This window comes from Streptopelia decaocto (genome assembly GCF_964273445.1).
Source record: "Streptopelia decaocto genome assembly, chromosome: 5".
Lineage (NCBI taxonomy): Eukaryota > Metazoa > Chordata > Aves > Columbiformes > Columbidae > Streptopelia > Streptopelia decaocto.
This window is the reverse complement of record NC_138659.1, coordinates 3,611,430-4,089,754: the sequence shown is the minus strand read 5'-3', so window position 1 is coordinate 4,089,754 and position 478,325 is coordinate 3,611,430. Positions and strand designations below refer to the sequence as shown.

At 49.7% G+C, this 478,325-nt stretch overlaps 20 protein-coding genes across 34 annotated transcripts; 8 read left to right on the top strand and 12 right to left on the bottom strand.

The window, feature by feature from the left end:
* Positions 1 to 7,304: 7,304 nt before the first annotated feature.
* TMEM53 (transmembrane protein 53) lies at positions 7,305 to 11,687 on the bottom strand. 3 transcript variants are annotated; one of them, XM_082053653.1, is made up of 3 exons: positions 11,594 to 11,687; positions 10,938 to 11,035; positions 7,305 to 9,269 (listed from the first exon to the last, which is right to left on the bottom strand). In XM_082053653.1, the coding sequence occupies exons 1-3, from the start codon at positions 11,646 to 11,648 to the stop codon at positions 8,607 to 8,609; spliced, it is 816 nt and encodes a 271-aa protein (XP_081909779.1). In that variant the 5' UTR covers positions 11,649 to 11,687; the 3' UTR covers positions 7,305 to 8,606. The 3 variants fall into 3 exon arrangements, with proteins under 3 accessions (XP_081909779.1, XP_081909781.1, XP_081909780.1); XM_082053655.1 differs by having other exon boundaries at positions 10,938 to 11,031; positions 11,677 to 11,687; XM_082053654.1 differs by having other exon boundaries at positions 10,938 to 11,031; positions 11,594 to 11,653.
* Positions 11,688 to 15,219: 3,532 nt separating this feature from the next.
* ARMH1 (armadillo like helical domain containing 1) lies at positions 15,220 to 29,188 on the top strand. 3 transcript variants are annotated; one of them, XM_082054870.1, is made up of 11 exons: positions 15,220 to 15,433; positions 15,829 to 15,897; positions 16,416 to 16,582; positions 17,488 to 17,684; positions 17,831 to 17,915; positions 20,681 to 20,803; positions 21,339 to 21,411; positions 22,384 to 22,513; positions 23,357 to 23,434; positions 24,203 to 24,308; positions 28,298 to 29,188. In XM_082054870.1, exons 1-11 carry the CDS (start codon positions 15,228 to 15,230, stop codon positions 28,309 to 28,311), a joined length of 1,248 nt encoding a protein of 415 aa, XP_081910996.1. In that variant the 5' UTR covers positions 15,220 to 15,227; the 3' UTR covers positions 28,312 to 29,188. The 3 variants fall into 3 exon arrangements, with proteins under 3 accessions (XP_081910996.1, XP_081910998.1, XP_081910997.1); XM_082054872.1 differs by lacking the exon at positions 23,357 to 23,434; XM_082054871.1 differs by lacking the exons at positions 24,203 to 24,308; positions 28,298 to 29,188 and adding an exon at positions 23,859 to 23,991.
* KIF2C (kinesin family member 2C) lies at positions 24,923 to 43,359 on the bottom strand. The gene is made up of 21 exons (XM_082054865.1): positions 43,266 to 43,359; positions 43,062 to 43,156; positions 41,806 to 41,910; positions 41,526 to 41,574; positions 38,822 to 38,941; positions 37,968 to 38,072; positions 37,505 to 37,605; positions 37,143 to 37,238; positions 35,927 to 35,981; positions 35,678 to 35,840; positions 35,308 to 35,398; positions 33,612 to 33,675; positions 32,385 to 32,476; positions 32,007 to 32,149; positions 30,320 to 30,524; positions 29,759 to 29,869; positions 29,199 to 29,266; positions 27,595 to 27,697; positions 27,401 to 27,517; positions 26,910 to 27,036; positions 24,923 to 25,577 (listed from the first exon to the last, which is right to left on the bottom strand). Exons 1-21 carry the CDS (start codon positions 43,327 to 43,329, stop codon positions 25,501 to 25,503), a joined length of 2,151 nt encoding a protein of 716 aa, XP_081910991.1. The 5' UTR covers positions 43,330 to 43,359; the 3' UTR covers positions 24,923 to 25,500.
* A 3,295-nt stretch (positions 43,360 to 46,654) lies between these two features.
* On the top strand, positions 46,655 to 51,659 carry RPS8 (ribosomal protein S8). The gene is made up of 6 exons (XM_082053645.1): positions 46,655 to 46,707; positions 47,544 to 47,650; positions 48,025 to 48,124; positions 49,503 to 49,678; positions 50,655 to 50,784; positions 51,496 to 51,659. Exons 1-6 carry the CDS (start codon positions 46,704 to 46,706, stop codon positions 51,603 to 51,605), a joined length of 627 nt encoding a protein of 208 aa, XP_081909771.1. The 5' UTR covers positions 46,655 to 46,703; the 3' UTR covers positions 51,606 to 51,659.
* A 3,077-nt stretch (positions 51,660 to 54,736) lies between these two features.
* Positions 54,737 to 58,844, bottom strand: BEST4 (bestrophin 4; the record flags this gene model as incomplete). Its single annotated transcript, XM_082052863.1, has 9 exons — positions 54,737 to 55,208; positions 55,518 to 55,672; positions 56,111 to 56,191; positions 56,467 to 56,619; positions 56,915 to 56,992; positions 57,081 to 57,235; positions 57,543 to 57,776; positions 58,293 to 58,387; positions 58,693 to 58,844. 9 exons carry the CDS (start codon positions 58,842 to 58,844, stop codon positions 54,800 to 54,802), a joined length of 1,512 nt encoding a protein of 503 aa, XP_081908989.1. The 3' UTR covers positions 54,737 to 54,799.
* Positions 58,845 to 60,518: 1,674 nt separating this feature from the next.
* Positions 60,519 to 65,479, bottom strand: LOC309440206 (uncharacterized protein). 3 transcript variants are annotated; one of them, XM_082053635.1, is made up of 3 exons: positions 65,395 to 65,479; positions 63,376 to 63,443; positions 60,519 to 62,503 (listed from the first exon to the last, which is right to left on the bottom strand). In XM_082053635.1, the coding sequence occupies exon 3, from the start codon at positions 62,478 to 62,480 to the stop codon at positions 61,287 to 61,289; it is 1,194 nt and encodes a 397-aa protein (XP_081909761.1). In that variant the 5' UTR covers positions 62,481 to 62,503; positions 63,376 to 63,443; positions 65,395 to 65,479; the 3' UTR covers positions 60,519 to 61,286. The 3 variants fall into 3 exon arrangements, with proteins under 3 accessions (XP_081909761.1, XP_081909760.1, XP_081909759.1); XM_082053634.1 differs by lacking the exons at positions 63,376 to 63,443; positions 65,395 to 65,479 and adding an exon at positions 63,319 to 63,350; XM_082053633.1 differs by lacking the exons at positions 63,376 to 63,443; positions 65,395 to 65,479 and adding an exon at positions 62,776 to 62,828.
* Positions 65,480 to 67,310: 1,831 nt separating this feature from the next.
* On the top strand, positions 67,311 to 74,636 carry PLK3 (polo like kinase 3). 3 transcript variants are annotated; one of them, XM_082052990.1, is made up of 15 exons: positions 67,311 to 67,545; positions 68,336 to 68,443; positions 68,531 to 68,647; positions 69,090 to 69,219; positions 69,307 to 69,394; positions 69,935 to 70,030; positions 70,719 to 70,914; positions 71,170 to 71,296; positions 71,728 to 71,837; positions 71,917 to 72,034; positions 72,147 to 72,230; positions 72,433 to 72,595; positions 72,724 to 72,853; positions 73,088 to 73,198; positions 73,583 to 74,636. In XM_082052990.1, the coding sequence occupies exons 1-15, from the start codon at positions 67,387 to 67,389 to the stop codon at positions 73,775 to 73,777; spliced, it is 1,932 nt and encodes a 643-aa protein (XP_081909116.1). In that variant the 5' UTR covers positions 67,311 to 67,386; the 3' UTR covers positions 73,778 to 74,636. The 3 variants fall into 3 exon arrangements, with proteins under 3 accessions (XP_081909116.1, XP_081909117.1, XP_081909118.1); XM_082052991.1 differs by lacking the exon at positions 69,935 to 70,030; XM_082052992.1 differs by lacking the exon at positions 73,088 to 73,198.
* BTBD19 (BTB domain containing 19) lies at positions 73,825 to 91,848 on the top strand. 3 transcript variants are annotated; one of them, XM_082052995.1, is made up of 8 exons: positions 73,825 to 73,841; positions 80,006 to 80,356; positions 80,761 to 80,814; positions 82,356 to 82,415; positions 88,803 to 88,871; positions 89,184 to 89,315; positions 89,539 to 89,664; positions 89,785 to 91,848. In XM_082052995.1, exons 2-8 carry the CDS (start codon positions 80,207 to 80,209, stop codon positions 89,917 to 89,919), a joined length of 726 nt encoding a protein of 241 aa, XP_081909121.1. In that variant the 5' UTR covers positions 73,825 to 73,841; positions 80,006 to 80,206; the 3' UTR covers positions 89,920 to 91,848. The 3 variants fall into 3 exon arrangements, with proteins under 3 accessions (XP_081909121.1, XP_081909120.1, XP_081909119.1); XM_082052993.1 differs by lacking the exon at positions 73,825 to 73,841 and adding an exon at positions 78,036 to 78,206 and having other exon boundaries at positions 80,119 to 80,356; XM_082052994.1 differs by lacking the exons at positions 73,825 to 73,841; positions 80,761 to 80,814 and adding an exon at positions 78,031 to 78,206 and having other exon boundaries at positions 80,119 to 80,356.
* On the bottom strand, positions 75,485 to 76,153 carry DYNLT4 (dynein light chain Tctex-type 4; the record flags this gene model as incomplete). The annotated part of the gene is made up of 1 exon (XM_082053590.1): positions 75,485 to 76,153. One exon carries the CDS (start codon positions 76,151 to 76,153, stop codon positions 75,485 to 75,487), a length of 669 nt encoding a protein of 222 aa, XP_081909716.1.
* A 71-nt stretch (positions 91,849 to 91,919) lies between the features above and the next one.
* Positions 91,920 to 112,732, bottom strand: PTCH2 (patched 2; the record flags this gene model as incomplete). Its single annotated transcript, XM_082052795.1, is given in 26 exon segments — positions 91,920 to 92,017; positions 92,128 to 92,532; positions 92,673 to 92,918; positions 93,334 to 93,433; positions 93,704 to 93,846; positions 93,991 to 94,128; positions 94,838 to 95,121; positions 95,643 to 95,823; positions 95,914 to 96,056; positions 96,321 to 96,633; positions 96,716 to 97,121; positions 97,236 to 97,354; positions 97,434 to 97,559; positions 97,644 to 97,736; positions 97,870 to 98,025; positions 98,105 to 98,236; positions 98,469 to 98,616; positions 98,912 to 99,033; positions 99,138 to 99,333; positions 101,191 to 101,282; positions 101,526 to 101,595; positions 101,720 to 101,909; positions 111,916 to 112,094; positions 112,311 to 112,528; positions 112,530 to 112,660; positions 112,663 to 112,732. Coding segments are annotated over 25 exon segments (4,401 nt in total). The 3' UTR covers positions 91,920 to 92,017.
* Positions 112,733 to 125,908: 13,176 nt separating this feature from the next.
* Positions 125,909 to 223,350, bottom strand: EIF2B3 (eukaryotic translation initiation factor 2B subunit gamma). The gene is made up of 12 exons (XM_082052665.1): positions 223,195 to 223,350; positions 222,834 to 222,982; positions 220,523 to 220,662; positions 202,761 to 202,920; positions 197,134 to 197,245; positions 174,292 to 174,381; positions 156,292 to 156,422; positions 155,519 to 155,712; positions 151,328 to 151,405; positions 150,462 to 150,610; positions 137,474 to 137,577; positions 125,909 to 126,120 (listed from the first exon to the last, which is right to left on the bottom strand). The coding sequence occupies exons 2-12, from the start codon at positions 222,979 to 222,981 to the stop codon at positions 126,068 to 126,070; spliced, it is 1,359 nt and encodes a 452-aa protein (XP_081908791.1). The 5' UTR covers position 222,982; positions 223,195 to 223,350; the 3' UTR covers positions 125,909 to 126,067.
* A 502-nt stretch (positions 223,351 to 223,852) lies between these two features.
* On the bottom strand, positions 223,853 to 233,328 carry LOC309440036 (E3 ubiquitin-protein ligase HECTD3-like). The gene is made up of 21 exons (XM_082053336.1): positions 232,997 to 233,328; positions 232,745 to 232,905; positions 232,091 to 232,183; positions 231,527 to 231,662; positions 231,110 to 231,225; positions 230,201 to 230,314; positions 229,037 to 229,119; positions 228,243 to 228,408; positions 227,608 to 227,689; positions 227,156 to 227,338; positions 227,012 to 227,061; positions 226,827 to 226,891; positions 226,452 to 226,555; positions 226,083 to 226,202; positions 225,865 to 225,954; positions 225,566 to 225,772; positions 225,180 to 225,309; positions 224,643 to 224,717; positions 224,292 to 224,373; positions 224,149 to 224,220; positions 223,853 to 223,976 (listed from the first exon to the last, which is right to left on the bottom strand). The coding sequence occupies exons 1-21, from the start codon at positions 233,318 to 233,320 to the stop codon at positions 223,892 to 223,894; spliced, it is 2,538 nt and encodes an 845-aa protein (XP_081909462.1). The 5' UTR covers positions 233,321 to 233,328; the 3' UTR covers positions 223,853 to 223,891.
* A 3,931-nt stretch (positions 233,329 to 237,259) lies between these two features.
* On the bottom strand, positions 237,260 to 247,384 carry HECTD3 (HECT domain E3 ubiquitin protein ligase 3). The gene is made up of 21 exons (XM_082053878.1): positions 246,955 to 247,384; positions 246,712 to 246,872; positions 246,224 to 246,316; positions 245,814 to 245,949; positions 245,240 to 245,355; positions 244,836 to 244,949; positions 244,406 to 244,488; positions 243,874 to 244,039; positions 243,314 to 243,395; positions 242,209 to 242,391; positions 241,480 to 241,532; positions 241,086 to 241,150; positions 240,547 to 240,650; positions 240,102 to 240,221; positions 239,664 to 239,753; positions 239,097 to 239,303; positions 238,579 to 238,708; positions 238,210 to 238,284; positions 237,895 to 237,976; positions 237,710 to 237,781; positions 237,260 to 237,455 (listed from the first exon to the last, which is right to left on the bottom strand). Exons 1-21 carry the CDS (start codon positions 247,276 to 247,278, stop codon positions 237,371 to 237,373), a joined length of 2,541 nt encoding a protein of 846 aa, XP_081910004.1. The 5' UTR covers positions 247,279 to 247,384; the 3' UTR covers positions 237,260 to 237,370.
* A 54-nt stretch (positions 247,385 to 247,438) lies between these two features.
* Positions 247,439 to 250,871, top strand: UROD (uroporphyrinogen decarboxylase). The gene is made up of 10 exons (XM_082053883.1): positions 247,439 to 247,647; positions 248,333 to 248,445; positions 248,526 to 248,605; positions 248,793 to 248,855; positions 248,951 to 249,148; positions 249,389 to 249,550; positions 249,690 to 249,827; positions 249,972 to 250,072; positions 250,338 to 250,404; positions 250,593 to 250,871. Exons 1-10 carry the CDS (start codon positions 247,454 to 247,456, stop codon positions 250,755 to 250,757), a joined length of 1,281 nt encoding a protein of 426 aa, XP_081910009.1. The 5' UTR covers positions 247,439 to 247,453; the 3' UTR covers positions 250,758 to 250,871.
* A 1,044-nt stretch (positions 250,872 to 251,915) lies between these two features.
* On the bottom strand, positions 251,916 to 349,833 carry ZSWIM5 (zinc finger SWIM-type containing 5). Its single transcript, XM_082053877.1, has 14 exons — positions 349,152 to 349,833; positions 281,795 to 282,151; positions 273,096 to 273,244; positions 272,314 to 272,464; positions 267,609 to 267,788; positions 265,140 to 265,316; positions 262,623 to 262,769; positions 261,577 to 261,714; positions 260,780 to 261,040; positions 260,238 to 260,373; positions 257,479 to 257,636; positions 255,050 to 255,213; positions 254,680 to 254,761; positions 251,916 to 254,331 (listed from the first exon to the last, which is right to left on the bottom strand). Exons 1-14 carry the CDS (start codon positions 349,816 to 349,818, stop codon positions 253,469 to 253,471), a joined length of 3,630 nt encoding a protein of 1,209 aa, XP_081910003.1. The 5' UTR covers positions 349,819 to 349,833; the 3' UTR covers positions 251,916 to 253,468.
* A 10,179-nt stretch (positions 349,834 to 360,012) lies between these two features.
* On the bottom strand, positions 360,013 to 362,385 carry LOC309440346 (selenoprotein Pb-like). Its single transcript, XM_082053864.1, is given in 5 exon segments — positions 360,013 to 360,742; positions 360,744 to 360,953; positions 361,580 to 361,715; positions 361,849 to 362,061; positions 362,168 to 362,385. Coding segments are annotated over 5 exon segments (804 nt in total). The 5' UTR covers positions 362,377 to 362,385; the 3' UTR covers positions 360,013 to 360,706.
* A 2,675-nt stretch (positions 362,386 to 365,060) lies between these two features.
* Positions 365,061 to 367,842, top strand: HPDL (4-hydroxyphenylpyruvate dioxygenase like). Of its 2 annotated transcripts, none has more exons than XR_014184211.1 (2): positions 365,061 to 365,098; positions 366,258 to 366,398. XR_014184211.1 is itself a non-coding variant. In XM_082054223.1 (2 exons), exon 2 carries the CDS (start codon positions 366,205 to 366,207, stop codon positions 367,387 to 367,389), a length of 1,185 nt encoding a protein of 394 aa, XP_081910349.1. In that variant the 5' UTR covers positions 365,087 to 365,098; positions 366,194 to 366,204; the 3' UTR covers positions 367,390 to 367,842. The 2 variants fall into 2 exon arrangements, 1 of the variants encoding a protein (XP_081910349.1); XM_082054223.1 differs by having other exon boundaries at positions 365,087 to 365,098; positions 366,194 to 367,842.
* Positions 367,843 to 368,382: 540 nt separating this feature from the next.
* Positions 368,383 to 451,954, bottom strand: TESK2 (testis associated actin remodelling kinase 2). Of its 2 annotated transcripts, XM_082052266.1 has the most exons (25): positions 451,733 to 451,953; positions 443,472 to 443,775; positions 427,221 to 427,342; positions 421,435 to 421,483; positions 403,987 to 404,133; positions 395,213 to 395,295; positions 393,561 to 393,636; positions 391,853 to 391,936; positions 390,667 to 390,753; positions 387,955 to 388,090; positions 373,722 to 373,855; positions 372,965 to 373,004; positions 372,613 to 372,686; positions 372,436 to 372,477; positions 372,288 to 372,359; positions 371,975 to 372,088; positions 371,240 to 371,337; positions 370,811 to 370,955; positions 370,487 to 370,562; positions 370,227 to 370,412; positions 369,877 to 370,022; positions 369,531 to 369,683; positions 369,342 to 369,392; positions 368,944 to 369,090; positions 368,383 to 368,852 (listed from the first exon to the last, which is right to left on the bottom strand). In XM_082052266.1, the coding sequence occupies exons 2-24, from the start codon at positions 443,691 to 443,693 to the stop codon at positions 368,986 to 368,988; spliced, it is 2,442 nt and encodes an 813-aa protein (XP_081908392.1). In that variant the 5' UTR covers positions 443,694 to 443,775; positions 451,733 to 451,953; the 3' UTR covers positions 368,383 to 368,852; positions 368,944 to 368,985. The 2 variants fall into 2 exon arrangements, with proteins under 2 accessions (XP_081908392.1, XP_081908393.1); XM_082052267.1 differs by lacking the exons at positions 368,383 to 368,852; positions 368,944 to 369,090; positions 369,342 to 369,392; ... (10 more) ...; positions 372,965 to 373,004; positions 373,722 to 373,855 and adding an exon at positions 380,974 to 385,803 and having other exon boundaries at positions 451,733 to 451,954.
* On the top strand, positions 374,669 to 380,363 carry TOE1 (target of EGR1, exonuclease). Of its 2 annotated transcripts, none has more exons than XM_082052269.1 (7): positions 374,669 to 374,791; positions 374,863 to 374,903; positions 375,049 to 375,145; positions 375,343 to 375,477; positions 376,098 to 376,357; positions 377,757 to 377,925; positions 378,831 to 380,363. In XM_082052269.1, the coding sequence occupies exons 1-7, from the start codon at positions 374,684 to 374,686 to the stop codon at positions 379,620 to 379,622; spliced, it is 1,602 nt and encodes a 533-aa protein (XP_081908395.1). In that variant the 5' UTR covers positions 374,669 to 374,683; the 3' UTR covers positions 379,623 to 380,363. The 2 variants fall into 2 exon arrangements, with proteins under 2 accessions (XP_081908395.1, XP_081908394.1); XM_082052268.1 differs by having other exon boundaries at positions 375,319 to 375,477; positions 378,831 to 380,361.
* An 8,342-nt stretch (positions 451,955 to 460,296) lies between the features above and the next one.
* Positions 460,297 to 475,958, top strand: LOC309440299 (uncharacterized protein). 2 transcript variants are annotated; one of them, XM_082053807.1, is made up of 5 exons: positions 460,297 to 460,404; positions 470,745 to 471,215; positions 472,296 to 472,625; positions 472,790 to 472,956; positions 473,766 to 475,958. In XM_082053807.1, exons 1-5 carry the CDS (start codon positions 460,338 to 460,340, stop codon positions 473,808 to 473,810), a joined length of 1,080 nt encoding a protein of 359 aa, XP_081909933.1. In that variant the 5' UTR covers positions 460,297 to 460,337; the 3' UTR covers positions 473,811 to 475,958. The 2 variants fall into 2 exon arrangements, with proteins under 2 accessions (XP_081909933.1, XP_081909934.1); XM_082053808.1 differs by having other exon boundaries at positions 473,095 to 475,958.
* The last annotated feature ends 2,367 nt before the right edge of the window (positions 475,959 to 478,325 follow it).

The following is a 478,325-nucleotide window of genomic DNA, read 5'->3' as shown; positions in this document are numbered from 1 at the left end:
GGGTTTTGGCGCTAGGGCAGAGCCAGCCCGCCCTGTGCTGGCCCCACAGCCACCCCCAGGGATGCCCGCAGGGTGCGGTGAGCGGAGACGCTTCTATCCAGAGCCAGAGGGTCCCCGCTGCCCCAGCTTCTTCCACGCAGTCCCTCGTGCTTGTCTCTGTCTTCTGTATCCTCAGTCTTAACCAAAGCTGCCATCTGGCCTGTTTTTTTTATTGTTTGTTTATTTTCAGGACCCAAGAAACAGATGCTGATCCATTTCCCAAGGTGAGCGCACACCCCGTGTCCTGAGTTCTCCAAGCCCCAAACTGTGCAGCCCTGCCCCAGCTCCCCGAAACCAGACAACAGGGAGATGGGGAAGCTCATCGCCTCCTGTTCCCGCAGGGTCATTCCAAGCAGATCCCACCTCACAGCATAACGTGGCTGGGGCATTTTAAGACAATCTGGAAACAGCAGTGGATGAGGGTTTGGAGCTGGGACTCCAGCACCCCTGGGTTGCTGGGGTGTCACTGGAGAGGGCTGGGGCAGCAGGGTGCCTCAGGAGTGACAGTCCCACCGCCACCTCTCTGCCCTGAGCTTGATGCTGTTTTGCAGCAAGCAGCTGCTGCCCTTGGCGTCTCTGGTGATTTCAGAGGGATCCCACTGCACCTAAACAAACATCGAAGGAGCTGTATCTCGTAAACGTGTCGGAAAAAGGCAGCAATTCTTAACTGTGAGTTTCCTGGGTCTCCAAGTTCTCGGCAGCATGGTGGGCTCTGACAGGGGAACCCCCTGCACCCCCTGCTCGGGGCACATCCCTGCAGAGCTCCTGGGGACCAGAGGAAGCTGAGGCGCCCCAGGACGGTCCTGTCTCCCCAGGGATGGGAAGGGGCTGCAGCAATGGGCTGGCAGCACTGGGTCTCCCTGCGGCCGGGCAGCACCGGGGCAGGGGAAGGGCCGGCACGTAGAGCTTGGGGCTGGGTTTGGAAAGGGGGAGAACTGGGAGGTGGTGGGGGGACATGGCTGGGCTGCCTGGGTGTCAGCACTGGGATCTCAGTGGGTTTGGAGAGGGTCTGAGATGCAGCCAGGAGGGGGAGCGGGCAGGACCCCCCACCCCAGCCCTTCCTTGGAAATAGGCCCAGGAGGGAGCCGGGTTTCTGGTGGGTGTTGTGGACCAGCCACGTGCTCTGTTTACCTGTGTGTAAAACGATATGTAACTACTCATTGGTTCTTTGTTTTGGGGTTTATGTTTCGTTTAGTTTAATTGTAAAGCCATCCCCTGTTTTCAAGGCGGAGGCTGCAGGGAGAGAGGCATCCCGGGCTGTAACACACATCTGGCGCTTCCCCTCCTCTGTAACGAGTTTAAATGATTTAAAAAAGAAAAAAAAGGAAAAAAGAAAAAAAGGAAAAAAAAAGAACTCTTGAAGTTACCTATCTTTGCCCAAAGAATCCCAGTTGCACAAAGCGATATTCCGGTGTGTCAATGATTGTGTGTCGGTGTATATTATACAAAGAGGTACTTGTCACTCCCGTTTGTAAACTACATTTGACATTAATTAAACAAGTATAAATCTTCTTGGGTGCTTCCTGCCTTTCTGTGTTTCCCTTCGCAGGCGAGAGGCAGCAGAGAGACACCCCCCCACCACAATAAGCCTGGATGTCGGTAAAGTCCCAAAGGGGAGCCCTGGTCCTATTTGGGGTGCAGGGACAGATGCAGGGATGCAATAATGCCTCTCTGCCCCACCGTGGATGGGGTCCCCCGACTTGTCCCCCGCACTTAGAGCCAGGAGGGCAGGGCAAAGGGCACATCTCAGGGGTCCCCCCCCCGATAATGAAGTCTCATCAGCTGCATTAGTTGGGGCAGGAGGCGCCCAGCCCCAACAGATCTATACGTCCTGCATTAGGGACAACCAGCACGGTATAGGGTTACCCCCGACAGCAGGGACCAGGAGGCTGCGGGGCGGGGGGGGTGGAGGTCGGGTTCCCCCCGGCATGGGGCTGGCGCCGACGCTTTTGGTTTACAAATATTTTGCAGACGAGTTGATGGGGTGTATTCAAACCCCTCCCCAAGCTGCGGCCCCTGGGGATGGGGCGCTGGAGGCCCCCTGGGCTGATGGAGAAGGGGGGCACTGGGATGCCAGGGACCTGTTTCCATCTGTAGTGGTAAGAGTGGGAAAAGGGCTGGATTTGGGCCCTTCTTTGGCTGGCAGGGAGCTGTAGGGCATCTCAGGCACTTGCCAGTCCGCTTTCAGCCCAAAGGAGGCCTGAGGCCAGGGTGAGGGGCAAGAACCCTCCCACTCTCCCCCTCCACCCGCCCTGCAGCAGGCTGCTAATATTTTATTTAAAATATCTTTAGGAAGCGGAGGGCTGTGATGTATCGGATGTATTGAGAAAATGCTAATGTGTAATAGCGTGTGTCAGGGGCCTCGTTCATCACCCCGCGCCGCCTTCTGGGGGATCCATATCTAATTAACAGTAATGAATGAGGGAGCCCACCTAATGACAGCCCGCCAGTTTGTTATGGAAATGAGGCAATCCCATTAGGCAAAACACTTAATTAAACAAACTGCTCGGAGTGGAGGCTGAAGCAAGATGGGCCCAGGCCCTTTGGGGTACTAGGGCCCCTGATACCCGTCTGCCCACATGCCAGGTGGGGGGCACAGGGGCTGCTGCAGCCCCACAGCGCCAGGAACCCGTGGTCAACTCCAGCTGGGGGAGCCGAGAGGGACCCCCTGGGGGGGGCTGGGCTGGGGAGGGGGCAGCAGAGCAGTTCTCATCCCCGTCTCGTCCCTCCAGCACATCGATGGGTGCGAGGCGGCAGAGGCCAAACACAGATTTCCAATCAAATGCGTGTACTTGGCTCCTGCTCTATTGACACTGAAGCAAGAAGGGCTCAAGGTTAATTCCTTATCAATACCCTATTGTCAGCTCATTCATCACCCGGGGAGGGCAAGGGCTGCCCAAGCTCTCCCTGCCCCAGCCCCCATGAGTTTGGGAGGGTGACCGAAGGATGCTGTGCAGCCCTCTGCCCGCCCCAGGCGGCCTCTCTCCAGCCAGGAGATGGGATGGTGTGCAGCCATGTGAGGATGGGGACCCAAGCTCAAAGGGAAGGGGATGGTGGGATGCTGGGCAGGCAGAGCGAGCAGCTGCCCAGTGAGCCCCTGCCGCCCGTGCCCAGGGCTGGATGGAGCTGTGCGTATGGCTGTTGAGGGGTGCCCGAGGAAAGCAGGTACATCGGGGGGCCCAAATAGTGGCTGTGGCCGCTGGCTGTGCTATCCCCTTTCCTAACTGACCCCCCAAGCCCCAGTCCTGTGTGCCAGGTGGTGCTGCCGGCCTTTCCGGAGAGCAGCACCAAGCTCAGCTCCCTCCCCAGGGCTGGGGAGCTACAAAAGAACCCAAGAGAGCTCCACAGACCTAATTCACCAGGATTTCCAGCAGTTTGACTGTGCTCTGTCCAACTACAATATTGCACAGAGTCGCTTAAAAAAATCAACAGCCCTCTCCGGGTGATGGAGGGGAAGTGGTACGACCTGCCCTGCCAATGCAGAGCAGGCAGTAAAGCTATTCCTGCCGTTGGATTTTCAGTTTCAGCATCCAAAGCTGAGAAATAGGATCTAGTATGACTTCTAGGGGCAGGCAGCCCTAAGGCCAGACGTTGTTCCATATTAACTCACCATTTCTTTTTCTTGGCCCTGGAGTTTCTTCTTGCCGGTCTTCTTCCTCTCCTCAAGAAGGGGCTTTTTGCAGGAGATGCTCAGACATGCCGAAGCGCTGAGCTGCGCTGCTGCGGTCTCCTCCAGCATCTGCCGCTGCTGTCTCCACGCAGGAAAGCGGGGACCTGCTGCCATCTCGTGGAGTCCCGCTCCCTCCCGGGTCACAGCGGCCCGGCTGCCCGGCCACCGCTGTCCCCATGGAGCCTGGCACAGCCGCCGCTGCCGCTTCCACCTCCACCACCTCCGCAGGCTGACGGATACCAGCCTTACGCCTCCCCGCTTCTATTTCTAGGAAGAGAACATGGGCCTGGGTTGCTTGTTTCCATTTCAAGCCATCCACACTTTTCCATCAGTGGGAGAGCCTCGCGCGTATGCCTGTGACTCCCCACCACGCACAAAGATGTGGCACAATTTGCTGTCCCAACACACAAAAGGCAACGGCAGACTTGGTTTAAAACACCTTTACTAGGTGCAGACACAGTTCAGGCTTCACCCAGGGGCTTGGTTTCACTTACTCATGCTCCAAAACTTAACCCCTGGCTGGGCTGGATCGCGCCCTGGGGCTGCCCAGGTCCCCACCGCGGTGTCTTGCGGTGCTGCAGGGCACCCACCGCCCGCCAGCAGCAGCCCAGCACCCCAGCGCAGCACACAACCACCCTGACCACCCACCAAACCCTTCCTGCAACACCACTGCTGCCTGGGGAGAGAAGGGAGTGATTAAGGGAGGGGAGCATCTCCCGTGTGAGGAAAGGCTGAGGGGCTGGGGCTCTGGAGCTGGAGGAGACTGAGGGGTGACCTCATTAATGTTTACAGATATATAAAGGGGGAGTGTCAGGAGGATGGAGCCAGGCTCTTCTCGGTGACAACCAATGATAGGACAAGGGGCCATGGGTGCAAACTGGAACACAAGAGGTTCCATTTAAATTTGAGAAGAAACTTCTTCATGGTGAGGGTGCCAGAGCCTGGCCCAGGCTGCCCAGGGGGGTTGTGGAGTCTCCTTCTGTGCAGACATTCCAACCCGCCTGGACACCTTCCTGTGTAACCTCATCTGGGTGTTCCTGCTCCATGGGGGGATTGCACTGGATGAGCTTTCCAGGTCCCTTCAACCCCTGGCATCCTGTGGTTCTGTGAAGGCAGCACAGGGCAGCAGCTGCTCCCCCGCAGGAAACACTCACAAACAGTTCTTGTTGCTGAGGGAGGGTTAATTTGTGCTCTTGCAAAACGAGCCTAGCTGGGAGCACGCAATGGCCGCAGCTGGTCCCTGGGCACCCTCCTCTCCCACGGCCGGTGGGTTTCACCCACGGGGGCTGGACTGTAGGAAAACAAGCGCCGGGCTCCCCCGGCAGAGATCGCCAGTGCCACATCCCCACTCCCTGCCCATGAGATGAGCAGAGATGCTGCATTTTTCCTCTCAAAGACTGGATCTGCAACACCCCTCCTGCAGCCCGCCTCAGAGATTTACTTGGATTTGCCATGATATCCCAACATTTGGCTTTCGGTGTTCAGGCTGAAGCTCTTTAGGAACACAGGCTGCACCAAACTGTGACAGTTTAGCAAGGATTAAGGGTTTGAGGCAGGTTTTTTTTTTAAATCCAGTAGTGCTTGGATCAGTTCTTGGCTGTGTGCCTTCAGGCTCCAAGTTATTAACCTTCTGTTTCAAATAACAAGCACTAGAAATAAAGAGGGCAGAAAGGGGCAGGAGGGAGGGTAAGCATACATGCTGTATAGGAAAAAAAGAGGGCAATGTATCGCATGATATAATAATCATCATTAAAACTTGCTGTGACATGGAAAACAAAACTTACCCAGAAGATGGGTGTTGATGACTGTAAATCACTGGCTTTCTCTTAGAGCAGCATGTACACCAATCAGCCCTGAATTTCAAGTTAGTTTTGCAGCAGTGGAAATGCCCATGAGCTGGTTCCTGTTTGCAAAGCCCAGGGCAACGCGGAGCCCCAGCAGCCATGGGGACTGTGCTGGGGCAGCAGCAACCCCGTGGTGGGGAGGTGGATGGGGACTGAGGGTGTAGTGACACCTGTGAGGTTCTTCCCAGAGGGAGCTTTGCTGTCCCACTGCACAGGGACATCAGGTTTAGCTCCAGCTCCTGCCAGCAACACTTCACAACAGCCCGAGTCCTTAAACACAAGTCCAGCACCCAGGGCAATAAACAGGAACAGCAGATTCCCAGCCCAGCACAACTGTATTAATTCAGAGGTGAGCATTATGGAGTGTTTAACTGTTCTGTAAACACCGAACCCACAGAAACCAGCGTGAGGGCAAGTGCTAGTTAAATAACCTTTATCACCTCTGCTGCCTATGAGTTTTTGCAGTGCCACAAGCAGGCTGGATGCTCAGAAGACACAGCCCAGCTCCCCAGGCAGGCGAACAGATCACAGGTCAGGAGATACAGCACTGACAGCACAAACCAGGAGCCTGCTTTCAAAAGCTGGCAGATCTCTGACGGGATTGCTGGGGACAGGGGACTGTGCTTGGATTTCACAGGTTCAACCCCTAGGAACAAGAGTTTCTCCACGAACAGCAGCAGGCTGGTGGGTATCTTACTGCAGGGAACCCTCACAGCTCATCTGCACAGCAGAAGCTGAAACTGAGATCACAGTATCACAGTATGTTTGGGATTGGAAGGGACCTGGAAAGCTCATCCAGTGCAATCCCCCCATGGAGCAGGAACACCCAGATGAGGTCACACAGGAAGGTGTCCAGGCGGGTTGGAATGTCTGCACAGAAGGAGACTCCACAGCCCCCCTGGGCAGCCTGGGCCAGGCTCTGCCACCCTCACTGAGAAGTTGTTTTTTCTCAAATTTAAGTGGAACCTCTTGTATTCCAGCTTGATCCCATTACCCCTTGTCCTACCATTGTTTGCCACCGAGAAGAGCCTGGCTCCATTCTCCTGACACTCACCCTTTATATATTTATAAACATTAATAGGGTCACCCCTCAGTCTCCTCTTCTCCAAACTAAGGAGACCCAGCTCCCTCAGCCTTTCTTCATAAGGGAGATGCTCCACTCCCTTAATCATCTTTGTTGCCCTGCACTGGACTCTCTCCAGCAGTTCCCTGTCCTTCTTGAACTGAGGGGCCCAGAACTGGACACAATATTCCAGATGTGGTCTCACCAGGGCGGAGTAGAGGGGAAGGAGGACCACACCTACAGGAGACTGAACCCCGAGCAATGAGGCCTCCTGCACCTGGAACCAGGTTTCACTTTAAAAACGAACAGGAACAAGACCATCAGCCCCTTTTCAGTTAATTCTCACCTATCCCATACACCTCAGTCCACCCTTTAAAACCACGCCCGATGTTGGGTAATTCTTCACTTTAAATAAGCGTTGCCACACCAGCCTGCTAAAAACAGTTGTTCCAGCCACTGACCACAACTCACCTTGTGCTGCCATTTCTGGTTCTCATTTTACACTCACGAATTATTGTAGTGCTTCCCAAGAGACCCCTTCTCTCTCTCTGCATTTCAAATCAGAACAGCAAGTGCTTTGTAATTGTGGGTGACAGCACCCCAGGGGCGGGCGAGGCGAGCACAGCAGCCCACAAAACATCTGTCAAAATCTGACTTTTGTGTTCCTACCTCTCAAGGGCACCCCCAGGTTCCAACAGGCCCACAGGTCTCCAGAGCCGGTTCCTGGGAATCTATGACTGGGAATGTAGTTGGCTAATCCTATCCATCACATTATTAATTAGCTTGCAATGCTGTGGCATGGCATAAACATGTCATTAGCACGCTCTCCTTTGTCTTGATCCCCACTTCTCCCCAAACAAACAAGACCAAACATAGCTGAAGTGCAGTGCAACAAGCTGCTTTTTCACTAGGTGGAGGGAATTGATTTCTTGTATTACTAGTACGTGCTGCACGGACAGCAGAGACCAATCATCTAAAGAGAATATTATGGGGAAAAATGTTGAATTTCATAGCCATTTGTGGGTTGGAAGTGATTTAAGAAACACCCAGTATAAATCATAGCTCCAAGAGACAGTTTCATTTTTCTCTGCAGGTCCACCTTGCTATTTCTGGGGTCTTTCAGGTTACAGCTGTGCCAGTTTCCCTGCATTTCCAGAAGCACAATATCAGCTGCTCAAAGACACACGATAATAAAAGAGCAGTTCTCCAAGAAAACAAAACTACCTGGGAGAACACACAAAAGACTGGAAGGAAGAGAAACAAAACACAAGACACATTCAAAAAGGTTAAGTTAAATCTTCCGGTTGAAGAGCGCAAAAGTTACTACAAACATTTGAGCTCCCGCTAAGGATCACAGCTTCCACTGCTCAGTCTCAGCTCTTTAACAGAACCAGATGACAACCTGGTCATACTGCCTGGCACAAGCCTTTTCCAGGTCTTACATTCAGCTTCTGGGCCTGATCTCCAAACAAGGAGAATAACAAGAGCTGGCATGCACCGAGAGAAGAGAGAAGTCCTGCAGAGCTACTTCTGTTTGCTCACTGCAAGATAAAAGAAATGGCAGAGAGGAAAACAAAGACATTGAAGAGCTGTATTGTAAAATCAGTACACGGCAACAGAACAAACACATTGGACATCAGGGACAAGGAGACAACATGAAAAACAGAGAACACCACAAGACAGGAAGAAACAACACTCCAGGTGAAATTCTGGTCTGTGACACCTTGGTACAGCACATCATCAACTTCAACCACACCACATTTCACCTTCAGTACTTTAAATTAATAATTAATCCATATCTGCTTTCTGCTATGACATGGCTGGCCCAAAGGCCAGCCTGGAGGATTTCAGACTTGCAGATGGCGAAATAAAAAAACACTTTAAAGAAGCTAAGAAGTCTCCACTTTCTTCCTTTCAAAGACACAAAGGGGGTGACGTTTCCCATATGAGCTGAGCAAAGCAGATGCAAACACTGGAGGTCATTACACCGCTAATGAGGTGAGGCCCTGAGACAGTCCGAGAGGAAAGTTGTACAGAGGTTGCGGTAATAGGTGGGATACGCCCGCATGTGGCTGACGTGAGCTGAATCCAAGAAGTCTACGGCTTTCACAGAGACCCCGAGCTGCTGCCGCGTGTCTGCCATGTGCTTCACGTCGCTGGCCTTGATGATGGCGTCAGCTTGGGAATAGAGGTAAAGCTCGGGCCACCGCGAGGGCGCATTCAGCAGGGCATCGTAGTGGCTCTCGTGGATGAAGCTGGTCAACGGGTACAGCAGGATGCGCAGCAGCACAGCTGTAGTAGCAAAAGCAAGTAAGAGGAAATACTTGAGGAACACATTTGTGGACATCAAGACAGTTGCCAAAGCACGAAGGGCTCCTATCAAGTTTCTTCTGCCAGGGGCACTATCAAAAATAGCGCCCGCTACTTTGAGGTTCTTGAAAGGCTTGTCAGTGTGGAGCATCTCAGTGATGTAACGGTACAGCATGAAACCACCATTGCTAAAAACGTGAAAAAGAACCGGTCTGTTTTCAATCTTGTAGTCAAAGACCAGCTCCAGGAGCCGCTTGGCTTGTGTCTGGAGGGATCTGATGCCAAAGGTCTCAGAGAAGAATATCATCCTCCATGGAGCCGTGTAGCGGATGACGGTGCACCCCTGCGAACAGAAAGAGACCCCCACACACATTTAGGCTGTGCTGTAAACTACACAGAGTGGGCAAGTATCGGTAGAGAGAACATGAAAATTTGGGACAGGCTTTCAACAGAAACCACAGGGCCACGAGAAACTCTTTAGTGTCGGTAGCAAGATATTGGTATGAATAGGATTATGTTAATCATAACAATACATGGTATTATGAAAAGTTTCTGCAGCAGTGGAGGGCCTGGATTTGATGATGCTTGAGATCCTTTCAAATCCTGTACTAAGTGGCACATCCCCAGGGCACATTGCCACCCACACTTTTATGAGCGTTAATCTTCTCCCAGGAAGATAAAACCATCGTCCCTGATTCATGAACCTTCAGTATCAGTCATTTTGGTAAGACAGTCCTGCTCTGGTACACATCTGGTCCATGCCATCGAAACAAAGGTAAGAAAGAGGAGGAACTTCTCTGTGTTCCTGGCCCATGCTCATTTGCAGCTGTCTCTAAGACTCACCCACAAACACCACTGACATGATTTTCACAGGTGTTTCTGAACCTCTCAAGCCACATCAATGAAGAGTACTGGTTTAGAAATTCAGAACACCTGAACAACTGCCTTTACAGTTAAGGCCTCACATGTAGGTGTAAATTGCAAAACAGGATCTCAGATGAGATCTGCCTTCTAAATAGAGCAGATGGAACTACAGTTATAAATGTGGCTGTAGCCACTTCCTCATTAGGGAGCTAACAAACCCCTTTCTCTCCTTCCCCATTCCTATCATCTTTCTGACAGAAAAGTATTTTTCACGAAAGTTGGCACACTGCCATGTAACGTGCTCCTCATCTGACCAGCAGCATCTCTTAGTCACAACAGTCACTTAACAATTCTTCCCTAGAACAAGCCAATTCATGACTCTTGCACTGGATTACACATTAAGAATAGACTTGTTAATGTACAGACTTTGCTACCTATAGATGAAACAGATTTGGATAAATACAAGATCCTTGTATGCTGACCAAAAAAGAGTCTCATGTTTCACTGGGTCACAATACCACAAGCTGCGGTCATTCAAGTGAAAAAACAGATATCGTAACTTAGAGAAGTAGGAATTGGACAGGCCTTTCTAGAGTTCAAAGACAGGGAGTTGATGAGGAGGTGTGACTACCATAGGATGCCTGTTCCATGGACATAATAAAATGAATTTGGATTACAACATTCAGATGAGTCCTGTTCACAGGAGGGAAAAGCCAAACGAACAACAGATGCTGATGTGCTCTGTCATTCCCAGCCTGGCCTTGCCAAGCCTGTGCTATGGCCTCTTAGAGAGCAGTAAACACATAATCTTTCCTCACAGGTTTACCTGTCTGGGAACCTAAGACAGTTCATGTCATTCATGAATAATCTCACAGCTTTAAAAGCCTTAAAATACTCCAGAGACTCACACAATGGCAGAGTTTCTTCACAGAAGTATTTTTTGTCTCAGCTGCACACACAAAGATGACATCAGCAACTGTTAGATAATGCTGGCTGGGCTCCAAGGGACAAGGAGCTTTCAATGACAAGAGAACTTGCCACTCACTCCCAATGATTCCTTTAGAACGATTTCACCAACATGCAAAAAGGAGGCAGATTCTCAGAGCGTCCTATGACAGCGTCATTAAAATATAAATAAGCTACTCACCTTCTGACTGTAGATTGCACTGTATTTGGCCAGGTACTTGTCCCTGCAGCCTGCCCAACCTAGAAGGATCACCACAGGCTCTCTCTCTGTACTGCTTTCTGAAACAAGTCACAAGTTTTAAAATAATTGTCCTCCAGTCTACCAGAATCAGAACACATGGCAACTTGTCTGGTTAATAAAGATTAAGGGCAACGATGAGGCGTGTATCAGCTTAATATCCCAGTGAGCTCTGAGCACCGCCTGGCCCCAGTTTCGCTATGTGGGCGCACTCAGCAGGTTCAGTTCCCACAGCTGCCCAGCTCTCCGCTGACGGGCAGCCAGCGGTGTGCGGATCACCCGGGGACCCCGGCCCCTCCTCACCCCTCCCGGGCGCTGGGGAGGCAGCGGGGACTCCTGCCCCACTCCGGTCCCCATCGGGGACTGTCCTGCCCTGGCCTCCAGGAACTCCCTGGTACGGCACAAGTGTCTGCACGGCTCCCTGCCCCCGGTCCCGAGGCCAAGCCCCTGTCCCCACCCTCCGGGGTCCCCCAGGCCCGGTCCCTCTCTCTCCCTCTCCACCCTCAGGGCTCCCTCAGTCCCTCCTGTCACCGGGGTCCTCCAAACCCAGTCCCACCTCCCCACCACCCCCGGGCCCCCCAGACCCGCTGGCCCCGCACCACAGGGCTCCCCCGGCGCCAGCTCCACCGCCGCCTCCAGCCCCCGGGCCCCCATCGCCGCGCACTCCCGCCTCACACCCCACCGGCGCTTCCGCTCTCCCCACCGGAAGCTCCGCCCCGCTGCACCTCTCATAGCCAATGAGAAGGAAAAGCGCGCACCCGCCTCGCTCTCCGTCCCCTCCCCGCCCCGCCTCCCGCTTCCTTAGCAACGCGCCCGGAGCACCCGTGCCGGGCTGTTCGCCCCGCCCACTGGTGGTGGAAACTGGCCCATTGGGCCAGAGGTGTAAAGGCGGGCCGCGATTGGTTCTTCTGAGGTGTCACTCAATCTGCGGGGTATCCTCCCCCTCGGGGAGAGGTGAGAGGGAGTGGGGCTGAGGCGGGCGCTGCTGTGGGGGATTGTAGGGCCTGCGGGGGTCGGAGTGAGGAGAATTGTAGGGCCTGGAGTGGGGTCGCAGTCAGAGGGGCTGAGGGGGCTTGTTGGTCCCGAGGTGAGTGTTTGGGTCAGGGGGTGCAGACATGGGGGCTGGGGAGGACATGGGGGTCAGGGACTGTGTGAAGGACTGTGTGGCCTGGGGTGGGTTTTGGGGGGTGGGAGAGCACAGGGCCTGTGGCTGGGCTGGATCAGGCCTGGTGGGATGGTTGGGCCTTGGGCAGGGAATGTTGAGGCCGCAGGGGACTGTTTGGGGTTAGGGTGGTTGTAGGGGTTAGTGCAGGGCCCAGCTGGGGGCGAGTCGGGCACAGGGTTTGGGGTTGTGCCTGGGGTTAACAGTGGTGCTGGGGTTGGGAGGTAGGACGTGTTAGGTGAGAGAGGGGCCAGTGGAACTGGGGGTTGGTAGGGGCTGCGTAGAAGACATGGGGTACACTGGGGTGTGAGGAGGGTTGTGGGAGACTTGCGGTATGCCAGGAAAGGGTGAAACCTGCTGGGTAAGCAGAAGCTCTGAAGTTTTCCCTGAGGCTGGGCACGGCCTTGATGTTGCAAGATGCAAAGGTAACGCCAAATCACCGTCACACTGTCCTTCCATGAGCTCAAGGCCATCAGTCCCTGGCACCTCACATTCGGGCTGACCCAGCACCAGCCTGCCTTTTGGTCTCAATCTGATGACTTAGCAGCACTCTGGATGTAAAGGACCGCTGAATTGCCACAGCCAGTTCCTAAATTACTTGTGTTTCTATTGGCAGGAAAAAGGCACTGCCCTGACCCAGTCTTGTTTCGATTATTAGGTCCAGTGGACTGGCGTGGCAGCCCAGTGCTGTTGAGAGCAGAGTTTGAAGCCAACAAACAGGAGTTATGTGCTGATGTTAGCAGTGACAAATGACTCAGGCAAGTAATTTAACTTCCCTGTGTCTGTATGTTCCCATATGTAAAATGGTCATAATAAAAATATTCATGTACATTTTCAGGTACTTTGCAATGTCAGTTTAAAGACTACTATGTCAGCAGATGCTGTTATTATAGCAGTAGGGACAGACATCACTGTATCCTCAGAAGCCTCATGTGATCATTGTTTCAAAGCCTTCTCTCTTTTTTTTTTTTTTTTGCCATTGATTCATAGGCAAGCCCTTTGTATCACTAAAATCCTCACGTCCAGAGGCTGGTGCTAGTATTTCTGAACCTTGGAGTGTTACTGCAGCTTTATAATAAAAATAGATAGCATTACACCAGCAGCATCTCAAACATAAATATGGAAACATTAATTTAGAATCAATTTTGGGATGTTTCAGACTGTAAAGTTCTTTTAACTAGATCTCTGCTGAGGACAGAGGAGCACTTTATGGGACTGTAAATTTCATGCAAACAGTCTCTGTGAAATACAGATTCCCCCTACACACTAGCTGTTCTCTCAATATCAATCATATGCCTTGCAAGTAATGTTTCACAAATATTCTGTAAATCACAGGAAAATGCTCGCAATAATGTGAAATATGACTTTCACTTGACTGTTTCACCAGAGGCCCCTAACAGGCCATTCTCCTGTCACCACTAACATTTGTTATGGTTAATAACATTTTCAATCACAACTATTTTGGGAAAATGGATTTATTTTAAACCTGCTTCGCTGCTAAGGAGATCCTGAAAACGCCCTGCCAAGGACACAGACTCCTTACAGAGCACAGACCGTTAATTCCCAAATGAAATTTCATCTCAATTCTCAAACACTGTTTCTTAGCCTGCTTTTTGAATACTTTGTTTGTTTTCAGGCACTGAGGTGCACCTTCACCTGTTGGTCATTGTTTTCAGTCTAGTTCAGATACTAGCAACAGAAAGTTATATTTGAGCATGTATCTTGGGGATACTCTGTACTTGATTTGGAAATTTGCTCCAGATTCTTGGAGAAAAGGCTTAAGAACTTTCTAGGTAGGAAATTGGTAATTTTGGCAACTTGTATTGCATCAAAAGAAACTTCTTATTCTGAAACCCAAAGATTTTGTATGATTTTAACTTTTTTTTTTTTTTTAATTCTCTTAAGCCGCACTTTAAATAAACTCCAAAATGGTGGTTTTCTTATGTAAGAAGTCCAAGAACTATACTAGACAAGGCGTGAATTCCTTTCTTATCCTCAGGCATGTTGATACAAGTTGAGGGAAGACAACGCAGCTGTGTTAATGCAGCTGTCTGTGACCTGGTCCCTCTTTCTGCACCTGTGTATCTGCACAGACACTGACATTTAACTGCCACGCTCCTCAAGATTGGTCAGTATCTTAAAACCAAACTCACACATTTCAGTGGAATTCTCATCTACCTGAATGGAGAGCTTAAGCCTCCGACATTTCGTCCCCCTGCTAAGTGCACCTTCACATTTGTAAAGCTGGAATAGGGGATATCATACTGAGCCAAAAGTGTGCCAAAGATATTTGCCAAAATATTGCTTTATCTAACACCTGTGTGAAGGGATGGGAGGAGATGCAGGCAGGGGATGTTTCTGGAGCTTCTGTCTTCTTGCCTACATTTCCTATCATTTCAGGTTTTCTTAGATTGTCTAAAAACATGCCATAGAAATTACATAAGAAAAAAACAGAGCAAATGTCCATCATGCCAAAGGGTCCCAAAGCGCTTTCCCACTGCCGAGGCCAAGCACATCATCCTGGAGTGGATGTGGGCCCAATCCAAATGATTGTCGCTGCATCACGTGAGGCAGGGCAGGCTGCACTGCTGTGTTAACAGGCACTTACAGTCCCCTTGACCCTGTCACTCCCCATAAATCCATACCAATTTGTGCTCTCATTTTACCCTATTTATTCTCTGGCAGGTCAGATATGAGATGCAGTGTTCATATCATGAGACTAGTGAGAAACCAAGACTGGGGAAATGGGTAACATCAAAATGACTTTATTAACAGACCAGAGAAGAGAGCTCCTGTGGTGAAGCCACCTGCTCTGGAAAATAATATCAAGTCTGTTGCAGATTCATTGTGCAGCTTCAGACATACCAGGAACTCTCCTTTTGCATTAGTTCTCCTATCTATGAAATAAATATAAAGGAAAATTAGATTAAATGAATGGCTAGTAAGTGGTTTAGTATTATTTGCCAAAGATTTAAAATGTGATTTTGGTGGTAATTCCTTAGTAAAAACTTTTTCTATCTTCAAAGCCCTTTTTTAACTTCTTTCTCACTTTTTTCTAGGCTGAATACACCATGACGTCTGTCAATGAGCAGGAAGCCATCAGGAAGCTCATGGTTTTCTTGCAGGAATGGGATAGTGCCCACAAAGTTGCTCGAAGCCAAATCCTGGACAACTTCATTAAAAGCAATGACAAGAAGACAGAACCAGACCTGGAGCTGGAGTTCTCCCAGGGGGCCAGCTTGTTTCTGGCTCGCCTAACAGTGTGGCTCAGGATGACGTATCTATTTCCTTGGACAGCTGGAGGGGGCCTGTGGTAGTGGGATGGAGAGAAAGGGAAAGTTCTCTACCAAAAATTTGCTTAAAGAATAAGCTTCTGTATGGAAACATCTATATCCAGCTGTGTTCTTCAAGGTTTTTTGTTTTGTTTTGTTTTGTTTTTAAATGGCTATCTAAAGATAGAACTGAAGGGAGTGTCATGTAACCTTTCTCTCAGAGACTCAGAATTAGTGTTTTTTCTCATATTGGGATGAGCGTGCTGTCTCTGCATGCCTGTGAGAGGAAGGTCCATGCTCTCTCACAGAGCAAGTACCCACTTCAGACCACCATGTTGCCAAAGGCAGCCTGGGGGACACAACAGTGATCAGTAAATCTCTCCTTAGCCTTGTCAAACAGCTACACATACAGCACATGCCTCAGCAAGCTGCTCAGGTCCATTGGCATCTTCCTATCTGCTGCAGGCGGGTGAGTATCCAATGTCACTGTGTGAGAGGTGTGTGGGGAAGGCACATGAGGGTGAGGGGGTGAAGAGATGAAGAAAATAACAGGTCCTTGGCTGTCTTTTGGGAGGGGTGTGTAAGCAGTCCGGGCAAGGCAGACCCCAGTGAGGCCTGTGATAGCAATTTCAAATGCTCTCAAAACCAAATCCACTGCTTGTGCATGTCTCCATAGCCACTGTGTCACTGGCACAACGTGGAAGGAGCGTGGTGAGAGCCTGAGTGCGCAGACGGGGCTTTCTGTGCCTGTGGATCAATATCTGAAATGAGCACAGGAGCTGGGCATCTACTGGCAGCAAATTGGGCTGCTGGTGGGCATCTGCCTCTCTGCCCCAGGCTGCACTGCTTCGTCTTCACTACCTGGGCTCCAGCCACCCACTGCCGCAAGGTAGGAGGTGACAGTTCCTGGGAGCACGGCATGCTGACAAAGGAAGATGGGCTCCAAGGCAGGTGACACTTTTGGCTTTGTTCCCCCTATCCTTGCAGAGGCAGATACCTTATGGAATTTCTGCAGATGGGCGGTCTCTTGGTTCTCCTGGAAATACTAGGGCTGAACCACCCAAGTGAAGAGGACAAAAGAGAGTCTGTAAAGCTGCTGCAGCTGATAGCGGACCCTGGCAGGATGTACAAGGAGCTTATTTGCGAAAACTACGGTAGGCAAGCGTGTCTATCCGTGCTTTTTCCTAGTTCAGGTGAGAATGTTCTCCCTGACCTCTGGCCCCCAGGGCTCCCTGCCACACTGAGTCACTCCCTTCCCTCCACTTGCTGGATGGCAGAGTGCCACAGCGTTTGCCTGGATGGAAGGAGTTCAGAGTCTCCGCTATTGTTGAGCGGTTGCATTTCATCTCCTCAGTTTTTAATGAGCTCACTTTCTTTACAGTTATTTCTTTTGATGCAATATTGCTGTCCTGCTGGTTGCAACTGCTCCAGTTAAACCACAAAACAGTTTCCATTGTTCCCTGCAGCATTCACCTGCTGCAAACTTTCCCAGACTTCCCCTCTGGCAGTGGGAAGGTTTTGTGGCTTGTGTGTTTTTAAAGAGCATTACAACTTTTTTTTCTTGTTTGTTGGGAGTTTTTTGTTTGGTTGGTTTTGGTCGGTTGGTAGGTTTGGTTTCATTGGTTTGTTTGTTTGGTTTGGTTTGGTTTTTCTCCTGTGCAGTGGAAACCAAACCCTGCTGTTCTGTAGTTCAGGTTACGTTGTGAGAAGCTACAGGGTGACACCTGCCTCACAGCTCCTCCAAGGGAGATGAAGCGGCAGGATCAGCAGAGGGATCCTTAGCAGCACGGTCGGCATCCCAGTGCCAGATCCTCTGCTTGTGCAGAAGCCCAAAGAAGGGCCTTGGCCACCTACTGCAGCTGAGAATTTTCCCAACTGGTTTCCAGTTAGTCTTGTGGCTCCCGACAAGGACAAATAATGTTTTTCCTGGCTTCTGTTCTTCAAACCGTGCTTCAAGTGGTACACGTTGCTGGATTCTCTCGGGGTGTCAGTGAAACAGCTGAGATGGGTGACCCAGACTCGTCCGTGTGAGTGACTTGGCATCTCTTTCTCTGCACAGGGGTGCAATCCCTTGCCAAGTTCTTAGCTACCTCCAAATCAGCAGAGGCTCAAAAGGAAGTGCAGGTTCTGCTGGACTGTTTGGGGCACGAGAATCCCAAGTACCAGAACCAAGTCTACAAAGGCCTCATTGCTGTGCTGCCGTGTGCCTCCCCTGGAGCCCAGCAACTGGCTCTGCAAACACTTGGGAACATGCAGGTGGGTCGTGGGCCTCGCCAGGGGTGAAAGACAGCTTCTGTTTCTGTCCTTTCTGCCCTGGCAGGAGAGGGGACAGTCTCCTTGGTGTTGGGTGCCTGGAATACAGTGTGAAGGCTGTCCCCGTCACTCTGCCCTTTTCCCCCCAGGATGTGGTGGGAGAGGAGCCCACAGTCCTCGTGGAGCCCGTGCTGGGAGTGCTGCGCTCGGTGCACCCGGAGGTCCAGTGTGCAGGTAGGATTCGGCTTGCAACCCTGGGCCGTGGCCGAAGGGCTCCGCGGGCGGCCGGAGCAGGGGGTGGCCCCCGCAAACCTGGGCAAGTGTGGCAGGAACGTGTGCAAGAGCCTTGGGGACTGAATGCTGGGGACTGGGAGCGTCATTAGCATGAGGTCATTAGCATTCCTCTTATTTGCATACCCAGAGTGCACTGCGAACCAGCGGCCAGCCCCAATGGCGGTGTCCGCCGCCGCCGCTCCCGCGGGGCCGCTCGGTTCGGCCGCCGTGCCCGTGTGCGCTGCCGGGGACGCCGGTCCGGGTGGCGGGTACCGGGCGAGAGCGGCGGGGGTCGCCGTGCGCTTAGGGGGGTCAGCCGGGGGTGGGTAACTCTGCGGGGAGGAGGAGCAGTTATACTCTGGTTTCTCTTCAGATCGTATAAATCTTTCGCCTTTTACTAAAGATTTCCGTGGAGAGGAACAAGTACGAGGGTTGATTAATTTTTTGAGGCTCCACTTCGGTGGAGCTATCCCTTCACTGGTTAAAAAATAGAACTGAGTGTGATTTATTAAAAAGATATAAAGTGCTTCGGTGCTTTCTTCCTATAAGAAGCACTCAGAGTATTAGGATCACTGTTTAGAGCAGTGTTAAGGAGTCTGCGGACGAACAGTTCCCGACTCTCGTGCGCACGGCGGAGCTGCGCCCGGTCCCGCTTTCCGCATCGCCGATCCGGTGCTCGGGCCTCGCCGGACCGTCCAACCCCCGCTGGGGACGGCGGCTGCATTACCATCGTCTGCTCAAGAGGTGAGCGAGGCTTCGTGCAGCCTCTTCACCCCGCCCAGGCGATGCAGCGGGGCCGCTGCCTGCCCCGCCAGCGCGCCGGGCTCCGGAAGAAGCCGTTAGCCGGGGACCTACCCCGGGAACGACAAGTCCGCCACCGCAGCGCTGGCCCCGGCGCTCCGGTGGTGGTGTCGCCGCAGGGCTCATGGGCGCGCCCAGTCGTTACCGCGCAGGGCTCAGCGCCATGCGCGGGGCCCGGCTGCCTCCCGCCTCCGTCCGTTCGTGGCGGCGGTGGAGCCGTACCGCGCTCTCTCCCGAAGGCGAGCTTTCGCTTCTGCGCGGCGCTGGGGTGACAACCTGAGCCGAGCGCCTTGCGATGCTTCCACGCCTCCGCTCGCTGCCCCGGGCCACCCCAGCCGCCGCCGTCCCCGCCTCTCGCTCCGGCCCATGCAGCCCCGCCCGGCGCTGCGGCCCCTCCCGCCGGGGGCGGGGCGGGCCAGGCCGTCTCCATAACTTATCCCATCAGCAGGGTTCTCATCTGCATACCCAGGATGCAGTGCGGGACAGCGGGGTGCTGGCCCCGGTAAACGCAGCCGCCCCGGGCCGGCGTGCCCGCTGGGCTCGGGTCGAACCGCGGGTGTCGGTAGCCGCGACAAGTCAGTGTCGGGCTGGGCTGACACGGGTAGGGCTGTGGGTCGCCGTGTCCTATGAAGCAGCAGCCGAGGGTGGGTAGCTGTGCGGGGAGAGGGGGAGGGCATACTCTGGTTTCTCTTCAGATCGTATAAATCTTTCGCCTTTTACTAAAGATTTCCGTGGAGAGGAACAAGTACGAGTGTCGATTAATTTTTTGAGGCTCCATTTCGGTGGAGCTATCCCTTCGTTGGTTAAAAAATAGACTCAGAAAGCAGAGGATTATAGCGGGTGTAGAGATAGAGTTGCGCCCGCGATCACCGTTTACTATTAATAAGGAAAACTGGGGGGTCACCCGTAGTGCAGATTGGGGGGCAGAGGCAATCCTTTGGGAAACAAGGTCTGGGCTTAGCAACGGCAGCGGAGACCCGCTCTCCGGTGCCGCCGCCTCATTAGCGTGCGTTCATTAGGGTGCGTTCATTAGCGTGCGTTCATTAGCGTGCGTTCATTAGCGTGCGTTCATTAGCGTGCGTTCATTAGCGTGCGTTCATTACCGGCCGGCTGTTTTGCATACCCAGGGTGCACCGCGGCAGCACGGCACCGTCACGGCTCCGCTTTCCGCCGCTGCGGCCGCAACCGGAGGCGGGTCCGAGCTATTGGGCTCCGTGGGGCTTGTTCCCCGCGGCGGGGCTGGTCCGGGGACGGCGTGGCCGGGAGCGGGAGGGCTGCGGTCTGTCGCCGTGACTGCGGGGCGTGGGGCGGGCGGGCGGTGTGACGGGAGTGGAGATACACGTGTACTCCCGTTTCTCTTCAGATCGCATAAATCTTTCGCCTTTTACTAAAGATTTCCGTGGAGAGGAACGAGCACGAGTGTCGATTAATTTTTTGAGGCTCTATTTCGGTGGAGCTACTTTTTCATTTGTCAAAAACAGAATGGTGTTCCCATGTCCCATAGGGCAAGGGGTAATGGGATCAAGCTGGAACACAAGAGGTTCCACTTCAACTTGAGAAAAAACTTCTCAGTGAGGGTGGCAGAGCCTGGCCCAGGCTGCCCAGGGAGGTTGTGGAGTCTCCTTCTCTGCAGACATTCCAACCCGCCTGGACATGTTCCTGTGCGACCTCACCCAGGCGTTCCTGCTCCAGCAGGGGGATTGGACTAGATCTTCCGAGGTCCCTTCCAATCCCAAACATACTGTGATACTGCGATGGCTGATAACACTGCTGCTTGCACAGTGGTCACGCTTTGGGATGCCTGCTGGCATCTCTTGCCTGCGGGGCTCTCATGGTGACAGGCGTGTACTTAAGTCCCTGCTTTTTCCCACAAACACATCCAAAATGTGATCCCCGGTGCTGACAGCAGCTCTCTTCTCCTCCAGCCATCCAGCTGCTGAAGACCCTCATGGCCCACAAGGTTCGGACCGCCCTGCTGGAGGGCCTGGTTGCATTGCTGACGCCACCCAGGCAGGAAGCGTTTGCCGGCTGCATTGACACTGACAAAGGTAAAAGAGTTGACCAAGAATACACAGCAGGCCTGCAAGGGCAACCAGGGGGTGTTTCTCCCAAGGTCCCTCATCTCCTGCAGGGCTCAGCCATCGTGCTGATTTGCAGGGGAGGAGGTGCAGGGGACTGCCCCTTGAGGCGAGGGGCACAGCAGCAAGAGCTGCCCAGGTCAAGGCAGTGCTTACCTGCAGCACTAATGCTGATGTGCACGTCTCCAGAGACCCGCCAAGATCTGTCTGCTGTGTGATGACGATAAACAGTCCCAGCCCCAGGTGTTTCCTCCCCGACTTAGCACAGCAGGCTGCAGTGGCCCATGCTCTGTGAGCTGTGCCTGTGCTGCTGTGAGCATCATTCATACAGGTTGTTGCAGTGTACTATGTACAATACGTAGCCACAGGATTTCCCTAAGGTGTATTTCCCAAAAAAACAACATCCTCCTTTTATGCTAACAGTGTAACTCCACCTCCACTCCCTTCTTACATCTTAGAAGTGTTTCAAAGCATCATTCTCACTTTCCTCATTTTCTGAATGCAGACGCCACCTCTCTTTGCCTGAGGAAACCCCTGCCGGTGTATATTCAGCAGGCAGCTGCTGCAAAAGCCATTGGGTAAGAAACTCTGGAGCAAAATGCACAGGAGCATAAAAGAGGCCTTAGAGTACGGTGGCTTCTTTTGGGTAGGAAAGGACTGGGATGTGTTCCTCCCAGGGACTGTTCACCCACTCACCTCTGGCACTGCTCTCTGGCTGGGCACTCCAGCTCTGGTGAGTCTCCAGTACTCGGCTGTGCAGAGATGGGATGTGTTCAAGAATGAGGCAGGGTCTCTGCCTTGCAGATAGTGCTCAGACCCTCAGACAAGTGGCACTGGAGCTGGCTTGAAGTTTTATTTACAGGGAGCTGTGGAATCCCGTCTGCTCTGGCCCTGTGTGCTGTCACAGTGTTCCCTTTATGGCTGGGCCTGGGAGCAATGTGTGTGACCTGCCACAGCGCAGAGCTGAAGGATGCTGCGTTGTTCAAGGCCACTGTGTTCTCCACACAAGGAGCCACAGCAAGCAGTGAAACACCCTTGTTTAACATAAGCCACCCAACAGAAGAGTCTAGTGCCTATAATTGACTGCAGAATCTTTAATGAAATTCAGCCATTTGTGCTAGTTTGTTCGTTCAGTATGAATTTCCTGCAGTGTCCACAAGATAGTGCTATGAGAACACTTTTCCTGCAAAAGCAGCCGACAGAACACCCTTGGTGGGTAAGGAGCCATACTGGAGTGTCTTCCTCACGGAAGTAATGGTGGTGAAGTCCTGGGTTCTTTATGATCATACAAGAAACTTGCTAGACTTCAACACACACCAGGAAGGTCCTGGTAATCATTAATCAATTGTTTATCAGCAAGCCCACTTGTTAAATAATTGCTAATTCATACACAACCAAACATTTATTGTTTAAGATTCTCTTGTCTGTTGGTGCCACTAGGGCAGGAACACATCATTTTCTACTGGGGTCGCACCAAGAGGCCCATCCTCAATTTGATTTGAGCTTCTTTCCCCATGCGGAGTAGGGACTGATCACCTATCTCATTGCAGTGAATTAGCCAAGGAGTCAGCAGAAGTTGCTAATGAGCTGATCCAGCTGCGAGTGGTACATGGCCTGATGGTTGCTGCAGGAAACCTGGACCATATGGCCAGCCAGAGACATGCCAGCATCTCCCTACAGGTGAGCATGGTGGTACATGGAGGTGGACATTGTAGCACAGGGTCTGCTCCCAGAGCACCTGAGCAGAAAGGCTCCCTACACTGTGGGGATTTTGCTAAACACAGCACACACAGGCTTATTCACAAGAGCAGGAGCGACACTTCCTTTTGGAAAGATCTGCCTTTTTCCCCTGTCTGCCTCCCTCCTGCCACCCACCACAAATACATTCCTGGGAAGCCAATGTTGGCGCTCACATCTCTATTCTACCCCCAGACTTGCTGTGAGCAGCAACCACGGACAGAGCTAAGGGGCTAACCAAGAGAATTTGCATGGAGCGAGACACTAGCACAGAATTATAAACAGGCTATTTGTCCTGCTGGTGCTGGGTGAAGCATTTTGGCCTGTGTCAGCACAGCTCTGCCTATGTAACAGCCATAGGGAAGTACCATGCTGTCAGTAGAGTGATGTCCAAGAACCAGGCTGCTCAGGGGCAAAAATGGTTTACAAATGTACCTAGTAATGCAGAGGGTCAGGGCCCACTTCCTGAGAGCAGGCACCAGCCACAGAGCAGGTGAACTCCCTGGCAACTACTGCACTGAAACACCCTCCCTCCTCTTGTCAATGAAAGTGGGAACTGGTGCTGCAGGAGGGCAGGGAGGAGCAAGGTAAGGCTGGAGCAGAGACCCACAAGTTCCTTTGCTGTGTTCATGAAGTGCCACCAGTAGCACCAGTGTGCAAAGAGGTGGCCCAGCAACTTACTGGTGAGTGACACAGGTTATCTGGAGCCACACCGTCCACGCAGCTCTACCCTATAGATGCACACTCACACACCTCCCTTGACACCAACTCTCTGTTTTGTTGCAGTATTTTGTCCAGACATTTCCCTTTGTGGAGGAGGGTGTGAAGAAGGCATTAGGACACACACTGTTCCAGCAGTTTATGGTAAACATGCCTCCCTTACGGGGTTTAAGTGGCCCTAGGACGTTGGTCTGTTTTGCAGGGCTGTAGGGACAGGATTTCTCTTCACAAGAAATCCAGTCTTGGATGAGAGCCCAGAAATAAACGAAGCCACCCTTGGGGAAGTGTTCACCTTCGGTCTCAGTGTTCAGGAGTATAATTGCTCTGACTTGACCCTGAGACAGCACAAGGATGGACCTCAGACTACTGCTGCTTCTGAGACAGAGGGAACTTGCTGTCAGAAGTGTGACCTCAAGGGCCAGTGAGGCAAGAAGTGACTTGAGCTCCTCCAAACCTGGTCCCTCCTTACTCTAGCTCCTGGGGTGGACGTACAGCATAGTGAGCAATGTTAAGTTCAGGAAGAGGAGGTGGAACAACCAAGGGGTAACATTTCATTCTTTGTACCCAGGCCCACCTTTACTCACCCCAAGACACCATTGGGCAAGGCTGGATAATCCAAGTGGATCCCCATCTGAAGTGGAGCAGGAGTGCCTTGCTTTAGTCCAAACTCAATAAGGCCTAACAGCCCTTTTATTTACATGTGCCATCTTAATGCAACAGAGGCAGAGCTCAGGTACAAGTCAGCTTTAACAGTACAGAGGCCCTTAAAATGCTCAGCCCTACACTGCTTCCAGTATCTAAACTGCTCAGGGGGAAGATCCTGTCTGGGTTGAAGCATTCCTTCCCTAGCTGTTTGTCAGTGATCCTTTTCCGCATCCCACTAAAACCATAACTCCTTTATTGCCTTTTCAGGACAGTGCTGAGACCTGGTACACAAAAATAAATCCATTCCAGGCTAAGGAACTGGCCTGCAATACAGTAGACATCCCTGGAGACATGGCAAGGATGCAGCCCACAGGTGGGTGCAGACCCAAGGGTGCAGTCACTTAAGTTACACCCTTTCATCCTTTACTTTCAGGGGTAAAAGGCAGTTCAGAAAGCAGGAGAGCAAGGCAGGGGGGGTGGGTAGGGAAAGAGGGAGCAATGGTAGAAAGATCCCTTTGTAATCTGGTGTTTATATAGCTGCATCCTGTGCTGCTGGACCCAGAGTTTGCAGGGCTGTTTTATCCTTTCAGAGATAAACCTTGGGGTAAGCTGAATAAACAGGAAACAGAGGGCAGCAGCACATGCCTCTTCCCAGAGGACAGGGTATGTGGGGCCAGTTAGACCCAGGCTGCACACAACAGCCATGGCAGCACCTTGCTGCATCTCAGCTAGTGTCAGCTTCGCCCTTCTGCCCTCAAATATAGATTTCAGTTGTCTCTGAACATGTGTATTTTATATGGCATGTTAGCTATGGAAAATATGTGGAAAAGGAAGCAAAGTAAGATCCTGGGGCTGTCTTCTCCAGTGGTACAAGGGAGTCTCACGTGATCCCATAAGAGCTGGGCCATTCACTACATGCTCAGCTGCAGGACAGGTACCCTCAAAACTAGCTTCCCCCTTGCTAGGCCAGTTCTACCCAGCAGGATCTCAAAATTAAGAGAAAATTTATTGAATTATTTTAAACATTACAATAAACTTCATCCAAGAAATCAGCCTCTCTCTGTAACACCAGTCAGTCCAAAAATCAACAAGAAATATATTTTATAAGATAGAAGATAATGAAATCCAGGAACATTTATTTATCAAGCAAACTTCTTAAAATACTGATTTTTTCCAAGTACATATAGCCCATTTTCTTTCTGGAAAAGCCAGACTTGGAACAGTTTTGCAATACTTCAAGCACATCTTAAAGTTATATATACACTAGAAAAACTATACAAATAAGTAGTTCTAGTAGAAGAGACCATTGCCACTAGCAAAGGTCCAGATGCTCGACACATCTGGCAGACTCTCTGCATCCCCCTCCCCAAGCCTTGCAGGGGATGTTTCTAGCACTCTGAGTTCCCTGGTACCAGGCCATGGAGAGAGGCAGGCTGCTCTGTTCACTGCCCTCAGGCACATGTGACACACTGACATTCTACCACATTTAAAACAGGATTTACACAAACCACCAAACATGCAAGACATACAGAAGTCTGCTTGTGAACCAGGTTTTGCTGTATTTACTAAGGCCTCTGCCGGCTCATCTGCTTGCTGGCTTGCTCCTCCAGTTGCATGGCAGCCACCAGGGCATCAAAAGTTTCTGTAAAGCAAGACAGGAGTGATAGGGGCTGACCTGGAAGCAGAATTCCCCAGCCCAGCTGTTCTCTCAGCAGGGGCCACAGATGGAAGTGAACTAAGCAAGAACTGCTCAGCCAACATCAAATTCTGCCTGGTCCCACAAAGTTCTTCAGCTGTACCTGTTCATTTTTGCTTCACAGTTTCAAGCCTGCAGTTTGCAGTTCAAACTAGATGCCACTCATCCAAGCACCCCACAGGGCCAGGTTTCCCCAGCCAATAAAGCAGAGAGGGTAGTGGGACATTTACTCTTGTTGCCTTGTCACCACTTCCCGCATGGTGAATGGAGGGGAAAAAGCTCTTGGGCTGCATTTGAGATAGGACAGTCAGGGGTATTTAAAAAAGTTTCACTACATCTTCAGGTTAACAGTTCACTTTGATGCCACAATTTTCAGCCTCACTTTGAAAAAAAAATTAAAAGATAATTTAAAAAAAAAATGCAAAACACACACCTCTCACAGCCCTGTTTTTGAGGCAAAGACCACGCTAACTGTAATGGCTCAAGTGGCATTGAAGCAGTGCTGAAAGGTAGCAGTCACCAGTGTAGCTTCACCTGTCCTAGTCAGGCAGTCTGTGTACCCAACACTGTTCCCATGTCTCAGCCAAGTTCATGTATCTGCCTTGCTGCCTCTCTACCACTGCTTCAGCCAGCATGGCCCAACAGAGGTAGGCAGTGCTCAGGAAACAGGCAGCTGACATCCTCCTGCAAAGAGCTGGGAAGTCTCCACACTGGGTCAGAACTGAACAGCTGGAGGGAATTTGTTGCATGTTTTATAATGCCCTATGCTAAGGCAAAGGCACACCAAATGCAGGTGCTGGCAGACACGGCATCTCAGTCTATGCCTGGCAGATGCTTTTTATAAAGTAGATGGGTATGGATATCCATGAAAAACAGGAGTGGAAACAGCAGACATACCCCTAGGAATCCCTACAACATGGCATTGGGACGTATTTCTCAAATTCTGTTTTTTAGCCAAGGCAAAAGATAAACGGTATAACAAAGTAGCCAAACAGATTTCAGCTCATCTGTTCTCAGTGGATACTACATTCTGCTCAAGGGAAGGCAGTTTTTTATAGCAGTGAAAAGCAAGTGGAAGTTACTAGCCAAAATTTTACTTTGGAAAGTGCAGACAATAGAACATTTCAGATCTGTTCCTATGATCACTTAGGAAAGTGATCTGAATTGTAAGCTATACAGAAGGACTGGGTGCTCAAATCCCCACATGTATGCTGATATTACTGTCAGGTCTTAGAGAAAACATTAGTGACAGTGCTAGTCAGACAGGCACTAACCTACCTTTGACACTGAGGAAGTTTCTTGAACCCTCCTCTAAAAAGTACTTAGTTCTGCTCACAAAGGTCTCAAGATCGTAGTCTGGTTGCTCCGTGATTCCCAAGAGGTAGTCAAGTTCAGTCACTGTTCTCTATAGTTAGAAGGGTAACAGTAGTGAGAAATTCCTTTCTGGAAAATAAATTTCTCTCTTCAAAGCTGTCACACCAATCAAGATAGCTGAGCTTCTACAGACCAGTACCAGCCAGTGCTCATTATCAGCAAGTAGAGGTTGCTGGCTCAAGGGGAAGGGGGACCAGCTTGCCACAAGCACTTAAATGCCCCAGTTCAACCAGTTGGGCTGGAACCACAGGAAAAAGCAGTGAGGAAGTAGTAACACCACTGTAGAACATCTTGCATTCCAGCCCACAGCCTACCCAGCAGCACTTGGCTTGGACAAACAAGCTGCTATCAACATGTAGAAGGCAGCTTGTGCTGGGCTTGCCTCTTCCACATACCTGTCTCATTTCTCTAAGCTGTTCCACAATCTTCTCCTCCCGTTCACTAATTTGAGTCATAGCCTCACGATAATTGAACAAGTGGGGAGAGATATCTTCGTCCTCATCCTTGGAGAGCTGCAAGAAATAGCCCAAGTAAGAACAGCAACTCATTCCCAGCTTCGAGATCTGTTCAGCCCACTGCACACACGTACATTGTATTGAAGACCTGAGCCTTCTCCACTCATCCCTGTTTCCTCGATCTCCATCTGATTCTGTGTTTCTCCACCTCCATTATGAGGGCTGAGCTCTTTCACTCTGCAACAAGAAGATTTGTTACTCAGACTCTTCTTCTAGTACTTTCTGGACCATAGCATCACAAAGCAGCTATGGCAATCAGTGCTCCGCAAGAAACATTTGGTTGCACTTTAAAAAGTTGCACATTATCACCCTAGAGGGCTGTGGGTGGGAAAGCTGAGAGGTATTTGTCTCCATGCCCAATCTAGGACCTCTCTGGAGAGATAAGTTCAAGTACACAATGCTAATTGCCAGCAACACCTTTCACAGAAGATATCTTCCACATTTCAGCTTGGTCTGTCATGACCAACTAAGAAATTAGTATAGAAAGAAAAGGAAGAAGCTTGATTTTTTTTTTTCCCCAGAAACCCATTGTGCCAAAACAGGTCTATAATAAGGATAAAAGACATGGTGCTAGAGTTAGATGTCAGACACCAGCTGGGCATTTAATTCATGTTACCAGTGTCAGCTTCATATTTACAGTGTTTCAGCCTAATACCCCCTTTCTTATAGCTTGAACTTGCATTGTGCACTGGCTAAGAACCCAGTGGGCCCAACTCAAGCCTAGAATCTTACTGAAGCACACTAAGTCAAATGTTGTGCTTTGTCCTGTACTTTCAGGTGAGCAGGAGTGACCTTCCACCAGAACAAAAAAAAGCAACTTCAATCTAGAACCAAATCCGGGAATCTGTCAAGATTCAGTGTTCCTGAATGCTTACAACAAGAATTATCATAAATCCTTTCAAAGAATGGAATGCTTTCCAGGAAGGAACCAAGCAGCCTTTTGTGAGCTAAAGAAGGAAAGCTACCAAGCCTGAAATGTGCAAGTGTCATCTTGTTAACATGGGACAAAATTGTTAATTTTCTTTTTACTTGTCACCTCACTGGACCAGTACAGAGACACAAAGCAGGGACTGGGAGGGACTCACTGCTCTCTCAGAAAGGTTCCAGGGTACAGCAAGACCCCAGGGAAACATGGGGCTCAGTCCCTGCAAATTTACCTTGCCCCGCAGGTACCCAAGGTCAACACTCCCACGATCTGCTTAGTGGCATTTGAGTTCTCCAGGTCCTTCAGATTTCACCCAAAGTCTCCCAGGTGCCACACACTTTTAGTTCATATCAGAGTTCATCAAGAACGAGTGTTTTGTGCCATTGCAGGGCCATGTCAGGGATACACTCAGCACACCACTTACAGATATGACCCAAAGTACTACAAAAAGTAAAGGGCATGGAGATAACAATTCAGGACAGGGTTAATGCCTATAAAAAACAGGGCAGTCCGTAATCTGGCATGGGAGACTCCCCTGAGGAAGAGACAGTCATGCTTTAATACAATCTCTATGTCTGACAGAGAGAACACCTAGGTTAGTTTCATAAGAGCTCTAAAATAATTTGCTCCTAAAAATCAACCTCCAAATTGCCATTACAGACTACGACAACAGGAGAACTTTTGGTCAGAATAAAGGCAGCCCAAACACCTTCTGCAACATGAGTAGAATGCCCAGGTCAGAAAGGCCATTACCTGTCAGCGTATCTCAGTGTGTTTAAGGTGTACTCGCATGAACTCATGCCCGGAGAAATCATTGCTATCTGCAAACAGAACAGAAGACCTCAGTGACTCCCACATCTGACTTTTGCTCATGTTAATGGTCCTACAGATCTCACCAGGCAGCTATGGCAAAGGGTCCTATTGAGACATTCTGTCAAGTCCATTTTTCTCTATAGCTTCTGTTGGACAGCCCAGTGGCCATATATCCAGCTTTCCACTGACTTTATGTACACCCACTGTGCTGCACCCTCCTCAGGAAGCAAAGTCCTTTGGGAGCACACCAGGCTCTACTGCAGGTTCACTGTATGAGAGTGACTTCTCCAGCCCTGCTTCTGCAGGGGTTGGGCAAAGATCACCAGGTTCTGACCTCTGTCACCAGGAGTGAGCAGAGGAGGAAAGCTGTATAACTATTTTGCAGCGAACTGAAGCTTTCTGACTTCAAAGTCCCCTCACTCTAGAAGAAGAACATGCAGCTATTTAGTCAAATTGCAGAGCACATAACCAGCGTGTGCTTGTGCCATGTGTATACTCACCATACAGGTTCTCGAGTTTATTCCTATGAATGAGTCTCTTAACACCTGGGTCAGCTTGCTCTCCCGGAAAGGGGTATGGGATTTGTTCTGCCCTAAAGCCCGAATACATTCCTGAGGAAAGACAAGTCCTGTGAATGTAATATCTGCATTTTTTCATCAAATAGCTCTGCAAGGTATCAACCAGCAATTGCTGGTAACTGAAGAGGCTAGAGAATGGTAATCTCTATTGCTCTGCAAAAGCCTCATAGCCTTTTAAATATACTCCAGTTATTTGACTGTTACAGGACAGCTGCTATATCCATCACATGTAAAAACAAAAAAGACAACTTGAATAACACTTGAAATGGCTGTACCAGTGCCTGGCCTCACAAGACAGCACTGCTTTCCTGGAAACATTCTAAGTGGATGCATACACAATTTGCAGGGTTGTTATCATACTAAACTAGGATCTGTTTGGCTGTTCTTTTTTCTTATACTAGAAATAAACAAAAGAGATAACCCTGAAGTTGAACAGAATCCATGTGTTTATGAACACTGTTTGCTCCTGGGGCTATAGCTCACCTTCAAAGCTAGCAAGCTCTTATTGATTTCTGCACCTTCCATTCGTGTCTGCCGATCAGCACTAGATGTGTCTGCACCCCTCTCATTTCCTGCCAGATCCACAAAGGAAAATTTGCCAAGCTGTTTTCCTCTTCGGCGTAGTAGGATTTGGAAGCAGGCATGTGACCGTGAAGAACAAGCATTTGCAAAAGTCTGCCCAGATGTCCTACAGCAAAGATGCAAACAGGAGTTAGAACTGTGATCACAGAAGATGCAACAGGTACCAACAGTGCCAGGCAAGACCTGAAGCCATTCAATTAAGTTGCTTAACCCCCCGGGTTTTATCCCACACATCAGTACCTCAAGTCCACATGAATTATAGAATTACCTCTGATATACGAGCACAGAAGGACTGCTGTGAGAAACTGAACCTGGGACAACTGTGAGTTGTTGAGACTTACGGCTATTTAAGCTGCCTGGCTCAACTCAGCCTATGCTGGAGCACCTTTCCAATGGCTAATGCCTTACACGTGTATTTGGAGCCAGAAGACACACCTTCAGCATTGCATCTCCCCACCTCATAGCAGGCCACATGTCATTCTCCTAATGAATCTACCATTACACAGTAAGCTCAGCCAAGCTCCCACTAAACAGGAGTAGCCCTGCTATCACGTTACAATTGTAGTAAATCCGCTTCTCCAGCCAAGCTGTCTTAGTGCTTTATCTCTGCTGTGCAACTGCACCTGCCCCATCACTGCAAAACAGATTGGAGTCTTGTAAAAACCTCCCTGTGACCTTCACCATCATTGATTCCCTGAGAAGGCTGGCAGGTTCACTGTCCCACCTGTGTCCCTTCTGCTGGGTGAAAGGGAAGGAGGTTGTCCTGAAGTGAGGCAGAAGTCTGAAATGTTAAACAGTTTTTGGTTGAATTGTCAACCAAAAAGCATGCACAGCAGAGTGCTGACTGAGCTTTCAGGATGCGCATATACTGCATATACAGTATAATACAGAAGCCAAGGAGTTCTCATTTGCCTACTAATGTTTTCACAGCAGTTGCAACTTAACTGAGACAGGTAAGACTTGATAATACAGATTTTGGCTCCTAATTAAACACACCAGTAGAGTGGTGGAGTTGCCCTGACCACAGCCTTCCTGTTAGCATGATGAGCCAAGCCTACGGCTGTCCCTTGGCACCTGCTCTCAAGGGCTCTTCAAACAAGATCCCCAAAAGACATGCAGCATTTGTGTTGCCATTGGAATAGCTCATCTGGCCTGCAGTTAAGACAAGGAATTTTTGCAAACTGTAGGTTGATGCCAGCTGCTCTTCATTGATCTTACAAGCCCACAGGGAGCTACTTGTGCTCCTGTAAACTATCGAATCCTTCTAGAAAGCAGCTAGACTGTTCAGTTTAGCTGTGGCAGCAGGGCAGTCATCTCTTCATGTGAATACTTGCCCTCTTCTCAAATTACATAAGGACATGTGAACCATGAATCCTGACCTCCTCTATGGAAGGCAGGCTAAACCCATCCCCACCAGCCCTTTATTCCATAACCACCCTCTTGTTTTCATGCAGAGTGCCTGCCTATTACTGGGAACAAGCAGCTCCCATTTAAGTCTCAAAGCACCAGCTACAGACACTATATATTTTTTGTAGACAGAGAGGTACAACAGGACAGAGCTCTTCGTATTGGGTTTAAGGCACCAAACCTGCAGGCACTGCCCATCTCGATCATTCTGATGACATCCTCAGCACAGCTGACTTTTTTCTCTTGGAGACCAACCACCTGGACCTGCTGCTTGCCATCCTCCAGGACTCGAAGCTTTGCCTTCTTATTCAAGAGGTCAAACACCTATATTCAGGCAACAAGATTGAGGTAAATCTGAACAAGATCTACTTGTATTTGGCACTGTCTTTCTATAAAGATATACACAGAAACAGCACCTTTAACATACCCTTCCAATTCAATTGCAAACACACCAAGAACAAAAGACTGTCTAGAACTACAAAAAACAGTAGGTTTTACACAGGTACTTGTGAAACATTCAGCCAAAGAGGTCAGGTCAATATTTTAAAAAAAGTCTTACCTTTCCATTGTATATTTCAAAGAAAGTCACATAGACCTCTAGGTTCTGATTCCTGTACTTGGGTTGGTTTAGAAGAAGGAAGACATCTTGTGCTGGTGAAGAAAGGCAGGAGTTCAGTTTTAGTTGCTGCTTGATCTACTTTCAAATATTGCTTAGCCATAAGGCAGCATCTAGCAGCTGGATGACAGTCAGCCTAAACAAATGCTAGTGGAACAATTAGTGCTGTGCTACCATCTGGAAGACAGTTTCAGCAGCATTCTCATCCAGGGACTGGAAACATGGGGATTCAGAAGTTTCTACCACTGATGTCACCTGCAGACAGCAATCCCGACTGATGTGAGGGAACACTGGGATCTGCTCTTGTTTTGGACAGGCCTGAAAAATTCATATTTGTGTTTCAAGCACTTCTTGCAGAAAGCCTGTAAAACACACATCCCTGAGCATCTGCATTGCTGCTCTTTGGAGACCATACACCAGATCAGTTGACCCTTAGGCTAAATTCAGTGCAGCACCTCACAATTAGCTTTCACACACTGAGATTGAGCTGGAAAGCAAAGACTTTGCTTCAGGGCCAGTCATTACTAATTTTCAGAGACTAGCAAACAGTTGCTTCTAGTTTCAACTGCTGTGTTACACAGGTTAATTTCACAATATGCCTTTCTAAAGGGAAGGTAGAAGAGGCCAGAGTTCACAGGGCTTTCTGGGCATTATATCAATGAGGGGCTTCTAAACACCTGTTTGCTGAAGTCATTTTATATGCACCAGGGTTTTTTGCATCTAATGTGTACAGGAAGAAATAACATTCATATGCTTTCTGTATACAAGCTTTATATTAGAAATAGGTAAGGTTGTGTTACATTCAAGTCAGGTATTTCCAAGCACCATCCTTAGTTTGAGACAAAAGCAAATCAGAATAATCACAGTTAAATGGTTCAGCCCAGCAAATGCCAAATTAGTAAATACATCATCTCTTTGCCTCAAAACCAAGTGACTTCTAGTGAGTTAAGTGTGGATCTAGAAATTTATAGACTGGATATAAAATATTTTGTGAAACTGATTAAAAATAACCATGCCTCCTGCAAACACCAGTATTTATTATTGAAAACACAAATACCTTATGTATCTTTCATTGGAAACATTTTAAATAACCATACAAAACCAGATCTTATCTATTTAAGAAAAACAAGCATTACTTTGATTTTCCTATCTAAAGAAGAATCAACTTACATGCAAAAGCATATATGCCCTTTGAGGCATTCTGTGCTCTCCCAGAGAAGTCTCCACCCATAGTCTGTGAAAAGAAAAGAGTTAAGGTGTGGTACAAACAAGTCAGGCTGCCTGATTTTAGTCCTAAGAACATACTAGGAAATTACTATATATATATGTGCTCCGATGTCAGCAAGATGATTAGAACACAGTGCAATACAGGATAAAATTAGTTTCTGCTTCCCTATCAGTTAAGAATCTGGACTTTGCAAAGCAACAGCTGAATGCCTGCAAGGCTCTGCAGTGCAGAGTCAAAGCAGTTGTTCCTCCAAGGGGAAATGCACAGTCTTGACAGAGCAACCAAATCGCCTCTGTCAGAAGAAACAGACTCATTTTTTAGGACGTTGGTTGAGTAACGTTTTCACTGCAACTTCCCAAAGCTCATGTGTGATATCCAAATGCATCAAACCTCTAGGTAAGAATATCTTTAACTCCTTTGACCAAGATGCCTTTAATCTCAAAGTTTTCAGTTGGTATTATTCTGGTGACTTGCTCTACCACTTTTCTATGAAACAGAGTCAATTATTTAAAACAATTCAAGCCCATGACACATTCTCAGTGTACCAGAGTTTAATACGCAGCACTCCAGTCTCACGGTAGAGCTACTGGCCTTGCACTAGTTCTGCACCCTAGGATCAAGGAGGAAAAATAACTTAATTGCCTACGATTTTAGTGCCTCACAGTTGTGTTCCTGCCACGACACTTGGATGAGCAGTTTTGTCTGCCCATTCCAGTGCAGTGGATGAAGCCTACATCAAAACTTCTATGAAGTTCCAAACTTCCTTCTGGATTACTGGAGAGATCTACAGCTCACTATATAGCACTAACGATAGGAGATCCTAGCCTAAAACTTGCCTCTGCTCCACTGAAGTTGGAGCAACTGTCTGATTACTCAAACTGGCAGCCTAGCCTAGTCCAGTCTGGATCACTGTGGTTTGAGGAAAAGGCTTCCTGCAGAGCAAGACAGCAGATTCAACTCCACTATCATGCTGTGAGGGAATGGATTTTCCCACTTTCTTTCCCTATAGTTTCCAGAAGAAGAAAGTTAAGAAAAAAAAAAACAGTTGTTGAAAATCTAGAGCAGATCACCTTTGAGGCAGAAGACAGTCTTCCCATCTCTTGAAAATGTAACTGTAGACTGTAAGGATTGGTTAGAAAGTGAACACACTAATTTGCCCACTTCACAAACAATACCAGATCACTTAAATGTTTCTGTGCAACAAGAGGCTTATTCTTATATAATCTGAAGTCTTTGGAATGCATCCAAGCTCAAAACACAGCACATACAATAGCCTTTGCCTCAGATGTAGACTAACAGCCCCACTTTGCAGACTGGAGTTTGGCAGCAACAGCCATTTGGGGCAAGGAGTAGCCCTGACTAACGCTATCATGTCAGGGCATCACAAGTCTTCAAAGAGGCAGCTGTGGGATGTGGGTCTTACTACAATTTTCTTCACAGCCCCCCAAATAGGTAAAACTACAGAAAAATAATAGGTAAACACTATAGAACAAAAGGATTAACAACTGACAAAGTATTAGCTTTAAGACAGTAAAACCAAGATCCAAACTCCTTATACAATCCTACGCATTATCAAGATCAAGGAGCGTTAAGTACTGTAGATAAAGCCAGAAAATTTGAAGCCTTGGAGAAACTTACATGTGTCTTGCCACTGCCTGTCTGGCCATATGCAAAGCATGTCGCCTTGCCGCCCTCAAAGATGGTCTCTACGAGAGGTCTGGCAGTGAACCTGGATATTCAGAAAGTAAAAGACAGTTAAGGCAAGGATTCCACACCCTGCTTCATCAGTTTTTCTTAAAAAAAAAAAAATGAGGGGCACAAATAAAAGCAAATCCTTCAGAAACCAGCAAGACTATACCAGAATTAAGCTTTAGACTTTTCAGTTCTTTGGTTTTCTTCAAAAAGGATCTTAATATTTATTTCAGGTAGCAGTTTCTTTAAGCCAGGACGCCATCTAGCTATAGCTTCTTTATCTTGAAAGTCACTCTCAAAGAGAAGCAAGCATTACCTGTACACCATCTCATTAGAAGAGAATTCATCAAATGAAAAGTCAAATCTAAATGCTTGGGTGTCAAGGTATTTTGTGAGGTCCACTTTCTGCTTTGGCTCATGCATCAGCAGCACACACTTGCTCGGAATAGTAATCACATCACATTCCTTTCTCAGAAGTTCTGTTGACAGAAAAGACCCTCAGTTTTAACAAGAGTAAGCAATGTCAAACTGCTCCAAGACAGACGTGCTTTGTCGGTACACTCACCTTGTTTATTGAGAGGGCGCTTCCTCACACAGACACAAATCCTATGTTCTTCTGTCTAAAAGAAAAGTAAGAAGTAATAATTGTTTCTCAATTACACCCACACCTTCTTAGTGTAACAAAGACCCAATGCTCCCTCACATCTTTTCTATATGCTGATCAGAGTTGCCTCTGATACTGATCAGACCCAACTCACACAGGGATGTAAACCTTAATGTCTATTCAGTGCAAAATAAATGCTACAAACAATCAACCTTTACAAAGTACGCTCCAACATATCAGATGGAAATGCTGCTGTGCTGTAGGAAAAGTGTCCCAAATATTTTGTGTCAGAATTAGTGATAAGTTCGGTCCTTGGCCAGGTTTCCAGCAAAATCTGCAATATCAGTTTTGCAGCTACAATCACATCCAGGTAAATTATTCTTTTAATTTATCCTATATGTATTTTTTGACCTACAGTTCTTTACTTCTGCAGCGAGTTTAGCGTTTATGCAGCACAGCTACACATCAGTTGAGTTTGGGAAAGCACATATTCCATCAGTTGAGGCAGAAATCAGATGACAACCTCTTCTGTCACTCAGCGATACAGACAAACAGCTGGTCCTTACCCCCATGGGATGCAGGCACACAAACCACCTTGTGTTCTAACCTAGTTCCTAGTTTGAACTTAAATGCTGTCATTTTTCACTGACCATAACAAGGCTTTTGCGTGTTCTCAGGTATTAACCAATGCTTCCTCCATAATTGCTGAAGTTCTCAACCAGGCCTGTTTATTCTAGTTTTTGACATCTACATTTGGTCCTCCACTTTTTGAAATAGTTTAAAATTACTTAATGCATGGCTTACATGAAATAACACTTTCTGTCACAGGACAATATTCTGCTTTAACTTATACCTATACCTACAACAGGCTAGGCAGCTATGTAATAGGCTTCCATTCAGAAGCTCTGAAAAATAGATGTTGCCACACAAATCATTGCATGATAATTGTTAAAGCACAAGCTCTTTACTAGTGACACATGCAAAGTAATGCAAGGCATCTCAGCCCTAAATAGGGGAGGTAAATGACCTCACAAATAACCAGGTGCCTCAAGACCACAATGTGCTCAGAGGATTTCCAAGGTGCAGTGATGCACTAAATCACTCATATGCTAAAATCTTCAGTACAACAGAAAGATCTGTCTACAGGCTGCAGTTAGTAGCCTCAGTATCTACTTACTGGGTCAGTTATAGACATTGGCTGGTAGTTTAAAGTTTCTCTGAATTCCTTGATCATCCGTGCAAACTCCCAGTTAGGATTGCTGCTGTCAAATTCCTGCATGGAAAAACCATAGACATGAAGGTAATTAACATATTAGAGCAAAAAAGCTCCAGAGCACACTAAACAATCAGTTGTACATAATTACAAATGAATATTTCACTTAAAAGCTACAAGATTCAGAACTTGCTGAAACTAGACTCAACCCATCCTTATGTACAGCTTTGTAAGAACAAAGCCTGTCCAATATGTTTTAGTTTCAACTATTGTGATTCGCTATCCTATAGAATTTCCCCTTACTGGTGTACTGCAGAGTACTCCACCTGTGCACGTTTTGTCCTGTTTTCACTAATTTGGGCTCTCTTTTCTTCTCTCTTGTTTTTAATTTTCTCCATCTCTTTAACAGTATTAGTTCTTCTTCGAACTAGATAAAACAAAAACATTTCCTTTTATTAGATTTTCATACTGGGTTTTAAGCAAATACAAATATATCAGCTTTTCCAGAATAACATATACAGGAAAATCTTCAGAAGGATGGTCATTAATTTTGCAGTGCTTCTTTCCCAAACCAGATCTAGCACAGAAACTGCCTCGCAAGCCTCATTACCACTCTAAATCAAAGGTGGCATTTCTGAGGAGATACTGCTATAACAGAATTATGCCATTTGTAATAAAAAATACTGGAGATATTCAGTCTCACTGCCAAAGCCACCGTTTCAAAGCTTTTGTCTCGGAGGGATGCATTGCTGACTGGTGAGTCAGTTCTTATCCACTGCTCCCAGGTACCTGGGCTCACTGTAGCAGCAGGCAGATGATCCTCTGTATTTCCATTTACATTTGGCAATAAGGCTTCTGGAGCACAGCTCAGCCTGTTAGTCTTTGCTCGGCCAGCTGCAGGAAGAAACCAGACCAAAACCAATAATTAGATCCCAAAGATCAAGATTAATTATGTAATTTGTAAAGCCCCACAGACCACATTCCTCAACTCTGATTCTGGCTCAGCAGACAGAACTAGCTAAAAACTGTGCTAAGCGTGCAAACAATTTTTTAAATTCTTCGCCAATCACTACATTTTATTCAAAGCTACAAATCAAGGCCACACCAACTAGACAAGAATTAAGCATCAAGCATCTGATTTTGATGTCTTTGCAGAATTTAATACAACTGGCATGCCCTCAACTATTCATAGAATAAGTCTGGTAAAGAAAAATAACTACAATTTCATAATTCAATTTCATAATTCAAGTAAGCTCAAGTTCTTGTTTTACTCAAGCAGCATAGCTAAAAGTACTACTAGTTACAAAGCACATTGTCAGCAGTATTAAGGCACTTCTCTTCCTACTCTAGCCCTGTGAATACCGCTTTGTGCCTTTAAGCAGATACCACATCCACCCACAGAACCGCAGCTCTGGTTAACAAAGCACATCATTGTTCAACAACATCATTTCCAGGGTCCTTTGAGAACCCCTTCAGGTAGGAGCCCTCAATATCTCCCTAATGGCAGACCTCTAGGTCTCTCTTATTTTATATATGAAGGGGTAGAGATTGCTCCTCCCCTGGGGTTTGCAGTTTAGCTAATGAAATGCATGCAAAGCATCTTGCTTCATAGCAAGAATTCACTGGGCTCTTTCTCAGCTCACCAGGAACTGATGAATTGTTTCTGGTTTGTATAGAAGTGCAGGGATCCACCCTCATCTCATTTTCCTGGAGGCTGCACTGTGATTCTGCGATAACACACATCCTGGTACGGCCACGCACAGCTTTGGAAACACAAATTCAAGGTCAGCATCATGCCTCAGACACTCAAGATATTTGAAAGTAAATCAAGTGCTTACAAAATACAGAACAGTGGGGAGCAAAGTGTGGTTAAAAGAACCATTTCCAGATCGCTGATGCATTAGCAAAGTGCAGGACAAAGCAACGCAGGTGGGTGAAAAGTGATCATGAACTAAACCACTACAAAAATAGCAAACAGTTCATTCCAGATTTGCAGTTCCAGTAGATTTCAGATACCACTAAGGATTCACTAACGCAGCATTTCCAGAACATTAATACATAGGTGGGAGGAAGTTAACAAGTCAGGGAACTCAGAGATCCTCTGAAGCCTCACACTTGCAGCACTATGTGAATTACTGTTCTATGGTGACAGCAGAACTGCAGTTGAGCAACTGGTCATGGGCAGTGTCATGCCCACCATCACAGCACCTGTGCACAGTGTGTGTGGCACACACTTGATAACACTAAATTCAGCTAAGAGACTCCACATAATCACAACAGTAAATCTTTGGAAAGGGGCCTTTTGTAGGCATTCTCCATTGTCACATGCCAAGCTATTTCTTTCATTCATTGAGACCAAGTCCCTCACAAAGCTGCCTGAGGAAGGGACTGAAACATACACCTCACTAGATTCGTAAAGAAAGCAAATCTGATATGAAAAAACATAGGAATCTGATTTGAAAGCTAGAACTACCATTACCTCTAGCATTCATGATAATTTATCCAGAATTAATCGCTATGATTTCAGAAGACACCAGATCTGTTTCAGACCAAGGACAAATTTCAACTCCAGATCAAATGCCTTAGAACCACACCCGTGACATTCAGCGATCATATCTGTTAGCTCTTTACCTGGAGTCTTCTGCTCAGGTGCAGAGACACTAGGTTTCACTGCTGCAACTTTAGGAATAAAAAGAATCAGTTTAATTATACTTAGATATGGTATTTAATTCCATTTGTTTTTGTCACATCACAAACTCAGCAGCACTTGTTCTATAAATTATAGTGCTCCTGGACATGGACACCAACTGAAGAATTTGCTGCATCTAAATGGTTTTGATTCAAGTGATTCTTGTACATTAGAATATTCAGCATCCTCTAAAATTCTGAGTCAGAGGATGGAGGCACGATCTGTTTCTTAATTCTGAAAGAACTGCTTCTGCTTCTCTCACTTCCCTGAATGAGGTGGAGACAGACACCTCCTGATCTTCTTTGATTTGTTTAGTCTAAAAACAAGAACCTGAAGCCAATGTTACGCTCCTAATCAGTGCAGTGCAGAGTTTGCAACAGGACAGATACTGACACTCATGGGGTTTAGCTAGCTAAACCAGATAATATTTGAGGAATACTGAAAACACTGCTGCTCTCCTGTACTCTGAGCAGGTCTTCAGGGACAAGATTGTGCCAGTAGGAAAGGCAACAGATATTTCAGATTTGCAATTAGATTTTATACTTCAGGAAAGCCATGACCTTTGTGAGGGCATTTTCCCATCAATCAGTGACTGGATTAAAATACCTTTCTTTTTCCCACTAGCTCTCCAGGTCCATTAACTGACTTGTCTAGAGACAGTTATAACTTTACACATCTTTTTACTTGCCAGTTCACAAAATTTATGGCGAGTTCTCTGGACTTGAGGAAGACTGGCATGGTCTAGTACAGAACAACTTTTGACATATTAAGCTGCTTTGACTGCTCCTGACTCTTTGATGCAAAGGGATTTGTACTGTTGTCTTCTGCTACCAGCTTCCCTGTCTTGCATTACATACAGCAAGAGAGGTCAGACAAGCCCAGCTGTTTTATTTACAGCTCGGTTTTATAGAAAAGCACAAGTTCTGGTTAACTATGTGCTTTAAGAGAATCATTTAATTAGCAGCCTCAGCATCATGCAAGTTGTGGTGCCGCTTGCAATTCTAAAATCGGAAAGAATCAACTAAAACTAAGAAGAGGCAGAAGACATGGGAGTCTTCTAACTCATGATACCTCAAGAAAAACAATTCGTTAGCAATCCCACACTGACATCTCTATCTTCTCTTCTGGCTTTGTTCAAAACATAATACTGACATACAGTCACTGAGCACCACACCAGCTGGCACTTTGGCTGCCTGCTCTGAAATATCTCCAAGGACATGTTGCCTAGGGGAGGAGACATGCATTTGTCACCACTATTTCTTGCCCTTTCCACTCTCATTTTGACACTTCTAGTCTTAATAACTGCCACTTGCCTTTTGTTATTTGTGGCAGTCGTGAAACTCCATACGAACTTTAAAATTCACTGCAACATTAACTGCCTAGTGACATTTAAAGCAGTATGAAGGAACAGCTACAGCAAAGCTGTAGGAAAAAAAGGCAACACATAACAAACCTCAGCTTGAAGGAAAAGGATAGCAATGTGTTAGCAAAGTTTCTGCACTCAGGAGTCCAAACTGTTGGTATGAATCAGTGTGGTCTTTATTGGCATTGCCTGAATAAGCAGTCTTATGATGCTTATTCGGCTATAATATTATGGCTGCAACAAAAGACCACGACTGTTTCACAGGGATATAGCAGAGAAAAGAACGTTTTCTCACCTCCCCGTGGAGCAGGAATTTTTGAAAGGGTTGTTCTACGCTTCTGTTTCTGAAAAACAGTGAATGCTGTAAATGATCAGGAAATAAGCTGCGAACAGTTAGCACAGCACCTCAAGACAACACTGATACAACAAGGATTTCTGATCAAAGTCTAACTATGAGACTGAAAAGACAAGTTAGAGACCCCAAACTTTAAGACTGGATGTATTATTTATAACAAGATCTATGCTGTTGACACTTTAGTACCTTAGGAAAGACTAAATCACTTTAAAGCACTTACCTGAACAGTTATATTCTCCTGCAAAGGAAGGTTCTCTTTCACATCTGCAGCAGGTATTTCTTCTAATAACTCAGGATTTATTGTTATCACATCATCAATTTCAACCTACAAGAGCAAAAGGATTTTGCAGAGTGCAATATTGCTGCTACCACTTAACAGCTTCTTTTTTTAACCTTGACTTCCAGTACAAGCAAACAAACCTCACCCACTGCCTGACAAATGTTAAGTTAAAATCTCCTGGAAGGGCAAGACGGTAGTTTCTATTCCATTTTGGTAGTCTCATATGTCCAAATATGATACAAGAAATGTGCTAGTTAAGCCATTTACCCTCACCTGCCAAACACCACACAGCTCTGCGGGTGCCATAGAGCACTTCTGAAGAGACAGGCAAAGCACATTTGGCATCAACCGCTTTAATCTCTGACTGCTAATCTTAGTAAATCTCAGCTGCTCTGTGACTTCTGTGCTAGGAGAGCATTAAGCAGTTACCTTGTGATTGAGTTTACTGAAATAAACTTCAACGAGCTGCTTAGGCTTTGGGAAATGAAGGATTCAGCATTTAATCCACAAGTCAGTTCACCTGCATTTCCATTATTATATTTCACCTAGGGCCAGCTCCTGCCTGACACTCCAGTGAAGTCATAATCATAATCCTGCCAGAGATTTAAGATCCAGTTTCAAAGTACCGGTCAACAGTAACTTTAAATTCTAGAGTATAGGTTTCCAGAGAAACAGATAGACCAGTGTGTTTGCTCAGTTACCAAAGGAGATTTTAAGTGTCAGAATTTCAGCCACATCAACCTGAAGTGCCCCAGGTTCCATTTCCTTGCCCCTTCCCCCAAAAATCTCACACCGTATGTATTTTATACTAGTGTAGAGAGTCCAGAAATCAAACTCAGCCCTCTTAACATGACACCTTGTAAGTGGCACGTTGACTCTCAGGACAGCCTGAAGACCACGGTTAAAGACACAAAAAGCCGACAGACACTCCCCATAGCTGGGAAAACTGGGACTTCGGGGCGTTCGAATTCAGCAGCCAACAGTGTAAGCGAGATGCCCAACACGCCGTTGTTCAACCGGAGAGGTTACGAGCCCGGTTTCGGTGCCCACTCACACCGCCCCCCGGCGCTGCGCCTGACACAGCGTTAAAACCGAACACACGTCGCTTTGTTTCCCGGAGGAAGCAGCGGCCGCAGAGCCCGGGAGGCGGCAGAAGGGGAGCGGGACCGGGGCACGGGGAAGGGACCGCCACTCACCTCCTTGCCCTTGACGTCGCCGCCGTCGCACCACTCCACGGACACGGAGCACCGGTCCACGTTCACCGTCTTCACCGTCGCCTTCTGGATCAAGCCTGGAAGAGGCCGGCGTTGAACCCCAGGACCCCCACGGTACCGCCCCGCCGCTACCGAGGCGGCGGCCGGGACCCCCGCAGACATTCCGCTCCCCTCCCCACTCCTCACCGTTACTCCGCTGGATCTTAATGACGCTGCCGGGACAAACGAGGCGGTAGACGCGGGAGTCCATGGCCCGGGCAGGAGGAGCGCAGGCGGCCCCGCAGCGGCGGCCACACGACCCGGCCCGGCAGCGAACCACAGGCCCGGCCAACCGCCACCAATTTAAACCCCGCGCGCCGGCGTGCCGCGGGGCCTACCGGGAAACACCGGCGGGGTGGACTACAACTCCCAGCGTGCTCTGCGCCTACAGCTCCCGGCGTGCCCTACGGCTCCCAGGAGGCGGGGAAGGCGCGCTGCCGCCCGGGGCATGCCGGGAGTTGTAGTTCGGTGCCAAGTGACGGTGGCTGGGGCAGGGCGGGACTGGCGGCGGCCCCTCCCGCGGGGGGCTGCGGGAGACCCCGGCCGCGGCGAGGTGCGGGAATGCCGGAATACCCGCCGCTGCCGTGCGGCTGAGTTACGGGGGAAGCTGGCAGGGGTGCGCAGCGGCAACAAAATGCGCTGATGTGTGGGGAAACGAGATGCGCGGTTCCAGCCACCAGGATGGTAAAGGAGGATCAATACTAACAGGGCAATCTGGACGGTCAAAGAAATAATGCTAACATGATTAGATCACAGCAAAATATAAAGGGCCTTGGATAGATTGTGCTGAAGTACGTTTCTCATAACGGTAAAGAGTTATAGCCCAGATTCATGAGAATGGTACCTGGGGCTGGGTGACCGCCCCAAGTGCATGGGATGTGCGAGTGTCCTTGGCCCCGGTCTGTGAATGAGCGGGAATGTAACTAAAACAAACATAAGTGTTGTGTGGTTTTAATAACAATTATTGGAAAAACATCTTATATAACATCTTAGTCTAAGCCTGTATCTGTAAATCTTATAAACTGTCGATGGCTACTAAAGAAGGCAGCAGCCTGGCACAGCTCTCTGCTCCTTCCTGATGCTCTGCCTGTGCGAGCATCTTTATATCTTGGTGCGTATCATTCCTAATCACCGCACCGATGTGCTTTCACACCTGTTATCTAGATAATATGTTCTATTCTTTAACCAATGAAGGGATAGCTCCACCGAAATGGAGCCTCAAAAAATTAATCGACACTCGTACTTGTTCCTCTCCACGGAAATCTTTAGTAAAAGGCGAAAGATTTATACGATCTGAAGAGAAACCAGAGTATACTGTCGATCCCACGCCCGCCACACCCGCTGCCTGTCCCACGCCCCACCAGTCACGGCGACGGACCCCGGCCCCACCGCTCCCGGCACCGCCGCCCCCGGCCCGACCCCACCGTGGGGAAAAAGCCGCGCAAACCGCAACAGCTCGGACCGGCGGCGGAGAGCGGAGCCGTGACGGTGCCCGTGAGCCGCGGTGCACCCTGGGTATGCAAAACAGCCGCACGCTAATGAGCGCACGCTAATGAGGCGGTGGAACCGGAGAGCGGAGCGCGTCAGCGCTGCCGCCGGTCCCGGGGCCGGTCCCGCAGCCGATCGCCTCCCCCCGGCTCCCTGTCGGGGTCTAACCCCAACCCGCAGCCGAGCACCACACGGCTGCTCCCTCATCGCCCACCCCCCGTGGGACGGGCCGAGAATCGGAACCGTAGAAGTGAGAAAGTCGTAGGTCGAGATATAAAGTGTTTAATAATTGCACCGAAACAGTAACAGTCTGCTACAATATTGGAACAAAAAGAGATACAAAAGCGAAAAGAAAATAGAACCTAAGGCAATGTGACACAAATGGAAACAATTGCTCAGCACCGCCCGATGCCAAGCGACCCTCAGCAGCGGCCCCCCCCGGGGTTTATTGCTGGGCATGACGTCATACGGCATGGGACACCCCCGGGGGCAGCTGTCCCCATTTCCACTGTTATCGCTACAGCATTGTCGCGCTGTCGCTTCCCACACCTCCCAGCAGTTTTTGCCCTTTTTAGATCTGTTTTTAACCAGTGAAGGGATAGCTCCACCGAAGTGGAGCCTCAAAAAATTGATCGACACTCGTACTTGTTCCTCTCCACGGAAATCTTTAGTAAAAGGCGAAAGATTTATACGATCTGAAGAGAAACCAGAGTATAACGGGTCTTCTCCCCGCGGACACACCGCCCTCCTATTGTCCCCATGTAGCACACGGCGACCCCCGTCGTCCTCGCCCGCTCGACCCTCCGCCGCCCCGGCCCCGCTCCCCGGTAGCGCACACGGCACGACCCCTCACCGGAGCCAAGCTGCCCCGCCGGAGCGGCGGGAACCTCTACGGGGGCAGCGCAGCTGGGCCGCGGTGCACCCTGGGTATGCAAATCAGCCAAAACACTAGGAAGTCGCACGCTGATGCGGCTCCCGCGGCCCGCCCCGCCGGGCACGGGCCGCCGTCCGGGGGGCGCGGGGCCTGTGGCGACCGTCCGGCCCCGCGGCGGGTTGCGGGCCCTGGGCCCTACATCCCCGGGCCAGGATCACAGAATATTGGGGATTGGAAGGGACCAGGAAAGCTCACCCAGTGCAATCCCCCCATGGAGCAGGAACACCCAGATGAGGTTACACAGGAAGGTGTCCAGGCGGGTTGGAATGTCTGCACAGAAGGAGACTCCACAACCCCCCTGGGCAGCCTGGGCCAGGCTCTGCCACCCTCACCGGGAAGAAGTGTCTTCTCAAATTTAAGTGGAACCTCCTGTGTTCCAGTTTGAGCCCATTACTCCTTGTCTTACCCTTGGTTGTCACTGAGAAGAGCCTGGCTCCATCCTCGTGACTCTCACACCTTATATATTTATAAACATTAATGAGTCACCCCTCAGTCTCCTCCAGCTCCAGAGCCCCAGCTCCCTCAGCCTTTCCTCACACGGGAGATGCTCCACTCCCTTCAGCATCTTGGTGGCTGCGCTGGACTCTCTCCAGCAGTTCCCTGTCCTGCTGGAACTGAGGGGCCACAACTGGACACAATATTCCAGGTGTGGTCTCCCCAGGGCAGAGCAGAGGGGCAGGAGAACCTCTCTGACCTACTGACCACCCCCTTCTAACCCACCCCAGGTACCGTTGGCTTCCTGGCCACAAGGGCCCAGTGCTGGCTCATGGTCACCCTGCTGTCCCCAGGACCCCCAGGTCCCTTTCCCCTACACTGCTCTCCAACACCTCGTTCCCCAACTTATGCTGGAACCTGGGGTCGTTCCTACCCAGATACAAAACTCTACCCTTGCCCTTGTTATATTTCATTAGGACGGATCTGGGCCAGGTAACCCCCCGACAATGCTCCTCTCCCTCCGCGGGCTGGAGTCGAGGGCCGCAGCGCTGACACGCTAAGACTCGGCCGCCGCCATCGCCCCCCGCGTCCCCTCGCCGCCGCCGCGTCGCCAGGCAACGGTGCACGCCCCGCGCTGGCGGTGGGGTGACGTCACTTCCTCGCGAGAGCTCGTCGCGCCAAACCGCCCCGTGAGCCTTGGCCACGCCTCTTTGTGCCAGTGCAGCACCATGGGTGAGTGGGGCAGCCGCCGGGCCTGGCCACTATCCGCCGCCATCCGCTCGCCGTGCCGCCGCTGTCTGCTCCTGCCGCTTACCGGGTGGCAGCGGGGGGTGCCGCCAGCCTGCACCGCCCGCCATTGGGGGCAGCCGCGACGGCACCGAGCTGCTGGCGGGGGGAGGGTGTCCAGGCCCAACATGGCGACCGGGTTGGGGGGGTGGGGGGGCGGACGAGCTCGCCTTCCTGCAGGCTCCGAGCGCTGAGCTCGCTCTCGGCATCTTCCGCAGAGACCCCTGCGGATGAGGTGGGACGCCTTCGTAGGGGACCCAGCAGGGGTGGGCGGTGGTCTTGGGAAAGATTTAGCTGGTGATCAGGGGCGTGTAGGGGAGGTGGGATGTGCTGGGGAGGTGGTCCCTATAGGGGACCCAGCAGGCTGGGTAGAAGCAGGGTTTGGTTGGGGTGTCTCATAATGTCTCAGTGTGCAGGTGGGGTGGGGGTCTCTTCTCTAGAGGACCTACCAGACCCAGCTGATCGTGTAGGGTGTTTGCTATAGGGTGACTGGCAGCTTAGGATGGGACACTTCCTATTGGTTCCCCAGCACATGAGGTAAATTGGGATGCTGCTCCCAAAGAGACAGCCATCAGACAGGGTGGAGGTGGCCTGTCTGCCTCCTACAGTTCTGGAAGGAAGGAGGTGGATCTGAGTATCAATGATGAAGCTTCTCTGACTGCTGCATAAGGCTGAGTGCACTGTGCGGATACCAACCTTGGAGAGCTGAGGACTCAGAGCCGTGATCTGTTATGGTCAGGTGGGCTCTGTGCCATCCTCTGACCACACTGATCTCCATTCAGGTATCTCCAGGGACAACTGGCATAAGCGTCGCAAGACTGGGGGCAAGAGGAAGCCCTACCATAAGAAGAGGAAGTATGAGCTGGGGCGGCCTCCTGCCAACACTAAGGTGGGTGATTTGGGGAGGGTGGTCAGTGGTTGTGTTTTTAGACTTGGGTTGCTGGTCTTGTGCTTTCAGAGACTTAAATATATGCTGTGTTTTGTGAGTGGTTAAATATCTGTCACTATAAAAGGTGGCATTTTCACCTGTGCCTGTGGGAAGGAGTGATATTTTTTGCAATAAGAGGCAATTGGAGTGATGAAACTTTCACCTTAGGTAGATGCAACAGACTGTTTTGGTCACTTACTGCATCTGCCAGTGCTGGGGTTTGTCATAGTTACACTGACCATGTTGCCTTCGAGCTTAGGACTTGGCTGGGCTCCTGCATGTGCTGTGCAGAGTTCCAGCACCAACAGCACCCTGGTGTTTGTGTCTGACCGCAGATTGGCCCACGCCGAATTCATACAGTGAGAGTTCGTGGTGGAAACAAGAAGTACCGTGCTCTTCGCTTGGATGTTGGCAACTTCTCCTGGGGTTCGGAATGTAAGTGCATTGTAAGCCTGAGGTGTTTGAAAGGAAAAGTATTTTATAGCTGTGCTGATCTCCAGTGCTGCTACAGACTAGAGGAAAGGTGATACAAGCTTAGATGTGTAGGCTGGGTTTGAATTTGCTGTGCTGGGTCTGAAGGAGCATGCATCATGATGATAACTTTGACCTTATGTGGCCTTGGGAGACTTGAATGTCTGCTAAGTTCACAGTGATTGGAGTGTCATAGTTACACTGAGTGACATGCTCATGTTACCTTTGACTGGGGTGGGGGAACTACAGAGGCATTAAAAAGCCGTAAATGTGGGTTGTTCTTCATAAAAGCAACCTTTTTTTGTTTAGTGATGAGCACTTAACTGAAAGTTAAATGATCCTGTACAACAGAGGAAGGTCTTGAGGATTTTTCTGAGAAGGGGCGGCCCTAGGGCAGTGTGACACTAACAAGCGCAGTTTACTTCCTGCTCCTGCTTTGCTAAGCAAAAGCAAGAAGCACAGAAGCAAGAGGAGAATCTGTTTTAAACCCTTGAGCAAGGTGGGGTTTTTTTGAATTACAAGTTGAAAACCATGTAACTTGAGCCTAGGCCTGATCAGTGTTACTCAGTATGATGTTAAAACTAGCAGTTAGTTCAGTGACCAGTGTGGTATGTGGGAGAAAGGATTTGTCTTCTCGGTCATCGCAGAGCATTGTATGTACTGTGGTAAGTGCTGTCATTCATAAGCAGCGTTACAGAATTGAAAGGACTGTGCGAGCCTTGCAGAACAAGGATGAGGTACGTGAGCAAAGAGAAAAAACCTGTCTTGTGCCTGGCCTTTGCATACGCGGAGGGCTGGCACCTGCTAAACAGTCAAATCTAGTAGCTAATCCTGAATGCCTCAGGTGAGTCTTGAAGGCTGAAAACACCAGATTCTCCTTTTGATTTAGTCATAAGCTCTCATCCTATAAAAAAGATTTCTAGTACGTATTGCAGAGCTGTCCTGCTCGACACAGCTTAAATCAGTAACTCTGGGAAGCGTGTAACAGGATTGAGCCCTGCATGCGGTTTAGTTGGCATCTGCCAAGGCATCTTCAGTAAAAATTTATTTTTTAACATTACTCAGTCTGATCTGAGATTAGTTCCGGTGAGGCCACAGATTCCAGTCTTTCATCTGGGATCAATCATTTTCCAGGTGAAGGCCTCTGTCCTAGCAGCAGAAAGTTGGACTGATGAAAAACAGATGCATTTTTTAGTTCCATTTAAGTCAGCGCACGGAAGTTGGAGGATACTTGGTTGTGCGATAAGCATGAGGTGGTTTTGGTGTATGTGTGAGATGCTGTGGACTGTATATTCAGTTGTCTGGTCCCTGTAGGTTTGAACTCATACTCTTCCTTTGAAAGGCTGCACTCGCAAGACCAGAATCATCGATGTTGTCTACAATGCTTCTAACAATGAACTGGTGAGGACAAAGACCCTGGTGAAGAATTGCATCGTTCTCGTTGACAGCACCCCGTACCGGCAGTGGTATGAAGCCCACTATGCCTTGCCCCTTGGACGCAAGAAGGGTGCCAAACTGGTATGTCTGGTGTTGTCATTGTCATTTTGATTCCTTGCAGAGAGTGGAGTCTGCCCTGCTAGAGGCACTTAACCATCGGGAGTGCGCAGTGCCTGCCAGAATAGCACTGGGTACCCGTCAGTGATCACAGTGGTTGTCTGGGCTGCGTTCCTGTCGATTCCTGAGACAAGTCTGGCTCTGTTAATGGAGAGTTCAGTACCATGGAGCTCTCTCGGAGGCATTGCACCCGTTTGTGCACAAGGACCTGCAGGTCAATCTCTTTGGTCTTCTAATGATGATACCTTTGTCCAGTTCTGCTACTGAAGGGAGAGTGATGACATTTTATGATGCTGAGGAAGACTTTGCAGGTCAGGTCCTTGTGCTGGGGAATGATTGCTGAGAAGCTTGTGAATTGCTAATGAAATTTCAGCTTGCTTTTAAGTGTTTTCAAACTATCAAGACCCATTGCCTTTAGTTTTGCTCAAAATGCAAACCCCAGGCTGCTAGAAGGTATTTAAATCCCTCTGTGTAGCATTCGGCTTAACATTGTCTCATTGCATTAAAACCAAATCAGTTATAGCTGAGCACTATGCAGGTCTGAAGCACAGGGAGAGCTTCTAACCTGTCTGCCAGGACTTGCACCACACCCAAGTGCTTCATGATGTCTGGAGAGAGAAAGAATATTCACTTTTTGGAGGAGAATTAAGTCATCAAGGAAACCTTTGCAGTTTCATTTGTCTTAAGAACGCCCTTCCCTAGGGCACCCTGCTTTATTGTCGGCAGTGACTCTAGTTAGCAACGTTGCATTTCTTGGCCTCAAAAGTAAAACGCAGCACCTGACTCTGTGCGGCTAAAGTATTTGTACCTTTGGAAGGTTTTACTTGGGAAACACAGTACAGTGCTGAGAATACAAGTGTCTCATGATGAGTGGAGACCACCTGCTCTAGCAGAAGGTGGCCATATGCTTGAGCTTGTCTTTGCTTGTGGTCTTTTTTAGACTCCTGAAGAGGAGGAAATCCTGAACAAGAAGCGTTCAAAGAAGATCCAGAAAAAATATGATGAGCGGAAGAAGCATGCCAAGATAGCAAGTATTCTTGAGGAGCAGTTCCAGCAAGGAAAGTTACTTGGTGAGTCCTTGGCAGCATTAATGTGGGTGGAGATAAGGAGTCAGGGCACAAATGAGGTGCCAGAGCTTGCTCTTGGGATCATTTAAAGTTCTACTTGCTGAGATAAATCCAACTGCAGGATGAAAGCGGTGGGGTGTTCTGCATACCTGCGGGCATATCTTCTGGGTCTTAAAGTAGCTTGTTGTTTTATCTTTGGAGATACCCCACTTCTGACAGGAAGGGGAAACCTGTTTCTGGAGCTTGAATTGCTACATGTCCCAGCCAGGCTCCTGGACTTGGTCATTGCTGGTTGGCCTTTGAGAGAAATTACGGGGCTTGAGACTTGCAAAATGAGCAAAGGCCCGTGGGCCGCACTGTGTGTCAGAAAAATGTCCTGCAAACATGTAAGAGCTTTGACCGGTTCTGAAATAGTTCCGTTTTCTGAAGTCTTCTGATGATGAGACCTTTGTCCAGTTCTGCTACTGAATCTGAGCGATGACAGTTTGGAGATCTGAAGAGGACTTCATCAGGGACTCAGTCCAGCAGAGCAGGTCCAAGAGCACAGAACCTGTGGGGGAGGTACTGCAACCAGCAGTGAACTGGTGTATCTGTTCCTGATAACGTGCTCATCCAGGCTTTTGCAGGGAGGCTGCGTGGAGTGTTTTATTTCACTTTGTGTATATACTGAGGTAGCGAGTTATTAAACTTTAACTGGATGACTTCTCCTTGCAGCCTGCATTGCCTCCAGACCTGGACAGTGTGGCCGAGCTGATGGCTACGTGTTGGAAGGCAAGGAATTGGAGTTCTACTTGAGGAAGATCAAGGCCAGAAAAGGCAAATGAATAAAAACTACTCTGCTGAGAGAACTAATAAAACCAAGATTCTACTACAGTAAAGGGGTTGTGTGCTTGTTTGTGTGTGTGTGTGTGAGGGGGATGCTCATGTAGCTCCTCCTGCTTGTAAAGTGTGAGAGGAAGGATCTCTCCTGGAATCCCTGAGCAGTTTTATGTCTTCAGGCAAGCTCTGACCCTGTGTGCCCTTGACTAAAACATCTCCCTGGGTTCTAGGACAGTAACTCAATGCACCAAGTGGGTCTGGAAAAGAGATGTCAGACTTGGCTCAAGTGGAAAATTTCCAGTACTGGTAACCTGCTTGCTGGGGGAAGATGGAAATGTCCGTGTCCCCTGGAATTCTGACTTCCTGGGAGCTGCTGGGGTCTGGCTGGGCACGTATCCCCATTTTCCTGTGATGGAAGATGCTGTGCTGCCCCAGGAGAGGGCTGTCCAGGGAGCAGCGCTGCTTTTCCTAGACTGCATTTGTGCTAAATCTGGCTGAAAAGGTGTCTCCTACACCTCCAGCCTCTGCAGCCGGTATCTGCTGCCTCGGCTTTCCAGATCACATGTGCTCACACCCTCTGGTTCAGGCCGGCAGCCCCTTTTGCTGTTGCTTGGTGTTTCCCACCTGGTTGTATGATTGTCCTCAGAGTCTGGTATCTTCTTTTAACCAACTTGCCTGCACTGCTTCAGTGACCAGCTGGTCTTCCCCTGGCCTCCTTGGTCTTGTAGCAGTGCAAGAGAAATTCCTTCTAGCAGAAGGGCCAGGCTCTCGTCATGGTCTGTCCCTTTCGAAAGCTGGGTACAAGCTCCAGCTTTCTGCCCTGTCACTTGTGGGATTGGAAAGCTGAACAAAAAGAGCCTTTTTCTGGATGTGGTGCATGAGATGTCATGCCTTGGATCTCAGCATCTATTAGTAGCTGCCAGATGCTTTGTGGAGGTATTAGGGGGAAGTTAGGAGCCCACCTAAGGGCTGGTCCCAGGGCGGTGGGGCAGCCAGACTCACCCACCTCCTGCCTGCCAAGTGGACACACTGCACACTTTACCCCGTATATATTTTTTAAAAAGCCTCATTTATGCACAGGAATACCCGGGTGCAAGGCAGACTGCCGACAGCCACAGCTTCACAACTTTTAGCTCAGGACTGAAGGAGATTGTTCCTGAACACTTTAAAGATTTCCTGTGATGTGCCTTGGCTGCCGTGTGTGGCAGCAGGAGGTGCTGGCAGGCCCGGGTGCCCTGGGCGGTACAGGTTCATCCTGCCTGGCTGGGAGGGAGCCAAGGAGGGGTCTGTGCCATGGAAGAAGAGACACACCAACCGCATCAGAAATCAGTCCCTGTTACCCAGGTGGCCCCAACAGGGCGGTTATAGTTGTGCTGTGGTGGGTGTGCAGGGGGTCTGTGCTCACACAGGCACTGAGCCCAGGCGGGTGCACGGGGCTGCGCTTCCGGAGTCCCTGGCAGTGGGACCTGGGCTGGGTGGGATGTTTGCATAAGCACATTCCTTCTCCATAGTGATCTGGGGTAAACTTTCTCTGCTCTCCAGCAACGCCTGTTTCCAGAGAGGTGAGGCAGACGCGATAAAGGACGCTTGGCAGGGTTACGTCACGGCTGCTTCCTCTGAGTGTTTCTTCCCCCTCACCCTCCGCAGAGTGCAAACAGTATCCAGGGTGTTTCTGAGGGACTTAGTCCAGATGGAGAAACTGAGGCTTATGGAGCAAGTGCCAACTTGGTGTCAGAGTGGGAGCTATAAACCTGGCCCTTGATGAGCAGGCTTATGGCTAATTCATCAATGCACGCTGCTTATTGAGTTATTGCTCTAAAAAATGCAGCTCCCAAGGGCAACGGCCCATGGGAATGAAAGCAGCACCTATTGCCCAGCAGAGCTGTGCTGGAGGTGTGACGTGGGAACGGGACGGTGGCAGCTGGCCAAGGGCGTGTGGCACCTGGCTCCCACAGTGACATGGGCTTGGGACCTTGTGCAGCTTGGCCATAGGATGTGTAGTGTCTGGTCTGGCCTCGGCGTAGCCCCGTGGATGTGCATGGGGATTTACCTGCCTGGGTATAGGCAAGCTTGCCATGCACTGAGCCACAGAGAGATGGGCAGGCGCTGGGGTTAAGCACAGCTTTAGTCTGGGTAGATTTATGAGATGCCAAAGCCTGATCTAAGGACCTTACCAGCTTCTGCAGGTATGTGCCAAGGGCTGAATTTTAAAAAAGCTACTTTTCATACGATGAACAGTCAGGAGTGTTACCAAGGTGAGGTCACTCGTCACCTGAGCGCTGCTCCTTGCTGTTGAGTGGCTTTCTCAGCTCCACACTGTATTAACTTTAAGATATTTTCAGAGGACATGGTCCAGCCCAGAAAGTGACCTTGTGGTTACACTTTAATGGGTCCAGCAGTGGCCTGGAGCATAGTGGACAAGGAGCAGGGCTGGCTTGTTGTGGGGAGACAGGAACTTTAAAGGAAAAGTGGCTTTGGGAAGGGCAGCTTGCAGGAAAGGGATTTTTTTAACAGCTCTGCTAATATTCTCAGGGGAAACACGTCTGAGTGTGGCAGTCCGACAGGGCTTAAAGCATTAAAGCTTTTGTTTATTTTCTGTCTGTATCACTTGGTCTAATACCCCACAACCATCACTGGTGTCAGCCCTTGGGGCTGTGCCCTTTTTCCCCCAGGAGAACATGCACACTCCTTGACAGAATCCAAATTCACTCACCTTTTGGATAAATGTGATGTCCCTGCTGTCTTACTGCTGGGGATGATTTGCACCAACAAGAAAGAACCTCAAAGCTGAGGTTTGCAATAACTTTATTAATATTGAGGGGACATCTCCATCAAGGCCTTGTTTTTCTGCAAGACTAATGCTCTCGTCCTATCCCTTGCTTGGAGTCTGGGCCGTCCCCTGCACTGGGCAATGGGAGCAGGGAGTGAGCCCTCCAAGGTGCAAGTCAGTGGCATCATTGCACAGATGGGTTGAATCCTGCAGGTTTGGGGCTGGCAGCTAGTGTTGAGGGCTATCTGCCCAATCCCAAACCCACCAGGATCTTCCCATCAACCTGGGGACGCGGCTTGGGGCTGATCCAGGTCTTGGTTCTGGACAGGGGTCCAAGAGCCAGTGTCCAGGGACAGGGAGCTTCGTGGCTGCTGGTGGTGGTGCCTTGAGGTGGGGGCATTTATTCCCAACTATTATTTTGGGGCAGCCTCAGGGCTCCCAGTCCTCTGGCTGGTCAGCCATGATGCTCTCGCTGGATGGTGCCTTCACCTGGATCAGCGGCAGCTTCTTCCTCCGTGTTTTGGAGGCCTCCGGTGGCGGGATCCCCCCCAGGGTTGTGGTGGACTCACCGGCCCGGCTCTCCTCATCCTCCATCTCCTCCTCCTCGATGCAGAACACTGACTTGGCGTTCTCAGAGCGGTTGGGGTAAGGGGAGGGGAAGCCGCCATCCACCCGGGGATGCCGCGAGTGGGAGTGGGCTCGGCTGCCCTGGCCGAGGTTTTTGATGCTGATGGCGGGGGATGCAGCAGCAAAGAAGCGGCTGAGCAAAGGTGTGTGGATGCGCGGCATGCTCGGTGAGGCCTCCGCTGGCTGCGTCTGCTCTGTGTCCTCGCACATGCTGGGGGAGCACAGTGGGGCGATGAGGATGGGCTGCCATCCTCTGCAGGGATGCCCAGCACCACTCACCGCCACCATCCCAATGTGTTTGCAAGCAGGGAGCAGCTCTAGGAGGCCACATCACTGTCCCAGCAGCTCATCCATTGCCCAGCGCAGCCCCTGAGCTGCACAGGGGCTGGGCAATGTGCTCCGGGGGGGTTTGCTGTTTGCTCGCTTTAATTGGGCCTGAGGGGGATGAGCCTGGTTGTGCTATTGCCACCCTGAAACACTCGCCCTCTTCTCCATCCCCAGGGCTGTGCTGTGCACTCACCGCATGTCGAAGGTGGAGCCCAGGAACGAGGGCTTCAAGGTCTCTGCGGCCGTGGCCGTGGTGTAGGGGGGCTGAGCCGTGGCCTCATTCCAGTATTTGTCCTTCACAGCGGGGGGCAGGTTCTGGTACATGTCATCCACGGAGAGCAGGGACACCTGGGCACGGCAGAGGCAGGGGACAAGGGGTGGCTTTGCAGGGACATGAGCAGGACCCGTGTTTGCAGATGCCGTTTCCAATGCCAACCTGGCAGGGGTGAGCCTGGGCTCTGCAAGGGGACGGGGGGCTCTGGGCATATCCCCCGGCTGCATTTTGGGTTTTCCCCTTTTGGATGCTTTTCTCAGAGGTGACAGGCTGAGCAGCACTGCCAGGCTGCTGAATGTCCCTTACGGGGTGCTGACCCTGTGGTGGGGGGCAAACTCATGGAAGGACAGGGATGGAGGGACAAGGTGCAGTCCTGCTTCCTTGCATGGGAATCTATTTTGGACAAGGACTTGTGTGGCCTGGAGCAGGGCTGGGAGCTGGCAGGGGGTAGAGAGATCCCTGTGTTCCAATTGCAGCAGCCCCACACAGCATCAGTCTGGGGCAGGACCCACCTGCAGGTTCCTGTCTATCAGCTTGTTGGTCTCAAAGTCATCGTCATCTTCTCCAAAAGGATTAATGATCTGCTCTGCAACCTGGAGAGGGTGGGGGCCAGGTGAAACAGGACAGGAACACCTTCCCGCAGGGCTCTCCATCCCTAAGTCCACCCATGAGGCACATGAAACGTGCAGACTTGGAGCTTTATGGTGCCCTGTTGTGATGGCTGGGCCCAGAGGATGTGTCCCCAAGGGCAGTCAGCAGTGTCATGGCTGGTACCATGCCCTGGGCCAGCCACCCCTGGCCCAGTGGGTGCTCAGGGCCACCTGGCCACCCCCAGCCCAACAAGGCCAGCTGCCTGACCATGTCTCACCTTCAGCCAGCCGGCATAGAAGAAGAACTGGAGGAGGGTCGAGAGAGGGATATACATGTCCAGGTCCCCCTCCTGCCCTGGCTCCAGCGGCTCCAGGAACTGCCGCCCGATGAGGCAGAAGGCAAAGAAGGAATAGACAGCGATGGTGACCACCTGCCAGGAGGCAGCAAGGATGTGAGAGGCTTGGCCAGTCACTGATGCTCTTGTGGGCTTTAAGTTAAACCCCACTGCCCTGCCCAGGCTCCTGCACATCCCTGTGGGGCTGTCAACCAGCAGCCGTGCTGGATGCAGCACCAGATTCAACGGGGGACTAAAGTGTTTTTAGGAGAATGGGTAAAGTGCTCCCCGTTGGGGTGCAGGGAAGAGGCTATGGGGCTTCTCTGCCATTGTGGGGTGGAAGGAACTGGGATCTGGGCTCGGGGGGCCCACGGGGTTTGTGGGTACCCACCTGTGTGTACACCAGGGGGATGCTGATCCAGTCGTAATGGAACAACATGCTGCACTTGGCGCGGTAGAGGTTCAGCTCCTGGGCAGAGGGGACAGGGACAGGTGACCCCAGCTTTGCACAACACACCCCGCAGCACCTGGTCTCTGAGCACCCAGCGCCAACTCACGTCCATGAGCAGGCGAAGGGCCACGTCGTCGCGGATGCGGCCGTCCCGCCTGGCCTGGGCTGCCAGGTTGGTGAACCACACGCAGGGGATCCAGTACTTGTTGAAGTCGGAGTGGAGGCTCTCAAACGTCTTGCGCTCATCCTGCGTCATGAAGCCTGTGGCGGGGCAGAGGCTCAGCACCATGGCCCCCACATCGGTGCTAGAGAGCTCTTTTGGGGACACGCAGGGTTTTCTAGGTGACACTACAGCCCCAGGAGGTGAGCTGTGGGCAGAGGGGACATGGGGCTCTTTGGGGGTGAACATCCATGCAAGGAGGCTACCCTGTGTGCGGGGCAATTTGGGGCAGGGATGCCTGGAAGGATCCCAGCCCCCAGCACACCCTCCTGGTGACAGGGACACATCCATGGCCCCCAGCTCTCACCCCACATTGCAAGCCATCACCCCCAGGGTTTAGCTCCTCACCTGCTTCCACCACATGATCCATGGTGGGGAAGCGCTTGAGCACCCTGGTGCTGACGGAGCGCAGGATGAGGACCGCTGACAGGTTGGCGTAGCGGATGAGCGTGCGCCGCAGAATCCGGCCTCTCTCGTCCTTGCCATGGACGTTGCTGGAGATGACGCACATGAGCTGGTCGGGCAGGGGGATGCTGGTGTACTGGGCCCACCACCGGTTCACAATCAGGGTGACATAAAAACCTGCACCAAGAGAGAGCACGTGGCGGGCTCAGAGTGGCTGGGCAGTGGGTTGAGGTGAGGATGAGCACATGTCAGGAGAGCTGTCACGTTGCCAGGGGTGACAGACTTCTCTATGGCTGGGAGATAAAGCACAAGTTGTCCTTCCCCTTGGGCTGCCCTCCCCAGGGATGGAGGTGGGGATGTCCCCAGTTCTTCCCTGCCTGGGCGTAGCTGGCACAGGACCGCACAGCCACCTCTTGTAGATAAGGTGCCCCTTTCTAGGGCATGGGGAGGGTGCAGAGTGAGCTGCGAGAAATCACAGCCTCCCACTGGCATCCCCACGGCCAGGGGGCTGCACTCAGCTGGTTTGGGAGCCAAGTGCCATCCCTGGGGTACCAGACCCCTCCATCCCCCATCCATCAGTGTCTGATGGATGTTTTGGCATGGGGTCAGGATGGGCAGAGGGGCAACCTCAAGCAGCCAGTGCATGGCGGAGCAGAGGACTCAGACTCCAGGGTTCAGGGAAGGGACATGTACCTAGGACGAAGGACAAGGGGATGAGGTCTGTGGAGCGGTTGCAGTATTGAGCCACTTTGGTATAGAGACGCTTCTGCTCCTCGGTCAGCAGCCGCCTGCAGTGGACACGCAGCGGTGTCAGGGACATGCAGCGGTGTCAGGGACGTGCAGTGGGGTCAGGAAAATGCAGCAGGGTCAGGAGCAAGCAGTAGTGCTGGGGCACTGCCTTGCACTTCCACAAAAACACATCTGATTCCCCTTCTCCTCAACCTCCCCTGCCCACAGCCACCCTCTCTGGGGGAGTCCCCTTGGCTTCTCTCCCTGCAGGAACCTCAGTCCATGGCTGATGGGGCATCTCCACACGTCCCAGAGGGTCAACAGGGAGGGACACAACTGGCAGTGACATGCTGACCCCACTCACCGGTAAACAAGGCTGAGCACAGCATACAGCACCACGAAGACGATGAACTCCTTGTACAGCAGCTTGTAGATGCTGCCTTTCCAGCGGAAGAGCAGCTTGGAGAAACCCCCGAAACGGGAGTTGGCAACTTTCAGCGTGTAGGAGATCGTCATCGCAGTTCAGCCTCAAGCCTCAATGGAAAATCCTTTTCTTGCTGGCTGCTGGCTTAACTGGGGAGAACTGGGGTTCCCGCCACTGTCCAGGCTGCAGGACCTGGGGATACACGCTCAGTCCCACACCAAGCACTGTGGCCCATCAGCAGGATCCCCCCACACCACCGCCCTGCCCTCCCCACACCAGCCGCAGCCACTGCCTGCTCCCTGCCTGCACCCACCTGTCCCACAGCGCCTCTTCCCCCTAAATACCCCAGCGTGGGCCCGTGTGGCCAAGCCCTCCCCATGATGGATTGGGGCTGTTAGGGGCAGGGAACAGGGAACTCCGGGTTGGTCACACCTCCCTGCCACCGGCCACAGCCGGAGGTTTTGGTGGGGGCTGTGGGTGTCGAAGCCGGGGTTGGGCAGGACCCGGAGGGGCAGTTTGTGTTGTTCTTTGCAGCCATGGTGGCTGAATTGAGGCTCTGTGAGAAGAAGGGGAAAGGATGGAGGGTTGCATCCCTGCCAGCCCTGGGAACAGGATCCCAGGGTGTGCAGGCAGCGCTGGCACTCAGGGAGGGCTGAGGGATATTTCTGGAGCATCGCTGCAAAACTTTCCCATCGCTGCCTGTGTCCTCGCTGCCAGCAACAGGCAGCGCCTGCGGCCATGGGTCAGGCTGCAGCCCCTGGGGACAGCTGCTGACCCCTGCCTGTCCTGCCTCTGCGCTGTGGCAGCTTCTGGTCCCTCCACATCCCTAGGGGAGACTTGGGGACAGTATGAGCTGGGGCACACAGGGATGCCCTGGCTGCACGACCTGGCAGGGGGTGATAGGTGTATTAAAGGCTGGCACCGGGCCACTTTCCCAGGGCCCAGGAGGGAGCACGAAAGGGAAAATTCCAGTGGGACATAAAGCAGTGGGAAACATCAGTGAGTGACAGTGCAGGGAAACCATCTTGTCCTTGTTCCTGACCCGTGCTGGGGCTGGGGCAGAGCACGGCTGGGGCCCGTAGCTTGTCCTGCTGTGGGCTGCCGGAGCCCACGCTGTGCTTTGCAGGAAACGCCGCTTCCTTCGCCGGCCGGAGCGCCGCGTCCTGCCCTGCCCGGCTCCCTCCCTTCCTGCCCGGGCACAGCGCCCAGCCCAGGCCCAGGACGGCTCCAGTGCGGAGTGGGGTGGCTGCTGGGGTTTCCAGCCTGGGAAATGTCCCCCTGGGCAGGGGGGTCAGGACTCAAGGGCTCCTGCATTCCCCCATCCCTGGAGAAGGGCTGGAGCACCTGTGGGTGAGATTCAGAGGGGAGTGCCTGTGCAGCGGGGTGATTTACAGCACCCCAAACCTTTGCCCTGTTTCCAGGAGCCCCACAGGTCCCTGCCCTGGCTGGGAACCGCAGTGTTTATAGCAGGCTTATATCTTTCCCAGGCAGGCTGTAAATCACAATGCAAGGCAGAGGCTCCATTCACCACCCACCAGTGCCCAGCTCTGCTCTATCTGGCTGGTAAAATGGTCCCAGGCCTGGTGGATGAGACCCACACTGGGGCATCAACCAGGGCACAGGAGGGGAGATGGGGTAGGAGTGAAGCCCCCCATCCCCACACCCTGTGCTGTCCCATCAGTTGGCTCCCCGCCACCCCAAACCATGCACACACAGGGGTGGAGTCGCACTACCAGAAGTAAAATTATTTATTTCTTATTGAGAGCTTGATCTTACAGGGTTTTGCAGCACATTGGGTAGGGGAGGCTGCAAGGGACGCCATCCAGTGCCTCCCCAGGGGTGTCTGTGCCTTGCACACCTGCTCACACCCACCCATGCACAGTCCTCACACACACGTGTGCATGCACAATCGTGTGCAGCAGCACACATGCACTCGCTCTTTCAATTCCCCATGCCATGTGGTGGGACACGATGGGACGTGTGGTGGGGAGAAGGCAGGGCCAACTCAGCCTCCCCCTGCCAAGCCAGGGCACCCCATCCACATGCCACCCCCTGAAGACCACACAGCCAGAGCCAGCCCCGTTTCGTGTGCCCAGACCCCGTTCTCTGGGGGCTGGGGAGCAGCAGATCTGTGCCAGATGCCATCTGGCTCCAGCAAGAGAGGATGGACGCCCTGGTCAGTGGGTCTGGCACACACAGTATTATCACCAGGTCCCCAAAACCAGCTCCCACCTCCTCTCCACATCCTTCTTCAGACACTGCCAACCCATGTGTCCCCAAACACTGTCAGGCTGCAGCTTGGTCCCCAGTGCCCAAAGGACCCTTACACCCCTTGTCCAGCTGCAGCATGTGGCAAGTGAGGGATGCATGTGGTAGCGCAGGGGAAAGGATGGGAATTTGGGGGTGCAGCTTTGCAAACAGCCACTGCAAGCCACAGCACGACAGCTCGTGCCTCTCCTGCTCTGCCAGCTCTGGCTACCACCTGGCTTCTGCCATCCTCCTGGAGTGCCCCTGATACAGCCTGAGTCCTGGCGTCAGTGCAGGTCGATGTTCTCATACTCCAGGTTGTCTGAGTCCTCCAGCTCAATGCCGGGTACCAAGTTGTAATAGTTGGTTGACTGACTCATGTACATCTTCTCCCGGTCAGCAGAGTCCTTCAGCACTTCGCTCACGCTGACAGTGTCCACCTCTGGCTCGCTGCCCCCCAGCTCTTCTGCACTTGGTGTTGGGGTGTCCTGCTGCCTGCTCAGCCCTGTGCCCTGCTGCCTTTCATGGACCGGCACTTGGGAACTGCTGGGGGACCCCGCTTGGATCTCCACCTCCTCGTAGAGGTCCCTGCTGCTTTCCAGCAGGTCCATGGAGGGCTGGAGCAGGACCTTCTTCTCGATCTCAGATGGGGCAGCAGGCAGCTCATAGGGGACATAGTGGTGGGGCTCTGCAGGCACCGGTGCATTGCCCCTCTCTGCCATGGCTGGGTGGCTTTGAGACCTGCTCTGGATGCTGTAGTTGGTCTTTCTCTTCTGCCTGCAGAAGCACCAGGTGACACTAGCAAGGATGAGGAGAGGGGGCAGGCAGATGAAGAGGGCAATGAGGCTGTGCGAGTGGCACAGCTCATCCCGGGGTATGCTCTGGAGATCCACACCATGATACCGCTCTGGTGCGTGGCAGATAACCTCAGTGGCCAGGCTGGGCCAGCCCTCCAGGTTGCTGAGCAAAGCACAGCTGCAGTCCCAGCTGTTGTTGGAGAGCTGGAGTTGGAGCAGAGATGGCTTCAGGAGGCTGGCGGGAAGAAAGGTCAGGGCATTGAAGCCCAGGTAGACCTCCTGGATCTGGGTCGATGCTTTCAGGAAGGACCTGGGCAGCTCCTGGAGCTGGTTGCTGTCCAGATAAAGGATCCTCAAACTAGGGGCATCTTCCAGAAAGCTTCCCGGGAGACTTTCCAGCAGGTTGTGACTTAAGTCCAATATCTCCAAGGCAGGGGGGATTCCCTGTGCATTTCTGATGGCTGTGATGCTGCAGTGTGAGAGGTAAAGCTCCCGCAGCCCCCGCACCCCTACCAGTACTTCCCAGTCCAGGTGGGTGATATTGGAGCTGGTGAAGTTGAGGCAGCAGCTCTCGGGAAGCGGAGCCTCTCGAAAAGCCTGGAAGTCCATGGGTTCCGTGCAGTTGCAGCTTTGCACTGCTGGGTCAAGGGCAAAGCTGGCAGCAAGCAGGAGGCTTCCCCACATAGACACAGTCCCCAGCCCAGCTCCTGCGGAGAGAGTAGAAGGGACAGGTGACACCCCTATGGGACCAGGACTCCGCTTGCTCCAGCCCACCATGGCGGGGGGTGAACCCCGCTTCACCCCCACCTCTGGAAGAGCCCTGGGTCCCCCCAGCCCCCGCCTCCCAGGGCTACCGCCCCCGCCAGCCCGGGGCCGTCTCACACCGAACGTCCCGCCGCTACGGCCGGGTGCCCGCGGGCAGCGATCGAGCCCCGGGGCTGCGCTCGTACCCCCCCCGGGGTGCCCTGCCCGGCCTCACCTGCCGCCGCCCGCCCCATCCTCCGGGGCCGCTCCGCGCCCCGCCGCGCTCCCCGTCGGGCGCGGCCGCCGGCTCCGCCTCGCTGCGGGGCGGCCCCGCCGCCGCCGCCCGCCCCGGCCCGGGCCCGCCTCGCCCCGCGCCCGCTGCACCCCCGTGGGCCGTGGGCTCCCTTCAGCCCCCGGTGCCTCGTCCCCTCGCTGGGCTCCCGCCAGCCACGGACCCTCTAGCTGCACTGTGAGGCGACATCCCCTAAAATATGCTTGTCCCCAGCCCCTACATTATATCCGCCCTCTGGTCCACCTTCCTCTGCACCACCCCCCCATAAACACCCATCCCCTCCTCATTCCTCCCCTCTCCATCCCCCAGAAGCCATGTCACCTCCCAGCTTCAATCTCCACCTCCCTCTGCCCCCCCACAAGACGTATCTCCCTCCAGCCCCCTCCATACGCCAGCATCAGCCCCCCAAGCCCCTGGAGACGCACCAGGCTGGCCTGGGCTGAATTGCCCCCCAGCCTGGGATGTGGGGAGAGCTCTGGTTCCCACCTCCGTGCATGTTGTGACTCCCAGCCCCACTGGGGAGAGGATCCAGAGTGAACATACTTGCAAGATGCTTCTCTTTCCATCACTGTACCCTTTATGACTTGCTTCCATCCCGCACAAGTCCTGGGCTAGGAAGGAGGAGCAGAGTCAGGCAGAAGCAGTACAGCCCACAGGAGAAGCAGTGCTGGAGAGGGGAGTTGTGTTTCCACACCCTGAAAGTGCATGTGTGCTCACCATAGTGTGAAATGTCTAAACCAGGGCATGTGGCATGGTACCGACAGCACTTTGCCTGAGCACTGGTGGGAGGTGGCTGAGATGGGACCTGACCCAAGTGCCAGTGTGGTTCTGTGGTGTTGGAGCCGAACGGGATGACCGCAGTGGGGCACAGCTCTGGTGGCTGTTCTTCAGCCTGGTTTGGGGTGCAGAGTGCCAGGACACCCTACTTGCTGCATATCTGGGGTGCCTCAGAGGCCTGGAAAGCTCAGCACAACAATAATAAAAGCTCCAGATTGTTTCAGGCTTCCTTGGGCAACCCATGCTACCCTGAGGGATGCAGCAGTGTTTGAGAAGGCTTCAAGAGTTTCTTCCCTTGATTTCACCCCTTGCTCATGGTTTAAAACTGGCACCTTGGCTACTGCTCTCACATCTCAGCTCAGGGATGATCCAGCCCCCAGTGGGAGAGCAGCAGCTTCCCTTGCCACAGACTCATTGCTCATGTCCTGTGTGCCCTGCTACGGTCTCTCCCAGACCCTCAAACCCTGGCAGAGGGTGGATTTCTGCCCCGTCCTGCTGTGGGCATTGCCTCGTGAGCAGTGGGTTTGGGGTGCCGGCAGCTCGCACTGTGCACCAAATGCTGCAGCAACAAACATTGCACCAGGAATTTCTGCTGGGGAGCAGAGATGGGATGAGATGGGATGAAGAGGGGATGGCAGCAGGGCCCACTGAATCCTGGAGTGGTGCGCAGGAAATGGCCGATCAGGCCCTTGCGGAAAGGGAGGTGCCAGCAATGCGCTGGCCTGGAGGGTTGACATTTGCCTCGCAGAGATGCCCTGAACACAGTCACACAGCCCCGGGCTGACACCCAGGGCTTGAGCCTGCTAACACCCTGCTTAGGGTGAAGCCTCCCCCGCTCTCCCCTCTCCATGGCAGCAGCTGATCCAAGAGCCCCATCACAGGAGATCTCAGAGGGCCCCTTGGGCTTTTTGGGCTGGATCCGGCCTCCTAGAGGGGATCTTCCAGCACTGGCATTTTATATACCATCCCAGATTCAAGCGCTTCCTTGGCAGACCCTTAGGATCCAGGTCCTTTTATCACTTCCTCTGCCCAGATTTGCAGCTTTCCCTCTGCACATCCCCAGACAGCCCCTGGCTGGTTGGCACCTCTGGTGCTGGACCTGGTGCTGGTGCTCCCTTCCCTCGCCCAGCTGAGGGACCAGCCGCCTTCTCCCTCCTCCTCCTTGGCAGCTGCACCCTCGTGCTTTGCAGGATCTCACTGGGTGCGAGTGCCTATGGAGGGGAAACCCTGCTCCCAAGGGGCTCAGGGCTGTCACCCCCACCCTGACGAGCTGCCCTGCATCCCAGGCTGTGAGGGTGGGGGATCATTCTGGGGCCAGGCCAGGTCTGAGTATGATGAGGGACGGAGATCCCCCAGCCTCTCTGGGCTCGTGTTGTATTTTACCATGCTCACAGGGGAAAAAAGTTTCCTAGTATCTAGATGGAATTTCCCTCGATGTAACTTGCACCAGTTGCCTGTCCCCGTTTCGCTGTACACCTCCCCAAAGCGCCTAGCTCACTTTTCCTGTAACTCCATCTAAATAGTTGTAGGCAGCTGGGAGATCACCCCAGAGCTGCCCCTTCCCCAGGCTGAGCACGTTGTTGATGTTAAAACACATTTCCTCCCGCTGCCCCAGCTCAGTGATGGGAAAACCCCCAGCTCCAATGCTTTGCATCACTGCAGTCCCAAGCTGCAGGTGGAACTGGGCTTGCTCCCGGGCTCCATCCCTCTTGGAAGGGTCCCAGTCCTGGTGGGGTGTTGGCTGTGGGGTCTGTCTGCACCTCCAAACCCATCCTGAGGGCTTACCTGGAGCCAGCGGGGAGTGGAAGCAGAGCCACCGGCAGCTTGATCCTCTCTGGTCCCTGCTGTGCCTCTGTAGGGGACCCTGGGGCAAGCCCTGTGCAGATTGTCCCGCCGCCCCCAGGCGGGTCCCCTGGGACCTCCCTGCACCCCTGGGTGCCTCCACCCACAGGCTACCTCCAGACGCTGACTCAGCTCTGCCTGGGGAGCTCCCGGAAGCCTCAAGCTGGGGCCTCTGTCAGAAAAGCAGCATTGCCCATGATGTCGCCCACGCCCCGGGGAGCCCTGGGGCCCTGGTGGAAACAGGCAGTTTTTCCCCAAGGGCAGCAGCCTCCTGGCCTGCTACCAGAGCTGCTGGGTGGTGGGTTTGCACACATTGCCTCTGCCAAAGCTGGAAACCTGAGAAAAATGCAGACAGGGCCGGTTGTTTCTTCTCTCCCTACAGGCAGGTTTGCTTTCCTGCAGAAGAAAAGAAGGTTAATTCCCCCTACAGGGGATGTGCTGTGAAGATTGAGGCTGCTTGGCTGGGAGTACTCATGCAAAAACTTCAGCATATTCAGGAGCAGCTTGAGCATCAGAGTCCTGAGTTGCCCTGGGGAAGTGTAATGCAGGGTGGGGAAACTGAGGCACGGAGCAAGGGACGTGCACACAGTCACCCCGTGTGCAGTGTGGAGCAGGGGAAGGGCAGCGGGATCTGCTTTTGAGGGGCTCGTGCAATGCTGCTGCTCCAGGCTTGTGGGGGGCTGTGGGTTTGTGGCCACGTCTGCCAGCTCCCATGCCTGTGGAGCGATGTCCCATATCCTTCCAAGACCTGTTTCGGGTGACACAAAGCCGTGTGCTCCTTCTGGCCATTAGAGAGCAGCACCACTGTGACACACTGCCCAGACACTGCCACACGCCACAGCTGGCACAGCCACCGCTACCTTGCACCGCCACCCTGCACCGCCAGAGCCCCCAGGCACCCCAGGACTGGGTGCCCAGGTGCTGAGGGGCAAAGATGGACACCCCCAGTGGGACAGTCCTGCAGGTCCCCAATCCTGGACTGGCCACCGTGGGCAGCCATAGGGGACTGATCTCTTGGGGCTGTTTGAGGGCCACTGGGACACAGGGCTGGGCTGCAGCTGGTGCAAAGGGTGGCCAAGGGGCACCCACCCAGGGGAAAGCCCAGCCAGGGAGCCCACCTGCATCTTCCACTGTCCCCTACATCCCAGCACCACACCTGGGGTGGGCTGTGATCGCCCTGTTCCTGCACCCTGGCACAGAGACAAGGAGCCCGGGGGAGGGTACCTGCCCACATCCAGGTTTGGCATGGAGGGACCAGCAAACACATTGGCTTTGAAATTCCATTCTGGTCACAGCCTTGCCGTGGGATGTAGGTAAGCAGTACCTGGTCCCCAGGGGGTCGTGTGACACAAGCTGGTCACCCCTCTGAGGGGAGGTGTCCTGTGAGTGGCTGTGGTGGGTGCGTATTTACAGACGTGTATGGGGAGGGGGCTCTGCGTGCCCCGGGAGGGAGCTGAGGAGGGGTCTCTGCATGTCTGTGGGATCTCAGTGTATCTATAGGGGATCCCTGTGTCTAGGGGAGTTGCCCACCTCATGGGGATCCCTGTATCTAGGGGGTCATGGTTCTCTTGGGGGTCCATGTGTCCGGGGGGGGACTGTATGTGTCCGGGGGGGGACTGTATGTGTCCGGGGGGATGACTGTGCAGGGGAGGCAGCAGGGCCATGGCTGGACCCCGGGCCACCGCCGGCCGAGGGGGTGCCGGTAGATACATAGGACCGCGCCTCCCACTCACTCTCCACCGTGCGGCGGCCGCTTTAAGGGCAGTGCGGGGCCGCCCGGGGGCGGGGCTCTGCGGATGACGTCAGCGCGCCCATTGATAAAGCCGGCGGGATTCCCGGGGCGGCAGCAGCAGCTCGGGGCGGTGGGGCCCCGTGCGCGGGGCCCGGCGGTGGCGGAGCAGCCCCGCGGAGCCGCCTCCTTCTCCCGCGCCCGCCATGGAGCCCGCCGGCCTCTTCCCCCCGTTCCCCGCCGCCTGCCTTCCCGCACAGCCCGCGCCCGCCCCGCCGCCCGCGCCCCGCGCGGCCGAGACCACCCGCATCATCACCGACCCCATCTCCGGCCGCTCCTATTGCAAGGGGCGCCTGCTGGGAAAGGTACGGGGGGGGCGCGGGGGCGCCGGCCGGGACGTGCCGGGTTGAGCGGGGCTGGGAGCCAGGGGCCACGGCCCGGGTAGGGGCGGGGGGCTGCGCGTCTGCTCGGTATCCTCCCCTCGGGATGCCTGGGGCTGGATGCGGCCCCTCGGTTGCCGCACGCCGCCCCCACCTTCCCCGCCTCTCCTGGCGGGCCCGCAGCAGCGCTCGAAGCGGTGAATCACCCGGGCTGGCTGCATGCCTCGCCGGCTATCGGAGTCGCATCGGTTTCGGGGCGCCCCGCGGGGTGTGCGTGGGCCGGCGGGTGCCCCGGTTCCCAGGGGTGCCGGCCTGCGCCGGTTCGCTGCACGCAACTTTTCCTCCCGCTGCCAGCGGCGTGTGTAGGAGGTGGGTGCCGGTTCCCAGCCCGGCCCGGGCGGGCTCGGCGGCTGAGTGTGCAGATTGGAAGCTGACATCATGGCAGGAAAAACCTGTCTCCATGGGGCTGCCTTTCCGAGGCCTTCTGTTGCTGGGTTCCCTGCCCTGTGCAAGACTCTCCAGGCTGAACTGTTGTGTGGAAAGATGCAGAGTTTGGCCACGGTGGGAGGAAAAATGCCCTGGAGGTTTTACAGGAACTGGGGGAAGAAAATCACTTGTTCGGAGCATCATAGTTCAGATCTTAGTGGGCGACGCAGCAGGAGGGAGCGTGTGACGCTCACCAAGCTGTGCTGCAAGGGATGGAGGAGGAGGCTCATCAGCAGGCAGGGGCAAAGAGCTGTGTCTCACTCATCCATAACCACCTCTTTCCTTACAGGGTGGGTTTGCACGATGCTATGAAATGACAGACCTCTCCAGCAACAAAACCTATGCTGTGAAGGTCATTCCTCACAGCCGGGTGGCTAAACCCCACCAGCGGGAGAAGGTGGGTGCTGTTGGGGCTGACGGGGTGCTGGGCTGGAGGAGTGCAGCAGGGGCCCTGTGCTCACCTGGGACGACTGTTCCCTTTCAGATCACCAACGAGATCGAGCTGCACCGGGACTTGCACCACAAGCACATTGTCAAGTTCTCCCACTACTTTGAGGACATGGAGAGCATCTACATCTTCCTGGAGCACTGTAGTAGGAAGGTGAGTGCTGGTGTGGCCTCCCTGTCAAAGGATGCCCCAAACAGAGCTGTGGCTGGTTGGAGCTGGCCTTATCTGAGGTTCTTTGTTAGTGTACTCTCCTGGGCTGCCCTGCTACCTGCTGTGTCACACCCTCTGAGCTCAGCCATAACCCCTGTGGTTTTGCATGACACTGTGGACACTGCTGATTGCCTGTCCTACTTGGGCTGCCTGCTCAGATTAGCTCCTGGTGGGGCCACCATAAATCCAGTGGTTCCACTGGCTTTGGAGCAGTGTTGGCCTTGTATGGGGAGTCTGCTGAGGTCATGGCTGTGGAAGAAGGATTATTTGTGGATGTGTAACTTCTGGAAGAACTGGCTTTGACCCTGGCTGCCCCCTGCCTGCTCAGCAGGGTTGCCTGTTCTCTCTGCCTGCCATCACCAAGCTGTCTTCTCTCCCTCTGCAGTCCCTGGCCCACATCTGGAAGGCCCGCCATACTCTGCTGGAACCAGAAGTACGCTATTACCTCAAACAGATCATCTCAGGATTGAAATACCTTCACCTCAAGGGCATCCTGCACAGAGACCTCAAGCTCGGTGAGTGCTGTGGTTGTGGCAGGGTGCTGCGTGGGGAGCGATCTGCCCCAGAGGGACTTGTGGTGACACATCTCCCGTGACTTGCAGGCAACTTCTTCATCAATGAAAACATGGAGCTGAAAGTGGGGGACTTTGGGCTAGCTGCTTGCCAGGATATCTCTGACCAGAAGAAAAAGTAAGTCTGAGGTTTCCCTATTTCAGAGGCCTCTGAGGTTTCATTCTTCCTCTTCCTTCTGTGGCTTCCTGGGTGGATGAGAGGGATGAGTGGTCTCTCATGTCCTGGGGAAGCCTTAGGGCACCTTCCTGGGGTGGGGGAAGTGATTCTTGCCCCAGCTGCAAACAAGGAGAGTGGGCTGGGGGCTTTGTGGCTGCTTCAGGAGTGAATTCGCAGCCGTCAGGGGGAACAATGTGCTGACTATTGCTATTGTGCCTGCCCGGCTGCCCTTGCCGGCTGCACGGACTGGGACACAAAGGCTCTGTTCCCCCTCAGCTCCAGGACAAGCTCTTCCCAACAGCTCCACAGGAGCAGCAGCTGCTCCTGATCTCTGGGAGGAGGTGGGGGTGGTGAGTCTCTACGGGGCTTCTTGTAGATTGAGGGGGCTTTGGGCTACAAAGAGCAAAACGGGGAGAGGGAGGATGGGCTGCAAGCTTGAACAGGGGAAGGTTGTCTGCAAGGGGATGCAGAGCATGCACTGACCTGGCACTCTGCCCACAGAACAATATGTGGGACCCCCAACTACTTGGCTCCAGAAGTGTTGCTGAGGCAGGGCCATGGGCCGGAATCAGATGTGTGGTCTCTGGGCTGTGTCATGTAAGTCTGTGCTGCTGGGTGGGGAGGGGTCTGGGCAGCCCTGCCTGTGTGGGGTGGGGGGAGCAGCCCTGATGAGGAAGTCCTCTTGTGCTTTGCCTGGTGGCTTTGCAGTGGTTTACAAAAGGCTGGGGGAGGGGAGCGTGCGGCTGGATCCTGCCCAGCCCTGCCATGGGCTGGGTGCTGCAGCCATCCTGGGATGCTGTTCGGGGGCTGCATGAATGGAAACTGTGAAGGGCAGGCACTCTCATGCCGCGCTCAGCTCTGGTTCAAAGCAGGCTCGACTGCCCTGCGAACCTGATAAACAACGGAAAATCTCGGTGGCTGATGGCAGCTGCTGCTCTCTTTGCATGGGGACCAATCGCTGTGCTGCTTCGGCGCGTCCAGCCTCTCTCAGGGCTGCTGCCAGCAAGTTTCCTGTGCTGCTGTGTGCCCCAGCAGCCGTGCGGGGGGTGGGAGCGGTGGCAACAGGGTGACCTTCTCCTGCCAGCCCTTCCCCAGGGTTCCTGGCCTGTTGCTCTAAACAGTTGCTAGGAGGAAGCTTGGCCGGATGTGAGCGCGGCTGCCCGGGCTGGAAGCGGTGCTCCCAGCCAGGTGTGGCCGGCCAAATACCAATAACTTCCTTGCTTTAAGTGCTACTGAGTCACAAACCTGGTGGGCATGTGACAGTGGCATGTGTGTCCTCTCCCAGGTACACCCTGCTGTGTGGGAACCCTCCCTTCGAGACCTCTGACCTCAAGGAGACCTACAGGTGTATCAAGCAGGTGGAGTACACCCTCCCTGCCTTCCTCTCCTTGCCTGCCAAGCACCTCATTGCTGGCATCCTCAGACGCAACCCCCAGGATCGTCTCACCCTCGAGGAGATCTTGGACCATGAGTTCTTCAAGGTGAGTGGGCAGGAGTCTGGCCTTGACTTTTCTCTGGGTGGGATGAGGCTTTTTGGGTTGTGCACGGTCCTGTCTGTCAAAGGGAGGAGCTAATATCCTGCTGTTTCTCATATTGATGCCAGTTGTGGGACCAAGGCTTGATGGAAACACAAGCCGGCTGTCAGGAGGGCCCTGACTGTGATTGTCCCAGGGCAGCTGCTCTGCCTGGAGCACGTGGACTATGGATACCAAACCTCTGCCTTGACCTCTCTGCAGGGCTACATGCCTGAGAAGCTCCCTCCCAGCAGCTGTGTGATGGCTCCAGAGCTGAGTCCCCCCAACCCAGCAAAGAGTCTGTTTGCTAAAGTCACCAAGACACTCTTCAGGAAGAAGAAACCTAAGGGTGAGTTCATGCACTTACCCAGAAGCCTCTAAGTGATCCTTCCTCCAGGGAGAAATGGGTCTCACCTCCTGGAGATGCCTCCTAATGGGTTTCCGTGAGCCCCCTACCCAAGGCCAGCACAAGCTGGGCTTGCATTTGTCCTCCTGGTGCTGATGGCCTGGCATGGGTGTGTGCCTGGAGAGCGGATGCTGTGCTGCAACCCATGGGGCAGTTCCTCCTGGAAGCCCCATGTCACATGAGAACTGGGAAGTGAAAGTGGGAGGCAGCTGCCTGACACCATCCTCACGCGGGCAGGGCCTGTCTGCTTTGCTCACTGGGGGCATGGGAGCAGATGAGGGAGAGCTGAGCTACTGGGAGGGGTGGCCCAGATGTCTCCATATGTCTCCATCCCCTGTGGTCAGTGGTGTGTTCATCGCTTGCTCTCTTCTCAGCCAAGAAAGGCTCTTTGGAGGACAAGGATGACATCTCCAAGCTGGTCACTGGGCTGATGAAGACCTCGATCTGCAGGCAGATGAGTTATAAAACTGTGGAAGGGAATGAGGTGAGAACATCCTTGAGCCCATGTGCACCTTGCTCTGGGGGAGCAGATGGGATGATGCTAAAGCCAGGTCTCTCTGCAGGCCACTCGTGTATCGTGCCGCAGTGCCAGCTCCAGCCCTGTGGAGACAGTGATGGAGGAGACATCTCACAAGTCTGTGTCCCCCTCCATCCGGGGGACGATGGCCAGCAGCTGTGAGGGTGAGCAATACCTGGCCAGACCACCCCAGCCTGCCCCAAGCTTCCTGTCTTGCCCTGGCTGATAGCGGGTCCGCCTGACTCAGCCTGTCATCTTCTCATCTTCTCTCCACAGCCTTTGAAGACTGCATCACCACCTCTGCCATCATCGAGTCGGCTGTCCGGCTCCTGCGGACCTGCCTCTCCTCCATGCCCCCAGGTAAACTGGTCAGACTGCTCTGGGATGGGACATGATGCTGTGCACCGCACCCCCTTCCTAATGGGATGAAGGCACAGTTGCTATTTAGGGTACCTTAAATGGTGCCAGAGCCTGTTGTGGGGCAGGGGGTCTGCTCCCACTTGGGGCAGTGATGTGGGCAGGGTGGCTGCCTGCTCTGCTCACCCTCTCTCCTCTCCATCAGCGGAGAAAAACCCAGCTTCCCTGGCCCGTCACGAACACTTTGTTTGGGTGAGCAAGTGGGTGGATTACTCCAACAAATATGGCTTTGGCTACCAGCTCTCCAACCGCAGCATTGGGGTCCTCTTCAACAACGGCACACACATGATACTCTCCCCCAACCACAGGTAAGCAGTGGGGAGGGGGCTGGTGTCTCTGGGGAAGCTCCTTGGGTGGGAAGGGGTAGGGGGGAGGCTGTACCAGGAGTAGATTTGGTGCTGGATGGCCCCAAAGCTCATTGTCTCTTTCCTCCCAGGACTGTGCATTACAACCAAACAAACAGCAAGCACCTTGTGTTCTCTGTGGCCGCCATCCCCGAGCAGTTGCAGGGACAGATGAGTGTCTTGCGCTACTTTGCATCCTACATGGAGCAGCATCTCATGAAGGTGGGTGCTGTGGCCCTGGGGTGGGCTGGGATCATGGGTAGGCTGGATGTTGGGTCACAGTTTGACTACACTGCTTGGGATTGTGTGACTCCCTGCTCACAGGCTGTGGCCAGGTGGACACCCATAGAGTTGTGTCCTGGGAGTGGGGACCCTGGTGGGGATGTGTCCAGATTTGGCTGTGTGCATGCTGGTGGCAGTGCTCCCCAGTGGCTTACACAGACCTTTCTCTCCAAGGGAGGTGACTTGCCCAGTATAGATGACCTTGGACAGCCAGCCCTACTCCTCCTGCAGTGGTTTAAGACTGACCAAGCCTTGCTCATGCTGTTCAGCAGTGGCACCCTCCAGGTATGTGTGGGGCACAATGGAGATGCCCGGACCCCTATGGGGAGGAGGCCAACTGAGGACTCCTTTGTTAGACCTTGCTTGCCACAATCCAAATGTGAGGTCCAGCTGTAAAAACAGTTGGGGGGGTAGGATGCTGCCCCGGTGCCTGGGACTGCTGGTCACAGCTTGTCTAGCCCATGGGGGCCATGATGCTTCAGTCAGACACTTCCATGTGCCCTGGTGCTGAGACTGGTGCTGGCACATTCCTGCCAAGGGGGATGGAGCAGGGATGCTCCCGGGCAGGTCGGGGAGGAGGAACGGGTTGAGGCAGGAAGCGCGGTTCCCTCCCAGCTCCCAGCATGCTGTGGGAAGTGTGGGTTAAACCAAGCCCAATCTGTCTCCTAGGTGAACTTCTACAATGACCATACAAAGGTGATCATTAGCAAGCCTGACCACTCCTGCCTTGTCACCTACATCAACCGGGAACGCAACTCCTACACCTACAAGCTGTGCAGCATCCAGGAGCTAGGCTGCTCTCCTGAGCTCCACCACCGCCTCAGATACATCCTCAAGCTCCTCCAGGAACAGGCTGAGGCCTAGTATGGGACCTCAGGGGGTCTTCTCTGGATGCAGAGGTCTCCCCTGCCCTCCCACAGGATGGGAGGTATGTTGTGGTGCTGGCTGCCCACCTGGGCACCCTTTATCCTGGTGCTCAGCTGAACTCTGGACTAAAACATGTGGATGTGGTTACAGCAGCAGGTCTGGATGTCCTTATTGCTCCCTGGCTCTGGGCAATTGCTGTCTTCCCACCAGCAGCTCCTGCTCTGGTGGTGCTGGTCTTGGTGGGGTGGACTGGGGGGGTCACAGGGGGGTGGTGGGTGAGTGCCCTGCAGCCAGGTTTGGGGCTGGCTGTGCCTCATTTGTGGCGTGGTGCTCCTGGCTGGCAGCTGCCTGCAGCAAGGGCTCAGATTGTCCTGATGAGGGTGATGCACCGGTGGCACAGACCCTTTTTGTGGCTTGGTGAGGACCAGCACAGCCTTGACCTCAAGGTTTGGCTGCTGTGGGGTAGAAAAAGCCCCTTGCCAGGGGTTGACAGGGGTGAAGGGTGCTGCCTGCCCTGCCAGGGGCTGTGGAGGCTGGTGTGTGCCCTTCTACCATGGCTACACTAAGGAGGGGGCTGTGCTGGGCCCAGCTGTGACCTTTCTGCTACAAAATTGTGAATTGTCTGGTACAACTTGAGGTTTGATAATGGGGAGGTGGGTGGGAATGGGACCTGAGGGCTTGCCTGGAGAAGCCCTTGTCTCGCTGGGACCTGGGGAGGTTTCCTGTTTCTAGGCAATCTCTGCCATGTGGGACTATTTATGTATCTTATTTATATGAAATTATTTATTTTCCTGTTGGTCTGTTCATGTGCAGCTCCCCTGTCCCTGACTCACCTCAATAAAAAATGTTTTGTGTAAGGGCAAACTTTGTCCACCTTGCTTGGAGCTGGGGCATTGGTCAGCGTCATCTTCATCCTTGCTCTGGGGTTGCTTGTGCCTCTCAGGCAAGAGCCCTCTTAGCACTGGCTGTTGCTGGGGGACAAGGTCAGGGAGGCAGGATGGGGCTGAAGAGCCCATGTGCTTCCTCCACTGCCCTTTCTGGGGCTGGCAGGAAGGGCAGAATTAGTTCTTACTGATGCCTGTGGAGCCCTGGAGCTGTCTCAGCTTCTCATTACTGCTGCCGAACTCTCAGGCTCAAGTGTCTCTGCACTTGGACCAAACCCAGCTGCTCTCCTGCTTCTGCTGAGTGGGAGAAGGCAGGGGCTGTGGCCCATGAGCTGGGTGGTTTGCCTGGGTCCTTGCACTATGACACCTGGTGTGATGGGATAGGACCTGGGAATGAAGCCAGGAAAGAGGAGGGACTTGATCTGCTCCCGGAGCTTGCTTTGAAGGTGATCTGTCATCTTCCTTGATGCTGCTGTAATCAATCTGCCTGGGAGCAGCTTGTGCTGTGGGAAGCAGGCTGGGCTGCTTCCCTGTAGCTTGGCCTTGGGCAGCTGCCTGCTCCAGGGTAAAGCAGCCTTTTGGGGTTGTCTGCTGCAGACCAGGTCTTTTTGGAAACCATGGTGGTGGAAGCTCCAGTGCGGGTGTGAACCCAGGCTGGGGCTGTAGTGAGCATCAGGGCACCAAGGTGCATCTGTGTCTTGCTCCTTGCACGTACCATGGCTGAAAACTCCAGGTATGAGCCACAGCTGGAGCAAACTTCTTTATTTCAGCTGCTCTCCCCCTGCAGCCCTACAAGGCTGGCTGGAAGGAGGTGCAGGTGCTACTCGAAGTAGACCCCATGCACTGTGGCCACAGCAAAGAGGGAAGCATTGGAGAAGGTGGTGGAGGCAAAGTTGTCACTCTCGGGGTCCCACAGTGCCCGGCTGGCCACCAGCAGGCTCTGCTGGCCCCTCTGGCCCAGCAGTACCTGGCAGACCAGCTTGTAGTGGGGTGGCACCACCTCCTTCACCTGGCCCCGCAGCAGCTCGGCCAGGCTCTGGACTAGCAGGGCACTGCCCTGGGGGCTGTAGACTGTGGTCCCCAGGGTGCTGGCCAGCACCGTATCCAGCACCTGCTGCACCCGCCCGGCATCAAACTTGCAGCCTTCATCTGGCCGCATCCTGTAAGTGTTTTCAAGGCGGGTCTTGAGGATGGGCTGGAAAAGGGGGAGCCCAGAGAAGCTCACGCGGCTGTGGAGCATCCAGGGCCCAATGGAGGGGCGCCTGCCCCCCGGGGCTGCCCCCAGTGAGCTGCGGCGGCTGGCCAGGGGTGCCGGGAGGGTGCTGAGGATGGAGCTGCGGCGGGAGGACAGAAAGGGTGGTTTCCCTTCTTCAGTGCCCCGGGCTGGGACTGGGGGCTGGGACCCACGGCGAGTGGCCCGGAGTGGAGGGGCTTCAGTACAATCTGCAGCCATCACCTGGGCTGTCTCTGGGGGCAGCTGCTCAGCCATATGGGTGGCCTAGAAGGGAGATATGGCTCTGAGTGTCAGGGAGGCCTTTCTGTCCTCTGCAAATCCCACACCTCCTGGCATGTGCATCCCTGCAGGGCTGGATGCAGAGGTGCTGCAGGGACTGTAGCAGCTGCCTTTGCCACTCCCCAGCAGCCTTGGCCAACTGAGGCTGAACCAGTGCAGCCATGTGTGGTTCATCCAGCCTTTCCCCCCAGGCGAGCACCTCTTTCCCCTTCAGCCTCCCCAACCATCCTGCGTGCATCTGGTCCCACACTTACCCCTAGCCCCACTCTTGCCTGGCTGGGGTAACCCAGGAGGCTTGTCTCTGGCCAATATGTCCCAGCTGCCCAGGACCAGCCTTGGTCCTGCAGGTCTCAGTGAGCAGGGCAAAGCCTGTTGTGCTCCTGGAATGTTGCTATGTGACACTGAAGCTCTTCAGAGCTGCTCTGGGGCGCAGCTCCTGTAACTCCTTGTTTCCTGGTCCCTGAACAGCCCTGTTCTCCATTCACCCCTGCTCTGTTCATATTTCCAGCTGCGACTGGGACTACAGCCAGCATGGGGATATGGGACTGTGCATGTGCCCTCCAAGTTCAGCCACTCCCTCTTGTCAGCCCCCGAAAAAACACTTGTGAGTGTCAAATGTGCAAAGGAAGAGCAAGGGGTAGAGAAAAGCCTTTGGGGTCCCCCCTTTACCCCCCAGCTCTGGGCTGCAGTAGGGCTGGGACCCCAAAGGGCTTGATTTTTACCCAAAGGTTTGCATCCTTTGGGTGCTTATTGCCCTACACCACCTCTCTCAGGGCAAAGGGAGAGTGTGAGAGGCCTGGTACCCATTGAGCACAGCCCTGCTATGGGCTGGGGACCCTCCTGCCGCAGTGCCCTGACCCAAGGGCAGCTTTGCTGGGGGATCCCAGCCCCGAAAGGGGTTTCTCTCTGCTGGTGGCGCCCAGCCCAGCTGGTACGCCTTGGCCACCCTGTCAATGTGCCTTTGTCTGGGCTGGCTGCTGAGCTATTTGAGGAAAGTGGAGACGGCTTTTGTTTCTATCTCCCGTCAGAGGTATTTATAGCCTGCTGCTGACTGGCGCTGCCAAGCCTGCCGGCAGCTGGACCCTGCTCCCTTGGGAGCCGCTGGAGGCTGCACGTCCTGCTCCTCCCTCTCCCTCCCACCATTTTTAACAAGCTATGCTGGTTTTGTGTGGGTTAAACGATGACACAAGCAAAGGCAGTTCCTTCCACAGGCACCCTCCCTTCTTGGGGCCAGCCAAGCTTGGGAGAAAGGGGACCGGGCATCTCCTGGCACAGCATTTGATTCGGGCTTGGGAGAGGCTGGTTATGGTTTTTTTCTGCCTGCAATTGCTTGAGCCCTAAGTAGACATGAGAGCTGCAGGGCTCTGGCCTGGAGCACTGGCAGGAGAGTTGGCTTTTGCCATTTCAGGGGACAGATCACCCTGATGGGCTCGAGTTTGCTCCACTGCTGGGGCTGGGGACCAAACCATGCCCAATGGCTATGGGGGCTGTACGCGTGGAGGTGGGGGTGATCTTTGTGCATTTAACCTGTGCATGTGCTGCCTTTTCTAAAATCCTAGCTGTCTGCACCCCTTTAGCCCTATCTGCCTCTGTAGCAATGCCATGGGGTGGGGGGGACAGGTCCCCGTGCCGGGGGTGTGCTGTGAGCTGTGGCAGGGTGATACCAATTGAACTGAGATGCAGGCCTGCCTCCCTGTTCGATTCCGATCCGGCAAATGCCCAGAATGAACCGTCTCAGCAGCAAGGGTGGGATTCCCAGATTGCCGTCCCCGCTCTACCTCCGGCTGCCTCCCCAGCAGCCCCTGGCGCTGCCTGCCAGGTTTCCCTAGCAATGAGCCATGTCGTACGGCGCGGCGGCCTCCTCCCCGCGGCCTCCCCACGCCGGCCAGCCTCCCGCCTGCCTGCGCCGCCTTCCTCCGCCGCCCTCCCCGAGGCAGCCCATGGCCGAACCCCGCTCGGCGCAGCTGCAGGGCGAAGCGGCCGCCTTCACCGCTGCGCTCCGCACCCTGGTCAACAACCCCCAGTTCAGGTGAGGGGCCGGGAGAGGGCCGCCATGCACCCCCACCGTGCCAAAGACCCCAGCACCCTCTCCCTGCTGCGTTCCCATGGCCCCGAGCACTGCCAGGGGGGTTTAGGGACAGCGGGCAATGCGGGGAGCCTTGGGCAGCTGCCAGGATGGGCAGGGTGAGCACACACCCCAGGGCACCCCGCGTGGCTTCTGCAACACGCCCCCCACCTCTGCACTGCAGAGAGAGCCCAGGGCCACACGGGTGCATCCCCCTGGGATGGCCACCACCTCTCTGGAGGAGAGAAGGTCCCTTTGTGCACGTTGACCCTTTTTGTCCCAGGTGTCGTGCCACTGGAGCAGGGTGGTGTCCCGAGCTAAATCCTGTGCTGGGGCTCCTGCCCTTGCAAGGAGTCGGTGCTGCAGCTGCTGTGCTCCCCAGGGGCAGCCAACTGTGCTCATCTCCTTTCCACCCCAGCTTCACCCATGCTTGCTTTCAACATCTCCAGCATCCCTGCACCCTGGAGGGAAGGTGGCAGCCCAGCTGGCCCCGCTTGCTGTGCATAGTATCCCTGACACCTCCTCATGGAGACATGTGGAGCTGTTACCTCAGCTACCCTCTGCCTGCACAGCACCTTCTACCTGGCAGCTGGGTGGCTGTGTGGTCCTCTTCTCACGCTTAATGCTGAGGCCTGACACAAATGTCAATGCTCTCTGAGGAAATCCCCAACTGTGCAGAAATTTTGGCCACTCAGAAGAGAAATCCCAGTGAAAACTGCCCAGTCACAGCTCCAGGCACTGAGGAAGCATCTGCCAGAGCCTGGCCATCACCAGACCACATCCTGCTGCTCATAGCATGTGTCCCACACCCTTTGTCCTGCATCCCTCAGCCCACATTGAGCAACCTTCATCCTGCAACCTGAAATGTGCACTCTGCATCCATCAACTTCATCTTGCATTCTTCCTCTGGCAAGTCTTCATTCTACATCCTGCAATCTGCCTCCACATCTTGCATCCTTCGTTCTGCATCCCATATCCTACAGCCTTCATCCCACATCCATTCTGCGTCCTTGCAGACTGCATGCCAGCCCTTGCATCCCATAACTGCAGCCTGCACCCTGCTTGCCCCACTTGGCCTGTGGACCATAGCTATGGAGCAGTTCATTTTATTCTTCCTTGTAGTACCAGTCGCGGAGGATCTGTTGGACTCTGCTCACACTGCCCAGCACACCCTAGCTGTGTGTATCCTGATACACGTGTGGGATGGCTTTGGTGCTTTTCCCTCTGGTGGGCACATCGTCCGTTGGACACTCTGAGGGCTGGGTGGTGGGTTTGTGCACAGCTTTGTGGCAGCTAGGATTTGGGTGGCATGTCTTCTGCTCCCTGCCCTGCTGGGATGGGGGAAGAGAGGAGGAGCGGACGAGGGGCTGGAGGGGCCATGGCTGCACAGCACACGTGAGCTGGAGACTCCCTGCCCTTTGCCTGCTCCCTTTCCCTTGCTCCTGCCTCCCTTTCTCAGGGCCATGGGGCTGAGGAACTGTGATGGGGTGGCTGTGGGAGACCAGTGCCCCAGTGTGCGTTGCAGGCTGACCTGTTCCATAGGTGCAGGGAGGATCAGTGCCAGCCTTGCAGGCAGTGATGCCAGACGCATCACATCCTTAAGCCTATGAGTCAGTGCCCATGAGTCAAGGAGGGTGAACCTGGTGGCAGCCATGCTTCCCCTGACTTTTCTGTACCAAAAGAGAAAGCCACTTTCTCCAGCTGTCCAAGGCCTTTCCCTGCCCTGCTCTGTGCCTGCACCAATGGCTGTCTGTGTCTTTCAGAGGACCCACTGCTGGTACTGCTTCACTGTGATGGACACCTAAATAGTCCCTGCCTGTGTGCCCTGTCCCAGCCCCAGGGCACACCATCCCTCACTGTCCCCTCTCCCCCGCAGTGACGTGACGTTCGTGGTGGGCCGGGAGCAGCAGAAGGTGTTTGCGCACCGCTGTGTGCTGGCGTGCCGCTGCCCGGCTTTTCGGGGGATGCTCAGCCAGGGGCTGACAGGCAGCAAGGACTCTACCAGTAACATCCCGTCCCAAGGCCCCTTCATTCTGGGCAACGTGCAGCCTGAGGTCTTCCTGGCTGTCATCGAGTTCCTCTACACCAACAGTATCAACCTCAACAGCCAGATCGTGAGTGGGGACAGGATTGTGGGTGTGGGAGGGACAAGGCAGGGATGCGGGTGTAGGGGGTGTTTTGCAGCTCCTGGGGTGCCAAAGGTGGAGGGGATTCTCTGCAAGATGCTTTCTGGCTGGCTAACGGTGCAATGAGTGTGTGGGGTCTCAGCCCAGTACAGTCTAGAGCGCCTTGTCCCACACATTTGCCCCAGCCTTGGGACAGCTGGCTGTGCACACCATGGATGCTGGGAAGGGGGACAGCAGAGCAGGACACCTTCATACACCCTCATGCGGCAGCCCCTTCCTTCCCCCCGCAATGCCCCACTTGGGAGCTCCCACAGAGGCAGGACGACACTTGCCGTTGGCCCCCAGGCTGCCATGCTTGTCCATGATGCTCACAAAGTCTCGCTTGCCTGCAGGTGCTGGAGGTGCTGACCTCATCAGTGGAGTATGGCCTGCAGGACCTGTGCAAGGTATGGCCCCGTTTAGACTGGGGGTGCTCACCAAGTGGCCCTATGCTGAGGAGCACCCCAAGATGGTCCCTGCATGACTGGTGGTTGGAGGTGGCTCTGAGGACAGCAGCGTGGTGCATCACCCAGGTCCATCACAGGCTCAGCCCCTGCTTCTTGATCCCAGAGGGTCTCTCCAGTGGGATCCCCCTTGAGGGGGTGCAGCACCATCTGAGAGCCCCATAGGGGCTGGGGAATCCCAGGGAAGGACATGGGGTCTCATGTCTCCTGGTAGGCAAAGGGCAGCAGGAAAGCCCCGATGCCATCACCCGTGTCCTCTGGTCACCAGGCAGGATGATGCCTTAGGGAAAGCCCCAGTCCTGGGGAGCACTCAGCATCCCAGCTGTGTGCTGCCAAAGGGATGGGTTTTGGGAAGGCAGCAGGGAGCAAAAAGGAGGCGTGAGGACTGGAGGAGAAGGGGGCAGGGAGCTGGAGCAGCTCAGCGTTCGGCAGGGTGACTGGGCCACGTCATCAGAGTGATTCCTGAATCACAGCTCGGCTGATCGCGTGACCCGTCATCTCATGCTTGGATTTCCCCTCCCTCCTCGCTGTGCCGGGGAAGGACCTCACTGAGGAGCTGAGGAACCACGAGCTCTTATGCACCAGGGTGGCAGGATAGGACCTGCCCTATCACCCCTTTCGGACAAGTTCAGCTGAACCCCAGATGTGTCACGGGGCTGTCAAACAGCTGTCTGGGCATGGAAAGAACATAAGGAGTGTTGCATAAAGGAAACCCAGTGCTCTGGCCACAGAAGTCCCACCCCACCATCCAGCAAATGCATCCTCGGGGGAGGACCTGCAGTGGGGAGAACCATAGAGGAGGGGTGGCGGGGGAAAGGGGCTGTCCAAGAACAGCGGGGGAATCCCGTGGCTCTGTGGCAGCTGCAGGGTGGCCTCCTGTCCCTCCCACCAGTGACTCAGGGCCCTTCTGCTCCAGCTGACAGCTTCTCCCTGCATGTCACATCCCCTTGGGCTTCCCCAGGGGCTGTGACCTTTTGCATGGTAGGCAGCTGAGATGGGCAGAATAGAGTTCCTGCTCCGCAACAGATGTGCCTATTGGGCTGCATCCCACCTGCATCTCCCACGTTTGGGCTGCAGCTGGATGTGTTGGTCCCCCAGCAGTCACAGGCAGAGAGCAAATGGAAGGCAGGGCTGGGCAAAACTGGGGTCCCAAGTGCACTGCAGCTGGCACCGGGGCTGACCCCATTATAGGACATGGCTGGTGACTGTGGCCAGAATTATGTGAGCCCTCCTGGGGCTGTGAGGTCAGCTGGGGTTTGGTCACATCATGCTTGCTTCGTGGCTGAATCAGTGCCCAGGCTTCCTGCCCACGTGCTATGCTGCAAACTCTCAACCCACAGCCTGTAACTGTCTTACAAATTTCTGGGGGACTGGAGGTGCCTCCACCCCATGTCCTGGGGGTTCAGGGGATGCTGAGAGTCATCATGAAGGGGGATGACAGGACTGGGTCCCTGCTCTGCTCACTCTCCCCATTTGCCTTCCAGCTCTGTGTCAAGTTCATCAGGGACACGCTGAGCGTGGAGCAGGTCTGCGAGGCCCTGCAGGTGAGTGTGATCCCAGTGCGGCCACAGAGGGTTAAAACAACCCATCTGATTTTGGGACAGGAGCTAGCTCGACCCTCCTGCTCTTGGCTGGATGATGGGACAGGATTTTCCACCCACCCCTGCCGGCTCCTGGCCACATCTCTGCAAGGGCCACCAGGGTCACCACAGCCTGGCAAGGAAATGTCCTGGTGCTGTGTTGCCCCGAACAGGGCTGGCCAGAGCTTCCCAGTGCCAGCGCCTTGCCATCATTCGTTTGAAACTGGGAGGCACTGTGTTTCTAGGAGCTCTCATGGTTTTGAGGCCAGTCCCAAAACCACTGCTGAGAGTTGGGGCACCTAAAAACACCTGGGGGGTTGGTGGTGTCTCAAGGGTCCTGACACACTGCCTGGTGGGACCAAGGATGCTCCCCAGAGAAGGGGGAGTTGTTCCATCTCCCACTGTCTGCAGTGATGCTCTCAGGGTGAGATGCCATCACTGGAGCAGAGAAGCTCTCACTGAACACGGTGCCAGACCACTGCGGTGTAAACAGAGCTAAAACTGGCCTGGAGGAAACAAACAGAAAACCCCAAAACCCCAGAACAAAACAAGCCTGAAGAAAACATCTCTCCTTCCCTCCCCACTTGCGTCAAAGCTGGTCCCCTGCTGTGGTGCAGGGGGAGGTGATGCTCGCCCTGCCTGCGCTGGTCCCGAACACCCTGCACCCGGGGGCTGCCAATGTGTGAGGACAGGGACATGTCCTCCTGGTGCCCAGATGGGCAGTGCCAACCCTGGGGTGAGCATTGCTGCCTAGGGCTGGGGAGGACGAGAGCACCCCAAATTCTTCCTCTAGTGGGGGGCTCTAAGCTGGCTCTGTGTCCAGGCAAGGAGCACATGGGATGGGTGTCCTCATGTTCCCACAGGGTTGTTGTCCCAAAACATGGCTCTTTAACCAATATGCATACAAGTCAAATTTAGCACACAGAGACCAGATAGCATTTTATTACAGAGCTATGCAAGTCTGGATGCTGAAATAAAGCCAGCTTGCCGGCAAGAAAAGTAAAAGGCATTATATAAAAAAATCTTATCACTATGTTCACACCCTAAAGAGCCAACTGGTTACACATTTGCATATTGCATTACATCATCCTTTTAGTCTATACTGAGTAACATTCAGCTCAAGGACACTTTATCCAACAGTCCTGAGATATGTGTTAAAGCAAGACTCAACTAATTGTTTGGGCTTCAGAAGTTAAGCTGCTAGGTCAGTAGTGACCACAGTTCATGATTAGGTGTTTTGCAAGCCACTCTTCATTTTATAAGCAGACCGAACTAAAACTGAGGTCCTTTACAATTAGTTGCTACAGAATAAGTTGCTCCTGTGCCTCTTAAAAAAATCTATAGTTTCATTTCCCAGCTTTATTTGAAGCAGGGATCTGGTGGGGAAGCCTCTAAATTCACCCCCAGTGTTCTTCATTCAGCATTTCAGCTCTTTAGCAGCAGAACATCTGCTGGGGGGGGAAGGTCCCCCTTTCTTTGCCCCTTTAGCAGCGGGCTTTCCAATTTTTTTCTCTTTTGTAAGAAAACAACTCTATTCTTAAAAGATCTTCACACGAGAGCTTCTCACTGCGGTTTAGATACAGGCAAGACCACACAGGTGGTGTAATCACTAGTACGGAGTGGGAGCCGAGTTTATCCTGCAGCCAAGGGATTCGTGCAGCACAACGCAGGCCTCGAGTCTAAGTTGGAGCTGCACAGCACAGGTTTCTTTTTTGGCCTTTTCTTTCTTCTTTTCTTTCTTTTTCTTTCTTTTTTTTTTTTTTTTTTTTTTTTTTCCCATTTCATTCCTTCTGTTGTACAATTTATGTGCAATTCCAGTTAATTGCAATTAATTGGAGGGTGTTGGTCTGAAGTAGACAAGAGGAAATGGTCTCAAGCTGCACCAGAGGAGGTTCAGATTGGATATTAGGAAAAAATTATTCACAGAAAGGGTTGCCAGGCATTGGAACAGGCTGCCCAGGGCAGTGGCGGAGTCACCATCCCTCGAGGGGTTTAGAAGACATATAGACAATGTTCTTAGGGACATGGTTTAGTACTAGAGTCAGGTTATGCTGGGACTCAATGATTCTGAGGGTTTCTTCCAACCAAAATGACTCTATGAGTTGAACAACAGTCATTCCTTCAGCCCCATCTACTTTTTGCAATTTCTTATGGATGTCAATTAACAACATAATAAACATCAATCTATTATTTTCATTTTCTGGATCTGAATCAGGTCATATTCTATAAGCTTTTAAATACAACCTCTGCCAATTACACAACCACCAGAGCATTTAGTTTGCTTTTTCATATCTCCTGCTAGAGCATAAATTCCATGCGAATCAGAGTTTAACAACTTATGTTTCGTTGTGTTTTTTTATTCTCAAAATTATTGCATAAAAATAAGAACAAATTAACATATAGTACTGTAATTCATCTCACTTTTTGAAACTTCCAACATTAATTGTAACATAGTACTTAGAATCCCATATTCAGACCTTTTTTCCTCATTATCCAATTTATACAAAGAGCACAATTGAGTATAATATCATTTCAAACTTTATTTCATCAGACGATTTCCACCCCGAATTTACTCTAATGTGTAAGGATGCATCTTAAGGAGGAGCAAGATGGTATTTCAGTAGAAGAACTGGTTCCCATTCCCCAAACGGATTTCTTTTGGTACCAAATACAAATATGCAAACAAATACCGAGCCTGCCTACACTCAGCTCAAGTTTGTCAGCTCCTTCACCCCTACGTGCAGCAGGTCTCTCCAAACATGGTCCTCAATGGAGCCGACTTACCTGGAAACTTATTCCAAATACCAAGTGCATGCAACCAAATTCAGAGATGCAAACCAAATACTGATCTCAGATAGGCAAACCAAATACCAAGTTCAAAAACGCCCAACACCAAGTTCAACTATGCAAACCGATCACAATTACAGTTATTCAAGACAATATCTCGATTTTAGCATTGCACCTTTGAGCCGCTTACCGCTCAGCCAGGGAGAGGAACCGCTGGAATCCCCGATCAACAGGTCGGGATGCGCTGGGATCCAGTTGGTTCCACTCCCGGCTGGGTCAGTGAGCTGGACCAACAGGCTCTTATCAGCGTCCCATCTGGGGTGCCATAACTGTTGTCCCAAGATGTGGTTCTCTACCCAGTGTGCACACAAATGAGCCAAATTTAGCACATGGCGATGAGATACCGTTTTATTACAGAGTTGCGCAAGTCTGGATGCTGGAATAAAGCCAGCGTGCCAGGCAGAAAAGTAAAAGGCGTTATATACAAAATCTTATCACTGTGTTCACACCCTAAAGAGCCAATTGGTTACACATTTGCATATTGCATTACATCATCCTTTTAGTCTATACTGAGTAACATTCAGCTAAAGGACACTTTATCAGTCAGTCTTAAGATGTGTTAAAGCAAGATAACTAATTGTTTGGGCTTCATAAGTTAAGCTGCCAGGTCACTAGTGACCGCAGATCATGATTATGTGTTTTGCAAGCCACTCTTATCTTAGTGCTATGAGCAGACCAAACTACAACTGAAAGGATTTCTATATCTTTAAGTTTGCAATTGCAGACAGAATTCATCCTTTCAAGTGATTACAACAATTCCCCCCCTTTCAAACTTACTTGTATACATCTATACATCTGTTTTCTAAATGCTTTTAGAGACTGCAACACAACACTTATCACACATTGCATCATAACATACAAATACAATATCTGCTAATACGATCATTACAATCAAATTCTAAATCCACGTCCATCAATCAGGAATCCAGGACATCAGTCAAGAATCCATGACATCAATAATGTCCAAATTTCTTGAAATCTCTAAGAGGTATTATTTTTCTGTACCTCACATAAAGACTATAGTATGTTTCCCAATCTCCTCTAACTCAGTCCTGATTCTTTGAGATTGATCAACATTCAGATTAAGTGTTTTCCCCAAAGTAGTCCCAAATTATATTATTGGGAAGGAGTATTCCTAATATAGGAAGCCCTTTATTTGAATGTTCCAGGAAATGTCTGCATACGCAGCAATTGGTCCTGTCATCTACCTGCATGGTGTTCTGGATCATCATAAAATGTACATTTTGTGTCCCTGGATTCTCCTGATTTAACAGTCTGTGAACTTACTATACCATATAACAGGCAAATACTTCAGTAACTGTAATGCATGTTTAAGCAGGTATCTACAAAGAAAACAGGCTAATACTCATGCTACAATCAATAGTAATACATCTTGAATACCATTAAATTCTGTATTAAATTCTAATTCAGTCCAAGTGCGGTTCGTTAAGTTTTCTTCTGCTTTTGTGCTAAAGGAGTGATCTCTTCTGATTTCTATCCAGCCTCTGTACTTTCATTTAATCTGGTGCAGTGGATCCCAGAATTGACTCCCTCGCGTTTCACAGCTGTGTTAGTTACCAGCAATACCTTACAGGGTCAAAGGTTCGTCTTTCCAGGTCTAAAGAGAGACTTGATCTGCAGGTCAGAAGGGAGGTGCGGTCACAGAAGGCAGGTACAGGCGCACCCAGTGCCACGGGTGCTTTCTCCTGGATATACCTATGGAATGATGAGAAAGTATTTATCAAAGACAACAGCTATTCCATGCATGTTTGGTCCCCCAAAATACGCATTTGATCAGCTTTCCTGTTGGGTTCACTTGAATAGGGTGTCCCTTACAATATTTCAAAAGGACTTTTACTCTTGAGGGATTGCAAATTCTCAGTAAAGCAATTGGCAGTGCATCTATTCATTTTACAGGAGTTTCCTAACACCATTTAGCTAATTGGCTTATTACAGATTGGTTCATTCTTTCTACCTTCCCACTAAATTGAGGTCTCCAAGGGGTATACAAACCCCATCTTACCCCCAGGAGAGTAGAAATGGCCTGTACTTTTGCTATAAAATGTGGGCCTCAATCTGACAAGATCCCATCTGGAACCCCAAACTTTGGTAGGATTTCGCTCAGTGATTTCTTTGCTACTTCCCAGCTTTCTTGGTCCAGCATGGGGAAGCTTCAGGCCACCCAGAAAAGGTGTCTACTAATATCAAAATATATTCATAATTACTATGCTTTGTTAATTCAGAAAAATCAATTTGCCAATATTCTCCTGGAAAATTCCCTCTTTTTACTTCCCCAGGTGGAGGCTTTCATCCTATCTTACAATTAATTTGACAACATATCACACCTTTTTTTCGCTATTTGATGAGCACATCTTTGCATATCTTTCAACATTTGCTATCATAGCACCTGCTCTCACCTGTGATACAAATACAGTGATCTGCTGTCCCAAAGTTAGTTTCCTTGCCTCTTGAATCAACAACATGGTCACAGATTCCTGCCAAGCTTCTAATTCTTTCACCAATATGTTACCAAAGCAGGACGGTTCTTAAATCCTTGTGGCAAAGGGGTCCAGCAAAGCTGTGTCTTTCTTCCAGTGGTAGGTCTTTCCCCTTCAAAGGTGAAAAGCTTCTGGCTCTCTGAATCCAATGGGACAAAGAAAAAAGCATCTTGCAAGTCTAAAACAATAAAATAAACATTATTTCTTGCTAAAGAATGTGTGCGTTTGGCATTTCCAGGTGCACATTCATCACACTGATTAATCTCGTACCAACCGGTATTCCATTGAATGCCCCTTCTTTACTGACAAAGCAGAAGTATTATGTTCTGATGGGCATTCCTGCAAAAGTCTATAGATGATAAACTTGTTTGTGAAAGTCTTTTAGCCCCATTTAACTTCCGTTTTCATTAGATATTTTTTTTTCCCTTACCAGCTCGAAGTTCTGTTTCAGTTCTGCCTTTATCAGCTTTCCCAGGTACTTCAGCTGCCCATACTAGCGGAAATACAGCATCCCAAATTTCCTTGGAAATGTCTTGCTCGCTTCACTGTTCTGATTGCAGCAAGTAGACTTGCACCTTCCAAGCATTTTTCTTGTGGGAAAGGTGAAAAGCTCTCTGAGGTTAGCAACCTCGGGCAGGATTCATTCTTTTAAGAGATGACAACAGTGTGGCCTTGTGAGAGCAGTGCCAGGGCTCCTCGCCCACCCGGGGCTGCGTGACATCCTCAAGCAGCAGTGGAAAAATCAGATGCTGATTTTGGGGCTGCCTGCTGCCATTGTGGGCAGTAGAGCCACCAAACCTTTTGCCATAGGGCAGGCCAGGAAAGGAGGTGACCTTCGTGCCCCTTCCCCACAGCACTTGTACTGTGGCACTCCCGCTCTGGGATTGTCAACTCACCTGTGTCTCTGAGAGTCCCTCGGGGCTGTGTCCTGTGCCTCTGTAGGGCTCTGGGCAGGGGGGGTCCTCCTGCCCCGAAGACCCTTGCATGTGTCTGTGTTGTCCCACAGGCTGCAGTGACCTACGGGCTGGCAGACCTCCAGCAGCACTGCCTGGCATTCATCGAAGGCTGCACCGCGGTATGGCTGTGGGGAGCATGGCACGGGGAACACTAGGGGACACAGCATGGGGCAGGGGAGTGGGTTCACTAAGAATGAGGTGGCTGGAGTCTTAGACAGGGGAGAAAAGGGAGCGAATGTTTGGGGAGAAGATGCTGGATGCCAGGTAAAGGCTGGCTGGGGGGTACTGGGGTGCCAAAGGTGCGGGTCCAGGTGGGGAAATGATGGACGGTCAGGCAGGGATGGCACCAGGATGGGTCTAATGGCCCATGGATGTGGGGGGCCAGTGTGGGGTCCCAGTACCAGCACCCTGGTGCTGCGGTGTGTTGGCAGGAGGTGGTGCGGACACGGGGCTTCCACGAGCTCTCCGACACGGTGCTGGCACAGGTGCTGCGCAGTGACCGCCTGGCTGTGGATGAGCTGGACCTGGTCCAGGCTGTGCGGGAGTGGGCGCACGTCAGCTCGGTGAGTGATGGGTGGGGGGGGGGATCAGTCCTGGCTGACACCCCCAGACAAAGCCACCCAGGGGTGCTCAGACCCCACCAGCCCAGGCAGGGAACTCAGGCAGCCTGTCCCTGAGCGCAAGACTGTGTGATGGGCACACTGTGTGATTGGCGTCTGGGTTCCCCCTCCCGCAAGCACCCCTGGTGCCCAGGGCATCACCAGCCCCATCTGTCACATCCCATAGGCCGTCTTGGAGCGCCCAGTGCCTGAGGTGGCCGCTCTGCCCGTGCGGGAGCTGCGCCTGCCCTTGCTGGCACCCAGCGAGCTGGCGGCGCTGGAGAGCCACAACCAGCGGGATCTGCTCATCCCGGTGAGCTGCTGTTGCCCCTCGGCGTGCCCTGGCTGGCCTCCGGGGCTGGAGGATGCTGCAGGGCTAAGGGGGATCACGGTGGCCATGCTGATGGCAACATGCCTGTCCCCATCCCCACAGGTGGAGAGCATTGCAGCAGCCTGGCGGTCCCATGCGCTGAAGAAGGTCAGTGGAGTACCCTCCCACCTCTACCGGCCCCGGTGTGGCACAAAGCCCCGCGACCACCACCGTCACCTGGACCCACGCACCAAGTAGGAGACGGGAGCTGATGTCCCCCCAGCCTGACATGGGGGCTTCGGCAGCAGCAGCGTGCCTGGCTGAGTGCTCTGCAGGCTGCAGGGCTGGAGATGCCATCATGACCGAGAGCATCAGTAAATCCCTTTGCCCCATGACACGGCTTTGGGGCCAGGGCAGGATGCCCAGGTCACCCCAAAAAGGGGTGCAGGGACTGGGGAGGGTTGGAGCTGGGCCATGGTGTGGCTGCGAGGACATCTCAGCAGTGACCCCCAGGGGTGGCAGGATTGCAGGGGTCCCTTGTGCGATGGGGACACAGGGTGAGCTCCCCCTTTCCCAGCGCCAGTGCTGCCCCCCCGAGCCGGCCCTTGTGCTGGGGCCCTTCCCCAGGGCCGTGCTGCCCCCGCCCGGCAGCGGGGCTGTGCTGCAGCGGCACCAGCGGTGGGGAAGGGGCTGAGCGGGATGGGGAGCCTGAGACTTCGGGGAGGGGACACCCCGGCATCTGTGCACCGACCCAGCAGCACTGCACCAACGCCAATGACCCCCCACCCCTCCGCCCTGTGCCACACACACTCTTACACCCCACTCCACCGCATGCAACCCTGTCCCTTCCCACACACCTCATTGCATGTGTGTACACAGCTGGGTCTGTCTCAAGCATCCCCCACACCTCAGCTGTGCCCCCCCAAGAAAAAGGGCCGGATACAGCAGATAATTTATATATAATATATATATTTACTCTTTAAAAATAAACCTTCGGTCCCCACTACCGCCTGTACAAACTACAAAAATAAACCTTTGCTCTCTTTGATATAAATAACTTAGATGGCGTGTTGGGAGGGGGCTGCCCACCATGCCCACGCCTGGCACGGGGACGGGGCCCCCAGGCCACCCCAAATCAGCGGCAGTGTCTGGGGGCCCAGGGGGTGGGAGCTGGGGCCACAGGCACAGCAAACACCGCTGGAGTTAAAGTGCTGGGTAGCGGCGCAGACGGTGCCTGGGATGGGGATGGGGACAGGGGTTGGCCTCATGGACCACCCTGTTGCATGGGGACACCGGGAGAAATTTGCTGCCCCAGCGAGATGTGCCTGGTGGCACCACAGGTGCCCACATCAGCGTGCCCTGTCCTGGCCATGCACCAGCATGTGCTGTCACCAGGGCAGAGCATAAACGTTGCACGAGGGGCCATGGGACAGCTCCAGAGCTCAGCACAGCAAGGACCAACCTAAAGACCCCCCCCAACCCTGCCTGTGCAGTGGGAGCAACAGGCTCCCTGGCTCCATGGTGCATCCCCTACCTCCAGCCCCCTTGTGCTTGCCGGTGGGGAAACTGAGGCACGGAGTAGCATGACCAAGGGGGTGAGCTGCCCATGGTCACCCAACGCCCCATGGAGCAGGGACATGAACCAGGTCTGTGACCCGGCCCCAGGCTCCCGCTGCCTCGGGCAGGCAGCTCTGCACCGGCAACAGATCTACCCCCTCACTGCCTGCACCCGGGGTAGCTGGGCGAGGCCACAGGCTGAGAAATAAATCTTTTAAAATAAGCTTAAAAATATATATATCTCTATAGATAGTTTCCCTTTGCAATAAATAAAGGTGGGGGGTGCCTGCCTCAGGCCTTGCCCATGGCACCCCAGGACACGGCTGGCTTTGTGGCTGTCCCCTTATCGGGATGGGGGCACCAGGGCACCCTGTTGGGGAACCCCAGTTTGTGGTCTGGGTGGGGGGGACCCAGGAGGAGGTGACAGGGAGCAGCCAGTGACCCCATGTGGGAGATGGCAGGGCACTGAGTTTGTCTCACCAGCAGCTCCAGAAACAGAGGGAGGGGAGTTAGTGCTTCCATTTCTGGGCGTGGAACAAGCCCGAGGCAGGGTAACCCCAAACCCTGGGTGGGTGGACATGGCACCATTGGCACAGCGTGGCCTGCACACAGCTTGCATAGAAGTGCCAGCCTGCCCTGCTGAGTCCCTTTACAGGGGGTACAGGGGGCCGGTCCTCCTCAGCCAAGACTGGGGGGCATCACCGCTCTGGTGATTAGCAGCACGATGCGGGCAACCCCGCTCTGCACCCTCCTGTGCCCGCTGGGCACTGGGGAGATGGGTCTTTTCCCATCCAGCGATCTGCAAGGAGAGAGAATGGGGGGGTCAGCTGGGTCCCTCCAAATCCACCCTGTGCCCCCATGCCGGCATGCAGAAGCCCAAGGGTAGGATGCCTGTGTCCCCAAGCTCACCTAGCGCCGGGCACCTGCCCCATGGTGTCCCAGGCTCTGCATCTCGAAGGCATTGGGCATGGCGGTGCTGGCGGTGCTGGGCTCTTCCAGGCAATCCTGCTCACCACTGGCAAAGCCCTCGGGGCCAAAGCTGGGGTAGGAGCCGGGCAGCGTGGGGTGCAGGGCCACTGTCACTGAAGCAGTGGCCGTGACGGTGGTGTAACTGCCGGCAGGACCCTGCAGGTGGGTGCTGTAGGCAGGCAGGGCTGCAGGGGGGACTGGCCGGGCAGCTGGCGGGCAGGGCTGTGGGTAGTCTCGGGGTGGCACAGGGCACGGCTCCCCAAAGGGCAGAGGGGCCGAGGGCTGCGGGCCAGGAGCCTCCTTCTTCCCCTGGACCTCCAGACTGTCCTTGTAGGGCTTCAGCACCTGGGGGAGAAATGGCATGTGAGGGGCCCCAGCCATGCTGAGCATCCCACCAGGGTCACAGGGGACCCACGAGCCCCCATCCCCTGACTCTATCCGCCCCCACTCTCTCAGGGGATGCAACAGCATGCAGAGACACTCACGGTGATGTGGGGAAAGCTGGGGTCCTTGCCGGCCTCCAGCAGGATGTGTGCTGGGGTCTGGGGCACAATGAAGGGTCCCCGGGGGGTGCCTGACCCCATGGCCTCCGCATAGCGCTCCGTGTCCGAGGGGTTGGGGAAGGTGGCGGGCCAGGCTGGGGTGCGCCGGATGTACAGCCCCCCAGGACCCAGGCATGGCGGCACCGGCTCCGGAGGGGACAGACGGGGGCTGTTATCCACGAGGGATGCCTGGAGAGAGAGGGGACAGTGTCGGAGGGACCAGAAACATGCAGGGATAGAGAAGGGGGTGGCAGGAAGTATGGGGTAATGTGAGGATGGGGCAAGGGTTGTGTGGGGTGATGGATGTGAGGTGAGGCAGAGATGGGGGCAGATGGAGGAGTCCAGTGCGGAGTGAGGCAGGAAAGGGGTCAGGCAGGTATGGGGCAAGTTGGATGTGGGGCAAAGAAAGGATGGGGTAAAGGAGGGACGGTACAGGGTGAGGGATGGGCTGAGGTGGGTATGAGAAGATACAGAGAATGGTATGGGGAGATGTTGGGAATGGGCAAAGCAAGCATGGATATAGGGTGAGGGGCAGTGGGGGCTGAAGAGAGGTGGGTACAGGGTAGGGGAGGGGCAAGGACAGGCAGGATGGGGTCTCTCGTACCTCAGGAGGTGGCCCGATGACGGAGAGCAGGACGGGCAGCAGCACCAGCCCGTTCAGCAGCCCCAGCAGCGTCAGGATTGTGAGCACCGCAAAGAAGTACCTGAGGGGGCCGCAGGCAGAGGGGGTGAGTGGGAATGACCCTCATGAATCCTGTCCCACCCCAAATATGGCCTGCCACATCACACACCCCAGCCCTGACGTGTCTCCCCAGCCTCCATCCAAGACGAGGTGGGTGTCCCCAGCAAAACACATCCTCGTCAGCTGCTCCACATCCCCACTGCCAGCCAGGGAGGCTGCCATGATCACCAGCCCCCACTGCCAAAGCTTTTGAGGGGCAGCAAGCAGCTGGTTTACCCCCTCCAGCACTCACCTCATGATGAAGTCAAACTCAGAGCCGGCCAACATGAGGACACCCAGGAGGGTGGAGACGGCACCGTCCATCACAGGGGCGAAGGTGTGCTCCAGCGCTGCGGCTGAGCGCACGTTCCTGCTCCCCGCGGCCGTCAGGAAGCCCTGCATGGGGTAGGAATGTCACGTGGGGCTTGTCCCCATGTGCCACCCGTGACACGACCACCCACCAGCACATGGCCAAGGGGGTGAGGGTGCCAATGGGAACTGGGGTGCCCCACGGCTGGGCAGGGGTCTGCCTGCACTCACCAGGGCTACGTGGACAGTGAACTCCACACCGATGCCCACCGAGGCGATGAGGATGACCACAGGGATGGCGCTCAGCTTGATGCCCATCAGCCCCATGATGCCAAACAGCTCCACTGCCATCATGGCCAGGATGGAGACCTGGGGGCAGTGTGATCAGTGAGGGGTGGCTCTGACCGGCTGTCCCCTCCGCCTGGCATGCCCAAACCTACCCCTCCATATAAGGCAGCCTCACACCATTGCCCCTTTTCCCTCTGTTTGGGGTGTCCCTCTGTTCCATCTACTGGGGGTGGCCCTCACCCTCTTTCTGTATGGATATCCCCAAATCGCTGCCCACTACGTGTTCTCTTCATGAGGGGTGTTCCTGCTCCCTCCATCCAGGCTCTCCACTCACTGCCACCTCCATATGGGTGTTCCTCCCACCCTCTTCTGCCTGGATGTCCCTCCTTCTCTGGAGACATTCAAAACCTGCCTGGACATGTTCCTGTGTGACCTCACCCAGGTGTTCCTGCTCCAGCAGGGGGATTGGACTAGATGATCTTTTGAGGTCCCTTCCAATCCCAAACATACTGTGATACTGTGAAACACCTTGTGCCTCCATATGCTCCCTTCATAAGCCATGTCCCTGATCCCTCCATATGGGTGTCTCCTACCCACTGCCACCTCCATACAGGCGTCCCTTCCACCCAGCGTGCGCCCCTGCCTACCCCACTGCCCTGATCCCATGAAGCAAGTATCTAGGACCACCCAGCAGGATGGAAACAGGGCTGGATGTCCCAGTTCCCACCCTCTGGGAGGGCAGCATGGTCAGATGTCCCCCTCACACCCATGTGTCAGGAGGCGTACTCACAATGATGCCGGCTGTCCAGGGGTTGAGCAGCAGCAGGGCGCAGACAAGGAAGGTGCAGGCCAGCAGGATGCTGATGGCCAGCAGGAACCAGTGGCGCAGGCCGATGTACTGCTCCCAGAAGAGGAAGGGGTAGCCACTGGGGTAGCTCAGCACCCCATGGCGCTGGGCAGCCTCTCTGCAGATGGCTCGTACGCTCTCGATCGCCTCCACGAAGTCAGCTGTGCGACGCAGCCCGCTCAGGTAGAAAGGGAACTGGGCGAACTCCAGCGGCTGGGCTGCTGGGACTGGGGAGGAGAGTATGGGTAGTATGGGGGTACGGGCAGTATGGGGGTATGAGCAGCACAGGGACACCCCATCCACACCAGTCTTAGCATAGCCCAGGCAGCCCAATGCCTGTCTGGGTACCATGGGGCTGGGGAGCACACAAGGAGCAGACTGGAGGCAAGGAGGAGGGGGTTTCTCTGCCAGCAGGATGCTTGTGGGGAGCAGGGAGCTTGTGTGGCAGAGGGGGAACAGGGTGGAGATGCTCCTTTGCAGTGAGATGCGCATGGCCTGGAGCACAGGGATGTTGCTGCAGCGGGATGGTGAAGGGCAAGGGGAGGTGCAGTGGGATGCTCATGGTGTGGGATGCGGGAGGACACAGGGCAGTTTCTGTACCGCAGGATGCTGACAGGATGAGGGATGTAGGGGGGTTTCTCTTCAGGGGGATGCTTGTGGGGCAGGAAAGGTGCATGGAGCAGGATCCTCTGCAGGGGGGTGCTGGGGGGCAGGCAGGGGACGTGGGGAGCCCACTGTGCTCACTTACTTCGCAGGTTCTCGCCCGTGGTGTCGTACTTGTCATGGATCCACTCGGGTGGCGGGGGATAGAAGTTGGCCTGGGAGGCAGCAAAGCCCAGGGGGTCATTGCTGGCCCACACCGTCAAGCAGATGTAGAAGGTGTCGGGGGGGATGATGCCATTTTCATCCACCAGACGCCGCGTGGTCAGCTACGGCGAGAAGAGCAGGAGCAATCATGAGCAGGGCAGCAGGCACAGCACCATCCCCAGACCGGTCATCCCAGCCCCGTCCCCCTGTACCTGGTTGAAGTTGAAAGGCTCCTTCTTGTTGCCAGTCTGGATGAGGAGCTTGTAGGCCAGCGCTCCATCCTCAGAGCCGTTGCGGTAGCTGTCATGGGTGATGCGCCCCGCTTGCCAGTCCCTGTCGAATGTGGCCTGGAGCCCTAGGGACACAGCGTAGGGGGTGAGTGTCCCTTGGGGCACATCACTTTCCATGGCAACCCGTGTGCCCCGGGGAGCACGGTGACAGCAGGATGGGCACGATGAAACCCCAGGGCTCAGCTTGGCATTGCTGGGCACCTTGGGAACAGGACCACTCTCCCCAGGGTGCCACACACAAGGGAAGGAATTCCCAAGCCAGCAGGGAGAGTGTGAGCTGGGGAGGTCCCTGGGCAGGGGAAGGTGTGGAGAAGAGGGATGTCCCTCACCTCGTAGCCAGTCCTGGAAGTAGTGGAGCCACATCTTGGGCAGGTCACGGTTGCCCTCCCGCACCACATACTTGACAGTGCTGAAGGCCTGGTGCAGGTTGAGCAGGGCAGCCTGGGCGCCCGGGTAGTGGAAACCACCCTTGGTGACGATGAACATGTTGTAGAAGGAGAAGTACTTGAACTGGGCTGAGATGAAGGCATGCGCCTTGGTGTCCCGCGGCACGATGTCCGTCAGGTAGAGCCCGTCGTGCACCATGGTGGTGCCATAGAGGCTCAGCCCCAGCAGCGCCAGGAACAGCACCGCCACCACCGCCTGCGGGGAGAGTGGGGGTGAGGCAGGGTCCCGTGCCACCCACCCACCTTGGGTGGCACCGCTGGGGCTGTCCCCACCTCACCTTGGTCCGGGTCCGCAGGAGCAGCGGGGCGTACTTCTCCCGGGCGAAGTCAGCGAGGCTCCAGCGGCAGAAGGGCAGGGGAACACACTCCCGCCCGCCCTTGGTCTCGTCCAGCTGGGCCAGCAGGTCCCGGGTAGAGCTGGATGGGGTGAAGACCTGCGAGCCTAGGGGGTCGGTGGGGGGCAGGAGGACGGTGGGTGAGGTGCACACTTGGGAGGTGGGTGGCAGGACGGTGACGACATGGTGGCCCGAGGGGTCGCAGCGGGTGAAGGCTTGCACAGTGGTGGTGATCTGGGTGCTGGTGGCCATGCCGGGGTGCCCATAAGGGGATGGGTGGCAGGCGTGGTTGTCGTTGGCGTCAGCGAGTTCCTGGGGTTGGATCTGGATGACCCGTGAGGAGCAAGGGCTGCAGGGAGAGAGGAAAGGAGGAGAAGATGTTGAGGGAGAGGAGCAGAGCCACCTCATGCTTCTGGGGGGACCTATGGGGTCAGCCCCACCCGGGACAGCCCAGTGCCAGTACCTGTAGAAGCAGCAGAGGATATCAAGCCGGCGTTTCTCCCGGCGGTGCAGGTCCAGGCTCAGGATGGCAGGGAAGACAAATAGCACCATGGCAAAGTTGAACACGACAACCACAGCAGCCTGTGGGCAGGGAGATATATCAGAGTCGGGTCCAGTCACCCTTTCCCACTGTCCCCTTGGAGAGGGACCCCAGCCGAACCTGGAGGGAGAAGGCGCGCAGGGCAGGGATGGGCACGAGGGCTGCCATGAAGAAGGCGATCATGTTGCTGATGGAGGTCAGAGCCACGCTGGTCCCCGTGCGCTTCAGGCACTCGCCTGTCCGCTCCTGCAGGGACAGAGGGGGTGACGAGAGGGGTTGCGGGGAGGTGAGAGGGGGCTGGGCAGCCCCTGGGCAGGGCTCGGTGCTCACCTTGAAGGGGATGTGCTGGCTGGTCTCAGTGAAAGCATGAGCCAACAGGAACATGTCATCTACACCGATGCCAAGGGCCAGGAAGGGCAGGACCTGACAGAGAGCAGCCGGTGTCAGTGAGGAGACACAGCCCCTTGGGCCCAGGAGGGGACCCAGCCACCTGGCCACCTTGCAGTCCCCAGGGTGCCACAGCCCCATGGTACCTGGCTCTTTCCCCAGCACATACCTGGGTGGTGGCTGCATTGAAGGAGATGCCCAGCAGCGAGCAAAGCCCCAGGCCAGAGGCCACGGAGAGAGCCACAAGCAGGACCCCGGCCAGGCCCACAGCCCCTTGGGACTTGGAGCAGTCCCATCGCAGCATGGTGACACAGGCGTAGGCCAGCTGGAAGAGTGCAGTGGGTTAGCAGGGACAGGGAGGCGAGAAAGGGACAGTGGGGGATGGAGGGAGGGGACGTACACACCATGAGGAGGTAGCCCCCGGCCACCCGGATGGCACTGACGTCAGAGAAGGACTTCATGATGTCGTTGAGTGTGGTGGTGGAGAAAGCGTGGACACTCTGCGTGGCGTTGGCTGGGATGGAGTCCTGTGCCAGCTGACAGAGATGCACCCTGTTAGAGCAGTCAGGACCCTCCAGCTTCCCAGTACATCCTCCCCAGAGCCACCCAGGGTGTCAGCATTGCCACTGAGGGTCCCTGGAGACCCAAGACCACAAGGCAGTGGTACCAGGACCTGTGGCCACATAAAAACCTGGAGGCTGGGGATGTGCAGCCATGTGCAGGCTCAGCCCTGCCCAGCCACGCGCAAGGTCTATCCCCAGTGCCTACCTCTACAAATTTCCTCTGCCAAGCCTCCAGGATGGCAGCCGCCTTCTCCTCACTCCAGCTGATGTCGTGGATCTCGTAGTCATCCTTGAAGTGCTCAAAGAGCTGCCGAGGGCTCATGAGGAGGAACATGGTCTGCAGGGCCTCAGCGCTGGGGAACAGGCACACACCTTGCTGGAACCAGCTGCAGTACCCTGGGATGTGGGAATGGGTCTGTCCCCCACCCTGGACTCCCAGGAGAGGGCCCATGCATCCTGCTCTCTGTCCCCGCCTTGCTCCAAAGCACTGCCCCGCTTGCCAGCACCATGCACTCAAACAGCCCCACAGCCCCTCTTGCAGCCAGGGAGGGTTCTCATGGGCACTGGATGAGGATGAAGGAACCCTGCCCCAAACCATCGCGGAGGGAAGTGCCGCAGCTGGGGATACCCGCACTGCGGCGGACTCACCGTAACAGCTTGCCCTGGGAGTCTTTGGTCGTGCCGCCTAAAATCAGCTCCTCCTGCCAGCGCATGAACTTCCTGGAGAAGCCGTGGCAGCCTCCCGAGAGCTCAGCTGGGATGTCGGGGCTCTGAGGGCAGAGGGGAGACGTCAGGGATGCAGGACCATGGGGCAGGTAGGAGAGAGAGCAGCAAGCCCCAACACCTCTCCTGGACCCCAAGGGCTGTGACCTACTTGCTGACTCTGCTTGTTGGGGGCACTGGGGGGGCACTGGGGGTCTCGAGGGTCCAGGCAGGGCCGCTCCATGTAAGCCTGCCCCACTTCTGCCTTGTCCAGCAGCTCTTTGAAGCCTTCAAGGGACGTGAATTGCCCTAGCTCCTCCATCAGCTGCAGAGGGTCCAGGTTGCTCCACTGGATGTCCGGGCGGCCTCTGGGGAGAAAGCAGAACTGAGGTGATGTGGGATGCCGAAATCCACATGTGGTACCACCAACATCGCTGCCACCCCATCCCATGGGTCTCAGGGGGTGCCGTGGAAGGCAGGGCATGAGGATGTAGAGCAGCAGCAACAGTCCCTACCCCTTCCCAGGGCTGCCTCCAGCATCCCCCATGCCCTGCACAGCACAGCGGGCCGTGCCCTGAGTCAAGTAGCGTGCCTGATCCTGTTAGGCTGGGACAAAGCGGGGGGAGCCCGCCCCACCGCCTGGCCCCGCTTTGTGTGAGCAGTCAGGCCGATTACTGCCTGCAGGCTAACATCTTGATAGAGGGGAGCAGGCTCGCAAGGGCACCTGGCAGCCCCTCCAGCCTCTCCTGCCATCTCCCCCTGGACTGGAGGTTTTGGGGCTCAGCAGAGGTTCTGAGGGCTCAGGACAATGCTGGGAGGTGGCCATGGATCAGGTCCTCAGAGGTCTAGTGGGACCCCATGGGAACTGGGTACCAAGGAACAGGGGCTTTTCCATTGCCTGTGGATGCTCTGTTCCCTCCATCCCAGGCTGGCGTGCCGAGGGCCAGCTCCCAGCCTCGGCTTCTTTTTTAAAACAGAAAGGACACACACAAAAAAGCCAATAACCCAGCCCAGTGCTCCAAAGGGGAAGAAAAAGCCTCAAGCGAATGTGGGCTCTGGGGAGAAATGCAGCCTAATAATTCATGAAGGCTGGCTGGGCCGGAGCCGGCCGCTCCAGATTCCCACATACCAACCAGAGCTGCTGCTGCTTCCAAAGAGAGCCCCTTTTATCTGTTTTCGCTTGCTTCACTGAGCCAGGGCAAATCCTTTTGTCTTTCCATAGATTGCTGCTCTTTGTTCTCCCAGCTCCCGCCCTGCTCACCCCTTGGAGTTAAAAAGGGGGACGAGTCCCCATGGGCCGGCTGGTGCTCGGCCAGGGTGCCCACCTGGGCACTCCCTCACCCGGCTGTAAGGAAAGATGGGTCCCACCACTGCTGTGGGTGCCATCCTGCCTGCCATCTACCCCAGCACCAGGATGCTGCCGTCCCCGACGGATGATGCCACCAGCATCCCACTCAGCACAGTCACCCCTGCCCCACTCACTCCCACTCCCGGCTGCTCCCCAAGCTGGGATGGGGAGAACCTGAGGTCTTGGGGGTGCAAAGCCGGTCCCCCAGTCCTGGCTGGGGATGCTGTGGCCCCTTCCCCCTCCTTCCGTCCGGCAGCAGCCTGAATAAGGCCACTCTTTCATCTGTTTGGCAAGGGGCAGCTTTCAGAGCAGCATTAGCATGAGAAAGCGCGGGGCTGCGTTTGCTGACAATGCACAAGCCGCCCCGGCTCTCCCGGACAAACACACGCGTAAACAGAAGGAATGTTGGGGGGGGCTCCCCCAACCCAGCCCGGGGTCCCCAGCCCCACCACTGCGGTGGCAGGGAGCTGGCTGGGAGTCACCCACCACGCACCCTGGGGACTCTGCACCCTCTGTGTCCCTGGGCACAGCTCAGGAGTGCAGCTGCCTCCTCGCCATCGTGGCACCCACAAAGTGCTGGGGCGGGGAGAAGCCCCCAGGGACCTGCCTGCAGCATGGCCTCTGTTCCCGTGTCCCCATCCTTGTCTGGTGTCACTGAGGCCAGGTGGACAAGGACAGGGACCTGTCCCAGGGTGTTGACCCAACAGGACAAGCAACAGTGGTGGGACCATCCTAGGGCTGAGCAGGACAAGCAATAGCACCGTGAACCTCAGGGCAGCAGCGCCCAGCTGCACGGGGAGGACAAGCACAGCCCCTTGGCAGCTCCCCCAGCCCCAGCCACAGCCCCCCGCACCCCAGGATGGCTCCCCACACTCACGGGAGGTAGGCTGAGCCTCCCTGTAGCTTGGAGCCTTCCCAAAAGCAGTCCAGAGGTGTCAGGATCACACAGGGGAACAGCTTCTCTATCATCTGTGGGAGAAGCAGATGTGAGAGGTCAGCAGGGATGGGTGAGGCTCCCCCTGCTCCCTCCCACCCCCAGCCCTGCTGGGCTGCCCAAACCTGCACCCTCCCACATGGAGCTTATGGTGCCTTTGCAGCACCTGCGGCTGGTAACCCCATTCCCACCACAGCCCATCCGCTGCGTGTTTCTTGGGGGATGAATCCCCTGTGGGGGGTTTCCCTGGGAGTCATGCCATGCCCACCACCACTCACCCTCTCGATCATGCCGTTCTCAATGATGGGGACACCCGACTTGTAGCAGATCTTATTCAAATCCCAAGATCTGGAAAGGCAGAAGGAGGAGTTGAGGATGGGCATCATCCCATGGGGAACAGAGCAAGGGATGTGGGGGACACGCAGGACACAGTGGGGGTCCCTGTCCCACCCTCGTGCAGCGCTGGACTCACTTTCCATACAGCGAGACTTGGACTTTGCTGGCGGCCAGGGCCGCCTCGAGGTGGAGCTGCAGGGCCTCCTGCGTCAGGATGTTTTCCCCATCCCGCTTCGGGGTCTGGATCAACATTTGGGAGGTGTAGACGGACTCCTCACCCAGCTTCTCCTTGGTGTAGCGCAGCTCCTGGCTCACCCGGCTGCCCGCTGCAGAGGGGACAGTAAAGTGCTCTGTCAACACAAAGGTTAGCAGACACCTCACCCTACCTGCCCATCAGGATGCCCAGGGAAGGGGACAGACAGGAGCACGGTCCCGCAGCACCACATGGTGCCACATTAACCCCCAGGTGGCTTCTTGCCATAGGGTTCCCCAACTGCTGCATTCTCTGGGTGCTCACACTGAGAGGACCCAAGCTTGGAACACCCCAGCCCAGGCATCCCTCTTCCCATTGACACGGATATTTCCAGCTCTAGATTTGGCTTTGCTTTCCCTGGAAAAACCCCACAGATGGAAAGCTGGTGAAGTGGATGGGACACATCCTGCCCACTCCCACCTTCAGCAGGTGCTACAAATGCCCAGCACAAACAGACCCTGATGCAGCGGTCAAAACTAGGGACACCCCATCACATTCCTGCCCAGCTGCTCCCTGGCACCCTGAGGCAGGCAGCATTTTGGTCAGGGGATGGATATAGGGATAGGTGGGCACCACCAAAACCCTGCAGGCGCAGGCTGTCCCAGGAGGGGCTTGGGGACAGGGGACGGACACAGTGCTGGGGAGATCCACAGAACCCCTTTCCTCTCACCAAGGCTTGAGGATCTGTCCCCGCCAGCAGCAGGAGAGTTCTGAGCGTGGCAGGGCCACGGTTTCTGGGAGAAGCTGCTGACTTTATTTACAGATGCCTCGGTACAGAAGAGAAATCCACCCCCCAGCAGTGCAGCTGGGGCTGAGCTCAAACCCTGCGTGGCCTTTTGCGTGGCGAGCACCGCTCCAGGGACAGGCACCCCCACCGAGCAAGGGGCACCCATCCCTCCCGACACAAAAAAGAGTGGACACCCCAGCATGCAGGAGGGCGGGAGGCTGAGCCTGAGACCCCTAAGCACAACACGCAGCTGCCACCGTGCCAGCTCCCTGCCGGGGGTGGATGCTGCATGCAGCCCCCACCCCTGTGCCACCCACCAGAGATGCCCCAGGGTGCCTGGTGTCAGGGCGCATCTCAAGGCAGCGCTGCTGGTGGGGTTGAAGCCATCTCCTGCCCAGCCCTGGGTGCTGGGAGAAGGAGCGGGTCAGGATTCATCCGTGCCGGGACGCTCCCTCAGCAAAAGGCGGGGGCCCCGGCAGGCCTGGCCCCCCGCCAGCACCGAGGAGGCCAGAGGGAGACCACAAATAAGGAGCAGAATCTTCCCTTTTAATGACTTATTATATGGTTTTGTGTTTTTTGGGTGTTTTTTTTCCTGCTTTTTGAGAAGGGGGGGGCAAGCGTCTGTATTGTTCCTGGCTGGGCTGCGGAGCAGCTGGTGTCCATCAGATGCCAGTTGGGATGGAGGTTGTGCCAGGGCCAGGGAGGGGGGGGACATGGCCACAGCCTTAGTGTGTGTGTCAAAGGGGATGGTGGCGCCCGGGGCAAGGGGACGAGGACACAGGGAGGGTGGGTGTCCCTGCAGGGGGGTAGGGACAGGACAACCCATCCCCTTCCCAGCAGGCTGGGAGGTCGGGCAGGAGGTGCACTGAGTTGCTCTGATCTCAGCTGCGCCACCCACGCTGAACCCAGGCGGGTGGTGGGACACAGCGATGGCGGGGGGGGTGCCCGGCATCACTGCTGCTCCCAGGGGACACATCCTGCTGCGCCCCACGGGCATCTCCGCCCAGCACAGCCACGGGAGGAGCCGCACATCTGCAAGCGTGGTGGAGTGGGGTGGGGAGCCCCCCAAAAAATTAAAGAAAAAAAAAAGATAAAATAAAAAGCCATCCCTTGTAATTAGTGTTAATTTGGAACAGGGCACTGCGAGCCGTCAGCAAGCTTCAAAGGCCGTGAGGAAGCCTCAAATTCCAACACCCTAATTAACCAAAGAGCAACATGAAAAGACAAGGCAGCGCACACAGGGCTGCCAAGGACACTTCAAACGGGCGCGCGCCCGCCGGCCGGCCCGGGGATGGGAGCAGGGTGAGACGCCCCACGCCGCACGCAGCCCCCCAGCCCGCGGAGAGGGACGGGGGGGCACCCCGATACCAACAATGAGCACATTAATGAGGAACTGTATGTAAATTTTCTTCTTTTTTTTTTTTCTTTTTTTTTTTTAATTCCAATTAACAAAGAGAGCCCTTGGCTTTTTCATGCAAAGGGCCCTCTGGTTCCAATCAGACGACCCAGTCCTGCTTATTAACAGCCTGCTCCACTCTCTAGTGGGGGGCTGCCTTTCCCCCCATCTCTGATCCCCTTCCCAGGCTAAGGGAACCCCTCCCCAGGCCCCAACAAAACCTCACAGCAGGGACTGGAGTGAGGACAGTCCCCAGGGGCATCCATGCCTTGCATGAGCATCCTCTCTGGAGGGGGGCACCACTTCTGGGTACCACTGGCTGAGGGTTTCATGCTTGGGGGTGTCAGGGGGTCCAGGCACAAAGCAGTGTGGGCTGGAGGGTGAACAGTACTCCATATCCACCCACAGCCCAAAAAAAACAGGGTGCACAGCAAGATCCCACCATGCCCAAGCAGGGAGTGCGTGGTTGGCAGGGAGGGGACAGGGACCCCAACAGCGAGGGCGGCTGTGTGTGCAGCTGCCTCCCGTCCACAGGCCACACCGGGGGAGCCCTCCCCATAATTACAGCATCCGCCGCAAAATTACAGAGCAGGGCGGGAGCCTCCCTCCCCCCTTCCTGGCCACCCTGCCTGAGCTGCCCACCGCCCCCCACCCTGACACCGCTCCCCTAACCCTCCTGGCACAGGACCCACAGCCGCAGCCGCTCACTGTCACCCAGTGGGACCAGCTTGCGCCCTCAGCTGCTGGGATCCAGCGCCCTGTGCCAGCACCCCCACACCCTCCAGCCATGGGCAGCCTCAGGCTGAGGGGGGAGGCAAAGGTGTTGCCCCTCCCAGCCAGGAGAGAGCCCCTGCATTGCCCTCCTGCCCAGGAAGGGGTCTCACCCAAGGTCACTCTACATCCCCCCCGAGAACTCTCAGCACCACTCACTCTTGGCTCAGAGGGTCTGGGGGCAAAGGAGCCCATTTTGGGTCCTGCTGCCCCCCCAACACAGCTGTAAGCCCCCCAGCACAGGGCTCACACCTCACAGCCACCCCACCTGGCATGACAGCAAGGGACAACCCGCTGTGCCCATCCAGGGCAGGAGGTGGGCAAGCCCCACGGGAGTCCTGTCCCCAAGTGCCCACGGGTGAGGGGCAGCGTGCCCAGACAGTGCTGGGAGGGCAGTTGGTCAGGGCGGGCTGCCAGCCCCACCGCGAGCCGTCCCGCCTGGCAAGGAAAAAGGGGCTGGAGGTAAGGGGGGCCATGGAGGTGCTGGGGGGTCACAGAGAGGTGCAGGTGTCCACCCAGGAGATGCAGGCTGCTGCAGGGATCACTCTGTGTGTCCCCAGAGCAGGTGGAAGCTATGGTCAACAGCAATGCCACCGCTCCGCAGGTGGGACCCTGCAGTTGTCACCACTTGGGTGACCCAGGTGGGACCAAGTGTCAGGGAGGGAGCACACCTGGGTACATGTCTCAGCTTGGCCTCCAAAAATCAGGCATTGTCCTCAAGCCTGGGATAATGGGATGTGGTGACAAACATGGTGAGTCCTAGATTCAGCTGGTGCACAGGGGACGCTGCAGCTCTGTCCCAGGGCCACGCCAGCCCTGACCCCAGGTCCAGCCGTGCTCCCCAGCAAGGGAAGAGCCAGGAGCAGTATGGGGGAGGTGTCTCTTGGGGAGCAGCCCCCTTTCCACAGCACAACATCCCAATGCCAGGACTAGAAACCCCCGCTCAAGTCCACATGTGGGAGGAGGGCAAGGTCATGCTGAGACTTACAATGAAAAGCCACCCGCAGGGGGACCCCCCTCGACAGCACCCCCCCCACTGCAACAAGGTGCACCCACAGGGCCAAACACCAGACCTCCAAGCCACCCCACAGCACAGACAGACCAGATCACACTGGCAGATATGCCCACCTCTGGGTGATTAAAGCCCTCAGGGGCATCCAAGAGATGCCAGCGCTGTCCCACATCCCACCATCCCACAGCATCATCCCACATCCTGGCGGGAGGGGGTCCCGACGCGCTGCCCCGAGCATCCCTCACAGCCTGCCGCTTCCCCGTGCCGAGCGGCGCGCAAGCTGGAGGCCACCTTCAAAGTGTTGTGGGGCGGATTAGCTGGATTAGGGAGGCAGTGAAAGGACCCATGCTGCTCCGGAGGAAGTCTCGCCCAGGGCACGCTGAAAGAGCCATTTTTACCTGTCCCGGCTGCTACCGCCGGCCTCGCCAAAAGCCCCACGGCCCCATCCTGTCAAAACACGTCCTCCCAGGCCCATTCACCCCACAGCACAGTGCCAGCCCCGGGGAAGCGGGGGGGTAGGTGGGTGGCAGATGGGTGTCACCAGCACCACCGAGAGATGAACAAGGGCTCGCTACTGCCCCGGCACCTCCAACCAAAACCCAGACCCACCAAATGGGCTCCCATCGCTCAACTAAGTCAAGAGGGGCAGCAGAAGAGGGGGATGCCTTCAAAAAGCCAGCAGCGGAGGGCTGAAAGCACCCATTTGGGGATGGCTCCCCAGCTGTCGGCCCCAGCCAAACCCTTTTGTTTAACAGCAAAGCTAAATTAATGTCTTTATTACCCCAAATCGTGGGGCGACGGTTCCCAGCACAGGGAGGGGGGGCAGCCGGAGCTCACGCCGCCCCAGCCAGCAATGAGGGGACAGTGCGACACCCAAAAAAGTAGGGGGGGAAGAAAAAGGGGGGAGAGGGGATTCAGTTGGGAACTATTCACTGCTAAGACTCCTGTCAGCATTGACATAAATTTCCACTGGTGTTGGCATTTAGGCATTTGCCATTTCCATATGTATAGGGCTGCCTGTACTAATTATGCTAATCACCCCCTCTGTTGGCTGCTGTGAAAAATGGCCACATTAGGCACTCCACTGCTTGCTAATGTCACTTAATGTGTGGTTGAAACATACATTCATCCCCCTCTGAATGGTGAAATTTTTCCACATTGCTGGCTTCATTCAGGCAAGAAATGAATTTTTTGAACTCAGACCACTTTTCCAGGCCCGAGGGAGAGGCAGATAATAAAACCCTCTTCTCGGGCCCTGGCGCTGCCCCCTCCCAGCCACCAAATAACATCTAAAATGAAGAAAAAAAGCCCCCTCCCTAAGTCCATGGATATGTCTAAGTTTAAAAAAAAAACGCCTCACTTTCTAGGAATTCAATAAATATATATAAAGTTGAAAAGCAAAGCAAAATGGATAGGGGCAGATAAGCCACAGCCATCTGTAAAGAGTCCTTCAGTCTTTTTGGGTTAATTAGCAAAATTTTCCAGCCCCAAAAAGCTGACTGAGCTGTCAAGGAAGGGAAAAGGAAAAGCAAGAGGTTTCACGCTCGCCTCCCGAAGATAAATAAATAAAGGCGAACTGCCTGTGCCCCATCTTTGGGCAGGCAGGGGCTGCTGGGCGAGCCCCCCTGAGAAGAAAGGTCCTTTCAGAGCCAGCCGCGGCTGGGAGGGAGAAGGTGCTTTGGAGCAGAGGGCAGAGCCATGCAGGCAGGATTTGGGGATAACGGGGACCTCGGCACCCCATGCAGCAATGTCCTGGCTGCCCCTCACTCCTCCAAGCCCCAAAGGATGGGGGCACAGGGTCCCCAAGGACACCCAGACCCTGCAAACAGAGAGGACTGCAGGGTCCTGAAGGAAAAATACCATCAGGCTGGGTAGGAGGGTCATCAGGACAACGCTGGGGACCCCGGGCAGCCCCGTCCCTCCCCATGTGTCCCACACCTATGTCACTGCACCCCAAGAGGAGCGGGGACCCTGTTCCCCACAGGACACCCATCTGGGGACAGAGCAGGGACGTGGCAGGCTGGGAGCCGCCCCTTGGGCGCGAAGCCGGCTCAGGCCAGATCCTGGCAGGCATCTTGCTGCTCCCACTGCATGGACGAGCTGCCACGGGAGCCCCCCACGCTGCCAGCGCCAGCCCCACGCAGACCCCCGGACCAGCTTCTCCTGCTCCTTTCTCAGCCCGCAGCACCGATGCCTCACCCCACAAAACCCACCCGCTGGCAGCAACAAGACCACCCACCTCTCCCCGTGCCCACCCAGGAATGGCCATGGGACCCTGCTCCCCCCACGGCTGCAGCCCCACACCCCTCCATGGGTCCCACTGCACACAGGGGAGACTTGGGCTGGGAAGAGGGGCCAGATGGACAGTCTCCCGAGAGCAGATGCAGAGTGGAGAGGGCACCGAATATACATCCTTGGGTTTTTGTTGTGGCTTTCCCATCCCTGATTCTCCTCTCTCTGCAATGATGGACCCAGCCAGGGTCTCCTCTCCTGCTTGCACCTGCCACAGGGGGAGTCCCTGGGCTGCACCCCAGTCCTGGGTGCCAGGGAGGGGATGCCCCATACCAAGTCCTATTGCAGAGGTCAAGGAAGGATGAAAGCTATTGCCAAAAGTTATTGCCACAGGGGCTGAGGGTGTCTCTGCTTCATGTCCCAAACAGGGAACGAGGCAGCAAATTCCCCTTGCCCCCATACCACACATCCCATTTTAATCCCACCACCACATTTGGGGTGTTCCTGACCCCTCTAGGAAAGGGATGGGGTCTCCTCTGGGGAGATTCAGCAGCTCTTTGAGAGCACGACGGCTGTGCAGGGCACTCGGCTGTTCCGGTTAGGAATTAACCCGGCCTTCCTTTGAACCAGCCCTCGGCGCTATAAATCAGGCAGACCCATTCACCACCCAGGGCTCTGCCTGCCCAGAGCTCACCGCCCCGGTCCCTTGGCCCTGCGAACACCCTGGGAGAGCCGGGAACAGCTGCCAGGTGTCTAGAGGTAACTCAACACTCACCACTAGCCAGAATTTCAAAGCCTCTGAGTGGCTAATTGCTTTGGAGGAGCCTAATTGAACATTTCCACAGTCGAGTCCAATTTATGGGGTGACACGGGCTCCTTCCATCTCCCAAAAAGGGATGAGAGTCAGGCATAACGCCCAGGGCACCACCAGCAGCCCCAGACAGATCCAGCCCATGCGACAGCCTCTGAGATGGAACAGGGAGCCCTGCGCTTTCCCACGGTGGCCAGGGTCAGAGCTCAGTCTCAGGAGGACCTGTCGGGGGATCTGCCATCAGCACGGCCCCAACGCTGACCCCAGCCATGGGGCCAAAGCAGCGCTGCCCCCCTGTTCCCCTGGTGGCAGACGGCAGCTTGGTGCCCACATAGGAAGCAGCTCTCTTCCTTTCCCTTGCCCAACAGACCCCCAGCTCCCAGCGGGCTGAGCTCAGCCTGCGGCAGGGACAGCCCAGCTCGGTGTCATGCTCGGCTCCCACGGGGCTGGGACCTCACCTGGGTGAGGTGGTTTGGCTTGCAGCATCACCAACCCACATCTCACAGCCTGGCTGGGCAGATGCGAGCAGATACAGACCAGCTTCAGCAGGGTTATCAGAGGCTTCCCAGGACCCTCAACCACGCAGGCCCTGAGCTGGGGGACCAGCTGGGACAACAGGATCAGGTCCCCACACACATAACCTGCCCCTTAAACACCCCACAGCACTGCCTCAGGGCTGGGATGGACCACACTCCTGCAAACATCTCCACACACAAACAGATTGGGAAGGAACCAAGGTCTTCCAGCACCCTGGGGATCCCAAAGCTTTGGGGCCAGGCTGATCAGGGCACCCAGATTTGCCAGCCTGAAGGCAAGGACTGTGCTGCCTCGACTTGTCACAGCAGCACCAGCCCCCCTGCTACACCCAGGGATGGGAGAAAGTAGTGGCTGAGAGAAGCCAGAAGCAGCTTAAAGCACTCAGGATGAAACCACACAGTCTGGGAAACCACATCCTGCTCCCCGGTGGGAACCCAGGCCCTTCTGCCCCCAGTAACACACATCTCCACACCAGAATGGGTGATCCAGAGATCAAGGAGGGCTGGGTACACCCGAGGACACCAAGGGATGCTTTGATCTCGCTAGAAAATGCAGAAGCAGAGGCCAACCGAGAGGCAAGGATCCACAGATAATTATGGGGAAGGGAGGCAACCCCACAGCCGATACACGAGACCGAAAGAGCTGCTGCAGGGATCCACATCCTGACCCACACATGCCTGGTCAGGGACCCGCAGGACTAAAGCCACCCCAGCCACCTTGTCCTTGGTGGCCACAGGTAGTGCCAATGCCTGAGGACAGCCTCCTTGAACACGCTGCGGTCATGCCACCCAGGAGCAAGGCACGAGGGGTCTGCCCCAAATGGGGAAGAGCCCTCCCAGGAAGGCCAATGGCCCCAAGCAGCATCCCACAGAGCACCCCCAGCATTGCACGCCATTCCTGGGGCTGTGCGTACCCATCATCTCGGAAAGCACAGGACACCCCAGGTCAGCGGTGTTTCACTGTGGGGTTTAAAAAATAAATATTAAAAAATAATCCAGCTCTTGACACCAAAGAAGCTGTCCCAGTCATGAAAAAGAGCCAGTTCCTCAAAGAGGCCCCTGGCACCCAGGCTGTAGCCACACCACAATGGGGGGGAATACCCCCCAACAGCAGCCACAGTACCTCCTGGCCATACTCATGCGAGCAGGGAAGCACAGTGGGATGCAGAGCATGTGTGCGAGAAAAGCCAGGTGTTCGGGCACTTCCAGCTGTCCCCAGGTTTGGCCCCTTCCCCGTCCCACTCTCCACCCCGATGTGCCACAAGTCCTGTTCCCTCCCAACAGGAACAACCACAGCCACTTCCCTGGCTCCGGCTGCATGAAACGCCAACTCCTTGCAACCCCAAAAGCACAATAAAAATCCAGTAGAGCCAAAGCCACGACCTGGAGCAAGGAAACCACCAAGGGAGCGTGTCCCTCCTCCGGCAGCCACCACTCCAGCGCCAGCCGGAGCGGGAGGTATCACCGGATTTCTGCTACGTGGTGCAGAGGAAAGGGGTGATGCAGACAAGACCTGGGGAGGACAAACACCCCTCAGGAGCGAGGAGCAGGTGGGAGAGCCTGGCGTTCCTGGGTAGGGGTGCGTGCATGCATCTGTGTGCGAGCAGCAAGGGAGCACAGCGCCTTTTTTTTTTTTAATTTAAAAAAAAAAAAAAAAAAGGGGGTGGGAGAGCAAAGTTGCTTCTATTGTTGAACCAAATCCAAGAGTAGCTGAGGACCACACAGGGAGCGGGGCGTGGGGGAGGAGGCAACGCTCCCGCACAAAGATGGCTGACACCCCTCCGCTGAGCAACATCTGCCCCTGCACAGCACCCCGCCGGGGACCCCAGGCTGGGAGACCCCCCCCCAGCCAGGGCCTGGCAGGGATGAGGGGCTGCAATGCGGGGTGCTGCCCCCCCGGGAGCCTCAAAGCAGGAAAGAGGTGCAGGGAAAGCGAATCCCAGCGCCGGGGAGTGAAGCCGCAGGGAGAGGGGAGAGAAAAATCCACGCTGGAGTTATTAATAACAAAGGAGGGAGATCAGCGGCTTCCACTCGGAAACGGGGATTTGCTCCTGCCTGACCCTGCCTGCTCCTCCGTCCCCGCCGGGTAGGGGTCCCTGAACCGGGACCGGCGGCCCCGCGGCACCGGCCCTGCCCCGGCACACGGCTGCGACCGGCCCCGGGGGCTCTTCCCGCGGGGAAGGGGCCCGGCGGCGGGGGAGCGGCACCGCGGCAAGCGGGTGCCCACGCGTGGGGTGAAGTCAGCCGGCGGCGACCCCGTTCCCGCCCGTGCGGGGACGCGACGGCACCTTCGAGCAAGGGACCCCTCGGGGACACGCGTGGGAGTCCTTTAGCGACTGAGCACACCGCACCCGCGCAAGACGTCGCTCGAGCGACCGCGCAGATGGGACCGCCACTCGCGGGCATCCACGGCCCCGTCCTCCGCGGCCCCACACGCAGGAATCCCGGCGGTATCATCCTCCTCCCGCCCTGCTCCCGCGCTGTCACCTGCCTCCGGGCCGGCCCCGCACCTCCGCACCCCGCGGGAGGGACAAAGCCGGGTCCAGGAGCGGGACCGTTCCCACGGGCGGCTGAGCCCGTGGAGTCGCGCTTACCTTCCACCCAGAGGTGCTCGATGTCGGTCTCGATGGAGGCCACCCGCAGTCCCACGGCCAGCGCCCCGAACACCAGCAGCCCCACGAAGAGGACCTTCCCGCAGTGCCGCTGGATCCGGCAGCCCAGGGCGAAGAGCAGCGCCTGAAAGCGGGCCCGCAGCCACAGCGGGGCCCGTTGGCTCACGGCCCTACCCTGGGGAGAGGGCGAGGATCAGGCTGGGAGCGGATAAGGGGAGCCCCGGCCTGGGAAGGAGCCCGCAGCGGCCCGGGATGCCCGCGGCGGCGGCCACGCTCCTTGGGCTGCGGAGCGGGACCGGGACCCCTCCGGCACCCGCGATGCCGAGGGTCCTCGGCTGGGGAGAGAGCGGCTCTCCGAGCCGAGAGACACGGGGCACCCACTCCCGCTTCGCGCTTCCCCAGCCCATCCCGCGCTCCTCCGCCCTCCCTTCGCGAAGCCCGAGCCCCCCCAGCCAGGAGCCCCCCGCGGGAGCGGGCGATGTTCGCCGCTTACCTCGGGCAGCGGCTTGCGGCGGGCGGCGCGGAGCGGCGGTGGCGGCGCGGAGCGGCGGGGCTCGGCCGGCATGGCGGGGCGGCTGGCGGAGCTGGGCACCCCCCGTTATGTGGGGCCGAGCGCGGCGGCCCCCATGCGCGCGGCGGGGCCGGTGGTGCCGGTGGCGGAGCAGCGCGGTACCGGTGCGGAGGGCTGTGTGCCGCCGGCCGCCCGCCGCGCCTCTAAAGGGGAGGCGGGGGCGGGGGGCGCCGGGGCCGCGCCGCCGCCGCCGCTCCCATTGGCCGCCGCCGCCGCGGCAGCGCCCATCGCCGCTGCTAGGCAACGGCGCGCCCGCCGCCGGCGGCCACACACGGCGGCACCCCCCCGCCCGCCCCCCCGCGCCGCACGGCCCGGCCCGGCCCCGCCGCGGGGGGGAGCGCGGCGGCGGCACTGGGGGGCGGCCCGGACCGGCCCGCCCGCGGGCAACGGCACCCCCCGCGCCCGGGGCTATCCCCCCCCGCCCCGTCCCGGGACAGGCAGCCCCACCACAGACACCCCTAGGCGTGGGCAGAACACCCCCCAGGCGCACGGCAGGGGTGGGCACCCCACACTGTCACCCCTGGGGGTGGGCATCCCCCACAGCGAACCCCAAAGGATGGGGAACCCCCCATAGCAAACCCCACCAGCAGGGCATCCCCACACAGCCAGCCCCAAGGAGGATGGGTATCCCCCTGCAAGCACCCCTCAAGAGTGGGCAGCTCCCCCCTAGCTATCCCCTGAGGATGAGCACCCCAAAAGCAGAGCATCCTCCCACAGTACCCCCAGCAATGAGCACCCTTCTCCCATACCTACCCCGTGGAGCTGCCCCAAGGGATGGGCATCCCCACCAAAAGCACCCCAAGGGCTGGGTGTGCACCCATAGCCTCTCCCCAAGGCTGGGCAATCCCACATTGCTACCCTTCTTGATCCAGACATTCCTCCATAGCCCCTGAAAGGGCCAGGCATCCCCTCTAGGGCCAGGCGTCTCCCCAAACCACTTCTGAAGGGACAGGCAGCCCTCCCAAAGGCTGGATGTCCTCCTATGCCCACCCTGCAAGGGCTGGGCAGCTCCCCATAGCCACCCCAAAGGACAGGAAGCCCCTACCAGAGTCTGCACATCTCCCCTATAGCCACACCAAGGGATGCGCATCCTCCCTTCACGGGCCAGGTGTCCTCTCCCAAAGGACAGGTATCCCCCCCCATGCCTTTTCCCAAGAACAAACCACACCCCCCACAAGAGCAGGGTGTCCTCCCACCCCCACTGCCAGTTGCCCTCCCCAAGGGCCAGATATTCCCCCAGGGCCATAGTTTGGGGCACGAAGACACCCCACTCTTTGCATGCCCACAAGTGTTGCCCCATCCCCTGGCATGGGGAGTCAAGCCCAACACCTCAGGGGTGGAGACAGGGGGGCACAGAACCCCCACCCATGGGGCAGAAAGCTGCCAAAAGGGCAAAGCATAAATGCCACCAATAATTTGCGGGGTGATTAGGATTACTTCTCTGATCACTTTTTAAACCATTCTCAGGTCTTCATTGGACAGACGTGGAGCTGCTCCCACTGGGAACGGTGCCCCAAGGAGCCGCTGACGGCACTCAGAGGGGTCAGTAAACCCCCACGGAGCAGCACCCCCCCCACATGTATCCCCATTCCCGCTGCCCACCCTGGGCCCCTGGAGCAACAACGGTGATGCTCATCCTGGTGTCTCCTTACTGGCCAAAAAATGGGGGAAACCCCCATAGATAAACCAGGTTCCTCGGGCAGCTCCTCTGCACCCCTCAGCTACATCCCCCACCAGCCCGACCCGCTGCCGCCGAGCTCTCCTGGGCCTTAGCAGCACGTAAAGGGTTTCTCCCTCGTCCGGCGATAGGCCTGTAGCATCTGGCGTGTCCCCAAATACAGAAGGGAAACGGCTATTCAGCACTTCTGCTGCCTGATTGCTGTTAACAGCTCCACCATTCCTCTTCCTCGCTGGACCCACGCTACCATTGGGCAGCTGCTGCTTTTTACAAACTTAACTTTAAAAACCTAAGTTGTCTTCCTCTCCGGCACCGTTGGTTCCCCACATTCGCCATCCACTTCCTATCTGTCGCCATCAGTTTCCACCTGAGGTTTTTGCGCTGGTACCCAGCAGACAGGGAAACAGCATCAATGTCAATGGCCTTGGAAAAGCCAATGGAGACCCCGCTTGGTGTCTGCTGGGGCCTGGTGCTGAGCTGGATTTGCACCATCCTCAGGCACTGATGGTTACCCTGGGACCTGGGCTCCAAGTGATGCAGGACCGGCTTCCCCAGAGCCATCCTGGCTGGCCTACACTGGCTCCTGTGCCACATGAGCACCACGCAGGGCTGGCCATGGCAGGATTATCCCCGGCACCCCTGCCTGCTTTGCACCACACACCCCTGTCCCACTGCCCAAACGTTGCCTCTGTGGGCCCCAGTGACCAGCTGCCCCTCCAGGACCCACACGGCCCCAGCAGCAGCTGGCACTGCACGATGTGCACCCCAAGCGAGAGGGTGTGGGGCTCAGTGGGAGAGGGCCAGTTTGGGGATCCCAAACTCTGCAAGGCTGGGTGACAACCCCAGCGACAGGGTGGGAACGTGCCATGCCCATGGGGATCAAAAACCCAACTGGAAAACACCTGTGGGCAGGACAGGGCTCAGCCTGTCCTTGCCCTGACGCCACAGCAAAGGGCCACAGAAATGTCTTGGTGCTGCAGCGGGTCTGCTCTGAGCCGGGGGCTCTGGGTCTCCCTGTAGAATCCTTATTTCCCCCAGAGCCACCTGGGAGGGGACTCGGAGCTCCCCAGGCCACCAGCCTTGGGGGAGTGGGATGGGGAGCAGGGGATCAGCTCATGCGCAGGGAAACTTTGCTTGCTGCTTCTTGCTGACCGGCTGTTTTATATCAAGGCGGGAGGGGGGATTTGCTGTTCTAGATGGTATTTTAATGGGCAGGCAGGCAGCTGGAGCCTGGGAGAAGCCTGCTTTACATTGTTTGGGGTTGTAACAAATAAATTCAATTAAAGGCAAATGGCTCCGTGCAGCCCCCACCCTGCGCAATGTCTCTGCGGCACCGGTGGCTGAGAGAGCTGTGGGTATGAAGCAGGAGCCCAGGGCTTTGCCCCCTCACCGGGGCCCACCCAGGGGTCCTGCCCACCCTCGTCCCTCGCCCCTGCTGCGGGAGATGCTGGGATGAGCCAGCGGGATGCAGTGGGAGCCAGGGAGGCCGGAGCACCGCACCCATCCAGCGCCCGGAGAGGGGATGGTGTGGCCTGGGAGCCCACCCTGTCCCCTGTCCCTGTACTGTACGTCCCAGCCCATGGAGCAAAGGGGATGGGAACATCCCCACGGGCAGGAGCCACGCCACGGCGGGCACTCCTTTGGGACAGGCAGCCCGGGACAAGGGCCTCAGCAGGCAGCGGCATCCTCTGGGCAAGCGGAGGCCGGGCAGGGGCTGGGGTGTGGAGCCAGGCTTTGCACGGCCGCAATGCAGCCCCAGAGCCCTGCGGCCAGGGGGGAAAGCAGAGGGGACTCGTCGGGGACATGCCAGAACCTCGGCACGCTGTAAACAGCCGCCGCCGCAAAAGCAACTCCTCTGCCGGGAGCCAGTACCGGGCGTTTGTTAGTTGGAAACCAGATGGTGCCTCTGCCAGGCGCCGGCACAGCCCGCCTGGCTGCAGCCCCCAGCCAGGCACAGGCCCCCAGGGACCCCCGGGCTGCAGAGCACCCAGTGCTGGGACCCCGGAGGGGTGGCTGGAGAGATGGAGGTGCAGGGAGGGCCCCTGGATGGACGGGCGGTGTCAGGGTGCTCCCAGCCCCAGCTGTCCCCGAGTGTGTCCCCAGGGATGTTGTTGTGTCCTGAGAGACAATGTGTCCCAAGGAATGTGGAAAGGAGGCAGCATCCACCAGAGGGGATTACAGATGGGGTATTAACATCCCTTCAAACCCTTGCGTGTGTCACACTGTCTCAGTTTCCCTGCACCTCCCCAGCAGCAGGAGGCTGAAAGTGGGGGGAGAGGCTGGTCCACAAGTCAGAGTCCACCAGGTCCCCCCAAAAAGGGCTGAGATATCAGAGAAGGGATAAAGCCCCATCTCTGAGGACAGCAAAAGGCCCAGGGAGATAGCGAAAGCGTCCCTGCCGCATCCTACCTGGGATAATTCTCCATGGGACACGGCACAGGGGACGTGGCCAGTGAGCCCTCAGCCCAGCGGTGCCAGCAGGACCTGGGGGTCTGGGCTCTTCCCCAGCCCCTGGCAGTCCTGGGGGCAGGTGCACCAAGGGGGCATGGATTGATCCATCCCAGCCGTGAGATTTTGGGGGGGGCCGCAGCAAAGCAGACAAACAGACAGGGCTGGGGAGGGGCTGGGGGGGAAGGACGGCATTCCTGGCAGCCGTGGGGGGGTCCCGCGGTGTTTACAGAGCTTAAAAACCGCCTAAGCCCCGCAAGGCCATGGCGCACAATAGCGTGTGGACGTGGTGACACCGGCCGTCCCCACACCACCTTGGAAGACAGAGGGCCCTGCCACCCACCGCCAGCACTGGGATTAATTATGATAATGTAGTTCTTTCCCCCTTTGTCACCCTAATGAATGGGCCCCTTTAGGATTTTAAGGCCTTTGTTTGGTGCCTCTTTACTGCGGTATTGTAGGATGGGGACTAGCAGGTGGCAGGTCCCCAAACAGCCCCTTTTGTCTCCTTTGGGGGCTGTTTTGTGGTGGGGTTGGGGAGAGGGGTTGCAAGGATGCAGGGAAGGGGGGGTCTGCAAGGGGGCTCCTGGACAGAGCCACAGCACTCGCCCCATTGCTGCTGGGCCGTGCCACCCCATGCTGTGCATCATGGCATGGGGAACCATGGTCCCCGGCCGTGCCCCAAGCCACCCGCACCCTGGCCCACTCGGTGGGCAGATGCTGGGAGCCACCGTCTGAGCCTCTGCCTTGATCTTTTACTGTCTGGGCAAATCGATTACCCGGCAGAAAAGTCCTTAAATCCCACCATAAAACCCATTTAGCAGCCGCTGTGGCGCTCGCGGGGCCATGGGCAAAGCTCACCCGCTGCCAGCACGAAGCCGGGAGCGATTCGCTGCGGGGAGGGTGGGTAATCGCTGCTGCAGCCACAGCTGTGCAGCATCTCCCCACCGAGGCTGAGGACGCGGGCTTCCCGGGGTCCTGGTTGTGCTCAGCCCCTCCCGAGATACCCACGAATCCCTACCCCTCTGCACCAGCCCGTCCCCATCCTCATCCCCTGGATATGGGAGCAGCTGGGGATGTGCCAGCACTGGGGATGGCACTGGGGACCAGGCGGGGACAGAGTTGGCACAGAGGGGCGGCGAGCAGGGACGAGGCAGGACATGGAGGTACCTGGATGGCGATGTCCTGTGGCACATGGGTTTCTGTGCCATTGGCCGTGCTCAGAAACGAGCCTGGTGCCACCAGAGCGGCGATGAGGGAGCCTTGCTCCCTCCCATATAGCCACATAGGAGCACCTTTAACACTGTGGGGACAATGCCAGCACAGGGACAACTCTAGTGCAGGACCAAGGGACCTGGAGATGGTCAACATCTCCCTGATTGCAGGTTGGGCTGGCAGATGCATTCAGGATGCTCAGGAGCACCAGAGACACAGGATGGTTCTGCCTGGCAGCACCAGGGATCCCTCTGCCCCATGGTACCTTCCCCAGGGCACAGGAGACCCTGACAGCCCCGTCCCCCCAGGGCAGAGGGGCTCCCCAGGGAGGGGGCAGGTCCTGGCAGGGCAGTGCCGGGGGCTGCGAACCGGTGAGCAGTGGGGTGGTAAAACGGTGACAAGTAATTGGTGTCCCGGACGGTCCTTTCATGCCGACGCCGTTTTATGGGTGAGGAAATTGCTTGTGAGTCAGGAACACAGGAGACAAATTTAGGAAGTGCTCTCTGAATGTGCCGGGGTCAGGCGCCGAGGCCGAGCGCTTGAAACCTGGGTGGCCTCGGCGCTCGCCCTGCGCCCCCCCCGGCTCCTCGGCATGGGAAAGCAGACCTTTTATCTTATCACTGCTCTTCCGCCGCCCCGGCCTCCCCTGCGCAGCCCCCTCCCGGCACAGCCGCTCGCGCCGCAGACACAATGCGCGGCGGGCAGCCCTGCACCCACCACCCTCCAGGAGCACCCGGCACGGGGGCTGCTCCCACCCACCCGCCTGCCAGGGGGCTCAGGGTCCCCCGCATTGGCCCACGTCCCCTCACCCCACGGTGCCTTGTTGGTTGGGCCCCCCCATCAGGGACCAGCCCTGGCACAAGCTGCTGTGACCCCGGGGACGTGGCGATGGGGAAACACTGATCCAAAGGTGTCCGTACGCTGTGGAGCGAGCGGTGCCCACGGCCGCTTCCCATCCCCGTTGGCGAAGGCGCCGGGGCAGGCAGACCCCTGTGCCGCAGCGTTGCACCCCACACCTCCTCCCTCCCCACCCTGGCCTTCCCCATGTCCCTTCGCGCGTCGGGGAGCAGGTTCTCCCTTTTGTTCGTTTGCTATGGTTTTAATTGAGAGGAAAGGCCATGGCCCCATTAAAGCGCGCCCGATGCCGGCGATGGCTACCTTGAGCGCGCAGCCCCTTCCCCGCCCGCGCCGAGCGCACCGCATCGGGCCGTTTGCATGTATTTTTCTTGATCGCTGGCCAAGCGCTCTCCCTCCTGCAAAGCAGCATGTTTCTCATTTTCTGTAGGTTTAACTCCAAATTAATTTGTAAGTGATCTAGGTTTCTTGTTCCCCGAAAGATACCTAATAGCGGGGGGGCAGCTCCTGCCAACCGAAACGTCTCAGCGGGGCAAAGGAAAAGCAGGAAAAAGAAACCCAGGAACTGTGACCCCTGGTGGGTATTTAACAAGGTGTCAGGGCGAGGGATTTTTGGAGCCAGCTAAGTGGATGTGACACTGGCCCCGCGAAGTCAGGACCAGCTGTGGGGATGTTCCTGCCATGGCGGTGGCTGCTGTTGCCAGGTCTCCTCCTGACCCAGCTCTTGGGGGATCGGGACCGGGGAGGGATGCTCAGCCCCTCACTGCCTGTGCTGGTGGGTGCTGTGAGCCCCAGGGTGCGAGGAAAGTGGGGCCAAGAGGAGATGCCTGGGGAGGCGGAGAGCCACCCCCAGCACAAGCCACTGGAGATGCCCTCGCTGGGGGACACAGGGAGCGTATTCGTGCCTGGTGAGGGTCACCGAAGCACCAGCACCTGCAGGTCGGCAGGGGAGGCCCTGCGGGGTGGGGGTCCCGGAGGCCGGTGTGGCAGGAGGGGGCCAGCGAGCCTGCCGGGCAGCCCTGCCGCATGGGAAGCGGGCACAGTTTAATTGGGCAGGCGGCCGCTCGGCGGGGCCGGCTGCTGGCAGGCGGACACAAGCTCTTTTGTCTCCACTCTCGCTCCCGGCACCGGCTGGGGCTGGCAGGGCCCAGAGCGGTTCAGCCACCGAGGGCTGAGCTCGCCACCGGGGCAAGGAGCCAAACCCAGCCCGGCTCCTCGGGCTGTCACAGGCCCTCGCTGCACGCGAGGAAGCACCCAGGTGCCTGGCAAGGATTCCCGGCTGATGAGGGGTTAGGAAAGTTGTGGCAATGCCCAGCAGAGAGCCCCGCAGCCCGCCCGGTGCCCCCTTCTTGCCAGCAGAGCCAGCGGGAACAGGTGAGATCCTCGCCCTCCCCGCTGGCCGGGGTTCCTGGGGACGGCTGCATTGCCAGTGTCCAGTAGCAGCGAGGCTGTGAAAGCACCTGGGCTTTCTCTCTCCTAAGCAAGATCTGAAAGGAGGGATCTGTGGCAAAAGCAGCCACTGCTTTCGGATCCCAGCTCTTCTTGCATCCCCCCATCCCTCAGCTCTGCTCAGATTCCCTCTGCAGAGCAGGTTCATTAGCCAGGGGGCTGCACATCTCCCCCCTTCTCCGGCACCCTCCGAGCATGGTGGCTCTCCAAGCCCTTGGAGGATGCCTGTGAGGGTGGACATTGGCAGGTTTGGTGCCGGCTGGGGAAGAAGGGGCTGACTGACCCCCACCACATGTATCCTCTGCCTGCCCATGCTTGGGGGGAGCAGCACAGTGAGGATCCCAGAAGCCTCTTCTCTCAGACCTCCCTCACCACAAGGTGACTATGAAGATTGGAAAGGACATCGTGGTGGGAGCAGGACTCATTTCCAGGTGAGGCAGGAGGCCGCCTGGCCACCCCCCAGAGGGAGCCGTCCTGCCCAGCCGAGCAGCCATGGCTCCCGCACAGAAAGCAGCGCTGGGACCACTGGGTGCGCCGAAGCCAGCGGCGGATCAGCAGCGGCCACAAGCAGAGCGCGGCCAAATCCCTTCTTCCCGGCATCCGGCACCAACCACCCCCTTTGCAGAAAGGCCCAAGCAGGGGGAGACGCTGCTGTTGCTCAACGACCTCGCGAGGGCCCAGGTCTCAGTTCCTTCCCTGTGAACGGCTGGGCAATGTAGCCGAGTGCTGCAACCCCAAGAGCGGGCGCTGTCACGGTGGCACAACCTGGCCGGGTTTGGCTCCTGGAGTCTCCCACAAACACCTCATGGGGAATTCCTGACGTTCCCTGCCCGGGAGCAGGGCTGGCTGCTTTGGGGAAATCCTGGTACTGGGGTGAAAACCAGAGCATAAAGGGGCTGCAGGACGTTTACTCATCAGCCATCTCAAACGTGCCCACCATGGCCACTGGCTACTCCTCACCGTCCCTTCCAGCTCTCCCAGTGCCAGCAGGCGGCTGCACCGCGGCCCCGGCACAGGTGTCAGCACCGGAGACCAGGGTCCTGGGGGACAGCGGTTGGTCACCACCTCCCCTGCCCGGGGCGACCCGCCGCGGGGTTACACTCCCCAGGGAAAGGAGGGAGGAAGATAGCAAAAACAATCAGAAGAATTCGTTTCATGCTGCCTGGATCCTTCCCCGCACGCAGCAGTGTTTTTGGACGGCCAATTTATAATCAGCAGTGTGGAATGTTGTAAATTAAATATTTTTAAACAACTTTGCTCTCTCTCTGGTTAAACATTTCAGAGATCGCTCTTTCTTGTCTGTCTCTTGCTGGGTGGTCCCTCCATTCGCCCGTACATCTTCCTCAAACACAATTAACCATTTAGATGTTGCACAAAGGAATAGCTTATGCATACAACACCAGTCGCTCGCTGCTCCGGCACTGGGGGAGGGAGGCAAATAAGAAGGCAGTTCTTTTATTTTCTACTAAAAACAAAAACAAGAAAATCCCTTTTTCCTTCCCAAACTATCCCATTTTTCCTTGAATTGTAAAGGCACCAATCCAAGCTCATCAGCTGTCTTGGTGCTCAGTCCAGCAATCCCCTCACGTCCCCCCTCTCCTGAAATTCAACATTAGCATTTTAAAAGTCTTAAACATACAAGTTTATTTAGACTCAAGCTCTCCCAAGCTCTTGCTTTCCGTATTTATATACACACGTATTTTAACGTATATAAAATGTCTGTCTATAGGGCCTGGAAGGAAGTTCTCGTCTGCCGGCCCGTCTGGGAGGCAGAGGCGCGGCTGTGGACCTTGGCTCCCGGGGGATGCAGTGAAAACCAACAGGATCCAGAAATCAGCTGCCCACAGAGAGCGAGCGAGCCTCTGTGGGATGGGTGGGATGGGGTGGGATGGGGTGGGATGGGGTGGGATGGGGTGGGATGGGATGGCTGCTGCAGGGATGCTCAGGGGTTTGCTGAGTGCTGGACCCACGTCCATGGGGACACTTCCATGTCCCCAAACTAATCCCGTGGGTTGTCTGGTGAGAAAGGCCTCATGCCCTGTGCTCCCCTCGTGGCAGCAGGGAGGCTGGGATGGGGCACGGTGGACAACCTGGAATGCCAATGGACCCAGCCCTGATTGCACACTGCAATCTTCAGTCCTTTAAAACAGGTGACCGAGGCCACAGGGATGGCAGGAGGGTGGCAGCGATGGCCACTGTGGTGTCCTAGGACCAGCGGTAGCAGGGCAGCGGGTGACACCATGCTCTGTGCACTGTGCAGTTGTCCCACCGTTGCTGTCAGTGCAGGCGACTCCTCTGTGAGACCCACCTGGGGCTGGATCTGACGCTGCCCCTAATAAGGCACCACAGCAGGACCAGAGCAGCCACTGGCCTCACTGCAGATTTGGGGCAGTGTGGAGGCAGCAAAGCGCCTCCTGAACACACCGCTGTTCCCCAGACCTGCAGGGTTTCATAAGGAAAATTCTGTTCTCTTGAGACAAGAAGGTCCCACCAGCAAAGTCCAAAGGATGGGCAGGGCATGGTGAAAACCACTCTTCCCAGGCAGCCAAAGGAGGGAAAGTGGGGTAGAGAAGCCAGCAAAGAAGCCAGCAAGAGCAACAGAGCTCTGCATAATAAACCTTGGAGACTGGAGGCAGTAGAAGACTGGTGAGTCCTCATGATGCCCAGCTCCTGGTGTCTGGGGACAGGCCTGCCGCTAGGACTGCACACATTGCGTCAGCTTGGTGGATGATGGGGGAGCCAGACCAGCGGACTTGAAGCCATACGAGCGCTCAGCCTGGCACTCCTCTCCCCTTCCTGCCCGCGAGCCAAAAAACTGTCCCAAAAGCGAGATCAAAGCCTGGTGCAAAGAAGGTTTAGTGCTCCTTTGAAGAAGCCCGCTGGCTGCTGCTCGTGTCCCCTTTGTGTGGGAGCCATCCGCTTCAGGTGGAGCGCAGAGGGGACCAGGTGAGCTGCTCCTTCCTCAAAGATCACAAGGGTGACCTACAAAAGCAAACACAAAGCTGAGGGAGGAGAGCTGCAGCTCTGGGTATCTGTAACGGCCCAACAAATGCTTTTCCGAAATCTGCGTCTTCCAAATGAGCTTGGCTGCAAACATCTGGGGAAGCACCTCACCGTAGGGCTGCCGCAAGCGGCGCCCACCTCTCACAGAAACCAGGGCAAGGGGGCAGAGCTTTGGGAGCTCCTGGAGTCTTGGGGCTCCTAAGGGCTCCCTAACACACAAGGCACTGACTAGAGCCTGTGCTCAACCGCTGCAGGCAGAGCAGCGGTGAAGGTGTCACTGTCACGGTGTCCTAGGGGTGCAGGGACCCACAGGAAGAAGCATGGGCAGGTGTGTGCACACACGCTGCCGCTGGGCTCTGCACCCACCAACCTGCTGCCCTGGTCACAGAAGCCTTTTAGGAGCTGCTGGCGGGACACCGTTCAGTGCCCCCCAGGGGTGCTGCTGGCCGGGGACCACAGCCAGCCTGCGCTCCACCGCCTGCAGACGCAGCACGGGACGGGCCGCCAAGGAACTTCTCACATCAACCCCAGCTGTGCATCTGCCAAGGAAGAGTCCAGCACAAGCCTGTCCAGGAAGCTGGGAAGCCCCATCTTTTAGGAGAAACATCGCCTGCAAAGCACCGCCCTGGTGTGAACAGCGCGGTGACGGGCATGGGCTGCAACACTCAGCTGCCAGGGCGCGACAGAGCAGAGAAGTGAGGAGACTTGCTCTCCGAGAGGTGACCTGATCCTTAAAGCTGGTGAGCAGCCCGTACTTGTAACACCGTCCTGAAGGTCTGTACGACCTAGGGCCAAACAGTCACATCCAAAAGCACCTGGGAACAGAACTTCATTTCCTTGGTCGCCTCCCACGTTTTCTTGAAGACTGTAATGTTTATCACTCGGTGTACGAAGGTGCCTGACTCAACCCATCATCTGCTCACCTGATGATGACAGTGGTGTGGAGACCAGGTGAGATGAGGAAGGGTTAACCTCTCAGTGCCCGCCTCGGGATTCCTGAAGGCCCTATTATCCTGAGCTATTTTTCATAATTACTGCCACACACGTAGACTACATCAAGAGTGAATCTTCACTTTGATAATTTGTGCTGTGAAATCTCACTTTGGGATCTACTTTTATCTCACACCAAACACCTGGAGGTCGTAAAAGGCAAAAAGGAAAAGAAAACGCCTCAAATCCCGGCCAGGTTTTCAAGTGTCAGAGAACACTAAATTAATGCTAAATTCTAACCGACACAGTAAAGAGCCCCCCACCCTCTTCTTAAATTAGCTAAACAAAAGGACTGAGACATTAACATATAATTAAGGAACAGAGAGGTAAAGCTGTAGCTAAGTAAGGGGATGCAGACCTTTCAGAAGTTAAGATGTATCCTCAAAACAGAGAGGGAGAAGGCTTTGTGTTTAAGCAAAACGACTGGGAATCAAAGTCCCTGTGGACCTCTCAGCTTCGCCACAGCCTTCTGCTAAAATGCAAAGCCAGGTAATTATGCTCCATTCTGCTTCTGTTTCTCCACACCCAAAATGGATGCCTCGCTCCCTTGCCGCACACGGAGACAAGAACTCTCTTTAATTAACCTTTGTAAAGCCTCTGCGATCCTTGGATAAAAAAGGCTTCGTACCTTTGGAACATGTTTGCGCACATTCGCGAGGGAAAACCTCCAGCGCAGAGCCGGGGCTGAACTGCAGCGCGTTTCTTCTTTCCGCAGCTTGCGAAGGGCCTTGAAGCCCATCCGTACCCGCTCTTTCCAATCTGGTCCTTTAGAGGAGGGATTTTGTTTCTGAAACTCAGGGAATGTCTGGATTATAATCTCTCTCCTGGCAAATTAGCTAGGAAGCAGTAATTTTTCCTCAGGTGCCCATGAAGCACACGTTTAAAATTTATCACCTCAGTTAATGAAATATCATCCCAGCCAGTTGCTGTAAGCACCTCTGGATGTCAAACTGCCAGGGGCAGATAAATGCCCCATTGAATCCTACTACGTTCTAATAAACAGCTTTTAGGTAGGAACTTGTGTCCAATTTATAAACGTTAAAGAACAGCTTGTGTTTCAATCCCATCCAGGTGCTTTACAACTCTGGCACAACCCCTCACCACGAGGCTGTGTGTTTCACATTAGCGCACTCAACCCATCTCACAGACGTAGGTATCGTCATCCATAGGTCATCTGGATGCGGGGAGGGACCTCCTGTCTGGGATTAGGAACAGCGAAAGAACCATCAAAAGAAAGCAGAGAGCACCCACTGCTTACACCCCACTCCCTCCACACCCCCCTTGTCCCTCCAGCCCTCAAACTCTTGCTCTTGGGCAGGAATTCAAAGTAACGGACCAAACTGGAAATGGGAACCAAACTCCTCAACTGCATTACAGAAGAGAAGAGGCGCAGTTTAAACATTTCTGTGCTATGGGGCAGCACCGGGAGAGAGACCAAGGAGGAGGCTGGCGAAGCTGCAGAGAGCAGCCCACGTTACCGCTGCATTTCGCTGCCCGCCTGCTGCGATGGATGATGAGACGCACCAGCAGCATCCCAAGTGGTTTCTCGCAGGCTCGGGAACGGCGGCACAGGGCTGCAGGGACGTGGTTTACACGGCAGGGAGGGCGGCTAAGTCATTCTTCGGAGTGGGCACAGTCTGTGTGGTCCCCGCTCTCCCTTCTGCTGGAAAAGTACAGTGCGTTCGTCGGGCGCGCAGGAACCGATATTACCCGGCACAAACCCGCGTGCATCCCAATGAGGGGGGAGGGGATGACGGACACACCGCTCTGTAAATACTTCTTTATTAAGACATAAATACAAAGCTGAACAGGAAAGGAGCAATGACGGGGTAAACCGTGCCAGTACTGTACGGATGATCTTGCTACGTTCGAACATCTGGTTCTGCTGCTGGCTTCCATAAACTCATCTTTAAAACCTACTTGGGTTATATCTCCATCAGCTGTTCGGTGCCCACAATGACTTCATTAACATGTTTGGCTGAAAAGAGAGAGGGAGGAAAAGAGGAGGAATTGAGTTTTGCGGCAGTGCTTCAGACCTTGCATTTTTCAAATCTGCAACTTTAAAACAAATGAGAAAAGCAGATTCTTGGGAACTCAAACATGGATTTGCTGCCTTTCTTTGGTCTCCGGCGTCTCTCGGACAGCATGGCAAAAGCCTAAACAACTGACTAAACATTAGGAGGTTTCTCTAATGAGTTTTCGCATGTATGTGTCACTACTAAACAAGAGAGGCCCGACGGAAGTCACAGCTGCTGCTGACAGGTGTACACCCAGGTCAGGCAAAGAACCACCGACACCCAACGTGCAGATCTGGCATAGAATTAAAGATCAGTAATCCACCCCAGCCCTAAAAGCGCTAGGTACCCTCAGACCGCACAGAGGTTGGGGAGGACGGGGGCTGTTCAGCACCTGGGGCAGCATGAGATCCTCTCAGCAATCTCAACTCAGCCCTGGAAGCTTAAAAAAGGGCTTTTATTTAAAATTTAAACCTGACTTCTCCCTCCTGGATGGAGCTTCTCCAAAAGGTCTCTGAGCACAGATATCCCTGAGGGTAAGAGTGGACAGCCCTCCTCTGACTCCCATGGAGCAAATTTGTTGGAGGGGCAACTTCTACAAGGTCGCTGCTTTGCCTGTTCCCAGGAGCTCTGCACAGCCCCAGTGGACACATTAAGGGGCCAGTCCCTGCCCCAGCACTGTTAATGCACTGTACTGAAAGAGCCTTCCCTTTAAAATGCAAAAGCAGCTTGTCAGGGAAGGACTGCAAATAAAGGATCTAAAGCCAAAATAATAAAAACACGCAACTGAAAGCCCAGCGCCTAAAAACCCCAAGCATGCGGCCCCAGCGCGTGACACAAAGCTGGTGTGCTCAAAGTGGGTGTCCTCCGGGTAGCGCGGGGGGAGGCGGTGAATCTAAATTGCTCTCTGGGAGCTGGACACATATTCAGGTGGGGCTCAGGTGGTTTGAACCATGCCCCGAGGCTCCCGTCTCCCCTTCTGCACACCAGGAATAACAATGGGCTCTGGAGCCAGGGATAAAGCATGGAGGCCTGGGAGGCGCTGGGGGCCGATGGAAGCACCTCACACAGCAGCGGGGTGGATAGCCAAGGATGGTGGAAATAATCGGTTATGTTTTATTTACCCACCTAAAACTCCTCCCACCAGGGGAGGGGATTTTGCAAGACCGCGGCACAACAACGAACATGCCACCTTTGGCTAAGTGAAGAAATTCCTGGCAATCTCCAAACTGGTTGGGCTAACAGGATGCTTCTCTTGGTTTAAAATTCAAGACATTACCTTTGCACCACGCAAACCATTGCTCCAGAAAAGGCTTGATCACAAAATGCTCTGTAAATGTCAAGGAGTTTTGGACCGCAGCAAGATAATTTCCCACTACAACCCCAACCCCGCAATCATACGGATCCTGCTGTCTCCTCAGCCTGGGTGACAGAGTTGGGTTACACACACGACCGCCTTTCAGAGACCCTTTGTGAAAACAGAAGTATGGAGATCAAGGAGCTTCTCACCTTCAGCATCAGTTCAAGCCATTTAGTTCCTTGCTCAGGGTATTTAGAGGCAACTGATGATTAATCCTGAAGCCTCATGCTAACATCTTGGAGCTTGGAATGTGAAGCCCAATCTCAAGCACTTTGGGCAGGATAAGCAGAGGTGGATGCAGTGCTCAGGAGAATAAGGGACTGACTGTACCAGTGCCAGGTGCAAGCATGATGTAGGTAGCACCACACAACCTCTCCAGCACAGCCCTGCCAATAGCCCCAAGTCCAGCCCTCAGCACCTCTCTCCTCCCGTCCTGGACCCCACACAGCTTTGCCAAGGTACCTCAAATCCAACCCGCAGCACTTCTCGCTGTAACATTCCTCACCCCCAACAACTTTCCCAATATATCTCAAACAGGCCCTGTAGCAACTCCTGTGACTCCATTCCTGAACCTCCTCCAAGCAGACTACCTATCAGGTTGATTTCTGTGATGTGAATAAGACCCTGGCTACCATCCAGTGCGAGTAATTACGTTATGCCTCTGCAGATTAAACATGCCTTCATCTAGGCTTATAAAGAGCCATGTCAATTTATGGTTCTATATATAGGTTATCTGTAGCAATACTTTTTAATAGGGAACTTCTTGCTTCATTTCAGACAGAATCCTGCGCTGTCCTAAACATGCAGAGCTGGGATAGGTCCTGTCACATACTTTGTTGCAGAGGTGGTACCAACTATTTGTATTTTGCACTGACATGCTTGTAGCCACCTTATGATATCTTGCATTTTACACTGGATGAGTTCAAAATGGTTTTTTGAGAGTGGGGAAACTGAGGCAGCAGTGAGTTCAGGGAGTTTAAGCAGCCAAAGCCACATGGGCAATCAGAGCACGCATCCTCTCATTTCCCATCCCTCTGCCTGTTTCGCCTCCTCCTCGATCCGTGTGGCCCAGATTCTCTGAAGCGGTCACACACGACCTGACCCGCATGTCACAGCTACTTCAGAGACTCGCATGAAATCACCAAACTCATTTCTCCCTGTACAGGCTAAAAGAAAACACATGAATGTGCCTGCCTCAAATCCGCGAGAAAGTTTTGAAGCGATAAAGGGAATGGTTTTGCTAGAAACAAAGCCCGATTCCGCACCCCGAGGGGATGCGATAGGCTGATAAGGATTCACCCCAGTTCCCTCTTTCCTTCCCAAAGCTCTCCTTGCGGAGGGAATTCAGACTCCACTGTGTGTGCCCGAGAGCCGAGCTGCGGATAGCGTCTCATTATCAGCCGTGGCTGCCAGTTGCCAGTGGCTCTGGCTGGTACCAGCAAGCTCAGCTCATGCAGAAACTCTGCCTGAAACCGGGGGAGGAAGGAGAAGTACCTCACATGCTTAACTGTTCAGCTCCCTTCTCATCCCCAGCTCCCCATTAGGGATTTCTTACCAGCCTGCCTTTTATCTGACACTGGCAGGGTTACAGATGCATTCAGCCCACAGAGAAACAGGGATCAGAGAAAGGACTTTCAGAAAGTCTTAAGACTTGGACTCTGCAACCTTAAATCATGTTCAACTAGATCCTCTCAGATTGGGAGCATCTGGCGCTAAGCAAATCCAGAGCTGATCAACACATTCAAACCTCCTGATTAGCACTTTGCTTCAACTTGCTGACGCAGCCCAGCCTGAAGTCAGCCTGGGTGCTTGAACCGCGTGTCCACGGAGATTTTACTGAGGATAAATCAAAAAGCTGTCACTTTTTATATATGCATTCCTGCTTTGGAAGACATTTGTTTACACATACTGTACACTAGCCCCTTAAAAACATACACACAAGGCAAGAAGAGCTGGAGAGCGAGCTGGGGAGCAGAGCAGCTTTTGGTGCTTGGCTAAAAACAAATTGTAATGCAAATAAACAGAGGGGAGGAAATGACTGGGCAGCCCAACGCAAACCCCACCAGCAGCCGGGGACCCAGCGCTCCCCAGCCTTCCTGGCAGGTTCCTGCCAAGCTGCTCGCAGAAAGGGGATGCCGGAGCATTCCTTTAAAAGCCATGTGAAAGCATCTCCTTGTTGTTTGCTCAATTAGCCCCAGACAGATTGCTGCTGCTGCTGCTGGTGGCAACGCTGGGTTGTAAAGGAGGAGGGGAAGGAGGGGAAAAAAAAAGAGAGAGAGGGAAAAAAAAAAAGGTTAGGGCCTAGGCCCAGGACCACCACGAAGTTCCAGCCCTCAGGGGCTCCAGAAAACGTTCAGTTTACTCACTCAATTACATACACTGTTTTATAAACCCTTTAAAATAAAATAGAAAACAGTCCCTGGCACAGAATTACTGCTCTATTATACAGCAGTGATGAAAGCCACTGCTGTGTATTTGCTCTCTTTAAAGCAAGAGATAGTTTAACTTAAAAAACTAGGCAGGGGGGAGGGGTGGCTGCAGAAACGCATGCACGAAAACACGCTGTGGGTGGTTCCTACCACATTCACCCAGGACAGAAAGGATCAGAGAGTGGGAGAGAAGAGCAACTTGTCTCTGCAGTGATGGTTGGCCCTGGAAAAGCAGCTAGGTTGGGGGGGAGAGGAACTAAAGGGGCTTTAGGGGATGGGAAGCAGCTGAAGCCTGACTTTGGGAGGCTGGAGGGTGTTTTAAATTACATGTAGAGATAAAGAAGGGAAGCAGGTGATGTGGGCTGATTTGTTTGTGTTTACAGAGCAGTGGGGCTTTCCAGCTAAGGCCTGCTCTCTCCCCAGCCAGGCTTTACTTACTGGAGACCGGGGGTGACCATGCTGTGGCCCCAAAGGCCAGGAGCGTCTCACAGACTTCTCCCAAGCGCCACGTCGTCCCTGCAGCGCAGCCAGCAGCAGAGCCCGAGGCTGTCCCGGAGCGATGCTCCCCGAGAGCAGGGCGCCCCTGCCCAGGGCTGGGCTGTGCAGCTCTCCCCAGGGCGAAGGGGCTGATGATGGCTTCAGGTGGATCAGCTCCAGCCTGCACCTGGGGTCTCCAGCCCATGGAACAGGCGGGCAGCAGAGATCTCACTCCTTCCTCACACCCATTCCCGGCAACTGCCAGTGCCCAGTGCTGGTTCTCATAGTTCAAACAGTATTAACCCCTTTGCCCTCAAACTTGAGAATAGACACGTTTTGGGAGTGTAAAGGTAAAGGCAACACTGAATTCAGTGCCTGAAGAGAGATGAATTTACTGTGGCTTGGAGCAGATGGATGAGAGGAGTGAAGAGCTGCATGGGAAGGTGATCAGTCAGGGTCTTAGGAGAAGCGTTAGTTGAGGGAAAAGGAGACAAAGAGCTGGGGATGTGCCCAAGATAGCAAGTTCCTTGGGGAGGGGGACACACCTGGAGCCCTAGTGTTGGGGCAGAGTCCCAGCAAAGTGTCTGAGAAGGGACTGGCTTGTACCAATCGATGTGCTGCCATGGGGTATCAACACCTCTTAGCAAATGCAAGCGGGGATCTCAGAAAAGTCAGCCTGAAAGACTCTGTCCATGCCTCCTGCTAAGATGGCAGAGATGCCCTATCTGCCCGGACAGTGCTGCCCGCCACACTGGATGCAAGCAGAGGTCCCTTTCCTTTCTCAGCATCCATTGGGGTGTTCTTCCTGGCTCTTTCATGTGGCTGAGCTCTAGCAGAGCACAAGTGGTTATTTTCTCTGCGTGGAGCATGTAAAAATATTTCCACAAGGTTACGAACTGCTGCCTTATGGGGTAGACTTCACAATCCACACGCTGCGCATGTGGCAGCTCATTTAACCCACTCATGCAGGAAGCCTGAACTTCCCCAGCCAGCAATGACAGTGTGCACAAGAGTGACAGTCCCCAGCGGCAGAGGGGAGGACAAAGTGTCACTGGGTAGATATTCAAGGGAAGTTTTATGCCATTGCTAAGGCCATAACTCATAAATCATTTTTATACAACTTTGAAAAGAGGCTTATCAGGATCAGTTAGAAATGTAGTCACTGCATAGTCACTGAAACACAAATGATAACTATTTAAGAGATGTCTGTTTTAACTGCCAACTAAGATCTTTGTCAGGGACACTCAGTAGTTAAAACTACTTCAGGGAACAAATCATATGGACCTCTCGGTTTTGCTATGAATTTACACCATTCCTACATCATCTCCAGCTCATCTTGCACCTCAATGCACAATATACATGTGTGCACTGTTTAGTCTGTGTCTGTTCTTCGTGAGCTTTCATAACTCCCATCTGCACCGCAGCATGCTTTCTGATCCCGACCTTGTGTCGTGCTAAGTGTTTTCAGTTCCTGAAGACTTCACCAGGAGGTACTCAGCATCTTGCAGGAGCAGATGCTCGCCCCTACTTTCATGCAGCGAGAGCATCAGAAAGTCCCTCAGTTCCTTCCTGTCCCTATCCTGCTAAATCCTGGCTGGGGTAAAGTGTCCTCACAAGCAGTCACCCATTCATATGAGGAGGTTTCATGAACTGTACCTGCCTTCAGAGGATGACATTAGAGAAAAATGTGCTCTTTGGCCCTCATTAAAATCAAACAATCTTACTCTGTTTCATTGAGAAGTCCTAGAACTCCAAGCTTGGAACAGAACTTGGAAAATGATCGCAAACGGGAGCCAGTCCTTACTGGATATGTGCCTTTTTCTGTTCTTGTGAGAAACCACACAGTTTTGGCTATGTGATAAGCCTCTGGAAAAAACCAAAATCTTAGTTTGCACATGTTCTCAGGAGGGCAGCCACAAGCTCCAGAGGCTCTGTCGGCAGCGCAGGAGGAAGGCAGGGCTTCCCCTGCACCCCATCGGCACAACTGCTTCCCTCCGTGCCCAGAACGATCCTGCCCGGGCACGAGAGCGGTGCACAAGGGGATGCAGTCTGACTCAAAGCAGTCTGGGGGCAAGTGCCAGATGGGAAATAGAGCGTGGGACTGTTAGCCAAAAGGACTGGAAATCACAGCTCCGGTCAGACCAGAGAAGTCAGGTGGGTGTCTGGGAATAACCAAGGAAGAGAGAAAGACAAGAATCTCCATGGGAGAAAAAGACTAGATTAAAAAGCAAAGAGAAGGCTAGAAATGGGATGAGGCTGGTCTTAGGACAAAGCCACAGCGGGAGCTGTGAAGCAGGAGTCAGGATTGGGTAGGACACAGGTGATGTAGTTGGGTCCCAATGGCTGTTGCTGGGAGCAGGAGCAGTAAAGCCAACAGTAACTACTCCTCCCAGCACCAGGAGTGGATCCCATGAGCATCCCTGAAAGCTGCTGGCAAAGAGTTTCTCTTGCCCCGTTGCAGATTCTGCTCTCCTTAAGGAAGATGACCCACTGCTATCAGTTCCCATCAACTGAAGCAGCAGAAAGCTGTACAATGGAGTTCAAGTGTCTGACACTGCTAATGATCCATGCAAGGGCCACCATCATCCCGCATAATAAAACTGGGGTTTCTGTTGTTGTTGTTCTGTTTTGTTTTGTTTTTTTTAGTGGACTGAACCTTCCCTCCCAACGTTTACAAAGAAAATGCTAAGGCTACCCTGTCAAGTCTGTAATAGCTACGAAATGCCACATGTAACATACAACTTCAGCACTTAGGCTGGCCAGTCCAAATGAATGGGCACATGACTGGAATCCCCCTGTCTCTCGGATCTCTGTAAAACAGGAGGAAAACCCAACTGCGTTCATACTGAGGAGGCAAAAAGGAGGTTGTTAATGGTTGTGAAGCATTAAGATGACAAATGTTGCAGAAAAGCCATAGAAAGGAAGGATCTTGTCTCTTGTGTAGTGCACAGTAATTAAAGTTTCAGACACTAACTGAAAAAATACAGGAAAACGAGGAAAATGGAAAATCCCTGCATTCAGCAAGCACTACTTATTCTGGGTGTTGACTGTGTCAGGGCACCAAGGAAAATAAAATTCTATGGTGGCATAAAAACTGCACAGGAATAAGCACAGTGAAGTTTTAGTCTGCAGTCTGGTCACAGAGGTGATGCTGCTACTAAGTACGTACCAGGACACCAAGCTAAGATTACATCAGCATCATGAATGCTGGCATTTTTTCCCTTTCTGAACATGTGCTTTGTGGCAACAACACTGCTCTAATGCACTTTTTGGGTATGCAGTGATTCAAGCTGTCCCCAACAACACTGTCTCCATAACTCCCAATGTGCATAAAACATCCCTGCCCCAACAAGTTTTACATCAATTTTGCTGATTTTTCTATGTGTGTGTCTTCATCATCTCTGTTCTTGGTGTTGCTCTGAAGAAAGGTTAGGCCACCTTACTGTATGCACCTCTTCCTAGCTAACCTATAGCAGATGTATAACATACTCCCTGCTGAATCCAGGCTGGAAAGCCCTTTGGGAACTGCACTCACTGACTCTAGGGCTCATCTGACTCCTCGACTGGCCCATCACCAGCACGTCCTCTCCCGAGTCCCACTTCAATGAGCACATGCTGCTTTTGAGCTCCTCTTTAAGAACAGGTTCATCAAAAAGGCTGGAGCATGATCCTAATAACTGTCTTTGAAACAGTGATTGAATGCCCTGTGCAATTAAGTTCTTTCAGAACTGCTGCCTGCCATTTCCTATCCCCTTAATAATGGTACCAGCATGTTTTTCAAACTACTACCTGTGTGAGGTAGCTTTCACAAAGCCCATCTGTTAATTCTCTCCTAGCAAATTCCTTAAATTAAAGTATCAAAGAGGAAGGAAAGTGGATGCTTCCTAAGCTTGGTAATAAAAGCAGTAGGAAGAGAATAGTATGGCTCTCAGGAGGCATGGCTTGCAAATCCAGAAGTTTCATAAAACTCCATACCTTGACTTTAACAGAGCCACTTAAAAGTTCCATCTCCGGCGGGTGTTGTGCCAGTGCTGAAGTCGACACAGGGCTGGAATGTCATTGCTGACAGTCACCTGGCCCCTCCTGTGTCTCTAACTTTCTTTTCAGTTTGAAACTACTAAGCTGCATCTGATTTACCCCCATAACCAGCATTGGAGTATTCCCTCTATTTAGGTGTCCAGAGCTTTGCCAAGCCCGTTATTAAGCGATGAGGACTCCCACCGTGTCCCCAAGGAGATTATCCCACAGCCTACCAGACCACATCGTTAGGAAAACGTTCCGGATAGCCAACCTAAATTGTGTTTAATTCAATCCCATTACTCCCAGCTGTACCATTTGGACCACCCTAAATATGCCCATATTCTTCCACAGAAGGAAAAGGATGAGAGCTGGTTTGAGTTACATTTGCCTGTCATTTGTGGTAGCTGTTCTGCTGCCATCCTCCTTGCATGGGACTGGAGTTCATTTTATGAAAGGAGGTCAGTGCCCCATGGGCTCAAAGAGCTCTTGTACCCCAAGCTGCTGGGGCAGCGTGGCCAGGACTCACCTGGCACAGCAGGGAGCAACAACCAGTTCTGCACCAAAGGCAACTGTGGGGTTTCTGTGAGGCTGTGTAGGATGATGCAGGGATATTTCTACCTTTGATGAATCCTGGCTGATGCTCTGGAATAAGTGGCTGCTGTATTCTTTTTTTTTACGTTTCTGGGAAGGTGTACGCAGCTTCGCTGAGGAGGTTTCTAACATGGAACTCCCAGACTAGGGTCAACAGCCAGCTGCTACTGCTTACGTCTGCTGAAGTGTGATCAGCTTGCAACAAAAGGTGGCTCCAACCCAAGAGAACTAGGTTTTTTCTTTTTCTAACCTGGCCGTGGAGGCTCGAGTTGGAAAAAGGAAAAGTTACCAAACAGAACAACACAGCCAAAGTCTTGATGAAAGGGGGAATATGGAAACAGACTTACAGGGCCACACCAAAAGCTTGGCACAAGATACAGGAAGTCTTGGGCAGGGGAAAGGAAGTCATGGCATGCTTTCACAGCAAGAAAGAGAGGGCCCAGTTTACTGTGGGACCAGCCAAGGTCAGAAGAGACATGCTGGGCTGGAAAGACTCCGCAGTTCAGGAAATAAGTCATGAACTTCGCAGACAGATCCCAGACCACCGAGGAGAACCTGACCCCCAGCCCAAAGAAATTCCAGAATGGTTAGGAAACTGAGGCAGGGAAATGAACTGAGGCTTTATTATTTTTTCTTGCTCGGCATAATGGTGTATTCATAATCTACCTGAACGTGTCTCTGCTAACGTCAATCATACGTTTCTGAACAGTTTAACGAGAGGGTCCATAGACTCATTAAGAAGTGGCTTTAAGCTTTGGAGAGGTGAGCAGCAGACTCTACAAGAGCAGGCAAATGAACCATGGGTTACAACTCTCCCTGCAAATACATGGACAGAACCTGAAAAATATTCAGACATGGATGACAAGGACAATCAAGAAGAAAGGATAGTTTATATTCTAGAATCAACCAGACTGGGATCTGCACCCTGGAAGAGACTACTGAAGCAGATGTGAGGTCAATGGATGATATTTCTGTTTGATATAACCTGCTAAAGCAATCAAATAGATTCCCATTTCCTAAAATATTTGCTAAATCTACACCAAATCTCCTCATAGTTCATGCCGCACGTTAACAACCAAACGCGACCCGATCCAGCTCTCCCAGTGATTCATAGAGACGAGCAGATGTGGCACTCAGGGACACGGTGGACTTGGCAGTGTTAAGTTTACAGTTGGACTCAATGACCTTAAAGGTCTTTTCCAACCTAAACAATTCCATGATTTTATGCTCAGGGGAGGACACAGATGGAACATCATGAATAGTGCAAATCTTCAGTGATAGGGGGACAATGAACCCCACAAGGGCTCCTGATTCAGACTGATGTGACGGGCAAAGCCACGACTAGGCACAGACTCTGGTACCCAGGGACCAAGACCACATCACTGGGTGTTTACAGCATCCCAGACTTGCAATTGCAAGATAGATTGATACTTTGTTTTCACAGATCTTTTTTACTTTTAGTTTCAGTTTAAAGGAAAATTTGTCATATGTGTAGCTCTCGATAGGTTACGCTATACTATGGTAAATGCAAACCCTGCTCTGTGTCAGGACACTTACAATCGGGAATCCACCCATAAAGACAACGTGAGCAAACAAATCCTGATGTGATTAAATAACCTCACATGGAGCCTGCAAAGGAACTCACTTTTGTCCGCAGTCCACACCCTGGAGCAGGGATCTGCCAAACCCCAACCATAAATATTCATTAAAAAGCCCTCTGCTTGGGGTGCAGTCACCGAAACAGCCGTTTCCTGCCCATTATCTCTTCAGGCAGGAAATCACCAGCTCCACTCAGGCGGTCGCCCCCGAGCCCTCCCCACGCACCCTTGCACTGGATGGCTTTCCTTTGCCCAAATGAGATCTGCGTAGCTGTAACCTCTCTGAAGCCCCAAAATGTCATTTCATAGCAGTAAAGCAGATCTGAACGTGGCTGCCTTGGTACGCAGCACCGAGCACAGCAGCTCCCAGTATGATACTCCACCGCAAGCCTTTGCTGGGAGCGAGGCGAAGGGAGCACGCTGGCACTGCGCGTTGGTAGCATCTACCAAGGGAAGGATGTCTGTCCGATCAATATTTGACTGCATCGCCCCGACACTGACAAAGATTACTAGTCAAAATAATGGCTCCTCCTGCTGAGGACAACTTCAGGCTGATCTAATTGTGGTCTCTGGGAAAAGACCGTCTCAGCATCCAATCCTGTTCTTTGTAACAACAGTAACAACAGAGCTTTTCTGCCAACTTCAGAGAAGCAAGTCCCTGAACTAGTCTCATGCCAAGAAGCTGTACTTTCCACAAAAAACAAATCCTAATATTATAGGATGCCACGCTGTAGAACTGCTACTGTTTACGGGCACTTTAGGAAGAAGCAGGAGTAAAATCTTGAGCAGGATATTCTAAAAATTATTACAAACACACTGCAAATACAGCTCCTCTACTTACCTTTGGTTTCCAGCCTCTGATCGCTTCCAATCAAACAGTCTTTGATATCTGCGCCTTTCTCTATCACGGCATTATGGCAAATAACACTGCCCTGAAGACAGCACCTACAACAGAAAGCAAGAAATTAATTTAAAATGACAGGTAGGAAACAAAGGTATTCACTGGAAGATCTAATGAGCCCGTGACATGATCCTGTAGGTAGGTTCAGTCCTGCTCTTTTCTCAAAACCTCCACTGTTCTTCTCCAGCTCCTCACACCCTGTTGCTGGAAAAACTGAAATGCCAGCTGTCAGAATGGGTTCGCAAAAAGAGTTTGCCAGCTTTACCTCCGGTTAGAACAGCTTTTCTCTACATTTGCTTAACAGAATAAATACTGCCAGAGGATTTCATTGACAGAACGTTTGCCTGGGACGTGGGACCTGGATCCAGTCTCGTATTTTCCACAGACAGTCTGGGTAAGTGCTGGGGTGGATCTCTGCTCAGCTCCCCAGTCAAAGAGAGGAGCAGCAGCCCAGTCCTTCCCTGCTAATTTTGCTGAGAAGTTTCATACATTCCAGTTTGCCAGGCACCAAGAAAGAGTGGCAAGAAGGGGCAGATCAGTATCTCAGCTGGTTGGCTTTGTTCATGTTACCTTCAAGCACCCAAACATGATTATTCTGCAGTACTAAACCAATGAAACCCACACTGAACCTGCTCTACCTGCTTTGGATATCTTCACACTCACATAAACTTTGACACCACGAAGTCTAAAATGCTACACGGGTTGGAACTTTTGCTAAAGTCACCTTCTTCCAAAATTTATTTGAATCCACAATAACCAGCTTTCAAATCTGCTGATCTGATTGTCCAGAAAGGAAAGAAGTTGAGAGTCCAAGTTCTGGCTTCGTAACTCTGTGCTGAGAGATGCCAAGCGAGTTACTGCACTGGTCTGAGCCCTTCCATGCAGGAAAATGGAAGTTATGGCTCTTTACTAGTATCCTTGATGTGTCCTGAAATGCTGTTGACTGAGCATCATGTGTAGTGTTAAGTGGTATTAAATGTAATGTCTTTCAAACTACAGGGAAGAAAAATAGCTACAATGCAAATGATTTGTTTCCTCATATTCACATGTGCAAACATAGGCAGAAGTCATTGAAAGATAGAAAAATTGAAGGCAGCCAGCTAAGAAGTGCCTAAAAACACTAAATCTAACATGCATCAAAACCAGCTGATTTGGAAGAAGTTATAAGCAAAATGTACAACCCCAGGGAGACACAGGTAATCTGCTCCCCTATATTAATCCTCCTGTGAACCATGGCGCTTCCTGTCTTTTCCCCAGCATTTCTGCTAATGTTAATTACACAAACTGTGGATATTCTTGCTGCCCTCAGCCAAACAGCTGATCTCTGTCTGAAGTTTTTGGCTTCAGTGACTTTCTGCATGGCAAGTTCCACAGTTTAATGACCTGCAGCCATTCCCCGCCTTGGTCACAGGCATCACCACTACTCGCTGTGTTTCACTGCACCATCTGGGTGGCTTGGGGACAGAATTCTTACCCTGGAGCCTGAACTAACAGCAGAGAGGAGTTTTGGTATCAGGTCAGAGCCCTGAGCCTAAATTCTGTATGGAATGTGGAGCGAGCCAGCTGTGGTCCTCGGGAGAAGAGAGAAATATCCATCCTCACTCCAGACCGCCAATCCTACAATTAATTCTTAGTATTTTCCTGCTCACACATCACTATTATCTAGTACACAGAATGTGCTATTAAACATATTACGGTTCTGGTGCTTGTGTGAGTTAGAGCAGAAACCATCTGCCCCACAAAACCGACATTAATTCTGCAGGAATAAAAGCAATAAAACTGGACCTCAGCCGCAGCGGCCAGCAGTTACAACCCCCCTTGAACAGTCTATCCCCTCTGAACAATTATTCTTTTAATTCGCCTAAACTCCCCCTGGTCTGACCTATAAGGAGGCAACATGAGCAATTATGCTACAAGTAACCAGCTCAGGTTGCCTTGGCAAGGTTTTTACTAACATGTTAACGAGATAAAAAGCGGCAAGGATACACAGCAGACCCCCGCCTGCCTTTGCTCTCCCACTGTCACGATCTGCTTCTTTTCCAAAAGCTTCGTGTGCCCGCGCGGAGGCTCAGGCCATCGTCTTGTACAACAGCGGCGGCCGAGAGCAACTCTGGGGAGGAATGGGTGGCAGGAGGCTCCGCTGCCATCCTGACCCGGTTTTCGGCAGGACTAGCGAAGGTGATGGGAGAGGTTGCTCATTTCCCACTGAAATGGCTCCCATCCAAAATACCTCCTCCTCCATCGCTTGGAGCCAGTCAGATGAGAGCTTTCCCCTGCAAACTTTTAGGTTCCCACCATCTATCACTTGTGAGCACGAGAGCAGCCGTGAGCACACGACACCTCTTGGCGTTATCCTCACGCAAGAGGATATTCCCCAACAGAGAGGGGATTTAAGTTGGGCTGGAGAATACTGATGTGTGTTCAGAGCCTACCTGGGGATAGCTTTTCAACTCCAGGAGAAAGAATAGCATTGTAACCAAGAAACTGCTGATGACATTAACATCAAAGGTGGGGGGGGTCCTGCCAAACCAACTGCTGGGAGGGACAGGCCAGGGAACCGAGATGAACTTGTCCGTGCCAGGTGCTCACAAAGCAACCAACCCTTCCCCAGTGCCAGCGGAAAACAAACCCCAAGAACGCCGCCACTCCAGGATTTTCTTAAAACTTATAAATCCGACCAACTGCAGAAGTTTAAAAACCATACTCGACGCTCAGATTACTCCAATCACACAAACCAGCAGCGAATCCGGCTTTTATTGCTCAAGTGGAACAAAACTTCAAGAGATAAAAACACAATTTGTGGGTGTTCCCTTCACCCGCTGACAGATGTAACACAGCCATTTTGAAACCACTTGTAAATGCCTTTTATTTTTTTTTAAAAAAAGTATGCTATAAGGCCTGCCAAGAGAAGTATTTTGTGTGTTTATTTAATTTTTACTATTTTTTTAAGTTGAAGAGTAAAGAATAAATTTCTATTCTCTTACAGGCTGAATATCACATCTCAAGGCACTCACGGCTCCTGCCTTGCTTAACAATTAGGAGCAATTAGTCCTCAAAGGTGCTCCAGCAGCACCCAGCCTAATCGACACTGTTGTGTGTGCGCATACGAGAACATTTGATGTACTGCTTTATAATGCAAACCATATTTATTTTTCTTCCCGAAAATGTAGTATATTTTTAAACTTTTCAGCACGGTGAAAACGGATATCGTCTGACCTTCAAATCCAAAGAGCATGTTCAAACCCACAAGAGGAACTAATTTGGGGCATTTGATTTACGGCTGAAATTTCAATTTGAATTTGTTTTAAGTGTAATCACAAACTGAAAGTCTGGCGGCTGGGTGTTTGTCAGAAAATAAATACAAATATTCAGCGTGCGTCTGCATTCTAGAGAGAGCATTTTACAAGCCCGGTCCTGCAGCGGGAACAGATGTAGCGAAGACATTAATTTGTTGTACAGGTACAACGTGCACATGGAAGCGAGCGAGGGAGAGCGTGCAGGACGCCTGTGCGTGCGACCATGCGGGTCTGTTCCGCGCCTGCATCCGAGACACAGAGAGGCTGACTTTGGGGTGGGTTTTTTTGCAAGTGAGAGAACAAGAGCAAAAGGCGTAGTGGCCAAGGAGGCATGGGGGGATTACAAGGATTTAGGTCTTTAAACTGCAGACCACCTAACAAGATCACTCTGAAATGCCACTAATTTCAGTTAAGGCCACAGACCTCCCTTCCTCTGCCCTCCCTCTCTTCCCCCATTGTAAACAACTAATCCCAGCAGAAAACAACAGAGAGCAAAATGTACACACATTCTGCAACATTCCAGGTCCTTCTTTATCTTTTATTTATTTTTCTAAAAGGTCAGCCTATGTATGGAGGGAGGGGAGAGGGGAAGAAAGCCAAAAAACCTCAAGTCCATCTCTTGTGTGGGCTTGAAGGAAGCTGGGAGAAAGCAAAGTCCAAGAGCATACAATATGGAGCTTTTATAGCACAGCAATTCCTGGACTCGGCTCACTTTCCCCTCCCTCTATTTGTGGCAAAGTCACATAGCTTTAAACCAGAGGACAGGGTGGTCGATTACATCTGAAAGAAATGTAAAGAATTGAGAAAGAATTCAATCTCCTGTCGAAATTATAAATAAGGAAGTATTAGTCCCAGAGACAGGCTGATTTACGCAGCCCTGGAACTGCTGACTTTCAGCCTGAGTATCAGTCTATAAATCAAACTCTTAAATCAAGTGTGTCAATCGCTGCAGCGCTGCGATACTGGGGAAAAGCAAGGCACCTACCACTGAAAGCAGGAAGGCTGCCAGGGGACTGAGGTACCGTACCCTTCTTAATTTTCTCGAGTGTAAATCTGAGATCAAACATCCTTTGGGGGAACGGGAAATCAAAATACGCAGCGCTCAGCACACCAGGAGCAGGCTGCGGGAGTCCAAGACACAACCCCCTAATTACAGGCTACCCACTGATTATTTAGGACTCTGTGATTAAAGTGATGAACACTCCTGGGAGAAAGGGGCTTAAGTAACTGAGGTCAAGACCTCAACTGCAGCTCTCGCCCTAGTTGTGCAAGCTTAGGAAGGTATGAATGTCACAGGTTTGCCTTACAGCAAATCTCCTGAAATGCCAATGGAAGTTATCCAGGTCTGCTAGTTTAATCCAATTGTGCCAAAAACCCGACATAATCTCTGTTGGGCAGCAAAGCAAATGAGGTGTCTAAAATGCAACACTTAAAACTATACGCTCACGAGGAAGAAAGAGCCCGGAGCACAAAGCTTGGGACAGCCTGTTGGTGCTGCTCCGCCATGCCAAGAAGTTGGGTCTCTCGCTTCTTCAGATGAGCTACGAAATGGAGAGATTAATTCAGGAGTTAAAAGCAAAGGGTGACATGCCTCGGCAGCTACTTTGCTGACTGAGGGGTAACAGCTGTGGATTCCCCTGGGAGCAACATCCCATTCTGCCCTGACCAAGATGATAACAGCCACAACAGGCACCTTAATAACGCTGAGAGGTGGCGCGGAGGCAGGGAGAGCTCTAAAACCTACCAGCAACCCCTCAAGGAAACCCCCGTTAGCTAGAAAGTCGGTGGCTGGGCCAGGCGATCATAGGAGCGAGGCACAAAGACCACGGGAAAACAGGGAAGAGGCAAAACCACCATGGGGCAACTGACGAACCCCAAACGCCTTCACCAACTCGCTTTACACACCAAAACATTTTTACGCTGACACACTTTTACACACTAACAAGCGAACTCAGGGCACTGTGAATCTCACATTATACACTCAAGTAAATACCAAAGGCTACAATAGATGCCAGCAGTACGTGCTATAATTTATAGATACATTTCAAAGCAAGCATTCTTAAGTGAATTTGGGCTTTGATCTCCTGTTTTTCCCCTTGGGGGTAACAAAAACATTCTACCAACCCCCCTAAATTCTTCACCCGTCTCTGAGGGTGTTTTTGCTAAGAAACTTGTTTCATGTCTCTTTTCTAGCCAAGCTCATCACTGTGGTATGGCTCCTTTACACTTCTTCCCCACACCCTAAACATTTTGCATTACATATTGTATATACTTGCCAGCACTCGTATTTTCCAGTGAAAGTTCAACTGACCTTAAAGGGTTGCCTCAAACCTACCTTAATGTGTCTTATTATGTGAAACTTAGGCTGCCAGGGGAGGTCGCCTGGAAGGTTGTGCCTCACCTCTGAAACTTCAGTTAAATCCATCTGATCTTGGAACAAACAAATTGGTGGCCTTTTATGTAGCTGCGAGCTCGGTTTTGCACACTTCAGCAAAAGTGCGCTGCAAGGAGCTTTACACCAGGAAACCCCACACGCAGCAACGCTGAGCTCCCTCTGGATTCTCTTTTGCAGAATGGGAGGGCCACATCCTGCATGATTTTACAGACACTCAGCTGATGCCCGGGAAAAGCTATAGATGTCTATGTGAAGGTAACAAAGCAGAGAAATTATATATACACTCTCATCTCTGGGTTTGCTTTAGTTTCTCGCTAGCTGGCACAGTCGGGCTGAGCAGGGAAAATGGCACACACAGTAGAAAGACACTTTCTGTGGGGTTTTTCAATTCTGGGTTGAGAGCTGTAGCCCTCCATTGGACATTATTGGTTAAATCAGCTTCTGTATCATATGGGCTTAGGCTGATGAAGAAAAAGGATTCTCTAAATGTCACCCTTACAAACAGAGTCTGCCTTCTTAGAGCCAAACTGAACTCGTTCAACCCCTTAGCAATTTACAGGCACGATTCTGGCACAATGTGATAACTTCTTCCTTTTCCATACCCAGGTTAGGGAAGATTTTCAAGAGCATCAGAGATATTTACACCCAGATTCCTACCACAATCCAACAGCAACCAGTTGCTTGTGAAAAATCCCCATACTCTTCAATTAGACCCATGTCTAATGTCTAAGCGGGAGGCAGAAGCTTATTTATAGTTCTGAAGTGTGACGTAGCCCCGGCCACTTGAAGCAGCAGACCAGAAGAATGAGAAGAGCTGTTTTAAAATGCCACTTCCCAGAGACGATCTGTGTTTTAAGTTCAACATTCGACGTACAAGACGTTTGGAAAACTGGGAAGAGCTCCCTGCGCTCTCAGGGAAACATCTGCATCTGAGATTAAAGAACAGGTGATTTATTTAAGACAGATTCATGTACCAGGAAGCTCGCCAGAAGAAAACTTTCCTTTTGGAGGAGCTGCTAGTAATAATGGTCCAGACATTCACAAGATAATAGGTACTAGATGAGAAATATCCTAAATACATTAGATACAGCAGAATTTGACTTCAGTTGAAAGTAACTGAAAGTAGCCCTGCAAGTAGCTCAACCGCTTCCTGCTCACTGCTTTCCTAGTTCGCCCTTTCTTCTTCAATTTATCATCCTGAAAGCAAATTCTGCCAGCCAGAGGTTGTCTCTATTCAGTATCTTATACAGAACATGCATCGAATTAAATAGTAGAATGAAAATGATGGTTCATGAGCAAAAACTTTTACAGTTTAAAAGCAAGAGGTGTGACAAAAAGGACAAAATATAATTAATACATAATCGAGAGAAATAATAGCCCTTTTTACATGCAAGGACTACACATAGCTTTCTTCATACATTCATGTTTATCGACATCCATTATATACTTGATCCATATAGTTAAGCTAAGCATGTGCTTTTTCTGAATCAAGTTCTCACTTTACATGTGCTTTCTGCAGTATCTATTCTACACTAATTCTTATTTCTAGGGTGAGCACAGGGCAGGGGGGTGAGACAAAGTGTCGAGAAGACCAGAGCCATCTTAAACAACAGTTCAAGATACAAAATGCTTGGGAATCGCAGCATAAGCAAATCTTTATTTGCAGCTTTGCAAGCCATGGTGCTGGAAACAACTTCATCTCTTCATTCCTTCTCACAAGGGAATTTACTGTAAAATATATTTTACAATTTCAACAAATGTTGCCTTGGCAATAGGATCATTCCTTTGTACTGCCATTATCCATAAGGGGAAAAAACCCACTTATGTGCTGAACCCCAATAAACGCTCAATTCCATCCTGGTTTTAATTAGAACTTTCTTCAAACCGCTGACTGTTTCTACATCAGGTGCTGATTTGGCGCTATTGAGGAAACAACCAATAAACTTCACAATCAATCTGCAGTTAGTAGTCAATCCAGCTCGGCTTGCTTGTTGTTTTCTTCCTTTGCACATTTTCTCATCGAAAGTAGCAATAAATTGGAGACACGTGGTAAACTAGAGTAGCATTTAACCAGTCACACGTGGTCTGTCTCTAGTCCCCTTACTGAGTAACATTACAGCATCTGTGCCACCTACTTTCACACAGGCAGCCAGAACACCTTTAAGAAAACCCAACACATAACTTACTATCTTCACATGGTTGAACAAGGAGGACGTTCATTTTGGCTGACATAACGTTTTTGGTGCCAGTCCTTCCTCCACAAATCTGGATACTTTAGTCCTTCATACAAACTTTTAATCCAGCCTTTTCTTTCTGCCCAGGGGGGCAGAACTCCCCAAGGTTCACCACATCTCCGCCTGGCACTTGTCTCGCTTTCCCTCTGTCCTCAACATTCACGTCACCTCCCCGCGGTTTCCACAACCCGCAGTGCTCGGTGTCACCTCCCTTGCATTCCGAGTTCCCTGATGCTGACAGGCTCTGCAGTTTGCTGGCATCATGTGCAGCCTGACCTGAAACAAATCTGCCTGGCTTTTTAACCCCTTCCCCTTCCAAAAGCATCACATGGGGAATTTCAGCACTTCTTTGGGGTTCTTTTGATTTAGGTAGTTCCAACAAGATACTGTAAACTTTACAAACACAACAAGAACACAAGGTTATTGTTCAACAGCTCCTGCCCCTGCACACACACCCACAAGAACCTCAGTCACATCTGCAATCCCAGTCTTACAGTTCCTGAACCGAGACTGGCGCGGCTTAACTAAGCACGGCTTACTGTGGACTTGATACTTATCCAAGCTTCTTGTACTTGCCTCCTCAACTAACCTCTAAGTAGTCCAAAGATGAAGGGTTTTTTCCCCTACTGTAGTCCCATCTCTTGAATCTTTCCCACGGAAACATTCATTTTCCATGACCGAGGAAGAAGGATATACCGCACACATCACAAAATGGCCAGTCTCCTTTCAGTAAGTGTATATACTGAGATGGTTTTACTAACAAACAAGAGATTTCGAAATCTTTATCTGCAGGGATGGAATAAAGGATTCAACAGGCTTTTCCTGTTAATATTATTTGTAATGCTCAGAGCACTTCAGCACAAGGTCCTGTACGACCAGAGTCATTAGACGTTCCTTCTGCCAGAAATTAAAAAACTAAGTAAAACTACAAGATGGGTAAAAATGAAGCAACTGTTTGGAAAACAAACAAATAAACAAACAAAAAAACCCCACCACCAAACCCAACAAAGTAATAATAAAAATACCCAAGAAAATAATAATAAAAATACCCAACCAAACAACAAACCCCACAAACAACAAACCCCAAACAAACCCAACAACAACAAAAACCAACCAGCCACCAACACAACCAAACCAGCCACCAACTGCCATAACAAAAGCCAAAACAGGCACCTGGAAGTAAATTCATCCATCCCTATGTAGGTCTCATTTCAAGGAAGCGAAGTGTTTCTATATACCAAATGAAACACAGTTATGTCACTCAGGTCAGCATAATTCATTGCCAGCCTGCGTGCAAGTCCCAACAGCAGCAATTTCTGTTCTATGAAGAGATCAGGGTGGAGTTAGAATCATAGAATCATTTGAGTTGGAAGGGACCTCCAAAGCTCATCCAGTCCAACCCTCTGCCATGAGCAGGGACATCTTCACCAGCTCAGGTTGCTCAGAGCCCCGTCCAGCCTGGTCTGGGATGTCTCCAGGGGTGGGACATCTACCACCTCTCTGGCCAACCTGGGCCAGTGTTTCACCACCCTCATTGTAAGTAACTTCTTCCTTACATCTAGTCTAAATCTCCACACTTTTAGTTTAAAACCATAGCCCCTTGTTCTACCACAACAGGCCCCCATCTTTCTTATAAGCCCCCTTTAAGTACTCAAAAGTCTGCAATAAGTTCTTCCTGGAGGCCTCTGTTCTCCAGGCTCAACAACCTCAAGTCAAGACTCAGGCAAAAAGTTGCTGGGCACCTCAGCCTTTTCTTTGTTTGTTGTCACCAGTTTTCCAGTCTTGCTCATCAGGGGGGATAAATCTATCAGAGACATGACTTTTTGTTTGCAAATGGCACAGTCACCCTTCAGAAGAAGTTTCGGTCGGTGTGCCAGTGTTACACTTGCTCCTGGGGACAGCAATGCAGGGACCCCGTTGTACGGCACCACCTCTAACGCAAACAGGACAAACACAAGGGGCTGCCCCAAGCTACCGCACAGACTGAGCACACGTGCAGCTACGGCAGGAGCATTCAGATACACAAAGTTTTCAGGCGACCTATAATTTCAGCTTGATTAGTAGATTTTCTCCAACTATGTAACTCAGTGCGGTCATTTGTCACTGAGCTCTGGGGAGCCATATAGAGGGAAACAGGAACCGATCCTGCTGCGGCGGTCACCTGCGCAGGCAGCATCTCTCAGCACTTGTGCTGGTGTATAAATTCCGTCCCTCCCAGCTTGGTCAAGTACGTCCATCATTCAGTACACATGTAATCTTCGGTATTTTATTGTCTCATTGATGGAAGAATTAGCTGTGCAGTGGGAAACACATTAAGAAAGGACTACCAATTATTTTGCACATGTTACTAACTTCTTTAATCCCCTGTAATCTCTTCTAAGGGGGGAGGATTCATATCTACTCAAATCACTTCACAGGAGACAAATATAACGTAACAGAAGCCCTGCACACCCTGCTACTGGTCCTCCAGAGTATAAAATGCACCAGCCATTGCTGGAGAACGGATCATAATTTGCAAACAGTATGTAATGGCTCTGCCCAAGCTAAGCCTGGATCCATTCAGGTGGGAAGGTCGTCATCATCTAGGTCATAACCTCTGTTTCTCCAATACTGAGCCAACCGCAGCCTAACAGGAGCCTTGTTTTGTTCTAAGCATCTTGTGATGTTCCCATCTGCCCAGGAAGAATCTACTTATCTGTTTCAGAAGCTGGTATCAAACGCGGTGAGGTTATTCAAAACCTTCTTCTGGTTTGGAGATGTAATTTGTGGATCTTGAAGCCGCAGGAACAATGGCACAGAATCCTCAAATCACATTACACATCAAACCATCAAGAGATAAAACAATTTAAATGTATATTCTTTAAGTGACACAGATTTTATCCACTTCTCAGTGCAATTCCAGAACTTAATAATATGCAATAATTCAGACAGTGTGAAAATTGGCTTGTTAGGCATTTGCTATGCAACAAAAAATTAGATCTGTCAAGGCATTTTATATGCTCACTTTGACTCATCAGCCAACATATACTGACTTTCCAATTAAAGTCCAAGATGTTTTCTGAAGTTGGTGATGAGATAAACCCCAAGTTATTTTAGAGACACTTAGGAGGAGAGATGTTTGTGAAGATAAGTTGTCCATTGTGGGAAGTTTAAAGCAAAACCACATATAATTCATCCACCTGTTGTAAATGGATCCATTGACACATATAAGAATCATTAGTGTTTTAACAAAAATCTATCAGATTTAATAAAAGTCATCAAAGAGGGTCAAAGTACATAGAATTCTTCACTAAGTGACAAGTAAGACTTCTTTCAGCAAAACTTGGCAGCTAGAATATTCCTGTATCTTTCTACCTGTGTGTGCATGACTTCATACTCATAAGCTTAAGACTTACCATGATACGATAAGAAATACTTTATCAGCTCGGTATCTGTACACAATACGAATTACAATATGCTTTGAAATAAAGCTCCATGGTCAAAAACATTAATTCTGGCTAGAGAGGAATAATTACAAATTTGGCTCCAGTGCCTCAGTGTGCAGTAACCATAGAGCACCTAAAGGGGATAAACCCTCAGGGATATGAGGTTTTTCACTCTATCTGGTTACGTTGTTTTCACCAAGACTAGGGATGACACTGTTACCTCAAAAGTTAGTTTATCCCTCTTAAAAAATAATAATAAATCACCATCTTTATGATGCTTGTGAAGTTTTGTGGTATTTGACTCCGAGCTTGATTTAGAAGTGAACAATACTATATACCAGAGCAGACAAACACAAGCTGATTCGGGACTCTTCATAAAAATAGCACTATTTATACACTTGGCTGCCTCTGTGATTTAATGGTAGAGCCACTCACCTCATACACAAAACCACACCATTACCACTGTGGCATCAATTCATTAATCAAAATGACAGAGGGTCTCACGATCAAATGAGAGAGGTTCCGGTACTTCTTGTGACAGCAGTGCCTGCGATACGGCCATACCGGATCCATTTGTGATTGAACTGGAAACCAGCTATTTTCTATACTCAACGCAATTCTGATTTACGATGTGCTTCAAGTTACTGTGGATTTCTATTAAAGACAAACACTTAACAGTAAGGTACCATACGTACCTGTAATTTAGTTATGTAACAGCAGTATCCTCCATAGACCCCACATCCTTTGGGGTTTTTTGTTTTTAAGATATGCAACTTTCAGAGCCAACTTGGCATTTTTTAGGAGCTTGGCCTTTTTCTTGAGGCCCTAAGCAAACCTCAAGCCATGAAGGAGCAGGGAATTAATACAGGCCTGCACAGACTCAATCAGCAGTTTCCTCTCCACTGACATCCCCAGGAAGCCAGCATGTACGGGAAGATGGGGGCATGCAGACAGCAACAACTACAGATAGGCCACTTTTCCCACGTTTGGAAATGAACAGCTCAAGGCTACCTATTTAGTTAGTGTCTCTAATGCATGGGAAACCTTGACTAGCTGGCAGATTTCCTCTTTGAAAAGCTTATTCACTTTTCTTATAACTCAGCATACACAATGGTAAAGCTGCGAGATGACAAAAAAGGGCCAAAGAAAATGACGTTTTAGGTGAAGCTGTAATCTTCAAAGATGATAACATGTGTAGCTAGTAAGTGTACCACTTCAAAATATGCTTTGTGCCCCAAGTATTTTAGGTATATTCATAGACCCAGCCACTAAAATAAAACTTGGATGACACACAAGCTCACACAGACTCAACTACTTACACATTCTGAAGATGATATGATTTCCTCTAAAAAGAAGACATTTATATTCCAAGGCTGCAGACACCTCGTTAATTCATCTCACTTGTGCATTTGTAGCATGTTTATAGAGTCTTATTTCTGACTCAGTCTTTAGAAACACACCCCTGGTATCAACTGTTCTGGCTGAGGATTGCTTACAGGACAAAAATTAATGACTCAGAATCTACCTAGAAAAAGAAACCCCAAGTTTAGAGGACCAAGATACAAAGAGGTGACATACCCTTCCTCAATTGTAACAGAATTCATGATGATGCAGTTTGTTATCTTAACTTTGTCTTTTATGGTACACATGCTGCCGATGATGGAGTGTTTAATGGATGTCTTCTCTCCCACTTGTGTGGATGATCCAATGATGCTGTCTGATCCAACCTAGGGAAGGAAAGAACACAAACTGACAAAAGTACCTGGATCTCCCCGATGTGTGTTCTCCATACCTGTGTTCCAAACAGCACATCTCAATCACTCTTCAGTAAAGTGTACCCTGCTCTATCCTTAGGGATGCTTGGCTGAGCAAAGACTTCAAAATCTGGGGCCCATCCCATAGGCAGAGAGTTGCACAGTCTTCCTGAGGTCCATTAGCTTGGTAAAACTGCATCAGCTGGTCCATCTCTGTATGCCTTATGCAGTGAGGTAACCACAGGAAGAACAGTCCCACTGGTACTCACTGGTTTCATGAAGGTCTGCCCAGTGAGACCTGAAAAGGAGGCTGGAAGCTGATATTCAACCAAAATGCTTTAAAAAGAAGCAGAGCTAAAATACTGACTCTTTCTGAGTTTGGTGCCCTTTGGGAGGCAAACTGCTCACCTATCATGAACTGCCGTTAGGGAACAAGAGACTGCGGTGTCTGGCTTGGGAATAAGATAGAATTTTTACCAAACATTTTTAAAGACACAGACAGGCAGAAAGGCAGGAAGCCATGAGCGACCCTACGCGGAGACTCTGGGCCGTATCATTCATGTTTTAATTCTGTACTTCAGAACTCAGTTTCACTTCCAACAGTGAGACTGAATTTTAGGAAGCAGCTCTTGAAGAAAAGGGTATGCGGACTGTATTGAAAGAGCAGAGACAGGGAAAGGGAACACTTACCATGCCTCTGTCAGTGATCTGTGCAGACCCATGAACCAGTGGCTCTTCCAGACCCAGATGAAGCAATAACTTGGGAACCTGGAAGGAAAAACCCACATCACAAGTTAACGTGACAGTGCTGTACCCACATGTTATATAAACAGCTCAAAGATGGCTTTGGTTTCCATTGCAGCTATGAGTATACCATAAACATTTTAACTTCTAGGAAAATATACATTTCTGCATTTTGTATCTGCAAACAGATACATGCGTGATTTATCATCTTGCTCTTTTGTAAAGGAGACAGGTACACTTCCACTGCAGGGTACTGCGTGTCTCCTCTCATCTCGGCTTCCCACCTCATCGGCGAGCACAGTGGCTCCAGCTGAACACTGGGACATCCTGCACATTACTACCATGTCCAGCATCTGCCATCGCAAAGTGCAGTTCAACGTGTTTTACACTGTTCAGTAATGCAAGAGAGAGAAGCAAGTAATCTAAAATATAAACCAGTAAACTGGGAGAAAAAGATAACTACGATCAGCCCTCTCGATAAGGTAGCAGGCAAGGTACAGGCAACAAGAAAGTATTTCAGAGGTTTAAGGAAAAAGAAACTCAAGTTGATCAAGTGGCTATTCCAGATGGTAGAAAGCTGAAGAAGAAAAGGCACTTGACAGAGAGAAGGCAGGTGTTAGATAAGCAGACAAAGCAGCGATGGTAATAGAGAGAGACATGGCCCATGAGGTAGCCAAGAACAAATCCATGGAGAGCAATTCTGAACCGGCTCCTGAAAAGAAAGGGGAGCCAGCATTGTAGAAGGATGGGCTATCACTCCATCATTCCTCCTTTTCTGGGTGAAAGAGCAGCCTGAGGCATTCTGCATCTCCCAGCGTCAGGCTGGGGCCAAGGTCGCACACCACAGAAGAGGCGATGACAGCACAGATGGGGATTTCAGGGGAGGTGGGAGTCTCACTGCAACACACAGACAGGGGGCTGCGCAGAGTTACTTGAGTGGTGATGCAATGTGTGATGCATCGCGGCAGGACAGAGAAGGCAGTCACAGAAACACGGGGGATAGAGAAGGGGACAAAGCGACGCAGGAGCGCTCAGAGGTCTGCGTCGTGACAAATCGCAGGCCTGGGTGAGAGGCAGCGTGTGCCAGGGCTGGTGCGGAGCTGCACACACGGCGCTGGCAGCCAGGATGTGTGCACTGACTGTCCACCTCGGAGGTCAACTGGAGCCTCAGCACAGCGATGGTGTAACTGGGTTTGCCCGAGGGGAGGAAGCGGCACCCATTAAGTCTCTCTTTTCTCTACCCAGGCACCTATTTTTACAAAACTCTTACGAAGGTTTATCTTTGAGATCTCTATTGCTCTGTTAAATTTGGCTGAGAGCTGCCAGCAATTTCCAAAGCTGCTGTGAAGGAGTTGCCATACAGTATGATTGTGTAAAATGACTTCCTTAGAAAGCTGGGATAACAAGAGCTGATGGCTAGGGAGGAGTGAACCTCAAGAAGCAGATCCCACAGATCTGAAGAAGTTGGGATCAGATCAGAAAAATATATCTCAAGATCTCAAATGAGATGATACCTGCAGGAAGTTGTTTGGATGTTCATAATATGACCAGCCCGTTTCCCTTCCAGCATACAAGAATGGATAAATAGTGCTGTTTTTCATATGATAAGAGTTTTCACAGTTGATGCTTCATTCGGATGAGTGAGATGAGCTCGGATGAGCTCACACCTCTGAGCTATCATTTCAGGCCGCCTCTTATCCCCAGCAGACATTTCCACATCTGTAGCTCTTTACATCTTGAAGACGGTCCTTCCCACTAGTGTTTTCTTTGTTTTTTAAACAACAAGAGCAGGTACGATTCTTCAGTCCAAGGTGCAGGCACGACAGAAAACTACCCACTTACCAAAACACCGCAAACTACGCAACTCCGTCTGCATAATGCTGGTGAAGAGACGTTGTCCTCACTTTACACACAGCTGGGCAGCCACAACCGACAGATCCAAGAGAGGAATACACACCAAAGGATACCTACAGCGTAGGCTGGAAAGATTCCTACTGCCCAGTGTTGCTCTGTGGGAGGGGAAAGAAATGAGGAAAGGCTCTTGCCCTCCTCAGTGGAAAGGTGGTGTGGTGAAATAAATAAAGGATTTTGTTGGCCAGAGCAAAGCCCTTATTAGAATCAGTCCATGGTAATGCAGCCTGAGGGGTGACCCAAGAACGCTACCAGCTCAAGCAGTTTGCTCTAAAAAGGAAGGTTAGATAGGGGGCAGGAGTCAGAGGGAGTGCCTGGGTCAAGGGAAGATTTAAGATGTGTTTGGATTTAATTCATCTTACAAAGAAACTATTTCCTGCTATTGAAGATAACTCTCTCCTGAACCCACCTGCCCACACACAGGCTGCAGGCATCCATAAACCCAGCTGGAAGTGAAATGATGTGAGTAAAGCGCTTCCTCGCCAGAAGGGCAATGGGTTAGGATGCCATTCCTTCCCATGGCTACTGGACTGGACTGCTACTGCTCCATGAGCCCGTCCTCTTGGACAGCAAAGTTACAGGTCCCGGCTTTGCAGCCAGGGAATCAGAATCTGGGCTGTGAAGACCAAGAAAAGAGCAAACAAGACACCAAAAGTCTTCCTTAGAGACCAACCAAAAAAGTTTTTTTAAAAAAAGCAGATAAAATTAAATGTGTATCTTTTATGAGGATTAGCAAGAGAAACAAAATGCAGTGGCACTGCAAAAAGGAACTCCTTTCTCACAACCCCTCATTAAGCTCCATTTTATGTTTTACCTCCACATAGTTTCCTTAGAAATTTTACCATTCTGGAAAAGTTCAAAATTCAAAGAAAATCCTTTCCAACGTTGAAGGCCCCAATGTGATTTCAAAGCACTAATTCTATGTACCACCCAGGAGCAAACACATTTCCTGAACCGACCAAAATGTAGAATGTTTAGGTTAGAAAAAAAACAAAAAAAAACCCCAACAAAAACAACACAAGAAAACCCACACGGAGCCTGACTGGCTCAACTCAATAACTTTTTACTGAAGTGGCTGCTGCCAAATGTACACGCACACTTCCCCTAGCAAGCGGTGTTCTCCTTTAACCCTTTGGGCACACTTGTTCCTGATACTCTTGGGGGAAGTTTTCCCTTTCTGACACTGGTGCTGCCTCCCTCCTCTCTTCCTCGTGCCCGAACTCCAAAACAAATCGCTTTATTGCTGTGCTCCTCTACAAGCACCAAGGAAAAGGAGCTCCAGTGTGTGAACTCACTCTGCCACGCTGCAATTTTAATTTGCATAAATTCATCCATTCATTTTGGAAAAGGAAATCAACGCAATCTAAGAGCAAAGGCTCCCAATACAGGATTCCCAATACAACTTTATCGCGCTCCCAACCCCACCTCCAGAAATGCTGAGTCTTTCGCCCCTGCACTTCACTTTCAAAACGAGAGGAATTTGTCCACTCCTGAAAGCAGGAAGTTTATCACCATTGGAGTGATGTGAGAACTTGTACATTGCATCAGCCAGCGTAGTTAAAAAAGAAATCATATTAAAAGCTTTTAATCATCAGCTCATTAGCTAGTACAGGAGTTCTCTAATCCTCCCCTGTGATCTTTCATTTTATGAATTCTCAGTAGCGTGGCAGTGAAAGTTGCAGCAGGGCAACATTTCACCTCTGTGTTTACCTGGAGTGCAACTGCAGTGAAACCTGCTCATAAAATAATTATTTCATAATGGAACGCATTAGCCAAATTTGAATGTTCGGGTACTTTAAGTCTTCCTGCAAACCATTAATAACCTTAGTCATTATCACTTAGATAAACATCTGCTAGGAAGAGTCCAGTCAGAACTGATCTTGCCTTTAGGACATGGAGGACATTGATTAGATGAGCTATCAAAGCTACTTCCAGCCTTATTTTCCATACTTATTGGCTCTTTGGCTGCAAGTCCTGCCTCCCCCAAAAACCAGAAGAGTGTGTGGGATGGGGGTTTTCTCAGCTAAAAGTAAATTAGTGACAGAACTGTTTCCTGGCCTCACATCCTTATCCAGCAACCAGCAGGATGATGTGCTTAGATAACGTGGCACCAGTTCAGTTCCCACACACCCCTCAGCTGTATCGCAGGGACCCCCCGCCCCGGAGGGTAAAGTGTCCCAAAAACTGCTGCTGTATTCCCACGCGGCACTTTTGTGTTATTCTCACCTGTCTGTTAGCTTCAATATACAACCCAAGAGTATTCACTCGGTAGCACAGTCCCTCTGTCATTATATGGACGTAGCAGCGCACTTTTCCTTCGTGGAGAGTTTCATTCATATCTCCTCTATGATCATTCCAACAAGAGTTATCTGGAGCAGGTTTCAGCAAGCTATTATCTTCCTTTATGAAACTATAAATGTCTGGAGAACACACACATGCATGAAGTTAGACAGGATTTAATGAAATACTTTCTGAAGAGGAATACTATTAAAATACTGTTGGTGAAGGGAAATCTTTGCCTCACATCATCTGAATGGCAGATTTTATCGCATGTAGTGAGTAAGTGCTTATTTTTATTCTGCAGGTGGGAATCAAGGGATCAGGACAGATGGAATATTTTGCCCAAGGTCACACAAGGAGACAGCAGAAAAGAGATCCTGTCCAGTTCCCAGTGCAGGGTGCTTAAGGCTTAGTCTGTTGCCCTATGCAATTGTAGGAACTTCCTCCTAAAATTACATTTTCAGAAGTGCATTTACCTACACTGTATTCCAGAAGAAAAAATACACAGCCCCTAGCTGATTTGCTTTTGACTTACACCAAAATAAGGGAGGACGAAAATATTTATATAACACACAATACTATTTGAAAAATAAGTGTAAAACAACCAATCAGCCAACAAACAAATCCCCAAACTAATGTTCCAGGCTAATTCTGTACTCTACCCAATAACCCAGCTGTAGCATATAAAGCCTGATCAAATCTTTGATACTTGTACTGACCTAGGGATGCTTGTTCCTTTTTCTTTTGGTCCTCTTCTTTGTTGTCTACTCCTTGCTGCAATGATGTTGGAGAAGAGAACTGTTTCCTAACCAGATGTGGAATCAGTTCACTCCGGAGAGATGAGATTGTCCTGCGGAAGGAGACATACACATTAAGTGCATGAACGCTAAAACTTACACACCTTCGTTTTCTTTGCGTCCCATTATCACACATTTTGCCCATTTTTCATGAGGATGAATCAAAATACTGGGTACTTCAAGACATCTGGCACTGAGACAATGTCCACTAGTCAAGTGCTTCCTTAATGCATTAAAATATAAAGGAAGATTCAAACTAAGGAAACAGCTTCATCTTCAGAACTAATGCCCCTGTATTTTAACAGAGATGCCTATAGTTTCATACGGCATCAGCAATTCATGCTTGTGTGCAGATGGAATGCAAAAAGTACCAACATTGTGAAATCCACTTTATGTGGCTTAAAAAATTGTATCAATTGACAGGAAAAGAGAAAATAAAATGCCTACAGAGAAAAAACCAAAGCAGCTCCTTTGCTTTGTGATACAAAAAAACCCCAAATCAATAACTTTTACAGCTGAAATGCACGAGATGCAGTCTTAAAATACCTTTCTTGTTGTTGTTTCATTATTTTAACAGTCTGCATATAGCTAGTGAATTGTGGATTATTTAAAGTAGTGCTTGGGAAAATCATGCGGAAAATGAACTCAAACTTGGCACATGTAAGAGGAAGCGCTAAACTTCAGAGGAAGGATTGGGACAACTAACACAGAGAGCTTGGCTAGAGGAACTCAACAAGTGATAACCCACAAAGAAAGAGGAGTTATTTATTTAGCATGGAAGACAGTAAAACTAGGAATTAACTATAGGTTAAATTAAAATAGGAAAGTACTAGAACGAGTCTCCTGAAAGCGATTTTACTTGGCTACGTCTCTAGCAAAGGGGGATCTTAGACAGTTCAAACTTTGAGAAACATAAAGCTCATAACCTGGTCAGGCTCCTGTTCAGGTCAATGATAATGAAACAGAAAAAGGACCAAGCCAGTCTTTCCTCTCTCTAACTTTGATGGGAAGATTCAGATGTGACCGCCAGTCCAGCCCTATGACCAAATACGGTGTTTTCCTTCTTCTTGACAAACTTTTCCCTCAGTCCTCAGCTGTAGGTTGTGTCACATCCTCTGTCCTGCGGTGGGATGATCTAACCCACCCCACATCCCAAATTGTGCTTCTATTTTTTATTACGGAAAAGATCTATTCTTCAATCTCTCCTCCTTCTTGAAAATAAGATTGTAATCACCTTCAGATAGCTGTGTTTCAGGAACTAGCGGAGCTAAACACTTCGTTCTTTAACCACCGAACTTCTCGTCCCGCTAACCGCTCGCGGGCGCGCTCCGCACACGTGGGGCTGCGCAGATGGGCAGTTTACTGCCTCGCAGTGTTTGCCTGCAGCTGTGCCATTCAGCAATGATTTCCTGCTTGGGTTTTATACTCCATCCAAAACCGACAATCCTGTGTTTCCCTCAGAGGCTGGCCATGGCATTTATAAGATATATTACCTATAAAATATCCAAGTATTTGGCAGCCTTAAATAGTCTGATGCAGAGGACAACACAACACGGTAGGAAATGAAAGCAGTGGAAAGGGGGAAAGACAAAGTTTTGCCTGGTTTTTGACGGTTTACTCTTTCTTGGCCAAAGTGCTGAAGCTTTGCTGCAGTTCTCTGAAGCGCTAGTCACATTCCTTCAGCAAAGGTGGGCTGGATCTCTGGGTCATCCATAAGATGTGGCTCAGAAACACACCCTTCTCATTGGAAAAGGCAAAACAGGAAGGTTTGCCTTTGCTTGCCGTTTAAGCAGAATTCATGCACAACATCAAGAGAATTTGCCTTTGGAAAGTATTAAAAAATAAGCAGTAAGCACTCAGTGACGAGAATCTGGGAATATTTTGTGATGAATCTTGCAAACGTGGATATACGAAGTGATAGCGTGAGAATATTATTTAACTGTCAACAGCCGGGGAAACCAAACATCTGGCTGGGAGTAGGAAAGGAATTTAAATCAAAGGAGGGATAGGACTGAAGACCCTTCATCAAGAGAGAAAAAAACGAGCAGGCGTTTGGAAGAACCAACCAGCCTGTAATTTAGATTCAGCAGAAAACAAACCAAAAAGGTTTCTGGTCTAGTGTGTTAAAAATTCTTACAATCAAATCTTGAACTACATATGCCTATACTAAGAAGAAATAAGTCTAAGACTATACACTGAAGAAAGTACTCTTTCTTACTATCTTTGGGTTTTAAAAATAGGCATCACCCTGGTTTCTAAGCTTGTTATTTTCACTAGCACAAAGAAGTAAGAATGAAATATTCACTGAAATCAACGTAAGGAAAAATCTCGTATGACCAGGAGAAGGAAGGTGGGCAGGAGAGCAGGGCACACAAAATACTGGCAGAAATCCAGTTCTAAGCCGAATCAGAGTAATCACGCTATGACACCTCACAGAAAAATCCAGACGGTAGAGAGGATAAATATGAACCTGCTTTTGGGGACCATTTGCCAAAATAAACACGCTTTCATAAATTCCAGCTCAAGCAATGAACCTTCTTCATGATCCTTCATTTCCCAAAATTTGATTTTTGAAGTGATATCTGGTTTTCCCTCAACAGAATGTAGAAGGTTTTCAATAAAACAGCCAAAGATTGAGAAGTGCTGTTAAACTGCTGTTTGTATGGGAAGGGGAGAGTAATCCCTGGAGCACCTTATGTGGCTTCAGTCCCATTAGAACAACAAGAGATAGCAGCAATTTTGAAAGGGGCTGATTTTGGTTTTAAGTATACAAAAATTAGAGTTATATCTGGGATGGAATCCTTCATTCACATAGCAGGTCACAACGAAGGGGATGGGTAACAAACAGGGCATACGTGGGGGACATGAAGACAACAGGGCAGTTGAAATTCACGATGCATGTGCAAGAAACAGCTGGGAATTCAAAAGAGAAAATAGGGGAAAATACCCTAGATCTTTAATTTTCATACTTAAACACAGCTACGCAGAAGTTTTCTGTGAGATTTAACCACAAATGGAATTAGAACAGTCTGTGATATGGCAGAATTCAGTTTGTATCTATGTATATTATATTCTAATGTATTAAATTACATTACAGCCCACAGAGGGCCAACTTTCACTTGCTGCTGAAATGCAACTGCCTCTGGGATGGAGGGAAGCTTATTGAAACTTCAATAAGAAATGAAGAACAATGGAGCCAACTGAAATACAAGAAGAGTTTTGGGGAAAAAAAACCCAAATGTTGACCACCTAAGCTTAAAAAATATACAAATTTCACAATTATGCCTGAACTGGCTGTGATTTCTGCTCTTAGACATAAGTGTTTCTGTCTTTCATAAGACACAGAAATAATGGCGCTGACCAATGCTGGTAAAGAAAAAATGTAATGAAATATTTTATAATAATAGAAGAGTCTCTTTACGTCTATGTTTGGGTGACCTTGCGAAAGTCTCAGTACCAGGAGGTGCTGTTTGGCTTGACCCACAGCAGGAATGGAGCATCCACAGCTTTTATTTCCTCCAGCTTGTTCTCAGTGGCTCCAGACACCCTGAGCACAACTGTCACTTCCATTTACCGGCTGTCATTCATTTTCATTTTCCATGTTTAATGTTAAACCCCATAAAACAGTATTAATGAGTATTAGCATTTTAATATCCTCCCTGTTTTATTAATCTGTGATGAAGCATGAAATCGACCATTGCTGTCAGCACCCACCTGTGAAATCTGCTGTTACCCTCCACAGGCCGCTTGCAGGGGGTCTCCCTTGCTATCATTATTAGCACAATCAGCTACATCTACAGGTGCAGATAGTATTTGTGATTCCCCACTACAAATAAGATTATTAGCCCTTCTATCCCTACTTTTGCCCCCCTTTTTTTCCTTTACCAGGCTAATGTTGGTTCTTGTATGACCACGCAAGCACATGAGCTCTGATCTCAGCTCTGATCTTACCTCCATGGCCATCAACACAGGCTCGGGAGATCACATCAAAAGGAGAACATGAGGCTGTATTTCAGACTGGTGCTCGTAATTACCGTTCAAAATGTATACATAAATACAACTAAACAAATCCTAAGGCACTTATAGTTTGGGCCAAAAAGAAATTGCATGTTTATGCAGAACAATAAAGATGTGAGGAAAAGGGGGGGAGAAAGAAAAAAAACAAGGGTGTGTTGGAAGAAAGAGAAAAGTTAATTCTGAACCCTGTAGGTACATAGTTCATGGTTCTCATCGCTTAAAGGATAAAGCCAAATAACATTTAAAAATTCCATGTAAGCTGGGGGCTCTCTTGTTGAATCTCAACGTTATTTTCTCCTGATCCTTTGATGGAGATTAAAAATTTCCATGTGAATACAAAGAAAGAAACAACAGTTACTCTGAGATTTTTTTCCCCGAGCGTTTAATGCTCCAAACCAGAGCAGGCAGCCTCCATTCCCATCTCCTCCCCCTCCTTCAAGGGAAAAAAAGTCAACTCACTTTGAAGAAAAGACAAAACAGGGTCAGGGCAAGGGGGATTAGGGAAATGATATTTATATCATGGACCAAATTAAAATGTCAATGCGAGAGGCAGGCAAACAGCCCTTGCCATATATATACACCAGGCATGTTTCCTCAAGGAAACAGGAAAGAGATTTGAAAAGAGTTAATGCAGTCCTGAGTTAATACCACCTGCCTCAGACTCAACACCACTTAAAAGACGGTGTTTGGGTCCATTTCCCACAATGCGGTTTTAACAAGCACAATGGAAAAAGCAATTACAGGCCTTTTCCCCTTCTCCTCACTGATTCACTGCGAAAAATGCTGGAATTTCTGAGACATGCTAAGAATGCGGAGAAAGGAGACAAGGACTGTGTACAAAAGGAAAAAGTATCAAATGATAAATTTATAGGGTGTACCACATCCCTGTAGAAGGTTAATTCTGCCCTTATATCTCGCAATGATCTTTTGGCCTTTGTTTGGTGTACCCATGACTAATTATAATAAAGGAAAACTCCAAAGTAACCAGGCAAGCCAATAAACTACTAGGCAATTACTTGTGCCTAATTCAAGAACCCCCAACACCAATCATAACATCAAACAGATGTTATTTCTCGCTATGTTCCATTTGTCCTCTTCTACTCTCAACATTTCTGTCACGAAAACAGCAAACACAGTTCTTGTTCCCCCCAATTTCATAATAATTAATTTATTTGTCAGTGTGCCTTATTATTTTTGGAGCTAAAAGCCCACAGAGAATGCAAGGAAACTGAGAAACATTCTACCAAAAGGTAGTTCCACATGACCGCACTTGCGCTTCATTTGTCTTTCCGTACTATTTTCTAACCAAAACCTTCAGGTCTGATGGCATCTTACTCCTACATTCATAAGAGCAAGCATGACAATATTTGAGAAGCCACTGCAGAGCACGCCGGTATAACCACATGGCTCTGCCTCGCAGGCTCAGCTTTATGAATGACTTTGCAAAGTTGCCAAATCACCACCAAAATCCCCGCGATCTGGATGATGGGAGAGCAGAAGACAACATGCAAATGACAGTCACAGGCACCATAATGCAAAGAGGATCCAGATCAAAGTATGGAAGGGATGGTATGGATGCAAACCACATAAAAAGCTGTTCTCATGTTCCACCACGTCTGGATGCACTTAAAGGAGTAGGGATCTAACTTCCACTTCTGCCAAAAACCCCTTTGGGAAAGAAGGCAGCTTTTTGAAAAACTGACCACAGAAATTAAAACTCCTCAATTACATACTCAAATCCTTTGAAAGCGTGTGCGCACTCAGCTCGGGTCATCTAAGCAACCTTAACTCTGCCCGCTCGCCAACAGCCAGGAACGCCGCGCAGCTCCCGACTGGTGCAGCTCTTGCATGGGAATGCCAGCAAGTTTAGACATTTTTAGAACTTCTCTCTGACCAAAAGTCTCCAAGGCTGTCGGAGGCCACCCAGGGTGTTTGGCAGGTTGTACACACTGCTGAGGAATGGAGCTCATTCATTCCCAGACAGCATCCCATTCTTCTAAAACAAGCGCACCTGCACCAAATGTGATTCCTTGCCAGGACTCATCTTTCCCCATTCCCTCCAACCTCCGCCGTTGCAGCCATCTGCGCCTCAGTTACCAACTCTTTGCTAAATGCCTTTGAAATTAGGCTCCTTTTCTGAAAACTGCATCAAACAGAGGAATTCTGATAATGTGCCTAAACAAACACATGCATATGATGTACTTGATAAAGTCGATGCGTATCCATAAAACTGATGAACTGTGTAAACTTTAGGCGCACAAGTATATGTTCAGATAGATTTGAACACTTCAGACTTGTCTATATAAAACATGTGCCCAAAAATGTAGACGTGGCTGTAGCTTCATGTGGATAAGCTCTGTCACCTTGCTCTACTGAGGCTGCATTAAAGGCATCGTATATGTCCACATCATTTTGCTCTGTTCCTCCAAGCAGATACCGTGCTTGGTGGTCTGCGATCAAATGGACTCATTCTCAGTTTGACCTAACAACACGCCCATTCTTCCGGGAGATAAACTGGGAGCTCTGGTGTGTAATTCAGTCCTGCTTCCACTTGTACAAGTTCCATTTCTACATCCTTCTCCCAGCAATCACTCTACCTTAATTCCTGTCCTCACTGTTGATATTAATTCTTGCTCTCTGTAGGACAACTCTTCTGTTCTCCTCACTGTGGCATTTTCAACATGTTCTACTGCCCTGTGATAAAAATAAACTTCTTTTTTTGTGGCTTTACCCCTTTCTTGAAGAACTTCAAGATGAATGATTTTGGTCAATGAATTCCATCCCTCATAATGAGTCTACTTCTATTCACAACGTTCTTTCCAGGTGATATTCATCCAGAAATGTCTTTTGTAAATGCTCTGGGTGCTATAGTCCATCTCTGCACCTTTGATTTAGGGAACTGTCACTCCTCCTCCAGATCCAGGTCTTCAACTTCTTCAAAACCAGTAACTTAACTAGACAGCACTTAGCATTTCTCACAGACTGTTCTATGTCTTTTTAAAATGTTATATTCCCTTTTAAAAGTTGTTTTTCTCTTTAAGTGAAGCAAGTTGTAGTTCCTCCACTTTGATTCAAGACTGTGTTCTAAGATCAGCCCTTACCTCATACTCCAGCTACTTAAAATGGAACTTAAAATGTTGTTTTCTATTGATGATTCACTGCCTTAATGAAGATACCTCTTAGCTACTTTAGCCCTATCATCATTAGTAGCATTTATTTTCCCTTTTATATACAGGAAGTTAAGTCTCCCATCACTGAAATTCAATGCAATAATTTATGCAGCAACAGTGCCATAGACATCTTTATTATTGTTCAGGTTTCATTTACCTGGCTAAGGCAGATGAAGTTTGACATTGAACTAACACCTAGACCACAAAAACTATGAGAAGTGCAATAGTAGGGAAACAACCACTATTTTCTCTCATTCTCAAAAATTCAACTTGTGAGTAAAAGCAGAAGAGAAAATAGAGGAGAATTAGGATTTGCATTGCAAGAGAATTATGCCATGTTATCACATATAAAGACTGTATTCTCACAGAAAAATGTCCAGCAAGGTAAGGTATTAATTTCACCCCAAGTATTATCTTACATCCAAATAGTGCTGCGTGGAAGAAAATGCACGGCATTGATGAAAGAATGCTTAGAATGATACTGTCCAAGTGGCAATGATTTACGGGAAAAAACAAAACCAACAAATATAGATGGATAAAAGAATCATCGCTCCTCTTTGGTTCAAAATCCACGTCTCATATGAAGACAGAAGTCAGTTTGACCGAAGGCTACCCAAGGAAACTGCAACTGCATGAAACAGTGGAAAAAATAGTTAACCATTTTTAATGTTTATTATCAGATCAGAGCAAGGCCAGCTGAGGCCACCACGAGGGCCAGGAGCACAGGAGGAGAAGCTGGGGGAGCTGGTTTGTTCATCCCAGAGAAGAGGAGGCTGCAGGGGGATCTGGTTACAGTTTTCCACAACCAGAAGTAAAGTGATATAGAAGACAGCCAGACTTTTCCAAGAGGTGCACAGCAAAAGGGCAAGAGGCAATGGACACAAGCTGCAACAAGGGAAATTCCAGTTGGGACATAGAGAAAACAACTTTTCAGTGAGTGGTACAGCCCTGGGACAAGGCCCGGCCTCCATCCTTCGAGATATAAAAACTCAACTGCAAAAGGAACCCCTGAGCAACACAAAAGTCAGCCCTACTTTGAGCAGGACTTGGACTACAGACTGCAAGAGGTTCCTTCCCAACCTAAACTCTTCTATCATTCTACAATATTTGCATTGACATTTGTATGACCTTTATATGTCCTCCCTACATTCATTTTGCATAGGGAATCCAAAGGGTCATTACCTGATGTTGTAAATCACAGTTAGAGAACAAAATTAACAAATTCTAACGTTTACTTTATAAAAAAAATGCACTAGGAGCAGCTTGCATGGACAGAATGTGCATGCACTGTGCTGCGACCAAGCGTCCTTCGAGTATCTCAAGTATGTGGCCACTATGGCATATCGTGGTCTCATAAAGAAAGATTTACAGTTATTCATGAAGTTAATCAGCTCCAATTCAGCACATCCAGAGATACACTGGCTCCCAGGTAATCTGCTAACAGGAAAAGGCATTTTATTTATTACAGAATTGATTTGCTGAAAATCATAATTTGTTTAACTCCAGTTTGGATCACCAGGGTTTTTTCTCCTGAGGTTTTCAGGAGTGAGCTTGATTGGTACCATGGAAAGATGACAACAGTAATGATACTCTGGAGGAGGTGGACACCAACAAATTTCAAGTCTTGGCACTTCTAGTAAGGAGCAGAGAAAGCTCCAACAGCTGGATATGTTTGACAAGGAAAGGAAATAGGGAAGATAAATTGCCATTTCACATTCTACTAGATTAAATGCACTAAGGAGGAGCTTGGGTTGGTTGGGTTGGATTTTTTTTTTTCCTCCTTTTTCTTTTCCTTGTTTGGAAAGCTACAATTTATTTGCCCTGTCTTCACACAGTATACTTCCTGTAGGAGCTATTTGTTTATTTACCCATTTTAATCACAAGGAAAGCATTCATTATAAAATGTCTCTTTCCAGCAAAGGAGAAACCTTCCAGCCACACGGCTGACACATGTTAACTCGCAGGTATTCACAGAGCAGGTTCTGTTTTAAGCCATCTTTCAGGCAGCCACACAAAGACCACCAAAGCTGGGTGTTCAGCTCTGCCAGACCTCCCCCAGCCAGCAGCCCTTGCCAGGAAACACAGGTGACAGCCTGAATGATAAAAAGGCATTTAGAGGGGAAAAGGAAAAAAAATGTACTGGTTTAGTCTGGGTAACACCTTAATATAAACCTGCAGGGGCCTTTGTGTACAGCATAGCACACAGCCATCCGAGCGGGAGCTTCGGAGCCAGTCACTCGCACCTCCAGTTTGCAAAGGTCTCCTCCTGCCCCTGCCTGTTATCGGGAGGAGAAGGGTGGCTCCAGAGCAGCTCTTCTCATGGCCACAGACCTCAGAATACAGAGAACCAAGACAGCAAATCCTCCTCTCCCCTCCGAGCGCTGGCCCAGTGGAGGTTTTCTGGACAGAGCGGGGGGAGCCAAGAAGAGAAGCTGTGCTGGGATTGCAGCTGAAGCAGTTTGGAAAGGCAGAGTGCTATGACCTCACACGATTTGCTCTTATTTATTTCAGCAGTCCAGAAAAAAAAAAAGAAACCCTCAGTGTTTAACTTTGCAAACAAATCATACTGACTTTGGCTATAAAGCTTACTGCAAATTTGCTCAGTTCAGAGTTTCTCTACTGGTGAATTTTGGCAGGCAGCTCTCCAGCCAGCGCTGGAAGAAGCGCAGAAGAGCTGATTTGTGTCCTCAGCTCCGGCTCGGCCGCGCTCCCCGAGAGCAGGTCCCCAGGGAAAGTGGATTTTCCCGGTGGCAAGCGAGACATTAGCACTGTGTTCCCAGGCACTGCAAACGCTTACTCAGACCTTCCCAAGCAACCACAGCGCTGCTGTTTATCATTCTTGCCTCCCCAGCACAGCGCACCGTTCCTCCCGGCCACAAACAGAGCTGCCCAGCTCCCAGGTGGCTGTTGGACGGAAACGGTGGCTTCTTCTACACCCAACAATTTAGAAGTACTAGATTCAGGACAAAAGAGTGATTTGCAAAACACATTACTAAACACAATAAAAATCTACCTTGCTTCTGGGAGGAAGCAGGAGGGAAGGACACCACAAAAGCATGTAAAATGTTCCGATGTAGAAGAGGAAGATGTTTGCTGTCAACTTTGTTTTAGAGATAGACATAGTGTTTTGAAATGAAGACCAAAGATCTCCTTGAGTTAGAAAACGCGATTGCCACCCTGCTACATAACAGAGAAACCAGAACATCTGAGCAAACACACAGTGGCCTTCAGAAGAACCGAGATGAGTGGCTTTCAGAGGTGGTGCAACCAGGGTGCCTATAGATAAATCACCCTGCATTTCCTATAGCAAGTTTCTGCCTTCATCTGTTTGTAAACTTTGCTGAAGTTTAACCATTTCGGCTGAAATTATCCATGCCAGGTGTTTGCCTCAAGCTGATTTTTTTTGGATAGCTTCATCGAAAATGTCTCAGTTATTTCCAAGAATGAAATTATGGAAAAATACTTTGTTTTGTCCATGTTAAAAATATTTCAGCTGCTCCACTGAAAAGCTCTTGCACTTCCATGCTCGCAATTTGGCACGAGGTTGTCTTTTCGTCAGGGCATTACATTTGTAAACAGAAAAAGTGCCCATACTACATCAAGTAAAGTCTGAAAAACCACTGTTTGCACATGTTTGGAAGAGACCTGTTTTGCAACTCAATTTTTTGAGTCCTCCTACATTGGGCATGCTCCATTCTCTCTCTCTTTCTGCAAGGTAACTGGGCTACTCATGCACTACTCCAGAGAGTAACAGAGTATGCTCCAGACCAAGGCTCAAAGAATATCCAGCTCAGCCTTTGTAAGTCTAGAGCATCTCATCTCCTCCTCATGGTTGACCTGAAAGGTGATAAATCTACGTTGATAACAGCTACTCCATTAGCAAGAGTCTCAGTAGCCTCACTGATTCATTCTAAAAGTGCCACACATATAAATACATATATACACACACTTAATATCAGGGTAACAGTTTGGGCGCTCAAACTAAGGAAATCTAGAACTATATTGCATATACAACCTTAATTAAGACCTTGTGTGTGCACGTTATGACACAGTCCTTAAAAACACACCTACCTTTTCCTCTCTCCCCAATCTCAATCTTTTCTTCACCCAATGTAAAGATGGACTATGCCCTGGGGGTGAATCAAGGTTGTGCAATGAGGCAGAAGAATGCCCGCCTCATTTGTTAAAACACGTGTGTTAAATGTACAAGGCAGAGGGCTGCGAGGGGAGAAAACAACTGCTAAAGTTTAAGGCAAATGAATGATGCCTGAAGAATTGATTTTTTTAAATTCTCTTCCGACAGAGGAGTTTACAGATGTTGCTGAATGCAGAACACAAACCTGATTTCTGTAGGTTGCCACTGATTGCCTTTGGTTTGATCAGTGTCACCCTGTGACAGCCAGCATCAATGGAAAAGATTCTTTCAACATTAAGAGCTCTCTGTATAACATCAAGGACTGAAAACTGGCATGATTAAGACAAAGATGCTTCGAACTCCACCTCTTGTGTGCCTTAGTTTCCCCCTTTCAGAATGAGAAAGATGACTACTTCACTAATCAGGGTGCTGGAAAGACAGTTAATGAAGTGTGTGCAGAGCATTGTAGTATCAGTAATGACACCAAAAATCCAAAAGGAAAGTAATTCACACAGTATCACAGTATGTTTGGGATTGGAAGGGACCTCAGAAGCTCATCCAGTCCAATCCCCCTGCCAGAGCAGGAACGCCTGGGTGAGGTCGCACAGGAACATGTCCAGGTGGGTTTTGAATGTCTCCAGAGAAGGAGACTCCACAACCCCCCTGGGCAGCCTGGGCCAGGCTCTGCCACCCTCACTGGGAAGTTTCTTCTCAAATTTAAGTGGAACCTCTTGTGTTCCAGCTTGATCCCATTACCCCTTTTCCTATCATTGTTTGCCACTGAGAAGAGCCTGGCTCCATCCTCATGGCACTCACCCTTTATATATTTATAAACATTAACAAGGTCACCCCTCAGTCTCCTCTTCTCCAAACTAAAGAGCCCCAGCTCCCTCAGCCTTTTTTCATAAGGGAGGTGCTCCACTCCCTTAATCATCTTCATTGCCCTATGCTGGACCCTCTCCAGCAGTTCCCTGTCCTTCTGGAACTGAGGGGCCCAGAACTGGACACAATATTCCAGATGTGGTCTCACCAGGGAAGGAGAACCTCTCTCGATCTACTGACCACCCCCCTTGTAATACACCCCAGGATGCCATTGGCCTTCCTGGCCACAAGGGCCCAGTGCTGGCTCATGGTCATCCTGTTGTCCACCAGGACCCCCCAGGTCCCTTTCATCTTATCTCCAGGATAGGGTTTTAACAGCAAGCAACAAGTAAGGCTGGTGGCCTTCACCTGAGCTACAGAAGTTACATACAATACTGAATAGTATCTCCTCCAGTGAGCATCTCAGGCAACAAATGAAGCAATGCTCACAGAGCAAAAAAAAAACAGAGTGTCATGGAAACAAAGACTGTACCATAACATGTGGCACGTACAGAATGAAAAAGTTGCAGAGGGAGCCTCAGCGGTGGCACTTCCTAACTGCCAACTGCTTAACTTTGCAAAGTTAGTATTTTCAAATGTAGCTTTTCATGTGCCCAACCTATAACTAAGGTTTGATTAGCACGTTCATGACAAGCTCTGCACTGATGGAATTTGATAAGAGTTATTTTTGGGAGGTAATTTAATAAGTAGGACCACATATTGCTTTGGTTTAAACAGCCTTGATCTGGCTTCACGTTTTCTGGTCTACCTCAATGAGAGGTGGAAATGGAAGCCTCCATGCAGCTACAGGTTTCAGCTGTGAGCAGGGTGAAATCCTTACACACATAACAAACGTTGTCATCTAAACCTGCGCCACTGACTGTGGGCACAATGATATTAATACATACATATATTATAAATGCATATTACATATGCTTTTAAGCATATACATAGGATACACAGAGAAACACACAACTTCAGCACTTAAATTTCCAAAGCAAGTTTGAATTTTCTGCGTTAAAACTTTACCGGGGAAGGGGTTGCTTTGTATCTATCTCCCTCCTCGCCTTCCCCCAAACCAGGTATCTTATTTCACCGGGCTACAGCTTTAGAAAAATTCTGGAAAAACAGCACACAAACTACCACGCAATTTCACTTCAATCACATTTGTTCTGCGAGCAACTTTGCTGAGATTGTCAGCAAGCAAACTGTCAGCACTCAGTAAAGAAACGTCAGTGCGTGGCTGAGCAACACACCAGGCTCACAAAGCACAGGCCTCCATCCTGCCCTCCACTACAGACTAAGTTCGCGGGGGAAAAGGAATAAGGACTCTCTTCTTCCATCTGCCCTGAATGCAGCAGCGAGGCTGGATTCCAACCCAGCACTCAGGAGAGTGCCAAAAAAAGGGACTGGCTACTGTGCTGGCTGCCACCCCAGGGCCCCGGGGGTGTGAGGCCCGCCAGCTGTGGGGTGGAGTCGTGCCCCCAGCCAGCTACAGCCTCTGCTTCTGTCTCGGCTGCTGGCTCTGCTCGTGGAAGGATCCTTTTAAGAAAAGCAATATTGTGCAGTTCATCATGCGGTGCAGGTGTTCACCTTCAGCCATGCCTGCCCTGCGCTGGCACAGCAGCTCCTGCAGCACGCACAGCCCTGCTGCCCCACGCCACCAACCGCAGCACCTATAACATCCTCAGGTTAGCTTTACCCTGAAAAAAGAAATGTTTAGGGAAGAAAAACTCTCGCCTGAATACATAGAGATCAGATTTTTAACTGACCTCCCTCCCATGCAAATATGTGCTACAATTTGGCCAGTCGGTACATCTGCCAAACCAAGACGAACCTCAGCAACTCTAACTTAATTGATGCAGAGAGGAACCTGGGGAAGAACCAAAGGTCTCTGTAGAAAAAAAAAAACCAAGACCAGTTATAATCAGCAGAAAATTCACAGAATGTTCAGGATTGGAAGGGACCTCGAAAGCTCATCCAGTGCAATCCCCCCATGGAGCAGGAACACCCAGATGAGGTTACACAGGAATTCAGCCCAAACAAGGTGCTGCTTCTTCACATTGAGGTCACAGTCCCTGTTCAGACAGGATAAATCCATTTGGCAGCAGGGTATGGCCCATGACCTTTTGTGAATCTAGTGGGAACAAACCCAGAAGTTGCCAGCACTGGGTACCCACTGGAGATGTGGGGATAAAGATGTCCGTCCATCCATCCATCCATCCGTCCGTCCATCCATCCACCCATCCATCCATGCCAGAGCAGAGCTCCGGGTGCTCGTGCTGGCACCCCTGGCAGAGGCTGCCAGTGCATCAGAGCTGATCAAAGAGCACTCATAATCAACCTGCCCCAGGGATGCAGGAGCATGGAGAGAAGCGAAGGAGTAAATTCCAGCCACGGGGAATAACAAACTGCTAGGGGCAAGAACTTCTTCAGCTGTTCCCCAAGTCACTGGAACCAGGAGCACTTGCCCTTGGTAAATTTGGACAGATTGGGACTGTCAAATCCTTGAAGACTCAATTTCACCACGATGCAGTATTGAACTAGTGGATGAGAGACGGATGGAGACGGGGATTTAAACTGCCAAAATGCACTTTTTCCTCCTGGGAGAGGAAAGAGAATGCAGTTTCATTCCCCAGGTTTAAACAACATTAGAGGTGTGATATTTTCGTCTGGAAATACATGTTTGAGGGGGTTCTAATAAACAGAAGATTTACTCTAATTTTTATTCAAAGGCACTAGCAATCTCTGCTTTTTAAAACCCACAAATTTGTTTGGTTTGCTATAATGAAATAAAACTTCAGGCAGGAGAATCTACTATTCAGACCTTTAAAAATAGTTCATAAAAATATATTAAAGGACTACAAACTGAGTTACAGACTACCAAACAGTATTTTGACCTCTCCTAACATCCCCCATAGCACAATCTCCCTGCTGCCAAACGAACACTGATTATTCTCCAAACAATCCCACCCAGAAGAGGAAGAAAGTACACAGAAGAATTAAGGGATCTGTAGCCAAGCTGATGAAAAAACCTTGGTATCACAACTCTATTCTGGAGCTGAACAAGAAATTCAGCCTTTTTCTATAGGTGTCATATAAAGCTATCCCAAATCCTAGAGCAAGATTCATATACTTGGACAAAACAAAGGTTTGGCTATTTTATGTTCTTTTTTTCCCCTGTTTTCATATTAGTTGCTCGTGACTTTGGACTTTACATACAACGCACATTGACTCTTACAGGTGCAGCTGTACACAAACTGCATTCACTTGCAGAGAGTTGGTTTTGCTACATCTTTGCAGCTAAGCTGTGACTCCACTGGGCTTTTATCCCATTTGAAGCAACAGATCCCACATACATAACCACGTTAGTTTTCACGTTTCTTTGACCTGGAAGTAATAATAATTTTCCTCTGCAAAAGACTGAGCTATAGTCAGCTGCACGATCTGAATTTTTTACTGCTGGGTAACATCTTTTCTGCTTTTGTATGTCAAAATAAAATCTGAAAAAAATGTAAATGGTTCCCTGAGCTACAAACAATGAAAAAAGGTGTTCTGCCTGCCATCAAACCGCGCTGTTAAAATATTAACACAATGTAAATATTGTAATATTGAGGAAGTACACTGTGTCAGTACTTCCTGGCACCGCACAAGAGCTTCACTGTTCACTTCAGTCCCTGCTGTTAGTTTTAAACACACACAACTTCAACAAGGCATCTGAGCTTCTCCAGCCCCAGTGCGGAACTGCAGAGAGGCAAAAATCGTACTGTAGGTAAGACTAAAAAACAAAGTATTAAAAAGAATCCTTAAACCCAAACAATTGTGTAGATGTCGGTACTTTTGGGGCAAAAATATTCCACGGGGTCTCTAAAAAGTCCTGGCATATCGCTGCCAAACATGGAAAGATCTTTGGCTATGCACTGTCCTCCCCTTCCTAAGAGAAGAAAAACAAGCTGCAAATGCCCACCAATGCCAGAAGCCTGAAAGCCCAAGCTATTCCTTATGGCAAAAGTCCCATTCCCCAGATTTTCCGGTTACGCACATAACTTGCAAGTGAGTCTCTCCTCTCAGTTGACTGAATAAGCAGCATGTGTGTAATAAAGAGAATGAAGCAGCTACCTGCCATTAGTAAGCAGGCATCAGGTCTTGCAAATGCTGTCTAGCTGCTGGAACTACGTATGTGTCACAGGAGCAAGAGGAGAAGAAGAAGAAGAATCAGAGCAGGATTTCACCCTACTTGCTTTGGTTAATATAAGGTAAAATCCCATCACTGACAAAGACAACATCTCACCGGTTTCAGCAGAAGTTGCATAAAGCCTTGAAATCTGAACTTATCAGTATTTATACTTCGAGGCCTGTTTGTGTCAGGCATCATGGCATGTCTGAAAAGCCTGTCCTTGTCCCACAGACCTAATGATCTAAATTCAAACCAGCACAGAATACCAGGGAAAAAACCCCAAATGTGTGAAATGCCTAACACCAGCAAAACTGGATGGCTAATATTTCAAGAAATGAGTTCTACTTGTTGTATTATGACAAAAGAAAGGCATAAACACCACTTCAATCTACCACAGGAAATAGAAGAAGTCCAAACTGTCATCAAGTATCTATAGTACACTCAATAAATGGCTTATTCCAGATTTAAATCATCTGCTGCTCCTGAAGGTTTCTCACCTTTTCGACATGTTCCCATACACCAATGGGAGCTAAAATGACTTATAAAACTCCCCCACGTTCCAGTCACAGCATTGGATAAGCTTTATTCTTATGCATGGCAAGAAATTGCCGTGGGGGTTAACACATATTTTCCACTTTTTTAATTCACTTTTTAAACTCAAGAGCTTCGATCATGTATCCAACTGCATCGCCAGATTGTAGATGGTCGAGGCGACCACAAATTCCCCCACCTCTCCAAGCTTTTTCACGTCAGTTTATGTGCCAAGGAAAAGCACTATGAACACAACACTTCGTCAGCCCCTTTATTTTTCATCTTACTTAAAAGGGTAGGAAGACTCTTGAGAACCCAGTGAGCATTCAATATATGTAACAGGCATGAGAGCGCTACAAAAAGTCAAGGAACAGGACATCATTCCAAAACTGAGCTACTTACTGTGAGGGGGGGTTGTTCATTTGTTTGTTTTTTAAAGATAAACAGTGGGTTTTTTCGGTCTGTTTCATGAAATATTATAGCTAAGATCCTTTTCTACTTCCATAAATGGATGTTTTTCTTAGTCTCAGTGGGTGGTCTCTGAGTTTTGACAGAGGAACATCACAAGCTAAAAACAGAGGATGCTACAGAGATAGCCCACCTGCAGTGGTGGTGGATGTGAAGGGGGAGAGAAAAGGTGATTGCAAAGGCCAAAACAGACTGTGGTGGGGGAAATCAAAGGTCAGAAATGTATTCACAGCCCTAACAATGGGGGAGCCCTGGTGAAATGAACAGCCAAAAAACACAGATACATTAGGGAAACATGGGATGCAGACGAGAGGCGAAAATTTTAGCTTTTACTTATGCTGCTATGAGATATTTCTTTTTAAAAAAGATCTGAATAAGAAGCTCAGCCATAATGCCTGGCATTCTTTATCATGTAGCTAAAGCATTTTGAAAACTCTTTTCTTTCACATTTCTATTTTATGGTCGCCCACTTAATGAAGCAAATCTTCCTTTAAAAGCTTTGGTCCGAACCACATGTCAATGCAAACACCTGCTACTACCTTGCCTATTGCTTGGTTTCTTACCTGTTTTCTACAAGGAAATCTACCACATATTTCTTCAGACAGTAGAGATGAGCATCCATCAGCCCCGTTCTGATGTGCATTCTGGGGTGCCTGGAAAAGACAAAAAGAGGAAAATCATAGAGTTTTGCACGGCCATTTACAAGAGCTTAACTTTGCAATTAAATCAGTGGACAGTGAAAAGTGTGCGAGGGCAGATCTGTTCCTTTCCATCTGCTCCTGGATTAACAGAGGAGAACAGTGCAGGCTGCCATTACTGGACTGTCTATAAACTTACACCTGCTGGCCCTGGGCTGATTTGCTGCGAAAGAAAACACCTTCTCCAAGGAGTCATTACTCCTGCTACATCTCCTTATGTAAGTGGAAATTGCACATTACTGGGCAGTATGCCAAAGTAATGGGCCCAGAGTGCTAAAAGTTACAGTGGGTAATGTCAGGGTACAATAATTCAAAGCTCCTGGCTAAGTGCCTGCCTTAATATGCAAGGCTGTGCATGTTCTGCTCGCAAACACACCAGCATTGCTGTAATTTTTCCAACACTTCCTGCAGGGGAATAGGGAAAGGAGATGGGGTCTGCTCACCTTTCCTGCACTACACATGACAAATGACTGCCACAGCTAATTACAAAGTGTTTGCCTATCCAGCCCAGTAAGATGGAAAAGATCAGTAAAACTCCCTCTCATCAGTAGCCAAACAATGGCAAACAGGGAAGTCTTCACTTTCAGACCAGTGGCAGGATAATATTTCAGAGACTCAGAAATCATCAATAGCTTCAATAGTTTAAGAACAAAGTTTTATATGAGAAAGACTCATCGATTGCTTCTATTACTTCTCTTCATGCATTCTGTGTTCTTAGAGAGTGGAAACTCTTTTTGGAACTTGTTTCAAAACAGCAAGATATTTTATGCCAATATTAGTTTCCCTCCCACACACCTGTAGCCTCATTTAAGAGCGCTCTGGCTCTCTGAACACTCACCACCAGCTCTCAGGACGCAAGAATACTCAGCGTGCAAATTAAAAATGACAGAACACAAAACCAGTTGGGGATGACACTGGGCTGTAACTGCACTCACAGTGCAGAGGCTGTTGAGAGAAATTTCAATCCACATATGAAATTATCCGCTTTCATTTTTCTTCCTTGGATGCCTGGATTTCATAGTGAAATTTGACTGAAGATAGCTTACCAGTATATCCCATCCGACCTTTGTTTGCTTATTCCAGAAGATGCTAAAGTCAGATGTTTGTGATCGTGATCACTTTTATTATCTAGTTAACTCAGCAGAAGGATCACTCGCAACTACATGTGTGTAGAAAACCAATACCAGCACACCAAATATTTACGAACAACAAAGCTACTGAGAATATCAGGTGTTCTAATAAGCATTTTTTCAGTGTATTTCTTAACTCATGCATTGAACTCCCAAAGTACCTAAGTGTTCAAGTTTTTAAATCTAGGTGGCATTTCTTAAGCGTGCTATTCAATTCAAGTTAAGCATATTAACTATAACAAAATTATTTAATTCACACTTGTAAAGGAAAGCTCCTATAATAGTAGTACGAGTCTTCGCAGTAAAGTATGTGGTACTAAAAAATGATATATGCACTTTCAGTAGATTGCTTCATTAACAAAACATGAGCTCACCTAGCAATGCTCCAGTACTGATGTTATCAGTGGCCCAGATGTTGCTGTGGAAGTCAGCCCAAGCAGCAATGTTCCCTATGCAAAGAGGATAGGGAATCCACTAATTTTAATGAGGCCTTGCAGTTGGAAGCCGGCAGACTCCCTCCTGCTCTGCATCCCGAGGATGGTTTCCACATTTTGTGTATTTATGAGAGAATTTTCATATCTTCTCTGAGAAAAAGGGCTTCCTTGTATTTACATAATGAATATAATAGTTTATTGAAATGGGTGAAAGAGACAAATGGAAAGAAATGAAGCAATAAGGAAAGCTGGGAAAATGAACAAAACAATGGAACAAGGCAAGAAACATGTAAAAAAATTAGAAACGGATCCAAAATGGGAAGAAGAGGGAAAAATAGGAGGAAAAATCCCAAGTCTTAATTAGAAGATGACAAACAGATCGCAGTTTCATTAATGCCAGAATGCCAGGTTCTTCTCTTCCTATTCAAGGTCTGGCACAACCTCCCTTAAACACAAGACAGGGGAAGGCTGCACGGGCTGGACATCAAGCATCGGAGTGTAAAACGGGAACTCAAAAGATGCTGGTTCTGTTGCCAGTGTCCGTGTGGCTTTCACACATCCAGTCTCTCCACCTGCAAGCTGGAATAACACTACTTAGCTCCACCGCAGGGTACTGAGGATTTGTGCGCTGGGTTGTATCTGCGTGCAAGTACTGTATCAAGTTTTTCTATAGCTAAGCAACTTTGCTATAAAGTTCTACAAAATCAGTGCAAGTGGCCAGACAGCAGCACGGCGCTGTCCTCGCTGCAGCTCCATCACACACACACAAAACACCCCACAAAACCCAGCCAGACAACAACATGTACTGAAACGCCACTCTGAGTTCGCTTCAATGTAGAATATACTAACAATAACGGAACATCATGCTGGACAAGAGGGAGGTCCCCCAATGAAAATCCTCTGAAATACAGACCACCTAAGTGATTTGCAACAGAATAGTCCCATAGATTAATATTATAATCACAGCTTCAAAGGTCAAACAGGCAAGTTTGGGCACATGCATAAACAAAGCTGCCATTTCTGTAAAACAGGCTCAAGGAGAGAATAGCCACACTAAACCAGACTGATAAGAGCACTATCATAACAAGCCACTAAAGATGATGCTAATTTTCATTGACTAGTGCTTAAACCAGTTTATCTTCAGGTAAAAGCAAAGGAGCCAAATAATCTAACAGATAACAGCAAACTCCATCACCATTTCAAATGAGCATCTGGTTACTAATATTGAAAGCCACACTCCCTTCTCATGCCTCTGATCTCCCAGTCAATCAACTAATCTTTACAACATATGAAAAATGAGCCCGTCGTGAGGAACAGCTGATACAGAGAGAATCGAATAACAAACAATGCAAGTACCGAGAGCTGACACACCTAGGCTTATCGCTCTGAGGGAGATAATACAGAAGGCTTTTAATTATATCATCAAAGCAAGGGAGAAGGTACTAGGAGGGGCTGGCTGCAGATGGTTGAGTGTTAATGAGCGCCGGGTTGGGTGGTTTATCAAAAGAAAAAGACTGGATATATATCTGAGAGGGTCACCATTGAGATGAAAGTTGTAACAGCCATTGCCAGAGCTCTTTAATGAGCGAGGAATGTCAAATGTGAACCCTCTAAGAATCATACCAATTACTAAATGAACTTCGGTTCAATCTAGCAAATGTAATCAAGCTCAAGTCATTAAAATACATGGTAAAACTCCCACTGGCGCTGCCACTATAGTGTCTATTATTGTCTGTGCTCCCATGCAAGGGAGGGGGCTGCTCCCAGTTGTAAGCTCTATGTGTTATGTTAAGTGATGGCAGATTTTAGCCTTAATGATGAGGCACCGAGGGCTCCCTGGCAGAAAGTCGACAATGAGGAGGCTCAGAGAGATCTGTGGAGAAGTCAGGGAAAGATCGGCAATTAAAAGAGCAATTTCAAAGAACGCAATTTAATGTGTAAAATTAGCTTTTATTAGCACATAATTCCACAAAATCCTGACTTGGGATGAGAGTGCATAAAGGTCTGCAAGAGTCCTTAGAAAGGTCTGTGCCCGTAATTCCTGACACGCCATTGTGAAATAATAAGCAGTACTAACAGGATTGATGCATGCTTCGTACGTGGCACTGCTTTGAAAGTGGAGCCCGCAGCTTTTCTCTCCCCGATAACCTCTCTCAGGACTTCCTCCCTCAGGGAAATCAACCACTGATAGAGCAAACTTCCCTTGTTTAAAGGCAAAAAGATGGACAATTGTTTAAACTGTAAACTAATTAAGAGAGATTACCACCAAGAGCTGGAGGTTCAAACCAGCCCTGCACTCCCACTGACAGTGTGATAATGCCAGGCTGGGGTCAAAATCATAAATCTGAAGGGAGCACACACAAAGCTTAAAGCCAAAAAGCCTCTCTACTAAGCATGGGATATTGCCACATTAACCTCACCACCTCACAAATAAACTAGCTGAGAAAGAGAAATCCCATGGCCTCTTTGCCTTTAACTTCATGCAGCTGTTGACGGAAAATATGAAGGTCTTTAACTAAGCTCAAGGACAGGAGGCTGTCCGTACCCAAACGCTAATCCGAGCAACGACACAACAAAAATCCAAACATCATACCTGCTATGAACCTGGCTCCTGAACCGATATCTGAATTACATCCACCATGGGCTTATGGGATATTAATTCATCTTCCTCTCCATCCCTTCAAAATAAGTAAACAAATAACAGCATGCCAAGTGTAAACTATGCATTCCACACTCATTTATTTTCTATTTAATCACATACAGCTCAGATAGTCTATTGCATTCTTCCTATCTCCCACACTATGTGCTGGACTATTCTTGTGTGCAGTATCGTGCCATCCAGTCCAAACACAGCGCTGACCCCCGACTGTCTGCATGGAGCTGGTGCTCTCATGTTGATACAAAGCCAGCGTACAGATCAACATGAAGTCTCACAGCAAAAAGCTGCCAGACCACCTTTAATGTCTCCAGCATTCCTACTTTTAAAGGAAAAAAAAAAAAAAAAGAGTTTAAAAAAATTCCCTAAATCGCATCGCTCATTTACGGGACAGCTCTTGGCTGTAAACTCACTCATAATAAAAGACCACTGTTACGTTGGCTCTTTGAAAATCCCAGACACCTTATGACCTTAATTTTTTACGCCGTGCTTTTGGCCAGAAAGCTCCCGAAGCACTCGGCCAAGTGAACGTCCCCCAGGCCGGATCCCCGGCCCCTCTGCCCACCGGTGAAATGCTGCCACCTCCGGGCTGAACCGCGGCGGCGGCGGCCCGACCCCCCGGCTCCGGGGCCTCCCTCCCGGCGCCCCCGCCGGCGGCTTTGCGAGGGGGGGGCAGAGCTCAGTGCGAGGGGAGGATGCTGGTTCAGTTCTGGCTGTGAGGAGAGCGCCGGTGGTGCGAGGGAACCGGCACGGAGAGGAGCGGGGCACACAACAGCAGTCGCCCGGGATTTCAAAGAGCGAGGTGTGACCCTGGCCCCTGTTTCCCAGCTCAGAGCCACCCCCGCACTGCTCCCCTTCCTCCAGTTTGCACAGACAGGAGGGCAGGACGTGCTTTGGCCCCCTGAGCTGGCGCGGGAGGACGTGCCACATTCGCAGCTTCGCTGGTAACCACCCGTGGATCCATCCTTGCGGCGTCTAAAGAGACACTGCACCAGGAATGGGAAGTGCTTTCCAAGCAAGAATGTTTTATTGATCTAATGACCTAAGTTGCTTGTAAGCCTTCCGAATAATAAATATTTTTCATTTAAAACCTTCACCGCTTGCTATTTTTCTTTGTTGTGTTGTATTATTAATATACCCATGAGACTATAATACAAACTACGAGCCTACTTTTGACAAAAACATGCTGAAAACTTTTTGGTAAAGGAACCAACTTTCATTGAAAGCCAAAGATTAAATCATTTTCTCTAGTATAAAGAGTACAGGTTAGCAGTCAGAACTTGGGATTAATATTAGTTCAAGGTCAGTAATGGTTTAAATAAGCCTGTGTAACCTCCCGTAAAAAAGTCATTATCTTGGCGACCACACAATGCTTTAACATTAACTCTTGACTTCGACGCTGAACAGCGAGGATGCTGATGGCTGCACGGCCAACTCATCCCATGACCTTATATAAAATGTTTTCCTTAGTCCTGCTTCAGTTTCCCTATACGAGCACCAGAACAACAGTAATTTCTTGGCCACCCCAAGCCCGAGGAGCCTTGGAGATGATCACTGGGTGCAAGTGCATCCCCCCGGAGCACACCAGCCACAGCTGCTGGGGAAAGCACCTCCCTAAACTTGGTTCTAAGGGTCTTCTCTGCCATAGCGAGTCCTAACAGCTCTAGGAAATAACACAGGCGCCAGGCTCCCCACAAGCCCCCTGCCCCTTTCTCTCTTTCCCTGTTCTCCACTGAAAATACAGAGAAAAAGCAAATATTTTATACCAGACACTTTGATGCTAGCCTCACGTCTGCTGGAATACCTCAATTGCTATGTAGAAACTCGGAAAGCAAAAGAGAGAGACCGAAATGATAATAAGTCTGGAGTTTGGTGTGAACAGAAGAGAATACACTGCAATGGAGGGCGGGGACTGCCACAGACATTATTAATAGGTTTTACCCTTGAGCTCTGGCAGCTACTTGTTCTATACACAGAGGAAAAGGATTAATCAAGCCTTGCACGTAAAGGTTCTTTCTGTGGTGTGCCAAAATATTTAAAGCAGTATATACAAAGTGTAAGCCTTATTATTATACACATTCAATGTAATCATCTTATGCTACAGTTAAGGCCAGGATGACAATAAAGTAGATTATTGTGCACTATAACCAATTCAATTCCAACACAACAGGACATGGCTTAGTCACTTGGTTCAGATCTGGTATTTGAGCTTATTTTTCTTATGCTGGGCTAAACTGTGATCTAAGAGATTTAATCAAGCTTTGGGAAATGCTTTCTTTACTAAAGGAGGAGAAAGAACTAAAAGTCTGCACCTGGCAACGCTAATCACTTCCAATTTTCAGCCCATTTCGCTTCTTGCTTTGTGGAAATTCACCTTAGTAAATAATCATTCCCTAAAATCACTGGTGCTGAAAGGATGACAGAGCATAAGAGGAACAAGTTTTAAGCAAACAAGTGAAGCTGGAGGATTGTACAGAGGCTACTGAAGAACAGCAGCTCCTGCTGATCCCTCCTACGCCAGTTCCCAAAGGGCTAAGCAGCAGACATATGATATATTTTCTTAAATCAAATAATTACAGTAAATGCATGGGAAACAGTGAAACTGAATACTAGGTCAAAGCTGTAGGTCACTAGCAATATATAGCTTAAACACAGCAAGGCTGCCACAATTTCTTTATGTCACTGGCCTAGACTCAAAGGCAAACAAAACAGTGACCGGCTCATCACAGCTTTGCTCAATAAGGCTCCAAAGACCTTCTGTGCCTCCCAGGTGAGGTGGCTTTTACTAGTGCCTCAAACTTGAAATCTATGGCCTGCAAAATTTGGGGATTTAAGGTAATGATACACCTTCAGACTACTAAACATGGGCAAAAAGTTCAAAAGACATATACTATTTATCAGCTAATATTTTGACAGTATCAAATAAGAACTTCATTAAAACAAAGCCCTAAAGTTAGAAAATGTAGTATTCTTTTTGCAGAGTGAAAGCAGAATTTAAATCCAGAGCAGAATTAAAGTCGGACTGAAGCCACTTGCAGACATCTCTCTACTTTTCAACTCAAAAGAGCTTTACGATTAACTCCTTTAATAGCTAACTGACATTTTACAAAACACCATTAGAACTACTATGAGATGATGAATGTAAGTATTGAGGGGAAAAAAAAGTCAAAAAGACACAGAAAAAAAGCTATTATTACCACAAGAAGAACATCCACCCGAAGTCCAAATTTGCATTTTTAAAATAAGTAATTACAGTGGTTACAACCACACTGGATGAGTTTCTGGTTAGACCAGATTACTCATGATTAAAAATTTCCAGATTTGTTAATAGCTATAACAGAAGTTGCTGCTTCACGTTACTGTAAAGAACTGAGCTTAACAGCTAAAATGGTTTCAGGAGGATGCCTAAGTTGGAGCACTATGGCATTAAACCCAACTGAACAGAACCGCACTGAGGACAGAGCTGGATTGCCAAGACTCTTTCTCATCTTTCACTCACTATTAGGACCTGCATAACAGCTTAACGACGGGCTGGAGCAATTTCACTCCTTTCCAACAGTGATAATGCAGCAACTAGAATATTGCAGAAGAAAATCCTGGTGAATTGAATGCAGCGAGATGGCACCTTGAGTAGCAGGTTAACCTCCTTCCCTGGGACGGTCACTGCTGACGGAGAAATTTCATGCAAACAAGTGCACACGTGTCAACTCAATACTGTAGGTGAGAGCTGCCTTTATCATAAGTAGGAGACAGTCAGTGTTCATTAAAAAAAACCCAAACAAACACCACATGTTTGAAGGAAAAGCTGTCTGGAAAGCTAATAAGACAATATTTATCTGTGAATTTTCACAATTTATATATATATATATATATATATATATATATTTAGCTGAAGTTACAAAGTCCAGTTTTTGGTCAAAATGAGCAAGTATGTTATCGCTGTGAAAAGGAAACATGAACACACTAGTTGTCTGGAGACAGCGTGGCTCCCTCCAGCAATGGAACAGGTAGGGGAGATGTCTTTAATCTAGACTGCACTGGTCCCCAATAGCAAAAGCAGTAGTAGGGAACCATTTTTGCCACTGATCACAAGCTGGTATTGAAAAGCAAGAGAGAAGCCAGCAACTACAGCCTCTGTTGCTTTTTGGTGCAGCGAATTAAACCTCTGAGCCTAGAAGCAATAAACCGGCTATGGCAACTAACAGAGCTCAGATGCCTCCATCATTTGCTCTTGTAATGGAACGGCAACAAATCCAACCCTTTTCCTTTGCAAGGCTGAACCCATGGTAGGACAATTTCATCTTGAAACACTTAGCCTAACAGAAATCAAAAAGAAAATGGGTAGTGGATGACCTGGAGATTATCATTTACAGTTTTACAGCAACCTCAAATACCGGTTAAACAAAATAACTTCTATTCCCTTCTTGCTTGGAAGAGACTGGGACTATTTCGTCTGTGGTTGTGGACTGTTGCGGTATTATCCAATTGCATAAACGAAACTAGTGTCAAAATGAAGTTTTAAATGACTTGAGGTTTATAGGAATTAAAGAAGGAAAAATTAAATTTGAAACTCTGCTTGTTTACTAGAACTAATTAAATATGCCAGATTTCTGGGCAAGCTTCCTAGCCTGTGGCTACTACGTTACTGGCTTGTAAAACAGTCAGCAAGTACGTGAGTACAAAGCACAAATACAATAACAGAGATTTCGTGTACAGTCCTGCCCTTAGTTTATAAAGAAAAAATGTATTAGAAACAATCTGTAACTTTAAAGCCTTGTGCTAACCTTCTAGACTATATTAGTAATAAAAAAGGGCTAAGCCTACAATGGTTGCTTTTGCAGAGAACACAACCAAAATGAACAGGAATCCTTGAAAGACAAGTTTACTTCTAAAAATCCCATACTTCTGGGCCCTGCTCTCAGAATAATTTGCTATTAAAAATTACAGGGAGGTTTTGCACTTCAGCAAAATTGGGTCTGATTATTCACACCACAGAAGCTGCAGTCCCCACTGATAGTACGTCTTATATATTATATCGGAATTCACTAGAAAATAGGGATTTTTTTCCAAAGAGCTGGAATTTCACATTAAATGGGAGCAAGGGCCATATCCGTAATCGTACAGTCCATTTTGACTCTAAACTCTTCAGACAGGCGCTATCTTTGCGTTCTACGTTGTAAAGGAACGGAATGAGTACAATGAGTTCATAGTCTATGAGGAAGCTCTAAACCAACCAAGGAAGAACAATCTCAGATAAATGGAGCCTCTGGAGACCGCCCACCTCAGCACATGGATGGAATAAAACAGAATAAAGGCAGCGGTGCCTCCATCACCTCCAGGTATGTAAGGGCAAGAAGAGGGACATTAAGATCCCGTGGCCTAAATGCTGCTCTTTGCATATCCTTCTTGCAGGAAAAGCTCCCAATTTACTTTCCATAGCTGAAGCAGCCATTTCTACAAAAGCAGCATATAACTGTTAATGAAGAAACACCCTTTGCTGCCTTGAAAGCTTTAAAATGCCCAGCCTTTCACAGCAACTCAAACTAACCTGTGTTCCCACCTTCCAGTAGCCTCGCTCGGCTTTAAGGAAACCAGGAATTATACTTCAATAAAAACTCAGCCACGCAAATATTCTTCTATAAAAAGAGGCATAAACATATAACTTTCCAACTTCCAGAATCACGTTCATGAGGCAAAGGGAAACGATATAAAAATAACTGGGTTTTTGTTTACATCTCAGATTTACGAGACCAATTCCAGAAACTAAGTTCTTCCACGCAGGCACTGATTTAATTAGCCTGCATAGCACATTTTATTTGTATTTGGACTTTGACGTACATTGATAAAAAATAAACAAATGTACAACAGATCCACACAAAATAATTTGCTAAGCTTCTATGTCCAGGTGCAAGTAAGAATTCTCAAACACACTTTAATGGGCTTTTCCTTACATGCAAATGATCCTTTTTTAATCTATACAAGCTATATATGTTTTCAATTAAATACATGACTGGATCAATTGCAGACCAGCCAAAAATCAAATACAAACTGAAGCCCTGAAGGAATTTCTGGAAGTATGAACCATATAGCACAATAGTTCTGGCAAGGAAGGACAATCACCTCTCCTTTTGAAATGAAAGTATAAGCAACAGCACTATATAAAAATATGCTAATTCAGCAATGAAATAACTACATTAATGAACAGTACTCAAAAATCATAAAAAACATGTAACTGGTGAAAATATCAGCCAAGCAAGTAAGCACAAAATGATCAATTAACAGCAGAGCACTTGTATCTTTTTAATAACTGTTAATCTCAGTGTTGGGTCTTACTATTCAACCAGCTAAGAAAATGAGTTCCTCAGAGATGTGAGCCTGGGATTCTCTTCAGGACACAAACAGTGGCAGTGAGGGTGTCATTTTTGCTTAAGGTAACGAACAGTACTATTGAGAATGGGTTCTCATACAGTTTTTTCACTGTATTTTGATCCACACTAGTACAGACTTTCTCTGGTTGTCCTTCCTCATGTTAGATTGAAAAGCTAAAGCATCTCGTAATTTACCTGTTAGTGTAAATAAGAAGATATTATCCACTTGTGGAGATAACACGCAAGTTCAAGACAGTGCCTACCTGCAAGGAATACTTCCAAAGCTCAGCAATATCTCCCCTCCCTATAACTCCACCTAATTCTCCATATCCGTGGCTCTACTCAGCCTGCAGCAAGCAGGGATCAAGAATTTAGACCAGTAAACTTGCATTTGAAATCAGATCAGCCCTTAAAAAGATATGGCCCCAACATCTTTCACCTGCACGCGCTGCAGTTGTCCTTGACTCTTCCCCCACATGCAGAGCTCACATTTGGTTGTGGCCTAAAACCACCCCAGAGCAGCACAACACCTTCCGCTCATCCCCAGCTTTCACTTCTTCACCACACAGCAACTTTTCAGGCACCAACCAATGATGAAAAACACTCATCGGGTACATGTCAGCATAGCTAGAAACCTTAGGAAACAGCAGTATCCTAAGATATCTAAGATACTTCCATTGAGACTTGAATTAACATTTATAGCCAGTTTTCTTATTGTCATTGTAGGAAGAGCTGAAATCAGCAATAGTGACGCAGGCACGTGGCAGGTGGAAGACTGAAGCCTTCCATAAGTATTCAACAGAACCTGTGAGTCACCTCCACATGGAACCCAACATGTTTTCCCTTAGGAAAATTAAGAAGTCAGTGGAGAGAAAGAGTGTCAAGCAAAACTAGCCTTTACACCATTGTGCTGCAGTGTGCTGTGAGCTCTCTGCCCCTTGAAAACTCACGCTCAGGACTACATGCTTCTTTCAGAGATGCACAAGTTCGCATCCTTGCATCCGCTGCCTTCAAGATGGAAAATCAATCAGTCATGACTTCAAAACACAGAAATGAAGGAAGAGATAAAGCAACAGATTTCTTTGCAACCGATTACTCAGCTGTTCCACTCTCGTGTTTGGCATTTCTGCTGTTCGTGGCATTCCTGACTTACACATTCATTCCGTCTTCATTTACGCGTGTGACCTTTATGAGGCCACTACTTAGCAGGGCAGTATCACCTTGTTTTATTACCAGAACTCATCATTAACTCTTTCTCTTCATGCATAAAATGTTAATTAAAAAAGTGAAGCAGCAGATCACACATAGCATCCCAAATCAACTTTGATCTTTTAAAGCAGATCACTTTTAGGAAATCGTTGCCATGCTTTTGAAATATATGGGAAAAATGAAAGCGGTTAGTCCATGGCGCGATCACTTTCTAAAGGGAATTACTTTTCTACTGTGGAAAGTTTGCTATTTGAAGAACTATGAAAGATTAAGCCTGGTTTGATACTTGCATTTTGTTGGAACCAGAAACTGCTGATCAAAGCTGTACACACGGGCGACAGAACCACCGCTCTTATCTCAGAATTTAAAAGCTGCCATCAGGTGGCCAAACTGGCAGTGGAAAGCAGCAAACACACACAAGAATTAAGAAATATACACATCAGTTTTCCCCCCCCTTACCCAAAGTCACATGGAGCCCAGATAGTACTGTTTGTACACCGGCCCTGGCTCGTAGCGAGTGCCGCTGGCAGGTCCCGGGGCCCCGCAGGGCTCCGGGCCCGGCGCTGCTCCCCAGCCCGGCGCTGGCAGCGGCTCCGCCGCCCGTGTTAGCTCAGGTGCGCGGCTGAGCTGTGCCAGAGCCCAGCCAGCATTTGGAAAAGCAGCTCCTGCGCACGCAAGGAACCGCCTAGCCACAAATTTCATCGTGTACCCTTCAGGAGTTGTGCTCGTTAATGCAAAAGAAGATGTATTTTCTTTTTTTTCACTGTGCGTCCAGTGCTTTTGTATGAAAAACTGGAGAATGAGCACATTGAAGGGAAATTAGAGACAGCGGAGTGATAAGAATAGCAGCACGAAACAACGTAACACACAATAAACCACGCAATAATACATTTAAATACTACTGATGTCTGACATGCAGAAATGCAAGTGCTGGAACTGAAAATCTCGGTGTATACACGATGTGTAGCTCATGCCGTACACAGTGTTGTATCAGCTGCTTCCTGCAGGTCATTTTAACAAGTACTATTCTGATTCTAAATGCAGGAAAGCCAACAGTTAACACCCTCTACTCAGAGCAGCATTTTACATTTACAGTACTGACGCAAACATTCATGAGTTATGCCCCTATGAGACAGCCGAGTAATATTGCATTCATTTTAAAAAGCAAAGAAAGTACGAGAGACAAACATGAAGTGGACTTCTCAAGGCCACAAAGCCAACTAGAGAAGTGAGATCTCCTAGTATATTAATTACAAGACATTCTTAATGCGAACAGGTGATAGCACATCAATTCACATGATAACTTTTACCCTTTCCAGCACCAGATGGAAAGTAAAACATAGGTCAGACAACTTTTCTGCAAACCCTTTAAGTCAACAGTTGTCCAGAACATGAGAAGTAGTTTTTTATGCCAGCCACGAGGTTAACCCTGTCACATATGAAAGCCTGGAATCTATATAACACCCATAGTATCATAACTCCTCCTTTTCAGTTGACAACCATCAAGGGCATAGCAAAAAATGCTGAAGTCTACTGTTTTTCAGGTTGCTTCCTTCATATAATAAGTCAGAAAACACCCAGAATCCTGCATTCTAGAGCTACCCTGTCATGGGGTACATCTAAACCAAACCAATGCAAGAGACGTATTCCTTAAATCTGAAAATCTACCATTTTCTCAAAGGTTAAGATATGGAAAAACATACCAGCAAGCACTAATTTGTCTCACTGAGCTATCCCCTCGATAGCCAGAAGCTACTTTCAACTATACTGACTTAACAAAGGAATCTAAATTGTATAAATCAACGTCTCGATTAACATTTTGTTTAGGAAGAGTTACGGAAGAGAAACAGAATGTAATCATTTGCTAGCACACTGGCTCCAGAGGTCTGGGAGCAAGTGCAAGAAGAATGGAGTTGAATGTGGGAAGGGTCCATTATTCTTTCAATAGCGTCTGGTGCTGCAAAATATGTGCTTGCATACTTTCCTACTTGAAAAGCTTAAGTCTTCAGTAGCTCCCTGGTCTGGGAAAATGGCAGGCACCCAAATGCTAACCCAGGGATCTAGGAAGGAGATCTACCTGAAGAACAATATTTTTCAAGTGGCCTTAAAAGTGAAAAATGGCCATAAACAGAAGTTTCATTCCCAAGGGGTTTTATTCCTTGTGCCCGGCTGCTGTTCATCAGGTGCCATTCCCCGCACACATCCCTAGCACATTCAAATGCAAGAATGGAGAGAGGGCCTCTCCGAAAATAATCACACTTGCTGAAAGACCTGCCCTGCATAAATACCTCTAACAATAGTACAAACAGAAATCAGCCTTCTTGCCCGATGCTTTAGTTGAAATTTATGGCACCGCTGGCCGTGATTCTGTTATTACTATTCTACCTGGCTAAGGCTCAAAGTTGCAGGAGTGGGAATTCCAGAGGTATTTTCAAAAATGCTGTAGCTCATTATGGGGGGAAAAAAACAACAAAACACACTAGTTCTAGAAATGCTGTAGCCACACGTTAGTGAACACAGCTATATATTACATGTATATGCATACATGTATCAACACATGTACTGCAGGGATGGGACAGAGAAGTAAGGGACACATGGCCTCTGAAATGATATTTAATACTACACCTTGGGAATAATAAAGCAAAGGAGAAAGAATAAAATCAAAGGGAATGCTGAAAGACAGTCTCTTGTGTTCTTGTAAATACCACCAGCCGCTAGAAGATTTATATGCAGAAAAACTAGAAGTTGAACTTGAATTTCCCTTGCTTTCCTAATGGTTTGCTTTGGAGTTTTAATTAAACGTCTATCAGCCAATTATTTTCTGTCTGAAGGCCCTAAATTATTCCCTTTTTAAATCTCTCTGTGTTGACTGACCCAGATTTTTCCAAATCTTGAGCTTCCACTAACCTGAATTGTGAATACCACCTCCCACCTGTTTTTATAAAAGGTTAAAGGAATTCAGGATAATCATCCAACAGCTATTGCCGACCAATATACAGGTATGTGGGTACATATAAGTTTTACTTAGAATGAGTAATTGTGCAAGATATAGTATTTTGCATTGCCAGTTGACATACCAAGGTCCTTGCTTAATTCCTAACAGAATATTTCATATTTGGTGACTCAGGAAGCAGAAAGTCCTATAAGAAATCTCTAAGACAAGTGTATAAGAAGTTTTACTGTGTGTGAAAGGAATCTCTATCTAATCTTCTCTAGCTGGGGAAACGGCACAACGAATCTGACGGAGAAGGCAGGACTTAAAGCCAGTGAAAATTCGGAATTCTCAAAGCAGAAACGTAGAGGACGTGCTGCCCTTAGGAACAGATCTCTGCTATTTACTCGATCTACTGGAAGAACTCCCGGGGAGCAAGTCTTAGCAAGAGAAAGGAAAATTTGCTATGCTCTTCATTTCCTGTGTAATTCCAGAAACTGCCAGCACAATGCTGTTCGGGGAGAACCACACAACAGCTATTCAAGAGGGAATTCAGCATTGTATTCGGAATGAATGGAAACATTTTGAAAGATATATATTTGCTGTGAGTCAAGTAGAACACAAACCCAATAAGGATCATGGGCACACATATACCTTCAACCAGCTAACTGTTTATTTCTATTAATGACTTTCACAATATTCTTAGCAGTGCTAAATATCATTCAGGTTAGAGTTCACAGTAGCCATGAAGTAAGTGTAATAAATCAGCACTACAAATATTATGCAACTACAGTCCAACTGATCCCGAGTGTAGCTAATTTGAATGGAGAGGCTATCACTTTTATGTATCACTGCAAGCTAAGTGATTTGGGATCTCCATGACCAGGATGAAGGAAAGGCTCTTCAGGTTTCTAGAATAAACCAGATGAATAGTTCCTCGCAAAAATCCCAAGGGTATTTCCCTCCAGCCCACTGCAAAAATCTTCTGCTAAGCATGCCGATTTAAAGGAAAAGAATAAATAAAATCAGTATTACAGAACAGTAAGGGAACTACAAGTTCTGGCCGGGCTCAGGAGCCAAGATCTCAGCCCCAAGCAGAATCAGACCTTTTAAGTGAAGAGGAACAGTCACATGCCTCATTTCACCCTTACTTTGCTTTAAACCAGGCTGCTTCCTCCCCCTCCATATTCCACATTGGCTGATAAATTCCCCAACGGCGGGTGTTAACTAACTCCGCATTCCAGTCTGCTCTGCGTCATGGAGTTCCACAGCCCGCTGATGAGGAACACATGGCGGACATGTGGTAGGGGAGAGCCTGACAGTGCGCACACAGGCAGGGATAACTCCTCTGACCTTTGGCTTTTTTGCTCTGTGCCATCCCAAGCACACAATAAGGAGTCTGTGCCCCTCTGTCACATACTGGTCATTCTGGGATTGCTGGACACAAGCTGAAACCCTAACGTTTCAACAGGCAGCTCTACTGAATACACACCAGGGCTGAAAACTTATGTTAAAAGCAAATAATTGATCATTCTATGCCTTGTCCCTAACCAGACTATTCAGAGGAACTTTTTGATCATATAGGTTACATCTGGATCAACTCCGGTAAATATTTCACAAAAACAACTGGTGATGGCTGCATTTCCCATCAAGTCTGTAGAATAAGCTAACGCTCAGCATTGCTAAAAACTACACAGTGGCAGCTGTATTAAAATATTAAGACATCTTTCTAAAACGAACAGATCATTTGTCATCTTTTCAAGACCTAAGCCTGGCTTAGAGTAACAATGAGAGAGATTTAACTTCAGCATTGTCCAACCTGATGACTCACGCAGAGCATCGCGCTTCCCAAGTCACACGGACTCGGGGGTGTCCAAGCCATACAGTCAGACCTCCCTCCTTCGAAACCCCCGAAAAGCACAACTGAACCACGGGCTGAGTGCTGCTCTGAGACCGCAGCAGACACACAGACAAATGACTGATGGCGATCCATGCAACGTACATTTACTGACAATTAGAAACCAAATGCTGAGCCTCGCGCTCTCTGCTTTTAGTCTTATGTGTACTGTAACACTGGCAAGAATCTTGCAGTAAAATTAAATCCGCTGCCAATAAGTCTTTCTATAGCTACAGACAACAGAAGTCGTTGCTGATATTCCAGATTCGAAGATTCATGACCTCTTACCTGTACAAGCTGTCAACACAGTGTGACCTTTCTTTTATAAACAGGACCTGGATATGTTGTACATTCCTTTCAACAGCCCCCAAAATGAATCAAATAACATGGCAGCAGCAAAACACAATAAAATCCTGTAGAAGCAATAGTATTAAAATCAGTAGCAGCAGTATGTTCTTTAAAATATAAAGCCAATGTCTCATGAACTGCTTGGATATTATGTTCACATTTCCGGTACGAGCATAACATATAAAAGCACCAAATTAAAATGTTTTCCTTATATTTGGCTACATTCATTTTAGAAACAATAAATAACTTAAAAACCAACAACAACCCAACCTCTATTTCTGAAGTTGAAGGCTACACTCATCCCAAACGTATTTATAGAAAAAGCAGAGCAAGTTGAGCAAAGTTTAAATGTATAATAAAAAGGGCAAACTTTCTGATAAAATTAGTGCCTTCCAGTTACAGCAACTACTCTTAGCAAACTAGGAAACTTCTAAACAGATATGTAAGACCTCCAAGGGCATGTTGAGAACATCTACTCCCAACTCATGGCTCAAACAACAACTCACAGGCCACTATCTTCTTCTGAAATGTTCAGCAAAATCCTCTTTTGTAAAGAAATATGATTAAAGCTATACCAACACTTTAAAAGCGTGGTTATAGTCTGAGAAGTTAGTGTGTAAAAATCACACCCTCTTATTCAATAGACCTGGTTCCCCTGTTTTGATTCAAAGTCAGATCTGCTTGCTTTACTGGCTAAAATAACTTTTTACAACTTTCTAAATTCCTACTGCTACTGTGAAACCAATTCAGTTCTGGAAAGGGGAAACACATTCTCTTCTGGCTTGTGCATCTGCAAAAGGATTATTATCTAAATCAACACATACAATTTATATTTTTGTGATGGAGGAGCCAAAAGGAACATGACTTATTTTCTGGATGCTAGTCAGAAAATTTAATTTCTATTTATGCAAAGAGCAGATCTGGACTAACAGGAAAGCCATGAAGATCTACAGAGCACTCTCGAAAAGTCACATGTTGGAGAAAAAAGAAACGTCCAACATCTTTCCATGACATTCCTCAAAATATCACTCAAATGAAAAGGAAACTTATTAACAAAAGTTTGCTAATAGTGAAAACTACCAATTTTCCCAACACAGGAACACAACCAAAGCCAATACATGTATATTCATCTCGTAAACATCTGAGCCCAGCAGAAAGTTTTTGCTCCTGGTCTGCCCTGAGTTGCTCCTCCAGATTTTCCGACCGGGTTGGGTTATCGCATCCCTCCCCTCCCTACCAGAGGCACCACTGGTGGGGAACGCTCCCGAAAGCACAAAGTAAGAAGGACCAAATCATAAAAGTCCTGCTGTTTAATCTATTAAAAGTAATGCGACTCATTTGGACGCAGGTGGCTTATGAAGTATTCAGTCACATATCCAGCTAGGGCCAAGCTGGAGGTGGCAGCCCCCCTCATCAGCACAGCTGGAGCTGGAAGAGAACATCTGCCCATGATCTGCTTTAGGATGCTTCACACAGTGGAGCATCTGCCTATACCTGTGTCATTCATTCCCAGCCTTTCTGGTGCAAGGACATTTTAAAAGGAAAACAAATAAACAAACCCACCCCCACAGGAGTGGCGGAGTATTTCAGAGGTGCCAATTTCCCAAGGAGGGCAGTTTCGGAGAACAGAAACACCATGGAAGTTGCACGGTGTTTATATATGATCCACTCCTTTAAAACAAATTATCAGCAGAAGTGAAAAAAAAAAAGGCAATATCCCTAGGCAACTGAAAGGAAATCAAGTGTATCAAAGTTATTCCTGAACTCCCATTACCCAGCCACTTGGCAATGCTGACTTTTAAATTTATACTACACCATTCATTTTTACTCTCATGATGCAAGGGGAAAAGGAAGAAAAAAACTCCTTCATCTTACCCCCCTCTTTTTATTAAAATATCTTAAAAACAGATCTGTATTGTTACCTCAAGGTTACTAATGTTAGTTCTGTATATATTTACGGATGAGATACTCCTTTCTGTCTGAAGCACATGAGGTAATAAGTAGCTGGAATTGTCATGGTGATTTATTAACATATTCTGTAGGAGAAGCCCTGCACCTGCGTCTGTGCAGAGAGAACACCCACGAAGGCTGAACTCACCCTTACACAGCCCACAAGATCTTAAAAGGAAATGCTCCAAATTTAGACCTGCTCCAACAGGTGTCTTTTACTGTCTCACTTTGCATGACCATAAATATCAGAGGTGGAGCAAAAAGCTCCCCATCCATTGTAATTGTGCTTTGAAAACAAATACCTTTGCTCCTTCTGAAAGCAAAGGCAGCAGCTATGGAATTCTCATCATTTCCTCACTCCTTCATCCTGCCAAGACCCAAGTCAGAGAGATGTCACCGGCAAAATCAGGCTCCAGGGATGAGCACATAACTTGATTTTTTTCTCTTCAAAGGGCCCTAAGCTGGCTCCGAAACTTCCCCGAACTGTATTTCTTTCATTCTAGTATCTCATCTTGCAACTATTTGCCAAAGTGAATGACATGCACAGGCTGTTCATGGGTTTTTATAAGCTCTCATTACCCGAACAGGGAATCATTTCCCTGAAAATGCTTTCCCCAGCAGCATTAGTCTCTCTAGGCACCGCCGATAAATTTTGTCTCCTGGCCCATCCTGATGCATAGCAAAACGTGGCTGGATGGGTGGATTTGATGCTGTTTTGCACTTGTTTACTGCAGGGAGGATGCTACCTGTGGGACTTGCCATCAGGGTGACTAACAGCACAGGAAAAAGAAAGGACAATTTTAACAGCTGAATGGAAAGCTTTGCCACATTTGCTCTGGCAAGCAAAAGATCCAAATCCAGACTCCTTTCTGTGGTGTAACACAGAGAGGCATTCTCAAAACCAAAATAGCTGTCGACAACTCACAAACCCCCTCATACAAATCAAAACGACCAATCTGGAAGAGAAATCCTAACCAAACTGAGAAAGAGAGCAAGAGGTTACACCATGAACTTAGAAATCCTATTAAAATGTTTCATTCTGTAACACTTTCATTATTAACAAATGCCTGAGTCAAGAGCGAATAAATATTTAATACTCAACAGGTACTCGGGAGAATGTGTGTTTTCCCCTGTCCCTCCCCACCAGCTGCTCTTTTATGGCAGGAAAGTGAAGAGCGTGAAATCCAATGATAGGAAGAAGGCAAAGGTCAGGAAAAAGGTTTTTCTTCAGGGACTTAAATTAGCGTTCTATAGCTTTGGATGTTTTGTCAACACAACTTCCCTCCTATGAGGAGGGGAAGCCAAAGGTCCTTTGAACAATTTCTGCATGGGATCTAGATTTTACCAGTAACGAGATTCCGAGCTTTAAAGCAAAGTTCGTCTTCGCTCTTCCCATTCCTTTCACCGCTCCCTCCCTGTTCCTCCTTCTACTCCCCTCCTTAAAAAGGGAGAGAAAAAAGAAAACAGCAAAAGAAAAGGATCAAGCACTAAAGGAGTTCTAGAGTTCATGTAACAAGACCACCATAGCCCTTCAAAGGGACCATTAAAAGCAAAACAAACAAAAGCAACACCCTCAAGATGTCTATTGTATTTCACAGAGGAACAAATGAGTGTACTGGAAATTCTCCCATCTTGCCATAAAGTCTGTTATTTCATCAAAACAAAGCCCAGAGATCAAGAAACAGAACATGGTAGCTGAAAGTCAGTCACTTCAAGTGATCCATGAAGAAAAACGAGATTGGGCTTGCTCTTTTTTTCTCCCTCCTCGCTTTACTATGATGTATTAAAAAAAGAAAGACTTCAAAGATTGTTTTAAGCGTCGCTTTTGTTTCTCACATAAGAAAATCAGGGCTTGAGCAGGTCTAGACAACACAGTGGTTAAAACATCATTAGCTGCCAGCACTTTGTCTTCCTAGAGCTCCCACAGTCGTTGCTACCCTGGAATTGCCTCATTTGAAAATATCTGACAATTTCCATATACTATTTTGCTTCCCCCAGAGCTTCTCCAGGGTGGGAGCTGTAAAACAGAGCGCGGGAGCACCCACAGCAGGCAGTTTCAGATGTCAGAGGCTCACCCAGGTGGATATTGGCCTAATGAGTCTTTCTACCTGACACTTCAAAGCTTTTTTCCTCCCTCCTTTTAAATACTTAGCAGATCTTCTTTTTGTGCTTCTGTGGGCTTTACTTGGAGGGTGGTTAACACTTTACATTAGCTTTGATGGTTGTGCATATGGAAATAAAAGAAACATAAGGAGACATACAGATTTTGATCCCATCTGTATATCACCAACACTACATTTACCAAATCCCAAACAGTTATACCTAAGAAGATCTGCTGGAGACAATGCAACTGAACAGGTGTTCCTGAAGGCAAAGTTTAGCCTGCAGGATAAAGCCTGATTAATTTAGCTATAGGGTAACAGGAATGAGAATCCTCTGGTTAGATGAACCTGTAAAATCAGAGGTCAACTAAGATCACACGTTACAGCAATTTCTTAGTTATAGCCACCCACTAGTGTCAGGAGAAAGCCATAAAGACAAGCCCATGACTAACTATAGATAAAATATTCCTCCCTAGCCCAAAACAGACCTGTTAAGTCTTTGTTTGCACAAAACCACAGAATGCAACGGTGCTGAATTTCCTACAGCATGCAGATCAGCTGCTGTGTAAGTACAGAAGGCTTTCCTGCAACTTGACCCCCGCTACGGTGAAGAAAATCCCAGGAGAGAGCCAGTGGGAACACACTGGGACAGGCTCTTTCCATCACAACAGTTAACAGGGCTCACTCACGACCGCCCTCTGTCTAGGATAATCTTAAAACTTGGGCAGAAGAGCCGTCGCCTTCCCCTGGGCACACAGCACCTCCCCTGTGTTTGGTAGTGGGATGTTCAAGGGAAGGCTACACCTGGCTGCGGCCACAGCACCACCAGAGGCAGTTCCACACAAGAGGTTATCTGGGAGCAGACATCAGATGTCCACATGCTTGACTTACAAGGTCCACAGAGATGAATTTCCCAGCTCAGGTGGCTGCCCCACAGGTGTCTAATCGCACAGAGGTGAAAGTCAGATTGTCAGCCTGGGACAGATGACAAAGGGTGGCCTCTCAAGGAGCCAGCAGAGCTTTACACAGAATATGTTAGATAAGGTGTGTTGGAGAACACAAAAAAAAAATCACTGTACAGAAGAGCATAAGGAGCAGCAAGCCATCTTTCCTTCTTCGACTAATGGACACAAATTATGCTGTGCAGGAAGCTCAGCTAGGCTGGTGTATTTAATAAATGCATCCAAGTCCTCAGTGCAGTTTAATGGTGGATATAACATGGATTCTCCAATCAATCTTTTTTGGGCCTGGAAAGCTGAGGTTTTGTGCCTTATATGCATAAGAGTGTCATGAAAACCTGAGAGCCCCTCTCAGATCCTCTGTAAACCCATTTTGACTCGGCCAATGAGACTAGCATTCCATTGCTGGACATAGATCTACTACTTCTCGATCTAACCTGTACCTGAACTATAGCAATACTGGCTTCATTTCAAGGAGAGTGACCTTTTTACCCATTCATTTTCCTTCCCTGGAATTTTTCACAATAAAGGTATCAGACAAGCTTATCATCTGGTTGTAATGATGTAATGGATAATAAAATATGACTCCCTGAATATTGCAAAAGCTGCTTTTTCTTCTTCCCTTCTTATCCTACTTTATCTTCAACCATCACTCCTAGTCCAGTGTTATTTGCCCCACTACAAGTTCAGTATCTATCACAAGGACTCATACGTAAGCTTACTTCTGAAGGATGGATCTTTTAATGACAAGTTCTTCATCCAAGTCAGCTTCATTAGCCATGAAGAGCAATCTTTTTCCCGTGTCATCCACTCCAATGAAGTCGCGCTGCTCCACTGAAGTAGAAAATCAAACACAATCATTATACAACCCTGTCTTAATGCAGGCTGGAAAGACAACGGGACCACCGACCACCCCCAAAGTATGAAGTACTGGGTTTCAGACTAATCCAGCAAATCAATGAATTTGCAAAATTTATCCACAATATTTATTAACTTCTTTTCAGTCAGGGTAGCTGATATATATCTTGACATTCAAAACACTGGCCCTGCAAGCTTTCTGCCTCCTTTTTATGAAGATGCCAACTACAGGTCCTGACATGCAACACTCCATCTTGAGCTATGCTTTCCTTCTCTCTCTCTTCATTTAAAAAACAAAAACCCAAAGCTGCTACCTGAATTTACACAACAAACCCAAAGCAAGCAGAGAGTTCTCAAAAATCCAGCTGCTTCTTCCTCATCATAAATCACTCCACGTTAGAATTGGGAGGTCTGGAGAGGATTATGGTTTCAGTTAAGGCATAACTATCTCGCGACTGATCTCCTGTTATATTTCAGATAAATACTCATAGCAATAGAAAACCTAAATCACATATACAAACACACATAAAAGTATAGATTCTAAGACTCCTACTGTTGATGTTTCTGGGTGGCTCAACTTGGCTTAAATATCTATTTAGAAAACTGCCAAGCAAAAGAATACCTAGTAGTCACACTATTATTGGGGCAATTCCCATCTCCTGCAATCAGCAACTGTACGTTAACAGTGACTTTGGTCAACGTAAAGCATTTATTTTTGAGCAGTTTTCCACAACATCTGAATACAGTGGTGGCAGCTGCTTCTAACTTGCACTTTGTAGTATGAGCCATCACTCTGGTGGCAACCGTACACTGATCTTTACAGGAACACAGGCTGTACAGGAATGCCATGGTACAGTTCTAGCAAAAACCTCTCTTCTCCCACTAAATACTAGTATTTTGAGCCAAACTGGAAAATATTCAATCTCTTATGTTCTAAGCCTGTAACCACACTGGAGTAACAGCATGCTCTGTAAGCAGTTAATTCTTTAAGTTAATTCTCAGCCAAACTATTTTTAACCCTATTTTCCCCAGTTCGGCCCCATCCCTTATTTTTCTTTTACTGTTCCTTCAGAGTTACCATAGCAATAACCACGACCAAAATACAGCAAATCCAGACAGCTGTTGAAAGTTCTGCTACTGGCAGCCTTTGATCCAAGTGATCAACATACCCTCTTCAGAAATCCCCTTTTCCCTTCTCAGAAATCAATCATACAGCGAAGAAGTTCAAAAATAGGCCTGAATGTGTAACACTATGACAAATTAAGTATAATACAATTAGGCTAAAGCTCACTTGCTGAAAAACTCAGAAATAAGTCTTGAAAGCAGCGCTGATCCTCATGCTAAGGGAAGTGATGAAGTTTGAGCGTAGGAGGTAACCAACCATCACCAGGGCCACCTCACCAGGGTCTCCTGACCAGCTAGAAACACAACGGTGACCCATTTTCCACCAGCAAGGTACCAACACTTCTCTCAAAGCTCAGGTCATGGCTCCCCATCTCCTGCCCCTTCCTACACATAATGTATTACACTGCTACAGCAAAGCTCTATGCAATAAGGGAAAAAGAAAACTTGATGACAACAGGACCAGGTACATGATTGCCACCAAACTGGTTTCTCTTGCTTGTGTGGATGAAGGTAAGAAACAGACAGTGAAACCATGTGAGAGCATTCTATTTTTGTGGTGGATACTAGCTCAGGTTTTTCCCTGCACGCTGGCAATAAGTAGTGTTACATTTATAATTTAGAGATTATAAAATTTATTACTAAAATCAATTACCCAGAGCTACAAGCGTGCTGTTTCAAATCACACTGGCATTACTTAGTGAAGAAAAATAAATGGAAGAACAAATACATAACTAGTTTATAAAATCCCTGCAAGGGAAGTATGAGAAAAATGTTAAAGCTGCAGTGATGGTAACTAAAAAACTGTTTAAATTATAAAAATTGAATTCAGGATGTGTTTTGCCTCCTCACAAGAGATAAATAAGGATTTGACACAGCTATTGCAATTTATTACCTTAGAAGTTAGGACCCCATCAATTCTGAGAGCTTTAATGACCCAAAGAAATCATGACATCACAAGAGAATGGAAGTTGAGCAATTCAGTGATGAGAAGAAATAGTTTTCAGTCAGATTTTCTAAAATGCTTTTCAATCAAACGTAACTAATTGACATTTGGGAAAAAGACACCTTTGCTAAAGATTCAGTATCCCCACCCTTTCAATTAAAGGGAGAGAATTCACACGATGCAGCCTGCAAGACCACCAAGACGTCTTCTGGCAAATACAGGGAATACCAGTGATGACATGCCTGCTGCTTTCAAGACAAGAAAAACAAGCAGGAAAGAGTCACCATCCCCATCTTTTCTGCCTTTCTTTATACACAGAAGTGTTCAGACACTCTTTTCCATCTAATCCCTTGTAGGTCATCTTTAAGCACATGGTTCCATTCTGGGTGTTTGAATTCCTGACACACTCTGTTTATTTGGGTTACTACCAGTCACTAACACACTGCTTTTTTTTATTGCCATGCCTCAATTAAAGAAGCCAATGAGCTTATTGTCATCCATATTTGATCGCCCAAGTATGAAAGCTAATGAACTTCACCCTCTAACTTGCAGCTCAGTTATATTAAGCATTTCATGAAACCATCAGTATGAATTTATAGCTGCATAACACTGCAATTCATGTTAATTTTAAAAAATGTTCCTTATATCATGACTTTGCATTGGATTCCATGGCATGTGCAAGATAAAAGTCTTGTTGCTCCTTCTCCACAAATTATTGAATTTGTAGGACCAGTGAAACAATAAGTAAAGCTGCAAGTATTTCTAGTGTCTTGTCAGGGCTAAGGATCCATTTCCTAATACTAACACTTGAACAATACAGTACAAGCATACAGAAACATGGAACTGTCATGATTTAGATAGTGCCACGCACTACGGAAATCTGCCTGACACATTCCATGTTAATATCTTGCCTTCGGTTGCTTATAAACTTCATCAAATTGTAACTGTTTGGGATGAAACTTCCAATGGTGTCTGCCTTAAGAGGAACATTTGGAAAACTTCAGCAAAAACAGTTCTGCTTCTTTTAAAAGTGGTTATCCTCAACTGAAACAATTAGGTGGCACTTCCCTTTAAAAGCTCTGGTATTCCAGTTCTTCAGAGAAGCAGCATGACAGTCAGTAAGCGCTGCTGACCTGTGCATCAGGACTGTACTTTTTACCACCTGACTCCAATATAAATCTTTGAAAAACTGCAGTTTCACGTGCTCTTTCAACACTTCTATTTCTGCTGCAAAAATGTCTGCATATTTTATTCTTAAGGAAAGGTTGTTTCAATTCCTCAGCTCCTAGAACTGATCAAATAGCAGGTGCCAGCTAACGTCTTCTGTACCATCGGGTGGTAGGAGCAAAGCACACGAGCCATGAGGCTCCACAGCCCCATGCTGTGATAACTGCTCCAGGGGAAAGAGCTTGTTGTGGTTTTGCAACATGTTTTTTAAAAGGAAATAAAACTTAGAAGCTTACAAGGGTGAGGGGAAAGAACAGGATAACAACCAACAAGGACTCTGCAAAACAAACTGGAAGGGAGGGAGAGAAAATAGTGCCTGAAAACTGGTGGAAATTGGGACTGTGCATGAAAGGACACTGAGAAGAGAACAGGTGACTATGGGCAGATAAATGAACCAGGTCAAGATAAGAAGTTGGAAGTAGAACAGGGGATAGGACTGATATAAAAGAAAAGAGTAATATATAAGAGAAGCTGGACTCTTGGCAAGGCTACTTGAAGGAAGAGACTAAGCAAACAGAATGAGAATGTGGTGGCAAGAAGTATGCATGGAAAAAGAGACAGGGATGAGTTGATAGCAACAGGGTGCGTTCAGTCAAGTAGGCAAAAAAGGCAGGAGGGTGTGTGCTCCCTAAAATGTAGTGCTCCCCTCCAGCACCTGGAGAAGAACCCCAAATGCCTCACACTTGGCACTACCCTGCTTTTAGTAAATGACTGAAAAAGGTCTGGAAGGGTCCACGTCTGACCCCAGGCAGTTCAGAGAAAACAACTTCCTAGTGCTGCCCAGGACAGCTCAAGCAGCCTCCAGTGAGAGGCCTGAGCACCCAGCTCCACAGAAAAACACTGCGGGTGTCAAAACACTTCCACGTCATGGAATTTGAATGTTTTTGAGACGGGTCTTTTACAGATCTGAGAACTCATACACAAATTCTAACATGTAGGAAGATTAATGCTACAAAGTCAAGCTCACAAACATTAAAAACTAAGCAAATTAAGAATGCATGTGCAACCTAATGTGTTTACACTTGCCAAGAGTCTTCAGACGATCTTGTTTATCCTCATAAACCTCCTTGCCCCCCACTGTGTGCTCAGAGCTCACATACTGGGCAGCTCTATGATGTTTAGCCATAGACCCATTAGTTTATAACTCCTGAATGCTTAACTCTGGCTGTAGTCATGCTCTTGACAATGTTTTATGTGTCATTATCACTTAGATTGCCTTTTCAAAAACAGGGGGTTTTAGAGCTGTTTGAGAGCCCAAGTCCTAAATGCTTTCAGCCCTACTACTGTTATTTTGCTCCAGAAAAATCTTTTCATGCAGAGCCTAAGCAGCTTTCTTTTAAAAAACACTTTTCCTCCACTTTCAGACACACCCGTAGTCCAACTGTTGGCTTGTATTTCACTCTGCTCTCAAACAGTTTGAAGCTATGCTTTCGTATTCATTTTACTGTAATGCCTCTGAGCTTTAATCATGGAGCCACTACGCTGGCAATAATCAAGCCTCAGCAATTTAACAGGTATCATTAAAAGAAAGAGAGAGGTTTGGTATGGGAACAACTATATGGTACTTAGTACTTTTAGCATATAAGTAAAATGGGGATAATAGCCCTGCCCTGCCTTACAGCAGTGTTGTGAGAACAGATACATTAAAGATTACTAGGCACTAAGATTTTATGGTAAGAGGGACAAGATAAGCATCTAACCAAGTCCTTGAAATCAGTGGGAGTTTCGCCCAGCAAAAAAGCTCCTGGATGTGATCTCAGAACAGTAATTCAGCACATGAGAGGGGAGAATTTCTAGAAGTATTTGTTACCCATCTAGTGCTGGTCCTCAGTCAATGGTAAAATTCCCAGCTATAATCTGGCTGATGCTTAGCGCTCTTGAAAAACCTAACGGTTTTAATGTTCATATGCAACAAAAATTTAGGGCTTGATCCAAAACTCACTGAAGTCACCTGGAGCTTTTCCCTTAACTCTTGTGAGCTTTGGATCACAGCCTGCAAGATTACACGTGTCTAATACTTAATTCCGAGCTGGAAAAAAAGCGAGTCACACCCCCACCAGGAAATCCGAGGAAAAATAGGTATCTGTACCTTTTTTATTTCTTTCACTCTGGGACTGATAACTAAACATATCATACATACTAGTGGTTTCTCTATAATTTATTAACAAATAAATATATATATTCCTATCTACATACCTGGCTTTTTTTTCCCTTTCTGTCCTGGTACTGCTTCTGTGGGTTCATGCGTTTTCTTCATCAACATGGAAAGAGTAGCATCATGTGTCCGAAAGAGATCCACAACTTCATACAAATCAACATCTGTGATCAGATCGCAGCTCAACACCAAGACATCGGTCTGCCAAAGAAGAACAAACAACTCAAACCCTTCAGAGATACAAATGACCACACATGCATTAGTATTTGATGACACAACAAATACACCCGGGTTTTTTGTTGGTTGTGTTGTGTGGTTTGCTTTTGTTTGTCTGTTTTACTTTAAAAAACACAGGGCCTGCCATACTTTGACAAATATAGTTACTGGGTTTTACTAGTTCACTTTTCTTGAGTCGTGTTGTTATTAGTTATTTGGTTAATGTTTATCCAGCTCTGGACCACAAAGAATACGTGACCATCTAAACTGCCATCACCTGCTCCTAAGGGAAGGAACCAAGACACAGAAGCCACAGCTTCCCAGACTGCCATGAAATTCTGTAGCATTTACAACAGCTACTTTTAGTTACATAATGATGTCGAAAGGAAATCTTTCTGAAGAAATCTTTTTAGCTGACGTTGCATCTGGCTACAAACCACTGGAAAAGATATTTAAACTATGTTATTTTATCAGGGGAAAAAGAAGCAAAGACTATTTAAGGATGTGATTTGCTCAGTAATTGCACTGCGATGGTGGGCTCAGTTTAGAGATACATTTCCTAAAACCAGCAATATTAGGAAAAACAAAAAGTTAGGTCCTATTTAGGTTCTATTTAATAACAGGCTTGTATTTAAGTTTGATCTCAAAGGATTCCAAAGTGCCTTACAAAGTATTTAACAGTACTGCTGCATATATCACAGAAACACTGTCACATATTGAGTGAGACACAGCAGCTTCATTAACCACGCACACTATCAATATACTCCGGCTAAAAACTCTCAATTAGAAACAATTTTCTGTATTTCACGTGGGCTGTGCCAAAAATCTACCAGTTCAGCAATTATCTTCATTTAAACTAATCCTAACATAATATTTGCACAGCGTGGCCTACAGAAAAGTACCAAGTTTCCACTTTATTTTTTGTTAATGATCAACCTTCTAAAGGTGTCTCAAGAAGATAGTGTTTCTTTCTTGACATTTAACATTTTCAGGTTCTGTGCTACCATTTACCACCACAGGCCTCCCTGCAGAGCATGACACGGCCTCCTCGTTTTGTCTTTAAAAACCATTATTTAATGAGAATGGCACTAGAAAATACTTGGTAAAACCTGAGTTGATTAGCTCACGGAGGATCAGTAATTCTGCTCTTACTTTTGAAAACCACCTCGGTTCAAAGCGAACTAGTTCAGCACCGGCCCTTTATTACAGAAAGGTTTATTACAGAAAGGTTTGATTTACAGACTTTAATACTAGGAGATTCCACATTGTAGGTGAAACTAACTGAGGTCTGGTATTTACATTATTTGACAGGTTCTCCTACACATGCTGGGCAGTTTCATGTGTTTACCAATAAGTCGTTGGAATTCATCACGTCACAAACTCTTAGAGCTGCTGATTTGCCATGCTGTGCAAAAGGTCGAGCTCTCCAATTTTCACTTCATTTATTCCCCTTTTTACGTATTTTGAAACTATGTATTTTATATTATGGTTTTGCCCAGGAGAAGTGATTTAAATATCACTTCTCTAAGACAAACGACACGCACACATTGGAAGGAAATAAAGAGAACAAACCCACTAAAGCAAGCTGCCCAGCACACTGCAGCAGCCCTGCTCCGACATCCCAGTGTGTACAAGGAAATTAAGAAAACCTAATTCAACTTGGCATGGAAGTAAATATCTCTCTTCATACCTGTAAATAGTGAAGAAACACATATTAACTATCTTGGAAAATCCTGCAAAATTGTCAGATATTCTGGTTTTACAAGAGCACAAATGAGTTACAATATTTGTAGAAAAGGCCAAAAGGCATCCAAGACCTATATACATAGACCTGTACCTTTCAAACTCAGTTTGCAGAAGGAAGAGATCTCTGGCTTCAAATCTCAATGCATTCACTCCAGTGGTGAAAATAAATAATGAGACAGACACAGCAATGGACTTATCCTAAGGAACAAGTATCTTGACTTGTAAAACAAACCTTTTAATTATTTAACGTTTTACTAGAAGTTTTAATCTGTCACTACAGCAAAAACCCAACAAGCATTTCATAGTTGCGAACAAGCTCCTGGGTTTTTTCTCCTCACTATAGGACAAGCTTTTTGCAAAAACTGAATGCAAGACCCCTGAGGAGTATACGGGAACAGAACCCCCAAATGTCTGGTTGCCATCTGTTCTACCCATTTACTCTCCCAATATGTAAATAAACGTCAGTGAGCGCAGGGACCAGTGAAACACACACTTGCTCTGTAAAACCCACATTTCTGTCTCTCCTCCTGATGAGCAGAGCAGCGGCCTCAGAAGCACGCTGAGAATACACCATGAAAGGCTCTTTTGGGACCTGACAGCCTCCCCTTTGAAACACCACCCCCCTCATAAATAAAGCCCTCACTGTCTAATGGATGCACTTTTTTCCAGTGTACAACTCCTGAACGAATAAACTACTGGCTGAATGAAAAAATAAACCATCCTAGAGCCCTAGCAGAAGTGTGTGTTTTTCTTTACGTTTTTAGGGTGGGTGTAGAAGAAAGAAAATAAATGGTAGAGCTTGTGGGGTTTTTTACATATATATTATACATGCCAAATAAATACAGCGCACCTTTCCCAGTGAGCCACTGATACAAAGAGAAGTATGTACTTACTACATGCCCTCGTGTGCTAACAAGGGGTATGTGAACATACTTGACTTCATGAATTATGCAAACACCTAGGTACACACACACACACCTCTTAATGAAATACATGTAACAATGATTACATCAACCCCAAACTATTATACAAACAGGCGATAAGAATCAACATGAACTGATTAAAAAAAAACCCCAGCAAGCACACACCCCAAGCAGAACCACTGCAAAGGAAGGCAAATGCACACACGAACGCACCCTCAACACCCATTACAACCACGGGAAGGACACAGCAAGGGTCTTAACTCAGGAAGGACCGTCTAATGGACAGGACATGGAACAAATGCTTGGAATTTCTGGCATTTTCCTACTCTGCCAAACCTGGCGTGTACCGTTTTGTTTACCACTTTTATGACACCGAGGAGCCCTTGTCACAGATCAGGGCTCTACCACAGAAGCTGCTGTATGGACCAGGTGAAAATACCATCAAGCAGAACAAAAAGCGAAGAGCAAATGCCTTTGGGTAGGGGGACACCAGGAAACACCGCAGTGTTATGCAGGTGTAGGGAGAGCGGCCCCAGCTTGCTGGTAGAACACCTCACATTTTTGTGAGCATCACAAAAGCCACAGAAAAGGAGAATAAGACACTCCTTGTAAGAGTCACCTGGGCCTCAGTAATTCCATTTAACCTCAGATTTGCAATTTACACACTCTCAAGTTCAGAATTTAGGCTCAGCTGCTGATCAGTAGAGAAAAACGAGGTCCTGCAGAGATCATCCCACCTATGATGTGAGCTTCAAGATGTTTCTCTGTCCCTGCTGGCCATGGATGGAGTGCTGGGCTTCCAGTGCAGCCATCGCTGAACACAGACTGGTCAGCCTCGTATGGAAACACAGCACTTGGTGCCACCAAATCTCTGCTCTCCCTTTCTAACCCTGGCTAACGGTGCTTCACCATCAAATATTTCCAAACTCTGAAATGCTCAGGTATTATGAGATAACTTACATATTCAATCTGGATAAATAGAACAGTGTAATACAAAACATAAACAAATTTATACAAAATAGAGGAAAAAAAACAGTAAAGAAAAAAAACCCTCAAAACCAACACGTCAACAATTATATTAAATCCAGTACAATATGGAAAATCTACACAAAAACAAGACCAAAAAGCAGAATGTTTCAAGAACTCAGTTCAAGACAACCAATTTAAAAATAGAAAACATGTTTTCAATGGAACTAATTCATGCCACAGATCAAAAGATGGATGCAATTATATGGTGTAATATACCAGCATAAATAAAAAGCCTTGGACTTTCTCACACCCCGCGTACAAAGGCAATGCTAAAACTCTTTTATATTCAGCAATTATTGCTGGATCCCTTCTGTTCAAACAGGAGATATCAAGGTTACCACAAATAGCTGGCAGCAAATGATGATTTTTTTTTTAGTGGTATTCACTGTGCCTTTTCTATCAAGTATAGACAAGGGCAGGACCTCGTAGCCTAAACTGCTGAGGGCCTCAAAACCTGCAGACTAGAAAATGAGAAAACATGTGTTGCAAGGAAATCTCTAATTTGAACAAAATCAGCCTCAAGAGAAAGAGGAAAACAAATGTCAGATTGCATTATAAACAGAAACGAAGCAAAATATCCACCAGCAGTAGAACAAGCTCCTAGAACTGAAGGCAGAAAAAAACACTGAAGTTAAATGCCCGAAGTCTGCAATGGCGCAGTATTACCGATGAGACTTTGACAGGAAAAGAAAACAAAAATAAAATCAAGATATTAGATAGACTCTGTTCCTACACTCAGCCTAAGTTAACATAAGCACAAACAGGGAACTTTGCATCACTTCCTGCAGTGTCGCCATACAACAGGGGAGAGAGGAACAAGTTATAATTACTGCTGGAATTAAGACCAAGAGTTTTATACACAATAGCCTGGAACTTCACCCACATGTTGCATTAACAGTGGGGTTTGTGTGTAATGGTTTTATTATTTTAAAGAGTGGAAAGAGAAAGAACAGTTTGGCTGTGGGCAAGCATTTTGATTGCTTGTTAGCATGCTCCAAGCAAAGCCAAAGACACCTCCTAGCTATTGCATTACTCACCACTTCTCACATTAGAAATTCACATCCAAGGCTTTAGAGAATCCCTTTTTATCTCCATCTCCATTAAGAGTCCTCCAATTTCCACACCTGTGACCTCTTTGAAGCTCTATAGCTGCTGTTGTAACTGGAGCAGGGAACCTCATTTATTTTTTGATGTCTGTAGGATCTTGTTAGCTACCAACTGAAATGGCTGCCTTTGGCTGGGAATTCCCACTCTGCTTTTGTAATGTCCTTGATAGCAAGATTCAGAAGAAAATCATGATTTAATACTTTGTTAGCAGACATGAAGCATTTACCTACTGTGCCCTCACCCTGCAGCAGCAAGTTTGCTGTAGACCAGCACCCTCCTGACTCTTCTAAGGACAGAGGGGAGTGGAGGCACAGAATGTCCCTCAATCTGAAATCCAGCAGCAACTCCTCCTCATTAAAAGATGGAATAAACTTATTTTTTTGAGACAGTAACGTGAAAGAGGCTTCTTTCTTTCTTAACATAAAAAAAAAAATAAAAAGAAAGAAAGAAAACAGAAAAGTCTAATGCGGGAGCCAAGGGAGTCTCTTCTAATTTCTTGGATGGCCCTGAATTCATCAGGTGAGGATATCTTAAGGCAATGTGAATGCCTTCACATACATAACCTGTCAGCATCACTGTTTATCTTCTCAAAGAAAGCTGGAAGAAAGGTGCCAGAAGCTGGGGAGGAGACTTAACCCTAGTAGCATCATATGGCTCATCCTATGTGTTGTATCAGATGGGATCATACAATGAAAACACCATTTTAGGTTATCTTTGTATCTCAAGAGCTACCATCCAAAATCAATATTTTTTAATTTACATACATATAAGCTAGGAACAAGAAAGATATTCAGGCCTGGAAGGCATCCTGTCTCCTCCCAGGAGGAAGTCTCATTACCTGTTGCTCAAACTGACACATGGGGTGGAAAAGGGTAATTTACAGTTATCAGCAACCAAAAGCAGAAGCTTAGAGATGAACACAAGTTCATAAGCTTATTAAGAATGTTTTCAAAGCAAGACTTTGATCTTATGACACTGAACAGTAAACTTTCTGGTCTGGAACATAAGCTTCGCAAACCACATTCTCCTATGGTTCTAACTAATGCAATTTTGCCCTACTCACACACTACTCGAAAGATCATTGTCCCAGCTTCCTCCTCCAACCACACCACCCTGCTTCCCTGGTTCCATTTGCTGTCACATCGAGCACAAGTCGTTTACCCTCCTTTTAACAGCCTATCCCTTCAACTCACCCTTCACTTACCAAGTCTGCTTCTGCCTTACATCAATAAAGGATGCCAGCTCTATTACCTACTTGTGTCTTCCAAAGGATGTAGTTTTAGGCTCTGCTCTTTTAATTAATTAATTAATTAATCAATCAATCAGGTAGACTTATACTTACAGAAAACTGACAATTATCAGGCTATCAGTGTGCCGGAGCACCAGACTGATATACTGACGCACATTAACCTGCCTTGTTAGGGTCTCTCATTTGTTTGAGGTCAGGCATCATCTCCTGAGTCTACGCCCAGACCCCGGGCATGCCCCAGAGGAGACTGTTTCACCCCCATCTACAGGCATCCGGAAAGTGCGCACCACTCAAGAGAATCACGTGTGCAAGAGCTCAGGGGAGCACCCCATAACCCAAACTCTGAATTCACCAGTTCACGGAGGGTGAGCCTGGCAAGCTGAATTCTCCCCTGGCTCAACGCGCTGCACAAACAGGCCCTTTCTTCACAGGCAGGAGAACTCCAGAAGCAAATGGCACTCTCCTCGTCACTCCCATTCCTGGAAGGCAGGTTTCCAGGACTACCTGGATGGCAGCACTACCAGACCTGCTGTGCAGCTGATCTTGGACTCTGCCTCACACGAACAGAAAGGAGAATGCTACAGTCGGGCTCCAATCTCAACGGCAGCAGCACAGCAGGCTTGCTGCCAAAGCCCAGAGCTCAAGTCCAGGCTTAACACTTAATGTAAGCAGAGCCTTAGGCAGTCAGGTGCTGTATTCCTCCAAACAATAATAATAAAAAGTAGTCCTAATGGAGCTCAACCGGCTCAACTTATTGAAGAGAAAGAAGGTCTTTGCCCACAGTCTGCAATTACCTAAAGAGCAGAAGATCTCAGCAACACAACAAAAAGCAGGCATGACTTGATTCAGTGGCTAGAAATCAGTGTTCAATGTAGAAATAAAAGGCGAAGATTTTTAAGGAGAATAAATATGATCTGGAATAAAATACCAAAGGATATAAAAGACTCTTCACCTACTAGAACATATGAATAAAGACTTACTATCTTTTAGAAACATATTCACTAAGTTGTCCATAAGTTTGGGGGCTAACAGCCCTAATTACCAGGTGCAAATTCCCTTACAGCCTAGAGGATCATAATAGTTCCTTGCAGTCCCAAACCAGACTATAAATGAAAACCAAGACATACAGAGCATGTGTCTTCAGGAATCAGCCTGCACTAGTATAGAGCATGATCTTTAAAAGAAAAGAAAACAAACAAACATGCAACTCTTTCCAAGGTCAAGCCAAGTCATTACACAAACCCCAGTTTCAACTCTGCTCCAACAGAAAACCCAAGCGCTAATCTGCTGTGCAAAGCACAGGCTCAACAGAACCAGAACTGTCAAACACAGCTCAGTGGCGCTGCTGCCTCACACCAGCCTCACTGAACCGAGTGTCCACACACGTGAAATCTGATTAGCTTTGTTCTAGTGTTTTTCCCTGTAAAACATAACAGAACATGCCAAAAATGCAAAATTAAATGCCAACATCCTACAAGTCCATTGATCTTCACCATGGCTTTCAACAATGCTGAGCAAAGGGATCGGCTCCGGGACATCCTGTGCTCTTCACAGCACCACTTTCTATTACTAACGTTACACTACTGTACCAGGCTGCAAAACCAGGCAAAAACTCTCTCTAGCACAGTAACTTTACAGGCTGACATTTGGCATCTACTCCCTCCCACACTCCCCCATACCTGGAACTACGTACTTACGTCAACACACACAATTACATTTGATTAAGCAATTCCATTTTCTGTTTCAAAGGATGAATACTCACAAAGGACTGTCACCTGTGACAGTGTAACCATGACAGCTGTACAGCCCAAAATTGCCACGAAATGCCTCAGCCTCCAGCGAGGGAAGGGCTACTAAGATCCAAACATGGAGAAAATAGAAAAGTTGAAATCATGCAGGCCAGAAACAAAGCTAAAAGGCTTCAGACAGCAGGGAATGAATGTTATTCCAAAAAAATGTGCAAATAATCAGACCTCCTTGCAGGTGTTACCCTACATGAAGCCAGGGAGACCTTGACTCTCATGAGGAGAGGCCAAGGACATTGCCAACTACAAGCCAAAAACTATTAAAACATCAGAGTAGATGGTAACTTAACATTCAAAACAAGAACATTATTGAGGAACACCAAATGGATCCCTCCCCAGCTCCTGCTCCACGAAGTCCAGGGTGACGCTGACATCAGTGATGTCTTCACACCACCCTTCACACCCTCTGCCAGGCATAGGGACAGTTTTGTTTTTAATGCTCACACACACCACAGGCCTTTGGCCTCTCCAGTGACAACACCAAGGAAAGGTGGCAGCTGGAGGACACTGACTTTTTATGTCCCCACACTCTTAATACTTTACACTCTCTTTGTAAATAAGCTGTACAAATTCACTTCACACAGACTGCAATTCTTTGAACATTCATCACAGAACGATTTTGAAAACTATCAACTCGAGTTTGACTTAATGCAAACGGCTTCCTATGCCTGAAAAAAGGGGATGATGATAATAATGGACATTTAACTCTTCTTTGCCTTCATGTGCCCATGAAAATGTTGCTAAAGGAAAAAGTGCAAAATGTTTTCCGCGATTACCTTCACTAAACTTGTAATTTTCCCTCAACACATAGCACAGCAAGTTATTTACACAAGACTGTATATACTTCAAATAAGGAAAATGAAAGATGATTTACAAAATCATTTTATTAAAAAAAAAAAAAAAAAGAAAATTAGTAGTAGCTAACACAAACCAGGAAAATATTTTTACCAGGGTGTTTTAAAACAAATTATATGAACTATATACACGTGCAGAGAGCTTACTATGTCTGCAACTAGAATAGGCTGAATTTGTGTAATTCATCAGAAACCACACAGGGTCTAAATGAAAACACATACTGTAATCCAGGAGTAATGCTGACAATCAGCTATTACATGGAAACAAGAGGTATTGGTTAACATAATGAGCACAGGCCTCAAGCTGCCACCAGCATGAACAGGATAAGGACACACAGTGGGAGATGCAACAGCTAAAACTGACCAGTATCTCAGGTCTGTCAACAACTCTTCTTGCAGAACACCTGAGGTCTTCACGTGGTTTTCTGCCTGCGTGTATAATGGAAGGCATCCTCTTTAGCCAACAACTTGCAGAATAGCAAATACCCTAATAAGCACTCCTGATCCTAAGCTTCAGAGCTAATTGCCTCATTCAAACTTCCGGTGTTTTAATCCCGATACATAGTAAAGCCTGGCAGCAGAATGATTAATTTAATTAGCTACATTCTTCTAAAGCTGACTAACTTAAAAAAAATATATCAAAAACCAGCAGCCAACAACTGCTGAATTCTCTAACTCTCACCCTGCCAGGAAAAATAAAGATCAGAGCAAAGCCCTGAACACATTCATCACGCACACAGTCAGGCAGCGCTGTATCTTTCCAGCAACATCACCAGTCCCAGCGCCTGCCAGCAGAGCTGCTGCCTACCCAGGCAATCAGCTGGGCCTTGCAAATGGACCTTGGGCGTGCAATCCACAATTCATTTTGCCTAGTGCCTCAATTGTGGCAGCTTTCAATCAGAGGCAGGGAAGGAAACAAGAAGCTACAGACCCTGTGAGCTGCCATCCCATACATCTGCTTTCCCCATGCATTACTAACATTGTGAAAGGGCAAGACAGCAGCTTTTATTTGCATTTTAAACACTCAAGTAAACAGTATTTTCCACCACATCTGCTGAAAAAAGCTGACGAAATTAATTTTATTGTTTCCAAATAGATGAACAGAATATTTAATTAAGTCTTTCACAGAGAGAGACCTTGTCTCTTACTAATGAATTTCACTTGTTTTTTTTAATTTCCACTGACAGTACAAAAAATACAAAACTATATATTACGAGGACCGAAGTTTTTCTTTCCATGCTCACCAAACTCTACTCAGCTGCACCAAAAAGACTGAGATTCCACCTTCCAGCCGTTACAGCAAGCTTACTTACATCATGTGTTTGGAGAGGAGATTTTTCAACAGAGGAAGCGAAGCGCTTAGCCATGCCGTCCAAAACTCCACGGATCAGTGACCCTCAGCAGCACACAGACCACCACCGTGACATCACACTTTCCACAACACGGTTCCCAAAGATGCACATACCAAGAGAACCTGGAGTTTCGATCTTTGTTTATTTGTTCAAAGAAAGTTGGTTTTTCTTCTTCTTTTTGGTAGCTTTTTAGGGTTTGTTTTGCTTTGCTTTTTAAGAGCTGTATTGCTTTCAAATCTTACTTTTTAAAACTGAGAAAACGAGGTGGACCACCTGAGACGAAACATTTCATATGCAAGCACTCACCAGTGATAGCAGCAGAAGACATGCTGATTAAGTCACACCATATTAGTCAGGGCTTCCATTAACACAACTAAGGGCTCATCAAGGAAGGAAAATGTGAAATTGTTCCATTGCTGTTACTCTGCTGGAACACCACATTTTAATCACTGGCTGGAGTATTGCTGAGTGACACAAGGGAGAGAAATGCTTAACAGAAGATGAAAATAATATAGACTTGGTGAAGACAAATGCTTGATCCAGGCACCCACAATCCACCTCCCGCTTCAGCCCGAAACACAGATTCATGATTTAACCAGGCTTGTCAACCTGCTGCCAGGAGAGGACCCAGCCTGGGAGGCAGCACCAGCCAGCAGCTGCCTGGTAAAATTTGGCACAAACAACAAAATGGTCAAATATTAGAGATGCCTAAATTTCAGAGGAACTCATTTGTAAAATACAGTGACACTCCCTGCCTTCCCCCCTCCCCGTCCCCCCATCGATAATTTACAACCCACAAAAAGGTGTGCAGCAGTTTGATGACTGGGACAAGCAGCAGGTCACAAAAACAGAGTTCTCCAAGAGGTTTCCCAATGCAGAATTTAGCCCTCTGCCATTCTAGGTATCACACTACTCGGTTTATTTTTTAAAAGCACCAAACAAAACAATCAACAACAACAAAAGAAAACAAGCCACACAACAAAAGCAGCTTCTCGCTCCAGTATAAAGTTAGAGGATTTTTGTCTTGATTACTCCTTCTAGAAGACTGTTTCGAAACCTTTTTCTGCTCTGATTAAAACCATGCTGCAAGTTTCAGCCTATGCTTTCTCACAGCAAATTTAAACCAAATCATATTCCCCTCTGAACACCTTATCTCCTTGGCTAGTGTTTGTTCTGCATTTGAGTTCCACACCTGCGCAGTGTTTCAAGCAAAAAGCCTTCCCATTGCCTTAAGCAACAGTCTTAATTTCTCATCTCTCAAAAAAAAAACCCCAACAAACAAACAAAAAAAAAACCCAACAAAATACTTTACCTGATATAATACATTCTAGTCTTGCATTTACCTTTCCCACCTCCATCACAGTGGCTGCTCTCCAACACCCTATTTCAGCTAGTACATTCAGAGACGTTGCTATTTACTCTTCGGCTCCTAGATCCTATCACAATTTCTTGCTACTAATCTCCAAAATCCTGAGTTCGGTGTTACCAACCAAAGTCTTGACACTATTACTGTGCTATAACATGGCAGGTCATGGCACATATATTTTGCATACTGGTCCTGTGAATAATCTACTAAACTGCAAGAGAAGGCCTTTAGGAATAGTAGCAGAAGTCAAACAAATGAAGACATAAATCTGGACTGAAGAAGTCACAGAGCAACATGTTGGAAAGAATAACCCCACTAAAAAGCCCCAAGGGACATACCAGAAGACTTTACATTATGACTTGAAACAAATGTGTCCACTAGCACCAGCTACAGAAGAAAAGCCTCCCTAAGTAAGTCAGGGATTTTTATAACATAAAATTTCAAAAGACATCAAAATAAGTTAACTTTTAAGAAGGCAAGCTACTACCCACAATTCTGAAAAATAAATACATAAATAAAAATCACCACTGAAAGATGAGCTGCCTATAAAATAAAACTGCATCACCTCCTACCATGGCATGCAGCAGACAGCACTCACATCTCTTCTCTTGCTATTATAGAAAGCAAATCACATATCGGCACTGCAACTGTCAAGAATCTTACTAATTTCCCTATTATTCTGATTGAACTCATCTGAATGCTCTAGCCAGTGCTGCTTACCAACAACAACCAGAAACAAGGACTAGTGATATAGGAGAAAGAAGAAAACCCACACCTCTTACAGAGAGCCCATTCCACACTGCTCTGGGCAGTTGGGAAGCTTTGAATGCTAAATAAAAGTAAATAAAAACAGGAAGATGGAAGTTACCAAATTACACCTTAGCACCTGCTGTCACACCTGCAACACGAGCCTTAGTTTACAGCAGCACACTGAACACGCTGTTTTACTAAAAATGTCAGACGCTGCTCTCATTAAAAAATCCTTAATCCTGAAGGACCATGTGTGAGGAAAAATAAAGACAAATCCAAAGGAAGTTTAGTTTTCCCACCATCTGTGGAAGAGATATTCAGTTGTTCCTGCTACATTAAGCCATCCTGCCATCCAAATTGTTTGTTCATTTGAAAGTTTACCCTTTAGAGAATCTGACTCTTAAGAAAATGAATTATTTCTTTGCCCTTACAAATTGTACAGGCTCCTAAGTAAAGTGTGCAAAGGCTGTGTGCCTCCCATGCCTGTGATGGATGAAACACGACCAGTAACAGCCTAAGTGATTGCTAAAGTAGGAAAGATATCTTAAAAGAGTAGAATTAGAAAGCAACAGGAAAAAAAAATGGATGCAGAATATCAGATTTCATGGAGAGAGTTTGATTTACATTTCACACAAAAATAGTTTTTTTACACCTATGCCAACTGATTTTTTTATTATTATTTCAAGCACTGCCTGACAGGTCAGGAATATTCTTAAAAATGGATAATAGATTAAGACAATAGCAACGTGGCTCCAGCCAAAGCAGAAGACTAAAACACATGCCCTTCAGAAGCCAAAGGAAAGCATACACTGTGTCCTGAAGAGCTTACAGTCTGTGTTTACTGACATACATTGGATGAGGTAGAATTTACCTACTAGATAGTGCTGACTTTATTATTTAATCCACAAAAATAATTTTCTGAAGTTTCAAAGTAATTATTAACAATGATTCTTGAAAACAGACATAAGCATACAGCAATATTTTAAAAGCTCAACACAAAGATACTGGATTTAATAAATTGTGCGACGGTACTGTTCTATAGATTTGGAATCTAAAGATATAGCTGCTTGATTCATCGCTTGTTACAATCCATCAAAGTTGCTTGGTTTATCAAAGCTCTTCGTTGTCTTCAAGAGGTTTAGTGAAAGGTTTTTCCCACTACTTTGCATGGCTTTTCAAACACTGACAGGCGCCCAGTTGAAAAAATTCATGGTAGTGCCTCTTTTTGTGTCCTGTAAGTCTTGCTGGACTTGTCTTACTTCCACGCTGCAGGTAAGGCAATAACTCAAAAAGTACTGAAGTTTTCACTAAGTAAATCACTTGAGAATTACACTGTTATAATTGCAAGTGGGAACAATCGAAAGAAAATTTAAGTCAGAAGGCATTTAAAATAAATACATAAAATCTCTGTTCCTGTAATGAGTTTCCTTAGCTGCAAATGCAGAGCACCATTTTGCAAAAGACCTTAAATTCCTCTCTACGCCATGCTCTTGCCAAGACCCCATCTGGAATAAGTGAGCTCTCTTCACGACCAGGGAAGGTCATCAATCCAAACCTCCATGCATGGAAGGCTGGCTTGTCTCTCTGTTTAGGCTGGATCACGAAGCGACAGAGATCTGTCTCACCAGCACAGACCACGAGGTGACAGAAACCTGTAAACACCCCTATGGTAGTAGAGCTGCAGTTTCACCAAGAGCATTATTGTACCATCAACTCTGAGTCTATGTAGTCCGTGTTCTACCATTTCCGATCCTATACATAAATGAGAAAAGAATTAAGCCTTTGCAGCTTCACTTTCGTATTTTAAAGAGCCATTCATTACTAGTCCTGCAAAAGATGAGCAGAAAACCAGGAACTTAATGAGCCAAAAGAACAAAACTGACAGTGATATTAAAAGTATATCAAGGAATGAAGACTGGACATTAAAATGATAGCCATGGAAACCGCCATAAGGCACACAGACTACAACAGGATTCTGAAATCACCAGCATTCTAGGGAAATGCTGGGATTGTCCACTGGAGAGTAATTAAAGAATCTGATCAATAGCTGTCACATCCCTGTATGAAACAAAATATTTAAGAAATAAAAGAGTAACTCCTATACCCACTTTTTGCTTTTTGACAACATAAATGCTGGACTTAGTGCAAAACATTGGTAAGTGTTAGATTACCCAAACAAAAAATAATATGAACATGGGCAATAAATATCCCTATCAGTTTCTACTTCATATGCTGCAACATGATTTTTCAGTTACTCACATTTAGACCAACACATTCCCAAATTGAGGACCTTTTTAAAGTCATCATCCAGCACACACTGAAAAAACTACAACATTCATAATTCAGAAATTGGACTGCAGCTCTACTGAAGTTTCTGTTTTGGTAGTTTCCATTTAAAACAGCTTTAAATTATGTTTAATTTCTCGTCCTGCTGGCTTTTTCAAGGTGAGGAAACATAGTATGCGATACGCACACAGTATAGGAAGATATCTTATGCAAGAAGCCATGAGAGATTTGAGCCAGATGTCCAGTTTCCAGGACTGTCATGAATCTCTTTAATGATCCTAGGTAAATTACTTCATCTTGTTAAGCCTCAGTTCTCAGTTGAAGAGTTGTGAAGACAAACCGTTTAATGGTGTTAGCTATTCAGAACCCAGAATCGAATGTTTAAATAAAAACAAATCAAACAACCCAATACACAAGTCAGTTAAAGCACTACTGGTAACGAACAGGCCAGACCAACACCCAGGCCTAGGAACCAAGAAAGTGGAAGTTAGGGGACCAAGCTCTCTGTTGTTCATTACTTCTCGAGCAGGTGCCTCTAGGAATTAAGTTTAGCATAACAACTTTATTGCGTGAAGGATCCAAGAAAAAGATACATTCAGACTTGTAATGAACATAAAACCCTAATGAAGCTGCTACCTTGTCAATCAGGTGTAGGCTGACACAGCCAAAAATAACAAGAGTTCCAGTAGAGCAAAGAGCACACACCTACTGTATCAACTCCTGAAGATGTCAAAAAAATCCTCTGTGTTTAGAGTGGGCAAACAGCAAACAAAAACTTGAACAGGCTTCCTTTGCTCTCATGTATTTCTGAACAACCAGGTAAGAGTAAGACTGGTAGAGTCAGTTGCTTGTGAACCAAGACAGTCAGTCTTACCTGCCCCCAAAAAGCCAGCACCAAAAAGCAATGAAACAACAACGCAAACTACCTTCCCTCAGTACTACAGGCTTTGCAAGTACGTATTCTCATGCTGCTGCTGCATGCAATTCTGTAAATCTGATATTGACAACAATATTTAAAGTATCAAGCTTCGTTAACCAAGGTGCAACACAACGAAAAGGCACAGCAAGCAGCAATGCTGTGCTGGTGGAACTCCCTACGTCAAATGTCAGAGAAGGCAACAAATTACGAGATTTTGTGCTTTAGACTGGTTCAATATTTACGAACATCCCAGGATTTGTGATCAGCAGTTCAACTAGCCTTAGTTGTATTTCTTACTGTGCATTTATAATCTTGGCTTTATTTCATGTCACTTGCATTGTACACAGGCAAGGTGTCCATATTGTGCTACATTACCTCATTTTTATTGAGCATACTTGCTCTTCTGTCTGTGGGCAATTAACTCGATTTGCAACAAACAGAAGTTTCAGCAACCAGTTTAAACTCCTCATCAGACTTTTGGCATGGGTTGCAAAAAGCCTGCCAGCAAACTATGGCCACAAGCAGCAGCTGTTTTCACCAGAGAAACACATTCTTCAGCGAGATCCCTCTCCTGCTACACCGTCAATGTAGCCAATATACAGCAGCTTTTCAGCCACCTCTCCAGGGCAGTTCTCTCAGAGGAGAGGGCATACCCTGTAAGACGTGTACCCGTGGCATGCATTGACTAGAGGAATGACTCCAAAATACACAGTGCGGCAATCTGCTCAAGAACTTGGTATAGGTTTATTTCAAATAAGAGACCACTTTGTCCTCTCTGGCCAAGCAAGCAATACATGGAATAAAAAGGGCAGGAGCAATTGCTGCCATGCATACATACACAGCAGCTGACTGAGGAGAAGCTGGGTGTTTTTCAACTTTTCTAAGCCTTTTTTTTCTGAAAAATAAATCAAAGATCAAACTGCTGCCTCTGAAGACACAGTCTATTTTCTTACCCCACATGCTCTACTGTTGTCTCTCAGGCCTCCCCCTAAGCCAACTTGCCTGGATTACCAAAGAGAGGGACAGACAGACTAATTGCTCTGATCAGGAAATAAAACTGTTAAGGCTGGGGCCACAATTTGCAGAGCACAAATATTTCCTTACTTGCACGCACATATTTAAAAAATACTGCCAAACTGAGTTACGATCGATTGCAGTTCTCCACATGACAGGAACACTTAGTTAAGTTAACCTAATTTTGCTGATTTGTTTTTCCTCTTTATATCTTTTCTTTGCCCCCTAAATTATTCTAGTTTGTGCATTAATCCCATGCAGAATCTCTCTCATTGCACCACCCAGACACCCATATTTGCCTGAAAGTTTCATTCTGTCTCAACTGGAGTCTTTCTCTTGGGACCACAGTCTGTTATACTGAAGTTTATTACCTTCAAAAAGAGACAAAAAGACACCTCAGGACTTAAATGGTCCATTGATGTTCTGTTGTAACCTTTATTTAAACAGCCAATTTGGCTAAGATGGCCTAAACAGACAGGGAACACATAAGAATTCAGTGTAAGACAACAACAAAACAAAAATTCCATCCCAGATCATGGTAAGAGCTCCAAGTAGCATTTCTGCCTTACATGGGAGTGTTTTAATTGTGCAGCTGGAAATTAAAATTCTATAAACTGGCATTTTTATTAGAATAGCAGCCCCCTTTATCGCAGTTGGGCACTGTTTATCGAAGAGCTTACCACATGACCAAGTCAGCAAAAGCACAGGAAAAGCATAAAACTGAAGCACAGAGCAAGTCACTTGCCTAACGGTGCAGGCGAGCCCGTGGCAGGGCCAAGAACCAAACACAAGCTTCCTTACGTATCAGTGCATTGCCTAAGCAAGGATGACAATGAACATTTGTGCAGAACTACTTCCCTCAGCACCGGGTGGACAACAGCTATCGCACATTGTACCAAAAATTGTACGAACAAACACAACCTTGTAATTAATCTGCCAGAAAGCTAACACCGACTAACAAGCAGCCAGTGCCCAGCCTGGATCTCCTCCAGCCTTTCTAGCTGTCAGTCCTAGCTATCTAGAGTCTTCATTTGAGTTTCCCCATGAGATGACCTTTCCAAAATTCAACTCTTCTGAAGATCAGGACATTCAGTTACCCACAATATCATTACATGGGACAGGTCTTAAATCACAGGGAAAAAAAAAAAAATAATCAAAAAATGTCTTCCAATAAAAGACAGTAATACCTTAATTTTCTGGTGAATATGCCTCAGTGAATCTGCTGTACCCATGTCCATGTTGTCACTGATGCACACAAAATCCAGCTTCATTTTTGTGTCCAAGTTTAACATCTTTTGGATTTCCTTCCTTGTAATCACAATGACCTCTAGGACAAAGGAAAGTGGGATGAAATTATGCAAAAAAATACACCATCTTAATCACAAACACAATACATTCACTTTTTATTTAGAAAGTCATCAGTGGCATGAAAGCATATTTTCCAAAATTAACAATGTGAGAACAGAAGGTCTGCAAAGACAAGACTGAGAAAACAAAACAGCATGAAACCTTTTGCCCTGGCCACAAGAACTGGAAGGAAAAGCAGGAGTCAAACCCTGAAATTAAAATATCTCACCCTGCAAAAAAAACCCAACACCGTAACATTGTTCACCACGTGCAATTTTAACAGAGAAGTGTGGGAAATAACACAGCCCTCAGCCTAGGAAGCTCCTGTGGTAAGATGAAAACATGCTAATAATAAACCTGTATAAATCAAAACTGAACTCATCCCAAAAAAAGAGGAAGGAAATGTAAACAAGAGAATCATGTAGCAGTTTGGTACCAGAGATATGGGAGGGCTCCCCTCCCACTCCCATACTGGATGCAAACTTGGATTCAAAACAAGTTGAAGAAACTAGAGAAAGAGATTCAAAGCACATCTTAAATTGGGGAAAGTGACCAATGGAGAAGGAAGTGGTGTCAGGTGGAAGTCATAAGCCCACACTTCAGCATAAACCTGGTGAGCTGGCCAAACGTCTCCTAACATTTATTAGTAGAGATGAAGCATTTGCAGTTGGAACAGAAGGGACGCAGTGAGTCAGACTGTGGAACACCTATTTACTCATATGAGTAAGTATAAGGAACTAAAGCCTCATGTAATACTTACAATTAGGATCCAGGAAGAGAATTCATGCTGCTGAAGTATTAACACAGAAACATACAGATTGATCAGGGGGCAGAAGCAAGAGAGGGGTACAGGAAAGTGGCAGCTTCCTTACTAAAGTTGCATATATAACCCTGTACATCCAAATTTTCATAGGGGGCAGATGAGCTGAAGAGCTGCGTGTGAGAAATTATAAAGATCTGACCATAACACCATCTACTAGTGGTCAAGAGCATAAAGTGGAAATTATTATTTCTGAATAATTATAAAGAGCCAAACAATGCACAAGACTGGTCATAGACAAGCTTTTAGCTACACCTATATCCACATCACAGAATAAAAGCATGATCCTAGCAAAAAAAGATGGGAGAACAGTCAAAGAAAGTAGACATTCAGAAAGCAGACTTCAGCTAACAACAGGCAAAAAGCAATTCCAAGGGAAAAAAAGTTCTTAAGGATTTCTTCATTAAACAAAATAAAGGCAAAGTCATAAGTTTGCTCTTTCTTTTGTTCCTTCACACTGAAACAGCAAGAGGTTGACATGGATAACCATGAGCTGATCTCTACATCTCTACAGAAAAAATAAGTAGTCAGGAAAAAGGCCATATTCTTAAGATGCAGTATAGAATAATCACACAGGAGAAAGAAAAACAGAGAAGAAGACAGACAAAGGACAAATACAAATATGAAAAAACAGAGCCAAGAAAGGTGTCAGAAAAAAAGCTTTGTAAGTAGCAGGTGGAACACTATGGAAAAGTTTGGTTCACCACTCAAAAGGTAAACAAAAACCTAATCCCAGAAAATACTAAAGAACCTCACCATGTACTAAATACCACTTTAGCCCTCCCATGAAACAAGGCCCACAGGTGAGCACTACAGGTCTGCCACTTCCCCCACCCTGTTCTGTCCAAAACCCAGCACCTGGCTCCACCCTGCGATGACAAGGCCTACATGCCTCAGACAGAGCAAGTAACCCCAAACTTCAGGCCAGCCTGAAACAACAAACCAAGAGATACCCCAAGAGACACGACACGCTTCTCACACTGCTCTCATTAATGATTCAGAGAAACAAATGAATGAGGGACTCCCCGTTAACAACAATGGGAAAGACACCAAAGTTGGGAAAAGCACTGATGAGGGGAGAAGAGGTGGAAGGGGTCGCTGGCACCACAGACTAGAGTTAAGGACAAGATGTGACACGGGCAAACAGCCACAGGTCCAGTGCAGAGATCTCCTGCGACGGCATCCACCCCCATCAACAGGGCACCTGCGACAAGGCATTAGAACAAGATGGGGCGACAAACGGGAGGGATGAAGGTGACCACGGGAAGCCCGCAGAGGCCAGGATGAGCGTGTCGCCCCCGCTCCCGCCCCGGGACACCGCCGGGCCTCACCTTCGAAGCCGGCGCGTTCCAGGAGGTTCAGCGGGTACCAGAGCAGGGGCCGGTTACCCACCGGGAGCAGCGGCTTCGGGATGCTGGAGGTCAGGTCCGTCATACGGGAACCTCCTCCCGCTGCCATCACCACGGCCTGGAACTCCATGCTGCAGAGGGAGCACAGGGGCAAGGCCTCACTCAACCACGGCAGAACCGGGCAGGCCCGGGCCAGGCCGAGCCGAGCCGGGCTAAGACCGGCTCAGCTCAGCTTCGCCCAACTTCAGCTGCCAGCGCTTCTCAGAGGCGTGCGTCGCTCCCCGCCTCCCCCGCGCCCCGCACAGCCCGTGGGGAGGCGCCGGCTCCCCCGCCTCGCCGTTACCTCCGCTCTGGCGGCCACCGGCTCCCAGCGCCTCACTGACAGGACGGCAATGGCGGCGCCGGCGCGCAGCACGCATGCGCACGGAGAACCGAGTGGGTCGATCGCGGGCCGCGGCGGCAGAGCGCCGATACGCTCGATTCCCCTCTTCGCCTCGCTGCGACCGGCTCCTCCCGCCAGTGCAGCGAGAGGAACGCCGAGGGAAGGATCCCGGGCTGCAGAGCGCCGAGTCATGGGTCCCTGTCCGGCCGCGGGAGGGGCTCGGCGGCACAGCGCCCCCAGGCGGCCGGAGGAGGCGCTGCAGGCAGGGGGTGCCGGGGCGCTGCAGGCGGGGTGCGGGGAGCAGAGTGCAGGCTCTGGGGTGCATTGGGGGCAGTTTGCGGGGTGCATGGCGGGGGGGGCAGTTTGCAGCCATGTTCCCCATGCACAGCACGTCCACGGAGGGCACAGCACCCACAGTCCCTGTGTGCATGCCCTGCTTGCCACGCTGCAGCACCCCATGCTGCCGCGGCACCCAGCAGAGAGCTCCATGCTGGCCCGCCCAGCTGCAGCACTAGCCACATATGCTCCAGTCCCAGCCCTTGAGAAGCACAGACACAAACAGAACCTGGGGTAGGATGGCAGGATCTGGCCCTGCAGGTTTATTGAATCCAGGTTCCCTGGGGTGGGCAGCTCCCGTGGCACGAGGCACCTGGGGGTCTCATTCATCCCAGGGGTCCTTGTCGGTGTCGATGGACACACAGTTGTACACGGCGAACCGCAGCAGGTCCTCGCAGACTTTGGCCCTGGTGGGGGGACACTGGGTCACAGGTGTGATGGGCACCGAGAGCTACACCATTCCCTCCCCATGCCCACCTGGATGTCCCCTGGGGCAGGACCTGGGGAGACTGGGAGGGGACCCCGAGGGTGGCCCCAGCGAAGGGGGAACATCCCTGTCCCATCCCCAGCTCAACTCACGAGGAATAGTTGGGCAAGAAGAAGGCGCAGGAGCATGTGGAGGCCTGTGGCATCAGGTCCAATGCGTCCGAGCTTGGGAAAAAGGAGAGAGAGTCAGACCCCGGCACCACACAGGGACCCCAGCCCGGGCAGGACGGACTCACTTTGTCCTTTCAGGGAAGATGGTGATCTGAACCGGGAGGCGGCTCCGGCCAGTGACGAACTTGAGGAAGCAGCTGAGATCCTCTGAGGGGAAGGACAGGGCTCAGGGACAGGGACAAGACCATCCCAGTCACTGCTGTCATGGCAAGGTCTGCCCTTGCAGAAGCAGCCTGGGAGCACAGGGCAAAGCTAAGGGATGCTCTCAGTAACCCAGGAAGGGTCAGGGAGGATGACCCCAGCTGAATCCCAGGGAAGCACTGGTGAACATCACCGGGGTGCAGGGCAGTGGGTACCCTGTGCCCTGGCCCACCCCACTGCACATGAAGAGTAGGGAAAGGCTTGGGGTTGCTCACCACTGGTGAAGTTGTTGAGTGCCTCCAAGAAGGTCTGGACACGGGTGTCATTGGAGGGAAAGTCCTCAAACGTGACTGCAATGAGGAACACACAAAAGCTTAGAACTTCCCAGCAAAGCAAATTAACATGGGACACATCCCTCCTGCCCTTCTGTGAGAGCTCAGAGCTGAGGCAGGAGAGGAGGAGACCCTCTACTCTCCATGAACTCTTGCAAATGCTCAGAACCCCTAGAAGGGCCAGCACCCTGCACAAAGGTGGGTGGAGAAATGGGGGTCCTGGTTTGCAGGGTGCCCACTCACCTCTGCCCACAGAGGCTGAGGACCAGAGAGACCAGAGTGGGGACCAGTGGGGTTTGCAGCTGAACCTAAAGCATCCCTATCCAGGGTCCCTCTGGCTCATGCACCCCCAGGCTCCTGGGCACCCCACAACCAGGACTCAGTATGGGGCAGAATGTATGCGCAGAATGAGCATCATCAAGGGCGCCTCCTGCCCATGCCGGGGGCTGGGGGCAGCTTTGGGCTGGTCCCGGCACTTACTGAACTTCCGCAGTTCGGCCACTGTGATCTCGGGGTTCCCACAGATCTTCTTCTCCAGCTGCTGCCAGGTGAGCAGGTCTAGTACAATCTGCGGCACCACTTGGAGCAGCCCAGCACGTATGGCTGCAATCTGGGCAGGGGACAGCAGGGGTCCCACATCACTGCGGTGGGTCTGAGCGCAGGGCAACCAGCCAGGGAACTGAGGACAGGGACTGCAGGACCCTAAAGGGGATCCCTAGGGCTCATGGACATCCTGGGCAGAGGATGCATGGAGGAACGGCCTAGCTGGAGCTGGTATTTGGGACACGTTTTTGCAGCCACCAATGCCACAGATACTAGGAGGACTTGCCACAGGAGCCGAGTCCCCTTGGAAGCAGCGCAGTTACCTGCTCCTTGCTCTCCTCCAGCCGAGCCCTCTGCACCAGGCGGATAAACTCCTTGCGGTCCTCGTAGCGCACCACAGTGCTGCTGCCATTGGGGATCAGCTCCACTGTGCGCTGGTCGCTCAGCACCGTTGTGTAGGTCAGTTCTCTGCCGAACATGAACTCAAAGGCTTCCCTGTCCGACCCCTCCAGTAGCTCCAGCAGCTTCACCTGTAAACCCAACAGGCAAAAGCCATCACGGCGGAGCTGGAGCAGCCACGGGAGAGCACGGCACAGCCCTGCCAGCCCCTGGCCACGCTCACCAGCTCTGAGTCCACAGCAGCAAAGTCCTTGCTCCAGGTGACCTCCTCCCCTGCCAGCTGCTTCCACACCAACGCTGGCAGAGACAGGACCTGCCGAAGGGAGCGGAGATGCATGTCCACCCCGTACCTCTCCTTCACCCAAGAGCAGCTTCTCTGCCTGACACACAGTGGCTCCCGCTGAGCCCCATGACTGGCCAGGAAGGCTCTGCCAAGCTCACCAGAAGCTCCTTGCTCCTCAGGGCTGCTCCCATCAGCTGCCCGATCCACTCGTATTTGGGGAAGTCCTTGCAGGAGGGGTTGGGGACATACATGCCCCTGGTGTCACTGCTGCTGTTACCCTGCAGGACAGAGGCTTAGGACCCATGGCCACAGGTGGTCACTCCATGCAGCCTTCCTCCCCATCACCCTTCGACCTGCCTCTCCCATCCTTTACATCCCTCCAGAAGACCTTCACCACCCAGGTACAAGCACAGCCTTCCCAGCCAATAGCCCTGCAAGCGTTAAGATAGGACTAACACCCAAAAAGCCCCCAGGCTCTGCTGTATGCCCCCCTAGAGCTGTGACAGGCACACAGTGGGGTGCCAAACCTGGTTGGATGTGCGCACGAAGAAGGGCAGGGGCACAGGGACATTGTCCAAGCTGGGACACAGCTCCTCCGATATGTCTGACAGGCTGTCCCGAAAACCACCGCCTGCAATGGTGGCAGAGGCTGGTTAATACCCGACATGTCTGGGGTCAGATGCTGAGCTGCAGGATCCAGCCAAGCCACTCTGTGGGGTAGGAGCAGTGCTGGGGGCACAGAAGAGATGCAGAGATCACCCCAAGTGTGCAGAGCAGGACTGCCTCCCACAGAGCAGCTGGGACAGCATCTGCACCCCACTGCAGCAGGCAGCCCACTGAGCTGCACCCCAACACAAGAAAGCCCAGGGGAGAAGCCTGGGGCAGAAGGGGAGAGCTCTCACCATTGTCCGTGATCCCCTCGGTGACAAAATCACACACCCACCACTGGTTGTAGCTCAGGGGCCACCTGCAAGGAAGCGATAGCCCCATATACATCCTTCCTCCAAGAGACCCAGCAGCACCTGGCATGCCCTGGCAACCCACTCCAGGGAGGTGACACCCCACAAATGTGATGCTAAAGACCTACCTGTAGTCCAGGAGCTGATTGTTCTTGGAAGATCTGAGGCCTTCGTACAGCTGGAGAGGAGCAGAGCAGAAAGGGGATAAGACACAGCAGGGGCAAGTGATGCTGCCTTGGCAGGTACCCGGCGTGGGTACGGTGTGGCCGTACCTGGGTGAACACGGTGTTCCTGCAGCTGGGGTCCAGCGCGGGGTTGGCGCGGTGCTCCCGCGCCAGGTGCCGGTTGATGCGCAGGTTCGGAGGGGCGTTAGGGGGGTTGGTCTCCGAGGACTCGAGACAGTGGGCAATGAGGGCTGGACTCTGCTTGGACAGCAGCAGGAATGGCTTCATGCTCTAGCAAGGGATAAGCAGGCATGATCAGAGGCCTGATCCTGCCACCATGTGCCCAGTTTCCCCTTCCCCAAGCACAGCCCCCGGCATCAAAGGGGATGCTCAGCTCCTCCAGCTCTCTGGCAATGCCCAAGCTCGGCAGCTCTCAGCATGAGCCCTGGTCTGTCCCCATCAGTTCAAAGGGAACATGCCACATGCCCTGGGATAACCAGCCTAGCCTGTGACAAGATGCTCCTACTGACACCATCCCATCTGTACTGGCAACCACTCACCCTGAATGCATTGAAGGTGCTGAAGCTCTCCTCAGGGAAGGGGATCACGTAACACAGGACACTGTCCAGGAGCTGGACAAACCTGGAGAAAGGAGAGGAGCAGAGTGAGGATGCAAGGGGGTTGATGGACATGCAAAACTCAATACATTCATAGCATTTCACTGCAGACAGCCCCAGGCACACATCGAGCCTGGGCACCATGTTCCCTGCTCATGGGTCTCCTCCAGGCCATGGAGAGACACCTGCACACTAAGGGGAGCACCCAACCAGCACCCTCTGACCGAGCTCTTTATTTTGTTACCCCCAAGGAAAAGCTGCAAACAAGGGCAGCCCAGCCCACGCCGCAGCACTGCGGCTGAATTGCCGCACAGGGTCTCTCTGTGCAGCCAGTGCTGACCCCAGCCCAGGGCTGCAAGCAGTGGGGAACTCCACATCATGCAGGTCACTCTTTCCCCATGCTCCCCAGACATTGGAAGCAGCCATGTTCGGATGGGGAGCAGCAAGCCCAAGTCCCTGCCGTGCACAGGAGAAGCGCTGGCAGACTTCAGGCAAGACACGTGCAACCCCCTGCTAGAGGCCAGGGCACGGTACTTCCCAGGGCTTGCTGCAGGGACAGTGCCACTCCTGTTCTGTACCTCTGAATGACCACAGCCCGCCAGTACAACACGTCGGCATCCACCCCTTCCAGGAGCGGGTAGCGCACCAGCCGGGCTGGCTGGAACATGTCGGCATTGAGGATCAGGTCCCACTCCCAGAAGGACTTGATTTTAATCCCTCGCAGGCGGACGTTGTACCCTTGCTCTGCCAAGAAAGGACAGAGATGCTGCGTGCATGGTGGCTGCTGTGTGGTTGGCACAGCTCACATGCTGCAACTGGGGGACAAGGAGCACCCAGTGCTTGCAGCAACCCAAACGTAATCATAGAATCACAGAATCATTTTGGTTGGAAGACATCCTCAAGACCATCAAGTCCAACCACTAACCTAACTCTAGCACTAAACCACATCCCTAAGAATCTCATTTATACATCTTTTAAACCCCTCCAGGATGGTGACTCAACCACTTCCCTGAGCAGCCCGTTCCAATGCCTGACAACCTTTTGTGGAAAAAAATGTTCCTAATATCCAATCTAAACCTCACCTGGCACAAGGTGAGGCCAATTTCCTCTTGTCCTATTGCTTGTTGGGAGAAGAGACCAACACCCTCCATGCTACAACCTCCTTTCAGGTAGCTGTAGACAGCAATAAGGTCTCCCCTCGGCCTCCTTTTCTCCAAGCTAAACAGATCATGTTTGAACCAGGCTCATTTGACAGCTTTTCTTCCAACAGACCCCAAAAAGCAGCCAGTGCATCAGGAAAAGCCACAGGTGCTGGTAACAGCTCCAGCTTTAGGGCTGAGCTGGCAGTCCCGGTCCCTCAGCACCGGCTCACCTTGGCACTTCAGGATGCGGATCTCCAGCACCGGGAGGTGAATAGTCACGTCACGGAGGATGCAGACATCATCGAATCTGTTCCTGCACACAGCATGGAGGGAGATGGCAGAGCCGTGAGGCACAGATGCCGGTGAGATAGCCACCGAGGTGCAGGCCACTACGGCCCCCCAGCCATGACCTGTGGCGAAAGCCCCCCCACCTCACCAGGACTGTGGCAGGAGGGGACCAAGCAGAGAGGAGAGGCTGCCAGAAGCACAGAGACGTCCCTGAAACAGGTGGAAGCCACATCCAAAGAGACAGAAAAGAACATAAATTCAAAGCAGAACAGAAAAGCAAGATGGCCAAAAGCACAGCACTGTTCCTGGTGGGTCCCGGCACACCTTGCACTGGCAGAACCATCCTTCAAGCCGAGCTGGCCACACAAGGTTGATGTGTTTTGAAAGAAACAGGAATTTGTAGAGATTTTTAGAGATTTGTAGGGATGATTTGGTAAGTGATTCACTTGTATTTCCAAAGCCTTTGGCAAGGTGACACCGAAGACCTACGGAGAAAAACCACTGCGACTGCCCAGATGCAGAGAGGAGTTGGCTCCTGCCCCCAGGAAAATGGCCTCAGCGGTCTTGCAGGTGCTGCTTTAAAGACGAATCTCACTGCTCAGCCAAAAAAAAAAAATGCAAACAGGCAAGTATTGGGGAAGGAGGAGGAGATCTTGGCACCCCTCTGTAAACAGCTGCCTGTCTTGAAAAGGATGCTGCAGAGCCAGAGCGAAGACACGGAGCTGAAGCACCCCAGGACTTCTCAGCTACAGTGCAGCAGAGATGCTCAGAAGGGAGACAGCAGCAATGTGTGCTCCTAGAGCCGAGGAGGAGGAGGAGGAGGATGAAAGACCCCAAAAGTCACCAGGCAGGAGGAAGTCCAGCTGCCGCAGCACAGGTGAGGAGCAGAAGTGGAGATGAAGGTGCCTGGCTGGCATGTGGAGGCAGGGGCCACCATACCTGCAGGGACAGACATAACCTGCATCCAGTGACCCGTGGGAAGCCACTGTCACCACTGAGTCACTCAAGACTGACCCCAGCCCTTTCCTCAGCATCTGTCAGGATGCAGAGAGAACTTGTCTGTTTGACTCAAGCCGGACCCAGGCTGCTCCTCACTCGTTACTCACTCACTAATAAGGACGGTTCTCAGGTGCTCCAGCCTGTTTGGTGCCCCGCCATACACAGCAACCTGCCTGGGCATGAAGGAGGTCAACTGCGTATCCAGCATCAGCCACAGCTTCCTGGGGACGAGAAGAGCCTTTTTGTCCTGCTCTCAGCTGAGATAATTTTCTTTCTAGTAGCTGTGGTTTGGATTTATTGTGTGAAGAATGCTGATAATACAGTGATGTTTTGGTTGTTGTTAGGTAGTCAAGGACTTTTCAGCTTCCCATGGTCTACCAGGTGCACAAGAAGCTGGGAGGCAGGAAAACCAGGACAGCTGACCCAAGCTGGCCAAAGGGGTATCCCTTACCATGACCCCACACTCAGTATATAAACTGGAATTGGCCAAGGGGCAAATACTACCGGCTGGGAACAAATGGGCCATCAGTGTCATGAGCAGTGAGCAATTAATTGCATTGTTCATTGCTTGTTCTGTATATTCTCTACATTCTCTTGTATATTCTGTATATTATTTCTCTTTTTTCCTCTTCCTTTGCTGTCTATTAAACTGTTCTCATCTTGACCCATAAGTGTTGGGTTTTTTTTTTCCTTTCTAATTTTCTTCCCCATCCCACTTGGGCACAGGAATGAGCAAGTAGCTGCATGGTCCTAGTTGCAAGCTGAGGTTAAACCAGACAGTTGTCTTCCCTTTCTGAGCTGCCTGGGCATGGAGATGCCCCTGGAGATGTCCTATGGCTGAGGGCAGGGCTACACCCTCGTAGGGGTACATCTGGCAGCAGCTGTCCCACACCGTGACCCAAGCCCTCAGCTACAGCCCAGAAAAAGCTGCTTTCAAGAGGAAGATGGTGCTTTGCCCCACACCCTGCCTGTCCTTGGCACAGCTGCCGATGGGAGGGGACACCCCAAGGTCTCACTTGATGATGGTGCCTTTCTTCATGTTGAGCCGCACCCAGTGCTGCCCTGGAAGGCCATGGCTCTGCCAGCAGGTGTCTGGCTGGTTGTCGGTCAGATGGGCTGCACTGCATTCCTCCTGCAAAAGTGCAGTGAGTGGAGGGAGGGAGCTAAGCATCCTTGGGCACACCATGGCCACCCCCAAGATGGGTCCCACGGCACCAGAGGAGGTCAGGACCGGGCCAGTCCCTCAGTTCACTGGGCTGCAGGTGGATGGTGGTTCCCGCCAGGGGTGGCCCCAGACCCCTGCTAGAGCAGTGAAATGTCATCACCGTCCCCTGCCCCTCAGACAGCCACTGCTGGCTGCTCCTCCCTGCAGCTGCAACGATGCTCAGGTGTCTCATGCTGATTTTAAGCCACGGAAGATCCCCACTACGCACCACCTGTGAGGAGACCTCGACGCTGATGAGGTGGTCCTTGATGCAGTCCTCACACTGCAGCTTCTTCTCACTGTGATCATACAGGAACCGCCCCAGCTCCATGTCGTGCTCATAGCTCCAGCCCAGGGGCACGGACCTGCAGGAGGGGTCCATGTTAACAGGACAGGGACACCAAGCTGCACCCCAAACCTGCCCACCAGTACTGTGCGGGTGCCCCAGCTCAGATCAGCCACTGCATCTCATGGTCACCACATTGGGATGGCACCAGGCAGCTGTCCCTGCTGCAGGCTAATGGTTCAGCTGTATCTCACCACCACAACAATGGGTGTTTATGGCCACCCCAGCCCAGCAGAAATAGCACCATGTGGTTGCTCCAGTGCTCCACAGAGCAAAGGCCATCTTTGCTTGAGCAGCATCAAATGGTGTTAGTGTAAAAGGCACCTTATGTCACCCATTCTACCCACTCCTGACCTTGAAGCCAACCCTGACCACACAGGCAGGTCCAGGCCTTGTCCATCTGCCCGTCAGGGTGCTGCAGTACTGCTCTAGGAGACACATTCATACCGTAACTTCTGCATCGCAGCCTCATCCTGCTCTACGAGTCTGCGCTTCTCTCCCAGGCGTAGGGAGTATGTCAGGTCCACCACTTGTTCCCAGCTGGAGCAGCACCGGTGGAGGAGTCACATAAGGAAAAATATGGGTCAGTGCTCGGCATGCTCAACCATTACTGCCTTAGCCTGGAGTGAAGGCAGCAGCAGTAGGGACCAAGGATGGCACTCAGGAGCTGCAGAAACAGCTGCAGGAGGGATGAGACCGTCTCTGCACCTGGGTGTAGGCTGGGGCAGAGCATGGGAATCCAGCCCTGCGCATGGCCTTCCATCATGAAAATCAAATATGAGCTCTCTCATCACTGCATTACCTCTGTGACATCACTCAGCCCAGATACAATTGCATTAGAAACTCCTTGGCATCATCTTTACCCTCCACAGATGTTGTCACAAGCAAGCAGGATTAGCCTAGGAGGGGGCAGCCCCCTGCCTGCAGGTGGCTCGGCAGGGATGTGTCCCACCTGCACTGAGGGAGTGAGGGGGACGGTGCTGGATGTACCCAAGGGATTTGGGATGGTCGGGTCACATGTTTTCTGTAAGTTCCAAACACAGGCATCTCCAGTGCCCACAGCCCAGTCCCTGTCTGGGGTGCAGCGGGCTGGGGCTTTACCTGACTGCAGGTTTATAATCAACCCCGAGTGTCTGGTGCTGCCACTGGATCTTCTCCATGGACTCAACCGGGACCAACTTGTCTCCTCCCTCTCCAAACCTCTGTGCCAGGATCCAGCCCTCAGCCAGGTCATGGCAGCTCGTGTACGCCTCCAGCTGCTCCTGAAAGCACATCCCGCTTTACCACCGCCGCCGGGACCCGCCATCCCCGCGCGGTTCCCGGCTGCGCGGAGGAGCCACATCCCGCCGTTACCTTGCTGAGCTTGACCCAGAGCCCGGCGCCGTTGCAGTACTCCTCGCCGGTGGCGCGGAGGCAGCCGCCCTTCCGCACCTCGATGGTGGCGCGGGCCGCCCGCTTGCCGCCCCGCGCCGGCCCCGGGCTGTCCCACACGCTGAGCAGGCTGCGGGCGGCGGCGCTGCCGGCGGCGGGGTCCTTGCAGATCTTGTACTGCACCTCCCGCGGCACGTAGCAGAGCGCGGCGGGCAGCGCCTGGGCGCGGCGGAAGCACTCGCTGCACTGCAGCAGGAACCGCAGCCGGCCCAGCACCTGGTGCGGCGCCTCCCCGCCCGCACGCATCGCGCACCGGGCACCGGCTCCGCGCCGCCCCGGCAGTGCCGCTCCGCTGCGCCCCGGGCTGTCCCGGCGCTGCGCTCCCGGTGCGCACCCCCGGCGGTGCCCGCCGCGGTGTGTCCGCGGTGCCCGTTCGCCTCCAGCGGTGCCACCGCACCCGCCTCCGGCCGCGCCCCGCCCGGCCCGGCCCTCCGGAGCTGCCCCAGCTCCCGGGCTGCCGCTTCCTCCTCGGGCAGGTGTCGCTCTGCGCGGGTGCGGTGCTGCCATCACCTTCCTTGGCCAAGATGCGAATCTGTTATACCCACCCCGGTTCCCATCAGTATCTGACCCGGTTCACCTGCATCCCCTCACCCTGCAGCTTAGGACTCTGCTCCCTCCTGGCCTCAATTGTCCTTGTCCCTGCCTGCAGCAAGGGGGGGGTCCCTGCAGGGGCTACAGGACACAGGGCTACACCTTCGGCAAGGCTAGGGAGAAGAGGGGAGTGGGCATCCTGCTAGGGTGAAAGCCAGCTCCTGGTTCACTGGGCGATGTATTCCTGCCCCAGGCAGGCTTGCAGTGGATGGGGAGGCTCTGAGCACCGACGAGGGAGGATGACAGGCTTCCCTGCCCAACAGCAGCTTTATCCCAGCCAGCCATGGCATCCTGGCAGCTGGAGTGAGGCCATGACACCCCAGAATACTGGCAGTGTCACCCCACATCATACCTGCCTGTCACATACCATGGCAAGGCGGTGGCAGAGAGCAACTCAGCTCCACCCCACGCTACCTGAATTTCTCCATGTTGGGCGCTAAGAGCTGCATTTAAGAAAGCAGGAAAACAAGCAGGCTGGCAGAGCTCAAAGGTCCCCACATTCCTCCTGGCAGGTCAGAGTCCAGCTCCATCCCTGCCTGCAAAGGCACAGCGCAAAGTGAGGTCTGACAGCTGTCACCCCAGCAGCGTTATCTACCAACCAGGCGTGCCCATGCCTCACCACAGGGAGGGGACACCGGCCTCGCCGGGAGCAAAGTGCCCTGAACCACGGTGTGAGAGAAATACAAGTCACCCTATAAAACTGATTGCAGAGCTGCTGCAAAGGTTTGAGCCAGTTAATACTGTGAGCAACTTTCATGACAGTGCTTTATGTGCAAAGGGTATCACAGGGCCAATTTCTGTGTCACCTCCAGTTCCCTCTCACAACACGTCTCCCCCACTGTTAACCAACAGAAGGATGCAGGAACCACAGCCAGACAAGACAAAGCAGCAGGAAGGCCAAGAGTAGTTAGTTCGGTCACTTTATTTCAGATCCTATCTGAGGTAGGGACAGACAGATCCTGTCAAACTATTTATAGCTTGCCATATTAGTGAAATAACAAAATCTTTATTTGAAGTTGGCCAACACAGTTGTTCCACCCAATTTTTTAATGCTTGTGGCACTTTTATAAGAGCACGTGCACTTGAACTTTTTTCTTTATCGGTTAGTTAAATAACATGCTGTTTTTTCAGATGTTCCTCGCTGTTTTCTATTTTATTCTTCCCATCTTCTGTCATCATCTTTACTTCATGATACAGAATTTCTGGAAAGAACAAGAACAGCTACACTACACATGCTTTATCAATCACCTGAAGCTATTCTATGACAATTCAGCAAGCTGAAGTCAGGAGAGAGCGCGTGGTTACACAGAACCATCACGGCAATACTCCCCCAGCTCTTCCCTACCCACCCTGTAAAGCTGCAGCTCTGGCACACACAGATGGTTCCTCTCCTCAGCAGCACAGAGACACCAGCACCCTCCCCAGAACGACACTGGCTTGAAAATCAGCCTTAACTGACTTGAAACTGGTTGCCAGGGTGGGGACATGCAGCCTCTGGTTCCCAGTGCCCAGGAGCGCTCCTTTGCCCCGGGATTATGTGCAGCAGGAGTGCTGGGCAGGGACACTGGGCTTGTGTCTTGTCAAGCACAGTAGAAGACAGCTCCTACCCACAGCTTCAGAGATCAGAGGAGAAAGAACGTGACCCAGCACTGGAATAATACCTAATTTGTGCCCCTGAGACCAGCCAGCGCTGATCCAGGCCGAACTTTTCCACAATTTGCTGGGCTGTCACAGCAGAAATTCAGTTTGCGATTGGCTTTAAAACACCACAGATGAGACAGAGCACTGAGCAGAGAGATCCAGGCAAGTTACCAGCTCTCTGTTCCCGGCTCACCTTTGCACAGCAAACTCAACAGCATGATCTGTGGGTTATCTTGGCGTTCCTTGCTCAGCAGCCACCTTTGTCCAGACCCTCTGCCCGTGATCTCAGCCGAGACCTCACTGCAGCAATGGACTCTTCCTGCAACTGGCAGGGCTTTCACAGGTCTCTACACCCGGTATAACACTGCAGCAGAGCTCAATTCTGAGATAACTCCAGGATTTACAAAAAACCTCCTCCGGCAGATGGGACTTCACACCCACCAAGCTGATCATGAAAGGCTTTGCTGCAGAGAAGGGCTGCCAGAAACAGCTTCCCTGCTCACCCTATACTCCTTCCACTCACCATGATGCTGGAGATGGTAGCAGATGCTCTCTCCTGGTCCTACATCCCTTTTAGTACAACCCCCCTCAGCAAGTCTGAGAATACAGCAGTTTCAAAGGAAACTGGTGAAGGGAAGGACTTCATTTACAACTGGAGGCCGTTTCTGGATGACAGACTCCTTCAACAGAGGAGAAAAAGGCATGAAGCGTTAAGAGAAGATAAATCTTAACTCGCAGCATTAGCTCCACTCCAGTGAAGCCCAATACAGTGGCTCTTAGCAGTGGTGGTCCAACAGACCACACGGGCTGAAGATGGAGCTGGGGGTGTAAAGCACACTGACATCTGGTTGCTCACAGTCGTCAGCAATGACTGATCCTGCCCAGGGCTGGGAAGATCAAGGAACAGTTCCAATGGTCTTGAAGCTGTAAAGCTTTCATTGCCCGCTTCTCACTCACACACTGTGTGTCCATGTGCTCAAGGAGCTTCAACCCTTGGTACCCACAGTCTCTCCAGTGCCCTGAGGCAAAGGCTTTCCCTGTCTACCAGAGACACCTCCCTCCCCACAGCAACGGGGAGCAAAGCCTGGTGCTGCCGTGCCTGCTACTGCTCTAACCCCCCCGGTCTGGGGCACAAGCTTGGCCCTGTTTGTGCATCTCCATGAGAACTATAACAGATTAGCTGTAATACTGGCTTTTAGGGGGAAAAAAAAAAAAAAAAAACAAGGCTCAAAGAGCCTGGGAGAACAGCTGCTAGGCCACCAGCATGCCAGATGCAGAACTGGAAGGTTTCAGAACAGGAGGAAAGCAGACAGTTCCCACCTCCTGTTGGGGGGCAGCTCCCCCAGCAGACCCTGCTGTGCAAGGGGTGCAGGGAAACACGGGTGGTCACAGGAACTGTGATTTTGTGAGATGTAAAAGCATGGAAGCACTGTCCTGACAGCACCCGCAGTCCTGCTGTGCAGGTCTGCCGTGACACCTGGTGGCCAGAGGCCACCCCTGCAGCACCTGCCAGCAGACTACCCCGCTTCTTTTTAAGGCTAAATTAAAGATCTCATTTCCATGACCTCAGATGAGAGCAGAAACAGGGCAAGAGAATGGGGTCAGGACACTCCAGCTAGGACACACAGACTCTCTGAGCATCCCTGTGGTGTCAGCAGCAGCTCACAGTTCTGTCCCATGCTGTAACCTGCCATGCAGCTTTGTAGCCCTATTGCACTTCTGTTTGGATTAGAGCACAGCCTGGGAGAAGTGAGAGTGCGTTGTGGAGCTGCAACAGAGACACATGGAAAAGAAACTCATTACAAAAGCCTACCAGACCTTTCTGATATTTTTGGGCTGAGCCAGCGTTTCATTACTGTAATCACATTTACACTCCAAGCTAGCTCCCACCCTCCCCAAGACCCAAACCTCTATGTCCAAAGAGGTGCTGGTGACCACTCCTGGGAGCCAGGCTTCACACCTGTATGTTTATTATATATACACATCCGGGGGGGGACACAGGAACTCCTCCCGCTGCACGGTTTTGTCAAATGATTGTCCATGCTGCTCGGTCAGGCTGCAACATCACTCTTCCCACGGGCTCATATCTGTGTCAATGGCCACGCAGTTATAGGCGGCATAACGCAACTTCTCTTCACAAATCTTGGCTCTAGGAATGGCAGGAGAAAGGGGGAAAAAAAGACAAGGAGAAGTTGCCATTGCTGCATTTGTCAGCCGAGAGGACAAGATGCTTTCTGAGATGGATGTTATGCTTCAACAGCTGCTCACAGAGAGGATCACAGCAGACACAAGGTACAGCTAGGGGCACGTACATGTGGCAAAACGATGGGGCCCTATGGGTCAGCACCAAGGTTAAGAAGAGACATAAGAGTCCCCGAGATGCAAGGAAGCACCAAAACTTACGTGGCATAGTTGGGCAAGAAGAGGGTGCTGGAGCAGGTAGATGACTCTGGCAAAGCATCTGTTGTCTCAGAGCTTGGGGAGAAGGTGACAAAGTGGTCAGAACCAGCGAGGCAGGGGAGACCAGACCACACATTCCTTTGGTGTGCGATCTGTCTGCCTTGCAAGCTGCAGAAGAATGGACTCACCCCATCTTGTCTGGATAGATGTAGATTCGTGCTGGAAGGCGACTTCTGCCAGTGACAAATCTGAGAAAGCGGCTGCGATCCTCTGTGAAGGAAAAGCAAAGACATCAGCAGGCCCTAAAGAGATGCAAGATGCAGTACAGACACTTCCAGGTATCCCCAGCACTAGCGAGCAGCTCCTTTGGCACACCTTCTTGCTTCTTCAGCTCCCATCTGTTCCCCAGGCAGCAACGAGGGTGGTTTCACCCTCCCAGTTCCCAGCCAGCATGCAGGGGCTGTCATGGCACAGAATATGCAGAGACGGAGCAAATCACTCACCATTTGTGAAGTTGTTGAGCGCTTCCCAGAAGTACTGAACACGGGTGTCCAATGGCTCAAAGTCCTCAAACCGGGCTGGCGGAAAGGACACAGAAAAGGAGTTTATATCCAGATCCACATCTCAGCTCCATAGAGGCTCAGATACTGGCAGCCTAGGGATGCCCCAGCCTCTATTCTGAGGCCAGATAGGGAGACAAGGGGCACCCCTGCCCAAATAAGCACCCAGCTAAAGGCAAGAAGTATACAGGTCCACATTCTAACTGAAATAAAGGCCAATATGTGCCTCCCACACCTCTCCTTGTCCCAGCACGGAGAGAAGACAGTCATCTTGTTTTCCAGGGAGAGTTTTCAGTAGAGCCCTTCACTTACTGAGCTTCTTCAGAGCATCAACTGTGACTTCAGGGTCTCCGCAGACTTTTTTTTCCAGCTCCTGCCAGGTGAGGAGGTCAAGAACAGCTTGGGGCACCACCTTCAGCAGCCCACCCTGCATGGCCATGATCTGAAAAGGAGACAAGGCACAGAAGTAGCATGTTGTGTCCATTTCCTTGAGCCGTGGTTGAGCCTATGGACTGGACACAAGCCATGTGGCTGCTCAACAAATGCTCCAAGGAACCCAAAGTGGGGAACAGGATCCCACAACGATGCACCCCAGTTCACACAGGAAGCCGACGTCAGAGCTGGGAATAAACCCCCATGCTTCCCATGTTGCTACAAGCCACTTTGCTTCTCAGCAACTCCATGGGCTCCAGGACTTCATCAAAAAGGACTGCCTACTGTTGCAGTAATAAACACAGAAACGCTGACCACAATGCATTTTACCAGAAACAGACTGGGGGGGGTACATCTCTGTGAACTCAATGACCACTGATGCTACAGGACAGCATTACCTGCTCCTTGCTCTCCTCCAGCCGAGCCTTCTGCACCAGGCGGATGAACTCCTTGCGGTCCTCATAGCGCACCACAGTGTTGCTGCCATTGGGGATCAGCTCCACCACGCGCTGGTCGCTCAGCACCGTCGTGTAGGTCAGCTCATTCCCAAATTTGAACTCAAAGGTGTCTTTGTCCATGACTTCCATCATGTCCAGTAGCTTCACCTGCCCCAGACCCCAACTTGTTAGAGAGATACCCAGTGGGCAGTGGTGTGCTCAAGCCCCCATGTCTTCCCTTCCCAGACAAGGGCTGGAGTGACTGCAACAGCAGCACAGCATGGGATATGCTGCCCTGCAAAGCTGTTTATCAGACCTCAGGGCATTGCATGCTTGAAGCACTAGTCAGCATAGCTGCATCCCTATATTAGCTACAGGATGCATTAAATGCTAAGAGTGTCCTTTTTGTGTGTGTTTCTTTGACACATCACAGGAGGAAGCAAGTACAAATGAGGACAGGGACACAAATCACCACCTTGCTGAGTGCCACAAGGAATAGGACAGGCACAGCCTCCCAGTCCCTCTCACCAGCACGGAGTCCACAGCAGGGAAGTCTTTGCTCCAGCTGACCTCCTCCCCTGTTAATTGTTTCCATACGAAACCAGGAAGATCCAGGACCTGAAGGAGAACAGAGATTTTGCTGAGCCTGCGCAAAAGAAGACATCCCCTAAGATGAAGATAGGGCTCAAGAGTGCAGACACAAAGGAGCTTCCCTGCTCCCCCTGTCCACATGCAGCCCATCATAGCTCAGCAGAGACCAGACGCCCTCTCCCAAGTTCCCAGCAGTATCTCTCAAAACGCAGGCTGTAAGCTCTCCTAAACCCTCAGCCCCAAATCCTGCCAAACACATTTGTCCCAGTGTGTGATCACAGAGCCCTCCCATGCTCCTGTTAGACAGGCTGCAGAAGGGGTCTAACAATTCCCTTTGAGGCAAACCTCCATGCAGGGATGGGGTTGAAAGCTCACCAGAAACTCTTTGCCCCTCAGAGCTGCTCCCATGATCTGCCCGATCCACTCGTACTTCGGGAAGTCTTTACAGGAGGGATTGGGGACGTACATGTCCCTGGCTTCTCCAGTACCATTACCCTGTGAGGCAAAACTCCAAGTCATGATCTCAGCACAGCATGAAGCACCACAAACTCAGTTCCTGCAGTGCCTCTGGGCACTTCTCACAACAAAAGTGGGATAAACCCCCCATACTCCTTGGCAATATTCCTAGTGAGAGGCACATTTTCAGGCATTTGTCAGCATATCCTAAAACGAGATGCCACAAAGCAATCCACCCAACCCTACGTGAGGAAAAGCTTTGGACTAGTGACACTAGGGACGTCCCTGGCATGCAGGGGGACAGGGATAGCACTGCACTGCGAGGCACAGCAACATCTTCCTCAAACACCTCAACACACAGCACCTGGTTCGACGTGCGCACAAAGAAGGGCAGAGGCACAGGGGTGTCGGCCGAGCTGGGACACAGCTCCTCTGACATGTCCGCCAGGCTGTCCCGAAAACCGCCACCTGCAACCCCAAAAGAAAAGCGTTTTTAGTGATGTGAACTCCCTGTGTGCCGATCCTTAGAATTATGAAGCAAAGATGGGGAATTCCGGCCCAACCTGGCCCAGGGCCGAGCAGAAGGCTCCTCTCAGAGCCTTATGGCACCCAAGGAAATAAAGACGGGAGAAGTAACATCCCTGCCTGGCCTGCAGCAGAGTCAGAGGGAGCATTTGCACTGTCAAAGCTCCTGTTAGCAACTCATGAAGGTCTGGTCCCCATCCCAGTAAGTAGTACCCCTTACCCAGGACATGGCCATGGGTAGTAGGACAAGGCAACCTGCCTTCCCTATCTCCTCCACAGGCAGTAACACTGGGAGTAAACGAGAGCCCCTGTAGCAACAGTCATCCCATCAACCCCCAGCTCTGCTCCAGAGCAGCCCTTGCCTCACACAGCCCCTACCTTGGTCGATGATGCCCTCTGCGATGAATTTGCACTCCCACCACTGGTCATAGCGCAACGGCCACCTGCGGAGAACCAGGCACTGCCTGAGGAACTGCTCAAAGCCAGGGAGATGCTGGGGAGGCAGCAGGCACAGCAGGGACACCAGGGGACCAGGGTGGACCAGCCTGGACTTAGGAGGGGACAAGATCTCAATCTCCAGAGACAGCTGCATCCTCAGTAGGAAGGTGACACCTTGGGGAACAGGCCCCAGTCCCAAAGCTGAGCTGGCTCCTGCCCCAGTAAACCCTCTCCAGAGCAGAGGACACACACAGGCTTCACAAACACTCTGCTGTGACAGAGGACACAGCTCCCAGGGCTGCATTATCCCCTCCCTCCCTCAGACACTGCTTACCTGTAATCTAGAGACTTTTCGAACTTTTCTGAGGGTTTCAGGCCTTCATACACCTGCAACAACCAAAGAAGATCAAGGCTGGTTTTCCTTCTGCAGGGGAACCAGTGCCAGGTAAAGGCAGGAAAATGGAAGAAATCTGTTTTGCCTCAAACCTTTAAAGACTGACTAAAGATGATCTCTAAATGGTCTAGGAGCCCTTAGCTTTCGGAAAGGGAACATAAATTACAGTGTTAGCCACTATGGAGCTTTCTGACCTCAAAGGTACACTGAACACATATCAAACCTCACAGCAGTCTAGGCTGTTTGTGCACACACAGAGCAAGAGATCTTTTGGAGACGGGGGGAGAATGATAACAAGATCAGCATTGCTGTAAAACCACAATACAGGACTATATGCAGCTGCATTATTATTGTCACACAATAACTCTTTGCTGCCCTTTAGTGTAATGAGATTGTTATGCTCTGCATTAGCAACATGCCACAGAGAACATCCAGGATAGAGCAGAGAGTTCAACTCAGAGATCCCAAATCCCTCCTAGATGTTATTCCTGGATATGGGATCATCAGCACATGTAACTGTAGAGCCTATGAGTCACGCAAAGAGGCCTTGAGGACTCAGGTATCTCCAGCTCCATGTTGTCCCTTCCACCCACCTCTATGTGGTTAATTTTGCTCTGGGGGAGTGGGGTATCGCAGAACCAGCAGGGACCCTTCCAGAAGGGACAGTACCTGGGTGAAGACAGCATTCTTGCAGCTGGGGTCCAGGGCAGGGTTGTCTCGGTGCTCCATAGCCAGGCGCCGGTTAATATAGAGTCGCGGGATGAAGTTGGGCTTGCTGGTCTCCGAGTCCTTCAGACACTGGGTAATGAGAGCTGTGCGCCTCTTGGACAGCAGCAAGAACTGCTTGATGTGCTGCCAACAGGTATGTTCGAAACATCAGAAGTGCCTAGTGTCCAAAACATGTCACCTACTTCCTACTGAAGCCACTGCACTGCCAGGTCTCCCGCCTTCCCAAGGCCACTGCCATCCGCACGCAGTCTCAACAATATTTGCTCTGCCTGATCCACTGCCTCTGAAAGACTTCACTTTCTGGTTTAAGCAAGATACTGAGCCAAACGTGCTCTCCATCAACCATCATCCGATGCGCACACTCCAGCATTACTTGGACTCTCCTTCGCTCTCACCAGAACATTGGTCTTGCTATTCCTTCTATTTGTAATCAAACTAAGCTCTTCTAAACAAACAAGAATCTTTGGGTCTTATGCTGAGCTGGCACAGGAATTACAGTGCTATTCAACACCAGGCCTGGAAACACAGAATGCGTCTAGCCCAGCAATGCCCAGCACATTTCAGGAGAGGATGTAAGGAAATCAAACTGGAAGAACAAGCTCGGTCTTATGCGAAAGATGAAAATCAGAAGCTTCTTAAAGCCAGAAAGAAGTTACTGGTAAAAGCCTCGCTGTTTGGACACAGCCAGCTTCAAAACTGCTGGCAGCAAGTGCAGGAACAGGGTGTCCTCGGCAGAGAACTCAGAGGGGATGTGTGTCCAGCTCACATGCCCAGGGCTGCCATGGTCCAAGTCCTTTTCAAGGTGAAGTGCTTTGGTGTGATTTTACTTGCTACCCCATAGTTACATGTTTCCACATCAGTGTTTTAGCAGGAAACCAGTCTCCAAACAATATCGCCTTTCACAGCTTTAAGGACCTGAGTTCAGCCAGGTATTTTCCTTGAGCTGCTTTAAAGGTAACGAGCACTGACTGCCTCCTCTGCCACAGCCCAAGTGCAATCGCTCTGTCAGACTGAGGCCCCACAAGACACAGAGGGAATTGCTCACCTTCAGTTTGCTGAACGTGCCCACAGTGTGGTCCCAGGCTGGCACCAAGTGATGCAAGACACTGTCCAGGATCTTGATGAACCTAAATCCCAAAGGAGAAGGTATTGCAACACAGGAGGGACAGGGATCTGCATGAGCATATTCCAGACCAGGCACCCCTGGACACGAGCAGAAAAGCAGCAACTGATCCAAACCCAACCCCGGGTGGTCTTTTACATCACAGGGTCTTTGGTACTTAATTCCCACTCCATGGGCACTGTTGTGACCACCCACCCCTCGCAATGGACTCTGCATGCACCTGCCCCACACAGATGTGCTGCACTTGCAGCACACAAAACACTCGGAACTTGAGCTGGAAGATTCCTGTTAAAGTGCTGGGTAGCTACCCCAGAGAGCCCACTTTGCTCCCAAATGACTCTGCTATTTTCTCCAGGGTCAGGGATGCCTGTCTTGAGAGGACTCACACAGCTTTACAGCTTCCAGCCACACTCATGCTGGAGATGACACCAATCCCTGCAGGCAATGCCACCCCACTGTCTGTCCCCACCTCCACACAGTACCTTTGAATAAGCACGGCCCGTCGATACAGCAGGTCAGGGTCTGTCCCTTCTAGGCGAGGGTAGCGCACTAAATTGGGCAGCTGGAACATGTCAGCACTAAGCCCCAGGTCCCTCTGCCGGGAGGATTTGATTTTGATGCCTCGGAGGCGAACGTCAATCCCATCATCTGTCAAGGGAGACCAGAAATGATATGCTAGGACCATGAGAAAGCAAGCCTTCCAGTGTGGTAAGTCTGCAAGTGAAAGCATTAGGAATGTGACCAGCTCCACCAACTCTGGGGCTGGGCACCGAGAGCCAGAAATTCCACTGGGAAGAAGAAGCAGGAGATTTATAAGAGAAAAAAAAACCCCAAACAGTTGAAAGTTGAAAAAAATGGGATGAAAGTAGAGACTCTGAGCACCTCCATCACCCTGGAGGTTCCCATATTGTCTGAAAACAGCCCGCAGGATCAAGTACAATCCATGGGAACAAACTCTTCTTGTACAGTATCTTCCAGGTGCATTACGGACGTGGCCATAACACCCAGCCCTACCTCTGCATTCCACAATCCGGATCTCGATGACAGGCAGGTGTGTTGTCATGTCCTCAAGGACGCACACATCCCCAATGTAGCTCCTACAAAAACAGGACAGACAATGGCTGCAGAACTGTTCCCTTGCCCACCCTGCCAAAAATCACTTGGCCACTTTTAAGGGAAGAGGGTCTGCATCCTTCAGAACTACAGCAAGAAGCCAGACCCACTTGCCTAGAATGTAGCCCATGCTGAATGCCTGAACCTGCTGGTGCCTCAGGTCTGGGCGACCTGCTTCTGATGGGTGCCAAAATCACACCAGGAGAGCCCTGATGGTTGTGCTATCTACTATTGTAGGCAGAGTGAACCCACAGCTCAGAGATGGAAAATGCCTGTCCCTAGGCCCTGGGGTCTTTAAGCCCTACTGCCCTCCCCACCTCCATCCACTCACTCATCAATGCTGACATCGTTCAGCTTCTTCAGATTGTCCCCCTCACCCCCGTACACGGCGACCCGCTTGGGCATGAAGTTCTCATCAGTGGTATCCACTGTCAGCAGGAGCTTCCTGCAAAAGGAAGTATGGAATAAGGAGAAAGTAGCTCTGCATCTGAACACGCACTGCTGCTCCCCCTCACAGCCTGGCCACGCTTGTATCAAGCATACGCAGACACTGCTGGGACCCCCAGGTATCTGTGATGATGCTGGCTAAGACCCCTTCAAGCCCAGAGCCAGAGCAAGGGCCAAGGGGCAAGGAGGGCTGGGCAAATTTGGGCCACAATGGACTCATGCAGAGAGTGGGGGCTGCAGGGCCCACCCCACCTGTGAACCAGCGCACAGCAGAGAGGTGACACTCACTTGACAATGGTGCCTTTCTTCATGTTGAGCCGCACCCAGTGCTGGCCCTGGGACCCGTCACTCTCCCAGTACGTGTCGGCGTGGCTGTCGGTCAAGCATGACACATTGAAGTCCTCCTGCAAGAGGGCAGTGAATGACGGGAAAATCAGATGAGGGTAGGACTAACTTCCCCTTAGTGGCTACTCTCATAATGAATCACAGAGCCAGAGGGCGTCAAACTGGCCCGTTCCCTTTGCTGGGCTGTGGGTAGACCTAGGGAATACAGAGTGCACAGAACCCTGGGGCTGACCCTTTGTGGTGCTCTGAGGTCATACACACAGTGCAGAATACCCAACCCTTCCTAAAATCAGCTTAGTGTCTAATATTAGCATTTGCTTCTCAGACCGCAGCTGCTCCAGGGGCCACACTACACAATACACTGCATGATGCTCCCCCCTGAGACCAGGTTTCTCTCCCACATCCTCAAAAACAGTCCAGCCCAGAGCATCACACCAAGCACCACCCACACTCCCCAGTCCCATGGCACAGCAAAGCTGGCCCAGCCTTCTCCCTTTATCCCCCCCATGAGACCCACCGTGTAGGATGAGACATCGATGCTGTCCACATACTGCTTGACACTGCCCAAGTTCTCATCCTCCTTCCCAATGTGATCATACAGGAAATGCACCAGGTCTTCGTCACATTCATAAGTCCACGTCGGGGGCACAAACCTATCAAGGGAAAACGGTTAACGGGTCTGGAGAGTCAGGGACAGGCCAGGTTAACAGGTCAGGGAAGGCAGGTCCATGCCCAGCTTGCCTTGGTCTTGCTCTGTTTCCTGCTTTCTGCAGGCTTACCTAGGCCAAGTCTGCACTGAGCAGAGCTGATCCTCGCTGCCTGTCACCCCACTCCTCCCCCCAGTGTACAGGAGACGGCTGTCTGAGCAGCCCAGGAGAGGCAGTGGCTCGCACCCAACCACAGCAGAAGTTGGGGAACAGCACGTACCGAAGCTTCTCTACTGCAGCCTCATCCTGCTCCAGGGGTTTGGGCTTCGCTCCGAGGCGCAGGGAGTATGTCAGATCCACCACCTGCTCCCATCTGAAACAACCCAGGGAAGGGGAGAGTGAGAAAATCACAGGAAAAGGAGATGGTGGTCAAGGAAGGGGAAGATTAAGGTTTAAAGCCCCACTGTCCTCCATCCTCCACCACCTCCAGCATCATCCACCACCCTTCCCGTTCTGCTTCTTCCAGCCCACACCCCACTGGGCAGATGATGAGCGCAGTGACCAAATGAAACCCAGGTAACTCCACACCTGGTGTCCCCACTGCCCCGCTGACACGGAAGAAGTGGCCAAGCGGGCTGGGGGTCAGCGCAGCAGAAGCCCAGGCAGGGTGAAGGGCCGCGGTGAATGGGTGTGGGAACCCCCTGCTCCCTGCCGTGCAGGGGGGAGCCGGGGAGGGCGACCTGGGGGGAGCGAGCGGTGGCCCCGCACCTGATGACGGGTTTATAGTCCACCCCAAAGAGCTGCTGCTGCCGCTGGATCCGCTCCGTGGACTCCACCGGCACCAGCCGGTCCCCGCCGTCGGCGTGTTTGCAGACCAGCACCCAGCCCTCCTCCAGCTCGCAGCCGCTCCGGTACTCCTCCAGCTGCTCCTGCGGGACACGGCTCGCTCAGCGGGCGGCCCGGGGCCCTGCCCGGGCAGCGCAGGCCGCCGCGGCCTCCCCGCGCCGTTACCTTGCTGAGCTTGACCCAGAGCCCGGCGCCGTTGCAGTACTCCTCGCCGGTGGCGCGGAGGCAGCCGCCCTTCCGCACCTCGATGGTGGCGCGGGCCGCCCGCTTGCCGCCCCGCGCCGGCCCCGGGCTGTCCCACACGCTGAGCAGGCTGCGGGCGGCGGCGCTGCCGGCGGCGGGGTCCTTGCAGATCTTGTACTGCACCTCCCGCGGCACGTAGCAGAGCGCGGCGGGCAGCGCCTGGGCGCGGCGGAAGCACTCGCTGCACTGCAGCAGGAACCGCAGCCGGCCCAGCACCTGGTGCGGCGCCTCCCCGCCCGCACGCATCGCGCACCGGGCACGGCGGGCAGCGGCCGAACCCCGACTCCGGCGGGGTCGCTACTCGCGGGTTTACGGGAAACCCCGCCCGCTGACAAGGCAAGATGGCGGCGCCCAATGGGGCGGACGTAGGGCAAGATGGCGGCGCCCGTGCCGTGTACGAAGGACCGGGACGCAGAGCAAGATGGCGGCGTACGGAGCAGCGGGGAGCGGGACGGGATGGCGGCGTACGGAGAGGGTGGGGCAAGATGGAGGCGTACGGAAAGGCGGGGCTTACGGCAAGATGGCAGCGCCGGGGGCGGGCCGGGGCGGGGCGTCGGGAGGCAGCCGAGGGGCCGGGAAGCGGCGCAGGAGGATGGAGGACGGCGAGAGGCTCCTGTGAGTAACCGGGGCCGCGGTGATCCCGGAGGGGTGAGCGGGAATACGCCCCGGGGCCTGCAGTGGGGACAGCGGTGTGGACCTGGCGGTGCGGTTCTGGCACCAGGGTCCCTGGGGTGGCGCTGGGGGAGCTGATCCCGCACTGTCGCGGCACTGTGGCCGCTCACCGGATGGATCAGCGGGGCCGCTGGTGTGGCAGCGCGGTCCCTGCCGGCTCCGGGGACCTTGTCCCTGCGGACGGTGCCGTTCGGCTCCCGCAGCGCCCGGGCGGTCACACCGTGGGGGTGGCTGGGGACGTGTGGCCACCTCGGCGAGCGCCTGGGCCTCCGGGGGCTGCACGGCACCGATAGGGACCGGGGACAGTAGCGGAGGGGCTGCCCGCCCCCACACCCCGCTGGGCCCGAATCTCTCCGGGCGGGAGCAACTGTTGCTCCTGATAACTTAATCTCGTGGGGCCCTGTCCCCGGGGAGGGCTCTGCGGTCCTGTGCAGGAAGAGGCACCGACCGCGATGGGGATCGTTTGTCACGTTTGTCACAGCCAGACACGAGCCCTTGTCTGTGGTCACAGGCCATGCAGTGGGGACAAGCCACCAGCCCTGGCATCCCCCACCCCCAGCTGCAGGGGTCTGTCAGGGCACCCAGCCCCCCCATGAGTGACAACCCATCTCTGCTCCTTCGTCCGCAGCCCCAAGGGCTTCCCCAAGCTGAAGAACGACACGTTCCTGCGAGCAGCACGCGGGGAGGAGACGGAGCACACCCCGGTGTGGTGTATGCGGCAGGCAGGACGCTACCTGCCCGGTGAGCAGGGGACGTGTGTGGGAAGGACAGCGAGGGGGGCTCAGCACGCACCCCATCACACTCTCACTGGTCCCTTGCAGAGTTTCGGGAGACCCGGGCAGCGCAGGATTTCTTTGCCACTTGCCGGAGCCCCAAGTTGTGCTGTGAGCTGACACTGCAGGTGAGTGTCACCTGGAGGGGGGCTGTGTGTCTGTGCCCATGTGGGGACTGAGAGAAATGGTGGGTCTGGCCACCCTGGGTGGCCCCAGGTGCAGGCATTGAGGCCCCCAGCACGCCATTTGCTTTCCAAGCCCTCCATGGGGAGGAGGTCCAAGCCCCTCACTGACATTGCTTCTTCCCTTCCGCAGCCACTCAGACGATTCCCCCTGGATGCTGCCATCATCTTCTCCGACATCTTGGTGGTGCCCCAGGTGAGAGCCACAGCTGGCGATGGGGGGCAGCAGCTGGGAATGGGGCTGGATCCAGGGCCACCCCATTCCTGCTTCTTCCATTTGCCCGTCCCCAGGCGCTGGGCATGGAAGTTGTCATGGTCCCTGGCAAAGGGCCCACGTTCACAGAGCCCATAAAGGAGGTGGAAGATCTGCTGAAACTGCGACAGAAGGTGGATGTGGCTGCGGAGCTTGGTTATGTCTTCCAGGCCATCACGCTGACACGACACAGCCTGGAGGGCAAGGTGCCCCTCATCGGCTTCTCTGGTGCTCCTGTAAGTGATGTGGCTTCCCAGCTGCATTTCTCTGCTCTTTCCTCTGGGGTGGCACCAACCACGATGCCCCCAGAGCTGTGGGTGCCATAGGGGTGCAGGGGTGGTAAACATTCAGTGCAGGAGCATTTGTGCTCCAGGCTCTAGGATGCTCACAAGTCTTACCTTCAGCATTGTGACTGGCCCCTCGCATCTTTTCCCGTCTTCATCACCTCCCTGACTGCACTTCTCTACTTCACACAGTGGACACTCATGTCGTACATGATTGAAGGCGGTGGCTCCACTACGATGGCCAAGGCCAAGAGCTGGCTCTACCGTCACCCCGAGGCGAGCCACCGACTGCTGCGGCTGCTGGCTGACGTTGTCACTGACTACCTGGTGGGGCAGGTGGCTGCCGGAGCGCAGGTGTGTCCTGGGACGTAGGACAGGTCCAGGCAGGAGGGCAGGGATGGGGAACAGGGTGCAGAGGTGGTCTAGCTTCTGGAGAAGCTAGAGAAGGAGGAGGGACCAAGGTGCAGCTCTCCCTGCTCTGTGTCCCTGGCAGGCGCTCCAGGTGTTTGAGTCCCATGCGGGACACCTGGGCCCAGAGCAGTTTGAGGACTTTGCCCTGCCATACATCCGCAACATCGCCCGGGCTGTCAAGAGCAAGCTGAAGGAGGAGGCGCTGCCCCTGGTGCCCATGGTGAGTCAGGGCTGTCTGGGTTGACCCTGGCCTAGGGGTGCTTCTGGAGACAGGTCCATCCCCTGGTACCTGCCTCCCCTAGTCTAGCCTGCGAAGAGGGGCCTGACCCAGAGCAGCATTACTGCCCATCCATTCCCTCCCCAGATCATCTTTGCGAAGGACGCACACTATGCGCTGCGTGACCTGGCCCACGCCGGCTACGAGGTGGTCGGTCTCGACTGGACCATCCGGCCGCAGGAAGCTCGGTAAGAGAGTCTGGCACAGTGTTTGGGTGCCTGGGCAGCACCCCAGCCCGGGTACCCTGACTCTTTCCTCCACCCTGAGCCATCCCGGGCCTGGAGATTTCTGCTCCAGAGATGGGAACAGTTGGGCCCCCATGCTACGTGGAGCTCACAGCAACCAGGGGCTGCACTGAGGGACCCATGGGCCCTGCAGTGCAACTGCAGGCACCTGGCTGTCCCCAGCCTCTGCACCATGTACAACTACTCACCTGCTTCCTCCCTGCTGCAGTGCACAGACAGGGAAAGATGTCACCCTGCAAGGGAACCTGGATCCCTGTGCTCTCTATGCACCCAAGGTGAGTCGTGGCCATTGTCAGCAATGGGGACTAGTTCCAGCTTGCATTAAAGGCCTCTTGCCTCAGTTTCTCTACCTGCACTGCCAGTTTGTGTCCCAGCAGCCCCCGCCAGGCTGGCTGGGGAGTGTTGGGGATGGAGTACCCTGGGCAGGATGAGATTGACACATGGTTTTCCACTGTGCCTACAGGAGAAGATTGGTGAGCTGGTGAAGAAGATGTTGGAGGGTTTCGGGACCCAACGCTACATTGCCAACCTGGGCCATGGCCTCTACCCCGACATGAACCCTGAGCACGTGGGTGCTTTCGTGGAGGCCGTGCATGCTCATTCCCGCCACATCAACAAGCACAGCTGAGCCTGGGGACTTGGGGACAGGACTCTGGTTTGGACACAGTCTCTCCAAGTAGCACATTGTCACAGGGGCTTGCTCCTGGTTGGACTGCAGCATTAAACCTGCACCATCTCCACAGCAGCCGTGTGGCTCTGGCTGGGGGGACAGGGAATTGGACAGCCCTGAAGGAGGTGGGCAGTGGTGGCAGCCTGGCAGTGGGCATGTGAGGTCAGGGGGAGCCCCTGAGCCCTGTCCTGCAGGTTAGGATGGGGAAAAGGGGATGCCAGTGACATGGGGGGATGCCTGTTCCTGCCAGGCTGCAGATCATTGTGCCAAGGGCTTGTGAGAGGGGATGCGAGCCCAGAGCACACCAGGTGTCTCCTGGTGCTACAGATGTGCTCAGCCCACTGTGGGAGATGTGCTGCCTGAGGCTCTGGGTCACAGCTGGGAGCTGGGGGCTCACAGCCCACCACTGCCACAGGCTCAGCGTGAGCTGTGCCACAGTCCTGCTCAGATGGAAGTAGAAAACATGACATCAACCCAGGGCATCCCCGAGTGTGTGGGAGACCCAGCAGGACTCACCTGGGGGTCATTGGCACTAGCCATCCAGGCACTAGCGCGAGCAGCACTCTGCCACACTGGCTGGGATGGTGGCAGGGACAGCATGGCCCTAGCAGCATCATCACCCTCCTCCGGCTCCTAGAACCTCTTTGGAACCATCCCACTGGTCCTGGAGGTCTTCCCCCTCACACACACCTTCACCATCTCCTCTGATCGATCCTTGGGACCAAGTCTGCCTGTGGCGCAGCAAACCCTGCAGCAAGCAGCCTGAGGTGCTGGCAGCACCCAGGAACCCCGGACCACACCACTGTGCTACAGAATCCCACGGCCACTCGCTGCAGTCAGGCTGGCTGTAGGATGGATCAAGACATGGACACCAACGCCACTCCAGACCCCACAGATGGGGCAGTGCCACCAGGGTGGGCCAGGACTTGCTTACGCTGAGCCTGGCAGGGGATCGCACCCTGAAGCAGCCACTGTTCTGTCCCCCTTGCACAGGAGCTGGGTGCCACGGGGGGCTGCGGTGCCGGCTCCCTCCAGAGCTGCGCCCATGATGCTGGGCTGCCCAGTAAGCACGGTAACCCCTCTGACCTAAAAGCAAGGCAGTAGAGATACAGGTAGTAACGTTCATCCCTTTTATTATTAAACATCAGATGAAGAGGTCGCACACACACATACACACACGCACGCAAAAGGGGAAAAAAAAAAAAAAGGAAGGAAAAAAAGAGAGAAACAGACTGGTTGAAGACCGCTATTTTGGTGGCGACAGAGACCGAGTACAATTGGTTTCCTGGCCGGAGCGCGGACACAAGTCACTTTCCAAACAATTAAACCAGACAGCAGATAACTAGCCCACATTCTCTAACTACAAGTCATTGTCCAGCCCGGCCCCGGCTCCCCCAGCCCCCCTGACCCACTGGCAAAGAAATGAACCAAAACTGCAGAGCTGCCAGCCCCGCCACAGAGTCTGTCCCCAGCGCAGGGCGCAGCGGGCAGGGCCAAGCGCTGCCCGCACCAGGAGCCGGGACACAGACGGGTGCTGGGGGTCATGGGGCTGCGCCTGCCCCGTCCCCCCTCCCCAGAGCCAGCAGCCCCGGTGCCCCCCGCCTGCCTGGGCACCCCATACCCCTGTGCCCGCTGGGCTCGTGTCCTCCATCGCCAGCGTCCGTGTGTGTCTGAGCGAGCGTCGCCCCGAGTTCCTTCCTCCCGTCATCCTCAAGCGCTGGGCTGCCGCTCCTCCCTCTGTCCATCCGTCCATCCATCTGTCCGTCCCAGGGCTGTGAGTCGAGTGGATGTTCGCCTCCCCCCACAACCTTCTCGCTGCCAACGATGCCATGGGAACCTGAGAAACGTTTGCGTGCCTCCTCCTCCTTTTGTCTGTGGTTTTGTTTTGTGTTTTTTAAATAATAGTTATAATAATAATAATAATAATAATAGCAATAATAAAAATAATCGCCCCAGCCCACGACAATTTCAAGTATCCCCCAAATAAAAGACAGAATTATAAATAATTATAACTTTACAATTTAATAATTGACACATATACTATAGTATTTACAGTATCATAAATGCTTTTTTTTTGTGTTACTTTTAGTAAGCAATCCCTGAGAACAGTTACTTTAACTTGTTTTTATTGAAGTATCTTCACAAATAGAGGAGTTTGCATGTCTCGGGCGGGCGGGAGAAGCGCTCTGCAAAGCCATTGCTTTTGGTGACGCATGAGGTTCTAGTGTTGCGGGTTTCTTTGCTCGCTCTGCTTTTCTTTTTATTATTTTTTTTTTTAATTTTTTTTTTTTTAATTCCTCCTATGATTTTAAAGATTTTTGCACTTTCCAACCTTCGGGTCCCTCCAGCGACTGCTTCCTTCAGGAAAGAGGTATTAGATTTCCAGGTTAGGTTTTGGTATTGGCAAGGGAGGGCAGGGGGCTGAGCGAACCATCCTTTTTCCCTGTGGTTGCCTTTTGGTTTGTGCCCAAGGAATCTCTGGATCCTCTCAGCGTGTGAAACGGTTAAATCCAAGAAAGGAAAAAAAAAAAAAAGAAAGAAAACAAACAAACAAATAAAGAAACAGAAGACCAGAACAGAGCAGCCTCTGCTGATGGGGGGAAGGTGATCTCCGCTTTCCTTCTTCTCTCCCAAGTCCCTGTGCCGGTGAGCGTGGCCGCGGCCGGGGCTCACCCAAACCGTTCCCGCACCAGCAGCATCAGTTTTTTCTTGCCTTTGTAGATTTGTTTGAGATTGTCAATGAACTGGGCAAACTGTATGTGCCCGTCCTGCGCCAGGAGGAAGGTCTCCCTGGCCTTGCTGAGGAACTCGATGAACTCCCCGTAGTGCCGCGGGCTGATGTGGGTGAGCCGGGAGTGGGTGGTGTTGATGTAGGCGCTTATCGTCGCGTCCAGCAGCTGCCGCAGGGGCGCTTTGTCGGTGGACATCAGCTTCCCCGAGTTCCTGCGGCCGGGGATGCCGGCCAGCCCTGGGGCCGTCATGGTGCAGCGGCGAAGGATGTCCGAGAGCACCGTGGCACAGTGCACGCTCTTCACCACCAGCGGGATGATGGCCGCCAGCTCGTTTTTGCCCAGGGAGTGGCTCAAGGCGCAGGCCCAGAGCACGTCGTTGATGGCCGGGTGCGTGTCCTGGTTGTAGGCCAAGTTGAGATGCGTCATGGCCAACGAGGCTAGTTTGAAGGCCCGCAGCGGGTAGCCCCGGTGCTCCATGTAGCGGGCGATGGTGAAGAGCTGCGTGTAGGTCATGCCGGTAGAGGCAGCGTCGATGACGATCTGGTAGGCGGTCTCGAAGGCGATGTGGTCCTTCTCGCAGAGGGTCAGGGCAGACAGGGCGCAGTTCTGCGGGTCCTTCATGGCGCACTGCAGGGCCAGGGTGCGGGCGCAGCTGGCCAGCTCTTCCCGCTGCGGGTAGTCCAGGCTTAGGCGCAGGATGGTGTTGTGGGACATCACCGTAGCCGCCACGATGCTGGTGGCTTCCGTGGGGGTGAACAGTGAGTACCAGCTCTGCAGGATGCTCACCAGGGCTCTCACCCCTGCAAGAAAATACCGGGGTCATAGCACAGCCCTGGAGCTCAGCTCGGATCATGGGGTTCCTCTGAGTCCCTGGTGCCCGGAGCCAGGGCAAATGGGCACAGGCAGAGGCCACCCTGCTCATCCATGCTGCAGGGCACAGCAAACACTGTTGGCCTGGCCTGAGGGTACAGGGGACCTGTCCCAGTCCCAAACCCAGCCAGCATTGTGGCTACATCCAGTCACTCAGGAAGAAATGGGAGACTCAGGAGAGCTCAGACACCCAGGGCTGTGAATGACCCTGGGCTGTTTGTGCCCACCCCGCTCCCACTAGATGGGGGCCAGATCCCCCAGCACGATGAGGCACTCACCCACTTCGGTAGCGCACGTCACCAGCCACCTCACCATCTCCCGCCGCCGCCAGTTGAGGGTGGACAGGGTCATGCGCATCACCTGCGAGGCAAACCTAGGGTGACCGGCCGCCCCACAGGGCTCCACTGCTGCCACCCAACACCATGGGGCTCCGCAAAAGTCCCCTGACCCAACTGGCTACTGGGTCCCCATGAGGCTCCCTGGCACTGCCTTGCCTCCATCCAAACCTCAGCAAGCACAGAAGCCTCCTAAGGCTTAGCTTCCCTGCTCAGGGCCATCCTTCCACGAGGGACCACGTGCTTGGAAGACCACCATGCTGCAGCATGAGGGGCAGAAGGGCTGCAAGCATCCCCCCACGCCATCCTGTACCTGGAGCCCCAGCTCCAGCGCCACGTTGAGCAGCGTTGTGTCTGAGTTGCTGTCGGCTGGTGTGGCAATCTTGAACGCGTCTTGGGCCAGCTTGAAGATCAAGGAGGAGGAGTGGATGTTCTTCTGGATGGCCTCCAGCACCGTGCGTAGGCGCAGCATGTCCCCTGGGTACAGGAAAGGACAGTCAGATGGTTTGTCCTCCCCTCCGCTCACCCCTGAGCCCCATCTTCTGCCTGCACTGTGCGGTGAACAGCCCCTTCAGCATGGTCAGCCCCTCTGACATCCACATGGAGGGATGCACAGAGATGCCGGATCAGGCCCTACAGACTGACAGAAAAATGGGGTGTTCTCACCAGGAGGTGATGGATCCTACAGCGCCCATCCTTGCTCAACGCCATCCTCTCAGGGGGAAAACAAACAACCCTGAGCGACCCCATACAAGTCCTGGAGTGTTAGCAGACATCTCCAGGCACCCGGATGTTCTACCCTGGGCTCAAGTTTGACAGCTGTAAAGCAGCCTCTTCCCGACAAAGAAGGGGTTTGGGAAGATGCTCAGGGCTCAACAACTGCAGAAAGCTCAGTCTTCATTTAGTAATGTCAAAAAGAAGAAGAAAATCTGTTTGCTGCACACATACTGTCTCGCCCAGTAAATCCCTTCCCACCACAAGGCTGGCAAAGGCCAGGCCAGGGTCACTGAGGCTCACTGCAAAGGCTCAGTCCTGGATGCCCCAGGTGAGGCACACAGCTCTCACAACTCAGGCTGAGAGATCCTCAAAGAAGGGGGTTCCTGGCACAACACCCAGTGATGCTGTGGGTCTCCTGCCACAGGAGGCCATGGGTGCTAGCAGGATGCTGTGATGGCATCGGGAGATGGGGCAGGATCTTGGAAGAGGGACCCATCGAGGGTCTTTGACATCATGATACTGCATCTGGCTTGGGAAATCCTCCTGTCAGCCCCTGTAGGACAAAGGGTGGGAGAGGGACTGTTGGCATGGGTGCAGATCAGAGATTCCAATGTGCCCCATCAGGTCCCTCTGCCTTGTTCCAGGTTGATGTTTCTACTCCGATAGTCGTAAACTGAGCACATCAACCTCACATAAAGCAAACCAAATAATGCACAGCAGTGTGGAAAGCCTGGCACTGCACCTGGGAATGCAGAGACATCTCGGGTGACTAATAGCTCAAGATATCTCCTGCCACCCACAGCAGCTGCTGGCACCACCACCAAATCCAAGCCTCCCTAAAACAGCTCGCGGGGGCGCAGGCGAGAAAGGCTGTGGGGACACAGGATCACATCGGGACATGCTGCGGTGGGGGAACACCCGGTGAAGGGGACAGTGGGAAAAACATACATAATCCAACAGCCCTGAACACCCAGCATGAAAACCTCATTCCCATTAAAGGCTGGAAGGGAGAAGAAACTAAGGATAAGCCATGTACCAACTCTCGGGTCAGGGCACTGCAAGGCAGGGGCAGGAAACCATCAGTCCTGGAAACGTAGCCAAGAGGAGGGAGCTGGAAGGAGAGAAGAGGCTGCCAAGGCAGAGAGGCTGGAGCTTTCTGATGGTTCATTTACCTTCCACCTCACCGGGGAAGCGACACTGTCCCCATCAGGCTGGCAGCACTGGGAGCTTGAGGTGGGACAGCAGCGGCAGCACGAACTGCTCAGCTCACCTGCCTCCACGGGGCACAAGGCACCAGATATCCCGGTGGGGCTGGTTTCTGGACAGAATGACGTTTAATGAAAAGCCCATGCTCGCCTTCATCATTGTGCCTGAGCAGGAACTGAAGAGGCCTGAGAGACCAGCGAGGATTGTTTTACAAGCCCCGCTATGGCTGGGACCCCAGTGTCCCTCTCAGCACAGCTGTTCCCATGTTCAGCCCTGCCAAAAGCTACATGTGGTTTGGTGCACAGGGAGGTCTCCTCCCTCCTACAGCCTTTGCAAGATCATTACTACAGGGCAGGAAGAGACAAAGCAGAGGTAAAAGGATAAGCAGCTTCAAAATAAACCATGGCATGAACCCACGACATGTCTGGCAGGGTGAGCTGAGCTGGCAGCTGCCCATGCTGCAGGGCAAACATAGTCTAGTGTCACCCAGGGGCAGCACCCAGGATCAGCAGCGCTGTGGTTTGCATTTGTGCAGGGCTGCCGGCACCTCCTGGGAGCCTCGTGTCCCATGCTGCCGAACCACAAGCCTTGTGACCCTCTGGGACATGAGCCCTGGAGATCCCAGACTCCAGTGGGCTGCTCCACAGCCAGCTCACCGTGCCCTGCCCGCAGCGCGCTGCCAGTGGGGCACCCGCCGGTCTCTTCCAGGGCTCAAGGGAGCAGAAGCAGGCACTCCCACTTTTCTCCAAGAAAATCCCTTTGATGCGCTTGTGCAGCATCGTTCCATCACCCCTGTCCCAGAGCTGCCCCCACACCAACCTTTGGCTGCTGTGAGCATGGTGGAGGCCAGCTCGCACTGCTGCGACTCCAGGTGCCCCAGGGTGAACCAGCGCGGGTATCTGCTGGGGACCACTGAGACCAGGTGGTGGGGATGAGTCACATCGCCGGATGGTGCCGTGGTCTCCAGGACGGGCAACCTGAAGGACAAACAGGAGGAGGCAGCGTCAGACCCCAGTCCAGCCCTGGCTTTGTCCCCTCTCCCCGAGGCGAGGCAGGGGCTGCCAGCAGACAGCAGCAATGCCTTTGAAAGCATCCTGCTGCTGTGCACGTGTGGGGGCTCCCGAGGCTGTGTGCTCAACACATGGGCAGGGAGATCAATCTCAGACTGACTTGAAAGGAAAAGAATGATCTGTGAAGTGATTTATAAACTTGTAAGGAAAAGCACAAGTCTCAGAAAAAAAAAGAGGCAAAATCCCTCCCCACTCCCTTTCATGTCAGAGCACCCAGCAGAACTCCTGGCTTTATCATCTGGTTCTTCTTAAAACGCCCGGTCATGATCAGAAGCAGAGGCACATTTCCCCCAGGTCCCCACAGCTGCCTTGGGTTACCTGCTTTTGTGGGGATATCTAAAAGCCTGGAAAACCTGTGGGAGAAGGAAGCCTAAGAAAAGGCAGCAGGAGTCTCAGGTCACCAGCCACGGTGGCAAAACCATGTTGTCTCTTAAACCCCTGGGTTGGTGCTGGTGTCACCAAGTTGAAGGCCAGCTGAGGTGTGCAGGAGGGAAGCTGTCCCCCTGGACATGGAGAGCAACCAACCGCCTTCGCTCTCCTCACTCACAGGCCTGGGGTACCCATGGTGCAAAACCTGTCTGAGACACCCCAGCGCAGGGAGCCCCAGTGGCGAGCAAGGGACAGGCACTAACAGATGATGAGGGAGCAATGTGCACCCTTAGGACACTCAGTCCTGTTCCTGTTCTGTGACTGAAATTCTTAGGTCTGGTGAGGCATGGTGTCCCCACACACTGTGCAGGCCCTTGGCTGCTCATTCAGTCTGTCTGTCCTCCCGAGAAGCTCTTCCTAGGATGAGGAGATATCAAAATATCCCCCAGTGCTGGGAAGAAATGGCCCATTTCACCAAGGAAATGCTGCAAGAAGGATGATGCTCTGGGGTGGGATTTTAATGGTGTTAGAGGGAGAGGGCACTGGGATGCTCTGGGGTTGATGGCCGACATTCCAGCCTTTTTGAGACCCATCCCGTCCCTGCCAAAAAACTGTGGTACACAGGCTGATGTCTGAGGTGTGTCACGCACTGGGGAGGGAGATGGGGCGGCTCTGGGCACCTGCTGTGTCCCCAGTCCCTGTGACAGAGCTGGGCTTTAATGGAGAACAGAACACGACTGTGCTCTCCCCACAGCTCTGCAACATCCTGAAGCCCAGAGCAAATCGTCTGTCTGTCTGTGCCGGGAAAACAGCCCTTCCCGTGGGCAGGGTGCCCGAGGCCTGGCAGATGGAAGGCAGATGACAGCACCATGCCGGCCTGGGACCTGCTCCGGCAGAGGATGCCTGTCACTAGAACAGGCAGGTAGCGGTTCAGTGCAGGACTGGACCAGCAGACGTTATCAGGCCCATGCAAATCACTTGGAAAGGGGTTTGTAAACCAGGAATCACCCAAACAAAGAGCAGGAGCCTCTCTGAGCTGGGACCAGTACTGTTCAATATATTCATCAGAGACTTGGATGAGGGAATAGAGCGCACTATCAGCAAGTTTGCTGGTGATACAAAATTGGGAGGGGTGGCTGACACTGGAAGCTGTGCTGCCATCCAGAGACCTGGACAGGCTGGAGAGCTGGGCGGGGAAAATTAAATGAAATATAACAAGGGCAAGTGTGGAGTCTTGAATCTGGGCAGGAACAACCCCAGGTTCCAGTATAAGTTGGGGAACGAGGTGTTGGAGAACAGTGTAGGGGAAAGGGACCTGGGGGTCCTGGGGACAGCAGGGTGACCATGAGCCAGCACTGGGCCCTTGTGGCCAGGAAGCCAATGGTACCTGGGGTGGGTTAGAAGGGGGTGGTCAGTAGGTCAGAGAGGTTCTCCTGCCCCTCTGCTCTGCCCTGGGGAGACCACACCTGGAATATTGTGTCCAGTTGTGGCCCCTCAGTTCCAGCAGGACAGGGAACTGCTGGAGAGAGTCCAGCGCAGCCACCAAGATGCTGAGGGGAGTGGAGCATCTCCCGTGTGAGGAAAGGCTGAGGGAGCTGGGGCTCTGGAGCTGGACAAGAGGAGACTGAGGGGTGACCTCATTAATGTTTATAAATATGTGAAGGGTGAGTGTCAGGAGGATGGAGCCAGGCTCTTCTCAGTGACAACCAATGATAGGACAAGGGGTAATGGGTACAAACTGGAACACAAGAGGTTCCACTTAAATTTGAGAAGAAACTTCTTCATGGTGAGGGTGGCAGAACACTGGCCCAGGCTGCCCAGGGGGGTTGTGGAGTCTCCTTCTGTGCAGACATTCCAACCCGCCTGGACACCTTCCTGTGTAACCTCATCTGGGTGTTCCTGCTCCATGGGGGGATTGCACTGGATGAGCTTTCCAGGTCCATTCCAATCCCTGACATTCTGTGAGCTGCTGCTGTGCCTGCGTGGCCCTACACACTTCACATGATCTCAGGGATGACAAACTCCAGGCGTGTTTCCACTCCCATCCCTGCTTTTGGGTTACAAAGCACCCCGGCTTCCCAGCAGAGCACAGGAGAGCGGCAAAACTAGGAGCAGAGACAGAATAAAACATGCACCAACCTCATGGCCCGCAAAGCCAGCTTGTACGCCAGGTCTGCATCGTGGGGCAACAGCGCAGAGAACAAGTATTTGGCAAAGGTGTGCATGGGGACACTCTCACGGTGGATGACTTCTCCCAAACCGCTGAAGGGACCACCTAGGCAGAAGCAGAGCCTGTCAGCCATCATTAGCACAGCAGGACCTGCAGCTGGGGTTTGTACCACCCCAAAGCTTTGAAGATCTGCTCACAGCAGCTCCCTAGCGTGTTACCCAAGTTGGATCCTGGGCAACTGGCTTTTCTTTCATTTTCTAAAAACCTTTTCCGGTCAAAATCCCTCAAAAACTGAGGCCACATGCTTAGCACCCATCTCTGTAATGCCCCTGAGGTGGTTTTGCTGCAGGGATGCCAGCAAACCCTTGCTTTGCCAGAGGTTTGGGCAGAGCAGCCATCCTACAGACTCAGCACCACCACATCCCCAGAGCAACCTTGGAAAGGGCACCCCGGAGACGTCACCAACACACAGCTAAGACACAGAAGCCAGCTAGATGGACCGAGCCCCAACCTTCCAGCAGCAAGATGCACTGCTTCCGCAGGGTCTGCACCAGCACCGGGTCCAGCTCCAGGTCCTGCAGCCGGGCGATGATCTGCTCCTCATTGCGGCACACCTTGTCCTGGGCATAGAGACCTTCAGGCATCACTCTCTGCTGGCCCATTCCCATCAGGGCCACCTCTAAGGCCAAGGACAGGTAGGACTCGCCACTGTCTTGGCTGCCAGTCGCGACGGGCACATGTTGATATACTGGGGGTTTGGAGTCCCCGGTGTCTGGAAGAAGGGGAGGAGATGCAGAAGGGTTAGAAGAGTCTTCCTAGGTGGTAGAACCACAGCAGAGACAAAAACCTCTCAACTCCAGAAGCAAGACCCACACTTCACTTGCTGCCTGCCTTCAGTCACCCAGAAAAGATGGATGAAAGCTCCCTGCAGGAGACGTGGGCTTCACCCTCCTTCCTGCTGTCACTTGGAGATGCCGGAGACCTGAAACCCGTACAACACGGTGCACAGCAGACGCCAGACCTTTCCCGCAGGCTGGCATCCCTCAGCCCAGCTCTGCTAAGTCACTCTCCTGAGCTGCTCTGGCTGCAAACCAGAAAAACTGGGTTGGGAAACCTCACTGGGAAAACTCGGGGCACTAACTGCTCCCTCTCTGCACTGCAGCGCTGTCCTGGCTGCTCCTGCAAGGGTGGAGAGCGGGAAGATTTGGAGCCCAGGAGTCCCAAGCCCCAGACCTGCACCCATGGTTGTCCCGCCAGGCACAGTTCAGCTGCAGCACCGGGAAGGGAGCCAGGAGAAGTGCTCAGTACCTGAAATTTCAAGGCAATTTTCCTCTTCTAATCTACAAGCTTCGGTCAGGGTGAGAAAGAGGCAGCCGATGGGGTTCAGAGGATGGCCCACCCAGCCCTCCAAGTTGGTGATGGTTGTTGCTCCTCGCTGCAGCAGCTCTGCAAAAATGGAACAGAAAAACCATAAAAGGGAGGAATTTAAAGACAGGTTCTGCACCCAGAGAGGTCTCTGAGACCAGAGGCCTTTTCTTACCCCTGTGGACATGGGAAAGTCCAGAGCCAATTCTGGCACAGTGATTCACGAGAGCAAGGAGCAGCTCAGAGCAGCCACCGACATCAGAGGGAGCAGGCACCCAACAAAAAAAGGTGTCCCTCAGGCCACATAAGATGCAGCAGCTCATTCTCTGTTCCAGGAGGACACATGGGACTGCAGAGTCCCAAGACAGGGTCTATAAAGTCAGACCTGCAGCTTATGGACTCATTTGCAACAGCAGCCTGAATGCTTTGGAAACACAGACAGAAATCTCTCCGGAGATGACAGACGCCCAAGTAAGCCTTAAAAGCTCCATCTTTTGAGGATCTCGAGCTAGCGAGGTCCAGAAGTCACCGACCACCAGCAGCGCTGCAGTAACTGACCCCGGCTCCCTGCCAACTGCACTTGCAAAAGCAGAAGCACCGGGCTTTCCTCCTGGTACAATTTACTCAGCAAATGCAAGGTGGAGGTAGCACACACAAGTTACTGCAGCTCCGCAGACACCCGGCTCCTCTTTAACGCAGGCATCGCTTGCCTGTGCAGTCCTGACAATCAACCAGACACGGCGACAGCGGGAACAAGAACATCCCTGCTCTAGCAGCCTGAACGCAGCACGTGGCACCTCTGTATTTAGCATGTGGGTACCAATACCATTTGGCTCAAACAATCAGATGCATCAATTTGTCTTTCTAGGGTGTGAGTAACCCCATACAGTGCTGCCCACCACCAACCTCCGCTGCTCTGGATGGAGCGGCACTACTCTGCGAGGTGGAGAAGGCCTTGTGAGACACTCCTCCCATAGCTCTACTCATACCTTTCTTCTGATGCTTATATATTTCCAGCTGCCTTTGCTGCTGCAGTCGCAGGGTGTTGATTATGGCAACAGTCAGCCGGAGAGCTTCTCTGGGGTAGCCGTGGGAGCGCAGGGCGTCCACCCGAGCGCAGGCTGTCGGGACGTGTTCTGCAAGGCAAGGACAGACGCGGGGGCTCGGCTGAGCCAGAGGAGCACAGAAATTCACGGGATGGTACTGATGGGGGGAGAGAACCTGACAGCGTCAAACTTCACAGCATTTTCTTCTACTGATCCCCCCAAGCCCCAGCTGAACTCCTGCTCCCTGTCTCGAATTCATCCCTGTCTCCCTGCTGCAGGCAGGGATGCCAACCAGGAATACTGATGGGACTCCTGCCACCTTCAACCCACAGCAGCCACGTCGGTACCTAAATCCCCACCTTCGCAAACTCTATCTAATGGGAGCACTTCCAACACATCATTGCTGCAATATGACAGCTCCAAGCACAGGCTGTTACAACCCCGCCACTCATTTCTCCCCAGATCTGCACGGCTTACGGTGATTTCTCTCTCTCATTGCTGTGCACTCCACGGCTTCTTAGCACCTCCTCCAACAACTCCCCCTGCTCTCATCACACCAGCAATGACACATGGGGGGAGCCTGTGCATTCAGCATTGTGCTGGGGGCACTGGCAGATTGGGGGTGATGTTTTGAACAGCTTCCTTAATGTTTCTGTGGAGCGAGCTCTGCAGACACCCCATCTCTTCTGTAGCTCTCCCTCTGGTGATTATTATTAGGAACAGTTGCATGAACCCCCCTCTGCCCCCCCGCCAAACTCACAGTTGCTTAGGAATTCATCTGCTCCTGCTGCTCATTGCTCACCTGAAATCACAAGCAACTGTGGAGAGGATTATTACTGAGTGAGAAATTAGCAGGAGCAGATGACATGACACACTGCATAACAAGCAGAGAAAATCCCATTTTCTTGCAAAATGTCCTACTACGCCAGTGGGGGGCGGTGGGAAAGGCAACCACAGAAGATCTAAAATTATGGAAGAGGGCTAATTTCTATTCCTGGAAGAGCTCAGAAAGCTTTAGAAATGCAGACAACCACCTCCGCAAATGAGGTTTCCATGTCCCAAAGGTCACCCGCAAGGAATACAAAAGCAAGAGGTTTCAGAACAAACACATCTGTAAAAAAGCATCTTGTTGCTCCCTCTATTCATTTGCTAAATGGATGAAATATTCAGCCTCTCGCTGAATTCATCACTGAAGTTGCTGACAAATCACACTTCTCTCCCAGCACTGCATCCCTGAGGGGGTGCCAAGAAAGCGCAAAATCCAAAAATCACAGCAAATACATCAGAAAAATAACATGTACCAACCAGCTGGGCCAAAGGGCTCACCAGAACCCACATGATGGCAGAGACAGGGAAGCTGTGGCCACCACGTCCCTGCTAGATGGAGTCCATGGAAGCATTAACCCACCACCACTGCCTATGGCTGTGCGGGCAAGAGACCTTCTGCCTGCAGCTAAACAAAACTCTTCCCAGAGTAGAAATGTCTTCTCCAGCTCCAGCTAAGCTAGCAGAGGTCTACCAGCAGTTGTCACATAGGCCCTTTTTAACTTATCTCCTGGCCTTAATAGCAACTTAGTGCCCGCTGCTCCACAAACCACATCTCTGGATGACTTTAAATATCCTCTTCCCATTTGGCTGGGTGACAGCAGACCCCAGTGCCTGGAGTGGACGTGGATGACAGTGCAGTGGTGGGTTGTGATGTTTTCCATGTCCACAGATTCACCTTTTAGGCCGTGAGAATAAGGCATCTATCCTCCTGGTTGTGTGGAGGGCTTGTGTTTCCCATTTTTGGGGACAACCTGAGGTCTGACAGCGACACCAGGCACCCCCAAGCCCTTCACCTCACTTGTTCTCATCCCAGACATGTAGTTGTCAAGGGTCTGCAGATCTACCCAGGGTCATGACTTCTCAGTAGAGAAGTTGTGTGCCTTGAGATACATGGACTAAAGGTCTACAGAACAGCTACAGTGTACTGGGTTTGACTGGTCCAGTATGCCTTATGCTCATACAAGGCTTAATTGTACTGTCTGCTAATTGCCTTTAAGGGTGAGAGCAGAGAAGAAAAAGTCCAGAAGACATGGCTGTGCTCCCCATCCAACTTTCAAGGGACCTTAAGTGTCCCCCTGTACTGGGAACAGTGAGAGCCTGCACTGGGGACAGCCAAGCACTGGCAGGATGAAAGAAGACATGACAAGCCTGCTGCAAGCTGCCCAAGGGCAACCCACACTGTAATGATGTGGGACTTGCTCTAAGGACTGTTGCTGGGGTGTGGGAGGGCACCAAGTCCTTGTGCTCACCCTGCTCCTCAGGCTAAGGGCCAGGGGTGCACTTTCAACCTAGGATGCAGAAGCTTGCAAGGACCCAGAGTAGCAAAGCTTCTTCGATGCCTTGGGTGGCTCTTCTCCATCAGCAACCCCACCCACCACGGCCGCGCACGGGGCTGCGGGTTTGGATGCTCACCTAACCACAGGGGCTGGCCCTGGGAGTTGAAGAGGAGGCTCTCGCCCTCCCGCTGGTAAGAGGGAGACATGTAGAAGTCACTGCTAATGATGCGCTGCAGGTGGCTGTCCTGCCAGTGGAGGTCACAGCCCTCGATCGCCCGGGTGAACACAGTTCGTCTGGGCCTGGCCAGTGAGTCTGCAAAGAGAAAAAACATCAGTGCCTTGGTGGGACATGGGCAGCCTGTTCCTACCCCCACACATGACCTCCCTGGGCAGAGCAATGTCCTAACAACGAGAGCAAAGCCCTACCTGGTGCCACCCCAGCCATTTCTGTTCTGAGCACAGGGGCTCTGGCTCCTGCGCTGCAGCAGATTTGCCTTCAGACACCTCTGCTGCCCGTCCCGTCTGATGGAGACTGCCCTCTCCTCAGACAGCACTGCTAAGGAACTTGCTAGAACACCCACCTTGACCAGAGAGGTGAGATAAGAGGCAGAGACCGCCCTGCCTGTAGCTTTCTGACAATAATCCACTGTAACACATGGGTTTGATGCCTTGAAACATGGCGGTGCATTCCCAGCCCAGTGACAGCCAGCGTGCAGGCAGCTGCCAGAAGTCAGGATTGGGCTTCCTCAGCCCTACAGCCCCACAAGAACCATGAGCTCTCCTTTCCACCCCAAAGCAAAGCCCCGGCTTCATTGAACCACAGCTGCTTAAATCAGCAGCACCTGAAACCGCTAAGGGAAGCACACAAGCGTGTCTCATCTGCCTGTGGGCAATGGGGGAACCACCGTCTTCCAGCAACCTCTGCAGGGTGTGTGAGAGGGCTAGAAAGGAGGAGATGGCATCATCTGGAGCCCCTCTGCTGCTCTGAAGCAATGTCTGTGCTCCTCTTCAGAGACGCTCTGTAACTTCACTGACATTTTTGAAGCTATCGAATGCCAGACAAGCATTTCGCTCTGTCCAGACAGATCAGACAAGTGGTTTGTTGGGAGAAGAAGGCCTGTCTGGAGCAATCCTGCCTCACTCCAGCCACACCAGATCACGAGAGCCAAACACAGCCAGTGGGCTGCAAAACGGGAAGCCCGAAATGGGATGCAACACTGAACGTTAGGTCCTGCAACCCACAAGACAGGCTGAGTTTAATGCATTCAAAAGGGGAAAACAAAAGGCACTGCTCAAAGCTGATCCAGGGAGGCTGGATAAACACGCTCCGGAAACGATGGCAACAAGCAATTAGTCTGAATGCTGCAGGCACCCCGAGGTGGAGGGAAATTAAACAGGTGTTTGTACGTACACAACCAAGCCTGCTCACTTTACCAGGAAGGATTTCAGGAATCAGCTGTTCTCATTTCAGTAATAAAAGAGACTGGCAACAATCTGCAGCAGTATTTGCATATGCACAAACATTAACCCCAGGACACCTCCAGGATCTGAGTTGCTTTCAGTCCCCTGCTTGGAGAGGAAGGAACATGGGGACAAGGGGACGTGCCCCGTATGTCTAAAAAAAGTGACCTGCTCAGCCCTGGCAACCTGCCCGGAGTGCTGGAGTGAATCCTCAGTGGAGCTGGGAACACCAGGGGAGTCCCGGGCTGGCACAGGACACAGAGCAAGGCCGGTTTAAATTAAGTCCCTCCCCAAGGGTGCACATGGAGAGCTGGCTGGGGCGCACGGTTCTGGCCATGGCTGGGGCGGCTGGCAGGAGGGCTGCCCCCCCAAACCACTGCTGGGGGACACATCCCACCCACAAGAGTGACGTTTCCTTTGCAGCATGGCTGCTTTCCCCCTTTCCTCTTCCCACCTTGGCTGCTCGTAACACACCAAAGAACAATTCCAGCACAGCCGATGGAGGCATGGTAAGAGCAGTAACTTTCAGTTAATGTCTACTTCAGGCAAAAGGAAACGGGAAAAAGTACTTAAGTTTAAAGGGATCAAATGCTTTGTCAGGGGTTAAGAAAATACTTTAGCACTAAGGAACAACCTCACAACTACGTTGCTCCATCCGTGCTCTGCACTTGAACTGCATTTAACATCCTTAGCTAATGACTTATCTAAGACCTGACCTGAAGACCAGAAGCAAGGCCCAAGGGCTGGGAGAGGCTCCAACTCCTCGCTCCCACATCCCAGCCCGGGCTCCTGAAGTCAGCGATGCTCCCATTCAGGCAGCCCCAGTTTTCTGTAGAACTGCACATCTAACCCTGCAGACACCACAGGGGTCCAAACTCCCCCATGCTCCAATTGCTTTAAAATAGCCTTTGAAAATCATTTGATGCTTAAAATACTGGTGACTTCACCCAAGATGTAGCAAAGAGCCCAGCATTTCCAAGCATATCTAAAATCAAAGGCTGTAGAGAGAAATGTTTTGTATTCCCATGCATCCCCAAGATATCACCAGCAGGTGAACTGAGGTCTCTCAACTTTGAGGTGAGTTCTGATCCTGACTCAACCCCTGTGGCCAACAGCTGCATTTGCACCCCCTGCCCAGACTCACCTTGGCTGTGACTGGAGCTCTGCGTAAGCGCGTTGGTGATGTTGGGAAGCTCGTTACCATAATTGCCGTCTTCCAGGGGACACACGTCCATCTCGCCCCACTTGCGCAGCTGCCGGAGCCAGCAGGATTTCTCTTCCAGCTTGCAGTGCGGGTTTAACACCACGCACACCCACAGCGCCCCTAGACACAGCCGAGAAATCAAGTAAGTGCCACCATCGTACTCACAGGGCAAAGCTCTTCTGCTGCCGCGCTTGTCGTGAGAGCCTGCAAGGTTTCATCGGCGTCCGTAAACTCATTTCAGCACAATGCACGGGCCCATGAGGGGGATTTAAACAGCTTTTAAATAAAAGTAAAACTCCTCTGTAATGAAGCTAAATTATAATCTCATGAGATGGGGGACAGTGGGGAGGAGGGAAGGAGAGAGCGGCTGTGTATGAATTTGTGAGTGCTTCTGTCTGCCAGGACAAATCTAGTGTTTGAACTACACATCAAAGCACGCTTAAAAACATCCTGGCAAGCTGCAGAGTCTGTATCTCCAAAGACTAACCTGATTTTGATCCTAACCACGTTCCAACTGCTTTAAAGCCCGCTCCGAATGCTATTTCATCTGCCATTGTTCTTCAGGCCATTTGCATTCAGCTATTTAGAAAAGGAGATTGGGTGTATTTTCTTGCCTTTTTTTTTTTCCTCCTTTTTTCTCTTTTAATCCCCAGTAGTCCCCAGACTGCAGAGGAACCAGCAGAGGAACATGAGCCTGGTTTCACATCTCACAGGCAAGAGGCCTCCAAGACCTGAGCACTCCAGATCTCCCAAGCAGAGAAGAGAGACCAGGAGGCTGGGAATGCTGACACCCTTCAAGTCGACCAGGGGATCTTATAGACCTGATGATGCTGTGTGCTGCACAAGAGGCAGAACCAGGCCTAAGGATGCAGCCCCGGGCCTGCGGACATTCATAAGGTGCAGAGGCTGTGCATGTCCAGCTCCTTGGAGTGGCTTGGCAAGAAAGATGTCACAGTGTCACAACACTGATGGTGGCAGTAGCAACACTTCCAGGAATGGGCATGGGAAAAGCAACCGCAGGCACTGAAAATCAGCAGATATTCAAAACAGCCCTTGCCCATTCCAGCTCCACCCGCATCTCAGCTCTGCTGCTCTTAGAAAACCCCACCGACCCCCCTCTCCTTTCTGATGAACAGCAGGAGGGATAAGACTTTTGAGCTGCAATGTCATGTGCAAGAGAAGAGCTGACTCCTTAGGCACATTCGGGGTCCACCTTCCCATGCCACTTGCTCCCAGGCTCCCACAGGCTCCATGGACACAAAGTCTTTGCCAAAATCAGGTCCCAGCTCCAGAACATGAGTCTTCCTTAAGGCTCTGGTTACTGCCCCTCAGCTAAGCAGCGGGTGCCTGCCCACGTCAAGCCTGAGGACATAAAACTTACCCCCTCCTCAGGCAGGCATGAGCTAAACCCTGCACTCTGCTGTTGGGCATCTCGGGGTCCGACTGGTTCGGGCATCCTCTTCCCACCAGGACTCCCACCTGTTGTTACTGCCCCTCTCCATCCGTTCCAGGGCTTCTACGGCAAAAAGTAGCATCTGTCTATTTTGGCTCCCACCTCCAAGTAGGGTGGCTCGGCTAACAGGCAGTAACAAAGCTCGGTGCCCTGTTATCCCCAGAGACGGGATGCGCCTGCTGGATTTTTGGCTCCCACAGCTTGGCTAAGATACAATCCTCAGAAGCCTCATGACTTCGCAGCCTATTTTTGGGAGCCCTCCGAGGCGTCCTTTGCTTGTCAAAACACCATGCCCCTGGGCTCTCCTGCAGAAGGGGAGATGTGGCCACGAAATGGTGACAAGGAGGGAAGAGATGTTTGCATCTGTCTGGGCTGCGATAGTTATCTAGGAAATGGAAAAGAGGGGTTTTTCTGTGCCCTTTGGTCAAGCGACATCAGCTGACAGCACAAGCGACTGCTGTCCTGAGCCGAAACGCCGCACCGGGTCAGACTCTGTGTCTGCTCACATGCTGCAGAAACCTTCATCTGAACTTTCTGATAGCAGGAGGTTAAGTGGGGAACAAAGCAGCAGATCATGATTAAGCTAAGCCTCTAAACAAAAATGCTTTTTGATGACGGAGCTGGGTGCAGGGGACGGGGGGGCTGGAGCGTTCCCAGCCCAGCGGTCCCGGCTGCTGGCCCCAGAGAGGACAGGCGCTGCGATCCCGCGCCCAAGTTTCCAAACCATCAAAGAAATTCTCCTGTTTCCCACAGGGTCGCTCCCCAGCTTAATCTGCTGAAATTCCCCACTGTAAACAAGTGGCCGAGATAAATAAACCCGTCTCCAGGCAGATTAAGGTCAGGCTGCACTTCAGCTGGTTTTTCGTCTATTTTTTGTAATTAGGCTTTAATCATAAGTACTAAAGCGCCAGGGCAAATACTCCCACGCTGCAGAGCTCTCCAACCAGCAGGTCCTTCCTTTGGCTCCCCAGCAGACGGGGCAATAGATGTTCAGTTAGCAGCACATGCACAAGCTAACGATGCCCTTTTAATTTATTTATTTTATTTAACTCTTAAATCCTGCAAAATCCTTTACATTTTCCCCAGCACAAATCCACAATCTTCTTTAAGGCTGATCTTCTTCCAGTCCCACGCAAGTCTGTGATGCAGTGTTTTCTAAAATCAATGATTAATTATTAAACATGTGCCCAAAATAATTCCTGCCAGGTCTGTTTTTCTCTTCTGCATGGCAGGGGAACACGGTCTGCGCTGGGGCTTCCCACAGCAGCTGGCACACCAGGTCCCTCATCCCTCCCTTTGGCAGCAGCAGTATTGCTGGGCAGCTTCAGCATCCGCAGCCCATGGGTGGTTGGACAACGTGTCTTCACCGTCCCACGCACCCTGGCTACCATTGCCTGCCCGGTGATGGCTTGGGACATCTCTCCACATTGCTGATGTTTGTTACTGGTGACCACCACCAGCTCACTGCAGCTCTGGTCCCTCCAGGCCGAGGCCAAATCCAAAAGGCTTCTCTAAAATTTGGGGAATAATCCCTGCTCTCAGTACAGTCCATGCTCATCCTGCCCTGGACCTGCTTCTTGGACCACCACTGTGTCCTGTGCAGAGGCTTCTCTTTGTCATAGAGATGCCCAAATCCTCCCATATGACGTGCCCATGCTAGGCGAACAGCTCGCTCTGACGTGCGTTGGCTGGCACCGTGTTTCACCTGCTGTCACCCTGATCCAGCCTTGGTAGGGCCCCAATGTTTCACCTGCTGTCACCCTGATCCAGCCTTGGTAGGGCCCCAATGTTCCCAAACCACCTTGCCATCTGCTGATGGGGACGTGCTGTCAGTTCCTCCTGCTCCGCCAACCAAAACTACAGGCACTGTCCTGGTCCTTGCGTGGTTAAGCCAGGACTGAAACGCAACCACTCCTGCCTCGTGTGTGCAGGAAGCGAGGGAGGGCTCTTGGCTTGGACAGCAGGTTTGAAGTCTGGCCAAATAATCTGTAATTCTGGGTAAACTTCCTCCTCCACCCAGGCCGACCTAGACACACATCCATCCACGTTTCACCAATGTGTTTGCTTTCTTCCATACGGAAATTCTGGCTTGGTGGATTTGGCCACTTCTCTGGGATCCCTGCATATCCAGCCACCCAGCTGCACATCCCAAAATCCTGGAAATATCTTCTTGGCAAGCAAGCACAGATGAGCTGTTCAGATGATTATTTCCATCTAGGAAACTTCACACAGAAGCGAGACGTCCCACCCCTGCCCAGCCCTTGTCGGTGCTGTTTGGCCAGGCTCTCCAGTCTCATGGCTATGTTCGCGTTTGTTGGACACTAGGTACAAAAGCCTGTGACCCCAGCTGCAGTTTCAGGTACTCCAGACCCTGGACCACCCCCAGTGTTCTTCCAGGTCCACAGCATCCCTTTGGTCCCAGCCTGTGAGCCCTTGTCCTCACACAGCATCTCTCACCAGCAGGCTGCAGAGAAGCCCAAACTCACTCATCATGAAACTATGGTACAAACCAAACTATTCACCCAAGATCCCAGATGTCCAGGAGAACTCAGAACTGCTGGGTTAACTCCACCACACCACCAACCTCCCTGGGACCACGTCATCTAAATGTTTTATTCTAATGATATTATGGTGTCAGCCAGCTGAGCTGGTGTCTAAGGTGCTTAGCTAGAATTACCCAGAACTGCATTTCCCTCAAAGCCAGGCTCTGCGCTGGCCATCCTGCCCCCCTCACCCTGGAAACGTGCACCAGAGCACGCAGAAGTCTGTTAGACAGGATGAGATTTGAGAACCTGCCGTTCCCCTCTGGATCACAGTTCCTCCAGAAATGGTGCTTCCACATCTCCAGGCTGCAGGCAGCCCCTGGGGCTCACCAGCCGGCATCCTGCCTTGCACAGGCTGCGGGGCAGCACACCAGACACCAGGCTGCTGCAAGTATGGGACCAGCCGCACTCTGCACACCCATCATCCTGGACTCCTTCGCGGCAGAGGGGCTGGTTTAAGGTGTTGAACTGCTGGCGACTCATTCAGCTGTTCCACCAGCGTTTCCCCAGCAGTGGACAGAGCAAGCTCCTGACATCTCTCATGGCCTCAGCTCCCAAACAAGAACCCCAAAAGCCTCTGAGACAATGTCTGCTGGCCTGGCTGCCCAGGCAACCCTGCTGCTGCTCTCTGCAAGGTGGGAACCCTTACCCAGCTCATCCCAGAGCTGCCGGCACTTCTCGGTTATGCCCGTCCCCTGCTGCCTCCAGAGGGAGAGCCGAGGATCAGCCATGAACTGCTCCGTTATCAACGTCAGCATCCTGGCGCCGTTGGAGTCCCTCATGCGCAGCATCTCCCGAACCTGGAAATGGCAGAGAGAGAAGGCCCTTTGTGAGACAAAACACAGTCCCCTGGAGGTGTTTAATACTTGGTCACCTGGCTGGTAACCCACAGCTACCTCAGTCTGGGTGTCAAGAGTGTAAATAGATACATATATATATATGTGTATAATGTATAGTTATACAATATAACACTCATGCAATGGCTGTGATCTGGCTGGTTGGAGTCCAGCTGAGTAATGGCCACAGCCCAGGTTGTGAAGAGGACCAAGCAATTAAGGACATGAAAACAAGGCCCTTCTGCAAAGAAACTGAAGAGCCTCTATGCTGCTGCCACCTCTCCATGGCCTTGGTAGGCTCTGCAGGGTCGGCTTTACCCCCACCGCGCTCACAGGGAGATGGGGGAAAGCCTTCCCTTGCACAGAACCACAGCAAACCCATTGTGTGGGAGGAAAGGACCTGCCAGGAGAGCGGGTGAGACAACCCAGGCCTGACCCAGAGCCTGGATTACAACCGCCTGCTCCACAACCAGGCGAGAAGGCACTGGAGCAGAGATTCCCAGCTGTGACGGGCACACCGCCAGGGCAGCCAGCGAGCTGCCGGCTACGTGACGCGCTGAGCAGAGAGCGGAGAGAGCAGTCGGCTCCTTCTCACCTTGGCAAACATGGAGTTGAGCTGCTTCCCCGAGCCGTAGTACCCTCCCTGAGATAGGAACAGCTTCACCTGCTCTCGGACTTGCTCCTCATCCAGGTGCCAGCAGTTCTCATCATCAATGCTGGCCCCAGCAGTGGGGTCAGGAGCACCTGGGGGGACAGGGAGGAGGAGAAAAGAAACAATCGTGTTTATAGCAGCAGGGTCAGCAGTCTCAGCAGCAAGAAGTGGACCCATCTCTATTTTATCAGCTCAGGTGAGGGAAAACCAACCAGTTCCCTGGCAGTGAGCCCCAGGTGACAGCATCATGCTGTCCTTCCAGGGTGGTGGCAGCAGCCATCAGGAGGGATCCTCACCACAGGGTTAACGCCCAGCCCCTCTCCCCCTGCGTCCCATGTGCAGGGAGGCTGAGGAAGAGCAGGGACTTGCCTTGAAGCCTCAGGGGTGCAGACAGGGCAGCTGTGGAGCCTGCAGCACTCCCAGCTCCTAGGATGGCCTGGGGTGCTCCTCCTCCAGCTCCATACTACTGGTCTGTTTAAGCATCAGTAAGCTCCAATTCTTTCAAGCCCTTCCCCACGTTAGGAACAGTCTAACAGAGGTACCACTGCACAGGGGCTCCAGGTTAAATGCCTGGTCCTGCCCCTTATTTGCTTTAGGACAGGGGAAAAGTCCCTGTGCATCAGTGTATCTGCCTGGGAGACCCTCCACTGGAAAGAGCAAAGGATTAATAATCCATCTAAGAGCAAACTGCAACCAGAGCGGGGCCTTTGGCAGACACATACGTGTGTTCACAGGCTGTATTTAATCTTCCAGAGAACAGGAAAAAAAACAGAAACAACAAAAAACCCCACACAAGTGCTTTAAACAACAGCACGGATTCTCCTCCCCTTGCCTTATCCCTTTCAACTCCCATTTGTCCCGGAGCACTGCCCTACCTCCCAGCAATGCCCTGGCCTCCCAAGCTCCCAAAGTAGGCAGCAGCATGGCTCCTGCAAGCAGCCAGGAGTACAAAAGGGAACAGAAACTCAGCTTTTCGGCTCCCCGCTTTTGAGTCCTGCTCTGCAGAAACTCCTCACGGAAAACCAGATGCAAGGAGGGACTGGCACAGCTGAAGGATCCTCTTTGGTCCTCTTCTCCCATCCCATCTCCCTCCGGAGCAAGGAAGGGTTTCAGTGTGGAGATGCTGCACGGACAGCTATGGGATGCTGTAGCTGATGTTCCACATTAAATCCTAACGATGTCTTTCCCCCTTGGCTGGGGAGCAGACATCACTTTCACACAGAGACAGCTCAGGATGCTGCGCATGGCCCAGCTCTCCATGTTGCTGAACCAGGAGCTCAAATGCAATTCATAAAAAAAAATCAGGCTCCAGGATGCCTGCTCAGCGGGGTGACTGTCTCTTCTCTGCTTGTAAGTGAGAGGACATCAACCCGAGGGGTTTTGCTCCTCTGGCAAAGGCTGAGGATGCTCTTGACCCGATAAGATACAGCTATTTGTATTTAATGTCCTTTACAAAATTCCTTTAATTTCTGCTAACAGTTGCTGCCCGAAAGCTGTTCCAGCAAGCTCTGGGCACAGCCTGCACCGTGCTGAAGGGAGAAGATGCTGCTGCTCCCTCTGCAGAATAATTTATAGTTGACAGAACCACATAATTGGGACAGAAGCTAAAGTAGCAGAAAGGAAATCACAGCCCCTGGATGAGCACGAGGGCTTTCGCCTCCAGCCCCACGCGTGCCCTGATCCCGCTCCCCCGCGCTGATGGCCAAGCCCTGCCGGACGCCACAAGGGACCACCAGTCCGGGGACAGTCCTTCCTGGCCGTCTCAGCTTTTCCGTGCCTTCTCCTTCCCTCCCCCAACCCCGTCCTTATCTCAGATAAAGAGCAGACAAGCCAGCGATTATCCCCTATCAGGAACCGATGACTAATCTGTCTACCACAAGCGCTTATCCGGCCCCACCGCTGAGGTATCCCAGACACTCACGCTCTTCATCCTCCTCCTCACCATCCCACCCGCAGCTCCCCAGACCAGTCGTGTCATGTCAGCTGCTTCTATAGGGCCACCTGGCTGCATCCATAGGGACCAGGAGGGCACAGACACCTCGGGTGTCCCATGCCACCTAAGTGCAGCCCTTCCTTGGTCCCTCACTGAGGCTGCTGTGACCAACAAAGGTGGAGGAGTCAGCAAGGCACAAGAAGTGGCTGCATTTTTGTGGGGTTCCCGGGACTACCCTCGGCACTCGCTGCTCACACACAACGTTAGCGACAGAAAGCCCAAGCGGCGAGGAAAGCAGCGTGCAGCTAAATAAAACCTCCTCCTCCCACGCAACACATTGAGCACTTCGCACGTTGGGGTTCGGGCTGCAGCCAAATTAGCAACGCACCTCCCGCGCCTCCAAATAAAACCGAATTTGCTTGTAAACATATCTCGCTCTCCTATAAAAGATTCAGAGAGAGAGTTGTAATAGCAGATTCTTACACGTGCAACGCAACCCGCCAGATAACGGGCTGCCCAATTACGCTGGGGAGCTGGATAAACATTTAAGAGCAAACAACGGGATTTGTGCTGGGTTTAAATATTAATGGCTGGATTTGTCCACTTCCCCTTGCCAAGATTCACACCGTGGTGGCTTCGGCAGCAGCACGCGTGACGCAGCCCATGAGCGATTCCATATCCCCGCTCCAAAGGAGCGGAGAACGGCATGTAAAGCAGCCCAGCGCCTGTTTCTCATGTAGCAGCATTCCTGCTCCAAAAAGCCCCGGTTTTAGATGTGCTGGATATTGGTCCTGCTGGATTCAGATGTAAGGAAACGTCACCACACATCTTGAGAGGAAAAAGGGTTTCACTAGCCCGTTTACACCGGCTGTGGAAATAGAGATAAAAATGCAATCCATTGTACTCCAAGCAGGACCCCCCTTCACTGCAGGCTCGGGGTTTAACTGTTTGACAGCCAGGTGAGATTTCTCCAGGCGGATACAAAGATTGAGAAATAAGGACTGGAAACATCTACAAATCAGAAAACAGGCATGGAAAATTCTTGCTTAGAAATGAGCCACCTAACACAAAAAAAAAACACCATAAGGGGCTCCTGAACTGGAAAGCAGCAGGTTTACAGGGCTGAAGAGGCTGTGGGACCTCGTGGCTCATGCTGAGGCATCAGCACATCCCAGACCCAAACTCATGAACCCAAGAAGGGGAGATAAATCAGTCAAGCAGCATGGGAAGTACTCCCAGAGTGTCTCACCGGAGCATGAGCGGCAACACAAAGAAAAAGGGATAAATTATTATTTTTAATCAGTGCCTGGAGCTGATAAACTCATGGTAAAAGCAACCTAAGGATGCAGGTGGACAACCCAGCAACTCCTTTGCGGTCACCATGGCTGACTGTGGCCAGTCCCCACTGGCAACCTGAGGTCTGGCCGCGGTGGCCGCGGTGCCAGGGCTGGCTGTGCCAGGAGCAGGGCTGGTGTGGTGGTGGCCGTTCGCAAGGGCCATCCCACGACTGCACGTGGTGGTGCGGCTGAACGCTTCCGGGCTGCCTTGCCAGCGTCCGGACAGAAAACAGACACGAAGGAACAGCTCAGGGGGGAGAACGTGGACAAATAAACAGCAGAAAACCTAGGAGAGAAAATAACCAGGCACCAGAAAGGAAATTAACTCTAACGAGGGATTAAAAATAGCAGCAAAGCAAGGAGACAGGCTCTGCCAAGGCTCCTGGTTCATTTTCAAGGGGAGGCAGGTTGGATGAAGCCTCCGGGCTTGAAGAATCAAGCCCATCTGACAGTGATGGGGCAAGTCAACGCGGATTGACTCCCAGCATGGTGGCCAGGAGCTCTCTGGTCCAGTGGGTACCAGCATCGGGTCCAGCTGTCTTTGGAAGCCCCTTGTCAAGCACCACACATGTGCTGTGGGGTCATTCAGCAAGCCCAGCGGCTCTGCAAGACAAAGGGGAAGAGTCACTGGCAGGGACTTTCTTTCTAGCACTCAGGTGTGTTATTTTCCCTTAAATTCACATCAGCTTAGCAACCAGGAACATGAATCCCCTGGAGGCCTGACCTTCTCCTCCTCCCCAGTGGGAAGGCAGAATTTCTAATAGATTTAGCGGTGCTGCTCTCCAGATGCTGTCATGGGATGGCCTCAAAGTTAAAGACCGCCTGAGGACCCCTCAAACATCAGCCCTGGCTCTGTGTGACAGGACAAGCAAGCAGGGACTTCTGCATGGTTCACACGGCCACCGACTTGCTGTGCACAAGGCGCAAGATGGGCCAACATGTGAAGGACAGTATTAGCCCAAGAACTGAAGGAATTGCTCAAGGTGGTCATGAATACATCTGGGACAAAAGTGAGATGAGGTAGAGGTCTCCTTACAGTTTTGCATGAGCAGATCTGGTTTTCCCATGCCAATGCTTGAGGCACCATTCCCACTAAGAGCTTTCTGAGGGTCCTCTCCTCCAAGGAAGCTCCTGAGACCTTGCAGGCCCCTTGGTGATTCTCCACAGGCTTGTCCTTGGAGGGAGCTGCCCCTGCACTGTGAGACAGTAGAGGTTTCTGTGGCTTTTCCCCTTCTAGCTGAGAGGAGCATCCCAACCCTTTCGATGGCATCAGCTGAACACCACACTGTCACCCACTGGCATTTCCCCAGGACAGACAGATCACCCCGAGCACATCTCCTGGGCCAGGGGCAGCAGCTCTCCCTGCTGTGCCCAAGCACCACTCGAGCAGGGTGAGTTACCGAGCTGCTGGCACTGGGTCTGCCAAAACCTCCTGCTCCTCACCCAAGGAAGTGGGAGACTTCACTGATGACACATGAACAAGCCCCCTCTAAGCCCCAAGTCTTCAGAGCCCACAGGCACTATCAGTCCTCAAAGCTGTGTCTCTTGTCTTTAAGCCTGTAATTTAAGATGTTAATGACAACTGTCTCTGGCCCTGCAGTGGTCTCCATCAGCCTCCTCTCCATCCATCCTTGGCCACAGACTTCTTTTGCCCTTAAGAAGAATCCAGCATTTGCCTCCAAAGTCCAGACATCCCAAACAGGCTCAAAGGACTTACCCGAAACAGCAGCTTTCCTTTTGTACCCCCCACACTGATCCTGTCTTCCTCTTAAAATAAATCCAAATCGTTCTCAACAAGCATGAACCAAAACACAAGAGGAGATGAATGCCCCCTCCGAAGTCTGCTGGTTGACTGGGACCCTGGGCACTCGCTGCTGCTGGATGTTGGGTCCACGCTGTGAGAGCAGGAAACCCAGCGCTGCTGTCAGGACTCACTGGTGCCTCTGACTCCCCCTCCACTGTGCTGCTTGCTTTTGCCCCCAGAATCTCCCCCTCTGCCTACAATTTGCATTTTGGTTCTTTTTCTCAGCCTTGCCCTCTCCAGCACCTCCTGGGCCTCTCTGCAATACCTTACTGCACCAAAGCAATTGCTCTCTGTTCCTCATTCACGCCTCAGAAGGACATATTCTTCCCATGGATCATGGTGGCAGAGCATGGACACCCCAATGGTAAAGCTGCACCTATGCTTGGCATGTCCCACCACGGCTGGTGGCCCTGAGCCACTTTCTCAGCTTGTATTTCTCCCAAGCCAGACTGGCCCTGCAGCAAACCAACGCGAGCCCTGTCTGTGAAGAACCGGGGGAGCAGGGTGACAAGGTGGCCACCACCAGATGCTCCTCACTCCATCGGAGACCCGTTTGTTAGATCCAAGCTGCAGGTCCTGGCTGCCCCCAGCAGTCACCCCACCAAGCAGTCAAGCAGTCGCCCATCACATTTGCCGGCGCAATGACAGCCTTACAGCCCTGCTCCGTGATGGACAGCCACACCGCTGACTCTGTCCCCAGGAAGCAGGGACACATTGGAGAGGGGACACAGCAGCGCTGAACCCACACCAGTCTCCTCGCTCCAGCTGCCACTTCAGATGCCGAGCGCGGAGGCGCCAGACACGCGAGATGCTCTCGCTGCCCTTTGCAGCCAGTGACCAGCGCAGAAACGTGACCGCCGGAGCCGGCAGAGGTCAAGCGCAGCGCAGAGCGGCACACACACCTCAGCACTCTGCTCGGATTGAATCCTTCGAGAACGCGCCAGCGCCTTGGCCGTGCTCCGAGACTCCATCATTACTGGAGAGTTTGCATTTCCTTCTAGGAAGGCAGCCGGGAAGATCGGCATGCGGCGCACGGCCCGCGGCTACAGACTCCTGCAAGGAACAAAGCTCTGAGCCCCGAGACAAGCGCGCCAAACAATGGCCTGTAATTTTCTTTGCCATTCAGGCTCTGCAGGGGGAGAAGGAGCAGCCCTGAAAGCCTGATTTTACAAAACCAAATGATCCCTTAGCACAAGGGGCATTACCAGAGCCCGGGGTGCTCCTAAGGTGCAGAATCATCTCCATCCCATGCACTCACCATCAACATAGAAAGAGCAGCCCTTCAGGTGACCAGAGGAAGGTGGGGAAGACCCAGCGCTAATCTGAAGCTCAACAGACCTCTCCTTGGAAGAAATGAGGGAAAATAAAGGATTTCTGCAGAAGCTCTTCTTACTCCAAGGTGTAAGAGCCTCAGGTGTCCAGTGCACACAGTGCGTTACCATTTGGGCTGCAAGGCTGGGTTGCCAAAAGCCAGCTTGGCCTCAACCCAGAGGTGACCAAAGGTGTGGTGACCCCAAGGGCCTGAACTAGATACAGCCCAGAAACGCACAAGTAAGGCCATAAAGCTCTATGTAAAGCAAATTCCAGGATCAAGGACCCTCTATGAATGTGTGAACCACAGCTGGGCAGGGCAAGATGGGGGGAAAATTTCAAGCAGAGCTCGCGAGGAGCAGCCGGATTGCTGTCACATCGGCAGCCCCACGCGCCTGCAGCCCTTCCTCGCCCTGGGCTCCTCGCTCAAGCAGCTCCACGATGAAGCTGCACTGTGGCTGCGCTTCACTGGCAGGACGGGGAAGGAAAAGCTTGCCACACCATCCAGGATTGAGAGCTGAGCCCCTGGACAACATCACTCTGAACTTGAATGTGAGGATTTTTGAGCCTTTTCACAGGGTGCAACACCCTTCAAAGATCATCTTAGATCATCTCAACATCTTACATCCTCCCCCAGGATGAGACAAGGCTCTTCTCCTGCTTGCAGAGACATTTACTCGCTTGTGACCCTGGCTGGGTAGCCACATGGGTGTTGGGTAGGTACCACCTTCTGCTGGGTAAGACCATGCATCTCTGCTAGTTCAAAAATCACACGCTGGAGTGTGTGAATTTGCACGAGTCTGAATGCACACAGAATTTTTGCTTTGTTTTTTAAAACCACTTGTAAAAACAAGAGGCAGATATTGAACCGGAGCCAACATCTGTATCTTTGTAAGACTCTCAATCACCAGCATTTTGCTGACTCTGGAGCAATAAATATTCAGAGCCTTAAAAGCTTTTCTTCAATCTGCTTAGGAGAAAGCAGCCTCAAACAATAGCCAAGAAGGGATCTTGCCCAACCTCAGCTTCAGTGGATCAGCTCAGGGAAGGAGCCGACCTCACCAGATTCTTGCAGTACCACAGCTCCTCATTCTTTTCTAATGCCAAAAAATGAGGAAACCCACCCCCAACTGGTAATTTAGAGCACAACCACACATGCAGCAGATGTGGCCCAGCAAAGGAGACAAAAGTCTCTTCCCAAGGTAGAAGCAAAACGACCGGCAAGAGGGAGGGGAAAAAGTCTAAGATCAGAGCTGCCATCACAGCGGAGACGGACCCCCGGCCTCACCTCTACATGTGGATTCAACCAGTTCAGATCCTATTTTAGGTTGCATATGGGGTTTCTTGTCTTCGGAGCATTTAACAAGCATGTGTTAATCCCCCAACGCCCTTCTGTGGCAGATAAGTGTTTATTATCTCCGCTCTACAGCTGGTGGGACAGGCGCGGTGCGGAGCGGCTCGCTGTTGCGGACCCTGGGCAACCTCAGCTCCTGGGCTCCTTGGAAAGACACAGAGGGAGCACCTGGCTTGGGCTGATGACAAGAGCCTCAGTGCAACTCCCCAGGGAGCCTGGGCTACCTTCTGGGCCAGTGGGCAACTGGAGTGGGGCAGGGATGGGCACCGTCCCCCAGCCCAGCTGGTGCTTTCGAGGGAAAGAAGTCAAAAGCATCTTCCAAACACAAAGCCCCAGGACACACCTCTGCTGCCTTTGTGCAGTAGGTCAGGACAGCGGCGCTCATTTATTATGGGCAAATTAACACCCATGGAGATTAAAGCTTTATCTCCCACCAGCTCAGCCACATCTAACTTAGCAACGTACAGGGCTGGGCTGACACCGTATTCCCAAACGCTACAGGAGCCACATGCCCACTGCACCTCCCGCTCCCCAGGGTCTCAGCACCACGTCCTTCTGTGTTGGGGACTGGATGTGCTCCCTTCCTCCACCCTTGGCTTCTCCAACCCCCTCTGAGCTGTGGCTTATGCACAACCAGCCTGTCTGCTCCGCCTTTTCTTGCCTGTTGAAGCCAGCATTTGACAGATAAACACCTAAAGAACAGAGGGCGGAACGGGGACATCTAGCCAGCATCAATGTGATCCCAACGCCCATGGATTAACATCTATTTGACACTGCCACCTCTCTCTGTGCAGCAACAAACACGGCAAAATGAAGGTCACCACATCAGTGTGAAACCACCAGTCCAACCTCAAACAGAAAGAGAATCAGTGCCGAGCCACCCAGGGAAGAGGGAGGAATTACCATGCACTTGGTTGATCTCCGAGTTGGATGACAGGATCTCATCAGCCAACTTCTGGGCGGTGGGCAGCACCTCGGTGTGGTGCGCCGTGATCAAATACTGAACAAACTTCTGGAGCTGGTCCCTGTTCATCTGGAAAAGGGTCTCTGAGATGGGAAGACGGAGTTTCACCTGGTCCGGCTTGCGGATCCTGTACAGTGAAAGCGCCACAACATGGGCACAGTAAAAAATGTCCTTGTTCCCGCAGCCGCATGTCACTGAGGTGATTTTGCAGCGGTCGAAGCTGATGGCCACCTTGTAGGTCATCTCTGGTTCTGTCGCAGTCGCCGGTTCCGTTACCGTCCCGCTGAGGTGGAAACCTGGAGAGGGAAAGGAGAAGAGGGAAAGGACACGTTAGTTTCCCTCTGACCGTGACCGCCATCACCACATCAAGGAGCACACCACCCAATGTGTGACATCCTGGAGGCTCACACTCGGCAGCACCAAGCCCATGTACAAACACCCTCCTGCACCAACACACACATACAGCCAGACTCTTCAGTGAGTTTATTTAACAGCCAAACCCTCAGGGGACGAGCAAAGCCGCTCGGTTCCCACTTGTTTAAAAGCCTCTCAGACTGCTTCTCTCCTGGGACCCATCTTCATCCACGCCTCCCTCTCACTGAATTTCCAACTCACGTGAGTAAGGGCTGGCAGAAAAAGGCCAGGTTTTCTTTTCTTTGATGAGGCAGGCAAAAAAACCCACAAATTAAATGCAACACAACTCCCAACTTCATTCCCTCAAGGATGCAGAGTGTTCCAGGGCAGCTGTGAGCTCTTCCACGCAGCGGGAACGGGGAGCAACGTGTAGCCTGAACCGCAGGCTGGGGGGGAAACTCCTCCTTGAGCTCTATGGTGTCTGCTGCTCCCCTACAAGCTCTTGAGCTTTCCCTGAAATACTGTGGCCAAGACGCCAGCCGCTCATCGGCACAATCCGCATGTCAAGCTGCAGGGACGGCCCAAACCGCTCACACAAACATCACAGTGCTCCTGACAGCCCCTGCCACACGTGGCGAGCGAGGGATAAAGTCACAAGAGAAGACTGGGTGCCCATCAACCTCAAGCTGAAAGACCAGGGAGCCCTTCCCAGGAGCTGGTTGCCAAGGTGGTCCAACACCAACACTTTGCGCTTGCCCAGCCACCTGGAAAAGGGACATTTTCATTTCCCCCATCTGCCTGCCTCATGACTTCAAGAAGAACGTGGCCACACCAGGAGGTTAATTAAGGTGCTCAGGAGCACTGAGTGCCCCCAGGTCACAGCCTGGCATGGCACCTGGGATTTGGTGCCCTGTGCCGCCCGCCCCTCCCCTGTTTCCCAAAGAGGATGCTCACTTTTCTCTGTGCCACTGCAACCATATTAAGCCCATGTTTGTACAGAGGTCCCTGCGGAGGCTGCCATCCCCCCGGAGAAGGCAGCAGACAGCTGAGAGCCCTACAATTAGTGACAGAAAAGGAAAAGGGGTGGGGGGTGAAGATTAAAATACATTAACTACATCAAACCCTTGTGCATTTGCCAGCTCTCACAAAGGTTTTCCGAGACACATTCTACCAGAGGTTTTTAATAAATGGCATCAAAACCAGCTATTCACTGCCAGTCTCTTTAAAGCCACGCCAAAAACCACATTCAAATCTGATTAAGCGTCAAGGAGGTCTGCTTTCACTTTAGTGCAGGGGAGGGGGACACGGACCTGTTCATCCAAAACCCACCCCGCACGGCCAATGGAGAGGCAGGGACGGGACGGGCAGCCCCGCGCTGCCCTCTCGCTCGCACGCTGCCGGGAGTGGAAATGTGGCCGCCGAGGTGCCGGGCTCGGCGCCGTGGGAGCAGCACGGCCAGGGGGTAACGAGCACCCCCCCTCCACGCAAGTCTGTCCCTCAGCAGCCAAACTACATAAATCCTGAGGATAAACTCCAAAGTGTTTATGTTTTACCACTTCTCTGGTCTGTAATGCTTGGCAGGCGGCTCCGACTCACTGCCAGTTTCTCCCTAGTTTACTTTTTGAACGAGTTATAAGGATTGGAAAGCACGTTCCTGAGCAAGAATGTATGTATATACACATACATACACCCATAGGCACATACACAAATATACATAAAACCCTCTAAGACAAATTACTAGCCATAAACACTGCCTTGAAACACTTATTTTAGCAGGATCATGGGCCAGACCCCAATTGGGGCTAACTGGTATAAGGCTGGCGGAACTCATTTAACTAAATGGCCTGTTTCGGACAGGTGTAAGTCTGAAAATACATCAATGGTGGTGTGAACTTGCCCCTCTGAGAGAGGGAACTTGCCCAGATGCTTCCCAGGCTGCTCTCAGGCATCCTAAAAGCTGTGCTCCCCATACCCGGCCAGAGTCGGTCCTTGAAACCCATAGCCAGGGTCTGCAGGTCCAACAAGACCATTCAGCATGTTAGCAGCTGCCAAGTTCATCTGGCACTCGGGGCCTAAGTCAAGCCTTGGTTTAGATTTTCACCCTGGTGGTAGCAGGTCTGTTTAAGATAAACTCGCAACTCTATACAAAACATTTATCAAAAGCTTAGTCAGAAATTAAACATGGCAAGAGGAAGAGGGAGAGAAGCCGGCAGGAACTGCAGCATTATTTGGGGCTATTTACACTAACGGGAGGTGAGCCTGCAGCTACCACACTGCACCCTGCTCTGTGGCCAGGTCCGCACCCCAGCACCCACGGGTGGGAGATGGAGACGGCTTCACCAGCTCAGCAGTGATGGGCATCACCGTCCCAGAGAAGAGCGGTGGTTAAAAGGTACGCTATGGTTACCCCGTCATCCATTGAAGCACTCATGCCTGGTCCCCACAAAACTCTGATGCTACAGCTACCAAAAGGCTACAGGTCACTCTGAAGGAGGACAGGTGTCACTGTACCCTCCTCAGTGTTCACTTTATGTCCCAAGAAGCACGTGGGGCAGGTGATACCAGCACTGCAGCAGAGAGAAACACCGCCCTGGCTGCAGACTCAGGGTCTGGCTAGCACTGAGAGCAAAATGAAACACTTTCCTCCAAGTTTCCCCTGCATATTTCAATTTAAGACATTCCTATAGCTAAGTGCTTATCTAGGATTTCATCTTCTGTTCCTTAATATAAGCTAACTTGGTGTTTGATTTGCTGCCAGCAAAGTCACAGTGCCAGGGCTTGAAAACGACAGAAAATAATTAAATAACATCTTTGTAACTACAGACTCGTTACACCCATCAGAGCCCAGCTTTGTCCCAAGAACAACGTCGCCCCCAGAACAGCCTCCCCTACTTTAACCAGGGATGCTTTCCAGTGGATGCCTCTGATCCAGGTTGCAAAAGGAGCCAAGTGCTCATACCTGCCCCAGAAAGAACACAGAAAGGTGCCACAAATCACAGGCACACATGGCAAGATGAGCACATCTTCCTAATCCCACTTACCCATCAAACAGAGACAAAACACTGGAGGAAGGACCTTGCATTAGCGCAGCAGGATGGTGTGCCTCTGATTTAAATTAAAATAGACCCTAGAAATGTCTTCTTGGAGTTCGTGAGCTCCACACCAGTGGCACTTCTAAAGTCATTAGCTGGGCAACACTGACCTTTTTGGAGCTGATGAACTCCATGAGCTGAGAGGAGCACAGATTCACAGAACATCCCTGGGTTTTGAAGGATCAAGCCTTTACCAGGAGCTCCAGCACAGGAGATTGTCCTATTAAGACAAGACCACTAAAGCCTCAACAGAACTATCTTTAACCAAGATGGAGAATTCATTGATCTCTAAACCTACTCAAGCAAAAGGAGCTTTGCAAACCCTTCCGGTTCTGTAAGAAAGAACAGCTTGTCTTTCAGCTGGGCATTTTTAACCCAGGTGTCCAAAGCCACCTGTCAGGAGAGACCACCAGCCTGTCCCGCACTCCAACACACCGCCAGGCCAGCTCTGGAGACCTCTAGTCTTGGGTCCTCCAACAAACCATAGAAGGTAAAGCCACTTTCCAAGCTGATTACATCAAAATACCTAAAGTTTGGAGACAGGCAGACCACAGGTGCAAATTTAAAGCCCGGAAACACGCAAAACCCAGGCGTAACCCCTTCCCTTCTTATAACTGTGTCATGAGGAGCCCTCCAACACCCATGAAGAGGAGGAGGAGGAAGAGGAGTACCCCATATCTACAACACTGTCTGGGAACTGGAGAACTCAGCTCTGCTCCCTCCGGCAGCTGCTGCTCGCGCTGTCCCCCACATTTCGCACCGCGGCCCCGGCAGGAGTCACAGTTGTCATCCGCAAAGTTGTGCCATTTGGAAACATTAGCTCGCTCTTCCCAGGTGCAGCGCTCGCTTGCCTTTCATGGAGCGCTACAGCAATCCTGCCGGCTAGGCCGCCTTCACACCAGAGCAGCCATCTCTACACCCTGGCCTGGAGACGGTCACCTTCACACCAGAGTGGCCATCTCTACACCCTGGCCTGGAGACGGTCGCCTTCACACCAGAGCAGCCATCTCTACATCCCAGCCCAGAGACCATCTGAAGTTGCTGCACAAGAGGATGAGGACCAGTAACGCATGGGTAATGGAGGGAGTGTTTCTTCACGTCACTGTGGCTCCCCTGCCTTCTGTGTAGGCTTTTCCCAGTCTTTGTGGAAACCTCAAAGTGGGGCAAGGAACAGCTCTGCAGAAGGACACGAGCAACCATGTCCACCCCCCTGGGCAAGGGCCACTGGTGGGATGCAGCCTGAGGCTGTACGTGGAGAACTCAGCCCCACATCTGCCTGCCAAAGCCTTGAGCAACCTCCTAGTAACTGAGGCTGGTATTCTGGGCAGGTTCCATTAGGAGCAACGTGATGGAAAGCCCATCCACACAGGTTCCCAAAGGCACCAGCTGCACTCCCCGGCATCCCACCTGGAGAGGGGTGGCTGCAGGGGACAGCAACTCAGCTCCTCGCTGCTCTTGTGCCCCATGCTCAGCTCCCAGGACCCCATCTCTAGTCATACCAACCCCATTTCCAATCTGTGTTTGGGCTGCTCTGCCTTCCTGTGAGCAGGAGCTCTGCAAAACCGAATGGGAACAAACACGTGGATATTTCTGGGGCTCAGCAGATGCAGCCAAGGTAAACTTGAACCCTCAGCTCAAGTCGTATACACTAGGTTAACATGACCCAAATATATATACATATATTTTTTTAATTTCCAAACCACAGTGGAAAGGTATTTTAAACTAAAGCAACTCCAAGCTCTTTAGTGATTAAACGGACTGCAGCTCCAGCTCCTAGTGGAAAAACCATTTGTTTTTCCACTGTGTGAAAGCCATAACTAGCAATGAATAATAATTGCTGCACCAAGTGTTATTTATAAGCCATTCTCGGTCACATTTCCATGCCTCAAAACAGCAGCTTTCCAAACGTGAACTTAAAATCGGTCAATATTTGTAACATAGACAACACCCGTGGGAGGAAGGTGTCGGTGCTCACGCAGTGGGAAGTGGAGGTTAGTAAAATCTCCCAAAGCTTTCCAGCCTCTAGATCAATTCCTCCAGCCGGCTGATGCTGACAATTGCTCAGTCCCTGACCTTGCAGTTGGAAAGGAGATGGGCTCATGAACTCATTTGCACATGACAATGCTCCAGCAAAGTGAATCATCTGCCTCCGATAGTAACGGAGAGTACGGTGCGCCCCAGCCCTCCCGGGCTCCATTCAACCAGCGCAGAGCTGGCCTTTTGTGCTGCCAGTGCAAGAAAGACTCCGCTGAAGATGTGTGCAATTAAACCCACTTTTCTTGTTGCTCTTTTGATTCAGCGCGGCTCAATGAGAGGCACCCTAGGCAGGTGTTGTCACACATAGATAAAATGTGCCTTTTCAGAGCACTGGCAGACAAAAAGAAAGAGGGTAATGCTGAATCAATTGCCATTTCTCCCTTGCAAAATAGAGAATCCAGGCTTCCAGGGAGTCAATGAGCAGAGCTGGTATGAGTTTACATCCTCCCTCCTCCCCAGAGCAGTTTCCTTTTGTGACCGCAGGCAAAGGTGTTGCCTTTGAGCGAGACCTTGGCAGGGATGGAGGACGCAGGCGCTGGCCGGCCGGGACGATGCTGCTCCAGCACAAGGCAGCCGCTCTTTCTCAGCTCTACATTCTTCCCTCCATTCAGCCCTCCTCCCCAGACCCCACCATGCTCCTGTCCTTTCCCAGCCATTACCAGCCTGGAAAAGCACCTCTGGCCTTTGCAGAGCTAACAAAGGCCATTAGAAGCCGCCGGGAAGGAGCCGTGCCCGCGGCTGAGCCGATGCTGGCGGAGCTGTAACAAAGGGATACGGCCGAGTTAGAGAGGATGCGCCGTGCCGCCAAGTGTCCCCTCACACGCCTACGGCCTCGCACACCAACTACCACAGGTTTAGGAGAAATGCTGTCCCTCAGGGTAGGCCGGGGAAAAAGCAGGAGCTGCAGCTGTAAACAGAGGAGATGCAAGCGGGGCTGTTTGTGCTGGAGGGAGCCGTAAGCTCCTCTGAGCAGCTGAGTAAGCTGGAGGGACGCTCTCTCTGCCATCTGCTCTGATCCCACAACACCCCCTGCAAATGAAGAGTCAATCCGCTGGTTTCTATCCCTGTTAACCTCTAATCAGCCACAAGGACCGGCCTCTGCCTTGCTCTTTATCCGAGCCAGCTAATGCGTGAAGCACTCTGCGCTTCCCATCTGCTCCAGCATTAGTAGAGTTAAAGGACAAAGCCGTTTCCCTGTCCCGAGCATTCACTTACACAGATGCCCTTGTATTAACTCAATTTCCCAGTGATTTCCATTATTACCCTTATGAGATTTCTGGTGTTTGTTTATCTAGAAGCCTGAAATGGAGTATTTCTTCCTCCCCCTCGCCAGCTCAGGGGGTGGCTGCACCCACCCTGTGCTCCAGATGACTGGTCCCGATCTGTGACATTCCCCCAAAATATTCAAAACTGTTCCCCCATTTTCTCCCCAACCCAGAGTGCTCTTTGTTGCCCATTCGAACCTGAAGACCCAGGTTTATTTGATCTTTGTTGCCAGCCCCAAAGCCAAGACCACCCCTCCCCACATCACCTTCCACATCCTTCCGCCGCCTGCCAGCAAATGGGTTTTTAATCTACCCAGATGCACAACCCTTGCTCCAAAGACATATGGTTTGGGGGAAGAAGGAAAAAATACAACCAGTTTTAAAGCTCAGACTGATTTCCTCTGCTAAGGTGAAGCCCCGCAAGCTGAATTCTTCCACTAGCAGTTCAGATTTAACACAAACCAACCCGAATGCCATTTTTTCAGCAGCGTAAGCAATAGAAAGGGCTTTGACGAGGAAAGGTTCACCGCATCTTTGCTAACATGTGCTGCCCACATAATAACTGGTGGCAAAATGCTGTCAAGTCTCTGCTCTTTACTGCTACAGTATATCTCATGGTAAGCTTGAATACAAAGAGCTCTCTTAAAACCATGAGAAATCAGAAGGATGAGAATGTGCAGCGCATTTTTTGGCAAAAGCGGTAAATGCACCATCTCTACATCAAGGAAGAAAAAGCAACACATCTCTGTGACCATCCCAAAAGCATCCCTCTTCTCTCTGCGTTCAAGAGCAGCTGTGTCTGAACGAGGAGCAATGCAGCTCTTTGTTACAGATCAGGTGTTTTCTAAGATGCAGGGTTGTTTTCAAGCATGAAAGAAAATATCCACAGGGAGGAAATGCACTTTTTGGTGGAGTTTCCGGGCTCATGCGTCCCATCAGCCGAGGCTGCGCAGAGCAGACCCAGCCCCGTGCTGTCACCACCCCGGCTGCCCCAAGGAAACCAACGGGAGATGCCAAAACTCACATGCAAGGCTGAGCGGGGGGGTCATCTCCCAGCCCCAAGGGAGCCATCCAGGCTTCCAACAGCTGAGAAGCTGGCTTCTTGTACAGGTTTTAATTAGGAAACACCTCTTATCCCTCCACGCAAGCGTCACTATGGTGGGATCGCTGATCTTCAACGCAGTCGAAAGCCAGCGGAGCAGTGAGTGCTCTTCCCTCCATCCTCTTTTCTATGTGGCAATTCACATAACTCTGAGCCTCACAAAAGCATCATCCTGACCCCTAAAAGCAAAGTGCATCCCATGCCAGAGCCATTAAGCCATTGCCCCCAAGTTAAGGGCTCATCCCTGGGCACCCTCTGGTTGGGGAAGAAGTTACTCCAGCGCCATGGACATCCTTTCCTCCCTATGTATCTGCTCTCCTTGCCAACTCACTTTTCTGAGATGTGGCCTCCCTTCTGCATTGGCAGCTTTTCCAGGTCTTACCCTCAGGCTGGGGAGCAGCCTCCAAATACCCAAAGATAAATTGCACTCAGTGCACATTTTGCCACTTAAAGCTGCCTCCGGAGTGGGCCACCTCCAAACCAAAACCCAAACTCAACCCACCAATATGGAAAATCAAAAGCAAAACCAAGCCTTGGAGCATGCTGATTTGTTTGCATGGGGCAGGACCAGCCGCCAGCTTAACAAGGACCAGAATCAAAGCAGGGCATCGCGCAGCAATGGAGGGAAGCAGGACACCACCCCGCTCCTCCCCAAGACACCAGACCTTAAAATAGCAGCTCTACAATTTATAGGGAAGTTATTAGTGATAATTTTCCTGGCTCTCAGAAGCCTTCTGAGGGAGTGAGGCAGCCTAGATTCAGTATGAAAATCTGCTCCAAATTCTTCCCAAAAAAGACATTTTTTCCACTAAGAATATCCTCCCTTAAAAAAAAACAGAGCTAAAGTCTGACTTTCTAAGTTATTGGCAATGTTGTTAAATGAACATTATATTTACAAAACATTTCAGTAGCATTTGTGGTAATGGACTTGGTAATAGATTTGCTGAAAAGGTCAATTAACTTCCTTCCCAAAACCTCGCTTTTAAGCACAGAAAAGGGCTCTGCATTGAAACTACTCCCCCAAAGAGCAGAAAAGATCTCTGAGATGACACCTTTTGGTATTTCTCCTCTCCATCCTCCACTTGGGAGCTGGGCCCAGACCCCCAGAGCAGGCACCAGGACGGCACCGCTCTCCTGCCAACTTTTACAGCTCCCATTTATAATAAACTCACCCTTTTTCTTTTGTTTTTGCCATTGAATTTTACTAAGGAGACCACAGCCAAACAATTTCTATATTGTAAAATTATTATTACACTTAAACGGTTTAGCTCACTTCAGTAGCTTCACAAAGACTTAGTGGTTTCCTTCCCCTTCTACCCTCAAATCAGTAAAGCCTGAAATTTGGAGCTTATTAGGGTTCCTCCATATAGGGAAATTAACTACTCATTGCAGAATGAATTATTCAGCAATTGCTACTCCAGCTCAGCCTCCTCTGTGGACATTTTATTCCAGAATCAGTTTGGGAAACTTTGTGAGTGTATTAATTATTCCTGAAGGAACGGACTTTAATTCCAAGACAGGGAGTCATTCAAATAAATGCTGCACACCAGTGGCTGGTTGGCCACCAGCCCTCGGTGACAACCCTGCCCAGAGCAATCCCAGAAGAGGAGGTGAGGGGTGGTGTCAAGCTTGGGGAGGTTGATGCTGAATTTCCATGTCCAACAAAACCTGAAGTGAAGGAGGAAGGGTACACACCTTGATTTTGTGTGGAAAAAAATGTTTTTCCAGCTTGCTTTCAACCCAGAAGTTACAAAGTGAGAGGAAACGTTTAGTGAGAGGTTGGAGGACTTCGCATCCTGAGGTGTAACATCTGCCCCACATCACTGAGGAAAGCAAATGATTCCTGTCCCTGGGATCTCAGCACAGAGCTGGGAAAGGATAAGCTACATGGGGACATTCAGCAGGACCACACTGTGGAGGAGGGAACGCTTGCTGTCATGTTGTGCTTCCAATATCTCCATCTTGGCTCTGCACTCTTCCTGCAATAGTCCTGCCTGCACACCAGGGTCCCCCATCCCCTGTTGGTCCCTCATAGGAGGGATGCCAGCAGTTATGCACATCCCTGGGGGGTCGCAAGGCTTCCATCCATCATATGTATGAAGCCTGTTGAGGGTATCTGAGAATCACCAACTCTGACAGTGGAGAAACCTGCAAAGCATCCAAGTGCGCTCTGGCAGCTCCCAAGCACAGCGCAACCTGTGAGTGGATGGGTTTTCTACCTCTTCAACAAGGACCGGGTTTTGCTGGATATCCTCCAGTCCTACCAAACTATACATCACACCCAAACTTACTCAGACAATTCCATGGAGCCCAGAGGCTGTGCCAGAGCAGATGGACTCCTTGCCACGGCCATTCCACCAAGCCCCACAAATGGTACCACAAAAGGGATCCCTGACACACCGTCCACTGCCGCCACCCACGAAGATCAACACCCTCCGGAGTGTAACATCAAGGCATCTATAAGAAAAATCAAAGAGGGACAAGACGAACCCAAGCAAGGCAACCACATGCAAGTTCTCAGTGGCCAGTATCTCCTCTGTGGTGAGACCCCTGAGTGAAGTTTGGGGTCACAGCTGACGAGCAGTGGAATCGCCCAAAAACGCTCTGCAGAACAGTCATCATGCTTTAAATAACACTTAAAAACCCCTTTTGATCACATTAGCTTTCACATGACCCTTCTGAGACGTCAGGAAGGCAGCGGGAGGTCTGTGGAGCAGAGACATCCCCAGCAGCTCTCCTCGCTTGAAAGGCAGGCAGTTGGGAGACAGATGCCTGACAAAGATGCTCCACTCTCCTGCATCAGCAGTTTTCACTGGTTTTAGCATGCAGGCATTTCACAAGAAGCAGATTCCCATGTGGTGATTTAAGCCCCTCAGCACTGCCCACCCTAGTTCCTCTGGCCACGTGTTGTCCCCAGCATGTCCCGGCTGCACGTCACAAACCTCTGCTTGAGTGAAGAGCCTGCAACTGTAAAGCCGTCCTTACGGATCCACCACACACGGGAAAACCCGAGTCCTCCTGCTTCTCAAGTTCCAGACGACACCACGGCTTCACAGCCTCCAGAAACACAAAGGCCCACAAAGGCTGATACCCAGGGGGATGCGAGCCATCGTTTCACTGGGTCAGGAGCGGTGTACGGGCTGCCTCTGCGAAACTCGTGTTTCTGATTAAAAACTTCACAGATTTTCTTTTCTTTTCTGGAAAAACATTGTTATTCAATCCACAGCCTATACTGCAGGCTCTTCCATTTGCTTTTGGTGCAGTGCAAACATCTAAAATGACACCGCGTAATGACAAGATCTGTCATCGGGATGGCTGGGGCTACAGTAGAAAGAAAAACAAGGGAGCGATCCATTCCTTCTCCCTGGAATTCATCACAGTTAAAACAAAAGGAAACCTATATTGTGCAGTTAACGCCAAATACACAGGACCAAAGGGGAAAAGCGTGACGTGAGGCATTTAGTGGTGGTTTTCTCCCATTATGGAGCATGAGGTCCTACTTGGCGGTGGATGGAGAGTCTCCAACTCCTCTAACCACAGACCTATTTGAGTAATGAAGTCCCTTGGGGAAGGAAGGGGAAAAAGAAGGATGGGGGGAAAAGAAGGATGGGGGGAAAAGAAGGATGGGGGAAAAAGAAGGATGGGGGAAAAAGAAGGATGGGGGAAAAAGAAGGATGGGGGAAAAAGAAGGATGGGGGAAAAAGAAGGATGGGGGAAAAAGAAGGATGGGGGAAAAAGAAGGATGGGGGAAAAAGAAGGATGGGGGAAAAAGAAGGATGGGGGAAAAAGAAGGATGGGGGAAAAAGAAGGATGGGGGAAAAAGAAGGATGGGGGAAAAAGAAGGATGGGGGAAAAAGAAGGATGGGGGAAAAAGAAGGATGGGGGAAAAAGAAGGATGGGGAAAAAGAATGGAAAAGGGCTGCAATATCCCAGCCAACTATCTACTGGCTGGCTGAAATACAACCTGAAAGCCCCAGCAGAGTGAAACCCCACCCCAGCAGCCTCCCACAGCTCCTGGTTTGCCCCGACGCTCAGTGGTGAGAGCCAGGCAGGGCTCCCTGGCAGCAGAAACCACGTGCGCCAGAGGGTTATCAGCAGATTTATCTCAACTTGAAATTGGAAGCAACCAAAAACACAATGAGCTTAGCATAACTGGACAGAAACTGAGTAAAAAGCAAAACCAGATGAGTGACTGGGGAGTTGACTCCTCTCCTCCCTTTGAAAAGCGAAGCTGGTAATTTGAGAGAAGGCAGTTTTACCCACAGTCTCAGCAAAGGGTTTTAGGAATCGCCCTAATCAGCACATAACCCAAGTGTTACATGGTATTAGACTGGGAAGCAGCAGAGGAAATCTTTCTCTAACCCTTGAAAGAGGGTCTACAGACACCCCCAGAAAAGGGGGAGCATCCTCACACCGTGGGTGACACATCCTGGCTTGGGGGTGTCTCACCCATCCAGCAGGCAGAGCTGCTGGGGATCTCCCCGCCGCCTTCCCCACCCGGTGTTGAGGCAGGAGCGGGGAAACTGAGGCAGCAGGGTCCGGGAGCAAAGGCGAGTGCCAAGGGACAGCCGGCTGTGAAGCACAGAGCGAGGGACGCGAGGAGCCCACGCGCCACCGCAGCCTCACTGGGAAGGAAACCTCAGCCCTGCCCTCCCCCCAGGTGACATCCTTTGGCTCAACGTGGAATATTTGCAAGGTTTTGGGTAAAATCCAGCAGCCGCCAGGCTGAGGATGGCGCGTAATTGCAGACTAAATTGCGGTAATGAGAGGGGTCAGGGCCGATGCTGGGAAAGTCGCCCTCATTGAGATGACACCTGAAAATGGGTCCATGTGGGTAGATTCCATCCTGCCCCTGCCATGAGGATAACACACGTGCCAAACTAAAATGATCACAGCTTTCGGCAGCCTCTCTCTCTAAAGAGCAATTGCCATTCCTTATTAATTATCTTCCTTAAGATAAACAAGAATTTTTTTTAAATCTGAAATAGGGAGAGCATAGAGCAGAGGGACAGGACGTTGCCGCTTGTCTTTAAAAAATAAATACTTCTATATGCTGGATCACGCTTTCCACTTGCTGTTTCCCTTAGGAGTCAATTTCCACACTGTGTTTCTTCCAAAAGAGATGGAAACCCCACAAGCTTCTACAGCAGCTTGAGGGCTCAGCCGCCTTCAGAAGGAGAATGCACCAAATCTGGGACCTAGCAGGTGAAATGTCAATAAAAACAGAAATTTTGAAATAAAAGCTAAGTGCGTCTTGGTGATGAACTGACCTGAAAACGCAGTCTACAGGCTGCTCTCATGGATCATGACCCCGACATCTTACAGAAGAGGTGTATTCTTCTCATATCAATTCAGTTCCTTGTTTAGGGAAACCAGTCTGTTAAACCTAGAGATGAACCCATCATGGATGGAAAGACAAGCACTTCTCAGGCTGGCTCCATCCAGCCAACAAGCAAGTGGTGCTTGCAGGTACAAGACACATCAGCACTTTCTTGCATCCTTGACACTGAGGAGAAATGGTTGGAAGGACAAGGAGGAGCAGAGATCCCATCACGCTCATGATGCACATTTGCAAAGGCAAAACATAATCTCTGGATCTTCCACCCATGCAACTCCAACAGCCTTGCTTTCATACATCCCTCCTTGTTTCTCCAACCAAAAGGAAAGGATAAAAATGGCTGTCAGCAGTACAACATGAGTTATCGATCATATCGGTACACCGGACCAAAGTAGAGGCAAATTACATTCCCAGTATACTCAGAATCTGTGCAGGCAGGAGTGAGTGGGAGGTAAGAGGGAAAGAAAACCTGGAGCAGATAATCAGGACACCTAAAATACAAGCAGCAACTCTGCAGTCCTGGCTGCCTTCAGTCCTGTTGGTTTACTAGAAATCAACCTGATTTTTAAGTGAGCGACAGCATTGAGGAGCCTCTGGGGCAGTTGCAAGCACTCTACCCCATGGGACCTCCAGGATGCCACAAAGCCCTTATCCTTCAGCCTTCACCTTAAGATAGGTATGAAAAGCCATGCTGTCCTCAGTATCTCAAATCATGTAAGTGGTAAGGAGTTCAACTTCAAGAGCTCTGTGCCACCAAGAGAAGTTGCTGGATTTAGGCAATTGGTATGAAGTGTGCTGGGGGAAGACAACACCAGACCTGTAGGTCTAAGTAAACTAAATAAAAAATAAATGAAATACAGACCCATTGCTACATCAATCCTATCATAGGCTCTGTTAAGCTCAGCCAGCCTCAACTGCTGTCCTCATCTCTTACTGTCCCCTGGACCGCACCAGCCCCAGGGGCTGCCCCAGGCACACCTTTGCAATCCCCACGCCTAACACCTGGAAAATGCTATCCTAGCTCAGCACCCCTGGAAGATGCACCAGTTGCCATTTGCAGGCTGTCCTACAGTGAGTCAACAGCCGAAACAGTGCGGCTGAGGCTGGTATGAGTGGCAAAGCCAAGGCTGGGTGGCCCAGCCTCTTGCCACGCTCCACCTGCCAGTCCACTGCTCGCCCAGCCTGTGTTCTGCTTCTTTGCACCCAAGGTGGGCTGTGGACATCACGCGGTCCCCACGGCAGAGGCTGCCGAACCCAGCTACTGCCATTGAAGATGTCAATTCAACTCACCTTGAAACTTTCAGCCACCTGCATCTGCACCAACTGGATATTTAATCTGACATTTTTGCACATTCACTTTGTCTGAAGCCAACAGATCCATCTGCCTCAAATACAGGAGATGTCTTTTTAACACTCCAAAGCTAATGTAAAAAATCCCCTCTGGTGGAAGGACAACACTGGATCAGAGAAATTTTATTAGCCCTTAACCATGCAAAGTTGGAAGCTCATCCCCTCTTTAATTCTAATACTCCAACTCTGTTAAACATTAACCGTATAAATAACCAAATACTTCACATGACAGAGCCATACTTCCAATCTGGGGCCAATAACACAGAGGATAATGAAGGGTGTAGTCTTCTAGGCTAAAGGATTTCCAGTGCTCTCCAAAGAGCAGAACAAAGACGGCCCCTTCCCCCTCCACCGCCTTCAAAGCAAAAGCTTTGATTCGCTCGGCGAGACCACATCAAGCCGGAGCACAGGCATGCGAGCAGCATGTATCTCATCGCCCCCTCCCCACTCCAGAGACACAGGCGAAACCACCAGCCATTGTGTGGTCCCAGCTCTGGGAAACAACTCAGGTCCCCACTTCAAACACCCACCTCTCCCCAGCGGGCAGCCTCCGAGCATCCTTCGCTCCGCACCGCCGGGGAGGTGACGTGGCAGCAACCCAGCCCGTGTCACTCCCAGACACGGTCCCTTCCACCAACCCCCTGGCGCTTCTCCAAGACGAGCGTTTTCCTGGCGAATGGCTCTTGGGTGAGACTGGAGCTCCAGCTCTCTGAACACCCATGGTCTCCTGCCCGGCTCACAGGGGCTGGAGACCCAACGCTGCTGAGAACAACCCCGGTTTCCATTGCTTGTAATGACGATCACAACTGCCTGGGACCTCTGAAATGAAACTCTCGCCCTCTTTGGGCTTTGGTTTCCCTGACTGCAAAGCTGGGATAATGTCCCCTGTAGGCCTCACTGAGGTATTTTAAGGAGCAGGTTGAAGTTATTTGGCTCGTTAGAAAACAACCAGTGCATTCACAAAATGCTGCAGAAAGAAAGCTCTATAAAGGAAAAAAGCCTGTCTGAAAGAAGTTAAAAATGAAAAGGTGCATTAAAAATATATAAATCTGATGCTGGCTGTCCCATCTTCCAAGGTCAAGCTAAGGTAATTTTTTGGAATATGTAATCATCTGAAATCCAGCACTTCCCCGGTTTAGATTGATGCTCTGACTTTAATGCTGACTGAAAATCTCCAAGTCATGTTTTACAATCAAAGTAACAGGAGCCAAATGGAGAAATGTTCAACCTGCAGCCCTGCCTAAAACTGTACCTTCAGTACTCCTGACCAGACTTCAGAAAATCGGAATTGGCTTTGCCAGAACCCAGGAGAGCAATTCTGCATTAATTATCACTCTCGCTCTACAGATAGACACACAAAAAATAAAGACAATCACAAGGCATGTTCAGAACTGACGATCAAGCACCAGGGTTCAGGACAAACATTTTCTCCTTCAAATGTTATTCAACCGTCCAGCTTCTGACTGTACCTACGCTGCACGGTAAAACACAGACTCACCAAAACCTATATGATTTCTGTCCATTTCTGTTCAGCTTCAGCACACAGCACCTGAGCTGTACAAAAGATGACCCAAGGTCAAGCAAGGGATGTGTTGCCCAGATTATAGTGAGCATGAAGCCCTTCTGGATGAGGCACGAAATCTTTTGGGGCATTTGCTGGCACACCAGCCCCAACCCATCCTCTGCACAACCTCTGCTCCTGCAGATGGTCCATACAGCCATGAGGGCAAGTGGATCAGACCAAAGGGTGGGCTTGCCTCCCAAGCAGGGCAGTCATACCAAGACCTGCATCTTCAAAGGAATTAGCAGGACTCCCCCCTAGGAGCTGCAAGGGAAGAAAAGACCCATCTCCACCACTGCGCACTGCAGACCCAGCTGAATGGTGCTGCGTATGGTCCACTGTGCCACCTGTATATCATTAATTACACCAAAGCAGTGCCACCTGGAGTTGTACCGTGCTGGTACGGGAACCTGTTTCAGCAGCAAGTTTCCCTACTTACCCCAGCAGGACCCCAATTTATGTCCTTTTCCCGCTGAATGGGGAGAGTGCAGTTGGGATGTACAGGCACAGAGAAGGGCTCTTGGTTTCTAACGCATCACACATGGGGTGGGGGAACCCACATGTTGCACCCCAGGGAAATGTTTCTTCTGCTCAGCCCATCACTTCCAGTTTGCTTCTCTCAGCACCCTCATGAAGCACATACAGCACGTATGAGAGCATGAGACACCCCTTTGGGGGTCCCCAGCCCACCAGCACTGACTGGAGTAGCTCAGGCTTATGCCCAGCTCATTGCACACACATGCACAAATAGCTTGAGGGTGTACAGAGAAACGTGAACAGGAGAATGGTCCCAGATCCTTGGGATTTGGCCCCTTCGGCAAGCCACACTGGAAAGGGCTGAGCATCACTTCACAGCATCTGCAAGCAGGTTATAGCAAGTAATTCAAATGTCACTCAAATTACTGGTGCAGCACCAAGGGAACAACCCTATGTGAGCGTTGGACACGAGTCTGAGTCCCTCCTGGCTCCCCCACCCACGCTGACACGCTTCACAGGCAAACTGCCCACGCCAACAACAAGCAAACGTGCTCCAGGGCCGATTCCCACCGCATCTCCCACCCTGATTTGAAACAGGAGGTAGCTGGTTTCCCTGCCGAATGTAGCGCATTGCCACCCGCACTGAACAGGCTCAGTCTAAAACACAACCCGCTGCCTTTCCAAGCCAAGGGGGACATGTTCTCCCAGTCTGCAAAGAGTAATTTCAGAAACCCCTAATGTAAAACTCTTGCTCTTCCTTCCCCTGATGTAGCAAAGACAGAGAAAGCACCGCAGCTTCCCAAGAGCTGCTTTTCCTGCCAGCTCCTTCAGTGAAATGGAGCTGCTTACAGCTCTATTCCATCTGCACAGCAAAGTCTTCTAACCAAGTCACACCACACAGGGACATGGCGATGTCAGGGACATTTCCAAAGGACAGTGGCCATTGATAAAAGTCACTGTTGAACAGATTTCCTATTGGAAAGGTTAAACCTGTTTTAATGGATCGTCATTCCCCTACATGCTTATCCACAAAGGGAAAGATTGGTTTTACGGTCAAAAAGAAACAGCAAATTCACCCAACCAACCATGTCCCAGCCTTAGGTGCCATGACTGCCAAACCCAACACAGCGGCACAGTCCCCCAGCCGCTGCCTGTCACACCACCCTCATTTCCTGTGGTGAATGTGTAGAGAAAGAGCCCAGGGCGCGATGGAAGACAGACGGCGGTCCTTCTGAAAAGGAACCAGCCCTGCCTTGCGGGGCTGATGGAAAAGCCTTGCCAGGAGTGTGTCTAACAGCGAGAGAGCTCACACCAAGGGCTCTGGGGAAGCCTTCCTTGCACGTATGCTTCTCTGGACACCATCACTCACCTTGGATGCACGACACTCAGCTACCTGCCCAGCAGCTCACAGGCCAGGTGGAAGGCACAAGAAGCCCCGAATCAGGGCACTGCACACCTCGACACGCAGGGACCGGGGCTGGGGGCACGGCAGAGAGCTGGGATGCTGCGGTGGAGCTGCTGCACCAACATCCTCCTACGCCATCCACCGCCGCACCAGTACCACCGGCAACAGAAGGCCAGGCCTGGGAGGTGAAGCCAAGAACTGCAGCAGGAGAAGGGTGGATGCAGAGACAGGAGAGCCAAGGGCTCTTCACCTCCCACGCAGCTGTGGAACCACAGCCAGAGAGCCCCTTTTTGACTTGTGGTTCCTCATGCTGACAGAGAATTCAAAGCTGATTTTTACTCCTGATTTGCAGATCCTGAAGACGAGGAAAATAAGAAAAAAGAAGAGGAAAAAAAAAAGGCAGGCCATCTGCTCAAGGTCCCTGCAGCAGAGGAAAGGGCTGCCCATGGTGATTCCCCTGGCAGAGCCCTAGTGCGACTTTCAGGTTGACTTGGCCATTTGATTTCTTTAGTGCAATTGCGGATCCAGATGTTTTATAACACATACTATCGAGTGCGTACATGCGAGGAAACTAACTCTGATTTGAATATCCCTGAGAGCTCATTGCTCTTATTAAACACACTCTGCAGAGCTATTGCTCCATGCGGCATTAGAGAGTACAAGATGTTCTGGTAGACTACAAAAATTGGCCCATAAAAAATAAACACTTCTGCCTCACTAAGGGCATCTGGAAATGACCCAGAGAGCTCATCTATTTTCATTGGTAGCTTTTTTGTACAACAGAAGAAAGAATTTGATTGTGAATTTAGAGCAAATGTTCGTCAAACGCTTACAAGGAAACCTTCTTGAAAACACCGACAAGCACGCCAGCCGCCCAGCTCCCCATGGCCCCATTTTGTTCAGGCTCTCCCCCACAAACTCTCCTTCCTGCTGCCCCTCAGTAAATCACATCCTTGATGAAAGAAACACATCCCAAACACAGGATCCACTCTCTCCCACTTCCCCAAGCATCCAGCCCCTCATATCTGGTAGACAGCAGATGGAGCAGCCTTTTACCGTGATGCTCCTTTGATAGCAAAGGGAAAGGCAAAACCACTAACACCTTTTAAAGTTGATCCATTGCTACCTTTGCCCTCCCCATAGCTATAAATTTCTGCTCTGGCAGCTGGACGCATCAATTCAAATCCAAAAAGCAGGTTCCTCCTTGGCACTTAGGGGTGCAGATGTGAAGCCTCCCTACATATGCTGGTCATTTCTGGACCTTCAGCACATTTGCAATGGTGTCCTCCCACATTGCAGGATGTCCTGTCACGTTGCCGTTGTGGGACACGAGCGAGTTGGGAAGCAGAAGGCCCATGAGAGCTCGACTGACCCACTCACTCTGCTGCAGACGTGAACCAGGAGCACTCCCATCCATCAGTGATGAGGTCCCAGATGACCAGACAGGAATAAACAATGAAGAGACGGCATCTTCTTCAACAGCCTCTTGTCCGGAGACATGCTGCTTGTGACTGCTATCTCAGTGCTCTCCAAATTCCTGCCCCAAGCCCAGCAGAGTGGAAACAGGAATGGTGGAGTCCCCCATCCGAGATCCTACCCAGAGACTGCTCTGCTGGCTGCTTCCTTCTCAGCAAAACACTCCAAAAATGAACAAAACCAAACTCTAGCATCATGATGCTTCCCACAAGGCAGACTCCAGCCTCTCCAGCCAGGCCCAACTGCAGACACTACAGAAGTGTATTTATTTTAAAGTGACTATTTGAGCTGGAGTTTGCAAGAGGAACGATCCATTTTTTGAAAGTGCTTGCACTTATTGTAAAAGCTGATTTTAGCAACAGTTACACATTTCAGGCTCTCTTTAGAGGATCCATCTGCTGATCTCCCAAACGTGGCGCAAGCCCCTCTGCAGACCCCTGCAAGCGCCGCACTGGAGACACGGCACCCGGCGAAGGGCCATTACTGCAGCTGCACAATTAGGAAACAGCAGAATGACACAAACTGACCTGGTGTGCCCCTGTTGCACAATGCCACCCCATGCTTTTCCCCAGCCCTGGAAGTTCTCCCTCCTCAGGTCTCTATCCCAATTTTCTGCCCCTGTCTGGAGCATCCCTATTTTCCTGTGTTCCCTGCCAGCCCCCATCACAACTGCCTGCCCAGCTGGGATTAGGGACAAGCTCCTCGCTCCCTGTCTGCTCCCCTCTTGCAGATATTAGAGGAAAATCCTGCTCTGGTGCAGCAAGCCCCAGGGAGTCAGTGGCCGGGAATGGCCGGCGTCCAGCCTGGCGCCCCGGGGAGCCCTGTGGGAAGGAGCCTTGTCCATTGTGAAGGGACTCGGGTAATTACCAGCCCCGGAATCAAAGCAGTCTCTGCTGAGTGCATGCAAATTCCAACTTTTCATCGGTTTGGCCACGTTTGCAGAGAGATGGCAAAGACGTCTCGCAAAGTGGGCACCTCCTCCCCCTTCCTCTTGCACTGAGCTTCAGAGCAAGCTCCAAGAAAAGCTCCTTGACTTCTTCAACAGGACAAAAAACAACGTTCTTCTCCAAGCTGGCTCTCCGTAATGGCAGGACCATTCTACACTCCCCCTTTCTTTTTTTCCTCCTGAAATCAAACAGTTTGAGGTTGATATCCAGCACGGAAATTGAAAACATGGATGGTTAAAACCCTGATAAAATTACAAGCAAAACTGAAAAGAGGGTCTTATCTCATGAACTGTTGGGCAAATCTTAATAAAGGCTGGTGCCACCAACCCTGCCTCCAGTAATCCCCATCCTCAGGCAAAGTGCTTCCAGACACCCACTCGGCAGCACGACAGAGCCCATCTCAACTCGCCCCTCGCCTCTGCCGACACTGAAATTGAAGCAGACTGACAGCAGGATAATTCAGGGGAAAATTATATTTTCTATATAACTTTCATACGTGACTATATTTAGCAGATGGAGAAACGAAGCCAGTGTGTTCAGTAAATATATATTTTTATAGCCATAAAAATATAAATACATATATATGTTCCAAGAAGATCTTAAAGTCTATTTTAAGATGCTCTTCACATGCAGATCATTAAAGCCTACAACATAGTTCCTTTGCCATATTATAATAAATGTGGAAAGCAAATACACACTTCTCAACTCTTGTAGGTCACGAGAGACCTAAAGATGATCTCGTTTCTCTTCTGGTCGTCCTCCTTAGTGCTGTTTCAAAGGGAGAAATTGGTTTCATATGTGGGCTGGCTGCACCTCGCAGCATCGTTTTGCCTGCAAACCTAATTTAGCGAGCCGCCAAACTGCTGTAACGTAGGCAAGCATCAATTCCAGACCTCCAGAATCCATAGGGTCAGCGTTGGAAACTAATTCCTTGCCTGACAGACTGCTGGCCTTGCAAGAGCAGCAAACCCAGCGTCTTTCCACCTCTTGCATTCAGGAGGCATTAATCACACTTATATCGCTCCAGCTATTGGAATTTCTGATCTGGACTGATTAATTTCCTCCCCGTGCCCATTTCAAGCTGCTCACGAGGTCCGGGATGTGTCTTTGGAGGGGATGCGGAGCTCCTCTTCCTGCTCCCCGCACATCCAAAGCCAGGAAAGGAAACGGGACACCTTTCTCCACCTTATTTCCTCAAGACTTCTGTCCCTGGGGAGCCAACAAGGTTTTAATCAGCACCTGGCACCGTATCTATCAGATATGCTAATAAGGTACCTTACCTTAACAAACACCCTCAAGAGCAGACTCATCTATCTTAATTGGTAAACGCTTCATTAATAATGCAGCTGAGGAGTCTCAGAGCTAGAAATATAAATAGCAAGTTCTGATGCAAGGGGTTTTTTTTGTGTTCTAGCAGTAAAGATGCAGAAGGTCTCTCGCCGTGCCCTGCTGCAGACAGAGGAGCCCTTTGCAGTCTGCACAAAAAGCCCCTTTTCTGTCTTTGGAGGGTTCAAGTTCAGAGCATCGCCTCCCAAAGGAGAAAGGCATTCCTGGGCTGGGAGGCACCCAGGAGGATGGGAATCCATCAAGTGCCATCGCAGAGGTCAACGTGACAACGCTACCGAGACAGTGGCTTCCAGCCTGCTGATCAATGACAGGAAAAGCATTAAAACGCCTCTTCGGTTAAGTCACAAATTCCAGTCCTATGATTAACGCTGCTCTTAGCCAGGGAGCAAAGCAAAGGCCCAAACATCGCAACCAGAAGGGACGTCTGAAGAAAAGGATCTTGTGTGTCTGAGACTATATATTCTGCAATGAGATGACCCCAGGCCTACCATGTTAATCTCCAGTTTTCCATTTTAAGGACTTAGCCAAAACAAGGCAGGGGAGTATCTGAAACCCAGCTCTACTAATGAATTCCAGGGGTGTTGAAATAGTAGGCTCAGGTTCTCCTTTTTTCTTATAAATTCATTCTGCAGACAAAAAGCCAGACAATTAAGGATTTTAAGCATACTCAGTTCAGCCAGAGATTTGATCTTCCTGATCTTAATCAAGCTCCTTGGAGCGATGGCCATTGTTTTGCACAAGACCATTTTTATTGCCCTTTTTTGTAAAGTTCTGGTTATCACTCCCTACAAAGTCTGAATGGGTCAGACTAGGGGGTTAAATCTAAACGTAGAAAAAGAACTGACTGGGATTTTTGGAGCTTGGATGCAACAATTGTTGGTAAATATCTTCTTCCTAATGGCATTTGCAGGATTTAAATAAAAAGGAAGTGTTAGATCAAATCCCAGATAAACAGTTTTTGGCAAGAACTTAATATTGCAAGCGAGGATGTTTCAGCCGCTTTTCCTGGGGAAAAATTGCCAAACCCATTTTGTTCCAGATTCAACTATCATGTACACATCTTAATTTTATCTAAGCAACCCTCCTCTGACCCTGTCTCTGACAACTCGCAAGTCTGTTTCTGCATTATTTATGGTGTCTTTCCACAGCAAATGGCTCTTCCAACTGGTCAGAGGATTCTTTCTGAAGTTTTTGAAGAGGTTCTAGCACCAGGCTTGGAGAATGAGGCTCCTCTACAAGTCCAAGCCACAAACAATCAGTGTGACTTCAGGTCTGGTGCTTAAAGCTCCTTTAGAAATGGCTCCTGGGCACACGTGAAATCTCCCGATCAGAACAAAAAGGCAAGCCGGAGATCACATTTCCAAAAAATGACAAACAGTCACACCTGGAAATGCTGCTTTTTTCCCCAAATCCTCTTCTAAGACCCATTTAGTGCTTGTGGGACAGTAAGAGCAAAAAACTTTTAACAGGGCACTTGTGTAAAAAGAGCAGCTCAGCAACACCTCCCGGGACAGCAAAGGCAAGATGGGATTTCGCAAAGGGGTCTGCATGGACAGCACAGCCTTGTGCCCCTCTGCTGGTCACAGGCAGGGGGGTTCAGCATTCCCCACCCCACGCACAGCCCCTGGCTGGAAGCGCTTCGTCCGAGACAAACCCGTCATTGTGCGGGACGCGCTGCAGCGCCAGCCCGGCAGGACACCAAGGACATTGGAAACTGATTTCTCCGGCCAGCCTGAGCTCCTGCCTCCCATCCCACTGATTAATAGTTCTCCGCAACAGTGGCTAATAGGATCCTCTTTGAAATCCAAATAAACAGCATTAGTGACCTCAGAGCCCTGCCTGCTAACTGGACATACTCCCTGCCTTTAACTCTCTCCGTCTTCGTAGCATCTTCCTCTACCAAAGCTCCCCTCGCTCCCACTTTCTTTTCGAACCCCTACACCCCTGTTCTGGCTGTTCCTCACCTGCTGCCCCAGCTATATCCCTACGTGTGGACATACAGCAGCACACCCCCCCTCATCCCCCCATGCCCGGGGAAGGGTTCGGGTCAGCTGCTGAAGCCCCACGATGTCCATACCCACACAAACTCCAGGACAAGGAGTTAAAACAAACCCTCCCCTGACAGGGGGAATTGCAATTGAGTGTATCCCTGGGCTGATTCTCAGCAGCCAGCAATTTAAAGCTAAAATTCACCAGGCTCCCCCATCGCTCCCACACCTAGCTCAGCAGAAGCCTGTCTGTAAGGGACTAACATTTAGGCAACCAGCTCTGACTACAGTAAATCTCCTTCTTTCCTCCTCTTTTTTTTTTTTTTTAATCCATAACCACCAGCTTTAAAGCTTTAAATCAATATCCCCTCTTGCGATCTGCATTCAGTGAGGAATTATTCACATTGAGAGCTTTAAAAATTAAGCTAAACCCTGCAGGGCCCAGGCCAAACTTAAATCACAGCAAAGCTTTAAACACTGGATCAGGGACACAGCGTGAGCCGTGTCCTGGTCTTAGATGCAAACTAAATGTAGAAAACAAAGCAGCCGTCGCTGTGTTAAAAGAAAAAACCATAAACGGTCCATGCTGTGTCTTCTCCCAGGGACACAAGGGACAGGGCTTTCCTTCCACGACGAGAGGTCAGCCCATTCCAGCCAAACTTCTCACAAAGGAAAGAAACTAATTGTCCTCACAAAGGAAGGAGATTTATTGTCACCGTTTGAAGGAGAAAAGGGCATCTGATCCATCCACCCATTTGGGATGCCAGCCAGAGGCGGCTTTTTCAGAGGGGCAATGAGGGCAGTGCCACGTGTCCCCTCCGCGGTGGCACCCACAGGAACAGCAGGTCCTCAGCATCGCTCGCCCACTGCTGCTCATCACCAGTGACAGCCACCCTGGCTGGGCAGAGAGTGTCATAAGCTGAGCCCAGAGGCCACACTATCCCTGCAGGTGCCAATTTTAAGAAGCAATTGAAGAGGAGGCAGGAGAAGAAAAACCCACAACCTAACCAAGCTCCTGCTTGTGTCCTCCAGAAGCACAAAGGCAGGAGCAGATGGACAGAAGAGCAAGGACTCACAATCTCACTGGTAAGAGTTCCCGCCTTTGAGATGGGATCTAACCTGCTCAATGCCAGGGACAGATATTAGAGGGAAGACCTCCTGGTCCCCCATCTCTCCTCAAACCACTGGGACATGGGGCTCAAGCATCTGCCTCCATACAAAGACACCCCAATCCCACCCTGTCACCCCTCTGATGCTGTGATGGTGGCAGAGGGTTGGGTACAACCAGTCCAGGAAACACCAGCTGGATTTCCACCGTCCCCACAGAGGTATCTAAGAGCACTGTGAAATCTTTCCCTCTTGCCTGCTTGAGGGATGGAATGAAGAAGTTCATCAGGACTGTGCAAAGAGCAGCTCTGATCTCACAGCCACCAGCCCAATGTAAAACCAAACATGGACTGTGCAGCAAGCATCCTTGATCCCTCAGCCACCAGCCCAACGAGGACTGTAAAGGGCAGAGGGGCTGGAACAAGGCTAAGAAATGGGCACAAAGCAATGCAAATCAAGAGGGTCTCCTGGCCCCAAATGCCCTTGTCATCCTGCCACACCTTGGACTCTTATAGGACAGGGATCTCTAGGCTCAAAACCACCCCAGCACAGAGGTTACACCTCATGTTCAACCTTCAGATGCCTACACGCAGCCACTTCTCCGGCTTTCAGTCACAGAGGTGACTGCCCGGGCCTTCGTATTGTAAAATCCTTAGGAAATCCTTGGAAGAGAAGAGCAGAGCATTAGTATGAAATAATGGCTTTTGATTCCGCTCCACCTGAAAGCAGCGGTTCTTTGTTCGGCCCTGCGCTGTCTAAGCCAAGGGTTAAAATTTGGCTGTCTGGGATGTAAGAAGGCCATTCCCTGCAGTGGGGGACAGGCGGACTTCTGAGGATCTGAAGAACGAGATGTCTTTCCAACCTGTTTGGACTCCAATAACCAGCTTTAGATCTAACAATAGGGGGCTGAAAACCCAAATGTCCCAAAGCCTGGAGGCAATCAGGACTGTTTAAGCATCCACAACTGACATTTCTAACACCACCTGAAATGTGTATTTTCCTTTCTGTTTCAAAGCCTTATTTTCCAATAAGATTATGTGCAGGATAAATACCCTTATACGGTGACAGCAGGCACTGCACAAGAAAATTGGGGATAATGGTAAAAGCAAAGATTTACAGATACTTATCTCAGCATCTGCAAGAAGTATTAGCTTTGAATGCGGTGTTCAAACACAATGTCAATCACCAGAACCCACAGAAACTGCAAACTTGCTTTGCTGAACTCGGCGCTAAAAGAAATTAAATAAAATTAAATAAATAAAACAGAACTATTGCGGTTTTTTTAGAAACTCTCTCTCAAATGGGAAGTAATAGCTTTATGCACAAAACGCCCGGCTGGTCCAGGCCGACAAAGCACAAGAACAAATGAGTGACCAAGAAGAATGATTTGGTGCATTGGGAGAGGTTTTGTCCAGGGCAAGGGGCACTCAAACATGAGGGACCCCACCGTGAAGCTTCAATGGTTTCTGCTGTCACCATTCCCTCCATACCCCCAGCCCAGGAAGAGGACCCCAAGCTCGGGCTGTTGCGAGCAATTGCTGACCAACACCACCCAGGACAACACACCTATGTGCAAATTTGCCAGCCAGCAGCTGCCAAATGCACACAGAGGTCCTACACATTGCCACATAAATAATCCATATAGCAAGGAGGTCCCTGCAACACATTTGCCCTGACACTGACCTAGGAGGAAAGGATGTGCAATCAGGTCTTTAAACTTTAATGAATCACCTCGAAAAGGAATACAACAGTCACCAGCTTAAAAATACTCTACCACTAGCAATTTGAATGGAGAGGAGATTGAAGAGAACGATGCCTCTTCAACAGTCCAGATCTTCTTACCTCTCAGAGGCCAACATGTACTGGCATCTCTGAAGACATAGCTGGACCTCCTTCAGCTGGCCAGACGTGCCACGGAAGCACAGGATCCACTCCCATCATCAGCTCCTTCTGAACGTCTTTCACACCCCCAAAGTCAACCGGGCACACAACTGATCCCCCAGATCAACAGCCCAACATCTGACAGTGAGACTCAGGCTACAGCCATAGATCATCAACAGAAAAAGCTAAGCTGCGATCTGAAATCTTATCTGGTCACTGCAGAAATGCAGCGGAGAAGGTCAAGTTTCCATCATTCAGCACAGAGACTCAGCGCCAGCGCATAAAGAAACACTAAAAAATATCACTGTTGAGTTAAGACAACTTTGGGGTTTATGCTTTGCAGCCAAATATCACTCGGCGGCCATTAAACAGATTTTTTAGCCATCAGTGGAACATTAGAAATTCCATGAATTTGAAGTTTATTATTTCCACGATACAGTTTATACTTTTTTCAGGATTTATACTCCTTGGCTTCACTCTTTCAGCTATAAATAAAACCATTTGCTAAGTTGGCTGATACACCGCAGCCCATGACTGGCACATTTATGCAAGCTGGCTGAAAAACAAGACGGTTCAAGGAATCGCCAGAAACACTAAATCCAGTTATTTCAAATCCATTTTGAAACATCTAATAAATCTGCAGGGATCACTTGATATACAGAACTGGCTAAACTCAAGTAGCTGTGCTTCTGCACAACATCTCTGAGGTTTATGGAGTGGCTGATCCGCATTTTACAGCTTTCAATCTCATGTCCTTCACAGTCTATCACAAAATATTCATGTCTTTGGATAGTCTTCAGAAAGGCAACCAGAGAAAGAAAGGGCAAAAGAGATCCAGCAGAACGTTCCTGTAGTATTCCCCATGTCTTCCTACAAGAACCTGCAAATGGAAAGGAGACTCACAGCTTCCCATCTTGGTGGGACACACCTGGCAGGAAGGGATGGGCACGCAGGGGTCTTTGCACCCTAGGCATCTCAAACAAGAGGATGTCCCGTGTATCACTCAAGAGACTGGTCTCCACTCCCTCAGACCTCCTGGAAGACACTTTCCTTGATGAAGAAGTTACAGCAGCTTCTTAAGAGAGCGCCCTTTCGTCAGCTTTACACCTACAAAGAACCTATTTCACAGAGCTGCGTTGCCCCTAGGGCTTGCTCACACTGTCTCTTTCGTACGCTCGAGACACGTCCTCATCACATGTTACAGCAGCAATGAGTGGTGAGAGGTGCTAGGAGGGGAAAAGCACCAAGTGGACCAGAGCGCCGTGACTTTGATATTGCCTGAGGTCAATGTATGCACAGGCTCATCACAAGCAAAAAGCAGATCTGGAAGCTGCTCTGGTCCACCAACAAGCCCCGGTGAGATGGGGAGCCCATACAGCTACTCCCCAAGTCAAAGGGAGCTGGAGAGCTTTAAGCCTAATGAGGCTGGGCCAGTGGTAAATGATGCATTGGGCTACATTTACGCAGCTTTTGGGGTTGATGGAAATTCTGAAATCCGCCCAACTCAGAGCTCCCTGGTTAGCGAGAGGCAAATGATGAAAGACTTGATCACAGGAGATAATAAATAAAGATATCCGACTCGATGCTTTTATCATAGCATTTGTAATCTGTGCCCTGGGAACTACTTGGAAACAGAAAGTAACTGTAGCCTCAGGATACGTCAACAGATCTTACCCCAGCACACAAGGGACCGAGGGCTTTGCTTCTCCAGTCAGATGAGTAAGCTAAAGGAGAAGGCACGAGTCATCTCACTGCTGTGCAGGAAACCCTGAGCTAGAGGCTGAATATTCAACAGGAGCTTTTGCACGCCTACTTTCTGAGCAAAACAAAAACCTTGGAAAGCTGCTCAGGCAGGTGACAATCAGCATTGCAAAAGCAACGCAGGCCCTCCAGGAACAAACTCCGGCTGTGGTGCTCCCAGAGAACAACTTGAGCCCTGGGGAACTGCAAAACTTTGAGCCTTGATTAGGCCAAGAGAGATTGTGAGAGGACAAATCAGATGAGAGCCATGGTCCAGGGCTTCCCCCGCTGCCTCCCCTGCTCCAGAACATCCTGTGTGCAGGTAGGAGCTGATGTTCTCTTTGCCACCAGCCAAAGCCATACTTCTGAATTTTGGTTTGGGGCTCTCTGACCTCCAAGACCAACAGCTTGGGTATGTCCCCTGCTAGCTGCCTGTTGGCTTTTCCTCACCTGAAAGCATAATTATTGCTCGGAAGTCCCTCCTCTCCCTTTCTATCTCCAGAACAGAAGCAATAGATAGCTTCCGGCAGCCATATTGCACCCATGGAAATGCCAACCACTGAGGGGTATACAACACTTGATAAAACCCGTGGAATGTTTTTATCGCTCTGCCCGGTCTGGTTAACCACTGATGAGATCCCAGCCCTCAACAGCACATCGCTGTGTAATTCCCCTCCCTGCTGTCCCCAACCCTTCCAGGATAACGCTGCTGACCACCATGACAATGTGCAGCACCCAAGCCACAAGCCAACACTAGATACTTCCCCACCTCTGCTCCTGATGCTGGGAGCCTAAATAAATCAATAAATCATTCCCTGCTCCTCCCTGGTGCAACCGCTCAGAAATTGCTGAGTTCAACCTTACTTATCGCTGGATGTAGCGCAGTTTTGTTTTCTAATCCCCTACATCTGCATTTTGTACAAGCCCTTTTCTAAGGCTCTTAAGATTTTCTTTACAGTTTATGGCCTTGCTCGAGCAAGATGACGCATCTTTAAACTTTCCACTCAAAAGAAGCACTGAGGGATGAAACCACTCAAAACCCAAGGAGCTGCTTTGGAAAACGGTCCCCACAGAAAATGGCCAGCAGGAGCTTTCTAAAGTCATTAACTTAAGATAAGCGATTATCTTTTCTGTTGGAAAGACTCCTCATTCCTGGTATCACGACAAAACATTGAACCATCTGAGAACTTTTCTTCTTAGCTTTGCTCAAAAGCCAGAATGATGACAAACAAGTACTGAGCTCACAGCAAAAAAAAGACCATTTCTGTTTTCTTACACAGAGAGCAGAACATGGTTTACCAGCACAGACATAACGTGCAGCCCCTTCTCCTGTACCCCAACTCAAGCAATCCTTTTACATCTCCAATTTAGATGATCCGAGAGCAACTGAGATCCTTCAGGTTCAGGCTGTAGTCTCCTCACTGATACATCCTGACAGTCAGACAGGTCTCTAGAAGCTCAAAGACACTTCAGGTTTAATGTCCCTGGATCCAAATGAGAAAAAAAACAGCCCAGCCAGGCTGGCAAAGTTATTTTTGGTGGAAAAGCCCAACAGGAGCCAGGCAACACACACACCAAAGAGAACAAGATCTAAGAGAGGAGATGCTGCTGCTGCCTGGCTGCCTACGGGGTTGACCTTTACATCCTCCCCCCTTACAAGAACCTGAGCTTCATAGCCACCATAGGTCCCTGGAGATCCCCATCACACCGGAGAGTGTTGGCTCCAGTTCACCTGGGCTTTGGGGTCTGCAGGGTCAGGCCAGCACACGTACCCCAATCCAAGAAGTGAGGACAATACACAGGGAACCATTTCACCCCATGCCTTAAAGACATCAGCCCACTTCTCCTCTTTGCCCCTGACGCTGCAGGGAGCCTCTGATCCTAACCAGCTCCCTGAGCACCACCCCCAGGGCCTCACGGCAGGGCACTCCACAGGGATTTGGGCTGCATTTCAAAGACAAAACATTGCCAGAATAGGAAAACCCTGGAAAAAAACACAACAAAACCACAAACAGCTCTACTGCTCTACACCAGGCCTGCAGGAAGCTGAGGATGCCACCAAACACCCAACTGATGGGGCCCCTCAACAAGGGTGCTAAGCCAGGAACCACATGGCCCTACAACCCCCAAGGAGCACATGCTGCCTCCCACATCAGAGCTTTGAAGAATTGTTTGCATACAAGGCTGTGTTGAATTAAGGCAGCCAGAGATAGCGTTGTATCTCTGACGAGGAGCATGCACATGGCTTCCCCTCGTGGTGGAGATGACCTGAGCAGTGCTTCCAACAGCAGCACCAGGCTGGGGAAGAGCCACTGCACTGGTTGGGCATCATCTTCAATAGGAAGGTTTGGGCAGAACACACAGAAGAGGGGAAAGACAAGTCTTACTTGGCCCAACAGGAGGCAGAAGGACCTGAGATGATGTCCCTGTCCAACACACAACCAGTGCTGGGAACAGAACCCAAAACCTTGTTCTACTCTGGCTGGTCTTGTAGAGCCAAAGCTACCGGACCAATCCTCTGCAGCCTCAGCTGAGCTCTGGGAAAATGTCTGGAATATCTGTCAGGCCTTGGAGCTTGGTGTATCATCTGGAGAAGGCAGGACCCTCCACAGCGCAGGCAGATGCTACAGTCACTCCGATTCCAGAAGGAAACTTCTGCCGCTACACGTGCAACCATTTTTCTGCACTCTGCCTCAGTGCTGTTCCCACATTCACAAGACAAAAACACCACCACCACACACAGAAAACATTCCCTTTGGTTAGGTTAAGTTAGCTGTTTTTACTGTAACATTCAAGCTAGACTCTGACTACCTGTGTAACCATAAAAGCTCATTATTGGCCTGACTGGCTTCACAGAATCACAGGATGTTCAGGATTGGAAGGGACCTGGAAAGCTCATCCAGTGCAATCCCCCCATGGAGCAGGAACACCCAGATGAGGTTACACAGGAAGGTGTCCAGGCGGGTTGGAATGTCTGCACAGAAGGAGACTCCACAACCCCCCTGGGCAGCCTGGGCCAGGCTCTGCCACCCTCACCGGGAACAAGTTTCTTCTCAAATTTAAGTGAAACCTCTTGTGTTCCAGTTTGAACCCATTACCCCTTGTCCTACCATTGGTTGTCACCGAGAAGAGCCTGGCTCCATCCTCCTGACACTCCCCCTTTCCATATTGATCCCCATGAATGAGTCCCCCCTCAGTGTCCTCTTGTCCAGCTCCAGAGCCCCAGCTCCCTCAGCCTTTCCTCACACGGGAGATGCTCCACTCCCTTCAGCATCTTGGTGGCTGCGCTGGACTCTCTCCAGCAGTTCCCTGTCCTTCTGGAACTGAGGGGATCCTAGGATCTTAATTAATCTCTATTAGATCTAAAGAGAAAAAAATAAAATGGAAGCTCTAAAAAGAAAAAAAAAATGCTTTTAGTCCCCACCAGCTGATTTCTCGCTCTCACCTGGATTTGGACACAGATGCACAGCATCACCCGGGCTGTGGAGAACTTGCTCCCACCAGCAGCAGAAAAACAGTCCCAAGCCCCCCCAGCCACTGCTTCTCCTTCCCTGGGCGACCCCAGCACAGCACCACTATTTATTACAGACAGCTTCATCAACGATAACCAAACACGACACCCAGTCACCCTGATTTCGCTTACAGTCCAGCTGTCCTGTGGAAGGGACAAGCCATTCCACCGCCAGGCTAGGACGCAATCAAATATTTAAATGAATGTTTCTTCTCTATGCCAGCTACGCCTTCCTCCCGCCGGCGGCTACCAAGTGGCAGAGCAATCTCCTCGCATTACCCTGACAACCCGAGGATGGGTTACAGCCATCGTCAGGCTGCTGAATGGCCGAGTTTGGGCACTTGACATGCTACAATAGGATACGTTTGCCTTTTTTTCGGAAATGAGAGGCCGACATTGTGAAGCAGTTAAAGCCAGACATCCAAGCGAGGCCATCACCACACACGGGCTCAAAAGGCTTTGTCTGCCCTTCTAAGAGAAATTTCATAATATGCGAGGGTGAGCAGTCAGCAAAAGGCTTGGATCTCTTGACTTATAATCATCCCCGGTTTCCTCACAACGGCCCTGAATACATCTTTGATTGGTTATGTATGAGAGGAACCGTCCCCTGCGTGGTGCCAGACATGTGCGACACAGACCTGCATTGGACTCCTGAGCAGGAAGGAGACTTCAATTCAGCAGCCAGGCTCAACGGGGAGAAAATAAAAATAATAATAACAACGTAAAAATGTGGCAATTATTTCACCCCGAATGGTTTCGAGCTATTACTGGTTCCATAAGGGCTTGCCTGGAAATTAAAGGCTGAAGCACTTGTGGTCCCCCCCCACCCAGATGAAGCGAAGAGCCAATTCCCAGGCTATGGCGCTCATCCCCCAGAAAGGCATTTCCACCCAGTCCCTCGTTTCTCAACCCAAAGCCAAAGCCACCCTGCCCTTGGGGGAGTCCATCGCACCCCAGCAGGCCCCAGCATCCACCAGGACCCCAACCCCCCCGGGGGAGAGGAGGGAAGGGGGATGCGGATCCGGTGATCACGCACCGCGCGAGCGGCTTTCCCGTTGTTCTAGGCGAACAAAAGACGAGCGGCACAGTGGGCCCCGAGAAGGGTGCCTTCCCTTTAATGAACGTGATTTCAATCCCAGTGAATATTCATAAAATTACCCCGGCTCTAATTTGTATAAAATGACAGCCTGCAAACCAGGGATGATTGAAGAGGACCAAAATCATTTTGTTTGATTACAATCTCCCCTCCCTCCTCCCCCCCTCCCCACCTTCATTATCTTTTATGTCTATTTAAACTCTGGACACTGCATATTCATCTCAATTCTCCCTCCATCTCTCCTTCTGTTTGTGAGCTGCTGCTGCTTTTTTTCCCCCTCCCGTCTCTCCTCCTTTCATTGTAATTTTATTCTTGCTTCTGTAGTGCATTCAGGGATTTGAGGAGGTTTTCTGGGGGGTGGACTTCATTTTATATATAAAAAAAAAAAACCTAGTGTGTTGTCTGGATAGAAAATTACATTTGCATGCTCAAGGGGCCTGAGGGCTTCTCTGTGGGCTTGGCAAAGATCCTACCTCGGGGGGGGGAGGGAGGTGGAAGATGCTGATTTGATTTCCTCCTCTTCCCACCCCTTCCCCCTTTCCTTTCCATATTATAAATGTCTGCCTGATTTTTCTTTTCTTTTTCTGCATGTGCAAACCACTTGAAGAACAATGGCACAGATTAGAGGCCTTCCTTAGGGCTGTTTGTGAATGCAGTTGTGGAGTTCAGCAAAGCAGAAACATTACATACAGTAATTGGACATTTAATTACTAATGAAGCTAGCAACTGAGTATTTTTTTTTTCCGAGGGTCTGAAGCAATGTGACAGACCCTCCAACTGCAGGTTTAATTATAGTTGGAGATGGGCTTAATACTCCATCTTGCACTCTATTAGCCTCTCGAAAGTCCTTCTGCCTTTTATTTGTAATTTTTATGCCCCTGCCCCCTCCAAGGAGGGAAACATCCCAATGCCCAAGCCACTGGATGGGATGATGCTTCTGCTGCTGCTCTCGATTGCAGAGAAGCTGACGCCAGCCTTGGACAGGTTTCCTATGGAGCCAGCTCTCCTAGGAGCATGGAGGAAAGGGACCTATTTTGGTGGCTGAGAACATCCAGAACCAATCCCTCCTTGCAAGATCATGTCCCAGTTCTGGTTCAACCTGGTTTCTGACATCGCAGCAGGTTTCAGTCCCTCTTTTTAAGAAGCCAAATACTCACATCATTTATCCCCACTTGGAAAGATTTCTTTTCCTCCTACTATCTAGCTTAAGTTTTCTTTTCCTTCCTCGCTTTCACCAAGTCACTGCCTCCTCCAAAGCCCATGGGCCAACTGTGGAAGTCCCCATGCTGCACAGGAGCCAGAGCAAGCTTCAGGCAGCACTAAAGCAGTTTTGTCCCCCAAAAGCTTTGCTCCTCTAGGTTTATAATAGTGCAAAACACTGGGCTGGTTTTAAGAGGGACAGGTGATGGGTCTGGAGGGGAAATTAGGCTACGTTCACTCACATACCTGAGGTCCCAATCCTATCACTGGCAGCACATCTAAGAGGACCCCAAACCGATGAGCCAATCTGCACCGGACCACAGTTTTCACATCTGTCTGGTCTCTGACAGAGGCTGGCAACCCCTAGGAAGACACAGTGAGAGCTTCTCCCCTGCTTCTGGCAAGCAGCAGCTTCAGGACTTCCTGAGCTGGAAGCTGCATCTGGACCATATGGTTTAATAATGCCAAAAATCGGGGCTGGAATAGGGCTAACAAGCAAATTTGGAGCTTTTTGATCTCGTTCTGCCTCACCGAGTTTCATTCATTGTTGCTCCAATTTCCTTCTTCAGGGGAAAGGAGACTAAGTGCCAGGCAATCCCACCTCCTCCTGCAGAGTACTAAGCTCCAGGGAGCAGAACTTCCAGCTTCTGTTGATCAGAAAACCTTCTAATTGATTACAGATGAACGGCATGCAGCGAAACGGTTGGATTTTAAGAGCACAGAGAGCACTTTTGTAAAATGTCATATGCATATTGGGATTTTTCTTTCCTGGTTTTAATGACAAAGTGCAAATTTGGGGGGGGGCGGGAAATGGCAAAGTAACAGATGTGAGGACAAGAAAAATGTTCCTGATGAATAAGTCACCTATTTCTTCCTCCAGATTTTCCAGCACATCTCCTTACCCTTGTAAAATTGTATGCTCTCGAGGTTTGTTCACGCTAATGTTCATGTGTGTTACAGAGCATATGACCCACACTCAAACAGGGACCATAGATTCAAATGGCCTGCACGGTCCTTACATGGCAGGGCCATCTCCTCCAGTCTCAGGGTGCCAAGCCAGCAGGAAGGACTCATGTCTATGGGAATGTTGTGCCAATTTAGCTACATCCCCTGCAAAATGGAACGGTCGGTTTCCCACTCGCGTGGCTAATGATGGAATTCATCTCCTACCCACTAAACCACCAGACAAGGCTCCTCTACCATCAGCTGCAAGAAAATCCCCTACCTACCCCAAGGACTGGGTCAGCATCACCTCCAGGCAGCACCGGTGTCTCCAGTGACTAACAGATCTTGGAGGACTACACTGAAAAAGACACAAAACTTTTAAATGGCAGACAGCAGGCAAGACGAATCCCTCCCAAACAGCATTTGCTTGGCTAATATATGTAATTTCCCCCCAGGATTTACCTTCTAAATGTGGGATTCAGCCAGTAAGCGTATCAAAAGTTCACTGGCACCGGTGAGAGGCCCTGCTGTTCTGTCTCTGACTTGGATCCCAGACAATTCGCCCCTGGCTGTTTTCAGAAGCAGATACCATGCTCCTTGGACCAGGAACAGGAGTCTACAGTGAGCCTTTTCCTAAACTTTGCCTAGTTCCTCAGCTTTGCCTGAACTCAAGACTTTTTTGTTGTTGCGTGGACACTGGACAGCAGAGGATTTCAGGGGATGCAGCAGCCTGGCCCTTGTTCACCTTCTTTGCACATGGAAGCAGTCAAACAAGAACTATTTCCATGTCCCTTGAGATGACTTTCAGCCTGTCCTTCACACAGAGATGCAGCTGATGGACTTGGTCACTGCTTTACTAAGTCCTTTTAGATCCCTTTTCATATCAAGCTAAACAATAGGGGACCACCACAAAGTGGGGCAGTGCAGGACACAGTGAGACCCATTCCAGAAAGGGCAAACAGCCCATACAAGCCTACAGAGACAGCAAAATCTGGCCAGAGATGCCGGCTATCAGAAATTAAGTGTAGTCAAGCACAGAGATCTTCTGGCCTGTGCTCTGCCCTCACCTCCTGCCAGCTACCTCAGCATGTGTCAGCCACTTTGTGTTTCAAAGGAACGCCAAATTTCAGACAGGGCCATTACCATGAACACCTCAAGCACCAGCTCACCAGCAGTGGTCTTGCCCTCTGCGACCTGACCATTGCCAGCTCAGTGCTACAGAAATGCTGGTGACCAGACCCATCTGCTTTCCTGCAGGCCAGAAAAACATGGCCCGTTGACTAACCTCAGCACTTCCATCTTCTCAGAGACCTCGTGGCACCAAGAACACCTCCTCACAGCTGCCTGGACTCAAAAGCTCCAATCACACCCATCTCTTCTATCAACATCCAGCTGTATTTCAAGTTACTTTAAAGCAATAGTAGTGAATGCAAAACACAACCTAAATACAGATTATATGACAGAACGTAGCCCTGATATGGGCTACCTTTGACCAGCACAGCTCCATGCACCCTCCACCATAAGAAATCATACTTTGCACGAGTCATTTGCAACTGCTGCTGTCCATCTGACAGCCCTTAAATGGGGTCTGCTTTAGAGAAAAGGCTGTACACCCTCCTGCTGAAATCTGGGCCTCTTCAAGATGTCTCAAGTCAGACATTGAACATTTAATTGCTTTTGAAGACCAAAGAGCCCCCCCTCCATTCTCCTCCCATGTGTTTATCTTCTGCAGAAGTCAGCTGCTGAGTTTGCAGGAGAAAGATCAAATAACAACAAAAAGAAGTTTTAAGTTGCACACCCACTGCCATTAATCATTTTTGCAACATCCTCCTTTCCCTTGCTGCCTTAAAAATGCCGATTTACAGACCCCAGCCAGCCTGTTTCCTACAAGCACAGGTACAGTGCCCAAAGAAACAGCTTCTGTGGAGAAAACAGGCCAAGCGGTACAAAAAACTAGTCCCCTATTCAACACATCCACCAATGCCAGACAAAGGTGTCAGCACAAAAACAGGACATGGAGGGTCAATCCTGTCCAAAGTAGCTCCGAGGATGGAAGGGAAAGGAGAACGAGAGCCTCCTCCAGCCCTTGGGCCATGGAAGGTGCTGGTGGTAGGAGACAGCTGGCTCCTCCAGCAGTGCCAGCGCCCATTTAGGGTCTGGGTGCTGGAGCCTGAGCTCACCCTGCAAGAACTCACTGAGGTTTTAGGACCATTCACATCCAGAGACAGAAGGCAGCTGCATTTTAAGTTTCCCTCTTTGAGAGCCAACAGACCCTTCAAGCCACTTCAAAGAAGACACATCTGCCCAACAGTTGCCTTATTTTCCAGCTCTCCTGTGGTCCAAGCAATCCGTCACCTTCCTATGCATTGCCAGATGCCCCAAACGCCCTCCAAATGCTGCTGGCAGACCAGACCAATGCTTCAAATCCTGTTCAGACCAGAGCCGAGACCAGAAGGGAGCCCAGTGTCCCCCACCACATCCAAACTGGCCTCCAAGGCCCCACTTGCTCCCATGGATTTTCAAGCTGAAACTCATCTTTATTCCCAGTTCAGGGGGTTTGCAGTCGGGTGTAAGGCTGGGGTGGCAATGAGTTCTGCCCAAGGCTCACGTGCAGTGGAGGACAGGGGAAAAGCCGAGCTCAGAAACCCACGGCAAGAAGATTGTCTCCAGCAAGGCCAGAAACATCAAGCCAGCGCCATGGCATTGCTCAACATGAGCTGGATGGGGGCAGTGCGGCCCTGCCTGTTACTCACCGCTGGGCTTGGAGCCAAGATGGGAATAAACACCCCAGGAGCTCCCCAAGATCCTGGCTCCTCACGGGGTGCACAGTGCTCGCCCCCTGTCCCAAACTGCTCCTGCTTCGAACCCCAGCAAAACCCTGTCAGAGACATCGAATGCTTGCTGAGAACCCATGGTCGTGACGGAGAAGCACATCGCTCTCAAGCTGGACTCCGTTTCAACATCTAACTTGCTACAGCTGTTCACTTCAACTGCTAATAGCGTAAGCTGATTTTTGCAAAGAGCCTGTCTATGTAAACTGCGCCATTCCTCCAACATAAATAGTACGATCACGGCTTATAATTTCAGCAACTTGATGTTTTCTTGGCCAAGCGCAAGCCCAAGGAACTGGAGATGGAAACAGCTTCAGAAAGCCTGGCCAACCGTACAACATGGTCTGAAAAGGTCCCCAAGGGGCCAGTGCTCACAGCCACGTGCCTAAACTGGCGCCCCTTCACTGCAGCTCACAAGCACACGTCCCACGGACAGCGGGCAGGCGACTGCTTCGCACTGGGACACCCGCTGAACCCTCCAACGTGCTTCTACATGCCCAGGGTTACCGAGGGAGATGTACTGCAAAGCTGGCAGAGAGACCAAACCAAGTGCAAAAACTACTTAAGAGTCACTAATATTCAAATCCAATCCTGCTTCTGGTAAAACCAGGTCCCTAAGTCTGCGTTTATTCGAACAAAACATTCTTCTTCCTGCTGTAACACCTGGGAAAGACAGATGAGGAGAGCACGTTGGTGTGGAGAGTCTGTAGCCCCCACTGCCACCATCCTAGTGCCTCTTCATTTTGTCTCAGTCTCAAGCAGCCAAGACAGCTTGGTGACAGCCAGTGGTGGTCCTGACCTCATCCGGATGAAGCACAAGAAGCCGCACACTCCATTTACACAGAACCATTATCACAGACAGCACCTCCTGAAGGACACAACGATCTTCACACCCTCAAAACCCAGCAGCAAGGCTCCCCCGTGCTGCTCACACACTGTATGTAAAGTAGCCTTTAAATCCATGTAGTGTCCTACTAAAGGAATGCTTTGTTCCCCGGTGCAGAAAGCATCCTTTGAGCTAGCTAGGTTTCAAAGCTCTCCACTCCTCACTGCAACCAGAGATAAATACATCAGGATGCAAGGAATTAATAACTTAAGACAACAACTTTGAGTTTAATAGAAAACGTTCCTCCCACCCCTCTCTCTGAAGAGGAGGATGGCTGTTAAACCTGTGCAAAACTTGCGTTAATTCACCAACTGTTTCCATGGCAGAAACGGGTGACGCAGTGAATTTAGTGACTTCATTTCCTGAAGACACCAGATCTTGTTCTATATGAAAAATGCAGTTTAGTTCCACAAAGAGATGCTGGGTTTTAAGCTTCCATGGATATCTCTGGGAAGGCCCTCACCTAAGCAGGAATCAGGAGAGCAAAGCCTTTGATGGACCTGCCGGTTGGTCTTTCACCCTGGCATCAGTACCTGGCATGATCTGCTGCTTGGATACAGCAGGACAGAAGTAGTTTGTCAGGAAAACCACCTCCTTGCTTCCTTCACTGCCCTTTAGAAAAATACGATGCCCACATTGGCTGCTCGTGCTTTGACACCAAAAGCAAGGAGATGTTAACACAGCTCAGAGGGGAGATGGCTGGAAGTCTCAGGAGATTAATCTGCCACACATGCAGAACGACCACCAGCAAGAGGCCAAGGAGACAACACAGACGTTACACACAAGCGAGAAATCCGCGGCTTTATTTCCAGGGCAGACAGCGGCGAGATGGAGTAGCCATTTTACACACCTGAGCTATGTTCAGCAGCCTGCTGACACTCACTTCCCTCCTCTCCCTACTGTGCAATTTGTTTCCACAGTTAATTACAAAGACAGATCAACATAAACCTGCAGAAATCAGGCAGCACCTTAACTATTTTTGGAATAAAAAGCACAGGACAGAAACTGATCTCCTTTGATGCGTAGAGAAGATAGCCAAAATAAATGATCTTTTATGCTCCTCCATAATTTCTTTCCCCTTTGTTTTCATTTAACATCTTTCATCGTTTTAAAACAAGACCCGCTCTCATGAATTCTCTCCTAATTAGGTGTTCTAATTAAAATGAACCACACTCCATAAATTCACTTTGGTTTTGAAAGCTGGGTTTGAATCTGGAGGGCAAACAACTCTGATCTTAAAGTCGAAAGAAAATAAACAAAACGCCCCACATTCAACTGATTCAACCAAGTTTAAAAAAACAAATCCACCCCAAGACCTGGAGGGTAAATAGGAACATTCGCCCCCACTTACGTTGCCAGGATGACACCGGCAGGCAACATCACCTCTTCCCAAGCCCACACATCAGCTGGGATAATGGCAGGGTCTGTCCTAATACAAATATTTACTCTGATTTCTAGTTATGTAAATACCTGGAAGGCAAGGTGATGTTTATGGTTCACTAGCATCCATTTAACCAGTGTCCTGCTCGCCCTGCCTAGCGCTTCTGTAGTACTGCACTCACACGCCCGTATAATTTGGGTATCAAGTTGAAGATCAAGCAGAGGGCACAATAAAGCAAAATTCTTCTTCATTGAATTTGTAGTTGCACAGACTTCTGCCCTGAGGTTAGAAGTATGGGCTCCAACAAGAATAAAGTCCCTGCAGCCACCAGCCACAGCTGTGTCTCTTATTGGGATAAAATGCCCCATCTCCTTCCCAAGAGACTGGAAGGCTGAGTTTAGCGCTGTGTACTTTTCCCACTGATTATTAACCAGGAGCCTTACACAGCCATGCAGTATGATAGTGCGAAGTATCAAACATGGAAACTCAAGACCACGTCTATTGTACACATGAAATGCTCAATAAGAAGAAATCAAAGAGAACTCACAACAAACTTTGGCCTCCACCTCACCTCCCAGTAAAGCCCCTAAAGCAGACTGGTGCCACCTCCATGGTATAAAGGACACTTCACAGCAACAATTTTGTTTAGAAGATTCCTCTGCTGCTGCCGCTATGAGGACACAGTGCCGTCCACCTTCACACTGCACAGCTCCACTGGCCTTGCACCCACGGGCCAGCCCCTGGTGCTCCCGTCCTAAAACGTGTCCCCAGTTACGTCAGGAGACGATGGGCGGCCAGGGATCAGCACCTCGCCAAAAGGCATCGCTTGGAAGACAAACTCTGCAAAAACACACTTCCCTCGCTCACTTCCAATTAGTTTCCTGGAAAGAAAAAGGATCAAACAGGCCAATTTCTGACATATGAGCAGACCTGTGCATGACTGACAATATCCCAACAGCACGTAATGGTGCGGACTCGCTCCTCTGCCCTCAAGTGTGATCCTTCCCCGTTTGCCAATGCACCTCTACAAGTTCTGTGGAAATTTAGCATCACACACAGGCAAAGCTTCTCCCTCCAGTGTTTTTAAATTCCACCATCCAATTGGTTTGAGGACTTGTCCTCACAGGGACCTAATCATTAGGAAAGAAGACGTTAGGTGAGTATTGCAACACACGATCTATATCTTTGTAGGAGAAGGGTACATTTTCTCATAGCTCAAAAAAAATTATTTTGGTTGCATAGGCTTTAGAGAAAAAAAATCTGCAACCAAGCCTTATTTTCATCCCAAACAGTGTTTCTTTTACCCTAACCCCAGAACATTATAGACACGTAACCTAAACACCACCAAGGGCACTGATGGTGAGGTAGGTACTTGGTGGCAAACAAGCACTAGTAATTTCTGCTTCCAATACAAATGTTGTTATGAATCTTGCACCAATTCGACGCTTCACCACAGCTTCACCAGCAGATTAAAATGGCTTTTGAGGGAAAAAAGCCTTACTTTAATCACAGATTTTCAAGATGACAGCTACACGGCAAAAATGAAACACATTCATGAAGCCCCACAGGAAAGATCAATGGTTTTAGGTTTCAGAGAGATTAGACTGTATATTTTAAAGTTCTGCAATATGAATTTGGTTTAGACAAAAAGAAGTGAGGGAGAAGCGTAATCTATAACACTTGTTCTTTCTGAGTTTAAAAGCCATTTATTATTTTGGAGATGCTTCTGCAGCACAATTCCCAAGTGACCAAGAATGTAATTTTTACGGCAGAATTAACCATTACAAGCAAAAAACCAAGCTCCTGGCATCCTGAGAACTGGAACAATCTGATACTGGAAAGGAGGAGCTGGTATCTTCCACTTCATTCCCACAACGGGCTTTGCCACCAGCAGTAAACGGCCACCATGAGCTCTAATGTGACTCACAAAGGCTCTCCACAAACAACCCTGGAGAACTCGGCTCCTTACAGCATGTAGCCCTTGAGCTCTGCTACAGACTTGGAGAGGCCACGTCCCACTGGCACAGATCACTTCTCATCATCATGGGGTGCAATCAGGTGCCACAGCCCATCAGCTAAAACAAGGCTGAGATTCCCCTGTAGCCCTGAGATCTTACATAAAGATATCACCTAAAACTGAAGACTTTGTCATCTTCTGAGCTTCTCCAATCTGAAGAATATATTGGCCCTGGGAGTCACTATTTACTTAAAGCACAATGATTTCAGAGAAACACACCTCGCTGCACTTCACATGTGCTGCTTCATCCTCTGTCCTCCCGGCTACACTGCCCGTGACCTTCCAGTGTTACTACAGAGCTTTTCTCCACACTACCCAGCTTGATCCAACACCACGGGAAGCTAAAGAGTCGAGAGCACAACATCTTCAATGCTTTTCTGTTTGCAGATCTCCATGCATCTTCCTGGTGGAAACGCAACCCCACAGTATCAACATTAGCTTCCTGAAGACATGCTGAGTTTTCTTAGCCTGACTACTCCTGCAGACCCTTTGGGGTAATCCTCTAACCTCCAGGTCCTCAGAGCCACTGGGGCAGAAGAGACACAAAGATGGAGAAGGTGGAAAAGGAAGGTGCGAGGAAAACAAATAAGAATTTGGAAGAGAAGATGACAGAACATAACCACAAATATGCAAATGAAGAAGGAGGGATTGAGTCCCTGCCACATGAGCATCAGCAAAACATGTTCGCATTCCTCTGATACCTCCTGCCACTCAACAGCTGACAGGCCAAGCTTAAAAGGTACTGCAGAAGGTTGATGCTGGAGGTATTTGCAACTTCTTGCCTTCTAATATTCGTGCCAGGTGCAGGTTTTGTTTCTGTTAACACGCCACAGCAGGGATGCACAATTATAGGCAAGTTCTCAAAAATACCAGGAGATGAGTTTTTCCACTTAGCAATTGTACAGGCTCCATTTTTTCGTCCAGTGGCACAGAATGTAACTCCAGGGTGAAATCCATCAATTAAGGATTGTGGGGAATGGGCTGTCTCTCCCATCCTATTTACTCGCCTGATGGGGAAAGAAAGAGCTCAGACACAGATACGGAAACAATGCTCTGTCATTGTGAAGAAATTAGTCCCAACAGCACAGACATCCCAATCCCAGTCCATCCCCTCAGCTCTTTGGTGTCTGCAATTGATAACACACATCTGAACACCAAATGAGCATTAAATCAGAAAGGAGCTCAGTTTCTACAGCAGCCCAAGTCCTGATGACCCCCATGACTTTCAGCAGAGCGGCAGGGCACAGAGCTACACCAGTCCCACCAATTCATCCTTCATCATGCTGCTCGCGGGAGATTCACAGGAGCAAAGAGGCAAGTGCTAAGGAAAGCATATGGCCAGGTTCTCCCATCCCTGAGTCTCCCAAGATGCCAGGCAAGCAGGGAAATCAAAACAGATCATCTTGCAACACAGAGTCATGATTGCAAGAGCGAGGCTCAGCAGGGAACCCAAAGACCAATACCAAAAGGCAGACAGATAGAAGGACAAACACTAATAGCCCATGCCCAAACAGAACAAGTTATTTAAGGAAATCCAGGAGGAGCTTTTTAACAAAAGAGTCAAAGAGAACCCTTAGGAAATGTGGTCAGGAAAGGCAAAGGAGGACAGTTCTCTGAAGACTGAGTGTTCCTCTCCTTCTAAAGCCTTCAGAGCATCTTCCCTCTGCCTGCACTGCTGCAGCAGCAAGAAAACGAGCACAGATCTGCATCGGTCACCCCACAGCCAGCTCTCCCGGGGAAGCAAGCTCCAGGACACCCTCCTCGGCACAGCAGGGACCTGTCCTGATGGACAAAATGGAGAAGGGCTTATTTATTTTAGCTGCTGTGAAATGTCTGGATGCCAAAGCTGTTTGAAGAAGGGATGTGTCTCAGCTAGCTATTCAGTCAGCAAGGGTGAAACATCAGCTCTGCTTGGCCTCTTATCAGGTTTGCTGCCCAGGCATCATCTAATTGTCGCTCCAGTTTACGAGCTGATGATCTGTGTTAAGATAAGACTGGATTAATTTTTGGCAGCATGTCCAGAGCAGACAGGAGGCCCAGACCTGAAGAAAACTAATTCAATCACCCTCCCTGTCTGAAATGCCCTCCTGCCCATGGGCAGCAGCAGGTCTAGAGAAAGATAGAGGCCAAGGATCGTTAGGGACCCCAGTGGGTGATTCAACCCCAAAGATCACAAAAGCCAGACTACTTTGGAATAAATGTACTTGTTTAAAGTGCCAGGTTGACTTCACAAGCTGATTTCCTTCCAAAGCAATCAAGGCTACTTGAGCATACTGTTCATCTGACCCCGGGGCCAACACCATGGTGAACGGTGGTTCCTTCCCACAGCAAGTGGACTTCTTACCCTACCTAGAAACATCCCTCCCACCCTCTAAATCACTAATTCCTGCTGATGGATCACGAAATGGAGTCGAGATGGGTCCTTGAGCCCTCGTGGGTCATTCAGATAGAAAAAGTCTTCCAAAATCAACCACCTTGAGCCACTTTGGTTGGGATCCATCTTGTGCCACTCCAGACTCAAGTAAAGCCCTCTGTCCCACCTGCTCATCCACCCTCCCTCTCCAGTCAGAGCACCCCCAAAGTGCCCATGTCCTTCCTCAGCAAAGGGAACCAAGACGGAGACAAATCTCCAGCCAGGTCTCACCTGGGACACACCATGAACCCACCATGGACATCCCCACGCACCTCCCACCCATTCCCATCATGCTGCCAATCTGCTCCACACCGGCACATTGTGGGGCTCCCCAGCTCATAGCCACCCCACAAACCAGCAAGGGGGCATGACCTGCAGCTCCTTTCCCTAAGAAAACACGCTGAACTGTTGCACCGGGTAAGGTCGCAACCAAGAGAAGCATCTGCAGTCACTGCATTTGGAAACAGCAAAGCCATCAGAGTTCAAATTTAGAAATCAAGCAAATCAGGCTACTGCATATCTGGTTTGGCTGAAATTAGACTTAAAAAAACCCACCAAACACACACACAAACCTGTGACTGTACAGTGCCCCAGCACCCCCACTCCATCCCAAACTTAGCAGGCATTTTTCTACGTTACAATTTCCAAAGGCAGCTAATTAACCAAGACTCAGCAAACTCAGGTTAAAAAAAGCAGGCGATCCAGCTCCGTCAGGGAGGCAGATGGCACCGGCGCGTTTCAGACGCTGCAGGCTGCATCAGCAGTTTCTCCAGCCCATGGTGTCTGAGCAGGGGAGGGCTGCAGATTGGAGGCAGCACGGCAGCCCGTCTGCCAACGGGCCACGAACAGGTGACTCATCGCTGTGAAGAATTCTTCCCTGGCTCACGCCGCACAGCCTGGAAAGGCATCAGGTTCATTTATTAACTTGTTAGAAGTTTTCGCCCACCATGGGTTGGCCCTCACACAGCAGTCCCAGCCTCACAGGGACACAAGCTCATTACAGCCACAGTCTGGTGTTTCTTGGGGTGTCCAGAGCCCAGCATTTCACCACCCAGATCTGCTTCCCACCTCACCCACCGGGATGCAGGAAAAAGCCCTGTGGCTGCCACCAAGGATGAGATTCCCATGTGTCATGGGAAAACCTGTGCTGAATGTGAGAAGCAGTGAGATTGGTGCCTGTGCAGCCCAGCTGATTCTTCAAAATATATCAAAACTCCTTATGCCAGGAGGAACCCAGCCAGGTAGGCACAATTTCATTAAAATGACATCAGCTCACAAGGCAGGAGTCGGAGGTCCCTCTGGACACGCTGCCCAGTGGCTCAGATGTTGAACGGAGACTAGCAGAGGTCAAACTTGCTTGGCCTCCATCCACCCATGCTCCTGCTTTTCTTTCCTGTTGGCGTTAAGCAGATCTTCACTCCAGACACCCTCGCATGTGCTCTTCCCAGTGCCCTGAGCTCTCACCAGCACCATAAGCCATCAGGAGCAGCATATGCTATTTGCAGTGTCCCTCTCAATCCTGTCCCACTCCCTCAGGACTTTGAGGCATCTCCCAGATGAGAAGGAACAGCTGCAAGGAACCACAGCGCATTGCTCTCCGTGCTGCAGGGGATGTTTTACACACACAGGGAATCCCAGCAAAAGCTGTGGAAGGAAAAGCCACATTGTGGAGAGGGGACTCTGCATTTGCAAAAGAGCACTCAGCCTTTGTACCTGAGCAAACCAGAGTCTACAAGACACACTTTGGTTTTTCAGACTGTCAATTAAAAATTTGCAGGTTCTCCCGCTGTCCACAGATACCATTGCTAAAACCCAAACCATCCACAGGGTTGTTGCCTGGCTCTGGGTCAGTTGTAGGTCAGGGGCTGCACAGAGACATCCATCAGGAGAAGCCATGTCACGTTCCCAAAGCATCTATCTGGAGCAATGAGGAGCAGGTGATGGGTTTCAGCTAGAGCAAAACCACAGAAGTCCCAGTTCTCCAGATGCCACCACGGCCCAGATCCACTGCAGCAAATGTTCTCCCCACAGTTCTCCAGCCCACTTTGCACTAGGAATGCAGGCAAAGCATTGCAACCCAGGGAATTTGGGTGGCTGAGGCTGGTCCCATTCCCTTGACCAGGATGCAGGATGTATCTGCTGACATATCCGCAGCCCAGTGCAAGGTGAGGACACCCTGAGCGGTGGGATAATCTACCTGTTGTGCTTCCCAGCGCAGGGGACAACTTCCAGCTGAGAAGGCAAGGGGACCCGTGCCCAGCACATCTGACCAAGTCCTGACTTCGCAGGCTGACAGGCTCTGGCCTCCTTATCTATAAGCTTCAAAAAGGTCCTAAAAGATAACAAGGGACCAGCTGCCCTCTAAGCAGTATTAAAGCCTCTTCAAAACATCCAGCTGGTGCTGAGGGACTGATCGATGGCAATCGATTCCTGCCCATCAGCATGATTTTGCAAGGGCCTGGTGCTCTCCTGAATGGGGCCATTAGCACCTACAATCTCAAATCAACAGCCCGTAATGAAGGGATTTTACCTATGTTAATAGCAGGGTGGATGATAAACAGCAATTTACTATCAATGTCCATCATGGTGAGGGAACCTTCATCTTGCCTCTGCAGAAGAGAGAAAAGACAGGCACAGATGATGTTGGTACCCTGGGAGGTTGGTGATTTAGAGGGACAGGGAAGGAGCAGGCGCTGGGGTAGCACCGTTCCCCAGGAATGGCTCCCTTACACAGCCCTTTGACATCCACAAAATTTGAGCAACAACAACAGGAGTCTCCCCCAATTGCACCATCTCCCTCCCTAGCAGATATTCTGGTGCCCAGTAGAAGGGTTGGGTTCACAATGACGCCACGTTCCCCAGGAGATCTACCAGGGATGGGCTCCTCTCCCCTCCCGAGGCCACGCAGGCAGCAAGAGTTAACGTCACGGCTGGTTCCAGCTCCCGCTTCGTGGGTTTAATACGCCTAGAGCTGTCGCAAGGGTGTTAAACTCCCACTCTTCCAGTTCAAAGGCAGCTTTGTAGAGCTGAGCAGTCTTAAAATGCACAGCTTTTCAGAAGTGTGACCTTTTCACAAGGTTTCCAATCCAGTAAAGATTTGTTTCCTCCCTCTTCAAGCACGTAACTAATGGTAGTCATGAAACACCTCCCCCAACGGCAGCAGGCAGGCGGGCCAGGCTCCCCACCGGCCTGGAAATGTCATGACCGGTTCCTTTTGGTTACCACGACAGTGTTTCTGCAAAGGCTCAAGGACACGGAAAGTCACTGCACCATCATCAGGTCTTTACACACCTGGTCTTGCAGGCAGCTGCCCATCACCTGCACCCCCTTGCCCTCTCCCCAGCATGGGGACCACTCTCCACATACCCTTCCCAAAGCTTTGTTGGTGCTACATTACAACCAAGGACCTCATTTCAAGTTGCACCCTTCTTCCAGGATGCCCAAGACATGATTAAACAACGAACCCCATGACAGGAGGGAGGTGGTCTGTACAGACATCCACACAGTCCCTACAGCTCAGGAGATTTATGTTACCTTGAAATACCTGGGATTAGTAATTTAAGGCGGCAGGTCACATGCTCCTTAGGGCAGTAGTTAAGTGTCACACAGAATCACAGAATGTCCGGGATTGGAAGGGACCTGGAAAGCTCACCCAGTGCAATCCCCCCATGGAGCAGGAACACCCAGATGAGGTTACACAGGAAGGTGTCCAGGCGGGTTGGAATGTCTGCACAGAAGGAGACTCCACAACCCCCCTGGGCAGCCTGGGCCAGGCTCTGGCACCTTCACCGGGAAGAAGTTTCTTCTCAAATTTAAGTGGAACCTCTTGTGTTCCAGTTTGAACCCATTACCCCTTGTCCTACCATTGGTTGTCACCGAGAAGAGCCTGGCTCCATCCTCCTGACACTCCCCCTTTCCATATTGATCCCCAGGAATGAGTCCCCCCTCAGTGTCCTCTTGTCCAGCTCCAGAGCCCCAGCTCCCTCAGCCTTTCCTCACACGGGAGATGCTCCACTCCCTGCAGCATCTTGGTGGCTGCGCTGGACTCTCTGCAGCAGTTCCCTGTCCTGCTGGAACTGAGGGGCCACAACTGGACACAATATTCTAGATGTGTCGTAGGAACTGGCCTCAAATCCATGACCAGAATAGAAGTCCAGCACAGTTATGCTGCTGAGAGTCACCAGAAGTAACATGCCCAGTATTTCTGAGCTAACCAACCACCATCCCAAAAATGTACAAACTTCTAATCCAACAACACTGCTGACGTCTGCAAGGAACACATTATGTTTGTGCTGACAAAGTTTCTCCAAAAACAGGGCACAACATCACACAGACCAAGCTTCAAGTTTGGGTTAGGAGCTTCCCAGAAAAAATATGGGCCAACCAAGGGGGAACTCCAGCCTTTGACCAGACCTATAAACCTGCCACGGAGCTCCAAAGCAAGCCTTGGCTAACCTGTATTTAGGCATTTTCCCTACCAATTGTGTATTTACCGCATGGGTTTGTTTGGATATGTTTTGCTCACGACTTGCTCTTTGGAGCAACTCCAAATCTGCCTCCCTCTTAAGTTGTGCTACAATATAGTCATTCAAACTGATTGCAAACATCAGAAGCGAGGGTTGATTTCTGTATGCGCACTAATTCTAGACTAGGTCACCAAACTATTTTCATAGTTATGTCAGCACTGTCTAGACAAACCATTAAAAACAGGATGCAACGATCATCAGAAATGCAGCATCAAGTTTGTGCCCAGAGATACTGTGGGAGCCACGGGGAAAGAAGCAGCCGCCAAATCGGCCCCGTTCGCATAAGTTGGCCAGAGCTGGCTCAGTTGTCCCTTTTTTCTTCAAGTGGAACTTTACCAAAGCTCACCAGAAAAATGTATATTTAACTGCAATTTAAAATGAATAAGCTGACATCAACAAACGTGGAGAACAGCAGGATCTTTTGAAGGACTCTCAATGCAGTCACAAACCCGTCCAAATCTGCGCTACCAGACACCCACACCTCGCCGCCAGCACCGGACCCTTGCAAAGAGGCAAACCAGCACATCACCACCTTCACAGCACCACGCAGAGCACCCAGTGGCACCGGTCCCAGCACGTACACGTGGACACGGCCGCGGGCGCTCACCCTCGCCAACCTCCACAGCCTCCCACCCAAACCTCCCACCAAACCCATGGTCTCCGCACCCACGGGAGCTTCTTCCCAGCATCGCGCACCAGGAAGGCGGTTTCCTGTTCCTTGCTTGGCAGGGAACTCTTCCAAACTCCAAGAACACGAACCGTACTCTTGGCAGAAAGGGATGCGCCTATAAAAATCACCACTCCTGTCAAAACAGAAAAATACCGCGGGAGCCGATCTGTTCACATTAATCCGCTGCAGTCAATGAGGAGACAATTTCCCTGGAGAAAGTCATACATTAAAAGGAAAGAGGAAAAAAAAAGGGAAAATAACAAGGGAAGAAAAAAGATTAATGTGACTTTGAAATATCACAAGCACTGTTTATCTTCCTCCTGCCACCACGGGTTTCTCGTCTTTATTTTTAATACAAAGAGCCTTAAAATTCCCTGTGAATACAGTCCTGCCTCGGATGTGCAAACATAGGTGCACTGCATTAGAGCAAAAACATAAATATAGTACCGCCCGCTCTCAGTATACAACCTTAACATTTTTAATTAATTCAATTAAAAAAATCCTGTGATTGCTTTTCACCGGTGTAACGTTTTAATGACACTTAGAGTAGATGGAGCTTCTCGGAGCTCCCACTTAGGCCAGCAACTGGGTGACACGCACAGTTCAGTCCTCAGTATTTCTGTGCCTGCGTTAAAGCTGAATTCAAAATATTCCGCCCTGATAGAGATTTAGGAAGAGATACAGAGCTCAGGCTGTGTAATGGTCATGACCAGAAATTCAAGCACATGTTCCATTTCCATGGCAGGACTAAAAGATTTTGCCGGTTAAAAAATAAAAATAAATAAGGTTCAATCTATGCAACATGAAGAAGACAGACACACTTAAAACTGAGGTGAATTGTGTGAACTCAGCCTTTTGCAATCCTGAAACAAATGAGCTCACCACAGCGTTTATATTCTCATTTTCCTTTTACACATATCCCATAGATCATAAATATACATTAATAACTGTAACAGTCAAAGTTTACATTCAGCTGTAACATTTAGGATCAATACTCTTCAAATGACCTTTAATAGTAATGAGCTGCCATAACACTGTCTTGAGGACATTAAATTTTTATTAGAAATACTTTATTACAAATGTTCAAACCTGTCTCCGTGCACTTGTGCACCCATACAAATATTCTCCTGCTATTATATTTTTGCTTATAGAGAAAAAAAGCAGGTCTTCCAAGGTTGTTGAAAAAATGCGTAGTATGGAGGCTTTAGATATTTCACATTTTCAGATGTGGGAGGGTTGTTTTCGTGTTGTTTTTTAATCAGAACCCATGCGCCAGGGGCTGGAAAACCATCCACTTTTCAAAGTGATAAATAGGGATTGTTCCCACGTGGCTTGAACAGGACGGACCGAGCTCCCAATTACCATAAGCCCTCAATTCGAGGGGGCGGAGGAGGTGGGAGAAGCTGATGCCCTGCGGAGGGGTGACCCGGGGCAGCATCACCTCCTGCCCCATCACAACAGCTCCTGCTCATACAGCTCCGACCGCTGAAAAGTGAAAAATGGGGGGGAAAATAACAACAACAACAAAAGGAAAACCATGAAGTCAAGATTCAGCCTCTCAACATTGCTTTTTTTTAATGACTAGTCAAGTTCAAAGTCAGATCGTGTCCATGTCTCACTGCCTATTTCAATAATTAGAAATAATTCACAGGGTGGGGGGCTTGTAGCAATTCATTTCTTCACTTGCAGGTCCTGGACTCCCAACTACAGAGAAATCTGATTTTAGCAGAACAATGAAACCGAGCAGATGGAGGTGAAGTCAAACAAAGGAAACACAGGGGAAAAAAAAAGACAAATATTTCTCTGCCTTGTTATTAAATGCCACCTCTAAGAGTTGCAAATTAAACACATGCAAGGCAGCACCGTATATTGCAGTTAACGTCCTTTGAAGAGCCTGCCTTGGCTCAACACAGACCCCAGGTCACTACAAGGAGCCCAGCACAAGCACCTTCCCGCGTTTCAGTCTGAGCTTCTGGGAACGTTTCCTAAGAGTCAAGATTCCCAGTTTCGCCTCTCTTGATCGTTCAAATCTAGAGCTTAGTTTCTAAAAAAGGATGTTGCGATTTCCAAATTGCTTTTTGATCGCAGCATTGATCAAATTGGAGGGGGAACCCCTGTGAAAGCAGAGAACCTGATCAATCAATATTTGCACTCCTTAACCCCACGATTTTTAGGGAGACGGTCTGAAATCACAACAAAGATCTCTCCAGATCCTTTGGAGAGATGCTCCATTCCGGTGGCACTCCAGGCAGCGCTCTCCTCCCCTCTCTCAGCAGAAGGCAAAACGCATCCCCCCACCTTCCCAAACCCCGTATCTGGGTCAGGGCCACGGCAGCCCCTCGCCACAACCCCCATTTCTCCGTCGGCTCATTAGAAAGGCTCCGGCGCATCATCTCTGCGGGCTTGCGGAGGGCTGATGCGCAACGGGTAATTCCCACTGCTTAATGACCTGAGACCAGCCGAGGCGGAGGCAAACGGGAGAGGGAATCTTCTCATTTGTTACCCATCCCCACATCCCGATAAAAAGAATGATTACACTTTTAAGTTCAAACAATTCCCTGCAGTTGTAGCCATGTCATATCTAGATTGTCTAATTTACATGCATATTCATAATCTCTGTGTATTTAATTAAATTCTTCAATCCCTGGAGTGTCTTTCCTAAACAATAGTAATTTATCTTGCACAGATAAGGGTGCCCTCGATTTATTCCACTCTGTAGCTAACAGCATTTCCTTCTGATCAAGGCTAGGAAGCAAACTCGAACAGAGGGAATCTTAAATATATTTAAATTGCAAGATTAGGCAGCTTCGCTTTCTTTCTCTCTCACCCCAAGTTACCCTTTTAAATAATAAACACTTTCTCCTGAGCTCCAAGGAAAACCTTTCACCCAACCTCCTGATAACAGCTGCATGCTCCAAATGCAAAAACCCTGCCCAAAACACACGTCGCAAAGAGATCTCGCAGACTTCAGCGCCATGAGCTACCAAGCAGCAGAGGTTGTACCCGCGTGGTCCATGGGGCATCCCCTGCGCGCGTTTCACTGCTGGCTATGAACTCCTCCACTGCAACCCACAGCAATGGTAAAGTGGTAAAAAGTCATAGCCAGGAGGACAAAGAACCCTTTGTATTTCCAGCAAATATCCCTACACTAAGGGCTATTCCTCAACAGATAACCTCAGGCATCTCGCGGAGGGACAGAAAACACACCAGACCACCCTGAGATGAGACAGCCCTTCAGAGAGATGCCTCCTCCAGACCACTAACCCTGTTCAAATATTAGCATGGGGAATTTAACTCTGCCCACAATTAGAAAAGTGTTAAAATATTTAGCAAAGTCAAACTGCCTAGAAGATCACACTGGGGAAGAAGGAAAAAGGATCGGTGCTACATCCTGCTTTTGATTACATAGTTCTCCCACCCCATGTAATCTACAGCTCTTAACACCTTTGGTCCCCCCTCCCAAACCTCAGTCTACAGCTCAAGGATGGCATCAAAGTGGGGCGGAGAAGTGCTGGTTTCTCCAAAAGTCTCTCCGTCCCCACCAGCTCTGTGTCACCGCTGCCTCCCAGAGCAGTGCTGGCGGTCCCTGCCAGGGGACAGACACCCACCACCCGCCCAGCAGGGATGCTACACCCCAAAGGGACTCGGGGATAACCCGGGTGCTGCAGGATACATGAGGCCAGGGCTGCCCTCGCAAGCCATCTCCTTCTGCATCCACATTGCAGCCAACGGCCAGTGCAGCCATTTGGCTGGAGAAGGTGCTCACAACCTGGGAAGCATCCCTCTGCTCCAGCCTCATTTCTTAATCTCCTCCCCAAGCATCTGCTGCTGACCACGAGGGAACCCAGACACTCTGTTCCCAACCAGCCCCTCCAAGCTTTGAGAGATGCTGTTACTATTTATGAAAATAGGGTCAGGATCCTGCTGTCAGCTCCTTCCTGAGCTGCAGCGTCAGCTATAGGAAAGCCCTCGGGAACGGGACTGCTGCGACTCAGTGATGGACGGGCTCCAAGTCACAGCAACTAACCCTGCTCTGGAGTAAAAGCAACCTCCTCCCACCTGGGTGTGCTGGCACCCGCCTCCCCAGGCAACCCCACCTCCCAGTTTCACACACAGCTGCATCCATCACATCCTCCTCCGGACCATCCCCGTGGCCACCAGACCCCTGCTTTGACCACCACCACCCTGCTTTGCGCCACCACCACCGTATCGCGGCCATGGCTTAACAACTGCAGCCCTCCTCAGCTGTGTCCAGCTGAAATCATTAAGAGTCCCTGCCCTTTACAGTTAGTTGCTTCTTCCCTCGTTCAACAACACTAGAAGCAGAGGAGGGTGGTGGTCTCATTCAGCGTTGGAGCGGACCCAGCACCATCCTGAAGGGGAAGATGCTGGTGCAGCCACACTGCCCCATTAATGCTGGGCTCAGCACCCGCAGAGCCCGTGGGACAGCGAGGTGCCGTCTCCACCAGTAACGTGGACCTGCCCGCCAATAGATCCTGCCATTGCCAAATCCTCTTCCCCAGGAATTTGTAGCTGGATTCAGACATTCCCAGTCTGTGACTTATTTCAATGCTTTCGGCTCTCTGGAGTCCAGGGACATCCTGCCTTAAACCTGCCGAGCCCCATGCCAAGAGGACATCTGCTGGGAAGGCGGCCCCTCCGGCTGACCCGGCCCTGAGGGCTGCCTTCCCGTCTCTGCAACATCCCAAACATGCTCTTGCACCCACAAAGCAAAGCCAGTTCGCAGCAGAGCCAGGAGCAAGGGAAGGCAAACCACAGCTTCCATTCCCACTTCAGAAGCTTTGCGAGATTTTTAGGCCTTGGAAACATTTTCTTCCTACTCAAGGCATTTTTAGGTTGATGGTTCATCAAACCTCACAGTCCAGGAAACCTTAGTGTGGCTGACCAATGCGTGGGTATGGGGCCGGGTGGGGGAAGATAGAAAACAAACCTCTTGGGCATCAGTCCTTCCCACAGCGCTTGAGCTGCAGGCTCTGGGCTGAGCTAGGAGCCACCAGAAACAAGCCAAAAACCAGGCAGGCAGGGGAAAATCTCACCACCCCTTGTGCCTCTTTTTGATACAGGGAAAGCTCATGGAAAGCACCACTCTACTATTCAGGATGCTCACCAAAACTGCATCCCCACGTGAGGAAAAGCCATGCTTGCTAAGCCCCTCTGCAGATCCCCAGAGGTGCTGGTGGCACCAGCAGTGCTGAGTGACAATGCTGTCAGCAGAGGGACACACGATGTCCAAACTCTCTGTCTGCCCCGGAGCAGGTCTCCAGTGTAACACAACTCTGATTCCCTCTGCTGACTTCATTTGGCTTGGCCCTTTTTGTCCAAGCCTTATTTCACATGCACTACCCAACTGCAAAAGAACAAAGCATCAGTGTTTTTAGGAAGAGCCCTTGGTATCCAGAAGCTCATTCTTCTTGAAAAACTAGTGCTTTCAAGCAAAAACCCCAAATTTGGACAATTCCCATGAAGTCATTCCCCACACCACCTACCTTCTTTTCTATAGTGAAAGTTGAGGAGCTGAGCCATGGCAAGGAACATCTAATCATTCATCTTTATCCTGCCCAGTTTTTGTGAGTTTTTGTGATTTTCCAGGGCCTAGATAACAGCAAATTTTTATCACAACACACACAGAACAGCAACAGAGCAAAATTTCCCTCTGCCCCCTCTCCCAGCAAGCACAACACCAGTTAGAACACACTTCCAGGTGCCCCTCAGGGAGGGCAGCCCACCACGCATTACTGACAAATAACCTCCAGCTTAAGCAAGGCAATCTTTCAAACCACGTCACTGTGCTGAATCCTACAGATAATGGATGTTTGCACTGTATGTTGCTGCGATTAAAGCAGAGAGTGATGCACCTGGAGATACCCATTCTTTCAACACATCCCCAGCAATGCGGTCAGGAGGCCACCAGAAACCACGTTTTCCCAAATAACCAGTAATTCCACCCAGTACATCCCTCTTGCATGTGAACAGCCTGACCTTACCAATCACCTCCTCATCCTCCTCGGCCCTAAAGCGGCAGAAAGCAAGGGCACATGCTGCTCTTCACCATCGCCTGGTGAGCTGGTTGTCCTTGCACGGCAGAGGGCCATGGGCAGGTTTTAGCAGCGAGGTGCCATGTCCTGGCTCTGGAAGCAGCAACCTCACGCACTCTTGAACCTCAAAAAAGTGTCTGCCAGCAAGCACACCTGATGGAGTGGGGTTCGCCAAATAACCTGAGCTTTATGTAGTGCAATGGGGTCTGCGGAGCTAAAGCAGAATGAGTCAAACTCAAGATCAGTAAGAGGTGGAGAGAACACTAACAAAGGGAGGCAACACACTTCCAGGCCACCTAGGAGGCTCTGGAAAAGAGCCACGGGACTAAGCTCCACTCTCCACCATTTCAGAAGGCATAGCTTAAAAGCATCCAAAATCCACTGCACGTTCTTGGTCACCCTCGCAAGCACCTGCTTTGCACCTGTTGGTGAGTAATATTTTCCACAGTGGAAAGCAACAGAAGCAGCACGCCAGAAGCCACCAAGCTCACCATCACGCTCGGTCACATGTTGGTCACAGCTCCTCTCCATCAAAACCTGCAGGAGCTTTTAAGGTCCAACCACGTCATGAGCCAAAGGGGCAGAAGAGTCGCACTTCATCATCCCACTCACCACCTTTCCGAGCAGAAGGGATCTCCTCCCTCTTTCCAGAGTCCATCTCCTAATGCAACGGGTTGAGCAACACAGCAGCAGCCACCACAAGGGGAGGAGGCTGGGACCACAGAGCTCTCTGTGTGCACTAAAAGCATCTGTCAACAACGCCAGCTGACCCCAGAGACGGCCAACCTGCTGAGACCCCCAGCCTCTCTGCCCAAGTCTTTGTAGAGCTCAGTCAACCTCAACAACTTCCCAACGCACCCCAACGACACCACTGAACTTGAGTTCACAGATTGATCGTCCAATTTCCAGGCCAGACGCCCCTTATTTTGGCAAGTACACCAAATATGGGTAATGCATAGCTTATGGATCAAAAAAATGAAGGCTTAAGGAGGACTCAAGAGGGAAAAGAGACTTCCCAACAGGAAAAAAAGACAACATAAGATTTATCTCGAACTGTAAATGACCCAGGGAACAAATTAAAAGACAACACAAAATGCTCGCCCAGCTCCTTTTGCAATTCTTACAGCTGCTATTTTACAGTAAAGTTTCACCTACTTCGTATAATTAGATAAGTGTATACACACAGATTCATTTGAAAATCATCTGTACAGTTTTTAACCCCAAATAAAGTATTAACTGAAAAAAGCTGCAGAAGAGCAACTACAGGAGAAGGAACAGCATCACCTCAGGCATAAAGGCCTCAGAGATGCTGCAGTGTAAACGGGCTCATTCAGGACCACAACACACTACAGCGAGGTCCGGGCAAAGCCCAGCACCTTTCCCAGAACAACCCCATCCTCATCCTGGACTGATCCCTCCTGCAAAACACAAACAGCCTTTTTGTCATTTTCTAGGAAAAGATGAAGCTTGCTTAGGGTTTCTTGATCCATAAAAGGGTTATAGAGATGGGAAACAGACAAATAGAAGGCCACTGATTACAGTGCCAAAAATCCAGAAGTCCAGATATGAGTACATACCTTAAGAAGCTCCAAGAGCAGCAGGTCCTGGACATGAACATGACCCAGATACCCAAGAGCCAGCAGACAACAGAAGTGGGAGAAGGGAGAGGGGAGACCAGTACATGGGCAAAGGGGATACCCTCAAGTTGCAATCACAGCCCCATAACTAATAGCTTCGGCATAAAGGAGATACCAAACACATTTAGGTCACGGTGCACCTCCTGAAACCCGAGAATCCATCCACCAAATGCCATCACACTTTGTAATGAGGCACTTAACGCGTTCACAAGGAGGGAAGGAAATTGGCTTCATTTATATGGGAAGGACCAAACACCCCATGCTTTACTAGGGGAGGAGAGAGCATCGCCACAGCACATTCCCCATAGGACCCATGCGGATCTGCCAGTGTCTCCACCAACCGTGGGGACAATCAAGGCGATAAGCAATGCCAGACGTCCACCGGTCGAGCTAAGAGGATGAAGCATTTCTCTGGAAACAATCGGGTTGTCTAATAACAGGGCTGCAGCGGCTGCGTGAAAGGGAGGGAGGAGGAGCGGGCGGGGAGAAAGGGACTAGCTGGATATTTATCCCATCCTCATCTTTGTGTTATCAGTACCCCGGTATCAGCATTGTTCAAAATGGCTGCTTAGATGGTTGCCAGCAGCAACAACAGAATCGGTCCATCTGCTGGCATTCTCCCTAATCCATCTCAAACACTCGTCATCTTTTTAAATGCACACAGGGGAAAGAAGGGGCGGGGGGGGGGGGGGGAAAGTCCGCCTTGTACAAAGAAACAGAATCCTCCTATAACAGAGCCTTTTAACTAGATTTTATGCCACCCCTGTTTCCAGGACACACAGACAAAAGTTAATTTTATGATAAAAGAACCAGTGTAAGGTGCTTTTTTGTTATGAGATCAGAAAGCAAATGGAATTTGAATTGTCTGCGGTGGCATGTATCTGACAAAGATTAATTTAAACAGATATTGTCTCTGAAACCAAAGTCCATTGAACGGCTTCACAGCCTATCAACCATGCGAAAGCAGCTCCTTCAGCAGCACTGCTGACTCCACCACTTTCTTTAAAAATGGCTTAACCTATTTCTTGTAAGATAAAAGGTCATATATAGTTCTATTTTACAAACCCATAATAGCCAAAGCCACACCAAGAGAGAACAATCGGGAGAAAATAATAACAGGGGGGAGATTTCCTCCCCCTTCACAGACAGATGCTCGACACTTGCTGGGTATTTTTCAAAGTGCGCCGGTAGCGAGCGGCTCCAGTGCCGCCAAAACGATTCAACATCCTTAGAATAGAATAAAAACCCCGGGGCTTCTGCAGGTCGCCGGTGCAGGATGGAGGAGCCCACCCCAGCAAAGAGATGCTGCAGCAGGGCAGCTCCCCACAAACAGCGTGGGGAGGCGCGGGATGCTCCATCCACAGGGAGATGAAGCCGTAAGGATGCGGGAGGAGCAGGCAGGACCCTGGGCCAAGCAGGAGGTGGGAAGCGCTGCTCCCCAGGCACTCGCTTGCCCCCCCTCCCCATCCCGTCCCCCCTCCAAACACTGGGGTATTATTTCTCCCTTTAATCACAAGAAACAGATCTGTGCATGCCACCGGCGGGCTGCGCGGATGGAGACAGCTGCTCAGACTTCAATGGGACACACACACACACACAAAGTGATGAGGGGGGGAGCAGAAATCCAAATCCTGCAATTTCTTCCCTTTTTATTTCCAGTTTATACAGAGCACCGCAGGGAAAATGCTACCAGACAGTTTCAGAGCATTTGATACAGCTACAACCCAGCTTGGGGAAAAGAATGAAGGAGAAGCAAAATAAAAGATGACAGCCAAAAGCACTTTCAATATAGTTTCAGTACTTTCAAGAGAAAGCTTCTGTACACAAAGCAGCCAACGAACTGTTACCAAAATAAACACAACTGGCTTTAAAAAAAACTTTAAAATGTTCCGATGATAAAGAAAATCAAAAGAGATGAGAACTAGCGAGTAAGACAGAAAATACATTTATTTTTCATCCTCCAGACACACTTCTTTTAATTTGGCATCCAAAGCCGCTGTAGTTCATTAATGCAAATTTTATTTATCTCAGGCTCCCATTTGTTGCTCTGCCACCCCTTTGACAGGGCGCCCGTCTTCATCAAGGCAGCCGCACAGCCAGGGCACAGCACGTGGCGGCTCCTGCCATCACCGCTTTAAAAAACCCCACATAACACCAATAATGAGTAATGGCTATTATTGGCATCCCGACCGGTCACCCACATGCCGGCATCAGCTGAAGGATGGGGGCCAGGGCTACTGGATGGCATCCGGAGCGGAGGCTCAGCCTGTCCTGACCTTGTTGAAGTCCCAGACAGCGCGTCCCCGGCGTTCCCACGGGGAATCCCTCCCCGCCGGCAGCTGCGGGACACGGGCACCGTCTCCAGGTGCAAGGACAGCAGCCAGGCAGATACCACGCTGCATCCCGCTGAGCGAACCTCAATGACGATTAGCGGCCCCCGGTCAAACGAGCTGGGTGGCGGAGGTGCAGACAGCTCATTATGGGCATCCGGCGATAAGCTGGGTGTCGCAAAAGGGATGCAGACCCCCCCTCTCCCATCTGAACCCGGGGACAACGGCAGCAGGACACTGGCAGATGACAAGCTGGACCAGCGTAACCGCATGCAACCATTCCGAGCTGGCATCCCAGCAGATCTGCCTCCTAAGCACATTTGTGGCTTTGTTTTTAATGATGTGAGAAACGCCAAAATAAAAAATCCCTGGCAACGCGCACCTAGAATGTGACAAGTAAAAAGCCCAGGATTTTATTAATTTGTGCATTACTTCAAATGTACCATTTTACAAGGACTAACCCCAATCCTGTGCAAAATCCTAAGCAGTAAGCTTGAGACAAAAAAGCAAATGCTCTTAAAACACGGTGCTAGAAAATCCACTTGGAGAGAAATGTGGTGGTGTTATGCACAGGTGAATCCCCGGCATTGAATCAAACACACCCGCCACACCAACCGAGTGGAGTTTATTCATATTTAAACACCAGGATTAAATGCCTTTGAAAAAAATGGAATTTCTGCTCCTGGGATATTTCATTGTAAAACCATGAAGACGCTTTCCCCCAACATCACCCAAGAAGTGGTTTTGCGGGACCCCTGTCTCTCTGTGAGATGTTACCATGCCCCTTACAAGCCCTGTTGCAAACAAGAAGTCAGGGGCCAAGTCTGTACATCAGCCCCTACCCTTGTGAAAGCCAAGTCGGAAATTAAGCGGGTCTCAGTCCTGCAGGAGAGCATGGTCAGGGCTTCGGTAGCTTTGCCAAGGGACAGGGAGAGCTCCCCACCACCACTGCGTGTCCTGGCTCCAGAACTGGCTCCATCTAAAAGGTAGACTTGTCCCACAGCAGTTATTAACATAGCCAGGGTTTGGTGTCTTTGGGTTTTTGTTTTCATTGGAAAACAGATCGATTTCTATTGATGCTGATGCCGGAGAAAGTCAAGACTCAGCAGATGCAGGAACCAGTTATTCAGAGGAGCCACTTTCCTCCCCTCCTCTCATCCCCAGAAGACGAGGAATATGACAACCCCGTGACATAACCTCCTCAAGACAGCATTAAGTGTAAGGTAAGACATACCAGAAATTCATTTTAATACCCTGAAGACAGCTATTTCACGCCTCCAGCTCCTTCCGAAACGAAGTCGAAATAAAGCCAAAATAAAACCCTGCTAAACAAAGACAGGAGAGAACCCCAGCACCATCCTTCCCAGGTCCCCAGCAAACCTTACCACAGCCCAACCAGCAAAAGCAAGCAGGACCAGGACCTTACGCAGGGTCTGCTCCTCAGAGCATGGCCAGAGGAACAGAAACCAAAGCCTTGCCCCCCGAAACAAACACCTCCAGAAGAATACTCTCCCGCTTTAAGCACAAAGCATTGTCATACAGCAACAAGCCTTGGTGTCTCACTGAAAATCAGAGCTCAGCTGCCTTGAGAAGGCGAAGAGCTGCTGCTTTTCGCAAAATTCCCGCATAGCTCCTCACCTGCACAACCCACTCCAGCCTCAAGGGAAAACTCACACGCTACTAAACACAAACCGACTGTGCCACCTAAATGCAAAACCCCCACAAATCAAGCATGAGCACAATGTTGGCCATGCTGTTCAGCCACCCTGCACTAACCCCAAACAGGAGCAGGTCTCCTGCTGGGAAAGGGGAGCAGGATGTAACCCCAAAGGCACCAAAGACTGAGCGCCTGCCCCATGGTCCATCTCTAAGGCCAGGCTCACGCATACACCAAGGAAATACACAAACCCATGAACTCTCTCTTCCAGCCTCATGCTACCAAGATTGCTTTTTCTAATATATATATATTTCCAAATAAAATTAAAAGCTGACACACCACAAGATATGATTGACAGCCGAATGTGACTTTACAGAGCTATTGGACAGACGAGCTCATTTAAGTTTTCCAAAACTCCTATCTGAGGTTAGAGGGACTAATCATAAAGCATCTAACATCAAAGAGAGCATCGAATAACAGCAAAGCACATTCCCTCGCACAAAGCTCCAGAAACAAAGCACGCAGACACATGTGGTTTATGTTACTGCCGTTTTAGCACGGTTAAATATTTCCTAAAGATTCCCTCTAGATGTGGGCAACATTAAGATCTGCTGTAAATGGCTCAGGTTGGAAGCAGAGAACGCCAGTGTCTCACCTGGGCTAAGCTTCCTAAGGGCACAAGCAAGCCCAGAACAAACTCCTAGTGCCCAGGACTTGTCACACTTCCTGAAAGACACTTCAAACCTACTTATTCTTGAAGCCAAAACTCAATATTTAATTTCTTATGCTTTATTCTTCAGGTCTCCAGCCTCTTTAAGCATCACTTTGCCTCAAGCAATTAACCACCCAGTTAAAAAGACATCCCAGCTTCAGAAGGTCTGTTTATACTCTTTAAGAAAAAGACTCAAAGGCTAATAAATAAATCTGCTAAAAAAATAAAGTTATAATTCCAGCTGTCAAAGTTTTCCCAGCACGACCAGCAAGAAACTCTGGTGGTTTCCATCACCTCCAACCCCAGTTTCTGTAATACAGTCCAGAACATGCTCAAGAAATATCTCACCTATGAGAGTGCAGCAATAAACAGTTTTAATGCCTAATAATCCTTCCTTTTAACTATATACGTTCAGAAAAAAATAATTAGAAATGTAAAGGGCTTAATGTATATTTAAAATGTTCAACAGTTTCCATCATGATAGGGCTAATGAACCTCCGCCAGCCCCGTTTATGTGGTTTAAAGTATTTTAATATTCGTGGCAGGATAAAGTAATCTACCCCTAAAGAAAAATAGAGTGAAAATTAATTAGCAAATTGGAAACATGTTGTACAACAACAACCCCACCCAAAACTAAGAGGATACAGGAAACGTAAACTCCTTTGGCAGCGCCCTGACATGGGACACCAGGGTTCAACATGAAAAAACATACGTCTCATGACCTGTGGTGTTCCTTCCAAACCTGCTCCCACTGGATACAGCCTCAAACCCAGACCCAGGAGGTGACTGATCTTTACACAAAACAAAAGCAGCCACAACCAGCCCCGGAGAGGCCCATCAAAGTGTTTTCCCCAAAATAAACAGCTCTATAATGCAGCGCAGCATCTAGAGTTTTAAAACCAACTGGATACAAATTCAGCCTCTGCCCCGCACCACGTCACAGGGGAACGCTCACCTAAAAGGGAGCGCTTTTCAGAAGCAAAAGAAAGTTAAAAACCTAAAAGTAGTTTTAGGAAAAAAAATACTTTCTACCACATTAAAGAGCACAGGAACCCATCAGTATTTTTACCTCTGAAGCTGCATTTCAACAGGCATCATAAACACACACCAACAGGAGCCGAAAAACACAGCGTAACAAAAAGCTTCCAAATCACAACTCCTCCAATTAAAGCGCCAAAGGCATTTACAGGTATTATTTACAGGTATCAGGTCTAGCTTAACCTCTGCCCAGGCGCAAGGCTGCTGGAGCAGGGTCAGAAAATCCCCCGCCCTGGACATCCAGCTTAACCATGGGACGGTCCCCAGGCCTGCCTGCGAAGCATCAGATAAAATAGTCCAGATTAATTGCAGGCTTGAAAAAAACAGGCTCCCTGCAAGTGTTTACAAAGCCAGCGCATTTTAAATCCCTGCTTCATTGTTACTCTAACAGCAAAAGTAAATTCTGCCTATGTACTTATGGCTGGACCGCATACCTCCCCATCAGGGCACAAAGGCTTATCTGTGGGTAAGGAGCCACAGGCTGCACACACCGTATAGGTTCCTAAGTGGTTGGTTACAACACAAAGAACACCACAAAGCTCGATGCTTTGGGGGGGGAAAGGGAGAATTCCCACCTAAAATTGCCATGGACACTTGCCCACCCATCGACAGCCGCGACAACTCAAGGGCAAACCATATTATACCGCGCTGGGGAGCGAAGGCGAGAAACATGGATTTGTTCTGCCGGATCACAGCCTACTGTCAAAATCCACCAAAGGTCTTTTCTCTCTCCAAAAACCCAAGAGATAATGGTGTAAAAACTTCTGTTCATAAATATTTATGCGAGTGAACTTGTTAAAAATTAACCGCCGTCATTAAAGGTTTTGTATCCTTTAGGATTCCCGGCATGCAGTGCAGTTGCATGCTTTATATTAAGCCTGGCATTTCTGCATTCCTTTCCTGCATGCTTTTGTCATTTGTCTAAAAATTAAAAGAAAAAAAAAACCCACACACCACACACACACAAAGACAGGATCTGTACACATAATAATAAAGCAGTTTTTAAGAAGACAAAGATGCCTGTGTTCAACATCCAAGATCTTTCTTTGAGCAGAAAAAAAAAAAAAAAAAATCAATTTAATGACTCCAGTGAGATCAGGGTTTAAGCCTCATTTAAGTTTTACTAAGCATGAAGGAATTATTGGTTGATAATGTGGCATATATGGGGTTTTTTGACTTGCCCGCTGTATAAAAAGCTGGGGAGCTCAAGAGCTGAAGCCTGAAGCACTTTGTCCCCACGAGTACAACCCTCACCCTTCCACACCACCTTCTATCTCCAGAAGGCCATTCCTCTTGGATTTTGGCTTTCAGTTTTTCAAAGAGATTTTTCCAACCACAGGGAGAAGGAATTTTACATCTGTACGACTCTTATTTTCTCGCAGGTCTGACTCAGAGACACGGCTGCACCAACATCTGATCTTTATTAACAGTAAATCTCAACTGTGCAAACTTCAGGTCACGGCGCCGGGAGCTGGCGGTGTCCTTTAAAGAGATCTTTAGAGGGGAACAGCAGATTAGATTTAGTGCCGGTGAGCATCAACTAAGCCAGGGTTGGGGGTTGAGTTTTTTCCATTTAAGCCAACAACAAAGTGCCCATCGCAGCCACAAAGCGTTGGTGCCGCCAGTGGCGGGAGCTCTTCCACCTCACCTTCCAGCAGCATCCGCAGGATGGATGTGGAAAGTTGGCGGAGGACATCTCAGCTATGCCTCCCGTCCGCCCCGGATAAACACGCAGCCCTTCACAGCCTTTTGTTTGACGTAAATCTTCCTCCTCTGGCTCAGCGCTGCGAGGGGCTGCTGTGACAGGGCTGCTCCGGGGACAGACACAGAGGTGTCTGACCCCACATCACCCACCCGCAGAGGAGCCACACTACAGCCGAGACCCAAACCCCCCGCCCCGAAGGCAAACTCCCAGGGCGAGCATCCCGCACACCCCTTCTGAGCTGCAGAAACGCGATAAATCACCCGCCGACTTTGCGGCGAGCGCTTCCAGAACATGCTGCTTCATCTAAAAAGCTGGCGGTTCGGAGGACAATGGGTGTGAGCTCCGATTTCAAAGCTGGGGAGATGGTTTAGACTCGTCAGGGGATACGAAACGCAAGAGCCGCGACCATCCTCCCCGTCCTCCGTCTCGCCCAAAGCAGCAGCGGGAAGCGCAGGGAGCGCGTGATGCTGGATGCCAGCGCTGGACGTCGCTTTGGGATGGGACCGCTCTGCGCATCCCGCACGCCCCCAGCCCCAGCGCTCACCCAGATCCTTCACAGCTCATCAGAGCCACATCTCAGAGATAAATAAATTAACAAAACTCATTAAAGAATAAAATTCCTTTGTACAGAACCAGCCCTGGTTTTAGGCAACCGGTGCCTCCGTCTCCCACTCCCACACCAGCTGCCCACTGCATCCACACCTCAGTGGGCAGGTCAGTGAAGCACTGCCCACAGTAAGCTATTATTTCCCCCCTCCTCCTAATTTTAAAGTTCCTGCGGAGCTACTCCCTCTCCTTCTAAAAAAAATATTTGGTTTTAAGTTTCAAAGTATTTTAAACAGACTTAAAATAATTAATCATCTTAACGCAGCCCTTAGAAAACATTAATTCACCCCCCAAAAAAAAGGGTATAATCGTATGCTCAGAAAAAAAACCTTTTGTGCTTCAGGAATTTTCACTGCGTATCCTCAGAGGTGGAAGGAGAATTCTTCTGCTGTCTCCTATTTTCATGTCTCAAATGGAAAATGTTTTGATAAGGCTCTTCTGAATGTAAACTGTACCAAATGGGATTTTTTTTTAAAGCTGTTTCTTCCCCAAAAGGAAGGAGGGCTCTTTAAATAAACACGGCTGAACTCACCCTTTCTTACAACAAAAACCACCCTCCCTTCACTCATTCACGCCATAGCCTGGCACAAAATGAATTTACATTTTGCATTTGCAAAACAAATTCCAGCCTAATGTCATTTTAATGGCAACGCGCATTTCAATCACTTCCAATAACAACCAGGAGCGGATTATTTTATGTAAAACACCACAATTTGTGTCTCTTTAAATATATACAGATACAAGGTGGCTTTTGGATGGGGACAAGTACTGGAAGGATAGGGGAAGAGGAACAACATTTCCTCTCCGCCAGTGCACACAAAAGCCACCTGTCCATGGAGAGAAAACACGATGCCATTATTCCCACCACCATTCCCACGGCCCCTTCATCACCAAACAGGAGGGAGAAGGCCGCGCATCCGTCCCCAAAAAGCGCATCGCACCGGGCTGCCGGTGGTACCCGCCAGCCCACCCAACTTGTCACCCCAAACCTTCCCTTCATTTTCCACCCACCAGTCCCACTAAGGGAGCCCACGCAGGGGGCAGGGAAGGGAAAAGCAGAGAGTAGATGCCCCTTCATAGCTTTCCCTAGGGGGGAAGAGACCCTGTTGGAGAAGACAAAGGCAAACGCTCAGAGCTGCTGGAGGGATGCATTATGTTTATAAACCCGTCTCCCGGTGGAAGGGCCAGGACACCCGTGGGAGCGTGGGTGTGGGTGCTCAGGGGTGAGAGGGACTCACACTGCGGGGCGGGGGGGTGAAGTGGGGGAGGCCGGCAGGGCTGCGTGCTCTCCATACAAATCCCCGACGGGCGCTTCAGGGGCGGGCTGGCTTTATTTTCCCACTCGGGCTGGAGGGACCCACGCTGCGGGCTGCTGCCCGTGACAACTGGGCACACACACCTCACCGAAGCAGGGGGGCACCCCCAGCCCGCCCACCCCCCAAACCCACAGCCAGCATCTTCCCAGAGGGACACAAGGCGATCCTTGCCCCCGGGGCAGGATTTTCCTGTCAAACCACAACCGCGCCAGACAAAAGGCTGAAGTGTTCGGAGCGGATGGGGCGGGGAGGGGGGGACGACACAGAAGCCCCCGGGGCCCCGTCGCGGCACTCACCGACTTGCAGCACGTTGTCCACCGCGCCGGTCTCCAGCAGGCGGATGCCGCGGCGGAAGGGCAGCCCCTCGCCCTGCGGCGCGGCGGGGGCGGCGGCGGGGGCGGCGGGCTGCGGCGGGCCGGCGGCGGGGCTCTCCTCGCCGGCTGGGGCGGGGGCAGCGGCGGCGGGTCCCCCCGCGGCGGCGCTGGCGGGGGATGCGGCGGCGGCGCGGCCGGGCTGGAAGCTGGAGTACATGCAGATCTGCCGCTCGCTGCGGGGGAAGCTCCAGTAGACGATGCGGCGCTGGACGGGCTCGGGGATGCGCTGGAAGCGGCCCTCCACCCGCTCGAAGGCCCAGCTCCCCGCCACCCGCTTGGCCGCCGCGTCCAGCAGCGACTCGGGCTGCAGCAGGCTGCCCGCCCCGCCGCCGCCACCCGGCCCCGCGGCCGCCGGCCCCGCCGCCCCCGCCGTCCCTGCCGCCGCCGCGGGGCAGCAGCCGGGCAGCGCCGGAGGGGCCCCGCTGGCTCCCGCGCCCGGCCCCGCGCCGGCCCCCGCGGCGCCGGAACGGGGGTGAGCGGCCCCGGTGCCCCCCGCCGGGCAGGCCCGGGAGCACAAGCGCTTGGGGCCCGGGGCGCCGGCGGGCAGCGGCGGGCGGAGCAGCTCCTCTCCTTCTCCTCCCTCCGCCATGGCTGCGACCGACTGAGCCGGGCGAGGGGAGGAGAGTCGGGGAGGAGGAGAGGCGGGGGGGGGGACCGGGGGTGGAGACTGGAGGGGGTGGTCCCGCCGGCCGGGAGCCGGCCCCTGCCGGGGCGGGACGCTCCGCTGCCCCCTGCCCGCCCCCGGCGGCCGCCGGACCCCTGCTCCGACCGGCACCTGCCGGGGCGCCGGGGGCCGGCTCCGCGGGGCGGGGAAGGGGTGTCCCCGGGTCACCGCCCCGCTGCCCTCCGGGCTGTGTCTCCAGGCGGGGGTGGCGGACACGGACACGGGGGACGCTGTGTCCCCGTGCCCGGAGGACGCGGAGGGGGAAAGCCCCGCGGCTGCCGGTCCCCACGGCGCTGGAGGGCGAGGGAGTGCCGCGGCAGCCGAGTGCCAGGAGCTTGTGCTGAGTCAGAGACAGCGAAGGGACACGGCAGAGCTGGACATGGCACCGCTGCCCCGGAGACGGCCGGCGGGACCCCGGCCCCTGCTGCAAGTCTGGGACCCGCGGCACCCGGCCTCAACGCCCAGTCTAACCCACAAACCTAACACACGGTCTGACCCACAAATCACCTTCGGATTTACGCCAGGTAGCACAGCCCTCAGTGGGCATCAGGGTTTGCTTTTCCTTTTAAAGCTCTGTAGTGAAGATGCTCAGCCCACACGTCACTGCAGCATCCTTGGGAGCAGAGAGAATACCTGGTCTGTTGTCACACTTGGCCTTTGGCAGAGGAGAGGAAGAAATGCAAGCAGTGCTGACTGCCAGGCAGCTCTGCTCTGCTCTTAGCTGGGGTTGCATTAAAGTGAGGTCCTTGAGCACATATTGCCTGAGTCAGCACCCCAAAATCCAGGGAGCCGACTCCTCACCAGCCTCTGCTTCAGTGAAGGGTGATGGCAGCGCCCCTGGGACCAGCACAGCGTGGGGCTGATGGAGAGAGCTCTGCTGCCCTGCCAGGGCTGGGCACTTTGCTGCCATGCCCAGCAGGACACTGTCCCGGGATTTTCCCCAGAAATATATTCCCATTCTTTTGTCCTGCCTAATTTCAAGTGACAAACCTCTGAGGAAGAGCAGAGCTCACTGATCTCAGAATTCGGGTTTCTTACTCTGTTTTTCTCAGTGCTTTGAGAATTTAAACCCAATTCCTTCCTATCTGCAGTCCAGTCACATCTAGAGCACTACTGGTTACTCCCTTGTTGCAGAGATCTCCTATTTACTCTTACTGACAGAGCAGGAGTACATTTCCTGGAATAACAGGGTGATGCAATTAGGGAACAGGAAATAGTTATGCACTTTTGCTATACCATGAGGTACCTCCAAGCCTAAGGTCTCCTTCTCAGGACCCGAAGGGAAGGAATCAGATCTCAGGCAGGTAATGAGAGCAGGCAGACCTACTGCAATGATAGATCTCCATTTTAGAGCATAAGCCACATGCTAATCAATGAAGGTCAGGAAGAGGTTTTCCTTGAAGGCTGAGGTGTTCCTTGCTGCTGCTGGTCTTGTTCAAGACAATCAGCACTAACCGGTGGCAGGACTTGGCCACCCTGTCACCGCAGCACCTACACACAGATTTGTTTATGTTTTCCCCAGCAATCACATCCCCGTTTCTTTAACCCCAAAGGGTATTTTGCTCTCCGTAAGGGATGGTTGCAACACGGAGCACTTGCAAGCACAGCATTTTGCCCATCACCCCTGCTTGCTGCGACAGGACCTGGCGGGATGAGAAGGGCTTTGTCCAGCCCTGGCCCTCCCTGTGCACAGAGGGACCTCAAGGGTCCGTCCCAACGCACCCTCCTGCCCCACGGTAGAGCACACCTTCCTGGCAGAGACCAGTCCAGCAGCATCTTGAGCTCTGATGATGATGGAGGCTGCAGGCTCTGGTGTTACAGCAGCCCAACTGCCCAGGAGTTTCTGCTGGCACCTGCCTGCACCCACCGGCTCTGCTCAGGCAGGGACACAGCACCTCAGCTTGCCTGGTCCCTCTGTCACCAGTCTCTGCAGAGCTCACCTAGTGACAACCTTGAGTGTCCTTACTTACATTGTCCCCAGACGGTGCCAATAAAGAGGATTTTAGACTTCAGCTTGAGCAGGGATGTTATTCATTCCCAACAAGCTGACTTTTCATTGCATAAAACATATAATCCAGACTCAAATCAAAGCAAGGTCGGTGTAGTGGCTGGCCAGCCTGTCTCCGGGGGTTTAGCATGTTATTTCAAAGACAAATCAATCTATTTTTCTTCTCCCTCTTCATCTGAACATTTGTTGCTCCCTGTTTCTCCCTGTCCCTTTCATTACCGCCTTGAATTTCACAAGGGGGGAGCACTCCTCCTCCCAGAGAACGCGGACAGACCTCTTCTCCCCAGGGAAGGATGTGAAATGTCAGCCTCCCGCCCAGCCCCTGATGCTGCTCATTCAGAGCCTGGAACCAGGTGCATCAATAATTCACCTCACGCTTTCCTGAGCCCGGCCATTTGCTGAGCTTCTACCACTGGCAGCCCTGGTTCCCCTCCTGGCTTAGAGGCTGTTTGGTTGGGATCTGTCCGCGTTCGGACCCACTGACTCCAGCCATTCTGGTCTGAGCACTGGTGTTATTCACAAAGGGCTGATTATTCATGCTGGCCCCAGAAAAGCATTTTCTTTTGAGTCCTTGGCTAGAAAATTTACTGGCCAAAAGGGCTGGAGCCTGCACAGCTCTACGCTGCAGATAGACAGCAGTGCGATACAATATTGTGGGAAATTCTTTGGGGGGCAGCTCAGCCAGCAGTCCAGCTGGTGCAGGTGCTGTAGGGGAAGAAATCTGTTTGCCTCTTGCTAGAAACTGAATTCAAGAGCTCCAACAAAGAAAGAGGAAAAGGACGTTGCTGAGATGTTCTCTGCAGGTTTCCTGGCACCTGTGCTTTGTTTTGTGGCAGACAGGGTAAGTGCGGGTAGGTGCTATGTCTCAGCCCAAGGGGATGCCACCTTCTTGGCTGCTCCCACCTGCACACCTTTGTGTAGCTGCTCTCCTCTCCCCACCATGCCCAAACCCCACAGCCAGCAGAAAGACCGCCCTTCCCTGGGCATCTTCTCCTCCCTTGGATGCTCTCATGCCTCTGACATTGCTTTGACCCTGAACCTGTGCCCTCACTAACACAGGTAACACTGACTGAGCCTTGCAGAGATGACAGCAGAGCTTTGCAAGACCCACTGACACCGAGGAAGACCTCTGATGACAGAGGAAGATACACAAGAGCAGCAGAAGCTTTATGGCAAATTAACCAGGTGACCACCAAGCTCCTGCTCTGGCCACCCAGAGGATTTGCTGCTCCAACACAGCCAAAGCCACGTCTATCAGAGCCAAGCTCCCGCTACAGCCACCAGCCCCAGGCACTCATTGGAAGTGTGGTGGTTTCTGCCTTTCCTGTGCTGCCGGTGCCGTCCAGAGCAGAGGCAGAAGGGAAAGGACACAGCGAGTGACACAGCCCGCAGCTCCCCTGCCTTAGTGCACTCAGAAGCAGAGGGATCCATTGCCTGGGATATTTATTCCCGTGGATCTGACATCCAGGAAGAGACAGAGAGCATTGCTTTATGAAATATCTGGCCTTGCAAGCAAGGGGAGACATACACTGGCTTGGCTGACTGTGGAGTTGAGCCCCATTTTTAGATTCTCCAGTGCATAGTAAGGTCTCCAACACTGTATAAGCTTGAGCTGGAGCTTTTTGCCATCAAGCTGTTCAAATCCCCCATGTACCCTCCACTAACTCATTAATGCTGAGTTATTGCTGTGCTCCTCTTTCAGCAGGGACTCTAAGAAAATTACTTTTCACTAGCCAGACAGTTTTTTATGAAACTTTCCCAAACTAACAATCTCAGAGACCTCCTTCAGCTGTAACTGCAATTGCCTGTGTACTCAAAAGAGAAATGCAGGGACAGAAGGTATCATCTCCCCGCTCCAAGCACGGGCTGAAATCAAAGCTCAGGTGCAGGACGGCTTCTCTCACCCCCACTTTGACATAGGAACAGCTCTGCTTGCCTGTATGTCCCTGTATCTGCTCAAGGATGTGCAAGTTTAAAGCAGTGGATGCTTAGGCTGCTGCAGCTTCCCTGCCCTTTGTCTACTGCCACGGGGAGCAGCAATCCCTGAGAAAAACCTCAGGCCATGTTTGCTCCAGGGTGCCTGCCCCCAGCACCGTGCCATGCCGTCCTCAGGGCACCCCCCGACACAACACCTGCCGTGCACCACGGGTGCGGGAGTTCGGACCTGGCAGGGCTGGGGGTCCTCAAGGACCCCGGCAGGAGGTTGGGGGGTGTGGGTGGGGGGAGCCGGCAACCCCGCTGTGGGAATGGGGTCTGTGGGAAGTTGGGAAGCTCCTTCATACAGCTGGAGAGGGGACACCCAGCAGCAGAGGGGCAGGAGGAACAAGGAGATGGTGTGGGGCAGCAGCAAGAAATGGATTAAAACGGAGCGAGGCGCTTGGGTACCAGGTGTCAGGATGGTATCGGGCAGACCCAGACTCCCCATCACACCCAACCAGAGGGTTACAGATGTCAGGAGCTGCTGTTCCCTCTCTCCCACACACCGTCACATCTCTGGCTTGCCAGGGCTGCCTTCCCACAGCCCCAGTAAGATTAGCAAAGTGCTGAGCCCCTGCCTTGCCGCAGGGATTTCTGCACCCTTCCAGCAAACGCATTTGCTGTGCAGGCCAGCAATTAAGCATGGAGCAGCTACGGAGAGAAGACCTTCGGCTTCCAGGAGAAACAGTTGTCTCTTCCCTCGCCAGCGCAGACTCTAAAAGCACAGAGCGCTCCAGAAAGTTGCTCAGCTCCACGCCACAGAGCGGCATCCATCCCGGCCAGCCTGGCTGCCACGGCGCTGAGCTCAGCAGAACCATTGCCCCCTCTCAGCCACTGAACCTCCCTCCTCTTAATTAGAGATGCTAAAATAACTGGGGAATCATTTTGCAGGCTACGAGAGCATGAATAAATGATGGCAAAGTGATGCGTAAACAACACATGCCCGTTAGCCTTTTGCATCAGGTCTGCCCCCACTTTGGAGATGCAAGCGGGTTGCAGGTCTGGGCAGTTGGGAAGCTGGAGTCAGGGCAGGGCTGGGGCTCATCCCTCATCCCTCTGTCACCCAGCACCCCAGTCCTCTTCCATGGGCAGAGAACCAATGGTAGGTTACACAATAACCCCTTTGCGCCCTTCCAGCCTTATACCCTCTGCATTTAACACACTTAGCAAATGGCAATTAAAATGCAGATAAGTCTGGGTGAGGAATGGTCTTCTAGGGAAGGAGGGAGAAATTAAACCAGTGGGAAACAACACACTGAGCCAACTTCACATTTTCAGGGAAAAAAAAAAGAAAAAGATCCGTAGTGGGGAGAAGACAACATACAGATTGTGCAAGCTTAGGAACAACAGAGAAGAGGCTGAAAGCTGGACAAATCTGGACTCAACAAGGAGCTACAAAATCTTAGCGATGGAGCATAATTAATGCTGGAACAAGAGAGCGGTGGAGCTCTGCCTGTCCCTATCACTGGCAATGGGTGCACAAGGCACAGCTGATTGGCTGGGAGGCTACAATGCCGCATGACTGATTGGCTGGGAGATTACAATGCCGCTTGGCTGATTGGCTGGGAGATTACAATGCCACGTGGATGATTGGCTGGGAGATTACAATGCTGCTCGGCTGATTGGCTGGGAAACTACAGTGCCACAGGGCTGATTGGTTGGTTGGCCACATCATTGGATGCTAATTGGCTGTGTGGCTTTATTACTGCGTGCTGATTGATTGGGTGTCTAGGGGAAAAAGGGAGAAAACAAGTAATGATAGATGTATAGTATTTCTCCTCATGCCTGGTGCTGCCGGTCTGTACAGCCACCGCTGTGCCAGCCCCACCGAGCAGCGGTCCCTCAGGTGCCACGGAGACCGTCACTGTCATCGCTGCCACGTCCCGGGCCAGGCCACGCTCAGCAGCAGGTGTCTGGAGCTGCAGTTCAGAACATGGACCATCTGGTCTGGGTCATTCCTCACCATCCGTTTCAATTCCAAAGCCATTTCCACAGGCACATCTGTGGTGGGGAGGGGAAAAAAAACCCACAAGGCTCCAGCCTGGGACCTCTTCCATAGTAAAACCCAATAAACGTCATTAACTCAGCTTGTCTTTTATGGCCTTAACAGGGCTCTTACAGGAGGAAGCTGCCCACCCGAGCTCAGGATCAGTGCCTTTTCAGTAGGTGTTAACAGTGCTCTCTCAAAGGCTGCTCCATGTGTTTGTCGTCTTCCTTCAGCTGCCTCACCAGGTCAGGAATAACCCCCATGATGGATGCTCACATACCTCAGCTCTCCGCAGCATGGAGATCCCACGTGGGGACCCACTTGTGAGGTTGGACCCCAGTGCTGCCCCGGCGTGGGTCGGTTGGGGTGCAGTAGGACGAGGAGAAGGTTGCCCCACACTGACCTTCCCTTTAACAGCCCACTCATCCCAGCTCTCCTCCACAAGAGGGTGTCCTCACACGTCGTTCCATGCGTAGGAGCCAGTAGCAGCTTTGGTAGAGGCACCAGCAGTCGTGGCACAAGCCTGTTCTTCTTGAAGCCATCCAACGCAACAGCAGGACATGGTGGCTCGGCGCTGTGCTGTGCTGTGACGCCTTGGGCGTCTGCTCCATGCTGCAAATCCACCTGTGTTGGGCTGGTGAGATGTGTCTCTCCTGGGGTGCTGATTGGGCTTTGCCTGTTCACACTGGGCTCCTTTCAACCCCCAGATCAAAACCATAAATAGCAGAAGCAAACTGTTCCCTCTGTGCTATCATCTGTTGATGGTGAGCAAAGGCAGGGGCTGGAAACAAGCAGCACAGAGAAATGGCCATTTTGTTCTTGCGTGGCAATGGCTGGACCATGCTGGGTGGACAGAGAGAGGAGGTGAAGGCAAGCACAGCTGTGCCATGGTGGCACTGGGAGCACCTGTGCTGGGGTGAGAGCCTTGATGTCCCATGGGGCTGGACCTCTGGATCTGCCTCCCCCTCTGGACCCACCAGGAAGGAGGGAAGGAGCTGGGATGGGTCCGCTGCAGGGCAGCAAATGGCTGGGAGAGACTTGGAGGCCTTTGGAGGGAGAAGTTATGGGGGAAGCAACAGGAGAGGCGAATATGTTGAGTGTACCTTCACCCAAAAGCCAGAGAGGTACCCCCACCCTCTGCCCCTGGGGACTGCTTTGGGTGACTCTGCTCTCCTCCTGCCAGCAGACCAAAGACAGGGAATGCCAAGCAACGGGTCTTTGAAAACCCAGGACTGGGGTCTGTCCTGCTGGTGGCCTCGTGCCCAGTCAGAGCTGGTGATGGAGATGGGGATGAATGAGGCCAATATCTAACGCGCCTCCGCAGCCCCATCTTCACCAGCCTCCAGCACTGGTGGCCATGCACTGGTACACGAGTCACTGGGGCTGGCTCATTTCTGTGGCTGTTGCTCTGCTCTGTCCCATCTTCTTGAGCAATGGTACAACAAGGTGAATCTGGACCTACCCACCAGGGACATCAGCAAGTTGGCCAAAACTGGGGACAAGCTCTGCAGCCCTCGTCCCCCAGCTCCTAACACATGATGGAGACACGTGAGTCCTGTCCCCAGGCAGCAGCATTCATCCTCATTCCATAGGAGCAAGAGGGGCCCGGCTGGGCTGGACTCAGGGGTCAGAAATGCAGCCGCCTGCTTGTATTTTGCCTAACAACAGTGATCTCTCTGTATATTTTCATTCTGTTTTCCTAGGCTCAGCTGCCTCCTCAATGAAATGTTTCCAAAGCAGGCTGGCTTGGCGGCACGCCAGCCCTGGCTGCCAGATGAATGGGCGGAGGAGGAGGGACCCATTCCTCTTCTTGACACAGCATCGCTGCACAAGAGGCCTCTGTTGACATTAGGACTGGCTGTTCCCCCTCTCCTGAAAGGTCCTGCTGGCCCCTGGCCGGAGCAGCACACAGGGCCAAGGCAGCAGGCTGCATGTGATGTGGGACGAGGGTCTGTCCTCCTCTGGGGTGGTGGCACAGCCACAGACACCAGGGTACCACGGTGCGGCACTGCCAGGACCCCGTGTCAGCCCCAGTTTCTTGCCTTGGACCCTCCCCTGCTGACCACCCCCCCAACAGCTGAGCATTCCTTGGGGCTCTCTGACTCCCCACATCACTCCCTGCAGCATCAGCAATGTAAAGAGCCCGTTACCTCCCCCAAAACACCTCTCTTCCACCCCACATGGAGCAAAGCTCTCCCTCAGCACCGCTGGAGTGCAGACACCCACACGGGTTTTGAAGACCACCAGGTCTCCAGCACCTTTCAGGGGCAAGGAATGCCATGGAGACCCCAAACACAGCACCCCCAAGCCCTTCAGGCCTTTGGACAGCTATACATGGAGCAGCATGAGCTTGATCCTGAACCCTGGCCGCTACTCAGACATGCAGGATTACACCCAAACGGTGTCACAGCTCTTTCACATGCCTCTGTTTCTCTGCCCAAAGCAAAATCCAAACCCAAGCCTTTAGGGCTGGAAATTCATCTGCTGGGAGGCAGTGGTGCAGCACGGGGCCACAGGGCTGCCCACCCAGCGCCAGACCTGATCCCTCTACCTGCCACTGCTAATCGTAGGTCTGGTTGTCAGCAAGGGAATGCACATCGGTGTATGCCCCACTCATCGCAATGTCACCTGCTTGCCAGGGACACCTTTAGAAGCTGTGCAAGGAAAGGTTGTAGAATTTGATGAAAGGGCTGAGGAAGCACCAGAAGGCAAAAGAAAGTGATAAAAGTCATCGGCATCCTTCTAGTCTGCACCTCTCACCCCTGGCATCTGCTGGCGGCCAGCTGCTGCAAGCTGAGGACCAGAGGCTGGGTCAGAGCAGCACCCAGCAGCACGCCTCGGGGACACAAACTGGTCCCAGCAGCCGTGGTGGGGACAGGGCTCTGCCTGGATCTGGTGGAAAAGAGGCCAACCGCACATCGATAAGATGAATTAGTTGTCTCAGCAGCACCAGCAAAATGAGCGAGAGGAGCGGAGCCCGTGAGGCCCGGCCTGCTTTGTTTCAATTACAGCAGCTGCCAGAAGAAAAAGATAACCTCAATATTGATGGCAGGAGCAGCAGACAGAGGTGCCCTTGTGGGCTGCTGGGAGCAGGTAGAGGAGGAAGGGGGAGAAGAAGGAGGGAGGAAGCAAGAAACATGGAGTAGGGGGAGGAGGGTCTCAACCAGCACCCTGTGGGAGAGCCTGGCTGGGTCCCCTGGGCTGGTAAGAAAGACCCACCTGATCCTATTGCCCTTATCCTCATGAGCAACAGCTGTTCTTCATCCTTGCTCTTACCCCACTTGCTGGCCACAGCATCATCCCACAGAGACAGGGAGGAGGAGTTCATCTTCCCAGGACTGGGGGCACAAATTCAGCTCAGAGCATCATCAGCAGGACATGTACCACAGCATGGCATCACATAACACTGAGCAGAAAAACCACCTCTTGCTCCCCACTCGGGCTGTAGGGCCCAGACAGAAGATGGAGAATTCAGGGGTGTGGGATGATGGATGGAGCTGGAGTGAAGGGCTACAGGGCTGAGACAGGCATGGGGGTGACCCGGGGTGCAGACAGGCATGACTGCCTGCCAGGGATGCAGAACCCAGCTGCCTGAGGGCTGCGTGGCCCCAGCACTGCGTGCGATGGAGACCAGGCTGGGCAATGGGGACAAGATGCCCAAGATGATCTTGAACTGCATGTGGGAACTTCAGCCCCACAACAGCAGCTCAGGGCAGGCACCCCAACATTACACCTACAACCTGGAGATCGGGGGGCTGAGCCAAACTTCCTCCTGGCAGCACAGGGTTAATGTCCTGCACCGGAAGGGGACTAAGCCCTGGGTTCACAGCTGGCAGGAGGTAACCAGAAGATATGAAGACATAAGGGTCTCTTTGGTCTTCAACCCATTCACCTCCAAGATCTCTGTGCCAGGGAATGCAAATCACCACCGGCACTTGCTTTGTGGGGTCCACAGGCAGCCCCAGGTCCCTCCCTGTGTCCAGAGAAAAGTCCAGGGCCAGCCCAGCGCTGAGCGAGCCCCCCACCCCCTCTGGGGAAGAGGCACCAGAGACCAGGCTGAGCAGGGGTCGCTTCACAGAGGTTTTATTTGAACTCCGGACCTCCGCATCACCCTCCCATCTTGCTTCTCCCCCAGGAGAGAGCCCAGGATCCTCACCCCTGTCCTCCCAGGGCTGTGGGCCTTGGATACAGCCTCCAGGTCTCCAAAAGGGGACAAGGCCACCATCTTGCGGCCACCCATCAGCACTGCACATACCCGTGTGCAAGGCCTGCAGGGTCCCCAGGGTGTGACAACTGTGGGGTACAGGGTTTGGACCATGGGGTGCTGCGACCTCCTACCACTGCTAATGCCCCCATCCCCTGGGATCACGTCCTGTGGGGCACACGCTGTTCCTCCCCTCGCTCCCCGGCCAGGACACCCAGGGGTGCCAGGACACCCCGGGGTCCCAGGACGGGCAGAGCACGCTGGCAATGCTGCTCCTGTCCCAGTTCTGGCCCCTCCACCCTGCGCTGCCGCTCCGTGCAGTGTCAGCCAGCAGTGACCGGGGACCTCCCGGTTTGCACAGCGGGCGTCATTGAGCGTGGAAAGGCAGGAGGCAGCGGCGGAAGGGTCAGAACCGAGCCCTGGGGCTGAAAAGGCAGCACCTTGGCGGGGTCTGAGGGGGATTTTCTTCCCTGGTCACAGCGTGGGAGTATGACCTGCATGGGTGATGCTGGAGGGGGTTGTTATGCCAACGCTGCTGGTGACCAGCAGCCCAAAGCAAGTCCTTTTGTGCCTCTGGGAAGTGAGTTGGCATGGTCTGCACACTACGGGGTTCTTCTGCAAGGCTGCCCAGCCTGGCTTAGTGCTCACTTCCCTCCTTCTGCTTCTGCCCCTTGGTGACGTGGCTGGCTGCGGGCTCCGTGGTGGCGACGAGCGTGGGCAGCAGGTTCATGGTCCCCACTCGGCTCTCTGTCTCTCTCGCTGCTGACCTTGTGGTGGTGGTGAGGATGGAGGGGGTTGTGCTGGTGGATGGGGGTCTCTGACTCCTTCCCCCCTTGTTCAAGAAGTGGGCTCAGGGTTACAGGGACCTCCATGGTAGCATTAGCCTGGGGAAAGCAACACAAGGCTGGTGCAGGATGTGAACATACAGAGCCCCACAGCGAGCCTGTGAGCACGCCTCTGAGCTGGGATGAAAGCAGAAAAGCTGTGTGGGTCAGAGCAAAGGCTCTCCAGCCCTAACCCAGGGAGGACAGGAGAGGCTGGAGCACATAGAGCACAAGCCTCTGTACATACATCCCTTGGCTCAAGCTGCCTGTGGTCCAGGGAGGGACTTTGCATTTAGTATTTTGGATTTAATTTTATGGATTTAATATTATGGATTTTTCTCTTAGGGCGTGACTAATCGCCTGCTGAGTCCAGAGCTTTGTCCTTGTCTTTGCTGTGAGCTTGCCACCTCTGGGTTCATTGCCTGCCCCTTTCATATCAGAACAGCCAGCAACATTAGTTAGCTTATCCAGACCTGGGCTCTGACCCCTTTAGTCCCCTTCTTCTCAACCTGAAAGCTCTAACCTATTTAACTGCTCTTCTTCCAAACCTTTCACCACCTTCCCTCTCAGCTGTGGCTGCCAGCCCAGAGCTCATTGCCAATGTGAAGATAAGGTTGTTTTTTCCCTGATGTGCAATGCCAGTGTAGAGAAGGGACCTGGCTCTGGAGAGCATCCCTGCTCCTTACCTCCTGGGTGGTGTTGGGGTAGAGGGAGCAGTTGCCGCAGAAGTCCTTGCTGTGGGTGAAGCGGATGGCTGACTCTACGTAGGGGAAGTGGAGGAAGCTGTAGGGCAGCTGGATGTGGAAAGCCAGGCGGCCGCACCTGCGGGGAGAAGCCACGTCCCAGCTCGAGGCAGGTCTGGGGTCACCCAGCCCAGCCATGGGGGGCTTTGGGAAGCCCACCAGACACTCCATAACCCCACAGAATAGCCTCAGCTGAGATGCGGGATGCTCACCGGTCATAGACAAGGAAGTCGTCCTGGTAACCCCCCAGGACCTGCCAGACGTCGGGTTCCTCTGGCTCCGGCTGGAAGACGGGGACCCCCGGGGGGGCCTGGCGCTTCAGCTCCCCGAACATGACACGGGAGAGTGGCGCCTTCTCATTGACAATCATGTAGCGGACGTCGGCCATGCCCTGCCGGGCCAGCCTCTCCCGCAGGCCCCCGAGGCTGTGGGGAAGGAGGTGCTGGGAGGGGGGTGCCCAGGTCGGGGGGACCGCCATGCTGACCCCCAGCGTGGCAGGGCTGGAGCTGGGGCAGGGGGAGCAGGGCTCACCTGCGGGCCTGCTGCAGGCAGAAGTGTCAGCTGGCCTTCAGCAGGGCCACCACCGTCACCTGCCCCACTGCCCCCACCATGGGGCTCGAGCCGTTGACGCTCCAGACTGGCGCCTCTTGGCAGAGCCGGCTGCTGTTGGCCACCCCCTCGGAGGCCGATGCCAGCCCCAGCCCCAGCCAGGCGGCCAGGGCCAGCACCCCCAGCCCCATCCTGGACACCCGGCCCTGGCAGGAGGAAACGTGGCATTAATTTCCACTCTACCCCAGAGCTCAACCCAACAAGAGCCTCCTAACCCCACTGCAACCCCAAATCGCTCCCCCAGATCCCCTTCTGGGGCAGACAAAGGCTGGTGGGCAGTTTCATACTGGTCCCAGCACAGCACTGGGAGCTGGGACACCCGTGCCAGGCGGGGTGAGGAAAGAGGGATGAGGTGGGAGGATGAGATGCACCCTCGACACTGGCTTTTGCCGGCACCTGCTGCCACCGCCAGGTGCCCCGGTCTCCCCCAGCGGCAAGGCACCCACTTATGTCTTGTGGGGGAAGGTCCCACTCCCCCTGTGGGAATTATCCACCTCCCTAACCCCAAAAGCCAGACCTAGGCATGGTCTGTCTTTGCCCCAGGGGTGGGCAGGGATGCAACCCCCATCATCCTGGCCAAGGACAGGGAGTCAGTGGGACAAGGATGGTTTCACCTTCAAGTCACCTTGAGAGTCCTTGATGCCCACAAAGCACTTGAGGGGTGCACAGAGCCTTTAACCCCCCTGCCCCTAATATCTGCCAGAGGCCCCTTCTCCCACAACCCCCTAACCCTGCCCACCCCAAGATACACCCTGTCCCTCCAGGATGCAGCACATTCAGTGGGCAGGGGGAGGACATGGGGCTGGGGGATGATCCTGGGAGCTGGGGAGGGAGCAGGGAGCTGCAGGGTCTGGTGAGGATGGATGTACCCCTAATCCCCCAGCCCGCTCCCCCGCGAGAATGAGCCCTCAATACCGCACTTCTCCTCACTGCTGTCCTCCGGCCAGACCTCGCTCCCAGCACCAGCAGCTCTTGGCAATGCCCCGCTGGCCCTGGTCTCCCTTTTATCTCCTGTCCACTCTCTCCGCCCCAGGGGGAGGAGAAGAACCCAGCTGGAGCAGCGGGGATTCCTCCCCAGCCACCACCGCCTGCCCTGGGGACAGCAACAAGGCAGGCACTGTCCTCCTCGGTGCCACGCAGCTTCAGGGTCCTGCTGCCGCAGCCCAGGCCAAGCCGTGCTGGGGCAAAGCCGTGCCTGGTGCTGGGCTGGCACAGGGGGTGCCAGGCGGTGCCACGGGGGACAGACGGGCATGACTGCTCAAAACCGCCCCACGGGCACAAGGGGGCCGGCAGCATTGCCAAGGGCACTGCTTGCACCAAAGGGCAGCAAGATCATGGAGCGACATTGAACAGTGCCACCCACGCACAAGGCCCAGGGGGAGCCACCAGTGCAGCCTCTGTCACTCCCCAGATAAAAAGATGGGTGCCTGCCCCACACCCCTGGGGTGCCGGAGCTCCCTGCCCCACAGGATGGGCCCCAGAGGCTGCGCTGTCCTGCCACACAGTGCCACGGTGCCTCTTGGGCTACGCTTGGCCCCACGGCAAGTCCCTGGTGTCCAGCCCTGTGCCCCCTGCCTGGCCCTACGCCTGGGGGGGCTGTGGGGAATCAGCGCTCCCTTGGGAAATCACAGCACTGGTGAATTCCTCCCCCCACACCGACCAAACAAGCGCAGCTCACCACTTCGGCCTCACACGGACATCTCTGCAAATATTTGAGCAGTTTATCGTACCTGGGGTCTGTACAAAAACATGATAAGGCAGGGAAGAGCAGCAGACACAGGCACAGCGGGGGCAGCGACATGGTCCTGGACACATGAAGAGGGGAGATTCATCCAAAACCAGCCATGAGGAACAGGGACAGAGGGGATCATTGTTGGGGGGCTGGAGGGGCTCAGGGATGACAGCAAGGACATGGGTTGGGATCGGGGAGCAGCTGTATTGCAGTCAGCAATAGGACAAGGGGGCATGGGCTTAAACTCTGCCAGGGGAAATTTAGGCTGGATATTGGAAAACAATTCTTTGCAGAGAGAGTGGTCAGGCATTGGAATGGCTGCCCAGGGAGGTGCTGGACTCGCCGTCCCTGGAGGTTTTTAAACTGAGATTGGACATGGCACTTAGTGCCATGATCTAATAAATGGACTAGAGTTGGACCAAGGGTTGGACTCAATGATCTCTGAGGTCTTTTCCAACCCAGTCGATTCTGTGATTCTGTGATTCTGTGATTGTGTGTAGTTGTGCGGGGTCAGCCTGGAGCAGACGCATCCCCTGACCCACATTGGACCCTCCACAGGGCTGTCCCCCTGCCATCCACACACCGCTCCACCTCGGGTCCCCACGGGTTCCCTGGGCACCGTGTGGCACCCAGCACCGAGCAGGGACACGTGTGCCCCGGCCGCACGTCCTGCCTGATGGGTCAGCGCTGGTAGGAACGATCCAGCACAGACAGGAGCCGGCTCATCACCTGTCCCAGGGGACCACGGGCCACCAGCTGGCAGCCAGTCCATCTCCCCGCTTTGCTCATCCCCGAGCCTGCGGGTATCAGCCTGGGCAGCTTTTTGTTGTGCAGACACAGCCCGGCACCGCCGGGGTCAACACGAACTTTCGGCCCCTGGCTTTGAACGTGCCGGAGCAGCCCCCGCCCCGGCACGGCTGCGTGTGCCGGCCCGGCCGTGCCCGGGACAGCACCCGCCGGTCCCTCCCCGTGGGGGCAGGTTGCTGTGCAGCCTCCCCACCGCCGCCACCCCGCTTCCCTGTCCCGCCGCGGCCCGTTGCGTGCCGGGGAGGAGCGAACCGCACCGCCCCTGCAGGGCCGGCCCCCGCCCGGCATCCCCTTCGCCCGCAGCCTTGACCCCGGTGAGCCGCAGGCGGGGCCGGTCCTGCGGGGGGCGGCAGGACTGGGGGGGCCGGGGGCGCAGCTGGGAGAGGGGGCGGCGGGAGCAGGGCGGGAGCTGTGCTGGACACACAGCGTGCGGCTGGGAAAGGAGGGAGGGAAGGAGGGACGGACGGAAGGAGGGACGGACGGAGGGAGGGAGCACCGGCCTCTGCCCATGTGCTCGGCGGCGCAGCGGCCCCAGCAAGGATCCCCCCCTCCCTGGGCTGGTGTGGAGCAGCTGGGGGTCCCGCCGGGGTGCCGCCGGGCCCCCTGCTCCCCCCCGGCAGATGGGGTGCCCGGGTGCTGGGGCTGCTCCCCAGGCTGGCAGAGCCCTGTGCCCACGCAGGCAGCGCTCAGTGCACAGCCTGTTTGGTGGGGGCAGGTGGAAGGGGGTATTGAAGCAGGTCTCCCCCCCATCTCAAATGCATGTTCGTGTCCCATCTATTTCAGCCTCCGTGCCTCCAGGGCAAGGTCACTGCCCTGAGCTCCACACTGTCCTTGCTGGGGAAGCGAAGGGCACATCAGTTTGCTGTGACCCCACTGCTCTCCCCTGCCATTTGTGGGACACCACTGACAAGCACTGGGGCTGCACAGGAGCCTTTTAGCTGTAACCAGCACATTGTTCTGTGTTTACCAGTCCAAACTCCATGTTCCTGGTTGCTGGTACAGGACATACCCCCCTACAACCCTTGTCCCCACAATCTTGCTTGCGCACACAGCACACTTACCGCACCGGGCTCCCCGCTGACCTCCCATGGCACCCCCGAGGGACACATGGCTCCAGAGGGGACCCGCTGTGGCCAAGCCTCAGACCTTTCCTCTTCTGTGACCCCAGGTGCAGGGCAACATAGCAAAGGGGTGGTGAGACACCTGGCGTCCTCAGGCACCTCTTTGCAGCCAGTCCCGAATGTAGGTGCCCCTGCAAAGAGCCTATTGGCCTGTGAGACCCGCTCATTTAAAATACATGCACTTGAGGAGTGCAAATTTACATGCCTGTGCATGCAGGTGCACGCAGGCTCTGTGCAAGGTGGAGGAACGGCTCCTGACCCCCCTGACCCCGTGCATCCTCCCCGCAGCCTGCCCAGCCATGGCAGCCTCGCTGAGCCGCCCCTGCTTCATCTCCCTCCACCTGCCCTACAGGCAGCGCTGGGCCCAGGACCTGGCCAACACCTTTCGCTTCCAGCCGGTGGCCGTGCGGGAGACGCCGCGGGTCCGGCAGCTGGCCCTGCGACGGGGATCCGCCGTCTTCCTCATCAACGAGCGCCTGGCTCCGGGGCCCACCGGCACCTCTCCCCACGATTTCCTCTACGACATCGACCCCCGGCCGACCTTGGGGACAGCCTCCAATGTCTGCTTCGAGGTGGATGATGTGCCGGGGCTTTGCAAGCATCTGCAGAGCCAGGGATGCTCCCTGCCAGTGCCCCCAACCGAGGTGAGGGATGATGGGGGCTCTGTCACCTATGGCGTGGCAAGCTCCACTGTGGGCAACGTCAGCCATACCCTTCTGGACCGATCCCATTACCGGGGTCCCTTCCTGCCCGGCTTCCAGCCCATCCAAGAAGCCCCCTCGGCTGCAAGGGACGGCATTGAGATCACCCACTTTGACCACATCACATACGTCTGCCCACGGGGCGGCACCCGGGCCGCTCTGGACTGGTACCAGCGCTGCTTCGGCTTCCGCCGCTTCCTGCTGAGCCCACAGGAGAGGCCGGCCGAGGGGTACGTGCTGGGCGGGCAGGGGGTGAGCATGCTGCTCCTGGCACTGCAGGACACCCAGGGCTCCCCAGCACGTGGCTGCAAGCTCGTCCTCGCCGAGTCCCTCTCGGAAGATGGTGCCAACCAAGTCGACACCTTCCTAGAGCAACACGGTGGGGCCGGGATCCAGCATGTCGGCCTGTGCACCACCGATATCATCACCACGACCAGGGCTTTGCAGCAGGGGGGCGTGCAGTTCTTCACACCCCCCACCACCTATTACAGCCAGGGGGGCAAAGCGGAGGAGATCCGGGCGGCTGGGCAGGACCCCCAGGCACTGGCAGAGCTGGGGATCCTGCTGGACACCACGGCTCCGGGAGACAAGGGCCAGCCTGGCGCTCGTGGCGCACAGAGCCCTTCCCAGGAGTATTTGATGCAGATCTTCACCCACCCCATCTTCTCCGAGGAGACCTTCTTCCTGGAGCTCATTGACCGCCGGGGAGCACCAGGCTTTGGGGAAGGCAATATACGGGCGCTGTGGAAAGCCGTGCAGGTCTATATGGACCAGCAGCAGTAGCAGCAACAGCGCAATCCTCCTCCCTCAGCTCCCTGTCCTCCCCGGCCCAACCCTGAGCAACGTGCTGCTGCAGAGATCCCAGCCAGTGCCTGCACTGTGCCACAGGTTGGCAGGGACCAAGGGAGGTCCCCAGGTGAACCCAGGGCCAACTTCAGCGTGACAACAGGTTGCCTGGAGCCAGCTCCAGGATGGAGGGTGATTTCTCCCCCTCCCTGGGTTTCCAGTGAGTTATCAGTCTCATGTGAAGAACTTTCTGCCACAATTCCATCTTGATCTAATGAGACTTATGCCTGCAGCATGGCTGAGGACACTGCTGTCAGAGTACCACTCCCCGATGTAGGGGGATGAGGGGAGGGATAACCAGGGGGCCATGGACACCACAGCTTGTCAGAGCACGGGCAGCCCCTGTGCAGGGCAAGTGAGGGCCTCTCGCTCATCTCAATTAAAGAATTAACCTGCAGGCACTGCTTTGATTTGCTTTTCTCCTATTTAAGACCCGCCGAGTGCCAGGTGAGGATGAAAGAGCCGTTTCCACCCCTCAGGGCAGGCTGTCCCCAGCCCTGCAGTCCCTAAACTGAGGCCACTGGCCCCTTTGCACACCCCCCAGGGCTGTCCCCTGTCCCCCAGGAACGGACACAACACTGGGAAGGAGGAAAACCCTTGGCAGCCCCTGGGAACAACCTCCTGAGCTTGTGCCTTTGAAGCGTGTTACTGTGCATCACGGCCAGGGAAGCCACAGCACAAACACAGTGGGAAACAGCACGATGGAAATGGTAAAAAAGGGGGATAAAACCCTGCAAAAAGCCCAGAGGATATGGGTGCCTTATTTGGGGTCACCAGTAGTTAACGCTCATGGGTGCGTTAAACAAGAAATCCCTGCTGTCCTCAGCCCGGGTGTGCACATCCTGACAGCCATCCTCATCCTCAACCACAGGCTGCCCAACAGCCCCAGCTTAGCACAATGCAACAGAGAAAGTCACTTTAAAAACCCACACACTTTAGGAGATTTATTATTAGAAAGCCTGTGGCTCAGGTTCAGTAAAAAGAAGTGTATAAAAAGGGCTGCTGCAGGCCAGGAGGGTTCAGCAGTACCCGCAGCCACTGGCCGGGGGACAAGCACAGGCCAGGGCACGTGGGCAGCTGGGGACAAGGCTGTGGGACCGATGCAGCTGGGGACAGGGCTGTGGGACCGATGCAGCTGGGGACAAGGCTGTGGGACCGATGCAGCTGGGGACAGGGCTGTGGGCCCGATGCAGCTGGGGACAGGGCTGTGGGACCAATGCAGCCACAGCCGCTGGAGAGAATCCCCTGCTGCCAGGTCTGCAGCGCCAGAGCGGTGACTACAGCAACCGAATCACCTCGGGAGGGCTCCAGCCGAGCAGGGAGGACAAGCCTGGCGCCAGGTCACGTCCAGGACCGCAGTGGCCACCTTAAGGCGCAAGTGCCACGAGGGAGCCAGTGGACTGTTGCAAGGGGCAGGACACCGTTAGAGGGCTGTGGCTGGGGACACAGCAGTACAGGGGACACCAGCCCCGTGCCCCAGGCAGGACTCACCACAGCACGGGTCCCCGGTGGCCTTGGCTGTGGAAGGAGCTGTCACAGGGACGTGGGTGCCTGGAGGAAGGCGCGGAGGGAGAGTTGTGTCCCAGGGCGGGTGCTGCTTGCTCCCTGTGGCTTTGCCCCCCGCTTCCGCTTGGAGGCCTGTGGGAGAGACACATTGGGGCCAAGCCAAACCCCAGAGACCCCCCAGCCTCCAGGGATCACCTTTGAGGCAAGGGGGGTACCTGGTATTGGGGACATCCAAGGGCAAAGCCACCCAGACTCAGCCCTGCCCCAGGCTGGGGATGGTCCACGGCCTGACCCCAAAGCCCATGGGGCTCCAGCACCGCACAGCAGGGCCCACAGCGACGTGGGGCAGCTCCTGGGGCTGTGCACCCTCCAGCCATGCCCACCTTGCCAGGGTCGCTGTCCTTCCCACGCTGTTTCTCACACGCTTTCAGCACCTGAAGGAAGCACAAGAGAGCCCAGAGCTGAACTGCAGCCGGGTCCTGGAGCCAGGACAGTACACAGAGTATGGGGGGATGCCTGAGGCCACAGGGAGGTGGAGGGAAGGGAGAATAAGGCCCAGGTCCCCTCGGTACCTTCTTCATGGCTGTGGACACGGCTGAGTTGTGGAACTCCTCCTCTGTCACCCAGCGGGATGGGGACAGGGCAGGGTCCAGGGTCACATCCCCATCCAGGGGCAGGGAGTAGACCACATACGTCTGGTGGATGTGAGAGAAGACGTGGATGACCTGCGGGGGGAAGGGAAGGCGCAGGAATGGGCAGGCGCAGGGGACGCTCTGCTTGCCCAGCTGCCTCACGAGGGCACCGCGTCTGCCAGGGCTCCGAGGAGCAGGGGTGACAGAGGAAAGGGGGTTCCTCTTCCCCCCACGTTGTCCCTGAGCACAGGGGGCTCACGGTGTGTGCCTCCAGCTCCAGGCTCACCTCTCCGATGAGCCGCAGGTCTCCAGCTGCCACAGGCCGCCCCGTGCAGGCCCGGAGATGATCTGCCAGCACCGCCCTCTGCTGCTCCTCCCGCAGCCCCTGAGCCAGCGCCAGGCTGGGGAACTCCCAGAGCCCGGCCAGGAGACCTGCGGAGGGGGCGCGGTGGGCATGTGAGCGGGCAAGGGGCACATCTGGGGACACGGAGCCACACCGCAGCCCCAAGAGGCTCCGTTCCCCACCCCAGCAGCAAGCGCATCGCCAGCGTGTCCTTCTGTCCGGCTGCGCTGTCCCTCGTGCGGGTGGGAAGGGGACACGCGGCGCCTTCGCCCCCTCCCATGCAGCCCCATTACCTGAGCTGGGTCTCTGCACAATGAGGTATTCCAGGGCGCCGTGGCAGCCTCTCCGCTCCAGCACACATGTGGCTGTTCGTGCCACCCGCGGCTGCTTCTTCGCTGCTTTCCGGGGGAAGTTGGTCACCCCCAGGCTGCTGTCCCACGGCTCTGTGGCTGGTGGGCACAAGGGACAGTCTCCAAAACCTGCAAACACCGATGTAACGGTCACCACGGGGCCCAAACCCGGAGACACAACAGGGATCCCCCCGGGCACCTACCACAATCCTCAACATCGGGCACTGGGGCAGGTTTTCCAAACAGCTTCTGAGAGGCAAAGGCCAGCTCCTTCTCCACCTGCAACAGGAGTGGGGACAGGCTCATCCACCAGCCCACCTTGTCCCCACGCACGGTGACCCCTCGGGGCCGGCACCCGGTGAGGATGAAGGACGTGACACTTGGCCCAGCAGCTCGCAGCACTGGTCTGGGACGGGGTGGCTTGTAAGAAGCTTCAAAGGGGACCGAGGTGACCTTCTGCCACCCCACTGGGACAGCGGGCAGCCCCCAGCAGGCAGGGAGGAGGCAGATTTTGGGGCTGTACTTACCCTGCGCCGTGCTCGGCAGTGCTGCCTCACGGGGCACTCCCCGCACAGCGGGGCCTTGGGCACGCACACCGTTGCCCCCAGCTCCATCAGCGCTTGGTTAAAATCCCCTGGGCGGCTCCTGTCTACCAGGGCATTGGCCATACCCCTGGGAAAAACAGCAGTGAGCGGCGTGGGTCTCTGAGCAGGGAGGTCCTGACACCTTTGCCTGTCTCCTGCCTGCGCGGGGGATGCTCCCAGGCTGGCAGAGGCAGCACGGGGTCTTTATCCATCACTCTCAGCAGCACCAGCTTCCTAAACACTCCTGCACCCCATGTCCCTCTCCCTTCGCAAGCTCAGCTCTCCACAGCTCCCAAGTGATCCTGCCCTCAGCCACCAGCTAACACAGCTGTGGTCGCGGCAGCTCAGAGCAGGACGGAGCGTTCCGCTTACCAGAGCCGGTCGATGACGGCCGGGCTGCTGGAGTCGGCACCGATGCACCGCAGGCGGCACAGGACCCGGATCACGTTCCCATCCACGACACCGGTCGCCTGGGAGCAGGAGCTACAGTTACCACACCAGGAGGTGCCCGTGCCCCCCGCCGGGCAGGGAGCGGCAGCGCCCCCAGTACACGGGGACACACATGGGTCTGATCCACAGGCCATGCTGGGCAGCGGGCAAGACACACCACAGGGAATCGTAAAACAATTTGGGTTGGAAAGGACCTTCAAAGCTCATCCAGTGCCACCCCTGCCATGGGCAGGGACATCTTCACCCAGATCAGGTTGCTCAGAGTCCCCTCCAGCCTGGCTTTGAATGTCTCCAGGGATGGGACATCTACCACCTCTCTGGGCAACCTGGGCCAGTGTTTTACCACCCTTATCATAAAAAAAATTTCTTTCTCATCTCCAGCCTGAATCTCCCCTCTTTCAGGTTAAAACCATCACCCCTTTTCCTGTTGTAACAGGCCCTGCTAAAAAGTCTGCCCCCATCTTTCTTATAGGCCCCTTTTAAGTACTGAAAGGCCACAATAAGGTCTCCCCAGAGCCTTCTCTACTCCAGGCTGAACAAGCGCAGCCCTGGGGAGCCCCCATCTTGTGACACCAGCAGCAGGACCCTGCCAGGAGTGGGGTGCAGTGGCAGAGAGGGGAGACATGTCCCCATCAGCCACCGACACCCAGCTCTCACCTGCCCATATGAGATGGACGCGATGGCTCCCGCTGTGTATCTGCCCACTCCCGGCAGCAGCTTCTGCAGCTCCTCAGCTGTCCTGGGCATCTGTCCCCCCAGCTCGGTCACCACCTGGCAGAGCGGGCTGAGATCAGGGGAGGAGTCAGGATACAGCGTGCAACCCATTTTACCTACGCTGAGATGGGACCGCAGCCTCTGTACCCTTGTGCCAGCACACACAGCCCCAGCGAGGCAAGGCAGACGGGGCCAGCACCGACCCACAGGTTGCAGAGGGATCCAGAAATGCCCCCACACCCCAGCACCAGGGCACCTTCCTCGCTGCCTCCTGCAGACGCTTCCCCCTCGAGTAGTAGCCGAGTCCTGCCCACAGCTCGTTCACCTCCTGCTCCAAGAGACACGGTGCCAGGTTAGATGAAGATCCACGAGAGCAGGGAGAGCACCAGCCCAGCAACACTCACCTCCAGGGACGCCTGAGCCAGAGCCTGCAGCGTCGGCCACTTCTGCGGTACAGAGGGAAGGGGACAAGTCAGGGACAAGCAGAGCTGTGCCCTGCAGCCGGAGATCTGCCACAGACAGGGCACAAGGTCTCTGAAAGGGGACGCCTGTGCACACAGGACTCTGTAAGGAGTAATCACCTGCATCCAGCGGTTGTAGTAGTCAATCACTGTAGCCACCTGCGTCTGCTGGAGCATGATCTCGGACACCCACACTGCCGGGTGCAGGGCATGGATCAGAGCAGGGGCACCAACACCACCCATGTCCCATACCGTGGCCACACGAGCACCAGCTACAAGCACTGCAGCAGCATCCAGCCCACGGGACCCCTTCCCACCCCTCACCTTCCCCACGTGCTGCCCCACAGGTGCTTGTTCCAAGGATGGCAACTGAAGCCAATGTTTCCTCGCACGGCCATATTGCACATCCACATCGGGGGGAACACGCAGCGGGGCACCCCCCGCACGCCGGGGCGCAGTCCCTGCCCCTCACCTGCGTACGCCCGTCTGTCGGCATCCGGCTCAGTTGCTGCCTGAAAGGGGAAGAAAATGGGGTGTGAGAAACGGGGTGACACAGGACCCCACTGTACAGGGGACCTGCATATAAAACAAAATTGCTTGTGCTGTGTTTTAAACACTGTGTAGGAATCTGCATTAAAATATTTCCTCCAGGTTCAAAAAAGTCGCACCAGAGGAGCTGTCCCAGACCCGAGCCCCTCTGCATGGGAAGCAAATGCAGGTAGATTTAAATGCCACAGAGGGGCCGTGCAGCTCCCAGCACCACTCAGACAGATGTTGCGGTAAAGCTGACACACACCCCAGCACCCAGGGCGAGCACACAGCAGGGGGGAGCTCTGCTAAAAATGCTTGGTGGGCTTAAAGCAAATAGACAGAAAACCTTTTCCACTGAGCACACGCTGCAGGGGACCGCCAAGGCAGAACAAAACAAGCTTGAAATACAACTAGACCAGGTTTACCAAGGAAAAGTGCTCAGGCTCAGATGCTGTGTTTGAGAAGTGCAGTTTCACCCTGCGTCCCGCTTTATTCTTTGTACTGAGGGACTGGCTACAGACCACACACCACGGAACTGCCAGGACCAGCTGGGCGCACACTCCCATTTCCAACACCCTCTTCCACTTCCATGCACTAAGGATGCGTCGCGCAGGTGACAGCCGTCACCTCAGCAACACCCCCTTAAGGCAGACGGTGCGATTCCCGACTACAGCACCTCCCGCTGGCTCCCCGCTTACCAGCGTCCTCCAGGGAAGGTCCCGCTTGCTCTTGTCGTACCAAGCCAGCAGGTTCCCGCGCAAGGCCTCGATCTCGGACGGGTCGCTGAAGACGTGCTGGGCGGGCGGCGGAGCGGGCACCGGAGCTGAGGTCCCTGCCAGGAGAGCGGCGCGGGGTCAGGGCACGGCCGGGGATGGAGAAAGGCTGCAGAGCCCGACTGCAGCACCGCCTGGCCAGAGCCGCTGCCGTGTGGACAAGCACCGAGCCTTACGAGTACGCAGCGACTTCCCAGACTGGCGGCCCCGCACCCCGCAGAGAACGCCCCACGCTCCCCCCAGCCCTCCCGCTACCGGGCACCTCCGCGGGGCGACGCGCCCTTCCTGCTCTGCCCCGCGGGCCGCGCCGCCCTCCCGCCGCTCCGCCGGAGCCCCCTGGCAGCGGCTGCCCGCAGGTGGCTCATGGCCGGGCCGCTCCCGGCGGCGCTGGGACCCGGGGCGGCGGCGCCACGTGAGGCTTTCCCGGGAAAATGTTTCCCTTCCCGCGCCCCGCCCCCGCGCGGGGACAAATCAGACCGGGAAGCCCCGCCCATCTTCTGCGCGTCAGCCAATCGGAGCGAGGTGCCGGCTCGCTCCCTCCCGCCCTCAGGCCACCGGGGAAGGGGCGGGACCTCCCGGCGCGCCGAAGCCAATCAGCGCTCTGGGAGAGAAAATGAAGCTGTTCCCGCCCCTTCTCCCGCCGGTCTCAGCGGCCGCGCCCAGAGGACCCTAATGGGTTGCCCTCACTAAACGCCCGTTTACTTAAAAAATAAATTTCAGCTGAAAAGAGGTTTTAGAAAAGAGAAAAAATCCCGATAGCGCGCACAAGAGCCGGGTGCGCGCGCGCGGGCAGGCAGCGCGGGGCGCGGGGGCGCGCGGGGCGGCCGGCGGCAGCGGGCAGGCGGCGGGCAGCCGCGGCGGCGGAGGCCCCGAGAGCGGCGGCAAGCATGGCGCGGCGGGTGCCGGTGGTGGACGTGCAGAGCGACAACTTCGCGGAGCTGTGGCCGTCCATGCTGCTGGCGCTGCGCTCCGCCACCTTCGTGGCCGTGGACACGGTGAGGCGGGGCGGGGGCGGCGGCGCCGAGCGGCGGCGCGGCCGGGCCCGCTAACGGGTGTCTCCCCGCAGGAGCTGAGCGGCCTCGGCGCCAGGAAGTCGCTGCTGAGCCCGTGAGTGCCCGGTCGGTTTGGGGGGTTGGATTTACCGGCTGCGGCGCGTCCCTGCGGTGCCGGTTCCCCGGTTCCCTTGGCCCCGCGGGTGTAGCTCCCCGGGGTGCCGGGGCAGGCCCGTCAGCCCCGCTGTCTCGCCGCGCAGGTGCATCGAGGAGCGGTACAAAGCCGTGTGCAGCGCGGCGCGGACCCGCTCCGTGCTGTCCCTGGGCCTCGCGTGTTTCAAGCAGCTCCCGGACAAGGTACGTGCGGGGCCCGGAGCGGCCGTTTCCCCTTGTTCCCGCCTTCCGGGGAGGCAGCGGGGGCTGGGAGGCCGGGTTCGACCCCCCCGTGCTCCGTGGGCTTGCCGACGGCTTTTTCGGCAGCTCCCTGTGACTGGTGTCCCTGTGTCGCTCTGCTTGCTCCCCTTCCACAGCCCGAGAACACTTATCTGTGCCAGATCTACAACCTGACGCTCCTGTGCATGGAGGATTACGTGGTGGAGCCGCAGTCGGTGCAGTTCCTGGTGCAGCACGGCTTCGACTTCAACAAGCAGTACTCCCAGGGGATTCCGTACCACAAGGGCAACGACAAGGTACAGAGCGACTCTCCTTCAGACAGCACAGCGGGATCCGCTCCTTGGGGAGGCTGCTGGTGTCTCCCTTGCGCAGCTGCCGAGGGAAGACGGGCTCACACCGGGGTCTCGAGCGCAGCATTATCATTTTCATCTCTCTGCTGGTTTAGATCCAGTCTGTCACTTGTTGCAGTTCCTTTTCCAGCGATGATAGGACGATGATAGGACGATGATAGGACGATGATAGGACGATGATAGGACGATGGGTGATGGGATCAAGCTGGAACACAAGAGGTTCCACTTAAATTTAAGAAAAAACTTCTTCTCAGTAAGGGTGACAGAGCCTGGCCCAGGCTGCCCAGGGAGGTTGTGGAGTCTCCTTCTCTGCAGACATTCAAAACCCACCTGGACATGTTCCTGTGCGACCTCACCTAGTTGTTTCTGCTCCAGCAGGGGGATTGGACTAGATGATCTTTTGAGGTCCCTTCCAATCCCAAACATACTGTGATACTGTGATATTTTACCCTCCCTTCAGAGCAAGTCACTGCTGTAAGCGTTATGCTGCTACAGCAGGCTCTGAGGACTTCCGGGCTGATGACAAGTGCTACATAAGGCTCATTGACTAATCCTTCCTGTTGCAGGGCAATGAGAACCAGAGCCGGAGCGTTCGGACTTTCTTTCTGGAGCTCATACGAGCGAAGAAGCCTCTCGTTCTCCACAACGGCTTGATCGATCTGGTCTTCCTGTACCAGTGCTTCTACGCGCACCTCCCAGACAGCCTCGGCACCTTCACTGCTGACCTCTCCGAAATGTTTCCAGCAGGAATATACGACACCAAATATGCTTCAGAGTTTGAGACTCGCTTTGTAGCGTCCTACCTGGAGTACGCTTACAAGAAGTGGTGAGCGGTGTTCTGGTAGTTAAAGCTTATGGGAGGAAAGACAAAGGGAGTGTCAACGTTTTGTTTGTTTTTCAAGGCAAGGGGGATGGGTCTTTGTGTTATCCCTATGAGTGAAGAAAGGTGCTTTCCAGGTGACTCTTCCCCATGGCTCCTCCCATTTCTACGACAGGTGCTGGGTGCATTTTGTAATAAGCCATATCTGTTTGGTGGGCAGCTGCCAAAAGAGGATTTCAGTCTTCTGCTGGCAGCAGTTTTGACTACTCTGTAACCTGATCTAACTGAAAAATAATTGATTCGCTGTCTGGCCCTGGGCCAGCAGTGCCACAGGAGGAACACACACAGAAAAGACCCTTAACACTCAGAGAGCAGGTGCAAACTGTGCCTGCAGGGTCTGCTTGTTGTAACGGATGGGGCAGCTACAGGGCAAGCGGTCCGGTCCCTGCACCTCCTGACACCGACCGGCTGTGTCACACATCCCACATGTGACTCTTGTGTGCAGCAGCTACAATTCCCATCATGTTCCTTCTAAGTGTCCTGTCTTGTCTCCTGCCCCCAGCTCCTCATGGACATCCTCTAGGCAGACACGTTAGAAGCAGACATGTCCATCTGTTTCACATGTCTAGTCTGGCCTGTCATTCTGCACTCCACACACAATCTAAACAAGCCCCTGGCAGTGATACAGCCCATTGAATCTCCATTAAACTGAAGTCATGCTCTGTGCAGAGGAGAAATGGTATTTTTAGTGACTGTTTTGTATCAGGAAATGCCATTTTGACAGGTCTGAAAACATTCAGGATAGCTGTTCTCAAACATGAGTGCTTTGTTTTGACAGGATGAAAATATTTTTTTAAACCAACCTGTTAAATGTTTTAACTCACAATTCTAGTTACACAGCCTTCCCAAGGTTTTGGGCCTTTTAGCTAGCTGTTGGGACAACACACTTCTTTTTCCATGAGATGGAAAATGTTTCTTTTTTGTCTACATTGCCCAGGTTTGACCTGTTTGGGTGGTGGCTGCTGGATATTCTACTCAATCCTTCATTTTTGGGCATTTCTTCTTTGTCATTAACATTATGAGGCCTAAGACATATCTTAGTGCCCTTAATATTTAAAAACAAGCTATGGGTCTCCTTCTCCCGTAGCTTCACCAGACGCTGCTGTTCCTGCCTGTGCGTTGGTTTAAGAGAAGCCGACCCTTAAATCCGCACAGGAGCAGCTCCTTACCAAAACTGTTCTCCCGGGACTGCGTTTCTCTCCAACAGGCTCTCGAGCTGCCTAGAGCACAAGAGCAGGAAAACAGGTTGAGCTGAGACTTGGTGGAGAGCAGCACGTTTGCAGCAGCTCCACACTGTGGTACCTTCTGTGTGTTACCCGCAGTAACTGTGCGTTGTTTGTTCCAGCAAGCGGGAGAACTGCAAGCTGAAGGACTCCAGCAGCCAGCACCTCACTGTTGAGTTCTGCAACTACCCGGCCAACATGTCCCATTACATCGACTATCGCCACTGCTCCCTGGAAGAATGCCACAACGTGGGAGGGGGAAATAAAGTACCTGTCTGTGAGAAATTTTCGGTAAGTAACGTGGATCTCAGCTTCCTTCCTAGCTCGGTGGGAAGAGCCACATGTGACCAGAGCTGGAAGCGGTAGGAAAGGTTACATTAGACACAGAGATTCAAAAAGAGATTTTCTGCCCCTAAATAGTGGGATGGTATGAATTGCAGTACCCATTGCTGTCTTGGGAGGGTTGCAAGTTCTAAATTAATTTGGCTTATGCTCTGAGCATTAAATGTCACCTCTTCCTTCCCCCATATCTTGATGAGGTATAAAAATTATTACCTGTCTAGAGTGTCTGGGACTGTAGTACAGTGTGATCTGCAGCATTTTGAGTCCTGATGCTGCTACAGCAGTAAACAAAGAGCCCATCTGGTCCGATTGTAACTGGTTACAGATGCTTCGGGGAGAAAAGGAGCTCTTCCAGATGTTGCAGAACAACATAGGTTGGGGAAAACTCTGGAAGTTTCTCATCCAACCACCATCTCAATGTTGCTCAGGGTGTTATTTGGTGAATTTTGAAAATCTCTAAGGACAGAGATGACAAAGCCCCTCTGAACACCTGTTCCAGTGCTTGACCAGTCATTGTGAAAAATGCTTTCCTGTCTCTAGTCAGAATTGCCCAACTGTTACCACTTCACCTTTCCCTGTGCTCCCCTAAGAAGAGTTTAGCTAACAGCAACTAGATATCCCGATGCCCTTTGCCTTGTTTTCTCCAGGCAGATAAGCCCACCTTCCTTGGCCTCTAATACGTCGTCTGCGGCATCTTGTCAGCTCCCTGCTGCAGTTGGTCAATGCCTCTCTTGTCTGCTGTGGGGCTGTAACTGGACATGGTGCTCCTGAACAGCCCCACAAGCCCTCCATAGGGGTGATAAGATGTTCTAACCACAAGGCTGGTGGCTACAGACTTCTCTTTTTCTCCCTAGGCCTATGGCTGGTGTCCAAAAGGGGCGAAGTGTCCACAGTCTCATAATATTGACCTCATAATTGATGAGGACGACAAGCTTTGGGAGGAGAAGCGGAAGAAACGGAAGCACAGATGGAAGAAACGGAAGAACACAGGAGAGCCTACAAAGGCGCTTGAACAGGAAGGCTCAGGGAAAGAAATGGATCTAGCTCAGAACGGGGAAGAGGGACCCCCAGCAAAACAGAGCTGCTATGAGCCTGCAGCTGCTACAGAGGTGGCACCCAACCGTGAGGACAGGCCGCTGGAGGAGAACTCCATGGACATGGAACCAGAGGCCAGCTCAGACACCAGCGCACAACAGGAAGAGGATCTGGGGAGCGCTGAAGGAACTGCTGCCCAGGCAGCAGCTGCTGCGAGCCCTCCTGCCCAGGGAAATGCCTCCAACAGCAACCAGGTGGAGGGGCAGTCAGAGGCTGCCACTGGGGTGGGCTCAGCTCATCACCCAGACACCCCAGAGACTGAAGCAGCGTGTGCTGCAGAAAAGGAAAAGGAAACCCCTGGTCCGCCCTCACAGGGGGGCACACACCGAGCTGGCTTTGATGCGTTCATGACTGGCTACATCATGGCTTATGTCTGGATGCTCAAGAAAGAGAAAAACCCAGATGCTGATGCAGGGCCCTGGTTGCCAGACTGCCACAATAAACTGTACCTCAGTGGGAAATCGGTGCCACTTCAAATAGTGAAGAGTTTGTTTTCTAAATCTTCTAAAGCTCACAGCCAGAAGATGAAGCTGGCCTGGGGCAGTGGATAGAGGCAGAGGACTCCTCATTTAACCCAACTTAAGTTTTGAAGTTCTTTCATCAAGAACTAAGCAGAAGGGGAGCAAGTTCCTTACTCTGGTTTTTAACTTCTGACGGATTAAATTGCTCTCAGTTGGTGTTCCCCCTGTTGTTCCTTAGTGGCATGCTAGGCTGGGAAGGCAGGAAAAATGCACCTCTCCAGCTGCAGCCAGGGCTGCAAGCTTCAGTTTAGTGCTCTGCACTCAGAGGGGGTTGTGATAAAACAACAGGTGCTAGCTGCTTTAGCACAGGTTTCACTTACTGCAGATGAAGAGGCTAATCACTTGGTAACAAGGAGACGGAGCCTAGAGCTTCCCACTTCAACTTCTCAGTATGTTGGAGCCCCAGCCTCCTCCCAGACCTTGTCCTTATCCTCACTGCACTGCAGCCTTACCACACACTGCCACTGAACTCATGGTTTAGGGGGGGACAGACCTTTTCCAAGGGAGCATGTACTAAAGTTAAAGTCTGCCTACAAAAATACATCTGAAAGCTGTAAGCGGTTGACCCATACAAACCAGCTTGATAGAAAATGCTGTCATCACTGCAGGAAGATGTGATGCTTCTGCCAGGTACCAGATGAGAAATCAGGCTAACTCTGCAGGCAAAGCATACAGTTTTATGAATGTTTAGTCAAGCGCTACTGCTTTCTGTCACTGCCAGTACAGTAATCCCCTCTAATTATTTCCTGTCTTTCTAAGGAAATCAAGAATGAAAGAAGTTGTGTGTTTTTTCTTGTTTGGTTGGTTTTTTGGGGGGAAGGCGGTTTAAAGAGACACCTGGGAGAGCTATCCCACTTCATATTTGTACTTAACCTTCATCTTGGTTACAGCAGACCTTTGCTCCTAGGAGAGGGGAAGGAGAAAGCTGCCCCTCCCAAACGCACCAGCTGATTGCAGTGCAGGGTAACCGCACACAGAACCGAGTCACAGCAGGTCTTCAGGCTTCTCAGTAAGCGGAGATGCAGTGGGACTTCAAGCCAGATGTAGTTCTGTTAAACTGCACTGCTGCCTGTGCCGCTGCAGCTGTTCCGTGGGGCTGGGACAGGGCAGTCACATGGACAAGCTACCAAAGGCCCCAAAGGTACTGCCCACTCTGCAGAGCAGAAAAAGTCCTCGAGTCTCATGGATTTAATAGCGTAACACAGCAGTAAAATGCAGGAGAGAAATAAACAGAACTGTCATCCTTATTCAGAGTTATAATTCAGCACCGACTAACAATGAATATGATCTCAAGCCAGGTATTAATGTAGTCCATAGCTTAAGTAGGCATTTGAGCCAGCTTTTTAATGCAGAGTTGTCCTTTTAATCACAAGACTCAGGCCTTGATTTTATTTTTATTTTGAAAGCAAGTTGGGAAAGTTTACAAAACCTGACCGAGAAAAAATTATGAAAATATTTAACTGGATTCATCTTTGGTTACTTCTTATTGCAGTTCCAATAAAACATACACCATTTCTATAGTTCAAAAAAGTCAGAAGGTCAATCAACATAAAAACAAGACGTGCTTTCTTTACATATTCATAAATATCCACAATATTAGAAAAGTTGTTTTGCAAAGATTTTCTTTTTTCTGGCAGTGTTAACTTAACTATTATACACAGGCTACAAACTTCTTCCTAAGCCTTTAATTACAAGTTGAGCTATTTACAGACTGCAAAATATTAAGACATAAAACTCCTTCATAAATACGAAAATAGATCATCTCGCAAAGATCTTTATACTTAATCAAATATCTGGCTGCCCCTCCTCCCAAAAGAAAGGTTATTTGTTTTGCATAGAAATGTAGTGACATGCAATATAAACAATAGCATTAAGTGCAAACAGGAATTATTCAAGTGTCTTTAGTTGTACTGGCAAAAAATACCAACGTTCTGTTACACAAAATACATCAATGCCTCTCCATTAAGTACAAGTCTGCTATAGCCCCTTGTCTGCACTGCTTTTGAGGGGCAGCAATTCACACGCACTCTTAGTTGCATTTTATCAACCTGCAACCTCAACAAAAATAGCTTATAACGGACATTTAAATGAATTCAACATAGAAAGATTTAAAGTTAATTAAACATACCTTTGATCTCTTCAGGGAACCTAGCAATGTGTAGAAAGTGTTTTAAAAGAGCAAGAACCGCTCCCATAAGAAAGTCAAAAATCATGATAAAATCCAATCACAATAAAACTTTGTCACATCACTATAAAACAAAGAGTTCGCTGACCACGTGTTCATGTTCGTCAGTAGCTATCCAAAAATGGCCCCAGTAGAAAAGCACCCTCAGGTAGGCAGAAAACCTAGGAGTATTTACTAGGTACAACCTAGATTCAGCTTCACACAACCAAAAGGATGAGACCTAGCGAGTGCCAACTGCATCCAGACCCTCGGAAACGCTGGGTTTTAGCAAGCACTGAGCTATTTCAGAACGGCCTTTTGCCCCAGTTCCATACACATGCCTCTCTTGCCATGCAGACCGTGAATCTAGAAAAGGCCTGAGCCGCTATTCCTTGGCATTTCTCTTTCTGACATCTCCACCTCAGTACAAAGAGTTAGAAAAGTCGATAGGTGTGCCCTATGCACATCAGCTGGCTGTGCTTAGAGTGGACATTTAAGAAACTAAAACTTCAGTCATGCTGGTTTCTAAGAGAGCTATTCAGAGCAGGGAAACATTTTAAAAGACAGTGGTGTAAGGAAACAGCTGAGGTCACTGTAATAGGTGCCATAGCGGTACCCAAGCCTGACTGCACAGGCTTTGCAGTCAGTGTTAGAGAGGGCAACAGGCTTCACGAGGAGGTGTCAGCGCTGGCAACCGGGGCTACCGCGAGCCCCCAGGGCAGGGGCGCGCGTACCCACACAGGCTGCAGGCAGCCGCGCGGTGCCGGACGGCTTCCTCACCGCTGGTGATCCACAGGTAAACTATTCCTTATTATTGCTTGTTTGTCTGAAGTCACACACCCAAACACATCTTGTGACAAGAGAAGCTGGTGCTGCTGGTTTCCCTCCTGAAGGATTACAATTGTATAAAAGATAGAAAGAGTGAAGAGGGGCGGGGAAGCAGGCACTAGGCAGGCAACTGCTCACAACTGAGTTCACTGACTGTTCCCTGTCCTCAAAGGAAATCACACACACAGCGCCAGCCACAGAAGCTGCTCTTGCACTCTGCAGACAGGTTATACAAGACAACTCTAAAGATCAGCCCCTTCAAGGGGCCGAGGTGTGGGCCAACAGGGGCCATCTTGGTGAGGATGGGCAATTTCTCTTACGAACGGCTAACAGCTGACTGAGCAAAGTAACTCTGCAACACTAGGTTTCTCATTTAGTTCTTCACAGCCACTGCAAAGGGATAACTGCTGCTCAGGTTAACGCATTTCACAAGAGGAAGTCATACTTACAACTCGCAGAATAGTCACCTACACCTCTGGAAAGACAGGCATCTCAGCCAAGAAAGGACTAGGGCTTTCTCCTCTTTGATAGGAAAAGAGTAGGAATAGTCTTGCTTCCATCAGAGAAGAGTTTACACTTTGCATCCTTACAAGAGAGCAGGAAGAGAGTGTAACAGGCTACCTGGGTGAAATTCTTGTCTTCCCTGCATCACCATCTGCTCAGCAGGCATGTGATGCATACCTCACTTAGGAATGATAATATAGGTTAAAAAAAATCCCGTGTTGTTGGGACAGAAGCAGAGAAGGGCAGGCTGGGGCACAGCCATCATCGCAGAATAAGCTTTCCCATACATTACACCCCAGAGTGGGGAACTCTGATGCTGGTTCCAGCAAGCAGCATTAAAGCTCATGCAACTGCTTCTTTCATGTGTTCCTGCTGATAGAGGGGAAAAAAAAAAAAAATTAAAAAAATCAGCCTGTTCAGTGCCAGTAGAAGCCAATTAAGACAACAGCCTCCTTCTGTAGAAGAAAAAAAAGTTAATTTGGGACAAGCTAATTTTCTTCAGTTTGACAATGCAAAGCCCTTCCGTGAGTCTGCTGTCTGTCCTCCAAGAGCACTTGTGTGGCTGCACCGCTGCTGGCAGCTTCCCCTGAGCCGGGGATTCCTGTCCTCTAGCACGCAGTCTGGTTTTAAATAAGGAGCCATCATTACTGCAATGATATCAGTGAGATGGGATGTTGCACCAGAGAGGGAGGTGAATGTGACCTTTCTAGCTTAGTGGGAATAGTCAACTATGATCTAGATATGGTATTTAACTAACTCTTCTGCAGCAACAGATCATGATGTCCATTCAGCTCTTCAGAGGTAAGATCCTACACCCCTGAAAGCTGGTGCGTTCACTGGCAGTTCCTCCAGAAGCTCAGACATGACAATGCCTGGAATATGGTTCTCCTCTTGTGCCCTGGGCAAATCCTCACCCGAGTTGAGGTGCATGAAAGGTGTGCAAGAAGGGGAGCAGCGATTAACACATCCTGCTTTCCTGCACTAATGTATTACACATCATTACCAAATCCCACAGGAAAACGAAACACCAGGGAACAGATTTGTCTTGTTAATTGCAAAGTATTTGTCATGTGATTCAGCCTGCAGATTGCAACCAGCATGAGGGGTTTTCTTTTTGCTGCTTTTGAAAGAAGAGCTTGTTTAATGCTGCCACAGCATTCACAGCAGCTCTGGGACCAGAGAACATTCCTATCTGCTCAGCATAGCTCTGAAAGATCTCTGTGCCCATTTCTAAAATAGAGGCTCTGACTTATGTGCTGCTGCAGAATATTAATGCAAGATCTGCAGTGGTTTAGAGCAGCTGGTCAGTCAGAGGAAGAGGGAAAACCTAAGTGTCGCTCTTTCTACCCAACATGGAGCTTAAGGCCTTGAAATGCTTCATGTTGGAACCCTGGTCAAACTGTTTACATGGTGGCTGCTCTGCCTGCTGCCCCTCGGAAGGGCTGCAGGGCCCACAAGGCCGTTCTGGCTGGAGCAGTTCCCCCTCCTAATGCAAAACAGGAAAGGGAATAAGCACAGTTTGAAATAAAGTTGAAATAATCAGTCTCTCCAGACACTGTCTGCAGCTATCAGTTTGACAGCCAGTTTCTACCATCTGCGGAGCCTCTTTCAAATGTGAAGCCCAGCACTATAGAAAAAACACGAGTTTAAGCAACTGGGAACAAGCGTTCCCTCATGGACACATTCAGTTTGAGCCCTCTCTTCATATGTCACAAGTTGACTGCATGGTGCCACTTGCTGAGATGTTGGAGGACATCTGAGACGACGGGGCAGGACTGTCCCCATCCTGCTCCCTGAAGGGCCATGCCTCTCTCTTCAGCTCAGTGCAAGGACTAACACTGAACATAGGCTTTGTAGACTCTAGTGGAGTATTTTTCAGGTGGTCATCTTCCACCTCCATCTCCTCAGAAGGGAGACAACCCACGAACACTTGTGAGGAGCCATGTCCCTCAGAGTTCACTGAATTCTCAACTGGGAGCTTTTTGTAAGATAGCGGCTCAGGCTGGGCCAGCACTAACGGTTGATCGCTGGCTGGATCTCTGCACGTGTTCTCAACAGGGCAAAACCCATTTTCCTCCTGGGCCACTGGCCCATCTGAACAGTCCATATCCTCTTCTTGTCCTGGTACAGAAAGAAATTCTGACCTGTGAGGCTTGGCTTGAAAGGGGGGAATCTCTGACACACCATATTTACTGCTGCTGAGGAGTTTTTGCCGAACCTCTGTGCTTAGCTGGGTTGGGTCGCACCTGCTGACAGTTGAAGACAGTCCCCCAAACAGGCCATACTCCTTGTGCGGCAATTCGGGGGAGAGTGGAAGCGATCTGCACCTCCTCCCAGGGAGAAGGGAAAATTCTTGCCAGTCTGTGCTGTACGCCTGCCGGAACTGGGACTGGCTGCCTTTCAGGCCTCCACCTGCCTCTGGAGAATGCAAATCAAACACAAGGGAGATCACAGACTTGCTTGGCATGTCAAAGAATTTGATTTTCCCTCCCTTGAGGTCCTCTCGGGCACTGAAGGGATTAACTTTCCGGCCTAACCCTTTATTTGGTGTATAGTAGGGGTCCTGCACATTTATCTTCCTGGAAGGCTTGCGGGAGAAGATATCCGACTGGCTGCGTGACAACCAGATATTCCGACGCGGACGGGGTGACTTGGGTGGGATCTTGTCATCCAGGGAACTCAAACGTTTTACTCCTGGTCCTTTTTCAATTGAGCCTGAGTAGAAGAAAAGAAATACTCTTAGCTTAAAGGAGCTATGTGCCTGCATGTCTGCTCACTACAGTTGTCATGAAGGGTCTGTGAAAGAAAAAGCTGCATTTCTGATGCTCCAAAGTATCTTCCATAAGCATGTTTCCTCATTCCTTACAAGGTCCTGCAAAAACACAAGGACACCTTTCCCTCCTCCTCTGTATATTATTGGTTTCCAATGTAGAGATTGAGCAGCCCTGTCCACAGGACCTTTTAATAGTAAGGCAGTCAAACTACATTCAAAATATTATCTGCTCTTTATTCATGCCTCAGGCTAATGAATAGTCATCTTGAAGACTTAAGGAAATGCAAATTCGGTTAATGCCATCTTACTTTCATAGGCAGTGAAACAGGATTGCGTATCCTTTTATGATCAAATTTGCCACCCACATTATGGGGGATGATGCTAATTTGGCAAGACGGTATTGTCTTCAGAAAAAAAATTAAAAAAGGAAAGAAAACTAGAAAAATTTGGTAGGAATGAAGAAATCTTTCCCTCCTCTACCCAAACCCTGTATTTTAGGGACCTTTCAAACCTCTTTGCTGCCAGTACACCGACACAGCAGAGATGGCACTGGGTGGTCTTAGAGCAGAACAATTTGCATGCTGCTAGAGTTACCATCCTGGCCTCCAGCAGAGGTTGCCCAAGATCTCGTGATAATACTGACCATAAGGAAGAGCGAGTAAAAAACAGTTGCCAAAGGAATTAGGACTTTTTCACCCTGGGGGAAAAGTCTAAAACCAAAATAAATGCCCCTCCTGACAGCATAAAGAGTTTAAATCATTTCATCCCAGCCTTCATTCAGTACATTATCCAATATAGAAAGTAGGAGTATATAACAGTTTGACTCTAATGAATAAGAGTTTAAAAGCTGTACATATGCGTGTGCATATATTTTTTGTGCACACACACATATATATAAATAAAAGCTATTTTGCTAGGACAGCATGAGAAAATTGTAGTGTTTCACGAAAAAATGCTAACTCCCTGAGCGTTGGAATGTGCATCTGCCATTGGCTCAAGAGTCGTGGTAGAATAACAGCAAACAGATAGAAAGAAGTGATATCTCCTTTTGATTACTATTTCCATAATAAGCACACACACATTTCCGCTTTTCCCTTTAAATACTGCCATAGTTTAGACTGCAGTCACTCCACCTAGGGAAGGCTATGCAAGACAGAGAATAGCATGTAACACTTCTTCTCCAAGAAGATGCAAATCTGACATGTACTCCAAAGGGAGAATGCCAGGAAAAGAAAAAAGAAAGAAAACGCAACACCAACCACCCCCACCCAGCAAAAAAATAACAAACAAACAAAAAATCTTCCTTTTTAACTTGCACTTCTTTTAAATGCTTTCTAGGTATGGGAAAACCACCACATGCGTGCACCCCATGTGGTTTGCAATACAGAACTTATTTCAATCTATAACCATGTTACAGATAGATATATATGTATATATACTGTGTATTTATGTATACACAATGAGAAAGTATTTTCACTGTACGCTAAGTTTCCAATGCCAGAAGTCTATAAAAGATACCCAAGACAGAATATGCAGCAGCCTGAGAACTGCGTGCAGTTCTGCTCCCCACACCAGGTGGCACTAGATGGCTTTAAAGAAAGCCCTTCAAGGCCGGCATTCCCAAGCAGATCTGGGATTCATCTTTTCCAGACTTTCAGAGTATTTTATAATACTCTTGCATCTTCTCTGCTCTTCCTCCTGAAGAAATTTAAGAAGCTTCTAAGTGTTACATGTAATATACAACAAAGAAATTATGTATAAGCACTAAGTATGGCAGGGCCAAAGCAAAAGTTGATGGATTTTCATTTACTATTAGCAAGTTAAAAAAAAACATTCCTGAATGAACTCTAAATTTCCCCTCGAGATCTTGTGGGCAGAATCTTTAGAGGCACTTCAAGAAACAGCTATTCTTTCCCAGAGGAAAAGTGCAAAGTACACGGCATTGTTCCAAAATAATTTTCAGACTATGAGTAGAATCATTCATAAGCTGTAAATAATACCATATATAGCTGAAATCCCAGTCCTTAAAATACGAAGCATTGCACCTTCCTGCTATTAGCCTGCAGCCATGTTTATGCAATACAGACACTGACCTTTGGGTTTCCTTTCACTGTTGTCGAGGTTCAGAAACTTTCTCTCTCTCTCTGAGTCCTCATTTCTCAGGCGGTTTAAAATCCCCTCCAGTGTTTTGACAATATCAGTAAATGAAGGACGCAACTTTGGATCCATCTGTGAATGCACACAAACCAAATAAGTTCATGTGGGTTTGCCCATGTTATTCTACTTACACAGTGGACAGACAGAGGGACAATCTGAAGAATCTGAAGGAACCGAGGAAATTCAAGACAGTTTTAAGAAGTGCATTGCTGTGACCAAAAAAAAAATAAGTAAAGCAGAGGAAAACTAGTATTCTGTCCCAGTTTCTCTCTAGTATACCTCTCGCATTTAATTATTGAGTTGTAAACATTCTATAAGGAGGCATTTAAAGTTCAAAAGGTTTGAAGCTGTTAGATTCAGGGCCTGAGAGAGGGGTTTGTTTGTTTGTTTAAACAGCTTTCAGAGTTCAAAGATTTCTTTCTGGTCTCCAGTTATCAGTTAGAGATTATATATCAATATAATTCCAAATGCGCCTGAAGCAATAACTCTTTAAAAGTTTGCAACGCTTCCATCATCTCCTTGTGGCTTTAATTAAAACCCACCTAAATGGCATTGCCGATATTAAAGTTTAAAATGTTGTAATCCTTCCACCATCTGTTAATTAGCCTTACTACTCACTGTACTGGTGTGTCTTGTAAGGAAGCAACATTGGTTATATAATTTGATAAAGTAATGCAACAGAAAAAAAATTCCATCTTTGCCAAAGTAAAATATCCACCCCCAGTCATCAGTAGGTACTCAGTTTGTATTTATCAGTATGTATCTATTTATTCACCCTAGTAGAAATGGATCCCTAAAAGTCCAACACTAAAATTGTACTAGAGGGCAAGCAGCTTAATTTAAGTAGTAACTTAGAAGGTATTTAATCATTCTGAACATTGGCCCTGTATATATGTTGCAGGTTTAACTACTGTAGGTAGTAATGTCTAATTCAGCAGCTAAAGGTTAACGTCACTACACTATTAAAAAAAGATTCTGCTTGACCTGATTCCTGTTTCCAGCCCTCTAAAGGCTTTTTCAGAGCAGGCAAGCCCAGACAGATCTCACCTTTAGAACAAAGGGAACAGTGGTGCTTTGTATACAACAAACCCCAAAGAACTCCCCGATACTGCCTTACAGGTCCTATGAGAGAGAGATTTCTGAAGAGAACTGGTACGATCAGCAATGCCAGAACATCATCGAGCAACACAGAGTGAAGAGCTAAAAATTCATATATACAGTAATTTAAAAAACCAAAACAAAACAGAAATCACACTTGAAGAGCTCAAGAGTAGCAAGAAAGTTGTTCTAATGCAGCATCTGGGTGCAGTACGATTTCTGGAGTCTACAGGTGGGAGCTGAGATTTCCAAAGTCAAATCCTACCTCTAGCCAAACCCTTTAGTGCTCACATAGTCAAAACACTCCATAAACATGAGTCAGTTGTACCACTGTCCTGGTGAAGCAAGCTCCACTGTACTAAGGTGAAGTCAGAGGAGTGAAATAGCTTGTCCAGAGCAAGTTTTTAGAATTAAACATTTTTAGAATTAATTTACACTACCTTGTGTCAAGAGCAGCAGTCACCCCCCACCTCCTCACCCTTATACTGCTCTCCCCTTGAATGAACATGGGCATTTGTACTAATACAAAGTAAAAGGAGAGCTTGAGGCAAAAATAAGCATCAAGAGCATGGAGAGATGAGACTGCTTCTTTCAGCAGCAGTGTCGACAAGACAAAGAAGCCGGAAAAATCAGTAACAGACAGAAATAAAAAGCCTGTTCTGAGAATTTTCTTACAAACACTCACTGGGACGCAATGCTGGTATTGGCTCCAGTACGGCCTGGTTGTGGGGTCCGGACAAAGTTTCGGCCAATAAACTTGCCTCAGTTTAAGTTGTGCAAACTGGACGTTGCCAACTTCAGCTGAATTTGGTGGAAGCTCAGGTTGTCTTGCTTTGTATAAACCAGTTTACTATACCAAGGTACTAGCAACCTCTGTTATGGAATAACCCACAAAAGAGATCTGCTCCCCTGGAATTTTCACACTGAGGAGCCAGGCAGGTATCCAGCACTACCACAATTTGTACTTGAATAACAGGTAGAAAAATTACTCTATACAGTGCACTGCCTATATAGCCTTAATGATACTAAAACATCTGGGTCCAGGTTTGTTTTTTGGAACACAGGCTAAGGATCTGGAGGTTTATTTCACTTTCCAAAAGGCAGCATATAGAAAGTTTAGAGTAGTTTAGTGCCTGCTCTTGATTTGCTTGTCCCCTCTGTTGGCGAGAACAACCCAGAATTCTTTTGTCACAGCTCAGTAGGTCTGTACACAATAACAGCTGGATTTTGTCAGCCTGAGGGCCAGCCGGAGTCAATAGCATACAACTGGTTATGATCAGCCTGAGCAGCCTGCAAGAAGCTGTTTAGTGCTCCAGACCTGTTTGTTTGGCATGACAGAACACAGAATTGCAAAAACACAAGATGGACCTTTTTGCAAGGGGAATGGTTATAAAAACCACAAGTGGCTTTCTGGGTTATCAGAATGTACGCTACTTTTATAGGTAGGTTCTTCAAGTCTCTTCTGTAAATACTTTAAGCTCTGTCTTCAACAGCCAGGAAGATTCAGAAGACTCCAGTTTAGGCCTCTCCCTTTCAAGTAAGATACTCACATTACAGCAGTTGAAGGCCAACTGGAGGAAGTCAGGGGGACAGTCTCCCACCATGTGCTGGAAGGCATCATAATCTAATCCAAAATTCTGTGCAAACAAAAACACATCATAAAGATATAAATGAGGTCTGCTACCCAGCCAAAAGTTTCTTCTTTCCAGGGTGTCCCTACATGGAGTTATCAGGAATAACCATGAACACCATCTCTCAGCAGCCACATCAGAATTTTGAGAAAACTTCACGCACACTCCAAACTGCAGCATTCCCGATGGGGATTACTTGATACAAGATACCTGTAAGAGAATGAGCTGACTTCAAAGCCCATCCTTCTTCCTGAGCTCAACTGCAACCCACTGCACTTGAAATGTTGCCCGTGTGGATCTGGAACCAATATCCTATACTATAACCACAGCGACTTGCACAGTGTAAGCCAACAGCCTGCTGTAAAACCAGAGGCTTCACTAGGATGAGAATTTACTCATTAAAATGTTTAATTTTTCAGTGGATGGCAGACTGGTACTACAAATTATCCAGTTCCTTAAATGCACTTCTATAAAATCCAAAGGGCAGGGCAACAAAATGATCTCCTGTTTACTGCAGTTCAAGACCTAACCAATTTTGCATTTACAGAACTGTAGGGGAATGGGCAATTTGGAAGCCTCCCCATAGAGGGCCAAAAGCTGCCCTGCAGATGGGACTCAACCAAAAGGCAACTGAAGAAAGAAGTATCTTGTTTGATTAGTCAATTCTAGCTCAGATCCATGGTGCTTAGCACAGTCTATGCAGAAATAAGGGTGAGCTTATTTTAGCTACTGCTAACGTTGCTGCTGCCCCGTTCACAAGGAGGGGCTGCTTAGCGGATGCAGTGTGCCTAAAGTGCTCTGCTCGGAACCTGGGGAGAAGTCTACGTGAGCTGTCACTCTACAAAAGGAATGTCACTGCAACACTCTCCACCTTCTGTCAGTCAGAGGCAGAAAGGATTCCCCATGAGGACTGCAGCTGTGTGAAAGTGTCTTCGATGGAGCTTCTTACAATAACAGCACAGAAGAACAAAAGCCTTTTACAAGCTATTTTTAATGTAACACCTATTCATCGTATCTTTGGCAGCAGCACCAGAACTTCTAAAGGCCAGCCATTATCATGGCAAACTTACCTCCTCCCACCAATGTTATAAACACAACCACTTACCTCTGTGCGAGGGAGATAGTCTGGATCTGCCTGTATTCTTGCTATAATCTCACACAGAATTATACCGTAGGAGAACACATCCGCCTGAGAGAGAAAAAAATGAATAGCCACATGGTTCAGCTATGAATACTCAGCGTTCTTATCTGCCAATGAGGTTCTCCTTGCCCCAAATGGTTACCGTGAAACTAGACCAACACCACAGCCTTACAACACTAAGCAAATGCATCATAGCTAACATATTGCATGTGAAGAAACACATGCTCACAGTAAAGCATTCTTGGTGTGTAAATAATAATAACTTTAAAATTATTTCAAGAAAAAAAGAAAAAAATCCACCAAATCACTCTTAATTCAGTAGTGTAAAAAAAAAAAAAAAGCCTCCCTTGCATAAAGAATGGTGAAGTTGCATTAGATATCTTACAGATGGGAGTAATTGACAACATAGCCAAAAACATGACAAGCCTATATATCACTGTGGTTAGAAAAATGGGTCTAGAATACACATGATTACAGCTTATCTAGAACATTAATGCTGTTTTTAATAAAAACTACATTTTTCTTTTCTCACAGTTCAGTACCTCTGGATAAAACAGTGTCTTTTCCAAAGCTTGACGTATCTAGTAACATTATATATTAGCATCAATTTCCACTGAAATTTCCATGACATTTAGTAATCATTTATCTGACTACCCCTGGAGCTGCACAGTTCCTCAGATTTCCACCCACCTGGCTTTATCACACAATAAAATTTAGGAAAACATGGAATATAAGTCTACAGAGCAGAAGCTGGCATCCCTCCTCCATTAGGTATCAGGCAGGCTTATATATCACCTTTCATGCTGATGAGGTATGAGATCTGCTGCTTCTTCAGTCTTCCATGCCCCAGGGTTAGTAACGAATGTGGCACCATAGATTTGGGTACTTTCTTATTAATTTGGGTCACTTGGAACTCTTAACAAAGCTTTGAAATGGTAATTATTACATTAATTACTGAGGTAGGTACTGCTTTCCTGAAAGTTAAGAATATCACCAATTAAACTATTGAGCGCTAGCTATAAAAAGGTACAGGACTTTAGCATAGAAAAGCTGCACTTGCAGGGCTGAAGTAGACAATGTTACACATGAGAGAGAAAAACCTGTGTGAACAAGAGCTTGACTGGTAACACCATTTCTAATATCCAGTGTGATCTGATACTCCTCTGAAAAATATATATATATACCAATGCCACAAACAGGAAAACTTAGAAATACCTTTGGAGAACACTTTTACCCAGGTATCATAACTTGAGAAATGTTGATTTTTAATTTTTTTTTTTTTAATTAAAATACTCGTACAAGTTTACATATAGACCTTTCACTTGTACCCATATTTCGTTGATGTATGGTCAGGGAAGAAACCTCACTATATTTCTCACGAGACTTGGTTGTGTTAGGTCAACAAGCCATTAACACATTTCTGCATGTGGGGCATTTCAGAATGGAAATAGCATTAACAGTGAATTATGCTAAAGGTAATTCTATAAGAAGCCACATCATGAATTTAAAATATTAGTTATTCAGCTCACATTCTCCCTTAGTCTGAATGAGCTGAGCACAGTAACGTCAAAAATGAAAATAACAATTATTTTAATATTATGGAAGTTCTAAATCTTGAAGCTATTGAAGAGAAACATCTGACAACTAAAGTCCGTTTATATCATGTACCTACCTTTTCATTGTAAGGTTCATCTCTGAGAACTTCTGGTGCCATCCAGAAGGGTGAACCCACCACCGGTAACTTCTCACTATATAGATATAGGATAGATGGCAAGGAAGGGAGGGAAGAGAGAACCACCGTTAATTAAATAATATGATTCGGGCATTACTACTAACTTTCCAAAACTCCAACTATCTGCAGAAACTTTCACCAGAGTGGGTTCCATAACATACTGTATTTTACACTGGTTTTCTACTGGAGTCACTGGAACATTCAATAGCAGAAGGGGAGGGTGAAAGAAAGCTTCAAACAATTACCCCTATTTTATTTCTGTTTTTTAAGTGCCTGGCCACTTTAAAAAAACAACTACTGGAAGGTCACAGGTGTTCAAATACTTTTGGTTTCCAAACTCTTGGCAGAGTGGGCTCCTTCATCTCTATATAAAAAGGCTTGTGGACATCAGTTTGGGGCTACATGTCAAGTTCTCCATTCACACAGCAAGACATGCAGGTATCCATCCCTGCATGTATATTGATAAGCAGCTCTGCAAGTATTCAGCACAGCCTGCTTGCAAACTATTAAAACTAAAAAGTCAAGACTGACTAGATGAATCGTTTAATAGAGAAAAACTAAAAGTAATCGGAATAGAGCAGATTTGAAAAATGTGCCATGTTTCCATATGGCTGAACACTGCCGCCTTAAGGAAGGTTCCGGCTTGCCTCGTGGCTAACCTTGAAGGAGCACCTAGTAAAAATGAGGCCTCTGAAGGCCTCAGATGGCCCGGCTTGCCAGCCGGCTGGAAACAACGACACTGCATCTGAAAACGGACATAAGACTAGACCAAACCAAAATGGTGGCTAATGCAACCATTTCATTACATTGTTTGTTTTAGTATCAAGCTACCTTAACTTTAGCTATGATTATACTCTCAGATTTCAAAGCATCACACTGAAGAAAATCCGACAGCAAATTTCACTGCCAGAATACTCTGAAATACACAAGTCAGTATACAAAGAGAACAATGAAATCCTTGTCCTTGATCTCCCTAACGGAGGGACGACAAAAGGACTATTTCAAATTGTGACAATAGCTTGTGACAGTCACCTATGCATTCCTCAAATGAATTACGATCATAATTCACCCTAGGGAAAGCTAAATGGTGAGCTACTGATAGACAGTAATTTTAATATCTCTTTGTTATAAACCTGGATCTTAACAACGCAGACATTAATGAGAATAGTACTGGAACACCACTGAATATTGTCTATGAAAACAGAAAGAAGCTAATTGAAGTTGTTTAGAATCTGAGGACATTTATTATAAAATTAACCTAGCCCAGAATGCTGGACAATATTTTTGTGTTTGCCTTTTTATTTAACCCAAATTCCCAAGCACCTGCTAGAAGATCAACTGAAAAGCTTGATTAAATTCTCTACTCACTGGAGCATTTTTGACGAATAAATATCACCAATAAATCTATCAAAATGGACAGTAAATAAGGCTGCAACATTTTGGTCAACCAGCCTGCAGTTCTAGACTGAAGACTGCAGATAATTTTTGCAAATTTATCAGAATGCAATCATGGCCTCAGGGACCAGGCTCACTAGAGCTTCTGACCTACAACGGCACTGCAGCTCTCGCTGTATTTCGATTAGTTCACGTACCTGTGGTCAGGAATTTTCTCTGCTAAACCAAAGTCTCCCACTATTGCTGAGTATCCGTTCTCATCGTGTTTTATTAAGCAGTTCTGGAAAAAAAAAAAAAAAAGCAACAGAAGAGTTATTGTCTGGGCATGAAACACATATACCAGTTGTTTTATTTATTTTTTAATCTGGAACAAGACTACAAGATACTGTTTGGAAGATGTTCGTTTATGAGAAGCTTTTGTCTGAAAGCAACGACACTTTTCCCCTGCCCTCCCCCTGCACAATCACATGTCTGTCAAACTTAAGATGCTGCAAACAGTCTTACACTTAGTTAATAATCCACTTAAAAACTTGCTGAGGAAGCAGGCAGCCCCAGGCTGCACATACCCAGCTATGTTCCAGCAAGAATTAAGGTGATTTAGCTCCCTTACTGCTCAAGTATGCAATACAAGCTGTTCACTACGACACCTCAAGTTTTCTCTTTACAAATTTGCCTGTACCTGACCAGAATACAACATCAAAGCAGACCCTAAAATGCCTCTGTGTATTTTGTTACATCACCTGCTGAAAAGGAACTCACTGCTTTGCAGTAGATTTTAATCAGAAAATACAAGATGTCACAAAGTTCTATGTACTTTTAAAGTTTCAAATAAAATTCTTTATTCTACAGTATATCATAAAACATGATTCTAATAGGGAAAAGCTGTCAATCTTCTCCTTTCAAATGTGCCCTCCAGTGTCAGGAGGGAGGGCAATTTAAGGACACACACAGATAATTCTGATCTGGTAGCATCGCCTAACAGGGTGCCATTGATTTTGTTGTTGTTGTTATTTATTTACAACTCTGAGAAGCATGCTTTGACCATTCCAGTACCACAGCTCTTCCCTTGTCACTGAATGAATCAACGGGTGACTTCCCTTAGTACTTTTCTGTCCTGCACTAGGTGAAGCAAGACAAAGCATTCATTCCTTCCCACATGCCTTGCTCCGTGTCCTTCAGCAGGCAGCACAATAGCGGTGACAGGCAGCAAACCCACTGGCGGCTCCTGCGGAGTGGTACCCTGCATTAATTAGCTAACCAGCAGGAAACACTTTCTAGCTTTATTGTGCTTGGATGTACAAAAGCCCCTCGCTGACCCCAGAGCATTAGCTTGTCTGTATAATGGAGCTACCAAGAAAAGTGAGTCCCTTGTCTGAAAGATCAAGTTCAGGTCATCACTGTTTACATTATTCAGCGATGATTGTGGCTCAGGCCATGAAGTGAGTTTTCTTCTTGCCAATTAAAAGGTTAAGCAAGGCACTCCTGCCATCACGTAAAGAAAATACAGGCCAGCCTCTTAAAACACACGATGGGCTCCTGAGATGCAAAGTTTTATTATACTTGAGGCATGCTAAATAAATAAGTACAGTTAGTTTGGGGATTCATAAACATGTACCAAGTTAAATCAGCCACGCTTGCCCAAAGAGCAGCAAAGCTTCTCAGTTACGGGCTTTGTTATCTTTTCTCAAAGAGCACATTCATTCCGCTTGCCTCTGTTTAAACATTTGGTCACTGTAAGTGGACTTAAAACTGAGAAGGATAAATCTTACGCAAATGATTCGGACAAGTGGAATTTCATTGTGAACCACACAGAAACAAGTCCATGAGGACACCAGAGATTTTGCAGCGTACAAGAATGCTGATACTATTTTAGGCAGCAAAATATTAGGTTATTTTCTGCCATAGATTTCTCAGCAATTAAAGATGATTTGCAATTTGACATTTAAAAAAAACACCCGTGATTCATAAAAAAGTTTTAAAATCTAGATTTCCTTAACTTTGGCTATTTACATTTTGTTCATTTTGAGTAGCAAGACTGCCATAGTTCATTTTACCTTCTGGGTTTTGTGGATTAGGGTTATTCTCCAATAACGCCAGTCTCTAAAATTTCAGCCCAACATTTAAATACAGACTAAGGACTATTTTCAGTCTAACTAAAAATCCGTAGAAGCACTTCTACTGACCTCAAGATCTGCAATAATTTACAAGACTGCTTTGATACCAAAAGGAGGCTTAAACATAACATCATCCTGACAGCAATTTTTCCTTCAACTTCTCACCAGTATACAGTCCCATCCCATTGGACAGCAATCCGCCACCAACTGAACATGAACACTCTTACCCCCTCAAGCCCCAGGCAGTTGAGTTGTCAGGTGCAGCACTGAGCTATTATACAAGTAGATCATTCCTAGATAAATCATAAATTAAACCAATAGCACATCCAGTCTAGCTGCCAAGTAATGCTACCTGACAGCTCCAAGCTCCTTCCCAACGAGCAGGAGCTGCCTGCAGCAAAGCTGGGCTCCCTTTCAGCCCAGGCCTTTGAGAAACCAAGCAGACGAGCAGAGTGGACATCCCACCGCTGAGGAGAGCGGGGGTCCTGCAGCAGAGCTCAACACACCCAACAAGGCGATGGGGAAAGCCTTGGGCAACACTTGTACTATAAAGTACAGACCAGTTGTTCTGCCGTGGTGGGCTGCACAATGTTAAATGACAAAAAGAAGGAAGCTAAGCTATTCTCTCTCTCTGCATACAAGAAGTGCTGAGTGTCAATTTAAATTCATTGGGATATGTATTCCAGTACAAGAGCGGCTTTTCTATTCACACTTAAATCAGCGATGGGCAGGTGACGTGCACCAGACAAAAAAACGCCAGCGTCACTACAAATGCTCACTGCTGTGAAACTAAACTGATTTAATTCTACTGGGGCAAATTTTTATGCAGCTAAGCACCAATTTCCTGGAACCAGAAAAGCTGGAAGCCTATTCCTACCAAAATCAGTAGCAAAACCTTTCTACATATACTAGCCATTACACAATACTGTACCAAAGCCACAGCACAGACAGTTTAGTTACCAGATTTCAGATGGAATTCATAAAAAGGTGACTTAACGCAGCCCACAGTAACTGGTAGTCCATATGCTCTCGATGAAAAATATTTCTAAGCATTCACATTCTACCACCAAGATAAATCAGGATCAAAAAATGGATAAGGGTTCATTAAAGACTAAAAGGTTGAAAAGAGCTTTTACATTTAAGGTAGAGGTGGTATCTTGGTAGAAAAAGTACAATACAGTATACTGCACTGTTTCTTCTGACAAAGTGATACTTCTCAGTTTCTACAAAAAAGAAAATACGTGCATCAACTTGGTATGAAGAAGTTTCATTAATGGATTTTGGCACAGAAACACAAGAGTTGAAACCCCTCTCTAGTGCAAAGAGCCTCTCAAAAGCTGCCTGTGAGATGAAATGCCAAGCAGCTTTGCAGCATGAGCTTTAAGAAAATGCTTTCGACTTACTATTGCACTACTTGTACAAGCTGCAAGGCAATAAAACATGACGACCTTTCCAAGCTTTCTCTTTGGACCTCTACAGACAGGGATGTTCTTTCCTTTGGCAGCTCACAGGCTCCAAGAGGGCAGCATTTGACTTTGGCTGGGCTCTTGAGGTTTTCTTTCCCCAACACAGGGACCCCATCAGCCCTTCCTGAGGCAGCCTCTTAACTGAAGCAAAGAGCTCTGTACATGAACCCTAAAGAGTTAACAGAGCTGTTTATGCAGAGACAGATGTGAAAGAACATAAAGCCCCCTTTGTGTATTACAGGAGCTTAACATCTGCTTTGCACAGCATAATCCTACGAAGTCGAATGCAATATTCTACTCTCCCTTTTACACAAACAAAAATGAAAATAGGCTCGAGTTTCAGAGTTAAAAATAAGTTGCTTAGATGAAGAAACCTCATAGTTTTATTTTACAATATGACATACAAGCTGAACTCCTCAGAGATTTTATTGCACTCCAGAAAATACAGGAACGCTACTGCAGTGTCATTTGCAATCCTCCGATGACTGTTACCGAATTAAAATACTTAAAGGCCAATTGAGATGTATCAGCTATTTTTAAAGTGCTATCCCCTATGAGGAACACCATTGATGATTAAATGTACAAGAGAAAGTTTACAATATAGATACACTTTTTGAAACTAAAACAATTATGTTTAAGGGACAGGCTCCATATGGGGCCCAAAGTACCAGTAAAAGTTTAGTATTGCAGCTAGCATTAGAAATAATTGTCTGGAACAGCTAATTTTTTCACCGCAAGCTCTCCCCTGCAGTGCAAAATATCCAGGCAAGAGCTTACTCTGGCACAAAGGGGACCTTACAACTGCAGCAGCAAGCATGAGACCCACACAAAGGTTCTGTTCATTGCCTGTGTTTTATTTTGGTTTATTTTGTGTTAAACAAGCAAACAGCACACAAGGTAGGAAGTCAGGGTATGTCATTTTCAAGCCTAAAGGCGGTGAATTTATGTTACATCAGAGAACCCACAGTAATTGCTTACACGCGTGATTCTGCCCCGTAGTAACTGAGATTACTCGTCTCTCAATGAAAGAAGATTGAGCCATTACACATTTACTGTGAAGCAAAAGCAGATGTTGGCAGGAATACACGCATGTAGTATATACATGTATATGCACACACACACATATATATACATACACATACCCAGAGATCAGAATTTCTTCATATATTTTATCATCAGTGGAGCTCACAACATTCCCTAAAACTGCTCACAGCTTAATATTGATTATAAGACCTTGTTTTCAACTGTACATCATTCTGCAATGACACCTCTGCCATGAATCTCAAGCTTCTAACCCTGCAAATGAAGTTCATAATGTTTTTCTCTCTTTTTTTTTAATTGTTAGGAAGTCGCACACAACATGCATTATATCAAGAAAAAAATTGCACAAAAGATAGGATGTAAAACTTCCTGTGATAACTTTTACATTCTTCCCCTTATGCATATGTATCCTTAATTACATGATCACACAGTTTTCCACCTGGCACTCATGTCTCTCAGTGCACTCACTGGATTCACACAGACAGGGAATTGAGGCTGGAGATAAAACACTTGGGCCACTATTTTCAGGACTTTGGGCAAAACAACCCCACCACACCGGCCTGGAAATGAAGGTCTTCTGGCTTGTAGTTAAGATCACTGCAATGTTACCCCAGCATCTGGATTCTGATTTTCCTCAGCATCACAGGAGGATTGTGTGACAAGCAAGCTAGTTTAACAAAATCTTTCAGAGATTGTTGCTTATCTTGTGCTTTCTCTGCCTCCAGGGGTCAAACCTGACTATCAGTGCTGCCTCTGAGGTCAGTGAGAATAATGGCCTTGAACTTAAACATGTGTCAAATGCCAGATTCTTTAAACACATACCAAATATTCACCAATATTCTCACTTTTAATCTGTTCTGATAAGGCTGAGTTTATTCATCTCCCTCACCTCAGAGATACTCCAAGAATAAATTCACTGATATTAGGGCAGTCATTGTAAGCTGCCAAGGAAATGCACAGTGCTCCCAGAGCAGGGGTTTGAATGCAATGCAAATACAGTGTAAACAAGGTGGTGAAGAAACTCCCTGTGTAGCAGTAAGATATTCTGAGGGGTGAGGTACAAAAGGATTTTGCTATATTCTTTTTGCAGGCTGGACACTTCCTCCCTGTGCCTTCTTATTACTGTTATTTTAATGGTAGGTAACCACCGGCAAAATGTTGCAAAACCAAGTCATATTAAAAATACTTTATCACAATCTACTGGCTCCTACTGAAACACTTGCAATGTGTTACATTATGACTTCTATTTTAATGACTAAGACTTGGAGTTAAAATTCATAACCAGACCTCCTTGAGAATCACTGAAAGACAAAGAAAATCCTCATGATTCCACGATACAAATCTTCCTTATGCACATTACAACGAACCCCAAATAAAAATGATTCACAGGGCATGCAGTGATATGGATAGGGGACAAGGAATGAGCCAACTAGACTGGTTGTCATAACCTATCTACAGCTTAATCTCTGCATTAATCTCTTTATGACAAGTCAAAAGTGAGGACACCACAGTTATTGGCTTATAAAATGTACAAGTCACCCTGCCCACAGACCTCCTACCTGCAGGGTGGAAACAGCCCATCTGACTGTTCTTACCTCCTGACAGATTCATGTTAGGCTGTTGCTGCCTATCAGGGTAGAGCAGCCTGATCAGCTACAGCACCCAGGCCCAGAGCCACGGGCTGAGCAGCTCTCGACAGGGGTGAGTACCGGCTGTCTGCGCAGAACACGCTTCTGAGCAGCGCTGCCTCTCTCTTTGACAGGAGGGCAGCGGGAAGGGCAGCAGTGGGATGTCAGGGCTGCCACATCGACTGGAGTGACCTACATCTCTCTGCCGCTCCTCCCTCTGGCTTTCAGCAGTGTCCGCACTGTTCTGCTACTCTCCACACGGTGCAATTAGAAAAAGAGATCACCTGCTGTATACTAATTGTCAAACCCACTAATTTTTCAACTTTAGATTGGAACTATTCCTGAAGTTTTTAATGTATCCAGTACATAGACATATAGTACTACTGGCAAAGCAAGACTCCTCTGCTGCCCTAACTGACAGAATAAACTTAATGTATTCACACTACCTGCTCCAGGAAGCTGTAGGAATTAGAAATTTGCCAGAAAGAGAAGAAGAAGGGCAGAAGTATGGCTTTAAATTAATCCCAAATAATTTTTATAGTAAAATTCATATTAAAGGGATAATGTGCAGTGAGCTATTGTGTTAAGTGTAATAGGTAAAGCATGGAGACTTTCCCGCACAGAAAGTCTGTTTTGTTCTGTTCATAATTCAGCCAAGGCCAGCAAGTTTCCTGAAAAAATAACCCTCCCACCCTGCAAAAAAATCAGGGTCTGTTCTATCTTTGCAGATGTCTAAATCCTTGTTTTTGTTTTAATTTGATTAATAAAGCCATCACATCAATTACTAAAGTTTACCAAAGAAAGAAGGACAACATAGAACAGTATTGAATCTGCCTTTGTTCAATCCAGATCACAGTTCTCTCCCAAGGAAAGAGCCCATCAAATCTTCCCTCAGCTTGCTCACACATTGACTATGTACTAGTAAGAAAGAAGCTGACTCATCCCCTCACCAGTACAAACCTGGTAAAATACAAGGCATCTCCTCACGTAGTAGCCAAAAGCCACAGTCTAAGAGTTTAAAATTTTGGTAACAGGTATTTGCTGTGGTTATTATCTTTTTTTGCTTTGGAGCAAAGTGACTTCTTTAAAACTTAGCTACCCAGCAGGGCAAACATTTTCCTAAAAGGAGAGTCATTTGCCCAACAGATTTCATTTTAAAGTATATTTCATCAATACAATAATACACTAATAAAATTCACAAGTACCTGGGTGCTTAAGGCCAGGTCTTTCAACTGCTTCCCATCCCAAACAGAACCAGCAAGTGCATACATGACCTCAAAAATATAACAAATTAAATTTAAAAAGACCACCCCAAAAGAAACCAGAAACTAGAAAATACAGAATAGAGGTGATGACAAACTTCTGTCCTGACAGCTTCCAACATGACCCACACAGACATCATAACTTCAGTGCTAAGAACCATCTGAATATATCATAACTGCCAATAAATTCTTAGGGTTTGGTTTGTTTGGTTAGTTTTAAATAACTCTTACTACTTCCTGTGGCCACCGATGGGTTTGCTGTTGCAGTGAAATCATGCACTCCTCCCAGCCGCTGCATTTTCTGAACAATTGACGTTCAACAATAGATGACACTGAAGCATTGGTGGGGCAGCTCCAGAGAATGACATACAATTATGTAAAGCTTGGAACAAAGGCATTCACAGAGGACTCAGGAAATGAATTTTCGTATGACTAGCCAGCACAGTACGAGCTTTCTGAGCCTATCATGTCAAAGTGACATGACTCCAAGTCTGGTCATTTTTCATCAATTTGATATTCTTCTTTGTAGAATTCAGCACTTCTTACTTGAACGGATACGCAAGGAAGTGATTCACTACTTCACTGAAATACTTCTTTTACCTACCAGTTGAACTATTTTTCTCCCACTTGGCTAAATGTACATTCTTTATCTGAAGCACTGAGTTAGCTTTGAAAAAACTAAAACTGGCTGTAGGACTAGAAATCACTTGAATTTGCAAACACACTCTGCTATGTTTATATTTTTAAAAGCAGTTTCTAATCTTTAAAAATAGTTCCTCCTAGGCTAAGATAACATTCTTCTGGATGTGACATTATGACATCTTCCTAAGAACTATTTTGGAGTACTTTCATGTTGCAAGTCACCAGTGAGCTCACACCAGCTCATTAGCTCCAGACAACAGGACAGACAGGACAGCAAAGCCCTCAGCACAGGCTGCAACGGATGGCAAGACCCATTGTGAATACCAGGGCAATTTGTTTACAGAGCTTAGTGCTCCTATGTCAATATTTCTAGCTGAGCTTGAATTAGCTAGCTACTTCAGCCAATAAAATGCACACAAGTTGTCACCAAAGCAGTTATTAATACATCCACTGAAAACCAGGAGATTTTAAAGTGCATTTGTAATAACCTCATCAATTTGGTTTCTTTATATGATTGACCTGTTCCAAATGTTAGATTGTTATGCTTAATTATCCAGGGATTTAAATACTTTACTGAACCATAATTCAGAACTAAAACACTCTGCAGCTGCTTTCTGAGAAATCCTAAGCTGAATTCATTTAAGGAATGACCTTCTTTCAGGATAGTTATTTCTCAGTTCCCACACAAATTATCAACGTGTTCTAAGGAAAGTTTCAATCCTATAAACTGTATTTCAATTTGTTTTCAAAATGTCTTAGATTACACCTTATATAATAGCAATTCTCTGCTGGAAGGAGAAGAAAGAAGCAACAAGTACCTTGGATGTAAGGTCTCTGTGGAAAATGCCTTTATAATGAAGATAACTGATCCCCATAGCAATGTCATACGCCAGTTTCACCCTCACCGTCCAGGGCAGATGCTGGTTACTGTCTAATAGCTGTTCCAGGTTACCACAGTTGATGTACTGAAAAGACAAAGCAACATTTGTAATTAATTATTGAGCTTCATATGTTGTTAGGAAAGTAAAATTAATCATTACACAAGCGTCCTCAGCTCAGTTACACACTAAAAGAGTTTGCAGATCAAAATAGGTTAAAAATGTTTCCCTTCACCACCTGTACCAATGCATTTATTTATGTTAAAGATGCATGCAACAGCCACCACCATGTTAACTCTATGGTATTTAAATACTGGTATTTAAACAGACCCTTCAGAAACACCTACAATACAATATCACCCTCTCATTTCAGTGTGAGGAAAGCAAGGGCAAAAAGGATGAAGAGCTGGCTCTCATACAGAGTAAGTCAACAAAGAGAGGGCTAAGTATCCAAGAGTAGGTGACAGAGCCTGATCAGGTTCCCAGATACCAATTCCCTAACCTGAAGCAGCAGAGAAAAATATTACAACATGTTACTGTAAGTTACATTTTTGCACTGCTGTATCTACAAGCCCTAATCAGCAACCTGATTCCCACTGTGTTCAGTACTACATCAACCCCATCAAACGGTAGCCCTCATGAAAAGGAACCTGCATTAAACATAAGTTAAATGCTATGAGAGATAGTGAAACAAAGCAGAACGCAAATGATGCTAAGTAATACAACCCAGGGTTAAGACATGGCAGCTCCACTGCTCAAATAATCATGACAGCAACACTGAGCTTACACTTTATGTGTAGAACATTTATACCATAACAGCAGCTACACCATGTTTGAGAAGCTTCTTGTTTCACTCCTAGTCCATGCTCTCACCAGCAACAGAGCAAAAAGACTACCTTGCTCTGGAAGGAAAACCTGGCAGCAATGCAGTGAATTCTCTCAAGAAAATCCAAGCAAAGCAGACACAATAATTTGCTCCCAAGCCTGGTCCAAGCATGTAATGCTGCGGCAGGCTGCACCAATTTTGCTGCCCTGTGCCAGACACCTCTCCAATGCTCTAGGGCAACAAAGATGCTGAAGGGAGTGGAGCATCTCCCGTGTGAGGAAAGGCTGAGGGAGCTGGGGCTCTTTAGTTTGGAGAAGACTGAGGGGTGACCTTATTAATGTTTACAAATATATAAAGGGTGAGTGTCAGGAGGATGGAGCCAGGCTCTTCTCAGTGACAACCAACAGGACAAGGGGCAATGGGTGCAAACTGGAACACAAAAGGTTCCACTTAAATTTGAGAAGAAACTTCTTCTCCCTAAGGGTAACAGAACACTGGCCCAGGCTGCCCAGGGGGGTTGTGGAGTCTCCTTCTCTGCAGACATTCCAACCCGCCTGGACACCTTCCTGTGTAACCTCATCTGGGTGTTCCTGCTCCATGGGGGGATTGCACTGGATGAGCTTTCCAGGTCCCTTCCAACCCCTGACATTCTGGGATTCTGTGACTCTCTCAAGAGGCTTTGCACTTTCCCGTGTCACTCACCAAGACAAAACACGTGCCATCATTATCACATTGAAATAAAAATCATAATTGCAGCTGTTATTTCAGAAACTTTGAACTTGCTTGTATTTTGTTAGGCTGCTTTGTGTCTTGGAGCTTGGGGCACAAGGTAAACATGAACCACATACCATGCAGTGTGGACGCAGCTGATCTGCTCAGACTACACTATAGTAGTGAAAAAGCACACATAAACCAGACTTTACTAGTAAGTCTGGAGGTCATGGCTCCTCCTGAACAGTCTACCAAAAACCAGCTTCTTCCCTACAGTCAGACCCTGTCTTTTTCTGAGCTCACCAGTGAATTCTGAAAACCTTTTCCAGCAGATCGTTTCACTACTATTTAATGAGGTTACATTGTTGGGGAAGATGAGGCACATGCCAATTTTAACTGTCATAAATCTTACCAGAACAGCTCAAAGCGTGTGGGGCTCCAGTGCTCGCTCTCTCTCAAGTTCTGTCAACTGCTGGACATGCCACACACAGACACTTGGGCACTAAGCAGCCTCACCCTCAGCATTTGCTTGTGTACTTTTAAACATGAACCTTGGCCTGATCACAGTGCTGTGCATCCACCTTCTGTCCTTGAGCAACAACTGAAGTAAAGGGTGAGTACAAGAGTTCTTTGTACTGAGATGTTCTTCAAAGATGATTAATTAGCTCAAATCTGAGCCAGATTTTAGATAGCAACTACCTTCTCATATCAAAGGAAGAAATCCCACAGAAGGTGCCTGGGTCTACAAAATGTTCCAATATTTAGCAGTTTCATGTTCTTTTGACTACTTCAAGATGCTGTTTCATATCTTTTGCATTACACTAACAGCAGGAGAAAGAGTGCAATGATACACAGGAAAGGATTTCAAAATAAGATACAGAGAAACAGAGTCCTTCCTTGTATTGACTATTTCTAGGCCAAACAGGCAAAAAGTGTGTGTATTTTACAATTAGGCGAGGAAAGCTCTTTAACTCTCGAGAGGAATCTGACTAACATTTCAAAATGCACTGGATTGTTATTAAATAGTAACATTTTTTATCAAACTACTCTCTTTTATGCTGAAATAAAAAAAAAATACTCAGAAGTTTGTGCTTAGTTCATATCATTTTCCAAAACAAAATGCCTGCTGGCCCTTCTCCAAAACCAAGGCAAACAAGACTTAACACAGCAATGATAAAAATCAAATGTTTAGGACTTCTATAGCCCAGGCACTGCAGCTGGGGGGAAGGGAGTTGATCAGATGACTACACTGGAAACTAGAAATTGCAGGCTGGCGCAAGCCAGAGATCCAAAACAACCTGGCTCTTCTGCTCAGAGTTGGCGTGTCGGAGAGCGGAGCAGCTCTGGGACAGGTCACTCGGAGGCTGTGCCACCTCCATCCTTAGAGATTTTTCAAGACCCACCAGGTAGAGCTGCAGCCAACCTGACTCAGTGTTGGAAACAATGCTGCTTTGAGCTTTTCCAGCTTTGATCTTTCTTTCTCATTGCTTTTATTTGAACCTCTAGGAGAGCTCGATGACCTTCATAGACCACTCAAGAAAAAATAAAAAAGCTCAATATAATTAGATTCTTTTTTAAAATCACAAGTTGGTAGTGTGCTTAAGGAAAAAAAAAAAAAATTATTGATAAGATTTCTACATTAACTTCTTATATATTCCCAGCCTCCTTGGAATGGTGTGAGTAGCACTTCTCATCCAGTTACATTCAAATCAGAACAATATTGGCCAGCCTGGAACAGAAGGCACTAATGCACCTAGCTCAATAACCTTATTATAATGTGACGCTTATTAAATATCTCAAATTATTTCACCTTTCTGACTGGGCAATAACAGCCTGTCCATATAGCACTATCATGCTTGAATTCATTGGTAAGAGAATGCAAGTGGGAAGGGAATTGCTGGCTTTCTATTTGGGTTAGGATTAAACCGTGCCATACCATGAGAGTAACTGCTCCAGAAACAAACAAGCAACCCATAAGCATATTGACATCCATACCGAATGAGTATTGACATACATACTATGATTCTGTGATACATACTGAAATGTGACAATAGCTAGCTATTATTTTGAGCATGCTCATGCTTTCCTTTTCAATAAAGTAGCCCACTCATTTGATCCATTCTGGCCATGTTAGTTAAGTGCAACTAATGTATGTATTCCCCCAGCACCCTTTCAGTCAAACTGGCTTGCGGTGTCATTCACCCATCTCAGCTGCAAGGACTGGATTCCAGCAGGGACTGGGTGAAAAATGACAGACATGCAGGACACAGCAGCACGAGCTGCAAAGACCAGGATCAAACCTGACTCTGGCACATCCACAAAGCCCACGAGGCCCCTTATCCCAAACTGCCACCCGGCAAGTGCTCAGACCACTTTCATTAGAGATGCGAGTTATGGCTTTGGCTCTAATTTCCAGTGTACTCCTATGAAGCACAGCAGGTTAATCATCAAGTGAACAACTGAAATAAGATTTTCCTAGAGACATCTTCAAGGCTCTAGTTGATCTCAGATTTTAGCTGGCCAGCAGGTAATATTTGCCTGCAGAGTCCTGAATTGTCCCTAAGGCAAGAGTTCAGTGCGCTCTCAGTCACATAAGTAATCCAATTCTTCCAGTCATTCAGGCTGATAATGCAAACAGCCAGCCCAATGGCCTATTTTTTTAAGAGCCCTTCAACAATGTCTTTTCAAAACAGACACAAAATTATAAACATTATTTCCTGATTGCCAGCGCAACTGAAAGAAAAATACTCGTTCTCAATCTCTTATTAGCACAAGCCAGCTCTGTGTGGTAAGTATATCCTAAAGGATGGTGAGCGCACGTCTTCCAAGGAGAATATGGATTTTAATTTGTCCCTGGAACATTCCAGTGCTGGTACAGTAAGGCTACAGCGCACACAACATCTCAAAGCATTATTCTCTGACAACAACAACAGCCATTGCATAAGCGTACAAGCAATTGGAGCAGAGATCTGGTCAGGCTACAACAATGAAGGCAAAGGACACTACATTTCATAGAGACCTCACAGCTAAATGGAGCAGTGTTCAGACCTTTTCAGACTCTGTATCATCAGGTTGCAGTGAAACAGCTACCCATTCTTCCCACTGCGAGCTTTTTGTCATGTAACAGGACACCAACAGTCAGTTTATCTGGTTGCCAGCATCTGAAAGTAACTGCTTTAGGTTGTTTATTTTTGCATTTACTACAAATAAACTCAGCAAACCGAACACTGGTTTAAAAGACCCTGGCATTTTAACCCACAAAAGTATTCTAAAAACCAATTATCCATGGTAAGAGCTCATTCTTCTGTTGCTAGAACATAAGTCCAGCAAAACTGTATTTCTTACACCTCTCCTAAACCTTACAAGGAAAGGCAGCAGTAGCTTCATTAAAGGACAAGTTACCCAGAAGTTCAGCCAAGCATATGTGATTTATGGATCAAAGAGACATGAAAAGGCTTCTGATGTTACAGCTTAGTGCTTTCAAGAGACTAATACTGAACTTGAGCTGTCAGATTTTAGCCTTCAAAATTCAAAATAATGTTATGAACACACTAATACGAGAATTAAAAGCTTTTAAAGAAAAGGTGCATCACTGACACAATTTCACCTGTTATTGTTCAAAAACAAAGAGTCCAAGTAGTGTCAAGTCTGAGTGGGAAGACTGAAGGGAATTGCAAAGAGTTTTCAATGCTACTTTGAAAACAAATCCTGTTTCAATATGTATGTCTAATATAAATAAGCCACCAGATACTGCACAGGAAAGTCAGAAGAAAGTTGGCCTGCTATTTGCTCGGCTTTTAATGTTACTGCCATTTAAAAAAGCAACAAATAACCACAAGACACCCCTCTTCAGTAGCCCAAATGTTACCAAAGGCAATGCATTAAGTGGTTAAGAAAAGCAGCTGCAGAGACTGCATTTAAGATGACAGACAAAATGAGGTAAGTAAAGAATAAGAGCTCCTGGGACCCAAAACGCTGCAAGACAAACACTAAGATAGCAATGAATGAGCACACTGGAGAAGCCCACTGAAGAAAACAGGCAGAGAAGCAGGAGGAAAGAGAAACTAGAATCACAGCTCTAGCACCTGGAGTGTGGAAAAGTAAAAGATGTCAGAGCAAAAGGCAAACTGCAGCCTTGGACTCTAAAGGGAGACCTGAAAAGCAAAGTAACAACACAGACATCTATGACAAATACATTGAAGCAGTGTCAAAAGAGATACAACTTGCATATTTGTTTCATTTCTAATGCTGGAAGTAAGAAGGTAACTCTGGTGCCAAATAAAATAAAGTTGAGGTCTTTACACCCATTAGGATTTCTGCAAAGTTAAAACAATTAAACTACCCATTTCAAGGAGGACACAACCCAGTCTGCAGTTCTCGTATAACAGTCATATGTTGCACTCAGCACCCTCTAAGTGACTACTTTGAAGGCTTCTGGCTGCAAGACAAGAAGCCAGTATCACCCTTCTGCTACAACTGGCACTATCAGCTACAGTGGGAGGATTGGAAATCTCCTTGTTCCCCCCCAACCATTTTCATTAGCTTCAGCTGTTCAGAACTGGAAAAGAAAGACAGTATCAGTGTGTTCAAAACTACAATATGCGATACTACAAGTTGATACACTGACTAACAGATCAAATGGAATTGTTTTTGAAGTTAAAAAAAAAAAATCTACAAAACCACCTCACTCAAGTACATCTGAGCAGTAACTTTCCATTTCCATTACATATCTAACACACTGATTGCACCAAACAAAATAAAACATTAAAGCAGAACAAGTTGGATGTTTAATGTGGGCTGTACAGGTATATTTTTGGACAGCAGGTGAACTAATGTTGCCAGGAAGAAAAACACAAGCACTGAAAGAGTCAGAACACACAGGTGAAGCAGGCACATCTCAGAACAAAACTCAAACTGTTTCATGAGAGACCAGAAGGGCTCAGGTGGCTTGGAAAAACAGCCTGATTGAAAGGACAGAAGAAAAGCCAAAAGCATTCGTCTTAAGGGCACTTTCCTGCTCCTCAGTTGCTGAAAACCAAGGGGAAAAGAGTCTGTAACCTACAGTCCATTTCTCTTCCATTTCTCTTCCACTTTTCAACCAATACAAACAATTCAGTTCTTTAATAAAAAATTATGTACTTTCTTTAAAGTTGTTAATCATTACAGCACTAAAATAATCTTGCTCTAAAAAGTGTCAGCTGTTCACAGAGGACAGGACAAGCTTCCTTGTGCAATTGCCACGGGCTGCTTGCTCATCAGAACTCAGATCCAAAAGCCAACAAACACAACAGATCTACCTCCGTTTTTAATTCTGTGTCAGCTGTGGCATTGATCGATTCACTGGCTCCTCCTTCTAAAAAGGCATGTACAGGCATGGCTTATTTTATAAGGGCAAACAAGAATTAACATGCACTAACTCAGGAAAGAGCTGTAACTAAAACCATTTGTTGCATTCCAAACATTTAAGTGCTGGCATCAAAAAGAATATGGCAAGATTAGTCTTCCTTTAATTCTCTATATCCAACGGCTCTTACGGTCAGCATGATGAATTTACCCCTTTCCTGTCATTCCATTCAATCAAAATCTAATGTTCACTTGCTTGCCTGCTGCTAGAACTAGGTTACTGTGATTAAGGCTTCAACTGCAGGCACATAGCAACAACGCACTATTGCAACCCATATTTATGAAGTAAGGTTTATGGACGCTCACTTAGTCATATTCGGGTTTGAAATCCTTCAGGAAATCAGCTTATTTTGTTGGAACCGGAAAACACTCCCAGTATATCTACACACAAATTGACCTTGATAACCATTTTTCCTGTAATTATATTAGCAGAAAAAAAAAAAAACCAAAAAGCAAAGAAGGTCTAACACAAAACTTGCATTTATAACCTGAAGTCACAACCACTTGGATTCTAAGCAGAGCCTAGTTTCAGTGCAGATAAGAATCTGGGATACAGCGAGATAGCAATGGCATAAATTAGCACACAGGCACAGAAGAGAAAGCACCTTGTTGCTGACACAGGCAAGAGAAACAGCGCTTCTACAGTAACACTTCTGTCAAGAGCAGAAGGCTCTATCCATAATGACAGCATTTGAACACACCACACACTCAGTTCTGCCTAGACACAAGCTGTAGCCCCTGACAAGGAGCCTCTTTAAGAAAAGGTCTTTCTCACCTTTCCCACAAAGATACCAGCAGCAACAGCCCACGGATTATACGTCTGCAAGGTTCCAGATAAATAACCTGTTTGCTTCATTTTTTGAAGTCTGTAAAACAGCTACAAGGATCTACTGGGTGCAAAAGTTCTAGCACACAAACACCTCTCATGGTACAAATTTGTGAGCTGTTTCAGAGTACTTTTCCAAGCCTCAACACTTCAGCTGTGTCAAAATGTCCATTTACATCTGAGGGGGCTCAAACATTTTATTGGCAAACACAGAATGCACCAAGATGCCTTATTAATAGCGATGTGCAACAGCAAACATTAAAGGCTTCTGAATGGTTTGGATGGCTGGTGAGTAAAGTGAAACGAGGAAGTGAAACTACAAAACACTTGTTAATTCAAGATGATGTTTCCTGGGGTCCAGGGCGAAGAGGCAGGGGGTGGGAAAGAAGAGAACGTGCTACAAAAACTGTATTTACTGGAAAATATATAAGAAAAAATGCTAGACAAAGTTAAAGGGCCAGCATCACCGTATCTAGTTGGATTGCTTCTTTTCATACATGCAAGTAACAGGAAAATCTAGTCCTCGAGGCATTATTCAGTTCTCCTCCCCTCTCTCCACCTCATACCATAATAGTTGAGAAGCAAGTTGCATCTTCTCATTCTTATTAACCTAGACATATTTCCAGGATGTCAGAAAGTGACAATAAAACAATTGCAGGGGTTACAGCTCAATAATGGTTTTACTTTTTGCTTCAGACAATGGCAAATGGTCCAATAGTCTCCCAATGAATGTCAAAACACTGATACTAAAAGTTTCACACACACCCCCTCAAATAACCCCACACAATACACATGCACCCCCCAGCCATGTGTGTGTGTAATGAGACAACAGAGCTGGCTGTTTGCAGTTCAACATTTATCTGCCTCTTATCTTTCTTCTATCCTGCAGACATTCTAAGGAGGAAGAAGAGGTTACCACTAGCAAGATATTTGTCAAGCCTTCCTCAGAACGCAAGATATTTAGATGCAACTATCTCATATAAAATATAAATTAAAAAAGGTTCTTGTGCACTATTACAGGCTCTAAAGTGATGAAACGAGTCACTCATTCTCCAACAAGAGGAGCAAAAAGGAATTAAATCCAACATATAGCCTGTGTAGCCAAGATCTAAAAAGGAAAAAAAAAAAAAGACTAGAATTCAGAAGCTTGCATGTCTAGAAGCTCTTCCTGAAATAACTGGTTGCTCATCACTTCTGATCTAGCATCTGCATGCATAAATATAGAATGTGCGCCTCAAGCTCGGCTCACAATTTTGAAGTCTTGGCTTCTGTCTTTACATGTAGATTTCTTTAGTGTCTCTGATTATAGTACCTTTCACAGCTGAACTTTCTTCTCTGTGAGAACCCACCCTTCTCGCCTAACCACACGTTGCAAATGCATCTTGCAGCTTCCCCATGCCCTCAGCACAGTGCGGTGCTTACACGGCTTCCATTGCTTGTCTGCTTTTGATAGAAGGAGAGTCTTTTGCTGTAGAGTTGTCCCTGATGTGTTTAATTTACCTGGTCACCACGAACCCACTGTAGGATTTTCCTTTAACTGATCTGCCAGCCCTTCCCCCATAAGGCCGGATTGCATCCTCCGTAAACCAAGATTATTGGCAGTTTTCTCTTTCCCACAACTAAGCTTTTTACTGCAGATTTTGAGAATCAGTTCCACCTTTCTGTAAAGTAAAGACCCATTTGAACCGCTCTTATTATTCTAATTCTGCACATGTACATGATAGCAAATCAATCTCTTTAAAAAGATGCATTTTGGGGGAATTGGTCAAATCATATCAGGTGTACAGCCACAGAAAAAACACACAAATTCAGTAATTAAAGCTTCCTCCTGTCCTCAGAATAAGTGTTGCAACCAGGTATGGCAGCATTTAACTACCTATCAAACCGAAGCTAAGTCTTAAAAAATCCTCTGTTGTTCACAGGTCTTCAATGAGTGCAATCCGACTGTTAGCTTTCATTTCTGAAAAATTAAACAGGCATCAGATGTAGGAAAAGAAGACTGAAAGATCACCTCACTTAAATAAGGTCCTTTCCATGCTTTCCAAGAACCTGACTTTTGATATTGAAGCACTCAAAACTGCAAAGCTACAAATTAGACAGACCGAGCTGAAACTCCTGTGGAGGTCTATACCATTTCTGCTGGAGAAAGAACTAAAGGATCAAACTCACCACATATGTCACAACATCAGGCCGCAAGAATATGAACTGGAGATGGAATTTCAGCCAGAACACTAAATTTCCTGCCTCCTGTCACTGAAAGCCAGGCCCCCTTGTGTGATTTTAAATGGACTTTCTTGGTATGTGCAGTACATCAAGCTGTGTTTGGGACTGAAGTTTTTTTTTTTTTTCCTTTTAACTAATTCACAAAAATATTTGGTTCCCAAGGAAAATAATATAAACAAAGTAAAGAATATGTACTTTGTCTTAACTTCAGTGAAATAACTTCAGTGTCTCAGACACACTGCTTTTTTGTGTTACCAACTAATTCACGAAACCTTAAAAATATTGGATGAAGTTTAAACAGTGTAACACTTTCCAAATAGCAACACTACCCTCCCTTGTCTATAAGCTTTTAAAACTCTTAGTTTGAACAGTCTAATTTGCTCATGTAGCATGTTTAGAATTAATTTTGCATCTACTGGTGCATACATATGACTCAGGCTTAATTCTACCATTAACCAGCCTAACTTGAATCTCACTTGCAAGGTACAGAGATTGGTACCACAGTGCATTCAGACACTTTATAAATTGAACTGAGAACCTAAGTGAACTGTTACAGCAAAACTGAAACTGATGGCCCATACGCTTTGAAGAGTTCAAAAACTCAGACAAAATATGGCTCAAGTGTTGGCAAGTATTATAACTGCATTTCAAAACTATCAAAGATGTACAGGGAATCATTTCGCAAGCTACACAGGAACAATAAAAAGCACAAGGTCTACATGTGGTCCTGGACAAAGCTACTAAAAAAACTTATTTCAGATACGCACACACATACGGGTACGTAATATTAAATTTATTTTTTTTAATGACACAACAATTTAAGCAAAAGCTAGAAATGATACTTTGATATAAGAAATCTGGAGCATATCGCAAGGCTTATCACTTTAAAGATTCAGGGGTTTTGAAATTTTAAAAACATATTGCTAGAGACTTGGTTTGCCATGTTATAAACACATTTATTTTGGAAAATAAACAGAAGCTTCCTAACTCTTCCAACTCTAAAGCTCTCTTTGCTAACTCAGAAGCTCTAAAAAAGTCCCTGTTACCCAAGTCTTGTTTCCTTTTGGCAAGACAGCTGCTGTATGCGACAAAGGTGATACTTTCAGTTCTTCCTAACTTAGCCCTGCTGTTCAAGCACAGTGAAGCAGAAAAGACAGGCAAGAGCCTTGCCTTTCTGTCCTTGGTCTTGAGCTGATACTCACACATGCCAGTAAGCTGGCACACAGTAAAAGGGATTTTTGCATCTTGTAGGTCCACCTTAACTCTGTTGCCCAAAGTAAAAAGATGACACAGTTCTATGTCTTTTATAAAACTATGATAGAATCAAGTAAATGTCCCAAAATATCTATTAGCTTGCAACAATTTTTCTGTGGTGAGATAAACGTTTTCTCAAGAACAGAAACATAAAGCACTATACAGATAGCGAACAGTCCTAACACACATATTATGTGACGCATTCATTCTCTTTTAGTGCTGGAAAAAGAGTTGCAATGAAATGAAATGATTTCTCACCTTTTACATTACAGACTAGCCTAGTCTTCCTAACATCTGAGCTATCTCCTGCTCTGTTTTAAGCCTTACTTCTGCTGCCATGGCCCTTATTCTGCTCCTCAGGTCCTACAATGAACTTCTTGCACAGTCCTCAGTCACTAAGGGGAGCACAACCACTGCTGCATCAGATGACGTTACCATTACCGCTCTCTAGAGGTCAAATCCCTGGGGTCCAGATGAATGGTTTTCTCTTGACCCCAAAGCAAGTATCTGCAAGGCCTGACTCCTAACGACTCCGGTAAGGGAAAAGCTAATGAGGCCAAACAACCAAATTAACAGAGGAAATAACACAGACATGCGCTGGCTGGACTTCCAGTCCTACAACGAAGGCAGCAAAAGGGGAAAGCAAATAATAGCAATCTGCACTCTAGTTTTATACCACATAACCATTCTTGTCATCAAAGCATACCTTCCTGGAATTACATACATTCAGTTCTAACACCCAAGTCCATACCAGAAGGGTACGAAGTAACCATGGTTTAACAGGGGACGTGACACCTGTGACACACTTGTGGCAAGGCCAAACTTGCGCTTCTGGTACTTGGGCTTTATATCTGTAAAGGCCCAGATTGCCTCGGCATTTTCCAGCACCACTCTAATTATTCCTCTTCTTCCTGTTCCCAGGGAAGAATAATATGAAGCTGTAGCTCTAATGGATGCTACAAAAAAGTCTCTGAACTAAGGACAAAAAGAATAAAGCATCCAAGTTGATATTTATTACAGTATTAAACCACAGGTCATGCTATTCATTGGCTGAGAGATAAGGATCAATTTAACTGCACTAATTGCATCTATAATTTATTTAAGTCATTGCTCTTGGGAGGAAAAGCAGAGAAGTTTTTGGTTATCACAGGGAAACTTACTGAAAAAAACCCCTCTCTCTCCAAAAGCCACAGGCTCTTTCATTAAGATGAGCTTTAGAAGTACAAAAGGGATACACTGTGCAAGGAAGGAAAAATAAAAAGTCTTTTCCAAACTGCTACATAACAGCATTCTTGTCTCGAAACAATGAATTGTGGTTGATGGTAAAAACAGCAGTGTTCAATTCAGTAAGCTATTGCAGTGCAACATGTCAAAACTGTCCAACAGCAATTATCTTGCCCAAGATAAAAATTAACATGTCTGGAAGGATTTCCATAGTCAATTTGCTCCTGAGGTTTATGACACAGCTGTTAAAAAAAAAATGAACTGAAAATGCGCACAAGTTCAAATAATTCTGTGGATTCTCTTAAAAAAGAAAAGTTAAAGCGGCAGTCAAGATTTTTCTTACAGCACCTTTTGTCACATACGCCTGCATTAAACTCTGCTGTCCCTGCTATACATCGCCAGCGTGCATTATTGCAGCCAACACCACTCTGAGCACCCAGGAAACATTTTAGACTTCAAGGCACTTTCCTGCACACAGCACCTGTCAGGTGCAGCATGCAAGGCAGCTGATAAGGAGATCCCACTGAACAGGACGCACTGGAGGAGTCGGGTGCACGGCAAGGCTGGATTGCCCCTTCCAGTTATCTCACCAGTGTTCCAGTGGCACAAATACGGCACCTTACAATCACAGCTGCCCAAATATTCTCTTACATCCACGAAGCATCTAGTGCCACACCATGGATGGGATGGAAGCAGAAGGACTGACTAGGTAGTAGCAGCAAGAAGAAAGACTGGAAGACGGCAGGAGAGGCATGTCAGGCAGACAGCAGATCCAGCTGCTGGCTGAAACGATCCCATCCACCTCTTCATCACACACCGTGTGTTCCCACCACACTGCCATGGCCCCTCTCGCTGCCTGAAAAAGCTCCAATGCGTGGCAGATCCTGCACTGAGCAAGTAAAGCTACAGCTTCAGATTGTGGCAGTAGAGCATTTGTACATTTTTTTACTATCATCCAGTATGAACTGATAGCCATAAAACTTCTGTTGTAACAATTAGCTATTGTTTGTGAAGAACTGCAATTTCAAGATATCCCTATTAACACATAATAACTCTCCCTTCCTCATCTGGGTTTTCATTTACTTCGAGGAGGAATTATCAAGCTGTATGACTCATTCTGTGCAGATATATATACATCTCATTATAACAAGATTTTAGCCTGACCTCTGTTAGAAATTCAGATAAACCTGCTTAACAGAATTCAACAAATAATTTAAGATCTGCAAGAAGGTACTAAGTGGCTTTTACATGCTAGACTTTATGCTATTTTACCCACTTCGGTGTAACAGAACCTGCAACAAACAAATTTGTTTGCCTCCTGTCTAAAATGGACGCTTGTTCATGCATTAATTGGATGGTAAATGTGTATGGGGTAAGATCCTACGCTATTGCTATTAAGTCATGGCTGGTCCACGTCCCCTGGAGTGCACGCTGTCTGCTAACGGCCTGGCAGCCACTCAGATCTGGTCTCTGAACACTCAGCAGCATCTTGTGCTGACTGACACTAGAGCCTGTGCTACTCTGCAAGCTCCTCCAAGCCTGAGGATGCTGTGTGCCAGGAAATTAAGAAATGGAAGCAAATAGAGACTTGTCAGATCAGGAAGGTGGCTGGAAAGCAGAGAGAGGCTTGAAGGAGAGACTGAAATTAGGTTGGAGAGACATGTGAGTACAGCAGGAAGCCCCGCAGATTTTCGTAGCTACGGAAACAAACCACCAGCTACAGATTAGAGCCGAATACTGAGAAAGGAATACCCAGTTCCTGGTTTTACAGAAAATGAGCACGGCAGATCTGTGCCCATCAGTTCCAAGTTAGTAAGGCAGTCTAACACCTGCCAGCTCATCTAGGTGCTGCACCTATTAAAACATCTACTTCACTTGCCCTAAATGTTTCTTAACTCTGTGCTTGCAGGGATAGAGGTCCCTGCCAACCTGAGCCATTCTGTGACTCTAAGGATAGATACTGAACTACTCCAGAAGAGGCATATGCCGCAGCTTCTGGCTTGAGCAGAACTTTGAAAACAATATTGGATTTTCAAAACTGATAAGACTGTGGATTTAGAACAAGGCCAAAGTCCTAGTGTAGTCTGTAATTAAACAATTCCACTCTTATTTTGAAAAAAACAAAGCAAACAGAAACTGTTTCTTGCCCAACAGTTTTAAAAACAAAAGCCACTTGAGAGAGGACAATTAAAACAATGTAAATTGCTGCCAAAAGGGAAAAACCCAAGGGTTACATACGATCAACACCTGCCTCAAGCAAAAACCTGTTCTGCGTGATCCACTGTGTTTATCCTCCCATATGTTCAAACATGCAAGAAAAGAAACCTGTAACACTCTGTCTTCCAACGACAAAGTGATGTCTATTACTAATGTAGCCCCTTAACAGGCTTATAAAATCCTCAAGGCTCCTCTAAGACCATCTGTGGTTGTTGTCCTGTCTGTTAATAGCACAAGAGGCTATTAAGCACAAGTCGGCTAAATCTATTCACCGAACATTTGCCACAAGTTGTCAACTTCTTCTGTCATGGAAACATATACACTCAAATAAGCATGATTTCCCATCATGCCCTCAGAAATAAGCTCTAAGTGATGCTGTATACCTTTTACTTCGGCATATCATCAACTGTACTCTCAAAACACAAGTAGTGATAATTCAGCTCCTTACAGAACAGGTCCAGCACAGGCCAGTGTGAGGATTCTCCTTGCAGTGACTCAGACACCTACTGAGCAACAGGCCTCTGAATCAATAGTTTCATCTCCAAGAAGTGAAACCCTGGCAGAAGTTCTCTGAGTACTAGTAGTGTCAGGCTAGTATCAATTACATTGAGCACGGGCAGCGAGGAGACCACCTTTTTGGACCACAAGCTGAAAAAAGCCACAGGATAGTGGCCGATTTGTTTCTCCTTCTGGGCTATATTTGAACTGATGATTCACCATGTCTGTCTTACTAATAAATCCTCATGCCAGCCATTTCAGCCCCCATCTCTGACTTCCAGAAGTCTCCAGAACTCAACTATTACTCTAAACACGCTTCAAGAGGAAAAATGCCACCACTGTTGCCAGAAAACACAACTAATTTTACCACTTGGAAGATACACAGCTCTTAACTTTTAAAAGCTCTGTAAAACCAAAGAACAACTACCGCATTGGACAAAATTGTGTGCGGATTCCCTACAACATCAACTTATGATGCCCTTCGATCGTGTTTTTTCCTACTGAAGGCATCAAATGTCCACCTTGGTCTGCATAAGAAAACCAGTGATCACCACATGTATGTTTATAGTATGTCGCTAAAGCTATTCTGTTTCTCAAAATTTTGCAGCAACCTTCTTCAGTCTAAAACTTTTCCTCTTTGGTCTCAAGATGTTTCAGGAATCTCTTCTGTTATTCTGAATTACAACTATAAAAAGTTAGTCTTTGAAGTCTTTCTTAGATTTATTTGCCTGCCAAGAACTCAAAAATAACTGAACAAAGCAAGCAGCTACAAAGTTAGCTCTCCATGAGGAACCATCTGGGCTGGTTGCATTTTCTTGGCTTTCCGGGTGGGGAGGGATGTTTAAATGGCAAGCAACTGGGATGAAGAAAAAAAAAAGCACATACACTGAGGAAGATCTGACAAGATTTAGTAAAACAAAGCGTTATAAAGTCTCATCTCTTCTAGGACACGTATAATGAATGGAAGGGGTTGAAGTCTCCTTGTTTAAACTGTTCAAGGGTTCAAAATAAATTGGCAATAAGGCCAGGAAAGCCTGCCTGAAGGACTTCATCAGCCAGCTAATGCCAAATCTTAGAAACGGCTCCTCTACTGCTGTATCTTGAAATTTCAGAAAAAGTGTCTTTATCTTTACTTTTACACTAGAAATACAGCCACTGCGAACTCGTGTGCATCTCTAACAGTGGCTAGAACTAAAATTGCAGAATCGTCGCCTCAGAAGGTGAGGAAATTCACTGCCCACATACGTGCTGCTTTGACTCAAAGCTGCATATGAAAGTTACATAAAGTGATGTCTACACGTATCCTGATAATTGGCGTACAGCTACCCAACCTTCTCATTTACATTCCTGGCAAGCATTCCAGGAACCTCTTTTAATTGCTAATTAATAACACACTTGACTTTGAGGGTAGGAAAGGGTTAATCTTTTGATTGAGCAGTTCCTACAAAATAGAAGTAAATAAGAAACATTAACTTTACAAAACACGAGTTTCCCCTCAATCTGTACTCAAACTAAAACAGCAGGAAAAAGATTTTATTGATTTTGACTCAAAACAGGCAACATCACTCCTAACAACAAAATACTCCCTTCTTGTTTTTCCTGAGTAGTTTACACAGGGATTAACCATACAACCCAGTAAAACTTGGTGGGAAGACTCACATGAACAGAAATTTCAGTTTCTCATTTGATACCTGAACCTTAGTGAGTATATACGGGCAACGGAATAATTCCTTTCTATGGGACTCGGATTGAGCTGTAATCTTGATGTTATTCCAAATAAAGAAGTGGTCAGGTGAGAATACACTAATATCACCCAACCGAAACACCCCTCATTCACCTTTGAAATGTACACACAACCAGACTATAAATAAGAATTAACTGCCATGCAAGGTCACTGAAACAAGTAATGTTTAGGGGTAGCTCAATGGTAATCCACATCTCTCGTTTAGAATATTATCAGTGACATTTTACGTTCCTACTGTGATTTTTTTTGATCCCAATAAGCACTTCTGATGAGAAAAGACATTCAGGGGCTATGAGCAAAATACATTCTGAGGCCTGATTCTGCAGGCATCCACTGCATAGCAAGCAACATGTGATTAACTCACTAGTCACCATAAAATGATCACTCAAGGGGAACAGCAGTTGCAGAATCTGACCTAAGAAATGTTTTGTATTGAGCATGTATATTATGAAATAGTCTTACCTCAGTAAGTGCGTGCAGCTGTCCTTGATGCACACAGACACCCATAAACCTACAAGAAACAAGAAAAGAAAAGTGGTTTGGGCTTTCTTCACCAACTCTTTTTATTTAAAGAAACGAAGATAAGAAGTACGGGATATACCGAGAAAGAAGGAAACATAAAAAGAAAAAATTCCACCTCATGGATACTGCATACCTCAAGGTTGACTATTTAAACATCTCAGCACAAAACAAAATCACGTGCTTACACGACAATATTATTTGAATTAGCAGTTCCAAGAGGGCACAGGAGACAGCTCAAACTCAAGATGGAAAGTTACTAATTTAACTATAAGCAAAGGCCAGCATGTAACGATTTATGCAGAAAGGAACAGTCTCCGAGTTCTGTTTTAAGGAAGTTTAAGCCAAGTAATCCACTGTTGGTCTGCAGAAATAGAAAATTACTTCCCTGTGCATTTTGCTGTTTAAGCATAAAGATGTTTCTTCCTATCCCATTCCTAAGCACTCAGGAATGAGGGCACATACGTGTAGGACACTTCCCCTTCCCAGCTCCCTATTTTCAACACTTGGATCAAGGCAAATTTCAATAGTATTCAGTAAACACATATTTCACAAAAGTTACCTATGTTTCACAAGGCCCAGACTCCTGCTGTTAATATAATAGCTTTTATCCTTGATTTTTCCAGAAAGCAATAAAGAATGCGCCTTACATTTAACAAACCAGGAAAAACTGGAAGCTCATTTTCACCACCATAAAAGCTGAACTTTAAATTGATAAAATGCAAATTAACAGTAAGCATCTCCCATAAGAAAGTTCAGTAAGCCTTAGATTGTATGCACTTCAGAGCCCTCCCTGCACAGTTCAAGTATTAGTTCTTTAGATTAACTAATTTTCAGTTTTACCATTTAGATTTTGGTCTCAACAGCAAAAAACACACTTTTGTTTCCACAGCGTTCAGAAATTTCAACTTTGCAAGCAAGGGGTAGAAATGCATTATTTCACTACATGTGACAGAGGAATCTTGTGGAGAACAATTTGAAGCAAAAGGACTTTTTATATCCTCAAATACTTCTGAATTTAAAACCAAAATGATGCAAGACGCATGTAGTACTAGTTCAGCTAAGCTGCTTTTGAAGAAATGAATGATCCTCACTGTTCTCTTGTCTAACAGCTGACTGGTAAATAACAAACAGCTGAAGAAAAATATAGGTAAGGACCTTTGCATAAGCTGAGCTGGGGAAATCTGTTTTATAACCAAAGAAGCGGCAGGACTTGTACTTGAACACCTGTTGTCAGCTCTCACCTCAAATAATATTCCCCAAACTAAATGTGCAAATTTTAGTTCAAGAGACAGTGAAAATCCAATTTGTCTTGTTTAATTAAGAACAATAGAGCACAACCAGGTATTCAGGGGAAAGGGAAGGAGGATTCTTTTAGATATACCATCTAGTCAAAACATTGCTGTTTGAGTTTCACTTCATACAGCAATTGCATATGAACAATTTTGTAAACAAGTTGACAAATGAAGCTTCCTGAGACTAAGAAATCCAGACTCCTCCAGAGCAGAAAGCTGTTTATTCCATAATGCATTCTGAAAGTTTCCAGCGCTATCGGGCATGGTGTTAACAGCTTCATCCACAAGCAGAAGGGAAAAAAATCCAAGATATCAGCTCTCCTAGTAGACAACTTTTGTTTCTCTTATGAAACATCCTAATGACACAAGGTTAACCCCATACTGCAGTACTTTCATTCAACAAAAACTGAGGCTAAGTAATTAAAACTAGTAATATTTTCATCCATATATCAACTCTTCTTTGTAAAGGTGTATCGCATTAAAATTAGGAATTCATTGTATTTGACTTAATTCTAAAATATGAAAGCAATTAAGAATTTATCTGAATTTTGGCAAAACTATATTTGTCTCATCTTCACCAAACAGGAAAAACATCACTGTCACCCAAAGACTGGCAGAATGTCTTCTGCCAACCTGTTCTGGTCAAGTGAAGTCTCAATGGAAACACATTCATTACCTTTGTGAACTTAAGGCAGAAAATACACATTGGCTCAAGTTACCCAGAGTAAGAGTTAAAACCCTTACATGTTTAGGGTTTCTATTGGGAAGCAGACTTACATTTCTAACTTTAAATCAGAAATTAAAACCAAAACTCGATATCATGATCTCATGGAAAAGAGCTGTACGTAAAGAAACATTTATAAACCACACATATTTAGAAGTGGAAGAGAGAAACCAGATACACTGATAAAGACAGAATTAATGAGTTTACAAGCAACATACTGAAACCATTTAAACTTTGTGTTAAGAATCTCAGTTTTCGTACTCTGGAAAATAGATTGATTGAACAGATCCCTAGTGATCCAAATTCCTGGAAAACTTCTTCACTGCTGTATCAAGGAATAATAAGCCTCTTGGTGAAGCAAAGCACTGCTACAAAACACTGTTGGCAAGCATTTTCACTAAAAGATAATACATGCAGCTGCTACCAGGAAATACAATTACCAAGTAAGACTTAACATAAGATTTCAGTTTCTGAGCTTGCCCCAGATGAGATTCCAAGTTGTGTGGATAGGAAGCTGACACGCTGGCCCCGTACAGCTGCTATTATTCCTGTTGGCCAGACGCTCTGTCTCCAGAGCCAAAATGTGCTTGTAGGTGAACTTCAGCAGAATGTCTCGTCAGCCAAAGGTTACACTTCCTATAAGCATTTCTAGTTGGAAGAGGCTTCAATGAGCCACTCATTGCAGATTTAAGGAAGTTTATTTTCAAGGCAGTGTGTCTGGCCTTATCAGGAAAGCTGAAGCACTTCCGAAATCGTAACTAGTGGTTGGAAAAGTTTCCCCAGAAGCTGCAAATACGAAGGATGATATTTGAGTCCACCCTACTGAATACAGCACTGCACATTTCCACCATAAAATGCTTTATAGTAACTGTCAGCAATGTTCAGATGTTGGAAGTCTCCCTTCCATAAACCAGGTTATTCCTCAATCAATCTGGAATACCTCCCCTCCTACACAATAGGAAGAGAAGGTACTCTGGAAATTTCTCAGCCCATTACAGCAGTTACTCAAACTGCTTTCAGTTCAGTCTGACCATAAAGGAGAAAATTCTGGACAGAAAGGCGGAGACTAAGACCTGTAGCCTCAGTCTGCCATCTCTTCCTCCTCAATAAATCAAGCAAAACTGATATCCAAATTATACAGCCACAGTGGACACCCAGACATCGCACACATGCTTCCCATTAAAAGAACTTCACTGAGACATGTTCCTGTTCTGTAGATAAACCTGGAGCAGCTACAGTCCAACATAATAAATTGACGCCCTCTGAAATCTACTGCTTGTATGAGAAAATACAGTCTTTCAATGATAACATTAAAAATAAGAAACGAACTAAACACACCAATGCAAAATTCTCTTATTTGAGCTCAGTAACACAAAGAGACACAAGACAGACGCTTATTTCATTGCACTGACTGTACTGGAGAAGGAAGAGTGTGAGTGAGAGTATTAAGTCTGCAACAAGACCTTCCTTAAATGTTTTAGGCACCATGCTAGCTTAAAAATGTATTTTAAGTTTACTATACTTGCATTTTGATTCAAGAGATAGAGGTAAGGAATTTCCTCTGTCCTTTCTGTAATATATTATACACAATGCATACAGCCTGTCTTCTGTTGTCTTGTGCACAGCATTTCTAAAATACTTCTTTTCCATAACCACATTACACAGAGAGAAGTAGAAGTATTTTCCTTTTCTGTTAAAGCACTGTTCAATACAGGACAAAGGATGTTAAAAGGCAAAAGCCACCCTTCTGCTTACTGTAAGGAAGTCAATGACAAGTGAATTCACAAAAATAAAGGTTTGAAAGCTGCATTTAAAAAACCCCAAAACACAACAACAACAAAAACCACTGAAAAAAACCAGTCCTGGTATTGTGCTCCCGGAGCGCTAGATTTGTCTGAAAGGAGATAAAATTCTCCTTGAAAGAAGTTCATGTAATATGCACACTGCTTATTTGTGTGTGTGCATGCATAGACAAGAAGGCGGATTTAATCAATGAATCAATCTGCCTGCACGCTCACTGCCAAACACGCGGCGATACCTCCAAGCGCTCCCATGAGATCACTTGAGACATGAGCTAAGACTTTCTGTGTACAGAATGGTTTAAATGCAGTCCCCAAGGTACTGATTAAATAAAGAAATCCTTTTTCAGGCAAACAGTAGTGATATCAAAGATCGAAATTCTATCTCAAAATGAAGATACACTAATATAAGAGACAGCCCAGAAGATGGAGAAGCTGTGTTAGCATACCACTTCATTTGTGAAAATGAGAAAAACACACCTGTAAGACATTACCGGAATGAAAAGGTATCGGGTCTCTCAGGTTGCAGCTCTACAACTCAGCCTAGGACACAAGGATGGACATTTCTTGAGTTCTTTCCAGCCCTATTTTCTTACTTTGATTTGGGTAAAAACTCATGACTGTGGCAGCACATCAGCATTTAGAGAAGCAGCAAAACAGTGGAAAACATCTATGAGCATACACCATAATCCTGGTACCAGATCCAACCCAAGCCTTGAACAGCACTGAGCTTTAAATGGGACACAAGCTAAGAAGATGTGAAGAAATGCTTCAAACCTCTCGTTCCTCCAACCCCAGCAATTATAGCCTCACCATGTACCAGCCAACCTGTATTAAAGTGGCTACAGTAAACATCGCAGGGCACAAACCAGAACGCCAGCTCACTTTTCCACTCCTGCTCTGCCCATCTCTTTTGAGGGAAGATGTGACAAAGCCAGAACATTCCACACACAGGGCAAGAAGTGCAGATCAGAGCAGAAAAGCAGTTTAGTCCTCCCTGCTTAGCTTGCATATCAAGCATCAGAAAAGTTGCTTATAAAGGATTTTAGGAATCAGTACTACGTCAGTACTATTTAAAAGTTCGGTGAAGAAGAGAAAAATGAAGTTACTTAAAGTCTACTGTCTCTCCAAAACTCTTCAGAAAGAGCTACACCGTCTATCCCAGCTGTGAAACAGCAGTTTAGAAGAACTGGTTATTTGGTGCACTGTCATCACACCTTTAAACCTCTTAATATTATGGCTTCAGCTAATTATGTTAATTGCTTGTCACATCATTATAAAAGAGCCACCAAGACTGAAAAGATTCAAGGAATAATAAGATGCACATTGAAACATTTTAGATTTGTATTCAGTAATCTATGGCAAAACAAGAACTACCTTTTTTCTTTCAAGAGCCAATAAAGCAGATTAGTTCAACTCTAGCTTCTTTTCTTCAGTCTTTCTTATCCCACCTTGCAATACTACAATATGAAAATGCTAAACACTAGGAAACAGACCTAAAAAATATGAGGAAACTATGGCACTTTGCATTGTTCATCTGCAAGATTAGTAACCATAAGTTATTTGAGTAGTGCTAAATTTGCAATAATTTAAATTCATGAAGACAAGTTAAATTTTAATCTTTATATAATTTTGCTGATTCATCACAAATTTTTAATGTGACAACTTATTTTTATCTGAAATAAGTTATTTATTACTGGTAGACTCCATGTACCAAAATCATGTGGATTTTCAATTTGCTCAAGTCTTATTTCTCTTTTTCTTCCTCCTCCCCTTCTTCCGTTAAATTAACAGCTGATCCTAACACATTCATAACAGATACAGTTATAATGAAATAATAATTTTTAAAAATAAATAAAAAGCACTGATAAAGACAACCTCTCTCTATATGATTCATAAAAAAAAATATACCTTAAGATGTTTGGATGTGAGAGTCTATTCATAAGTTGAACCTCCTTCAGCATGTTGGCTCTGTTGCTGTTCAGTGTGTTCATCTTCAAAGCCATTACCTGGTCTGAAGTTCTGTGCCTTACCTGTAAGATACAAGCAAAAATGGTAATGCAATGGTAATGAAATGCAAGACTGAAAAAAACAGTAATAACGTAGTACAACTCACGGGTCCTTCATGACAAATTACTTGAGCTGTACTCTGATTTCTGTAGCCTGTCACATGGATTACTTTCTATAAGCATACTATCCAAATGTGAAAAAGCATTCTGCTCTTCTCTTGTAACTGGTGATGACAGAAAGCTTGAGAAGTTGAAAAAAAAAGTATCAGCTTCTTAGTATAAGTCAAGGAAGCCATTCACTCGTTCAGTGAGAGAAAGTTCCCCAGATTACAAAACTCGCCTTCATTCCACCCATATCCCTCTTCCCACTGCAGTGGTTGGTGTCATTGTTCTACAGAATGTGTTATGAGAGGACCTGGTGGTTACAGCTACAGGGCAGATTTCAGAGGTATTCAATATTTACTTCTGAACCAGGACCACAAATCAGATTATACATTCAGTGGACAAAAAGCATTCATACCAACCCCTACAGCAAAGCAGAGAGATTACGGGACACAGTGTCACTGAGTCTAGGGTGTTCAGTGGTGGCTGCAGAGTGTCAGCATGACAAAGAGGATTTCTCTAGCGACTGTGTAGAACCAGCACACCATTCAGTTACCTTCCTCAGTCAGAAACGCATGGTTGTCACCATTTCTGACTTGATACTCTCAAACTAGCCCATCTGTCATCAGCGAACAAACCAATATTACATAGATATGTGCTATTAAAAATTTGTCACAATAGCGTAAGGCTTGCCTATCCTTCAAGTTTCCTTGCATTTGAGCATTGCTATATGCATATTATTAGTATTCACGGAAATTGTGTTCCTAATATTTTCTTCCTACATCAGTACCTGCAGCTCATAAACAGAAAATGTGTACTTCCCAAGGAACCGAACAGCAACCACGGCAAATTCATTCTTGTTTATGGATATGAGTTCCGAAAAGTCTGTGATGCAAGAATTTAAGACTCTCATCAGCTTTCTAATGTAAAACAGAAATCTATATTACGATATAGGTAGATATGGACTATCTACATCTTAAACAATGGCAGCCTGCCCCTTTTTATGCAGGGAGACCTTGCTCATCCTTTGCGATAAAAGGCTTCTTTAGCTGTGGTAACACAAGTTACAGACGGAACAGCTCGACCCACGATAAGCAGATGCAAGAAGAAAGCTGGGTATGTTTTTTGGAGGTGACACTCACTGGTAGGTCTGAGGTTGCAAGCAATACCCATTTTCAAGTTTAATTTGCACACCATATCTGCAAGAACAAGTGGCATATTTCAGCTTAACATTCTCACCTAGACACAAAGTGCCATGAATTCAGCACAGGGATGTACTGGGAGGACCAAGTGTCACGTTTCAGATGTGTGCCCAGCTTAGCGCTTCCAAGTTGCCTATTCCTGTCCTAGTTTGAAGTATAGGGTAGCACTGGAAACATTGCAGTTAAGTGTGGTAAACAACATTGAGGGACTGAGTGAGTAGAAAAATAGCCACAGATGCTTTTTCTCCTGCTTCCTCCCCTGCACATGAGCTCCACAGATGACTCACCCACAGTCACCCAGTAATCCCAGCACAAGAAGGATCAGAGAAAGGAGGTGAAGGATATAGAAACCAGCACTGAGAGCAGAAGGATATAGAAACCAGCACTGAGAGCAGAAACCAACAGCAAGTTCATAAGCGTGGGACTCCTCCTTTCAGCAGCAATACTGGCTTTAAAATAAAACTGGTCAAACTGCAGCTTTAGTGCACTACAACAAGATAATCTAGAATCCTTCCACACACAACCTGTCTTGCCTGTTTGGCATGCTTATTGGTTTTAGGCAGGATGATTGCATGTTAAGTTGATGAGGTTTATTGTTACTTGCCAGGTTTCTTGTGTCTATTGTGTGCTTTCATTAATTTTTAATTTTATGCAGCTTTTGCATACCCAGCCAATTTGAATGAACAAGCTAAGTTGGACAAGTCAATGTCTATATACATATTTTTTAAACATCTATTTCAGTTACACATCAGTTTTATTAGCAGTAATGCTTTGGCTGAGGAACAAAAACTTTTCTAAAATGCTTTCATAGACTTAAGAATGGAAGATTTTTTTTCCCAACAATGCACAGCAGTTAAATTAGCACACTTCTTCTGGGAGGGGGGTTAGGAATCCTGGGTGTTGTGGTGGACTAATTTGGGGTTTGCAGGGAAAAGGAAAGAATTTGAAGGAACTTAAGTCCTACAGGCAGTGAGATGATCTCAATAGAACTTCCTCAGAAACCAGCTTTCCACTAACACAGAACCTTTCAGGTCTGCCAACAAGGAATGAATAGAGGTCCAAGGTGAGCAGGAACACAGATGGAATTTGGTCTTCAACAGTATTTGCCTTCTCATTAACTCTGCTAGCTACTTCTTGGTTTCCTTTCCATTTCTATAATTGACTCAGTTCCGTGCCAAAATTTCAAGTCCTTTTGCCTCAACTCTGAGACAAAGGCAGAACCTATCACAGGACCTTCCTCCTTGTTCTCTTTGCCTTCTCCTTGTCGTGCCAGCTCTTGTTGAACTATGGAAGCCTCAGCAAAGAGGGTGGGTGAGTTTTGGGGGCACTGTGTGCAGCGTGCTGCCTGGATTTTCAGGTCTCATACTCAAGAGGAAGTGGCTGCCAACTGCTTCTCCAAGGTCTGTCCACAGTACCAACTCCACATCCAGCGAAAACTGAGACATTTTTACAAAGACAAAATTTCTCATCCTCTATTTCAGAAGGATATTCTGGAGTCTTTTCAGTCTTGACAGACAGAGCAAGGTTCTGTGGTGAGGTCTGAGGGGGAGGGGGTTTGTTTTATAAAATCATTTTCCCCATGCTTGGTAACAGCTCAGATTTCCAGCATGTATAGCATATTCTGTCCATATAACTGGTGTCTAAACAGCACCCAACCCTGTGCTAAGCTTTGTTTCACTTAAAGGGACACTGTAAGGTAACGCCAGAGATTTCATTTGAACTTCTGTATATTATTCTGAGATTGGAGGATGTATTCCTGACAAATCTGGTAGAACAGCAAATTACCTAATCAAACCAAAGGAGAGGTGGGAAAACAGGGACTCATCCTCTCTTGCTAACTACCCTTTAAGCAAGGAGGAAGAAGCAGAACTGAAGGTGAGAAGGCATGTTCTCAAGAGGACAATACCCAATATTATGAATAAAATCAAATACCAGTTTATATATTATGGAACACAATGCTAATTACTTGGAATATACACAGGGCTAATTGTGCTCCTCTGAAGCACTGTTGGCAAACAGTATTTCCATGGCAGGAATGACTGCCAACAAGGAACAGGCAGGTCCTATTTTAAGGTCATGGCCAAGCTCTGGATCATCTGCAAAGAAGGAGCTGTCAGATACACAACCCCCTGTGCCTGCTTACCTGTCAGTCACACCCTAGACAAAACCTGGGTCTATTTTGGCATCCCTTGCTGAAACTCTGCCAAACCATTTTGTTTTAATCCTTCATCTCCTTTCACGCCATCTCTGTGCAATGAAAGCATAGAAGAGACGTTTCAACCACCTGACCACTTCAAAATGAAATTAGTAAGTATTTTGGAAATATTGATGATCCGATTTAACATCAGTTTACAAGGCAGTTTGACTCAGGCATATCCCTGTATACCCAACATAAACAGGGATTCACTCGAGCAATTCAAACCTTTCACTGATGCAACTAGCAGACTGCTACAAAGCTTTTAAAGCTGTTGACATTACTATTAATTAGGGTTCCTTGCATATCAGAGCAAGTAACCTTTCACTGATCTCTGGATGATCATGTCTCTGCTTAGAAATGGTCTGACAATCCTACAGCTGCTTTCCCATGCTGCTTTGCACATATTTCTGACTTCTCGATCTGCTTACCTATGTGTCTCCATCTCTGAGGTCACAGCAACCACATATTGCCTTCCTGTTTTATTGCTGACAAGCAGTTAAACTGTCCCTTTGCACTCTGACTCTTCCAGTACCTTGACAGTACTTTGACCCAGCTCTGGCTGGCTGCATGGCCTGCCTGCTCACTGTCTTTCCAAACCATGCTCTGATCCTGGACCTTACCCCTTCCTTCAGAAGAAGGTGATAAGTAGAAGAAGTCATGGATCCAGGTACAGAATTAGTAATATATTTGAAGGAAATCTCATAACACTGACTGAGCAAGGCTCACATTCAAAAGAACAAGTCACTATAAAATGCTGTATAAAGTTCACATGAGGAGTATCCTGCAAAAATTGGTGGTTTTAATTTTCAAGCTTGCTGCCTAGCTACAAAATTCCTTATTATTAAAACCCCCTAAATACAGATAATTATTAAGTCATATAGATATGTCAGGGCTTTCTGAAAATCCAAACATTTATATTACTGCCTCTTTTTACCTGGACTGAAGGGGAAGGAACACGTAAGCAACGGCTGAAATCTAGCCTGATTTCATCTTCCACAATGCTTTTTTGACCTTTTCTATTAACTATACCTCCCCAGGTGTCCTTGCAAAGAACAATTTCTCAATATTGATGTTATAAATCTGCCAATACAACTTTCAGCTTTGCCCCAAGTTTTTCAGCTATATAATGATTATTTGGAAGTATTTTGTCACTGTTCTCTTCCAAAACAGCATTTAATTGCTTTCCAGTCTTTCCTTACCTTCCCCTCTTCTGGGATCCGGCCTTACAACTTAATTACATTTACAGATCTTATGCAGCCTAGCACATAAAATCATGTTGCGTCTCTAGCTCTAGCCACCAACCCTTTTCTCATTCTTTTAGACACCTCAGTCTTCATCTGACCATTTCAGCTTCATCTTCCCTGCCATATGTCTGAAGTGCCATTTTAAAAGCAGCCCTCCCTAGTAAAAATATATGACCTTCCCTGAGTTTGGCTCCTATTTCTGAGCTCACTGTATTATCCACAAAAAGCCATCAAGCATCACACTCATATGGACATATATTCATGCCTCGAGTATGAATGCGTTAGAATGCCTAAACTCTATGTTTGGTTGACAGGAAGGTCCCTTTAGTTGAGAAGACAAACCCATTCTTCAGCTCATATCACACTGTTTCTAAAGCTGGAATCTTAAATGTATTTCTAAACATTAAGATGTACCCGCAGTCAGATACACAGTCACAGTAATGATGCCTACATCAAGTCGAAGACCTCATGTCACTAGGAAAACTTGCAGTGACAAATAGAAGCTTAAAGAAATACATCAGTCTGGATAATATTAAGCTGCTATGTTGATGCTAGGGAGTCAGACGGGCTGTGGTTGTTTTCAGAGTAGTAGTATATAACGTCACTACACTAACTTCTTGCAGCAAGAGAGAAGCATGCCAAGGGTAACAAAACTTTGCCAAACAAAACTAGTCAGCATGTGTTACAAGCGCTTTAGCACAGGGTCAGAAGATGTACAGAAACCAGGCACAAAACAAAACCCAAAACCTTTTAAAACCCTGACAGTAATTTTGACTCCACTAATTTCTATTAGTAAAAATAGTTACAAGAAATACACAGAAAAAGTTGAAGCCTTTACCATTTTCCCTTTAGTACAAAGGCTTGATAATGGTCATTTAACAAAGATCCTACTTCAATAACTTTAGTAACTTCTAGCATCACCAATTCAGCAAAGTAACAAGCTTTATTTCTACAGTGTATCCCACACCTACAGTCAAACAAGTTCCCTAATTTTTTTGCCAAACTAAAGTGCATTTATAATTAGTGAGACAGCAGTACCGTTGATACTTTGTAAGCCCATTTGTGTGTGCCAAAAACCTCTCAATTTTTCTTCAGTAATTTGTTTTTCTTCATTGCCCACTGTAATGTAGAACCAGAGCCCAGAATACAGCATTCATTTATTTCAAACAAACCATTTATTGATAGGAATCTGTGCATCTCTCTCAGCCATTAACTTGATCTCAATCAAATCATAAAGGCAAAAAGAGACTACAGTCTTATTTTGAAAGCACAAATTAATCAGAAGACTACTGTTCCACAGTTTGAGATAAGCTACAAACAGGCACAGCCCAGGTGGAGAAGTTGGCTTATTTTGTAGCCAGTTCAGCAGAATGTAACCATATAAATTTCCCTTTGCAATCCAGAAGAAGGAACATGGACCCACCTCTTAAGTAGTAGGCAAGAAAAAGCACAAGAGCCTTAAATTTTCTGTTATACCACAACCTGAGTATATAAGTCAAGTACGCACTTTACACCCGAGTCTAACGTTATAGTCAGGAAAGACATAATGCATTTGAAGTACATAGCTGGGAACTTATTCTTCATTTTTAATGTTAACTATCTCATCGGCTCATTGAACAGCCCTGGGCATGCTACTTCAGTTAATTACTTTCATTCCCTCTTTAACGGTATCTATAAAATGGAGGTGATATTGCTGTCTACCTGCCAGGGAAACTGGAAGTTTGACGTCTGCAAACGACTATTGTAACATCCAAAGTTAATACATAATCAGATACTGTATCTGTGTCCTTCTTTTCCTATTTAATTTTTAATACTTACGGTTAAATATTTCCTGTGTTACTATGGGTTTATCCTGTATGAAAGATGACGGTATTTACATAATCTGCAGATGCTTTTTGAGCAGGTTGAGTTTTCCTGACATGTAATTGCACCTTCAGTCTTTTACAGTATATTAACAGTTTGGTACTCAGTACACAGACCCCCCAACTGTACCAATGATGCCATCAGCAGTATTCAAACACATTTGTTGGGTTTGTTTTCAAAGTCTGTATGGGAAGAAACCTGTGTTTGGGGCCAAAATGATTTCTTTACATTTCCTTTATAAGTTTCTCAAATAAATGTTACCATGCATGGATAAGGAGTTCAATCTCACATTTCAGAAAAAAACCCACTGGCATACAATTATTGCTAGTATGATCGCAGTTCCAGCACTAGGACTTGACCACAACCACGGAAAAAAAAAGAGAGCGGGGAGTAAAAAGGAGCTACATTTTGCTTACTCGAGGATACTTATGTTTTTATAAATTGCTACATTTAATAACTTTCAGGCTGTAGCCAAAACCAAATGTTCTATATAGTTTCTTGTTACTTAAGCCTTCATGGAACTGCTCTTCTTGAGAATTAAGTTCTCCCAGCAAAAAAAGTAGCTCATTAAATATACCATGCAATTTCTCATCTGCCTCCTCATTGTCAGTAAAGGCCAGGCAGCGCAAGAATTGGATTTGCAGGGTACAAACTGTCATAAGTGACTCAGCAGTTACACGTATCGTCAGCTACAGATTAGTTAACAAAGCAACACATCTCTGTATCGATTACTCCAGCGGATGTTTCATAGCTCTGTGCTCTCCTCAACCCCTAATCCCACAAGGCCATCAAACAGAGGCCCCAGCACACGGAGTAGTACCTGCTGCCAGTACAAAGGGCCGTGCGGCCACCCCAAAGCGCTCTGGGGCTGGGACAGGCACAGCAAGATGGGGCAGCAGCCGTGGTGACCCCTGTTCACGTGCACAGGAGACTGGAGGCCCCATCATTTGAAGGGAGTCCTTATAATTTGGATATGGGTCAGCAGCTACTGGGAACAGGACATCTTTGATGATTCACATACAGAGTTCCCAACAGCTCGGGCAGTAAAGACCAACAGAAGCTGTAACGTGCAGGTTTTGAAGGTCCTTTCTCTCATCATTACCAATGGCTGTTAGGAGGCTATGAGGAAGCATTCCCTATGGATGCGAGACTGTAAACAACATCTCTTTTCTGTTACTGCCACCAGTAATCATTTACACTTCTCATTCTTACACTTCCTACTAGTCAGTAACATATACATGTATATTACCATCACACATTCTCCACACACAGGAAGCAAAATCCATCACTGAAACATATTTAACTTGCCCCCCTCCCAATAGCAGTAAATAAGTGTTGAAAGAGGTGTTTCACAATGATATAAGTGACGCACTCTTGTTCTCTAGGTGCAGTCGTGTTAATACTGGACATATGCCAGCAGTTATTTGACAAACAGTAAATCAGCACCTGTCTCTCAGTATCAGCTATGAATGAGCTTACACAAATGTGCATGTTTGCCAGCTGGCAAAACACAGAAAATCCCAGAGCTGCCAACCCAGCACATCTCCATCCAGAACAGAAAACTAAGCAGATCATTTAACTGTGCTTGAGAAATTATTATGGAAAACAAGACAAAAAGCCCACAAACACTTCTGTGCCAAGGGAATCTTGCCACCTGCTTTGCCCCTGGGAAACTGCACAATGATACTCGGATTAGCACAACTTTTCTTCCAGAAGAAAATCAAATGTCCAAAGGACTCTGAACTACAGAAGTCACTGTACTAAACACTAAATCCAACCAGGGGGTTCTCTCCTATTGCAAGGTCCCACTTGTTCCAGTAGAGTGCCTTTCTTATTGTTGACAGAATGTGTGAGCATTTTCTCTAGTTGTGAAGACAAAGACTTACCTTGGACATTATCAGGTGCTCAACAAGAGTTAGAAGAAGCCAAGTTTCCAAAGAGGTGATAAGTACGTTTCAAAATTGACAGCTTTACACTAATGTACATTCATTTTTTTGACTGAGTATTCTTTTAGAGTCAAGTTTGTTTCAGCTTTTAACTAAAAAAACAAGTTCTTCCCTTTCAGGGTATAATGATAGTTCATCTACATCTTCCAAATATTTCTTTCTTCAGCAGAGAAGCTGGCTGACCAAACCAGAGAAATGTAGTGTGAGCAAAACTCTCTCATTTGTTAATTTGCTTCACTCAGTACAGTTTTAGACTTTACCTGTAGAAATGCCAAGAAGGACTGTAGGAAAAAGTATCATGGAAATATGATTTTGAAAATTTTCTTAAAGTTTTTGAACACCACTACAAAAGGCAAGGCTTCATTAGATCTCCTACCTGGTGACAGCTTTTGAATCACTCCCAGTGTTCCCTCAGCTGATGTTATAAGGTGATTATTACAGGCATATCTTAAGACTTCTAGCCAGAAAATAAATAAATAAAAATCAGGACTTATTTCAGATTAAAAACTAGCCTTCCATTCTATTGGTATTTCAAATCATCCTCAGTTCTGCTAAATGTAAGAATAACACAGTGCCCTGCAAGTCAGACAGGTAATTCTGAATTTTAATGACACACACGAGTGGGGATGAAGTGTGCATTAATATTTTGCCCTGATTGTGCAGTCCATAAAGAATAATAACACAGATGAGGTTTTCAATTCCTATATTAGTGATCTGTTGGACTAAGGCCTATTTATTACTATGTCTCCCCACAGCCTATGCCCTATAATAAAAGCATTGGCTAATTAAGTGACAATGACTAGGCTGACAGCGACTTGGCATTTCAAAAACCAAAAAAATCATTAGCAAGAGGAAGACAACTGTCTGGTTTAGTGCTTACCATATAAATCATCTTAGCAGTTGGTAGAAGGGTTCCAAAAGGCTGATATTTCACACATCAGCGTGAGACAAATCAAGCTTACAAGACTTCTCTTCTGACTAAGAAAGCAACAGAATCCTCAGGATTTATGCCTCATCTACATTCCAGAATGGTATTAAAAGGTATCAACAGTCCCACAAGTATCAAGGATACTGTGTGATCTCGCCTCTAATGCTTTAGAATTTTTGAAGAACACCTACATTTGTTCATGCCCCTGATCAAGCCCACTAGCATGACAATGTGTCTGAGATACATATTATCATAAATGATACAAAACATGATACCAGGTAGCGTAAATTAGAGGCAACAGAACTACCAGTTTTATCCTAAGTACATTCCAAGTATTCGATAAAAAAATAATTATATGTAAGCCTTCCTCACATTACCCCTAAGCACAACTCCACATCAGCCCTGTTTCTGCTTTCACATTAAACAGATGGAGGCTGCTTATCTTTAAGGCACCTTGAAGACACTAAATAAATATGAGAAACAGGATCTCAGCCTCAGGCACAGTATGTATTTAAACAGGCGCACCTTCTCTGATCACTCAGCACTTTTGAAACTCAAAGCACATAAGTTTGACCACACAAAATAAAGACCAACAACCAATTAATGAATTAAGGACCATCATTCCAGGGTATTCCAATAAGAGGCCTTAAAGCATAAGCACATACAGCATGAATATCCTGAGGATACTGACCCATTTGCATCCAACACTCATCTTGCTAAGCCAACCAAAAGCACACTGGCCTCTCTTTGTATTCAGACTTGGCATTGAACCTGGATAGTACTGGTTTCACAGGCAATGGAGTCCACACATCACAACACAGTACTGACATATTGCCAGCATTTGTTTCTCAGGAGTATCTGTATCTTGTTTTTCATATGGCTTCGACGCATCTTACAAGGCATCTTCATAAATAAGCCAGACACATGTGACCTAGAAGGAACTATTATAAAGTAGCAATGTAAAACAATAATCAAAGGAGTAGCTAGTGGTTCACAGGTAAATTGGTAAGACTATCAAGTAGGACACTGGAAGAGTCTGCCTGAAGTCAAACCAGGGAGCGAAGGAGGCCCAAGTACTTCTGAGACAGAATTAGAATTCAAAGTGATCTTGAAAAATTAAGAAATGCTTGAAGGGGGACAATGCTCACAGGAAGAAAAAAAAAAAAAAAAAAAGCAAGCAAGCATTTAAGCCAGCAGGTATTAGTAGGTAAAATTTGCATCCCAAGTAGAAAAACAGGAAAACTGTGTAGCCAGAAGTTCTGCAGAAAATATCTCAAAATATAGGGGATCATAAATTGAGTGCTTAACACTTGGTGCTTCCAGTAGTTATGCTGAAATGGGAGGGCTGATTTTCATCTCAAGATATTTTTTTGGCCACACCCATGCTCAGGTGCTTAGTATTTCAGCTCTAAAAGGTAGTTTACTTTGCATCAAGTCTTACATGATACATCATATATTCATAGACTTGTCTTTTCCCATCCACCATTAAACAAATATTTAACTGATTTTTTAAAGTATTTCATTAAGTGATTTTTAAGGTGTTATGCATCTTTTCCACTGCTCACATAAATAACCTTCCCACATGTATGCTTAAGATACAAACTATACTGACATATTGCTTAGAATATTTAGTGAGATTAGGTTGTTTTTTCTCTGATAACTAATTTCAAATAGTGCATCTCTTTACTCCTACAGGTTAAAGATGCAGCTCAAGGTGGTCAAGGCTGTGGCCTCGTTGACTTGATTTCTGTCTTCAAATTTGATCTCTGCGTGTCCCAAAGAGAATCTTCGGAAGGCTGCACTAGCTTTAGCAGTTTTGTCAGAGCATGTTCCCTGACAAACAGAAATTCTTTTTTCTCCCTGTTACACAAATGTCAACACTCCAGCTATTGGGAAGGGGAGAGCTTTCAACAGTTACATCCATCATTACAATAGCAGTGAGGTGTCTCTGCACTGCAGAACTAATCAGTGACCCAAATATAAATTTTTCTCCTCCTCTTGAATTATCTTCTGACAGTACCACTAATCAGATGGCCAGGTGTATTTAAAACAGCACAAGAACTGTTTGCAGTGAAAGAACTATTTCAGCATCCAGAACTGCCCAAGACAAAACCATTAATTCTTCCCTGGGTATCCAAACACTTCACTGTTCCTCAACAGTCAAAACCCCCAAATTCCCCATTGACTACACCTGTACAGCAACACAACCTTCCCAACACGTACAGAGGACACTGAATTTGCACAATTCTATATTAGATCAACGATCCTTATTTTCATGTATACATGAATGATAAACCACAAAAAGCCCATTTTTAACATTCAGCTGAAACACTAAGGTATTTCTAGTCTCTCTCAAAAGTTCAGCCAGACAATGCAGAGCAAACAAGAACACCTGAAAGAATTCTCTAGCAACTTGAATATTTAGTACTGACTCTGAATCTGAAGGTATATTTGAATAGAAAAAAATATTGGATTTTAGCCTGACTGCTGTTCCAACACACATTTTACAACAAATAGTATCTGTTTCCCAATATGGTATTTAGTTTCAGTATGATGCTTATCTCCCCCACAATTACTTTTAGCTCCATCAGCCCTTACCGGTCTTCCCAGCTCAGAATTTAAAGGTTTGGGATCATGGCTGAGCACTGGTTATTTACATAAACAATCTTTGCCTAGCTCAATCTTAAAAGTAAACCTCAATGTTCTGCACTTGCAATTGAAAATCAGAACAGGCACTAGTCAGTCAGATGCTTCAAATTACATTGTTAATAGTCTGACAAAGTTCAGTTTTTCTAGACTAGTTGCTATACTACTTAGTATTCAGGTGAACATGAATTTGAATTGCTATAGTGCTGGTTAACAAAAATAAAAACGCTAGTTTAATACTTTATGCTGAATAAGCCACAAGATTTAATTTGTATATGAATAAAGGTGCACTAGAAATGCCAGAAGATCATTCATAGCACATATGACCATTAAATATACATCTGAGCTGTAATGTACTCCTATGCCCAAGTTAATAGAAGGCAACTCCTTTTTAAATATAGTCTATCACAGTGGATAGGAGCTCCCACAGAAAAGGATGGAGGGGAAGAAATCACTGAAAACAATTGTCAGTTACACAGCAAAAGAAAATCCCAAAGCATCAAAACAGCCCAAGCATTCTTTATGAAAACACTGAGTGAACCCAGTATACGACACTCACAAAACAATAGACAAATATATAATTGAAAAAAATCTCTGGTGACATGGTGGTTTTGGAGGCACCTTTGCCAATTCAAAGGGAAGGCTTCATTGCTCCTGTAAAGTTACTTACGCAGCAAGTCTAGAACTGTCCTGTATTTTTCTTGAGTTCAATTGTTTAGCTGGGAGCCTATGGATCAGGCCAAACTTTAACTGTGTCAAACCATGAGGCTCTCCAGCCTGGAAGCACATCAAGGTTCTTGCATGAAATCTGATCATCAGCACAGCAGGATTAATTACTGAGGGGGTCATGCAGATAAACTAGCAGAACAGAAACCTTCTTAAATGAGCATGGAACTGCATCTAAGATAAGGTCCTAATGCATTCTCACCCCTTTGTGCCAAAACTGAAGCGAGACCTTGTTTGAAACTGAGGTGAAAGAAAAGGTTTTATCGCTCATTGTGTCCCTGCAGGAGGTCCGTGGTTGTTTCTGGGAAAACAGACACTAGATACTCAGACTACTACCATGCTCTCCTGGAGTAATGGCACTACTGATTGCAGACTGACACCGTGTGATGTCTAGTTTAGCTTACCGAAAAGGGGAATGGCAGGGGAAGCTTTTTAAAGAGTTAGCAGACTTAATGCACAGGAAGGTAAATCAGGTATCAAGGATTTCTCTCAATCAATGTAAATTCTGAAACAGACGTTTACCTCTGTGTGCCACTACCTGGCTAAACCAAGTGCTCTCCTAAAATAAGGTATTCTTAATAAATCAATCACTACGAGTGTTGGAAATACACTTTTAGCCACTTTCTTCCCACATCTACTTTTGTTTCACAATTATCTATAATGCTGAGTATATGAGCACCTTGCCTCAGGGCACTTCTCCATGATGTTCCTCACCAATACACGGTAGAATATCGTAGCTATTTCATATAGTCAGTCTGTTCACAAAGCATGCAGCTATTCTACTACAAAACCTTTTGAAGTCCAAACATAAATATGATTGACAATACTGCTATAGGATAGATTCATAATCTAAGCACTGGAAAATGCAAGTATGAAAGAGGGCAAGATCCTAAATTTACAGAATAGGAAAAGACACAATATCTAATCAACAACACTGAGATAAACGTAAGACAAAACTACTCCAAAACATGAATTCTGAAATTCACACAAACAAACCAAGGTCAGTTATTCCCACTACTTAGAGATGACAAAAGTCTATTGGTACCCTTACACACTTCACAGTAGCTTTGCTGTAAAAGCTATAAAGATGAGTTCCAGTGACACACAGGACTTAAAAATCAGATCAATCCATGTTAAGGAATATCTGGATATAAAGATAGGTGCTACAAAATGAATTACAGAAAGCTTTTCTAAATAGGAAAATAAGAAGAAAAACAAACAAAACCCACTTTGTTCTCAATTTGTATAGAAACTGGCTTTATAAAGAGCTGACCTGTACCATGTCTACTACACAGCCCAAATAAAATTTGCCATGTCTGCCCATTTGAAGGAGTTAAAAACTTGTGTTAGTCAGAATTAAATTTCATATATCTAGCTAAACAGAAAAAATTCTGTGGTGTGACTTGCCTTTCCACAGAAGAGAGATATATATGGAGATCTGAATGCCTTTGAGTATTAAAGCATCACCATAATAATCACAGTATCACAGTATCACAGTATCACAGTATCACAGTATGTTTGGGATTGGAAGGGACCTCAAAAGATCATCTAGTCCAATCCCCCTGCTGGAGCAGGAACACCTAGGTGAGGTCGCACAGGAACATGTCCAGGCGGGTTTTGAATGTCTCCAGAGAAGGAGACTCCACCACTTCCCTGGGCAGCCTGTTCCAGTGCTCTGTCACCCTTACTGAGAAGAAGTTTCTTCTCAAATTTAAGTGGAACCTCTTGTGTTCCAGCTTGATCCCATTACCCCTTGTCCTATCATTGTTTGCCACCGAGAAGAGCCTGGCTCCATCCCCATGACACTCACCCTTTATATATTTATAAACATTAATAAGGTCCCCCCTTAGTCTCCTCTTCTCCAAACTAAAGAGACCCAGCTCCCTCAGCCTTTCTTCATAAGGGAGGTGCTCCACTCCCTTAATCATCTTGGTTGCCCTACGCTGGACCCTCTCCAGCAGTTCCCTGTCCTTCTGGAACTGAGGGGCCCAGAACTGGACACAATATTCCAGATGTGGTCTCACCAGGGCGGAGTAGAGGGGAAGCAGGACCTCTCTCGATCTACTAACCACCCCCCTTCTAATACACCCCAGGATGCCATTGGCCTTCCTGGCCACAAGGGCACAGTGCTGGCTCATGGTCATCCTGTTGTCCACCAGGACCCCCAGGTCCCTTTCCCCTACACTGCTCTCTAATATGTAATCTCCCAACCTATACTGGAACCTGGGGTTGTTCCTGCCCAGGTGCAGGACTCTACACTTGCCCTTGTTAAATTTCATTAGGTTATTAAATAATAATTAGGTTATTAAATAATCTGCATTTTCTAATTCACACTTCTATTTACATCAATAAAGCTGAATAAGAGGTTTTTTTGTTTAAATTCTTAAAGAAAACACCACACAGTGTCACGGAATGGACATAATATATTGTGAGATAAAGTTTTCTGGCATTTCACTTGAAATGGAAATAATTTGGGGAGTGACTTGGTTTAAACTCAGGAACTGGGACAAGGAAACAAATTATTTTTGCAGTGCATGAAAGCCTGGAAGTCAACTCAATGTCTCATTCCTCTAGGACAAACCTTACCAGAACAGCAGAAATATCACCAGTGCTAAAAAACTGGGGTTGCCTGTATGGTTTCACAAACTGCTTTACAAAGTTCTTATCCACTTTCCAGATTCAGAGCAGCAAGTCACTGGCAACATCAGATTTTCTCATTCATACTATTTACGTCAAACCAGTCTCTGATTATTTGAGTTAGAGGCACGGCATAGCAAGCAGGAAAATAAACAAATAACACCTAATCGCATTGTAGCTTCAGTGCAATAAATTTTGTGGTTTCAAATTCAGTAATCATATGTACATCTCCTAACACACGTGTATCTAGTGTTGGGAGGCAGACTACTAAAAAGTGAGTGCAATCCCACAAAAGTAATCTAGCTAAATTAAAGACATTCACACTTATATATGAAAAAAACAACAGCCATTAGTGTTTAATACACCCATGAATGCAAAAATACATGGCAGAGACCAAACAATAAACCAACCTGAGGGGTTTTTTTAGCTTTTCCTGTTTCTCCTAAATAGCCTCTGTAATTGCACAAATAAATTACAAGTAAAAAACATAGTTTAAAGAGTGACACTCACTCACTCACCCTGAGTAAATCAAATACAAGAACAAACAGTTGACTTCTGTGAAAAGTACTTTTGCGAAAAGTACTTCTACTTATACTCTGGTACATTCTCAGCAGCAACTATGAAGCAATCAACACGAATAGAGGAAAAAACTAAACACACACCTTGAACACCTCCGAGAAGAAACCAGAGCCAATCTTCTCACATGTGAAGTCATCGAGACGGGTAAGTCTGGAAAAGGCACTTATCAGGGCTCTGTATGAAGAGGTACAAACTCTTCCTATCTGGGATGCGGTGCCGTCTCCTCCAGGGCCACCATCAAAGTCTTCAGCACGCTCCAAGCGAGGTGGAAATCCTGCTATTGAATTCCGCTTACTTCGGTCCATTTTGAAAACAAGGTTTTACTTTGCTAAGGGAAGGCTTCTCACATTTCGGGTAATTTGCTGTGTTCTCTACTCTTGTTGGATCCTAAAATACAAGAAATTGAGATTATCATTATTCTAAACATACCTAATAAGTTTGACAGGACTCCAACACAGCTTATACTAGTTTAAAGGAATAACAACAACAACAAAAAAGCAGGAGATATCCAAGTAGAGGCACAAAAACAAACACACACAAAAAAACCCAAAACAAACAAAAAAAACCCACAACACAAACAAACGTACACACCACACCACACGCAGCCCCATAGTATCATAAATAAAGACAGACAACCTAACAAACTTTTCCTTTAGATTCATGGCAAGGATCTATCCTCTGGCTATTCCAAGATGAATAGGTTTGGAACTCTAAATTTAACTGGTAACAACTTCCATTCCCTCCCCACCCCCTTTCTTTTTTACTCAAGTTCTGGTTGCTAAAGCCATCAACTAAGCAGGAGGAAACCCACAAAATGTAACGTTCTATTCTGCTTCAGTAGCAGTTGGTGACCAATCTGCTGTTGCAAGAAATGACTTCACATTAGAGACTGAACAAAGGATCCCTAACTATAGAAAACAGTTCGACTTTCAGTTAGCATAAGGAAAATTATTAGTTGTCAATAACAGTCGCTGGAGGCTGGAGCACCTAAACCTTCGTTTTTAAAGCTTCCACCTACGAGTGTTCCAAGACCAGTTCCTTAACTGGTAGGAACACATGTTTAAATCCACTACAGATCTAGCCCCTAAATTTATAAAAACCTCAACAATCCTGCCACAAAACCAAAGAATTCTTATAAGAAACTGCTGGAACAGTTCTTCTCCCTAAGATACTTTTTAAAGCTATATTAATTTCAGTTCAACCAAACACAGGAAATAAGCTACATTTGCCAAGTACGAGAGGAGGAAAAAAAAAAGGGAAAAGGGAGGAAAAAAAAACAACAGTAAGGGATTTTTATTTATTTATTTATATTTTAAATTTTTAAGAGGATGATGAAGTAATCGGGATGACTCTGGAGCCCATCAAATGCAGCTTGGACTGGCAAACCTGACAGGTGGCCTACTTGTTTTTTTTCTTTAAACCTTAGACTCAATAGGTTATTCATCTTTTCCACACTTAACTGTTCATTTACAGCACTTGGGTGAGCCTCTACAAAACCTGAACAAAGTGAGCAGTCACAAAAAGGACAGATTTCTCCCTTTTTTTCCCCCCCGCCCCACTCTGAGAGCAAATAAAAAACTGGAGGGAGGGGAAGGAAATAATAAAATTTAAAAAAAAAAAAAAAGGTAGACAAAATAATCGCAAAGCAGAGAACAGACCAGGCAATTATACTTCTATTTAAACCTGAACAATACACTAAATTTGAAAAGCATCTCAAAAACAGAGGCACACCAGCTGTCCTCTGAATATACAGCAGTGCTGCTATACCCATGTTTTGTATGCAGTGCATCTTCCAGAGATGCTCTGTGCCAACACATCAGAAAAACATCAGTCCTTCCCTGCCTTCAGAAGTAAGCTCTGTTGAACTGCGTGCAATTAATTTGAGGTCATCCTCTCAAAAAAAGCAAACAAACAAACAAAAAACCCTCATATTTTTCAAGGTGTTTATTTCAACCACCTTAACACTAACCCTGTCTAAATGGGAGTCAGGAGGAGGTGGGTGTAAGAGAATCTTACCAGTGATTAAGAAAATAGAATCTCCATCAAATCCCATGTCATGTTATTCCTACAGAATTTTATACGCAGACTCCCATTGCATGAGCTTACTGCACTTTTGAGATGATAGTACCATACAGTCTAATGTTGTGGTGTGGCCAGTTGCCACACAGAAGATCAGGATCCAATTTCTGACCTCATATTCTTGCCCCATGAGCCTTGAAGGTCTGGAAATGGTACAGAAGCACCATGGGAAGACACAGCCTGTTATAGCTCCCTAGTTAAGAAAAATAGCCCAGAGAACCTTCCCAGCTATAGAGAAGATGCCCAGGAACTTCCAAGGCACATTTAAATAATTCCTTTTGATCTGAAAGGGACAAACTAACATTTGGTTACTTTCAAGGAGATAAAGAAAGAACTGTCTGTGGAAGGAAGACAGACAGGAAACCATGGTGTTAACAACTCATTTTCTAGAACAGGAGATGCAGGTAACTTTGAAGACTGACCAGAAAACCTGCTGTAATTGAAGAAACCATTTTTTAGAACTTATTTGCATCAGAGTAATACCCACATGCACTAGACGCTTTCCCAGGAAGGGCACAAGCATTTGCCCCATAAATGCACAGTCTGACACTCCAGTATCACAGTAACACCAGATTAAGTGGACTCTGGAGCTTGTAAACACCCCTGCTACATCTAGTGAAACAACACGTCCACACCGCAGCCCAGCAAACTAAAGCAACTTGTAAATCAGGACTATAAGTTTAAGTTCTCAGGCATAGCAATGTATATACAAAAAGAAAATAGAAAGATTGCTGTTATATTAACTAGAGGAAGATACCAAGTTATGTAAGCAATCTTAAACAGGAGGAAAAGCCTAACTCTGTCTTAAGTACCCAAATACCATTAACAAAATATCAGCTCTCAACATAGTCTCTCAATCTATTAAAAAATAAAGAAACCCTCATACATACACATCCTTTTGATCAAAATCACATGGTGAACTTTGCAAAACTCTATACAAACCCCACAATGAAAGACGAGATTCAAAGTACTTCACACAACATAAACCCCCAAAAGGTTTTGCCATCTGGATTCCCAAGTAACCCATTCCTTCATTTTTGCCTGCTGGAGTTTGCCTTATTTCCAGACAGCTACACGAAATCCTTGGAAATTATTAGGATAGAGCTCCATTTGTCTCCTTTTCTGCCCAGGATTGCACACACAGAATTAGAGGAAAATTTCAAGTGGGCACAATTCCAAGTGGGCCTCCTGTCATTTTGGCCAATTACACTAATGATCACATTCTCAATGAAATCAACCAAGGTTTAATTGACTGTCAAGTCAGTCTGAGGTACTTTAATTTACTACCTTGTGTGGTTAATTAAAGTGCACTGAACAGAATCCAAGACTATCCTGCAAATCCTGCAACCAGCTAAAAGGTTGTTGGGTGGGTTTTTTTCATAATAAAGTTCAGCTTAAAAACTCTTCAATTGTGCTCAACAGACAGTTAAAAAAAAAAAAAGACACTAAACACTAAAAAACATGTCCCAATAAATTCTTCGCTTTCAGAACAATTTTTCTGACACCCTTACACAAGAAAAACACATCACATTCTGCCAAGACAAAAACCATTTAGAAATATACCTCTTGAAATGCATACCTGCCCTACTCACACATTTACTACATTACTGAAAAGCACAATTACAGAATGTTTCGTGCCCCACCACATCTTAATTTCTTAGTGTAACAAAACAAACCTTGAAGAAGAAAAAAAATTACCCATGTTAATATTATTTTAGGATCACTTTCACCACTGCATGAATGCATGGATTTGTTTACTCATAGAATTTACGATAAATACAAATACTACCTGCATTTATTTGGTTAATTAGATGTTTGGCTTTCGAAACCAATACCTAAGCTTGCAAATATTTAAAGATGAAAACCCCAGAACAGCACTTCAAGTTATAACCCACCTATCAATGTAAAACTAAGAGGTGAAATTTTAGGCTTCATAGATATAAAAATGGGTGAAGTTTCACGGGGTATAAAAGATGATCCTTAAAAACAAACATACAAACCAATCAACCCAAACCAAACATTTCAATTCATTACTAAGACTTTTTCTGTCCCCTGTATCTTTATAACATGCATATTTGCCCCCAAATGTCAACCTCGCAATTTCCTAAAAGATGGCCTTAACAACAACAGCCTTTTTTAGACACAGAAGACTGTCGCTAGGCATGCAGCCTGGAAAGCAATAAATCTGGTGGATGCATGTTATTAATTTGAAAAGGTTTTCTGAAGAACAAGATGCCAAAGCTTTGACATAAGTAATTTGCCAAGAGTTAACTATTTAAACTCATAGTATGATGTAGCTTCAAAGCCCAGCACTACAAAAACATGAAGGAATTATGCTGGCAAGTGTCACTCAACAAAATAATAACTGAGGGGAGCAGGGGGAAGCATTCACTGTAGTAATGTGCAAATTTTAAAAAAGCTTCAGAGGAATGTAAACAGCAAAATCTTCCAGAGACTGAATTGACTTTGAGGTCATTAGCCTGGAGGAGAAAAAAAAAAAAGAAGTTTGGGAGTGAAACACAAGAACTCAAACTAAACAGGTAAAGAGATCCAGGCATTCCACAGTTTGGTTCTCAACTGCTGTCATCTATCATCTGCTTTCCTAACAGAGCAAAAGTTCCTTGGTTTATCCACAACTTAGCTTCTTGTCTTTGATAGAAGGATAATATCAAATATTTATAGGCAAGGTGGTTACAAGTATCAGAACTTGCACTATGTTTGGCCCAGCTCATCCTGAAGCTGAAGTCTTTTAACTACTTTTACAGCATTAAGTCTCAGGGTCCAACTTAAATTCTTAATTGCAACACTACATATGAATGTCAAAATCTCAACATTTTCTATTTTCATTTAGGTAACATCTTGCTTTAATTTCACCTCCCCTGTAGGGGATAATTCCAAGCTCTGGCCAGTACTGTCATAACAAAAGCTTCCCACAAGGAGGGTTGACGTTCCTCAGAAGAGACCTGCATTAGCCCTAATACACCACTCCAAAAACTGGAAGTCTGCTAAACTGCATTGTGGTTTTATAGTGCAAACAAACTTCCACAAGAGGCTAAGCTGAAACAAACAGTACATTTATTTTGTGACTGAAGCCAAGTCTGAAACCAGTAAAAGAGACTAGCCATTAATTTATTGCAGAGCTCAGGATTCAGGGCCAAGGTTGTAGGTTTAAAAATATTTGCATCAAGCATAGGCGTAAATTCTGACACACACTTAGAAGGCAAATATCACTTGGGGGGGGTGGGGGACCACACAAACAAACAGAAGAATCACTTGATCCGTATGCCCATAGTACAATTGCCAACAGTTTTGTGGGTCCAACTATAATAGAAAACTAAACCTCTACAGAGGGAACTCACAAAATCCATTTGTCTCCTAGCCTGGTTTTAGTCAGTGCAATACACAGTGTAGACAGACTCTAGCCTAGTTACAGAGCGTCGTTAGAGTTAAATAATCACTCAAGTAGACCATGTACACTACACAGCTGCTGCTTCAAATGGATAATTTTAATATATTATGTTTGGCTAACAAAACAGAGCTCAGTAAAGACACTGAGAAGCAGCTCATGCCTTCCAGGTGTCAGCAGGCTGACGTTTGCTTAGCTCTTGAGGAAAACAAAGGGAATCAAAGCCTTCCAATACCAACAGGTATTGTAACATCTCAATAATCAAGGAATTCCCCCTTCAGCGCCTCTGCCAGGTTTACGGCTGAGGACTGACAGCTCTATTAACACTGGGAGGATTCACATGAGATGGGACGCCACTTTCTGCTGTTTCAGTGCAGCCACTGAGACAATCCAGCACAGCAAAGGCAAGAAAAGAGAACAAGAATACTCAAAAGAGGGATGAAAGTAAGGTGAGCAGCCTGACTTTCATACCTGACAGACCTCTCTTGAATACAATCTTACATTCATACATCATCACACGGGACAGACAATATTTGTATTTTCCAGCTGAAAGCATCATCTCAACAAATACTTAACAAATACTTAAAATGCATTTTGTAATCTAACCTTAAAACACAGCTGAAACACCAGTTATGGTGAAACACCCAGTACCATGTTTCCTTCAGGTACCAGCTGCACGAATGGAACAGTAACACAGCCTTGGCTATTTATGAATTTTTGAAGTGAGAACAGGGCTTCCCAAATCTGTTGTTGTTAAGGAATTGGAGACACTGGAGTTTGCCAGTGTTTACATATCAATCTCAAGCACCCTGGGTACCACGGAGAAACACGTAACTCAGTTTGTGAGCCACAGACCTGGAATGTACCAAGTCAGCCTTCAAAAGCAAAGTTACCTCAACTAAGTCCACTCTGGGTTGCCAGAGCTATTACAGTTCTCCAGTGCAACCAGTAGGACAAACATATCCAAAAGTGGCTTGGCCACTACCAGAAATGTGTTCAACTTAGAAAAAAGTGACAGGGCCATATGAAAAGAAGCTTACTATCCAAGTCAGAAGGAGGCGTTGGCAACAGACAGCAGATGGAGCCAGTGTGATACTGTTGCTGATTTTTAGACGTAATTACTGATAAAGTCACAACTCGAAGTGAATATGTTAGGGAATTAACAAGCAGGAAAAGGGCATAAAAAAAAAAGTCATGAACATTGACCTTGTTTGATCTTGAGTAGAAGAGCACTTATTTTTTGTGTCAGGCTGCAAGGTACCATGCTGCAGGGATATAATAAGCAGCTTTGCCATTGTGCAAATGCATGGTTCTCAGCTAGAGGAAGAATACAGAAAGGGAACCTATGATGCAAGTGAACCACAAGCTTCATTCTTTTCTGCAGCAGACACAGAAGCAACAGTCCCCTCCTTTAATCCTGCATTTCTTTCATGAATTTGTGAAATCACTTGCATAAATAATTACAATGGCAAAAGCAAACATATAGAATTGTAGGGTACAACCAGGTTACAGGAGGCCTATACCACCAGAATATCCCATTTAGACCAAATGTGTCCTTCCACAGTCACAAAAATACTAAGTACTGAAGCAAAGATTCCTGTTTCTATTTCCTGCTCTGCTCCCACTGACAGCTGCTTATCCTAACAGCGCAAAAATGCCAAGTAAAAAAAAACCCCACACTTGCCACCAGGTACAGGGAACACATCCCTTTGCCTTCAGTTCAAGCTACTCATGTTTTACATGCAACATGAAGACAAACCAAAACGGACAATGGAATTACACAGCCATGTCTAAAGCTGTACCATATACTTCTGTGAGACTCAGAAAATGACATTTTTATTGGCCTATCAGGATATGGTATGCAACAATAATTTCCAAAGATGATGACTAAATGGAAAGGTTTATGGCTAGTCCACTGGGCATATCAGTTTCTCATAAAAAAGTCTTATCTTAGGTTGTAAATTCCACTGTCTAATTAAGTCCATGGAACTGTAAGTCTGTTGATCTTGCAGACAATAAAATATACTAGAACTCTGATCTCTACTTAAAAAAAAAAAGTCATTTCAGTTGAAGCATAAAGGCTTCTCATAAATTAGCCTAAACATTAGCTGCAAGTCTCCTTTGGGGGGACAGAAAGAAAGGCATAAACTTAAATAAGATTCAATTCAGTACTCTCAAAATTGTAGGTTTCAGCTATCAACTTTCATATCTATCAGAATATATAAATGGAAAGTCCTCCATACTTAATGCAAATACGGTTCCCACCCTCAAAGGAATGCAATATTAAGAGCGATCATCTGCGTTTATACAGCACCTTTCATCTGAAAGCCATAAAGCAAACATACATGCACATACACCTGAACAGTCGAGCCTGTCATTAAAACATGATTCATGTATTTTTACAGGGTAGCACTTAAAATAGCAAAGCCGGAGCCAAAGCTTTCGCACCTCTTGGCAAAGTGACCATTTTCGAGGCAATCCTCATGCGGCTGGGCAGCGCTCCCAGCCGTGCTCAGGCAGACCCTTGCCCCCGGATCAGGGCACGGCTTTCTCCAGCCGGCTTTCCCGCAGCGCTCAGGCGCCCTGCAGCCCCCGCTCCCCCTCACCGCCGGGGCGAACGCAGCAACCCCGCACACCTGCTCACGGAAACACATCGCTCAGCTCCCCGCGCTGCCGGGGGCGGGGAGCAGCGGGACCCCGCCGGCCGCCCCTTCCCCTCCGCTGACAGGCTGCCCTCCCCGGCGCGCTCCCGCCTCCCGCCCCGCCGCCTCCCGCACGGGCCTCCCCGGGGCCGCGCGGGCTCCCCCCGCCCCGCTCTCCGCTCGCGCCCCGCTCAGCCCCTCGCGCGCCGGCCGTTACCTGAGCGGCGGCGCCAGCAGGGCCTGCGGGCGGCGCGGGCTCTCATGGCCGCATACCCCACCGGCAGCCAAGCCCCGGCCCCTCAGCAGCGCGGCGAGGGTCTGCCCCGCCGCTGCGGCAAGCGAGGGGGCCCCATGTGAGGAGAGAGCCCAGCTGCGGGACCCGGGGCCGTGATCGCCGCGGCTCCTCCTCCTCCTCCTCCCGCGGCCCCCGCCTCCTCCTCACGCGTCCGCCCCCCCGCGGCGAGCGCCGCCGCCGAGCCGCCCACAGCACCGCCCCTCCCTAACAGCCAATCGGTGCGGGACAGGGCTAGATGGACGGCACCCCTCGACCAATGGATTAAGGGAAACCAAGCGGAGGGACTCGCAGGTAGTCCACGAGAGTCCTCCTTTTTAATTGGTCATGAGCCACTTGAGGGGCAGGCCGATCGTCCAACCAAAAGAGCAACAACAGCTCCCAAGACAAGAGCGGGAGCCAGTGAGAAGAAAGAGAGAGGGGCGTTGCTAGGGGCGCCTCGCTTTCACTGGTCAGCCTTTGAGGACGGGTTATAAGTAAGCGAGTTAGCCAGTAAGACTGTGGCACACGCGGTGACGGACGGGCGGAGCAGCCAATCCCCGTATGTTTATAGGCAGCGCTGGGCGTGAAGCTGTCAGCGGGACGGGCACCGCAACGGGTCCGGGAAGCGCAGGGATCGTTGTCCTCTCATACTGCGGGTCCCGCCGGCTCTTCGCCCTAAAACCGCAGCAGCGCCGCAGCCAGTGCCGACAGCAACGCAGTGGTTGAGTGGTTGAGCTATTTTTACTGAAACTCTTTAAGAAACAAAGTTAATTTGCTGTAGAGTCTTGGACAGAATAACTGAATCCCAGTTAAAACAGCAGAAGGGTCTTGGACAGGAATGCATTGCTCAACCTTGCCTTGCCATATTAGTAATATGTTTTCTCACTGTCCTTCGTCACTGTTTACATCTAATCTTTACAGCTCAATCCCAAATGTGTTCGAGGGAATTTCATGTTGGAAACATCAGCACCAGCTCTACAAATAATATTGAATGAAGATTTACAGTTGGATTAAAATCTCCAGTCTGCAGTATATTGATTTAATTTAGTCTCAGAATTTCACCCAATTCTACAGCAAAACTTTGTAAATTTACCTGTGAAAAAAAAAATATATAGATACAATAATGTCTGCACTGGTAACAGATTAAAAGTGCTTTGCATGGGAAATAAGCTGTCCTGTTTTCTTATTTTTCCGTCTGGATTCCCTTCACAGGGAATTTTCCCACACTCCCAAATGCTAAATATCAACCATATGCAAACGTCTATTCTAATGACAGCTCAAACGCAGTGTGCAACAAAGCTTTTGTAATTAAGCCATTAAACATTATTGTAGCCGTCATATTTTAAGCAGTGACAAAGCAGACAGAACTCCTCCGATCCGTCAGTGTCCTGCTTGCTGACACCCAAGCAGAACTGAGCTCCAGAATGGGGCTTTTCATCAAGTTTTGTGGGTTTTTTTTTTGTAGAACTTATTTTTTAAAGTTAAATTTCAATGCTTTGCATTTGGCTGGGATTTATCCAAGCAAGTTGAAAAGCCTTTACAAAGCCGACTCTGAAACATCTCCATGGTCATTCACGGTGCCGGGGCGCAGTGATTTTGCGGTCTGGTAGCGCCTTGAAGACACCCCCAGTGCCTTCCCCATTTCATCTCGCCATTTCCCCAGTACCCCCCGTCCCTGCTGGTTTGGCAGCCGTTCGTTGGCTTCGAGGTGACATCTGGTGGTAGCTTTTTATTAGTTCTCTTTTTGGGAGCTAATCCCAGCACTGAAGCGACTGAATTCTCTTTCCCCAGAAATTTCACCTCTTTTCCACTTCAAAACAAGATACACGTTGTCTCTGCCTTTATCCTGCAAATAAATGTCTTACTGGTAATATCCATGAGTGAGTGTTTATCCCATGGGCTGGTGCAAATATAGCATTCAAATATGCCAGTGTGGTTCGGTAAAGTTACATCTCAAATGGAAACACTTGTATAGTACTTCCTATGAGGTCCTGTGATGTATGTCACAGATTATCCCTTTTTTGAGAGGGAAATAAGGTAGTTTTATCATCCCTCCTGTGGCTTTATCTTGAAGGCAAGGCCTTAATTTGGAAAGTGGACAAAACAATGTGTTTTGCTGGTGACCGTGTGTGTCAAGAGCAGAACCTTGGTCTGAGAAAGTCCCCTGTCACTCCTCACAGCCAGCACAAGGACCCCCAGCAAATCTGCGGCCTTAATACCTGCAGAAGATGAGCAGCTTTTGTCTCCCAGAGAGAGGAAAATGAATATTGTATTAGAAGACTCATGAAAGGGACTCATCAAAGCCAAAGTCTTGCAGATGTCACAGTGTACTTAGTTCTGTCTCTGTCTTGCACCCCAGTAGGGTCACACAGCCCGTGAGACCGCAGGCAGCTCTGCCCATGGTGGGTGTTCCCCCTCCTGTGGCTGCTGCCCCACGCAAACATCAGCCACTCCAAAACACTCCTCTCCGCTCTCGGACTGACTCTCTTGCCCAGGCAGATCGCTTTGGCTTTTTAAACATAACCGGTTTGGCAAAAGAGCAGCCAAGGGTTAACTCACAGGGTGGCAATAAAAATAGACATAAGAGAAGTTGGGTGAGAGCAGGCAGGAGGGGGAATTCTTTCCCCCAGGCTTTGGAAATGCCCTGGAGAAGGGAAGTTCAGGAGATTTCTCCTTCCCAAGGAGAAATACTGCAATGTAGACATGTAACTTCTGCCTCTGCTGTAGCAGAGCAGCTGTTTTCCCCGACAGGGAGGTTTTGTGAGCTCCAAAATGAGACTGACTGTCTAATGGGGATGTCTAAATGGGGATGTCTTTCTGCCCTCCCAGGGGAACAAGACAGTGGTTTGACTTCACAGCACTGTGATGAGATTGGGCACCTTAGTGATTTAACCCATGGAATACTTCATGTAATAAAACCCAACAAGAACAAACATCCCTTTTAGATAGGACTGGTCAAATTCTGCTCTGATTTACACCCATGGAGATCTGGAGTCTTGTCACAGGAGCTAGAGGAGAGGGTCCGGGTGGGACTGCCTGGAATTTACCCTTGTCTAATGACAATGCTGTCCCTTTTCTAGCCGTTGTCCTTGGTGGACATTTAACAGGACAGCCATGAAAAGTGATCCCTTTAGGCTTTTTAGTCACACACTAAACCGCTTAGATTTCAAAAAGCATCTTAACGGGCTCCCCTGGAGACGCATCCTCCCACCCGTGCCTCCCTCAGCCAGCCTTGCAGTGGCCTTTGCAGCCCAAGGTGAGGTTTGCTCACCGGTGAGCGGGCACGTCCCACCGCTCTGAGCAGAACGCGGCACAGCTGGGGCTGCGCTTGGACCTCGTGCTCCCTCTCATGTCATCACCATCCTCCTGGCAGCAGGGAGGGCTCTGTGGGGGCTGCCTGCACACTGTCCTCCGGACAAGGATTTACATGCACGGTGATGAAGAACGAGATTAACAATTCTGTCTCACCACCGGTGTGGGCAAGGCAACCAGCGTGTCCCTGAGCACAAAGCCATGCTGTCACGTCAGCTCAAACCTGGCATCACATGTCTCCATACGAGACCTGGCAACTATGGGTTTGTCTGAGCATCTTCCATGTTCCTCTTCAGGAGGCTGGGCAGAGCCCAGGAGAGGCTGGCAGCAGCACCAGGCACCCTGCCCGGGGAACCAGAGAGGGCTTGAGCTGGGGCAGATGGATATTCCCATTTAGGCAGCTGCCCTGCTGTGACCAGTGCTATGGTCTTGTGCTCTCCTGCCTTCTCATCACAACCATCTGCTGTCCTGGCGTCAGCTCGGAGCCTGTCCACGCGGACACGGTGCGTGGCACGGCTGGAGCCAAGCTCCTTGTGGTACCACGGGCATGGAGCAGCACATTGCAGGCCAGCTTGCTCCATCCTGCCCCACCATGCTCCCAGCCACGCGGCTGTGCAAGCGCCAGGGTGGTGAGCGAGCACTGACCCTGTGTCACTGCTCCTGGGTGGCTTCAGCCCCAGGGACAGCCCATCAGACCCTGCTCCAGCCATGCACCCTGAGGAGATGAGAAGCAAACAGTGAGACCCCAGGGCAGGCCTGAGAAACACATCTCCCCCCAGCAGCCTCTGAGTTTTTGGGTTGTCTGATGCCAAAATACCGATTTTGTGGGGGAAAACCTTAGATATCTGACAAAGATGTATTCCCAGTAACAGCCACCAGAGTGCAGAAACATTGGTACTAGCTTGCACCATGGTGGATGCCCAAAGAGGCCACACAGTCCTGTTAAGCATCCAGGCCACCAGCCCACGTGGACATCAGTCCCACCTCTCCTGCCCCATGCCAAGGCCCAAAAGGGTTCCTGCATTGCCTGGTGCACCGTCCTCGCTCCCAAGCTAAGCCAGCTCCTCTCTGGGATTAAAGCACAGCTTTTCGCCTCCTCTTGTTACACTCCTCACACTTGCTGCCCTTATGTCTGCAATTACAACGGTGCAGAGACCCATTCTGGCACTGAAAACAGAGACATCAGCCACAGCAGAGCTCTTCAGCTTGTCCCCCCAGCCACCCTTGGCTTGGGTACCCTCAGCTCTGCCCCCATTCCCCCAGCCTGGGCTTTGTGCAGAGCTTCGAGCGCCCAGCTGCCATGGGTCCCTGCTCAGCCGTGTGGGAGATCCTGATCCCAGATCATTGTGACCCCAGATACATTCAGGTCTCCCAGCTCCTTCATTTCTTCCAGCTCCCCCAGTCAGCAAAGCCCCAGTGTTTATTATTCTTTTCCCAGATTAGTTCTCTGCATCCAATGCTTTGCTGTCTCATCTGCTTTTTTTCCTTCGGTTTTGTTTTTCCTGTCTTCCTTTGCTAGGCCACAAAGCTGTGAATGGCCCTTGGAAAGAAAGATGAGTCAGGACAGATATGCAGGGGGAAGACAAGCTCCCAGCCTTGAAGTCAGGTTCACCGCCTGCGTCACTGGCGTTAAAAATAGATGAATGGCAGTGCTCTTTGCATTGGGAGAGCAACGGCGGAGATGTAATATCCTGGGCTGCTGAGCAAATGCTCCCTCTCTCTGCCTGCAAGTCACCCAGTAGCATCTTCTGCTCTTTGATAAAGTCTTTTTTCTTGGCTCTGACTTGTGAGATTTAATTTGCCTTTCATAAAAAACTTTTTAAATGTTTCAACATCAGGGAGGAGGGGAATGACTCACTTTGGATTAGCACTTGTGCTCCTGTCGGTTTGCTACCGGCTCTCTTGCGAATTAAAAACCCCTTCAAGTGCTGCGTCATCCCGCTTTGAGAGCAGCCCCTTGCCCCGTCCCACAGTGAAGTGCTTCTGGAAGATGAGAGAGCAGCTGCCTGGGGATGATATATTGGCCTGTCTACCCCAAGACCAACTCCAGTCCTGCCCAGCCCTCCTGAAATATCAGGTTTGCGGGGTGGTACGGGGCAGGCTGGGATCTGCTGAGCTCTCTGAAGGGCAGGGTGAGATGTGTGCCAGCGGTGCTCCCGGTGCCCAGTGGCAAAGGGCAGAGGACAGAGAGGGTGACGCACAGAAATTGAACCATTTGTGTGAGCCCAGAGCCCAGGTGAAGCAGCCACATGCCATCCCGCTGGCCACAGCTGCCGTCCCTCTGCCCAGCGCTCCAGCTGCTGCCACCACTCACCTCCGGGCTGTGTGGAAGAGGCGATCGCTCCTCAGATCACACTGGGGCCGCGCTGGTGTGACAGTGGCAGTGGGACCAAGGCTGTGCTGCTGCTCTGCTCACTCGGGGGCACACTCAGCTGTGTTGTAGCCCAGGTAGGACACAGACAAGCACTGAGCTTCAGTGTCTCTCCCAGGGCCAACATTTCCCTCCCTGCTACCTGTGCCCTTACTTCCCCTCAGCCCTTTTGCTGCCACTATTTTCCACTCACTTGTTTTCTATTATCTGCTTCTTCCTATTAAATTAGCATAATCAACATTATAATCTCTGGTCTGCTCCGTGCTCTGGCTGCCGGCCAGAAATGAAAGGACAGGAGCTAAATAAAGCCACTGCAAGAGAGAGCGTGACACTGGCAGAGGTTGATGCCATGTTTTTCAAGCACAAAACTTTCTTTCAGAAGTTATTCTAAGTCCTCAACTCCCATTGCTACCCAGACCTGTCTGGTCTACATGCTGCTTAGGTTTGCAAGGATGTTTTCAGTCCTCCTCACAAACAGCCCAGGACAACTATCCCTGAGCAAGTCAGAGCCCTTGTACAGCCCACATGGACATAGGGGGCTGCTGTCTGTTATCTGAGGGGAGTATTCTCGCTCACTCCATGAGAAAGTAGCTGTGCACCGGTGGGATGTTAAAGTGTCCCTTGCTTTTGCTCCCTTCTCAGGGTAGGAAAGCGGCAGTGTCACCACAAAGACACCATCACGCCGTTGTGGTCTCTTTTCTTGCTCCCAACTGCCCCTTCCGTGCTATGGAGAGCCAAAATTGCCTCATTAGTGTGTTAAGCATAATCCTAATGAGTGTGGAGATCAGCTAAAGTAATAGCAGTGACCTGCAGGGCGGCTCATCTGCCCAGGTTTATCGTGCTGCTCACAAACCCCTCGGGGAGTGCCAGCCCAATGCTCTCCCTGTCCCCCAGCTGTTGAAGATACCCCGTGCCACGTCTATACGCTTAATTAAAGCAGAGGGACCAGGTAACCTTGGCAACGAAGAGCTGCTGTCTGTAAGCCAGCTGAGATGGATATCATTTCAGCATCTCCAGAGACCAAAGGACAGACGTGAGTCAGAAGCTTGCAGGCATCAGACATGCTCAAGAACCGAGGTCGCAGCCAGAAGCAGCGATGTCCCCTGGAGCCCATGTCCTCCCCAGGGGTGGGTGCCAAGGGTGTCGAAATGCCCTGGTCCCTCGCTGGTGAGATTTGGCAGGTTCTGAGGTGCCGGGTCACGTGGTGCTCACTGTGGCACCAAGAGCCCAATCCTGTCTGGCACAAAGGAGGCTTTGCTCTGCCGGGCAGCCCAGTGGCATCTAGGGGAGAGCAGAAGACTCTTATCACTTAGAAAAAGTTGTAAATGTGTTTAAAATAATTCCCTTTTGAACTGGGAAATTTGTATAAGCCAGATTACTTCTGCCTTAACAGGATGCCAGAAATGGTATGTCTGGTTTGGGGGGGTGATAAGTGGCAAGCAGCTACAAACATATTTGCAATGAGAGGCTGAGATTTATTTTAAAGAGATGGTAAAAGGCATGATCGGTTCTGCACCAGATAGACCCTCTTTTCTTATACCTGCCTCTGGACTGTGGGCAGGATGTATCCAGGAGCCCAACACTGAAGACGAAAGGCAAGACCTCTTGGGGAACAAAAATATCCATTTCCATCTTCCTCCTCTGTCCTGTGGTGCAGATACAGGTATCGGGTTGGAGAAGGGGACCCACAGCCCCACCTCTGTCAAAGCAGCCTGAGAGGGGGTCAGCAAGGACCACACCACTATGTGGGACCCTCGGATGCCTCTGAGGTCCCATGTTCTCTGCACCTTATGGGCAAACCTTTCTAAATCAGAGAAGTCCTAAATCTTCCTGCTGTTCCTGTAAGAGCTGGTGGGGCAGGACAGGAGTGCTCACACCAGCTGCACCACATGAGGCTGCAGTCAGAGAGGAAACACCATGACAAGGAATTTGCAAGGAGGTTTTTGGTCCTTCCAGAGAGCAGCCTTGGTGCAGGGTGCCTGGCTGGGCACCAGGCCAGCACCAGCTTCATAATGGGGTTTCCTCTTCAGAAATGCCAACTAGAAGAGTGTGGCCAGACTTTCTGAAGGATGGCTGCTGGCTTAACCTTCACAATGCCTGGATGGGTCCCACCAGCCCCCAGGAGGCTGGAAGGGATGTGGGACCAGGGGCTGCCCCATGGGCGGCAGAGTGCCCTGGAAAAAGAGCTGTGGCACCCTGGCCCTGGCAGCATCCAGGGCTGCTCGGAACAGCTCTGCATCCAGCTCTGCCCACAGACCCTGGTACCATGAAACAGTGCTGGGGCCCCAGAGTGATGCCCCGTGTTGGGCTTGGCTGCTGTCCCCATCCCTCTATGGGGCAAAAGTGGGGTGCCAGGCTGAGCTGGGGGTGCCATGCAGGACCAGACCAGGGGATGGTGAGGGCCTGGGCTGGGGTCACTTGGACCAGCATGGGATGACAGGGTGGTGCAGGACTGGGCTGGGGATGCCCAGCACACGGAAGGACCGGACCGGGGGTGCCCTACACAAACCAGGGGTGACCAGTTCGAGGATGCCGGGGCCAACGAGGGGCTGGACCAAGAGCGTCCTGCCCCAACCGGGGATGCTGGGGACCAACAGATGATGCCAGGGGCGGTGCCGAACTAGAGCGAGAGTGCCGGAGACCAACCAGGACCGGACCGGGGGTGCTCTGCTCGAGTGCTGGGTACCGAACCGGGAGGGGCGTGGGCGGTGCGGGGCCGGCCGGGGCTGCGGAGGGTGCTGGTGGTGCGGGGGCTGGCGGCGCTCCCGCCCCGCGCCTCCGGGGCTGGGGCCGGACCACGTGCCGCCCGCCCCGCCCCGGCGCCGCCCCGGTGCCGCCGGCGGAACCAGCGCGGATCGGCCCAGCATGGAGGGGACGCGGCGCACCCTGCTCCGCCTCGCTGCCGCCTGCTGCCTGCTCTGCGCCCTGCCAGGTACCGGGGGCGGCCGCCCGAGGGGCACCGGGAGGGCTGGGGACGGCCCGGGGGGGCCCCCGCGGCGGGGAGCGCAGCATCGGGGGCAGCCGTCGGGGCAGCGCCGGGGCGCGGGCGCCTCCGCCCGCCGGTGGGGCTGGGACAGGAGGGTCTGGGGAGCCCTCCCTGAGGACGGAAGCCTCCAGGGAGCAGCGCCCCGGCCCGGATCCCCAAACTCGGGCGAAGTGCCCGCGGCCCCGGCGCCGTCGCCCCGGCGGGCGCGCAGGTCTGGTCGCCCAGAGATGCTCGGGAGTGCCCGGGCGAGCCCCGCGCTCAAGGCAGCGGCGAGGCCGCCCGCCCCGGCCTTGCCCATACAAGGCAGCTGCAGGCTCTGCTCCCCCGCCGGCGGAGCCGGGCCGGGTTCACCTCCCCGGCCCCATGGGGAACCCGAGGGGACGCGCGGGGAGCGGAGCAGTGAGCCCGGGGGCACTCGCAGCATCCAGCCCTGCGAGGCCCCTGTCTCCAGCCCTGCAGCTCTGGGGTGCCTACAAGCCGCTGCTGAGTTGCCCACCGAGGGGACCGCGGACAAAGCCCGAGCTCTGCCGCCTCCCTGCAGGCACAGGGCGCCCATCCCGCCGCGCTGTGGGAGAGGAGGCGATGCCGGCGCGTGGGACAGAGCAGGAGCCAGACCCCGGCCCCGGGCAGCCTCTCCCACGCTGTGTTTCAGCTCGGCTCCACGCGCAACATGTCCCCACGTGTGCAGGCACAGTCTGCAGCGGGGCGCTGACAGCCCCATCCACCGAGACCCGCCGCATGGCGGGGAGTGTGCCTGGAGTTGGGGGGCTGTCGCCATCCCCCGTGACCCTGGCAGTGACAAAGTCTGAGCTGTCATTTAGGGGCTTGCCTGGGGCTCAGGAAGTAAATATGTTCCCTCTTTGTGGCTGAGAAAGCCCCTTGGACAGACTCCGGTCAGATCACAGCACAGTGACAGCAGCAATAAGAGACAGAGGGGTGATGCAAAGACACTGGGTTTGTAATAATTGGGGCTGGCAAAACCCCAGCATAGATGCCCACAGGGCTGAGCCCCCACAGCAAGAGCAGCGCTCAGGCTGAGGTTTTAGATGTGGTTTAGCTGGGTTTGAAGCTGAGCATAGGGACACAGTCCCACACCAGCCCCCTGTTTGTGGGCAAACCCGTGGGTAACACTGTGCTTCCCGTGCGAGTGTGGCTGCGCTGTGGCAGAGGAACAGCTCACCAGAGGAACAGCTCAGGGTTTCCATCACTCAGGGAAGGAGGAGCTCGGGGCTGCCACTGGCTTCACTGGCCCCATTTCCTGCCCCCAGCACGCTGGGGTTCCCTCGGATGCTCCCTGCCCCAGCTGGCTCATAGGAGCCCTCACATTGCGAAGTCCAAGACTGAAACTGCTGGGACATGCCAGAGTTAAAGTTGCACTGGATTTTTCCTTACATGTTTCATTCTTAGCATCCCAATACCGAAGTCTTTTCACAGCCTCAGGAAAACGCATCTATGCAGCCTTGTCCTCATGGATTTTTGGTCCACTAGCTAAGCCCAGCCACAGCTGAGAGAGCAAATACTTTGTGAAAATAGGTGGCATGGAAGAGAGAAAAAACTGCCCCAGAACAAGCACAACCCTTAGTGAGACACCAGAGAATCCCAGCAGGACAGTGGTGGGGGAAGGAAAGGTTCACCTGGAGACTGGCCCTGAAGTCAGCAGTCCCCAAGCCTGTCCAACACCAGGCTTGTCCCAACCCCGCAACCCTCTCTGTTCCCAGCTCAGATCCTGTTTGCCCCCCCATCCAGCAGTGCCTGCTCCCACTCCCCAGCCAGGTTTGCTGTGGGGCCGCAGAGGGGCTCTGCCCACCCCAGCCTCTCAATGCAGCCTTTCTTCACTGCCTGCGGAAATCCACTTCCTCCAGCACTGTTAGCCTTACAAATAAAACCCCGGAGTAATTTTGGTCTGGGCAGTTTGCTGCCTTCCCCTCCTGCGCTGAGCTGCCTCACAAGCTATGGGGATGGTGCAGGACCAGGAGCAGCGCGAGCATATGAAGGCCCATCTGTCGGGACCCGGGGCCGGGCAGCGTGTCCCCTTGCAGAGCCCCCCAGCTCATTTGCCATGACTGTTTCCCCTTCTTTGCCCAGGGCAAGGGGCAGCGCGTGGCCCCAGCCCCACCCTGGCTCTGCTGCACCCCGAGCGGAGCCACAGCTCGGTCCTCTCTCCATGGCGGTACCTCCAGCTGTGTGGGGTAAATACCGACCCTGCACCCCCTGCCCAGCCCCATCGTGTAGTGCCATTGGTTTTTGATGCTGTTTTTGCACATGCTCTTCCCCCAGCCCCAGCTGCCTGGTGGATCTTGGCTCCCTGCTGCCCTTCCAAGGCCTGACCCGTTGGGCAGCACTTACCTCCTCCAGCTCCCTTGGCCACATCCCTCCGGGCAAAGGGGAGGGGGGACAATCCAAAGCATAGAGGCCCCTCTCCCTCCTTTCTTTCCACCCAGACCTTCTTGATGGGCAGAGGGTGCTCTCGCTGCAGGGGTTTCCAGCAGGCTGCCTTGCAGTGATGCTGGCTGCCTCCTTCCCCACCACGCTCAGTGGGGCAGCTCTCCTAAGTCTGAGCGCTGCTGGAGTCCGGGGCCACATCCATGCACACACTCGCCCTGCATCATCCGAACTGTGGCTCCTCAGGGCAGAGCGTGTCCTCCATGGCCCATTAAACCCGTAGGTCCTGGGGGCTGCTGGGGCCTGGGCAGATTTCCTTATGTCCAGTCCCCCCCTGCTCACACCACACCAAGCTGGAGACCAGGCTCCCTGCTGACATGGGGGCTGCTATTAAGGCAACAGGCTAATTAATTTTCTCCTAATGATGTGTTTCCTCTACTGCAGCTGTGACTCCCAAGGTAAGCTGGCTGATGCCAGAGCTCCCTGCTGTTGCTGTATTATTTGGGTTATGCAGCCCCAGAGAAGGGCAGGTTTCCCAGGCTTCAGGTGCCGTGCGTGTCCCCAGCAGCCTCTGGGCAAAGGGATCTTCATCACGGCTCAAATCCTCCACCAAGGAACAAAGCAAACAATGTGGGGAGCCTCCTGGGCACCTTCTTGCCATGCAGGATTCTTTGTAGCTGCATGAGGCCAGTGGAAAATAACTGGCTGGTGTGACAGTGGTGGCTGAGCAAGGCAGACTGCTCTCCCCTTTTACCCTGCCACGGGAATTCGGGATACGCCCCCCTTCCATCTAAAGGGGGGATCAGTGATGGGGCTTCATGCAAACCTGTGGGAAAGCCCATTTTTTTGCATCTCTCCCCGCCCGGCTGGGTGGGAAGGGCTCCCGTGGCAGGGCCAGGCAGAGCGTGCCACCCGGGGGGCTGCGTCCTGCAGCGCTTGGGCCGGCACTGTCCCCCTCCCCATCTCCGGCTCTGGCACTGCTGCCCGCTCTGGGCATGTCTGTGCTGCATTTTGGCTTCTTCTAGTACTGAAGAACCTGTGCTCAGCATTTATGGTGCCGTTTCCAGGGCTGCTCATCTCTGCTCTCACAACTCTGGCTCTGCTAGGCCACCATCAGCTGGTTGTCCCCATCCCAAATGCTGAGCCACCAGACAAGGTGGTAGCTCTGGCACGCTCCTGGCTCCTCTCTTTGCTCCCCAGGGGTCAGGTTTGAGGCCAGGCATCCGCAGGTGCCCTGGGGAAGCGTCCTCCTGCCTGCCCGGGCAGGCTGGGCGCTGGGCTGTCGCTCCCCAGCACTGCGCTCACTCAGCACCCCATATCTAATCTGAGCCCTGTCTCGTGCTCGGCTCGTGGCCACCTGCCTATCGGGCTGGAAGGAGCTTCTTGGTCAGGAGACCCGCTTTCTATTCCTGTCCATTACTGCAGCCCTTGCTTTGCAGCGTGCCTGGCCTGGCCGCTCTCCAGTGCCACGCTGGGCACCCAGCACCCCCAGTTCAGTTCTCCCCCCCCGCCCAGTTTTGCTGCCTGTGCAACAGGGCACAGCTCAGCTTGCAGAAGCCGTGAGGGGTGCAGTGAATTAACTTGCTGCTGTGCAAGAGATTCGCTGTGGTCCCCAAACAGGCTGAGAGGTCCGATCCGTCCCTGCGCCCCACGCCCAGACTCCTTGCAGCAAGTGGAGCCCGTTCAGCCTCCCTCTGCCAGGATGGAGATGGGCACAGTCCTGACATCAGCCCTGGCAGGGAGAGCGCTGGAGTCTGCAGCAAACGCAGCCCAGTGGCCTCCTGACTCCATTGAGGTCCTGCAAGGCATCACACTGGAGCTGAGCTTACAGAGCAGTTGCCCTTCGTACCGTATCTGTGTCCCTGTGCTCGCGTCGTTGCAATGACATTGTTTGCACTACAGCATCCCTGAGTGCACCTGGCACCTACCTGGGGGGCTCTAGAAATCTCCTCTGCCACTTGCATTTTTTTTAATTCCAAGCTTTGAGTTAAGACGACATCAGGCTCAGCTGGTATCTAATCAGCAGCTCCTCCAGTTCTGCTTTTAAATGAAATTAGGAGCCTTGGTTTTAAATCCCACTATATGGTTTTATTTGCATTTATACTCAGGCTCTGTTTCCTTGAAGAGGTTGTTTAATTACCGTTGGTTGGTAACCATAAAAATGTAATAACTGGCAACAAAAGATAATTTCTACACCTAATGGAGTACTTTGCTAAGCAAGAGGATATAATATAATTGCGTAAATACATATAAGTTGCAGCTTATGCTGTTACCTTTTAAACATACTAATTTTGCATTTTACTAGGTTGTTTGTGACTTGAGCTGTTACATATGCTTCAATGAAAACTGAATTCAGTTAGTGCACAAAAATAGCATTTTAGAAGGGTTTGGGTGCCTTTCCAATGAATCAGAGCAGTGGTTTGACATGCATTCTGTAGGAAGCTGATGTGAGGTGCTGTCTGCAGGCGGTGACAGCCGGCACAGGAGGATACACCCGCACCAGGGAGTCCTGCTCCCACGGGCCCTTCCGAAATCCTGGTGGATCCTTTCGTCTTTGTGCTCAGCTCTCCCCTGGGTCTCTGTGCTCCTCCTCCAGGGGTGCCTGCAGCCTGCACCCCACTGCCCTGCTCTCCCTCGAGCCTTGGCAACCAGCCTCCGATGCCTTCCTTACCTTACACAGCTTTCCTACAGCTCACCCTAAGAAGGATTTTAGAAATGGTGGTAAAGCCTATGGTTTGAATTCGGGTTTGTGTTGGCCCTCGGGGAGCTCAGGCTGCTGTTTCTGGCTGAGACAGGAAGGAGGGTGCAGAGGATGCTGCTGGGACTGGGGCAGGAGGGTTGTGGCAAGAGCTTGTCCGCACGTTGGTCCAGCTGCTCTGTCTCGCTGCCTTGTTTTATTCTGAGAAACAGATAGATGGTGGAGTGGCTGCTGTGGCAGAGGATGGCGGAGATGTCCCCGCTCTGCGTGGCTGCCCTGACACAGCAGCAGTGCTCTGTGCTGCTTGTGCAAACCTTCCTCAGCCCCTCGCTTGGCCCCAGCCCTGAAACTTGGGCAGGGAGCGCAAAGCAGGAACGGCCCCATCTCCTGCAGAGCTGGCTTCCTTCACGCCTCTCCGTTATGGCATATTTATACCACGTCTGCTCTGGAGCTGATGGGAGCTCCGGCTGGTGTCTGGAGGTCCCTCAGAGCTGTCACGCAGTGCTGGAGAGGGGCCGAAGCCATGGGCTGGTGCTCAAACCCTCCGTTCCCTCGCAGAGCAGGGAGAGTTTCCCACCCTTGTCCAAGGCAGGGGCTTCTCAGCTGGCCGCATCTTCCTCCCTTGGGGCCGCTCTCTTCCTTTGCCCCTCTCGTTTCCCAGGCAGAGGTCACTGCGGTCAGCGCTGTCTGATGGGAGCTGCCGCTCCAAATCCACCAGCCCTGCCCTGCTGTGGGCTGGGATCGCTGGTTCTCACCACGCGCAGGCTGAGCCCGGTGGTTGGCACCGATGTGGGGCAGGAGCAGGGCTGTAGCCTGGGGACCACCAGCCAGCTCTGCTTTAGCAGGCGCTGCAGCGTAACCAAAGCAAACCCACCCTTGGTTCCCCATCAGGGAAACAGAGATACTGCTATTATCAGAGCTCTTGCTTCCAGCTGGTCCTGCTTCCAAACTTGCAGTACGTAGTTGTTTTATTATGGATCCAAAGGTGACTGCACCTTCACCAGCTGTCTTGAGGTGCTGCAACTGCCAGGCCTGGGAGGATCCCAAAAAAGGTGAAGCATCCACACCAACTCCTTCCCTTTCCACCCAAGACAAGAGGTGCCTGGTTGCCACCTGTCTCCAGGAGCCCATGAGGGTGATGCCGTGGGCAGTGCAGCCGCAGCCTCCCTGGCACATGGTGCAGAAAGCAGAGCTCCTCCAGGAAGACGCCAGAGTAACGAGCTCTGACCTGCGTCTCTATAAGTAACTGATAAACAGCTAAAAACATCATCAGTCAGTGACGGGAGCAGCAGTGACTGCGCTGGGGATTTTCCGACCTGCTGGGCAGCGAGGATCCAGAGCAAACCGCAGCGGCTGGTCCACGTGGGGTTTGCTGGGTCTCATCCAGCAGAGCCGGGCTCTCCTCAACGCTCCGCAGGGTTCGCACCGGAGCTGCGTGGGAACGGGTTGCCTGTTTAGGTGATAAGACTGCGGGAAACAAAGTTGTGGCATTGCAGAAATGGTGTAGCAAATGTTAATGCAAGACCCTAGAGGAGAGTATTTTTATTTTAAAACAAAACTGAAGTAAAACTTCGCATTTGCACTCCTTAACACACACATGCTCACAAATACCAAGTTGCACCTGTCGGGTATGTCCCCAGGTGCTTTGCTCGGTGGCTGTGCTGGCTTGGGATGTGCCCTCACCCCATAGGAGCTGACAGACGGTGATGGTGACCTTTTGTCTCTCTGTCCCCGAGTGATCAGGATTTACTCACTATGCTTTGTTTCCTTGCCCTCTTAAGGCTCTTGCCTTGTTCTCTATCTTCCCACCATCATCTCTTAATGGCTTGAGTCTTTGTGTTAGCTTGGTTTAAGCTCTCCCTTTTTCCAGGCTCTCCTTTGTCTTGTGAGCTGGGTGTGCTGTGATGTGCTGGATGACCTGCTAATCCAGGTGCCATCAACTCCTGCCGTGCTCAAAGGCCCCTGAGCGGGACCCTGCTGCCCCAGCGGTTCCCCTTCCTGCTCCATGCCTGCCCATTTTAACATCTCCTTTGCAGTTCTCTACAAACCAGGTCTTACACACCACAGCGCTGTGTTAGGCCAGACCCAGGCTGGCTGCTGCTACAGCACAAGGTGCAGAGGTCCTGCCACCTTCCTGTGGGATGCAGGGCTGGAGCAACACGTCTGTGTCGAGGGTTAAGATTGCGGGGTGACAATAAAACCCTGGCAGATGTATTGTTAAACCCCTCTCCCCCACCCAATTCCCCTTTTTGCCCCTCCCTCTCCCCCCTTCCCACTCAGGACAGGCGATCGGGAGGAAAAGAAGGACAGGGAGAAGAGAGTTGGAAAAAATTAACAATGTTTTACTAATGCTACTAATAAGAATAGAGAAAATAATACAAAATATACAAAACCAATCTTGAAAGTCTCAGCAACTGCAGAGCCGGCACCCACAGTCCTGGATTAGACTCTGCAGCCAACCGGAGCTGGATTCAGTCTGTCACTGGCCTCAGTTCTCAGGGACGACTAGCAAGGTCCTCTCCTAATGTCGGCCATAAGCAGAAGGGAAAAGGCAAAAGGGAAAAAGGGACGAGATCCTCGTGATCTCCCGCTTTTGTATGAAGTATTCACATGAATGGAATGTTATACACAGTTGGTCAGTTTCTTGGTCACTTGTTTCTCGTTGCCCCTCTCGCGAGATGTCCATCCATGCTTATCAATAAGTTTGCATTCCATTGCTAGGTTTACCAAAACATGTGTCTGGTTCTCCAGGAAAATGCAGTTAATATGAAGCTTTAGCTGACAGGTAAATTCACTAAAAGAGAAACTTGTTTTTAACAAAACCAGGACAGTCTGCCCGGGTACCGCTGCCTTGGCGGTCGCGGACAGTGGGAAGGAGCCATGTGGCTACTTAGGGAGAGAAGAGCTTAGGGAAATAACTCCTACAGCTAAATCTCCCTCTTGCAGACAGCGGGGAGCTGTGTGTGGAGCCGTCCTTATTTGCAGGGCAGGGGGAGCTGCTTGTCCCCACAAACCCTCCTGTCCCGCAGCACCTCCTGGCAGGGATGCGGGTTCCTGACGCTGGTGAGGTGCCCTGGTGTGGAGAGCGCAGACTTGCCCGCGTTCCCCTGCCTTTCTTTTTATAGCCAGAAACTGGCAGGACTTTCTCAAACTTGCGCAGGCCTTTGTGCAAAACAGCTCTCCCCAAATCTTTCCTCCGCGTGCCCCCAGGCTCAGTTTGCCACCCCCCGGGAGGCTGTCCCAGCCACGGGCCAGCTATTCAAAGCGGCACGTAGCCCAGCACCCCGCTGGCCGGGCACCTGGCCACCACCTTTCCTGTTTACCCCACGGTGACAACGCAGCTCTGTGTGCGTCTCTTGCTGCGTAGGAGCAGGTAGCCGGCTGTTTACAGAGCGACATCTGCCAATGCCCAACCGGTCAAGAAACCAGTTTCTGGCATAGCGCTATTTGTAGTGTTGCTTTCTCTGAGAGACTGCAAATAATAAGGTGTAGACATTAACACCTCATGAATACATTTAGCTTTCCATTTAGCTATAGCTTTATTCAGCATGACTGTAGATAAGGGCAGCAGCAAACAAAGCTTAAAGAACAGTTTTTAAAAGTACCAAGGCCTCATATTTGTTCTGAAACTGTTTTAATTTCAGGGAACACAGGCTCTGGGGCTGCTGGGATCCCACCCAGCAGGCAGCACGCTGAATAGCAATACCGGGTTTGGGGCTGGAAATTGTCACATGAAGAGCTGTGAGCTTTGGCGCCTGATCCTGGGAAACGCAGCGCTCAGCTCTTTTCCTTGCAGGTGTTACTGGTGTAAGCATATCCCATGCCTTAGCTCCATTTCAGAGAGCAGCTTGCCTTGTTTAAAGGCACGTTGGGCCAAAGACAGCTGGATCCAGGCGAGGCCAAGGGGAGCATCACTTCATGGTGAAGTTGCCCCAGCTGGGGGTCCCCTTGAGGGCTCGTTCTCCGAATGTGCGGAGCGGGGTCGGGGTACTGCAACGGGCTCCTGAGGGAGGCGCGTCGTGTCTTTTTTTAGGGCTTGTTAAGTGCTGTGACTGGAGAAGGGCTCTGATAACTGTGGCTGTTCTGAAGAGCTTTTAAAAACGGCTGAGATTTCCCCAAAGCCTTCATATGAGAATGGGCTGCTTTGTTGATGGATGAATGTTTCTTGGTTATGGCATCTGCCTTGGATGCTTCTCCACTGTGCAGAGAGTGAGCATGAAGATGTTTTTTTTTCAGTACCTTTATTTTTTTCTGTAGTTGCCTTGTCACACCTCTGTGGCTTGGGTAGAAACTTGAACAGAAATCATCAAAATACTGACCATGTGATGTTTTTAAAGTGGCTGGAGAGTCCATCCTGATATGGCTACATCATTTTTCTGTTGTTTTGTTTTTGTTTTTTTTTTCCTGTTTACCCCCCCAAAAACCCCTCAGAGGATCCGTGTTTATGAACAGGCAGTGTAAGAGCCTTGTGGTTTTCCTCCTCCCGCCTGTCTAGCGGCTGTGGATCCACCGGGGATCCCTCCTCCCTGCAGGTTCCCCCTAGAGAAGCCCTGTTTGCTGTAATGAGAGACTGAGTAGGTCCCCATTTCTGTGACAACAGTCGCACTTTGTGGTGACGTGTTCATAAATACCTCGTGAAGGCAGCTCCCAGAGCTCCCTATGAGCTGTAGTGCTCTCTTGCTACCCATTTCACCTTTCCCTCTAGCAGCAAGCCCACGCTACTGCTAAGATGACTAGCAATATACGCTTTATCCTTGCCAGACACAGACATTTTAAAGATCACTTTTCTATACTTAATCGGGCCAGGGGATCTAGTTCCAGTTTTTCCCCACTTATACTTTTTCTACACCATTTCTGCCTCTTTCTCAATGAGCCAAGGAAGATTTATCTTATCTTCCGGTCTCAGGTGGTACTTTAAAATGAAACAAATCCTCTAAAAAGCTTTGAGGTGCTCTAGTGTAGAGGGTTATTGATACTGACCCCAGAGAACAGGAGCACAGGGTTTGACAGGGAGGAGGGTAACGACAGGTCCCCTAGAGCAGGTCCCTGCCTCAGAGAGACCAGGAGGACAGAGGAGCTATTTGAATCCCTTCCCCAGGTGTGAACCTGTGCTGGATTTGGAGTGAAGGGGACGGAGAGGGTCAATGTTTCCCCTCTCAGTGTGGCATCTCTGAAAAACTCATCATTTCTTAACTCTGTTCCATAGGACACAGCCAGACGACAGCAGAGACCTTGGGGGCACCGTCACCTTTTCTTAGCACAGCACTAACCTCGCATCAGCCAAAGGAAGCCTCTGACTTCAGCCCAGCGACTACCGCTGTTCCTGACACAAGCCTGGATAAAAACTTGACTGCTGCAACGCTCAATGCCACTGGAGCCCACACGACGGAGATGGAGGATGCCCCCATCCCTACCACCCCCATGGTGGGCACCAAGGCTGAGGGACCACAGGCTTCCAGCACTGCCAGCCCCGCAGACGTCACCGTTTCACAGGATGAGCACCACAACATGAGCTTGTCAGTCAACAGTAGCACTGAAATCCTCCCCACCACCCCAACTGCCAGCACTCTGGAAGACAACCAGCCCCACCACGAAGTCACAGAGCCCTTCAGCACAACAGAAGAAATGGATGACGCCAGCAGTGCAACCCCCACGCTTCCTCTCAGCAGCGCGCCGGGTGAGGTTTTGCCTTTACTGCCTGTGTGGAAAGTCCTGCCCCAAGGATGCCCAACCTGGAAACTTCTGTGAACTCTCAGGGGAACTGGAGAGAGGGAGAAAAGTGGAATGAGCCATTAAGCATGTCCAGTTAAGTGGGACTGACTTGCAGAGGTGCTGCTAGTTCAGCATCCTCTTTGTAAACCCCATTAATTATGGTATTAATTGTGCTGGTGGCTTGCTGATGAGGATGTTGATTGTGTGCGGGGAAGTCTTTAATATTCCTCATCTGAAACACTGTGCTTCAGCAGTGCTGCCCAACTGGGCTCTTCCCGCACCAGGGCTGGGAGTTCAACAGGAGCCTTCCCTGCTGCCTGCAGAATGGGGCAGCGCACCCGCACTTAACACAAAGCATGGAGATGGGCAGGCACGAGCAACAGCGCATCCATCCCTGGGCAACCATGGGAACCCCTACCGCACCTTCAGATCCCTCTGGGCAGCATGGTGACAGGTTACAGCGGGTCTCTGATCCCAGTCTCACCCACCTTGGGGCCTGCCAGGCTGTCACACGCCCCTGATGCAAGGCAGATGTTGATTGACCATCAGTTTGCATGGTGTTGATGCACAACTGCATCCTGGCTTGTGTCATGGGGCCCTGCTGTTCTGTGATGCAGGGACGCAGCCTCAGGGGATGCTGCTACCCAGTCCCTGGGCAGCCCCTTTGTGCTCCCGGTGAGGAGGGATGAGACCTTTCCTGGTCTCTTGCTCTGGGATTATCCCCCGTTCTGTGCAGAGCTGTTTGTGGATTCTCTGCTTGTCCTTTGTCCCCAGAGGACAGGACTTGTGGGCCCAGCTGAGACTGGCTGACATGGCGGATTGGCACATATGAAAACCAAGAGGACTCTCTGCACTGTGGTTTATGGCATAGCCCAGCTGTGGCTGTGCTATAAGACCTGCTTGCTTTCCAAAGGGTTGTCAATAACCCGCTTTGCCTGTAGTCCCAGTAGTTTTCCTTACAGCCTTGCTTCCATCTCATCCAGTCCCACAGAACTGTGCACTTGCGCTTTATCCTTTGAAATAACTGCTTGTTCCTATTTTGCAGCAACAACTAACAGCTCTCACCTGGGGCCTTTTGATGGGCAGACTGTGGGGCCCACAGCAGCAAGGTCTGAAACCAGGCCCGGAACAAGCCCTGTGGGTGCCACGGAGGAGAGCACCGTGGAGCCCAGAGCCTCGTCTGCTCCCACCTCCACTGCAGGGACCACGTCCTCTGCTGCCGCCTCCAGTACCATGACAGTGACACCCCGTCTGACCAGCTCCATGTCTGCCAGCACAGCTGCCATCCCCACCAGCACATCCACACTGGAGCAGCCGTTAGAGCCCATGCATGAGAAAGCTTCTGTGTTGGATGTTGGTGATGATGAAAATCCAGGTAAATGCTCTGCTTTTGTCCCTGCTCTCACAAAACATGGCAAAGGGTTGGGGCTACCTCAAATTGCCTCTCAGTGGTACTGAGCAGAACCAGAAAAGACAAGGCTTTGCTACTCCAGCCCTTGAAGGCTCTCCTTTGGCCTCATTCCCTTGGTATCCTTGCAGAGCTACCCAGTTCTCCTTCGGCTGATACGACGAGGGCTGATCCCTTGGTAATCACCGTGATCTCTGTCTTCATTGTCATGGTGGGCATCCTAGGCCTGGTCGGCTTCTTGAGATACCGCCAGCACAACAGCCGCATGGAATTCCGGCGCCTGCAGGACCTGCCCATGGTGAGTAATGCCCTCAGCCCAGCCTGGCGTGGTCCGGCTTGCTACTGGCTGCTTTGCAGTTACCCAAAGCATTGTTAATGTAGTAGAAGGGGATTTGCAGCAGCAAGAATGCTGATCACAACTCCTGTTCCCTCTTAGGTCCCTCTCCTTCCATCCAGGGTTTGAATCAAGACAGCAAGTCTCAAGGTTGGCCACTAAAGAAGGTCTCTGCCTTCCCCTCACTCTGCAGGGGAATGCTGAGAGGTTAAATAGAGAGAGGAAGGGAAGTTCCATCCAAACTTCCCCTGAAATGACACCTTCCTAGCCTCTCCTCCTGTACTTTGACATACTTGCTTTGTGACTATGACAAAGCAGATTCTGTGCTCTGTTCCTGAGGAGGCTGTCCGTCTGTCTGCATCTGACCCCCCGGGGATGTAAAAAGATATGAGGGTTTCAGAGGCTGGATTAGCTCTGGGGAAGCTGCACCTAACTCACTGTGCTATTTGGGACAGAGGAGTACCAATTCCCGTCTGCAGCTACCAAGCAAGCTGATGCTGTTTCAAGCTGAGTGGAGTTTTCCACATTCCTGCAGCAGACAGGCTCTTCCTACATACACCTCTTCTGTCCAAAAGCTGGAGCATGAGGGGAGAGTGACAGTCCAGAGATCCAGGAATTGCACAGGGACAGCATTCAGGTGGATTGCTGGGCAGATGGCCACCCAGTGACAGTGTGGATGAGAAGGCTGTGCTGCCTGCATGGCACTCTTCCAGCCTGGCACTGGATGCCATCGTGCAGACGTCTCATTAAAGCACGCTCTTCTCTGCTTCTAGGATGACATGATGGAGGACACCCCTCTCTCCCTCTACAGCTACTAGGCAACCAGCCTGGCCGGCTGAACTTCCCAGAGGAGAAGGCCTTGAGGACTTGGTCCCAGATGATCTGCTGAGGAATGAGGGGCTGTGATTTGCACACAACTGAAAGATCCTTTTCAGATGGCTTTTGGTTTTAGACATTTTAAATAGTTCAGTGTTGAAGTTTTTATGCTGGGAATCACAGTCCAAGTCTGGCCCTTTTCTCCAGGCTCTCCTCAAAACAATGCCCCAAAGATGTGCCTCCTCCTTTTAGTATGGTGACCAATTAGCCAAGACAACCTTTGCCTTCACGTTCTGCATGGATCTGTTCTATCCACCTTGGCCGCTGCTGCTTTCAAAGGAGGTGGGCAAGTGATCCATACAAGAGCTGTTAACACTGGTCATGTCAGCACAGTGCTAGCAAAGGGCACTGCTGTTTTCTGAGGGAGCCAAGGATGTGGAAATCAGTCATCTTGGGCCCCCTCTCGTTCTGTATTTTTAAGGTTGTTTGGTTTGGTTTTCTTGCACTTTTTTTGTTCCTGTTTCAGCTTTAGCCCCAGGATTGGCACTGCCCATCCTGAAACACCTACCAGGAGGATGTCAGACTGCTCTGCTTCCTTCCTACATGTGTATCTTTTCTCTTTAACCAGGGAAAAACTGTTTTGTGGCCACTGGAGAAGTGCCCTTGCTACTTGATGTTGCTTTGAAGTTTCTGGGAGGAAAATGAACATAATTTTAGCTTAACAAATCTCAATAGAACCTAGTCTGTTGCCAATTAGACACACTAATTTGGCTTCACCAAAATTAGGAAACTGTGTCTCACGTACTTGATGCTTTCAGCATATGTGTAAACTCCTTGCCCAGGCTCAGTCAATGTTTTGGGCCATTTCCCTGCCTGGATCGACACGCGCCTTTCCTCAGGTACCTCCCATTTTGCTGCTAGCATCTGGTTGCTGAAAGTTGTTGTACAAAACTGGTACTGCATTCTCCCTCCTCTGCTATGCAAGGTCGAAGCTCCTTTTCCTTCTGATGTTGGTCTTTGAGCTAGTTGGCACAAGAACAGATCCTGGATGTAGGTGCCTTCTTCCCTTTCCCTTTCTAAGTGTTAGGCTGATTAGATTCTGCACTTTCGCCTCAAAATATCACTGCTGTAGACTACATCCAAGGCTCTTGAAGCCCCTCAAGGAAACCCACAGACCAGAGCCTCTGAGTGTGAGTCAGGATCTTTTGGTGCACTTGCCTCAGAAAGACCAGTGTGCGTGACATGAAAGTCTTCATGTAATTAACTCCTGCTCCTGTTTCCTAATTCACATTTGACTGCTGGTAAAGCGAAACACATGCCTTCTCTCGAGTGTTTGATTTTTGACTAAGCCAGTTGCTCCCTCAGGATACATCAAGGGCTACAGATTATCTACCACATTGCTCTTACAAGCCTCAGTCTCTCCTTTCAGTAGCAACACTCACTGACCCCACAAAGGACAGATACCAGGCCTTACTAGCAAAATTACCTTTTTTTCCCGGTGTTGTTCTTGCTTGTCTTAGCAGGGAAAGGGGAATTTGCCCACCAGCAGAGCTCAAATTATCTGCAAAGCCCAGAGATGGAGCAGAACTGGTCTGGGTCAAATAGATGAAGTGGATAGTGCAGCAGTTCCTCCTTCCCGCGTTATCTTCTGAAACGGCTGACAAATGGCTGCAGCGCAGTTTGGGTTCAGCTGTTGGCTTTGGCCTTGCATCTGTTTACTGTAAGGATGCCCAGCAAAACAGGGAAGAAGGGTTGGTTCTCTCCTACTATGATTGCATGGAAACTAAAGGGCAATTGTCACAACTCCAGAGCTTCTGTATCAAGCATTGTCTGCACAGAGCAATCTCCCTAGCTACAGACTTGTTTTCCCAGCCGGAGGGCAGGGTGCTACTGGTTTTTGGCACAAAGGGAGGCAAGTTAGTGGTGGAAAATAGAACTCCATCCTGGCTGAACTGGTGCAGGCTGGCAGAGCTGGAAAGTGTCTCTGCACACAACTGAAAGGGCAGGGGCTGGTTGTTCTGGTTTCCCGTGCGTCACTGTCCAGGGGAAAGGGGTGAGCAAGAAAACTCACCCAACACCAAAGTGCAACTTTCTTTGTAAAATATGTTAATAGTGGATTTTTTTTTTTTTTCTGCAATAAAGTTACAAATGCCAAAGGTGTTCTAGTCCTCATATTTTCATTGGAAACATCTAACTGAAAAGCTTTTGTAGATCACAATGAATCCTGTGATAAACAGCAGCTGTTTGGGGTAGGAAGACTCACAGAGCTGACACCAGTGAATGCCAGACAGCTGTAAACCACAGCTCTAGGGGCTCAGAGGACACCAGCCCCTGCTTGTGTTGCTTCTTGTCAGGGTCATTCCCTGTCTGGGTTGACTGAGATTAATTTCTATATGGTTAAATCAGATTAAATGTCTTAGAGAACCACACTAGGCCAAATAATCTAACATAGACCTTTAAGGACTCTCTTTCCTTTGCCTCTGATTGAAGATATCCTTATTGTCGTCTATTGTCAAGTGTAACCTCGAACAGCCAGCCTCTTCCAAACCTAAGTAGCATCTTCTGTCATGCTTCTTTCTATAGTACAGAAGACAAAGCAAACTGAAAGGCATGTACTTCTTTTTGTGTAGCTTTATAGCTGTTTTGAACTCTTCCCTTTGGAGCTCAGACCCACAGGGAGGTAAGCGCTCCTGGTTGGGTTCAAAAGCCCGGCTCTTGCTACAGAGCTGATTAGAGTCTCTCCTGAGCGAACAGTCTCTCCCAGCTGGTACAGTACTTGGGCAAAATCACCCACCTCATGTCATAGACAGTTTGTGTTACAAGACTTTATACTGCAAAAGCAAAATATGGTGAGTGAAAATAATCGGTCATTTGGTTTATGCTGTTTTTGAAAGAGTTTCCACAAGGAATCTAGAAAAGCAAATCCCTAGAAGATCTAGAGCAAAGGGAGAGCAAGTAAAGACTTCTAAGCCTAGCAAAGTGCTTGCTGAGTAATCTGAAGACTTGGGGGTGAACTCTAAACCCTGCGGACATTTCAGTCCTGTCTCAACACACAACCATGCAAAACAGAAGAACTAAGTAACAGAACAAACACGCTTCAACTAAGCCAGTTTCCTCAGGTCTGAAGTCAGCACTGTTCTGGTGGTTTATGTTGGAGTTCCCTGTCTGTGTTCTGCCTTTTTACCACCAACCCCACTTGGAGCTGATTCATTCTTTGCAGAACAAACTGTTGAGCTGCCTCCTTAGAGATGTAGCACAAAGCAGAACTGCGTTGGAGAGGCAGCAGTAGGACAGGCTTGTGCAGGCAGCCGCCCTCCGGAGGCACCAAACTGCCTCTGCCCAGCCCGGTGATGCAGCCCCTGAGCTGGCCAGGTTTGGAGATGGACCATGGGCCTGTTGGGTGGGCTCCATCTTTCCCAGGCAGCAAAGCACACTGACAGAACCAGAAAACAACTGCTGCCAATTTCAGCACGTCCCCTTGAACACAACCTTTGCTTTTGATGAGGCTTAGTTTTAATGCCTCCTAGGCTAAAGCACAATTACATTATTAATTAGCAGGGGAACAAGAATCAAATTACTTATGTTTAAAGCTAAAAAAAAAAGAGGGAAAGAGACACAGATAAAAGAAAAGCAGGGTTTAAGATGCACCTGCCTTCTCTGCCCTCCCTTCCTCCTTGCTCCAGACTCATGTTTTGAAGGGAAGGGGATTTGAGCAGCTGAAAAGCGAGAGTGTTAGGGCTGCTGCGCCAAGGGCAGGGCTACCTGTGCTACGTGCCAGTTCTCTGCCCACACAGTTGTCCTTCATGGCTCAGTGCCTGGAGTTTACCTTTAGACACTGTGTTCTCACCATCGTGTCACACTGCAAGTCTGTAAATAAGGCTACAGACAGTGTTCAGAGACAGAGAAGCTGCCGTGAGGAGCACTGGAGGGGAGAAGGCAGCGTGTGGAACTTATAAGACCAACAAGTCCATGAGGCTCTCCCGTGGATAGCAGTCCCCTGCGCTTGTTATCGCTAAAGCAGAACAGAAGAGACCTCGCACTGATCCGGGCGGCAGGAGCGCAGAAGCAAGGCAGGGAGGCAGAGCAGTAAACTTTCAGTAATGAAGGCTACGAAATGATGCATAACCTGGGAAGCTTTTAGCCAGTAGCCAAATGATGTTCTTCTCATACCCAGGGGAGAACTGAAAACGCCTCTTGTCATTTCCCAGCCACCTTGGAAGGAAACAGGAGACCGCACACCTCCGCATTCTTTATACTCAATTTTCTGTGACAACGTTAAATTCAGTAGAAGTGTGGATTTGTCATGGCAGAAGGGGAAGAGTTATTCCAAATGCACGTCCTGAACCTCTGCCAGGGATGCTCCCATCTAATTGCTACCTCTGCTTTACTGAAGTGGGAGAGATATCTTCTCTCCACTCCTCCCTTCTGTCTCCCATAAAGAGAAAATAAACCATTCCCTTCCTGTCCATAAAACAATCAAATCTGTGGTACTACTGATATGTAGCTAAGGGATAAGC

Bases quoted from the DNA above. Each gene is read 5' to 3' on its own strand.
- TMEM53 (XM_082053653.1), bottom strand. From the start codon at position 11,648: ATGGGGGCCCGGGGGCTGGAGGCGGCGGTGGAGCTGGCGCCGGGGGAG. The intron at 11,036-11,593 runs GTGCGGGGCCAG...GACTTGTTTCAG, and splicing joins GGCGCCGGGGGAGCCCTGTG to AAAGCAGTACAGAGAGAGAG. The intron at 9,270-10,937 runs GTGAGTAGCTTA...TTCTGTTCGCAG, and splicing joins GTGCAATCTACAGTCAGAAG to GGGTGCACCGTCATCCGCTA.
- ARMH1 (XM_082054870.1), top strand. From the start codon at position 15,228: ATGACGTCTGTCAATGAGCAGGAAGCCATCAGGAAGCTCATGGTTTTC. The intron at 17,685-17,830 runs GTGGGTCGTGGG...TTTTCCCCCCAG, and splicing joins AAACACTTGGGAACATGCAG to GATGTGGTGGGAGAGGAGCC. The intron at 17,916-20,680 runs GTAGGATTCGGC...CTTCTCCTCCAG, and splicing joins CCCGGAGGTCCAGTGTGCAG to CCATCCAGCTGCTGAAGACC.
- KIF2C (XM_082054865.1), bottom strand. From the start codon at position 43,329: ATGGACTCCCGCGTCTACCGCCTCGTTTGTCCCGGCAGCGTCATTAAG. The intron at 35,841-35,926 runs GTGAGTGTACCG...TTCTGTCAACAG, and splicing joins GCGCCCTCTCAATAAACAAG to AACTTCTGAGAAAGGAATGT. The intron at 27,518-27,594 runs GTACGTGTGTGC...TATTTCTTGCAG, and splicing joins GCTCAGGTCTTCAATACAAT to CTCTCCAAGGATGAGGACGA.
- RPS8 (XM_082053645.1), top strand. The intron at 47,651-48,024 runs GTGGGTGATTTG...GTCTGACCGCAG, and splicing joins GGCCTCCTGCCAACACTAAG to ATTGGCCCACGCCGAATTCA. The intron at 49,679-50,654 runs GTATGTCTGGTG...GGTCTTTTTTAG, and splicing joins GCAAGAAGGGTGCCAAACTG to ACTCCTGAAGAGGAGGAAAT.
- PLK3 (XM_082052990.1), top strand. From the start codon at position 67,387: ATGGAGCCCGCCGGCCTCTTCCCCCCGTTCCCCGCCGCCTGCCTTCCC. The intron at 69,220-69,306 runs GTGAGTGCTGTG...CGTGACTTGCAG, and splicing joins GCACAGAGACCTCAAGCTCG to GCAACTTCTTCATCAATGAA. The intron at 70,915-71,169 runs GTGAGTGGGCAG...ACCTCTCTGCAG, and splicing joins TGGACCATGAGTTCTTCAAG to GGCTACATGCCTGAGAAGCT.
- BTBD19 (XM_082052993.1), top strand. From the start codon at position 78,118: ATGGCCGAACCCCGCTCGGCGCAGCTGCAGGGCGAAGCGGCCGCCTTC. The intron at 80,357-80,760 runs GTGAGTGGGGAC...GCTTGCCTGCAG, and splicing joins TCAACCTCAACAGCCAGATC to GTGCTGGAGGTGCTGACCTC. The intron at 89,316-89,538 runs GTGAGTGATGGG...CACATCCCATAG, and splicing joins AGTGGGCGCACGTCAGCTCG to GCCGTCTTGGAGCGCCCAGT.
- EIF2B3 (XM_082052665.1), bottom strand. From the start codon at position 222,981: ATGGAGTTCCAGGCCGTGGTGATGGCAGCGGGAGGAGGTTCCCGTATG. The intron at 151,406-155,518 runs GTGAGAATAACA...TTTTCCTTCCAG, and splicing joins ATATTGAAGCTAACAGACAG to GTTCCCAAGTTATTGCTTCA. The intron at 137,578-150,461 runs GTATGTCACCTC...TTTCTGTTGTAG, and splicing joins TCTGTTACAATTGAGGAAGG to GTGCTGTCTTCAGGGCAGTG.
- LOC309440036 (XM_082053336.1), bottom strand. From the start codon at position 233,320: ATGCGTGCGGGCGGGGAGGCGCCGCACCAGGTGCTGGGCCGGCTGCGG. The intron at 232,906-232,996 runs GTAACGGCGGGA...ATGTGCTTTCAG, and splicing joins TCTGGGTCAAGCTCAGCAAG to GAGCAGCTGGAGGCGTACAC. The intron at 223,977-224,148 runs GTGAGTTGAGCT...TCCCCCCACCAG, and splicing joins TTCTTGCCCAACTATTCCTC to GGCCAAAGTCTGCGAGGACC.
- HECTD3 (XM_082053878.1), bottom strand. From the start codon at position 247,278: ATGCGTGCGGGCGGGGAGGCGCCGCACCAGGTGCTGGGCCGGCTGCGG. The intron at 245,950-246,223 runs GTACGTGCTGTT...TTCCCTTGATAG, and splicing joins GCTGCAGTAGAGAAGCTTCG to GTTTGTGCCCCCGACGTGGA. The intron at 241,533-242,208 runs GTACTGTCCCTT...TGGTTGTTGCAG, and splicing joins AGAATGCTGTCTTCACCCAG to GTGTATGAAGGCCTGAAACC.
- UROD (XM_082053883.1), top strand. From the start codon at position 247,454: ATGGCGGCGTACGGAGCAGCGGGGAGCGGGACGGGATGGCGGCGTACG. The intron at 249,828-249,971 runs GTGAGTCAGGGC...TTCCCTCCCCAG, and splicing joins CGCTGCCCCTGGTGCCCATG to ATCATCTTTGCGAAGGACGC. The intron at 250,073-250,337 runs GTAAGAGAGTCT...TCCCTGCTGCAG, and splicing joins ATCCGGCCGCAGGAAGCTCG to TGCACAGACAGGGAAAGATG.
- ZSWIM5 (XM_082053877.1), bottom strand. From the start codon at position 349,818: ATGGCGGAGGGAGGAGAAGGAGAGGAGCTGCTCCGCCCGCCGCTGCCC. The intron at 262,770-265,139 runs GTGAGCATCCAA...CTTGCCTTGCAG, and splicing joins GGGCCAGCCCCTGTGGTTAG to AACACGTCCCGACAGCCTGC. The intron at 257,637-260,237 runs GTTGGTGCATGT...TTTGTCCTTCAG, and splicing joins CTGGCTTTGCGGGCCATGAG to GTTGCCCGTCCTGGAGACCA.
- HPDL (XM_082054223.1), top strand. From the start codon at position 366,205: ATGGCAGCCTCGCTGAGCCGCCCCTGCTTCATCTCCCTCCACCTGCCC.
- TOE1 (XM_082052268.1), top strand. From the start codon at position 374,684: ATGGCGCGGCGGGTGCCGGTGGTGGACGTGCAGAGCGACAACTTCGCG. The intron at 374,904-375,048 runs GTGAGTGCCCGG...CTCGCCGCGCAG, and splicing joins AGGAAGTCGCTGCTGAGCCC to GTGCATCGAGGAGCGGTACA. The intron at 377,926-378,830 runs GTAAGTAACGTG...TTTTCTCCCTAG, and splicing joins CTGTCTGTGAGAAATTTTCG to GCCTATGGCTGGTGTCCAAA.
- TESK2 (XM_082052266.1), bottom strand. From the start codon at position 443,693: ATGGACCGAAGTAAGCGGAATTCAATAGCAGGATTTCCACCTCGCTTG. The intron at 373,005-373,721 runs GTAAGCGGGGAG...TTCCCCTTTCAG, and splicing joins ACCTTCCCTGGAGGACGCTG to GCAGCAACTGAGCCGGATGC. The intron at 369,684-369,876 runs GTGAGCCTGGAG...TTCCCCCCGCAG, and splicing joins ACCTGCGGCTCATCGGAGAG to GTCATCCACGTCTTCTCTCA.
- LOC309440299 (XM_082053807.1), top strand. From the start codon at position 460,338: ATGGAGGGGACGCGGCGCACCCTGCTCCGCCTCGCTGCCGCCTGCTGC. The intron at 471,216-472,295 runs GTGAGGTTTTGC...CCTATTTTGCAG, and splicing joins TCCTCTCAGCAGCGCGCCGG to CAACAACTAACAGCTCTCAC. The intron at 472,626-472,789 runs GTAAATGCTCTG...GTATCCTTGCAG, and splicing joins TGGTGATGATGAAAATCCAG to AGCTACCCAGTTCTCCTTCG.